General features: G+C 39.9%; 2 protein-coding genes across 9 annotated transcripts; both read right to left on the reverse strand.

Moving 5' to 3' along the window:
- Positions 1-5,885: 5,885 nt before the first annotated feature.
- Positions 5,886-432,030, reverse strand: B3GALT1 (beta-1,3-galactosyltransferase 1). Of its 8 annotated transcripts, XM_089523297.1 has the most exons (8): positions 398,429-398,462; positions 395,989-396,054; positions 373,992-374,100; positions 242,742-242,906; positions 172,707-172,800; positions 126,348-126,464; positions 31,537-31,671; positions 5,886-8,755 (listed from the first exon to the last, which is right to left on the reverse strand). In XM_089523297.1, exon 8 carries the CDS (start codon positions 8,529-8,531, stop codon positions 7,551-7,553), a length of 981 nt encoding a protein of 326 aa, XP_089379423.1. In that variant the 5' UTR covers positions 8,532-8,755; positions 31,537-31,671; positions 126,348-126,464; positions 172,707-172,800; positions 242,742-242,906; positions 373,992-374,100; positions 395,989-396,054; positions 398,429-398,462; the 3' UTR covers positions 5,886-7,550. The 8 variants fall into 8 exon arrangements, 6 of the variants coding, with proteins under 6 accessions (XP_089379423.1, XP_089379425.1, XP_089379424.1 ...); XM_089523299.1 differs by lacking the exon at positions 373,992-374,100; XM_089523298.1 differs by lacking the exons at positions 373,992-374,100; positions 395,989-396,054; positions 398,429-398,462 and adding an exon at positions 431,976-432,030.
- A 53,938-nt stretch (positions 432,031-485,968) lies between these two features.
- XIRP2 (xin actin binding repeat containing 2) lies at positions 485,969-545,009 on the reverse strand. The gene is made up of 8 exons (XM_089519817.1): positions 544,849-545,009; positions 529,255-529,380; positions 505,510-505,620; positions 502,900-502,972; positions 502,100-502,233; positions 491,385-500,847; positions 488,427-488,560; positions 485,969-486,057 (listed from the first exon to the last, which is right to left on the reverse strand). The coding sequence occupies exons 1-7, from the start codon at positions 544,903-544,905 to the stop codon at positions 488,466-488,468; spliced, it is 10,059 nt and encodes a 3,352-aa protein (XP_089375943.1). The 5' UTR covers positions 544,906-545,009; the 3' UTR covers positions 485,969-486,057; positions 488,427-488,465.
- Positions 545,010-576,716: the final 31,707 nt, after the last annotated feature.

Genomic DNA, 576,716 nt, shown 5'->3' on the forward strand with positions numbered 1-576,716 from the left:
TATATATAATATAATATATATGTATAAAAACTTGATTAGCAGCTTGGCTGGCACCCCCGTGACCCCAGATAATACTTTTCAATTAGAAGAAAGCACTTTTAGACAATTACGCTAGATAAAACAGTATATACAATTTTGACAAATAAATACATAAATACAGCCATTCGTAGATAATGTTACACCAAAACTTCAGATAATGTCAACAAGTTTTCTTAGGAAAGGACCTTTTTTTCCTTTGCAAATTGGCCTTTTCTACACGTTATCTATAAAGGTTTAATCCCAATAAAGGATCAAATTTGTCTGCTGACTCTTAATGACTTTGGGATCCTCAAAATTTGCCTACTAGGAATTGCTATGATGAAATAGTTCTTCAGAAGATCAGACTTCTGAGAGCTTCCTGGCAATATGTGCTTTGGCAGTTTATGTCTCAACGAAAAGCAAACATGATTTTTGTTCCGATAGTAGTTACAATGATCAGAAAGAGTGGTTCATTCAAATAATTTCCCCTGTTGTGATCAAACAAATGTCTCTTAAAAACAGAAGAACTTGTTTTCCTCTACACAGATTCAAAGCAAATACTATTAATTTTCTACCATCTTATTTTGACTGAACGCTTCCAAATAAAGGAACTTCTGCAGAAGTGTAATATCCATAGTAATGTCTAGTTTCCTTTGACAATTTTGTATTTCCCCCTGTTTGCTCAGAATAATTAAGTAATAATAATTTAAAAAGTATAAAAACCAGTTAAGCTGTGAAATGTCGTCTACATTCAAAAATCAGGGCACTCATCATGCTTAAGGCTCTTGAAACACTGACCAATAGAAAGTTTGCCGCAACTCCATGCACGACCGAATGTTACACTGCAAGCTGACTATGGATATATGCAGTGGGACAGAGAAGAAATTGACTTAAAATATATACAGAACATTACTTGCCAAGATGAATATTTACACATCTGTCAAAGAAAAAAGAATATGTGTGTGTGATAGAGAGAGAGAGAGAGCAAGAGCCAACATGTAGTGGTTTGAGCATTGGACTCCAACTCTGGAGACCATGGTCTGATTCCCTCCTTAGTCAGGAAAACTCACTGGGTAACCTTGGAGGAGTCACAGACTCTTAGTCCCTGAAAAATATGCGATAGGGTCACCTTAGGGGCATCATATGTTGGAAACAACTTGAAGGCACACAACGTGTGTGTGTGTGTGTGTGTGTGTGTGTGTGTGTGTGTGTGTATTAGACAGAGGGAAAGAGAGAGGAGAGAGGGAGAGAATGAGTATGAAAGAGAATGCCCAGTAATGCAATACTAGGAAAATGTTTTTTAACAAAGGCTGAGCCGAGGCAATGTTGTTTGTTTGGTGCTAAAAGTTCCCCCCATGGGGCTATGCATTGGTACCAATGTTAGATATTTATGACTCTACCATGTTTGCCATATGTTGAGAATTGCTTAGATTCTCTTGTGCTTCTCAACACTTGATGACATTATTCAGTGCGATCAGGTTCCCCCCTGAATCTATATCGTTTATCCAGATTCTAGACTTTCTTATCATAACTGAAAGGGAAATGTACACAGATCTGTTAGAAAACCAGCTAAGGATGTCATGTAAAAACAAAGGCTGCATCCACACTGTAGAAATAATCCAGTTTGACCCTGCTTTAACGGCCATGGCTTTATGCTCTGGAATTCTGCAAATGGTAGTTTTGTGAGACATTTAGCCTTCTGGTCCAAAACATACTGCAGGAATAATCCAGTTTGAGACTGCTTTAGCTACTCTAGCTTAGTGCTGGGGAATCCTGGGAATTATGTAGTTTGCTGTGGCACCAGAGCTCTCCTGGGGCTTTCCTGAGCATCTTGATACTTCTCTTCTGTATCTCAGTGAGCTTGGGCTGGGTTTAATCCAGATAAATCATACTATCTGAGTTAGGAAGTAGAGGGAGTGATGATCTGGTCAAAAATTGCTTCAGGGTGTTAGTGTACATATTACCATGGAGTGAATCCTAGTTCATTTTTGGAGGATGACATTGTGTCTGTACAGCACAGGATTAGAGAGTTGCCCTATCATCAAGGGCATCTAACATCTAGATTAACTTGGATTTGTAGTTTTATCAGGCACCAGCACTCTTTGGAAGAGAAGGACAACTGGATCAATCAGCCCAAAGAAATAAAACTCAATAATACAAATCCTAGGATTCCATAGGATGGAGTATTGCATTTAAAGTGGTGTCAAACTGCATTATTTCTAGTGTAGATGCACACTGTGCAACCAATGGATGGAGCAGGGGCATGACAGTGTTCCAAGCTAGGATTAGGGACATAACCTGTGAAGAAATGATTTATTGAGCTTTATTGCCTTGGGCTGATATTTGTTTCTTTCCTGAATCCTGAGGCATTCTTGGTTGTCAGTTCAGCCAGCCACTGCCTGTCCTTAGCTACTGCAGGTCTTGTTTTTTTTGCTGTATCATCCAACCAAACAGTGGTTTGATTCATTCCTTTACAAAATATAAAGCACACACCTTAGTTGTGATGGGCTATTTGAAACGTATATTAAAAGCATAATCTTATTTACATTTACTCAGAAATAAGCTGTGCTTAGTTCAATACAGTTTACTGTCAGTTAAAAAGATAATGAACTGTATAGCTTGTTCTGTATTTAAAACAGACTTTCTAAAATAAGTTAACTTTAAAATCAGGATGGTGGATTTTACAGTCTTTGTACTATCACCATGACAAAAATTAATAGAACATCTCTCTTTTGTCTTGGGAGGAGCTTTTGTCAGCTAATGCTGGCTAAGTGACAGATAATTTTGCTGACTTTGCTGTAAAGCTAACGCATATAGACATCCCTCAGTGTCTCAAGTGGTATAAAAACTCTCTGCATGATGCTTGACCTGTGATGGGACTCATTGAGGTCTCACAGGATATTGCACTATAATACTATAAAGGATATTCATGAGCTTACAACTTGATCCAGTTTCATTGCTTTGAACATGACTTGACTATAGCTGTCTTTTTCTATCAAACTGGAGATAGGTATCAGAAGAAGCCATTTGCATCGGTATGCTAAAGAACATCAACATATCCTTTTGCAGGCATTTTGCACTATGAGATCCTTCTTGAACAAGTAGCTTCCTTTTGAATAAACTGTGCCCAAAGAGCATAGGATAACACATTTAGCAATTCAGTTCTTACCAAGTTAATAGTGAAACTCTGATTTGAATAATGTGTGTTTCTACATAGACTGTAAGTGTTATTAGCTACCTAGTTTCCAAAAAAGTGACTGAAATTACTGCAAATTTCAGTAATGTGCTAAGATGATATAACTGTGAATGACAGACAGACAGATGAAAAGATAGATATGTTGAAATATATATTTATGTATGCCCTATTGCATGATATAAGTAAAAAAAACCATTAAAAGCAATAGGAGATGAATACTTTTGTATCTATTAAAAGCAGGACATATAAAGCATAGCATTCATAGATGCTCTGGAAGATGTATTGTCCATTTTCTGCCATATAACTGTAAACAGCAACTCTTTCTGAAGTAAATGGGAATTATTAAAACACAATGTCAGGTCAGATGGCTTGTTTTTATTCCCTGTTGGGTAGTTTGGAAATTCAGATTAATCCCCCAAATTATTTTGACTTTTAATATCATTTGTGTGTGACCAGAACTGGTAAAATATTTATTTTTTATTTTCATGGTGTGTCATTTTTTTTATTCTTGACTGGCATCTCAAGTGTTCTGTTTTCATGATACTTTTCACCAGCTTGAATTGGATGAAAAGGAAAGACATGTCTGTTTGGGCAGCAGGGATGGGAGGGCTTGTCAGTGCAATCTTGACAGAATTGCTGTTCTTGGTGGTATCAGACAAGCTACCCCTAGACCTTTGGGGAAAATAATGAAAAGAACGTCTCACCTCCAGGGATTGTTGTTTTCAAGGAACTCAGTTTTATTGCCCAACTGAACAGGTTTCATCAATTCTGACAGCAATAATCACCTCTCAGAACCTTTCACATTCCAGATGTTTTGGACGACAACAACACCCCCCCCCCCCCCCAGTCTTTTAGCAATGGCCTTGTTGGCTAAGACTAATGGCAGTGGAATAAAATAAAAAAATATTTTAAAAATTGGTGGGCCAAAGTTTATAAAATCTGCATTACCCAGCTGGGATAGAAAGAAATGCCTAGACTCCATAGAATCCAAAGGATAATTCATGATGTTCTGACACTTGCTTCCTTCTTCCCTGTAGTCAGGTGATTTGATGCTGTCTGATATCATATCAGCTTTTAGGGTGTGGCTGTGGCAGATGCAGTGTACCTTGATTTTAATAAGGCCTTTGACAAGGTCCTCCATGATATTGTAAACAGACTAGTAAAAGGTGGGCTGGACAATTCTACTTTGTAACTGGTTGACCAGCCAAATCCAAAGGATGCTCACCAAAGGCTCCCCTTCATTCTGGACAGAAGTAACTAATGGGGTTCCACAGGGTTCTGTCCTGGGCCCAGTGCTATTCAACATCTTTATCAATTACTTGTAGGAAGGAATAGAGGGTATGCTTATCAAATTTGCAGATGACACCACATTAGAAGGCGTAGCTAATACCACAGATGAGACGATCAAGATACAAAATGACTTTAACAGATTTGAGAGCTGGGTCTGGCTTAACAAAACTGCATGTGAAAGCATTCTAGGAGTCTTAGTAGCCCACAAGCTGAACACGAGCCAGCAGTGTGATGTGGCAGCTAAAAAAGCTAACGTGATTCTAGGCTGCATTAATAGGAGTAGAAGTGTAGAGTTTGAGGGAAGTACTAGTACAATTCTATTCTGCCTAGATTCTGCCTAGAATATTGTGTCCAGTTCTGGGCACCACAATTCAAGAGGGATATTGACAAGCCTGAGTGTTTCCCATGGAGGGTGATCAAAGTGGGGGGAAAAGCCTGGGAACCATGCCCTATGAGGAGTGGCTTAGGGAGCTGAGTATGTTTAGCCTGGGGAAGAGAAGATTAAGGGGTGACATGATAGCTATGCTTAAATATTTGAAAGGATGTCATTCTGAGGGTGGAGCAAGCTTGTTTTTTGCTGCTCCAGAGACTAAGGGTTAGATAATTGTCCCTTCCTCATCTCTTCTTATCAGTGGGATGGGTTAATTGGCACGTTTCATGTTTTGCAGTACAGTCCATTGTCAAAATCTTGGCAGGTTTTGCAACTGTCATGTTTTGCTTAGTTTTTAAAAAAATGTTGGCTATAGCCTAGGTTACTGACTTTATCAAAATCTGCATTACTTCATTCCAAAGTTGCCAGGGTGTCTCTCATACTGTGATGGACACTGGCTTCCAATGTTATTACAAATTAGTGCCATCAGGAATAGCAAACATGGAGCAGTAAACAGAAAAACGGGATTCTTTTCAACCCTCCCTTTTTTTCATTGGCACCCGATTTTGCTCATGGGCATTGTAATGGTCAAAGCCTAATTATGCTTATATCTACAAACTACAGTTCTGTAATTCCAGTGTGCAGCCTTTTCATAATTGAAATTTCCCTTGGGCTCTTTAAAGAACAAACTTAAAAATAATGAACTAAAGTGTATTTAACACTGTCTTAGTTGAAGTGTTGACTGTGGGCTTTCTTATCTTTTTACCCAGTTATTACCAATGTTGCTCAATTAGTCCATTGGTTTATATAATAACATTACATATTTCTTCTGAACCATGTGGAAATCCTCCTGACATTTTAATATTGTCTGTATAAATGTAATAAAATTGTACAGTTGGTTTTGATGAATAAATTGCTCATTAAAAACTGACATTTCATTTCAAAAAAAGGAAATTGATACCATTTATTATTTTTACAAATTTGAATACATGTGATTTTTTTTCTTTTTGTGATTCAGTGTGCTTTTCTGATACAAGCTTTCTGCTTTATCTTTTAACACTGAATTAATATATGGCCTTATTTTGAAGTCTTATTTTGAATCTGAAGCAAGGAAACAGGAAAAAGAAAAAAGAAAGAAAACAGTATGCATCACTACATTCAGGGGTTATAAGTTTTAATCTCTAACACTATATGTATCATCCTATACATATCTGTTCAGAATTAAGTCCAACTGTGTCCCAAATGACTTAATCCCAGGTATGTGGTCCTAGGATTACAGTCTACAACAAGATGTATGAGATGTAAGGCTAGAATCAAAAGCACAAGGATATTCTTGATTTTTTTTCTAGCAAGGACATTATATTATTTCAGAAGCTGCACAATAGAATACAGGGAGAGGAATGCCTGGAAGGGAAGCTGGGAGAGCTGGGTTGGGAGTGTGTGTTAGTGGAGGGAAATCTACAATGGGACTTTCTGGAATCCTGCCATGACATCTGAAGCAATTTCTTTCTATTTGGCTGAGAACTTGCATCGAGAGATATATGTGGACCATGTAGTAATGTCTCCATAACTATGTCTCCCAAAGTTAGCATTAGCAGGGAGGTCCAGGTTTAAAGACATCCTTGCAGCACATCCAGAGACAGGGAAATGGTAGGATGTGTCCCTCCTCATCCTATTTCACTCTGACATGGCAAAGGATTTGTAAGGGGAGGGTGGCACTGCTTAACAAGGGGAGATAGTTTTGGCTGTTGTGTGGTTGGATCAGAAGAGTGACCAAAAATATGAGTTGTGAAGGTGTAGGTCCTACTCAGGCTGTTGTAATTCACCAACAGGATGTCAGCCTGTACAGTGGGCCCTTGATATCTGCTGAAGTTTTGTTCCAGGACCCCCTGTGGATAACAATATCTGTGGATGCCCAAGTCCCGTTAAATGCAATGGCATAGTAAAATGGTGCCCCTTATATAAAATAGCAAAATCAAGGTTTGCTCTCTCTCTCTCTCTCTTTCTCTCTCTTGCAAAAAGCAAACCTTGATTTTGCTATTTTATGTAACATCCATGGCTTGAAACAGCCATAGCTTGGAAATATATATATTTCAAGCCACGGATGGTTGAATCCATGGAGAAAGAACCCATGGATCATGGATAAGGATATCAGCCTGTATTTTAAATGGGTCTTTGGTGATCACTGAGAAAACATCATCCTCTGTGGAAAAGAAGCACATAATAACATTCTTTAGCTTGGAACATTCAAATTCATTTCAGTTAGCATGAAGATTTTTTTTTAAAGTGAGGATTCTCATGATTTTAACAAGAACCTGAAAGACATGTGAAACAACCCCTAGGACCCTCAAATTACCCACCCAGGCTAAGAGGACAGTTCTTATTCCAGAGACATCATGGAAATGGATTGGTGACCCTCTGATAGTCATCTGCCTTCTTATGCATACTGTTGCAACACTGAACAAGACCGATGATATAGAGAAGACTATTATGAAGAGCCTGCAGTTTGTAAACCGAGGTTGAGGCTGCAAAGATCAACCAACCAAAACATATCAAAGATGTTCCCCTGCTGGAAGTTAATTTCCCATTGCTGAGTTATATCTGTTTACACTCTACTCAGATGAAAAACAAGAACAAATTTTCCACCAAAAGAAGTATTTACATCTGTAAAAAGTCCTAACATCTGAGATGCTTCTTACTTGACATGTCATTCCAAATCCTGTGCATCTCCTCAGGCGATATCTGATGCACTGTGATAACACGTCGATATCGACACAGGCTGTATGCCATCTTCCAGTGATTAAAGCCACTGTTTTGGAAAGGGTGGATGCCAAGCTTCCGTAGACAGAGTCCCACGTACACATCTTCAAGATGCAGAAGTCTAGTGTGGAGAGATGTTTTGTAAATCATCTCCGCTACATCAGCTGAAAAAATGTAGCCAGTGCCTGAGCAAAATGGTGGATAGTTGCTGTCAGGGTACAAGTCCCTAGGCATATACCATTTGCTACGGGCGTCCCTGATTGGGCCTCCGTTGATGACATAGCCAGTGAAGTACCGCCTTCTTGGCTTGGTGTTGGGTTTTAGCAATTTGTGAATAAGATTGTCCATATTTACAAAAATATCACTGTCTGTTTTCATGATATACTTGGCTTTTGAACAAAAGGTAGCCACCCACCGCATTCCCATTAATGTTTTCAGAGTCAGGTTATGATAGGAGTCAATGAAATCCTCCACGATAATGTCATGGAAAATTTGACTTTCCTGCTCTACCATCTGGTTTAACACGGGGTCCGTGTTTTTCCCCAAAAGAAAAAGAGTGGAGATCTTAATGCCTTTGAAGTTATTCTCGTCTCCCCATGTCTCTCGAATGGCTTGCCTGGCATCAAATTCTTTATGTGTTGTGCTGATAAGAATGACCAGAAAGGGGGCATTCTTCTCGCATTTCTCTGGCTCATTTATGAGGAAATCAAAGGAATGAGGGTTTATTGGTCGAGTCCTGATATTTCCAAAGGAGACATTTTTTCTAGCCATTGAGATGCTGTCGTATGTTTTGTGAACTGTGTAGGACGAAGTGGGACGTGTGATGCTTAAGTACCAAAGAGCACTTGCCCAGCACACGACTGTCAGGACATACAAACACGAGACCTTTGAAGGCATTGTTCTTGGTGCTCTTCTATTCAGCAGAATGAATGAATAACCTCCTTACCATTACCACCACTTCGCTCCACAGAGGCAGCATGTTATTTTTCAAACCTTAAAGTTCGAAACAGAAAAGCACCTTGGCACTTGTTCATGGAGGTCACTGAAAAGGTTTTAAGCCCAAATTGAGTTTCTTCACCTGTGTGGCATTGGGCTCCATTTCCTGGGGTGAGGTGTGATTTCTGAAAAACATCAATAGAAAAGGTTTGCTATGGATCATGTTGCATTATTTCTATATCACAATAGTCTAACGGCAAACCATATTTGAAATTATAACTGATTTCTATGGATAATGTTGCTTTATTTTGATATCAAGATAGTTTAATGGCAAACCACATTTGAAATGATAACTGGTAACAGTTTTGTGAACAGCAAGCTTATTACTGCAAGGCTTCAGGAATCTCAGACCAGGTATCTAGAAGCTTTACCCTTCTGTACTACCAAGCACTACAATAGCTTATATAAAGACCTATATTTTACTGCTACCTGCCATTCCCCAAAAGGGTAATCCAGCTCAGCTGGAACAGATACACGAACTAAGGTCTTGATGTTAGTTATGTTAAATGACATTTTAAAAAATCAGAACGGAAAATATCATTTCCCATAAAACAATTTAAGGGACCTTTTCTCAACAAACAATAAATGTGGTGGGGGACCCAATACTTTGGCTTACTACATTCTCTCCCCCTCCTTGCCACCTCTTCTGCTATAAATGAAGGATGAGGGATTCCCCTCCCCATTTTCTCTACCTTCCTTTGCATGTTTAGGCCATTTTAAACCTCACTTTTTTGAACATCATGGACAGCTATGTTTTGAACTCCATTTGTGGTCATAAACCTTCTTCTCTTTGTAATCATCACTACATTTCACTTTTACTGATGCTACTTGAGAATACTCTTGTTCATTTGGTCACATCATCATTATGTATATATATTAACCATACCATTTTGGGGCTCCACAAGTATTATATTAATTGATGGGAGTTGTAGGGGGCAGGATGCTGGTTGTTCCTCAAGTGTAATAGGAGTCTCTTTTGGGACTGTTTGGAACTTGGGATGAGATGTCTTTGTTTTGGGGTTTATAGCCACAGTTTGATGGCTGGAGAGCTTAGCTGCTCTTTTGCTCTTTCACTGCTATCATTGCAACACAATAAATTTTTGTTTCCTGAATATTTTCCATATGTATGTACTTTAAAAAAAATGTGTTAGTAGATTAGCGGGTGAGATAAAACTCTTTATTCCCTCCCAAGTCAAAAACAGGGATCTTGGTGTAGGGAAGGAGTAGAGATGTGAAGGCCCATGGAAAAATTAGTGAAAAAACATATTTGTCCATGTTTTCCCTGAATCTTGCTAAAAGAAAACATTGCATAATTGTTTTTTTCCTCCCCCCCCGATTCCCCCCCATTTTTCCCAGAAAAAAAAAACCCAAGAAAAAATTGAAAAAGGAGGAAAATCAATTATCGAATATTTTATTTGAGCATGATTCTGGAAAAACACCGACAAAAATGTTTTTTCCCTCTAATTTTTCTGCAGGTCTTCACATCTCTCGGAGGGAGTAAGCCAGGGATAGGATCTTTGACCTCCACTTCAACAAGGTTTTTAGAGTTGTTATACAACACAAATTTCAACAACAATGTAGGATTATGTATAATAGACATCACATTCCAATGTAAACCATAGTTAATATCATTTTTTTAAAAAAAGCTTTTTAATGTACCTGTAACATAGTAGCAATTTTCCACTAACCTTCCTATTTTTATGCATAGGAGTCACATATGAACTGGAGCAAGTAGAGGTCCTTCTGACCCAACAGCCCTTTTATTTTGTCTAAATTTGGCAAAGTGTTGATCTAGTTTGGATTTAATTGTGTCCTTTTCACTGTAAGCTGCTTTGGTGCTGTGGCAGAAGTGAGGAATATAAATACGTATTTTAAAAAATATTTGTAACAATATACATTTCACCCTTTGTAATCATTCATGGCTTGAAAATATTTTTTAAAAATCCAAAAAGCAAACCTTGATTTCCCATTTTACATAAAGGACACCATTTTGCTATGCCATTGTATATAATGGGACTTGAGCATTGATAGATTTTGGTATCCACGGGGGATCCTGGAACCAAGTCCCAGCAGATAACAAGGGCCCACTGTATTTGTATGTGCTTTGTTTAATTTTTAAAAAGGAAAGAAAATGACAAATATTCCTAGAACAAACTTTTGTGGCTGTTTTAGTCTCTGGACTCCCATTCTTAGATGTAACTAATGTTTAAAGTGAATCCTGACTTTAAAAACCCAGTCATACAGAATTTGCCACTTGATGAATTGCTGTTGCTATTTTTGTTTTTATAACTGAGTTGTAAATTTAGAATTTGGGCTTTGCTTTCATGCAGGCAAACTATGTAAGCGGGGCCATTAACATTGGTATGTGTAGTGTCTTTATATGCTGCAAAAAAGATGTCAACACTTTTTAAAATTATCACAATTATTATGATAAAAATGAGAGTTCTGTCTTGGAATGTTTAGAGACGAGGGAATTATTTTTGAGATACTGGGTTTTTTTTACAGAATGTTTTGAATTTCTCTTTCTAGTTAAATAAGAGTAACTGTTATAATGGGTGTATGAATGGGATGGACTTTTTAGCACAATTCATGCTAGAACTTAAGGCTCTTCTTTGTAGAAGAGGCGTCTATGTTTTAGCGCAAGGCACTTTGCTTTCAAGAGCTGTGGAGGCCTTCCAGGAAATCTTCAAACACCCTCTGAATATAAATAAATCTGCTTATATATGAAGTTTCAAATTCCCCTCTTGCATGGGTGGGAATTTTCATTTGCATGAAAATAGGGAGCCTTATTGTTAAAAATAAAGAGTGTGGAAATTGCTGAGCCTTGAGAAAACTTTAGAAAAGCCTGGTTGAAATAATGTTGTTGTCAGATCCAATTTTGCCTCCATATATATATATATATATATATATATATATATATATATATTCACATTAATAATTTTTTATTTTATTCTTTTAAAAAATGTATGTTGCCTCAGTCCAGCTAAATGACAAGTATAATATACTGAAACAGATTCACACATAGTTACTCTTTTATCCTTCATGAAAAAGGATGGGATAAACTAGTGCCCTGATGTGACCTTTGGTTGCAAAATCCACATAGAACTAGATCTACAATGTAGGCAGTTTGTGGCACTGGCCACAATCCTGCCTCAGCTTGGCAGAGCATAAAGGTCCACCAAACATACCTCCATCTCACCTTGATGCAGAAGACTGTCAGATGTCACAGTGTGCTTACATTGCCATTTAGTAGCTAGGATGTGTTTTTGACCAAGCAATGTCTGGCTGTGTTTCTGGTACCAAAAACACAAAGAAAATGTCACACTTTGGATCTCCTAGAGGATTACATCGCTGTGGATGCAGAAATGTAGTCAGATGCTGCCTGAGATATCTCCTGCCCTCTTTTAACAACTAAATGGCCATGGGAAGATATGTTCCATTAGCTAAGTAGGTAACTCCTCCCAAACAACCTTAAAGTGACATATTTACACCTCTTTTTTTTTGTCCCAATGTATTACATTGGCAGGAACAAAAAAGTAATCTGGTTTAGCATTCTTCTCTCAGGTCTTTTCGTATTTCACACTTACAGGATTTAGATAGCACTTTAATGGCTGTGGCTCCATCCTATGGAATCCTGGGATTTGTAAGATCCTTAGCATCTCTAACCAGATTGCAACTCCCAGGATTTCATAGGATGCAGCTATGGCAATTAAATTAGTAACAAAGGGCTGTAAGTGTGTAGTACAAAAGAGAGCTAAGTCTATAAGCTGAGTCCTCTGTTAGGCAAGGTGAGGGAGGTCACCTCTGGCAGCAAATGGTGAGGTTGGTGGCAATCCCTAGTCATTCCTTGCTGTTGCAAAATAGAGCTGTGAATCCCAGGATGCCTCTCCTGCATCCCCTGAGCTGACCTCAGGCATAAGGGTTGTTTCCATCACCAAGTGTTAATGTAAAACTCCATTCTGAATTTCATCAGCTTCTGTAAAGTGGAACTGTGGTGTGGGTGGGGCAAAGAGTGCATTGTGTAGTTTGCACACATTATCAGAAAGGAAGGCCTGAGCATTACCAGAAACTTTATCTAATGGATTTAATATACCTAGATACCAGAGCTGAATGCATTATGACCTTTACAGCTGGTTCTGACACATATTTATTTAGAAGCAAAGCCACAGAGTGCAAAGAAGCTTGCTCCTAAGTATGAGTAAGTGCATTAATAGAAGCATAGTTTCTAAGTTGCGGGAACTATATTCTGTGCTGGTCAGACCTCATCTGGAGTACTGCTTTCAGTTCTGGGCACTTCATTTTAGAAATGATAGATAAGCTGGAGCAGGTTCAGAGAAGGGCAGCAAGGATGATAACAGGTATGGAGAAGAAAAGTTGAAGGAGCTGCACATGTTCTAGTCCCTGGGGCGTAAGAAAATAGGCCTCTCCTCTTTGTGGCAATCCTAGAGGTATTTAGATTTTAGATGACATTAGAAGGAACCAATTGCCTAGATAAGTGGTGGGGTCTCCTTTTTTGAACTTCTTCAAAAAGAGAATGGACAGCTACCTTCTGGGGATGCTCTAGCTGGACTGCACTGAACTGAAAAGGGCTTGAACTTGCTGGCCCATGAAGCTCCTTCCATTGCAGACCCAGTCAGTTGCTATGCTCCCTCTGACTGGCATCCTCTTGCATAACATAGTCATTCTTGCTAGAACTATAGGAACTTTTTCATTCAGGATGCATTCAATACTGGACTCGTTGTGATTACCTTTTTTGTGTTGGGACATCCTCCCTTCTCCTTTCATATTTCTTTGTATTTTCTGGATGTGTTCAAATGTCATCTGATTCTTACTATTTCTTACTTTATTTCCATATCTATGAGTGCTGCCTTCCTCCCCCTTTCATTCTTTCTTCCACCCCCATTACATTTATATGTCAGTCTTCAGAATATCTGTCCCAGTTGTACATCATTATTTAGTCAACATAAAAGCTAAAAGTCCACCAAAATCCATTACACAAAACAAACACTAATGTAATCAGGAACAAGAAGTTTAACAAAGTATTTCCAAACATAGTTTTGTAATTCCAAGCCTTAATAGCATTGCCATCAGATTCAATTAGAGACATAGCCCTACCTATTATTAAAGCTACTTTAATGTGAACATGAAGGAGGAAAGGAAGATGTAACAAAAAAGCAATATAGGAATGCAGGTTGAGTTCCCTTTATCTAGAAATCCCAAATCCAAAATACTCTAAAAATCAGCACTATTTTCATGGGTGGCTGAGATAGTGACACCTTTGCTTTCTGGTGGTTCAGTGTATACAAATGTTGTTTCATGCACAAAATTATTTAAAATATTGTATAAATTTCCCTTCGGGCTATGTGTATAAAGCATATATAAGCATAAATGAATTTTGCTTTTACACATGGGCCCCATCCCCAAATAATATATGTTTATGCAAATACAGGTATTCCAAAATAAAATAAAAAATCTGAAATCCAAAATACCTCTGGTATGAAGCATTTTGGATAAGGAAGATCGAAAATAAAAAAAATCTGAAATTCAAAACACCTCTGCTCTGAAGCATTTTGGATGAGGGAGTTTGTACAGGAAGCTGCTTAATACTAGACCACTCCGTTGATCCATCAAGCTCTACACTGTTCACATGCAATTGCTGTGGCTCTCAAGGATTTCCTGAATAAGTCTTTTCTCAGCTATACCTCAAAATGTTTGTGGTTGAAACTGAGACTTTCCACATGCCAAGCAGTTACAGCTCTACTCTTAACATACTAGCTAGCGTTCTTACAGTGGAACATTCACACCTTTGCGCTGTTTCTCTCGCAGTGTCTTTCAAAACCATTTAAAAAACTTTCTCCAATTCCATGGTGTATAAATAGGTCATCCATGATTACATCAATCACATTCTGTTGGAGCAGTAACTTATAAAATTGTGTCCCAGTGGGTTTATAAATGGATGCAAATAACATGTTTCACCTTCAGTTACCATAGCCACTCTGATTAGTTTTCGGCATTCCTGTGCTACATTTGCCTGCATGCTCTCTCAGAAAGCTTCCTGTCCTCCATCATGTCTTGACTGATGGATTGAATTTATATCCTGCCCTTTCCCTGAGACGGGACTGAAGGCGACTTACAACAATTTGAAAAAAAATGAAGCTAAAACATTAAAAAACAAATTAAGCTAAAGTTGAATCAGTTGCAATGTTTCTCACCTAATGAAATGCAGCAACCTAGAGGGACCCTCTCTTTTTTAGTAATCAGCTCCTTCCATTTCAGACAAGAATGTCTTTCAATACCATTTAACAAACTCTCTATTACTGGCAACAATAGGAATGGTCTGGATCCTATAGGTGACAAATCCCAGCCTAAGTCTTACTTATATACACTGAGAAATATTGTGGAAGGAGGTCCATGTAGCTCCTCATGGAATGCCCCTTGCTCCATCTGCAAGGGTTTGCAGTGACATTGCCTGACCACTACATAGCTGCAGAGATGTACCCAGGAGTGTTTTGGCTGCCATGACACACCCAGGAAGGAAGGAGGAACAACTTTATGATGGGGTCTGAGGCTGATCCACTTTTCTTGAGTATGATTGTGATCAGAAAACCACCTCTTCAACTGCCTTTATTCATCCAGAGAGGAAGGGGAGATGGAGGAACAATCTGCCTCCCACCCCCACTCCCACCAACTTGCACTAAACCAGAATCCTTATTGGATCTGGGCCAATATTTTTCACTCTGTTGGTCAAATGATCTCATTATCATTCTCAGTTTTTCAGACAAGCTGTTTTCTCAGCCCCTCATCTTAATCTATATTGTATTCTTTGCTCTGAGAGTCATAAAAATGCTTGTGTGTGGCAGGCTTCAGTTGTGACTTTCTGAAAGGATGACAATGGCCTTGATGATACAGAAGTCTATCTTCACAGCAACATGGTTTTCAATTAATCTGTGTCAGGATGACAAGGGCTGATACTAATATGCAGACAAGAACACGTGAAATCATATTTAGACTGGCTGGGGTATTAACTCACTGAACTGGATAATGAACCAGCGTCCCATAAATCAGCAAGTTATCATGAGCAACAAACAATGTGAGCCTTTTGACACTCACTAGACAAAATTTCCGAGACATTTCCTAGACTAGGGGGTTTCAAGCTCATCCTTCAAAGTATCTTCATGCATCTTTTTGGTTTAGTGTCACTTCATTGCAAAATTTGGATCAATCTAAAGAGCAAAGACATACAACTGAGCACTAAAGTCAGAATCGTTCAGGCCATTGTATTCCCAATTACCATATAAGGATGTGAGAGCTGGATAGTGAAGGAAGCAGACAGAAATAAAATAAAGTCATATGAAATGTGGTGCTGGAGAAGAGTACTGAGAATACCATGGACAGCCAAGAAAACAAACAAATGGGTTCTTGAACAGATCAGACCAGGGCTCTCCTTGGAAGCAAAAAAGATCAAGTTGAGACTATCGTTTTTTAGCCACATAATGAGAAGGCATGGATCCTAGAAAAAACAATGATGTTAGGAAGGGTAGGAGAAAGAGAGGAAGACCACAAAGCAGATGGATAGACTCAGTAAGGAGCGTTGTGGGCAAGGACTTGCAGGATCTGGGCAAGGCAGTGGAGGATAAGGATTCTTGGAGATGTCTCATCCACAAGGTTGCCATGAGTTGGAACCGACTCAAGGGAATCTAACAACAAACAACAAATGATAGAGCTGTGGCTGTAACACAAAAAGGAGTGAAATCTACCACATAGACAAAGGTCTGTGCAAAAGTCTACATGGGGTGCTCCTATAATGGAGAGGATTTTTTTTTACACTACCTGAGGTTGGGGTCTAATCTGCATCGCAGAAATAATGCATTTTAACACCACTTTAACTGTCATCCTGTGGAATCATGGGATTTGTAGTTTGTTGTGGCACCAGAGCTTTCTCAGAGAAGGCAAAACATCTCACAAAACTACAAATCACAGAATTGAGCCATGGCAGTTAAAGCATTGTCAAACTGCATTAATTCTACAGTGCATATTAGACCTGGGATTCATGGGACTTTATTCTCTGACAGTTCATTGCTTTCAATCACTTGAAAGTAAAGTTGGTATCTGTTGGTTTCCTTTACCTGATCCAGCATTGAACTTTACCTTCTCCAGTGGCAACATAAAATTACCTAGTTACTGTCTACTCTCCAGAAACTAAGAAGCATGAGCTTTGAACTCAGTGGAGTTCTGAGTTTACATGAAGTCCTAATTCCTATTCCATAACTGTTAGTGAAATCATTCCTCCTAACTTCAATTCCTGGGGAAAACATGGATCTTCATAGGAACAGAAGATCCCTTTGACCAAATCCCTTTGAATTATTTACACTAACTGGATGTGTTTCTGTAGGATCCAGAAAGGGCTCTTGTCCCATCTGTACTTGGGATGCCACAAATTGAACATGGCTTCCAAGTGAGCCATGTACTTTAAAATGAATTCAGTGGTTGGCTCCCCTTGAGCATGATATGTCTGCTTTATGTTTTGGAGAGACAGCTGACATCATAGTTGGGACTGAATCATTTCAGGAAATATTAAATCGAGCCAGCATGGTGTAGTAGTCTGAATGATGGTCTGGACCAGAGTCAGGGTTCAATCCCCTGTTCATCCATGGAAACCCATGGGGTGATCCTGGGCAAGTCATACTCTCTCAGCCTCAGAGGAAAGCAATGGTAACCCTCCTCTGAGAAAGTCTGGCTAAGAAAACCTCATGTTAGTTCACAGAAATGACTTGAAGGCACAGAACAGCTGCAGTTGTATGAAGTGTTGCTGGGTGGTTGAGACAAAGATTCATTAAAAAAATTTTTTAAAAAGAAGAAGATGACACAATTTCCCCATTTGTAATACTAAGTGAATCCTTCAAGCTCTTACCATGCATAGCGGTTCAGCTCAACATATCTGAATCTAGCTTTCATATTACGTTCCTGGATTTAATGGTTACACTGACAGCAGTTGTAAATTCTGTTAATCAGCCAGCTGCGCATTTAAGTAGATGCATATTTTTGGCCTAGAGCATGTAATTTTTAATGAACATACTGTTATTTCTGGTACAGAGGCCTAGTAACCAACTTCTGTAATGAATGAGGAATTATAGTACAGTTAAAGCACACATATACATATTTTATTCTACATTGGTTTGCAGGACTTCTATATTTCACTGTGGAAACAGAGGAAGAATTGCTAGTGAAAATATGTGTGCAACGCTTTTTTCTGCCCATGTGGGTGGCTGTGGTTTACTTTACAGGGGACGGTTTCCTATTGACAGTCCTCAATTGCAAGGATCCTCTACCTCTGCTCCTCCAGATGTTCAAGACTTCATCTTCAAAAATTCCTGATCATCAGCCATATTGGCTGAGACTTCTGGAAACTGAAGGAGGAACACAATTTGAGAACCACTCCCTGGTTGGGAGGCACATTTTAAGTCCAAGTCCAGTTCAAAGACCAAGACCTGGGGCCTTGAAGTTTCTCATTTACAGTTTATATTTGAATGGCAGTCTAAATGGGCATACTGGTCACCTGGGAGCTGGTCATAGAGTTGACAGATTTCAGGGCCTGGCCCTGAGTCTCCTATTTCATGGGTCATCTCTAAGCAGAAGATGAGGGTGCAAATTCTCTAGTTTTGATGGGCTGAGCTCTGGGCAAGAGAAAAGGGCTGAGTTCAAATCTTTAGCTCAGCTAGTTGAGCACTAGCCTGCAACAATTTCCAAGGCTTAAATGTTTTTATTTGCTGCAACTTCTAAACACTCTCCAGAAGTATTTACATAGGGGCAAAACAGGTAGGCAGGAAAAAGTGGCTTTTCTGAAGCCACATTGAAACCCCACCAACTGCACCGCTGGTTCCCAAGGTAGCTGGAGTGCTCATGTCATGACCACATGATATGGCTTCCAGCCAGGAAGAAGCAGAAAAAAGCTGCTTCTTTTTGAGATGGCTTTTCTCTGCATAAGGTGCCTAGAGGGCACTTTCCTACTGGATTCAAGGCACATATCATCTAAACACCACACCTTCAAGTCAGTCTGAAAGCACCTCTTTTTGCCTGTCTGTTTAGCCCCTTAGTTAGCTTCCACCTTCCCTTCCAGTGATTGTGGTGCCAGGGCTTCCACTCTGCTCTGCATTCATTTTCTAGCTAGGAGCAAACTGGCTCCACTAAATGTTTCTCATCTTTTCTCCCCAAGTAAATGAGAAAGGACAATCCCCTCATTTCACCTTGATCTGAGAACAGCTCCTTTCATTAAGATTTCTGTCTTAATTTCCAAATAAGAAAAATAGGATCTATTTTTCATATGTCTCTGTGTTTGAATGACAAGCTCTGTGAAACTTGTATTTAATAACGTTAATGGCATCACCAAGACCATTCCCAGTTCTCAGGTTTTGGTCCAGAAACCTCATGGTTTGGGATGATCCTGACATGGCAACCCAACTTGATCAGTTTTTCTCACTCTGAGAATATATACAGTATTTGCATTTAGAATATTTCTAGATTTGTGCATATACGTAAATGAAACTGAGCATGGTTTAGTGATTTGAGCATTGAACTATAACTCTGTAGACCAGGGTTCAAATCCCTGCTCAGCTACAGAAACCCACATCACACTCTCAGTCTCAGAAAATCCCATGATGGATTCACCTTAGGGTTGACATAAGTCAGAAAGGAGTTGAAGACACACAACAACAACAACAAACGTATCAATTAGCATGTACACATTTTACGCAAAAGTCTCTTATTTTTTTTCTTTTTTGGGATGTGATGTTCTTCTTCATCTAGGACAGTGCCTAAGTGGACAGCTATGGTTCCATGCACTCTTTGCATTTTAGGTATGTGACCCAATCCATCAGGAGAAAACAGGCTTATCCATGCTGAACTATTCCAGGCTGAAATATTGTTCAGTCTGTGGGAAAATGGAGGGAAAGGGATAGGCTCCTTCTATCTTCCTCTTTCAAAAGGGGAATAGATTACATATACATGTCTTCCTATTGAGGTGGGTATACTGAAGCAGGTGACACAATGCCTCAAATTCAAATGGCAGAAGACTTCAGGTGAATTCAGGCAAACTCTACTTTAGGACAGTGATGCCAGAGAAGATACTATACTTGTCTAATACCATTTTACCCTCAGAATCCTGCCCAGCAGATCTTTTCTAGGTGGCACAAGGCCTGCTCAAGTATGAGCCAACCCTGGGAGGCATGCCGTGAGTTCTTTGTGAGTTTCTGCAAGAATACACTTGCTCGTATTTGTTTTGCTGTGAGTGCTGCCTGTTATGCAGGACAGTCTAATTCCTGCTTTCTGGGATGAGTTTCAGTGGTTTCATTTGGCAACAGAAGCTGACTTGGTTCCCATGTTATAGAATGCTTTCAATCAGCTTGGACTGATGTGCCAGCTGCAACCCCACCTGGACAGAAATAAGCTGGCCAGGCTTATCCATGCTGAACTATTCCAGGTTGAGATATTAAAGTATGGAGCTCCTTGTGAAGCTTGTTTTTTTGGCAACTGCAACTAATACAGCCAAAGAGTCTCATCCTGTCTGTGCTGAAAAGCCAGGTTCTCAAACTGTTCTACTTGATCTATCATAGAATCCTAGAATCAGAGTTAGAAGAGACCCCAAGGAACATCCAGTCCAACCCCATGCCATGTAAGAATACACAACTAAAGCATTTCTGAGAGATGCTCATTCAACCTATGTTTAAAGACCTCCAAGGTAGGAGAGTCCACCACATAAGAGTCCTCTAGGCAGCCCACTGCATTGTTGAACTTCTCTCACAGTAAATCCCTTTTCTAGGTATTTCTAGGCATACTGCATTTTAGCTGCAACAGGGAAATTCTAAAGGAAAGCGAGACAAAGGACTGGAACATAAGTCTTTGAGGTTTCTACCTCCAAAAAAGGCAAAACATTTTTATTGGGAGTGCATTTGATGAGTTTTACATAGGAGCTTATTGCATGCACAAATAAGCTGGCTAACCTCCTTTGGTTTCAAATCAGGATCCGGGATGCCCCTAGATGTTATCAGACCTAAACTGATCTAGCCACGATGCCGCGACCCAGATACACTCTGGGTTGAAACCTTGCCCAGCCAGCACTTTTTTGAAGTCCGGCATCAAAAAATGGCTGGCTGAGCAAGGCTTTGGCTCGAGATTATCTGGGCAGTGGCATTGCGGCTAAATCAGTGGCAATTTAGTTCTGATAACATCTGGGGGCATCCTGGATCCTGTTTTGAAGCTGGAAGAGGTAAGCCGGCTTATTTGTGCATCCAATAAGCTTCTTATACAGCACCTAAAGTTTTTTTCTAGATGCAACAATACAGAGGCTTCTTGAGAAATTTAATGTTCGCTGCCTAAGAAACAGGGGAGGGGGTAGCCTCATCCAGGACAGAAACAGCCTGGGTCTCAATTGAAGTTTTTTTTCCCCTGTTGGTAATAGAGTTTAAATTTTATTGCTTGAATTTTATGACTCTTTGGCCCAAGACAGATGGGTGGGAAGCACTGTCCTTGGGCCAAAATTAGGATTCGGGAGCCCTCAGCAACCGCATGCTCCCAAACCCTAATACGGAACGGCGGCACCATCACGGTGGCCTCCAGTCTACATGGGGGCCATCATGATGACGCAAGCGTGGCGCCGTGTCCGTACATCGGGGCACTGTGCTTGCATCATTGCCGTGCCACACTGTGCTAATGGTGCATTGATGGTGGCGCCTGCATGCGCCAAAATAATTGGCTTTTAGTGGTTTCTTTTTAGTGCGGAGGAAGCCCACGCAGTTTGGTTGCTGCAGGCTCCCTCAGGAGCAAAAACGGGCGGCACCAGACTGTCCTTTTGGGGCAGTCTGTCGAGCCTTTTTGTCTCCTGGATCCCACATGGATGTAGTCAATGCATCCCTCCACTATGGCCATGAAAAGACTTATGCAGACTTAGTTTGGACTGATGTCAGCATATGCCACCACCAGGATACCAGTCAAATAGTCAGATATTTTATTTCACTGAAAAGGAGTTCAGTCGACTTTGCACATTGTTAGGACTGAAACTCTTTAATGGATTGTGACATGATTGATTAATCACAGATTTTAAAAAAGAAGAGAATGTAAAATTGAGTTTAATCAGAGCTGTCTTCTACAGAAAATGTTCAATGCTGATGACCTTTATTGTAAGCTATCCTGGTACAAATTTTTGCTTCAGAGAGAGTATGTTTAAGATGATGATATTCAAAGCATACATGATTTTTCTTTTGTCCTTCGGTCTAGAGAGCCAATTAACTTCATTAACTATCCTCCATAACCACCTGGATTGAGATGACATTATGATCAGTGAGGTCTATGATCAATTATTTTCAAAGTAGATGTTAATGGACCAAAATATTAAATTCTCTGACTTTTCAATTCATTGTTCTTGTTGCATTCATCATGCTGAATGCAGCCACAGTTCTTCTATTAATATAAATGTCTATAATAATTTCCTGATAATTATTCCTTTGTATTTGGTAGTTTTCACTGTCTATCGGTTTATTCAGGGATTGTTTTTCATGGGGGTTTTGGGGCTTCAGAGAAGATTTCTCTGAAGATGCTAGCCACAGCTGCTGGTGAAAAGTCAGGAATAAACTCTTCTAGAAAATGGCCTCACAACCCACAAAAAACTATGGATGCGGGCTGTGAAAGCCTTCGACTTCATATTTAGGGATTATTCATAAAATTTCTCTGTGTCAGTCCTATTCAGATCTGAGAAAGTGAGGGCCCAAACAGACAGGTCAAAATAAAGCTGTTTCGGGTCACTTTGGAGGTATGCTGTATGCATTCTAAGAGGCTGGAAGCCACCCCAAAGCCATACACTAGTCCTAAGGACTGCAGTGCTGCTTTGGTGCAGCTTCTGATCTCTTAAGATGCATGTGTCATTTAAATAGCATACCTCCAAAGTGACCCAAAGCAGCTTTATTTTGACCTGTCTGTTTGGGCCCTGACTTTCCTCCCAGTAGATTGAAAACTAATATATTGCCATTACTCATCTTCTCCCTTTTTCAAAGTAACTTTCTACACTGCTTGTTACTTTTCATTATGGGGTAAATTTAGGATTGATAACAGAATGGCATAAAATGGGAAAATGTCCATCAAAATATCTCTAAAATGTCCTTTAAAATGAGCTTTTAAATGTGACCAGAAAATGTTATTACAGCAATAAAATGACTTTGTTTCCCCCATTACTTTACTTTGATAGGCAATGTTTTAGCCTCTGCTGTGTGGTTACCACATTTGTCACCCATTATATTCAAGTCTTTTCATCACTCAGGTCTTCTGAGAGCCATTTACTTCAACCAACCAGGACTAGACTGGCAACTGTCACCCAGAGGACCTTTTAGTCGAGTGATCCTGAACTGTGGAATGACCTGCTGGGAGAGATTCAACAACTAAACATGCTGTCTGAATTTCAAAGTGTATCAAAGACCTATCCCTTCTGGAAGGCTTACCCAGTTGACAATGTTGTACGTCACCTTGAGCCTTGGGGAAAAGCGGGTAAGAAATAAAAGTGATTATTATTATTATTATTAGTTCTGTCTAGGCATTATGTCTCAACAGGAAATCTCAATATATGTAGGGGATACAGAGCTGTGTACTGCAGTCCCATCCCAGTGTCCCCTTAAATGGTACTTCTTGTGCTCCTGACCTTTCTCACCTTCATCTGGAATATTTGAAGGGTGTGGAGTCTATAAATGTGTAGTTGAATATATATAGAATCTTCCATTTAATAAGGAATAAGCGAGATTCTAAACTGCATGGAGTCTTCAACTTACAGTCAAGGAAATACAATGTAGAAACTCCCTCATACCTTCCAGAGCAGTGATGGAAGTTCAGGGACAAGGGGGTTGTGGTCAGTACAAGGAGACTTCTCATATCTAACTGAGGGCTGGACATTGTTGTTTTCCCCCAGTTGTGAATCTACTGGAGGAGGGGGAATGAAGGATTTACCACCTCCATAAGAATTTCCCCCCGCCCAAGAAACTTTCCTTCAGTTCTCAAATTTAAAGCAATGCAGAGAACAAATCAACCAACACAAAGCTATTAACATCTAAAAATCTGATATTTCCTGTGTCCACATTCTCTTGGTCACACTGTCTGCTCCTTTTCTTTGGATGCCTAAACTGAATTTCTAAAAGCTCAACTTCAGTTTTAAATTACTGCAATGCTATAATTTTTTGAGACTGAAGGAATATTTTATGGGAGAAGGCAGAATTTTTATTTGAGGGCAAACCTATCATTTTGACCCTTCCCTATAGCTATGCCCCAGCTGGCTCCAAATGCAATCAGGCAATTCAGGATGGATGTGTGGCTACCGCTAGAGGAGAAAAATTGAACAGTTTTCAGAATTATTAAATAAGGTGGGTACAAAGTGAAGGAGGGCCTTGCTCTTGGAGGGGAGCATGGTCCTGCCGGTGTTTGTTACCCTCTCCAAAGGCAAAGGGATGCTTCCATACTGGGGGAGCACTTAGCATGCATTGCAATTAAAAATGTGAAACATTGACAAGATGGCTCATACTTGGGCATGTTATGAATCAAAATACGATGTACTGAGGAACAAGGGAATTGTGTTGTCTATCATTATTATTGTCATAGGCAATAACCAGTAGGATGCTTGTTTCCACAGGCACAAATTAACCTAGCAAACACAATAGGAACAAACATGCTATCTAGGAGAGAAATTATATATAATTTTCTCAGATATAAATGAGAAAACATATGATGTTTTACATTTGTGACACAACAAAACTATAAATTTGAGGGAGGATGCCACAGCTGCATAGATTTTCTTTTTATTACTATTATTCATTAGTTTCCATAATAACTTTCTTCAAATGGAACAAGTCATTTCATATGAGTCTGTGCAGATTCTCAATATGAACTTTCCTGCTCTTACCGTGACCACTACAAGCCATGATTCTGTGTGCCTAATAAGGTTACTAGTCTAAATATATTGTAAAAATACAAATATCCCATGTTCTTGCTCTATTTCTTATTTTATTGCCAGTATCATTATACATAACTTGTAGCACTTCTTTTTAAATGGAGACCCTAACATTTCTAAAGGGCAGTAACCTGTGGTCAAATGGACAGGCTCAGGTGTTTTATCTTTTCACATCTGCACCATTAGGTTTATTCTTCAGTGTCCAATCTTTCCTCCCATCCAACTGATTCCTGTGTGCTCTGCCTTTCCCTTCTGTGGTTTGTTTCATCTGCAAGGTAGAGTAGCGGGAGCTTTCCCCCACATTCTCATTAGATGGCTGTCACACTGAGCTTGTATTTCTTCTCCCAGCCCCATTAAGGGAGGAAGAGAGGCCTAGCCAGGGCAATTCCTGCCCCACAATTTAATTGGAGGCTGTAGAAAGTTCTACCTGTAATCTTTGGATCCCTAGGGGAATGACAGAGGTGCAACTGAGCATGCAAGTCTTCCTCCCACAAATCTCCCCAAACAAAGTGATGTAACCATGGATCAACAGAATTGCAAATGTCTACAGAAGAGGGGATAATATATATATATACTCCAATGTTTGCTTGTGCTGGCATACCAGGAAATTACACAGAACTTATATTTCTTACAGTAAGAGCTCCTTGTAATTGTAAATATTGCTTAGCTGGGTTATCAGGAAAAAACAGCATGCAACATAATCAGGTTTATGGATTTAGTGCTGCGCAGCATATGCCACATGTACAAGATTACAGCTCTGCATATTGTATTGGTTAATTAAAAATCAATAATAAAATATCACTAGCACATATTAAATCCACAACTTTATCTAAATCATGCATTTAAATTGTAGAAATAATCCATCACATGACAACTCCTAGCCCCCCCCCCCCCCCCAAGAAAGAATTTTTGAAGTGGTATTATGCCTGATTCATATATTATGCTGTATTGAAACCAAACACTCTAGTTACAGTCCACAAATTCTTGTACACAGTAATGTGCTGCTGTGCATAAAGATGTTGACAGAACTCTTCAGAGACATAAAAGGAGTAATAGCTTCCTATTGCACATCTACTATTTGGCACATCTTTGGAAGACCATAACAAAGATGCTATGCTGTTTCCTTGAATCAGATCCATGAAGTCAGACTCAGGACAAACCAGGAAAAATGATTTTTTTTTAACCAGCGTGAAATAAATTCTTCATTTAGTTTCTTGCTCATGCATATTTGAAGGCCTTCTATAACTAACATGTATCCACATCTCCTAACTAGATGGCCAATGGGAGTATGTACATGAAAACAGGAGGAGGAAATATGGATACAAAACTCAACTTCATTGTGTCCAAAAGATGGCCAATGTAGTCAATGCTGGATGTGCCAATTATATATTATTGAAGTATTTTTCAGCTGAAGAGTTGCTGGTACTTTTATACTACCTGATATAGACTTGCATCATATTGGTTGGTCTCAACTAATGTAGACCCACTGAATTCATTGGTAAATGGTGAGTCAACATGTACATAATAAATCCCATTGATTTAATGGGTCTACTCTAGTTGAGACTAAAACAAAGATTGAGGTCACAGAGTGATGAACCATTGGCTGACAAGATCTGTAATATATCTGATCCCACCCAGAACACAATAACTATCTCCATATACTGCCCTTCTCCGTATGTGAACCTGATCTGGGGGAGGGAAATGAATGAAATGGGATTCTTTGGATTGTTATTGAGACCTCTTAAGAAACTCCCGTTCTGTATTAGAGAAACACTGCCTCTCCTTTTGAGTCTGACCACATTGTGCCTGTCATTCTAACTACTCAGTTCTGTGATATCAGCAGCAGCAGAAGTGACATAAAATTCATCAGAGCAAATAGTAAGCCACCTGACATGGTAGGCCTACCATTAGGTGGAGTGATTATCAGTTGGTTAAGGGCGTGATAAGGCAGCTACACCACATGGCTCTATCAGTGGGAAGAGAGAAGTAGTCATCTTGGGCAGCTGACTTTAGGCACCATGAGCAGAGATGTGGTTTTTAGTTGCTTAGTTTATTGTTGCTGTTGCTATTATTATTATTATTATTATTATTATTATTATTATTATTATTATTCTCTCAAGGAGAAGTGGCTTATGGAATTTTCTGGTTTAGATGCAGTAGTGGCTAATAGCTCTGGGGCAGCTTCAGGCACTTGATGGGGTGCTGATAATTGTGGAACCTAGTGGCCATGTATCCTATTTACAGAGGCCAATTGTATTCGGTCAAAAGATCTATAGTAAGGTAGAAGGGCTTAGACATTCCCCATTTGTAGTTAGCACAAGGTTCATAACTATTAGTAATACTCTTTTAGTCCAATGCCAAAAAGCTTCAGGATGCAAAAGATCTTCATTAAGACAGAGAAGGTGGTGGTGGGGGGAATACTTGGCAGGGAAACTGCCAAAATGGACACTTCTGAGTTTTGCCCACTGGATAAAGAAAGGAGAGGGATGGCTTAGTGAGGTTTTGAGCATCAAGAAACAAGAAGATATACAGTATTTGGGATTTTTAGGCAAATAGTTGTACTAGGACTCCAGGAAACCAGGGTTCAAATCAGTCATGGAAATCCTCTGCACAGCCTTGGGGAAACTACACTTTCTCAAACTCCAAAGAAAGCAATGGCATATCTCTTCTGAACAAATCTCACCCAGAAAACCCTGCAATAGGTTTGTGTTACTGTCACAATAAGTTAGGAATGATTTCAAGGCAGACAACAACAACAACCTTATTCTCATGGCATGTTTGCACTTTCCTTTTGATGTTGAACAGCCATGATCTTGAAAAAGCAGCCATAAAATAGGGAATATACAACATATATTATTTAGTGCAATTATTCCTTCTGATAGCCATGTAGGCTATAACAGGATACAATTGTCTCAAAATTATATCATATTGGGTGCAGGTGGGGGTTGCAGGACTAGGTTAGTTCAGTCAGTCAGAATGCAGTGCCAACCATGTCAAACAGTGGCATCTGGAGAAGGAGTTTATATCTTAGTGGGGTGTTGAATCTGCTCTCAACTTTCAAGGTGCCATGCAATGAGGCATGAGGGACAGGACTCAGCACCCTTTCAATTTCAGACTAAACCCCAGAGCAGATTCACCACCCACTGACAATGTTGCTGATGCAGAGGTTGCAGAATCACTCTCTAAAGAGGCCCACAGACAGGAAAACAACTTATGGGACATTGAAGAAGAAAAAACATTCAATAAAGGAAGTCAAAACAGCCAAGGATCTTGGCATTTTTGTTCCACATGAGGTCTGAAAAACCATTTGACTAGAAGCATGGATGCCCTGAATGACTGGGAGCTTCTGTCATCAGCTGAAAGCTTTGGATGAAGGACAGTTTTTAAAAAATCTTTTAACAGCAACAACAACTACTGGCCAAGACGTAGCCTAGCAACAGTTGTTGAGGAGTTGCAAACCATTTAAACTCGTCCAAGATGTTCTATGTGGATCTACCTTTGAAAATGGTAAAGAAATATCAACCAGCTCCGAAGAGGGCAATTAAGATCCACTGGTGGGTCTGATCATGATTCATGTGGGAATCATGGGGGTCTCCAGATATTGTTGGGCTGCAATTTTTAGAAACACTAGATGGCACAGACAATGGTGAGGGATGTTGGCAGCTGCAGTCCAACAACACTTGGAGGACCACCCTTTGCCCATTCCTATTTAAAGCCAGCATATAATGTGAGTTGGAATGGACTTCATGGGCCATGGAGTCCAACCCCCTGCTCAATGCAGGATTTCCAGCTACAGCATCCCCAGAAGGTAGCTGTCCAACCTATTTCTGAAAGAGACCCTATCATCAGTCTAGGTAATTGGCTCCATTGCCAAACATTTCTTACCTCCAGGATGCCCCTTCTATCTAAATGCCTGAACAGACAGGCCAAAATAAAGCTGCTTTGGGTCACTTTGGAGGTATGCTGTTTAAATGACACACACATCTTAAGAGGCCAGAAGCTGCGCCAAAGCAGCGCTCCAGTCCTTAGGACTGGAGCGTGGCTTTGGCGTGGCTTCCAGCCTCTTAGGACACATGCAGCATTTAAACAGCATATCTCCAAAGTGAACCGAAGCAGCTTTATTTTGGCATGTCTGTTTGGGCCTTGAGATACCTCTTCAGATACAGCCACCAAATAAGGTGGATCTCATCACTGCTTATTTTAAAGGAGAAGTCCCACTTTCAAAGAAAAAATGTCACATTTTTTTGCTGCATTGCCAGCAAATTCATTAGCAGCACTGGCCCCTCATCTCCCAGATGTTGCTGTATATTTGATGCCATTTTATCACATTTGATGGGTTTTGTGTTGGCTTTATTATGTGTTGCCACTATGGTTTTATCTTGCTTTATTATCTGATTTGTTCTATGCTAATTTTTGTGACCTTGAATTTTACATTTTTAATTTGTATGCCACCCATAGAATGTTGGTTACTGAGCAGTTTTAAAATGCAGCAATTAATTAATTAATTCTCCTTGGTTTGGAACTGTAGCATATTGATTTAACTGGAAGCCTATTATTCTGCTAAAAATACAGAAATATCTATCCTAGAAAAAACATGTAAAGGTTTACAAGGTCAGGAAATGCAGATCCTTACATTCCTGTCTGTGCAATCCTGCTGGCACCGAAAAACACCTGACATCTCAGACAGTAATGGCAATATTATCTAAAACTTGAAGCCCACTTCAAGATCACTGTTAGGACATGCCATGGCATTGTAGGCTAGGAAGAGAATATGAATTGTAGGCAGATTGATTTTACTTTGTATATACATCAACTACTGAGGCATATACAGTATGCCTCTTCAGATCAAGGCATGGGGGTGTTTTTATATTTGCGGTAGAGCAAGTACAGTGCGCCTGCGCCATACGCGGGCGCGCCATACGCAGCCTTGAGCATATGCGCTCAAGCCGCAGGGCGCACGCAGGGCGGAAGGGGCGGTGCGTCCCATTCAATTGAATGGGTGCGCGCGCCCGTTGCGCCCCGCGCACGCCTGTGCCGCCGCACCGCGGCGCAAGAGCCCCATTGTTTCCAATGGGGCTCGAGCATAGGCGGAATTCGCCTTACGCAGAGGGATCCGGAACGGATCCCCCGCGTAAGGCAAGGATGGACTGTACTACAATTCTACTTGTTTCTGCACTTGTTCATTCTTAACATTGGGTGCATCTACAATGTAGAAATAATGCAGTTTGACACTACTTCAATTGCCAAGGTTCCATCCTACAGAATCCTGGGATTTGCCGTTTTGTGAGGCATCAGCACTCTTTGGTAGAAGGCTGAAGACCTTGTAAAATTACAAATCCCAGGATTCCAGAGGATGGAGCTAAAACACTTAAAGTGGTATCAAGCTGCATTACATCTACAGTACAGCTGCATCCACACCTACTATTCCTGCTACTACTATACAAAAACTACTATTGGCTAAAGCTGGTACTGTAATTTATTTTCTCTGTGCTGTTGAAACACCACTTCCAGCTTTCTGTATCTTTGTTGTAAACAAACCTATTTTCTCATTTCTGAGTTCAGTGCATATGTACTTTGTAAGACTGCTATCATCTGCTGCTTTGTTTAATGTCTAGGGAGGGAAAGGGAGAACAAGACAGAGGGGGGTTAGGGCAAAGTAAGAAAAGCAAAGGAGTTAATTTTTTGCTTTCCATGATGAACAGTGGAAGAAATTCCATAGCCACTTAAGAAGAGTCATGCACATGCCATGTGCAATCTTCTTATATAAGGTACTAATTTAGCCCTTTCGAAACAGGTGCACATATTGGAATTAGCTTCTAAGGCATCTGCAACTTTACTTCAGCCCACTCAGACAACAATGTTGCTTTCAAAATACAGAGAAGGGGAGGAGGAGAAGGACAATGATGAAGGCAATAACAACAACTATTACTAATTCTAGTACTACTAGTCATATAAAAGCTAAATTCTTCCTGGATTGCCTTCTGCTGCCTACATAATGATTCTTAACCCTCCATAAAACATAAAAGAGGGAAAGTATCTGATTCTCATAAAAACATCACCTATCTTGTCTAGCATTCTGTTCTCCAAGCAGATGTCCACGAAAAGCTAAGCAACAAGATGTAAGGACAACTGCTATTTCTGCTCCCTAACACAGTAAATTTTCTCCTAAAAGAGTTGTGCCAATCCTTTCTTCTGTTTGGTGGCCCTTTTTCTTCTGCATTGCAGGACAAGGCTATAGCAAGAGGTGGATTATGGGATCAGACTGGGATGTGACACAAATCCATAGACACAGAAGAGGGGAATAGCTCTATTTGTGCATCAAAAATGGCATCTTAGTATAAAGTTACTACCATATAAGCTACTGTACGTGCTTCATGTAGGATGCCTCTTATGTTTTGAAGTTGTCTGTCCTGTCTCTGTTATTGAAAGCACAGACATTTTTACTAGTGGTAACCTGCAGGCCACTAGTAATCTTTCAAATCCTAGAATCAGACTGTTACAATCCTGGCAAAGATATACAGCTAGCAGAATCTTTTGAATAGACATGCAAGCACATATACCCCAACATAGCCATTTATTAAAGAAAATGGATAGGACACTGGTAAGCCATATTCAGCAGTCCTGCTGTGCTGCATTTTTCAGGGATTTGGTAGCTTCTACTAAAGGCTCTGTTGTTCAGAGAGCCTGGGAGACAATATATTTTGAGATGTTATTAATACTCATCCAAAGAACTACCCAGCAAGGCTGAGTTATTTAGTGGTTTTTCTCCTGAGACACCATGCTGTTAATCAAATATAATATGAGAAGCTAAGCCATATTGGCAAGACAACTATTGTCTGGAGATCCAAATGCATATTTTTTTTTTTTTTTTTTTTGTAGGAGAGAAGGAAAAGCTGAGGAGAGGGAGGAGTGCAGAAAGGTAATACTCACAGAGCAGGAAAAAAAGAAAAGTCTGTGATTGAGTATATGGTCTGGTCGACAGATCCTCAGGTGTGACGGTGAGAAACTTGTTTGAAGTTTTATCTGAGTAGCCTGGGGCCAAGTGGTTGTTTCTGCTTCATTTGTCTGCAAAAAGGAAACAGTGACTTACTCTGAAAGATTGTTGTGAGCAAACAGTGCAGCTACAAGTACAGAGAAATAAATCTCATTGAAAACAATACACATGAGATGGCACAGACTAGACTTTTCCTCTGGGGGAGGCTTCCAATCACCACGAAGCAAAGTCAGCAAACTGTGGAGAATAGCTATCTGGGAAGCATTACCACATTACTTTTTTTTAAATCCTCCTCCTTAACACCCGAAAAATGAAAAGTGTTTGAAATATGTTCACTGAAAAATCAAGTAAAGGAAATGGCATAGCCTTGGTATTAAAAAAAGAAGATGACAACTCTGGTTGCATTTATACCCTTTATAGTGTGGAAGATGCTTTGAGCTTTGTGACAAAACAGCAGGCACCTTAACAAATCAAATCAATTATGCCCGTTGTCTCCATTGATGGATGGTTCATTGGTTTCAAAAAAGGTGCCTTCGGAAAGCATGTTGTGTATTATAATGCCTAATAATACAATGGTTTTCCCCCAAAGGTCTGTGGTAGATTCTCTCCCTCTCTTTCTCTCTGCATCCTAGCAATCAAGAATCATTGCCTGAATTGTTATCCCTGACAGATGGAATAAATTTGGGGCTTCCTCATATGAAGGCCAAAGCAAAGAAGAATTTGGTATAATTATTTACTGCCAAACAGATAAATCTAGGGATAATCTTCAGCTGCAACTCCTTTCTCAATTTGCTCCAAGATCTGCCCACTTTGTCCAAGAATTGTCTCTAAACTCCCCTCCCCATTCTCCTTTAAGGAAGCGTCTCTATATTTCAACAACCACTACATTTGAGTATGGGTTCATTTGCATCAGCTAGGCCAGAAAATTACATTTTAAATAAAAACTATAAACACCTTACAGGACTACCTGAGCACAGAATGTCCCAGGCTTTCTCCTTGACCTAATAATGCCTTAAACTGTTTCCTGAAAGATGGTATACAAATCTAATCCCAACCAAGTCTATAACAGAAAAATTCTATACAGTATCTGTCAAACTGCTGGCAGTTACTCACTGGATTTTAATTCCTACCAGTATGCCATTTCTCACCCTTTCTACTTCAAAATCATCACAGACCATTCTCATACCAACCTCTTCCACACTGCCAAGTCTTATATCCATCAATAAAACCTTTTCTCACTACAAGCCACAGAAGCTAATGTCTTCCACCCAATATTTGATTTTAATGGGAGAAAGCAATTCCTTCTCCATCCAGCTTTAACACAGAGCCCAGACTAGATTTCTGTAGATGTTTTTCTCTCACTCCTCCCAGCTCTGGCAGTTTCCCCCACAGATCGACTCTAAATTCCCCTGCTGATATTCCCTGTAAGGAAGTGCCTCTAATTTAATAACAGTCACTGATCTCCTACATTGCCTACTTAATTTCAACTGTGTAACTAAAGAACATCTCCTGGCCTGACCTCCCAAACCTACCTTAACAACTAGCAACAACACCAGGCTATGGAAGTCTGTTTGGCTGGTGATGTTTCCATTGCCTTCTCGCCAGCAAATAGTATGTGACAAGGAATTGTGACATGAGTCTTGCTCCTGATTGTCATAACCTCGTTCAATGTGGGATTGGCCTGAAAATGTCATCTTCCTGCACCCAGTTGCCAACTGAACAGACTTCCACCACTTGATGTGGCTGCTGTTAAGGTAGATTGGAGGGGGGCATTTACAATTATGGCAATAGTTCCACAATTGTGTATAGTCTTACTCAATACAGAGCAGTTATAGATTCATAACTCAAGGTTATGAATTCATAACTGCAATACAGAGGGCCAGCCAGCAAGTACAGTAGGTATGAAGGAAAAAAGACTGGAGAATTTGAGCATTAAAATGTATTTTCTGTGTGACTCCATCCACCATTCACAAGCAAGCAGCTTACCACACAGGATGGAGCACAGGTAATTCCCTGAAGTAGCAGGATGTATGTATTCAGCACTCAGAGTGGCACATGTAGTTCCTCACACTGAACTTAGGAACTGTGTGCCTACGCTAATAAGACTGGCAGTGCCATCTTCTTTAACAGTGATCATCACCTACATGAGCCAACACATAGTTAGACACACAATGGTAACATTGCAAAGGACAATCATTCCTCCTTGCCTTTATCTCTGAATTGTATTTAGAGTTCCCATGGCAATGACTAAGTCTAGTTGTATAATTTCATTTAGGATGAACAATTTTGTGGTTTTTCAAATGTTGCTGGATGATAGTTCTCGCCAGGGTTTATCATAGGCTTTCCTGGTTATACTGGCTGAAGAGAACTGGGATCCAACAACACCTGGAGGTCCCCAAGTTGTTTACCCTGGCTGAGTTCATGAAGGAAAGGAACAAACAGCAGTTTTTACGGGCTCCTCAAAAGCAAATACAGTTGGCCCCCCACATTTGTGGCATTGATTTTTGCAGATTTGATTATTCACAGATTTGATTAATATGATCTCTCTAAGAATCTCTAGGTCCTCCATTGCAACTCTGCCAGAAGGTGACCATACAGTCACACTGGAGCGCTTAAAGATGTCTAGAGAAAACACTTCTCTAGGCATCTGTAGGTCCTCCAGTGCAATTCTATGGTCAACTTCTGCTGGATGTTGGCCATAGAGTTGCATTGGAGGACCTAGAGAATCCTAGAAAGGTGTTCTCTGAGATTTTTCTAAATATTGTTTATATTATTTGGTTCCCCCCCTCATTTTATCAGAGGACCTGCTCCCCTATCCCCAGTGAATGGGGAGGGCCCAGTGTATATTAAAGGGAGACTTGGACCATTTGTCAGGCACTTTAAGAACAAATAAACAGATTCTCATCCGAAGTGTCACTGGCATGCCTCAGTGAAAACAAGAAAAAAAAACACCATATTCTAATCAGAAGCAACTGCATTCTCTTTAAAAGGCACAAGTCAATATGTGGCATGTGTACAGTGGAAAAATAATTGCACAAATTAAATGGTACTCAAGGAGGAAAAAAATCAAACAAAATAAGCCCCCAAACCATCCAGGCCTGAAGCCCACATCTGTAATGAAGGGAAGCAGAAGGGTAGCACTAGATATGCAAAATGTAATGCATCAATTTAATATTAGTTATGGGTTTGAATCCAGAGCAGCTGAGCCTTCACAAAACAAGACAAAATAAAAATAGAGGAAGGCAAAATTGATGAATACAGTTAACTCTTGATTAACCTCTCTGCAAAACAATGCTTCTAAAACCACTTGCATCTGAATGTGTCTGTGTGCTGCTGTTGCTGTTGTTGTGTGCCTTTGAGTAATTTCCAACTTATGAGGACCCTAAGGTAACCCTGTCACTGGATATTCTTGGCAAGATTTGCTGGGGGGGGGTTTGCCTTTGATTTCCTCTTAGACTGAGAGAGCATGACTTGCCCAAGGTCACCCAGCCGGTTTCGATGGAGTAGGGATTTGAGCCCTTGTCTCCAGAGTCATAGTCCAACACTCACACCACTACACCATGCTGGCTCTAAGCCTACAGCAAACAATATTCCTAGGCAGTCACCCAACCAAGCACCAATCAGGCGTGACCTTGCTTAGCATCCTAGATCCGACAAGAGCAGGAGCATTCAGGTTGGTATGGACCTAGATGTGTGTGTGTATGCTTAGTGAATGTCTCTATATCTGGCGGTTGTCTGCAACTTTTCACAGACAAAATGAGAAAACTCTAGTGAATGGTGAGTGGGTGAGATAAGGGACAGAGACAGGTAGGGGTGTAAAGAATGCTTGCATACTCAGACACCCCATTCAAAAAATGGTCAACCACAGTGATATTTTTCACATTTTCCTATTTTTTTGGTGAAAAAATGGTTTATGGAAAAAAACATGCTGAATTTTTGTGCAAAGCACAACACTTTTGTGCAGACAACACAAATAAAATACATTTTTCTGTACAAAACATTTTTTGTACAAATAAATCCAGAAAAGCAAGAAAAAAATCACTGAAAAAGACACATGAAATTTCATAAACTCACCTCATAGGAAGAACACATTTAAAATTCTTTATTCTTGTGAATGAGAATGAAAAAAGCAAATATCTCTATCCCTAGAATTTGGCAACCTTCTGGTGCGGCTAATGCCATTTGAAATGTCCCGTCAGCACAAAACAAGAACCAAGTGTTCATGCTGGCAGATTGCTTTAGATGACAAAAGCAGTGAGGCAAGAAATAAACTGTAAAATGCTTAGACATATACATGTGCTATATTTATATTTAGAGCCCTTAGGTCACATTTTACAGATGGTGAACCTGTGGTACAGCAAGAAGTTCTTCTTTCAAGATCAAGCAATAAATCCATGGCAGAGAAACCCTAAGCAGAAATTGCAACAGAGTAATAATACTGTGCACCTGATCATAAGGAGAGTGCTTTCCCCCATGTTACAACTGCAGCTTTCCCCTTACAGTGTATTTGACATTGAGGTAACAGGCTGCATCTCAGCAAATGAAAAACCCTAAGCAGAAATTACTATTATATAGTAATCATACACGTCAACTGTCTCAATTTGGCAGGGAGAGCCCTGATTAATCCTCAGTAGTCCCACCTGTTCAGCTGCTTTTAAAATGTCCCAATTTCTCTCTCCTCCTCCCAGTCTCCACCTTTCTCCCCAGCCCTACAACACAGAGCACATGCATGCTGCCATGTTCAAACACCATTCCGGTCTTACTTTTCTCATCTTCCTTCTACAAGTTTTTCCAAATTGGATCCTTTCCCCAACTCCCCTTTCTTGTCAAAGACAACTGATTCTTCACCTTCTTCCACCACCAGTATAGGTTGTGCTAAACTTTCCCTAGATTCTGGGTATTTGAACTGTAAGGTTGTGTCTTTGGATATTTGGATTAAGTACCTCTGGGCACATGCAGGATATCCGTCCGATTCCTGAATATCTGGAACTCTCCTTCCTTCCTTCCTTCCTTCCTTCCTTCCTTCCTTCCTTCTCAGAATCCAGGAACATACTCCCTCCAGATTTTAAGTATAAAAGCTGAGCCTTCCACAAGGTATCTGGTTCTTTCCCACCACAAAACAACAAACAAAAGCACTATTCCTCTTTCAGCAGCTCTGTTAACCAAATCTAGCAACTTACCATCACAGTGGAAGAAGGCACATTTTTCTTTAAATGTGGTCATGTGGCAAGAAATATTGGAAATCAGTACATCAACAGATAGAGACTATTCTCAACACAAAAACAGAGATGGAAACCCAATTTTTACTTATTAAGATTAACTGATGATGAGCTGGATAAAAATATGAAAGAATTTTATTTTATATTACAGCTGCAGCCCAAATTTTATATCCTCAGTATGGGAAAAACCTCTCTCCTGACCCTGGATAATTGGTTATTGAGTTTTTATGAAAAGGCAGAGATTGATAAACTGACTTGCCTTCTGAAAGGAGGTAAATTGGGAAATTTTAAAAACTAATGGGATATTGCAATGAGACGTATAAGTGATCTATGGGGAGATTTGGCGATAGTAGGGTTTATGGATTGAAGATATAGTTTATTGGAATCTGTAATACAGTATGTAGATATCTGCATCACATTTATGTTAGAATTTATGTTTAAATGTAACAGAAGAGATATGACACTTAAATCATGCAGAATAGCAAGAGTTGTTAGGGAAGAAGTTTAACAATTGGGTCAGAATGATTCAAATTATGATGTGTAATTCATGAGGATGATTGTTGACTTTTTGTTTCAAATGACATTGTAAAGTTAATAAAAATTACATTTAAAAAAGTCAGGCAGATGCATTTTATCAATACATTTAAATGCTGTGAAAGTCTGAACCTAATACATATCCCTCACCCGACTCATCTCCCACTCATGTAAAACCTTTTTCTTTTTTAAAATAGCTCAAGCTAGCTTTCCCTTAACCTCAGTGCCTAGGAAGAATCAGAGCAAATGAGGCAAGGGTAAAAGATCAAATCAGATTTTAGCACTGGGGCTTTGAAAAGGAAAATTCAGATGTTTGGGAGTAAGGTGTACATAGTGCGCAAAAATGCAATTCATTTTAAACATGCCACCAATTGGTTTAAAACAATATGTTGAATGTTACTTTCGTGACTTGATCTATAAATGTCTACCTATGTCATCAAGAATTACACCCCCCGCCTATTTTTTGGCTTCACTATAAATAAAGGAAAAGTAAGAATAAAAAACATTGAGGTTTTGATTTAATTCCAGCAGCTTTTTTTCCTGTGCTGCCTGCTCCCAGAGAACAGTGATATGAAAATAGAAAGCAAGAAAAAACAGCTATTTTAAATACCATTGAAACCAGGAGAGGGCTCTGAAAATTATGTGTGCTCCAACAGAAATGGGATAGTTGGAAGGTATGAGACCTGTTATTTTAATAAGATGCTGTGATGTGATTACTAAATGTTTCTTCCATAGCTGAATAGTATCTTATTTATACCTGACATCAGCTTTATATAAAAGTCTCCAGAAAAACAAAACCAAAAAAACACTTCCTGAAAGCTGTTCATAGGCTTGTCCTTAATCGATGATGGACTGCCAGTTCCAGTTTCTCCTATTTATGTCCAGAAGGAAACGGCTCTGGTTACACTATTTAGAATCGCCAGGAAGGGTAATGCTCTTTAACAGATGCAATGTCCTGCGGCAATGTTCTTTACATGCTGGATTTTGATAACCTTCATCTTAGATGGTGCACTTTGTGCAGATGGAGACAAAATGTCAGATAATCCAAACTTTAACAAAAGCAGTTCTGTGAAACCAATGGGACATGATACTTCTTTATATTTCCTCCCCCCAGCATCTTTTTTATCCTCCCCTCCGCCAGCATCAAAGATTACCAGCATCTTTTTCTTTATTTTTGGGGTGGCTTTCTAGGCATGGTTAGATTGCAACTCTCAACAGTCCTGGCCAGCAAAGCCAATGATAGGGAATGCTGGAAGCTGCAGTCCAACAACATCTGGAGGGCTGCAAATCCCCCATTGCCTCATCATATGAACAATCCTTATGACAATGCTATAAAGTAGACATATGGATTAGGATTACCTCCATATCACAGGTTCAGACTCTGGCTAACAAAAGGTGACTTGACTAAGGACACATAGGCCTGTTACAGACTGCCAAAATAAAGCTGCTTCGGGTCTCTTTGGAGGTATGCTATTTAAATGATGCATGGGTCCTAAGAGTCCGGAGGTCGCGCCAAAGCCACACTCCATTCCTAAGCACTGGAGTGCAGCTTTGGTGCAGCTTCCGGATTCTTAGGATGCATGCATCATTTAAACAGCACACCTCCAAAGAGACCTGAAGCAGCTTTATTTTGGCAGTCTGTAACAGGCCATAGTAAGTTCCTAGTGATGGTTTAAGTTGAACTTCTTGACTCACAAACCAGTCTCTAACCTTCAACTGCATGCCTGTTTATCTGAGAATAAACACCATTAAAGAAAACTGTACTTCTGAATAAGCATGTGTAGGATTTCTGCTAAACTAATCTAATTTGCTGAGAGGCAGCGTGGTGTAGTGGTTTGAGTGTTGGACTATGATTGTGGTGAACAGGGTTCAAATTTCTACTCAGCCATGGAAACCTGCTGGGTGACTTTGGTCAAGTCACACTCTCTCAGCCTTAGATGAAGGTAAGGGAACCCCTATCTGAAGAAAATCCCATGAGAGAGGTTTCACTTTAGGATTGCCATAAACTGGACACAACTTGAAGACCCACAGTAAAATCTTATTTGTTGTGTTTTTATTCTACACCTTGTTAGACTAGTTCAAGACAGTCTCTGTGGCTAACACCTTTCATCACCTCATAACAACCCTGTGAGGTAGGTTAGGCTAACAGGGAAGGACTGGCCCTAAACCATCCAGTCAGCTTTATATGTCTGAATGGGCATTTGAACCCAGGCCTCTCCAACTCAAATCTTTCAGACACTAGATTAGGGATTGATGGGCATTATGAATTATGTTTGAGTTAATTTAGAATAAGAATTTGATTTTCCCCCATAAATGGAATAGACAGCACTTTAGATTAAAAAATAAATAAATACAACCAAACGTGGGACAAACCACAACTGATAGAACCATCCATAAAGCCTTTGGAGAACTTCACTCTTAAAAGTCTGGTTTGAAACACTATGTATTCAACCATGTTAGTGCTGAGTCTGCCTCTTTTTTCTGACAGGCTCCTCTTTAAAAGTGATATGACAGCCAAATGGAATGCGCTTCTTTCTGTCCTAGAAACCATGGGGAATAAATGAAACTGTTGGATTGGCTGGTGAAAATAGGGGTGAATTTCATTACAGTTCATTCCTGATTAATTTACTAAAATTCACCAATGCCCTTATACTTAAGGTTTAAAATTTAAATGCAGGTCAAAAGGCAATGTATATACTCAACTATAAGTTAACTTCATGTATGAGTCAAGGACAGATTGTGGGGCCAAAATTATGGATTTTGAAATGACCCAAGTTGTCAGTAAAACTTAGGGGCATGCAACAAAGGATGTAAAGGATGCAGCAAAGGAAAACAATGGCAAAGAACTTACAAAATTCTGGAAGGCATAACTGTTTAAGCCCACACTAAAGGCTGGCATGGATGAAGAGGGAAGTACTACTGCTATGTTCCCTCCAAGGCATTCAAAAAGGCAAGAAGTGGCATCACAGTGGAGAGAGTAGAGAGGGGCAGTGCTTCTTTTAGGTTCTCCTGGGATGAACCTAGCTCTTGCCTTTTGTCACTCAACTTAGAGAAGGGGATGGTCCCCTCCCTTTTTTTATATGAGTTAAAAGTACAGTATTTGAATTGACCCATAGATAAGTCAACCCAAGTTTTTTCAGGTCAGTTTTTGGTCTAAAATTTCTAGACTTATACATGAGTATATACAGTCACTGATTTTCTTATCCCAGTGCCATGCCACATTAGCTGTATGGATTTTGGTCTAATAGAAATATGTGACACCAGTAAACACTTCATCTAGAATTGCAAACTAGTCTTCAACACAATATGGATTATAGAGAAGATATTTAATAGTCATGGAACACTGGTTTCGACGTTAAATATAGCAGGCAGAGTTGTTACATTTCTATTTGCTCTTTTATTTCCCTGTCATACCTTCTACTACCTGCCTCTGATTTCCGAGGCAATAGTTTTAAAAAAACATCTTCCTCCTTGTTTTTCTTGCAAAAAAGGTGATTTCACAGCCTAGTGATTTCACAAGCAACAGTTTTTAATCTCCCAGCCTCCATCTTCCCTAAGCAAGGTTTAATATATATAGCAAGGAGTATAAAAAAGAGAGTAGGAAGTTGTGTCTCGATTAGTAAAGGAAAGAAGACATTGGCTAGACCTTGAATTGTACGTGGAGAAAGCTTAATCTTCTCTCATTGACAGGATTCCAAACCTCTTTCTTTCTAGTTTCTCCTGCAGTCTCTTGATTCTTCTTTATTCCATTCAGTTATGGCCTCATAATTTCTAACTAGTATAAAAATCGTACACTGAGGGCCTTGTTCAATGAACTTAAAGTGTGCAACATAAACCAGAAAGTAATTTTTATGTGTGAATGGATGTTGAATTGTAATAGAACTAGTATAAACTCACAAAGAAGAAAGAAATACAAGCTTAGTAAGCAAGTAGGAATAAAAAGGAAGAAAGAAAACAGAAATGCAGGGACTATTCACCCTACACAATTACAGGTTGAGTATCCCTTATCTGGAATACTGAAATACTCCAAAATCCAAAAGTGATAGTTTACTTTAAAGATTGAGATCACAGGTAGTGTGATTGACTTCTGTCAGGAATTCCCAGAAGCCTCCATTGCTATTAGATAACACTGAGCTAGTGGAATTATATAGCATTATAGTATAGGATGAGTCTCCCTTATCTGGAATTCCAAAATAAAAAATACTCCCAAATCCAAAATTGTCCACATGGGTGGCTGAGGCAGTGACACCTTTGCATTCTGATGGTTCAATACAGACAAACTTTACTTCATGCACAAAATTATTGAAAACATTGGTCCACTATACCCATGGATTCTTTATCCATAGATTCAAGCATCCATGTCTTATATATATATTTCAAAAAGGAAACTGTGATTTTTCTATTTTATATAAGGCACATCATTTTACTATGCCATTGTATTTAATGGGACTTGAGCATCCATGGCTTTTGGTATCCTGGGGGATCCTGGAACCAAAACCCAGAGGATACAAAGGGACCACTGTATAATATTATCTTCAAGCTTATGTTTATATGGTGTGTGCAAAATGAATTTCATGTGTAGACTTGGATCCCATCCCCAAGATCTCTCATTAGGTATATGCAAATATTCCAAAATACAGTCATCATCATCATCATCATCCAAATTTCAAAGGAGACTACCTGTATAGTGCTATGATTCCACTTTAATTGTCATGGTTGTACCCAATGGATTCTTGGGGTTTGTAGTTTGGTACCAGAGAAACTCTCTAGTTGAAAATTATAAATGCCCTCCCCTGAAGTGCCAATAATAGGATTCTCCAGGATGCTGCCACAGCAGTTAAAAGTGGAATCATAGTACTATAACTGTTTAGTGTAAAAGGGACCCTGGAAAAGTAGGTGTGTGTGTGTGTGTGTGTGCGCGCATGCACAGCATGGACAGAAGCTAGACAGAACTGAATTCCCTTTCATTCCCTGAAAGGATTTGAAAGTAGGTGTGTGTGTGTGTGTGTGTGTGTGTGTGTGTGTGTGTGTGTGTGTCAGTATAATAAATCTGTTCTTAGTCAACTCTGGGAAATGAAGTGGTCTTAATCTTGTCTGTACATAGTCTTTAAGGCTTGGTATCAGCTTCGGCTGATACGCCAATTGTGCCCCTGTCTGGACCGAAAGGACCTTGAACTGTTGTACACGCATTGGTAACCTCTCATTTAGATTTCTGTAATGCGCTCTACATGGGGCTACCTTTGTACCAGGTTTGGAAGCTTCAGTTAGTTCAAAATGCTGCAGCCAGATTGATCATGGGGACACCTAGATCGGACCATATTACACTGGTCTTAAAATCTTTACGCTGGCTGCCAATTAGCTTCCGAGCCCAATACAAAGTGTTGGTTATGACCTTTAAAGCCCTAAATGGCTTGGGCCCAAGTTACTTGAAGGAACGCCTCTCTCTACACAATCCGCCCCGCACTCTCAGAACAACTGGGAAGCTCCTACTTGAACATCCCAAAATGAGATTAATAACCACTCACCAAAGAGCATTTACAGCTACAGCCCCAACGCTCTGGAACAATCTCCCAGAAGAGATTTGACTTATCTCCACTCTAGATGCCTTTAAAAAGGCACTGAAAACTCATCTGTTCCAGAAAGCATACCCCCCTGACCCTCTATAAGGGAAATCACCCCAAATATATATCTATCTCAGGACGTTTTTTAAATTATATGTTTTTTAAGGTATGTGTTACTTTATGAGTTGATTTTAAATGATTGTAATTGTGATGTATCTTTGTCTTGATACTGGCTGTAATCCCGCCTCCATCCGTAGGGAGAGGCGGGAAAATATGAATAAAATTTTTATTTATTATTATTTATTTATTTAAAAAACCATGAACCAAGGTTGCCTCTGCACTGCAAAAATAATCAAGTTTGACACCACTTTAACTGCCATGCCTCAATGCCATGGAATTCTGGTAACTGTAGTTTTGTGAGACATTTAGCCTTCTCTGTCAGAGAGTGCTGGTGCCACAACAAATTACAAATCCCAGGATTCCATAGCATTGACTCATGACAGTTAAAGTGGTGTCAACCTGGATTATTTTTGCAGTGCAGATGCAGCTCTAGAAGAAGCTGCCTGATAGAACGCTTTAACAAGTGGAAGTCAGTGTTAACAATTATGCTTGCAGCACCTCCAACTACTAGAGCGTGGTACACTTATACTTAGTTCTGAGAGGTTTTTGTTTTTTTGCTGCTGCTGTTTTTGTCCAGATCAGGATGACTTCTCAAATATATGTGGGTTTTATTACCTACAGCAATTTAATACAGCTCCCTCTCAACAGCATTCCAGAATGATAAATGCAAAGGTTGGTAGCTGTAGGTAAAAGGATCAGGCAGTGGGGGGAAAACTGTTGTTTTCATAGTCTAGACTCAGGGAGATCTCCAGCAGTGGCACAGAAGCATCAACAAACAAGAAAGAAAGGAAAAGATGCCCCCTGTGCGATGCTTAGTTTCTAAATTGAAGGTTCAAGAGCTCAAGCAACAGTTGTGAGATTAGCTTTATTATTACTTCCCATGTTATCAGATTGTAAAGTATAGAATTCCATCCTCACATGAACTCTGCATTTTTGAAATGTTTAAATTCTGCTGAAAGCATGTGTCTGACAATGTGTTCCCTGAACATTAACAGCCGCATCCTAACAAAATACTTCATTTTCAGCAGATGTTAATTTCTCAGTAAGATCTCCCCCCCCCCACTCTCTTTGCAAAAACTGATTCTGCTTCTTCTTCTTCTTTTTAGCCAGTTTCAGGGTACAAAATACATGGGACCACCAACGTTCCAATTTTGAGAGAAAAGGCCAGTGGGTGGGTTTGTGAAATCTAGAAGCCCTGACTCCAATTCCCCCATGATAACCCCATGGTCTTCCAAGTACCAGTAGCTGAATATGTGGTGATAGCAGATAAGGGTAAGGGGGAATAATTCAAGCACATGGTCTGAAGCACCCCTTGTGTGACGTTGTGTGTCTCAGACAAGAAAAGGCTGAAGTAGCAGCCCTGCAACAATTTTACATCAAATTTTATCTGGTGTAAACTGTTCTGCTCTACCCCTCCTTCTGTCCCTTCAGCTCCTGAATGCTCTCATTCTTTCCTTCTCTTTCATAACATCCATTTTAAAGCCTGCAATGTACGTAAGGCACCTAATCTGCATGATGTTTGAACTTTTGTCCCTTTCCCCATCCATGTGAAATTAATAGCCAGGTAGATTGAGTGTGTGTGAAAATATATGAATGAATCAGTATAATAAACCTGTTCTTAGTCAACTCAGGGAAATGAAGTGGTCTTAATCTTGTCTGTACATGGTCTTTAAATTAGAGTTCTAATGGGAATTAATACCTCATTAATTCCTTACAAGGATGAGCCCTGGCACCAAAAATAGATTCTAGTCCTGGTGAGTCCTGGCACAAATTAAGTTTTGGAGGCTGGCAAGGAAAGGAAAAAATTCTAATTAATTAAGGCAGGCTTCTTAGGATGGAAAAGAGGGAAAAGAACAGGAAAGGAGAACCTTCTAAGGAGAATTTAAAACAGGGTAAAATGTGGCTTGAGTAGACAGAGGTAGTCTACAAAATGCACATAAAAATAAGTATATATATGAAAAGGGGAGGACCATAAAATAAAGGCTATGCCACCTTGCTTCTTTTACAAAAAACGCTGCAGATGGACAGGGAGAGCTGGAGAATGTTTTTGTGATCCATTCGTTCTGAAAGGAAAACACAGTGATAGGATCTCAAACTTTTTTACACCTTGAAAAAATTTCCAGCAGGAGTATTCAAGAATGCCATTCCCTCTGCAACTTTTAAGTGAACTGTCCTTATCTACACTTCCTGGATGAACGCACGGGGTGGAACACAATTATCATTCAGACAGCATGGGTCTCCAGATTCTGTGATATGGTTCTTTACTGGTTTCTTTACCTTGTGAGGAAATGCACACAAAAATCCAGGTGCTGTGGGTAAAATGCATATAGAGATGCATATTACTCCCCATCACCATGTACAGATGCAAGAGCTGGGCAATGAAGAATGTGGATAGGAAAAAAATCAACTAATCTGAGATGTGGTGCTGGAGAAGAGTGCTGAAGACACTGTGGACAGCCAAAAAGACAAGCAGTTGGGTCCTTGAACTGATCAAACCTGAAATCTCCTTGGAAGCCAAGATGATCAAATTGAGGCCACATCATGAGAAGTCAGGATTCATTAGAAAAGATAGTAATGCTTGGAACAGTAGAGGGTAGTAGAAAGAGAGGAAGGCCACATGCCAGATGGATAGACTCAACCAGAGAGGCCATGGGACTGAACTTGCAGGACTTAAGCAGAGCTGTAGAGCACAGAGAGTGTTTCAGAGAAGTCTCACCCACAGCATCGCCACAAGTCGAGGAAGACTCGAGGGCAGGTACCAACAAATTATAGGGGAAATGTGGTCCTGCATCATGAGATAAACGTCTGGCACACAGCTCCATCTCTGTAGCTATGTCATCTGGTGCTACCCTCCCCATGGGGATCCTCATGAGGTCCCTGAAGATGATGTCCTTAGAGCATGTTCAGCTACAGGAAAATAGCTGAATGTGTCTCCACTGATTCCTCTGCTCTCTAGAAACACAGAAATGGCCATGTTCGGTCCCTCTGTACGTTGGTGCATTTTGACTGGCATAATTGAATGGTAAGCAAAGAATTCATTAAATGTTAAGCAAAGAATTCTGATTTCTGCAGTGGGTTACGAATGTGTACACAAATGCCAACCATGGTTTAAGAAGAAATTGATATGGAATAGAGAAGACTTATTACTGCACACTTATGAAACTGATATTGATAGAAAACAGACTGATTTGTGGATCCCAACTGACCTGATGGTTCTTTACGCAGGTGTTACAGCTCATGACCTCTTGGACTGTTATGTCCCCTACTTTAAACTAGTCTGACTTTCTTTGCAAAATAAGTAACTTCACTCCAATTAGGGATGGGCAAGAATTTTATCTAGTTCATTTTATACAAGAGCCCCACAATACTTTGAAAATCAGGCAGAAAGATTGTAAAAAATATTGCAAATGTGGGAGAAAATGGGCAAATTGCCCCATCTCTAAACTATAGGGCTGAGTCATGTCAAAGTATCATTCAGTTAGAAGCATTTTTCAAGATGAGAGGCACATTGAATGAGTCAACAGGTCCGACAACCATAAATTGCAAAGGGAGGGGGACAGGGATCTCTGGGAAGCTACTCTACATAGCACAGCAAGGGTAAGTAACTGCCATGGGCTGGGGAGGGCACACTGCCCTCAAGGCATCTTGGAGGGCCAACCTCAGCACTGGATTTTATCACATTTTTCCTGTTTTTCTGGGATGTGAGTGGTGTGCTGGGGAGCCCTGAAGGACTCAAATATGCCAGAGGGCCTCATGTGACTCAAGGGGCATACCCTCCCCATCCCTGTAATATCACAAAGATAAGCCAGCCACAAAATGGCACTGTCTGGAACTGTGAAGGGCACAGCAGTATTGAACATGTATTGATGCTCTCCCCTTGTGGTCCCTTTTACACCACAACAGGTTTAATGCTGCAGCACAAAACAAGTCATGACAGGTTGCCATCTGGAAAAATCCCTGAAAGGAGCAGATGAAATAAACCTGTCAGCATCTTTATTGGAGTGCAGCTTATGAGTGTAACTTTTGATCACACCAGTGTGTGATAGTCGGTGTTCTTTTTCCTTTTTAAAAGTCCTTTCTTCGATGGAATTACTAACCTGACTCTTTACAAAGAGAGGTTTCCAATGACAACTCCTGCCACACATACCCCCTGTCCAAGATCCAAGAATGTACTTGAAAAGAAAGCCCCAAACTTCCGCTGATGAAAGTCGGCTTCCAGCCCATCACAGAACCTTTGGAGTGCTTGGCACAGTCATCACAGTCACCAGCTGAAAAGGCTGCTTGTCTTGCATGCCCCAGCCTGGTAACTGCAGCCTTGTGCTTTCTGTGCCATATGTGTTTAATTACTTGCAGTGCATTCCATATTGGAATAACTCAAAGCTGATCCAATGCCTGCAGTTAGTGCAGATGGTAACAGTACAGGCATCTGTTATTAGGGGTCAACTCAGGAGAGACTTCAGTGTCGGCTGTTCCTGCTTTGGGAGCTGGCCCACAAGTCACAACAGTTTTATATTACAGTTTTGACATTTCGGTCTGTAAATGCTTCCGATCTCCCTCAAATCTTCCTGGATGTTATACAGTTATCTTGGTGTTCTGTGATAGATGGATTGAAGCTTCTGATCGCAATGGCTTACAAGGAAAAAAAATAGCAATTGAGAACATTTTAGCCTCTAGAAGACTGGCGACTAGAAAAGCGTTTCTTCTGGATGTGGATGGAGAAAATCCTACTGAATCCAGAGGGACTTGCTTTGGAGTACATATGCATAAGAAAAAAAAGTTCCCATTGAACTAAGTCAAGACTTTAGTTTTCATCTTCATCATTTATAAAAGTGATATCTGTGGGTGTGAGAGTTAGCATCCCACACATTAAACAAAATATTTTGGAAAATTTGACTTTTATCAAGTTTTTTTTAATGAGGATTTCATTTTAAATTAAAAAAATATATATTCCTAAGTCCATTTAAGTGTGTTGTTTTATTATAGTTATAAAATATTTGAGGAAACACACACACAACTGAGAGCCAGCATGGCATAGTGGTTTGAGTGTTGGACTATCACTCTGGAAATCAGAGTTGGATTTCCAGCTCAGCCATGAAACTGGGTGACCATGGGAAAGTCATAGGCTCTTAGTATCAGGGGAAAGCAAGGGCAAATCTCCTCTGAACAAATCTTGCCAATAAAACCCCACGATATGGCCTTAGGGTTGCCATAAATCGGAAATGACTTGAAGGCACACAACAACAGCAACATATACAATGAACAGTGTATATATGCATAATAAGACCTGGAGTGGTGTAGTGGTTTGAGCACGGGACTACAACTCTGGAGATCAGGCTTTAATTTCCCTTTTGGCCATAGAAACCAAGGGTGATCTTGGACGAATCACATACTCTCAGCCCCAGATAGGTTTGCCTTAGAGCCACCGTAACTCGCAGGCACACAACAATGAATATGTATAATATATCTATCCACCTCTGTCTATATATCTATAAACAGATCAGGCCATTAAGCATATAGATGTATTGTAAATTGCCTTATGTAAAGAGTATTCCTAACAGGTAGATTATAAATCCATCGTTTAAATAATAAAATAAATGTATAGAGCAAAGTGACAAATCACTCATAGAAGAAATATGACCCTTTTCTCCCATATGCATTTATGTCATATTAATGAGTGGTAAATCAAGTATTTAACACCACCAAGATAATATAAAGAAAAGCTAACCTCAGGGACACTAAAAGGAAGCTGGGGATGTAAAAATAGCATATGAATGTTTAAAGACTACTGTTATCTTTGAAGGAGATCCCAGAAGATCATCCTGCAACATACCTGGTGCTATAGCCTACGAAGCTGTGCTTTTGCAAATCAAGTGTCCTGGGCTGGATCAGCACAGCAGAAATAGTCTAGTTTGACACCACTTGAACTTCCATGGCTCAGTGCTATGGCATTCAGGGAATTGTAGTTTGTTGGGCACCAGAGCTCTCTGATAGCGAAAGCTAAACATCTCACAAAACTATAATTCCCAGAATTCCATAGCATTGAGCCATGGCTGTTAATGTTGTGTCAAACTGGATTATTTGTGCAGAGCAGATGCAGCTCCATAGTTCCTTATCATTGTTCACATTGGGTGGGATTAATGTGAATTGTACAGTAAAAACATTTGAAAACCAAATGCTTCCCTTTCTTGCTATATAGCTGTATTCTGAAATATGCTTCTCTGTGTTCTTACTCACAGGTAAGTGAAATGTGCCCCAGAAATGCATTTTACATTTCTTTTTTCTCTTGTTTCCTCACCTTCCCTGGCTGACACAGCCTGGGATACTATTTTCTGTGTTTCTTCTCCTTTTATAACCTGACCCTAGTGGTGTTAACAGAACACCATTTCGTTGTCATATTGCATGCTTCTCCCAGGTAATTTGCTTCAAAAGAGTTCCATTTTGCATGAAATGGTGAGCTAGCATGGATCCAACACAGTAAGGAAAAATGGAGTAGAATGTCCTGTCAAAAGTTTCCAGTTAAAACAACAAGAGAGTATTCACACTAATGGGAATGAATGCAGCCCCCTAGATATAGATAAAGGCAAGTAGCCCTAGTCATCACAAGCAAGGATGAGAGATGCTGTGGCTTTCAGTCCAACATCATCTGATGGGCCACATGATTCCTATCTCTGGTCTATATATTGGCTTGGCATCTCCTGAAAACATACATACCCAACCTTATTCTGTTCCCAATCTAATATGTTGCTTCTAATCTACTCTAACCAGTTGTTGTTCAATTAATCAGTTGAAACTGTTGTTCTGTACAGGAATTTGGGACAGGACTAGTGTAAACACAAGTGCAAAGGGAACATACTAGCCCTGCATCCTTTTCATGGAGGGAGCAACATGCTGTGCAATGTGGAATCCTGAAATTCATGGTTTCCACTTATGTGAGGGGGGCTGTCCTCTTCCAGGCAATTGCTGTCCATCTGAAGAGAGTGAAAAAGGGGTAGATGGGTGGGGGAAGGAATAGCATGTTCCCTCTCCTCACATTTGGATGTTTGACTAGTATTGTACACAGTGATGAGATGTGGATGGCAGTGTGGATGTAAGTGTGGTTTTACATATATATATTTAAGCAATCACAACTTGTTTAATAAGGATCAAGGGTAGTAATAGTGCCACTCTAGTCTGCTTGGGTCAGGCATCACCTGGAATACTGTGTCCAGAAACCATGCCCTATGAGGAGAGACTTAGGGAGCTAGGTATGTTCAGCCTGGAGAAAAGACAGTTAAGAGGTCAGATGATAGCCCTGTTTAAATATTTGGAGGGGTGTCATATTGAGGATGGAGCAAGCTTGTTTTTTGCAGCTCTAAAGATCAGGACCCAAAACAATCGATTTAAACTACATTTAACATTAGGAAGAACATGGTCAGTAAGAGCTATTCAATAGTGGAACACTCTCCCTTGGAGAATGGTGGAGTCTCCTTCTTTGGAAGTCTTTAAACAGAGGCTGGAGGGTCATCTTTTGGGGGAGCTTTGATACTGTGTTCCTGCATGGCAGAAGGGGGGTTGGATTGGATGACCCTCAAGTTCTTTCCAACTTTATGATTCTAAGAGAAGTGTGTCCTGTGTGTCTCCAAATTGCCATTCCAAGACCACCTCATCATCTCTGTCTTTGTTACCAGAGGCTATAACTACCACAGAATTCTTGAATTATGGAGATTACAGCTCTCAGATATGAGTGGCATTACAATTTTAATTCTGACAGAAAGCTGTAGAAATTTGGCTCCAGACATTTGGCTGCCTGGAGTGGAGAAGCAAATGGAACCCTTCCTGGGGCAGCTGTGGTTTCCACGTCTGTGGCACAGTGAATCCCTTCTGAGTTATTAGTCTAAATGTTAAAGTGCTGAACCCTGTTCCCCAAATAGGTCAAGCACCTTGGGCAGCACCTTTAAACGTCAAGTTAAATCCTGCACAGGATTCACTGACCTGCAGGACTACAGACATTTTGCCTTCAGAGATGAAGAGGCAAATGGCACTGCACACAAACTGGTTGGGAGAAGGACCACTGGTTGTGCTCCCTCCCATCTTTTTCCACACGTATTTCTGAACAGGGTCTTGGTTGCTTGTGGGAAAGCTGATATGCTTACTAGAAAATAAAGCCCCCCCACTTTCCATGATCCTTTGCTCTTTCTTGGGGAACAAAGCAAAACATACTCATAATTCTTCCCATATATAGTTTGAATCACAGAAAATGCAATCCTTAGAAACTTTCAGGATAGTCTCATAAACTTTCCTGACTGATGCTGCAGACCAAGGAGATCAAGGTATTTATTCAGCTCCTAGACCTCTGGGTAATTGATTTTTGCCTGCAAGTTAATGTGTCAAGCTTTCCCCCCTCTCCGACCCCAAACACACAAGCTGTATCAGCAATGCATTACTATTCTGTTGGGGTAGTGGTGGTGGGAGAGGGAGGTTTAGAAAAACATTCCAACATAAAAAGTGCTCACAGAGCTGCTTCTTCATAGTTAAAGTTACACTTTAAAAACCTTCATATCATTTTAAATATAATACAAAGAAGTCATTTAACTAGACAATAGGAAGAGAAGACATGTTGACTTAGCTCTTTTAACTGTTCTCGTTTCTTGTTATTGTTGTGGCCCTTCAAGTCATTTCCAACTCATGGCGACCCTAAGGCAAATCTATCATGGGGTTTTCTGAGGCTGAGAGTTTGTACCTAAGGTCATTTAGTAGGTTTTGATGGCCAAATGGGGATTTGAGCCCTGGCCTCCAGAGTCATAGTCCAATGCTCCAATCACTACGCCACTCTGGCTGTCTTACTTACTTTCTATTTTTTTGGTCTTACGTGCTTTCACAGTATTTCCAACTTAGGCTACCCTAAGGCAAAGCTATCATGAAGTTTTCTAAGTAAGTTATTTAGAGGATGTTTGCCATTTTCTTTCTCTGAGGCAGTGGGAGTGTGACTTGGCCAAGGCCAACCAATATACCATTGCCATGGAAGGGGGGGGGGGGGGGGCGCGTTGCCATAAGTATCACAACACACAACAATTGGAAGAAAAAAGCCACAACTTTGTTAATAACAGCTGTGAAGTAGGATCAGTCTACCAAAGCATGAGTTCTGGATCTGTCATCAATCAATCCCAGATGGATCGATAAACTTATTTGCTTGGTCATGGCCAAGCTTTGGGATGACAAAGGGGTGACCGGTTAATTGCCCATGCACATCTTTGGTAACCAGTTGATCGCTTATTCGCATCACCACTCCCTGTCACTGGGGGGCACTGACTCGGTGCTGCCCCCACAATGGCAACTCCGTGACATTCTCAGCATCCCTGGCTCCCTGCTGGACTCACGATTCAGTGCTATACAGCCCTGGAAACCATGGCCAACAGATCCAAGACCTATGCTACCGCTCTGTAAAGTTGTAACAGCATCACCCCACCTTTACCACATGGTGAAGGGTGAGTGGGAAGAGCCAAAAGATAATGGTGCCAGCCTCCCGGCCATGTAGCCTTAAATAGACCAGTCTGTCAATCAGAGGCCAGGAGGGATGGAAGCACCGCCCCTCCCAACCTCTTGTTCAATCACAGGCACCACCTGCCTTGTGATGCCTTCCAATAGGGAGGCATTTCTGGGCCCAACATCATCTGGGACTTGTAGTCCCAGTGCCAGGGGGAGGAAGTGCCACCTTCTTTCCACCCGCTGACCAATCTGTGCCCGGCTGGCCTGGTGCACAACCTCCCAGGCCTCTCCGGGCTGCACCCCCTCACCGCTCATTGCTCCCTGCCTGCCTGGTAATAAAGCCGGCCCAGTAAGTCAGGCGGCCCTCTATATACTTTTCATTAGCACAATGTGTATTAATATATTTTCAAGTAGGAATGGGGAACAAGTGGCTCTCCAGATGTTCTTGGTCTGCAGCTCCCATTAGCTGAAACAGCATAGCCAGAAGCAAAGAATGAGGGAAATGCAGTCCAACAACATCTGGATAGCCAGATGTTCCTTTCTTTTCTCTGAAAGCTCCTTCTTACAATCTACTGAGGTGAGAGTGATGTGATAAATTTGCTGCCATGGAGAAGATTGCAACAACACACCAAGACAATAGGAACACAAGATAGGCTGATGTAGCTCTTTCAGTTGATCTCTTGGGTGCAGAACTGCTATTTTCACCGGGAAGGGCAGCAAAATAATTTTTTTCTCCTCAAATTTCATTAAAAAAAATTAAAACCAGACAACACCTACAGACTGGAATACAACAAAAAGAATGAGGGGAGCAAATTTGCCCTGGAAAGCTGTACAAGTGTACCTAGTGTCAGTGGTGGCTTCAAAATGGGGCACCGACAGCAAGGAGAGACACAGCATTAGAACCCCTAAGGAAGGGGCACATGAACTGTGCTGGACCAAAACACTAAAACAATACAACCATGCAAGGGCTTTTGGTTGTGTTTTAGGAATGATGACAATGAACCTTTGGTTACATATGGTTGCCAAAGGACAGTGTTAGCACATAGACCAGTAGTTGCCAGCCTTTAGTTCTCCAGATGTGTTGGACTTCAGCTCCCATAATTTCTGAGTGTTGTTTGGGACTTCTGAGATCTGAAGTCCAAACTAAACGGAGGACCAATGGTTGGGAACCACTGACATAGACCAATGATGTCCTATACACAAGATTCAGTTTCAAAGTACAATGGAAAGAAATACTTAATTCTGGTTCAGAGGATCCAGTTCTCTACCCAGTTTCTATATGAAGCTAGTCAAGATGGATAGGAGGGCCACTGGCACACATGAGTGAATTGGTCTGTTGTCTTTGCTGCTGAACAAAATAAAATAAAAACAGAACTTGAAAGAAGCTTGTGGGATGCTATTAACTGAGCCGTGGAAAACTGCAATTGGATATATGGTGTGATTTGAGCCAGGTTTTTCATTCTCTGCTCACTGTGCACAGCACAAAATACTAGAGGCCTGTTAGCTCTCCCCTTCCCTCTTGTACTTTGTCTTCCTGTCTTATAAAATGAATTATCTAGTTTGCCTCCTTTACTCTGAATAATGTCATTGCTACTGAGAGAAAGAGGGAAAATAGACAGCAGCTGCAAATCTGAGCTAATGTATGTTTATTCTTTGGGAGATTTTTTTCCCCTCTGAAACTCTGGAAAACACTTCTCCATGAACCTGAAATGTGGTTCATGATCTACTGGCTATGAGTACTTTTAATCAGACTAGATCTATTATTTTTTGTTCTTTCTCTACACTAGACTGCAATGAATTTTATCACTGCTAGATGCATTTTCTCTTTCTGCAATGTATATGTAAAATAAAATCCCACCTTAACTCTCAATATACCATCCCTACACAGAATCAACAGGGAGAGGCAGGTAAGAAAGAACAATAATCCACCAATACTATACAATTATTAGGATTGCTCTTTGATTTCACCCCATTTCGTTCTTGGCCAGACTATACCATGCTACACTTCCATTTTTCTTGGTGCTACTGACCGATAATGGTTATGAGCAAATATACTGATGTATATACATTACATTAGAACCTTCCGCCCAAGAAGTGAATCATCATAATAATCATCATCAATCATCTCTATGGACCAAGGTGGGGAACAAGATTAAGATGCAACAACATTCCCATCCATCCTGTAAAGGAAGCACATAGCCTTGGCTTTATTTTTGATTCCTCATTGTTTATTCCACAGATCCAAGCTACAGCCAAGTCTTGTTGATTCTTCTTGCATAACATAGCCAAAATAATACCTTTTCTTTCCGTCTCTACTGCTAAGGTTTTGGTTCATGTCCTGGTTATTGACTACTGCAACCTACTGATAGGGCTTCCTTTGTCTCACTTTGATCCTTTGGTTTCTATTCAGCACTCTGCTGCTAGGATTATCTTTTTGGCTCACCATTTTTACCATGTAACCCCTCTCTTGACTTCTCTTTACTAGCTCCCTGCACCTTTTAGGATTCGGTAGAAGCTTCTTCTTGTAACCTTCAAAGCCCAGCACGGTTTCCTCCCCACCCCCCAATTTGTCAGCCTTTATATCCTCCTACCATTCTGTTTGAGCTCTGCAATCCAGGGGCTCAGGGCTTCTGACCCAGCCAAGAATTTATTCTTCCTTGGTTCAGATCCACCCTTTCTCCCTTGCCACTCCTCATTCCTGGAACCGTCTCCCCAAATACTTGCAGATCATTACTTCCTTGGTGAATTTGAAGTTCAAATTAAAGACTTGATTTTTGATTCCTTGTTGTTGTTTATTCTATGGCTGGAATCCTGCTGGGGAATTACAACTGTGTGGTATTCATGATCTCTATGAGCCTCTAGAAAACACATAGCAACCATGAAAGTACTCCAGTCTCCACTTATTAGGAAGCAGTCACCGTGCTTTTCCCCAGTCTCTCATGAGGCATCTGACTGACAGTCCCACCAAACTTGCCCACCCTTGTACAAGTAATCTCTGGTGTGAGAAGGCCCTGCTTCTGCTTGTTGTAATGAAGAGTGCTCATGAGAGGTGGAGAAAATATTAGTCAGCTGCTTCCTGAGTGACAGGGGAATGAACTCCCAATGATCACAGTGGCTGCTTCCCAATAAATGGGGATTGGAAAGGTCAGGCTGGCAGTCACTGCATAGCTCTGTAACTATGAAGGTGGCACATTTGTTACAACTGCCCAATAGGATTTTGGCCTGTATCACCAATAGTTATATACTAGTAAAAGAACCACCTTCTCCTAGGTGAACACAACTGAGATAATCTTTGGAGACCTTTATCAGGCTGCAATGGCTTTCTGAGTTTAGGTCACTGACAATTGGATGGAAAGCTTTTCAGGTGTTATATGGAAGATTTCCTTCTGGGTGTCTGTCACATGTTTGGTTTCAGATAGTTTTACAGGCCTTTAAAAATACCCCTTTGTATTTGCTGGTTTTGTTGTTTTTACTGTTTTATCATTATCTGTGTGCCACCCCTGTAGATACTCAAAGAGAAGCTCAGTTAAACAAGATTTCAAACAGAGTTGGGAAGCAGCTGAAAACTATGATCAAATTCCCCCAAGTTCAGTGAGGTTTTTTATAGCATGTGGTTGACATGATGAAATTAACTACTATGTAAGGCTGTTCCCATGGAGAATAATAAGTAATGATTTTCAGTGAGATCACAATCATTTGTTAAACTACATATATTGGAAACAATTAATTTCTGAAAGTTTTATTCCTCTATAATATAATTCATTGCTTTGTTCTGCTTAATTGTAATGACGAATGATTTTAAATCAATGCATACTGCCCAGAGGTTTTTGAGTGAAAATCCTAGCCAGAATACTCTCCCATCACATTTATTAATTCACCTCCTCTGTTCAGGATACTGGAAATCTTAAAAACACTTAGGAGTTACATTTCTAAGTAAAGGTCAAGGTGATCATCTTACTTCTGGCTACTAATCGGATGAGCATACGGAAGCAAGGGAATAGTTATCTGGTGTTAATTTCCAAGTCTCATATGCCCTTTTGGTATGCGTTCCAAAATTTGGCTTCCCTTACTGCCAGTCATCATTTGCATCCCAAGGCAGTTAAAATAAATGTATTTTGAAATGCCTGTGATACTTCTTAAAATAAAATTTTTAAAAAACCCACTACATGCCTCAGTGAAATGTTAAAGAGGCCACATCTATGTCTGCAGTAGAGCATAACCGAGGAGTCAAGCGCTTTAGAAACTAGGCCATTGTAATAAGGAGAAATTGCGCTTCTCAAAGCAAAATATCCATTGGCCATGGCGGACTTGCATGCAAATTGTTCTTTTTATAATCGGATGGATTTACAAAGTGCTATGGGAAACTTTGTGCCAGTCTAGAGAACACTTCTTAGGGAAATGATCAGCATTAAGGACAGCGGGGCAAATATATGTTATATATAGTCATATACATGTTTACTTTGAAGTACCACTGCATTCAAGTGGATTGGATTCACGAAGTCTGTGCAAAGCATTTTACTATATCACATTTTAGTCTTGAAGCAACATTGCCTTCTATTATATAAAATACCGGCAGGAATAAAATAAAACTATACTGAATCACAAACATGAGTAGAAGTCACTTCCATTTGCAAGAGGGGACTCTCCAATTTTTGGCAATACCCTTACTTCCTACTATTGCCCAAAGCCACCCACTTGCACCCTCCATTTTTTTTAAATGTCCTGCATTTTGGTCTAAATTTTGTCTTACATTTTGTCCCAGTTTGTGGAAGAGAATTATGGCAACCCTAATCCCACACCATTCTAGAAAATTCTTCAATTTGTAGCGCCAGCTTCTAGAATGATGAAGCAGGAAGGGTGAGAGAAAGAGGTCAATTCTATTCTGAGAGCAGAATTCTGGTAAGGGAAGTCAGGATCCAAGCTATTGTCTTGTTTATCCATCAGTGTGTATGTGTATCTATATATGTCCAGACCTCTTTTGGTAATTGGACAGTTACAAAAATGGTGAAACTTTTTATTGGCTTGTTGAAGGAGGTTTCTCAGCCTTGTTTATGTAAGAGTTTCACCAGCTCTGCCTGCACACTCCCAGTCAGGACATCCAGTTCTACCACAGTTTTGTAGAGCGATGCCAGTTTAGCATTATGCCACACCAGTGATGAGCTACTGTGAAATGGACAGGGCCACTTTCCTTCACCATTCCCACAAACTACACCAGTGTTTCCAAAATTACTGTCACTTCTGGTTTTGTTTTCAGCTGATTTTGCCTTGGGTGAGATGTTGAAGGATTCTGGGAAGAAGACCGTCAGGTTTTGCAGTAATTTTGAGTTGTTTTTAGCCATTTAAGGACAGAAAATCACCATCCATCCATATGTATGTGTACTGTATATGTACAGTATATGTTATTTATATTTGTATTTGATTTAGTATGGGGGCTCTGGAGATCTCTCTATTTGGAGATCTCCCATTTTGTTTCAGGCACAAATGGGCCTCTCAGGACTGAATGCAGTTTACAGGTTTCTGTTCCCCTTTTCCTCTTGTACACCAATTCTCAACAAGATTTCAACCACTATAAGGACATGTCCCCCCAATAGCTCTTCAACAGCCCCATTCTCTGTTATATGGTTAGGATTATCCCTACCTCACTCTCTCTCTCTCAGTCTGTGTGCACTTGCCACATATGCATGCTCACACAGAAGTACACATTCCTGATCAGGAAAAGTACTAACAAATAAGAGGGAATGAACCTTTTGTGGTGTGTGTGTGTGATGAACACTCCTACTTTAGTTATTGGTCATGGTCAGGTGTACTCACAAACTGATTACTGAAATGTGGTCATTTCATGAGGTTGGTGCAAGAGTTACAGATAACACAGAACATGAGAGATCAGATGTTAATCTGATTGACTATCCACATATTATAACCATGTTGACAGAGCCCTGGCTACCTGTTTGCTACTGAGAAATCTTCAACATCCTGTTAAGATAAAGCCATAGGAGAAGTTCACCTGACTTAGGACAAAATCATCGGAAATATTGAGCCCCTACATTAGATGACTGTTATCATCATGAGAGATGGAATATATTTCTCTATGGTGGTGACCTGTTAAATGGAACCTTTTGTGTGATAACTCCTGTTGTCTGGAAGAAGACTTTCCTTCACACACACACACACACACACACACACACACACAGACAGAGTTCTCTGTGATGTATTTTTCTTGTCTTTTGAAGACATCTTTTTTGCCCAGTTGTAGTATAATATCTACAGGAATCACAGACAACTAACAAGGAGAACAAACACTAAAACCATTTTCTTGAAGGAGAGGCAATGAGACAAAACATTTCTGGGGGTCATTGATTTCCTACATTCCTTGGAATATGGCTAAACTCAGTTTATTTAAAGGTATAAAACTACAACATTAGGAGAGATTGTGGTATTCTTACATCAGGATTTCTAGGGAAAACATATAAAATGAATCTATTCTCATACGAATGCAACTGATGGGTGATTTGGATCCCTCAGGCAGCTCATATGGAGTATCATAAAAGGGTAGCAAATTAACAGTCCATTTTAATACTAGTTATTTAATTCCCCCAAACCATTTGAATGCAAGATTCAGACTATGTGTCATTAATATCATCGCTACTCCCTACTTTCCAGCTGCATGGTTTTTTAAACCCTCTACTTGATGATGAAGCACATGTTTCAAATAGCTGCACCCAGAGATTTTTGTGCCTTTTTTCGTTGGTTTAACAAAGATGTTACCACAATATGGACTTTGGAAATGAATTTAGTATGTTTCTGCTGCAAGGGGGAAGATATATTTGTGGCATTTTATGGTTCCAGTTCCAGAACACCTAAAGCCAGTCAGACTGTGTTTGACTTGGAGTAGGATGTCAGTTGGGTGCCATTTGTTGCTCTGCCTCACTCAGAAAATGTCTTGCAGCTGTCTTCAGGAGGGGAATGACTTCTGAGCTAACTTCCTTGTATGATTAAGGTTGTCAGCTTCTCAGTGGGTGTGCATGTGTTCATTCTTTGTGAACCTGAGAACTAGCAGGTTTCTGGCCTCAGGTAGCATCTACCTACCTTATCTGCTCCCTAGCTTACTTTTTGGGTTCCCTGTTGCCAAAAATGTAGGTGATAAATGATTGGGCAATGACCATTCTTTTGCTTTATATTACTCTTTAAAGCAGTGTGTGCACATAGTGGCCATGAAGAGACATGCCAAGCCAGCAGATGTAGATTGAACATAAGGGGATAGACTGAGATTCACTTACACCTGCCAGAACTTTATGTTTTGTTTCCCCCACATAGAGATTCTAATTCATAAAATGCCATGTATTATTCAATGACAATGTTGTGCAACACAAGTCAATCACGTAGTTCTACTGATTGCCAACATTGCTACTTTGCATGTGGGTTGCATAGTGCTAATATGGTGTATTTCTGCATGTGAAGGGGTGTTGGACTGCAGCCATATAGTAACTTCACCACAATACACAATGTTCAAACCCAATGTGCAATGCACAACATTGTATGCATCTCTGCTACCTCTGTTGTCAGCAGAATACATCTGTTGAGTAATAGTGAAAAATTCACCTCATGTTTGTAACACAACTTACACATGCATATGTTACTAATAGGATGCCAGCCGATATATGGCTATTTGAAGGGTAAGCAGCTTGTTACCCTGTGCCCTTTTGAAGTACAACTCCCATAGTAAACTAATAAAGCCAGTTATCAGATATGATGGAAAATGCAACCCAAAACATCTGAAAGCACCGGGTTGCTCATTCCTGTATTGTGGTACAAATTAATATGACTATACAGTCTTTCACACAATAAAAGGTATCTCTCTCATGCAAGCTAAAGGGAAAGGATTTCACTTTTTCTGTGAATTCAATGTTTCATGCTAGAATAGTAGTCAATAGCCTAGCTAGTTTAAAAACATAACAGGCTCCTAAAGAATAATGTCTGTGAGCCAAAGTGGCTAGATTGCATGTAGAGTCAGACCTTCATATCCATGGGGGATCCATTATGGACCTCCCAGTAGATATGAAAAAACATGGGAGCTAATGGTCCCTAATGGCACCACTGAGGACAACAGGGTTTGCTGTCCGTAGATGCTTACACAGATGGCAAGCCTGCAGATTGTAAGGCCCCAATGTAATTCTTCACAGGATTTTACTGTCTCTTAAACTACTGTATGCTAAACTGAGGAACGTAGACTACTGCATTCCAAAGTGGACTATATTTAGGTACACTTCCTGTGTAGGATTCAGTACACTTGCATTATCAGAAATAAGATACTAGGACAGGAAGACCATTGATACATTAACACATAAAATGAATCTATCCTAGTTACACTTAACTGGGAAAAATGGGATTAGTGAGTAAACATGATGTTCAAATGCTCTGGCTCTAGGCCATGGTTGGAACTTATTTGATGCAGCAAACTGAGCCCTTTCATACAACACAATGATGATATTGTAATTCCACTAACTGCCATGGTACCATTCTATGGAATCCTGGGGTTTGCTGTTCTTGGAGGGGCCCTTAGACTCCTCAGCCAAGAAACTCCTCTGGTGCCTCTGACCAAACTACAAACCCCAGGATTCCAAGGGAGGTAGTGAGGGTAGTTAAAGTGGAATCTTAGCACCATAACTGAATACTATGAAAGCACCTCAGTGAAGTTCATCAGGTCTTGTTCTGGTGAATGCTCCAATCAGTGCAGTCTGCCTAGGAAGCCCCTGTTTACTGCCTTGAGTTCCATGGTGGGACAAAAGAAGAATCTAAATGCAATGAGTACTTCAGATAGACAGATTATTAGATTGATTGATTCAAGGAGGTAGGGCTTACATTATCTTGAAATAAATTCCTATTTATATTCAATTTCAACCACAAGGGAAGCAGATGCTAATTAATGTTAATTGCAATGGTACACCATTTCTGTTTTGCAAGATTCTACAAAGCAATCTACCCAAGTTAAGGAACCCCAGTGACTTTTACCAGTGCATTCTGAATCTTCTGGCATCTCTAAAAAACAAAAAACAAAAAACTGCTCTGGAGGGTTGTGGGATCCTCTGAAACAATGTCAGAGGGATGCAAGAGCAGAGGGAGTCAGCACAAATAGAGCCCTTTCTGGCAGCAGCATCCTTCACTGGATCAAATGCCTGCTATTTGCAGGATGCTAAATTAGGATCCAATTGTGTGCCTACTGTGCACAAATGTCCCAATTTACTTGGTCATCTCAATTTTTCATTACACCAGGAGTTTTGCTATGGGCTTGTAAATCACTGCACAAGTTGGCTACCTAAGGTGTGAGATTTCCGAGTACACTGAAAACAGACACAGAGTGGCATAGACTATTTTAGCCAGTGAAAAGGAAAGGTTCTGTAACGGAACAGAGGAAAATGCTTGAGCAAGAAATGGAGCTGTACGTATAGCAGGGCTGCGTGGCCTTCCAAAGTCCTCTGGGGCGGGGCATTGAACACTTCCACTCCCCAAAAATTGCTCAGCTGTGCTTTAGAAAGAGAATCTTCCAAGAGAAACTGTACTAGTGCCATTCTGTTTAACACTGTGAATACAGCAGTGGAAGTATGTGCCAGAATCCTATATCAGTTTATACTTAACAATGGCGGGTTATAAACCGCCGCTTTGCGGTGATCTGCCGCCGCCGCTGTTTGCTCCGTAAGGGAGCCACTGCAGCCAAACCGCGCGGCTCCGTTACGGAGCAAAAAAGAAGCTCCAAAATGGAGCTTCTTTAAGCGGTGCCTCTATGACGTCGTGAGGCGCCAGGGGCGGACTCGCGACGTCATAGACGCCGCGACACGTGCGGACGCACAGCGTTCGATACGTAAATATGGCGGTGGCCGTGTGGAACAGCCGCCACCATATTGTACGTACAGAATACGTACTAGGGTTAGGGGGTGCGGAAGCACCGCCCCTTCCTAACCCTAGTACGTATTCATTACGTACTAAATGGCGGTCTGTAACCCGCCTAAGTACTTAAGTATTAAGTATGGGCTTATATTTAATTAAGTGCTTAGTTAAACATAAGCTGATACAGGATATTGGCCATAATGTTCTTTTTAGGAGAATCTTGGGAAGCCTATTTCTCATCTGAAATATAGCAGTTGTTGGTAGCACAGAGAGTTTTTTGTAACGGATCACCTGCTCCCCCTGAACTATTATGCCAAGGGTTCTTTGAGAAGAGAAAATCACTGCCATATAAAAGTGTGATTATTTCCAGATACCTGAGCTCCTCACCCTGGTAAATAAAAGTCACAGTTCAACTCTCTCGTCTTTTTATTCCTTAACAAGTTTTCTGCAGTAAGGAAAAGATGGAAGAACTAGTGCTAAAACAAGAGAGGGTTATTAAAAAGAGGGCCATAGCAGCTGAAGCCTTTGTACACTTTAGAAACAATTGATTTCCATTTGGGATTGCTCTGAGGCTACAATCCTAAATCCACAGATTGGCTGGCCTCCTTTTAGCAACACATGCAGGTGTAAGGTGCGCTATGGATGCAGTGAATTTTTGGGCAAAGTACAACAATCATATCTGGAATGATGTTTGCGTGAGCAGAGTTGTTCATGTAGAACCGTTGCACATGTGATTGTGCATTAAAATGCATACAGTAGTCCACGAATGTGCATTGACTCTCTGTAATGCCTTTGTGCATTGCATACTGCAGTTGTACAATGAAGTGTCAGTCATGTGCACTGATCTTGACCCACTCATATTGCACTAAGTTGTTCTTATTATTGGTCCGAATTCACTTGGTGACTGACATTTTCACAAGTGGCATTAGTCTGCTGGAAACCTTATGTTCAGCCCCAGTTCACATCCTGGTGTATGACACTATGAAGTATGGAGGTGACAGACATGTCTGTAAACTTGCAACATATTGCAACCCTCAAACAATGTCCCCATCATGTGTCAAAGAACTTATCCTATGTGCACTCACTACAACAACAACAAAAAACTTGCTCTGGAAAGTGTGACTTTGTTCAGATCACATTACTCTTTTCATCACACTTTTCATTCGGAGCCCTGGTGGCACAGTGGTTAAATGCCTGTACTGCAGCCACTTACTCTCAGACCATAAGGCTGCGAGTTCAATACCAGCAAAAGGACTTAAGCTCGACTCTGGCTTGCATCCTTCCAAGGTCACTAAAAAATGAGTACCCAGATTGTTGGGGGCAATTAGCTTACACTTTGTAAACCGTTTAGGGAGTGCTTAAGTGCACTGATAAGTGGTATAGAAATGTACTTGCTATTGCTATCACTGTTATAATGCTGGAATTACACGGGAGGATTCATCAAGCTGTCACAACAACCTGTTACCTATCTGAAGGTGGGGAGTGGAAATTTAATAATCTCACTACACCTGCAAGGATCACAAGAATTGTGTCCCGCTCTGCTTTCAAAGCTTATTTAGATTCATTCTCTTCTCTTTCAGAAGTAGCAGGACAAGCACTCTTGTAAAAACTCTGTCAAAATCTTCTTCATTTTCTGTTCTCAGCAGCTGGAAAAGGTTTTGAAATAAATGGAATTACCATTAACTGTATTCTACTGTTCTGCTACATCCAAGATCCAGGAAGCAAATTTCACATTTGGTACTACATTTCACATATCGAGTGTTAGAATAACACTCCAGCATAGGCAACACTTGAAATAGTTACTTTTTTTGGAATGACAACTCATAGAATCCTCTTGGCTTGGGGAGGGTAAATGGGGTGCTATTACAGCCTCCTCCCCATAGGATTTCCAGGCTCTGATCATATGTTTCTAAAATCATTTTGTAGTCTTGCCAAGTATTTTGGATAGATCCTCATGTCAGCAGATAAAATAACTGCAAAATAATAACTCAGACCATACAAAAGTCACACATGCACATGTACTGTTGAACAGTACTTAGGGGCTGAAGCTCAACTGTTCAAGCACTTATTGTGCTTGAACAATAATGTTATGCAAAGTACTAGAAAGAAATGCACAGCTAAAGCCTATTTCTCATCTGAAATATAGCAGTTAGCTGCTGGAAGAACGTTTCTTTTTCTTTTTGCCTTTGTGTAACAAAATAAGGATGTTCAGCATGTGCATTATAAATATTCTAAATAAAGCTGTTCTTAAAATGTTACGTTAAATTGGATTTGTTTGAATAGAGTGTGAATTCATTAAGTTCACTGCAAGACATCAGTTTACTTTGTGGTAATAAAGCTGAGAAATAATTGAACTAGGCTGGTATTAAAAGCAAGAGAACTAAAACCATGTTTCAAGATTAAGTCTGAGATTTAAAATAACACACAAAACAAATGAAAGTCGATGGTGGGGGAAAGTGGGAAGGGGGCTTCAGGTTGCCACTGCACAAAGCCTCTAGCATGTTTTTTAAAAAATAGTCTGCATTTTGCAGGTATCACTTCCAATCCACTGCACAAACAGTTAGGGCTGTTCAAAGACATTTTGCTGTCTGAGGCAAAAGAGAAAGGGACACTATTTCCCCCATACCTGAACACCGGCAGTGGAGCATCATCATCAACTGCCCCTGAGGTTAGCAGTCTAGCTTACAGAGTGCAGAATAAGTGGTATGGGACTTCCATCTGGGGGGAATGGTCAAAAGCAAGGACTGCCATTGCTGTCTTCCAACATGTCACCATGTCAGATGATGATGATGACGATGATGACAATGATGATGATGATATTTACATTTGGCCTTTCTCCCAATATAGAGACATAAGGCAGACAACAAATTTAAAACAGTACAAATTAAAAACAATACAAAAACATTAAAATGCAGACAAAAAACAATTAAACAATTAAAAAGGGCAAAAACACTGCACATTAAAAATATTAAAATGCATTAAAACTGTTTACAAAACTGGACAGCATAGAATTTAAAAGTCCAACCCTCATCAGTTTATAGAAGCCTAATAGCACAATAATGTGTCTACCTGCCACCAAGAGGAGAGCACGGATGGGCCATCCTGGCGTCTCTAAGGAGGGAGTTCCAGAGCACAGAAGCAGCCACCAAGAAGGCCCTCTCCTTGTTCCTACCAAACAGACCTGAGAGTATGATGAGACAGAGAAAATGGCCTCTCCAGATGACCTGAAGATCACATATTACTATTAATGTGTTACAATGCATTTTTGGATTAAAATAATAGTCATTTAAGCCACACACTATAAGAATAATTGTTTAAGCCACTAAGGAAACTTAGGGACTGTACAGACAACTGCACGCTGCAGCTCTGATCTGGCAATCTGCTGCCCCAGAAAGGGCCAGCAAAATGCCACTGCTTTTTATAACAGCAAAAAGGTGCCCTTGCTGCGGCAGCGGTGGCTTTTCAGGTATTCTTTGGCACAGGGCATCTAAATGCTGCACCAAAGAAATGGCATGATGGTGCCTGCCATCTCATCAAGCAGGCAGTGTGATGCTGGCATTGGAACAGAGTTGGGGCTAAGCACAGAGCTCCACTATGTATTCTGAATGTGATCTCTTCCATGGAAGAGGGCAGAGGTATCACATAAAGTGCCTGTTTTGAAAAGAACACAAGAATCCTGTCCATTCAGACCAGATGGTTAACTAATTCATCATGCTGTTTCCCACAAAGGTCACCCAGATGCCAAAGGAAGGCCAAAAGCAGGTCAGAAAGTACAACACTTTTTTAGCCATGCTGCATCTGATCTGGATCTGAAGGTAGCCTATAGCCATCATGATTAGCTGCCACTGATAGCCTTATTGGCCATTGATTTGTCTAATCCCTCTTTAAGCCATCTACATGGCTTGTCATCACTTCATCTTGCAGTAATAAATACCCGAGTTTAACTGTGTGAGGGAATATTTTCCCAATTCTTTCCCATAACATTCATCTTCAGTGGATAGCCTTGGGCAATAGTGCTATGAGAGAAGGAAAAAAAAATTCTCTCTGTTTGTTTTCTCTACACCATGCACAATTATATGCCCTTCTCTCATCTACCTACTCACTTGCCTTTCCCCCCTTAAACTAAAGAGCTTTGGAATTTGTAACTTTCCCTAGCAGGGGGAGAATTACCTTGAATACCTTCACACTGTCCCTTTCTGCACCTCTTCCAGTTCTGCAGCATATGACTTTACTGAGATGTGGTGACCAGAACAGTATGCAGTCTCCCCAGGGTGGTCACACCACAACATTTTATAATAATATTATGTCAGTGGTACTTTTAATTTTAAATTCCTTTCTTACTGAGCTATAGCACATCATTGGTCTTTGTCACAGCTGCAGCACACTGGGCCAACACACACACACATATTTAAGCCAAAACTAAGTGTGATGTTAATTGCATCTTAATAATGAATGTGCCTGCTTTTTAAAATGGCTGGCATTCTATACTGCAGCTACACATCTACAACCTAAAGTCCAGGATCCATAACTGCTCCACATTCAGTAAGACTATATAGTCACGATCAGGGTACTGTTGCCATAATTGTAAATGCCCACTACAGCCCATGTTAAGAGCTAGCAGCTGCATGGAGTGAAGCAGATCAATTCAGCTGCAGATCAGGGCACAAAATGTTGACATTTCCATACCCCTCCCACAAGTAAATGAACCTGTGATGAGGAATTGCAAAAGGGGTCTTACTTCTGATTGTCAGAGCACCACTTGCTGGTAGGATGGGGGAATCATCCTCCTTCATCTTGATTTGCAGCTGAAGAGATATCCTTTGTTCTGTGCAACTGCTGGCTTTTAAAGTGGACTTGAGGAGGAGCTGTTATTAGCATTCATAACTAAGTAGCTAATGTAGAGTATCAGTGTGTGTAACTAGCCACTGCATGAAGGGATATGAGCAGGAATGAGACCACTGCATGTAGTAAGAGGATGGGCCATTTCCTTATTCACTATCATCTTGATCAAAACTAAACACATGCCTCTACTTTTTGCCATTTGTACTAATGGGATCTCTTTTCCTCCTTGATTTTGAGTGTATGTGTACATGGGTGTGCATTCAGAACCATAATGGGGATCACAGGGGTGGTGGCCCAAAGAAAAGGGTTAAATCTCCTCCAAATGCACCATGGTTTGGATTTTTTTTGCTGCCCTGTGGCAACTATTAACGTTATAAAAGTACATATTAATTGTTTGCACAGTCATGTAATGTGTAGTCTCACCTCCAAATGCTTGTCACCTGCCAGCACCAAAAATCAAACTGGTGATGCAACAAGTAGCACAATGGATTCATTCAACCTCTTTGCTGAATTTCCATAAATTTGAAAAAATGATCTATTTGGATGCTTTGTCCACCGGAGATGTAATAAAAATTTACAGTAATATGTCAGTAGTGACTCAACTGCTCCACAACATGCCAATATATCTGGGCAGGGAAAAGGTTACCAACTGCACATGCTGTGAAGAATTCATGTGTGTCTGATTGTGTTTTGATCTGAAAATGAGAAGCCAGTACATGAGAGAGAAGTGGATCTGTATTGTCCTCTTGGCTACACACTTGCAGTTGGTCACACTGGAACTAACAGGAAAATATTGATACAGCAGTGAACTAGCAAATCTACATGCTGCTATTTTAAAAGATCTGTGGTGTAAATCATACCGGTCGCCAAATGGAACACAAGCCCATTAAGTCACGAGACATTTGCATCTGCATGTTGAATTTTATTCCATCGTTTGCATAAGTTATGAAATAAGATGAAGCAGGTTTGCATTATTTATGAAATACCTTTGATTGCTCATACAGAAAGTTGTAGCATATTCAGCCTGATTAGTGTTCCTGCTGTACCACACAATGTAACATTTCCAACTTGTTCCATTTCCATTTTTCTTTGTAGCTCAGTTCAAACTTGGCTTACTTTTTTTTTTTTTTGGTACTGTCAAATGGAAGTGTTGGGAGCCAAGTCTCACCCTGTCTCCTTTTTGAGCAAGCCAGATTCTTGAGCATCCAAGAGGAGCAGATGTGGTGATGGCAAGCTGCTGGAGGGTCTGATGCCAGTAAGGCTGTAAATCCCCACTGGGTTTCAGTCCTAACATTAAAGGAACTATTCGAAGTGTAGAACCTATTTTGGGAGCAAGCATCAGCACTGTGGACAGCTCCTTTGGTATCTGGACTAAACCTCAGGGCAGATACATCACCCCACTAAATGCAGAGCCAAGAGATGCCATTAAGATATAGTATTTCTAAGCATTGACTCAATTTAGCAGGGGGGAACTTGCCTCCTTCCAGACGTTGTCAGCTCCAGCCATCATGGTCAATGATTAGAGATTATGGGAGCTGTAGACCAAAAACATTCAGAGGGACAGTTTCCTTACCCCTGAGCAATAGGAATACTTTAATAGTCCAATTTATCAGTAAAATAAGAAGAGCAGTTAGAACAAAGATTGAATTCTAGATCCAGCTGATGTATCTGCTGCATTTTGTAAAGTGGCCAAAAAAGTAAAAGTAATGCATTTGCCTTCAAGTTGCCAGTTGACTTATGGCAGCCTTGTGAATTTCATAGGGTTTCCTTAGGTAATGAATACTCAGAGGTGGTTTACCGTGGCCCTCTACAGCATTCTATTTTCCCTGGTGGTCTCCCTTTTAAGTACTAACCATACCTGACACAGCTTGGCATCTGAGATCATACGGGATTTGGTTTCTTGAGAGTATTTAGGCATAAAGCAGCCAATACATCATGTCAAAAATGGGAAACCTTTGAAAAGAAAATGTCACAACTATGCATTCTTTTGGTCTCTCTTCAAAGCATCTTGTTTTAATGTTATCTGTAGGGAGATGGCCTCTCTACTATTCCACCTGGACTCTCTTGCTATTTCTCTCTTCTCTAGTAAACAGTTAGCTATGTCACAGAACCTGTCCTGAGGCCCTAAACCAGCTTGATGTCTCTAATGTGGTGAAGGACAACATCCCATCGTCAATGTGGAAGGATGATTCAACAGCCAGCCCAGAGAGCTTCTGTACATGGAACAATGGGAGTGCCACCTTGTCCTCTGCCTTAGGCAGCAAAACATGTTTGTCTGGTCCTGACATGGTACATAACAAACTTCATGAGTTTCACAGGGTTTTCTTCTATGTTCCGCAAGCAGGGCAGGATCCTACACTGCATGGATGGAGCATAGCACTTCCTATGTATAGTTCCATATCTTCTTTTGGAAAACAGTTTTCAAGTTCAGGAACAAGTTGCCGTAGCCATTTACATACTCAGGGAGGGTGGGAGGTGCTCAGGTAACATCTGGCAGCAACTCTGCTACTGAGACCTGATGCTGGTCTCTCCAGTGACTATCTGAAGATTTGGGAGGGCAACCTCAGCACCCTTGTCCCTGCTTCTGTATTGCAGATGGATACTGCCCAGTATCCTGTTTATGACACTTGCTTGTGTTGGCATTAGTTTGTTTGTATTTTGATGTTTCAGAAGGAAGCATTCAATACTTTCATGTGAAATGTCCCTTCCCCTTGAAAGTCGCTTGTCAAGGATTTCAATTACACTGCCACAGCAATTTACTGGTAGTGCAGGCTCAAGTGCAACATTCTGCTGCTTTTTTTGGTCCTGAAAAATGCCGGATCGGGGCTGCAGTGTGTGGTTGCCATGACCCTGATCCGGCAATTGGCCCAAAGAAAACATTTAAAATAAAAATAGCAAAATGTATTAAAGAACTCTGCACATTTCTATAACCAATAAAATGGGGAGGGGGGGGGGCACTAGCACCAGAATTACATGGACCTGATCCTGACAGTCTAGTTATGCCAGGCTTCTCATGGGGAATACAGGTTTCTTACTGGGGCATTGCAAGGAGGCTCTTCACCATCCTTAGGATATTTCCTGCCATTTTCTCATCTGCCAACCAAGGTATTCTGAATGTTTGTTTTTCTTGCAGGCCCTTATGATATAATGATAAGTTTGGTATGGAAGCATCCTGCGCTCAAATGGTAAGAGGAATGGTTCAGATGGTGAGTCAAGAGAGGAATATCAAGGATTCCATTTGGTCCATATTTTGAAAGGACTGAACTGATTAGGACAATCCAGACTAACATACTGAGTGGAATACAGTTATCCTTTGGTTTCTGTGCTATTTTGAATTTTGCAACAGAGTTCTCAGCACAAAGTATGTATGAACTATGTATTGTAGGTTAAAATGCATAGAAAAATGTTCTTTTAAAGGTTAAAATGCATAAAAATGTATATTGTAGGAAATAATGTGAATTTTCTTGCATTTAAAAAAAGAAATTTGCAGATTCATATGGAAACGAGACTGAATTAACTTATGAAGGAACATGTGTAAAAATCACATGGACCGGAAAGAGATTGATCCAGCCATTCCTAATTCTGAATATCCTTAAAGCTACTGGAGTGATCTAATTTCATACTAGTTAAATTAAAAGCCATACTGCAGCCATAAAAGCCATGCAGCTTCTAATCTTCTCTTTCCTTTCTCTGAAAGTGACTTATACTATAGCCTTCCACTGTAAATACAACTCTTTGCCTATGTCTTCATTCTCCAGTTGCTTTAATCAATTTATACGAGGCAATTAAAATGACTATTCAAGACCCGAAAGTGAACTACCTCTTCTGTGTTCCCAAAGCCGTGCTTATCCAGTTCATGGCTTTTATTGACCATTGTAAACCAGAGTGACTGACATTCAGGGACAGTCACACCAAGCACTAATCTTAGAAATGGTGAGATAGCTTAAGGTGTATGCAAACAACCACAGTGGAGTTTTAACTGTTCTTTTCTTGTTTCCCGTTCTTAGATAACAATGCCTCCTTTGTTTGTCTTTGCCAAATGCTTAGTTCATTAATGGTGGGTAACTGCACCTGTAATACATTATACAAGGCATGAATAGTCCCAATGTGAGAAATGACTACATAAATAATTTAAATTGACATTCTTATAATGCGCCAAAAAGCCGCTAAATCAGGACTTCATCAACGTATATCATACTAATAATGCCTAGAGTGAAGGAAATAATTCACAATGAATAATTTATTTGATGAATTTACCCTCTCTGTTTCTCTGCTGCTGTAATACTAGTAATTAGGTTGTGATTTCCCAACATCATTCAAATTTATTTGACTTTTGTGTTATGGATTGATGGCAGTTAGTGAAAAACAGAACCCACAAAGCTTGGCTCACACTCATTTCACTTAATTACAAAGTCACTGTATCAGTTTCCTGACCAAAGAGATCAATGTGGGTGTCTGCCTATGTATGCTCAGGATGAATCTGCTCTTCATCTTTCTTTTAAAAATAGGAAACATGAAGTTTTTGCCCATTTGTGGACTGCATTCTGAAAGAGGGGTGGATAGGCAATGATGGCTAAGGTGGGGTTGAATTGAGAGGGAAAAGGGCTCTGTCTCAATTGTATTAAAACACTGTTGAGTCTAGACTTATACAGGTTGAATATCCCTTATCCAAAATCCATGTTGAAGTGTTTTGGGATTTTTTGGATTTTGGAATATTTGCATATACACAATGAGATATTTTGATGATGAGCCCCAAATCTAAACATGAAATTCATTTGTGTTTTGTATACATTTTATACATAGCCTGAAGGTAATTTTATAGACAATATTTTTAATAATTGTGTGCATGAAACAAAGTGTGTACACTGAACCATCGGGATGCAACGGTGTCACTATCTCCACCACCCATGTGGACATTTTTTTTCCATTTTGAAGTGTTTTGGATTTCAGCATTTTGGGCACTAGAGACTCAGCCCAGAATCATCTAAAAGTAGTGGAGGCATCTCAGAGTCCCTAACAGAAGTCAGTCTGATTACCTGTGATCTGAATCTTTAAAATGAATGATCAAGTTCTGAACATGGACATCCTATGCCCTATCACTGAGCTACAGCCTCTCCTATCTACATGAAAAGAAGAGGAAGTTATCCTATGCCGTCACACCACTAGTTCATTGAAGTTAGGACTCTTTACAATTATCTGCAACTCTTCTGGCTCTCAGACAAGAGTCCCAGATTTGCCAGGTATTACATGGTTAATGACTGAACCTTGGTCATTCTGAATGCAATGCATGTGTTCCTGAGCTTTAGCTCTTTCCCCCAAAGGTGGAAAACTGTGGTGCATTCTTCTCACTCTCCAGAGTGAAACTGAATTCACATCTTCTATTTCACAACCTATGCCCTGTATTAGGAGTTTCACAGGCTTTACTACTGAACTGTGGGCCCCAGGTGATGGCAAAGGAGACAAATGTTTGATTTCTAAATGACATGTAGGATATAACTAAGCAGCCTGCCTTAACTATATGACTAGAACCCACATCAGGAGGATAGATCAGTTTAGGATTAACCACAGAGGCGGAAACAACTGGTGCAGTGGTTTGAGTGTTGGACTAGGACTCTGGAAACCAGAGTTTGAATCCCAGCTTGGCTATGGAAACCTACTGGGTGACCTTGGGTAAGTCACATTCTCTTGGCTTCAGAGGAAGGCAAGAACAAACCACCTCTGAACAAATTCTGCTAAGAAATCCTAGTGATAGATTTGCCTTGGGGTTGCTATAAATCGGAAACAACTTGTAGGCACACAACAGCAACAATAGGCAACAATGTAGGTAAACTGGTTCTAATTTCTAGGTGAAGACGGGGACATAGCAGACAAATTATCAACAAGAATTGATTGTGATGTTACTGGTAATGTAGAGGAAATGGTTAGAACTGGGGTGTCAGCTTTGACCAGCAAGGCTACAACTCTTACTACCCCACAGCTTTATACGACTTTACATAAATGTTGATGCAGCAAGCTCCTATTGATTTGATGGATCTACTCCAGTTGGGACTATTAATTGGAATTTAGCCATAAACTATACCATGGTAGCAGAAGATGCAACTCAAAATATTAATACACCTTAAACCCAAATGCAAACGCTAACAGTTGAAATCAACTGGCATTGATTAAAGAACATTTAAGAATACTTAAACTATTTAGGCAGAATCCTGTGTGAACATTATGTACTATATAGCACAGTAGACTTCCCTCAGACCTACCTACCAGTAAACAGACACTGGACTTGACACAGGTCCATTACCCTCTTGATAGAGAAGTGGCTGTCTGATGTTTCTATCCCCTCTCATGAAAAATCTCTGGTGCAACAGGCATTAAAACCCCCCGACCCTTGTCTCAAATCCCCAGCACACAAGAGACTGTTTACTTGAGGGGGGTGGGAACATCAGGCAGTCCCTTCTCAGTCAACAAAGGAGCGGAGCCCCATTGATCCCAGCAGCTTCTTACTGGTAGGTGGGGTTTGGGGGATTTTCATGGTTTTTATGTAGCACCTAAACTAGAGGTTATGTTGGTATCATGAATACATAGCAGTTACAAATGTGTAGTTCTAGTTATGCATTCAATAACTGTCCAACAGAATATTTTTTCAAGTGAAAACATTTTTTGCAGACTTTTAATCTCAAATTTTACAATTCTTTAGTCTTTTTTTGGATGGGTAGAGAGAAAGACTAGGTATAAGATTTGCAGTACAGTTTTTTTCTTCTTTTTAAAATGTAAGCCTGCAAGATGCCACCCACATTGATGGGTGGCAAAAGCAATCCTGATCAGTGTGACATCCTGTAGAATATGCCTTTATTCCATCCTGCTATAAGCAATAGAGAATATAATGGCTTTGCAAACTAACAGTGTGTTCTGCAGCCAACATGGCAGCTGCTAGGTATATACTATTGGTATCCATTTAGAATTCTGTTTGCATGCAAACAGACACACATCATCTTGCAAGTTTTTACTGAAACATTTTCCCCAGGTGCTGGGATTCAGGATTCACAAAATACTGAAAGAATTCCTTTGGGTATAGTCAGAAGGGAGTATGTATGAGTACTGTTAAAGGAAAATATTTCTGAAATGAGAAAGCTGGGAATTCTTGCATTATTAACAGAAATTTATTGTGCAAAATTGGAAACAATGTTCAACACATGTGAACTTTAGAAACTCTAGCCTGTACAGATGCCATAAGAGAGGATTTGATGATGGTCTATAAAGCTGCTAACAGTCATAGAACGTATACAGAATAAAATGGAGGGAGAAAAAAAAATCTTAGGCAATGTGCATGTGAATGCTTTTGCAAGGAGTCAACAACTGGTGTTATATCTCAACTGAATGTGAATATGAATATCTAGGCTTCAGGTCAGTGATTGTACACCATGGGCAGGTTTACTCATATCTATTTTATTGTTTGTATGTACAGCGCTGTGCAAATCTACAGTGCTATATAAATAAAGCATAACAACAACAACAACAACAACAACAGAAGACTTGTTCTGGCTGCTGAATTTTCCAAGTTGAATCGCTGTATTAGAGGAAGGAACTGGCAAAACAATCTCTGAGTATTCTTTGCCTAAGAAAACTCTATGAAATTCATGAGATCACTGTAAATTGACAGGTGACTTGAAGGCACATATATACACAAAGTGAAGAAGGATCTCAGCCATTAGGATTAAACTCTTTTGGAATGTAACTTCTGAACAGATCTGCTTTGGCCAATGGTGAAATTGTACTGTGTAGGTCTTGCATTGATAAGAATAAGATCATAGCTTTGGAAAGGAAAGATTCCTTAGGAATGCTTATGTTCAGCCCCAGCTCATATTGCATTGCAACCACAACTGTTGTGTTTGTAAACAGGTGTCTGACACTATCAAACATGAAAGTGACAGATATATCTGTAAACATGCAGCACACTGCAACCCCCAGTGGGTGTCCCCATCGTGTGCCATAGAACTTACCCTACATGCACTGACTACAACAAAACACTCTGCTGTTTAAAGTGTGAATTGACATCCCTCCCCCCCCCCCCCGTTCATATCACATTACTCTTTCACACTTATCATAATGCTGGAACAACATGGGAAGATTAGAAAACCCCATTAAATTCATGGGGTTACCATAAATCAACAAACAACGTGAAGGCACACACACAGAGGCAGTGGTTCATTATTCTGTCCGTTTTAGCATTAGCACCAGTGTTGCTATGACAGCAGTGCTCTCTAGTAGTGGCAGTGGCAAAGCTCCTCATAGCAGCCATCAGTTTCCCCCAGAATGCCCTGGAACAAGATCACATCTGGGCCTTTGCGGAGAATGATGACTATGAGAAGTTAGTCCCCTGGCAGCAGCAGTAACTTATAAATTATTACTACAAATAAGAGAAAGCTCCCTCTGAACATTTGGGGGAGAAATTCACACACATACACATAAACCAAGGTTGTTTTTATTTTTCAGGGTAGGTTTGCCTTTCCAAATTGAGCTGAAAGACCTCCTTGGAGTCTGGTTCCACTCTTTCTGACTTGCTATGAGGCAACTTTATTATTTTCAGAGTGAGATGTAAGACATCAATTCCACCCAGACAGCAACCCAGTGACATAGTCAGAGTAGAGGCTGTGAGGATTTGCCAGAGAGTCAAGATAAAAGGCATGGGAATCATGTGGCTCCTCAGAATGTGTGGGGTTGCTGTCCCCATGAGTCCTAACCAACTTGGCAAACTGGGTATTGAAGTCCAATAACATCTGGAAGCCCATATATTTTCTATCCCTACCATAAAGGGTAAGTTGGAGTGTTTGCTCTGCCATACCACCACCTCCTTCAAGTGAATTTCTAGCATAAATGGCTGATGAGCAGCAACTAAGGGTATATTTCCATCTGGGAACACAACCTGGCTCTATCCAGCTCTCTTCAAAGGTTTGCATGGCTTGCAGATCATATTTCTGCTCCATCAGGACTAGCCTGGAAGAAGGAAGAGCCCTCCCTCCAATCCATCTGCCTTGGTCCAGGCCTCAGAGGGAGAGAAAAACCACTGGACCTCATCCCCTTTCCCTCCACCATTCCCTTCTCCTTTTGTTTCGTGTCTTTTAGATTGTAAGCCTGAGGGCAGGGAACTATCTGATTAAAAATAATATTGTAAGCTGCCCTGAGAGCCATTAGGGCTGAAGGGCGGGATATAAATACTTAAATAAATAAAAATAAATAAAATAAATTATTTCTCCTCTGTAATATCTAGCATACAGAGTTGATATCAGCAGCTTAAATAGCAGAAAAAAAAATACAACGTTTCTCTACGCACATGAATTGGATTGGTTTTACTGGGAGGAGAGCAGTGCATGCACAGGAATGTGTACATAGCTCTGTTCCTTCCTTACTGCTGTCATTGTTTCCTTATAGTGAGATGTTCAAACGGACTAATTTCCTGGCACTGTAAAATTAGTTACATTTGTGTGGCCTTCCTCCAAGGAGTTTAAGTTAAACCTAAACATCAGTCCTGTCCCCCCCCCCCCCATGTCACATAAAAACTAAGTGACATGAGGCTGAGGCATAAAGAATCAAACAGTGTAGTTTCAGGCAAGGATAGGCAAACTGGTTTCCTCCATACAACTCCCATAATCCTCTATCATTCTCCTTGCTGGTTGGGTCTTCTAGATGTTTAAACATTACGAGAGTCACGTTGCACCAGACTACAAGTCTACTTAGTCTTGCATTCTTGCACTAAGGGCAACCAGAGATCTATGAGAAGTGCATAAGCATGTCTCTCTTGTGCTTCCCAGAAACAGAAACAGAAGACAAAATGTACATGTTCAGGAACCCATGATAATTGCATCTTCCAGGACACTGCAGTCTGAAACATCTGGTGGACATGAGGATGTCTACCCAATGTCAGGCAAAAACTGCTTACAGATGCATAACAGGACACTAGTGTTCCAGTTAGAGTGGTTTGGGGTGAAAAATTAGGTGCTCAGAGGCAGCCTTCTATGACTGTCACTCCTGTTTGCGCTGGTTGCTTTGATTGACTTCTGTATCTCTTTGAATACACAGGGATATTAGAAAGAAAACAAATGTTGCTGTTTGCTGCTCAATGAAGCCTAACATTAAAGGCTGGTGTCCATGGTGTGTGAATCCAATTAGTAATTTGATCTATGTTGGTAGTATAAAGCTACCACTGTTATATTACAGAGATGGCACAGCATGACCCTAATTCATAAAAGCCCATCTTTAATATAGCAGAGTCCATCATGATGCAGATGGGTGCAATGTTGCAAATGTTGTCATTACTCACAATGTTAAAATGGCCGACACGGCTGAAGCTAGACAATCCCTCTCTATTCATGTTGCTTATTTATTCATTATTACTAGGAAGAAGGTTTTGCATCACATTTGCCATTGGTAGCAGATTCAAGCTTTTGTAATAGGATGTGATGACCAGAAAAACCTTCATCTGAAGCTAGAAATGGGCCTACCAACATCTTTTGGTTGGCTGATTAGCACAATCAGTTGTTATACATGGATGTCCAATTGCTGGTATGCTGCTTTTGAAGTAAAGAGGTAATAGAGGATGCTATGTTGTAGGAACATAGCTAAATGCTTTTTTGTCATGCTCTCACTCTCTAGCAGACTAGACAATAGCAATAGCAACAGTATTTACATTTCTATACCGGTTCATAGTGAACTAAGCACTCTCTAAGTGGTTTACAATCTGTAACCCAATTGCCCCCAACAAGCTGGGTACTTATGCTACTATCCTACAAAAGGATGGAAGGCTGAGTCAACCTGGAGCCCTGTGGGATCGAACTCACAACATTGTGGCTGCAGTACCGGCATTTAATCATTGTGCTTCCAGGCCTTTTAAATGATTGTGCTGCCCAGTGTGTGTGTGTGTTGCAGCAAGTAAAATGTGGGTTTGGGGAGGTGAGGGATGAGATGTGCTGTACATTCTACCAGATGGAACACCATCTCCTGACTTCCATTTATCTTTCTCTAGCAGCACAACATATACCACCACAAAACAACAGCACAGGGGTTCAGATACCAGGAGAAGGGAACAGGGATGAAGAGAAGATGAAAGAGATGGAACATTATTTAGGTTGCAGCAATTGGATTACCATCATGTTGTGGTGCATATCCCATGTGGACATATACTTGCAAGCACAAGTCCACAATGACCACATATGTGCTGAGTTGGGGTGAACAGGCTATAAAGAGAACAGGCAACTCCATGTTATTCACAGCACATTAATTTAGAGTAGCAGAAGTTTTCAGAAAGACTTTGCTGGAAAAGCCAGGCTTGGATTGAAAACTACAAAGGCTCAGGAGACTTTGGAGGGAAGGGCTTTGGCATTGTCTAATGATTTAGGCAGAGCTTTATTTCACACTTCATTTAGTTAGATGATTGGGACTGGAAATGAAGACTAAGGGGAATGAGCCAATCTCTTCTAAATGATTTCTTGTGCATGGTTTTATTGTCATCTTCACTTCTGGGGCTCAGTGCAAGTTTCTAGTAATCTCCGGATATTTTGCCAAAGCACAACCATACTCCATTATGGTTAGTTGTTTGTTTGGGGAGGGGTAATTTTCCAGGTTTTTTTTCATCACAGGACAACAGTTCGATATGCTTTTCTTGATTTTTTTTAAAGTGGATTTTCTTACATTTATTTATTTATTTTATTCATTTCGATCCTGCCTTTCTCCTGATAATGAGATCCAAGATGGTTAACACCATATTTAAATGAATGCAAATTAAAGGAACCCACAAAAGAAAGCATCTCTGTGATTGCAGCCCCATGGAAAACTTTGAATGAGCCATTCATTCCAATGGAAGCTGTAGGCAAGCTGAGTCCCTGAGCCCAGTTCATCTGTCCTAAGTGCCCCTTGGCCTGAGGAACATAAATCCTTATGAGACTACTAGATAAGAGCTTGCACAGGGAGGGCAGGATCGCATCTGGAAGCCAGCCAGAAAGACCAATCACGCCCCCTCCTCCTCTTCCTGTTTGGAAGCATCTCCTGTCAGAGTATTAAACTGAATTTTTATATTGTTGCTGTGTGCCTTCAAGTCATTTCAGACTTATGCCAGACCCTATCATGGGGTTTCCTGGGCAAGAGTTCTTCAGGGGGGTTGCCTTTACTTTCCCTCTCTTTGATCTGTTCTCTGAAACAGCTGCTTTGCTCTTGGCAGCGAGGGAGTACAGGAAAGAAAATTGCAACAACAAAGGATTGTGGGAATTGTAGTCTGTTTCTAACGGGGGGAATCCCATGGCCGAACAAGAGTTGCATTTCATACTAATGAAAATACGAATTGATTTTGAATTGGCTGTGGAACAGGATTTATAAATTTGATGTTTTTCCGAATTTATCTATTCCTGGGATGACTCGTGATTGTGTTTGGATTGCCTTCTGATTACATTCGGCGTCGTTTGATAGTAATGAAATACCATGGATGACTCCGGATTAACTGTGGCTTAACCTTCCAATTTTCCCAGCGTGAAAAAGTCCTTAATAATAATAATAATTTGTTTTATTTATATACCGCTATTCCAAAGATCATAGCGGTGAACAGCAAGTAAGCTAATTAGCAAGTAAGCTAATTTGCCCCCAACAGTCTGGGTACTCATTTTAGCTCCCTCCTCGGAAGGATGCAAGCCTGAGTCGAGCTTGGGCCCTTTTGCTGGTCTTGAACTCGCAACCTTGTGGTTTTGAGTGAATGGCTGCAGTACAGGCATTTAACCACTGCGCCACCAGGGCTCCATTTAGTCAAATTTGTAAAGACATCCATGCAGGTCCTAGCTCTTCTGCAGCTTTCTCATCACTAGCTAGTTCAGTGTCAAGAACTAGCTCCGGCTCTCTAGAAAACCACCCCAAATCTCTCAGTCACATCCGCCTCTGACTCTGAGCCTTAAAACTGAGGTCAAACAGCAGCTAAGTGAACCTTGCAGAGAAGAAACATATGTCTTCTGAAAACCTTTCTTATCTGAAAAATTCACTTAGCTACTGTTATGGCTTCAGTATCTGGTTGTATTCTTACAGCTGTATAAGAAGTACAACAAAAAAGATGAAGATACCTTGCATGTTCCCCACAAAGGATGGAAAGAAAAGGGTACAGATATACATTGTAAAGAAGTATGCTCGATAAAGATCTAGTTTGAAAATTTCAGGATACCATCTAGAAAATATTAAGTGTAACTGAGTCATGTTGCACTCCTTCTAAAATTGAGAACATTTCAATTCAGATTTTTTTAGACATGTTACCTCCTTCATGTGATGGCCACAACCTCAAGTGGTCATGATTAGAACTCTTCAATAGATATGACCTTGTTGAAAGAAATGTGATTATCTCTTCATATCATCTCAAGTGTAAAGTTTTACAGTGCATCACTCAGCTACCATTAATCAAGGCTGAATAGTCACAGGGTGAGAAATCAAGGGATATATATGATGCACACCTGGGTTTTCTTAGAGAAGAAAGACTCACAATCTGTGAGTCTTCTTTCCTTAAGAAAACCCTACAAAATTAATGGGTTTGCCATAAGTGAACAGGCGACTTGAAGGCACATACACCCATCCAAAGAAGAACAAACATCCCATCCAATATAAGACAGCTCAGGGACAAAAGCAGATTGTTGTTTGAGGGCTCTACTGCTACTGAACTGAATGTTTCTCTGCATCACAGAGTATGTTCCCTGACATGTAGCCCCCTGCTGTATTTTACCCTCATGTACTACAGATGATCTCTTCCAGGCTTCATCCAGAAGCTGTTATTTTAGTGGAGGTCAAGGGTGTGTGTGTGTGTGTGGCGGCAGCGAGGGAAATTGGTTGTTTTCTGTAATCATACTAGGACAATCATGAGCAAGAGTTCAAAATTACACACTCCATGAGTCCTGCTTGTTTAAACAGCAGGTTTTGCGGTTCACAATAAAGATCAGTACAGTGGTGCATGTAGCTTCCTTACTGCTACAGAAGTCAGGCAGAGGACAATGCTGGGAAAAGGCAGGTCTGTGATGGCAATGTTGAATCAACAATAATGTATGCAGGTTAGTAGCAAGGATCAGAAATACATCTCTTCTCCCACTTTGTCCTCCTCCACTTAACAGATGACATTTGAAGAATGACAAGGCTATGAACTAAGGACTAAGAATTATAATAATGAGGAGCAGTTTTATGATCGGAAACTCTGGAAACTGGTCATATTTTTCAGCAAAAGAAGCATTTGGTTCAGAAGATATTAACGGGCTTGACTGACTTGAAGCATTTGAATCTATCCAGAAGAAGGTGACCAAGAGGGTAAAAGGTCTGAAAACCAAGGTCAGTGAGGAACAATATAGGGAGCTAGGTATATTTAGCTTTGAGAAGAGAGGACTGAGAGGTGACATATTTTGGTTTCGGAAGAGATATCCTGTAGAAGGTGGCCAAAGAATCATAGAATTGTAGAGTTGGAAGAGACCACAAGGGCCATCCAGTCCAACCCCCTGCCGTGCAAGAACTCTCAATAAAAGCATCCTCAACAGATGGCCACCCAGCCTCTGTTTAACAGCCTCCAAGGAAGGAGACTCCACCACATGAATCAATGGAATCAAATTTCAAGGAAAGCCATTCCACCAGAACATTGGGAAGAACGTTCTGATGGGAAGAACTTTTAGACAGTTGAATGGGCTGCCTTGGAGAGTAACAGATTCTCTTTCTTTGGAGGTCTTTAAACAGAGATTGGATAGCCATCTCCCAAGAGTGCTTTTGCTGTGCATTCCTGCATGGCAGGTGGTTGGACTGGATGATCCTTGGGAGCCCATACCAAATCTATGAATCTCCTAAAAATCTACAGAGCTAAAATCTTGCCCATTCTATCATATGGTGCAGAATTATGGGGATATTTGGAAGATCTCTCTTTGGAGCAGGCACAAAACTGCTTCCTAAGGAGGATACTTGGAACTATAGTTTTTTCGTGGGTTTTTCGGGCTATTTGGCCATGTTCTAGAAGAGTTTCTTCCTGACGTTTTGCCAGCATCTGTGGCTGGCATCTTCAGCTCTGAAGATGCTGGTGAAACCTCAGGAAGAAACTCTTCTAGAACATGGCCATAGCCTGAAAAACCCACAAAAACTATGGATGCCGGCCATGAAAGCCTTCGACTTCACATTCTTGGAACTGATAAGAACATCCCAGCTTAAGCAGTCAGAGCAGAACTTGGAATCAATTCTATTCAAGTTATGATAAAAACTTTCAACTACTGGTCAAAGATCTCTAAAATGGATTCTGGAAGACTCCCCAACTTTGCTTAGAAGAACAGGTAGTCACTGGGCATCCAAATTTCTGGGTATGTCAACTATCCCTTCTATTTGAAAAATATCTTAGGTCACAACTAATACAGAGCCAGAGAACAGCATTCACTAGAACCAGATTTGAACAACTGAACTCCATGGTAAGAACAGGGCGATTCCAAAAAATACCTTACCATGAAAGAATATGTATTTGTGGTGCTTCAACTGTAGAGGACATTACACATATCCTGTTTGATTGTTATCTATATGATAAGGAGAGATCCCATTACTTACAACCACTTTTGGTCAACATGACCAACGGGGAGCCCACCATCAAATAGTCCCATCTCCTTTTTGAAGAGAATTTACACCTAGTGCGATGTACTGCAAAATTTATTGTAAAAGCTGCTTATTTAAGAGATCAATTTATCATACAAAACAGGGTCTCGTGCCATGGAGATGAGTTTATTTAATACCCTTATTTATTTCCTTTACTCTGTTTTAGGTGGTTTGTCTTATTTTAGTCTAATATATTTTGCACCCTATTTTATTATATTTGCTTTTATTTAGCTAGCAGTGGTTTTAACTCTTAACTCTTGTCATAATTTTATATGAACTTTTAGATGTGACCAAGTTGTATTTTTGTATGTATTTTGACACTCAGATTTTCTATTTTGTATTTTGCAATTTGTATTGTGCTTTTCTCAATATGGTCAGCTGACCAATCAATAAACTTGTATGAATCTACAGTTCTGTAATTTGCAGTAAGATGGGAAGACAGAGAAAGGATTGCTAATATTAGAATAGTAGCTCCTCTTCCACAGAAAATTAAAAGTTCACAAGACCCAGCAGTTCCTGAGTCGAGCAGTTAGAAAAGACAACAAGAGTGAACTTCTGCAGCTCCTGACTGATGGAGTCAAAGGTAACTGTAGAGCAACTAGGCTACCCTTATTCTCCATGCATCCAGCAAATAAGCAAACAAACTTTCTAGGCACTTGTTTCTCACTTCTTCCTTCCAGACTCTGCATCTCAAGCTGATCTGACTTTGTATGTCACACTGGAGATTCAGAAGTAAGCAGAATCTGTTTCCTTGACTGCCACAGGAAACTCTCTCTAATTACCTCCAGTGGAGAACATGTCACAAGGTAGCTTAGCAACCAGACAAATTTCACCCTCCATGCTTGGCAATATGGCCATGCAAGCTGTGACTAAAAGACAGTGCTCTACTGGATACAGAAGACATTTGTCACGGGTACTGGTTTTCGCAATGCTGCCTCACAGTTTTGTAAGATACAGATGAAGTCTGCATTTGGAATCTGCCGTAATGTAAACTTTGGGTGCATATTCAGAAGTGAAATTCGGTGCATCTTCATGGAAATCAAACAACTGCATTCATGGAACTTTGGGAATTCAAATCTCTTTCATGCTGCCACCCTCCATATGTGGACTAAAGCCAATTGCTAGTTCAAACTAGGGATGTGACGGTCATTTGTTGCAGTTTGGTAAACATGTGCATTTTTGTTTTTTCACCTCCTTTAAATTTCTATTTACGAGTCAAGAAGTTTGCCACCTTCTCAGGCCAGGTGTGAGAATCTTTAGATGATTCATAATTTTTGTGGGTTTTTCAGGTTATGTAGCTGTGTTCTGGAAGAATTTATTTCTAATGTTTTGCCTGCATCTATGGCTGGCGTCTTCAGAAGTTGGTGGCATGGAAGAGAGCGGGCTATATATACTGTGTGACCCTTGTTTGGGAGGAGGTGATTTACATGTTAATCTCTGTGTTGGTCTGTTGTTGAATGGCAAGGCCTCAGGGTGGGAGGATATGTGACAGGATATGTGTGTCTATTTAATTAGCAATCAGTTGTCTGCAGGGAAGCCCCCTGACCCTGGGTGATGTTCATTTGCATGTACGGAGTCTTGATTTTGATGTTTTTTAGGACTCTGTTTACTTTCAAGGTTTTTTCTTTCCTATTGAAGTTGTCCAGGTGTTTGTGGATTTCAATGGCCTCCCTGTGCATTCTGACCTGACAGTTGTTGGCATGGTCCAGAATTTCAGTGTTTTCAAATAGTATTTTATGCCCAGGTTGGTTTATAACATGTTGTGCTACTGCTGATTTTTTTGGCTGGCCTAGTCTGCAGTATCTCTTGTATTCCTTGATTCATGTTTGAACACTGCGTTGGTCGTTGGTGGTCCCTATGTATAGTTGTCCACAGCTGTAAGTTATGCAGTAAACTCCTGCTGCTCTGAGAGGGCCAATGTGTCCTGGACAACTTCATTAGGAAAGAAGAAACTTTGATGGAAAAGACAGACTCAATTGCACTTCTTGCTGTTTAACTGCTTAACTTACTTTTGGAGCAATAAAACCATAAACTCATCCAGAACATTGAATTTCAAATAGAAATTCACATCCCCAATTGGAATGGGCGACCTCCACTCCATGTAAAAGATTAAATATTTTAATTTTCTCACACTTCACATGTGGGGTGAACAGCAAGTATATTCCCTGCCTTTCTTCGGGCTGGAAATAATTTTGACAGAAATTTTCATCCCTAGTCCCAATTAGAGTAAACCATTGAATCAATAAGGATTTGATAAATCAATACTTTCTTCATTGATTTAACAGCCGTGTTCTAGTTGCAGCAAACAATTGAATTTAAGAAAAAAAATCTATATTTAAAATCATGTTGCTAGTTTTTTTTTAAAAATCCTTTCCAGTATAATCTGTCACAAACCATTCCCATTCTATCCCTATCTCTCTTGACTCTGGGGTCAAACAGACTGGCAGCTTGGAGTGGCCTCTGGTTTCTTCAGCCCCGATTGAGCAGATGGGAATGGAATGGACAGTCAGCAAGGAAAGTATTTTCCTGCTCCTTTTGTGGTCAGGCTTGTGAGGCCTTAGGTGGCCCCAGCACAGCTTCTGTTGATCCAGGGGGTTGTGCCATCTGTACCCTATGCCCCTGGATTGGTCTGAAGACGGTAATTTTTGCCCATGTGTTTTGGGCCTCTGTCATTGTTATCTGGGCAGAGTTTTGAGGTTCAACTCAGATTGTTTCCCTCAGAAATGATGACACTCATAGACTCACCAGGAAATAGTCACGTGAGAGGAAAAGTGTGTGCATGTGCCCTCAGGTCATCTGTTGACTTATGGTGACCTCATGAATTTCATACTTTTTTTTTAGGTAAGGAATACTCAGAGGTGGTTTTGCCATCTAAAATATATCCTTCTGACAGTTTATCGTGGGTATTTTAAATCCCAGCTAAATAATCACTTCCTGACTGACTCAAATATTAAGTGGCATTCATCCTATCCTGCTTACTCCTTTAAAAAATATCTATTAAAATTGTAAATTTAAGAAGACATAAAGTTCCCTACCTAGCAGGCACTGGGTTTCTGGTAACAAGGCTACCTATACACAATATAAGATATTGGAAGTGATTCCCATTACTTCAAGAATTGCAAAAAGTGAAGTAGGAACTCTCACCACATGTGAACATCCTTAAACCAAAATGAACAGATTTATCACCAGAGCTTTGACTACTACTTTCATAATCTCCTAACCAGTATGACTGCTAACTATGCTGGTTGAGGGATTCTGGAAATGGTAGTTCCCAAAAATAACACTTTCAACTCTGCCAGTGGTCATCCCTATACAGCGCATGTACACTCTGAAGTCAACAGCAGAGTGTGAATGGAAGGAAAATGACAGTCCTTGTACAGCATTTCAAAGGGTACGTAAGAAATAAAAAAGCAGGTGAGAGGAGAACAGTATAAAAAGCATAAAAGAGCCTCTTAATTTAATCTATTTTAATCTCATTTGCACCACTGCTTGCACTCTGTGTTTCAGGGTGGGGCTGCCCCACCCTTGGTTTTGTAATGTAGCTATCAGCATCTGCACTGTAGTGAAGGCACACCATGAGACTCAAAGGCTGGCGGGTCTTAAGAAGGAGAGTTCCCCCTCTGATCCATCCCTAGAACCAGTGATGCTCCCTATGCTTCAATACTTCAGGATGCTACAGACTGCATTGGCTGCCAGATCATGGGGCAGAGAAGGAGCTTAGCATTAAGAAGGCAAGATGCAGCAAGAATGTTGCTTTCCTCACATTATTCACAGTTGGTGAATGATGATTAAGTTTTTCTTTAGCTCTATCCCAACCCTGGAGTCAAGTGCTGGAGCATCAGGCTGGATTCCTTTTGGAGGTGGTTCCTATACGGCAGGGATGGACAAAGAGTCACTGTGGGTCACATATGGCTCCCAAAGCCATTTAAGCACCTTGGGTCATCTAGATCTTCTTGATGTTTCTGCATCTCATTTAGTCATCTTTTAAGTGCTTGATACAATTTTATATGCATAGGCAATTTCATTAAGTAAATGTGTCTGTAGAATTCACAAGCCTGTTAATGAGAAAAGTTGAGGGAATGAAAAAGTGAAATGAAATTACATGATTATGTTTGAAGTTTTTGAAAGCTTGGTTTTGTTAAAGTTAAATACAGGATTTTTGTTCTTTTTAAAATTAAAGGTCTCCCCCCCCCCCAAAAAAAAAAGAGCTAAATAATTAATTTAAAACATATAAGTCATGGATTTTAAAAGAGTTGGTTGCTATAGTAATGATATATAAATTCTAGATGCATAATCCATAGGACTGGAGTTTCAGATTTTATGAATTAATCTGAATAATGTAGTTTATTTTTATATTTACAACAATGAACCACCTACTAGAGCATATTTTAAATATGCTAACTGTGAATCTTTCTGAAACAGTCTGTCAAAACAATGCATAAAAAGTTTGTGTTCAGATTCATGCCCATAGCTATACATAATGCAGAAAAGAAAAGAAAAAGGAACAGTAATGAGGAATTGGATGAAGATTAAGCAAAAAGCACTGTTGAATGGTAGTTCGTAACTCCGTAAAATCTTAGGCTGCACATGGAATTTCAATACTTCCATGATACAGAGAAGGACAGTGGGTATTCTATGAAGGGATAAGACATTGTGTACATCATGACTCTCTACAACTGCCTTAGAGAGTATCTGATGTGGAAACCCAGTGTGATGTGAAAACAAAATAGGCAGCAGGAGGGTATGGATCCTCCTCTGAGGAAGGGTGGGATACAAATACAGTAAATTAATAAATCTATTAGCCTCCCTTCATATTTACTTGTAGATGATTGTTGTAACATGCTGTTGTGCTATAGCTTTTACTTTTGGCAGGTTCCCATAGTGCTGAGAGCACATTCTAGATTAATGCACACTTTCTGCTAATTAGCCTATTCCTAGATCTATACTTTTTTTTCTCTATATATCTTGGGAACCATAGTATCTACCTCTGACACTGTCAGCATTCAATTTTTACAGAGTGTGTTAAATGGAGGTTGCAGAAAGAAGGGAATAAGTGCACCAGTTCTCAAATGGTTGGGCTTTATAGCATCCCTAAGGCAGGGCTGTGTATTAGTTTCTCTAGCTCTCACATGCCTTCTGACATGGATCAGGCACTGTAATGATTAGTTCTTTGAATAAAAATATGTTTTTCAACAGATGGATAGAGGTCTAGCTTCCAGTGAATTGACTGTGTGTGCATTTGGCTTCAAGTTATGTGTCAACTTACAGCAACCTCAAGAATTTCATAGGGTTTTCTTAGGCAAAGAATGCTCAGGGATGGTTTTACCAGTTCCTTCCTCTGAAATATATCCTGCAGCACATGGTATTCCTTGATGGTCTCCCAACTACCAACCAGGGCTTAACTTGTTTAGCTTCCAAGATCAGCGAGGATCTGGTGCCTTTATAGAGTATTTAAGCCCTCAGTGGTTTGTCTATCTCCAGATAAATAATAACAGCTACAGACTTGAGTGACAGCACTCCTATATATGTGGATGATGTCTGGATAAAATATGAACTTTTAAAACTTCCGACTTTAAAAAGATACCAAGTGAGCATGGTTTCATTTCAGATGCTTAAGATGCTCTATTTCTTAGGCTCACTGCTAAAACACCCAGTGACTCTCGGTACAGACAGACACAATGTGCCGATTTCCTGGTGGTGTGGCATGCAGACGACGCATGCCCTGATGCCATCCTGAGGCTGGCATCATGCCACCCTGCTGTCCACATGGGGGTAGCTTTTTGGCACTCTGGTGGTATGGTGTTTAGATGCAGCACGCTGGAAAAGCACTGAAAAGCTGCAGTGGTGGTGGAAAGGGTGGCTTTTTTTCTGATGCAAAAAGGAGTGGCATTTCTCATTTGTTTTTGGGCCAGAAAAATGCCAGATCGGGGCAGTATCATATGGTTGCCATGGCCCGGATGCGTTGATCAAACGAGTTGTTTCAAGCCTTATTCCCAGTTAAGTGTTTACAGATTACACTGTTGATCAATAGCCTGAACAACAGCTATATATATATATTAACTGAGTGGCATACATGACTGCACTCAAATACCTTAAAATTTCCTGGCTCCATCCATCCATCCATTGTCGATCAACAGTTATATGTCCACGTTTTTCTTTAAACAACAGCCACTCTGATAGCCTTTAGGGCTGAAGGACGGGGTATAAATACCATAAATAAACAATAAAATAAAAATAAATATTAAAGATTCTAAAATTTTAGATGCTGCAAGACTCTGCCATTTTTTTCCCTGCAACAGACCCACATGGCACACTCTCAGAGATATTTTTTAGGGTGTGTGCACACAACTGATGATCTGGATTGGATGAACATACAATGTTAGTAGTGTCATGTTGTTCCATTTGGAAAAAAAACCCCTCCATCTATGGGAACGGGAACTTCAGAACTGTTCTGCCTATACGGTAGCCACCATTTTGTGTCTCCATAATGCTTAGCTGTAACATTATTCTGGTGTGTGTGTGTGGGGGGGGGGATGCTGGCTACTGTGTGTAAACAAATGTTCATCTTCATGACAGCAAATTGATTGAAAATGCCAGTGTTCCATAAAACAGTTGCCTAATAATTGTTTTACCAAAAAACAAACAAACCTTATTTCTAAAGACCTAGGTGAAATTATTGCCTGACAACTGGCAGAGCTAGCAAGGGAAGTCTGTTCCTATCATGAGTAGAGCAAAATCTAGTGGCTCCGGTCCTCAAGAGACCTGCCAGAAAGAGTAGATTTGAGAATAATTTCTGAGCTGCTTTGAGAGCATTAGGCCTCTAGAGGTACTAAAAAGACACCAAAGTCCTGTTGGTGTCTTATTCTGGCATAATCCCAATTTACACCATTGTAAACACTTTTTAAAAGGTATTGTGCTGGTAGGTATCTAGTATTTCACCCAGGTACCCCTATGCACTCCCATAATCAATAAACAGCCAGAGGATTTACACTTCACTGGTGGACTAGCATAATTTTGGCTATAAAGTTCACTATAAGAACATAGAAGATTCTGGAAGAAAGGATTTCCATTTTGATGACCATCCAAATCCCGTGAATTCAAGAAAATAAGATGCTTATTCCATGCCCTGTGTGAACCCACGAGTCATATTCTCTGTCATTCTTATTATGGTCTCTTGAAATTTAATTCAGTTGGTGAAATAGCTTCTGAAGCCAGTGGCAAAGACATCATCACTTTTAATGGATTTGAACTATATTCACTGGATTAACTCATCTACATTAATTCATCCCTGAGCTAGCCCTACCTGAAGGCTCCCTTGTCTGGTGTGGTGACATATTACCTTCATAAATATGAAACAAGATGGCAATGGCGTGGCAGCTGATCATTGTCTGTCACCATTATTTCCACAAGAATTAAATCCAGGAACCTATAATTCTAAACTCATGCAGAATTACACTTCATATCATTAAACTGGCTTAGGCACAAGACCGTCAAATGTGCCATCCCTTATTCTTAATTATTAATAATATTATTAACATTTGGTAAGCGTTTAATATATTCAAGGTATAATTCTCATCATTAACAAAAGGTGTGGTACAAGTTGGTGACTAGCTGAATTGATGATTTCAAGACTGCAGCATGTAATCTTTTTCTTGTTCTATAGACATACCCATAAGCAATTTTATACAGTAACTGTAGCAAGGTGGTGATGTTATGTCCCAGTAGAAAACATCCACATGAAGTAATTGTGTGAGCCATTGTGCAAGTGTTTAACTTGAACTAATCTGATTTTCAGCAGAATTTCTTGCTTATCTTGAACATCCTGTAACCTTTTCAGATACAGTCAAATTGGACAGTTCTGCTGAGTCGTAGAGATGCTTAAAAATTCAGTATCTATCAATGTCAGAGCAGATATTTATTTAAACAACAGAAGGTGTTGAAACTTGACTTAACATTATTCTTCCTGATGTAAGATGCCAAGAAGAGTATGAAATGAATGAGAAAACAGGGCATTACAGAATTTGTCCTTTTCTGTTCAGAGAGAATTTAAGCCACTTTAAATACTGAACTTGTTCAGAGGGATAAAATACAATGCTGCCTCTCCTTCAGAAATGGAGAAATTTAGAAAATAGAGATTGAGATATATAAAAGCTGTTTTCTGTCTTACCACAAATATATTATATCCCTAATAGTAAAGAGCAGGGTTTATAATGACAGCATAATTACAACATTAAAGAGCTGAGCGTTTGAGAATGGCATCATAAAGAGAGTTTAAGTGACTACATTACCCATTGTGAGCAGGGCTTTAATTAAGAAATAGAAACCAAGATTGGAACAATAAAGAAAAACAACTGGATCTCCTCCACCTCCATTCTATATATTGCTTAAAGTAATACTTCTTTCCATGAGGGGAAGGATGACTGACTCCACTTAAGCCCACCTCAGTTCACTAGAGACAACTGTAGTCCAACAACATCTGGACAAACAAGGCACATTAAACTGTACTGCCACCACCCATTTATATTTGCTTCCCATGCCATCCTAGAAATCATATAATAGAGAGGCCACAAAGAAAGTAACACATATGACTAGAAGTGTATCTAGACTAAATTATTATAGAACTTTGATATTCTGTGAGATAGCTTTAGTGCTGTGGTTCAAGGTAATGCAACATAACTCTCCGGCTAGGAATTCTAAGTACCTCACCAAACTACAGTTCCCGATTCCACAGGATAGAGCCATGGCACTTAAAGTGGAAAACAGTGTTCTGCAGATACACTTATGGTTACTTTCCATGTGTAATACTTTCCATTATACTAAGTAACTAGCACTGCAACCAGACAGGATCTATCTTCAGTTCAATGTCAGATTCTTATATATTCAAGTCATAAATCTGTTCTGTTCATTTCTATAATAGTCTACAAAGTTTATTTTAAAGCATTTTTTAAAACAATAATCCAGAGACAAATGTAAAGCAAAATAATTGTGTCCCAAACTAAACGAAACTAATTTAAGTTGGTTTACTAAAAAAAATAGACCAAATTAAATAGTCCGTCATCTCTACACTCCAGTATGATAATACACTCCTATACATTTATACCCAGAATGTAAGTTTCTACTTAATTCAATGGGATTTACCTCCAGGTAAGGCTTGGGAGAGTTTCACCTGGTTCATATTTTGATAAGAACTCTTCCCTAACTACAAATTCTTAGAGAATATGTCAAAGGGCTAGTTGTATTATGAGAATTGCTGTGGAGTTTTGCACATTCAGATCGGCAGATAGTTGTCTTCACTCTTGTGTGCAAAGTTGCATTTATTAACATTTATTCACCCTCCCTCAGCCAAAAATGAGCAGCCACCTGAATTGCAGGAGTCTGGGCTTTTTGTACATGTGGCACATGTGCAAAGCAGATTGATGGCTTTGGGTACTCCCTGGGTACGCCAGTAAAAATTGAAAACCCCTTGTGAACTGTATGTGGCCAGATCACAAAAGAAGAGTATTTTAATCATGTAGACAAGCCCCAAAAATCATATGTGAGGGGTCGCAAAACTGATATATCTGCCTGTCCAGAAAGAGCTGTCTGTGTCATAGACTCTTCAGAGTTTGATAATAAGCCTCTGTGCATTCAAATGCACAATCTTTTCTGTACTGAACATATGTATTTGGCCTGTGCAGATGGTTGAGAATTTTGTTTGGTTCATTTTTGGTGACAAAATACTAAAACGTGCAAATTGTCTTAACAAATGGAAGAGAAAGAAATTGAGATTTATAACATTTAACATGAGAGAAAATGAAAACAATAGATTTGTCCAGTTTCTATACTGGACAAATGGCCATAGGTTTTGCAGCTTCAGAAAATAGAATCAGACTGGGGTCATATAGCCAAAGGGCCACCTTGGGTCCCTCCTGGGAGGAAGGCGACATACAAACGAAATAAATAAAATAAAGGACCAAAAAGTGTGGAATTTATTTCCAGTTAATGGGATTAAAAGAACTAGAGATTGTGTTTAGCTCCTACCTATTAGTGTTTCTGAGTGTGCTGTTTAATTTTTCTAAGCTAAAACTGATAAGTTGCCATTTGCATCTCTGGGGAAAAGTAAGGTGTTGTTTTGGTATGGGCAAAACCTGCCCTCCCCTTGTTGGGAATCATGCAGCCTTTCAGATGTTGTTCATTTGCAGCTCCCATCAGCCCTTACCAAGCATAACCAATGGTGCTGAATGTTGGGAGTTACTGATCAACAAATTACAAGAAAAGAGATTCCATCTAAACATTAGAAAGAACTTTCTGATAGTAAGGGCTGTTTGACAGTTGAACATGCTGCTTCGAAGTGTGGTGGAGTTTTCTTCTTTGGAATTTTTAAGCACAGGCTGGATGGCCATCTGTCACAGGGAGTGTTTTGATGGAGCATATCTGCATGGCAGGGGGTTGGATTGGATGGCTCTTGTGGTCTCTTCCAGTTCTAGGATTCTAACAACTTCTGCATGGCCACATGATTGTCACACCAGTATTATAAAGTTGGACATTTTTTAAGGATTTCTTTTTTTAATATGTCTCCTCTACCCAATAAACAGGTTCCACACACAAAAACTTTCTCCCACTTCCCAAGACAATATGCATGTTAAAGGAGGGTTGCAATATGTGTATTGATGCAGAATCTTTTACCATATCTATACTGCAGACCAGAAGCCACAAGGAGGAATGGCTGAAAGTGTAAAAGCAAATACACTGTTATGGCTATTTTGCATATCTTTGGGCCATCAAAAGAGAAAGAGAGAGAAAGAATGATAGAGAAAGGGGGGCAGGGAGGGATCAGCAGTGAGAGAGGAGGTTATGGATGGAAGTTTTTCATACTGTGCTCACTGGTGTTCTGTTCAAGTCCACTGTCCTTCATCAAACCACCAGATATCAAGACTGGTGAAGCTCAGATGTTATTGACCTGTGTATGTCCTTTCATCACAAAATATATTCATGGAGCAACCAAAAGTTATATAGTATATTAAATCACACTGACTAACTGGTGGACACATGCATTTAATTGGTTAACAAAAAGATCTATTCCTTAAATTTATATAATCGTATTTCCTCCTTCTCAATTTTACTTTTTCTTCCTCAGAATCTAATTTGGTTCCTCCTCCCCCTCTCTATTCATTCACCTCTATATCAACCAGCACTGTTAGTCCTCAAACCATGATTTAACACCTATTTATAGTCACTCAATCATTCTACATCATCTTACACATAAGGGCTAGCAGTCTGGGGCACGCATCACGAGGTACTTGCCAAGGAACATACACCAGCCAGGAGCCCTACAGCCAACTCCAAGAGTTCCCTGCATTTGTGCCATGCCTTCCTTGCTGTTCTCCTCTTGTAAAAATTACTCTCTTGAACTACAAATGCCTGAATTTTATATGGTTTAATTCTAGAGATTAATTGCTTTTAAAAACAACTACTGATGCTTTTGTATGTTTTAAACCTGTCCCAGTTTTAATACTCTGTAGGCCACCATGAGTCCCCCGTACTGGGGAAAAGGTGGAATAAAAATATATAAAATAACAGTAGCAATATCGGTAGGTATTATTATTTGAAAAACCGCAGCCAAACAATGGCCTCAATGGACTTGTAACTACTAAAACATGCAAAATGTTTGCTACTCCTGCAGACAACCCATGATCCAAAACAAAGAAACACACCCAAACCCCCAAATAAAGAAACAAAAACCACTGAATGGATTAATCTTCTATATTGTACTTTATACTGATACTGTACTATACTTTAAATTATTTATCCTTATTTTTGTTATGCTATACAAATCCACTTGCCTGACTGCAGAGTAACCTGTAACCAAAACAAATAAGGATTTGGAGCTGATCTATTAACTACTTTGGATACCTTTTGAAGAAACATTTCAAGTGTCTCTGTGTGTGTATGTGTGTACAGAATGAAAAAAAAAAAAGCAATTTTGACCGAACTTGGTATTTAGACTTAGCTTGGTATTCTGAATGAATTTATTATGGCATACAGCCTGCATAAAATAATAAAATGCTTACAAAAATTACCTTACATCCAGTTAGAAACCTTTATATTCTAGCGTTATCATATAAACAGGTATTCTGAACATTTCCATCCATGCCTTCCAACTGTCCTGATTTGGCAGGGGCAGTCTAGATTAATCCTCTGCCATTCCACTTTTTCAGCTGCTTTTAAAATCTCTTCCTTTCTTCTTTCTCTCTTTATCCTCAGCTTACTTCAATTGCTGGAAAATGAGTTCAAGGTGCATAAGCATTTGTACTCAAGGTGGAGGTGGTATCTTGCCGTTCCCAACAGACTCAGGCAAAAACAAACGGCTTGCAGCCTCTCCTAGCCTGTGTGTTGAGTAATTTTCTGTTAAAAAGTATGTCACATTGCCCCCCTCTTTTTTTTTTTTTTTCTTTTTAGGCCACTGAGCTGCACAATTAACATTTATATTTGCTTTTTAAAAACATTGTGTTGATCCTAAATATCATGCTAGTCCTAAATATTATTGTCATCCATACGGGCTTCAGTGGAGGTCAGGTGTTCATGTACTTTCAGAGTCACTCCACTTATTTCAGTTGAAGAGACCCCTTCTAGATAGTGAGTCATATATTTTGCTCAACAAACTGATGAATAATATTTTAAAGAGCTATTAAGGCTGCAATCCTATAAGAATAAGTCCTATTTAGTAGGCCTTATTTTTGAATAGGCATGCACAAAATTGCAGTTAGTTTTTGGGTCAATCCCACCCCCCCAAGGAGGAGGCCTACAAAATGTATTAATGTTTCTAAGGAACTTTGTTTTGAAATGACCAATTTATTTTGATATTTTATCTTCCAAGTATTTAATGTAAGAAGCTGTCTATGTAACAAAAATGTGTATGTACATCATTAATTTTAAAAGGTCTATTAAATCTACAGCATTGAAATAAAGCATAGCAAATGACTATGTAATAGAACTTTCTGTGGCTTCAGCCTGCTAATCATGCCCTCACAGAATTCAAATATAGGGGAGGATCCAGACAAAGATATGTATTTATATAATACGAAAACCTGGGATGATCCAGTGAAGCCAAACACTGAGAGGTACAGAACAGATATACAGAACAATTTACTCTCCCAAGATGTAGTGATAGCTGTGAAGCTGGATGCCTTTAAAATGGGTTAGATAAATTCATGGAGAATAAGACTACAAATCACTACTAGTGTTGATCACTATATTTTGCCTCTGGTGTTGGAAGTCATATGTCTCGCAGTACTAGATACTCAAGAATTTGTGCCAGGATCCAATGGTCTATGAGTGCTAGATCCTACAACTTCAGCCAGAAGTGGCAGTCCTCCTCCCTCTTGAATCCCCACAGACTTCTTTCTCAATTTAGAACTTGCAGATTTGGAGCACAGGGAAGCCTACTGGTGCATGTTCTGGGCATTCTAGACTCTAAGAAGAGGAGGAGGGGTAGAAAATCTCAATCTCACTGCACTGGATACAGATGTAGGCTCCTGAACCCTGGCCACTGGCGGGAGGATGCTACTGCATTCCTGTCCTGGTTGTGGGCTTGCTGCAGTTAACTTGTTGGCCTGGGTGGGAATAGAATGCAGGAACAGTGGTCCCACCCAACTGTATTTTTTAAGAGGACAGAATTTAAGACTGAAGCCTATTTAGAGGAGTCCTAGTGGTGCAGTAGTTAAATGCTCGTACTGCAGCCACAACATTGTGAGTTTGATCCCACAGGGCTCCAGGTTGACACAGCTTTCCATCCTTTTGTAGATCGGTAAAATGAGTCCCCAGCTTGTTGGGGGCAATTGACTGACAGACTGTAAACCACTTAGAGAATGTTGAGTTCACTATGAAGCAGTATAGAAATGTAAATGCTATTGCTATTCTGGAGATGAATGAGAAGTTCTTGAGGATGAAATTGATCTTCCCAGACATCAACTTCCCGTCTCATACTTTAGGGTGTTCACTCCTGGGGGGAAAGACTCCTCTTACCACCAGTGTTAACATCCAACCAGTGGTGTGTTTCAGAGGATATTATGTAAAAGAAATACAAGACAGACACAAACATAAGAATTCATTACTGATAAGACAATAATAATTAAACAACCCCACCAGAAGGCCAAAATTCATTTGGGCAGTTACAAATGCATAACCTAGACCTATGCATTCATGACTGTTTCATATTCACAGCCTCTATGTTTCCCTAGTTTTGGGGATCCACAGGGGCTGTGATAGTCTTCCAGTCCCCTATTCCAGCCTACTTATGATGGTAGGTAGAAAATGAACACTCTCAAGAACTTGTGGACTTGCTTTGCTGGTCTTCCATAATAGAATAATTTTTAATATTCAGCATATCATGTTCCAGTGATGCATAAGATCATCACATAGTCTGAGGTTATTTAATCTGGTTTAGGTTGTTTAATTAATTATTATGGTTTTATTTGGTATGAGAGCCTAGTGAGTGTCCTGAAATGCTATCCAAATGACAGAATGTAGGGTTGGGAGGGCTATGTGATAAGAAACACTAATAATACAGAGAACAGCATAGACATGTTAATGCATAATGCATACAGAGGCTAAAGACTTGCCAGTTGTTTTGTCTTTCCCTGCTGTGCCTCAACATGGCAAATAGCAAGGAAATTATTTCCCAGCATATATTTTTTTGTCCATCTTGTATAGTGGCTTGTTATAATACTTCTCAGTGTTATTGCCTTTCACTTTGACATAGATCTGAATATGTTTCTTCTTGCTCATTGAGACTGAATTGCCATTTTTCATGCATATTGCCCATCCTGACATTCAAAGAACGATCTTTGCTATTTCTGGTGGAAGTGTTCAGATCCTTAACTATATTCTGATATCTAGTGGTACAGCAGAAATATTAGCCTGTGATTTAGGGGAGTGAAATGTACCCAAGACCAAGTTAAAATGAATATTTTGCAAAAGTTTATGGTGGAAGCAACTGTTATCAGTTTGTCATTCCATCTTTTAAAATGAACAACTCCTGTTGTTTGGGTGGGATGACACATGAGCTACTCACACAATAAATTAAAAATATATCCCAGAGCCCCTTTAATGCTGAAGTACAAATGGGATCTAGAGATGTATCCTTCATATGCTTCCAGCGGGTTTTAAGGGCTTCTCCATCCCACCTCCATAGCTCACCCCATTCAGCAGCTTCTTCAAGCTTCTGGATAGCATTTTCAGGGGTTGGTGGGGCACTGTAAGTTGCTGGTGAAATTCCCTCTTCCCAGCCCAGTCATATATTCTGTACCTAAATGGCCACCATTCAGCCCCATGGATCTCTAGTCCTAGGATGCATCTGCATTGTTGAAATAATGCAGTTTGGCACCACTTTAACTGCCATGGCTCCATCGTACAGAATCCTGGGATTTGTAGTTTGGTAAGGCACCAGCACTCTTTGGTACAGAAGGCTAAATACTTCGTAAAACTACATATTCCAGGATTCCATTGGACGGAACTACAGCACTTAAAGTGGTGCCAAACTGTATTATTTCTGCAATGCACCTCCTAAAGTCAACTGCAGTTAAAGATGAACTTCACAATGATTTAAACTGCTCTGAACATCTGGAATGTCAGTGACTGAGTTCAGTATTGTTTGAGGAACAGTTGAAGCATAATCCTTGTTTGCTTCTTGAATGACATGATCTTATGTCAGGGATGGACAAGGGCCAGTTCATTGGCTCAATGTGGCTACAAGATTATTTCTGTCTCTTCGTGTATAAGAAAAAGTTCCATCTGTGTCTAAAACGATGAATCCCCTCGGTATGATGAGTCCCTCTTATGCAAGATTTGGAGGGCATTTTTTTCAGGTTTGCAATTTTGAAGAAAGAGGAAGCATGGGAGAGGGATGCTGGTGCCTCCCTCGGCTTTACATTGTGTATGTGTGATATATCTAATTTCTCTGTGCATTGCTTCAAGAACTCACGTTCTGTTTTCTCACATCTCATTTAAGCCTCAAGGATGGGACTAGTCCCTCTCAGATTCAATGGAAAAGCAAATGGAATCCTTGTAAAATAATTGTGCCACTATTGAAGGTCATCCAGAGAAATAAAAATGATTGTTGTGATGGCAGTTTCTTCAAGATATGGTTGAACTCTTTTTTTTTTTTTTTTATTAAATTCACCTTACAATAATATATAAAAAAACTTTTACATTATTTTCCCCATACATATAATGTATACCTTTATATTCCATTCTTTACTACTTTATCTAACTTTAATTCATATTTCTTTTCATCATATATTTTTCATAATTCCCCCCTTCCCCCAAGTGCTCCCCATCACCCGAGCCTATCTTCTTATTACTCTATCTCCAGAATTGTAACTCTTCCTCTGGTGGTAAAACACCTCCTTCTTTTCCTAAAACTTTTTGTACAAATGTTTTCCATATTGCTTCGAAATCATTTCTCTTGATTATTCCTCTTCTAAACTTAATTTCACTAGTTAACTTATCATTAATTGCTATTTGCCATATCTCTCTCTACCCTGGTTGAACTCTTCTAAATGAGAGAGAGAGAATAGGGCGGGGAGAAACCAACTAGAACTGGGGTGCAAGTGGGATGCTGAAAGGCAGGGGAAGCACAGACAGGACCCCAATGTGCCACAATGAGAGTAGAAACTCCGGAGAAGTTGATGCTGCATATTAATACAGCCAAATCCCTCAAATAGGTAGACAAACATTTATATCATTCATAGCTGAGGTGGGCAAAATGTGACTGGAAGTTGGCATGTGGTGCCCAGGGCTATTATTAAGGTTTTATGATTCTTATGCCTACAGAGAGCCCTTTGCAAAATTTTAAGCAATATTTTTCTGCTCCTGAAGACTTCCAGGAGTTCACGTTTTGTTTAAAACTGGTTGTTCCCATGGCCCACCTGCCAAAATAACAACAAAATAAAAAAATCAGTTCTGGTTTTGATTCCTCCCTTCCCCAATTTTTCAACTTTGCTGCCTCTTCCAGGCCTGGTGCCACACTACTGGTTGCTGGGGCAAAACTTTGGCCCCCAGGCCCACCAAAGTTGAACTATTCTGATTTAGAGGTTTTGAGCCCATTTTGCAGTTGAGGAACACTGAGCAACAGTGGAAACAAGAACAACTGTGTGAAATGTTATCTGCAGTTGGCAAATCACAGATAGACTAACAATTATAGTACTTGAACTGTCTTAGTGTGTATCTGCACTGCAGAATTAAAGCAGTTTGACAGCATTTTAACTGCCTTGACTCTATCCTACAGAATCCTGGGATTTGTAGTTGGGTGAGGCACCAGAGCTCTCTGGCACAGTAGGCTGAACTACAAATCCCATGATTCTGTAGGATAGAGTCATGGCAATTAAAGTGGTGTCAAACTACTTTAATTCTGCAGTGGGGATACATCTATAGTTCAATTCTATGGAATGCTGGCGTTAGTAATTTGGTCAGAGGCACCAGAGTAACTGCTTGTCTGAGGAGTCTAAAGTCCTCTCCTTAAACTGTAAATCCCAGGATTCCAGAGGACAAAATCATGGAATTATAGTGCTATAATTGTGTAGTGTTCAAGGATACTTTATCTCAGTGGTTGAACACCTGTTTTATATGCATAATATCCCAGAAATTTCCATGTAACATATTCTGTCTGGCAACTGACTATGTGGAATATCTCTCTTTGAAACCCTGAAAAACAGTAGCAAAGCTTGGAAAAGTTATCTTTTTTGGGAGGGGACAACACCCAGAAGGGAAACTCTCTGAAGAAGATTAACAGAGCCAGGTAAAGTTTCTTTTCTGGATTCCAACTTGCAAAATCCATCAGTCAACATGACCACTGACCATATTAGCTGGAGGATTTTGGAGTTGCAATACAAAACAGTAACTTTCTCATCTCTGACCAGTAGTGCATGGATTACAGTCCAGTTTCTGAGTTTATCCCTGCTTTCAGCACTGAGGTGTACCGATGCTGTGAATCAATGCACATTACATGGTATTCTTCAAAGGAATCTTGAGGCATGCTAGTAAGTTGGGAATGCTTTCAAGTTGGTTCCCTAATGCTTTGTATATCCTCTGTGGATAAATACCTTTCTATTGCAAAAATTTCAGCACCTTATTAGACCACTGACATTGCTAATATTTTCAAATTCCAGTGGAAAACAGACAGACTACTCCAGGAGAGGAAAATATTTCTGGAGAAATGCTGATGTGGAGATTCTGGAGAAATGCTGACCTTTCCCTGGCAGTATATTAGTATGCGGTGTGCATGCTTTTGCTTCATGACACCTTGACAAGAGATAGAAAGATGCTCCCCCCACCTCTTCAAAATAATAACATAAATGAAAAATGAGCAAAGTTGGCAGGACATGAACAATTGCATATTTCTACAGCAGTTGATTAAATCAACCCTGGAATTACTGTCTTCTTAGATGTCTCTAGATGTATCAATCTTAGGAAAGACATATGATGCCTAGTGAATATGTTTAAAAATGAGGAATAAACCATGTTATCTTTGATTAGCATTTCTGAGCATTTCTGAAACTTTGCTATAAATGCCAAGCTTTTCAAAAATCTGCATACACATGCCCTGTTATTTATGTATAAGGTTAATACAGTGTGCCCTCTACATTTGCTGGAGTTAGGGGCACAAGACCCCTGTGAAAATGAAAAAAACTCAAATAAAAAAATCACATTTTTTAACCTGACAGATCACCTCTCTAGCAACCTCTAGGTACTCCAGTGCAACTCTAGGGCTAACATCTGGCAGATGTTGAACATAGAATTGCATTGGAGGATGTACAAATGCTTAGAGAAGTGTTTTCTCTAGGAAGCTCTAGGTCCTCCAGTGTAACTCTATGGCCAACCTTTGGCAGAGTTGTGATGGATGACATTGGCCTGTTACAGACTGCCAAAATAAAGCTGCTTTGGGTCTCTTTGGAGGTATGCTATTTAAATGATGCATGGGTCCTAAGAGTCCGGAGGTCGCGCCAAAGCCACACTCCATTCCTAAGCACTGGAGTGCAGCTTTGGTGCAGCTTCCGGATTCTTAGGATGCATGCATCATTTAAACAGCATACCTCCAAAGAGACTCGAAGCAGCTTTATTTTGGCAGTCTGTAACAGGCCTTAGAGATTCCTAGAGAGAACATATTAATAAAATCCATGAATAATCAAATTTTCAAAAGTCAAAGCCGCAAACGTGGAGGGCCAACTGTATATCTCCTTGTTACTCCTTGTGTATGTGCCTATAAACAATGTCACCATCTCACTATCATGTGCAGAGGGATGACTCAAGTTAATTTCCTGCATGAGCCAAAGGACAAATATGGCATCTCCCTGCTGAAACTATACACAACAACAACAACAACAACAACAACAACATGGATGGCTCTATTATACTTCAAACACTAGTGATGAGACACTGTCTTCCACTGCTCCTGAAGGCAGCAGGTCATTGTAGGCAGTGAGGACAAGTCATATGGCAACACATGTGGTAATGTTCTCAACAGAGGACAATTGTCAGATGACACAGGTAGAACAGTTGCGGGTCTGTTCTAGTGTTTCCTCAGAACCTGCTGCCTTAGGCAGTTGTCTTATTTAAACTAAATCCATGTAAATTTCACTCTTGTAAGCAAAAACTTGTGAGAAAACTGCAGTTTTTGAGACTATTTGTAGTTTGTAGTTTGGGACTTATTCTGGGCAAAAAATTGTATGTTTCTGAGTCAGAAACTACATTTTCTGCACAAAAAGAACATTTCTGCACAGAATGCAAGTTTCCTGTGTATGGAAAAGTATTATTGTGCCCACTCATTTGCCCCACACATTTAACTTTGCCATAACAGATGCATCCAAGTCTTCCTCTCCTCCTGTGTAAAATATGTGTCTGCTGAACTGCAAAGCAAGGATCAAGCAGGTCACTGAATGTTGCAAGATAAGGTTACGTGGGAATCCTTAGTTTTTAATGTGTAGAAACAGTGTACACTGGGGACCCATGAGAACGCCCCCCCCCCCCACACTATCCTCTATACTTGGAGCAGAGGAAGAGTTGGTTGGAATCAAAGAGGTATAATGCTTGTAAAGTGGTTAGTGAGAAAGGGGACGCTAAACTCTTTTGTTTCACCCTTCTGTTTCTTTCTTTGACCTACATACTCAAGCTTTTTTTTGCTTTCATCCAGCTTGCAGAGGTCACTTCACCCTTCTTCCAAAAAGTTAGTTCTTTGTCGGGGAAGGGAGCATCCATAAATCTCCAGCCTCATAATGAATGCTAGCTAACATCCACAAATGAGAGCCAGCTGTTAGGGGCTCTTCTAAGAAAGTTTAGGTCAGCTTATTTTGCCTATCTCCCTTCCTATCCCATGATGGATTTCCTAAAAGAATAAATGTAAGTCTTCTTTTTCTTTTTACTTTACAAGAGCATCCTGAGTACTTTCTCTTATTTCTACCACAAGCTCATGTAGCACTAGCTCCATTGCACTCTGTTTGATATAGAAACAGGTTATGGGCCCAGATATTTTGCTAGTGCATTTTTTCCTGAGCATTTAAAAAGAGGAGATTTTAAGTGAGCAGAGTTGGCTCAAGCCAGCACAAATGGGCTTACTTTAATTACCAAACTGCAACCAGACAACTTCCATACAAGGCTCTACAGAACTGAAATTCAGATGAAAGAGGAAAGAATTTTGAATGCCTTGAAAACTGAAAGGCCAGCCCAGTATGAAACAGACATCTCAAGATGGCATGATGGAAATCGTAATGCAAAAGGGATTATAATTCAGTGTGTGTGGGATGCTCAGGTTATACAAATGAAAAATGAAGCATTTGCTAAGAATATTGTTCAATCCTTAAAAGTTCTATATGAACAGATAGATATCCGAGATAAAATTGAGCTGCTTAGGGAATTATTTGGTCTCCAATTTGTTGATGGTGATGATCCAGTAAAACATCTGGAAAATAATTCCCTGATTACAAGATAAATTATCTACAGCAGGAGAGAAACTAGATAATCAGGAAAAGGTTTTGCTGGGATCTTTACCAAAGGAATTCACTCCCCTTCTCTCTGAGTTTAATATAATGAAACAATACCTATTTAAATATGTAATGGCCAGATTTAAAAAGGAGACAAAAGAGTTGCTGTTACATGAGAAAAGAGCATTTGTTTTTCAGAGTACTGCCTCACATACTGGTTCAAATTACACTGCCAAAGGAGAACAAAGGAGTAAGAGATTCATATGTGAACAAAAAGGTTAATTGGTAAGTTGGAATGGACTTGAATGTTATAGTTGTGGTCAGACAAGACATCTTCAAAAAGACTGCTTAGCAGTAAGAGATCAGAAAAATCAGTAAACAGTAGCTCTCCCCGCTTTTTTTAATAAAGGGAATTTACAAGCGGCCCAAAAGAGGAATGGAAGAAAAATAATTCAGACTATTTCAAGTCAAAAGGCTGTAGAAATCATAAAAAGTTTATAGCAATCCAGAATAAGTCTAATACTGAGAGTTTCATTCTGCTTCAGGAACAATAAAACATAATTTTGAGGCCAGACTACTTCAATAATCTGTATTCATATAAAGCTGGAAATATACATGAGGCAAATGGGAACAGAATAGCTATGAAAGACCAAGGAGATGGTGTTTTACACTAATTCAGAGTATGGCAATAATCCAGTTAAAACAACAGATGTCTTATATGTTCCAGACTTAAATGGAAATGTGGTAAGTGTTTCTGTTTTAAAAGACAAGGGTCTGATGTGCATTTCAGTGGTAACTTGTGCACAGTAACCCAAGATCAAGAATTATATGCCAGAGCATATATAAAAGAGAGCAAGCAAATGCAAACTCATGTTTAATTATTTGATGGGATGCCATATTGAGGATGGAAAAAGCTTGTTTTCTGCTGCTCCAGAGACTAGGACATAGAATGGATTCAAGCTACAGGAAAAGGAATTCCACCTAAATATTAGGAAGAACTTCCTGACAGTAAGAGCTGTTCAACAGTGGTGAAGTCTCCTTCCTTGGAGGTTTTTAAACAGAGGCTGGATGGCTGTCGGGAATACATTGATTGTGTATTCCTCCATGACAGGGTGTTGGAGCCCTTGTGGTCTCTTCCAGCCCTAGGATTTTATGATTCTATGGCGCATTCCAGACGTGCAAAATGTACGTACTAGGTATGTACTAGGGTTAGGAAAGGGAGTCCTTTCCAGACGCCCTAACCCTAGTACTTACCTAGTATGTACAAAATGGCGGTGCCCTATACACATGGGTGCCACCATTTTGACGTGCCGGATGCTTAGCGTCTGCGCTTGCAACATCATGAGTGTGCCATTTGTGCACTCGTGAGTCACAACCGCAACGCAAAAAGAACCCGCTTTTTGCGGCTTCTTTTTCCGCCGCAGGGAAGCCTCCCTGTTTGGAGGCTGAGGCTTCCCGGCAGCGGAAACAGAGGAGGCGGCAGACTGCCCTTTTTGGGCGGTCTGTAAACCGCCTATGTTAGCTGGGCAAGCAAGAAACAAAATGCTGCAGAAATCTAATCTGCTGAAGTATAATATGCATCAGCTGTTGAAGCATGCAAGGAACCTATGTGGCTACATCAATTGCTAAAAGAACTTGGAATAGCTGACTGAAAGCCTATTGAGTTTTAGAAAAGCTGCATAAAGCTCCAATAGACTAGGAGGATAAATTCACACACGAATTACTGATGTGAAATATCACCTGTTGAGAGATCTGCAAGAAAAAATAAATTAATAAGATGAAGTATTGCCTATCAAAAGAGATGGTTGTAGACATTCTCGCCAAGCCATTTCCTAGTGACCACTTCCAGTTCCTGCGAGAGATTAATCTGGTGGATTTAAGTTTAGCTGAGAAGGGATGTTGAAGCAAAGGTGCATCAATACTTTTAAACTCCCTTCTCTCCTTTGTCTCCCTTTGTCTAGGAAAGGAGTGTCCATGGGATTCCAGCCTCATAATGGATGCTATATGAAAATCTGAGTTTTGGGGGCTATTCTAACATAGTTTACATCGATTTCTTTTGCCTATCCTCTTTCCTATCCCAAGATGGATGTCTTGAAACAATATAAGTAGGCTTTTTTGAAAAATCTTTTCAAGATCATCCTGAGTACTTTCTTCTGTCTCTACCACAAGCTTATATTACAGTGGCTGTGCTATACTTTGTTGATATAGATACCAAATATTCCCACAGGAAATATTTCCTCAAGAGAAATATAATACATTCACAGACTCTGGGAGAAATTACTATTTGGGGTTATATGTTAGCTGGAGGATTCAGGGAGTTATAGCCCAAAAGACAACTTTTCTGAGCTCAGCACTCATCCAAAATTCCAATCTATTTTGAAAGGTGATCTCCCACAAATGATCCCACAAAAATGGGGGGGGGGGGGTAATGAGACATATAAATCCAAGCCTTTTTAATATGCCATTAGCAGTGTTTTTTAGGATGTGCTCCACTGATACTGAGGTTTTTTTTGTATGAGTTGCTTTATGCCTTACATTTATTTATTTCCAGCCACCAACAGTTATTATCTATCTTGCAAATATTGCTACCCTTATTTTCAGTGTGGATGCCACAACTGAACTCTGGGGAAGTTGATGGTAGTCTGAAAAACCTTGTGCTTTAATACAGGCATTCATGTAGTTCAAGGGTACCACAAGAGTCCTGGTTTTTATGCTGCAATGGGCTGACTCAGCAGCATTGCTGTTTTGTGAAACTGCCTGGGATGAAAGTCAACAGACTGCCTCTTTCAGAAGTCTGCATGCATGCAGCCATCTTCTCTTTCTCAACTCTTCTTCTGACGGATCTCTTACCAAAAGACAACCTGTAAGGCTGTAAGGAAGGGGAACAAAGGCTGCATTATTTATATATATTTCTCTTCTCTGTTCCTATCTCCCCCTCCAACTATGCTGCCTGCCCCCTCCCACCCTTGTGCTGTTAAGTTGAGATTTCCTTATATCCCAGATACCTGTATTTGTTGTTCTTTGTCTGTGAACAGTGGAAAGCTGTATTTTAATTTATGTTTAAACCCAGGATTTCTTTTCAGAATGAAAACGCGGCATTATCCCCAGGAAAGGCTCATGACTGACTATCAGGCAAGAGTAGAGTGCACAGCAGATAAAGCTTCCAGCTTACATACCCTCTAGGAAGAAATTATAGAAACAGATTTAAAAATAAAAGTGCTTTTTTGTATCGTTAAGTAAGCTGGGTTTTTTTTATTAAGAAAAATATCAGTTTCTTCAGAAGAAAAGATTTATTGCCTCCAGGATCTTATCAGTACAGCCTTGGTTTAGCCAAATCCTTCCTTTTTCTAAACCCCTCATTCAAAAAGCCCAAATATTAGTAAGCTAAACAATAACAAGCCTTTCTTTCTTTCTTTCTTTCTTTCTTTCTAGAAGTTCTGGATTCTCTTTCTGGAAATAAACCTTCCTTGGAAGCAGGGTGACTAGATGTGTGCGTTGCAAAGCAGGACAAGGCACCGTAAAATGTAGGACATTCCAGAAAAATGTAGGCCAAACAACAGCTACAAACACTCATAGAAATAAAAATCCATGCTTCTTAGTCATGGTCAAAATGGGGGACATTTTTGAATTCCTCCTGGACAGATGGGTGAAATGTAGGGCATGTCTGGGAAAAGGAGGATGTCTGGTCACCCTGTCTGGAAGTAATGTTTTAATTTTGTAAAATACTTATGCTTTTTTTAAAAAAAGCCCCCTTTCTCATTAAAATTCCTTTCTTCAACTTCCTTCAATGCTTCCTTTTATATTTTCAATGTATTTATTACTTTGAGATTTCTTGCAGTTTATTGATTTTGGTTACAATTACTGTAGTGGCTCCTTGCCAGTTTCAGTTAAGGGCAGACTGGTGTGGTTTCCATTTGTCGTTGGCAGAATGTACACAGTAAATCCATAGCTGAGGCCTTACTTGAGTTTAGAGAGCAATCCTGTGCTCTCTGGGAAGATGCATGCAGAGTCACAGGATGGCAAGGCTACCATTTTCAGGGTTGCATCTGTTGCAGATGTCGAAAGGTTCACCACTGTCACATCCCTGCCTTCATTGCTCTGGCAGCAGCCTAACCAGGAATCACAGGGGCATAGGATCAGGTAAACATAGTGCTCACATTTTTACCTAAAAGTAAAGTTAATGTGAGAATGGATGGATGTGATTCTTTGTTTGACAGGTGAGAGGCCAAGAAGCTTTGACATGAACCAAGATGCAAGTTGGAAGTGTGAGCTGGGAAATATTCTGATTTATTTTCTTCATTTACCATATATACTCGACTATAAGTCAACCGCATATAAATTGAGGGCAGGTTTTGCGGCCAAAAAATATGATCTGTGGATAAATCGAGGATAAAATTTAGGGCCATTTAATGAAGGATGTAAAGGACAAAGCAAAGGAAAACAATGCCAAAGAATTTATAAAATTCAAGCAGGGATTTGTGCTTGTACTAAGGGCTGCAGGGATGAGAGAATAGAAGGGAGCCAGAGCTTCCAGGGCAGATTAAACTCTTGCCTTTCACTTTCACTGTGTGGTGTGTGTGTGTGTGTGTGTGTGTGTGTGAGAGAGAGAGAGAGAGAGAGAGAGAGAGATTTAAAGTATAGTACTTACATTGATCTGTGGATAAGTTGACTCAGGTTTTTGGGGTCAACTTTTAACCTAAATTTCTAGACTTATACATGAGTATATACTGTATACGCTGCCTTTCTCCCAAATTAGGACCTATGGCAACTTCCAAAAAGTGCAAACTGGAAAGGAAAAATATTTATGGTAAAAATTTAAAAACAATTAAAATTCCCCACTAAAAAGCATCTTAAAAGACACACAAAAGTTAAAAACAAACAAAACACACAGATAAATGAAAACTGTCCCTGCTTAACTATTAAAAGGCTGCTTAAACAAAAATGGCTTTGCTGGCCAGCAAAGGGAAAGCAAGGAGGAAGGTAGCCTAGCACTTAAAAAGAATAAACTGTAAAAACTAGCCTTTAAAACAGGACAAGGTTGGGATTACTTGTGACAGCGATTGTGTGAAAGCCTTTCATAACGTTATGCTGATCCTGTCATTATTTGAAGTGGAAGTGTATTAACGCGAATTTCCATTAATACAAAATTCCAGAACAATTCCACTTCAATGACGGGACAATCACAGGATCAGCATGACTTCATATGAAAGGATTTCCTGTGATTGCTGTCACTTGAGCTTCTTTTCTCATTCCCAGCACTTTCACAGGAGTGTTTGGTAGAGTTATGAGGCTGGACAGGACCTTCTCAGTGCCTACTCCTAAGCCTTTGGAAATCCCATCCTTGGGAAGCTAGAATGGCCTCATTCTTACAGTCCTTCTACTGACTGGCAAAGACTTCTTTAGTCTGACACCTCTTTGAGAATTGGAGGCTTTTAAATAAAAGGCTTTTAATACGATGCAATAATGCTTTTTTCTTTTAAAAAAAGGAAAATGCTGTACTGTTCTTCAACTGCTTTTAATTAAATTGTTATTATTTACTAAACTGCTGAGAGGAAGAGAAGCGATGGGCACAGCTCCATCGTGGCTAGGTCCAAGGGCTAGTGAGAGGCCCTCACTCCAGATTCCAGATACAGCTCAGAGGAGAAAAGAGCAGCCAGCCTCTATTGGACTTGGTCCCTTTCCTCATGGCCATCCATTTTCCTTCTGTGTGTTTTAAAGATGTAAGCCAAGTGCAGTGTGCGTATGTTGTGTGCCTTCAAGTCACTTCCAACTTATGGAGACTCTAAGGCAAATCTAGTGTGGGGTTTTCCTATCAAGAGTGGTTCAGAGGAGGCTGAGAGAATGTGTCTTGCCTACAATCACCCAGTAGGTTTGCTTGGCTGAGTTGGGATTCAGACCCTGGAGTCGTAGTTCAACACTCAATCCATTTCAACATGCCGGCTCGCAAATTAACAACTGTAAATTGCTCATGTAAAACACAATGTGCACTCAACAAATAACACTCTGAAGGTGGCTTATGACTTATTGAGCTCAGTGGGACTTACTGCTGAGTAAGCATGCTTAGAGTTGCACTATAGATACACCACTCTGCAAGATAATAAACTTCCATTTAAAGTAAGTTACATTTTTTTAAAAGACAGAAGCCAAATACAGCTGCTGAAGATGGGGTTTACCTGATTTATCACTGCCACGCTGTTCTTTTAAAATGGAGCTCATGCTATGGCTCAGGAAATTTCATGGCCCCTGTAACTGCCAGCAGCTGTAGCCAACACAACTAGTGATGAGGAACACTGGGAGTTGCATTGCAATAATATCTGGAGGGCCATACGATTGTCACCACAGGTACACTGGTGAAAACTGCAGGCTCTGATACATGTCCTTTTCTAATGAATGGATCTTACACCTATGTGAATTTGTATAGCATGTGTCCATAGCAAATGTGGATATTTATTTAGGGATTAAAAATATGTATGTGTGTTTATACATCATACATATACTTTAGGAATGATGTTATTTGACTATTTCATCTTTGCAAGTGATGACATTCAAGTTGCCTGTCGACTTATGGTGACCCCATGAATTTCATAGGGTTTTCTTAGACATGGAATACTCAGAGGTAGTTTTGCCATCTTTTCCCTCTGAAACATAGCCTACAGCACCCAATTTTCATTGATGGTCTCCCGTCCAAGTATTAAGCAGGATTGGCCTTGTTTAGCTTTCAAGATCACACAGGATCTGGTTCCTTTAGGCTATGCTATGGAAAAAAGAAACACACCTGGACTGTTATCATCTAGTATTCACACATTTTGAAGAGTTTGGGATTTCTTTTCTGCACAGAAATAATATGTATTTTTTCAGAGGAATAACTGAGGGATTTTGTGCAAAAAACTCTCTGTTTCTAGACAGTCACAGTTTGCATGCATGCATACATAAATAAAAGGATTTGTGTTGTGAGAGAAAAGTGACCAATTTGGAGTGATCACTTGAAAAGAAGGGTTAAATTCTTTTGAAGGGACTGGGGGAACATATTACGTAAGAGTATCTATTTGGGATGAATAGTCATGCATGTGCTTTCTTTGTTTCTTCTTCTACAGGGCCAGTCTTTAGCAACAACACTCCTGGAACTGTACTGAGTCAAGTCAAGTTTCTAGTTTGTTTCTAGTTGTGATATGGCCACTGTCTCTTATAGGTAACAGGCCAATAGCCTTGGGAGTGAAGCAAGATGCAAGCCAGCAGTGTGGCCAGGGAAAGATTCCTGAAGAAGAGAAAGGTCAACTTGACTATTGAAATGCTGGCTTTGCTGAATCTTTGCAAGATGTTTGGCAATGGGTGGGCTGCACGGGACAGTGGATCTTGTTACCAGAAGAAACTGACACATGCATGAAGCTAAGTCTTTGCCTGCTATGTAAGAGAAGGAAAAGAGTTTTAAATTCCTACAGTGTAGGTCCTACGCTAGAAATAACACAGTAGCTAAGCCACAGCAGCACTTGTACAACCTCAGAAATTCTCCCTTCTAAACAGGTCTGTTACTACTATGGCCAGTCAAAGTAAGCATGTTGCATACCCTCCAATGTTTCACAGATGGAAGCTGGGACTTGTGTGGTCATGCAACATTAGAGGAAGGTAAAGATGGCAAAAGTTATTATGAAAACACACAAACTAGGAGAGACAATTGGCTTTTGCCTGAGCTTATTGAGAAAGACAAGCTTCCTCCCCTCCCCTGCAAACTACTTTCCTCCCCTGCAAACTCCAGGAAACTATTAGTTAATTAAGTGCAAATTATTTTTGCACTTTGACCTAAGTTTTTAGCAACCGAAGTGACCTGAGGACAAAGGAGGACAGAGAAACTGAGATATTTTAAAAGCAGCAGGAAAACTGGACTAGCAGAGAATTAATTATAGATTACACCAAATCCAGAGGAGAGGATCAAAATTCAAAATGACCTTAATAGATTAGAAAGTTGAGCTCAAACTAACGAAATGAATTACAGCAGGGTGAAATGTAATGTACTGCACTTACTGTAGGCAGAAAAAAAAATGAAATGCATAGAGATAGGATGGGGACACCTGGCTTAACAAGACTGCATGTGAAAGGCATCTAGGAGTCCTAGTAGACCACAAGTTTAACATTAGTAAACAGCGTGATGCAGCAGCTAAAAAGGCCAAGGTAATTCTGGACTGCATCAATAGTAGTGTCTATAATATTGTGCCACTCTATTCTGCTTTGGTCAGGACTCACCTAGAATACTGGGTCCAGTTCTGGGCACCGCAGTTCAAAAAAGATGTTGAGAAACTGGAGTGTGTCCAAAGAATGGCAACCAAAATGGTGAAGGGTCTGGAAACCATGCCCTATGCGGAATGACTTAGGGAGCTGGGTATGTTTAGCCTGGAGAAGAGACGGTTAAGAGGTGATAGGATAGCCTTGTTTAAATATCTGAAGGGATGTCACATTGAGGGTGGAGCAAGCTTTTCTGCTGCTCCAGAGAATAGGACATAGAGCAATGGATTCAAGCTATGGGAAAAGGAATTCCACCTAAATATTAGGAAAACCTCCTGACAGTAAGAGCTGTTCTACAATGGAAGACACACCCTTGGAGAGTGGTGGAGTCTCCGTCTTTGGAGGTCTTTAAACAGAGGCTGGATGGCCATCTGGCGGGGATGCTTTGATCGTATGTTCCTGCACGGCAGAACGGGGTTGGGCTGGATGGCTCTTGTGGCCTCTTCCAACTCTATGATTCCATTATTCTAATTGGGATTGTCACTGCCAACCTGACACAGTTGCGACGAATGAACACATTTTGGGTAGCTTGTTTTCCAAACAGCCCATACTCATTCAGTGATTATTTTCTCGTACTTTAAGGGGAATACTATGCAAACCAAACAAGTGTTTCAATGGAGTTTATCACACGAGTGGAATTTCTCTTAATTTTGAATGAAAAGAAAGTGGGGCCAGAACGCATTCACATGAATTCACTAATTCAGTGAATTTACGCGAATTTGAATTGCATTTGAACTGACTTCCCATAGCCCGAAAATAGCTTGCCATTGCCCGAACTTGTGTGTGGTAGTCTATCACACAATAATGTGAAACCCCATGATTGCAGTCAGACTGATTTCCCATTGCCTGAAATTGCGTGTGGTAGTGTATCACACAATAACATTAAATTCCATAATTGCGTTCGGATTGCCATTGGATTATATTTCCAATTTCCCTTGTCTGATAATGTCCAATGTTTGAGGGAGAAAAAGCCCGATACATCATTGTCAGCACCTTTCTTTGGGTTCTCAAATTAATCAAGACTGCCCCTGCCCAGGACATTTGAAAGATATGATGCTGGTATGCTGGTAAACTATGGTATTTCTTTAGAACTCTTAATAAAACCATGTTAAAATGGATCAGAAAGGCCTAGGTATTGCTCCCGCTATTCCGGAGTTAGAAAATATTGTTAAAAATGGGTCTAAAATAAAAAGGATATCGAAATTCTATAATTTGATTTTGAAATTTGAATTGGAGGAAGAGGTTATTAAAGAATACATGATTAGCTGGGCAAAAGACCTGAATCGAAATATAACATTGGACCAGTGGGAAAAGACATGGAAAAGGCGGATCAAGTATACAAATAATGTAGAAATTAGGGAAAACTGCTATAAATCAATTTTTAGATGGTACTTACATAGGATTTCTAAAATGTATAAGGGTATGAAGGGCACATGTTGGAAATGCCAAAAGGAATTAGGCACGTATCTGCACAGTTGGTGGTCATGTGAAAAGGCAAAACAGTTTTGGAAACAGATTCATGGAGAAATGAAAAAAATATTTAAGTTTAATATACGTGCAGACCCGATGATATATCTACTAAATATAATAGAAGACCAAGCGATGGAAAGGGCAAATGGTAAATTGATTTTTTTTTTTGCAATAGCAGCGGCCAGTATTGCTCACTCTGCTTGCCACAAGTGACAGACAAAATACTGGAAGTCTGAGGAGTTACCATCTATAGATGAGTGGAAAATTAAATTATATGAAATGTATGAAATTGATCAACTATCATGTTTTATGAAAAATGACACACTATCTAATTTTTCAAAGGATTGGAGTCCATGGATCTCATATATACAACAAGATGGGAAGCCTAGTAGATGTATTGTAATGTTAGACTAAATTCCAAATTTAGCTATATAATGTGTTAAGGGGTGTGCGCTTAGGATAAATAAAGATGTAAAATGGACAGAATAAGGGGCAAGATCCTTAGATTACATAAATATAAAGCAGATATTGTAGATTTCTGCAAGACACTCTTAGATATGATACGAAAGAAGTATAGTGTCTATAGAGTTTTTTATTTATGAGTGTATCTATCACAGTAACCAGAATGGGGGTAACAGATAGGTACAGATGAAGTTTGGAGTAAGTTTCCTTGACTTCACAGTTAAAAGTTATTAAGAGTATGTTTTGACTATAAATGAATTACACTATGTAATAGATGCACAGTTGAGGAAGTCATGTATGTGTTAGGTTTTAGTATTGTTTGTGTTAGGAATTTTTTAATGTTTGTTGTGTATTTAAGTCTTTTATATTTTTTAAGCTAATAAAATTTATATAAAATAAAAAAATAAAAAAATAAAACCACATTAAAAACAAACCACCTGGAATCCTGCTTGCATAGGTCTCTTTGGATACAAACATTTGATCACCCCTCCTCTTGGTTTCCAATTAAGGTTACCATGTTTCCTCAGGACATCCACTCCAAAACAAGGGCCACTAGATATACCAAAGCTGGAGCTGGCATAATTAATCCCTATCTCCCATTTCAACGTGAGGAAATTTTTATAAAAAAAGATAGTGGCAATTCCTTTCCTACAGATTCTGGTGCTTCCCTTCAGGCAGTATTGCTCACTCTGCTTGCCACAAGTGACAGACAAGCTATTTCCCTGTAGTTTCTTTCTATAAACACATGGTAATGGAAGAATATGGAAAGCATGTGTGCTGTGCCAGCTGTGCCACCTGATTGTTCCAAGGCATGAGCTTTGGTACGATGGAGAGTCTGTCTCTAAATATAACTGCTCCACTGATTAAACTAGGTTTGACAGATTTTTCTGATTTTTAGAGCTAGTCCAATTCTGCAAGTGACATGATTTTACTGCACACAATCCTCCCTTCTACTACTTAGCTCATAGAAAAAAATAGTAAAGCTAGGATAAACCAAGATGTTTAAATAACCCTTAATGCTTACCTTCCCACCACCCCAAATATTGGGTTTTTATGAGTCAAGACTTATCCTGGCAGGGGAAGGTGAATATAACCACTCTACAGTATCATATTCTGCTTGAATCCTGAATTGGGTATGATGGTGGCGGCTGTCAGGGTGTTTCAGAGGAGACCCTGATGTAAAGTAGGGAATTCAGGATGTAATTCTTCACTAATTTCTTCTTGTTACTGAGTTTCTTTCTGCTGAGAAAAAGGCATAGAAAACTGCAGTGTTGGAAGACTATTTGTAGTTTGGGACATACTCTGTGTAATACTTACATATCAGGGTGTGTGTGTAGAAAACAGAAATGCTGTTCCTCCACAAAAAAAGTTATGGTTTGGAACTTCTCTGAGCATATATGTTCATATGTTTTTTTCCACAGAGAAATGCTGTTTTCTGTACAACACCTCAAACAATGTACAAAGTTTGCACTGAATAAGTTAGGAGCCACTGGGTTTCTCCTCATCAGGGTATTCTTATACCCGAAAAACACATTTTTAAACCATCTCCTAAATATTTGTTAATATTGTTTTCATCCCTACACAGCACCTTGTAATTTTGTTAATTTTTAAAATTATTTCTTTATTTACTTCTTCAGTCTTTTTTGGGGGGGGGGGGATTATAAATATATATATGTACCTCCTTTTATCACCCATAAAGAAGAGGATACAAATATTCCTCAACCAAATGCGTTAAGCTATTTGTTGGAATAAAACACAGAATTGTAGATTATCAGATGGAGGAAAATTGGGGAAGACAAAAGCATACTTCCAAGATAATTGTGCGATCACACTGAAGATTTTCAGATGACATCACACTTATCCAGGACGTATCCCAGGAAGAACTAGAAATGCTCCAGCAACAAACCATTTCCAGGACTTCCCTGTGAATAGTTTGTTGCTGGAGCATTCCTGGATCTTCATAGGAGAAGTCCTGGATAAGCGTGATGTGTCTGAAATTCTTCAGCAGAATCGTGAGACTTTGCTGGGAGTATACCTTTTACTTCCGGCCTTTTCCCCCAGTTCTCAAAATCTCCATAGAGCTGGAAGGGCTGTCACATGCAAACATATATTCAAAGCACCCTTGACAGATGGCCACCCAGCCGCCAAAGAAGGAGACTCCATCACAGTTCAAGGCAGCATGTTTCACTGTTGAACAGATCTTACTGTCAGGAGGTTCCTCCCAATATTTAGATGTAATCCCTTTTCCTGTAGCTTCCATCCATTGTTCTGGGTCCTATTTTCTGGAGCAGCAGAAAACAAGTTTGCTCCATCTTCAATACAACACCCCTTCACATATTTAAACAGGGCTATCATATCACCTCTTAACCTTCTCTTCTCCAGACTAAACATACCCAGCTCTCTAAGTCTCTCCTCATAGGGCATGGTTTCCAGACCCTTCACCATTTTGGTCACCCTTCTCTGGACACGCTCCAGCTTGTATATATATTTTCTCTCTCTCAAATGCACAGACGCTACCTGAGACTCCATAACTCCTTTACAGCAGTTTTGTTTTTGTTTAAAGGGGAAGCCAGACCAAAATGGATGTTTAACAGAAGAATAGTGTTATTGCAAAGAACAATCTTGAACACCAGCATAGCGAACTACCCCTGTTTCGACACAGTGCTACCCATAGTTGGAAACAGCACCCTAACTCCCCATCATAGTGGGTGTGATGTTTTAGTTTTAGTTTAAATCCAGTTGGGACTTTTAAATTATTTCACAGACCTTGTCCCCCCGCCCCCATGGTGAAACTAGAAGGTCAACTGTCTGGTTGTCTGTGCCACTAAACCTGAATAAATGCCTTAAATTCTCAAATGCATGGTTGTGCTAGATCCAGCCTCAAGCAAATATCCTCCACATGAGAACCAACACTCAAAAACTGACTCCAAGGTTGAGACATTGTGAATGATAGCCTAAGCTTTGTTCCATTTGTATAGTACAGAAATCCAATGAAGGAATGGTGTGAGGAGCAGGAGTCCTCAATGGAAAGTCTGATTCACATTTTGAGGGACATTTGCATCTGCAGTGGAATGCTGTAGTTTTGTGAGTCACCTATGCTAGAGAGCTCTGGTGTCACAACAAACTACAAATCAAACTGGATTATTTCTGCAGTGTGGATGCAGCCTTGGACTACTTCCTCAGATGAATGGAAATAGATCAAGTCTGCGAAAGCTTATCCTATAATTTCTTTCACTCAGTCTCAAAGGTGCTACAAGATCCCTTTGCATAAAATTATTCAGTGAATTGACTGGATGCAAACTGTGATATAATGTATGCAGCTTCATTGGATGCCACCAGTTGCCCTCAGCTAGATCTGATTAGGGCTGAGTGATCTCCTATTAAGATAAATGAAATAATATATGAAGTGTTGATTTCAGCATTTGTGCCAACTAAATGATGCATGTAAACATCTATAAGTAAACTATAAGTAAACATTTATGACAGCATTATTTGATTTCCTACCCAATATAACTGCATTTTCCAAGATACTTCTCACTATGGAATTTTCAATTACAGCCCTTATTTAAATCCGTACAAAGGTTAACAAAGATGATTCTAAGAAAATCAAGGCTAAAGCATTTTACATTGCTTTCTATTTTTATTCTAACAATTCTGAATGCAGTAAACAAACCTCCCTTAAAGGTTGTTAATAAACTAGGCCAGACCATTAATGCAATTCCTGAGTATGTGCTTATCATGAAGAATGATTTAAAGTACTCATCCCATTGGCTAAAGATCCATTCAGTAAAGAAAAGCAGTCATGGAAAAAACCCAGTTTTTATATGTTAGTATAACTACTTGCCTGGTCCTCCTAAATTTCTATACTATACAAATAGAATCTGAAATTTGCAGTTCAGGGGCATTCAGAACTCATAGCCAGATTGAGTATCTAGTGTTTCACTCAACTACTAATCCCAGGATTCTGTAGGATGTTACTATGGTAGTTAAAGTGGCATCGAACTGCTACAACTGTGTAGTGTGAAGAGGCCATGGAATAAGAATTGTATCAGCAGTTACAAAAATATGTAAATAAAACCTGGTTCCTACAAACTGCCATATGAAACAAAAGATTCCAATCAGGGGAAATGTGCAGAAATAAGATTAAAGATTTTCATCATAGCACAACTGCAACATATATTTGCCTGCCATGATTCTTGATTTATTTTTAAACTAGGACTTTATTCAATTCTAAATTTGCTAGATTGTTAAGCCATCAACTTGATATTTGTTTTGCTTGTCTGCACTAGTGCATCTCAAAGAAGGCTTCTGATTTTGCATGAAAGTAAAAATTCAAAGCAAACTGATTGCAAAGACAACATGAGGATAAATTCCCTCAGCAGGCTCAGATCAGAACGAATGAATATACTAAGCTTTCTGAAGGGAATCAAAGCACAAAATAAAGAAGTGTCCCAGTATATCTCCTGAGAGAACCACATCAGGAAAGAACAAGTTTCTTTTTGTGAAAGAGTTTGTGGGCTACCTTTGCACCCAGCGGGTATCCATCAGTTCTCTGCAAGTCTCTTGAGTCACCCATGCAGTGCTTTCAGTAGATTTGTATCCATGTACTTTTAGCATTCTGTTCCAACTCTTCACTTATTTTTCTTCAGCTGTGTGTTTTATCATATATTTCATGATTTCCCCTCTCCAAACTGTCTTCTCTGACCTCAAACATGCTGTTGTTCCCCATCTCTTTTATTTTCCTTTCCAGAATCTTCCCCCTCCTTGATATTTTGAGGTGCATTTCCTGATTTGCCAGCATTACTTTTGTGGTTTCTGTTCATCATGCGCTCAGCAGAAACAACCCAGCAAAGTAACAGCATAGTCAGGGGAGTAACTGTATGTTGTTTCTGGAGGATGCTCACACCACAGCTGTGGCAAAAAAGGGTAGGAAGCACAGGTATTTCTGTTAGCAGCCCTGTGTTTACTCATCTCATGTACAGAATACCTGACAAGGTGGAAAATAATAATAATAATAATAATTCAAATGAAAACCCCAAGACACATGAAGGATCCCAGCTCACTTTTTTCCTGGAAGTTTTACTGATATATGTACTGGTATAAATCCAGCTTCATATATCTGAGGATCACCAAGGCCTGATTATTAGAGGTTGAGAATCCTTTATCCTTGGATCTGTAAGGAGGACGATGTGCCCTCTCGATCCTTGCCCATCTTGGCTGACCATCCAGGGAGGTGATGCAATAAAAACATCACTTCACTTGATAATAAATGCATACTTCCGGGAGGGTAGATTTCCATCTTCACTAAAATTAGCTATAGTGAAACCTTTCTTAAAGAAACCCTCCCTGGATCCCCTGTTGAGGAACAACTATAGACCAGTCTCTTTATTACCATTCTTGGGCAAGGTGATCGCGAGAGCAGTCACCTTCCAACTCCAAGCCGTCTTGGATGAAGCTGATTATCTAGACCCATTTCAAACTGGCTTTAGAGCGGGATACAGAGTTGAGATGGCCATGGTCGCCTTGGTAGATGATCTCCGTCTGGGTATCGACAGGGGAAGTGTAACCCTGCTGGTGCTCTTGGACATCTCAGCGGCCTTCGATACCATCGACCATGGTATCCTTCTGGAGCGCCTGAGGGAGTTAGGCATTGGAGGCACTGCGCTCCAGTGGTTCCGCTCCTACCTCTCGGGCAGACTTCAGATGGTGAGGCTGGGGGACAGTTACTCTTGCAAAAGAGAGCTGACATCTGGCATTCCTCAGGGTGCCATTCTGTCCCCCATGCTATTTAACATTTACATGAAGCCACAGGGAGAGATCATCCGAAGACATGGAGCACAGTGTTATCAATATGCTGATGACACTCAGATCTACCTCTCCATGTCTCCGACTGGTACAATAACTGAGGACGGCATCTCTCCTCTGGATGCCTGCTTAGGGTCAGTAATGGGCTGGATGAGGAAAAACAAACTCAAGCTGAATCCAGAAAAAATGGAAATACTTGTGATAGGTTCTCCTGGTCCAGGGACAGAGATTTGCCATCCTGTCCTGGACAGGGTCACACTTCCCCTAAAGGACAAAGTCCACAGTCTGGGAGTACTCCTGGACTCATCGCTACAGTTGTCATCTCAAGTAGATGTGATGGCCAGGAGTGCTTGGTACCAGCTTCGGCTGATATGCCAACTGTGTCCTTACCTGGACAGGAAGGACCTTGAAACAGTGGTACACGCATTGGTAATCTCCCATTTAGATTTCTGTAATACACTCTACATGGGGCTACCTTTGTGCCAAGTTCGGAAGCTTCAACTAATTCAAAAAGTAGCAGCCAGATTGGTCACTGGAACCTCCAGATTAGACCATATAACACCTGCTCCAAAATCTTTACACTGGCTGCCAATTAGCTTCTGGGCGCAATACAAAGTGTTGTTCATTACCTTTAAAGACCTACATGGCTTGGGCCTGAGTTACTTGAGGGAACGCCTCTCCCTACACAATCTGCCCCGCACTGTCAGAACAACTGGTAAGAATTTACTTAACTATCCCAAGGTGAGATTAACAACCACGCACCACAGAGCATATACCGCTGCTGCCCCCATGCTTTGGAACAACCTTCCGGTAGAGATCCATTTCATATCTACCTTAGATGCCTTTAAGAAGGCATTAAAGATGGAGCTCTTCTGGCAAGCCTACCCCCCAGATCTTTTATAAAGAAGAACGGTTTACCCCCAGGTCAAAGGCCAGTTATTGATTTTATTGCTGTAGTTTTAGAGATTGTATTTTAGACATGTATTTTAGACACTGTATTACTGTATTTCTTGTTGCAATTCTGCTTTGATCCCTCGTGAGAAGCAGGAAATATAAATAATTATTATTATTATTATTATTATTATTATTATTATTATTACCCAAAAATCTGAAATGTTCCAAAGTCCAATCATTTTTGAGCACCAACATGATGTTTGGAGGCTTCAATTTTGGAATATTTTGGATTTGGATTTTGGAATACAAGTAGTGTAGCACTTATTGTATTTGCAGCGAGACATGGCTGGAGAAAGAGATGGAAAGATCTGTGAAATGGTGATAGGTGGGGATTCATGCCAAACACTACGCTTGGATTCTTGCCATTTCAGAGATCCTTGCATCTCCCTCCAACCATGTATCTCTCTTTCTTTCTCATACAGTATGTATTATGCTACTTGTATTTCAACCCCCCTTCCCCACAAAAAAATCCCAATTTCTGGTCCCAAGCATTTTGGATAAGCAATAGTGAATCTCCATTTATATGTTATTTATTCTCTCTTTTCTTTTTCTCTGAGTCCATGAAGCAGCTCACAAGGATAACATGACAATATGATTGGAATGAAGTAAAATTTACTTCATTCCAATCATATTGCAATAAAATATTGAAATGTGAGCCAGGCAGGTTCCACACAATTCATTAAAATCAGCATAAGAAACACAAGAGATGAACATTTGAAGACCTGCACCTCAAAATGGAGTGTTTTTGCTTAAGTACTAAATGATCACTTTTACCGTGTTCCATCCTGCAGGGTGGGTATTTTGACTGAATGCCAATTTGATTGTATGGAAGGAGCTAGTATTTATGACACTGAGGTTTTTTTTTTTTTTTTTTTGTCTTTTCAGTTGTTCCACCAAGCTACTAAGGCTAGGCTGAAATTCCTATTGTTATGTGCCTTCAAGTTTTTTTCAACCTATGGCAACACTAAGGTGAAGTCATCACAGGATTTTCTTGGCAAGTTTTGCTCTGACAGGGTTTACCTTTGCCTTTCTCTGAGGTTGAGAGAGTATGACTTGACCAAGATGACCCAATGAGTTTTCATGGTTGAGTGGGGATTCCAACCTTGGTCACCAGAATCAATGCTCAAACCACTACACCACACGTGCTCTCCACTTGAGAGAGATCAGTAGATAATTGGCTTCTGAAATTCCTACCCAAAAGCAAATTTCCTACTGATCTCTTGGAAATGGAGAAACGTTACTGAAATATAACAGGTGAGTGGATTATTGTTTACTTTACATAAGCATACAGGGATTCCCAAACTTTGATCTTCTGGATGTTGTGGACTTCATTTCCCAGAATTCCTGACTGTTGGCCAAGCTGGCTAGGGCTTCTGGAGCTGAAGTCCAAAACACTAAAAGGACCAAAGTTTGGGAACCACTGGAAGGTGTTAAGAGAGCTTTCCATTTTCCCACTTGTTTCAAATACTTTTTAAAAATTCCCCATCTCCACTGAAACACAAGGCTCTCTCTGCTGTATTTTCCTGAGATCCCTTGGGAGTGACATGATGTATTACAATGTCCAAGGCATTCCAGGAAGTAGTGCCTGTAGCAAGCTGGGGGTAAAGCTCATGCTGCCTCTCCAAATGCCCTGGAAGCAACATGATGTGGCATTTTTCATACTAGGGCATTTCAGGAAATGCAGCTTGTGGAAGCTGTGGAGAAGACTTTGTACCATGATGAGTAGAACAACACTTTTAAAAAAAGAAGAAGGCACAAACAAACTGAAAGCTCTCATTCACCTCATTAAATTAAGCAAAGGTAAGCGGCTACCAACTCCTAGCATCTTGAAATATCAGAGAAATGTATTTCTGCGCTCAGCGTCCGTCAGCCAAGAGATGCTCTAAATTTTTTAGCATAGCCTTGGATTTGAAATATCAAATTTTCATAATGGGAACAAAATATTTGCAACTTGAAACTCAACATACCACAAGCTGAACCAACTTTGTCAGTCCTGTGGGGCAATTAATTGGTTTAAATGCATTTGCCACATTGCAAAACTCTTTGTGTTTTTCATGTCAAGGAGAGGCCTTCTTTTCAGAAATCTGCCTTGGTGTGGTAAATACCAGAGTTCAACACATGAGGGCACATTCACACAAAGTATTCCCCCACTTGAAACTGATATGGTAACATCACTTTGTAGTAAATTGATCACATCAGTATAAGGTCTCATTGGAATTATTGCTTCAGTCTTGGCAGATGCTCTGTTCAGAATATGTTGCTGAACAAGTGTCTGCCAATGATACTGAAGGCTGAAGTTGCCAAGTCTGAGTGCCCTGGCTGAAGTCTCAGGGTCTTGCTGAGCTTCTCTAGGAAATGAGGAAAAAAAAACACCTCCAGGTGAGCAATACTCATGGAGGAGAAGATTCAGTTTTTGGATGAGAAGTGGTTTTAAAGTCTAGATACTGTATCATCTCCATCTATTCTCAGCTGGCACCAAGGCTCTCTGGCACAGCCAGCATTTGAACTGAGCTTGTGCAGTGTGTGTGTACCAAAATGCCAGGACTGAAGGGAAGGGAGAGACATCATGGGCTCATGCACTTGTCTTGAGCCCATCATGCCACATGAAGCAAACATGGTGAGTGAAACGTCTTGTTCTCCAAACTCCAGCAATAGGTCCACATGGCTTAGGGAAGACTCCCCCAAGACTTGGCAGTGAGCTTTCCACAAACATCTGCAGCAGTAGAAGGCCTGGAACAATTTCCCATGTATAAAGCCATGCTAAGGATACAGTGGACAGCCAAAAAGACAAACAAATGGGTCCTTGAACAGATCAAGCCTTCTAGGAAGAAGCCAGAATGATAAAATTGAGGCGGTCATACTTTGGCCACATCATGAAAAGGCATAACTCATTAGAAAAAACAATAATACTGGGAAGAAGGTAGTAGAAAGAGATGAAGAATGCACACCAAATGAATAGATTCAATCAAAGAGGTCACAAGTATGAATTTACAGGACCTAAGCAGAGAGGTGGAGGTTAGGGGATCTTAGAAATGTCTCATCCACAGGATGTAGCTAGGATTTTGGGAAGGGGGGGTCCAGACTAAGTGCCACCATTATAATGGAGCTTGAGTGCGGCAGCGCAGCAGCACACACCATTCATTTTTCTAATGGAAGGGGGGGGGGTCCGGACCCCAAGAACCCCCCCCTTGGCTACATCCCTGGTCCCCATGAGTCAGGTCAACTTGGGGGTAGTTAACAGTAACAGTGTCTACTGTTGGTTAGCCACATGGGATGTGAGCCTCAGCAAAACTGGAAGCAATGTTTTGCTGCTACTGGGTGAATTTTGCCATCTGCCTGGCCATCAGAAAATTGTTTATTAATTTGTTCATTCATTTGTTTGTTTATTTTTATTTAATACTTAAATGCTGCCTTTCTTCTAAGTTGGACCCAATGCAACTTATAAAAGATACTTTTCTCCCTTGGCTCTGGGCTACCATATTACATGGTTAGCAGAGTTTTACCAGAATTATTCCATTGTCCTATCTGCTGACCCACTAGTAGTTCCGGCCTGCCTTCCAATTCTTGCTTGCTGCACCACTGTGACATTATAAAAGACCCACCTTCACAACTGCCCCTCTCTAATGGATCCAGCCCTTGCTTTCAGATTCTGACCCTGAAATCCTAAGGAACGAGAAGCTGATAATATGACAACTTCAGGGTCAATTTCTATCACACACACTATTTTATTTTCCATGCCACCATGGATACTTTTTAGATATCCTAAAAGAAAAGTTTGCTTATGCGTCCAGCAGCAGAACTTTCCAATTTCCCCTGGGAGCTGTATGCCTGGCCTCCCATCCCCCAGAGCAAAAGATTCAAGATAATAACACCATTCACCTCACTCAGAAATCAATATTGAAAACTCCCATTGGCTTCAATTGAACTAAATTATCATGTTACATTTCAGGATGGGAAAGTATGATTAATACAGTCTATTCAACATTTTATTTTCATTTTAAGTACTTTGGGCTTTTGTTATAAAATGGATAAATGGCTTATTCATAAAGAAATGTACACATAAAGATTTTTGAAATTACTATCTTTACCTTTTAAAAATAGTTTACATCCCTCTCATTGATTTCCTGATGGAACTTTTACTACATTTAATGCTATTACTGTGTGGTATTTTTTTTTTTTTTGGTTCCTATTTTCATCTTAGGAAAGTGCTTTGATTTCCAAGTTAAATCTATATTGTATATTTGTAACTCCTCTTACAGCATAAAAGCTTCTCCATGTATCAAAAAAATAAGTGGGGGGAGGGAGGTTCATTACTTTCAATTGCCAAGCATCACAGCAGAGAATGCATTACTAAAGTGCTTGATTTTGTATCTAATTTTCTGTGGCAGAAATAACCATTTGAAAAGTGGATGTCTATGAAGATAACACCAGCTGTGTGCTAAATTAATTAATGCCATTGCGTTCCAAAGAATACCTTACTAATAATAATGAATAATTTAAAATATGGTCTTGTTTGCTCTAGTGTGCGGTAAAACATCTAATGGTAGACAGGAATCATAATTGCATCCTTGTGGTGGGAACATGGGGACCTTAAGCTCAAGAAACATAAGAGAGAAGTTGAGTCACTGTGACTTAAAGGAGACAAACATCCAATTTCAAGGATATTCTAAATGAAACTTTCATTTTAAAAGAATTAGCATACACTTTAAATAACTGTGGAAATGAAATGCCACACTCACGGATTTCACTGATTTAATTAGGTTTCTTAATTAATAAGAGACCTTCAGATGGAGACTATGGTAGATATTAAGAATTGACACATTTTAATTAAAAGCCATCACATTTACATTACAAAAATATACAACACTAGAAATATCCAAACAGATAATAATTAACCACTATGATCAAGCCAACATTAAGTGTTTTAAGTCCTATAGATTTTACAAGAAAATTAAGCAAGTGCTTTAATCTCTCCTTGTAAAAGCTCTCAAATGACTTGAAAGAGCTCCACTTTGGCTGGATCATGCCCAATGAGTCATTGTGTTGGCTTCTCAGTTTTTACATGTTGCTTCCCCTTCCCTCTAACCTTTACACATCTATTAAGATAAAACCAAGTAGAGAGAGTCAGGCATTATTTTTTGTGAGCCACATGTAGCTACACTATACCTGTAAATAATATGTTCCCAAAGATCACAACAGTAACCTAATATTTGTAAAAAGACAGAATTATAAATAATTGTAAAACAGAAAAAAATATCAGGCATAATCCAATATACAAATAAATTGTTTCCAACAGCGTTAAAAGAGAACCTGCTCTGAAATGCATCCACACAAGTGGTTGACAGTAATCCTATGCACACCTACTCAAAAGTAAATCCCTCTGAGTTAACTGGGGAACAGGTAAGCATGCACACTACGTTAGCCTTACAGTACAATCCTATGCCTGTTGCTTGGAAGTGTATTTCATTGAGTTCAAAGGGACTTACGCTCAGATAACTATGGACAAGACTCCAGCATCAGCAAGAATTTAAGACATTCCTCATGGATTATATATATATATATATGACAATTATGCAGTACTGACCAAATATCAGCATTGAGCAGAGTCTGTTCAAAGAACCCCAATCAGCAGCAGATCAAAAAGATAACCTTGACAGTGCTTCTTCTCCCTCCACCTTTCTTTTTTTCAGAAGTGTATCATCTGAAATTACATATTATTTGTTATTAAGAAAACCTGGTTTGCCCTAATTGTTTGAAAAGGATTCTATGACATGCCTGCAACACAATCAAGCCTGACCAACAGCCCCAGAAAGTTGGAGCAGTGTTTATTCCCATGCAGGTGGGTGACTTCCATTAGGAGTTTAGATTCCATTTCATGAAGCAAGATACCAGCAGACTGCGTTCAAGAAACAGATGGACAGATGGGGCAAAAGGGGAGGGGGAGAAAAAGAAAGAAAAGGTCTGAGACTGCAAAGGTAATGTTTTCATTACCTGGATTTTGCAGTTATGAAGCATCCAGCATTCAGTTTATTGGAATTGATGAAAAATCAGAATTACAAAATACTGATGGATAGGATATTCCATTGCAAGATGCATTTATTGTCAATGCAATGTACATGTAGAAAGCTTAGGTGTTATAGGTGACACAGAAAACAACATGGAAAAACAAAGAAACAGATTTTAGGGCCTGATTATGTTACTGTGTGTATTGCACAATACAGTATGGCCTTCGTATCCATGGGGATACATTCCTGGGTATACCATGGAAACGCAAAACCATGGATAATAATGACCCCTATTGAAATGTACAACTTCCAGTAGAAGCATATGAGAGAATCATGATGAAAAACCTAGAAAATACACAGAGCACACATTTTTTTCAGACACAGGTAAGTGAAACCACGGGTACAGGTCCTGCAGATACAAGGGTTGTACTGTACTTAGCTTCATATGGATAGGTGATATGTGTAATGCGTATCTTTTAAATACTGGAGATCCATACCATCCAAGATTATACAGATGAAAACCAGGACATGAGTGGCCAATCAAGATCAGAGTGGGGTTAAGATGGCAAAAGTTATCAATGTGGAAGAACACATTAAGCTATGAGAGGCTGCAACTGTTTACCTTTGCCTGAATTTAGTGAGAAGTGTAAGATACCTCCTCCTCTCCATCCTTTCCCCCCAAGTTAGCTGAGTGCATACTACTTTTGCACTTTGAACTCAATTTGCAACAATTGAAGTAAGCTGAAAATGAAAGGGGAAAGTGGGAAGATGATAGAGAAAAAGACATTTTAAAAACACTGAAAAGTGTGAGACAGAGGGATTGAGCAGGACTAACCTCACCAAACTGAGACAGTCAGAGGGCATAAGGGTGTTTTCTGTTTGACCAGTATTTGACACTGGATGTACATATGCAACAAAGTGAGGAAGTGGAAAGTTGGGAGTAATAGAATGGAATTAGGAAGGTGAATGGACTGAATCAGTTCAGGTGGAGAATGCGGCCTTGTGAAAAAAACAAAATGCAAAAGCAAAATTAGCCACCAAAGAATAAGAAAATAAAAAGTGCAAGCAGAAGGTTGGGCTTAAACTTCTGTCCTGATCTGCTAATTTTCTGCCTGTAGAGGAACTTCCAATAAGATGAAACATCATAGTAGGAATGGCCTACTTGCAGTCTAAAGTGGTTTACCCCATTCAGTCAACTTACAGTCTGAGAACTTTATTGCACACCTTTTTTCCCCATTATGGGAACTGGAAGGGGACTCTCAGGACCTTGTGTGACCTGCAAAAAACGGATTTTATCACACAGTGAATCATCCTCAAAAGGGCCCTGTTCCATCCCCCGGCGCCAAGCTGTCTTTGTTCAGCGCTGAGGGGTGTTAAAATGTTCTGGTCGGAAGTCTTCTGACCGAAGAAAATGGCGCCCCTCAGCACTGAATGGGGACGGCTTGGCGCTGGGGGACAGAACGGGGTCCTTTTGAGGATGATTCGCTGTGCGATAAAATCCGTTTTTTGCAGGTCACGTGTGGCCCTGAGAGTCCCCTTCCAGTTCCCATAACGGGGAAAAAAAAGATGTGCGATAAAGTTTTGAGTCTTACCCTGTATCTTCCTAATTTCAGTTCCTGGGAGGAAGTACTGTACATTGCTATATGCAAGCCAGGTTTCCACTGATTCGCCTTATGTAGTAGGATAACATTCAGCAGCAAGACACCTCATGTGCCATTGCAGATGACTTTTCTTTTCCTTCACCTCATTTCACTACTCAAGGCAATGGTGTCTGAAATGGCAGCTAAATCTTACTTCAACATGGTCAGTATTTTGTACAGCAACTGAGGGAAGCAAGTAGGCTATGCAGTGCAGAGTAGACTGCACTGCAGTCTGTGCCACAATATCTTGCCATTGCTCTGTATACTTCTCCACATAGGCCAACTTAGGGTGCATCTACAATGATAGGAAAATCCAGTTTATCCCAATCTGCAGTGGCCACATGCTTGTCTACATGATTGCCATACACACTGAAGCAAATTTGGGAGAATTGTCCACACAGTTCTCCCTTTCAAACTCACCCCAGTTCAATAAAGTGGACCATGATTATTCTGGTTTCCTCCTCCCCCCTTGCACGCAAATGTATTTATTTCTGCATCACTGCAAGCCACCCATTGCCTCCCTCATCCAACCCAACTCCAGGAAGCCTCCTCCCAAACTCTACCACCTGCCCACCCACTAGAACTCCTTCTCCCAACTCCATACCAGTGTCACTATGGTGCACAGTCCCTCCCCCCCAGGAATATCCAGATTTTCAGCTCAAATCTGGAATAAATCCCAACTCTTTTTGGTCCAGATTAAAACCCTGAGGTCCTGAAAAGACTTGGATTCTACCCAAATCATCCTGCACATCATCTAAACAATTCCTGTGAAGATGAAGTGAGATAGCTTTATTGCACCCATGTAGACATGCCCATAGAGGACCTCTTCACTCTGCCTAATGATAGGGCTGGGTCTACATCTCATCCTAACGTTACTTTACACTATATTGCTCATTTGGGAGTAGCATGCCCTCTGGAGAATCTTGATTAAACATCTGTCATTCCACTTTTGCAGTTGCTTTTAAAATGTCACAGATTCTCTCTCTTCCTCCCCCCTCTTTGTCCTAAGGTTACTTCACCTGCTGTAAACTGAATTCAAAGTGCAAAGCAGTTTGCGTTCAATTAACACAATAGGCAGGAGGAGCCAGAATCTTGCATTTCCCTGCAGACGTGGGCAAAAGCAAACTGATGCAGCATCTTTTAGCCTGTGCGATCTCCCTCATTCATAACTTTTGCCATCAAGACCACATTCTGATGTTGCTTGGCTACTTGTGCCCCAGTTTTCACCTGTGAAATGTTGGAAGGTATGGTGTAGCCACCCACTGCCAGGCTCTGCTTACATGTTTAGACTGATTTTCTTGAAGGCAGGGAATCAAGGCAGGTAGTGGTCCTGGCCTCCATTTCCAGTTCAGTGACAAGCGATAATACAGAAGCACCTTCTTTTCTAGGCCATTCATTTTGCCCTTTGGCTCTATTAAGTAAAGTTCTCCTACAGAGAATTGGAAGGCAATCATGTATAGCATTTCCCATGAAATAGGAGGCACTTGACATGTCTGGATATCATGAGGTCATATATTAGAATATTTCTGAAAGTAAATTTAAAGTTGGGGTGGGGGAAGCAGGAGGCACTGATGGGAGCAATGGATTAAATTAAATGATCCTGATGAATGATTTACAATGAATGCATTTTGCGCTGCTTCAGGAGTATGACGGAGAGGGTGTGAATTGATCTGTGTCTGACTGATTTCAAATTTTTAAAAAATAAACTTTGTTGCACTGGTGAAGACAGATTGACCCTATTAGTACATAATAAACAAAATAAACAAAAATTTTTTTAGGGCGACTAAAATGGTGAAAGGTCTGGAAACCATGCCCTATGAGGAACGACTTAGGGAGCTGGGGATGTTTAGCCTGGAGAAGAGAAGGTTAAGAGGTGATATGATAGCCCTATTTAAACATTTGAAGGGATGTCATGTTGAGGAGGGAGCAAGCTTGTTTTCTGCTGCTCCAGAGACTAGAACACGGAACAATGGATGCAAGCTCTAGGAAAAGGGATTCCACCTCAACATTAGGAGGAACTCCCTGACAGTAAGGGCTGTTCGACAGTGGAACAAATTTCCTCGGAGTGTAGTGGAGTCTCCTTCCTTAGAAGTCTTCAAACAGAGGCTGGATGGCCATCTGTCAGGGATGCTTTGATTTTGATTTCCTGCATGGCAGGGGGTTGGACTGGATGGCCCTTGTGGTCTCTTCCAACTCTACAATTCTACGCTTCTATAAACATGCAAGGTCCCTGAACTAGAAGTTATCAGAAAGTCAACCAGTGCACACATGGGCTTTTCTTGCTTTTTTAAAAAAGAAATATCCCTGAAGTGCACTAAATGACTCATGACAGAAAAATGTGGATTATTAGCCAGGTGGGCAACAGGGCTAGAGGACTCTGATGTCAAGTCCAGCAGATGTTCATTTCTGCTGACCCACAACCCTGGCTCTGTTTTCTACACTTTGCCTTACAAATGTTTCACTGAATGAGCTTACCCTGCTTTCACAGTAGCTGACTACAATCAACATTGCATTGGGCAGAAACCAGAATCCTTATTTCTCATTTAATGGGTTCTTTTATATTTATGTTGCCTTTTCTATAAAAAGCTGCAGAGGAACTGGTGTAAATCTCTAGATGAGACAGCCAGATGCTTATAGGATAATCTAGACACTTCCATGTCCCCTTAAGGGCCTGGAATCCTGAATGTTTCATGTTTCATGGTAACATAACAAAGATGTTTATCACACTATGCTCTTAAAGAGGTACTATTCCAGTGTGACTCCTCTAGCTGCCTTCTGTTGCATGCTGGGATTGGCAGTTTTAAGGAGGGGTATTTAGAATTCTCAGGCAGAGAAGTTCAGCTCCTTAAAACTGCCAATCCCAGCATGCAACAGGAGGCTGCTAGAGGAGTCACACTGGAATAGTAGCTCTTTAAGAGCATAGTGTGATAAACATCATAGTCGAAGGCTTTCATGGCCGGCATTCTCTGAAGATGCCAGCCACAGATGCTGGCGAAACATCAGGAATAAACTCTTCTAGAACATGACCACATAGCCCAAAAAAACCCACAAAAAATAGACACTTGTCTTGGAGGCTTGAGGAGCTGGTACTGTATATTTCAGCTTTTCTGTTTCTTCTGCTCTTCATTCTGCATTTTCTTTCTCTACCTATCCTATGGATTTTACATGAGCTGGTTTCTTCCCTGTTGCTAACATTCTCAAATTGTTAATTTACTTGAATTCTATATCTATAAATTTCTATTAATCCCATTCATTAGCATTGCTTTATCCTTAAAACTCTTTTAAAATCCACTTAGCCATTTAATGTTTGAGAGAAGTATCTTAGCACCCACTTGATTGATAGGTGATTTGCTTCTCTTATGGGAATACTTTGAACATTACACTGGAAGTTTTTTTGCAGGGTAACTCTTGATTTTTACCGATCTGAAATAATTAACTTTTCCCCTTGCAGAGGGTATTTTTGGTGATTTGGAGAAGGAGCAGGAAAAAATAGACAAATGTTTAGGGCAGGAATTTATTAGAAAAAAGTGGAAACAATAGCTCTGTTCCCTTTAAACATAGTAGTCCAGAAAAGCAATGTTGCAATTGGCATTGCGAGTGCAATTGCACTCACTGAAATTACTATATGGTACTTCAAAAGGAATGACCTGAGGCAGTTCTGAAAAAAAGATAGCAGCTTCTGCTACACTGGTGGTAGGTGAGAATGCCCTATGTTGTTGTGTTTTCTTAGCAATATCTCTGTTAAAAAAACAACTATATTCTGTTGGATGTATGTCCTCCAACATTTCATGAATGAAAATGGGGACAAATATAGCCAAGTAATATCAGAGTGTGGTCAAGATGGCAAAAGCTGTTAATGAAAAAGAGCACACAAGCTAGGAAAGGCTGCAACAGTTTGCTTTCATCTGAGCCTACTGGGAAGCCTTCCATACCACCAAAATCAGCCAGAGTGCACTTGGGGGATAGGTGATCGTCGGGTGGCAGCAATTTACTGTGTGATAATACCCGTTTTTCCCCAGTCTGCCCTGATCCTGTCCTGTGCACGGCCAGGGCAAAAATGGCCATGCAATAATCTCCGGAGAAGAAAACTGGAACAATTTAAAAGCTACTGAAAAGGTGGGATGTCACAGGATTAAGCAAGACTGTCACTGCCAAACTGAGTTAGTTGGTGGGTATGATGTTGCTCTGAAGGAAGCACTGTGGAGTAATGTGACGCCCATAAGGCCTCTTTATTGCAGCTTTACTACACCTTGAAGAAAAAAAAGGCCAGGAACGAGTTAATTCAATTTTTGTACCCTGTAGTCTCCTGTCCTTGAAAATTCCTCACTTTCCTCTTCCCCTTTGCCTATGCCAAAACTATACAATTTTTGCCAGGAAAGTCACTAGATTTTTCTCAGCTGTTAGGCCATGCTTCTAAATGTAACATCTCTGTGGGATTCTTGCAAGTTGGTAGCTGCTTCACATCCTACTCATACAAATTCACACATAGAGGCAGTGCTAACTTTATGTCGCAGATATTCTCAAAGTACACTACAGTAGTTCATAATGATCTAGTTATGGACACCAGGGGACATGAAAACCTTCAATTGATACATGTGAATTTACAGAGGTCCTTTAGGATCTTTTGTTTTCATGTTCCTGGTGCACTCCCCTCCTGCAGAGACAGAATGTGTAGGCTGAAAACTACCATCACTCTTTGGTCCTCTATCTCTGCAAAGCAATTTTGCAAATTGTTTCTGCTAGTATTCTGCTACTTTTAAGGAGTTATTTGCACTATAATCAGTCTTGGTTGCTCATTTTTGTTGGCTTTGTTGTTGTTGTGTGCCATCAAGCCACTTTTTAGACAGCCCTACTGTGAACTTGGCACAGGGTGTTCTTGGCAAGATTTGTTCAGCAGGAGTTTGCTATTGCCTTCCTCTGCACCTGAGAGAGTGTGACTTGGCTCAGGTCACCCAGTGAGTTTGTGGCTTAGTGGGGATTCAGATCATGGTCTCCAAGTGTCCTAGTAGCACACTGAAACTACTACAACACACTGGCTCTCCTTTATTGACTTTATTTGATATTTATTATGTTTTGTTAGTAGCTGTTATGTTAAAACCAGATACCAGAGAGAGCCAGTGGTGTAGTGGTTTGGGTGTTGGACTAAGACCTTGAAGCTTATCTTGTGGCAGCAATGGGAGCAAAAAAGCCTTCCTTCTCTATCAGTGTTGAATCCCTGCCCAATGTTGGCCAGGAGAACTTTTTCAAGTCACGAGGGGCCTAATCCATACAAGACTCTAGGACACATAGTGGAATCCCCCAAGGCCTACTGTGAGCAATTTGCATTAGATTCTGCAGGTAAATTGCTTCCATCTGAACCACTTTTAATGTCATGTCTCCCCTTAGCTTTCCCCCCTGAATTATACATCATGAACAAATACAATGTTTCTTCAGAGGGGAATTTACTCCTATATGGAGAACGTTGCTTCAATTGACTATATTTGTTACATCAAGACTAGACAACTAGTGTGGGGCTGCCCAGAAAGATGATTTGGAAACTTCCACTGCTAGAGAGTGTAGCCACACAGATGCTGATTTGGGTTGGGAATGTGGGAAATACTCTGTTGGGAATATGGAATATATACCAGTTGCATTGGCTACCTGTCAAGTTTCAGCTTGGAGCCAGGTTATATGAAGCATTGTTTGTACTCATACCAAGCTTTCTGGGCCTTACGATCGGCCTGTAAAGCCATGGTTGATACCTGCCATCAAGTTCTATAAATGTGTGAGTGTTAAATATAGTGAATGTTTTTGTGTCAGTTCCATATTTGTTGAACCTCATCCCATGAGATATGCATCTGGCTACATATCTTATAGCACTGAAATGGGTCTTTAAAAACCTTTCTTTCAATGAGTTTTTAATTAAAGATCTAAGCTGGGTATTTAATCGTTTAAACTATTGCTGTTTTTTGGTTTGTTTTTATCTCTTCTGGATTGTACAATATTTGTAGACTGCTGTTTTATAGTTTTCCAATTGTAATTAATTGCTTTTAGTTGTATTTTATGTCTTTAATAGTTTAAGTGAGTCACCTTGGGGGGACTTTGCTCTGAAGGCAGCATATAAAAATTGGAAATAGATAAAACACACCAGTAAAGCTTGCTTCCCTTTCTTTCACAGGTTCTTCCCAATCAGGTTTCATATTTCCCCAAATATCAATAGGCTCACATCAATACCCTCGGCAGAATATCCCATTTTACAGGTCTCTCACTGCACAATATTTGTGGCTGAACTTTCATGCTGTGGCCTGTAGAGGAGGGACACAGATGTAGACTTTGTTTTTAAAAATTATTAAAAAGAAGCAGAGTACAGTATATAGCCTTTAAGGGCTACATTAAATAGTAAAATAAATACACTCGTCTCTCCCAATTCATGGGGGTTCCATTCTGGAGCCCCCTGTGAATCAGAAATATTGCAGATATTCAGGCCCCATTGGTTATAGTGGGGGTGCTCTCCTGCACATGCTAGCACATGTGTACCCCGGGCAAGTGCCCCATTTTGTTCTTCCCCACTTGCTGTCTGTGAAGGACCAAAACTGCAGATCCCAAGTCCACGAACAGGGAGGAATAAGTGTATTTTGATATGTTTCATGGAAGAGCAAGCTACTACTGCTGGATAATGAAACAGGTGCAGGGAAGGAAGTACTGTCATGTAACGTAAAGACATGATCCACTTGGTGGCCTAACTCACCCACCCACCAAGCTAGCTCAGTGTGACCAAGGTCGGGGAGAGCTGACCATTGCAAAGGGTGGGGGGAATTGCTTTTCCTTGGCGGTAAGACACCATAGTTCAAATGGTGGTAAAACCTTTTCCTGCAAGCAGTGAGCCCCCAGAAAAGGCTTTTTGGATCATTTGCAACCAACTGTACAGTCCGTCCTGCCCATACCCGCCCATACCCGGGGGATCTGTTTTTGACACACACACCCTGCATATGAGGAAAAGAACGTATGTTCAAGCCCCATAGAAAATAATGGGGCATGTGCTTGCGGCAGTGTGGCTTACATGCCTCATTACTTATGCCAGGGCTTGCCATGGAAGGCAAGCCCGCCTATGGGGAGGACTGACTGTACACTGAATGATAAAGTTAAACATGTTAAGGAAAATGCAACATGGGATATACAGTAGTAGAAATAAAACATGTATGTGAAAGTCACAGTGACTAAGCAAGAGCAATTAAGAAGCCACACAGGTGTAAAAGCTAATGTAATTTAGAAGTCTTGAATGTCAAGGACAGATTTATAGAATGTACAATTGGAAACACCTGAGATTCATTAAGTGTACAAGGTGAAATGATGAAATTCTTAAGTATGGGTTGAACTATGTGAACCAATCAAAATGAATGTACACGCCCACTGGGTGGAAACTGACTAGTGGGTGGTGATTAACAATGGCTATAATCATTGCTATGTTTGCCAATGTATTTTGTGGGTAGTTGAGTAGTTTGGAGATATTGGAGATTGTAGAGATTGTGATTTGTAGGGCATATAGTTATTGTATATAGTAGAATAAAGTAGATCTTTTATATAAGACTACTGAGTTGTCTGGTGTCTTGGGTGAAGATACAAGTGTCAGCAGAATCCTGGAGAAGTTTGGAGACATCTGAGGAAGAAGAGTGAGAAGGCTTGGAGAGTTTGTCAGGGTCTTCAGCCTATTCTCTGAAACTCTGCTGCTTGGAAGAAAAGCATTAACCACTGATCAAAGCTGATCAGCTCTGCTGCATAACAAGGTGGTGAGTTAGAGCCAGAGGTGAAGAGCTACAACTGCCATCATCCCTGACAAAACAACCATCATAGAAGGTTCCAAGAGCTGAACTATGCTGCTGAATGACTATATTGCTCCCCAACCTCTTCACTTGCCCTTACAGCAACATGCTTTATGTTCCCTGAAACCTTTCATGGAGCTCAGAGAAGTTACCTTGAGATTGCAGCTGGGAATTGTGGTAGATGTAGCTCAAAAGGCAATATCTGAAAGCTCTACACCATCTATACATGGCAAATTTCCTGTGCACTCAGTACTTCTTTTCTCTCTTGATTTGTGGAAACACATGGGAAACTCCATGCTCCCTCACCCCGACATGTATGCATACTGTAAATGAGAGCATGCTGCCCATCTCTAATCAAAAGGTAGATGCAGTTTTCTGTACAGTCCTGATATTTTTACAGGAAATGCCTTTTGTGCCAGAAGTGACATCTCAACTTTCTACATCAGCTAGTTTAGTTCAGAAGCTAAATAGACTATACCTGCAGCAAAACTTCACTACAACCTGTTGGACACAGTGTCTCCCTAAAAAAGGGAAGAAAAGGGGAAACACAACACTATAGATAAATGGGTTGGATATGGAGTTTCTGTTCCACCAGAGGAAATGTCCCTGAGCAGTATTCTGCTCAGAACACTCTTGCTTCAGAAAAGGAGAGATGATTTTTCGCTGCTCCAACCCTCCCTCTGCAACATCCACATGTTTCCATGTTGGTCCACCTACTTTACTATTCTGGAGAGTCTTCCAACCTGCTGGAATAGGCCTTCAGGGGAGACATGGGTGATGCAGAAATGTAGGTGAAGGAAAAATGCATAAAAATGGCCATCTCCCATGTTCAGCCAGCAGAAAAGATCCACTGGATGAAAAGCTCCTGACTGGCAGAAGCAAAGCTTCTCTGAATCTTATCCTGAATATACTGAATGTTTGTGTCAGATAGGTGTTTTCATACTAGATTGCTCCTTAATGTACTCTCCCTGTCTCTCTCTCTCTGATTTTCTGCATGGGGAAACACTGAACATCTTGGTAAATCTGAGGCTGCATCTACACTGTAGAAACAATCCAGTTTGACACCATTCTAACTTCCGTGGCTCAATGCTATGGAATTCTGGGAACTGTAATTTGTTGTGGCACCAGAGTTCTCTGACAGAGATGGCTGAATGTTTCACAGAACTACAGTTCCCAGAATTCCAAAGCAATAACAATAGCAAGTACATTTCTATACCGCTTATCAGTGCACTTAAGCACTCCCTAAGCGGTTTACAAAGTGTAAGCTAATTGCTCCCAACAATCTGGGTACTCATTTGAGGGACCTCGGAAGGATGCAAGCCTGAGTCAAGCTTGATCCCCTGGGCTGGTATTGAACTCGCAACCTTATGGTTTGTGAGTGACTGCAGTATAGGCATTTAACCACTGCGCCACCAGGGCTCATACCACTGAAACATGGCATTTAAAGTGGTGTCAAACTGGATTATTTTTGCAGTGTGGATACATCCTGAAATGGGGCAGCTCAGGAACAGAAGGCACAACAATCTTAATTGTTAATTTTAGGGGGGAGGGAGGGGCTACTTGAAGAGCCATATTCACTGATTTCACCCAAATTTGGAAGGCCTTTTTGGTAGGGACACAGTGAATTCCTTCTTCTGGGTTTTGGAGCTCCTTCCTAAACTCAGTTGACATCTTACTTGTTCAGCAGCAAAGACCATTTTCTTCAGCAATGCCTTTGTCAATAAAACTAGGCTACAGTGGAAAGGACTTTTATCTGCATGGCTCCTTTCTTTGGTCTGATCCCACTTCCTAAATGTCCTCATACAGGTTAAATTTCCCTTGTTTGAAATTCAAAAATCCAAAATATTCCAAAAAACAAAATGTTTTCATGGCTGGCTGCAATAGTGTGACACCTTTGCTTTCTGACAGATCAATGTATACACATTTTGTTTCATGCACCAAATTATTAAAAATATTGTATAAAATTACCTCAGTCTATGGATATAAGGTATATATGAAACATAAATGAATGTTGTGTTTAGACTTGGGTTTCCATCCCCAAGATATCTCATTATGGACTCATATGCAAATACAGGTATTCCAAAATCAAAAACACTTCTGGTCCCCAAAATTTCAGATAATGGAGATTCAACCTGTATGTGTATCAAACATGTCTTGCCATTGGAAAGAAAAATCTTGACAACAAAAATATTGGAGAGAGAAAAAAAAACCAATTTTCTTCATGTTTAGAACTACACTGGAAGACCTCTGTCCTGTGTGCCATGGTAGGGAGAAAATGTCCTTTGATGATTTGTCTTCAGGAGCGTATGGCTGAGCCAGGTATAGAAAGGTGGGCTGGGGTCGTGGAGCACATAGGAAAGTGAACAGTCATTTATTGAGTCATTTGGGCTGTAGATTCAACAGTTTCCCAGTTATAACAATGGCTAATCTCTTCAACTAGGGATTTCCACAGAATGCTTTATCTTTTCAAAACTCTTCTGAAAAGCCCCCACCTCCAGGTGCAGCCTTTTATGTTTCTGCACCTAGAGTGGGAAAGATATGAAATAGTACATATATCTAATATGAGAACAAAAGGGACTCTCACTGCAGAGAAAGCTTCTTTCTTTCTGAATCCCCCCCCCCTTTTTTTTCAGCCCAGTGTATTTTGGAAACCTTAACCCAATGAGTTCTTTTCAAACACTGATGAAGTCTTTCCAGTTATTTGTAACTCAGTGATAGAATGGATTACTCTTGCAATTCCATTATTTTTCAAAGAGAAATCCCCACTGATTCCAAGTAAACCTTGAATTTCCGTCAGAGGTGATGACCTGTAATAAGATTGCTTCAGAGGATAAACCTGACAGTATCTGGCTGCTTTTTCTGTGCCAAAGCAAAAATGTCTTTCCTAAATAGTAGCAGTAATTCTGGGTGTGATGAGATCCTGATATATCTATTGTGTAGCAGCACTTTGCCCTGAAATCAGATTTGCATGTAAGAACAGCTTTGATTAACTTAACAAACCCGAATCAGAAGAAACATTATTATAATGACTGAGAAATGATGATCTACTGTACTAGAACCAATCAGGTTTTCTCCATGAATGAAAAAGGAAGAATAACGTGGCATCTAAGTCTAACACATATAAAATGAGACATACATTTTTTGAGGCCAGAAACCACTTAGGTAGACGTAATTAGGTAGGTGGTTAAGGCCTAAATACTCTAAAGGCACCAGATCTCATTTGTTGTTGAAAGCTAAGCAGGGTCAGTCCTGGTTACTACTTGGATGAGAGACTGCCAATGAATGCCAACTGCTGTAGGCTGTATTTTAGAGGAAGGAACTAGCCAAACCACCTCTGAGGATTCCTTGCCTAAGAAAACCCTATGAAATTTATAGGATCACAACAAGTCAACAAGTGACTTGAAGTCACCAACACACACACTCACACACTCGCATGTATGTATGTAAATACGTATGTGGGTGGGGCTTTCACTAAAAGCTGAGAAAACTAAGCTGTCTGTCATACTTTGGACACAGCATGAGACAATGTGAACACTGGAAAATATGACAGTGCTCAACAAAGAGATGGCAGTAGGAAAAGAGGAAAGCCATATCACTGGTGGGTTGATTCAGTCAAGGAAGTTACAGCTCTACATTTTTGAGACCTAAGCAAGGCAGTTAATGACTGGGACTCTTTGAAGTCTCTCATGCATGAGGTTGCCATAAGTCAATGTAAACTTGATGACAAATATCAATAACAAAGTGAGGCATGATGTGCAGTATAAATAAATGTATATAGAGGGGCAAGCACTTTAAGTTTGCTGACAAAGTTCGACTGAGTGGTTTAACACTGGAATCTCCTTCTGTAACCTGTAATATCGTCAAGTACACAGACTACAGTCTGGGATGGAGGTTAGACTGAGTAGAACAATAACATGAGATTTATGGAAGTGAGGTATAGTCTCAGTCAGATATAACCCCACCCCCCAAATTGTCAATCAAAAGACTGAGTCAAACACAATTTTAGCCCTACTTAGATTAGGCTCACTGAAATGAACAGAACTAGTTTGTGAAAACTAATTTAAACTCCACTGGTTTTACCTCTACGTAAAACTAGCATTAGCTTTAACTCAATGTGACAGTTCAATGCATCAAATATTAAACTAACTATTCAAAAAGTGACATACATTTTAATGGGACTGTGTTATGTTCTTTCAGGGGTGTGTCATGTTGTGTGCGTGATGAAAATAATAAAAATGGGAACCCTTGCTCTTAACTTACAAATTCCCTATTTCCGAGTTAGACTCACAAACCCTGAAATTTCCATTATTTGGAAGCGGGAGTCATGTAGACCATTGGTGACCCTTTACTCTTCACACCCATGTCTCTGTCCTGTGTTTAACATTTAGATAAGAAAGGAAACTTCCTCCTTGCTTTACAAGTATTAATCAAGATTACTTGCTTAAGTGCCAAACTCCAAATATCCAAATGTGTAAACATCCAAAGCTCCTGTTAATGGAATTTGATATACAGTCCGCCCTCTCCTTACGCGGGGATCCATTCCAGACCCCTCCGCGTAAGGCAAATTCCGCCTATGCTCAAGCCCCATTGGAAACAATTGAATGGGACGCGCCACCCCTTCTGCGCCCCCACGTATGATGCAGGTGCGCTGTATTATTTGCTTTGATTAACAGATTAGAGCAAACATAGCCATTTCTGGACAGCCCAAAGATTTTGACGAATGGTAGAGAGAGAGGATGCACTTTTGAACTAAGATGATAATGTTTCCAAGATGTAAAAGGGTATGAAAGGTGGACTCTGAGAACCATTCAGCTGTCTCACTTTGGACCTTTCAATATCTTGCTTCTGCTAATTTGGACTCTCTGCTGGGCAATGGATCTCACTCTTGTGACAAATGACAACATCCAGTTTCTACACAAAGGGCTCTTGTAACATATTTGAAGCTAACTGAGAGAAAGAAGTTTGTAGCACAAGCTTCTGTAGCCTCTGTCTACTTCATCCAATTCCTATGCAGTACCTCTGAACTGAGCTAAAGTTAAATTGGTTCATCCACTTCCCATCTGTACTATCTTTGCTTGACTGGTTCAAGTAATCATGCTGAGTTTTCCGATAGACGGGGGCAGGATTGATTTTGCTGTTTCGTGTATAGTGTTGAAACAGTGAGCCAGGAACATAATTCCCTATGTAGAGTCAAATTTAGAGATCAAATTAAAAATATCTAGAAGAAATACGGGGATGGACTCAGACTCACAGAGCACACCTACACACCTGATGTGCGGGGAGAGAGACCTAGGGAACCACCACTGCACTGTCAGCTCATAATGATCAGGATGAACTGAAAAATGGCAGAGCTGCCTTGATTCCCCCCCTTTCTTTCTGGCATTTCTTGAATCAAGTGGGACAGAAATTACCTCTTGCAAAGAGTTTGCTCTTAGGGATTGTCTAGGGTGCTTAGGAAGCTTTAGATTCAATTTATACAAGGCTGCCCTGACGTTTTTCAATATGCCAAAAGAACCTTCCATTTGGGACCTTTCACTAGTAGGTCTCCTAAGCTTTGGATGGAATTTCTGTAAGAAACTTGGGGCATATTTGGTAGAGGTGCCACTCCACTGGCTGAAGGGTATTTACATCTTATCCCAATCTTCCTCAGTCTCCTGGAGGGGTGTAGAGATTGGGGTGTTTTCCCACCTCTTTTGCTAGATATAGGACCTTTGGAATTTGTAAGACAAATCAGTCATGACTGAAAGTTCTGTTTAGTTCAGTGGAAACTGAAGGCTCAGTCTCAAGAAGTATTAAGAGTTTTCAGTTCTTTTTGTTCTATTTTGCATGCATATTTCCAAGTTAACATTCAAACTCTTTTTAAAAATTTCTTGGCTTTCCCTCCCTCTCTTGTGTTTTTTCCCCTCCCACTGATCATGTATCATATCTAGACACTTCAGAAACTGATTTTCACCCTTTTCCACTGAGCCTTCTCTATTACTATTCAGAGTTATAGTCAAAGTGCTAAAGTGCCTTAGCAATATTACACTAGTCAAACATTACAATCATTTTCTTTTGGTGCATACAGTCCTCTTTATCTCTGTTGAATTTATGTCCTGGAAACAATAGCTATGTTTACTAACGATGGCTATCTTAGTTAGTTCTGGAATAATATGAACAGCCAAGTAGAGAGAGATTTTATTTTGGTAAATACTAGGTTAATTTAAACAGACCTGGGAAGCAAGAATGAAAAGTCCTTGGTAATGCCAAGTGTTCCCAGGATATACTTCAGGATGAAGAAAACATCATGTGGCTCTCCAAAATAAAATCAGTTTGTACTTTTCAGAGACTTTTTTCTCATCTGTAGGGGATCTATGTTTTAATTCTGTATTTAAACCAGAAATGTAACTACTTCCGGCCCAAATTCCTTGAGCAATAAAATAACAACTTCAACTATATTCTAATACTGAATATTAAAAAAAATATTAGTGGACATCACTGCTTGCTCCTAGAGTATTCTTATATGAGACACTCTTGGAAAAGCAAACTTTCATCATAGCTCATGATGACTCACGTGAAACTGGATCAAAGATTCAAATTCTAATTACCAGACTGGAGCATTTTTTCTTTCTCCTCCGTTCTTACTCACTCTCACCTAATTATATATTGACCAATTAACTTTAAATCAACCAATCTATAAGAAACTGAGTTATCTCCACAGTTTTGTTTCCCAATACAACCTATATTTACAATCAGACCCTTCAGAGCATTCCCAATTGCCAAAATTGACATTTCTTTTTCCCTCAGCAACTTTCACAAGGCACATAGCCTTTAAAAATAAAGTTCTTAATTGTTAAGGGACATGAAGTAAATGACAAGGAGAAACAAAAAGAATGGCAGGTGTGAGGATAGAGGACTGGCCTTTAAATAATGAATGCTGTTGCCACCATCTATTCTGTTAGTGACATTTCAGAGTCAAAGAAATGGACTAGAAATACTGTGATGGGATTCGGACTAGAAAACGAGGGGAGAATATATGGCCCATGGGCCACTTATGGCCCCAGCTGCTTTCCTGCGGTCCCCAAGTCTTTTGTGAGCATGTCTAGTCACAGGACAGAAGGGATACATCTTTTCCTACCTCTAAATGTTCACCTATATCAATTTTCTTAGCATAATTCCAAATAAAAACTTGGTGGTACTTACTTGTAAGTGGAGGTGTGGTTTTTGTTTTTACAATTAACTATACAGTTAATCTAAGAAAGAAATACAAATACCTGACAGTGCCTGCATGCTGTCTCTCTGTTCAGGGAGAATGTTACAGGATCTAATATTATCATCTACATCAGAGGGTTATTCACTTCTTAATTTTATAATGTGATATTTGCTATTTTCTGTGCAGTCTGCATAGGTCAAAAAAGGCCAATTGCTATGCAAAAGAATAAATAAATGTCACATATCTGATATCGCAAAACTGCAATGCTGAGGGAAAATCCCAGGGGAGCTGCTGGAGATAGATATGCTTACAGTATTTTACTACTGGATGATGGGACATGTTGTACTGTATTAGTGGTGATATTTGCAACCCACATTCTTTGGCAATGTGCTCCTGTCACTTTTGCCTGTCTGAAAATCTCTATGGCCATGATAGATAGCATCTGGAATGTGCCTTTCTCTTTTCCTACTGCCCTTCACTTTGCCAAGCATTATAATCTTTTCTAGTGAGTCCTTACTTATTGTGATATGGCCAAAATATAACTTGTCAAACCTAACAATACAGTCTTTAAAACAATTGCAATAATTTCATTTAAATACTATAAAGAAAATATAAAAGTTAAAAGCATAAATACAGCACACATCCCAATAAGAAACCTCCTTGAGATTGATTATATATTAAAAGCCTCCTGGAATAAAAGTGTTTTTGTCTGTCAGGGAAAGGAAACCAGGGAGGGGGCCAGCCTAGCCCTCTGTGGAAGGCTACTGTAGAGGGTGGGAGAAGCCCCCAAGAAGGTTCTCTCTTGTGTCTTCAACAAGCAAGACTGTGATGGTGGTAAGACCAAGAGAAAGTCTTCCCCTGAAGATTTTAGAATCCTGGCAGGTTCGTATGGGAAGATCAGAGAAAGATTATGAAGACTGATGAGAAAAATGATGAGGCAAGAAAAAACCCACACCAACTCTTCACTATCTCAAGCATTAGAACTGAGTGAGGACAGAGAAGTGGAAGGACCGACAAACAACGATGTAATGGATGGTGGGGACACAAGAGTTTAAGGAAAGGGTCCAAAAGCCAAAATTAATTTAAACATTGATGTATGCAAAAGAAGGAGAGAATAGCACAATTGAGAAGTAAGGCATAGGTGAAGAGTGCAAGCTCATATATGCCCAGAGGAGTGTATAGGTTTCTAGGTGTATAGATTTACTGCCTAAATCCTGCAAGAAACAGGGGAAAAAATCAGCCGATGAAAAAGGCCAAAGTGAAAAGGGTGGGAGAAAAAGAGAATTGGATTTTTCAGAGCCATTTTTCTTCTGTGAACAAGCCTTTTTCTTTGTTGTATGTGTAATAAACAATGTACGTATCTTTCCCATGGAAGGGTGGCAGGCTTTTAGAGATAAGCATTAATTTCATCTCACATAGGGCATGTCAAAAGGCTGCAGGCAAAAAAATGTGACAGATCCTTTCATGGTCAATAATTTGGAAAATAAATTATTTAGCCATACTGAATTAACTTACACACGCAGACACACGAACATATATCAAATGCAAATGATGTTCATTTATTGTACTGCATATGTTTGGAATGAACATGTATTCTTTAACTGTTATCAAGTGAGTTCTATATAACTGAAGACACCAAGCTAAGGTTAGTATTAATGAATTAAATAACTACAATATTTATACCCTGTCCTGTATCAAAGATCTCAGGGCAGCTTACAAAAAGCATTAAAAGGAGTCACACATCTTAAAACAATAACCATGTTCCCAATGCAAATATATTGTTATGGTTACCAGCATAAGCTTCTTTCCCCCTACATATATATTTTAAACAACTTATTGGGGGATAGGTTGGTCGATGGGTATTGACTATAAAAATTAAAACTAAAACCTCCACATAAAGTTGCCTACTTTGTCAAAAAAAAGAAAGTGATTAACACAAAGAGATGTTTTTTAAAAAGATGTGGAGCTGCATAAAATCAGCATAATTTTATTAATATGTATTAACAGAAATTCAGAAACAACTACTGCAATTTAGATGGAAATACAGGACTTCTCACTGCCCTGGGGAATGCTGTGGCCAGGAGAGCTGAATGTTTGTTGTCTGGTTACTAAGTGATGATGGCAACATCGAGGATTCCTATTCTCCCTTCTTACAGTTCCTTGCTTTAACTGTTAATTTGACTAGACAACCCATCTGCCCAAAGAAAGGGGATGGGGCCCCCGAACAGACAGGCCAAAATAAAGCTGCTTTGGGTCACTTTGGAGGTATGCTGTTTAAATGACGCACACATCAGAGGCCAGAAGCTGTGCCAAAGCTACGCTGCAGTCCTTAGGACTTCTGGCCTCTTAGGATACATGCAGCATTTAAACAGCATACCCCCAAAGTGACCCAAAGCAGCTTTATTTTGGCCTGACTGTTCAGGCCCTGACTTCTCTAAAATAGGGAACATGGCCCTCTGGAGTGAGGGAGCACTAGCTTCAGTGGGCAGAATGAATAGACTACTACTATGAGATAAGGGGTAATGCTAGCCCGTCTCTGGAGCTTTTACAAATTACTTTTTGGGATTGCAAGCCCCTGAATCCCTAAGCCAGTCTGATCTATCATGCTTCTGCTTGATTCCTGCTACATGAGGATTTCTTGCTCAGACTCATGGTTAAAATTTCTACTGCTTTTTCAATTATGTTTGGGGCAGGACCCCAAACAGAACATGTTGAAAGAGAACTTTGCAACTCCCAGAATGCCCCAGTAATGGCAGATAAAGTGGTGTCAAACTGCATTATTTCTGCAGTGCAGGCAAGGCCAAAGTCCTTTCTAACTAGTTAAACCTTGACAATACCCTTGAAGCTCTTCTCCCCATTTTGTTTCACGGTCACTCAGCCTAAGGTCATCCCTACACTAAATGCAGAAATGCCACATCTTTAGCACAAGTGATTACATTATCATTAGATTTTTACTGAATATGTTTCCTTTCTCTGGAAGCGCTGGTAATTGTTGTCAAAGCTTTATCATGGCAATATTATCCCTGTCTGCTTTCTAATTATGCTCTTCTTTGTCTCTGAAACTTTTAATCTCTTTTACTACTCCCGTGTCCAGTACTGAGTGTTTTAAACGAGAGCTTATTGTAATATTTTACAGCCTCATTAAAACTTTCTTAAATGTCTAGCCTGCAGTTTCATCTCTTTTTAATGTATTCCCATTCTCAAGATATTGGCTGCCCAGTCTGAATTTAGAGGCAAAACCATCTCATAAAAGGCTCGGATGAGCTTCTGTTCAGGCATTTTGTATTTCTTGTACCATTTGTACACATGCTGTATATATAGTCCATGTGCCATTTTGTGTTACAGCTCACTTTGACATCCAGCTAAATGTACTTTGCAGCCATGGCACACTTCAGGCTAAGGATTAAACAAAAGATTGTTAGAAATAACTCTGTGACCCTTAAGTAGCTTCTTTTGTTTCTCAGCCATTACAGAAAAATAGTTCTTAACCAGAAGCTTTCTCAGCTGGCCATTTCTTACCAATACTTATTTCCCTCACAGGTCCAAGTCCAAGAGCCATTTTGCTGTGATCTGATATGGCACCAAGGGCTCTTTGGAAGTCCAAACTAATTTACTGATACAATAACAACACTTAGCTTGATATTGAGTTTTTAATTAATAAATCATTATAATTCTGGAGTTGCTGCGAATGAGAACAAATGGCAGTGTATGATGAAAAAGAAAGTACTTAAATCTTCATTAAAGGAAATCCAGAGACCTAATTAAAAAGCATTTGGGGATTTTTCCTGGAGTCAGAGTTCACTGGTTATTCAATATATCTCACAAATTTGAGAAGGAAACTCAGCAGCATACCAAAGGAATAAAGTGAAATCACTGATGCTTTTCATCCATAAATATGTGGCTATATATGTATTTTACCGTTGCAATCCAGGAGTTGTTTACACAGTTGACACTTCCTAGTGCATTGAGAAGGAGGGGATGCACATTTTTTTTCTGTAATGAACTGAGAAGGTTCATTAACTTCAAAGTATTGCTACAGTGTGTTATATGCACTGCAAATGAAATTCATATTTACAGTACAATACATTTATCCTTTACCCTATTTGAAACCATGCATTCATTGTTAAAGAAAACCAAAGTAAACAAGTAATGGAGCTACAATTATCTTTACAGAAGACTAATTAGGTTGATGCCATTACAATATCTTCACCGAACATATTTCCTTCCTACAAAAGACGTTTGTATACAGCAGTTGAACAAAAGAGAAGGGCAATTTCTAGTTACAAAAGGTAATTACAGTTAAAATAATACATGGTGCTGCCTTTGTAGTTAGCCAGATGGTAAGAACTGAATCCACTTAGTTGTGAGTAACTTCACAGGTCACAGCACTGCCGCTGAACAGCCAATTCACATGCTACTGGTGGTGATATGAAGGTCTCGTTCTTCTCAGTGTATCTTCAACACGCATCACTCCAATAATGTTGGGGTTTATGAGTGGGAGCAGTGTTATCCATCATCAGTCTGCCTGCCAGAAAAATGGCCAAGCCAAGTTACAGCCCTCTTACAAAAAGAGCTATTTGATGAAAGCAATTTTTCTATGGCTTGAAACAGATTCTGCCAGATGCTGCAACTAATTACCAGAAATAATGGGACGCTGTCTAGGATACCAGAATGGCCCCAAGGTCAGCATTACAAAAGGGAGCCAAGTTCTACAAATTGAAAATGTAGATCAAAATGTAAAATGCAGATGAAGCCTTTCTTTTGAAAAATATGATTGGCCAATTGCCATTGTTTAGGGAAGGCATTCCAAAAGCTCAGAAGGGCAAAGATCCTCCTCATGTAATGTAACTATCACAGACATCAGGTCAGAGGAATTGTGTTTTCATGCAATGTTATCATCGTAAGTAGAGAATACATCAGGGTCAAAAAAAAAAAAAAAACATCTCTTTCACTTGGCAAACAAGGAATTTCTGGAAGACTCACCTGCAGAGCTTGGAGCATTCCTTTTAAAAAGTAATTTATCATGTTATTCATTTTCAAAGTCTCTCCCTCCCCCACCCCGCTATCAGTAATTGCTTGCTGTTTCATTTTTAAAGGAACTTATTTCATTTCTTGTTTCTCTGTGAGGACAGGGGTCAGCTTGTAAACATTTTCCCTCCGTCCCTTTCAAAAAATAGATTAAATAAATCTATTTTAATCCATAAGAGAAGGACAACAGATTAACAGCATGCTCAGAGTCAGACTCTCTCTCTTCACATCTTACACCAGCTGCCTGCAACCAAACCTGAGCAAATACCAAGGGACCGCTGTAAATCTCTATTTTATCCCTAAATAAAACTGCATAATTAAGAAAGCAGAAGCTGACTAGCCCTGTCCATATTTTACTCATGTATAAGGTACTCACATACCAAAGCATTAATGCGACCATGATTCTGTGACCCTGCCCCCACTTCCATCATATTCAGGTCTAGCTCCATCACAAATATTTTCACATGCCTAAGAAAGGGCAACTTATCATAATGAGGGGCTTCTGCAAAGAGATGTCCTGCGCATGTGCTACGTGCATCAGTACATGTTAGGAATGGCTGGGAGTTGCCCATGGACAAGACATTGGGGTGAGGTGGCTCTGCAGGCAAATTCCTGCAACTCAGGAATTCCAGGCAGAGGAGAAATGTGTGAAGAGGTGGATTTTGATTGAGCCCTGTAAAATGAACTGGGCAAAGGGACTGGTTTTACCCCTAGTCACTGGTTTTCTTTTTAAATTCTATTAACATAAATATTAACAGAAACTTGACATTTTAAATAAAGACGAAAACAACTGAGAGCCATGTAACATTAATAATAATAATAATAATAATAATAATAAAGAAATAAAAAATAACTAGAATTCTTATTTTTTCCTAATTGTTCTTAGTTATTTGTAATTTCTTAGTCCATCGTGTTGTATGGAACCAAATAGTGTGTCGGTGCCTGTACCAACAGGTGTTGGTCATACTGCTAGCCTTACTTTGAGAGTTCTTAATGAGGAAGAACACACAAGCTAGCAGAGGCTGCAGTGGTTTGCTTTGCCTGAGCCTACTGGGAAGAGGGAGATGCTGTCCTCTCCCTGCACTGAATTAATTGATTGCAAACTGCTTCTGTTCTTTGAACTCAGCTTGCATCAACTGAAGGGAGCCAAGGACAATGACAGAAAGTGGCAGAAGAGAAACTAGGACACTTACTGGGTATTGAACTCAGTATGAAATTTCGTGTAGTCTCCTCACTATCCTGCAGCAAACTTAACAAATGCACAATCCTGAGTACTCCAGTGGTCTGACATACTTTGTGTAATGTGATTCTTGGCGGAACGCCTTCCCTAGTGAGCTACATGAGTGACACATTTGGGTTAGGATCTCAGGAGAGGCCTTGCAACAACTAAGAATGGGAAGCAAAGAAAGGTAGAATACAGAGACAGAACAAGGTAGATCATTGGTTACTGGAGAAAATAAGTATGTGAGGCTAAAAGAAAAAAAAAAACAAATTGGCTCATTATTTTGTTGATTAAATAGCAAAATTTAGATGTACAGTGAAAACAGAATATACAAGCTCACTTACTGTGGAGAAGTGGCTTTGAAATAACTGGAAGCACAGTAGTTAAAATGGTGTGAGGACAAGTGTATTGATCACTGCTATTGAATAAACCTATCTTTGGCCACTATCCAGCACAAAGTTAAGCAAGTGTAAAGTTATTTTAAGTGGCCATAAGCACACACTAATGCCTTGTTGGACTGCAGCCTATATAGTGGCAGTACAAATACATGAAAGCTAATATTACAATCCAACCCAGTTTAAGTGCTTTCACGTCTCATAGATTTCAAGGGAGAAATTTAAAAACATGCTTAAATCAATGGAAGGCTAAAATGCTTCACTGGATCACACTCTAAATAAACAAAGTAAAACAAAGGGACAAAGTCTAATAAAAGGGCTGTGTAAATTTAGCTGATCCAAATGGGAGAGATTTAAGTAGGGGCTTAACTTTGACTGTATTGTGCTAAGGGTACAGCAATAAACAAAATGAAAAATAAAAATGAAAATGGCATACTATAAAGTTGGAAACAGTAACAAAAGAGGTCACAATAGTACTACTGCTATAGCTTTTCCTTAGATCTGAGCACTACTAAATATTTTACAGTAATCAGTTTGATTTTTCTTTGGTTATTTTATGTGTGGTGTATTTTAACCTGTCCCATGCCAGAAGGTCAAATAATCAAATAAACAACAACACTGAACAGTGAAGCTTATAGAACAATTTGTTTCTCTTCTAACTCATTGCAAACCTTCAGGCTTCAGCTATTGCTGGGCTCACTGCTTAGAAACATCAAGAAAATGTCTTAGCCCTTTCACTGGCCACGTAGCTTTATGGGCCATATGAGTTTCAAACCCATGATGCAATGAAGCTTTCAAAGAGATGTAATTGAACTGTACTGCTCATTGGCTTTCTGACTGCAAAAGAACAAACTAGCCAATGAACACCTAAATTAAAACACAATTTCGGGATCAGCAGACCTGAAGAGAAAAACTACTGTAAGTAAAGAGCAGCCCAGCCTTACCTTCTGTTCTGTTTAACTCTAATGAACACAAATGTCATCCCATCTGCTGTGGACATTTCAGGCAGGGCAAATAAACGGTGTCTACTTATTAATTTTATTGCATTTTCCTTAAGTGCTCTAAGGGCTTCATATTAATTAAGTCAATCCTTCTTAAGACATCACTGTGAAATAAGCCACTATTATTGTTCCTGGATTTGGGTGTCTATCCCACTGGGGTGTAGCAACTCAGCAACAATGCTTTGCCCAAGGCTGCCCAGTGAGTTAATGGCTGAGCTCAAAATAATCAGGTCACAGGTTATCATCTTAACAGTTACACCAGACAGGGAAATTTTATGTCTTTACATATGTGAATATGAGTACAGATTTGATATACACAACCTAATTACAAAGGGGTAGCTCTGTTTGTCCACCACAAGAGCCTTGTGGCACCATAAATTCTAGCAAAATTATTCTAGCAAGTACAATCCACAATAGCTCATGGCCTATTAAATGTGCTAGATTTTGAGATGTGAGTAAATTCTTTATTGTTGTAGCCAGACCACTGTGCAACCTGGTGCCCTCTAGATGTGTTCAACTACAACTCCCATTATCCCCCCTCCAACATAGCCACTGGAAAGACTGAGAGTCGCAGTCCAATGTATCTCGAGGACATAGAATAGGGGAAGACAGTAGCTGATGTAGCCGATGTAGGGCATATTGTTGGCTATGATGAGAACTATTCCTCATCTCCATTATCCTCTTGGGCTTTAAAAGAATCTCGCTAACCAGAACTCACATGTGTTGCAATGTATTCTGGGATAAGGACCATTCTCAATTAGCATAGTAATCTGTAACTGGGATTTGATTATATACTGCAAGGGTAAGGTATATACTATATGTACTGTATTATTATATTACTATACTGTGTTGATTATATACTGTAAGAGTATGGTTAGGTAAGGTAAAGGATAGCGATGGGTAAAGTATCTTTCAATTTGTCTATCAGTATTGATATTCTCTCTAAAAACAGAGAGACACTTATTTGGCTGTTCCAGCCTGATCACTTATGTTATGCTTCCTGTGTCATTACTCATTTTCTTTAGAACAATTCTACATGAGAAACAGAGAGGCAGCTAAGACATCACAAGCTATTTTGGAATAAAGTTTGAAAATTAGTGTGTTGAAGGCCAGTTATTTGTATGGCATATAACAAACATATGCCAGACAAAGCAAATGAAACACAAAGCTAGTAGAGCCCAAGAGAAGGGCTTTCCCATTGTCCATTGTAGAAAGAAATTGCTGTCACCACAATAAATGAATAAGTAATGGCCTCCATTGGCAACCACTCTTTTCTTGTGGCATCCATTATTCTACACACTTAATTGTACCAAAATAATATCTGGGCGCAAATTTGGGGGATGGGATCAAAATGGTGGCTAACACTTGCTGAACATCGAGATGATCTCTACTATCACTATGCCTGTCTGTTCTCTGGGGCTGGCCCTGAATTTCCAGCCTTCATGAGTTATCTCCAGATGGGAGACAAGGGTATAAATTCGTCAGTTTTGTAGGACTCAGATCCAAGGGAAAGGAAGGTGCTCTGTCCAGATGTCCAACTCTATTTCCAAGCCTTAATTGATTTGTTGCTGCAATTTGCAGGCTCTTCAGGCACTCTATGTATTTATTTGACTTCTGTCTTCCATCCCAGTTGTTGCAGTTCCAGGGTTCACCCTCCATAGAGCTCTGCATCCACTTTCTTGCTTGTAAGAAGTAGGCTAGATGAAATGTCTTGTTTCCCAAGTAAGTGAGAAGGAATAATCCCTTCATTTCACCTTGAACTGGGGTCAGCCCTTTAGGTGAGACTTTTGTCCTAATTTCTGAATGGTAAAATATGGGGAGAATGATGGTTGTGTATGTATCTGTTTCAATTACTATCTTGAGGAACAGTGGCTGGAACTTAGTACACAGTGCTTAAAGACATCACTAGGGGTTGTCTTTAGGTCTCAGGTTTTGGCACAGAAATCTCAGGGCCTGTGATGATCCTGGGCTGGCACCCCTACCTACCACTGTCTTCAAGAATGGAACTAAAAACATTTTAAGGAAAAGAAAAAAGAAAAAAAAAGGGCAGCCATCAACACGTGGGGGGGGGGGGTTAAGCTTCTGCCCTCCATGACCCTTCTGAGACAGGGGGTGGGGGGAGAGAGAGAGAGAGAGAGAGAGAGAGAGAGAGAGAGAGATCCACTTGAAATATAGCCAAAAGAGTGCTCTTTTCCTACCTGTACATAAAGTATCAAATTGTGGGAGGGGGCATTTTTGCTCAGCACAGAGGTTCTGGACTTCTGACTTGGGGTGAAACTCTGTACATCAGTATCACTGATGGACCATCCACCCTGAAGAAGTGTTTGTGTGCTTTACATAATATAATTCGCATTCTTTGGAGATAAACAAGTAGTCTCACTGTATAAAGTCAACATGTTATGATGTAATTTAAAAATAAGGCAACTAACAAGACACTTATCCTTAGGGCACTGATCTAATGTAATGTAAAATATTGGCACTATAATTTTATTCTTCCTATAAATATTTAAGAGGTGAGGGGATTTATGAATGTGTAAATTGTTATTGGTTAAAGAGAATTTCATTCCAGTAGTTAAAAGTACAAATATGGGTTTTCTTAAAATAATATATATATATATATTTTAAAAAATCTGGATAGTGCTTGTGTGATTATAATTCACACATCAGACCTGTGAATCAGGATTTAAACAATAGTTTTCATAAACAAGAATAATACCAGGGGGTGGCATATACCTTAACCATGATGAGAATGTCTAATGCCCTGCAGATAAATCTCTCACAAGTCTGATTAAAACACATTTTTTCAAAAGAATAACAAGTGAAAGAAATTCAAAAAATGATTGATTTTGCTTGCAGGTGACTCTAGAGAATGTCAAATTGATTTGGCTGTTCCAGTCTGTTCACTTATGGCATGCCTCTTGTGTCATTACTCATTTGCTTTAAAACTATTCTACATAACCAGAGTGATCTGAGCCTCATTTGAATAGCAACCTAGGGATCAAGCCAGGGGTCCAGCTAGTCTGATCCAGTGGTTCCTCCAGATGCCAGCTGGTTGCTCCCAACAGACCCTTATGGGCTTGTCCTAAGGCAGAGTGAAAATGCCATTGACATGGCAGGTGGCAGGGTGTGGTGTGTAGCAGATATTCTCAGGGACAGAGCTGCGTGGGACAATGGGCCGTTGCCAGTGTCAACAAAGTAAGTTTCCAGAGAAATAATGGGTGGATTGTTGCCTTATATTTCACTCCACTGCATGGAGAGCTTCCACAAGCCTCTCTTCACTTCAGAAAGTCAACCTCTAAAAATGACATAATGACAAAAGTGACATAAACAGGTGAGAAAGTGTACTTTCTAGCAAATTCCTCCTCTTCCTTGCACATGTACCCCACCTAGTTTCTAGTTTCAGAGTATCTGAAGTGGGATCAAATATGTGCAATCTGTATGTTTGTGGGCTGTGTTCAAAAAGATAATCAACACCTGAGGGTTAAGGGCAATGGAGATTGGGGGTTTCCATGTCAATGAATACACTCCTGGTTTTATTCTGAAGAAATTTCAAGGAGCAATACAAGATACTGGACTTCTTTCAAGGATAGAGCTTGCCATCTTGTATGGTTCCTTTTACATTTGGACTAAAACCTAGAGTGGATTCATATGCCACTGACATGGCAGCCTCCATCTGCCTCTGGTTAAGGGTAGATTGTTTCTTTGCTCCTTTCCACATTGTTCCCATACAACTCAACTCAGCTCAGGTCTATTCTGCACCAGCTAAAAAAGCTTTTCCATGTATTCCCATACAACTGCAATAATTCCAACCTCCTCAGTATTGCAGAGGTCATATCAACACACCTCAGGCTAACCCATTACATCTCCCCCCCCCCCCCCTTAAAGGCTTACTGCAAGAACTGCAGGAAGTCACCAAGGCCTGGGCTTCCATTGTTACTTTGAACTTTCCAGTCTGGAGGTTCTCTATAGTACCACCTTTGCCTGTGAAAGAAATGTCCTTTTTCATTGCATGACTTAGCAAAGAAACAGGAATAGGCTAATTATCTCAGATGTAGGACTCATCCTTCACACCATCTAGAAATGTTTTTTGGGGTTTGTTTTGTATTTTCTTTTGGAGGGGAGAAGGAATTGCTAGTGATGAATGTTTACATTCATGGTCTTTTAAAGCAACTATTTCTCAGATCTTCTCTGCTCATTGCTTTCAACCTGGAAATAGGAGCTGCTTTAATACTTTATGCCTAACCTGGAAGTTGGCCTTATCCCTCCACTTGATTTCTCAAAGAGGCCCTAGCCTTTCCCCTAAAGTATTTAAAAATGAGCCAATGTGGTGTAGTGTTTGGGCACTGGGCTACAACTCTGGAGGCCAGGGCTCGAATCTCTGCTCAGCCATGGACACCCACTGGGGACCATGGACAAGTCACATGCTCTCAGCCTCAGAGAAGGCAAAGACAAATCCCCTCGGAGTAAATTTTGCCAGGAAAAGCCAGTGATAGGTTTGTCTTTGGGTCACCAGAAATCAGAAACGACTTGAAGGCACACAACAAAAATTGAAAGGAAACTCTAAGAATGACTCTATGTTCCTCCATGAACATTGTTTTAGAAAGTATATGGCAGTATCTTTGAAGAAGACAGACAAGCGATGTCTTGTAACTTAGTCTGCCTTGTAAAGTTGGAAGTCTGAACACAGTGGCTTGTTGCAATCATTTTCAAGTATCTGAGTCGCAATAAAACTGAAAAAGAACATTTATATTTTTCAAGAAGGTACAGAATGAAGCTAGAGAAAGTGTGTACATTTCTCTCATCTTCACTAAATGCTGCTTCTCTATTCTCAATGTTGTTTATACTGCCTAGAATGGGGCAGGCTGCAGGCAGTGTGGCAAACGTGTATTTCTGGCAGGTGATTTGTATCTTTGGAATCCCTCCTTTGGGGCTAATGAAGCATCTCACCAGTTCAACTGGCCCTGCTCCCTCTTCAGCTGATCAACTGCCACAGGTAAAAACTGTGTGTTGCACTTTAGGAATTATGTTTGGGGCAGGAAATCAAAAGTGCATGTCAATCATAATTCAGCCACCCCTTCTCTCCATCTAATGAATGCTTGAGTCAGCCCTGAGGCAAGGACATTTGAGAACAGCAACTAGGCTTTCAGGTTGAGATCTCAAGAGGACTTCTATGCCTTTAAGGTGGCAGTCCTTAAAAACACATTTGTCTGAACTCACACAGAAGCAAATATATTTGAATATTGCACTGTACGGGAAGCTGAAAAGGGAATATTCTGCTGGATAGGGCTATTGCTTTCATAGCTCTGTCTAGTTAGGAAAAGCTACATCTGATGAAATTGTCACTTTGATGCTGCTCCGACTTCATGCATTCATGCCCTGACTTTCAATAGGTTCCAATGGAGAGCTTACAAAATTAAATAAAATAATAAAAATCATGATAAAACAAACTAAGATGAGGAGGGAGTTTTTGCAAAATGGTATGAGCTGTAGCTCTGTGTTGGATAACCGCACCCTGGCATCTCCATTTAAAAGTAGGAAAGCTTTCTGCCTAAAAACTAGAGAGCTGCTGCTAGGCTGTATAGGCAATTACTGAGCTAGATCTACTAATGGTCTGACTTCATATAAGAGAGCAAAGGGGTGCGGGCATTCTAACTTCTCTAGACTCCTTGTCCAGAGAAGTTAGACTGGCACCCTCCTTATTATTATTTTGCACTCAAGTGAGGACTTTTTTCTTCCAGCAGACCTTTGAGAATTGAATTTTTGGGGGCCATGGGCTAGGTTTTAATTTTAAGTTTTTTAATTGTTAATTTTTAAAAATACTTTTGTGTGTTGGGAAATTTTAACTATCTGTTTACTTATGTTTGGAAGTTGCCTTGAGTCACGAACTAGGGAAAGGTGGGATAACAACAATAAAACAAAATATTAGGACAGAGGTTTTTTTTTAAATTAAGTAATGTATTATTCATTATTTTAAAAGAGTAACCCACTGGCATTAGAAACATGCTACTAACAAGCTGCCTTTTCAGTTCTAATTTTAAAAAAATACACCTTAAAAACTCTTCCCCAGTGACCTTTTATAAACAACACACACACACGTGTGTGTGATGGTGAAACATCACCCACCCAACTACTTTTCTTGGATGGCAGCCCATGGGTCTTTTTGATCCCACCTCTGCCATCAATATGTCATGGAATGGCCACCTAATTTGTGACACACTCGAACCTCTAGTGTCTCCCGCACTTTAACTCTCTTCAGATGCCAGCCCTCTGGATTATCAAAATCCCAACAGCTTGACATCGATTGTTAATTGATAACTACACACCCGCTCTCTGATGTGTCCCAAACCTAAAAGACTTTTCTCTCTACTGGTAGCATTTTGAATATGTTTCTTTAATCACTTCAGACAACTGCTTGTTGAAGAAAGGACTTTATTTACAACTCAGATTGAATACAGTATCTTTCTCAATGAATGGCATTCAAGATGATATGATGTATAAATACTTTAGTAGTTACACGGTTTAACAGTTTCTTTTGCTTATCTTTGTAATTGTTTCTTTATTGTCTTATAAATGTTCCTTTATTATCTAAGTTCTTACAGAACCTTTATATGTCTTCTTTATCTTTTAACCCTTCTGGTTATCTGCGACACCACTAGTCACCAAGCACTATATCTCCCGCAGGATATTACAACAACACTTTAATTAAGAACTTTCCTCATCCCTATTTTGGGTACCTAAAAACCCTCTCCAATTTCCCCTCCTCAAACACCTATCCTAGCCTGTGTGGTTCTACAATCAACATCTCTCCCTATCTTGGGTACATAGATTTGCACTTCATAGCAGTTTCCCTTGCACCTCATAGCAGTTTCCTTCAGCGTCCTTGGCCGCTAAACCACCCAGGATAAAATAAAATGCTCTTAACTAACTCCAAAGGCAGCTCTGTCCCACCATTTATGCTCATTCCTGGGAGCAGCCCTCACCTTTGCCAGTTTTAGCTCCCATTGGCTGTTGGCAGTGTTTTAATCTGCCTGTATTCTCTCTACAATGTACTTCAAGTTTTTATTTATTTGGAGGTGGGAGAGGGCTAAGATCCTGGACTGGGAGACAGACTATACAGTTCTGCCTAGGTGGAACTATGCCTTTGTCTTCTCTTTCTCCTCCCTTAAAACCCACCTGTGTTCGGTTAATGTGGTCATTTAGTGGCTCGGTGGAGGAGCATCCAGCTATGACCCTGTAGTCGGATGTATGGGATCTCTGGAGACTCCAGTCAAGTCCACTGTAGTCATGTCTGGCTATACTATAAACACTACAGAATGATGGAATAATAGAATTATGGAGTTGGAAGGGTTCCTATGGGTCATCAGGTCCAACCCCCTGCTCAGTGGAGGATTTCCAGCAGGTCCAACCTCTTTTTGAGATATCCAGAAAAAGAGACCTCACCACCTCTCTAGACAATTGATTCCATTGCTGAACAATTCTTATTGTTTTCAAATCACTTATACATCCATCTGATGTTGTTTCTGTCTTTTCTCCATTTAATCAGTTTTCTTTTTGTTGAAATCCAGATACATAGCATCAACAGAATTCCCACCAGCTACTAAACTACTGACCTGCTCAAAAATGATATAAGATTAGTTTGGCAAAATTTCCTATTGACCAACCCATGCTGGCTCTTACTGTTCAACTGCATTTTAATCAAGATACCTGCAGACAGACTCATGTATTATCTGTTCTAATATTTTTCATGGTCTTCAGGTCATATAGACATCCACCCCATAACTGTCCAAACAATCCCCAATCCCCATGAGTATGCCCCAGGGAAGGCAAAATCAATCAATAAATGACACAATGCAATGGAAAAAAGATATTTCTTGGCAAATGAAGGGGACTAGCAAATGCCTGTTGTTGTTGTTGTTGTGTGCCTTCAAACTGTTTCTGACTTATGGCGATCCTAAGGCAAATCTACCATGGGTTTTCTTGGCACATTTCTTCAGAAGGGGGTTGCCATTGCCATCCTCTAAGGCTGAGAGAGTGTGTCTTGCCCAAAGTCACCCAGTGGGTATGCATGGCTGAGCCAGGATTCCAACCCTGATCTCCCAGTGCCCTAGTCCAACACTCAAACCACTACACCATGTTGGCTCTGGGATATCCAAATGGGATCTGTGGGTGGGTGCATGAATTCCAGCAGAAAATGAAGCTGGGCAGAACTGCATAGGCCAATTTATGGCTTCTGGAGGTCTCACAAGATGTGAGCCTCTTATGAAAGCTCAACATCTTCGGAAACAAATACATCTCATGAGGCCATCCCAACCCTGAGAACTTGTGATGGCAGCAAATTGTGACCATCCTGAGAACAACCATCTAGGAAGGACTATATGCAGGTAAGCACACAACCCATACAGAACGTTGGTGAGGTCACAATGCCCCCCTCATCCAAGGTACATTTGGGGGACATTTTCTCCTACCCTTGATGCCAGGGAAGGAAAAGTTTGGGAATACTGTTCAGCAATACTGGTGTGAGCTAGCTCAACTTTGGATGCTTTGTGCTATTATTAGCTCTCGCCAACTGGCTAGCTGGTGTGGCTGTGTATTTTTTGGGGGGGAGAAGAGGGTTGCTGGCTATTAACTCTGAAGCACTGATAGTTCCCAGAAGCTGATTAGTGCTATCTGTGTTACTGAATTCTTTATAATGTTGTCAGTGCTAATTGGCTCATTAGCACCAACAGCACGCTAACTACCTCTTTTATCTAAACTTCAGATATACAGTGAGTGGTAGAGTCCTTAGACATGCATGACACTTAGAAGTTACAGTCACTAGGATAGCATTTTTTCATTTTTAAAAAACTGGTCTGTATACTATTATGAAGAAAAATATGCAGTTCATGTCTGAAGGCATATTTTGATGTTAAAAAATTGTGCCGCTTTCCTGTGTAAACATATTACCAGTTCCCCTGAAGCAGTTTGCTATTTTCTTGTTATTGTTTGCATTAATCATAATTTCTATACATAATTCAATTGTGCCTTATTTGTATAATATCTGTGACTTAACTGCTGAATGACCTCAACTAGGGGAAGAGCCAGTATGGTGCAGTGGTTTTAGTGTCAGCATAGGACTCTAGTATACCAGGATTTGAATCCCTACTTGGCCACGGAAACCCATTGGGTGATCTTGGTTGAGTCACACTCTTTCAGTGTAAATAGGCAGCAGTGGTCAACTTCCTCTGAATGAATGTTATGGAGAAAAACTCTATGCTAGGGCTGCCATAAGTTAAAATCAGCCTGAAGTCATGTAACAAGGAAATGCTCTGCAATTGATTGATCTCATCACAGAATCACAGAGGTGGAAGAGACCACAAGGTAATCCAGTCTAACTCCCTGCCATGCAGGAACACAGAATCAAAGCATCTCTGACAGATGACCATCCAGTCTCTGTTTAAAAACCTCCAAAGAAGGAGACTCCACCAAACTCTGAGGCAATGTATTCTGCTGTTGAACAGATTTGAAGGAAGAATGTATGAGTTAAGGAGAAATAATCCCCTCTGCTGTGGTTTGTTCTACTTTTGATTTTAGTCTTTCTGCCCTTGATCTTTAGATCCCCTTTTGTGAATAGATGTGTTCCTTCTGTTTCCAGCAGGGATGGAGATCCAGCAGAGGAGGCTCTACTTTAGCAGATACTACCACAGTCATGTGTGCCTACCTACAATAGGCAAAGTAAACAGCAGCTCATTCCAGAATCCTTTACTGAGCATGTATGGGCTGCAAAAAAGAGAAAATGGGAGAGCAGATAAGCTTGCTTCATCAGCTACTTCCCAACAAGTTTTTTTTAAAAGAAAGCACAGATCTATAAAGTTGGTCACCAAAACAGAAATAATAAGGAAAGGGGAAGTTGGGGGGGGGGGGGGAAGAAAAATCATCCTTGAAGGCATGTCAGAAGAAGTTTTCAAATGATACCTAGAAGGTTCAACATGTTTTTGTGGTATAGGAACCCATCCCTATTTTTTCCATGTTATTTCTGCCTCCATTATCAACTTTCTTAACTGGGGTATACCTGTAGAGAACATGAGCAGTACACCATAAATTTGGTTTCTTCAGTTGATGTACATCTTTCCCCTCACAATGTTATCAATGCACATGTGTTTTTCAATAAAACTCTAGAACTTAAGTTACCTTGATGTTGTATATGATTGCACTGATTCTTTTCCTGTAAGGTTTTACTGACAACACCCCTTTGCATGGAGAAAGCATTACACACACACACACACACACACACACACACACACACACACACACAGAGTTTACAATCTGTACAGTTACTATATGCATTTTTGTCAGTGAAAATGCATATTAGTAAAACATTATGAAAAGAAAGACACTTGATACCATCAAGAGTACGACACATTAATATGACCTTTTCACATGCTTTACCATTGCACATCGGTAATATGGGAAAGGACCTACGATGCATGGCAAACTGTGAAATGAGTACTGTGTTCTCTTCAGAATGTGGAAATGTAAAATGAAAGAAGAGGAATTTCTGAAAGCATCAGTTCCACTCCAAAAACAAGAGGTAGTAGTTTGGAGCTCCAAATTTGAAGCTAATTCAGAGGATGGTAATTTTGAAAACTAGTGTGAAATCCTTCAGTAAAGCTTTATTTATCTTAAAAAAACTCATTAGAAATTCCTCAAATTTGCTCAATTGATTTGCTTCAAAATTTGCTTCAGTTTTTGATTGGAGTAGGAACTATTGGCAACTTTTGTAAACTTCTCTTTGTAAAACTTCTGAACCCACTTCAAAATGCTGCTATACATGAAATTCAGTGAGAGCTTTGCACAGGAATAGAGCTCCTGGCCTTTGGACCCTGTCTGAAGTCTCCAGCTTTGAAGACCCATCTGTGGCCTTCCAGCCAAGTGGCTCAAAGTATAGGTGGTGGGCCAAGCTTCAATGGTGGTGCCATGGCAGCAAGTGTAAAGAGGTGGCAACCACAGCAAGAGGAATTTCTAGTGAACTTCTCTGGTATCATCTGCTTTGCCTCTGGCTCAGGGTGGGAAAGAACGAAAGGAAGGAGAGGAGAGGTTGGGGGCAGAAAAGATGAGAAGTGAATGAGCACAGCCCAGGTATCCTGCTGGCATCATCATATGGGAGGAAAAGGGAATGGGAAGAGCCAGAGGGTCTCTGGCACCCACCCACCAGCTTTACAGAACTCTGGCTGGTGGCTGCAGCTCATACAAATTAAGGGGATATAATTTTTTAAAAAACCTTTCAATTGCCTGTGCGTCAGCCTGCAATCCCAGTTTTCTGCAAAGCCTGATTGGTGGGTGGTCGCTGGAGACTGTCTGGGTTCTCTGGGTTCCTCCCCACCTCTCCTTTGATGCCAGTGGCACACAGAGCTCAGCAAGAGGCCTGGGCTGCACTTGCTCCCTTCCCTTCATCTCTGCCTCCCCTTGCATCTTCTCCATTTTGAAGCCTGTGAGCAGGATGGTGAACTTAGACATGGAATTTTACAACAGCATAGTACTGCAAACCATGTGTTGGTCTTTAAAAGGAAAAGAAACATATAGAGCTAAATTTCCATTCCCTCCCCATGAGCCTGCCTACCTTTTTCAAGACCACCGTCTGCGTCTTCACAATTATTTACCGCTGGAAATAGTGAATTTTCCTTGCGTACACATATTGACTTCTGGATTTTCCTTCTCTTGAGGAAACAAGCAATTTTTGCCGTGGCACCATCACTACTCCCTTAGAAGAATACCCTTTCCCCTCCATTGTGGTATCTGTACAGCTATCCAGGTATAGAAAGAGGATCATCTCTAGATGCATCCAGACAGGAAGGGACAATTCAGCCTCAAAACTGTTCTCTCAGTCACCACCACTAATGATGGAGGATCATAGCACCACAGCCCCAGATATCACAGATGAAGAGCTAGTTCAATGGGAGACTCAAGTCTAATCCCTCACATTTCCAGGGAAACCAGGGTATGGAAAAGCCGCCTCCAGTAAGTGTGTGCAGGCCTGAAACAGATGGACCCATGGGCACAAAAAGCATTTGACAACTTCCTCCACGTATTTGCCCATAAGGTACAGCATGAAAGCCCAGCACAAAAATGAATTCTAGGACCACAAAGATACCGGCTGTGAAGCGACAGTCACTTAGCAACCATAAAAATCAGGCGCTCATTGCTTCCAGAATGGGAGCTGAGATTTAAAATAGCTGCACATCTTCTAATGGATTTTGAAAATCAGATGTGAATTTCCATTCTGATGAACAGGTGCCAACAAGAAGTTTGTCAATTAACACACTACGTTTGTGGAAAAAGCAATATCTTATTTTAAGATTTGGTTTTCTTATACCTCCATCTCAACCCCAGTTATTCTGCACTTGATATGTTTTATGGCTTTTTTTTACTATATTGAAAGAAAAATTAGCATTTAAATAGCATCATGTCATACATCACATCAATGTAAGCTGGTTAGCCCTTGTTAAAGTGCATTACAGAACTGAAACACAATGATTTTAGGAGATAAAACATGGAACTGGGGTTTCTAGTTCCCAGCTGTCTTTGTAACTAGAGGAAAGCTGACCTGCTTCAATTGTGAAAGGAGCACAAATACTCCTTGAGATCAGAAAATAAATAAAAGGCAGGCTATTCAAATGCAGTAAGATGAGGAGTGGGGGAGCTCAATGGTGGCTGGGAAGGACTGTAGCACCTGGTACAGATATCTAAAAATTGCAATGTCTAGTTCTGGCCGCCCATAGCAAGAATTGGTGTGAAGGCCCATAATAAGGCCACTTCCAAATACGCCCAGATTTGCCTTTTGCATGGGCACCACAAATGCACTGGATCTTCTAGAGGAAGCTGTTGTGAGGCTTTATTCAGCTGGTGATGCTTCTCCTCAGGGAACCTTAGCCTACTTGCCACCTCCCTCAGTCTCTGAGATTGCAGAAAGAGTAGTGCTACAGGTAGTCTTCCTTATCAAAAATGCAATAACAAAAGAATCCAAAGGAAAAGGGAGAAAAAGAAATTAGGAGACTGAATGGATAGAGAAAATAAATGTAGACAAGGAAGTCTGGAGTTAAAGTACTGACTTGAAATAACCAGGGATTTTATTGTTTTTAATGGTAATTATGAGGCAGTTTGGACATATTTTATTGGGAAAAGCCAAATAATAATATTTTAAATATATGAAATAAATAATAAAAAAGATAACTAGATAAATCTTTGGCTGCAAGTCTCCAAGACCAGTATCCTTGTCCTTAGAAGGTCCCTTCGTTTTTAAAATTAGTTTACAGTGAGCCCTCAGAATCTGCTTGCATTTGGTTACTGGACCACCCTGTCAGTACCAAAATTTGTGGATGCTGAAGCCCCATTATATACATTCGATTAGTGAAATGGCACTTATATATAATTACAAAATCTTATATATAATTACAAAATCAAGGTGGTTTTTTTTTTTTTGGAGGGGGGAGTGGTGAATAGTTTTGAACCATGCTTCATTGAAACCATGGATGTGAAGGGCTGACTTTATAGTAATTGCTAGAGGCCATTCACTGTAATTCTCTGCCATTTTTTGTAATTCACCTCATACTCATATTTCTGCACCATATTGACTCCATATTTTGTTTAGACAAAATGTAAAGACTAGACCTTAGGAAAGTCACTTTTTAAGGATCACAATTCTCAGAGTTCTCCAGACAGCATGACCATTGGCCACATTAGTGAATCTACAGAATCATTCTTGCATTACTGTTCTTAGCTAGTGATATTATTATTTGTTAACTCTTATGCAGAAGAACATTATTGAAGGGCTCTCACAACACAGTCCTCTGAATGATTATTAGAAATGAGCCCTACTGAGGTCAATGAGACCTGAGCTCTAGGTAAATGTGTTGGTGGCTGCAGCCTGAACAGATGTTTTCTTGACATACATAGTGTGCTAACTGCATGTTGAAATTTGTCCAAAGTGCTCCTGCCTAGCCACATAGTGAGCTCAATTGCAAGCCAACTTGTAAACACACACAGGCCCTGTACAGACAGGCCAAAATAAAGCTAAGTCCTAAGGACTGGAGCATGGTTTTAGCACGGCTGCCAGGCTCTTAGGACACATGCATAATTTAAACAGCATACCTCCAAAGTGACCCGAAGCAGCTTTATTTTGGCCTGTCTGTACGGGCCCATACACACACATACTGCCTAGTCACTCACTTGCTGTAATACTAGAAATGTCATAAAGGAAATTCTTTGGTAGCTCCAAGTTAGATTCATTGTGGTCTATTTTTATTTCTATAAAATTTGAGTTTGCTCAACTTGTTATCTGACAGACTGAATACAGCACACTGATCGGAAGATGGCTCAATGCTATGGAATTCTGGGATTTGTAGTCTGTTGTGGCACCAGAGCTAAAAATCTCACAAAACTACAGTTCTCAGAATTCCATACCATTGAACCATGGCAGTTAAAGTGCTGTCAAACTGGATTATTTCTGCAGTATGGATGCAGCCTTTTACTAGCAGAGAGTTTTTCACATTCACATCTCCAACTAGTGCTAAAATAACATCTTCCGCCTCTACATTTCCACCAGCCAGTACAAATGCACTCATCATAGAATTCATTAAGGGCAACTTGTGGGAACGTTTGCAGATGGAGAAGAAGTGGCAGGTGTGAGGGCAGCTAGGCAGCTGTGGAGCTGTGGGAAGAACAGCAACAATAGAAGAATAAATGCTTAATGCCTCAGGGTAAGAAGCATGGGACATGGAGACAGGTAATACCAGGAGAAAAACACTTAAAAAGCTATTTGTTTGTAAACAGCTTGCAAGATTTAATTTGGTACGATTTCAACAACTAAGCCTTCTCCCAAATGGCTCCTTGTCAAAAATGGAAAAGTCTTGGTTCCTCCACCCTCCCTTTTTATTGAACCACTTGTATTTAAACCCAGAACTCTGAATCCAGAGCAGTGGAAGAATGAGTTTTGACAGAAATAGCAAAATGTGAAACACACTGTTTTCATCCAAACATACACACAGGCTTATAACACCTTTCAAACAGAGAAGGTATGTGCTTTTATTTTATTTTTCTTTCCTGCTCTGTTGTGCTCTGGTTCCAATTTTGTTGTATAGACTGTTGACCATTTCCAAATTGTAGTGTAAAGAAAACAATAAACAGCATGGGAAGAAGATATAACCACTGGAATTTTTAAATGCAATTTCTTTTCATAAAAGTCATACCCTTCAAAGGAAGAAAAATTGTTCCAGAACTTCAACTAAAGGCTGAAATGAAAAAGTACTTTGAGATTTATTTATCTATACATATTATTTCTGTGCTCCATCTAACATGGTTAAGACACAGGATATTGTTACACAGAGCCATGGTTCTCAATCATTGATTCTCCAACACTGTAGACTTCATTTTCCACAAAGGGTCACCACTGGCACTTTGAAGTACTGTCTAGTACTTCTGGGAGTCAAAGTCCAAAACACTTGGAGAACCACTGATGTACAGGAAGTGGCAGGGCTATGAAAATAGATATGGTACTGTTCTCAATAGGGTCTCCTCAGTTCCAGTGAAAAATATGAAATTATTGACTGATTTGAGGAAGGTCAAGCCATGAATCTTCCACACCTGCTGGATTTACTAATGATAGGGGCATATTTTAAACATCTCCAAATGTGTCTCTGAATTTATTCCCTTTATTTTCTTCCATGTAAAGAAGTGTCTGCATTTGTACCTGTAACACTTTCCATTATATTAAATGGAGAATGATTATTGAAGCATACAGGTGAAAAGTGAGGGTGTGTGGCCTGTCCTCATTATGGAAGAGCCTCTTTAACCCTCTCCAGGGAATGGTTTACATTTCATTGGATAAAACTGGAAATAACGAGATAGTGCAGGAAAACTACATTTGGGGAAGGGAAATATATTCCATGGTTCCTCTGAAGAATGGCCTATCAGCCATCCATGGTTTTGCTTCTGAAGTTATCACTCATAACAGATTAATGTGGCTCTGTTACATTCAACAAGCAGAAACTGAGCCATCAGCTTTTCTCCTGCTCAGATTTTAATGCAAGGGAGACAAAATTTCTGGAGTTTTATAACTCTTCTGTCTTTTTGAAGTGGGGGTGGAGAGCCCTCCCCCGGTATTTTTCTATAGCTGACACAGGAACATTTGTAGTAACTCAAAATGAGATATCTTTTCTGATATGTGTTTATAGGATCGCTGCCAGGATCTATCTATCTATCATCGATTGATTGATTGATTGCCACATTAGATCTGTGTCCATTCCGGCTGATAAAAGTTGCCAGAGGAGAGCTAGCCAGATATGTGATGGAGACTGTGAATACTTCCTTGAAGGTAGGTTGTGTTCCAGTCCTCTTAAAGGAAGCTTGGGTGTATATTTTTTCATTGAAGAAATTTCACAGGATCCTACTCGTCTAGCAGATTATCAACCAGCATCCAAATTGCTTTTTTAAAATAAGGCCTTAGAGCAAGTTGATGTAGGCGGGTTACAGACTGCCATTAAAGTACGGAGTCAGTCCATACTAGGGTTAGGAAGGTGCGGTGCTTCCGCACCCCCCTAACCCTAGTACGGACTGAGTCCGTACAAAATGGTGGCTCCCCTTCCACATGGGGGCTGCCATGACGACGTCACGACCACGCCGCCTCTATACGGGGCAGCGCGGACATGACGTCATTGGTCCGCGCCAGGGCGCTTAGTGCGCCCTTTGCGCGGACCAGGAAGGAGCTCCGTTTCGGAGCTCCTTCCTGGTTTGCGGCGCCGCTTTGCGTCACTGGGTGCAGCCTTCAGACAGCTGCACCCAGTGAAGCAAGGGAGAAAGGGGCCAAGCGGCCCCTTTCTTCTCCTCCCCGCCGCTGCGGGGTGTCCTTGGGGCTTGAAGCCCCAAGGACACCCCTTTCCAGGCTGCAGGGAAGGGGCCTTTTGCCACTTCCCCGCAGCCTGAAAAGTGGCGGATTGGGGCCTCAGCGGCTGCTGTTCTGGCAGCTGAGGCCCCGATACACCAGGGAAAGGGGCGGGTACAGCCCGCCCCAAATGGGCGGTCTGTAACCCGCCGTTGTACGCATCCAAGCATTCTTGGATGAAGCTGATTGGTTGGGTCTATTACAATCTAGGTTCAGGCCTAGTTGGAGTAGAAAAACCTTTGGTCATCCTTGTGCATGACATTCCAGAGGATAAATCCCTTGTTGATTCTGCTGGAATTATGAGCAGCATATCCAGTATCTTTCTGGACTGTATGTCTGATGTAGTAACACCACTTAGTGGCACCATTTTTGATGTGGCTTTGCCGATGATACCCAGCTCTTTCTCTCTTTCTCAGTTTATATCAAGGAGGTGGTGTGAGTCCAGGTCATTTTCTGGATACTAGATGTAAATGAGAAAATCTAAGTTTAGTCCAGACAAGACAGAAGTTATGTGGGTCAGCAGAAAAACCAGCATAGGATGGAGATTACAATCTGTTATGCTATATCTCGATCACAGGCTGGTCTTTCTGCTGACCCACAGACTTCTGCCTTGTCTGGACTCAGCCTAGATTTTTTCTGAAGGAGCAAGTCTTGGACCAATCTGCCAGAAGGCAATGTACCTGATGCAGTTCAGAGTGCCTTAATCAGCTCTGGATAGTGCAGTAGTTGTGTTTCTTCTTAGAGAAGGTAGATTTAGTCACAGTGCAACCTGTCTTCATCATATATTTCCTGATTAGACTACTGTAATGTGCTACAGACCACAAACTCTGAGCTCAAATACAGTGATAATTTTGACCTACAAAGTCCTGAATGGCTTGGTGCCATCTTTTTCTATAGGCATCTGATCAGAATTTGAGATCATCAAGGGAGTACTGTGTGTCTCGCCACCCCAGGAAGAGAGGTTTGTGAGTACCAGAAACAGAGCTCTTTCTCTCTAGCAGTAGTTCTGTTGCTGAATTCCCTTCCAAGGCTGGCTCAATCATTATGGGATCATCCCTGCTGAACCTCCAACAAGCATCCAAAACTATATTATTCTGAAGGTGGTTTCATCTTAAAAACTTATTTTAATATTGATTTATAATTTTTTAAAGAAATGTTTTGTCTATTTTGTGTACACAATTTTGGAAATCCAGTGAGCAGAAAAATAATACATGCTTTAATTAATCATAATTAATTAAATAATGTGTTTAGGTTTAACTTTATATCCAGCTGTTGTTGTTATGTGTGTTTGTTTATTTTTAAAAATTGTGTTGGCCTAATATGCCTCAATAATCCCCACCTTATACCATATAAGCCTACCTGATTCATGTTGTTGTTGCGTGGTGATCCTAAGGCAAACCTATCATGGGGTTTTCTTGGCAAGATTTGTTCAGAGGAGGTTTGCCATTGCCTTACCTGAGGCTGAGAGAGAGTGATTTGCCCAAGATCACCCAATGGGTGTCACAGCTGAGCGGGGAATTATTAGTGGGGTGAAATAAGTGCTGTTTCTTAAATAGCAGCCCCAAAGTTTTCATTTACTATTGTTTTAATAATATGATTTGGATATATTTGGATTATATAAAAGGAGGATTCAAATGGAAAGAATAATGAAATTTATTCAAGATATGTATTTAAACTGTCTTTTTAACAGCTAGGTGCTACTAATAACAGGCATTAGTGCCACTAATGCTGGCAAATGCATAAAAGGATATATGGCAAATGTTTGCTGATATTTTCCATGATTGATAGCACATTTCATATTTCATTTTCTAAACATGCCAGAAACATGAGGTAAACATGCCATTTCTCTAATAGCTAGTGGAAAACAGATGGACATCATCTCTTTTTAAAATCATAGTGAATGGCTTAGTGAGGTTGGAGCCAAATTGATTTGCCAGTTAAACAATAAATACAGAGAAATTATTGTTTGTTTGGGCATAGCTCATTAAAATATAAGGAGGGGAAATTTGGAGAATAGATTGTTTAGAAAGTTAATCATCAGTAAAGTTCACTGTAGAGTATGTTTACTATGACTGAAATGTCTATACATTTCTCCCTCCGTTCTCACGGTCTTCAGGCTCACATCCCTCACTTATGAGTGAGGGATGAACAGATGGAGAATGAATGGGGCCGCGTGTCCACAGTGTGTGCCCCAGTGCCTATATCCAAGCCGCTGGGGCTTGAATAAAAGTGAAACTCTGTTTTCACAAAGGGGTCCAGAACAGATCCCCCGAGAAAAAGGAAGAGTGACTGTATAATTTTTTTTTTAAAAAAACTCTTTTCAAAGCAAAGAGTTCATTTTGTTTTTGATTTACACAAATACTGTCTGCTTTCCACTCTATAAATTGTAATTATCCTGTGACTGAGCCATGCAGAACCTAAACACTGTGCATTCAAACATTCTGGAACTTTAACCATCTTGTGGATATGAGTGCCAAACTGCCATTCATATAATGGCTGAGGGTATAAATGGAGATGGAATTCAATTAACAAACAACCATTTGGTTTGACCCACTAGTTAAGACTTTCCATGTCCTCCTGTGCTTCAACATACTGCAAATGTGATGCAAGAAGGCTCATACACTTAACAAATGTGTTAGTTACACAATGTAAAGATAGCATGGTATCTTATGCTGTGGATGGTTCCACCTTCCTGCACTTCCTTGGAGCTGGATGGCTGTCAATGGCAGAGTGGTACACTCAAGTCCCAGCTTCGTCTATTTGGGGTGTGTGTGTGTGTGTGTCTATGTCAGTATGCCCTGGTGGCTCAGTGGTTAAATGCCTGTACTGCAGCCATTCACTCAAAACCACAAGGTTGCGAGTTCAAGACCAGCAAAAGGGCCCAAGCTTGACTCAGGCTTGCATCCTTCTGAGGTCACTAAAATGAGTACCCAGACTGTTGGGGGCAAATTAGCTTACTTGCTAATTAGCTTACTTAGTTCTGTTCACCACTATGATCTTTGGAATAGCGGTATATAAATAAAAAAAACAATTACATGTATGCATGTGCATACACAGCTCTTGAGCAATCAATGTAGCTCTCAAACATGTTTACATAAAGCCCTTATGTGGAAAAAGGGTCTCCCACCCAGAAGTATAGCAACAGCAGCATGAAAAAATGTTTACATTAATGCAGAATTGAAGGTGAGGATCCTGTCCATCCTCTCAGCTTTTCCCCCAAGTTCCCACTTTAAATGGCACACAGTTAATTCATCTTCTGAATTCTCTTCTGTCTCCCTGGCAACAAGTTACACTTTTTCACACTCTCTTAGCCACAACCACATAAAAATCCTGAGACAGTCGAAATAAATTCTCATCAAATATACTTGGGGAAAGTCCTTGTGAGCATGATAGCCTGATATGAGCCAATGCAGTGCATTCTTTATGAAAGCCACAATGAAATTACATTACTACTAGGGAAAAGTATGTGCCAGACAATGCCCTCAACACAAAAAGGTTGTTCCTGAAAGATGATGAACTATAAGGGAGTGAGGGTGGGGGCAGTGGCTTAAAACTGCTGGAAATAGATAGGAATGGAAAGAATAGCCACAGTGTTTCTCACATTCTATGAGAAGAATGTTTCAACACTTTGAGCCACCTTTTTGAGAAAATGGTCAACCAAAGCAAGGTTTTTCAAACTGGGGGACTTTATGGGGAAAATGTGCAAAAACTGTTGGCTTGAATCCCATTAGTGACAGAAGCACATTTTGAGTGGTATTTCCTGTTTAGAACAGGGAACCACAGGCTATTCTCTAACATCTTATATGCCATCCTGTCAGTCCCCATGGGGTACCTGCTATAATGGTGATCAAGAGACAATAAGGCAGTGGAGACTGCCTTTCATTACCATTTTGCACTTTCCTAGACAATCTTCTACCATAAACTACAATAGGCATGACTCAACTATAATCGACATGCGGCTTGGCAGCTGCAAGGGACAGGTAAGCCATAGTGTTACATGTGCAGAGCAGTTATATTGTATGTGCACCAATAGGATCTCAGTCTTACCCAAAAACTAAGCAATACCCCCACACACACACACCATAAAACAAACTTTTTGCACATTTTACATAAAAACAATGTTTTTTGTAAACAAAACAAAACCTAAAGCCAATTTTTGAATGTATATTTTTGAAAAAGATCCAAAGTGCAAAATATCAAAACAAAATGTACAAAAGCGCTATAAATCTTACGCAGGAAGAAGAAAAGTTTTTATACTGTTCATTCTTACATTCAGGAATGGAATAAACAGACTTAGCAGAGGTCTCTTATCAAAATTAAAACTTTGGTAAAACAAGCTATTTTTTAAAATCTTTCTATCTCAAAATCGGTAGGGATCACACTTGTACCTCTTCTACACTGCCTTATTTTAGATGTTGATCTATTTTCTAAATTGTCATCATTTCTGATTAGAATGGTTGGATATATTTTACCCAACAGCTTTCACATGAAACTTGTAAAGGTTTTAATAGTTGGATATGTTTCATCCAACCATTTTTACAAAGTTTGGAGAACACAGGAGCTGTGGGTTGGGGTGAGGGAGATCAAATTACAGATAAATCACTTCCCAGAACAGTGGGACATTAACTGGAGGGCATATCATGAAACTTGCTGTCCCCAAAAGGTTGCGCAATTACTGTAGTAAGAAATGAAAAGAACAGATTAATTTCCATTACTTTTGGTGCAAAGAAAGCAATAATTCTTCCTTACTTGATTTGTTTTCTCATTAAATTCTCCATGACATAGGTGCCACCATCTTGAAAGCTGGACTGAGTCTACTTGATGATCTTGCTCAAGATTTGACCTAGAAGAACAGGAATCCTTGGTCATCACATGAACAGAATTTCAAACCTACAATATGTTATTTGAATAATTACATTTATATTATTTTATTGTACAATGTATTGAGTCCCATTTGTCGGACAAAGACACAGTATAAATCAAATGGAAAAAAAAGAATGAATATTGCCTGTTCCTCTTTCTGTACTGGTGCACTAAAGCAGCGTAGGAAACATAGGGAGGATTCAAATTTCTTTAGCATTTATTTCTAAGGCAGCAAGTTCCCTGCTATGAAGTTTCCAACTGCTACTATAATCTAGCATGTAGGAGATTAGTTATATATTTTCATAAGTCAGTATCTTATCATTTCATAAGGGAAATTATGTGGTCAAATAAGCAAACATATGCTGTAGCTTCAACAGACTACTTACCATATATACTGAACTATAAGTCAACCTCATGTATAAGTTGAGGCAAGATTTTGGGGCCAAAATGATGGATTTTGATATAACCCATAGATATGTCAAGGGTAAAACTTAGGATCATGTAACAAAGGATGTCAAAAATGAAGCAAAGGAAAACAATGCAAAGAACAAAATTCCAGCAGGCATTACTGCTTGTGTTCATACTAAAGGCTGGATGGATGAGACAGTAGAGCAGGGTCAGTGCTTCCAATACAGATTACACTCTTGCCTTTCACCAGTGGATGGTTCCTTTTTTTTAAAAAAAAGAGTTAAAGTACAGTATTTTCTTTTTTTTTTTTTTTTTTTTTTTAAATTTTTAATTTTTATTATAGCAATAAACAATACAATACATATACACATACACACAAATAGAACACCAAACATACCCATTCCCACCCCCTATACATATATTCACTCTCTCCATATATTAACATCCCACCCCCCTTACCCACAAACTTACTTCTTACCTACACTCATTCCTTTGACTTCCTTCCTCCTTAAATAATCTTGTTTCTCTGTGAATCTCTTATTCTGTTACTTAACTATCAATACTATACCTTATTTGTTGTACTTATGTCAATTCCTCCATCACGAATACTATGCTTTATTCAGCATACATACAATCACATTTGTCTTTATAACACAAATCAGCCCGACATTGTTTCTCATATTCTATTAACTCACTTAGTATCTGCAAACATTTCACCATATTGCTTCCTCATATACTCAAAGACCAGTGTCCATTCATTATTAACTCTTTTTGTTATATTCCCCATTTTTTCGTCTCTTATTGTTTGTGTCATTTTATCCAATACTATTATTTCCATAAGCTTTGAAATCCATTGATCTATCTCTGGAATAGTTTTTGTTTTCCAATTTTGTGCAATTAAAGTTCTCGCTATTGTTGTCATATAAAATAATTGTTTCCCATATTTCCTTTCATTTTTAATGTCAAATATTCCTAATAGGAAGCTTTCAGGTTTTAAATCTAACTTTGTTTGTAATATATCTTCCATTAAGTCTCTGATTTGCTTCCAATATTTTTTTATAGCTTTGCAATTCCACCAGCAGTGTATAAATGTACCTTCTGTTTCGCCACATTTCCAACATTTGTTACTTCTATTTTTATAGATTTTGGCTAGTCTTTCTGGAGTTAAATACCATCGGTAGAACATTTTATACCAATTTTCTTTAATGTTTTGTGCTGCACTATACTTCAAACTTTTTGTCCACACATGCTCCCATTGTTCTAGTTGTATGTTGTGTCCAATAAAGTTAGCCCATTTGATCATAGTATCCTTTACCACTTCACCTTCCATTTCCCACTCTAACAACTTTTTGTATAATTTTCCAATTAGTTTGTCTTGGTCCTTGGTTAATAATCTCTCTAATTCTGTTTTTTCCTCTACCTCTCCGTACACCTTTAGATCTTTTAAGGTCCTCTCGTAAATTCTTCTATAAGCATACCATCCCAAATCGAAGCCTATTTGTTCTAATTCTTCCTGTGATTTTATTATTAACTTACCTTTATCTTTCTTTAGCAATTCATCATATTTAAACCACTTTTCCATCGAATCATTTCTTTTCTATAAATAGCCTCATGTGGTGAGAGCCACATAGGAATTTTATGAATAATTCTATTCTTATATTTATTCCACACCCTCAATAAATTTTTCCTAATACAATGGTTATTTATTATTTGGTTAACTTTTTCCTTATCATATGCCAAGTATGCGTGAAATCCGTAACTTAGACCCTCACCCTCCAATTCTAACATTCTTCTATCTTCCAAGTTTATCCATTCTTTTAACCATACTAAACTACATGCCTCTGCATATAGTTGTAAGTTTGGAACAGCCAGTCCCCCTCTTTCCTGGGCGTCCTGTAACAATTTTAACTTTATCCTTGGTCTCTTCCCTTGCCAAATAAATTTCACAATATCCTTATCCCAATTTTTGAACGGTTTCTTTGATTGTATGATAGGAATCATTTGGAATAAAAAGAGTATCTTTGGTAATACGCTCATTTTTATTGCTGCTATCCTTCCTAGTAAGGATAATTGTAATTTCCCCCATTTCATTAAATCTTTTTTTATTTCTGTCCATAATTTTACATAATTATTTTCAAATAGTTCATTTGTTTTCTTTGATATCCAGATTCCCAAATATTTTACTTTTTTATTTATCTTGATCTTTGCCTTTTCTTGTAATCTTATTTCTTCTTCCAACTTCAAATTCTTTGTTACAATTGCCGATTTATGCTTATTAATTTTACATCCCGTAAATTCTCCAAATTCTTCAATTGTTTCCATTAGTTCTTCTATATTATTTAGTGGATCTTCCAAATTTATCACAATGTCATCAGCAAATGCACGAATTTTATAATGAAATTGTTTTATTTTCACACCCTGAATCTCTTTTGAATTCTTAATTCTAATTATTAAAGTCTCCATTATTAATAAGAAAAGAAGGGGAGACAAAGGACACCCTTGTCTTGTACCTCTTTCAATAGTAACTGGTTCTGATAGATCCCCATTCATCCTAATTTTTGCTTTTTGACTTGTATATATTTTTGAAATCCAATTCTTATAATTTGGTCCCACATTAATATTATCTATAATTTCTATCAGGGCTGCCCAATCCACCGAATCAAACGCCTTTTCCATGTCCACAAATACCAGTCCTAATTTTTTATCACAATGTTTTTCGTAATACTCTAATAAGTTCAGTATATACCTTATGTTATTTTTCATGTATCTTTTTGGTAAGAATCCACACTGATCTTCGTCTATTAAATTTTTTAAACAATTTCTAAGTCTTTGTGCCATAATTGTAGCAAATATTTTATAATCCAGATTTAATAACGAAATCGGTCTATAATTTGCCGCTTCTAGTACATCCTTTCCTTCTTTCGGTAGTAATATTATTTCTGACTCCCTCCACGTTTCTGGTAATTTCCCTGTTAAGACCTCATTCATCACTAAACTCATAGGTTTTTTCAATTCATCTTTAAATATTTTATAAAATTCTATCGGGAACCCATCGGGGCCTGGTGCCTTGCCATTCTTATTTGTTTCAATTGCTTTTTCCACCTCTTCTTGTGATATTTCTGCTTCCAAGCTTACTTTTTGTATTTCATTCAATTTAAAAATATCTTTTCCCTTCAAAAAGTCTTTCAAATTAAGTTTGTGGATTTGTTTTTTCCCATAAAGGTTTCCATAAAATTCTCTGAAATGTTCCATTATTTCTTCTTGTTTGATTAGCAAATCCTTGTTCTTCCTAATTTTTGTTATTACTTTCTCATGTCTCCTTTTCTTCAATCTTATCGCTAACCATTTCCCTGGTTTATTTGCATTTTCAAAGTGGTATTGATTAGCCTTTTTCAACTCATATCCTGTCTCATCTGTTGTTTCCATCAACATTTGATTTTTCAAAATTTTGTACTCATTTAGAACTTTTTGATCCTTAGGATTCCTATTCAATAATAATTCTTTCTCCTTAAGATTTCTATTTAAATGCTCCATTCTCTTTTTTCTTTCTTTCTTTAAAATTGTATTCTGTTGAATCAGACTTCCCCTAATTACAGCTTTTGCCGCATCCCATACTATATCCAAATTTGTACCTTTATCTAAATTTTCCTTAAAGTAGTTTACTATCGTTTCCTTTATCACCTTTCTTATTTGCTCATTTCTCAGTGTGTTTATATTTAATCTCCAGTTATATCCTACCTTCCTCTTTGTTATACCTTTCAATATCAATATTTGGGGGTTATGATCAGATATCATTCTCGGCATAATTTCCATTTCTTTTACAAACTTTGCCAGTGTCTTGGTAATTAAAATTAAATCAATTCTTGCTAAAGAATTATGTCTGGCTGAAAAGTGGGTATATTCCCTTGCGTTGTTGTACAGATGTCTCCACGCATCTACCAAACCTAAGTTTCCCACCAAATTAAAAAATGATTTTGGTAATTTCCCCTGTTTATCTTTCAAAATCTTATTAGATTTCCTATCCCGTTCCGGGTCAATTACTCCATTATAGTCACCTAAAACTATTACATCATCATATTTATTTTCCAATAAAACGTCTTGTATATCCTCAAAAAACTTTGCTTTTTTCTCTTGTGGTGTATAAATACCCAGTAGTAAGATTTTATTTCCCTGTAAAATCACCTCCACCCCCAAAATGTATCCTTTGTTGTCATTATATATTTCCTTAGCCTCCAAATTCCCATTTACATAAATTACTACTCCCTTTTTCCTTTTCTTATTTGATGAACAGAATTTGTTACCTAATTTCTTGTTCTCAATATATTTTTCTTCACCTTGTTTGATATGTGTTTCTTGTAAACATACTATTTCACATTTCTGTTTTCCTAAAAAATGATACACAGCCCTTCTCTTATGGGGTGAGTTCAACCCGTTCACATTCCAACTTATTATCTTCATACTAACTATTTTGTATATCAATCTTTATTTATTAAGTACTTGATTATATAAGGAAGCAAATCCAAGGATTTTAACTAAAACTAATACCCTCAATACAGAACATATAGACTATCACCACAAAAAATAAAGTTAGACCACTTTATCCTCTCTTCTTATTCTCCATCTATATTGTCTCTGGTCCCAGATCTTATCTCCTCCTCCTTTTTCTTTGATTCTCTTTCTTGGTCTTTTGCATTCATTCCTCTTGTTCTCACCCCAAACCGTTCTCCTGCTTGTCCTTGATCTCTTATTTTCTCAATCTCCTTTCTGTTTCTTTTCCAAAAATCGGCTGCTTTCTCCACCGAATCAATTCTAAATCTTTTTTGTTTCCATGTTAATGTCAGTCCTTCTGCCTCATCCCACCTGAACGGAATTCCATAAATTTTCAATTGGTCTGACAAAAAATTGTACTCCTTTCTCGATTTTAACACAGCCGTAGGGATGTCTTTAAATATTTGTACAGTTCGTCCTTCCACAATTAATTCCTTTTTGAAGCTTTGTTGTATAATAAGATCTTTAGTTTGTTTCCGGACACAGTAAATCACAATATCCCTTGGCAAGCTCCTTTGTTTTGCTATTTTTGAATTAATTCGATATAAAGTATCGATTTCCCATGGAAATTGTTCTGGTGGTTCCTCCACAAAGTCCGCTAAAATTGGAATCAGGAATTTATATAAATTTTCGTTCTCCTGTTCAGGCACACCCCTCAATTTAATACAATTCTGTCTTAATTTGGTCTCCAGTCTTATTATTGTTTGTTTATCTGTCTTTCTGTCTTCTTCTAATTTAGTAATTCTTGTTTCTGATTGGATAACATTATTTTCCAATAAGTTCACATTACTTTCCAAATCTTGAACTTTTTTATTAATCTTTTCCAAATCTTTGTCTATTTTCTCCAATGAACCTTTTATTTCTCCCATTTCTTTCTGGATCTCAGTCCTTATTTCCAATTTTAATTCCTGTCTCAATTTTGCATTGTCCTCTTTTAATTCCTCTTTCATTTTCCTTATCTCATCCAGCATCATCAATTCGCTGTGTTCGTTGGGTTTGATAATTGTATCAGCCGATGTCTTTCTCTGAGGTTGCAACATGGGGCAGGATGTCATTTTCTTGCTTGCTGACATATTTACCACAGGATCTGACCAAGCTAGTAAAATTTCCAAGGGCAAACACTCAAACATGCAATAAAAACCCTTCCAACTATACTTCTCTAAATATAATTGGATCAGTCAATTTTGTATCCCCTTTTTTTTTTTTTATTCTTATTTTATTCTATTTATTCTATTTGCTCAGAACCCCAATTAACTATCTAGCTTCAATATTTCCAATAGATCCTTCCTTCCAGTAATTATTTCAAACCTCTGTATACTTTCACAACTTTAGACTCTATAAAGGTTACACTCCTTTTCTCTCTTTCCAGCAGATGGCTCTGATTCCCTTCTTTTCCCCCTTTTTTCTTCAATGCAGTTCAATATAGTTTATTTTAACTATCTAGCCTTTCCCCTTATTAAATAAGCCCTTCTCAAACACAACCAGCTGTTCCCAATAATAGATAACCTCAAGGACAAGAGCCACTCAGTCTAATCTTGGCACTGATCCAGAATTTACACAAGTCTAAGTGTCTTCTAACCAAAGAATAGTCAGGAGAAAAGAAATAAAATCACTTAATCAGTTCCCCACATTTTCTTACACTCCTCACAGCCTGTCTGAATTTATACAATCAAAAACAATTTCCATTGCCTAGGTTGCAAATCTTACAGCTCTTGTCAGGTCCCAATACACAAATAGTTACAATTAACTTAAATAATTATATAGTCCCAATACGAATTGTAAGTTGTTACAGTCACAGGATGTTACAATTGTTGTCAGTTGTCTTAAAAGAAAGCAGTAATACTTGTCTTCAGATATTATGTATCAGAGCACTGTGTCTTCTCTTTATTTTTTAATTCCTTCTTTGGGGTTCTTGTTAACTTTAAGTTTCCAGCAACACACAAATAAAAAGTATAAAGGTGGGAGAGGAAACAGCTAATTTCCAATAGGAACCGGGTGGATCTGATATCAAATTTTAAAAATTAAGAGTCAGTCCTTCATTTTCCCCTTGTGTCTTCAATAATTTGCCATTATACTGGTGCCTTTAAATTGACTCTCTTTCACCTTTATAATTAAGTCCAGCATTCAGAGTTAAAGAAAAAAGAAAAAATGAGGAGGGGAAAAGAAAAAAAAAAAACAAGAAAAAAGAAAAAAAAAAAACAAAACACCACTCGATGCTCCTTTCCAAGCCCCTTCCTGAAGATTTGCAGCTATTCTTCTTTCACCCAAGCATCAGGAACTAGGGCTTTCTTGTTATACATGCACACACACTGAGGGAATGCAAATTTTCAAGCCGCAATGGGGTGTAAAGTAGAGATCTCCCTCTCAGAGGATTGCGTTTTCCCTTAGTCCTCTCTATTCGCAGCTTGAAATTGAAGTGGTAGCTTCGCTCCTACCGCAAGGGCTACCGCCGGCTTCAAGCACACCCGCGCTTCTCCAAGCCTCCCTGCTCCGCTCCGCTTCACACCAGCTCGTTCCGTTTTCCTCTTCTTCCAATATTGCCTTGAAGCGGGCTCTTGGGGGTCCTTGGAGGATGCTATGTGGGGGCCTCTGAATCCCCTTATCAAGAGGGATATTTCTGCTCCGTTTGCTCTTACTTACGGAGCCTGGTCACCGGCGGCTGTTGCCTCAAGAGAGAGCCTCCCTTACAGGCGACCAACGCGATCGGCCATACCACCGGAAGCAAAGTACAGTATTTTCATTATCCCATGGATAAGTCAGCTCAGGGGTTTTTGGGTCAATTTTTTCAACTAAGGCCCAGTACAGACCAGTGCTTTGTGCCAGCCTGGGGGTGAAAGTCACCCTTAGTCTAATAACCAAGCAACACATTTTTCAAATTTTCATACAAATGATGAGTGTGTACATGCATGTGCATGCACAGATGCATGCACATTTGTTTTTTTATTTATTTATATACCGCTATTCCAAAGATCATAGCGGTGAACAGCAAGTAAGCTAATTTGCCCCCAACAGTCTGGGTACTCATTTTAGCTACCTCGGAAGGATGCAAGCCTGAGTCGAGACATTGAGACTGAAAAGGAACACAACACCATTGCAGAGATTAGATATTCCACAAACATCACAGAGCTCTTTTGAAAGGCATTTATCAAAGAACAGACCAATCTATATTTATCAAAAATGATATAGGAGTACTTTTTAGGGGTGTTGCAATAGAATATTTTTCAACTGTATGCAGAAAAAGAGGAGGCACTGCAGTGGGAAGAGGTAATCTGTTTTGTTCTCAGATGAACTATTCTCAAAACAGCTGGGTTTAATTAGTTCCCTAAACTTCTCAGAAGATATGTAGACTACAGTTGCATTATGCTATAATTTCTACATATCTGTACATGGATAGAATTATTTCCAAAACAACATGCTATTACGTATGCATTTCTCTGCTCTGATAGTTGTATATCCATGAAAATGAAAGGGTTTCATAATATGCTGAACAAGATGTCAGACACTCTCTATTCTATTACCGCTATTGACCTTGAGGCAAATAGTGTATATATCATGATAGAAAACTGCCCTGGCATATCTTGGCTCATTTGGGTGAAAGTGTGTGTATCTCTATGCAAATTCCAACATTGAATTCACACCCGTGGCACATTCTTTCTTTAATCAAATAGGTTTTCATGACAGCCAGATCAGCAAACAGCCTGGAAGCTAGGTTGGGTTATTATGAAAAGATTTGCATTTCAACAGTTGCCCTTTCCTGACTTCCAGTAAGCCCAAATTGCCTAGCCCCTTCACAACTCCAGTTCTGCATATTATTTAGAATGCTTTGTGGGGAGACAAATCAGACAGGCTGGAAACAATATCAGTGGGGGCAATGAATGTCTTAATCAGTCCTAGGAAACCAATGGGATTGGCAGAAAGGCAGACAATGAGGACACACAGAATCAGGGGACTGGGAAAATGAAGTGTAGCCTAGAATAGACCATTTCAGGTTTGAAGCCACCATTAGGCAAAGTAAGCAGCCTCATGCTACTGGTTTTGGATGTTGTGGAACAGAAGCTAATTCTGTAGTTACTTCCACTGAAAAAAAATTAGACAGCTCATAAGAACAAACATAAGAAGGATTCTGATGTGTTAGACTAAAAACCTATCCTGTCTAGCCTCCTTTTCACCACATGGCCAATGAGATACCTCTGGGAGGTTTTAGCTGTGTGGACAGCTGGATTTGGCCTGATTTTGCCAATCCAGTTGTCCACATGCCAAGAACTGTGGCAAAACTCACCTTGCACTAAAAAGCACAAGAAAGGGATTGATCCTTTCAGAGCTGCTTCCACCACTTTGTCACCAGCCGAGCAATTCTCTGTGACTGTCTGTCCAGTGTGCCAACACTTCTGACATCAGAATGGGGCACCTGTGCAATCCATAAGAAAGGAGTAGAGTGACTGGCCATAGATCACATGGTGGGACATCCTGTTCTGACCTCAGCAGAAGCAGTGGTGCACCAGGCAGGATCTTGCAGGGAGCTTCTGCATATGAGGAAACTGTGACAGTGGTGGCGGCACTGAGAGCGATAGGCTAGTGGGCTGTGATGTCAGGCCACATGGCCTGTTTGCCAATGGCACAGCATCAAACTGGAATCAGCCTGGTTCATGTGGTCAGGCCAGAGCATGATTAAGCCCCAAGTGCAGACTCTGAGACAATTTACTTCTTCGTGTGCTTGTATAGATGCCCAAGTATCAGTAAGTCTCTGTCCCATAAATTTGATAACATAAGGCTCATACAGTTCATTGCTATGCAGATGTAGACTTTATTGTGAGCTCCTTGGAGTATAGGCCTAGACATGTCACTAGCTTCATAATTCTTTGACTTTGAACTTGGTAATTCTTAGCACTTGCCTCAAATATGGAACAAACAATACGAAAACACTCTCCTTCAACCTGAGTTTCAATCTGAGCTAAGTAAGATCTCAGATCTTCCAGTAACTAATTTTCCACCCTGGGGACCTGTTGAGGGATGCACTACCTCACCTCCTGAAATTAGAAGGTCTCTTACAGTTTCAAATCCTAAGTTTTCATTCGAACAAGTTAGCCAAGGCTCTCGCACCTTGTTTTGATATTAAGATGCACTTTCTGGAGACTTTAGGAACCTGAATCATCTCTCTCTCTCTCTCTCTCTCTCTCTTTCTCTCTCTCTCTCTGTGTGTGTGTGTGTGTGGTGGAAGTCGGCTCCTGGTGTGTGAAAATAATCAGGGAAGCACATGGGGACTGCAGAATGCCCACCATTGGCATATAGTTGGAATCTCAAGAGTAGGTGAGAATGAAGTGCAGGAGGCTCGAGAGTGGGAGCATAAAGGAAAGAAGTTCATGGGTAATTGATGTGGGGGAGGGAGAAACTTGGCAGTTTATGTGAGGCTGGTAAAGTGAGGTCTCATTTAACACAAATTCAGCTAAGAAGACCAATGCTGGATTAGCCCAAAAGCCCATATAACTGAGCATCATGTTCACAAAGTGTGGCCAAGCAGATGCCTATGGGAAGCTAACCAGCAAGACCTAAGTGCAAGTATACCTTCCCTCTTATATCTCCCAAAGCAATGGACATACAGAGGCACACATTGTCTCGGATATTGGAGGAGATATATAGCCATCCCAAACAGTAGCCACTGATGATTCCATCTGGCATGAATTTATCTAGTCCCCTTTAAAGCTAGCCAAGTTGGCAGCCATCACTAAATCCCATGGAGTGGACTATTGTTATACACTGGGGTTTGGTTCCAAGATCCCCCATGGATAACAAAATCCATGGATGCTCAAGTCCCATTAAATATAATGACATACCAAAATGGTATCCCTTATAAAAAATGGAAAATCAAGGTTTGATATTTGAAATGTATACTTTTTTTTAACATTTTCAAACCATGGATGCTTGAATCCATATAAAAAAATCCATGTATAAGAAGGGCCGACTGTATTACTGCCAGCTGGAAGCCATAATCTCTATTCATTTTTAGGTGGGTGGATATACTGTAGCTCCAGTCTACTCATTTTGAGCCAATGATTTGGGGCAGGAGAAGACCAGATATTTGCCCACCTCCAGTTACAGCATGGACAGTAATTCAACCTGCCTCTGTGGAGCAGAACACAGGAGGAAAATACTGTAGCTTCTAGACAAGTGCTTCTACCAGTGCAATTAAGGACTAATAATCAAGCTGTGTGGAATGTATTAGCTTCAGTGACCATACATGAAAGAAAAGGAAAGAAAATGCAATGGAAAGGGAGGGGGAGAAATCCTTTATAGATTTCTGTCCCCTGCTATTTCAGATAATTTAAATCAAGTCAAAGCAAAACCCTACAGAACCATTAAGATCTTAAACTCCAGTTTCTGCCAAAGCACTTCTTCTGTGGATTCCAATTTTGTCGGCACAATATGGCATTTGCTGGATGGGCTTTTGAAGTCACTGTGCCTTGGACTACAAATCCACAGAGGAAATGGCAGCAGCAGTAGCTGCTGCTGCTGCTCCTTCTTTTTGTGGGGAAGGGATTTGTTACTTTTTCAAATGGCAGGATACAGCCATTAAAAAGTCAACAGAATAAAATGAAAACAACTCCACATTTGAAATGGCTGAAACCAATGAAGATTTAGTAGTTGTACTCAGGAAGTGATGGTACCAGCAGGCACAAAAATGTGTGTGTGTGTGTGTGTGTGTGTATTAAAATCACCTCTTTCTTGAGTTCTTATCTTGGACTACTCTCCTTTATTGAGACAGAAGTGTCCTGCCTTTTCCCACTTTTAAGTTACAAGGCAAAGTTTATTCTTTTTGAAAGTGAATTACTGTGCAATATCCAACATGTTGAATGCTGCTGTTGTTCTGGTTTTGGACGTCGTCGTCATCATCATCATCATCATCATCATCATCATCGCTATCACTGGCAGTATGTCTTGTCAAATTCTCAAGAATAAACTTTTAGAAACCATTCTTGAGAATAGTCAGAAATTTTTTTTAAAAAAGGATTTTCCCTCTCACATTTGTTTAATATATTTAAAAACAATTTTGTCCTGTTATTAATGTGTTTCTTGAATACAGATGTTAAAAACTGTGAAAGTTACCAGTTGTTAAAATGAAGAGAGCCAAGTTGTCCCCCCCCCCACCAGAACATTTCATTGTATTTTGCTTTTCTGGTTTGGTACATGGGCTTTTGGGAAAAGCCTCTTGTCATGCGGGGGGGGGGGGGAAGAGAAGGCTTACATCTATCACAAAATACTAAGAGTCTAGGGGAAAAAACAGAAAAGGAAAGGGACATGAATAATATTGTTTTTATATCAGGACACTTTTCAAGAATGTCTATTGCTCTGTGAAGGAAATATTCTAGTCCCATCGGCATGCAACTTACTCCTATGAAACAAATTCCTGTTTTGCCCAATTATGTGCAATTCATATACTTCCTGCAACAAGATTAAAGTATTCCAACGTAGAATGCTGAGTGGATTCTCTTTCCTGGTGTGATGCAAAAACTATTAAAGCGGTGGTAGGCAAAGTGGAGTTCTTGGACCACACGCACTCCTTGAGCCCCACTTTTGTAAGCCCTGATGCCCCCAACTTCCTAATTGCATTGGTTTTCAGGAATTCCCTCTCTTAGAATCACACAGAAACTCTCTCAAACACATGAAAACTTGCAAAAAAAATTGTTCACCACCACCCCACAAGCACCCCAGAACCCTGTACCACCTCAAATATCTCTTTTAACTTCTGGAGCCAGTTGTGACAGGAAGAAATATGTCTTCGCTTCTTGTCCGTTTCCGAGCACAATTCAAAGTGCTGGTTATGACCTATAAAGCCCTACACAGCTTAGGTCCAGACTATTTGAAAGACCGCATCTCTTCCATATGAACCACCTAGAGCCCTAAGATCTTCAGGAGAAGGCTTTCTCTCGGTCCCACCACCATCCCAGGCTCGCTTGGTGAGGACCCAAGAGAGAGCCTTCTCAGTGGCTGCTCCTTCCCTGTGGAACTCCCTTCCACGGGAGACTAGGCTGGCCCCCTCACTGCTGGCCTTTCATAGGCAGGCAAAGACATTTTTGTTTAAACAGGCCTTTTGAGATCTGGCAGGCTTGGTTTAATTGGGAAATGAGAGGGTTGGACTTGGACTTTTTAATTTTAACTCTGTATGTTTTAAAATATATATATATTTGTAATTTTTATATTTTTATGATTTTAATTGTACAATTTTAACTTGTGTTTATATATGTTCGCCGCCTTGGGTCCCATTTTGGGAGAAAGGCGGGATAAAAATAAAATAAAATAAATAAATAAATTGTCATCATTTTGAGAAGATCTGCAGAGGAAGTTTTTCTCCAGCGTACCTCTCAAAATGACAACAGCAAGCATCTCCTCCTGTCACTATTGTGAGAGTAACTGTGGAAGAAAATGGAGGTACTTGAGTCTGGTGTGTGTGTGTGTGTGTGTGTGTGTGTGTCATAGCCTTTGTAGGGGTCCAGGGAAAAATTGGCCCCTGGGTCCCATGCAGTTGCCCACCCATGTCCAAGTGAACCAACAACCACTGCTTCTGTCTTGAGGGACCACTGCTCAAGAGGTTTGCAAAACTCAGTAAATGAATGGATAAACAAATAAGTACTTTGATAGGAAAGAAAAGCTACTGCTTCAATAAGCATTGTCAAACTCTTTATAAATTAGTTTATAAATTAATTAATCAATCAAAATTAATAAACAATGTAAAGGTTTTATTTATTTATTTATGGGATTTATATCTCGCCTTTCTCCCAATATGGGATTCAAAGTGGCTTACAGAGGTGGCTCTCCCAGGCTGCCTTTCTCTTCTCAGGAGGACCAGTAATGGCTGGTACTCTTAACCATTACCAAGTTTCCCCTAGGAAGCGCAACCCATTGAGGATACAATTAGTGATTCTTTCACATTTTTTCTTCTCTTTTGGCATGGCAAATGGGTTAAATGGCCCCATGCAAACAAGTTTTCTGAGGACAACTAATTGTTTTAATTGTTTTATTGTAATATGTTTGTTAGAATTTTTATTTCTGGGCCGCCTTGGGTCCCTTTCTGGGAGAAAGGTGGCATAGAAATCAAATAAATCAAAAGAATAAACTACTGTTTTTACATATTGAGAAATTGGCACAAGGTAAGTGTTTGTCCCAGTTCAAATAATAATTCAAATGACAACAACAACAACAATATAGTAGAAGTGCTGCTGAGTGAACAACTGGAACCACTCAAGGAATGTTCAGGTTAGAATCGTGGCAGTACTGTTAAAGCAGCTTGAAGGGTTAATTGATCTATTCTCTTTATGTCAGTGGTATTCTGTGGCCTTTCAGAGGCAATGATGGGATTTTCTGTTGCAGCAGGGGGAAAGAAAACAAAAGCTAAGAAGTGGGACTTGAACTTTGAAATAAAAGAAACCCTAAACCCTTTATGTGTGTTGATGATTTCTTAACTGACTAAAAACCATCAGAAATTAAGAAAAGGTTTCTTTACAGGAAGAAGGGGAAACCACCTTTCATGATTCATAGTTGGGATTTGCTCTCTGTATGGTCTCATATCTTTACAGAAAACAATTTGGCTCCGGGGGACAGTAAATAACTTTGATGTGAGAGGAAATCACTACCTGGTCAACTGGGCTTGTCCAGTCCTTAGGAAAATGATGCAGGCAGGCTTAGTACAATTACCAGCCATTTTGAGTAATATTCCTGTATGCCATAAATGTTTGTTGTTTACCTTTTTATATTGACTATCAATATTGTTGTAAGGAAATGGCAGACACTGGAGCAAAAAAAAAAGAAAAAGAAAAAAAGGAGAGTATGCTTAAATTGTGCAGCTGTGGAAATGATGGAAAAGATCAAGGAGAAGTTGTTTTATAGCTCTTGCAATCCATGTTTGAATCACAGAAAAAATAATGCATTGTATCACTGTTCAAGAGGTTTGTCACTGCAGTAGTGCTGCCAGATATTGATCTGGATAAAAATATCATGAAGGTGCTTCTATTCATGCAAGGCAGTGGTGGTGGTGGGGTTTCAGAAAACACATTGGGCAACAGCCCTCCAACTCCTTTGAAAGAGTTAGATTGAGGGTGCCTCAAACCCAGATTTTGGGTAATCATAAAAGAGTGTTCAGTTTTAGTCTCCTTTACCTGGAATCCTGAAATAATCCAAAACCCAAAACTTTTTTTCCTGGGTGACTGAAATAGTGACATTTTTGTTTTCTGGGGCTTCAGTGTACACAAACTTTGTTTCATGTACAAAAATATTTAATATTTAAAATATTATGTATATAAAATTACTTTCAGGCTACTTGTATAAGGTGTATATGAAACATATTTAATTTTGTGCATAGACTTGGGTCCCATCTCCAAGATATCTCATCATGTACATATATGTAAATCCAGCATAATCCAAAATCCACTTCATGTTACAAGCATTTTGGATAAGGGAGACTCAACCTATGCCATTGGTGGCAAGAGCAGAGGGCATTATAGGCAATTTACAAATGCAAATACTGAAATGATTTGTGCTCACATAAAGCAGACACAACTGGTGGCTCCATTACTCCAGGACAGTACATCCACACTGAGTAATGAATCCATTACTTTTAGATAGTAAATCCATACTGAGTTGAGACAGTGTATCCAAACTCAGCCAGTGAATCTTGGCTTTATGGGAGCTATACATAAATAGGTTCATCACTATGGATAGCTACTATAAAGCCAGAAGTAGCTCCTATAAAATTCAGTGCAGATTCACAGCCAGCTCTGGCATACAAGATATGGCTTGTATACAAGCCATTTTGTTCTCCAATATAAGGCATGAGAGGAAATAATTGCCAAGGTTAGACAATGGAAGGAGAGGAAAGGAAGACACAAGTTCTACATATTTGATATCAACAGGTTTCTGAAACTATGTTCCAAGGATAGAAGAAAGACATCAGTCCATCATCATTAAATTCTTTCTCCAACTGTGTTACTGTTTTAACAATAGGCGTTTTACCTACACATTTCAGATAATTGCCATCTATGACCCTGCTTATGCTTGACTAGTATGGAACCCTTGAGAATGGATTAACATGATATTTCATTTGACTATAATGCTAGAAGTATCTACTCAGAAATATACTTCTTGAGTTCAATGGGACTAAAGCCCATATAGCATCTATAGGACTGCAAACCCGATTTAGGATTCAAGCTGCAGAGCCAGACCAAGTCAATTTAGTCAATGTGAATTTTTAAAATTAAAATATGCAATGCAATTAAAACCAGTCCCTTTCTGATGCTTACAGATTACTTATAATGAGAAACTGAGCTCTTCTGATTGGTGTCTTCAAATGTATTTTTAATAAGGGAAGAACAGTTTCCTTTGTGGTATATTTTTCATTGGATGAACCCAACAAACAGAAAAGGATGAAATCACACAAAAATATCTGTATTACCCAAAGGTATACTGTCTATGGTTTGTTTTAGACTAGGGATGGAAAATATATTAGAAAATATTTTTAAATGGTCAAAAATATGCTTTTCAAGTGGTGGGAAGCCCTCTTGAGAAGAATTCTGTACAGATAAGAATTTTTGTAGTTCGGGACTTATTCTGCACAAAATTTACACATAGTTGTCATGAAAACAGCATTTCCCTCATGGAAAATAATATTCAATGCAAATTATTAATTCATGTGCAGAAAATGCTCTTTTTTCTCTGCAGAAAATGCTGCAATTGTGGATTTATTTTACATAAAAATTGCACATGGATGATTTGCATGCAGAAAATCATGCAGAAAATGTTGTTTCAAACACAGGAAATGCTGTTTTTTATGAAGACCAAGTTCTGAACTCCAAATACCTCAAAACCTGTAAACTATGTGGTTTCTGCAAACAGTGGGAAGAAAACTACTAAAATTACTCATTGCTACCTTCAAGAAGAAAATTAGTGAATGGTTACATCTGTAGTTTAGACAGTAGCACACATAAAACTGCCTAATACTAGTCAGATCATTGGTACATCTAACCCCAAATGGTTAGCTCTAACTGGCAATTGCTCTCCAGGGTTTTAGGCAGAATTTTTGCCAGCTTTACATGATTCCTTTTTCTTTGGATTTTGAGGACTTTTTCATTCCTCCCTCCAAAAAATAGGATGAATACATTTGCATCACATATGGCTAGATCACATTCTACTCACATTCTAACAGGATAATTTTGTCATGTAGACTGGCTGAAGGTCTAACCTGCTTAACAGCTTCTAAAATATAAGATTTATAAGATATATAAAAATATTTATAAAAAATATAAATATTTCTATTTATAAATATATATATATCCTGAAATAAAAGATTTGGTAACAGGGTAGTATAAACAATCTCTGGATGTAGGGATGGAAAACAAATTATGTTAGGACTTCATTTCTTAACTGAAATATCAATTTTGCCCCTTACAACCTAGAAATTTAGAATAGGGCAGAGTCCATCTTGCTTTGTAAGCCTATATATTTAGAAATGTGCAATGGGGTGTGCGTGGAGGGGAATGGCCCTGACTAAAATCTTACATTTCAGAAAGAATCACAAACATGGGGAAAATGATTAAAAGACTTGAATCTTTTGGGGGGAAATCGGCAGAATAAATAAAAATTCCTGTGTCTTTTTTTTAAAAAAGAACTTTACAAATAGAGGTGGGACAAGAATGCCAGATGAAACTGGGAGATGGAGCAAAAATGAGGTTGCCATATTTTCGCATTCCTGCCAGGACTAAATACATGTTAGTGTGATCCAGCTAGAGAGCTGGACTTGGACCAGGTATCATATCCCAGAATCCCTGGCATGGACTCATTGTGTAGCACCGGGATCTTTCATTTAGTTCTTTCTTTGAAAAACAGGAGTAACAGTGGCTCCAACATGCAGACAAATGCAATCAAGATGGTCTTGTCAAATGAACACAGTTTAATGATGTGGAGCACCCCCCAGTTTAGATCAGATTAAATGAGAAATGTGAAGCCAATACAACAACCATTTCTTTGACAAGGGAACCTCTGAGGATTGATGTGAGTGCCTGATCTTTGTTTTTGGTCTCATTGTTACTTTTAGAAGGGGGGAGAATGCCAAGCTGGATTAAAATCTGTAAAACCTATGCCAAGGCAAAAGTTTTATGAGTCTGGCGATCACGCAGCAGTGGCTAGTGAAGCAGATCATGAGATAATAATGTGCATGATAATCAAAGGGGAAGGAGGATACCATTCATATTTGTAAGCACTGAGAGGTTGTTGCAGAAGTGGAAGGTGACTCTTTGCTTCCAGTCTGTAAATGTGTGCTTTCACAGGGTCAACTGATTCACCTCCTGTCTTAATGCCACCTCTGGGTGCTTAGGTACGGGCAGGAATTCCAAAACTTACCTGTCATTGCCACTGGCAATCACTGGCACTATTAGCAGCCATTTGTCTTTCTTTTATACCACCTCTGATTCTCTGAGGAGGAAAAACCTGCTATGTGTCCTCAACACCAGAAGGCATTTGGTAAGATCTTTGGCTGCTGCTTATATCAATTCCTCTTGTGTCTTTCTGATGTATTCTTAATTCATTTTATGTTACATTATAATCAAGCTCTAATTTTTTAGAGGGACATGATTATTGTGCCTTGAGCAGCTTTTTGGTGGAAAAACAGGATGGTTATCGTAAATTGTAGATAGTTGGTTAGGGCACATAATGTCCTCAGCTTCTGTAATGTTCACTTTGTCCTTCATGAGGGCTTTAAATAAACCAATATGTTATTTTCGTTATCTCCCTCTTGCTGAATGTCATATCATCAATATTCCAATGTGTTTTTTTCAGTTCCAATGTACTTGTCTGACGGAAAGATCCTTTAAGGAATAATTTTGCCAGGAAAAGGAGTGCATGATCTAATAGTCTATTTACCTCTCTTCATGTCTGAGCAGTAAGGCTGTATATCATGCAGTCGTCTAAGACTCATTGGATTAAGATATATATTAGCAGAGCATGAGACTTACTAAAGCTATTCATTATGTTTTGCCTTTAGAATTTCTAAGTACATTTTTCTTTTGCACGTTGTATATTTAATGGCTGCAGGGGGAAAAAAACCTGTTCATCTCAGAGATAGGGCATACGTGAAAAGTGTTATTTTATAAAAAGGATTTCAGCAGAAAAATGCACACATGTACTGTAGCTGTTCCACATATGTGTGGCTGGGAGATTAACACTCCATTGCCTCTGTTTTACATAAAATATTTGTCTATCAACGGTGGGTTACAGACCGCCGAAAAGTGACAGTCAGCTGCTGCCGCCGGTTGCAGCATCTGGGAACCACAGCAGCCAAACAGTGCGGTTCCTGGACGGTGCAAAGAAGGAGCATGAAAATCGCGCTCCTTCCTGGGCCCCGGATGTGACGCCACGAGGCGCTAGTTGCGCACTCACTATACAATGAATATGGAGTCTATTGAGAGGTCTTTATGGATACAATGAAGCATATGAGCTGGGTACCAATTACTATATCACTGTTATTCAGTTCAGGGCTTGAAAAATTACTTTTGTGCATTACAACTCCTGGAATCCAAAGCTGAGGGATTCTGAGGGCTTGAGTCCAAAAGTAACTTTTCAAAGTTGAAGGCTTTCTCCCAGTACAGACTCTTTCTCTTATCTTCAGTCCAGTTAATGTAGCCATAACTAATTTCATCATTTAAGAAACAGATGAATTGACCAAGGAATGGGGGCGGGGGGCGGGAATGACTTACTTTTACTGTCAAATGTAAGCATGAACAGTACATAGATCTTTTTTTTCATAAAAGAAGCAGAGTGGAAGTACTAGAATACAATATGCAGTATTATCATGCAATATTAAACATTATAGAGCTGTGGCCAAGTGTAGCATTTTTATGGGCACGTGCATATCCATAATTCAGTTTTCTTGGCATTTCTTAATCCCAGATTCTCATTCCCCATCTCATATATATATATATATATATATATATATATATATATATATGTTATCAAAATATTAATAGCCCATTCCTTCTAAGAAAACCACTACATTCTACCTTAGAACTGAGAGGGTTTCTCTCTTGTTGAGCATATTGTAGTTTACAACTGTTTTAGCAGTCCACATGTAAATCAAGCTTTTGAAAAACAGCTTCATAAAGTCCCTTAAAAAATTCAATAGAAAGCTGTAGTAGGGCAGGAATCCCCCCTTCTATTTTTGTTAACCCAGAATCTTGTGACAGTGCTTGATATACTGAGCATACAGCCTAATCTACATGCTGTTTGAGCAGCGTTACCCTATGACTTCATTTGATACCACTCTCTTCTTCTACAAAATTTAATCCTAAATCAGAGATTAGGATAGGGAGGAGGAACTCATCCAATGGCACACAGTCCATATGCATTAGCCCTGGAGGCTTCTGTTACTTTCACAGAAAGCTCAATAGTGTATCTGCTGGAGTAGACCCCAAACCAGGATACTGAGGCTGGAGTGAGGATTGCTTTGGATACCAAGTTCCTCTACTGCAGGGTCAGGAAACCAAGTCCAGTAAGTACCTGTTTAGGAAGTTGGGTAGATTTAGTTTAGGGAAGACTGAGAGATGATATGATAAGCATATTTAAATATCTGAAGAAGATGAAACACATTTTTCCTGCTGTTCAGAAAGTAGGACATGAGCTATTGGGTTCAAATCACCAGAAAAGAGATTCCACATAAAAATTAAGAAGAACTTGATGGATTTTTAACCAAGACTGGATGCCCAGTTCTCAGTGATAGTTTACCATAGGATTCCTGAATGGCAAAGGATTGGCCAAGATGGCCGTTGGGATTTATTGAAATGCTCTGTGATTCTATATTCCCTTGGATCAGGTTTCTCAGTTGGAATTGGCACAATTACCTTACTTTGGTTCCAGTGATAAATCTTGACAAATACAGAACTGCTGTGGTTTTTTTAAAGCCTCATAAAGCTATCTATGACTGTTATACAGTGTGCCCGCATTATACAGGGAGTGTGCAGGGTGCAAGGGGTGGCGCGTCACATTCAAATGAATGGGGTGCATGCTGTGGCGCCCCACACGCTCCTGCGCCACAGCGCACGAGCCCCATTCAAATGAATGGGGCTTGAGCATAGGCGGAATTCACCTTACGCGGTGTGTGTGTGTGTGTGTCCGGAACGGATCCCCCGTGTAAGGGAAGGGCCCACTGTATTTTGGTTTTGGAAATGTGTGTGTGATCTGCTACTTTACTTTACCCCAACCTTCTCAGCATTGCTCTGCTTTACAGTAAACTCACATGGGAGGTATGAACCACAGGAAGGGAAGTTTCTCAGTAGCATATCTTTGTGTGGGCTTCTGGCCCTCACATGGGAACATTCTACTTTGTCCAGTAACACATGATTTCAATAGTATTGACATTGTCACAAGTGTAATGGAATGCAGGCAGCCCTTCGACACAAAAAATACAAATGGAAGCTCTCATTCTAGAAGTAAAAATAAAACTAAAGAATTGACAATTTGCAGTCCTTTCAAGATACTCTGAAAAATCTGCCACTCAAGACAACCTTCCTCTTTCTGAATAATGAGGGTCAAACTATGTTAAGATGAGGAAGGAGCAATTTTTGCCAGTTGGCTGATGTATAATTCATTGCCTATATTATTTTAGGTTATTTTTAACATATTATTTTGGCATGCTGCTGACATTCATCTGGCTTCATGAAAAACTCCAAGGAGTTTTGGGGCAGGGGGCTGATTTGGAGTGGGGATACAGTATGAAACCCATGTATCTGCTCCAAACTAGATGTTTTTGCATTAGGAAACAATGTTTGTGTGTGTGTGTTTCATTTTGTGGTGCCCATTCACACTGCATAATTATATTGATATGCTCCCACTTTAACAACAATGGTTCAGTCCTATGGAATCCTGGGAAGAGTCTTTAGAATCCTTAGCCAGAGGGCACCTTTGGTGCCTCTGACCAAACTTCACATCTCAGGTTTTCAGAGAGTGTTATCATGGCAGATAAAGTGGAATATAGCACTATAACTGTGTAGCCTGAATGGGCCCATGGTGGATAGCTGTAGACTAGAGGTAACAGTAAACAAATTATTGCATGATCCTAAGCATACTTACTCTATACAAATGCAGTTATTTTCTGGTAATCGTGCTTAAGATTGTAAGGGTATTTGTTCTCTCTTCTCTTGCCAAATAATTTTCTCTTTCTCTCTCCCTTCCCAAGAATCATTGTTGAAATTACATTTCTTGCAGTTCAAGTTGCTTCACTTTTCTATTTTTATGCTGATGCATTTTTATGCTTACCACCAGAGTAAGGGATATTATGCTACAAGAGGTCAGAGAGCAAAACTATCTCACTGTCTCATTTTGTTTACTCTGCGGCTACAGCAGCTACTCAGCTCTGATCCCACAGTGTTATTGAGCTGTATTTTTTGCATGCAGGTATTCACATAGTGATGTGAAAGAGGAAGCTTTGTAATTATAACACCACAACAAAAACTGGCAGGAGACTCAGGTGTGTATTGTAGTTGAAATGACTTCTTAAGAATCTGCTGTAGAAGCTACCCTGGTGCATCTAAGCATGTGAGACAGGAGAATGCTACACACACACACACACACACACACACACACACACACACACAGGCTGTTTGAGGTTGAATCATGAGCTGAAAGGCAGAGAGCGTCTAACCATCATGTCACTGATAGTTCAAGGCTTCTTTCTGATAAGAGGTAATCCCAGCTTATATAAAACGGAGCAGTGCTGTGATTCAATGAACAACTGTTGTACTTCATGCTATTACAGGAATAATAATAGGCCTTCTTCTAAAGACTGGGCACGTTGGCAGCAGGAGAAACCTACTTTCCTGTAAGCAAAGTATTTGTCAATATGCCACCAGGTGATCTGGACAATGTGAATGATTTCCAGTGAACGGGATCATTTCAGAAGCCGTGTTAGGTGCCACAATAACTCTTGATAATAGTGTGTGCTCTGTGACAGCTCTTTTATAAAGGCAAGTCAACACATGATGTTGCTGGTATTGAGAGATGTGGACATGCATGTGTGAACCCACACTGAGCCTACAGTGTCTGAAAGTCAGTACAGTGGTACCCATGGGAACAGACATGAGCAGGGCAATCCTTATCATTAGACAGAATGAAGCATCTGCCTCAAGCAGTGGATATTGTATGCCATTGAAAGGTCAGTGAATTATTATCTATGAAATAACAATGCCAAGGATGGGGAGAAGTGTTTGTAGGATTTGGGCACTATGAACCTTGATCCGAGTGGGTAAATGGAGGCACCAATTTCTACATAGCCTCAGAAAGTCAAATATCTTGGGGCTTACTCTATTCATAAAAATGAAATTGAGAATGAAGCCCATAGTGCTTCAGATTTCTATCAAAAATAATCTCCAGAGGCACTCCAATAAACCCTCTCTTGCAGTTCCATCTTCCTTTCAGTCTGCTTGGTTTATCCTAGGCAACACTTCCTCAAACTGGAGACAACACCGGTAACATGATACTCCTTCTTCCAAAAAATGCAGTAGCATCTCAGGCAGAATGGTTTCTATCAAAGAGGAAAAAGTAGCCCTTAGTTACTGCAGATGATTATGATGATTTTTTTTTGTTGCCACAGAAGAACACAGTGTCCATTTCCTCCTCCAAGATCCTCCTGTTGTGTGACAGGAATAGGTATGCTCTATTCTTCTCACGATAAGCAAGGGGAATCAGATAAAAAACACAACACCAACATGGACGTCAACATAACCATGGGATTTTACATTAATAAAGATGACTGTAAGCAAACTGCAACACACCCCAGTGGGCTCATTTCCTATCCAGAGAGAGGTCATTTTCTGCAGCTTCTATCTGTCTGCAGAAAGAACATTGCCTTACATTTGCCCTACAGGTGTAAGAATATTCATTTCCTTCACCATGGGGCTGGAGGGCTAGCAATAAGAAACTGCTCTGCAGTGGCTCTATTCCTATGGTAGTTGAATTAGTGCATTGACCTAGCTAAGGACAGGTGGTTTCATATACACCTGATGTTGCTGTGACACTGAAATTCCATCCCTGTATAGCAACATGAAGAATGTCAAAAGCAGGGACAGCCCTGATATTAGGTACAAAGAGGTGCTTGCCTCAGGCAACAGATGCTATTAAAGAGAGAGCAACAACAAGGTGTCAAGAGGACAGAGTTGTATGTGCCATGTGGCTTGTTCTATTTCTCTCCCCAAAACTAACCTATTGCTCTTCGGGTGAATTAAGATTCAACCACTGGGGTTCATGGAAGGGTTAGAGATGCCATCTTGTTCTTTGCTATAAACAGCAAAAATACCTAGGCCAGTTCTCTCTGCAACATTAACCAGAACTGGTGTGTGGGGTTTCAGTGTCTGTTCACAGAACAGCCATTTGAACTGTAGCCATTTAATCAAAGCAATTTGTACACAAACATTCTCTCATTTCTGTTCTTTATCATCAATTGTCCTTTTTTGCCATAGAAAAGGTGAATACTCTGGATGGCCTTAGCACTGATATTCTTCTATTAGAACACAGGTAGGGAATCTCTGGCCATGGAGAAAAATCTGGCCCTTCTTGAAGTTTAAATTCTTTCCTCTTGAGTTAGAATCATAGATTCATAAAATCATAGAGTTAGAAGAGACCATAAGGTCCATCCAGTCCAACCCCCCTGCCATGCAGGAACTCTCAATCAAAGTATACCTGCCAGAAGGCCATCCAGCTTCTGTTTAAAGACCTCCAAGGAAGGAGACTCCACTACTCTCTGGTTAGGTAGTTCCTCCTTATGTTGAGGTGGAATCTCTTTTCCTGTAGCTTGCATCCATTCTTCCAGGTCCTGTTCTCTGGAGCAGCAGAAAACAAAATTGCTCCCTCCTCAGTATGACATCCCTTCAAATATTTAAACAGGGCTATCATATCACCTCTTAACCTTCTCTACTTCAGGCTAAATATCCCCAGCTCTCTAAGTCATTCCTCATAGAGCATAGTTTCAAGACCCTTCACCATTTTAGTTGCCCTCCTTTGGACACACTCCCGTTTCTCAATGTCCTTTTTGAATTGTGGTGCCCAGAACTGGACCCAGTATTCCAGATGGGGGCTGACCAAAACAGAATACTGAATACAATCCCCAGAATCTATTACTTCCCTTGATCTAGATGCTATACATCTATTGATGCAGCCTAAAATTGCATAGGGCTTTTTAGCTGCCGCATTGCACTGTTGACTCATGTTCAACTCGTGGTCTACTTGGACTTCTAGATCCCTTTCACACGTAGTCTCATTCAGCCAGTTGTCCCCCATCCTATATCTGTGCATTTCATTTTCTGCCCTAAGTGCAGTGCCTTACTTTTCTCCACCATTTTGTCTTTGGCCCTTCCCACCCATGGAATCCAGACCAAACCTCCACATTGGTTGTTAGGTATCTCCAAAAGTGAAAAAGAAAAAGAACACTTCAATGCATAAAATGTGTGTTGATCGGGAAATCCATACATATGCACATAAATTTTTCCCACTCATCTATCAGTGTCCTCTGTAAAAATAGGAAGTTAAGCAACCATTATTCAGAAACAAAATATACCACAAGCTGATTTGAATAGTAAGTGAATTCTGGACCTGTAAAATTTGTATGGCATGTACTTTTACTCAGTAATGAAACATAAATATGCAAAGTTATCTGGAGCATGCTAACTCAGAAATGTTTACTGGGCCTTACTCTCCAGTAAAAGAGTCTGGGATTTCAGTATTCAAGACGTAGTGCTATAGCGCCATGCAATCACAGCACAAGGCAGAACTGTGCAGCCCATTAGATGTGCCTGAACTGCTCCTTACAGTATTCTCACTATATATTATGCTGCTCAGGTTCTGCTGAGAGTTGTAGTGCAACAGCAACTGATGACACATAATTCCCATCCCTGGGATGTAGCACAGCTTGTTATGACCATCATAAGGGTTGGGGTCACAGTTGTAGAGCAGAACCAGGCAAAGTTACTTTGGGGGCTACAATCCCTAAAATTTATTAGCCCATGCTGACTGGGGGATTCTAGGAGCTGTAGTGAAATCAAATTGCTAGTCCCAACTACAGTTGTAACAGCAACATATCCCTAAGTGTTGACTTAACAAATCCTGTTCTCTAGATGAGATTAATGAGTACTCAAAACAAATGTTTCCAGACTCTACTTTAAGACAGTAAAAAGACTGCTCTCCATTCTCCCTCACCCATGAAAAACTCAGTTTGAGCTGGGGCTGCTAGTCCCAACTGACTGTGTAGTGGGGAGCTTATATTGAATATCTGCTATTTCACAACATTCCTTTTCAAAGAAACAAGCCTCCTCTTTAGTTTGTAATCTGGGCACCCATTCTTGTCAGCTAAATAAAAGAACACAAACAGCGTCTGTGCATATTGAGGTATGATAATGTTTTCATTTTCTCCTCTTTTCCCAGACTAGACCCTAAAGCTCTTTGGAAGGTTCTACTGTTAATGATTATATATGAAGACATTTTTATCAGCTGTCTTCAAGTAACGTTGCGAGGCAAGGCAATCCATCAGCACTCCACTTGTGCTTTCTTTCGCATTAAGCAATCTGTTAAGCAGTCATTTCCATGCAGAGTAGTATGAATTTTATTATTTCTGAGAACTGCAAATGACTTCAGAGTCTCCTGATATGGAATGTTCATGATAGCAGATGCAGCAATAACTGGGAAAGGCAAGGCAAATATTTTAATAATGTAAATTCCATAGTTTCAGCACTATGCGATCACCACTCAGCCTTACATTTTCATCTTCTACCAAGAGGGTAATTTAAATTTTTCATCATTCAGAAAGAAAACATAATAAACAAACACTGTTTCCCCTACCTTCAGATATACTAAAACTTAGTCTAGATGTGATAGAGTCTGCCTACAGGTAAGCAAGCCAGGAAGATGAGGGGTCTAGAAGGCAAACTAAGTCCCCTGTGGGAACTGTTAAAGGAGGTTGCATCTGTGCTGCAGAATTCATGCATTTTTGCACCGCTTTAATTACTATGGCTCAATGCCATGGAATTCTGGGATTTGTAATTTTGTGAGATATTTAGCCTTCTTTATCAGAGAACTCTGGTGCCACTACAAATCCCAGAAATCCATAGGATAGAGCCAAGATAGTTAAAGCAGTGTCAAAATTCTGAAGTGTGGCAGCCATCAGAGCTGAATATGGCTATCCAATTTCATTTTGCTCTGCTCTTTATTAGGCCACATTTGGAGTTGAGTAGCCAGATCTGGGGCCTGGGAATCAAGTCCCATGAGAAATGTTTGAAACATTGGGTAAGAAAAGCAAGACAAATCAGATAAGATGAAGGAGAGACATGACAATAATGACTTTCAAATCTTTGAAGAACTGGTATGTGTAATATGCTTCAACCCTTTTCTCTAATACCTAAGATAGCAAGAGTAGAATCAATAGGTAGAAATTCTGAGGAATTCTGTCTAAACATTGAGAATAGAAAGAATATTCAAAAATGTTTGAGAAAAGGTCTATTTTCCCCCTTGACTGCCAAGAAACTGTCATGAAAAGTATCCAGGATTGATAAGCATCTTCGCAGTTTAATATTTATTCTATGCCAAATTCCCATGTGGTTGATTTGTGCAGGAAGCAGCATACTTCACACATAATATGTACAAATTTCTCCATGGTATAAACTATTCAGCATTGCAACAAGGAAACGGTGGTGAGGTTTCTCACAGAGAACAGAGACTGGACAGCCATCTGTCAGGAATGCTAGAGTTGCACTTTGCGTTACAGATCCTACACAGAGCAGGTGGTTGGAATAGATTATGTCCAACATCTCTTCCAACTCTATGAATCTAGGTCTGGCAGATGCCAACAAAAGCAGGTTTGCTTTTCATCCCCCTCTACTGCAAAATTCCACCATTCCTCCAGAATGCATACAATACAATAGGTGTGATGTGATATTACTGTGCTTTGAGTTTCTCCATGTTCACAGGTACCATTAGTGTAGAAGATGGCAGTGCCCTGTGGAGAGGTAGTACATTCAGGAGGATTTTGGAGCAAGTCTCCACCTGGCAGAAAGAACTTGGTTGGTTGGGGCATGGCTTGCCATATTTTGATGAAGGTGGGATCACACTGCTATCTAAAGATCCCTTCCCATAAGACCATTATTTACACAGTCTGAAATTACCTAAGTGAGTCACCAGAAGCTGGCAAAATTATTTATTTATTTTTTTGTCTTTTACTTGAAATCACAGGAGAAAAGGAAGGGGAAAACAATATAGGAGGTTTTTTTCCCCCTCCAGCAGCTGCATGACTTAACTACTCTTTTCATTCTTCATAATTCATAGGTTTTATAATCCTAGATGTTAGATGAAAGCATTTAGATCCCTTCAAGCACATCTATCAGGGTGTGTGAAGTGCTGTCAGTGGGGCTCATGATCCATAGTACTGCCCTCTGCAGAATGTTGCAACCTCTTCTTACCTTATTCACAAGACTTCCAAAGTGACACATTCCAAAGCAATTTTGGGGAAACTTTCAAAATAAAGATTTCTCTGTTTCACTGTGAAACCTCTCAGACAAGTGGAGAAGCTCACCTACTGCACATTATAATGACAGTGAAAGATTTCAGTACTTTGTATTGCATGATATGCTAAATTGGATGGGCAAATATATATTTCTCAAGGAAAATTCATCTGCAGGAATCTCAGAGGGCAAATTCTATAAGCAAAGGCAGGGGAAAACAGAAAAGAGATACAGACTGGAAACATCAGAATCTATTCAAACTTAATATAAACTTTGCTGTTTTCAGGCAGGATCTTTATCTTCTCAATCACATAATTTACCCCTAAGATTCCGGTTCACTTCTCCCACCCAAAGTAATATGAGCGTGTGTGTGTGTGTGTGTGTGTGTGTGTGTGTACTTTCATGCAAAGAAAACAAAAGCTGACATGATTGGATAGGACAAGAAGTGAAGCCACGACAACTGCTTCAGCCAATTTCAAATATATGCCTTGGATGCTAATTCTCTCCTTTCCCTCTTTGTCTTTCAGCTTACATATGGGATGGATGGATAGCCAGGTAGACAGACAGGGTACACACATGCAGAAGAGATAGGAAAGGCAGAGGAGATGAAGAATAAGCAGAGTACAACAAAGAAAGAAAACGAGAAGGGCATAGTAAACAAAGGAGCTTGTATCTTAGATTACGCATTTTGCAACTAACAGAACCCCACCAAACCAGAAAGGTTGTGACATGAGGAATGACTCAGAATACATTTCAATGAATGGCTGACTTCAAAGCCTACAAACTGTATGATGAATCTTTAAATATTTCATAATTGGGCTGGACCAAAACCTGGATCTACCCCGAGATGGGGAGACATAAGTAGCACTGAACAAAAAGTGTGAATGTGGGGAGGAGTTAATTAACATTTTCAGTGGAATTTCAGTGGCATTGTTTTTACCTCCTCAAGAAAGAGGGGATAAATTTGCCCACTTGTCTTTAGTGTCTAAGTGTGTCCACTCTGACATATATCAGACAGCCCAATCAGCCATTCCAGACATTGCCTTACTTACTATGTGACTAAGAAATGAGAAGGCAGGGGAATGGTGTTGAAGCAGAAGCAAGGAGGGGAAATAATGGCCATGAAGTAGCAAACAGGCTCTGTAACTGGCTCTGGTCCCATGCTGATTAGAATGCTCTTTCCCCCTTTTCACTGAAGAAGATACTGTAATAAAAAGCAGCATGTTTAAGTGATAAGGAAACACTTATTTTCTCTCATGTATTCCCAGTCATGGGAATAATACCTCAGTTATATGGCAGGTGAGACCATGCAATGAATTATGACACACTTGAATTGCATGGACAGTATATATTTAGTTAACATGCAACTTAACAATTTCTTGAACATGCAACTTAACAAAGGATGTAAATGTGCTTTCAAATGTAAATAGCCATAAATAATGGTTCATTTAGTGACTTCATTTTCCTCAAGAACTGGTTGGTTAATTTTTTGGGGGAAGAATTATATCTCTAATTGATTGTTGCTATTTCTTTTCATTTTGAATGCTAAACATACTCCTTAGATTTTAATAATACAGTAATAATAATAACATTTATTTATATCCCTTCCCTCTACAAAACGCAATTGGGGCGGCTTACAACTTTAAAATATACATTCCCAAACCATCATTCCCACCCCATTTGTTTCTTGCAGTGGCATACACAGCATATATGTTTGGTTTTCCAACTAGAAAAAAACAACATTTCAGTGCATACTCAGTTGTTTAGCTGTTCTATTCTCATTTTTTTGTTAACAGGACAAAATTTGCACATATGCATGTGGAGAACAAGGAAAGCTGCCCTTTAATATCACATGTCAATTCTGTGATCAGCTGAGACTCCACAGTTGCTGAATCTTGGAAATGTGTAACATGGCCAAAAGTGTGCTTCAAGAGAGATGGGTACTCTAGTATTAGCATTAGTACCAAGATATGGTTGAGACATCAGTTAGCTGTTTCAGGAAATGACCTATTCTGCTTAGACTAATTTGAAAGCAGTATTCTTTGATTCGGCTCCCAAATCAGGCTTGTGTCTTCCATCTATTCTCATTGGAAATCTGAAACAGCCACCATTTTTTTCCTTTTTTGTTAGAACTGGATGAGATTTGCAGGCATAGTAGCCTGTCAAGAGAAGATTATACCTATCTACCAAATTATATACCCATAAGTGCAGCAGATTTTGTATTGTACAAAATTTTTGAACATTGTAAGTTTTGCATTTTATGTATTTTATTTTATTTTCAATGGAAGGACAATTTGTATGAAAATTGCTCATATCACATCATAGAGGTATGTCCACAAAAGAAAGCTGCTAAGTTTCAGAAGGATACATACAGTGCTAGACAGCTACTGTGTTTGAAAACCAATGTGTTGCTTTTAAAACAGTAAAATCAGGTGACAGTGGATGTTCCTAATGTTTCCATCCTTGTCCTCACAACACAGTAATTCAAGAGTCTCTTATAAAACATACTCTGTGATTAGAATGTAGACCTGGCTGCTCATTCTACTCCACTCCACTCCCTCCCCCATCTCTCTTTCCCTCTTCCTTTCTGAAAGTCTAAAGTCTAAAAGCACTTGTTTTGCCCCTACTCCCCAAAACCAATGGTCACATGAAATTATGGCAGGGTTCCAGCTTCAATTTGTGCATCTATTTCTTTGGCTTTTATCACATAGAAGAAAGGGCCCAATTCTCATGGATAAATGGGTGTTAAATCCGGGAATATCCTGCAAAAGCAAGATTGGTTTCAGACTATGTCCCCTGACATCGCCATTATCCCGGACTTAACCCGTGAATTAAAGTGCATATTTTGTCCATTTTTGGCCACTTTTTACTTTTGGGAAAATCCCAAAAGTAAAAAGAGGCACATTTTGGCCACTTTAATCACAAGTTATGTCCAGGATAATGGCAATGCTGGGGGACATAGTCTGAAAACAAGTATTATTAATGGGATTTGGGTGCCCCCCTCCCCCCGGTGTGATAAACTCCTTTGTTTATAGCATTTACACTCTTTAGCCAAAAAGTCTATCAGAGTGGCTTATAAACAGTTGAATTTAACAGCCCTGCTCTAATCATGTACAAATGCAAGAGCTGGGTAGTGAAGGAAGGAGACAGAAAGAAAATCAACTCATTTGAAATGTGGGACTGGAGAAGAGTACCATGGACAGCCAAGAAGACAAACAAATGGGTTCTTGAACAGGTCAGACCAGGGCTCTCCTTGGAAGCAAAGGTGATCAAGTTGAGATTATTTTACTTTGGCCACATAATGAGAAGGCACAGATCACTAGAAAAAACAATAATGATAGGAAAGGTAGAAGGTAGAAGAAAGAGAGGAGGACACAAACCAGATGGATAGACTCAATAAGGGGGGGTTGTGGGCAAGGGCTTGCAGGATCTGGGCAAGGCAGTGCAGGATAGGGATTCTTGGAGATGTCTCACCCACAGGGTCAACATGAGCCGGAACTGACTTGAGGGCAGCTAACAATAACAACAACAATGCTAGCTTCAAATAGAAGCCTCCTTCTACTTGGGAAGCTGCTAAGCTGAACAAAAGGTGCACAAATTGGCATGGTCTTTGAACTTCATCTGAATCTGACACACATCCCTAAGAGCTTCTCATGTTAAGCTTCAAGAGTTGGCTTTATGCATGCTCTACATGTAATATCCCTATTCTGAGATATTTGGTTGGTTTCATCATCCTAGTTCAATGACTAGGAACACTCAGCTTCCCCAAGAATATTATTTCTTTTGCTTTCTATATCACCCTTGAATCTGCTAATGCTCCCAAGGTAATGCATAACAAATGAAGACATTTTTTATTGAAAACATTTAGAAAATAACAACAAACATAACTAAAACAGAATCAAAGGTCAGCCCTGGTTTTAAGATTCAGAAGCCATACAAAACAGTGGTCTTAGTCAGAAATTCACAAGGAAAGGAGCCAGAGTGATGTCTCCTGAAGGAAATTCCACATCTCAGGTGTTACTTCAGAAAAAGCTTTATCCCCTGTACTCACCTTATCTAGGCTCCCAGGGTAGTGGTATATGCAACAGGTTCACATATGAGATTCTCTGATTCCCAGAAAAAGCATAAATACTAATATGTATTTATCATTCAGTTTACAGCAGACTGTAACCAAACTTGAGAATTGTCAAAAATCTCAGTACTGTTGATCATCTAACCCACAGCGGAAATGGACATGTGTCATATATCATGCTTGATGAGTCATTTACATGAGTTATTTGAAGAGATAGATATTCCAGGAGGGCTGATAAATATTCTGAAATGCATTTCCATTTCTTTGGCTTCCCTGCCTAAAACTACATGTCCTTTATGAAAGAATTTGGAACAGTAATCACTCACTGGACAGGAATGCAAATCTGACTTTGTTAGAAGTAAATATCACTGAAACCAATAGCAGCTGCTCCCAAGAAGGAAATGTAATTTAGCCTGTAAGTCTGTTTTAGACTTTGCAAACAAAGCTTAAAAAGCAGGATCTTTTGTAAACTCTTTAGTTAAACCACAAAGATTTTTTTCTGGCTATCATTTGACACCAAGGATGCAATATTGTAGGAAAGATCAAGAGAACATTTTTGTCCATATATCATGACAAATCATATCAAAAAAGTAACAATTGGCAGAGGTTGGGAATGAACAAAATTAGCCCAAAATTAGCTACAGATTTCAACCAAGCTGGGCACTGATTTATCTATTGTGTTATAAACATTGATTCCATCACATCACATCCCTTGAAAAGTGGTGGTGTCTCCTTCTTTGGAGGTTTTTCAACAGAGACTGGATGGCCATATGTCAAGAGTGTGTTGATTGTGTATTCCTGCATGCCAGGGGGTTGGATTGGGTGGCCCTTGAGGTATCTCTTCATCAAACTCTATGATTCTATGAGTCCATGATATTTTAATCCATATGAGTCTGGATGATACCTTGATTCCTCTCCACCACACCAAGAAAAATGAGAATGCTGCTATGAAGGTTTGGCAGAGCTGAATATATATTGTATATCCCTAGCCTGTGCTTATGTAATCAAACAGGCATTTGAAGTAACTTGTTCAAGTAACTTGTTATTTAGAATTAATTCCTTTTCTTGGTAACTCAGTCAAGGATGGGAAAAGTAACTCCACCATCTCCCACCATAAGGATGTGTAGACAAATAGGTAAGATTAGAAGATCTGAGAAGTACCTCAGGTGAGGCATCAAACCAAGGTGGGTATGTAATCCAGCATTCTGTTTTCTTCCCAATGATGCCCCACCCAGACTATCTGAAAAAATGTTATCTCCCCATATGAACCTGCCTGAGTTCTAAGAGAAGGCTTTCTCTTGGTCCCAACACCATCACAGCCTTGCTTGGTGAGGATATGATATGAGAGAGCACCTTCTCATTGGCTGCTCCCACTCTTTGGATCTACTTTCCACGAGAGCCTAGGCAAAAGGTCCTTTTGTTGGTAGGCAAAGACCTTTTTGTTTAAGCAGGCTTTTACTATATAAGCAGGGGAGATATTTTTATTGGGCTGTTTTATCTTTCTTTTTAAGCATGGTGCATCTTTTAAAGAGAGCCAGAGTGGTGTAGTGGTTTGAGCATTTGTCTATGATTCTGGAGATCAGTTTTTGATTCCTTGCTCAGTCATGGAAACCTGCTAGGGATCTTGAGCAAGTCACATGTTCTCAGTCCCAGAAAGCTCTGTGATAGGTTTGTTTTATGATTGTTATAATTCAGAAATGACCTGAAGACACAACAACAACAAACAAATGTCTTTAAAATAATTTTATACTGTACTTTTATGTGATGATTGGAATTTGTTTTTAAAAAGTTTAATTGTTCCATTTTTTTTAGTGAGTCTTTCTGGGAGCTGCCTTGGATCCTGCTTTGAGAGAAAGGCAGCATACAAATGAATCACTCAAACAAACAAATCCAGATTAATGAACAAATAATGATCTAGATATTGGCAGCTGTCACCACTACAATCTTAAACTAATGTATACCATGCTCAGACAGTTCAATAAGGGATACCTTGTCTTTACATTTTCCTAACTTCAATTTCTGTTTTTGTCTATTAGGACCACACTAGAGGACGTGCTGAAATTTGAGTTGGAAAGTACCCAAAATACTGAGGACAACTATAGTGATGGTTCTCCAGTAAGAAGACAGCTACCAGAGACAAAATTATGTGGGAGTCTTAGAGGGAAAAGGACTCTGTTGAGGAAAATAATTTCAGCTATCTGAACATATATATGGCTTATAAATCATATTTATAGATAAACATTTTATTTCCTGCATCCTTCCTCCAAAGAGATTTTTTAAAACCTTAATCATTCCCTTTGAGAGGATGAGAAATGTTTTTTCCCCAAAATCAATTCATTCATTTCCTTCTCTCCCAAGCACAAAACAGGGGTGATATTTGGGGGGGGGGGGGGGGAGATAAAATCCTTCATGGGAATTTTCATCTTTAGATTTTCTGGTTTGTGGCATAATTATGTATGCAAGTTTAAACACCAACTTAGAATAAACATTTCATTTTCAGTGTAAATATATCTAACACAAGTATTTTAAAACACCTTTTTAAGTGTAAATTTAACACAGCGATCCTTAAAAAAACTCTCTTGATCCTGATTTACTAACTTTGGGCCTGAACAGACAGGCTAAAATAAAGCTGCTTCGGGTCACTTTGGAGGTATGCTGTTTAAATGCTGCATGCATCCTAAGGGTCCGGAAGCCACGCCAAAGCAACGCTCCAGTTTTTTTTAAATTAAAATTTATTATTACATTCTAAAACAAAACATGATAACAAACATTACACCTAAACAACGATAAATACAGGCAATAACCCACATAAGGTCCTGAAAATTATAGATAAAAGGTGTATTCAGGGATCCTGAAAGACATCTTTCCATAAAAATTTAGCTAAAATTGGGGGATGTCTAGAGACTAAATCTTGCTGGATGTATTCAATAAATGGGTACCAAATCTTACGAAAGGTCAATCCAGAGTGTAAGCCTCTCGCTCTGTTGTTATTTGCCATTTTCTCCATTAACCACTAGTCCCAGAGTCTAGTCCACCATCCTGCAATATTCAACTTTCCAGTTTTCCAGTTCTTGGCTATCTCAATCTTGGCAACAGCCAGAAGCAAACTAATAAGTTCTTCATGCTGCAGGGCTTTATTTTCAGTCATAAAAATGGAGAACAGGAGCGGGAGTGGTGATAATTGTATTCTTTGTTTAGTGATCTTGGAGATCAGTTGTAAAATTTCTGTCCAAAACTCATGCACTAAGGGACAATCCAGCCACATATGTAGAAAGGTTCCCCCTCCAGCATTTGGATTAGCATTGGTAGACATACGAGCCAGTTTGACTGGGGTGGCGTACCATTGATGGACCAACTTGATAGTATTCTCTTTAATGGCAATGGACCTAGTTTTAAATGATAAATGAGTCCATATATTTTCCCAGGTCTTACTATCAATTGAAAGGGAAAGTTCTGCTTCCCATCCTGCCTTATGAAGCATTAAGTTCCCAAATGTTTCTTCTAGCAGACGATTATATATCCATGCTATTTAGCCTTTAGAATATATAGCCAGAGAGATGTACATGTTTTCAAAAAAAAAGTAAGTGGGCAAGGATATTTCTGTATCTGAAGCAGTTTCTTTAAGAATAAGTGTATCTGTGTTATTTGATACCAGTTCTGATGACTAGGGCCCAGACCACAGATTAGTTGCTCCATTGTGATAGTCGTCCCATTGTGGAACAGGTCCCTAACTGTATACAGGCCAAGGACTGGAGTGTGGCTTTGGTGCAGCTTCTGGCCCCTTAAGATGCGTGTGTCATTTAAATAGCATATCTCCAAAGTGATCCAAAGCACCTTTATTTTGGTCTGTCTGTTCAGGCCCTTAGTTACCTTTTCCTACTGAGATATTGTAAGTTATAATGCTGTTCTAATGAGTCTCCTATTTGCATCAATGGCTTATCTCCCCCTCCACACTGTCTTTTATGCATTTGACCATCCCTGTATGGACATTCCACCCTGTCCCTTCTTTTTCTAAGGGACCAAGCTATTGCAAATATTATCAGCTTCTTTCTACCTTTTTTACATGGAGTGGTAGACACAGCAGCATGTCAGAATATCTTTTTTTAAAAAAACTTTTAAAAGAAAAATTCCTTGGAGGGACAATGTTGCATAAATTGTCAGCTCTCAAGGTAGCCATGGGTGAAATGCCCTTTCTTATTAAATGTCACAAGATTTAATGTCATAGTATAATTGGGATGGAAGGATAATTGAACTCAACTCAACATGCCTTTTTCCCCACTACCACATTATTTAACAGCAGGAGAATTGAAATATGTTAGAAAAAGACCCAGTTCTTGAAGAAATGGTTGGCATTGCAAGGGGAGGGGGGAAATTAAAGCATTTCACTCTTGAGCACAGACATGAAGAATCTGCAGAGAAATTTGATTTGCAAGTAGAGCGTCAAAACAGGAGGGGGCCTGCAACAGAATTAGGCATTTATTCATCAAGCATATGATTTTCAGAATATAAAATGCCCATATGTCTGATCTATAATATCATAGTGTCAAGACAGTCACTGAAGAATAACTGTGAGAAAAAGTTTCAACACAAAGCTTCTTTCTTATTTTTAAAGAAGTTTTTCTTTGTATACCTACTTTCATGTTTAAAAACATGAGACTGAAGAGGCACAGAATCGCACTCTGAACTGTTGCAAACCAAATGGCATAATGTATTACTCCCAGTACTGTTTGCAATTAAATGCACCCATTCATCTTTCTCTCAGGGTTCTTCTTGCCAGACCTCACCAAAGAAGTTGAGTGCTCTCCATGAAAAATTCATTAGGTAAGATCTGAGAATTTTTCACAGAGCTTCTTCTGGAATTTGGAAAGGGGAGAAGAAGGGCTTGATAACCATTTTGCTTGAGCTAGGATTTTGTTGTGGCTTCACTGATCGATTAATTCCACTCCGTCTTTCATTCTTATTGCTTTACACAACTGTGCTTTCCCCATGCTTTCACAAGATAGCTTTGATGCATGATGCGCCTTGTGGCAAACATCATTCACTCTTAACCTCACAGGGCCAAGTCACACATACATTTTCACTCCTTTACTCCCCTGGATTTTAAAAAAGAAAAATTCATAGAAGAGCAGAGCCCTTTAGATATCAAATCCTGGTAGATCATTGTTTCTGTCTCATTTCTGCCTTTTGGGTTAAGCAGAGCTACAAGTTCTCAAAAGACACCCCCTGACTGTGATTGCTTTTTGTTAAGGGAGATTTAGGCTCTAGTAAACTGACTGGTGGCTTTGGTATAACAGCCTAAAATCAAGGGACTTGGTATAACACACCAAAATTTCAAGGGACTTACTACAGCTGGTATGGTGTCACTTTTCTGTATATTGATTATATATCACCTAGATCTTAGCATAGACATATCTATATAGATTTCTTGGCACAACCCTAATATCCCAACTGTTTCATTCGTTGTAAGAAATACTATGTATGTGTAGTGTAGACAGAGATTTTAGGCCAATAATAATAATAATAATAATAATAATAATAATAATAATATTTTAAAAATGTGATTTTTGATAGGTAATAGGTAATCATTACCTAATGATAGGTAATAGAACTTTAATAGAAATGTCCCTGTGCCTAACATCTTTATTTAGTTCTGGGGGAAAAAAACTTCCTTTAAGTCAAAACAGACTAGTATCATTAAGATTTGATTTCAGACAGAATTTTTCCCTCAGGTCAAAACTTGCCAGTGCCCCTATGGATTATTTTTCATGGTAAATGGCAGGGATTATTTGCTAGAGCCATCTGGTCTTGTATAACTAGATATATTCATTTTCCTACAGGCAGTTTTGGCATGCTATATTTTGGCCAGTCACTGATCCTTTCCCTCTAGCTCAGATCATCCAGTGATCACAGGCTATCATGTTTAATTATCAGGAATAAATTCTTAGGAATGTTTTGGTCATGGAGACAAATATGTTAAGTGTACAGAAGCAAATGCACTATAATCTTACTTGTGGTAAACAGGAAAAAAGAATCACACAAATTCACTTTATTTAACTTGTAATGAATCAGGAAAATTCATACTTGTAAAACTGATTCTTGTTTTCATATTCTAAGAAATAAATAGTGTGTATGTGGGGGAATAGAGGAAGGTCTGTATTATATATTAAATCATATCTATATTGTATTATACATGCTAAAACAATAGTTTCTCAGATTAAGGACCCAACTTTAATGGGTGGAGATAACTAAGGGTTGTCCTAAATCCAAGCTCCTCTCATCCTAGAGGGGAAAGGCCAACCATTGCCCTTGGCCTAACCTTCAGCAAGAACTGAAGCAGTTTTGCTGGGCTTGAGGGGATTTGAATATAGCATAATAAGATGCTTTTCTGAACACAATCCTTCTCTGTCCCCTTTTTGACCTAACCCACATTGCCATACTCTATGAATTTGATCCTACTTCAGTGGCTTCTCTTGAAAGGTTAAAAAATGTCTGAAGTGGATTATAATTATAATTATAAGCAAAGAGATTTCACCTAAACATTAGAGAGCTTTTTTTTTTTTTAACTGTAAGAGCTGTTTGACAGTGGAAGAGATTGCACGGAGCATGATAGATTCTCCTTAGGAGGTCTTTAAACAGAGGTTGGATGGGCATCTTTCAGAACTGCTTTAGTTGCATGTTCTTGCATGGCAGAAGGTTGGATTAAATGGTCCTTGAGTTCCCTTGGAGCTCTATGACGATATGATTCCTCATTCTCCCCACTTCAAGTCTCATGAAGCCCAAACTCTCAGGATTGTTTTTTTTGGGGGGGAGGGGGATGTGCAATGGTGCACACAAGGTCAAAAGAAGTTGAAACTATTCACCTTTCAGTTCTCTGGACCACCATTCATGGTGCTCTAGCACCCAATCAGTGGCCCAGTGAGGAAACTCTTCTTGTGATTTCTATCTCCGGCTTGTCAGCAGTAGATGTCTGAGTGGGGTATGAGTAAATAAAATATTTTTGGAAAGGCAGGGGTAGAGAGATACATTCTGACTCAATCTATTGTTGTAGAATTAGAATGAAACCTGTCAATACAACTCCCATCACACATTTATGACAATTCTGTGAAATATCAGCAACATGTATTTGTTATCTTGGATGCTGGAGTGTATTCAGGCAAAATAAGAAAAGTGCATAGACCAGTGATGGCGAACTTTTTAGAGACCGAGTGTCCAAACTCAGTGGCACTCCTGCACCAGGGGTCAGGGGCAGGACTTCTGGGGAGTGGGACTTTTAGGGGTGGGATCTCTAGGGGCACTTCTGGGGGTGGGACTTCTGCCTTCCAGGGGGCAGGACTTCTGGGGAGGGGGAGAAATCCAAGGCACACTCCCTCAGCCTCAGAGGGTAGCAATGGAAATCCCACTCTGACGAAGCTTGACCATGATAGTTTCACCTTAGGCTGCCAGGAACTGGTGCTTGGAAAGGAGAGAGGGCGCTCTGGGCCCATAAGTTGGAAACAACCTGTAGGCACACAACAACAACAACAACAAACATACTAAAGCACAGAAGGCACAGCACAAGAACAAGAACACAGGGCCTGTATAGACAGGCTAAAATAAAGCTAGTTCGGGTCACTTTGGAGGTATGCTGCTTAAATAATACACACATTTTAAGAGGCCAGAAGCTGCGCAAAAGCTGCACTCCAGTCCTTAGGATTGGAGCATGGCTTTGGCACAGCTTCTGGCCACTTAGGATGCATACATCATTTAAACAGGATACCTCCAAAGTGACCTGAAGCAGCTTTATTTTGGCCTGTCTGTATGGGCTCATAGAGAGCCAGCAGTTTGAGTATGCGACTCTGAAGACCAGGGTTCAAATGCCAGCTTGGCCATGAAACCTACTGGGAGACCTTGGGCAAGTTACACTTTCTCAGCCTCAGAGGAAGGCAATTGCAAACCTCCTCTGAAGATACTGTGATAGGCTTGTCAGAAATGACTTGAAGGCACATAACACTCACACCCACACCCAAGTCACACTCTCTCAGCCTCAGAGGACAGAAATGGCAAATCCCCTCTGACAAAACTTGCCAAGAAAACCCCATGATAGGGTCGCCAGAAATGACTTGAAGGCACACAACACAACATTCAAATCTGGGAGGAGGAGGAAGAGAAGATGCTGGAAGGGGTGGGACTTCTGCCCAGAAGGGCTGTGCACTGCCCCTCCTTTTTGCAACCTGGTTTTCTGCGGGAAAACCATGCCAACACAAATAGGTACCAGGCTAGCCACGTGCCCCTGCCCGCCCCTCCTTGCTGTGGCCACTGTGTGCCCTCAATGATAGCTTTGCATGCCAGAGAGGGCACACGTGCTACTGGTTCACCAACACGGGCATAGACAATGCAAGGACATTGTGACATTCCAAAGAACAGGAAATGAGGCAAATTAAAGTGTTTAGCATGGCTGGAAAATTAAGTCATAATATCTGAAGCCTAGCTCAGCTATGCAAATCCACTGGGTGACTTTTGGGCAAGTCACATTCTTTCAGCCTCAGAGGATGGCAATGGCAAGCCTCCTCTGATTTTACTAAACAAAAGGTACCTGTAACAATGGAGGACTTAACTAAATGTGGCCATCATCAGCTGGTTTGAGGCTGGGATTTCCCCCTCTGTTCCAAGGGGAGGGGGATTGTGTCAGGTTATGATCATGGCAAGCAAATGAGGTCTTTGCCTCAGCTGTAGTCTGGTTCTGGCATTAGAGCCTCAATAACAACTACTACTATTAAGCTTTCTAGCCTGCCTTTTTTCCAGATCAGGATTTAAAGCAGCATACAATTATTTTTTTTAAAAAAGTTAAAAAACCACAAGATACAAAGTTAAAACAAGATTAAACAATCAAAAACCAGATTAAAACACACATAATTAAAAATACACACACGCACACAGCACGAAAAGCAGCAGTAGCTGGATGGAAGGGTGCTTGCCTTTTGTTGACTTTCCTGAGTAGGTCTTCCTGGGGCTTCTTCACCTGACAAAAAATTATAGAGTCCCCCAGTTTGCTATTTGCAAAAGGAAGAAGGAATGGATCTCACCAGGGAGGGAACTTTCCCTCCCAACAAAAAGAGTGAACATACAGGGAATAGTGCCCAGTTTGAACTGCGATGACTACTATGAAACTATTTTGTTTCCTTTAACTTGAGTGCCTGTCCAAACCATGTGACTGTCATTTTGTGTGGCTTAGCTCAAAATATAGCTGCGTGGAATGTGAGTATTGAATGCTCCAGTAAGTCACAACTCTTTCCAGTACACTCAATTCCATGTGTCTTCCCACCCAGTTTTCTGTTCCTTCCCATGACTTTCAGTCAGCATTCTGCTGCTATGAGGCATGTTTAGCTCTCATTGTACTGTTTCCCTATTCCCCCAACTCAGCATTTGTTGTATCTCTAAGAAACTTCAGGATTTATCTCAGCACATTCTTATACCTCTCTTGGGCATACATGTTGTTGTTTTGGCGACATGATGACAAGCACTCAGATAATTTCCTACAGGTAGGATATATTGGTATAGTGATATATCGATAGAATTCTGAATTGTAGAAATACAGACAGTGGAGTAGGAGAGGGGATCAGTGTTTAAATGTTTCACTATGTTAAAATTTGCCTGGTTGCTGTAAACTATTACATCAGAAAGTGGATTATGTTGAAACTTTTCTGGTGTGCTTATTTTTTATATGCAAAGAGATTTTATGAACGGAGGAACATTTAGAAAAATGTAATTTCCCACATATAGATGGTGCTGCAGTTGATAAGCTCAGCTGTTTTTGTCACAGAGTATGGAATATTTACCTTTTGGAACTACATCTTCTGGAAGCCCTCAGTATACCCACCATTGTTGTTGTCATGTGCCTTTAAATTATTCCCAATTTAAAGCTACTCTAGGTTGAGGTTATAACAGGGTGCTCTTGCCAAGACTTGTTGGGGGGGGGGGGTGTTGCTAATGCCTTTCCCTGGGGCTGAGAAAGTGTGACTTGCCCAGTGGGTTTCTATGGATATACCCTAGTTAAACACTCAAACCATGATGCATCTCAATTCTAAATTCTGAGATATGTATTCCCATGTAAGTCTGCATAACTATGTCCTGCATTCAGTCTGTGTAACTTGTAAAGTGTCTTCACTTGGCAGAACAACTCAAGTATAATTATTAGCACAGTGTGATGTTTGTGTTTGCCCGACAGCACAACTTGGTTAAGATTTCAAAAGACAAAGTTCCATTCCCGCAAGAGCCATTCCTCTTTTACATTTGTTTTTGTTTGTTTTCTAAACCCAAGCATCTAGATTTCTGCAGTACAACTATTCACTCTTAGCCTACCCATAATTACCAGCTACCCATTAGAAATGTTTTCACGGTTATCATGTGAAGAAAGGACACAGTGGAACCTGCAAGTGGCTTTTACAGCTTTGTGAAATTGTAGGAAAATAGAACTGGACATAAATTGCTTGGTCAAATAGACACCGATATATAATGGAACTATAAAAGAGAGCATGTTCCATTTGGAACCCAGGTCAATGGCTTGAAGCCTCTTGTTATAAAACACAACTACTGCTGGCATTCTGTATGTTCCAAAAATTGCCTAGAATCTCCCAGGATAAAAGGAGAGAATTCAATTTTACTCCCCAAGAGAATGAATTACTATTGCCCCAAATAATTAACCATTACCAGCATATGTATGCTGTAAGAGCAAAGAGGGCACTGCAAAGAGTGTGAGATTATTATCTCCTATTTACAAAGCTTCTGGGTGCCATCCTGTGCCTTTAAAGAAAAAAAGTAAGTAAGGAAGGAAGATATCTGAAATTTCAGGAAGCAGTTACACATAAATATCAGCAAAGCACCTGTTTCATATGTACACACAAACACACACACTCACACTCTATGGCTTAGTCCAATATTGCACTAATGCAGGGACTTCACTTTCCCCTATCCTGTACTTGCAGTTCTCCCTGGAGTTTATCACACTGGGGCTAATTTCGGCATTAAAGGGAGATTAAAGCACATTTAAAGAATCCTGCAAATAATGTGGAAATGGCAAGTAATTGAGTGAATTATTATCACATGCAATTGCACAGGTAAAGTGATATCAAAAATGCATTGTTGCAGAAATCCTGAAAGTAAAAAGATGTACCATATACACTCGTGTACAAGTCGACCTCATGTATAAGTTGAGGGAAGATTTTAGGATCAAAATCCTGGATTTTGATATGACCAGAGGATAAGTAGAGGGTAAAATTTAGAGGACTATAAGGAAGGATATAAAGGGGGAAATATCACTTCTGTCCCTCCTTCTCCTTCTCTGGACCTCTTCCAAATGATTCCCAGGTGCTGGAGGAGAGGTTTTAACATCAGATTGAGAAAGGAAGCAAGTGGATTTAAATGGAGAGTTGTTTCCATAGGAAGCAAGGTCTTGCAAAAGGGACCAGAGAGAGAATCAAGTGGATTTAAATGGGGAGATTTTTCCATGGGAAGACAGGTCTTGAAAAGGGAGCAGAAAGAGAAGCAAGTGGACATCAGTGGAGCACACCAGTTGTGTCCTAGTCTATGCATGATAGTAGGGATCCATGAGGAGAGGTGGGTAAGAAATAATAATAACAACAATAATAATAATGATAATAAGGGATACAGTGGTCACATGGAGCACAACAGAAGTTAAATAGCAAAATCAAGACACTTGAAAGACATCAGTACTAAGGCAGTACACCTTGGTATTATTTTTTTTTTAAAAAAGAAGATTTAAATGCAGTTTGTTAAAATCTATACCTAAATACCCTGAAGGTACCAGATCCTGTTTGATCATGAAAGCTAAGCATAGTCAGCCCTCGTTAGTACTTGAATGGGAGACAATACCCAGTGCTGTTGGCTATATTTCAGAGGGAAAGAACTGGTAAAACCACCAGTATCTCTTGGCTTGAAAAATCCTATGAAATTCATGGGGTCACTGTAAGTCAACAAGCAATTTGAAGGCACATACACAGTTAAAATCTGTCTGTAACCTGTAGTTTACTACCTTCAGCCACTAGGTGGTTGACTTTCTCTAGAGCTGACCCTGCAGTTGTTTTTAACCTCCTTCAAGTTGACTTTGACTTTTGGAGGCTTCATCAATGAGAGACCTCCAAATCAATATCAACAGTCCTGCACAAGTCGTGCAGGTTCAGGGTCATGGCTTCCTTGATTTCATCCATTTATTGGTAATGAAGTCTTCTTCTTTTCCTATTGTCTTTCTATACACAGCCTGCTATCTCCACTTCTCCAAAGGGCCTTTAGCCAGATCCATGTTCTCCTTCTCTGTGCATGGCCCCTGAACATATAAACATTGAGCAGGGGAAGGACATGTTGCTTTTTAAGGGGAGAAGAAAGAAAGGAAACAGAGCAGGCACTAGAATGGAAGAGAGGAGAAACTAGAAAGGGGACAAGAAAAGAAGGAGATGGGACCAAGGGGTTAGTTTTTAACAACCCAAACACTGAGTAATTCTGTTAGTACTTGATACATAAAGTTGCTTTTAATTATTTTTGACAGCAATATGTTGGCTTAAATTTAGTACATGGAGGTACATGTTTATCCTCTTTCCACAGTGCTCTGTGTCCTCTGTGGCCTTTTAGCTACACTGTCTATTATTTACTTGAGATGAAAGAAAGTGAAACAGCATAGCTGGAACAGGGATGATTGGGCAAGACATGTGAACCGTGTTTGGTTGACCGCATTGTATTGGACTCTGTACTTTTCTACCTGAATAAAAAACTCCCATCATGTTGTTACTTGAAGAACACACAAGCAAAATTCAACCCATCTTCTAAATATCGGGAAAGGTTGTAAAAGGAAAAATAATGTGTTTACTAGTCCCCCCCTCCCACCAACCTGCTTTTAGGTTAGCAGTAATATACAGCATAGTACTGTTGTTTTCTGAAAACAATTTTTCTTATTATTTTACCTGAATTTTCCTGTTTCTCTTGACTGCCACAGATGACTTTGACAGCAATTACTACTCCACAAGAGCAGATATTCATTGGTGAGCTATTAGCCCGTTCCAACAGTGCAGTAATTATTTTTCTTCGGAAGGATAATAACCCAGTATATTCATTGTCAGCCTGTCTGTTATTGTAGACTAGTTAGAAAAATACCCTATGCTTGGATCACGTAGAATGAAAGCTGTCATGGGAAAAGGAGGAGGTAGGTGGAGAAGCCATTTTTGTCAGGAAGAATCAAAGAAAGTTCTTTTAAAAAATGGTCTTCTTCCCTAGAAGACAAAGAAATTTTGATGCTCTTGGCAAGAAACTACCAGGGAGCTGGCAGAAACCCACAAGGAGGCTCTGCTGCATTATTTTAAAACATTCTGAAAATTCTGAACAGTCTTGGATAGATGTAACCTAGAGGAAAACCCACATTTTGTATCTTGAAACCTACTTAGCAATAAATAAGCTCAATTGTGGCTGTTGGTGGGATGCCACAGGGTCTATGTCCAGATGGTTAACCTACTGCTTAATTGGCACAATGACGAACTACCTAAAGTTAGGGGACCTCCCATAAGGTGCTGCCGAAGTAAACCTGTTTATATTTTCACAGTACTTGAATGCTGAACTCCAGATGTCAAATAGGTGGAGGGAAAAAAGAAGACAGCCAAATGCAATTACAACAACATGCGAAACCACTGCAGCTACATCAGGAAACAAGGCAAGTTAAGGACCTTTGGCTTCTTTGAAGCCTTAATTACAGCTTGGTGTGGAATACTAATACTCAGCTAGAAAATCTGATGCATTATTTTTCCTATCTCAACTTTGGGAAACCTATCAGGGCTTCTGGATGCAGATGTTTACAATATATTTTGCTGTGCCCAAAGAGGTTCTTTTCTTTAAAAAAGTGATCTACACACACACACACACCCACACACCCTTACAATATGGCTATAGAGAATACTTTAAAATGTTCTTGTCCTTAAGGAGAAGGAATGACACAACACATCAAGACATCCAGTCTAAAAAATGTGAAGTGCCGTAATTTCTTCCTTCCTTCCTTCCTTCCTTTTGGGATTATTTATTTTACATTTATGACTATGGCTGCATCTGTACTACAGAAATAATCCAGTTTGACACTACTTTAATTGCTTTAGCTCAGTGCTATGGAATTTTGGGAACTGTAGTTTGTTGTGGCACCTGAATCCTCTGACAGAGAAGGCTAAATGTTTCACAAAACTACAATTTCCAGAATTCCATAGCATTGAGACATGGCAATTAAACAAGTGTCAAACTGAATTGTTTCTGAAGTGCAGATGCAGCCTATATTATATAAAAATCTTCCAGATTGTCCTAGTAATTTTGTCAGGCCTACTTGGGATGTTGAAACTAAAATCATATCATCTGCAGAAAGTATTACATTTATAAATCTGTCCTGATCCCTAAGACAACAGCATTTATTTAAAAATTTGAAAAGGGAGATCTAAAATACTATCTTGCCACACTTCTTTATATACAGGAATCTAATTTTAAAAAGCAATTTGAATCTACTCAGATCTTCCAAGTTGTTTTGGGTACAAAATGCCTCTCAAGTTAATCTTCATTTTTGACAGTTCCCACCCATACTGTGATAATACTTTTATTAGATCAAGCAAAAAGGCATGAAAATATGTATGTGCAAAGGTGACCCTTGCTTTTTGACAATTCGTCCCAAAGACAACTACTATTTATAGAAGCAAAAGCTGCACTTAGATCAATGAATAACATAAAATAAAGAACTGCCACAATGAAAAATGCATATGGAAATAGATGTCATAGTGTGAAACCTACCAGTTTCTTTCCTGAAACCTTTCTGCTCTTCTGAAAATTAATATTATTCACAACTATAGCAGGACTGGCTACAGTAGTATCCTATTTCCCTCCAGATTTTACTGCTTGGCTTACTACAGATACACTCCTGTAACATAATACTGAAAGTCTTGTGTTACTCCAGTCCTCCTTCATTGTTGCTCCAGTGCTGATACAGCTAAAATTTTTTTCCAGCTAAACAAAGATAAGGAGGAAAAAGTGGGAGCTGAGTAGAGGTAAAAAAGGCTTTGTAAAAAGGATCTTCTTTGTTAAAGGCTGTGAACAAAAACCTGAGTTCATGAACTTTGGAGCACATCAAACAATAAATACATAGGAAAACTATGTATTTAATATTTTACTTTTCTGATTTTCACCTTTTCTTCCCCCATTCCCGCTTTCCTCTGTTTAAAACTCTTTGTACATCCACACTCTCTTTTTTTAGACCTTCACCTTTTCTTTCACTCTGCTCTCCTCTTCACCGACACAATTGTGATGGGGAGGCATTATAGCAGCAGAATGATTAAACAAGCAGAACCAGGTAGAACTGAAACATTCATAGAATTTTAAGAGTTGGAAAGGGCCAGAAGGGTCACCTTGTCCAACCTTCTGCCATGCAGGAACACACAACTAAAGCACTTCTGAAAGATGCCCATCCAACCTCTGCTTAAACACCCTCTTAGAAGGAGAGTCCACCACCCCTGATGCAGTCCATTCCACTGTCAAACAACTCTTACAACAGTTCTTCTGATGCACGGTGGGATACAAAAATCAAAAAGAAGGGATGATGTATTGATGAGGAAATGTGTGGCAGTCTGATTCCCATTTCTGCAGCCTTCTTGGCCTGTGAGTGAAGTGGAGTGGTCAGAAACAATCACTTTGACCTCTCATCTTGAGAAACAAATTCTAATGATACAGTCCTCTCCATCACTTTTTAAGCTCTCAGGATGCACTGCCTCTACTTTTTCTCCCCTTCTTACTATGCTCTTTCTCACCATTATGACATTATGTGGTACAGAGAATTCCCAGTGATATGCTGTATAGGTGATGAATATCTACTTCGTTAATCTTAGCAGAGCCCCTCTTTCCTCCAAAGCATTAGCAGGAGATGACAGAAAAGAAGTAGAGACAGCTGTTTCCTTCCCTCAAGAGAAAAGCACTGAAGTCCCTAAGGATACAAAAAATTACCTTTTCTTAACACTCAGGAAGCAGCTGTCACATTTCGTAGGACAGGAGTTTCAAGGGAACCAGTTTTAAACACTAAGGATATACCTGGTGGAAATATACAGACAACTACCAGATATAGTTGAACATAGACATGAATTACTCTGTCTCCTCCCCTAGCAAATATATTGTCATTTCCATTCATTAGCAAAGCAAACAAATGCCACTCTTCACACACTTCTGGCCACTTGCCTATATGATACATTAGGGAATTGAATCTGTTCAAAATCAGCAGATCTACATCAAGATAGATTTCCCTTTGAAATGTTTTTGCAGCAAATCCCCCAACTCGGCATGGGATGTACGTGGGGGTGAAAATATGGTTTGTAGGCTCTAAAGGGGCAGCTTTACAACAGGAAACTGGGAGGAAAACATTTATCTTTTAAAGTAGATTTCCTTGTGAGAAGACAAGGGAAGTCCCATGTCCAAGCTGAAATCTCTTGTTGTTATAGTGCTATGTCTTCAAGTAGTTTCCAACTCATGACAATCCCAAGGAAAACTTATCAGAGGGTTTTCTTGGCAAGATTTATTCAGAGAGGCTTTGCCTTTGCCTTCCTCTAAGGCTGAGACTGTACCTTGCCCAAGGTGACACAGTGGGATTCAGTGGCAGAGTGAGGATTCAAACCCTGATCTCTACAGTCATAGTCTGATGCTCAAACTACTATAGTGCATTGGCTCTTTTAAGTTAAAGTTTGTTCATATGTTATTGGGTAGAACTTTGGGGGGAATACAGATGGGCAGCTCCGTGCTTTACCTCTCGTTGATGCCACGCCAACCGCATGGCATGGCACTGATGTGCTCCCTAAAAAGAAGTCACCTAAAGTGGCTTCTTTTTAGGAGTGCCATAATGGTGCTCATGCTCCTTGACACTGCCATTTGGGCACGTGGATGCCTGCGTCTCATTGTTGTGCACCCCATGTGAGTGGGGCCACTGCAAGATGGCACATGGGTGCCACTAGTAAGGCTGGGTGCATATGGATGCCCAGCCCTACTGAGCCCTAAAATCGGCCCCAGCACAGCGCTTTGCACCAGTCTGTATCAGTCTGCACCTAGTGCTTTGCACCTAGTCTGTTTAAGCTCCCTGAATAACCAGAACTCATATTAAACTTGCAGAATTACAAAAGACCACCTCAGAGTGCATTTGAAAAGCTGCCTGGTAAGAAGAAAAATAATTAAATTGATACAGACTTTTTAAAAAAATGCTCTGCAACATCTTAACAAACAACTGTCACTCAAAGATGCACTGAAGCATTCTTTTCTCTACATCATTTAGCATAAAAATATTGCTGACTCTTTGACTCCCCTTAAATTGTATTTTCCCCTAAGGAGTTCCTGACAGAACTGTGACAAGAAACAGTGCATACAGGTAACTTTTGAATATCTATAATAATGGTAGAAGGTATTTTAAAATGTTACTTCAGCAGCTACAGTACATGTTTACTCAGTGCTAAAGTGAGTTATCACCTATTTAAAGATATTTAATTACTTATATGAGTACAATCAATTGGTCATATTGGCTAATCAAATTATTCTCTTTGCATAACCATGTGTACAAGAAATTGGTTTTTTTAAGAACAAAAAGAATTCCTTATTTTTTGAAATACGCATGCACAGCAGGCTTCGCCTTAGTAAAAGCACTTCCTTCTGTGGGACAGAGAAGTAGGAAGAGTGCTCCCCATCTGCAAGATATATAAGCATTTCTATGCAATATTTTTTTAAAAATTTAAAAACTTTTTTGTATTTCACACCCAGACATGTTAGGTTCTGCCAGCAAATTTCCTTTCTGCTTGCAAAACCTTCTTCTCGTGTGTGTGTGTGGGGTTTTTTTGGTGTGGGGTTTTCGGGCTACATGGCCATGTTCTAGAAGTGTTTCTTCCTGACGTTTTGCCAGCATCTGTGGCTGGCATCTTCAGAGAATGCTTGCCTGGAAAAAGTTGTGTGTGTGTGTGTGTGTGTGTGTGTGTATACACACACACACACACTGTGTGAGCCTAGGAATACAGGAGTGATTTGCATGTGTATTGTTCTGTGCTGATGGCAGTCCTCAAGCAGGGAGGCTAATGCAAAAGAGGATTAGTGTCTGCTAATTGGTGATCATTATCTGCTGGGAAAGCCCCTGACTCTGAGTGGTTTCCTATTTGCATTTGCTGAGTCTTCTTCTTGTGATTTTAGAGCCCACTGAACAGAAGTCTTTACCCAGAGAAATGTTTTGTGGGTGCTGCTGGATGAAGAGCGAAGGAGTGGAAAAGAGGCAGGAGGAGAGAAAAGCAAGTTATGGTAGATACTTCCTCCAATTCAGGAACACAGCCACATGCTAGCACAAAGTTACACCAGGGTAAGTCTTCTCCTAATTTCCAACATCCCTGGGAGGAATGGGAAGGATTCAAAATTGATTCAGCGGGCCTTGGGTGGATTGTGCTCTTTTTGGCCAGAGAACTATGTTCTAGAAAAGTCTTTGGATTTGATTAAAAAAGGTATTTCTTTTTTTAAAAAATGTATTAACACCAGGGGGTACCTGCATCTGGATATCTGTTCAAGGCAGGGAGAAAATGGCTTCTCTTCCTACCCACCCAGCATGAAAATGCAGGTGGTTGATGCAAGATAATTAGTATGTCCTCATTCCAGTGATGTCATTTGGGGTGCGTCATGGGTGGACCACACTGGGTGATACCCCCAGAGAGTGGGTGTCACCCAGTGGGTGGTACACTTGGAGAGACTGACAAGGCTGCTGGACAAGTGAGAAAAGGTGCTTTCTATCTTGCACGGCAGCTGCACTGGAACCTAAATGGGCCTTCTGGAAGCCACAGTGCTACGCCACTCAATAGCAGTGGCTTCTGGAGTAGCAGCTGTCTTCAGGGTATGGCACAGCAGCAGTCCCACCAGCCACTGAAGATTAGGGGGTGGCTGCCTTCAGAGTCCAGCATGGTTCCAGCCACATCAGGCCATGAACACTTGGGGAGGGGGAAGGGCACAGCTGCTTTATGTATGTGTATATAAATACAGGTATTCCAAGATCTGAAAAAAGTCCAAAATCCCAAACCCTTCTGGTTCCAAGCATTTCAGATAAGGGAGACTCAACTTGGATTTCTTTCTGCCCAAGTGGCATGTAAGAATAATGAGCTGCCAGAGCAGAGAGAGAATTACACCCCCCTCCCCAATGCACATACACACATTCGGCAGGCTGCTGCTACATGTTTGGGTTGTGTCCTGGGTGCAGTGAAAGATATTTCTCTTCTCCATGACCAGCATGGAGATACCAGGGGCAGGGGGACCAGATATCCTCCTTTTCCAAGACCTGTTCTACCTTGCATCCAGGAGGAATTTTGAAACGTCCTCCATTTTGAGAATGACTAAGAAGCATGGATTTATATTTATATGAATGTTCGTGGGTTTCTTGAATGTCCTACATTTTGCAGTACCTTGCCCTCCCTGGTGGTGAGGACCTCTGGACACCCAGAGCATTGGTTGGAGGCTTACACTGGCATAGAGAGTTGGCATGGGGTGGGCACAGAGGAGAGGCTGGTGACTGGATACAAATGTACAGCAGGCTGGATCCAATTAAGCAATTAATTACTGAGATTGTTTCATCATAACTACACCTTTGATTATTAGTGGAAAACAAGGGCACAAAATTGATGCTCCTTCAGATGGTTACATATGTTAAGTTTTCTTTAAAAAAAGAAGCAGATAATTTCAAGGGATCAAATGCAACATTCTGCTTAGGTAACATGTAGTGTAAATCTGGAGGATCTGAAAGTATTTATCCCAAAATTATAATATCAGTTTTTTGGGTAGCCCTTCTGAATTTCCACACTTAAATATGGTGTTCTCAAAATAAACTTCCACTGACAATAGCTATAGTGTATTATTCTGCTGACCATTTATGTCCTAGAAAGGTACCTTCTCTCACTGAGGTACATAAAAATACAGAAATTGAACTTTATTTCATTAACTTTGCAGGCTCTCTACAGTTCCATTGACAGTGTTAAAAGGTTCCATTTGAAAACACCACTGTATTGTTTTCTAAGCTTTAGATGCACCTCCATTGAGTGCTCCAAGTGTGTGCGTGTGTGTACATATTTCTACCAATATTACTGAGGACTGTTTACCAATTTATACTGCTCTGTCCAAGACTACCAGTTAAGAGGAATCCCAGTAGAGTAGTGTTCAGAGAAACTCTAGCAGTTCTTTGTTTCCTCCTAAAGTGCATATGATTAGTGCTAAAGGAGAAGGACAAAGAAAAGGAAAAGCTGAATTGAAAAGGTACTGTGCAGCTGAGGTTGTGCAATTGTAGTTGTGCCACATGGGAGAGGTCTCCTGCCACTCCAGACCATGGTGACTGTATGACCCTCTTCCAAAGCTGGCTGCCATCAGCACTCAGATTATTTGGGCTCCTTTTTGGTCCAAAGGACTAGATTGCAGCACCAGGGTGGCTTCCGGCTACTTTGTGGGCATGCATTGATTGAATGCCACTCCCCCACTGCAGCCTCAAGCCACTTTATTTGGCCTATGCATTTTGGGCCTTGGAGATCTTTGGAGCAGAGACAAACCACAGAGGGAACCAATGCTCCTGAGTGCAAACCTCCCCTTTCAGTCTGTCTTGCTTTCCAGAATTTAATCTTTGATAATTTTGCTATGAAATCACCTGATCCACACACCAGACAGATTAATGTATGAAAGCCTGTATTTCCCTATATGAATCTGTTGGTGTCCAAAGATCTGGTAGTGGTGGCGGACCTCCCTGTCTCCCCACCCTCCCAGGCTCTTCTATTGAGGACATAGGAGAGGCCCTCTTGGTGGCTGCTCCTAGGCTATGGAATTCCCTTCTGAGGGAAACTCAATTGGCTTCTTATCTTTTCAACAGCAGGCAAATGCCTTCATATTTAAACAAGTCTTTAGTTTTAACTTGGGTAATAGAGGAATACTCAATAATGTGCTGTTCTTAATCTAATGTTTGTTTTATGTTTATGCAATATTTTTAAAAAAACAATGTCTTAAAAGTTGTGTTTTGGAATTGCTTAATTTTTAAAAAGTTTTGTATTACAGACTTTTTTTGGCTATTTTGTTTTAAGCAATACTGTAAGCTGCTTTGATCCCTGTTTGAAGAAAAGTGGGATATAACTGAAATAAGTGAGTACAGTCAGCCCTCAGTATCTGTGGGGAATCCATTCTGGATTCTACCAAGGGTACCAAAATCCACAGATGCTCAAGTCCCATTGTCGTCAATGGTGGCATTGCCACATGGCGATGCCACCATTAGGGACAATGGGACTTTGCCACCCTGGCATGCTGAAGCCATCTCTTCTTCCTCCTCTGCCTTGTCCTCCTCTGCTGCACCCCCATGGGCTTGCCGTCTGCAGATACTGGAATCTGCTTATGGCAAATCTGAGGATATGGAGGGCCTAATGTTCTTTGCATATTCAAAATTTATTATTCACAGATATAGCACTTATGAGCCCACTAGAGCACTGAGATCATCAGGAGAGGCCCTCCTCTCTGTTCCACCATCCTCTTAGGCTCTTTTGGTGAGAACAAAGAGAGAGCGTTCTCGGTGGCTGCTCCCAACTCTGGAATGCCCTATCTAGAAAGGCCAGGTCGGCCCCATCCCTGCTCTCCTTTTTGACGTCAAATAAAAACTTTCTTATGGTGCCAGGCTTTCTCAAACCGACAAAAGCCAGACTTTAAATGCTGTGCCAGGTTTGTATTGAATTTTGTCTAGAATTTTTAATATATTTTAAATTTTAATGTGTCATGTTTTTTAACTTTTTAAAATTGTTCAATTGTTCTTTTAAACGTTGTATCTACATTTTATTGCTTTGTATTGTGTTTAACTTGTACTGTTTTAGATTTTGTTAGCTGTCCTGAGTCCCTGTACTGGGAGAAAAGCAGGATATAAATAAATAAAATAAATAATAATAATAATAGCACTTTCTTCAACATCGTGAAATTGCAGTTCTTTGGAACTGAAATGTACAAAAAGTATGGATTTAAATACACATTCTGATTGGTTGTGGTGGGGAACCATGTGTCTTCTTTTAAAAAGGACCATCTATACTAGTTTAAAGATCATGAATCATGAAAACAAAGGAGAGGTAAAGTCTTAAAATTGCCCACTGACAATCAGCACACAGATAGCAGACTGAGGAGAGACACAATCACTTGGCTATTCTCTTCCTCACTATGGTGGGATATATTATATTGCTATTACATTATTTATATTCCACATTAGTCTGAACTGGTATGCAAAGGGATCTTGTAGTATCTTTGAGACTAACTGAGAAAAAGATGTTATAGCATAAGCTTTTGTAGACTTGGGTGGCATCCAACACTGCAGTAATAATCCAGTTTGACACTGCTTTAACTGCCATAGCTCAATGGTGTGGATTTCTGGGAACTGTGGTTTTGTGAGCCTTTCAGCCTCCTTTGTCAGAGAGGTCTGGTGCCATAACAAACTACAAATCAAACTGTTGAATGGGATTATTTCTGCAGTGTGGATTACTTCCTCAGATGAAAGGAAGTAGATCAAGTCAATGAAAACTTATGCTACAACTACTTTTGCTCAATTAGTCTCAAAGGTGCTACAAGATTCCTTTGCGTAAAATTATTTATATTAAATAATTTTGTAACCATTTGTAACTTTGCATATATAATTCATGCATACAAATAAAGTAAATGCAAAGGTTATGCCAATCTGTACCATCTCCTTCTGAGAAGACTGAGGTATAAGATATGAACCTCATTCTGAATAAAAATATACTCTTGTTTACTGGGTTTGAGGCGAGAAGAATAAAATTACAAAACAAACATATATGAATTTTGCTGCATTTTGAAAAAATGAATTGACAAGAAACAGTTACCTGAGACATTGCAACAAGGGTGGAATGGAGTTTGTTGCTGTGTGGCTTCAAATCATTTCTGACTTATAGTGACCCTAAGGCAACTTTATCATGGGTTTTCTTGGCAAGATTTGTTCAGTGAGTCTGTCACTGCCTTCCTCTGAAGCCAAGACAGTGATTTGCCTAAGGTTACATTTCAAAAATAAATGGAAATGTTTAGGAATTAATGAGAATGGAGTAGCAATGAAATTATTTCACTGGCACTGCAAGTAACATTTTCTTCTTACTTTTAAAAGGTTCTTCAAGGGCTTTCAAAGAAACATTTTAAGCAGAATTTCTCAAAACAAAGTAACAAAAACTAATGAAAAAGCAAAGAGCAATGCACAGAATAATTGACTGTGTTGGTTTTTAAAAAAGAAAAGCAAACAATGAGGTTTTTAAAAAAATATGATAATGGGGAATTAGAATGAATCTCGTTTAAAGAATAACATGCCAAGATTTAGAATTTCAGTAACAATAATTAAGCAACAAGGACAAGCAATAGCTGAGAAACACATGTCAGGGGAATTGTTTGGCACACAATGATATGGCAAGGAGCAACAGAAGAGGAAATGAATACCTAACTGACAGAGACATAATCAGAAAACAGCTTACTTACTATCCATTAAAAGAATCTTATGTGAATTGAACTATCGACCTCAAACCACAATTTAATGCCAAGTAACAGCAGTGAAGGCAATGGGATTATACCAGTATCATTCTGGGAAGAAGAGAGTTGTGGTTATACATTTTGAAAAGTTAAAAGATTGCATCTGAAAGCCCTAAAAGATGCTGAAGATAACATTTCTCACTGTACTTTTAGACAACTTTAGACAAGTTCTGTCTCATTACTTCACAATGCTGCTCATTTTCTAATTAACAAAACAAGGTAATATAACTGAGGCAGTCAAATTTGTTCTTTTAGGTACCCAGAAGATTTACTTTGAAAGCCATAATTATATACAATCTTAAAAACGGGATGCCTATAATGATATCTTTTCTGGAGAGAAACTTATATATGCGATTAGTGTGATTACAATACAACAATAACCGATCACTACCAACTATTATAAAATCGTAAACTATTATTCAGTGCACTATAAAATTTAAAACCTAATTGAAAATGCTATTTTAGTATAATTCCCACAAGCCATCATTCTTTAATATTGTGAAATGAATGAGGTTTTCGTGGAGCTATTAATTGATACTGACAAGCAATAACCACTGGAATGGAACTCCAATTATGAGCCGCAATTAATCACTTTTACTGTCATCTGTGGTGTCAAACAAAATTCAATAAAGTTCTAAACACTAAAAGAGAAATTTTTTACTTCTTGTGGTTGGATACAATCCATGCAAATCAGAAGGCCTTTTATTGGGAGAATTGTGTCAGTTATTTTTGCACTAACAACAGGACATTTGGTGGATTTTCAAAAATTACATAAGATTAAATTTTGACTTGATTTAGACTTTCTCTAATAATGGTTTGTTCTGAAGCAGCTGTTATCAGCATGGGACAATTAACAACAGGCATAGTTTTATGGCAGACAAATCATTAAAAAAATTAATCTATATCACCTGCCTAAATTATTTCTCTGTATTAAAATTGTAATGGCAACTCTAAGATTCTTATGATGTCCAAAACTTCCTTTCAGGCCCCAAACAGATGCAAGTTCCATTAAATATGGATGACAGGAGCTGCTGGGGATTGAATTGGCAACTCTTGGTTCTCTTGGATCTGCCCCTTGTGTTGAAATATCAGTATGTTAGCTTTAAACATATTTTAGGGTAGGTCTAGCCAGCCCCACTCTTTACTGGCTATTCTGGATGGGAAGGGCGATAAAAGGTTTCCTGACTGGGTGAAGAATTTATTTGAGCAACAGTGACATTCCTGGCTGGTTTCCTAACCCTGTCCCCTGTCCTAGGTGGGTTTCCTTTGGTTATGTCTGCTTGGTCATTTAGTTCTCTCTGCTTTAGATCCAGTGCAAGAACAACTTCTCGTGACACTTCTAAAGGTACACTGCCTTCTTTCAGGAGACTGTTTTAGCCAGATGGCATGGAAAAGTACCTATAGTAGCCAAGGGGGATGATGGAAGATGACAAGTTAAGAAAGGAAATGCTCTGTATGTTGCAAGCAAGGGCACTTTGCAGTAAGTCACAGAAGACTATTGTGGAGTGCAACATGGCATCATGGGACCATCAGCTGCTGACTTTTCCTTTGCTGTGCCCTACCTATCTTCATTTTTGGAACTCTTTTGAGCAAAGGTGACTCGCTCATACACCATCAATCACTACACATACTGATGCAGTCATTAAGCTTGGAGTCACCTCTTTGAACCTAGTCTGGTCCATTTTACAGGGGAAAGGTAGAATGCAAATGTAGTTAGTATGGGCTTATAATAAGGTTTCTTTTCATCTCCTTTTTTTTAAAAAAAGACCAAATACTTTCTGCATGTTGTTTCTTTCCACCAGCAACTGCTAAGTCAAAATGTATGAAAATATTCATAACGTGGTACTTCAGCTTTCCAATGAGAAAATGCATCAAACAGACTACAAAACAATCTGAGAGACAATTTGCGCTGTGTAGAAATCCCACTAAGGGCTGATATGCCTGTCAGTATACACAGATGGAAGGCAGGAGGGAAGATTTGACTGTGAAAATTGTTCAGAAGGGGAAGGGATGCATTTAAATTGACTTTCTCCTACAAAGTGCCCCTGACAACTGTTTTTGGCAGCTACTCCCAGAGCCCAGCTTGGGAAGAGGAAGGAGGGGGTCTCAAATGTATTAAGGGTGTCTTCTCATACTTTCCTCTTTTGCCTCCCTTCTCTTCCTCCTTCATTTCCTCCAAATTTCTGCTTCTGCTATCTATTTAGCAAAGGGACCTTAGGAGCATGTTGTAGTTGTAGGATGGCTGCAGACTGATCACTTTATGAACACTGGGGAAAGGAAGATGAGTATTTTGTTTTCAGAAGTGCAGGGTGAATGGCAGCTTCCATGGTGAATCTGATTTGGGTTTCAGTATTAATTTTAGAGGTACTGAACCTGTTTTGGCAACAGAATGGGTACCTTAGATCGTTCCTATGGATTTTTGTTTGAATTTTAGAGGTGCTGAACCTGTTTTGGGGACAGGGTGGGTACCTTGGATAGCTCCTGGACTAAACCTTGGAGAAGATTCATTGCACCATTGACATGGAATCCACCAGGCACCCCGGGAAGTTTTTTTTTTCTCTTTTAATTTCTTTAAATGAATACACAAATGTTGGGTTCTGAGGTTTTTATTTTCAAGAAATAAATCCACCCACATTCAGAATGTATGTCCAGTAGGGATAACCAAAGATACTTCTGCTGCCTGAGGAAAAGACAATATGTTACCCCCTCAGCCATTCTGTGTATAGAGACCACCTTGACTGGCAGATAACTCTTTATCACAGGTGACTCCATCTCTCCTGAGAACAACACTTGGTGCAGTTCTGTCTCCTACTTTGTGACTGTTCCTTGTCTCTGAAGTGATCTAGGCAAGTGGATGGGACTCTGAGGCATTTTCTCACATCATGTACTGTACATTTTCCTCTTCACTGACTCTGTCTCCTGTTCCACCCATCCCAACCGGTAAAGGGCTCTCCTAGTTCCCCCCCCCCCTTCCTTAAGCTACACCTAGCCTTATTTTATTATTTCTCAAAATTGGGGAAAATTAATTCAGCTTAAAAGAACAGCAACACAGGTGCATAAAATTATTAAGCAAGAATACTCCATGATACATCATGTGAATTTCTTTTATAGGGGAGATTCTAACATCTAAAACAAAACAAACCACTTTTACCTGTTAATTTCAGTAGTCAATATCCTTCATTTAAACTCAGTGTGTGTGTGTGTGTGTTTAAAAAAACAAAACAAATTCTTCTGTTTCATTATTATCTAGGAGGCATATTAGCAAATCAGAGATACATGGAGTGCTTTATCCCCTCTGGTATCTGGTCAACACAATTTCTGCAGCATTAACCAAACCATTTCTGTTAAGAATCATTCAGAACATTTAACAACACTATCAGTGAATCCAACATTATTTCAGGGCTCTGAATGTAGTTGATTATTTTTGAGATTTTTTCCAGAACTTGCTTATCTGACAAACCTTCCAGAGATGTGAAAAGCTGTAGATGCAGACAAGTTTTTGCTTAGTTTCAAGAACAATTTATAGATATATGCCAATTCATAAATATCACTAAGCCAGCTTCAGTCTCTTGTCAAGTCACCAGGTTCCTCTCTTGTAATACAATATTCCATTTGACTGCCAGATTACTTGTTCTAAGTTCCTGCACCCCCCCCCCCCTCAGCTCCCATTAAGACCAGGGGGCTGTCTACACTATTTGAAAAACCCTAACTCAGTTTGAATTGACCACATGATGTCCTGATTAATTTTCAGTGAGTGCAGGGCTTTTTTCTCTGGAATTTCCTTAAAAAATTGGATGTTCAGATGTATGACCAGCAGAACTTGTGGTGGAATGGCAGTCACATGATCATTCCCACCAGGAAGCCACCATTCTCAAGTTACTATGGGAATTTTGAGCATCTCATTCCCAATTTTTTAAAAGGGTGCTGCATTTGCTGTGCACAACCAGGTATCAGTATATCCACTTTGTAGATCCCCCCCCCCCCGCCCCACATCTTCAATTAACTGCTTGCCAGTGATGAACAAAGGGCAGTCCTCCCATAGGGAAAAAAAGGAGGCAAAGGACCAGGACAGAAATGCATTTGTTTACTACAAAGTGATCTCGGGATGGGGAGATGTATGGCTGCTTATGTCAAATTTGCTGTGAATTGCCTCAAATGTCTACAGTAATAGTATAGACAAGGCCAGGGTCACTGTAAATTTGGAAAATCCAAAGCCCACTCAGATTTTGTGATAAGAATAGACCTGCCCTGAATCCTTGGCAAAGAAGAAGCCTAATTCTGTCAGCTACTTCCTGTTCTTCCTCCTAAGACTGTTTCCCTGAAAATAAGACATACCCATAAAATAAGCTGTAGCAGGATTTCTAAGCATTTGTGCAATATAAGCCATACCCCGAAAATAAGACATAGTGATAGACCCAGCACAGAACGGAAGGGAGCAGGAAGGGAGCGAAAAGATTGGGGCCAATGGTTCCAAAGTAAATGGAGCCGCAAGAAATTCAAGATGGAATTCCAGGTTTGGAAAGTTATGACCATGTTCCAGAAGAAGATGACTTAACTATATTTGACTAAATGTAGATTGTTGTACCATACGTAATAAAAAAGAAGACATCCCCTGAAAATAAGTCATAGTATGTCTTCTTGAGGAAAAATAAATATAAGACAGTGTCTTATTTTCGGGGAAACATGGTACTAGCCGAGTATAAAGGAATCCTTTAATAGCTAACAGGATATATAAATAGGTCAGACTTTTGGATCCCACACTGTTTAAAATTCCATTATAAAGACGTCATAATTGTCCATAGAGCTCTTGGTTATTTAAGTGCTTTCAATATTAGATAAATAATACAGTATTGTGATTTTCTTCCCAACCCCCAGCTACATGTGCTTGAACTTTTGGCTTTAGTTCAAACCGTTACAGTGGCCTCTTACAGTAATTTCAGACTTAATGAAAGACCTTTAAGGGGAAAAAATATTACACAAATAATATGTAGTCAGTAATGGCTATGATTTTGCCAGTAATTAAATTAACCAGACTTCCAAAGTGTCTTCAGCTACATTAAAGAAATTTCTCTCTCTATGTGTGTGTATGTGTTTTTGTCTTGGTGGGGAGGGAGGAAAGATACAGAGTGGTCTTTTGGCTGGCAGTTAAAGGTTCTTGTGGTTATTTCCCATTGAAATGTCAATATAATTGGGCTTGTTAAATGTAAATTGATCAACTAAGCCAATTATAAGAGACAGAAAAGAGAATAAGCAGAGGTGTGGGATTTTTCCCCAGCTTATTTCAAACAAAAGTTGATATTTTCAGCAACTTTAACATAGGCTTAGTTTCTTTCCTGGTACATAGAAACAAATTATTTTTTAAAAAATGAGTTTTCATTGTTCCAACAGCAACTTAACACCCACACTGAAAAACCTCCAGTATTTCATCATCCTATCCTTTAACAAGACATTTTTGCTTTTTTGCAAATGCCTTAACATTGAAAAAACTCCAAAACAATGAAATGTAAAAATCTGAAGGCTTCATAGAAAATGTCTGATCTGTCAAACACAATTTTTCTCACATTTGTTTAAATATAGTGGGGAATTAAATACAGGTATACCAAATGAATTGAATTTCCAAAAGAACAAGACTTCTATTGCATTCCTTTATCAACTGGCAGGCAAATTAATTTTAGTGTGAAGATTTATATAGTGTTAGTTCCTGATATGGCTTCTTACAGGGAGTGAATTGTTCCTTTCCTAGATATTATTAATGTAATAATAGCAAACAGGATGGGGATGCATTTTTAAAATAGCAAAGTACAACAGGTTAAATCTCAGAGTCATTTTATTCTACAATATACAGAGAAGCTTTCTCTAACCTGAGTTCATCCAGGTACATCAGATGACAACTATCATTGTCAAAACTATGTAGGGGGAGGATGATGGTAGATATAAGACAAAACATTTGTAAATCTAAGGACACTGGTGACCTGTGGCATGGATTACTTATACTCACTGTCCAGCGTACAGGCAAGCAGTACCCAGTACCCATTTGGGACAATGCAACAAAATGGCAGAGGATATATATGGAGTATTCATGCCTGTACAATCTTGGTTTGTATCTTGGTTTGTCCTTCTAGCCCTTGAGATGTTGTTGAACTTGTAACTCCAAGTACAGTCTGCCCTCCCCATATGCGAGGGATCCGTTCTGGACACACACACCCTCATATGGGGAAAATAGTGTATGCTGAAGCTCCATAGAAAATATTGGGGCACGTGCTCGCAGCTGTGCGTACTCGTGATGGTGCAGGTACGCAGCCTATTACTTTTGCTGAGGCTTGCCTTCCGCGTAAGCTCAAAGCCGTGGAAGGCAAGCTCGCCTATGGGGAAAGCTGATTGTCTTACTCACCACCTCAGCTATGCTGGCTAAGACTGCTGGGAAATGAATTCCAACAACCTCCGAAGGATTGCTTGATTCATACCCATTCTAGCCTAATGCAAATTTCCTGCTTGTACATTTCTGCTGTGGCTGATCTTGCTGCTCTCTGTTACTCCATTTTATGTTGGAACTGCATTTTTGTATCTTAACCTTTCAATTCTACTCCTCAGAGATGTGTAGAACTCCTTCATGACTGCTTTGTCTCTTCACCTTGTGGTTTCTGGAAGACCTTCCTCTTCAAAGTTGTCTGGAACTGTGGAAACAATTACCTCTGTTTCTAAAGAGCTGGTTTTGCTTGTAAATAGCCCTGAAAACAATTCACATTTTATGAATAAGCAAACATCCCCTGTTTTTTTTTCCTGAAGTATGTTTTGAAATTCCAGCACCAAATGGGCAGGGAAAAGGATACAGATGCTAAATGATCAGTAGTGTCCAATGCAGATTACTGTTACTAAGGTCCACGCCTACTGGGTGAAAGTAGCCATTTAGCAGCCATGCATATTTCACTACTGGTCACTGATAGCTTCTAATAAATTACCACACAAGCTGAAGTTGAATAAGCTTCATTTGCATTGCGCTCCTATGTTTCAAATTCCAAAGTTTTCAACAGGAGAGTTCTACATGTGCTTAGTATCTCCCACTGGAATCAGTGGGACTTTCAAGTGCTAACTTTGGTTGCATCATACTCTGCCTCTGCACATTTTTCTGAATCTCATTCAAATGCAAATATCTGACACAAAATATTTTATTAATAACTATCAATATTAACTGCTTGTTTAGAGCTAAGGCCTACATATATCATTCCATGTGAATACTTTTAAATGCCAATAATGGGAGAGATCTCAATCACAAAGAAGTGATCTGTTTGACATTCAATGCCTGCTGGATGGAACAGCATTCCAATGCAGTGGTACAGCATAAGAGAGAGAACCAACCTATGACATTGTTCTGGTAGGACATAATGCATCACTATTATTGCTCCAGCCATAAGGAAACATAGTCAGGTTTTGCACACCCTCAGCACAGCTTCTGGCCACTCTGGGGGTGTGCGTCGCCTGCATGCCCCACTCCCAAACCACCTTTCTTGCCCGTTTGCTTTGAGCCTCAGATTCATAAGCTGTTGAAAGATATTTTGAAAATCAACATTCAAATGAAACCTGATTTTTCATCTTATTGGGTAAGATAGAAAAGCATCCAGAAAAAAAGCATGGATTTTTAAAATTATTATTATATATGGTGACTGCTGCCAAACTTATATATGCATAGAGCTAGAAAGAAACTCCAACTCCAACACAAGAGGAATAGCTGATGAAGCTATAACTTGGCACAGATGAATAGGTTGATCAAATTGATTAAAGTGATACCAGTAGTGAACTTCAAAAATGGTTGGAACGTACTGATAATGTACCTGAGACAAATGTGAGGGAATCTCTCAGTTTTGGATTTTGACTAGTATAGTAGAATGTAACAGACCAGTATAGTAAAAGTGTAGTGGTGTGAACAATGGACTATGACTCTGTAGACCAGCTCGGCCATGTAAACCCACTGGGTGACCTTGTGCAAGTCAGTCTCTCAGCCTCAGAGAATGGCAATGGCAAACCCTCTCTGAAGAAATTTGCAAATAAAACCCTGTGACAGATTCTCCTTAGGGTCACCATAAGACAGAAATTATTTGAAGGCACACAACAACAAAAACAATAGGAGAATTTCACTTACTATAAAAAAACAGAGATAATATCATAAACAAGAAAGATAGATGGATACTATAGCAACTACAGTCAGTTAGTGGGAGATAGGAAGTCATTGTCATATTTTGTTTAATTTGTATTGTTTCTATCAAGTTTAGTTTGGATTGTATTGTTTGTATTGTTTTGGTTTGTCTGGATGTAATTGCTAATATGGTATTTTTAACTGAATAAAAAGAAGTTAAATATTGGCAATAAAAATGTCTCACTGCAGGATGTGGACAAAGCATCAAAACTGAAACACATACACATTAGAACAGTGGTTCCCACACTTTTTCAGGCCACCACCCCCTTTTATCTCGGGCGACAACCTTAGCACCCCCAATGGCAATTTGTTGATATTAGGTCTACTGTTCTACTGCACATTCAAAACAACCAATCTTGGTCACTGCTCCTTTTGCACCCAGTCACCTTGGGAGCAGCAACCAAGCAGTTGCTGAGCAGCAAACAAGATGCCTCTCACTTGTGCCAGCATTGTGGTAAAGGTTTGCGTGGGCAAGAGGCTTCTCACTCACTGCTTGACTGGCTGCTTGGTCACTTCTTCATTTAACCCAGTCTTCCTCAGACCACCAACCGAGCAGCTGGCTGAGCAGTGAACAATAAGCTTCTCACCCATTCTGGCCTTGTAGCAAAGGCCAGTGCAGGCAAAAAGCTTCTAGGTGGAGAGGGGCTCAGCCAATGTGTGTATAGTGGGTTTACAGAGGTCACATCCTTTGGACTGGAAACTGCCACGGAAATTGAGATATTTTAACTGCAGGAGCTGCTCCTAAGCAAAGGACTCTTTCCAATAAATAACCTGGGATATTCCTACCCCCATTCCCCAAAGACATGTCTTCCCCACACAGCTTCAAGTGTTCACTCACCCCACCCAACCATAAACATTGCTTCTTCTTCTACCTTTTCTCTCAGCCTATCCAATGAAAGAAAGCAGAAGCAAGCTTAAGTGCGCAAACCTTAAGTAGGGACTCAAACTTTAAAGCTCTTTTTTGCTGCTTCTTTTTACCCACTACCACATGCTCTAACTCCTTGCTTCAGTCAGTCAGTCTGTCCCAAAATAGAGTCATTCTAAGACACAGAAATGATACACTGTGCCCAAGCCTTGCAAGATTTTCCTGCCACAACCAGTGAAAGATGTGCCTAAGAGAGTGAGCTTGTGTGGGTAGGTGAAAAGTGGGAGAGACTCTCACTTTGTGGTGATTTTATGGGACCCTGAACAAGAGCCCTTCATCCCCACTATGGCCCTAAAGGTTATTGGTTCCCCTTGTCTTTCTTGGACACCAGTACATTAATTGAAGGCTCTCCCCACCCCCTTTCCCTTTCACCAGCCCCATGCTGCCCCCTTCCCCTTCCCTGCCCCACTGGAGCGTTCCACTGCCACTAGGGGGGGCATACTGACCACTTTGGGAATCACTGCATTAGAATCTTTCACTGAACACTATTGTTCATGCAATGGTTTCATTTAAAGGGTACATATACAATTTAATTAGATTTCCATTTTTTCCACAGTAGATTAACCTGACACATTGCTAACCAGGAAGGAAAGAAGAAAAAAGGAAGAAAAAAGATGGATTGGGAAAGAAAAGAAAAGAAATGGGTTTTCTTCTTCTTAGTTAAATCCTTCTCACTTGTCCCAATTTCAAAATAATGTAAGAATGTTTCTCTTTAATCCCTTTCAGTAAATGAATTTTTGCTAATGTTAATTCCAACCCGTTCTGTATATGTATTTGCCACAGTTATGCATATGGAGAATCTGTTTGGGAGATTATTGGATTACCATTTTTTGGAGATTACCCTAGAAAAATCTGATGCACAGTTGTGCTGCAATTGTCAAAAAGCTTGGGATTTTGCAGCTTTGATTACTTTTGATTTGTCTGAGGAGCTTTTAAATAAAATAGTTGGGAGATTTCTTCCTGTTCAGATGTTTCTAATAGGATTACATTGTCTGTTCAGCACTCTGTCTTGAAAGTAGTACACCAAGCACTCTGCCATATTTAGCTCCATCCGCATCCCTGTATCGCAGTTACCCATCTCATTAGTAGTATCAAAGACTATGCAAACTTTTGATTATCATTATACTCACCTTGAAATGTTCACTTCTCTTTTCATCTTCAGTGCATTCCCAGAGGAAATAATAAATAATACCACACCATATGGCAAATGGGATCAGCTGTAACTCCACATGGTTTGTGGAATACAGTCTCTTTTAACATGGCTGTGCCTGGTCTTTTTTATACTCTACAACACGCATGCTTGCAGGTGCCTGTTTCTGAATTCTGAGCATCCTCTCTGACACCAATAGAACACAGGGGAAAGGCTGGCTTTTCCCTGCCTCTCTTCCCATGCTCCTTCAGCTGTACAATCTCAGCCCAGAGTTAAGGAATGTTACTTTTTTAGACAGCAACATCCAGAATCCCTCACATGGTACATGTAGTCTCCATGCTGTCTAGGGCAGTGGATCCCAACCTTTCTAATGCCGCAACCCTTTAATACAGTTTCTCCTGTTGTGGTGACCCCCACCATAAAATTATTTTCATTCCTACTTCATAACTTTAATTTTGCTACTGTTATGAATCGTATTTTCATTCAACATAAGTAAAGCATAGTGATTAATCATAAAAAAAAGCTTCAGAGGATGGCAAAGGCAAAGCTCCTCTGAAGAAACCTGTCCCGAAAGCCCCAGGATGGGTATGCCTTGAGCCTTGGGCATGAAGCCACACTCTCTCAGCCTCAGAGGATGGCAATGGCCAGCCTCCTCTGACCAGAAAGCCCCAGGATAGGTTTGCCTTGAGCCTTGGGCAAGGAGCTACTCTTAGCCTCAGAGGATGGTAATGGCCAGCCACCTTTGAAGAAACCTGTCCAGAAAGCACCAGGATAGGTACGCCTTGAGCCTTGGACAAGGAGCCACACTCTCTCAGCCTCAGAGGATGGCAATGGCCAGCTCCTTTGAAGAAACCTGACCAGAAAGCCCCATCATAGAAGGGCAGAGGGATAGTGGTTCAAAGTGAAACTGAAACTCTTTGGCTGTGCTGTCTCTCTTCCTTTTTGCAGAGCTCTATGTTCCTGAGAGAGGCAGGAAAGGGACTCTGTGGGCAGTTGCTAAGCAACTGAGGAGGGGCCTGTAGCTGGCTGCTGCTCTAATGGGCCTAGCTTGGGGGCCCTTTGTTTGTGAAGTGGTGCTCTGAGGGGGGTCCCTGGCGAGCCCTGGGAAATTGTAATTCAACCCCCAAAGGGGTCCAGACCCCCAGGTTGGGAACCACTGGTCTAGGGATTCTGGAAGTTGTTGTCCAAAATGCAACTATTCATGTCTTTGTCGGACACAGCCAAATCCTCTCTCCAAAGAAGGAATTTTATGGATGTATGCAATTAAATCTGTTCCATTTAAACTGGGGATTTACCTATGCTTAGGATCATACTATATAGCAATTTTGCTCATTCATACCTCTGATTGTTCATAACAGCACTATGAATGCTCCCATATCAGAAAAATGCTATCGGACTAAGGAGATTACTACATGTTGCTTTTAAATTACAATAATACTTGGAAAAGTGGCTTTGGTGATACTCATCATACCACAGTGTCTCTGGCCTGTATTTCCCCAAGTGAGGGAATCCCTTTTCAGTGATGGTAGAAACCCATCAATGAACTCACAATCACATGAGTCCCCAAGTGCAAAACATCGCTGCCAATGAAGTTCTGTAATCATGTGGTATCTTCTCTCACCCTGTCCCTCCTCCTCCTCCTCCTCCTCCTCCTCCTCCTCCTCCTCCTCCTCCTCCTCACTATTCCCATGCAGCCTGATTACCTTTACTTCTTTTCTATTTCTTTTCTTTTTTGTAAACAAAACCCTTAAATAACAGTAGCAGAGCTCTGGAATTGCACAAAAAGTGAAAATAAAATAAAATAAAAATTAAATTATAAAACCAGAAGTCATGCTGGGTAAGGCATAGGGCTGGGAGGCAGGGTTAAGGAGGGCAGTGAGCAAGATAGTGGCAGTAACATGACTGCAAAGACATGTGGTAACAGCTATTACTCAAACAGGTACAATTTCATTTTCACTGACATGCCCGACTGCAGAGAGAACAGGGCTCATGTAGTAAACCCCCAAGTGCCAGTGTTGTCTAGTATTTAAGATGTTGATGCAGGACCTATGAGAGTCAAGTGTCCACTGAGCTATGAAAACACACTGAGCAACCTTGTCTCAGTTATGCTCACACACTCAGTCCGATTTAGCTCTGAGATTTGTTTTAAGAATCAAGCCTTGAACACATTGGGAGAAAGAACGGTGGAACACAAAAATAAATGTAAATGTAACAAAGACTAAGCTTTTTCTATTTTCCTTCAATTCAGCCCCAACTAAGTCTACATACATTTAACAGATCAGTACTTCCTCAGCACACATCATTGCTAAGCACAGCTTTCAAAGCCTTAGAGTTCAACTGAAGGGACAACAGGAAATACATTCTTAATACGTTAAGGGATGTGAGAACAGGGAAGAAGTCAAACTGTGACACCTTCTACGAAACAGCTACTGTCAGTAACTGGAGATTTTTTGGGGTACAGTAATGAAAGAGGAGACTTGAGGGCACGCATGCACACACACATAAACCAGGAAAGAGCAGGTGCTTTCACTACAGTACACTGGCTTTTTACACTACAGCCAGGGGATCTAATTTCAGAAGACTTTTTGCTTTCTCTTTTAAAAGCTCATAGCCCACATGGGGAGGATGTGGTTGATGGAAACCAAATAATGACAGGCATGAAAGGCTCCCCCTTTTTTTTCTTCCTTGACACATATAGAGTGACGAAAGTACTAACGACAGAAGCAGACCCTCTGAGACCCCTGAATTGTGATTGTGGCTAACTGTTGGGGCTGCTTCATCCTTATCTGTTGCAACCTGGAAGCCACTCTAGGAACATGTGTGTAAACTGTGTCCTCTCCACCCGTTTTGTCCTCTTTCTTTTTGGATGATGTAGTTCCTTCTATATATGTGTATATCATGAAAGCCCATCCTCTGCTTTTCTGAAGAATTGAACTAAATTACAATACTAGTTGCCTTGCTGCATGGATTTTTAGGATGGGTTATGACTTTTTGATCTGTCAGCCCTTCTGAGCTTCAGTGTGTATGCCCATTGCTTTACAACGGGGAAGGACTCTATTTTTCTGTAGACATTTGTCAACACAAACTGCAGAAACCCTGAAACGCTGCTACCCAATGTAAGCATTCCACTCATGCTAGAGGCAAACAAACAAACAAACAAAATTTCATAGGAATTAATGAACTCCCAAAAGGCTTTCTGGACATGTTGAGAGAGTTTCTTCGTAATTCAGCAATATGTCTCCACAACTCTACATGTAAATCTGTAAAAGGAAGCCTCCTTTATGTGTGTAAACTCTCCAAACAATAGGGCACCTTGCACAGACCAATCACAGGGAATGCCTATAGGTATATAACAGATTCATCCTTGCAGAAATTTTCCCATAATGCAAAGGAGAAAACCTCACAGGACATGGCAGAAAGATGCATGGAGGGGAACATCTCACATGATATATTCATCTTATGAGGAGTTTTGTGTGTGTGGCAAAGTATGAGGAAATTCAGATTTTCAAAAGAATTTCATGGATCACTTACCCAACATTTCAAGATGTTCCACTTTTCCTGTTTCTATTAAAAAATCAGATATTTTGACATGGCTTCACGTCATCCATATTGTAGAAGTTCTTCATTCTCTGCTGTACTTAACTGTGTATGGCTCACTCAGTACCAAAGCGCTGACTGGGCTGCATGTTGTTGAACCTGTGTGTTTTAGAGAGAGAGAGAGATTTACATTTTATACTGGAAAAGCTCCTAATGCCCTATTTTTAGATATATACATGAAGAGAAGCTTGACAAGAATGATGAAGGAAATAAAATGAGGCCAGTCAATGGAAGCAATTTGAAAGACTATTATGGGGTGGTTCCCTGGAATGGAGAGGGGAAAATTCATTCTAATTTACTGACAGTCTGGCTGTTCAGGACTGTGGCCACTTGTGCTTTGTTGTTGTTGTTGTTGCTATTAAGATTTATTAATAAAGCACTGTAATTTGCACAGTACTGTACATAGTAAACGGTAGTTAAAAATAGATAAAATAAAATAAAGACCTGCCGGAGGTGTACTTTCTAAAAGAACAATTAGAGGTTGATACATATATTAAAATTTGAAGGAGTACAATATAACAATACAAGTTAACATAACCTAACAATCAAGTAGCATCTGGGAACACTTCCCTAAACAGAGTTGTCTTCAACTCAGCTTTGAAGCTGGTTAAAGAAGAGATAGACCATACTTGTGCGGGAAGGAGGTTCCACGAATAGGGTATGTGTCATGAGGATGCTGAAGGTTTTTGTTCAGCCCACATTTCAAGACAAGTAGATGTGATCTGACCTTCCTGTCAGGATCTGAGCCCCTCACACATCCTGCCATGTTTGTTAGTCATTTATGTTGTGCCTGCTTTGCATTGATGGATGATGGGATCAGTCATACCTCCAGTGCTGCTGGGTGGAAGGGATGTTTATCTTCCTTGGAGCTGGGTAAATGAACAGATGTGAAAGGGAGGATACTTGTTAGGAGCTGTCAAGGTCAGTTCAGTGGGAACACGTGGTACTGAGAAAGACAATGGAGCAGTCCTGGGAAGAGGGATGATTTGGTTTAGAAATGAATGTGGTGTAGAAATGAATAGGGTGTTTTTAATGTACTGCGTAACTGAAGTTGCGGTGGTCTTAACAATATCACCATACTGTGAACAACTTTAGTTTTCTGAATAAAGCTTTCTGTTTTCCCACTGAGGCTTGGATTTCTGAACTAAGGGTAGTGGAACAGAATAGTGAAGACATCCAATGAGAATAGTGGACATATCTAATTTATGGGTGGGTTTCATTTTCCAAGACTCCTTCAGCCTGACTTGTGACACACTGGTCTGTTCCTTTGGCACCCAGTTTGGCAAGCACTACTTGAGCCTATTGAGCCAAATACAGTTGAAAGTGAGCCATGTTGCAGACTAGATCAGATTCATATGCCACATGACTGGATTCCTTCCACTTTTTCCTGGTATTTGTGCCTCGGAAAGAAAGATCTCCACTGTTTCACTGTAGAGCTTCATGAAGCACAAAAACACACAAATTCAGATTTGCAAAGTATCATGCTGTTGTTCTCTTTGACATTACATCTTGCAGAGCACAGTAATTAATCACATCTTAATATAATTTGGAGAGGGGGTGTCTCCGATGTATTTCCTTTGAGCATGCCACATTCCATTAAAAGTATCCAGCTTTCCACAGCAAGAATATTAAATGAAAGCAGCTCATAATTTTGCCTAGAAAGGCATGTACTACACCAAAAAGGAAAGAGTTATTTTGATTAGTTTACAGAAGCCATCTGTCATCTCCACACTCTCAGCAAACTAAGGACAGCAGAGGAACTGGAGAAAAAAAGGATATTTATTTTTGACAATGGAACATGCTTACTTACTCCCTATTTCAGTTAGCTTGAAGGAACAAATGTGCCACATGACTGGAAAAGACAAAGATTCAAATGGAGATTCTAATTTACAAGAAGAGAAGCATGCCTGCAGCTGACCAGCAGGCTTTTAGCAATTCACAAGAATTGTGTATGTGGTTGAAGCCAGGCAGGTGTGCATTGCAGTCATTTACAGCTGGAAGTTGCCAAAACAGAAGGGAAAGTGCCTTTATGGTATCTTTATCGGAAAGATCAAATAATTTTGCTCTAATGACAATACTTATTTTGAAATTAAACACAGCGGGTGGAAAGATCTTGGACAGCTGTTACATATTCATGCCCTGAAATATGCAGGTTTGGGTTGTTTTTTAATTTGCTTTTTTAAAGGGAAAAGATCAAAGTTATTCTTCAGAGCTGAAAAAAGAGGCAAATGGGAAATGCAGTGTTCCTTGCCTGCAATGAGACATCACAAACAGGCCAAAGATGAATGAAACAATGTGGGTGTGACAGCAATTAAGGAATGCATGAAAGAAGCATAATGCACTGATACCAGTGAAATGAGCAGGACTCAGTTTAGTCAAGTCTCACCAATTTTTAATGCATCTGCTCCAAGTTTTATCTATTGTGTAATGCCCTGAGGCCCCCAGTTGGTTGAGAGCCAACAAGGACATGCCTTAAATAAATAAATAAGTATGGTCAAATTTGGATTGTTTGAACACTTTTGGGCTGAAGGTTTTTTTTTTTGTTACATAAATATAGTTGATTATTATTATTATTAAGTTAGAGCATTGCCAGTGTGTGCTTCTTTCTAGAAGGCACACATTAAGCACACTACCACTTGTTCACTGTTGCTTTCTAATGCAGTACTCTGACACCATCGTCCTTTGCCACCAGAAAGCATGGACTGTTGAACAGAAAAAGCATATTCTCTTTGAATGGGGTTCCTAATAAAGTGATGACAGCAGCAGGTTGATTATCAGCAACAAAAGATCTAAGATGAGAAAATGTAGCTACCCAAGTTTAAATCTCTGAGATTGGAAATTTCAATAAAATACCATGAAATACCATGAACCATCAAAGGTCATATACCAGATATAAAATTCAGAATAAATTCAGACATCTAGAAATAAGGGGCCTTTTCAGGGTGGGTAGGAAGGGATATTCAACACTGCATGAGCAAAATAGTTTTGTTTGTGAACAGGGCCTAAGACATTTTCCTACCTGGAGTGGAGAACATGATGTCTCTCCCACTCCATTCCACAGAGAGAAACTGGTTGCAATAAATGGCAGAATCTCACCTCTGCACTGGCAGTGAATCAGTATTTTCCATCAGACTATAGGGAAAGTCATGAGGCATACTTACATCAAGAAATACAAATTGATATTTTGCTTCCTGTTGAAAAGGGCAGATTGCGATTCAGAAATCTATGGTTTTCCTATCTGTCTTGCTCAATTCAGAATGCCTGTGGACTCTGTCTACCCCTACTCTTGGCATGGGAAATGGCACAGGCCAAGGACTCATTTTCAGCTCATTATCCCTCAGCAGGGGGCAATGCCAAATCTGCAGTGACATAGAAAAAGTTTTGGGGACCACAGGTGATGTGACAACACTTCTGAATTGATACTATGCTAAGCTCCATTAGGAAGGAGGAGTTGGGGGTGACTGGGGATAAAATAAATAAAGCAAACCACCATATTCTCAGACAGGCTGCGTTGCACCTCCTTGTAATAAGAATAAGTGTGGTAATGCCCCCCTCCCCGATAAAAAATATTCCTTGAAGTAGAAAGCTGTAGAAATCATGTCAGTGAGAGGTTATGTGATATTCCTGTTCCCTGACATCTTGTGCTCTATACGTTGGGAATTAATTGGTCCCACTGTGGAAATCTCCTCCAGTACAGACCACATGATCTGCTCTTTGTGTGTATTGTGACATGAAGTGATGCTTGATCTGAAATGGTTCATTCAGACAGAGTGAGACAGGAGGCAAGCGCTTTAAGAAGAGCAGTGAGTTATGAGAGGAGAGGTTTCTAAATATTCTGCAACCCCAAGCTACCTTGCTATATACAGGTATGGTGGTGGATGATATCCAGTCACCAGTAATAAAGTGGCGATGCAATTATCATACTAGTTGACTTCTATGGCCTGAATTTATCCACTGTATCATAAATGAAAACCAGGACACATGTGGCTAGGCAAGATGACAAAAGTTATTAAGGAAGGAGAATACACAAGCTAGGAGAGGCTGCAGCATTTTGCTTTTGCATGAACCTACTGGGAGTTGTGATATTCTGTCCCTCTTTTCCTTTTCCCTTGAGTTAAATAAATGCAAACTACATTTGTCTTTTGAACTTTGCCACTGAAGTGAGCTGACAACCAAGGTGAAAAGTGAGTAGGAGAGAGAGAGAGAATGGGACATTTTAAAAGCAGTAGATTAATATGCTGGGATGGCAGCATATTAATCAGGATTCTCCCTACTCAACTGGGACAGTTGGAGAGCATGGAAGCCTATTGGTAATCCCAACTAGAGCAGATCAATTGAATTTTCTTAGTTGCTCATATGAAAGATGATCCATTGGATCTTATTGGTTGCTTCAACTCTAGAAGATCCAATGAATCAATAGGATTTCAGTTACTCACTAGTGAACATTTGATTGAATGAATTTTTTTTTCTAGTTGAGATGAGAGATTCAGGCCTGTCTGAGGAATCATAGAATCAAAGAGTTAAAAGAGGCCACAAGGGCCATCCAGTCCAACCCTCTGCCATGCAGGAAATCTAAATCAAAGCATCAAGACAGTTGGCCATCCAGCCTCTGTTTAAGGACCTCCAAGGAGGGAGACTCCACAACACTCTGAGGGAGTGTGTTCCACTGTCAAACAGCCCTTACTGTCAGGAAGTTCTTCCTAATGTTGAGGTAGAATCTCTTTTCCTTCAGCTTGCATCCATTGTTCCGGGTCCTGTTCTCTGGAGCAGCAGAAAACAAGCTTGCTCCCTCCTCAATGTGACATCCCTTCAAATATTAAAACATGGCTATCATATCACCTCTTAACCTTCTCTTCTCCAGGCTAAACATCCCCAGCTCCCTAAGGTGTTCCTCATAGGGCACAGTTTCCAAACCCTTTAGTTGCCCTCCTTTTGACATGATCCAGTTTCTCCACATCCTTTTCGAATTGTGGTGCCCAGAACTGGACACAGTATTCCAGGTGAGGCCTGACTAAAGCAGAATAGAGTGGCACTATTATTTCCCTTGATCTAGACACTATACTTCTGTTGATGCAGCCTAAAATTGCATTGGCCTTTTTAGCTGCCGCATCACACTGTTGACTCATGTTCAACTTATGGTCTACTTGGACTCCTAGATCGCTTTCACATATAGTCTTGTTCAGCCAGGTGTCCCCCATCCTATATCTGTACATTTCATTTTTCTGCCCTAAGTGCATTACCTTACATTTCTCCGAAGGGTGCGTTTACATCTGCACACGTATGTGGTTTTTATCCTTTACCACAGGTAGCAAAATATCTTAGGGTGTGTCCCTTTGTGTGAACAAGCTCATACAACTTCAGATGTAGTCCTGTTTTTTGGAATTCAAAAGAAGGAGCCACTGAGGGAAAATAACTGCAGAAGGTGACAGATAAAATTTGCTAGCAGGAGAGGCACGTAAGGCTGGGAGAGGCTTGCAATGGGGTAGTTCTGATTCATATAATTTTTAATTTGCATTTCAAATCCAACTGCAAAACTTCCCCTTGATACTAAATAATTATAAAAATAATAAATTCAATTCATTCCCTATCGTGAACTGGGAACCTTGGTGTGTTTCATTCAGAGCCTGAAAAACTTAACTTTTGGCCAACACATCCATATGGTTTAGGCAGATAGGGCAATATCCACCTTATTCCCCTACCCCCCAACATTTCACAAAGGAAAACTGGACCCATGTGGCCATCAAGTGTGATCAAGATGGCAAAAATTATTAATGAGGGAAAACAGACAAACTAGGAGAAACTGTAGCTGCTTTTGCTACAGTCTACAAGAAGGGCAAGACTCTGTCCCTTCCTTTCCTCTTTCTCCTGTTGAGTTAATTAAGTGCAAACTGTTTTTGCACTTTGAACTCAGTTTCCAGCAATGGAAGTAAGCTGAGGACAAAGACGCAAAGTAGAGGAGAACTGGGACATTTTAAAAGCAACTGAAAAAGTGGAAGGACAAAGGGACTGTCCATGCCGATTTGGGACCATTGGAAGGCATGCTCCCCTCCTAAACAAAAGTGGAGATACAAGCTATTCTTATATCTTGCAAGAGACAGCGTTGGGGAACTAACAGGACGTAATCAGTTCCATGTCTGATAACCTTGCCCTCTGTCCCAACAGCGCTTTCAGGCTACAGTTACCAGAATTCTCCAGCCAACATGATCAGTGGCCATGCTGTCTGTGGCACGCTGGAAGCAGTAAAATAAAAAGGATAGTAACATTCCCAAACTCTGGTCTCATTCAATGATACTCTAACTGGCATCTTTATTTACATGCTGCCCCTTGCTTTCTTGCTTTAGTCATTATTTTTAAAGGGCGGGAGGTTGTCAAATTAAGCTATACTAAATCTATGGGCTTCATGCTATCTAACATGGCAGTAATATCTTCAAATGACTCCTGAGTGTTAGTACAGCACGACCTTCTCTGCCTGAATCTATACTAGCAACTCTTAATCACACTCTTCATTCCCAGGTGTTCACCAGTCAGTTCTCCTTTATCGCCTCCCCTAACTTTTTCTTTGCAATTGCTGTGGGATTACTAGTCTTGGTTAGTTTAATGATTTTCTAACAAAGCCAATCCTACAATTTGGTTTGATCTTTGAAATGTGCCTGTACAGCACATTTGTTAAAAAAAAACAACGTTTGGCCTATTTTGTTTCCTATTTCAATAAACATGGTAGGGAAAGGTCAGTGCACCACAGAGAGGAGACATGACCACTGCAGAGAAAAGAAATCTATAGCTACTCTTAACTACCAGCTTGCTGTAGCCTCTCTTCTTTGGAAAGTGCTACTTGCCTGATAAAGGCCATCTGCTGGCCCCAGGTATCCAGGTACTGGGCCTTCACTTGCTCCCTGCCTGAATGGAGATATAAGGGGATGCCTGGGTGACTGGCCCACCATTGCTAGGGCAACACCAAAGGGCTTTCTTTGGTCCTTTGGGGGAAGCTGTTCCAAGGTGAAAATTAGTTATCCAGTTTGGGAGAGGCGGGTTTCCCTTTCTTTTAACTGTTTTTCCCTTTAAACGGCTCTGCTGGCAACAAAAAAGCAAAAATTGAGTATTCAGAGAATATGGGAGGGGAAGCAGCTACTGCAACATGAATAGGTAGAGGAAGATAGAGACTGGTGAGACAGCTAACCACATGGGGGAAAGGAGAGCCACAGAGTGTTGGTTGCTCCTAATCTGTCCTGCACCACAAAGCCACACCAGACTCTGAATGGAAGGCACCGTCTCCCCAGCAACTGCTTCAGCTGATGGGGGTGGTGCTGCAGTCTCCAGAGGGATTGTTCAAGTTCTGGCATGAATAGTGAGTGAGAAAGAAAGGGAGGTGACCTACCAGGTGTACAGCTTTTTATAAGAGATGCCCCTCTGGGGTGTCATCCAGTGTGGCCCTCGCCCCCTGTGCCCCCCCCCCAGTGATGCCTCTCAAGGGAGGGATTAAGATGGTCCATCCCAAGAGGTGTGTGGATCTAACTTGATTCCTGATGGTTCTTGGGGAGGTTCTTGTTGCTTCAGCAGTTGATCCTGTTGAAGCCCTGGCTGATCTCTGGAACAAGGAAATAGCCAGGTCAGTGGACACAATTACTCCTAGGTATCCTGTTCCACATATCAGAGCCCTGGCTCACTAGGGAACTGGCCATGATGAAGTGAGCAGGACAGAGACAGGCGCGAGAATAGGGAAGACTTGGAGTGATTTTGACTAAACATGTGGTAGAGCTCACAGGAAAGCCTATACTGTGGCAGTAAAGAAATCTATCTTCATTGCCACCACTGCATCTGCACAGCATCATCTATGGACCTGTCTTGGAGACCTTTTACATTTTGTTGCACAAGAACAGTATGCCAACCATTCAGTAGCCCACCAGGAAGGATTTGCACAACACTTTGCAGATAAAATAGCTCAGATCCGCTCTGATGCAGGTGCTATAGTTGATTGCAGTCTAGAGCATTTAATCTTGGCCCTTACTTTCTTGTGTTATTGGATACATTTAAACTCAGGATGTGGACAGGACTCTTGGAGAGAAAGGAGCTACCATGTGCATACTGGACCCAGCCCAAGGGGGACTGGCGGATTGGGTAAGGGAAGTAGTGAATGCTTCAGTACTTCAAGGCAGGTTCAGTCTTGCCTAAAAGAGGCTGTGGTGAGGTCATTATTTTAAAAAATCTCCCTGGACCCCACCATACTGGAAAACTACAGACAAACCTCCAATATCACTTTTTGAAACATTTAGTGAGAGAAAGGCAGGATATAAATCTTTGAAATAAATAAATAAATAAATAAATTTTTAAGCCAAGTTTCTAGAGCATGTGGGTGCTTCCCAGCTACAGGGATTCCTGGATGAAATGTATTTAGATCCATTTCAATCTGGCTTCAAGCTTGGATATGGAAAAGGGACAGCTTTGGTCATCTTGGTAGATAACCTACTCCAGGAACTAGACAAGAGTGTGTTCTTGTGGGTTCTTCTGGACCTCTCCATGTATTTCAAAACAATTGGCCATACCATATGCTGATGGCATTCAACTCTATCTCACCTTTCCATCTGATTCAAAGGAAGCTACTTCAGTACCAAACCAGTGTCTGCTGTCAGTAATGGATTGAATGAGGGTGAACAACTTTAAACTTAACCAGACAAGACACAGGTGCTCCCAGAAAGTCATAAAGCAGATCAGGGAATATTGACTCCGCCTGTGCTGGATGGGGTTACATTCTCCCTAGAATCTCATGCTCGCAATTTGGGCATATTCCAGGACTCCACTCTGATCCTGGGTGCCCAGGGTTCAGCAGTCACAAGTGTGTTTACACAGCTAAAACTAGTATGTTAGCAACACCTGTTCCTTAAGATGTCAGATGTGGCTATGGTGACTTGTGCCTTGATTGTTTCCTGTTTGGACTACTGTAATACACTCTATCTGGGGTTGCTTTTTGGAACAGTTTGGAATCTTCAGCAGGTATAAAATGCTGTCGCCAGGCTCTTGATCTGGGCTGGTTAAAGGGAGCATGTACCAATCCATTTCCAGGCAGAACTCAAAATGCTATTTTTTGACCATTAAAGCCCTACATGGCTTGGGTCGTTTTATCTCCTTATCCAACCCAGTTCGAGTTTTAAGATCTGCAGGGGACAGCTTTTTCTTTTTCCAACCACCTTTGCCAGCAAGTTTGATAAGGATTTAGGGTAGAGCCTTCACAGCAGCTGCTCCCAGGCCATAGACCCTCCTTCTATGGGAGGTGTGGTTGGCTCCCTCCCTTCTCTCTTTCAGCTAAAGGCGAAGAGGTTTTTTTTATTCAATCAGGCCTCTGAAGTTTAATTATAGAGGAGCAGTGTGTGAGTCAAGTGGTGTGCTGTATTTTTATTTTTATTATGTTTTAATTGTTTTAAATGGTTTAAAAATAATATCGAGATTTAATTCTTCTTCAACTTTTGTAAATTCAGGTTTGAGCTTAATTTTTAAAATTTTTTTTTGTAAGCTGCCTTGAATCCCATCTTGGGAGGAAAATGGGGTATAAATTCAATAAATAAATACAAATCAAATATGTTATTTCTTTGCTAATTTGTTTTTCAACTGATGCATACATTTTGGCTCTTTGAATTCAGACAGTACAGCTAAGATTGGACTCATAGCTCTCCTGGTTCTCCCCCCAAGGTACATGAGGATGAGGGGTGGAGTCCACCATGCTCCTGTATTACATGAATACCAGACCAAACACACAGGTAATACAGATAGTATGGGCCACATTTATCCCATTTTGCTATGTGGTCAGTTCTGAAGCAAAATTTCAGAGGGGAAAAATGGGTTCCATCTGCAATTACATGCACCTAATTAGATTCTCCTGGGCCAACTGTGAATCCCAACACACCTGCATGCTGACCTTTCCTGTGATGCAGTTCTCCAGTTAAAGAATGCATAAAATAATGAACATGAGAGAAAAGTGTGCCGTGGAATACACATGACAGGAAATAATACACAAAGCCACATTTTCTAAGAGAAGATTATTTGTATTCATTAGGAAAAAATATGCAGCTTAGAAAAGGTACAAGAAAATGGATGCAAATTTTCACATGGACTTTAAAAAATGGTAAGGAATCATCTGAAAATGAATTTAGCATGAGAAAAAAAGGGGGAAACAGAATAGAACTGAAACTAAGAGATTGAGCCATCCCTGCACAGACATCTTTCCTTCTCCTATCTGAAATCTAATGAATTTGAGGAGTGAGAGAGCACTTGCTAATGTGAAAGAATGAGACTCTGAGTATGGGCATGCATTAGTGCCTCTATACCTGTGATGGCACTCGGCCTTTAAAAGGTTCACTAACAATGTTTTCAAATAAAAGCATTTATATACTGTATTAAGAAATTAAAGCAATAATAGTATAAAAACATGTGGTGACATGCTAGATTGCAAACAATAAAAATCATAGTCTTAAAGTTGATCTTATTTGTCTCTGTTGTGCATATTTCCGGTTATTCTATTTAAATTATGTCTTCTTTGTCTTTCTATACTCCTTCCCCTCCTCTTTTGTCTCATTTTCATTTCCTTTGCCTTTTCTACAATGTCAGCTTATTTCTTGTTCTCTGTCCTTTGAAGTAGTATTTATCATCATTTTCAAGTGGAGGATGTTGTGGGTGTAGAACAAACAAGTTTACATAAACCAGTAAATGGATCAGATAGACTCTTTGTTTTTTACATTACATAGTTCAGTAGCCACTGCTGCTGGTTCAACTTCTAAACAAATATGTGTGTTTTTAAAAAATCCATAAGGCTTTGGTAAACTTGAGTTAATGCTCAAGTACAGCAGTTTGCTGTGGTACATTTCTGCATAATTAGAGTAATATGATTTCATGCATTCTGCTGAGACCAGAGCCCTGTGCAGATCTTCTTAAAGTGTGGACAATAAATGCATGGGGAGGGGACACACAGGGGATATTGGAATTGTATGACCAACACTTCTTCAGTCTCCTTGCAATGACTGGCCCTTATGCATGGCACCTCAGTATACTCGTCCCTCCACATTTGTGGCTGTGACTTTTGCGGATTTGATTATTCATGGATTTGATTAATATGTTCTCTCTAGTCTAGAAATATCTAGGTTCTCCAGTGCAACTCTATGGCCAACTTTAAGTCACATTGAAGGATCTAGATTCCTAGAAAGAACGAACTACTAGGCATTTGTAGCTCATCCAGCACAATTCTATGGTCAATGTCTGGCAGAGGTTTACCACAGAGTTGCACTGGAGGACCTAGAGATTCCTAGAGAGGTGTTATTTCATTTAAAAATATAGTGTTTTCATTATTTGCAGTTTTTCCACATTCATGGGGGTCCTGCGCCCCTAACTGCAGAAAATAGTGTACATATAAACTGCACTCTGAATTTATGCAGGGCTTATGCCCTATAAAAAGTGCCTCCACAGAAACAGGACCTCCATGAGGAGGCAGTGTCAACTCTAGCCAGTGATGCATTCAAATCATTTGCTCCAAGTCTCAAGTCAAGTCTCAAGTCTGTACCTTCAACTCTCAAGTCTTATGGGTCTGAACAGACAGGCCAAAATAAAAGCTGCTTCGGGTCACATTGGAGGTATGCTGTTTAAATAACACATTCGTCTTAAGAGGCCAGAAGCTGCACCACAGCTTCTGGCCTCTTAGCACGCATACAACATTTAAACAGCATGCCTCCAAAGTGACCTGAAACAGCTTTATTTTGGCCTGTCTGTTCAAGTCCTTATGTTCTTGCAAGGTACTTTCAAGTCAAGTCTCAATTCTGGGACCCATCTTTAACAGAAAAAAGAAGATAGTTATAGTGGTTGAGGGGTGGATTTCAATGACTAGAAAATCAAGAAGACTTCCACAAAGTTAGGGGATAAATTCTCAGAGGAGAACAAAAAAATGTGTTAGGCAATGGGCTTAAGGTGGAAGGATCCTTCTAAATCTTTTGAAAAGTTTTAGAAAGATCTTCCAATGTACAGGGGGACAGGCTGCTGAATACATCTCAACCTTTGCCTTAAGCCCATTGCCTTATGTGCTTGCTGTTTTTGGATGAAGTTGGAAAAGCAAGTCAGTTGCTAAAAATATACACAATTCAAGTTGGGTCAGTGCATCATTTATTGCCAATTTGAGTCACTGAAGCAACTTTAGTGCAAGTCAATTGACACAAGTCTACATCACTGATTCCAGGACTTTTAGGGGTGGGGGGGGGCTCATGATGATAATCTCATCATCAACGGAAGCAAATCATTAGTTATTAAAATAACTTTAGTTTTCTATTATTATTATTATTATTATTATTATTATTATTATTACTTTTTTACTGTCAGGTAAAGGAACTTGTGAGATTTTCTATACCAAGTGCCAACCTAACTTGGCTAATCCTGGGAGCTATGCGTCTTCACTTAGGGAATGGGGCACCATTAGTGGCTCAGCCTCAGGAAGCAAATATCCTGAGCTAGCCCTGATAGGCCCCCATTTCTCTGGATAGTCTTGCTACATAGTCTTTTGAAAGCCACAGGTATCATATCTGAACCAAAGAGTACAGTACTAATCAAATCTAGATAGTGTATTCATAGAATTCTAAGCAGTTCTCTCTTACTTAAAATGTATTTTTATAGTCAACTTTTTAAGTGTTGAATTTTGCCATCTCAGAATTAATTCACTTCCATATCACAAACATGGGCTGGAATCCTAGTGGTTAGTCCTGATTACAGTTGATCTGATTCAACAGGTCAACTGTAGTCGGGACCAGGGACGTAGCCAAGGGGGGGGGGTCTTGTGGTCCGGACCCCCCCTTCCATTAGAAAAATGAATGATGTGTGCTGCTGCGCCGCTGCACCCAAGCCCCATTATAATAGTGGCACTTAGTCTGGACCTCCCCCTTCCTAAAATCCTAGCTACGTCCCTGTCATGACTAACCAATAGGATTCCTGTTGAACCAATTGTAGAATAATGATACTACATGTAGGTAAATGTCATTATTTTAATGGATTTAGGGACGTGGTGATTCAGCGGTTAAGATGCTGACTCTGATGATTGCAAGGTTGCTAGATCAGCAGTTCGAGACTCAAGTGCCATGTGATGGAGTGAGTGCCCATCATTACCCAGCTTCTGCCAACCTAGCAATTCGAAAGCATGCAAAAGTGCAAGTCGATAAGTCAGTAACACTTTAGTGAGAAGGTAACAGCATTCTGTTCAGTCACACTGGCCACATGACCACAGGAGACACCTTCAGACAACACTGGTTCTTCCGCTTAGTAATGGAGATGAGCTCCATCCCCTACAGTTGGACACAACTTGACTACCTTGTCAAAAGGAAAATCTTTACCTTTAGTTGTGTCTAACAATACAATTTAGACCATAGAATAAGGGGTCCAAAACAGAATCCTAAACAAATAAATAAGTGGCAGAGGAATAATGTTCCCCTCCAGCTTTCAGGACAAAGCAAAAATGAAGAATGGAGAAAATTTAACCAGTTCATCAGCGTCTGTGGGGATATAAGTATGGCTCTGCAAAGCATCATATAGAAAACAACAAGCAAGTGGGAAGAGCCACTATTTTGCTACATTTAATGTTTTATAAGTCAAACCCAGAAATTTAGATTGACCTCTGGAACAAGCGGAAAGGCACTGGTTCATGAGAAGCATTTCTAAACTGCATGCCAGTCCAGTCTTGGCACTGAATGATTATGTACCAGCTTTAGCTTCCAAACACTTTCAAGGACTATATAGCATAGTCTAATCAACTGCATATGAAGGCATAATGAAAAATTATTTCATTCTCAACCAAATGTTTACAAATATTTTGCCCGAGAGGGTATCTCCAAATTTCCCTTAGATTTAATTTTAAATAACATTTTATAGATGCAGAGAACACCCTGAAACATTTTACAAAGATGATCCAAAATTATTCTATCCTATAGGAATTCCTTACTCTCCAATAACTCATTTCAGAACTCTGTACATTTGATAATAATAATTACAACTGTAATTACAGTGTACCCTTGCCTTACTGGGGGATCCATTCTAGACCCCTCCCCCCCCCCCCGGTTTAATGCAAATTCCACATATACTCAAGCACCAGTCAAAATAATGGGGCTTGTGAGTGTGGCGGCATGTAGTGTGCACCATGGGCGCGCGCACCATTTCCTGGTTGTCACGCAACTTTCAAGCATCAGCTCAAAGCCGCATATAGTGCATTCGTGTATGACGCAGGCACACTGTATGTCTCATTTGGGACTTTCTCTGTGTATGTGTGTTTGTGTGATTTCAAGCTCTTGAATATGGGTGGTGGAAAGTGGGAACCTGAAATATTTTGAACATTTTCCATGGTGATGGCAGTTAAGATGGTGTTGTCTCTGTGTTTATATCATTGATCAGTTGCTTCCCACTTTTTCCAATTGTTAACATTTTTGAAATTTGGTGGCAGTGGTTGCACTGACATTGGACCTTTTCTGAGGAGCCCTGTTTTGGGGCCAGCCTTTTCTTCTCAGTGGGTGGGCGGGGAGAGTATTTAGTTTGGACTGGTCCCGAGCAAATGAAATAGTATGTCCATACATTTCTTTTTTTACACTTCAGACCAATATAGAGCCTGTGGTAATACGACACAAACAGTTAACTGTCAAAAATGATATGCATGCACTTAAAAATGCAGTTCTTTGCATTTTATTATTCATAAATCCCTAAGCCCACCTTGTTCAGTTTTACCTCCCTCAGAGAAATTTTTTGGAAAAGCAAAAAAAGCTGTGAAAAGGACAGACTCAGCCAAAGGGAAGTCAGTGTTGGCTCTAGAGAATATTTGACATTCACATCTTTTCCTTTCACAAAGAGGTGGAAAAGTATTAACATTTTCCAAATTACAGGTATGAAAATTAAGTTAGCTGCAGGCATGTGTCTAAAATACGCATTATATGTTTGAAAACCATTGGAACGTTAGCAATCGACCTAGGGAATGCACAACAACACCACAGAATAATGAGGTAATTAATGAACCAGAAAATCACCGGTAGTGGGCTCATAGTGCAGGGTGCCCCGAATATAAAGTGATGGCAGTACTTAAGCTGCTGTTAACTGTGGCCAGGTAGGAGTCACCCAATGACAAGCTTTCAACCCAGCCATTGCATTTTCAGTAAAAAAGCACCTACATGTTTTATGCCCTAATCATAAAATAAGAAAATGCATTCTAAACCAGAATATTAAAGTTCTGCAATGAAAATCACTCAAATACTTAGGAAACAACACAGCTGGACAACATTTTTTTAAAAAAGAAAAAAACCTCAGTAATTACAATTTTAAAGAAAATCCCAGTATTAAAAACTTTTATACAAAAAACAGCAACTCAAAAAAATATGTGCACAAACAGGTTTACATTTAGAAAAATGACTCTGAAGAAAGCAAACCCTAACTTGACATGTGGCTTTATGTAAAGTCCAGTGAACTCAAATGGATAGATTGGAGTCTTTGTTCCTGTTGTTCTAAGAGCCTTTTGACTGGTTTGCACCTCAAGGCAGCTTACAAAAGTTAAAACAAATACAGCTAAAAAATCACATTATGCAAAAGTTACACGTGTAATTAAACTATCAATAAAATTAAAGTCAGTTGAAAACATAACCATTTAAAAAAGAAAACAACAAATAAATAAATAGTGCAGCACAGTCTGAATGGCCCTTTCTCTCTGAGTGAGACGTTCTCAGAAGACTGCTTAAAAAAAACACAGAAAAAAGTCTTCACTTGACTAGAAAAGGATAGCAAGGGCTGCTAAAACAAAACAAAAAGTCTTTTCTTGAGTAGAAAAGGGTCAAAGCTCTCTGGGAAGGGAGTTCCAGAGCCTGGGGGCAGCCACTGAGAAGGCCCTCTCCTGTATTCCCATCAGATGTACTTCTGTGGGTTGTGAGATAGACACCCAAAAGATCTCAAAACAGGGGGAGGCTCATATGGGAGTATTTTCTCCTTCAAATTACCCAGGCCTGAACAAAAATTACATAAACTACAGTTGGCTCTCAACATTTATAGTTTTTTCGTTACATATTTGGTTACTGATGAGTTTGTAGAAGCCTCTGCCACCCGCTGCCTCCTAGGACAATGACACCGTTGTAAAAATGGCAGGGACAGTCCTGAGTAATCCCCTCTCATCCTGTTTCCTGGGGTTAGTGGCAAAACAGACCAGCAAAGCTGAACTTGGGCAGATGCAGGTCTCCTGGTCTTTCCAGGTAAAGCCAAGTGTGGCTCCCACAAGCTGAACACCAAGAGCAGCATTTTTCCAGTGGTCCCAGGCTACAAAAGGGGATGCTGGTGAAGACAGGTGTGACCAGCTTACAGTGGAAGGACTGGGAGATCTGTGCCCACCTGAGTTTGGCCAGGGAAGAGGCAGGGGCATCTTGCGTCTTCAAAAGAAATCCCAGGAGGTGGCTTCTCTCCACATTCTGTCTTGCACATGCTTCCTTCTGTGCCCCTGGTCTGGCCAGCGAGCAAGCCATGCTACCCACTGGAATGCTGCTATGACATGAGACCTCTGCACCCAGCTCCAAATCAGGGAGGAGGAGGAGGCTGGCTGAGAAGTGGAAGTGGCAGCGTAGTGGGAAGGTGGGGGAGGATGATAGGAGGCAATGGAGGTGGCTTGGGAGCGAGGCGGAGGTGTCATAGTGCCAAGGCAGAAGAGGGGGGTATAAGCTGGAAAAGAGTTGGAGAGGAGGAAGAAGAGGGCGAGAAGCAAAATGATGACATTGCAGGAGATTTTTGTATCAGTGTCATCAATTTAGGAGGTGGAGGCAACTTGGAGCAAAGCAGATATTTTTGCTGTAGCAGAGTCCGTAGAATGCATGTTTGGGGGGCTTAAAGCATTCATGGTTTTTCCCCTTTCATGAAGAGCCTGCACCTCTAACCCCTAAAAAAAGTTGAGGTATTTCTAACAAAGACTTGAATAGGCTGAATTTCTAGATTTCTCAGGGTTGATTCTAAGCTTCCGCCTCACCCACTGAACAAGAAGAAAGAAGAACAGTATCAAAGAGATGCTTCTCCCTGCTGTTCCTGGCATCAAAGGTTAATTTGCACTACCAGTGTGGTGTGGCAATGGTGCAACCCTGACCCCTCAGAGTGGAGGAAAGTGAAGCTTTCCTGATCATAGTGTGTATAAGGGTTTTAATGAAATTACTAGTGTCAGCAGCAAGAGTTGAAAGGTGATTTAGACTGCAATCACACTTCAGATTTAATGCAGTGCTTTAACCATGGCTCAATGCTATGGGATCCTGGGATCTCTAGTTTGTTGGAGCAGCAGAGCTCTCTGACAGAGAAGGCTAAATATCTCACATAACTACAAATCCCGGAATTTTATAATATTGAGCCATGGCAGTTAAAGCAGATGGAGCCTGAATGAATCTTTAACCCATGTAGCTGACACTAGTAATTCCAGTGAACCCCTTATACACACTACAGTCAGCCCCAGCTGATTACCTTGCACAGCAACAGTCAGAAACACAAGATTTCCACTGATTTGCTGTATATGGAGGATGATTATACTCAGATCAGGCACTAATGCTAGCACAACAGTCTTGTGAATGTTTCCAAACTATTTTTTTTCCTGTCTACAAAAAGCTGGGCTAAAATGGAGATGTGTGAAAGACAAAAAAATAATAAAATCAACAAAATAAAATCATGAGACTGACAGAAAGGAAAGAAGGACAAAAAGCAGGAATAGTAAATGTTTAGGATAAGTGAAGACACACTCTTTGTATGACTAAGGAGTTGAGCAACTGCATCCTGATTATAACTGTGAGTTGTACATTCTACAGTTATACAACAATAATAATGCTATAATAATGGGAGACTGCCTTGTGAAGACATTGACTGAGCATACACTGGCAGAGTCCCTGAGATGTGGATCAAATCAGTGCAAAATGCAGGACTTTCTAGGTGCCAGTGAACCCCATGAGCAAAAGAAATGCTGCATGCAGTTGACAATGTCTTTAACAACACAGCTGGATCCAACAAAGTTACACATATCTTCATTACAGATGGAGTATTAGAGAGTTTCTCCTAATGCTACAGTACTAAGATAAGACTGAAATGTATGAAGACTTAAAGGTAACAGTACTCATTTGCAGTTTCTTCATCTCTTTCCAATTGATTTGTTTTAAGAAATAACCATGTCCCTGATCAATGCCCATATTTCTAACTTCACAAATTTTTTTCCAGTGCACATTTCTGAGATGGCTGCCCCATGTTGCTTACTGAGGTAAGAACGCAGTATTCAGTGGTATTTAATAGTAGAGTACTATTCAGAAAAGGATATTCGAAGAATAACTTACTTTTCTCATTCACCAGTTTACTGGCATCTTCATCACAGGAAGATGCCTGATTCATCACATTATGCAATATATTGAAATGAACTGCAGACTATTGTGCCATAAATGTCATGGAATTTGACACCCAGACACTTCTCTCGTCTCTCTCTCCTCTTCCAGGAGCAAAGCAATATGGAGGGGACAGCTGGTAAGTGGAACATTCCATAATATCAAGGATACTTGACATGACATTAGTAATTACTTTGTACTCATTGGAAATTTTCAGTAGGGAGGAGGAAGAAGGATTATTAAGAAAGTAATACGTAAATATGAAGAAATCAGCTTTGAAGATACAAGTTTGGCAGAAGCACATGTGAAATGTGTAAACAATGAAATGAAATAATGAAATAAATAAATAATATGCAACCATGTTTTTAAACCACATTTCTTAATTAATCCCAGCTAAAATGATCCCTTTTCTCTTGATAAATCTCCTTTCCTTATGATGTGGAGCAACACAAAGAGTCAGTAGTGTGTGTAAGTAATTAGATTTTTTCAAAGTAGAAATATGTATAGAAGTAAAGTGAGTGGAATATTAAACCCTCATCTTCCTTTTGAGTAGAGAGCTAAAACTTGGTCTTCTGAGGTCACCTCGAAAATAGTCTATTCTTCCCGCTGGCATCAATTTCCTAGATCAATTAAATTTAATATAGGTCATTATTCCCTGAAAAACTCTTTGCTCCTTCTCCCAAGCTCCTTGCAAAGAATCATTAAAATAAGGTTTTTGCCTTCCTCAGATCACCAAGGAGATGAGCAATGGAGAAAAAAGAGAAAAACTAAACAAAAGCAGTCATTAACTCGTATTCATAGTGCTGCTTTCCTTCCTATTAACACTATTTTATAGAGGTGGTTGGCAAGGGGGGGAGGGGGATCTACACATTTCTACTGAATCCTAAGGACTGGATGGAGCACAGCTTTGGCGCAGCTTCTTGCATCTTAAGATGTGTGTGTCATTTAAACAGCATACCTCTAAAGTGACCCGAAGCAGCTTTATTTCGGCCTGTCTGTATGGGCCCATAGAAACCTGAGTTCCAAATAAAGAATTGTAGATAGACATAAGGAAGAATTACCAAGCCTTCCTAAATGCCCAAAACACACATGCTTGAAATTGTTGGACCTATGATAGCTGGATAATGAAACAGAGAGAAACAAACTCTTAGTCATGTATCAGTGCAGATTTTATACATGACAGCTTGGTGCATCCTTTCCTATTGGAATAAAGTCTGTCTGGGCAGCAAAAGACAGAAGGGTTGCTGATGAGGTTAGATAATAAGTAGGGGATCTTATGATTAAAGAAATCTGAGCATATTAACCAGACAAGTTTTAGTCTATATATTAATCAATTAAACCTATATTAATCTGGCTATCAATACAAAGGCAAACTTAACATACCTGGAGATGATGCCGGCAGATATCTCAGCAAGCACCCTTTTAGAAGGGATATATCTATCAAGGGAAAGGTCAAAAAAGAGGAACACATGGTCCTTCATTGTATTGTTCTAATCCATCACAGCAGATGGATGATTAAGAACATCCTGAGTAGTTACAAATACAAAGCTAGGGTCACAGTATAATACCAGTAGCAGTATCACACATTACACCCAGTTTTATATTTGAAAGTGTTGGGTTTTTTTTAATGATTGATCACTTTGAATTTTTGATAAAAAGAAGCCTATACTATTCTAAGCTGATGATGGCAAAGTCCCAGCAGTCTGTTTTTGACAATAGAAGCCCTGGTGGAGCAGTGGTTAAATGCCAGTACTGCAGCCACAAGGTTGTGAGTTCGATCCCAGGGGCTCCAAGTCTGACTCAGCCTTCTATCCTTTCATAGGCTAGTAAAATGAATACCTAGCTTGTTGGGGGCAATTGGTTTACACATTGTAAACCACTTAGGGAGTGCTAATTCACTGATAAGCAGTACAGAAATGTACTTGCTATTGCTACTGCTATTGCTATAGGAGGTCAACAGCAATCAGCTGAGTGAGAGCTCAGGAGAACACCTCCTGGTTTATTCCTCGTTGCCAATCAGAGGCCACTGGGCTCAAACAGATAAGCTACACCAGGGCTCTTTTCATCTGGCACCAAGTTGGCACCAGAGCACCTTTCAATTTTTCTTCCACCCAGGAAAAAGCATCACTATGAAAAGGTAGCAATAGCAATAGCAATAAAAGCTTCATATATATCACTTCATACCGCCTAAGCAGTCTCTAAGCAGTTTACAACTGTAAGCTAATTGCCCGCAACAAGCTGGGTACTCATTTTAGCAACCTTGAAAGGATGCAAGCCTAAGTCAAGTTTGAGCCCTGGCTAGTACTGAACTTGCAACCTTATGGTTTGTGAATGAGTGGCTGCAGTACAGGCAACCACTGCATCACCAGGGCTCCTGGTACTGGGAACATGCTGGTGCAATGTCTGAAAAAAAATACTTATGCTGATATAATTTCTCTTTAGGATAGTGTATGTTCCCAAGAGTATTCCATCAAATATCTCAAATATGTGTGTGATACTTTCCAACTGTCCTTGTTTGGCAGAGAAGTCCCAATCTGTCACTTCACTTTTTCAGTTGCTTTTAAAATGTTCCCCCTTCCTCCTTTCTTCTCAGCAAACTTCAGTGGTTGCAAAGTGCAAATGTAGTTTATACTTAAATAATTTGGCAGGAGAGGAAAGGAGAGAAGGGTAGTGAATCTTGTCCTTCCCAGGAGGCTCAGGCAAAAGCAAATGCTGCAGCCTCTCCCAGTTTGTCTATTCTTCTACATTTAATACTTTTGGCTATTTGAGCACACACTGAAGTTGCTTGGCCTCCTGTGTTCAGGTCTTCATCTGTGAAATGTTGGAGAGTATAACATGCGTTTGTGTGTTTCTCTGTGTCAGTCCCCTCTAGTAACTTTGTAAGTGCAGGACTGCAATTACAAGGGAAATTCAGGAAAAGTTCTAAAGTTGGCTTCCTTCAAGCCCAAATCCTGATTAAACGGAAGAGGGAAAATTATGTTCCCTTAATCTCTTTTGTGAAATTCAAATCATGTTTATACCTAAGGGAAAAGACCAGAGGCTAACATAGCATGCATGAGCTTGCAGACGATTAACCTACTTTACGCTGTTCCTGCTGCATTGCATTCTGTAAATCATTATTCTTGGAGGGTTTTTTAACCACCAATTCTTTAACAATTAGGAAAAAACAGTATTTATCTGTTGCTATATTCAGAATAAATAATACAAACTGAGAGTTAGATCTATTCACATTCTTCACAATATCTCATATATCAAATACTTAAACTTTAGTTAGAAGAACAACGAAATCTGGTCTTGACAACTTTGACTGATGGATTACATCTTCATTGTCATGAAATAATCTATTAATACATATGTTTATGGAGAAGGCATAGATATGAGCATCAAGTGGTCTTTTTTCCTATACAGACTTATAGCCAGATTTTCCTGCCCCACTTGTTCCAAATCTGGCTCAGTATTTTTTCTTCCTAGGGCAAAGAACATAATAGCACTCATCTTCAAAAGTTGACTTAACTGAGGCTAAAGAAAGGGGGATTCAAAGAAGAATGAAAACACAAACGAGGAGACTTGGGAAAGCCGAAACCTGGAGGCCAAGTAAAGTGAAGGACCCTTGAGAGAATGCACAAGTACATTTTCAGTAGGGATAAGGACATAGAAAGGAGCCCTGGTGGAGCAGTGGTTTGATTTTACTGTCTCCCCTGCTACACTTTCTCTGAGTTGTACCAGAGCTCTGCTAGTAATGAAGGATAACAGAGTCGAATACTTGAGAACCCCACTGCCAACCCCTGCTTTGGAAGCATTCAGTGATTAGGATTGATGCTGGAAAAGGGCCTTCTGTACCTGAGATTAAATCTGGATCTGGATCCATTATATGTAGCTTCATTGTTTGGGGCAAAATGGTGTCAAGGGCTGCCACTGCACTGTAGAAATAAAGCAGTTTGACACCACTTTAACTGCCATGACTCAATGCTATGAAATTGTGGGATTTTGTAGTTTTGTGAGATATTCAGCCTTCTTTGTCAAAGGACTCCTAGTTCCTAATTAACTAGGGGTGGAGATACTCTAATAGAGTGTCATGCTACTTGTTACTTATTGTATCCACACAAAACTGAAGGAGCGGGGAAGATTACAGTGAATCCTCCCCTCCCCTAATGCTGTAATTCTCTTCATATTTAGATTTCTTCCACAGCAATAGAAATCATAGATCCATTAAGGAACGGAAGATGGGAAGGGAGTGTCTTTTTAAAAAAATGTACTAGAATTCAATTTGAATTATAGCAACAAACAAGAAGTTCACAAAAGTTTGTGGTACGGCTTTTAACAGACTGTAAAATGGCTGCAGTCTGTTCCCTGTGCAGCCAAGCTTTAAATGAATAATTGACAAAAAAAGGCAAAAGCTATTAAAGAAACTAAAGGGCCATAAATTCTTTGTTGGAAGACTATGGATTGCTTAATATGGTACATGATCAGTTTGGAAACAAGCCACATTTCTCTCATAACTGAAATCAACGTACATAATCGCCTCCTTGTTACTAAATGATGCCCTATAAAGCTTAGAGGCTAAGGCATCTCTTAGAAGGAAAGCCTTATAGTCTTTACAACTGCTGTGAAGAGGAATACATTGTGCAAGACATATTTTTTACAGGTATGGGTTATATTTCCATACTGATAATGGACTATTTCCTTCAACATGATAAAAATATGGCAGAGGAAGGGAACAGTACTTTCTTTAAAATGCATTTTTCTAGCAGTCAGTACGCAAGCAGGTTCTACATTTTTACATGTCTACAACTTTCCTGGCATAACACAAATGATCTCCTTCTACAGCCCATTACAAGGTGCTGTTCAGCTGAAGCTGAATATGTATGATTTATTTACTTCTTATTTCTATCCTGCCTTACCACTAAAGAGGTGTTCAAGGCAGGTAAATATAATTAAAAACACACAGATGTAATGTATGCATTATAACATATACATTAAAACATATCAGATAAAAGATTACATTAAACATGCATTAATTAAAAAAACAGTCTTCACCAATTAAATAACCATCTTATAAACAGCACCTAGCACTGAAATCAAGTTCAGCAACAAAAGAGCTTAAGAGCAAATACAGCTTAAGGTGTCAATACAGATATTGTTTTCTGTTGGCAGGAGGACTAAAGAGACTGAACTAGCCTCATCTACTTTGACAGATAGTTCAACAGTGAAGAAGGCAATCTCCCATATTATTATGAAACATACTTCTAAAGGTAGGAGGAGAGTGGGAAAGTTCTTGTTTTAACCCCTCCTTTATTATCTGAACAGTAAGCAGATGTGTTTGGTTGTTGCAGAGCATTGAAAGTATGGACTGCATGCATATATGTGTGTATTTTGCTTATATTATGCTTCTGTTTGGAATAACCAATATATCTCTGGTTATTAATTTAATCAAGACAGTGAGACTCTTGTGCATATATAGATCAAAAAAATGAAACTACAAACAAAACTTGTAGAGGCCTATCTCAATGTCCTTTAGATAAAATGTCATGTGCATTCATGCATAACAGTAGAAGGGATGAGATCCTTTTTGCAAATTGATCACACCCCCCAATCACACTGATATTGTCCAAGCAGCTGGGCATCTCTTCAATATTCTTACCACTTCAACAGTGGCAACAACAATGGCAACAACAGAAGCCCAAATATAATTTGTACAGCCCGCTTGGTAACTTGTGCTGACCTAAATGTTAGAATTCAGAGACATGGCCATATTAGTCTGGAAAATTGGTACACGAAGGGATCTTGTAGCACCTCTGAAAGAAAGAAGCCAGCAGCATGAGCTTTTCTAGACTGGAGTCTACTTCTGAGGAAATATCTGAGGAAATAGACTCAAGCGTACAGAAGCTCATGCTACCAGCTTTTCTTTCTTTCTTTCTTTCTTAGTCTCACAGGTGCTACAAGATGTCTTTCCATAATGACCTAAGTGTGTATGACTGCATCAGTGTGTGCCATTCAAAACATCAGAGAACTCCCAGTTTACACGGTCTGTCTCTTCTAGCTTCCAGTGAGGGTACTTTTTTCGGCCCCTTCCCAAATCTTCACTTGAATTCCAAATGGCTCCACTTTTCTGCACTGTGAGAACTGTTCCTATTTCTCCATCAGCATTTGCAGATGCTCACTTGCACCTTGTGTGATGATGAAAACCTTCCCCCCCCCCTTCAGCTACATAACAATGCAGACTTTTTTGGGGGGTGAGGAGGGAGGTGATACTCTGGGATTTAAAAATATAAGCCACAGGAAAAGATTTCTTTGCATAAAAGGCCTGACACAATGCTTCCCTTCTGCTTTTTTCTGCCACTCTGTTTTATACAACTCCTGGGGAGAAAAAACCTTGAGCATGCAGATCACCCATCCATTGCGATTTGAATAGATTTTAAAGCCTGTGGGCCTACTCAAATATAATACTGTATTCCTATTGTGAATTACTCTTTACTTCTCTGCAGCAAGGAAGAATTACATATGATACATAATGCATCAAACTGGCCTCACATGGAATTTTGTTGGTAACAAAGGAGCTGTACAGTATTCATGAAAAATGCTAGAGTGTTCCAGTTCAGAAAGCTTCTGCATATTGGCCCCAAAGAAAGACAGATGGAAATAGATATGGTAGTAACCCTTTCCACATATTGATTGAAAATAATTGAATTTCTCATCTACTTATTCCAGGCATTTACCCTCTCCAGAGAATTTACTGGTGATGTTTTGACTATCCCCATATATGCCAGCTAGCTACTAACCAACAGTATTTGCTGTGTTGTCTGAAAAGTGACATGAACAAAATTTCAAATACTTTGACAGCACTGGACAACTGTGGCTATGTGATAATGTCATTCATACATTATCCAGTGGCTATGAACTGAGCTACATTCCGTTAAGAAGGTGTTAATTTACCATTTACAATGACAGAGGGGTTACATAATATCCAGGAGATACCCTTTGCTAATGAAGCTTCATGCGGACTACAGAGATGCTAAAACAACTGGAATCTTCAAGGATCCAGGGTATAAAAGTTTTATTGCCTTTGTCCTCAGGTTCTCCAATTTTTTAGGGAGCTTGTAATTTGCAGAAGTACAGAGAGGTTCTGAAAGGATCAGACTTCCCAAACCATGAAAAAAATGTAAAAACAGAAGGTCTACTTCTCTGTAAGTGAGTACAAAGGGATATAAAGAGGGGAGACATATGGGATGGCATGTGTTGAATAGATTTAGGCTAGCCCAACTTTTATTTTTAAAGAAAGTCATACAAAATGTTCACACTCACCCATTTTATATATATATATATATATATATATATATATATATATGGGATGATTATGGGCTGTTAGAGGCAACTGTTGACAGGGGTATTACTCAGCCAGAGTGGTCTACCAGTTTGGCAATCTGACCCAAATAGCTATCTGTCAAAAGGAAAGGCTCTCCTCCATGACAGAATGAGAGAAAGAGAGAGAATATGTGTGTGTATGAGAAAGAGAGAGAGAGCACACTTAGACTCATAGTCTGTTGGAAGTCATGAGACCAGTGATGTCCAAACTCTGGCCCTCCAGGTGTTTTGGACTTCAGCTCCCAGAAGCCTCAGCCATCTTGGCTAATGGTCTGAGAATCTGGGAGCTGAAGTCCAAAACACCTGGAGGGCCAGAGTTTGGACATCACTGTTATAAGACAAATAAGCTAATACAAATCAGTCTAAACCTACCGTTACACACATATCTGAGTATGCTTAGAATCTGTCAAATCTGTACTCATGGATTTCTTTCACTGTCAACCTCTGGTATCTGTGCTCTGTTTGCTGTGTGGAACTTCTTCTTCTTCTTCTTCTTCTTCTTCTTCTTCTTCTTCTTCTTCTTCTAGTAGAAATTCTTACATATTTTTACATATTTTATGTGCATTTTCTAAATAGACACATGCCCCATGAACTAAAGCATGTTTGTGTGCAGGTTAGAAATGTAAACAATGTATTGCACACAGTATGGTTTGAATGTGTTTTAAATTACTGTAACATGTTGCTTAGATTACTTGTTTAGTCTTTTTAAAACTTTTATCCTATATATTGTTTTGTCTATTTTGTTTTAACTTGCATTGTAAGCCGCTTTAGGCCCCATATGGTGAGAAAGGAGGGATAGAAATGAATTAAATAGATTGCAGGCTTGAAAACTCCTGGAGAGGGAAGCAACCACCCCAACAGCCCTGAAACTGACAGTTTCAGCATCAGTGTGGAATTTCTGAGCACATTGCATGAGTCAAACAGTGTCAGTCTTGGCTCATGAAGTGTGCCCAGGTGCCAGAATAGTACAGAAGCTAGGCTGTTGCACTTTAAGCCTCTTGTGACAAACATATTGAGCTTTATTTAGGGATGGACAAATCTGTCAAGTCTGTACACATACATTTTCTCCATTGTCAACCTCTGGAGTCTGTGCCCTGTTGGCTCTATGTGGATTTTCTGCTTTTTCTACTTTTTGAACAGAAAGAAATCCTTACATATGCTTGCGTGCATTTTTAAATGCACAGAGAGTGAATGGCAGGAACTGTTTGCATAAGAAGGTATTGGGTGCCTCTTCCAGAATGTCTGAAAAAGGTCCAGCTGCTTGTGTTACTATAAGTTTTGCAAGAGTAATACCCCAACTGGCCTTGTCATTCAGGATGCAACAGGATCATCTCCAATGGGCTAGAGACTGTGGACACCCATTAGAAATTAATCAATGTAAAAAGTCATGGAATATTAGGTTAAGATACTCTGTTAGCCAAGACATTAAGGAAAATTTCTATAAAATTCTATACAGATGGCATCTTTCACCTGATAAAATAAGTAAAATAAATGGTACTGGATAAAACATCTGTTGGAAATGTGTGAGAGAGAAAGGGACCATTTTTCACATGTGGTGGTCATGCACAGAGGCAAATATTGGGAAAAAATACTTGGAAGTATAGAGAAAATATTAGATATAAAGTTAGAGTTCAAACCAGAAATATTGCTTCTTAACATGTTAGAAGAAAAAAATGAGAAAATATATGGTAATGTTATCTTCTATATGCTAACTGCAGCCAGACTGGTATATGCGAGATATTGGAAAATTAAAAAAGAAATACAAATTGACGAATGGATTACCAAATTGTTGGATTGAAATAGACATACTATCAAACAGGTTGAAAGGAGATTTAAACAAAACTAAAATGAATGAATGGGAAAAATATTTGTATATTTAAAGAAAAAATGGGGAAAGGACATGTTGATAGATATGTAGGATTAAGTTGGAAAATGTAACTGAGAATTAGAAGTAATAGTTCTATGAATTTATGATATGTCTTAAAGTTGTGTTGAAGAATTTGTAATATGATTTAAGTTGTATTATAAATTGAAACAGGAATGGTAAATGTTTTGTTGAATCCAACATTAAAAAAAGGATATACAGTAATGAAGATCTTTTCCTTATGAATTGGTGTAGAGTAAGTCTATGAAGTCTTTTAGATGTTTTTGTTTTTATGTTTTTTATGATTTGTACATATGTTTATTAGTAATTTTAGACTATATGTTTGTCATGTTTGTCATATTTTGAATTTTTTTTAAAAAAGGATGCAATGGGATCATGAAGGTTCCTATAGTGATTTGAAATAACAGGCTAAACTTTGAGCTATAAGTATCGAGTACATTTTTATTCTAAAGCACATCTTTGTACAGGTGCTACACAATATCCCTTTTTAGCATAAGACTGGGGGATCAGAGAGGAAGCAATCATGTTGACAGGAAGACTCAGCCACAGGTGAGAAAAGATCAAAATAACCTCCTTAACTGATGTTGCCGGTGTACAGCTTACTTCAATTAAATTTGCATTCTATTGCCTTTAATAGCTATCCAATAACAAATTATCTTCTAGAAACAACAGTAATAATTTTTTTTTGGGGGGGGGGGAAGCATATCGGAAACAAAGACCTGCCCAATAATTACGTTCAAAGAAAACCAAACTTCCCATAGGCATAAAGCCTTTCAAAGAATTACTAGGAAAGTAGAAAAATAAAGAAAAAGGGGAGAAGAAATAAAAGGTGATAGAGGGTACAAGATCAGGAGAAGAGATACATTTCCTGGCACTTTTAAAGCTCCTGTAAGAGAGGAGAGGTGTGAATGTTAGAGAAAATGAACAAAGAAATGAGAGAGGACAGAGGCATGGGAGACCTGACATGGAGGAATGAATTGCTAGCAGAGGTCAGAGGATGATGAGAGGACAAATAAAGAGAAAGAACAGAGATAGGTAAGAAAGAGCCCAAAAGTGAAGAACTAAAAAAACAAAACTCAGTTTTTTGTAGGCTGTCTCAGTTACTCCTCATTCTAGACTAGAACTGGGGGAGCAGGTACCAATATCTTTTCTTCACAAGGACTCAGCAAACTCTCAAATTTCAGCATAACATTGATGGGGAGAACTTAAGATCTAAAAATACTGAATGTAGGAGAAAGTGAAACTGACAGATTGGTCCACCCAGGCATAGCGTTTTGAGTGTCTGTCTCTCAAAAGTCAGGCTTTGGATCCCTGGGTATGCAATCATTTTGTGGTGATGAATTAAGATTGACACTTATTTTTTGAGGTAGGCTCTTCATTTTTAACTGCCATACTGCACACTCTATGACATGTTCTATACTTGGAATAGTTATATCTGTTGATTTCAGCCAGCACAGATCATGAGTATTAAAACTCCTCCAAATTCACAAAGTTTTTCATTAATTTAGTGATTTTAATGAAAATAATATTTTAAAAAAATCAAATTTGGGATAAAGTGAAATTGATACAGTCCTTAGAATTAACCAACAGAGGACTCTAAGTAGTAGAGAGATCTTGTAGCACCTTTGAGACTACCTAAAAGAAAGAAGTTGGCAGCATGAGCTTTCGTAGACTTCAGTTTACTTCCTCAGGTGCTTTGTAAAAAGGATCTGAGGAAGTAGACTGAAGTCTATGAAAGCTCATGCTGTCAACTTCTTTCTTTCAGGTAGTCTCAAAGGTGCTACAAGATCTCTACATACTGATTTGACAGACTAACACGGCTATATCTTTGAATTCTAGAGGACTCCAAAGTTCTGTAGGTAGGGGAAAAACCTGACGTTTCACTCACCATGAAAGAATAGAAGCGAGGACATATCAAAAGCTTAATTTCAGGTAGTGTAAGGTTAAGATAATGTGAAACAGAAGCAAGAGAAAAAGAGATATTAAAAGGAACAGATAGTGATTGAGCAGAAGAAAAAGATCAACAGAGTTGCAGTTCTTCAGCACAGACATAATAATGAATGTTAGAAGAACAAATAACGACCAAGAGAAAGCAGAGGAAGGGGGAATGAGCAAAGACCAAAAAAAAAGCTCAAGACTGATCCCTGGGGAGCCCTAGCTGAAATAGGGAAAGCAAATGAAATTGGATAAAAACAATGCTGCACACATCAAAATCCAAACAGCAAAACATAGAATGATCTATAGTGTGTGTGTGTGTGTATATATATATGCATCCATATACATACACAGAAAGAGAGAGATGCATGTACTAAAATGGTTAATGTGTCAACAACAGTTTTCTTCTTTTGTCAAATTTACCAATGTTTCTATCAAATGCCACTCCTTCTTTCATCAAAATGACTGGCCCCTCTGGCTCTTTTGCCATAGGCCACACCACAAAATATCACTGACAAGAAGAGGCTACTTGAAACTGGACTGATGCTGTGAGAAATATGTAAACATGTTTTGTTGTGCCTCAGTTTTCTTAATTAATGGCCATGAGTCTGTGTGGAGAATCCCTGAAACTGTTGCTGTCTGGAACAAATACCCTGAGGTTCCTCTGTCTAGTGACCTCTGTGTAGTCATCACGTTGTGTACAACAGCCCTAAGAGTCTTGATTTTTAAAGGATATGGTACAAAGATGCTTTATTCCATGAAAAAAGAGGCTTTCAACTCATCTTTATAATGAGGTTTATCACACTATACTCTTAACGAGCCATGATTCCAGTGTGACTCCTCTAGCTGCCTCCTGCTGCATTCTGGGATTGGCAGTTTTAAGGAGGGGTATTTAGAATTCTCAGGCAGAGAACTCTGCCTGAGAATTCTAAATACCCCTCCTTAAAACTGCCAATCCCACAATGCAACAGGAGGCAGCTAGAGGAGTCAAACTGGAATTGTGGCACTTTAAGAGTATAGTGTGATAAACATCAATGTTTCATTTCCTGTAGTTCTGCAGTAATATGAGGGGCAAATGGCTCTCTATTTGTCAGTATGCTTTACAGTGTTACCTGAAATTGCAAAATAAATCCAGAAAGTAATCAGCGCAGAGAATGCTTCTCAACTCACAGTCTGGTAACTTTTTATTAACACTTTCCTTAGTTACTTCCAATGATTTATGTGAATTTGGCTAGTGCTTAGAACAGTACACACACACAGTCTTTATCCCACAAACTGAATGGCACACTTAAGTTCAACCAAGAAAAAGTCAGATGGTGCCTTAAAGACCAAGAACTCTTATTATAATAGAAGCTTTTGCAGACTACTGCCTATTTCATCAGATGCATAAAGAGCTACCCAGAATTTTAGGTATACATACAACATTTGGGATTGTGGAAGATAATTCTTGAGGGCAAGGTGAGATGGAACTTAAATCCAGAAAGAACTGACAATAACAAGTACATCATGGACAGTGGCCATTCACAAAATACAACTGCTAATAACAAAAGCATCTCACTTCTAGGTAAGCCAATAACTATATGTAGTCTGATAAGACATTGTTACTCTGGTTCAAGGCTCTAAGCCATTGCTGCAGGGGAGCCCCATATGTAACGCAGTACAGTAATCCCGCTAATACATTCCTAAAGCATGGATTCACCAGGAGAGGCTGGGGTACTTAATATTAATCATCTGGGATAGTTCTGTTCAGAAATGGATACACCTGGCAAATAAGCCAAAGCTAGTAAAAAGTACACCAAGCCATTTAAGGCTATCTCAGGCCCTAATGCCAAATATAAATCTAGGAATATCACCAAGCTGTGAACCTGTTCTTTCAGAGGAAGTAAAACACCACCCCAAACAGGATGAGCTCCATGTTCCTAAACCCAAAAACCATTTACACACAGCATCTTAGTCTGTTAGGGTAGAGTTTTAGTGTATGGATTGTCATCAAGTGCTTTAATGAAAGCCAGGCACCAGTTCATCATAATTGCACCTGACTCCAACGGAAACAATACCAGAAAATAAAACTAGGAGTTGAAACAACTCTATCATGATGTCCTTTATATCTGATGCCTAGTACTTATCTACCATGTTTCTTATATTCAATTCAATTGTTAGCCCCAGCTAACACATACTATATGAATTAACAGAACTTTCAGAAGGGCTGACTTCTTATGTTTCCATGGGTTTAATAAATATATTGTAATTGGAACTAACAGCTCGGTTTAAGCCCAAAATTTAACTTTGCTGAGGTTCAAGCCCAGATTTCAAAATGCACCTCAGTATACCTAGAATCTACTACACACTGAGTCTCCTTTATCTAGAATTCTAAAATTCAAAATATTCCAAAAAATTGACACTTTTTTCATGGGGGGCTGAGATAGTGACACCTTGTTTTCTGATGGTTCAATGTACAAAAAAATTGTTTCATACACAAAATTTTTAAAATATTGTATAAAATTACTTAGAGACTATGTCTATAAGGGGTGCGTGTGTGTGTTGTTTAGACTTGAGTCCCATTTCCAAGATATCTCATTATGTATATATACACAAATACAGGTATTCCAAAATCTAAAAAAACTCCTAAATCCCAAACACTTCTGGTCCCAAGTATCTCCAATGAGGGAGACTCAACCTGTACCGGGGGGGGTGGGGGTGGGGGGGTGGGTGGGTTGTTGGCCAAAATAATCATACCTCCTCCACCAAATTCTACACCTTCCTTTACATTTTCCCTCAACTTTCTTTTTTTGTGTGTGTGCCTTTTCTTCTCTCTGCCATGGGCTCATTTCTGTAGAACACCCTGCTCCAGGATTTGTGCACAACTCTCTTCTTATTCTTAAACAAACCTGGCTGCTTCAAGGTCTTTGTTAACAACTTTCATATCATCATAACCACCACCATTATCAATTATCTTTTTCTACTGTTATACTGTAGTGCTTATATTAACAGTGCTTTAATTAATTGTCCTGTATCTCCCCCCCCCCCCTGCATTTGTTCTCAATTTTCAGTCCATGAACTACCGTGAAGGGAGTTTGCTTGGACAGAGAAAAAAAAATACTTTCAATTAAAGTTAAGTTAAATCCAGTATGATGTACCAAGAACCATACACGGTGGCCTTCCGGTAAGCTTCTGCATCAGCTTCTCTGGTCCAAAACACAGTAATAATCCAGTTTCTGACCATGTTAACTGTCCTGGCTCAGTGCTAGGGAATCCTGGGAACTATAGTTTATTGTGGCACCCAAGCTCTCTGATAGAGAAAGTTAAATGCCTCACAAAACTACAATTCCCAGAATATCCTAGCATTGAGCAAAGGCAGTTAAAGCAGTCTCAAACTGGATTATTTCTGCAGTGTGTTTTGGATCTCTGTTTACATAAATCAGATATCTCACTGCCTGCAGCCCTTTTCTTCATTCTGCTTCCTGGTGCTTTGATGGTGGTCAGTGGCAGCTGGTGGTTCTAGTTCAGTGGGGAAGAAAATCCACTCTGGATATTAGACTGAATCTTAAGAGACCTATCCAAGGTCCTGCTAATAAGGCTCAGTACATCGAACAGCTTATTTAAAGCTGCCTAAAACCCAACACAGATTCCATGTTTCATTGACATGGAAGCTACCTGCTGCCCCTGTTGGCAGTTTGAAAAGTTAAGGCTTGGGGGAGGAACAGAAAAAATTCAGACACCCCCCCCCCCCTTTATTTCTATCAAAATCTGTTTTTTCTCTGCACAATTTCATGTTGGGAGGAAGGATTGTGCAGTATTTTCATATATAAGTAAAAATAGATTATGGAATATTTTCTTTTAGAATGATTAATAAAATAATTAAGGCAAGCTGTTCATATATTTACTTCTCCCTTATTATTTCTAAAAATTATGTAGCAGGTAGACATTTATGTACAGTACAGTATTTCACATTCCTGATCTTGGCTTCTGTTTCTCACTTCTTTTTAGGGGAAGTAGTGCCTTTCTCCGCTTAATATTATGGAGGATGAGAAGAGACAAAATAATTTCTTTGTTTTACTAATATTGATGGTTTCTTCTGTTTTTAATGCTCCTCATGAACTGGCAAAAGCAAAGCAGTTCAGGTGTTCTTTGCAGATCAGCACCTTGTAGATACCTTTATAATAATAATATTTTAATAAGGTTAAATTCAGTTTGTCATTATTTCATGAAGAAAGTTTCTAAAAGGTAAAACAGAAATGATATTTTGATGCTAAACTAAGTTATAGATAGTGCACTTTATATTCCTAAAACAACAAAGTGACTTCCTATGTGGAAAGAGTACTAAGATTGTATTGAATTTTTTTAAAAAAGAAAATCTGAAGATTTCCATTTTTTATAAACCATGGATTAAAATTGAGTTTTCTTCCCTCCACGTCTTCAGCATTTCTGGAAATTTTCCATCTCTAGTGGTAGTGGTGGTGTTAGGAAAAGAGGGGGTCCATGCTGTAGGTGGGTTGATTCAGTCAAGGAAGCCACAGCCCTGAGTTTGCCAGACCTGAACAGGGCAGTTGATAAGCAGGGCTCTTGGACATATTTCATTCATACGGTTGCCAAAAGTCAAAATTATGGCAGATAACTACAACAACAAACTGGTGGTGTGGGGAGAGAAAGAAAAAGGCAAAGGGATTGTCTTTGATATCTTGTTCCATTGGTGTAAATGGCCTTACTGTATAAGAGGAAGGGGGAAAGCCATTCTACTATGTGCCTAGATGCATTGTGCCAAGGAAAGAGTTTTTCTGGGCAAGGTAATGCACACTACCTTGTCCACAATATCTGGATTGGCTTGAGACTTTCACTGACATCAGCTGCTGCCCCACTGCATAATGACGTTTGACAATGCTTTGACAGTCATGGCTTCATCCTATGGGATCCTATGATTTATAGTTTGTTGTGGCATCAGAGCTCCCCACAAAACTACAAATCCCAAAATTCCATAGCATTGAGCCCTGCTAGTTAAAGCAGTGTCAAATTGCATTAATTCTGCTACATAGATGCAGCAATTAATGGAAGAACTGTTAGCTTAGAACCCAAGATAGTCTTTTGGTTTCATGGCTGAGTGGACATTTACTCTGGTTCTGTCCCTTTGATTACAAAGACAATAGAGTGATTGGAATGTTTTCCCCTTGTTTCCCAATGCACTGGAATCATAAAAAATAAAGTCTGAAGATTTCCTTTACACAGATCATTTAAAGTGCAACTACACAATTAGCATGAACTTAATCTGCACCCTAAAATCCAATTTTATACTTCAATACATCCTTCCTTAAAAGCATCTGAATCCTTCCAGTCTTAACTGCAGCATATTACTCGTTTTTATTTCCCTGCTTTTAATCTTCTCCTCTGTTATTGCCACTAGTTTTTTTTAAAATCTTTTTTTGAAACACCCCCCCCCCACACACACACACACACACTTTTTCAGATTTCTTCCTTCACCGGATCTTAGTCTTTCTATCACATGGCAGCCTCAACACCCTGCTGTCTGCTTCTTCTCCTTGGGGAGGATGAAAGGAAAGCACTTAGGTCAGGTTCAAAGTAATATCTTGTCATATCACACTGTAGCGTTACAAATGTACTGCTTTGTGGAAGTCATTTCCCGCCTCTTACCAAGCTACCCTATGCTTTTAGAACAGTGACCATGTATTTAAAAAGTAAACATAACTTCAATGGCAATACAAAGGCTTGTCTATCCAACTGTAGATGTCTCCCTGGACAATGTTTCATATGCTCTTCTTTACTCCCTCCACCCCACTGAGTGCCTTTTTCTTTTCCTTGTCATTGAAATGAAATTTTATTTCCACAGATCAGCACAGCAGTTGATCTGTTTCTTTTAGAGTTAATCATTTAAGACCGATCAAAAATAATTGGTACGTGATGGCCAGTGTTCTTTGAGATGCTTCCAAAATAGAAAGTTGTAGCTGCACTTGCAGATAGTTACAATGAATGAACTATCCCCTAATTCAATTAAAATCCTGACAGTGGTTTTAAAGTTTGTTACTTTAATCATCAGATACCCACAATATTATGCTCTGAGTAATAAAGTACTCATAAATAAAGGATAATAATAATAATAATAATAATAATAATAATAACTATAATTCATTAAAATTCATTCTAGTAATTGTAAATCATATTTTAAATTTTAAAATAAAATATTTAACTAATTAAACAGAATAGCAAATTTCTATCTTTATATGTGTTTCAACATTACCAGGTTAACAATTTGATATGGATATCTTAGTGCTAACACTAATGCTTCCAAGCTCTAATCTCTCATTCTCAGAAAACATAATTTGCATGATGACAACCTTAGTTCCTCTTTGGCCTCTGTAATGAGAACAAAAAGCAGGTTCAAGTCATTTCTGACTAATGCACCCCTAATGTAAACCTGAGCCAGTGTGGTATAGTGGCTTGAGTGTTGAATTACAACTCTGAAGATCAGAATTTGATTCCTTGCTCAGTCATGGAAACCTACTGGGTGACCTTGGGCAAGTCACAATCTCTCAGCCTCAGGAGAAGGCAATGGCAGACCTCCTCTGAACAAATCTTGCCAAGAATACCTCATAATAGGTTCGCCTTAGTGTCACCATAAACCAGAAACAATTTGAAGACATATAATAACAACAATAAGGCAAACCTATCATAGGTTTTTCTTAGCAAGATTTATTCAGAGGAGGTTTGCCTTACCTTCCTCTGAGGCTAAGAGAGTGTAACTTGCCCAAGGTCACCCAGTGGGTTTCCATTGCTGAGCAGAGATTCAAAACCCTGGTTTCCACAGTCATAGTCCAACACTTAAACCACTACACTCCCCCCTCCCGGTTCTCAAGAATGTGTTTAGTGTATGCATAAAGAGGGTACAGTGGGGTGCAGTACTGCCAGCTGGCTTCATCTCCAATATTTAGTGCCTTCTCAGCAATTCCATTCCCAATATCTGCACATTAGACAAAGCAATTAAAATAGAAAACCCAGAGACTTCCAACGTAATGAAGCCGGGCTCCACTTTTCAAATAGTTGGCAGATGAGAACCCATTTGGAATGGGGCCAGGGGGAATGGCCTTCTTTTCTAATTTAGCAGCAGATGCTAGCTCCCACGTCACTAGGCCAATGAATCCCCTCTGTGTTCCAGTCTAAACTCTAAAGAAGATACCCAGGGTGCAGACCCTATTTGGGGGATCAGATTCAGCACTTTGGATAACTTCTTGAAAGTAAAGATTAATATTCCAAGAGGAGTCACTGTTCCACTGACATGGAAATCACAAACTACCACTGTCCCCCATCCACATACTGGTGAAATGCTTGGAGGGGATGGTATAAATAGGGTTGTAGGTGTGAACAATCTCCCTTTCCCTTCTTTCATAGCCAAATCACAAAGACAGAAATTGTTTGCACTGAATCCTTGCTTGAGTGTGCATTTTCCTTCTCAAACTGGGCCATGTTCACAAACAGACTGCCACTTGTATTGCTGTTTCTCCCTGCTTAGTTATTCCATATTTATGAAATGTTAATTATAATTAACCTTAGCCATGTGAAGTCATAAACAGAGCCAGACCAAATCATTTCATCACCTGAGGCAGATTCCTACTGCATTTTATATGCATCGATCATCATCAGCTGGGTAAAGATGCACTGGCTGCATATATGCATAGGATTAGATACCTGGAAAAATGCACAGGATTAGATACCTACCTCTTCAAAAATCCATGAACTGTTGCTTTTCCCCAGCTGCTAGTCATGTCTCTACTTTTTAAAGGGATACATGCCTAATGTGCATCAGTCCATCCTTCACAACTGGCAGGGCAGCTCTATGGAGAGGGAGTGCGGCTCAGTGGTAGAGTACAATCTTTGCAGGTAGTAAATCCTAAAATGAATCCACAGAATCTATCTTGAAAAAGTTCAGAAAATGTGTTGCTGGAGAAAACCTTGGTGTGAGACTATGGAGAGCTACATCCAGTTAGCACAGACTGTGTTGGGCTAGCTGACTCAGATTTTGAAGAAGTTACCTTTTTGGACAATAAATCTGACAACCTCTAAACCAACATGGCTAGTGGGCCTTTTTATAAGCAAGGGGAAGGGGAAGCTTTGCTGTTGTTTCAAAATGGCAACTCATCTGCCTAACAATATTATTTTCGAAATGTGGGGCAGAATATTCCATGCAATCATGCCTCATGACTTCCATGTGTTTTTTTGTTTTTTTTTTGGGGGGGGGGATTGGCCAATTTTCCTTGTCCTCATGATCCTTGGAACAGTGCTATAGTACCAAGTGACATTCTGTCTCCAGTTTCAAAGAGAACATTACTGTGCTCTTAAAGGCAGCCAAGATACATTCAAGGTACTGCCAAAGACTTTTTAACTTAAGGCAGGGAGGAACCAGAAGAAAAAAAGAGGAAAAGGCAGGTCATCCTGCCTTTGAAGATAGGTCCACCTTTATCTAAGCTCTTTCATTTCATCCCTGCAAAATTAATTCAGTCTTTAGGGGCTTCTCTCCCCTTTGGAAGTACTGAAAAACATTGGTCCGGCACCAGCTGGAGTACAAATAGTATGCTGGACCCAGAATATCGTGCTTGCTGTCTTATTAATAATTCTGTAGTTTAAAAATACTTAATGCATTGTTTTTTAGTATTTGTGCATGTGTACAGTTTTATTTTCTCTAACTATTGCTGAGGAATGTTTAAATATGGCAGCATCATACTGCTGATTCAAAGTCATCTTAAGCCCTCCTGCCATTTTCCAAACAGGAATGGCTGCAGCAGTCAACAAAACTGATGATTGACTACTGGTTCTGGACTGCATGACCTGCCTTTTTGTACTCCTACATTTCATCTCTTACTCCAGAGCATCAATCTATCCTCTCACTGAGGATTAGTTTCTGATGAGAAACAGAAAGGTAGAGTAGGAGAAAATGAATGACTTCCATCATCAGATCTGATCAACACAGGGCAAACAGCAGTCACTACCTCATTAATAAAAATACTGAAGAAAATGGCATGCGAGACCAAATGGGGTGCTTCCTCCTCCTATTACAAGATTGCCTGAGATGCTCTGTCTGGCTCTTCCTAATGCAGGACACAAAAGGGAGTGGAAGTTGTCTAAACAGAGTTGATATGTGCCATAATTGGCACTGGCATTAATGTCAGTCCACTGCCAACCTGATATAAAGTTGCATCGAAGGCTGAATGCTGACTATTCAGTCTGGGGAGAAATTTTCTGTTCACTCTAATTAAACTGGATAATGCAATTCATGAGCTGTTTCTGGATCATTGCTTTTCTTACTTTAATGGAAATCAATGAAAAAAAAAGAAGCAGACTTTTTGAAGAGGAAGCGAAAGTGCATTCTCATCCACAGAAAAACAAAGCATGGACATTGTTCAGCTGGACTGGAATCTTTCCTCTTGATAACCCATTGTGACACAAGGAGCCATTAATACAACCAAATACTATACAATGGCATCTGAGTGGCAGCTCCACTGGGGAATAGCAGGCCTTTTCTCAGCAGTCTATCACTAGACTGTTACATATCTCCAGTGCAGTGACATGGCATTGGGAACACACTGTGCTTGCCTTCATTTTCACTGAGTACTCTCAAGGAGCGTATTATCATGAAATATACCTCACGCAGTTAAAGGGATGAAAAAGTGTCATTTGGTGATACAGTGTCCTAATACATCTGACAAGCAGTCCATACTACTGGTGGTAAAGTTATCATCTGGTAATTCTAGACTAAGGCTGGAATTTTATGTCCAGGCAATTGATAGTAAGTCCTGTTTAATACAGCAGAATTTATTTCCAAATTCCTAGGACTGTACTGTAAAGCCATGCCACTGCCTGCATGAATTTGTATGGAAGGTGAGAACAAGTTTCCCCTTAAGTTGGGGTTCTATGTCTTATACAGCAGAAATTGCTCTTTCAGGTGTATTGGTAACCACAGTATCTATTTCAGAAAGGGCTTTCTAAATCAGCAAATTGTTGGAGATGTAATACTGTTAATGCTTCCTTAATGCATATGTTTTGGAGTTGTCCCACAGTAATTACATTTTGAGAGAAAGCAATTACATGAGCAAATTTAGTACTGAGAAGTCCCTTGATATTCAGAACTATTTTTCTGTTTCCTGGAAATTAACAAAAGACCAAAGGATGAGGATTTTTCATGCCCATTTGACTGCTAAAAGACTGATATATCATTATTGGAAAGATAATGTTCCTTCATCTATGATCTACGTGACAGAAGATCTAGCAAAGCTTGCAACAATTTCAAAGAATGAAGTATCGATGATATTTACAAATGGACTTATATTTGGACATTTGGTTAGCCTCTATAGAAATGTACAACTAATGTGGTTATTTTTTCCTCTTTTTGTGTTTTTATTTTCCTGTTTTTGTTAACTATTACAGCACCAGTTTACATAGTTACATAGTTCTGGTATGTAGCGGAGAACCCTTCTGAATGTAAATAAAAAATATTTTTAAAATGTTGGAGGGGGGGCACAAAGTGTGACCCTTCAGGTGTTGTGGGACTGTAACTCTCATCATTCTTCCCTATTGACTATACAGGCAAAGGCTGATGGGGATTCAACATCATATGGGACCCTACCTTTAATTGTAACACAAAGAGGTAGAAAATGTCTATCCTATCTCAGCCCTTCCCAAACTGATGCTGGTCAGATGTGTGGTACTACATCCCATCATCTCTCACCACTATGGCCAATAGTTATCCTGTTTCAAGCAGCTGCAATAAAAAAGCAAACAAAACACCCTCTTCCATGGAAGGAGCAAAACAACGAAGAGGACATTAGAGAATAAAGGAAGTTAAGGAAAAAGTTGAATCAGTAACTGATTTTTAAAAATGTGAATATAATCTACATATAGTTGTTCATATTAAAAGTTATTTCTCTTTTATTTTTTATTTCTCTTTTCTGCCCATCAGTTTTGTCTCTTTTCTGCCCACCAAGACTCTTGCAGCAACAAAAACAACAACACACCATTTTTCATAGTCAGGTTAAGACCACTATTAAATGCCAACCTTATTTCAAAAACCAGTTTTGGAAACTAGATTTAGAGACAAGTGGTAATATGGAATAATACAGTTTAGCTGATCTATTGTAAGTTCAAAAAGGGATGAAGCCAGCCTGACTGTCCTTGTGGGTGGGGAATTCCACAACTGAGGTGCTGCTACAGAGAAAACCCTGCTTCATGCCTCCTGGGCTAGTGGGACATGCAACAGGGCCTCTGCTTCTATTGGTGCGATACTAAAATGTGGTTCTCAGGCTTTCATATTGCCTCCACAAACCAAGAAATGGAGTGGGGAGAGTTAAGAAAAAATTGAATTATTATTCCTGTGATCTGCATTTTAAAAAAGGTCACAGACCTTACCTGCATTATTTAATTTTTTCTTTAAAGCCCAGGGGCCCACCCTATTTGCCCATCCCTGCTCTAGCATATATAGTGGCAGTTTTCTTCCCTGTGTTCCCATGCCTGTATTTGTTGGTTAATGTGAAACCTGACAATTTCTTTTTGCTTTGTTTTTTTTTTTTTACAAAAAAAAAAGAGAGAAAAGATTAGACAGGTTCATAGAGGACATATCTCACAATGGCTGTTAGTCATAATGGCTACAGCTACACAGAATCTCCACATTCAGAAGCAGCATGCTACAGAATGCCATTTACCTGGAAGTAACAACTGTGAAGAGAGCTATTGACTTCATGCTTTGCTTATATATTTTCCAGAAGCACTAGGTTGGGTGCTGTTATTAATAAGATGCTAGATTAGATGTACTCTTGATTTGACATAGCAGGGTTCTTCTCATGCTCTTACTGTATATACTCATGTGTAAGTCTAGAAATTTTAGTTTAAAAACTGACCCAAAAAACCTGGATCGACTTATCACGGGTCACAAAGATTATCACATGATGTCCCAAAATGTCACACTCATCCCTTCTTCTCCCATCAATGAAATGAAATGGTCCTTTTCATTGATGGGAAACTACCATTAATGAATGTGACAGGGCCATTTCATTTCATTGATGGGAGAAAGCGTGATGAGCGCTATGTCGTGGAATGTTGTGTGATTTACGCAATCTCATGATAAGGAGGGGAGCATCCCGTTTCTCCCCCATCCTTTTTCTCCACATGATAATCTCCATTGTCTCTGAATTTGACAGCACACCTGCTCCTTCCTCCTCCTCCTCCTCCTCTTCATCAGCATCATCACTATCTTTTTTTTTAACTTGCTACATACTGGAGATTTCTTCAGCAATCAGACTGTCACATGAGGCAAGCCTTATCCATTAAAGCAGGAAACTATTACTATTAATTTCAATGGGATGTGGACTGACAAATTGGTGAGAAAACTGACACAGAATGTATTTACTGACCACCACTGTCCCTTGGAAAAATTGAACGTTGGACATTAATATGCTCATCTGTTGTGCTACATGCATTCATTCTCCTTAATGACTAGATGTCACTTCACATGTAAGAGTATAGTGTGATAAACATCTAGGAGAAGCATCATGCCCAGACTCTCCTTCACTGGCTATGCTCCAGCTTATAAAATGCTATAAAAGGATATGGTTGAATTTAAGGATGCCACTGTCTTACCCTTCCCCCACCTTCACCAACCAAGCCAGTGTAATTTACATAATATGCAAATTAAAAGTGCTAATTACACAATTTGGGTGTGCTAAATTAGCATGCCTAATCTGCATAATTCCCAACCAGCTTTATCCCTGTTTTTACCACATGCTGAACACAGCAGGGAAGGGAGTAATAGGAGGCCTTAACTATTTCTTCCAGCTGTTTGGGGAATGAGGGGTTACTCACACCAGGTTCTCTCTAAGGCTATGGTAGTGTTTCCTGAAGACAAGTCTAAATTCTTCCCCTCCTACATATTTCTGTCTTTTTCCTCACCTTGGCCTCAAGGCAGCAAGAGTGATGTTCCAGAACTTTCACTTCTATGGACCAGGATTGATATCTCAACCTAATTTCAAAATGATTTCCACAATAAACTTTTCTTCACAGCTAATGTTTGCTCTGAAGAGGTCCCTTAGATTCTAAAATGAGATGTCATTTAGGTAACTGGGATGTGATCAGGTCAATACAGAGGTAACTAAGGTCCAAAACAGATTACCCTAAAGGGGCAGCATGCCACCCCTTTGAATGCCAGATTGGGGCCGCAGCAACCTCATGCTGCAGCCCCAATCCAGCTATTTGCTGGCTCAAAAAAGACACAGCAAAATGCTGCTCCTTTTTGAGCTGATAAAAGGGACCCCTTTCAGCTGCTACCACTGCACCTTTCCAGTGCTCCTGTGGTGTGTGGCGTATAAATGCTGTGCTACCGAAGCATCGCAACATTGCCTGCCATCTGGTTGGGTGGGTGGCATGATGCTGTCATCTCAATGCCATGCCCCTATGCTGGCCCCAAGCTAGCACTTATGGCTGGGTGTTTGGGACCTAAGATTCTGGCCAAACACAGAATGATCACTGTGCTGCCCCTAGTTCTCTCACAAATGGTAGATAAAGTAAATGCATATTTAATAGTGTACCTATTAAAATATTAAGTAGGGGTTACTCATATGGTCCACTGCTTCTCTATACAAATCAATTCCCTGCCTATAAAAAAGGAACATTTAGAGTAGATAGTAGGACGACAAGTTCTAGTCTCACCTTCTTCCTGAACAGACGTTGGAAATGTTCCTTTTTTCTTTTGGGATTACTACTCCCAGTAACTCTTCCAAGTTATGTCCCTGATGGAGGAGTTTGCATGTGTGCATACAGAAAAAGAAGAACCCTCCCTCCGTACCTACTGTCATCATCAGACCTGAGAGGGAGTGAAAAAGACAGGCCCAGTTCCATCAGATCTGTGAATTCTGTAACTCACTCTTTTATTTTTTGTATTTTATTTTATTATATTCTCTGTATTTTTATTGCTGTAACCCGCCCGGATTCCTTGTGATTGGGCAGGCTATAAATAAATCATTATTATTATTACAGAGCAGCAGAGGACTGCAGTCTATAGTGACTCAGGGTTCATCTACACTGCAAAAATTATGCAGTTTGGCATTACTTTAAGTGCTGTAGCTTCATTCTATAGAATCCTGAGAGCTGTAGTTTTATAAGATCTTTAACCTTCTTTGCCAAAAAGTCCTGGTGCCAAACTACAGATTCCAGGATTCTGTGGTATGGAGCCACGGCAGTTAAAGTGGTGCCAAACGGCATTATTTCCACAGTGTAGATGCACCCTCAGTCAAGACTCATAGAGTGAGACTATCATGTTTTGACTCTAACCAAGCACTAACCAGCTATCGGCATTGTCTTCCTTAGGCAAAGAGAAAATTTATTTCTGCTTTCAACTTCTTAAGGAAATCAGTACTGCCTTGCTTGCTCACAGCTATCAACCAGTGCTTCTGGAGAAAATTCAGAAAACAGATTTTTAGATATACCCATTTCCAAAGATTGATCAAGATCTAGTGGGCAAAGCCCTGCTGCCTTTTAGCTGTGCTATTATGGGCAACTGCCATTGATACTCTACCATCCATTGCCACTGATCTGTACACACCTCTTCACATTTCCAGACATGCCTTGGAATCACATGAGCATGTGTCAGATTTAGGTACCACTTTCCCATGACCAGCCTCAGAAAGCATCCTAAGAGGATATTTGGTGCACCAGCTTACTCTTTCACATATTAAGTAGTCTGCTGAAAAAGTTTTGCAAAATCCTACTGAATTCAACCTGTACAGCAGGGGTAGGCAATCTTTTTGAGCCGGGGGCTGGGTTGCTGTCCCTCAGACAACTGGGGGGCCGAAGCCAAAAAATAAATAATTAAATAATTTTAAAAAAAAATTAAATATATAAATAAACCAGGACAAATGTAGGACAAAATTTTCAAATGGAAGACACTGTTTTTTAAAAAAATGGAGGACACGTGAAAAAAAATGCTGATTTTTTAAAAAATGTTAATATAAATGCATGTTTCTGAGGCTTCTATAGACAATTGGCCCCCAAAGGCCCCGGCGGCAATCGGTGACAGGACCAGGCTGGGGCCGGTCCCAAGGCCTTGCCGGGCCGCATCCGGCCTGTGGGCCACAGGTTGCCTACCCCTGCTGTACAGTAAAGCTCAGATCAACTGCTAATCCCAACTACTGTAATACAATTTAATCAAATGCTAAAAAGTAAGTCAACACTTACGTAATTCACATTGATTCAATGAGCCACAGCTAACTGGGGTCCAAAACATACTGCAGAAATAATGCAGTTTGAGACCACTTTAACTGCCCTGGCCCAATGCTCGGGAATCCTGAGAATTGTAGTTTATACAATCCAGTTTGAGATTGCTTTAACTGCCTTAGCTAAGTGCTAGGGAATCCTGGGAGCTGTAGTTTATTGTGGCACCAGAGCTCTCTGACAGAGGCTGCTAAATGGTTCATAAAACTACAGTTCCCAGAATTCCCTAGCATTGAGTCAGGGCAGTTAAAGCAGTCTCAAACTGGATTATTTTTGCAGTGTGTTTTGAACCTGGGTTAGCAATAGGATTTATTTATTTAGGCATAAGTTTTTGTCCCAACTTGAGTAGGTCAACTAAATCAACGAGAACTTGGATAAGTCAGTTCTTACATACCTCCTATTGATTCAGTTGAGGCTAACAACTGGGTTTGGGTCTTATTTTTTAGGTAATGGCTGCTGCCACACTTCAGATATAAAACAGTTTGACACCACCTTAACTTCCATGGTGCAAAGCTAGGGAATTCTAGGATTTGTAGTTTTGTGAGATATGTAGCCAACGTATCTCACAAAACTACAAATCCCAGAATTCCATAGCATTGAGCCATAGCAGTTACAGTAGTTTCAAGTTGCTTTGTTTTCACATTGTCGCAGCAGTCTATATATTCTGTCTTTGCTCCAATGTACATGATTCTCCTTCACCCTGATTTTGTCTTCACAAAAACCCTATGAGGTAGGTCAGGCTGAGAGAGTGACAGATCCAAGGAAACTCACTGAATTCCATTGCTCAGTTTGAAGCAAAAAGCAAAAGAAATTCGATTATCCAGTAGAACCTAATGAAAAAAAAAATACTTTGAAACAGGCTTTATTCTTTTAAAAGGAACCCCCCCCCCCCTATTTTTGCATTGGGTTCAGTGAAGACTAGAAGCTGGATCTCCTGATCTATCAATGTCACATATGGGTAGGGTGGCCATATGTCCTATTTTACAATCCTGTTTGTGAAGGCATCCTTTATTTGCAAGGGATGTCCATCCCAAGTCCAGTTTAAAGGCAACTGTGTGTCTGCTGGGCAGACTTGGCTTGGATAAGAGGTAAAGGTTATTTCAATCTTAGGCTTGAAAGAAAGGCCTGTCACAACAACCATAACAAAGGAGAGCAAGACCCTTGAAAATGACCATCAGCCCTTAGCAACTGGACAGGAGAAACTGAGTGGGCACTTGTATGTTTAAGTTACAACAAATTATAGCAATGACTCCTAATTTTGCATCATTCCATTTAAATTAACATATGTAGGTTCCATGCAAACATGCACTATCTTTTTTGTTTTGTTAACTCTTTTCTCCTCTTTCTCAATGGCCATTGTAAGCCTGCTACCAATTCACAGCACAGCACAGAAGCTGAGCTGTTTTGCAATTCCCAATACAGAGCAAGAGAGTTTGGCTTCTAACTGGTCTGGTTAGAAACCACAGATGGTCAGACAGGCACCATGGTCTATTGGCAACTGGTAGCTTTTGTGTTTTAGTCTTGAGTTTTAGTCCTAACTTTAAAGCAGCTATCAAGGGGTACTGTGCCTTCTTCTCTGAATTGGCTCAGCACCTTGGACAGCTCTTTTAAGTTTCATAGGAAAGCTTGAGAGGATTCACTGTCACCCTGGCATTTCAACTACTGGCTCAGTAGAGCTTCCTTGCAAGCATCAGCTCAAGCGGGGTGCTGCGGTGCTTGAATTTGAATTTACTCAATATAGGATTTACCAGCTTTCCACTTAGTTGAATGAGAAGCTCTTATTTAATTCAATAGACACGGTGTTCTGGCTGTTTATGCCGGTAAGCTGAATATGATGCTGCAGAATACAACTAATTCCCGGATCTTGGTCATTATGGTCAATACTAATAAATTATATGCTCCAAGGGGCCCTCTCCACATTTTCCAGCACAGACTGTGAAGTACTATTTTACAGGAAGGTTTAATGGGTTGTGCCACCTGACATTTTATGTTGTCAATCATTGCACCTTGTTACTTTTATAAAGCAGCTTTCAGCTTGACGGATTTCAAAGTGCTCTGTAAATTAAAGCGGAGAGACCAAGTGGTCAGGGACACTAGTCATGCCATCTGCACATCTTTCATAAGAGCCAGCCATGCTCACCTCAGTGTCTAAGCAAGAGGAAGCTGATAGAAATGCTGCCGGCCTCCCTTGGACAGCGCTGGCTCCAGTCTTTCACCCCCTTCCTCCCCCTCCCCACTGTCAACACTCTATCCATTTCAGCCATATGGCTCAAAGTCATCTACCATCCTCCTATCAGACCCATTTCACACTTTGCTGCACCCAGTATATTTGCTGCACTCACAGCATTACTTCCTGGGGGGAAATATGTGCAGTGAGGAAGGTGGATGTGTCCATAGGCCACACACATTTTAACGTCACCATACATGCTTTTCATACAGAACATCCCCTATTCAATTCCTGACACCCTTTCCTTAAGAGAAGCTAAGGCAGCAGGCCTGGATAAAGTCCAGAAGCTGATGCTGGTTAGAGCAAGCAGTACACACATGATCTACTTCATGCTCAGAAGACCAGTGTAGTATAGTGGTTAGAGTACTAGACTAAAGGTTGGAAGCTTCACATTCAAGAAAAGTCCTGACCCACTGGGTGACCTTGGGCCAGTCTCTCTATTTCACTCCCTTCCTCCTCACAAATTGTTGTGAGGATAAAGTACACCTTGAAGGAAAAGCAAGATATAAAGCTGGGTAATGAATAAAATAAAGTAATTGGGTATGCTAGATTACTCATTCCTCATCTTGAGTCCCCAAATGTAAATCCCAGAAATTCAGAGTTATAAGGTTCAAGTTCCTGGTTATGGTACAGCAGGGGTAGGCAACCTTTTTGAGCTGGGGGCCAGGTTGCTGTCCCTCAGACAACTGGGGGTCCGAAGCCAAAAAATAAATAATTAAATATTTTTAAAACCAGGACAAATGTAGGACAAAATTTTCAAATGGAAGACACTTTTTTAAAAAAAATGGAGGACACACGAAAAAATTTGCTGATTTTTAAAAATTTTTAAAATATAAATGTATGTTTCTGAGGCTTCTATAGACAATTGCCCCCCAAAGGCCCCGGTGGCAATCGGCGGCAGGACCAGGCTGGGGCCGGTCCCAAGGCCTTGCCGGGCCGCATCCGGCCCACAGGCCGCAGATTGCCTACCCCTGTGGTACAGTATCTTTCTTGAAATGTGTAAATCTTCCTATACAAGCATGTCAAATGTTGATATTTTTGGGAGAAGGTTTTGTCTCAGAATTCTGAAAACTTGAATTTGAAAAATTCCTGTCAGAATGCCTTGTATAATACTTAAAATATTACGTAAAATATTTTAAAAGCAATATTTGAAAGTAACTAGAAACTGTTACTGATTACACCAATAAACTAATGTTGCTCTAACTCTTTATGTTAATCTTGAAATGCAGCTTCATTACATCATCATTACCCTCCGCTCCCCTTCCCCAGTAAGGGGGAATTGATATCTGAAAATCTGTCCTTAAGCTTTAGTCCCCATACCATATAGCTCCACCTTTAGAGTAATGATGCAAAAGGCCAGACTTACTGGACTTCTCATTTCCCAATCAGACTAGAACAAGTTACTTTCACTTTATATTGGCATTCATTCCTGCCTCTTTTCTGAAGACTCTCCAGTTTCATGTTTCCTTTTCCCTTCTGCAGTACTGCTACGATTTTGACCCATGGTGGCTAAGTTCTCAACTCTCTTTCACTCCTATTTTTCCAGAACAAACAGACAATAAAACACTGGCAATTTGCACCCCAAAGCGGTGTGCATCCTGTTACTTCTGCAAAGTAAATGACCATTTCCATGTTTGTTACATCTGAACAATTCTATACATTAACACATCCTTCTTTCCGAGAAGCAGACTCCTTCTTACTTCCAGGTCAACTTGCTGAGTCCATTAGTCCCAACGGGGCATTCCAGTCTCATACCTCTACTCAAGTTCCTTAGGCTATAATTTAGGCAGGATTTGCAAAAAGGGGGGGGTGGGCTCAAAGGCTTTGGAACATGGCTGGTGAAGCTGCAGTCCTCAAGACATTGTTGAACTCTAACTCCCATTTGCCTGACCACAAGCCATGCTTTTGGTGGGTGATGAGAGTTAGACTCAATCAACTTTTGAAGGGACAGAGGCCTCCAAGCTTTGCTTTAAAGATTCCAAGAGCAGATTATGGGGAGCCATTGGAACATATAGACTCCCTCCTTCCCCCATAGCCCCTAACCATGTGTGGTTAGGGAGAGAGTGCCTTCTCCAGCGAGTGGCCCAAAAAGAGTGACAGGAACCATTACATTTCAGCAGTCAGGAACTAGAGCACATACCTTGTTTGACCTATTAGTGTTTACAGGAGCTGCCATCTGCAAAATGAGAAACACTCTTTTCTGCTTGTTTTGATTTATTCATGCCCATAAAACCTGACTGCATTATGGTGACAATGTATAGGTAAACAATAAAAAAGGTCTCTCTAATGATGATGACAAAAATTGTCTGGCAGAGAGAATTATACTGAGTGGGGAAATTCCAAGAATAGATGTTCCTTCTGATGATCGCCTTTGCCTGCCTAATGCTATTTCCTGTAGTTTATATGAAATGGGAAAACACCCTTCTTGCCTCCTCTAGAACAACAAGTACAACAAAACCTCTCAGTTGAGTCAAGATTATTTTCAGAGGGAACTTCTTTCCTCATATCAATTCCAAACTCTCTATCTCTCTCTCTCTCTCTCTCTCTCACACACACACACACACACATACACACGCACACAGAGCTGGTTTAACTCAAAAATTTCCGACAAGAAATTTTAACAATCATGGTGTGGCTTTGTGTTTTTATTGTGTCTGAGGCCTTGGTATGAAGAAATATGTCAGATAGCCACTGCAAAAGAGTTAACAGTTATATAACACAAATTAATTTAAAATAATTATAAATTTTACAACTTAAATGGATTCTGACAATCCAAGGTTGGCAGGTCAAGACGCAAGCGCTGCAGGACTGAGTGAGCTCCCGTCACATCACTAGTCCCAACTTCTGCCACCCTAGCAGTTTGAAAGCATGTAAAAGTCCAAGTAGATAAATACGTACCACTTTGGTGGGAAGGTAACAGCGTTCTGTGCAGTCATGCTGGCCACATGAATCATCTTTGACAATGCTGGCTCCCTCAGTTTAGTAACAGAGTTGAGCACCACCCCTACAATTGGTTACAATTTGACAAACCTTTCAAAGAAAAACCTTTACCTTTTTAGGCAAAAAACCAAAACAAAATATTGTAAAGTGAGCCTGGGAATCTAAATGTTAGGTGGAGCTACAGCATTTAAAAGTGGTGTTGAACTGCATTATTTCTACAGTATAGATGCACCCAAAGATAGCCTTGTAAAATAAGTGGCGTTATTAGCAGCTTTTGGAGTAATGTTTTGGCATACTTTCTAAGACATTCCAACACAGTCCTGAGGGAAGTCACCAACCCCTGATATGCATGTGTAAGGTCCTTTGCTTCAGTCTCTCATGTGTCCAGTTAAATTAAACAACAAGAAAAGCTCTAGTAATATAACGGCAGAAGACCATCTGCTTGAAAACTGCTTTCAGAAGGGAAAATACCAGGGGAGATGAATTCAAATGTCTGGCTCAATATAAGATGAGTTCTAAGAATATAACATCTGACTAGGAATAAGTGGTATTTTTTCTGTAGTTCATCTTTGATAAGTATTTTTCAAGGTGTTTAAACTTCTTTGTAGTCAGGAGGGGGGAAACTGAAATTTAACATCATCTAGTACGGGGAAATCTGAAAAGGAGAACTTCCTCTATGACAATCTTGGTATTTTGAATGGTTAGCTGTTTAAAATGTGTTTTCAAAACTGTGTAGTCAACCATGTTGGTGCTGAATTAGGGTTTTCACACACACACCTGAGCCCTTTAAAACAGGCTTCTCATGTATAACAGCTATATGGCAAGCGTGTGCAACATGATCCTCTCCCTTAGGCTTATAATTTATCTCATCCCATCTATAAGAATGAACAATTTTAACCTTATTCTCTCTGCTGACCCCTTGCTAACAAGTCCTGTGTATTTCCCACAGTATATAAGACTGTGTCAGTTTTGTGCAACACAATACACTATTGTTTGGGGAACCCTCTTACTGCTGCCTCCTTGTTGAATGGATTTTTTTAATGGGTTGTTTGAATCACTTTGCTAATAATTTTGCCTTCTGTGTTTGCTGTGCATGTGCTTTGCTTAACAAATGTAGAAAAAGACTAGATTTTTTCCCCCAGTTTTCTAGCACAGATTATAAAGGATGTGAAAAAGTGTTCACCTTTTCTCTCTGATACTAGGACTAATAATAAAAACAATAACAAAAACCTCACAGCAGTTGCCAGTTTTTTTTATAGTGCCTCTCAACATGTCAAAATAATCTTTGTCATCAAGGACAAGAAAACTGATTAACATTTTTACATCCCTACCTTGCATGCTATTACATTTCGTTAGTGCAAATGTAAGAGAATTTTGTTTCATAGTTTTTTGTTGGTTTTTCAGGCTATGTGGCCATGTTCTAGCAGAGTTTCTTCCTGACATTTCACCAGCATCTGTGGCTGGCATCTTCAGAGAATGCTTTGCCTGGAAAAATTTGGTGTATATATACTGTGTGAGCCTGGGAATGCAGATGCTGGCAAAACGTCAGAAAGAAACTCTGCTAGAACATGACTACATAGCCTGAAAAACCCACAAAAAACTATGGATGCCGGCCATGAAAGCCTTTGACTTTACAATTTTGTTTCAGTTCATTTTAGAATTTACCAAACTTCAGACATTGCATATTTCAAATGGACAGAAAATGATTTTTTTTAAAAAAATTAACATCTAGGGAATGTGAAACCAACATGTTTTCCCACCCCTACCATATTGTATTTATATATTTACAAAATATGTTAACCATTTATTCCTGAAGTATCATGGCACTGAAAAGTAAGAAAATAAGACACAAAACAATTGTTCAACTTTGTATTAGTGCCCCTTCCTCTGTTCTTACCCATCTTAAAATGATTACTCATTAAAATTATTCCTGCTATCTTAATGTATCTGCACTAATTGTTATAGTCTTCTTTGCAAGTCACATTTTTACACAAAATTACATTGAATTATATTTTAATTTTCTATTATTTTAATCAGCTTTTAAATGTTTTGCATTTTGCTGACAGACTATGTAGATAATACAATTTTTTTAAAAAAAATCAAGTACAGCTGTTTAGTAGTAATCTAAATTTTATCCATCTTCTTTAAAAGAATTAGAGATTAATGGTCCTGATTCAAAACACCATGAGCAGAAATAGTGTTACTATCCCTACTGTATTTATCACTTGGTCTAATAGTGCATCAAACTGGGAGAGTGAAGACAAGATTGTAGTGAAAATAGGTCTAGTGAGAAATAAAATGAAAACTGCAGTATACACAAAGGAAGCCTAATGCTTTCATAAGTACAAATAATAATAAAAAAGAAAACCAGAGTGTGAAAAAAATATTTTGGGGCTACCACTTCAATGCTGGCTGGGGATTCTGAAAATTATAACCAGAAAGCATAAAACATCCAAGATCTGGGGAAAACAACCTAAGGGCACCCTATCCAGGGAGGGTCAGCAAGAATAGTGTGTGTGTAGTAATTGTTTCTGGGCTGGGGGGAGCTGTGACAGAAGAAAGAAGCCTAGAAAAGGGCTTGGCTGGCTGATTTAATGAACAAAAGCATTTTGTTGCATATCCTACTTTGTGGTCTCATGGGGTCTTTTCACAGTAAACAGTTATAACACTAGAATTCTAGTTTAACTGTCGTGGCTGAATCCTATGGAATTCTGCGGTTTGTAGTTTAGTGCAAAGAGTAGTGGTCTCCAGGTGAAAATTCTAAATACCTCTCCCTAAACTATAAATCCCAGGATTCCATAGGATGGCACAGTGGCAGTTAAAGTGGAATTATATAATTCTGATTATATGATCACTATGATTGTGTAGTGTGAATGAGTCCAACGTGCTGAGTAAGACTGGACTTTGGAAATCTCTCATATCTTTGGTCAGCTCTCAGGTAGGGAACATGAAATGGGGAAGCAGATACTTGTGTCAAGGGGAGGATTTCATCCTGCTCATCCGCAAATGAAGAGAGACTCCCAAGGACAGACCTATGCGTGATAAGACAACAGAGATAGTGTCAAGGCAGGGCTGATGGAGACTCAGAATTCTTAAGACTTCTCCCTGGAAATGACTCCTGACTGTGTCCAGTTGTTTCCCATGATCTGAGCTCAGAAAGAAATCATTAACCTGGTTTGGAAGGGTGGGGCACCAGATTGGAGAATGCTTGCATGGAAGAAGCACTTTCTGATCCTTGCTGGCATGTATTGCCTTCCCTCCTGTTCCTGTATTATCACAGTGAAAGCTGGTTTGGCAAGATAAATATTCAGGTGTGTCCATAGTGGAGCTACTGACAGCTCTGATTATCTGTTAGATGAAGAGAGATCCTGGATGGACAAACCTGTCCCTTTTCTTCACCTCAGCATTTAGGTCTACATGCAAAAGATGTAAAATGTCCCACCAACATGCTTACATTTGATTTCAAGGGTAGAAGGGGTAGACGGAGGGGGTAGAAGGATGAAGCTGTTTCAGAGATGGCTGGGAGCTTCCAAACTCCCCTTCTGGGGTATTTAATGGCTTTTTTGGCTTTTTTAAGGAGCAAAGCTGTGCCCAACTGGGAAAACCAGTCATAGATGGAAGGATCAGCTTAACAGCTTTTTTTTTTTTTAAAGATAACAGCTTAAAAAAATAAGCACACTGTTTTGTTACTATTTGATCCTGTGGGTTTTGTTTTTTTAAAAATCTCCAATTCTTTACATTTTGTTTATCAAGATTTTTGTGAGTATTGGTAAGCTGTTATTTTTTTTTAAAGAAAATTGAATAAAATCCTCACTCTCATTACTGATCAGTATTAATAAATATAATTGTTCTGAGGATGGAGAAAAACATGTTGCTCCTGCACGCTATGTAGTTGCTAATGGGTGAATTGGTCAATGTTCTTTTTGTTTTCGCCCTAAGCATGTTCCAACAGAATATGATAAAAATGATTGAACACACCAAGCACATAAATCTGTTTGTGCACCCACACATCTATATAGTTATCATGTTCATTTACTAAAGACCAATGCAAATTCCCTAAAAGTCTCGTATCATATTAATACATTCAAATCCTCAGCCATTTTCAGTTTTTTAAAATCCCAAATTATTTGCATACCATGGACAAACTGGAATTCTCACTCACTCATAACCTGAACTAAGGACTGATTGACTGACACACACAGTGAAAATTACATGAGCCCTCCATTACTTCAGAGTGCTCCACAAGACCATCTGCCTTGCTTTCTTCATATTCTTTTCCTGAAGTCAATTTTTTTCCAAGACGCTTTCAGAATAACCTTCTAATCCTCACACTCTACAGTAATGTATCTGTCTGTCTTTCTCTCTGTCTCATAACCTCCAACATTTCACAGAGGAAAACTGGGAGTCATGTGGCCAAGCAACATCAGAGTGCTGTCAAGATGGTTATTAATAAGGAAGAACATGCAAGCCAGAAGAGGCTGCCGCAGTTTGATTTCATTCTTGCCTACTTTTCTGAAGTAAAATGCTTTGTTTTCCTATGGAATTCATAAACTTCCTACTTTAAAAGATAATAAGGAGAGTGACAATGATAAATATACAATAAAAACAATGTATCATAGCTCACTATCCTTCTTCATACTAAAAGGTAAGGAGACTATAATACTGCAAGCAGAGGCAACAAAAAATAAAATAAAACAACTGAGCAAACAAAAATGCACTGACTGGGTCCATCTCATTCCCTTTGTTGCCCTCCCATTTGTATTTGTAGACTGCAAGGATTTGAGGCAGAGACCAGATGAACCTCTGCCTTTCAGATACAGACACAGAAAAACACACCTGTAGCAAAATATCATATATCTAGAAAACTAGCAGATAAGAGCTCAAATGCTATGCTGGAATCCAATTCTCTGATGCACTAACCCTCTACATGCAGGCAATTCACTATGCAGGAAAACATTAAAACTGTGACTCTATCTCACAAAAATATTTAAAATTTGGCACGGTTAGGGCCTAAGGAAGAGATGAGGTTTTGATTTTAATAAACATATAAAGTCAAATGCACAGAATCACAGAATTACAGAGTTGGAAGGTGCCCCATAAATAATTGACTCTAAAGCCTTTCCTTTGCTAAATGCAGGAATGTATCTAGAGAATCCCCAGTAGATAGCTGTCCAGCCTCTTTTGGAAGCTCTTCAGAGAAAGAGACCCCACCATAGCTTTTGGTAACTGGTTCCCTTACTTTACTGCTCTTACATCAAGCAGTTCCTTCTAATGTTCATAGCAATTTTGGTGTGAGATTGGGAGGAGGAGTTTAGAAATAAGTATATTCTCATGCATAGTCCTGGAGAAAAAAATTGGAGCAGCCATGGCCATCTGGCTGTGCATACTGTGATTTATCAGACCAGGATGAGTTTGAAAGAGAGAACTATGTGTGGACAGTTCTCCTGAACTTGCCTTGGTGTTTGCATATAAGCCCATGGTTGCTGTGGATTTTGGTTAACCTGAAGGTAAGCTGGATTTTCCAACAAGTGAAGGCATGTCTCATGGTTCTCTTACCAATTACTGAGCCCTCTGACAATGTTTCCATATATTTCACATTTAATTACTTTGCTAATCAAAATATCATGGGGAACTTTATAACTATTTTGCTGAAAATCAGATAAACAACCTTTATAGAATTCTCTCCACCTACTAAATTAGTAGATAAAAAAGGATATAAGATTAGTTTGACAGGATTTGTTCTTGACAAACTCATGTTGGCTCCTAATAATCACCGCATTTTCCTTTGTTATCCCTTAGGTCAGGCTGACTGGCTTGTAGTTCCCTGGATGTTCTTTTTTGCCCTTTTTGAACAGAGGGACAATGTTTGCTCTTTTTCAGTCCTCTGGCACCTCATCTGTTCTTCAAGATTTCTCAAAAATGATGGCAAATGGTATTGATTCTGCTCCCACCCTAAGAGATTGTCAGAAGGTTCTTATGCCTCCAATATGAAATTAAAAGCTCCTTCCATCTTTCCAAAAGTTCAGATGGCTGCAATATGTCGTCCCCCCCCCCGGCCCGGCCAGGCTGAACGGGTATTCAACATCATCCTATCAAAAGATTTACTTGGAGCAATCTCTCTCTAGATACAAAACTATGTTACTGTCATGCTTCTTTCCAACTTCATGTATTACCGTGATCCTGAAACAATTCTGTCATTGTCTTGACTGCCTGCTGTCCTGCCACATTCACCCCTATTAAAATAAGTGCCAAAATTTGCATTAATCAACCCTGAGCACATCTAGGGACAGAATATAATTTTGAGGAAGCCAGTGATGGTTGTGACTTCTAAGAGGCAGAGAGCTTTGTACAAATCTTGCTCAAGAGGAAGGCATACTGTATAGTCTCTATGCTAACTTCCAGCATTATTGCTTCACAAAAGTCACACAGGAATCCCAGATTGTGGCTGGGTCAGTAAAAAGATACATTCAGAAACAACTGTCAAGCGACATCTCTAGTTTGTCTTTTCCCCTAGATTCTTCTTTTCTGCTATACACAAGGTGGCTTTCTTTTTTTAAAAAAAAAATCACTGTTTTTAATTTCCCAACTTTTTGTTTTTTGTCCTAATAAAGTAAAATAAGATTTTAATGAACCCAACCTTCACAAGTGACTCTGGCTGAGAAAAGCTCAGTAAAATTTTGTAGGAACTGTGTCAACATGTTGAACACCAAGTACTGCACAGCACTGTGAATATAGAGAGAGCCAACATTTATGCTAACTTCTCCACTCTGGGACCTTCCAGATGGATTTCACTAGAAGTCTATAAATAAATATATTTTCAAAATTGTTCAACTGAAAATATAATTCAAGAGGAGGGGAAGGAGTAATAAAGCAATGAAATGGAGATTTTGATAAGGTCAAGGTAATATATGTGCTGTAACCATGTCTTTGTATTTTTTTTTACCTACTATTGTTTCTGCAGTTGCTGTACATATTCCCAAAGTTTTATCTTATTACTTTGAGTTAAAACATTAAACTTAATTACCTAAATACTTGGTTACAAAGCATTTTGATTACTGTAATGTGCTCTTATGAAGGGCTACCTTTCAGAAGTGATCAGAAACTTCCATTGGTCCAAAGAGATTGTTAACTGGGGAAATAAATATATAACTGCCTTATTGCAACAGATCTGCCAGCTGCTTGTCTGTTTCTATGCACACTTCAAAGTGCTGGTGGTAATCAATAAAGCCCTATGATTCAGGTTCAAGGTATGTGAAGGACCATATTTCCTGATATGAGCCTATTAGCAATTAGATATTCAGGACATGCCTTCTTTCTGTCCCATGATCTTCTCAGGCTTATCTGGTGGGAACAAGGAAGGGGGACATCTTAGTGGCTGCTCTCACTAATAAGGCTAGGATGGCCCCCTCCTTGTTCTCCTTCCACTAGCAATTCATAATATTCCTTTTCCATCAGACGTTTTTGTTTTTATTATATATGTTATTGGCCTTTTTTGTTTTTATTATATATGTTGTTATTTATTTAATTTTAAATGGTCTTAATTCTACATATATATTTTTAATTGCGTATACGTTTAGTTTTTTTACTGATGTTGTTGCATACATTTTCATCTTTACTGCTTTTAATCAGTGGGAAGTTGCCTTGAGTCCCATTACTGGGGAAAAGGTGGAATACAAATGAATTAAAATCACCACCACCATCACCACCATCAGCTCTTTACTCCCTGCAGGTTTCTTGTAAGGCTAGCAATGTAATCCTAGTTATGTTGAATCACAAGTAAGCTGACTTCTAGGTAAATGAGCACAGGATTGAGGGCTACTGGACTGCAACTCTCAGCATAAAGACAGGATGCAAATCTACCTCCTCCTCAACTCAATTTAAAAGTACTCCCCAAATCCCAGCTCGGCCATGTAAACCCACTGGGTGAATCCTGGGCAAACCACACTCTCTCAGCCTCAGATGGTGGCAATGGGAATTGCCCTCTGAAGAAACCTGCTAAGAAAACCCCATAATAGGTTCGCCTTAAGGTCGCTGTAATTCAGAAAGGACTTGAAGGCACAACATGTAAATTATTACAGTGTGCGGGTATATATGTGTCACTGATGTACAAAGGGAACTATCTCTTCAATCATTAACATTAATTTGCACAGCAGTTTTGATAAAGGCAGGAAGGAAGTGGGTAGATTTCTATCCTATATGATAAGAGAAATCTTTGGCTGCAACCCTATGCTTGCCTCTAGATCTTAGGACTTCTTGTTCTTGTCAGTGTGTATAAATTCATTTTTAAAGCCATCCTTTTGAGAAGATAAGAACTATAACATTCTGAATTACCCACCAGCCTAACACTACAGCTAACAATAAAACATTTCAAACTTCCAAGTGTTCAGACCCCTTGCCTGTGAACTGAAATCAGGAGGAACCTGGGGCTCTTTACCACTCTCTGCAACCTTCCAGCCTTCAGACATAAATAACCATCCCTGCATGCTTTCCAAAGCTACCCCTGTGCCCTGTTACAGAGAAGGTGTGTTACAAGACTGATCCCCCTTCAGGTCAATCTGACTAAAGGTGGACATGCTGTACTATTAGTTTAGGTAGCAGAGGGGAGCAAACCTGCATGCTAACTCCCCCAAGCTTAGCAGTTTGCTTTGTACTGACGTTACAATATAACGCAAAATCCCTTTGTTTGTGTCTTTTAAAAGTAAGGCTTTAATTTGTGTGTCAAAAGTATCCATTTGCACACACCACTCCCAGTGCTTTCAGACCTGCAGGCAGGTGTATCAATTTAAACTCTCTCCCGCGTTGTCAAATGTGCCAATTATACCAACAGAGAGAAGTGACTGTACTACTCTGGTCTTTTAAGCCTGTTATTACAAAGTCACTTTCAGTGTACTAGGATAGGTCCAGCCTGCTACTTTATTCTTAATAACAAATTAAAGGCAACAGGCTTTCTTTGATAACCCGCAACCCACCGTCTTCTTCCAAAGAAACCAATTGCTTTTTCATATATATATATATATATATATATATATATATTGTTTTTTTTAAAAGTCTTACAGATCAAAATGACTGAAAATGGGTTTGTCTGAATCACCCTTCACAGCCCTACCTTGCAAATATATATATATATTTTAAAAAATCAGGCCTAGAAAGCATGCACTGAATGAAACAGGACAGGAGAAGCAATAATGAGAACAAAAGGGGTGGCTATTAAGGATGGAGAGATGTGGTGAATTGTGGTTTATAGTGTGTTGTTGCTGTGTGCCTTTAAGTCATTTTTGATTTATTGCAATCCTAAGGCAAACATTTCATGGGGTTTTCTTGGCAAGATTTGTTCAGAGGAGGTTTGTCATTGCTTTCCCTTGAGGCTGAGAGCATATAACTTGTCCAGGGTCACCAAGTGGGTTTCATGACCAAGCTGGGAATCGAACCCTGATTGCCAGAATCATAGTCCAGCACTCAAATCACTACACCACACTGTCACTAATGCCAGCTAATTAGTGGCATTGCTGTTGTGTGCCTTCAAGTTATTTCCAACATATGACGATCCTAAGGTCAATCTACTAGAGGGTTTTTGGGGCAAGATTTGTTCAGAGAAGATTTGCCATTGCCTTCGCCTGTTAGAGAAAGTGAAATCCATACACACAAAACCAACACACACACACTTGGAGGCAGAAACACTGAATCAACTATTAGAAATGCCCATTTTTACTTAATGCAAAGGTAAATTGCACCAATAAACACAGACATATCACACCAAATGATATGTAGTTGCACACATGTCCCAGTTAGTGGGCTTTCCATAAACAAGCTGTTGGCCCCCATAGAAATATAATTCTTTTTTTTTTTTTTTTATTTTTATAGTTTTTATTAATTAAAAACAGTACAAACGAGGAGGCACAATATACAATATTACGAACTATAACATACACCCATACAACATATAAAACCATCCAAGCCCCTACACCCACCACCACCCCTTAAACTACACGAACATAAACATACAGACGCACATACAAAACACAACTTCCTTAGCTGAACCCTTGTTGCTTGATATGAATGATCTATATTCAAAACATACTCTTAATAATCGTTAAGTATCCAATCTAGAAAACTTATTTCACATTCATTAAATCCCAACTGTGTATCCAAACTGATCTCTGCGTTAAATACGATCATATTATAAAGAGCGTTGCCCTCCACACTCTCTATTTTTATTGCCCATGGATCCAGTTCCTTAATCCTCCCGCTAATGCTCTACTAACCACCCTCTATAATCCGACGTGAGGCCACCATATCACATAGCATAAATAAATAATACACTCGTATCTTTGTATCAATAAATCTGGCACCCTCATAAATATTTAGCTTTAATCTACAATAGCTATATATCTAGTAGGACTCTCTTCTTGATATAAATAGGAAATCCATGGTTCCCAATCCTTAAAGAACTCTGTCATTGAGTCTGTTTTCATCAGGCATACTAGTTTGTCCGTTTCATACATTTCATATAATTTGATTTTCCATTCATCTATTGATGGAACCTCCTTAGACTTCCAATACTTTGCGTAAATCATTCTAGCCGCGACTATGAACAGAAAAATCAATTTGCCATTTGTCCTTTCCAGTTCCTGGTCTTCTATCATATTTAACAAATACACCATCGGGTCGGGAGACATGGTAAATTTAAATATCTTTTTCATTTCTCCGTGAATCCTCTTCCAATATTGTTTAGCCTTATCACATAACCACCAGTTATGCAAATAAGTCCCTAGTTCCTTTTGGCATTTCCAGCATAAACCCTCCGTGCCCTTGTACATTTTAGATATCCTGTGTGGGGTTAAATACCACCTGAAGATCGATTTATAACAGTTCTCTTTAAGTTCTACATTGTTTGTAAATTTAATTCTTTTTTCCATGTTCTTTCCCACTGCTCTAGCCTTATACTTCGGTTCAAGTCTCTTGCCCACGCAATCATATATTCTTTGACAACCTCCTCTTCCATTTCCATTCCCAAGATCATATTATAAAAATTGGATATTACTTTTATTTTAGAGCCACCTGTGATCATTTTTTCTAGCTCTGGGATAGCAGATGTAAAACCTATTCCAGTCTGGTCATTTTTAAATCTCTCATACAACTGTCTGTAGGAAAACCAGTTGATGGCAAAACCCTCACTACTAATCTCTTCCTGCGTTTTAATTTTCTCTTTACCTTGATCCATTCTGATGATGTCCTTATACGTAATCCATCTATCCTCACTATACACTTCCCTCTTCAAAAAGGCCTCACCCGGAGATGCCCATAAGGGTATCTTTGGGCACCATCTTCTTCTATATTTTGCCCATACCCGCAATAGTGTTTTACGGACGTAATGGCAATTAAATTCTCTGTCTACTTTAACTTTTTCGTAAAATAAGTAAGCATGAAGACCGAATTTTAGCCCAAAGCTTTCCAACGACAGCATTCTATCCTTCTCCAATTTGAACCAGTCAAGTAACCAATCGAATACACAAGCATAAAAATACCATTTAAAATTAGGGAGACCAAGACCGCCTTTTTCCGTCTTATCCTGCATAATCTTCATTTTAATTCTAGGTTTTTTATTTTGCCAAACAAATTTTGAAATATCTTTTTGCCAATCTTTAAATACCGAATCCTTCGTAATAATAGGAATGTTTTGGAATAGAAACATCAATTTAGGGAGTATTGCCATCTTTACTACTGCTATCCTACCAAGCCAGGAAATTTGTAGATGCTGCCACCTTTCCAGGTCCCTTTTAATTTCTTTCCATACCATTATATAGTTATTTTGATATAATTCTGTGTTCTTCGTCGACAGAGTGATCCCTAAGTATTTTACTTGCTTTTTCCTTTGGAAGGCTGTTATCTTCACGATTTTTTCTATGTCTTTGTCTGGGATATTCATAGTCAACATCATTGTTTTTTTCTGATTAATCCTATACCCTGATACTTTACCATATTCCTTAAGAATCTTCATGAGGTGGTCTGCACATTCCAAAATATTAGATATGGTAAGGACCACATCATCAGCGTATGCTCGAAGTTTGTAATTATAATTTTTGATCCTTGTTCCACCAATTACAGTATCATTTCTAATCTTATTCAATAGTTGGTATGATAGCAGATAAGCCTTTGGTCTGATCCAAGAGGACTCTCCTTAGGTTGTTGATTACAGATTTTGGTTATGTACATTTCAACAGATTAATGGAATGCTTTATCAATTGTCAACTTATTCCTAACAATGAATTCAAATTTAAGTTGAGACTTTATTTATTTATTATTAAATTTGAATCTCGATTAAAATAAAATGGTTTAAAACTATAATGGATGTGTGGATTGTGAAATTCATGTACACTTTTCTCAATGCTGGTCAGCCAGGATTAACATGGTAGATGGCATTTGTCTCTTAAAGAGAGAGAGGTTTGTCGTGTCCCTGGCTTTATCACTCTAGCAAAAGTGAAGGGGAAAGACAATGGCTATATGCATTTCTCTCCTCCCTTACTCATTTCAGTGTCCTTCCTGGGCTTGCCAGGACCAATTTTATGTCACTTCAGCTCATCAACAGCTCATCAGGTTGGAAGCAACCTTACAAAGGAACCAGATAATGAATTGGGCTACCCATATAATTAGGAAGGCAGAGATCAGAAGTGAATTCTTAGTGCAAGGATCTCTATGAAGCTAAGGGACATAGTTTTATAATGGTTTCCAAGCTCACTGATTCCGCTATCTTGTATTCTTTCCTGCAGCTCCTATTCTTTCTTAACTTGCTGGATAGGAGAGCAATCAGTGCCCTTTTGTTCACTACTTATTTTTAACTACAAAATACAGCTCACTCACTCTCTCCATTATCCTCTCTCTTTACAATCTGGAGAGGCAAATACTTTTCCCATTTGACATTCATATTAATTCAGCTCTGCCTAAAGAATAAATTACATCTATCAACAATTACTCGCTCACCTTCCCCTAGACTGCATTTTACACTTCAGCCTCATTAGCAAGCAAGCATGATTAAGTGTCTGTATGTGTGTGTATGTGTACACACACGGGTATGTAGAAAGTCATTCATCCTCTTTTCCAGCTTGCTTTATAACTATTTCACTGTATTATGAAAGGCAACAGAGTAGGTCAGGGTGTTTAATTGCCTCTTGCCAACAATTCAGTTTCACAGGCTAAAGTGCTTACTGCCACTCCAGCTATATGTGTTGCAGTGCAATGCTAAGCCAACACGGTCACAAAAACACCCACTGCTACAAGGGTCCAAACCTAATATCCTTACCCAAAGCTTATAAATTACTCTTTGGACAACCCCATCCCATCCCATGATTGGTACGTTGGTCCAAAAGGGTAGTATTTCCAAATTCTGTCCCCACTCCACCCTAAGCAGAGGAAACCAAAGCCGTTTCCCTCTTCAATCAAGGATGGAAAATTAAGACTTCCTAGCAGCAGATCACAGGATGCTGTAATATAATGAAGCCATTGATACAGGGCCTTAGCAAAGTTGATCTTTCCACTAAAGATCCCCTGCATCTAAACTTTCCTCATTAAAAGGGGGGAAGTTATTAAAAGGAGCTAAGTTCTGAAGGGCAACCTTGCCGCTTTTTCCAACCAGATTGTGTTCTAACGTTAGAAAAGGAATGGGGAATGTGTGTGTGTGTTGTCATGCTTCAATGAGACAGTAATTGTTTTTCTCCCCCCTCCCTTTTTTTTTGGTTGGCTTATATTGACCCACTGAGTCCAATTCTGTAGTTGATCACGTTAATGGGAACGTTGCTATTGCAATATATTAGATGTGGTCTGTACTCAGACACAGTGTCACTTGGAATTAAATGAGTGACTAACAGGTGAGGTAATCAAATTCTTTCAACTTGTTTAGTGCAAGTGAAGGATGGAAAAGAAAGAGACACCTATGGTAAACCACCCAGGGAAAAATCAGGAATCTACAACAGTTGTAAGAAGATGATAGTGAGTTGCAAGCAGATGATGTTTTATTCTAGCTTTTGTGTCATTATATACCTGGAAAAGTCTTTGTGTAGATCCAGTGTCTGCCTCTATAGACACAGTGCTGTCAGTTCAACATGGTTTTAATTGGAAATCCCTCCCACCTTTTAATTTCAAGTTCTTCCTGTATATATGATAACACAGCTACTAACAGAATACCAAATCCACTAGCATCAGTTCTCTTTGTTGTAGGTGATGCCTAAGGATGCAAACAAATTTGGAGTGGGTGGACCCTGTGTTGAAATGGCATTCCCAGTATGAGGCAATCCAAAACCAAAATTCCATTATTAGATTAAATTAGGTGGCTTGCCCTACTATTCCATTCTCCTTTCTAAACACCCAGGTCAGAAAGAGGACAGATGATGGTGAGGGGTCTAGGTTGCCAAATAAATAAATAAATAAATAAATAAATAAATATTAAAAAAAATCTTTACTGGCCTCATCCTTCATGATGAGTACCAATTTGGAACATTAAAGGGGCCATCTTTCCATCCATCCATCCATCCATCCATCCATCCATCCATCCATCCATCCATCCATCTATAGCATTTCTGTATTGCTTCCCAGCCCACAAGAGATCCCTAGAACAAATAAAAACCAATTAAAATAATATAAATATTTTTAAAAGGTAAAAAACATTAAAATACTCATTAAAAACTCCTAAAAACATTCTAAAAACAATCATAGAATCCAGTTTTGAAACAGCAATTTCAATAATTAAATACCATGTCAAACAGCACTGTTTTGGCAGCCCACTGAAAGCTTAAAACTGGTGGAGCCAGCCTAACTTTCTTGGGTAGGGAGTTCCACAGTCAAGACACTGCTACAGAGAAAGCCCTGTTAAATGTACCCAGCTGTTACATCCACTTTCATGAGATGTTGGGCATGCAACAGAGCCTCCTCTAAAGAAGAAGAAACTCTTCTAGAACATGGCCACCTAGCTTGAAAAACCCACAAAAAATTATGGATGCCAGCCATGAAAGCCTTCGACTTCACAGACACATTTTTGTTGGTTTTTTGCATGTCTATAGCACCTGATAAACAAAATTGTCCAGGCAGTTCACAAAAAACAAACAAACATGTAATGTAAAAGCATAGTAAAATATTAAAAAATCACAGTAAATTTAATGTTCTCATCCTGTTGAACCTAAAATTATTGCCAATACCTGCTAAAAGGTTTTTTTAAAAAAAGATTGCCTGAATGGATGAGGGTAGTTAGCAGGGATTTCTCCACTTGGAAGAGACTGTAACACCTTTTTTAATTAGCGATAAGGCTTTTTAATTAATTAGTGATTCCTCTCAACTCCATTAAGTTTGGGTGCAGTATTGACAGTCTTGTGTGAGGTCTCATAACTCCCAGAAATATAGTTCTATACCATTCAAAAATCAGAAACTAGAGAAAATGAAATCAAGCTCAGATATAAACTGTAATAAAGTTTAATTATATTAATACTCTCTTATTGGTCAGAATGCCAATGCTGTTCAAGAGGAAGAGACTGAGACTGTGAAAGTAACAGTTTTAATTGCTCTGCATTCCCCATAGAATTAGCTTCTTACCGTCTTAATTCACATAATTTTGACTATACTGCAGAGAATCGTTCCATTTCATATACAATAATCTGTTTCCACATGGCTCTCATTTTGGCCTACATATACTAAGTACTGCTTTTTGCTAGAGCAAACCTACCAGCATGGTGTTAAAGAAATCTTACTCAAAATGGGCTGCAGGTGATGCAAAAACAGCAAGCAATATCTCAAAAACCTGGGTGCTTGAAAAGAGGAGTAAACTATTACTTAAAAAGGTACATTGACAAATGGTTCTAATAACTTATTGCAGTCACCACTGCAGTCGAATTTGTAATGAACTCAATTAGATTTTGTTAGACATGCTCTTCTGTTGGCATCATTTTCCATAACACGGTCTAGTAATTTATAATAGAGATTAAATGATGGCAATCAATTATGGAATTGCTCTTGCATGTTTCCCTGGACACTACTTTTTTCTGCTATTATTCTAACCCTACTTATATTGTCTCCCTATTTCTTCTGACCATCCACAGCTTGGCTGTATTGTCGAGGATTCCATTCCACACATACACACACTGGTTCACTATGCAGCATGGTTCTGGGGGAATCATATTGCACAACAGACATGAGCTTGTGCCTCTTGCTGACATTTTATTTAATGAAATCAAATCCTGCAGTTCTTATTCTGCTTCTTTGCAGAGGCTGATGGGAGCATGCTGTCTCTTTTAACTGTATTGTTAAGTGTCACATTAGGTTTTGTTTCTCCTGGGTAAATACTTCACTATACCATCTTTGCTGATAGGTAGCTTCTAGCTCTGTTACAGTTTATTATGTACAGTATTTACTCATTCTGTTTCTCTCTTTTTCTTTAAGTATTTTTGTTGTTGTGTGCTTTGACATTGTTGTTGACTTATGAAAATCAAGGTGAACCTATCATGGAGTTTTCTTGGCAAGTTTCTTTGGGGGAGGGGGAGGTGCCATTGCCATCCTCTGAGGCTAAAAAACTGTGACTCACCCAAGGTCACCTAGTGGGTTTACATGGCAGAGCCGCAATTCGAACCCTGGTCTCCCAGTGTCCTAGTCCAACACTCAAAAGTACAATACCATGCTGGCTCTCTTAAGTAATTTTTATCCAGCCTTATTCTACACTAAAGCATATTCGGGATGGCTAATGAAAGAACTACAATATATAGAATGCAAGCTCATAGATGCTCCCATATTGGAAGAAAAATGGGATATAAATCAAATAAATAAATAACCCAACGTTTATACAGTAAAAGCAGCAGCAGCACAAACTAGGATAAAGCTGCCTTCACTGTAATCCAGAATGAAAACAGTGAAGGAGTGAAGCATATATTTCTTACCATATCAATTTGTTAGCATTATATTGACCAAACTGAGGCTATTGTGCTTTGGCAATACCATGAGACAATGGGACTAATTAGAAAAGACAATAATGCCTGGTAAATTGGGAGGCAATAGGAAAAGAAGGAGAGCATGCTACAGGCAGATAGATGAAATCAAGGAAGCCATGCATAACACCTTAGCAGGGCTGTAAGTAACAGGATGTCTTGGAGGGTTTTCATTCAGAGTTGCCATCCCTTGAAGCTAACTTGACAGCAATTAGCAACAACAAATTATTTTAATGCATTACTTGTATAATTGTATTCTCCCAATGCTTCTCTCTGCCAGAAATCATGTTTTCATATTCCCATATTAGCAAATTCTGGCACTGAATAACTGTATATGTGGGTAATAAGTGTGTATATGTGTAGCAATTATGTAATGGCCCTGTGGAGGTGCTATGTCTTACCACCCACTTTTTGAGTTCTGGAAGGGAGAGTTCAGACACCCACTCTCAGTCATGCAATATTAACGTAGCCCTCATCACAACAGTGGCTTTCTATGTACTCCACGTTTCTCTATAGATGTGAAAGTTGACAGTTTCTCTTCACTGCATTTCACAGAGTCCCACCAGCCGTCTGTTACAGGACAAACATTTTTGTTGCCCAGTCAGCTCAAGACTGGCTGGTATGCATGAGAGAGGCCTTTATAAAGCCCATTTCAAATATGTGAGAAGAGGACCTCTCATGATAACCCCAGGCTCCTGTGAGATCTGATGTGGGCCTTACACAGGCTTGTCTCACATGCCTGGTAAATTGGTTTCCTGTAAGGAAGAGTAGAGAGCAGGAAGCATCTACCACAATCATAACAGGAGCCCTATCATTTCACTGTTTACAATGTTCTGGGGTCAGTCTGTTGTGATTGCAGTTGGGTCCAATTTTAGGGGGGCAGACACCAGCTGTGCTCACAAAAACATACTCAAGAGCAGCAAAATGCCAACAGAAAGGGTTCCAGCTGAGCCTGACTGTGGCCCATCTTTCCTGATGTCACTTCTAAGGTAACAGAGGCTGCTGCCACACTACAGAATTAATGCAGTTTAACACTGCTTTAATTGTCATAGCTCCATCCTATGGATTCCTTGGATATGTAGTTTATTGTGGTACCAGAGTTCTCCAAAAGAGAAGGCAAAGTATCTCACGAAACTACAAATCCCAGAATTCCACAGCATTGAGCCATGGCAAATTGCATTACATCTGCAGTGTAAATGCAGCCAGAAAGAATAGCATGTGAGGGACAATTTGGGGCTGCTCTGGCTCACCAATCAAAGAGGAGGGAAAAGAGCAATGCAAGTTGGCTGTGATCCTAATAGGTAGACCCCCAGAGTTTGGTGTATAAGGTCATTGTGCTGTGTACCAAATGCTCATGGCTGACACCTGCTCCCAAAATGGGAAAATCAAGGTTTGCTTTTGGGATTTTTAAAAAACATATACTGTATTTTCTGGCGTATAAGACTACTTTTTTAACCCAGGAAAATCTTCTCAAAAGTCGGGAGTCGTCTTATAGGGCAGGTGCAGAAACATCTGAGCCAGACTGGAGAATCTGCAGTCACCGCATATGTAACTGAAGGGCGGAGCAAGCTGCAGGTGTCTGGGAAGCCCGGTGTATGGAAAAAAGAGTCATGTTTGCAATACCGCTCTGATAGTCTTGGAGACAGGGAGGGCTGGGCAGGCAGGGAGAGCTGACCAATCCAAGCAGGCTTTGTATACAATAAGTTTTCCTGCTAAATATCTGCATGTCATAAACCTTTGAATTAAAATTGCCATATTGAAATCAAATCTGATGTTTTTAAAATTTTTATTTGGGGTGCGTTGGAAGAGGGGTAGTCTTATACGGTGAGTATATCCCAAACTCTATATTTTAACTGGAAAATTTGGGGGTCGTCTTATATGCCGGAAAATACGGTATTTCCAAACTGTGGATGGCTGAATCCATGGATATGGAGAGCCAATTGTAGCCCCCTTTCAGATAGTGGACAGAATTTGCAGACATTAAGGAGTTCAATTCTGCTGTCCACTGCACATGTTAGGCGTCTATTCAGAAAGAATCTATTTCTCCATTTGAATATTCCTCCAGCATCACAGGAAGTAAAGATTCTTCCACACAACCCAAGCAACAAAACAACCAAATGTTAGATGAAACCATTTTTGTTGATGTTGCTATTCTCTGTGTTGCACAGTTTTGAAGTGACCACAACAGTTTTGGAGAGACAGCTGCACTGAGAACCAGTGTGATGTAGTGGTTTGAGCACTGGACTACAGTTCTAGAGACTAGGGTTAAAATCCACACCCAGCCATGGAAACTCACTAGGTGACCTTGGGCAAGTTACACTCTTTGCTTTCCTCTGACATTTAGAGTGTGTGACTTGCCCAAGGTCACCTAGTGGGTTTCCATGGCTGAGTGTGGATTTTAACCCTAGTGTCTATAGTCCAATGCAAAGGGAAAAGGAAACCTCATCTGAACAAATATTGCCAATAAAACCCATTGGGGTTGCTTTAAGTCACAAACTATGTGAAGGTATACAATCCATATAGCAGGTACATTGTTATTAAAATTAAATAAATGAAGACATCTATAGTTTTTTGTGGGTTTTTTGGGCAAGATGCCAGCCACAGATGCTGGCCAAACGTCAGGAAGAAAATCTTCTAGAACATGGCCACATAGCCCGAAGAAACCACAAAAAACTATGAATGCTGGCCATGAAAGCCTTCAACTTCACAGAAAACATCTATGTTTGCGTAAGCAATAAAAGTACTAGGTTTGTGGAAATAAAAGGAGTAGTGTGCTAGGAAATGCCAGGAACAGATCAAAAACCTGTCTGGGGAATCATGTAGAACTTCACCAGGTGACACCCTAGAACAGAGGTGACACCCAGTCAGCCCACCGCCACCCCATACCATCCATGTGTTGACTCATCCATGCATCCGCATGCTGCTCTGGTCTGAGCATGCACATGCTGCTCCACACACCCCAAGCACAATTCTCTGGTCCACATGCATGGGGAGCTCTGGTCTGCTTGTGTGCCCTGCTCCACACCCCTCACATGCTGCTCTGGCCTCCATATGTGTGCTGCTTTGCCATGCACACGCTCTGTCCCATGCATCCTCCACCTCTGGAAATCCCACCAGACAACCCACCACGGACATCCTGTCCCCCTGCACCAGGTGACACCCGGTGCAGGAACACCACTGCTATGTACCCTTCCAAAATTCATCATTCTCTGCATCACTGTTTTTTTTTCTCCCCACCCTCCTGCATACATTCAGTCCTTCATAGGCTGTGTTTAAAAGTTTTTCCAGCTTAGTCTCCCATTTGTCCCCAAAAGTAGTTCTGCTTCTGCAAACCATTTATACACCTCCTTCTATATGTTGGTATTGCCATTTCAGCAATATAAGGATGCAAACCTGGAGACTTAGGGGCTGTACATACAGTCCTGAAGGGGTGGCATGCAGCCGCCCCTTCTTTAGCTGGATTGCGACCGCTGCAACCTCACACTGCAGCCCCTATCCAGCCTCTGGAGGATGCAAAAGGGAGCCACAAAAAGCAACTCCTTTTAGTACCTTCCAAAGGGCACCATATCCACAGCAGTACAACTGTATGGCACCCCTTTGGCGCAGCATCATTTGGGCACAGTGCTGGAGGTGTGTCATGATGCTGTGTGTCATCTGGAGTGGCGCGTGGCATCAGGGTGCCCTAGGAGACAGATTTGGGTGTGCGTCATCAAGATGCTGCCCCCAGGCTGGCCTTTTAGGCCAGTCTGGATAGCCCCTAAGTTGTGCTGTAGTATGCTGTAATATGATGTGATTCATTCAGAAAATCAATCATGAGGAACAGCAATAATGTAAAATCTGAAGATTTTTACAATTCTAGGTTTTTGCTTTGGATTATACAGTGAACCCTTGGTATCTGCTGGGTTTTGGTTCCAGGACCATCTGCAGATATCAAAATCCATGGATGCTCAAGTCCCATTAAATACAATGGAAGAGTAGAATGGTGCCCCTTATATAAAATAGCAAATTCAAAGTTTGTTTTTTGGAATGTATATCTTTTTTGAATATTTTCAAACCATGGATGGTTCAATGGGGGCATAAAAAATCTGTGGATATGGAGGGCAGACTGTAAATCTCCACAGTAATTTAACCAAACTACATTCTCTCTGAGGACATATTTTTAAAAATCTTTGGTATCTTAAACAATACACAGAAGGAGAAATGTTAACCACTCTAGCTTACCACAGAGCAGAACCTGATTAAAAGTCCGATTTCCACAGAACCATTAAAAAGCACAGCAGTCTTATTCTTTGTTGCTTCTGTTCATCCTGGTAGCAAACTATAAGAGTTTGAGTTTTCTCCCTGGCAAAGAAACAGAATGGATTTGTCTGAATGCAGGACTTCTTCTTTGTTGTGGTTGAAAATTATATTTAAGAAAGCCCTATTTAAAAACTTGTCCTTTTTATGTTAAAAATTTTGAATGCTACACTAGCACACTCTAGCTCAGAGACACCTATTACAAATGCTCAAAACTGCATAATTCCTCTCAAGGGGAAACTTAAATAAAAAAATCCTTTCCAAAGATGACTTTTTGGTCACATTTCTTACATTATTCATCAGTAACAAACCACAGTCAGAACTTCTTCTTTTTTCCCCTTTAATCAAAGCAAATTCTGGACGAGTCAAAATGAATTTTGAAATTAATTAGAAAATCCACCCTCTTTATCACCTTCTGTCAGAACTATTTGCAGAAATAAGGTAATAACCATGGTTATCTTTTTAGGAAAATCCGTAAGCGTGACATAAGGATTCCATTTGTATAATTAACACCTTGAAATAAAAAAAAGATATTTGCACTTGATTTATAGGGGAGGAAAAGTCCAAATTGTTTCTGATTCATTATTGGCACACAGACAGCTGGTTCTAATTAAGGAGCCTGAGTTCAGGAAGAAATGCCTTCAAGCTTTCAAGGTACGAAATATCCTTGAGAATGTCTCATGCCTGGGAGGTATCTGGGGTTTTCTTTGTTCCTTGTGAGAAAAGATTAGGAAGTCTCTTCTTCATTTCATCCATGCAAAAGTCACCTTCTGAGTATTGTTAGCTCTTTGTTGGGGGATGAGTGGGGCCATGCATGAGTATTAGCTTTCCTTCTGAACAGCTGTGTGTGTGAAGTAGGGCTGTGTGGAATAGTCAAGCCTTCTCCTCCTCCATGTAGAAAGGTGCCTTGGCATGTCTCAAAACATTACAAGATACTTTGTGCACTTTGGAATACTTTTTCACATTTCAGAACTTTTTTTCTTGAAAAGTTTGGTTGCACAAAAAATGCAAAACATTTTGCACAAAACACAAATTTTATGCAAAAATAGTTACATCTGCAGGGAACAAAAGTTGTGTTTTTCTTTACATAAATCATTACATTTTGCATGAACTACAATGTGCTTTTTGCACAAATTATAATTTTGTCAAAAAAAGAAAGAAACTGAAAACATGTGCACAAACATTTGTAATTTTACTCAACAGGAAGAACATTTTTTAAAATGTTCCGATTTTCTAATGGTGGCGGCGGCGGAGGGGGTCATGTCCATGTTATAAATGTCAGTACTGATTTTATGCACAGCAAAAGATCACAGCTAAAAGCACTGAAGAATGGCACTTACATCTTTACAGAATATCAGCTTTCATGCTTTCATAGGATAACTGATTTTGTAATATATACTGAAAGCTGACGTTTCTGTAAACTGTAACTTTTAGAGTCCAAATATGAGTACCAACAATTTGAAATGAAATGAGAAAAACAGTGTGGTGTAGTGGTTTGAGTGACCCTAAACTCTGGAGACTAGGGTTTCAAATCCACTCCACCATGGAAACTCACTGGGTGACCTTGGGCAAGTCTACTGTCTCAGAGGAAGGCAAAGGCAAAAATCCCTCTCAAAAAATCTTGCTAAGAAAACCCTATAGCAAAGCCACATTAGGGTCGCCATACATCAGAAACTACTTGAAGGCACAGGAGGAGGAGGAGGAGAGGAAGGAGGAATGAAAAATAAAGAAAAAAGACATAAAACCCAATTACCTTTCAAAGTGGAAGCTTCTGTGTAATCTGCAAGCCTTCTATACAAACAAATGTTGTGGAATGGGACTTATTGCTCTGCACAACATCATGTTGGGACCAATCAATTTAACACAGTCCCACTCCTTCCTTGCATGAATTAAACTTCTGAATATGACTAAGGGGTGAATCAGACCGTCATAAAAAGCCAGCTTCCAGTCAGCTTGGCATGGTGTACAGACAACACCCCCATCCCCAGACGTCCGGAAGCCGGCTTCAAGTCACCCAGCTGCACAGATATGAGCTGGCTTCCAGGCACTCCTGCAGTGCAGCGTTTATATGCCACATGCTGCCAGAGCACCTTAAAGTTGGTTTCGGGCTACAGCAGGGTGGAAAGGATACCTTTTTGACAGCCCCAAAAGGAGAAGCTGTTTGCCACTCCTTTTTCAGCCAGTGTTGCCAACAAACCTCAAAGATATTCCCTAGAATGTTTTACCAAAATCCCAAATCCCCAGAATTCCCCAATATTTACCAGAATATTCAGTCCAAATCCCCAGAGAGAAATTGATTATAATTCCCCGGATTCCGGGGAATTCACCAGAAATTGGAAACACTGTTTTCAGCTGGCCAGGCAGATTGGGGCCACAACATGCGGTTGCCATGGCCCCAATCTAGTTTCAGAAGGGGCAGCTTGAAGCCGCCCTTTCAAGGCAGACTATTTTGCCCCTACCTTGGCTTCTTAGCCCAGGCAGCATAAATTTATTTATTTTATTTTATCTGCTCTTTCAAAGAGAATGGAAGGGGCAGGAAGAACAGCTTTATGGTGTGCTGCGTTGTCATGAGGGGGCTACACCACAAAATATCAGGAGTTACTTTTCCACAGATTTCTTGCTTTGGTAGCAGAACTGATTTTGTAATGCACATTGAATGCTGAGTTCTCTGGGAACTGTAGCATTCTGGGTCTGAACATGTATGACAATTTGAAACGAAATGGCCTTGTTAGTACTTAGAAAAAAACTCAAAGTCCTTTAGGATTTAAATTTTCTGTTGTAACTAAATGTTTAAAAAGGATCTTCTATGATATATGTGTGTGTGTGTGTGTGTGTGTGTGTGTATGTTTTATGTTTTTTAAAAAACATTAGTGAAGCATTTTAGGTTTCTTCAGAATGTGTACACAAAATTTCAAGATTTCAGGCAATCAATCTATTTCATTCCCCCCTCCCCCCAAGTTTATATGTCATTATGGCAAATCTGTTTATTTGAACCTGAACCTATTTGTGCATAAACTGGATGTCACAAGACAACGTCAGAAATCACTGTTGTGTCCATATTAAGGGAGTGACAATCCCAGTTTCTCCCCCCCTACAGTTTACTACCTGTTATATCTGCAATGCTGATGTCAGAGTTCACTGGGAAGGTGGAGATTTTTGGGCAACAGATTACAGTTGTCCTTTTATAGATAATTGTGAAAATACATAATTCTGGTTTGTTAAATATGACAAGAATAAATAGCCCCAGTCCAGGGTGAGCATGTGGCAGATTCAACGAAAGCATGCAGATTTCCGGCATCTCCACCACCCTGCCTCCACCACCAGAAAGTTTGGAAACAGGAGACAGATATCCTGGAAGAGTAATAATAAACGTTGATTTCTTCTGGCACTAATTTTATCAGTTCATACTTGTCTTACTTACTGCATATTTACTAAAGCTGGTTTTTTAAAAGGATTATTTAATAAGCATCTAAATGTCCAGATAAGGTAAATTTGGCAGAAAGAAAAAGAAAGGGAAAAAATATTGTCAGAGAAATTTAATATCCTACAAAATCTCTAATCAGCTTCTGCTGCCGTCTAATTCTGATACTTTTGTAATAGTTTTAAAATATCTGCTCCAACATGATATCCAGCAATAATCCATAAAGACTGCAATGCAAGGGGCTTAACTATTATACTACTAGAAGAAGATCATCCCCCTCCTTTCAATAATCCAGCAATGAGTTCAAGTGCACTTTCCCAACCTTGCTTCACTCTATTTGTTTCTTTTTCAGTCTCATGATTCATCCTATATCACACTGAGTATCTCATTTCACTCAGGGTCAAACTTGACTTACCTTGTAAGATAAAAAGATTTCCCATTTTAGCTAGCAAAATATTGCTTTTGGGGTATATTAAATCTCCACACAATACAACTTCTCCCCCAAATCATTTATACCTGAGTAACTCAATGCAAGATGTGGCCCATTAATCTATGCAAGCTGATACGATGTATGTAAAATACCCAGACTGTGACATATTAAAGTTGCAGCAACTCAAAATGTGATGGGGAATATATTGAATGAGAGGAGATATGATGAGAAAAATCATAAATGTGGTCCTTTTTTGTTATTATGAAATGATGATGATGATGATGATGATGACGACGATGACAACAACAATGAAACAGTTAAAAAACTGACTATTAATTGATTATATCAACACTAGCACACCTTTTCGGAAAAAATATCCTATGTCAGCCCCCAGGATTCTACTGCAGAACATTAACTGGCTAAAACAGATTGAAAACATAACAGAAGTAGGAGAAAGTATCATAGCTTTAAAAATCAAAATTCCTGTGATAATAAATGTTCTTTGTCTGTCAACAATCAAATAACAAAATAGGCTTCAGGTGAGCATCCCTAGTGAAAGAAATCCATATTTGAAGCACCTTGACCAATAAGACCTCATTCGTTGCTTATCCATACCACCTTAGAAAATGAACTCCAGTGATAATGTTAGTAACTGATAATCTTACATCTATTCAACAATATTGGTTTGGAAATGGTCCCCAAATGTGCTTCCAAGGTAACCATAAAATTTGATCTTATTACACTGAGCCCTTGGTATCCACTGGGGTTTGGTTCCAGGACCCTCCTTGGATACCAAAATCAATTTGCACAATGTTGTCCTTTATATAAAATGGTAAAATCCATGCTTGCTTTTTAAATATCTGTATCTAGATCTATCTACCCATCTATGAGTGTTTTGGGGCTATGGATGGTTGAATTCATGGATAAAGATTCCATGGATAAGAAGGGATACTGTACAATAACAACTGGGAGCAATATGCTTCTAAAAGCAATTACTTAAAAGGAAGCAGCAGTAAAAGAGGCGAAAAGACATTTAAAACACACACACACACTTGCCTACTAAACAAAGTTAAAGATTAATCCAAACAAACATCCTGTGGACAGAGCGTATGAGAAACAGCAATACAGAAATGTATCTTCAACAGTTATTTATGAAAATATCCCAAAACAGAGAGCAGCATCTAAGAAACATAACAACTTATCCAAACAGGTTTCCTGAGTACAGGCAGGTGGACACAAGTGTCTTAACCACTGAGGAGGTAACATATATCCCATCTGCTCTCTTAAGTTTCTGCCCCAAACTAAAAGTATTCCCTTCAAGGCAACAGAGAGCATCCTGCCAAAAATGCCCTGAGTCTTTCTCATGCCAAGCTGCTTAAATACCCTGAAGGCCCCAGATCCTATCTGATCTTGGAAGATAAGGAGCATCGGCCTTGGTTAGTACTTGGACGGGAGACAGCCAGTGAATACTACTGTAGGTGCTGTAGGCTATATTTCAGAAGCACTGGTAAAACCACCTGTGAATATTCCTTGCCTAAGAAAACCTTATGAGATTTATGGGGTTGCCATAAATTGACAGGCAACATGGAGGCACACTCACACACTTTCTCATGTCACCACCAAGTGTGTCTCCCTTGGCAGTAGAACATAGACCAGGGCTTCGGATAGCAATTCTTAAATCATATGAATGGGAGGAAGCAATCCTTCATGTATCCTAGTGCCTGCTGTACTGTGTTTTTTTCCAGAGGTCAGACAGGCTTAGCCTCAGTAAACAACAATATGGAAATAACTTCTCCTTCTTGCCTGGGAATTCCTATTTCTTTCTTCTTTTAACCTGAGACTCTTGCCTATTCATGGTACAAGTCTCTGAAAATCTCTCATATATGTCACTATGTCCCCCCCCCCCCAAGAAGTTCAGATTACAGGGTGTCTGCTATTCTGTTATTAAACTGAATGAAACACAGAAAAAAATACAATATGTTCACAGCCTTTTTAGTACATACTGGATCAAACATAACAAAAAGGGTTTCCTCTCTCTTGTTTTTAAAGAGGAGTGTTTTGTTGACTTCCCTAAAACTTGCTTTCACGACCATATTCACATGGCAGGTTTTCAATAACATTCAGTACAAGTGGTTAGAAAAGGTATCTGCATTGTTAGCAACAGAAATTACTCAAGTTAGTTAATTAGTTGCAAGAGATATACGCTCTTGTGTCTGCTGAGATTTCAAACAGAATATCAATAGAAAACACAGCAACATCTTTTAATTCCCGTAAAGACAAGTTCCCAATTTAGTCAGCACAGACACAGCTTCCTAACCTACTTAAGCAAACATAGGGGTAGCCATGTTGGCCATATAGCAAAGTACAATAACATTCAAAATCCACAAGACAGTGATATTGGCCAATCAAAATGTACAAAATACATCTTGCAAGCTTTTAAAGCTCCATTAGCTTCTTTATGATGAGGAAAGCCAGTTTGCAACATGTATTGTTTTGTGCATTTTGGATGTTATTGTATTTTGCTAGTTAAGTATGTTGTTGTTCCTAAAAAGCAGCTATGGGCTGAATCAAACCCACAAGCAGCCACACCCCGATTTGATGGATAAAGTTACCAGTTCAGGACTGTCCCAGGCCCTGAAGTTTCCAGGTCAAAATTTGAGGCCTGGGGATGGCCTCTGGTGAAATCATAGGGAGTTTATTACACAGGGCTTTAATCCCGCTCTAGAGACGGATACTATCACACAGCTCCATCCCCGGGTAGCATTCATCCCATACATGACCCAGACTTATCTCAGACCTTTTAAAGAATGGGATTAGCCATTAAGTACCAAGCACAATCAGTCATAGTTTGTCATTCAAACATACATGTCCATATTTTTCTGTTTGAAAATTAAAAAATAAATCTCAGCTATGGTGTTGTCCTAGGTCAAGGTAAAATAATCATATTATTCTTTCCCATTTATGAAGGTAGAATAAGAAATAACTTTTTAGCAAGAAGATGGATGCTGAGCAGGGTGATGGGTAAGGCCTGGTGTAACAAAAGTAAAAGAAGGAGAAAGCTAACTATGGGGCTAAACAGACTGGCACTAAATTCCGGCATCAGGCTGGAGTGGGGACATGGCGACCATGCGCCAGCCGCTCCAACTTCTCCCTGATGCCAGCGTCATGCCACATGCCCAACCACATGCCAGGTGACATCACACCATTTCTTTGGAGCACCGTTTAGACATGCTGTGCCAAAAAAAATTGGCGAAAAGCCATCGCTATGGCGGCTTTTTGTCGGTTTAAAAAGGAGCAGCATTTTGCCAGTTCTTTCTAAAGTGGCATACTGCCAGATTGGTGCTGTGGTGTGTGATTGCTGCGGCCCCAATCTGGCCCTGAAAGGGCAGTCTGTAGAGCCCCTGTAGCCCCGCTGGAGAGTCTTTACAGGTTACAGCAATAGATAATTAAAGCTCTGAAAATTGTAAAAATCTGGTGCTCACCTAGTTGAGCTGTAGATTTTCACACAACACTTTCCTCTTATCCAGAGCTGAGACCACCATAACCAGAGAATTTGGACCCTCATCTTCTCCCAGGAAATGTCATTCAAACATACATGTGCACACACAGAACATATTTTTCTGTTTCCGTGAAAACTGGAGATGCAGGGCCAGCTTTTATTACTGGGTAGAGCAAAAAAAGCATGTTCAAGTGCTCAAGCGAGACAGTATTCATAAACTGAAAGGGAGATCCACTTGGCTGTTTTATTATTTCAGGTCTTCCAAGAGGTTGACTATCAGTTCCACCTATGTCTACTCAAAAGCACACCCCCCTGAGTTCAATGGGATTTACCTACAGGACTGCAGCTGAAATCTCTTTGTTTTGATGACTCAAAGAAAATTTGCCCTCTTAATGAGTTTGTGGCTTTATTTGCAATAAGTCCTCTTGAATATTAGCCTTTCATAGACCTCATGTGTATATACAGTTATATGTAAAGCGTGCATGCAGAGGGAAATCACAGCTCTTTGTTTATATGCCGGAAGGTCACAAATTTAATCTCTGAAATCTCCAGTTTAAAAGCTTACATGGCAGGGGATGTCAAAGACTGGCTTCAGGCCCTGGGGAGACACTGCCAATACCAGACTAGGTGGATGGATAGACAGAAGGCCTCTTCTTATGCTTCTCTAATCCATGGTTATTCTCACAGTGGTGGATTGTACAGCAGCTCTAAGCAAAAGGATTCTCCCTCTTGGTTTGACCAATGATTAGGCCACCTTTTCAGCTCTGCCATTACTGACCACTGTATGAATGCCCTAAAACTGACAAAACTGACATTTTACTGTTCCACAGAGGGGCTAAGCTATCAGCCTCCATTTTGTGCAGTGTGCTATTTATGCTTCAGCACTACCTATGAAATGTGTAATTTTTTTCAATCAAATGAAGGACTGCATCAATTGGGCAGCTGTGAAAGCTCTCCCGTGTGTATTATGGCAGTGGAAGTCCAGCAATTGCTCAGTTTTTGTTCAGATTCTTTCTCTTTTTACTGCCACTGGGCCTTTTACTGATATCGAGTTAAATTAAAAGGTTCAGAAAGATTAATTTCTCTCTTGCTGGAGTCCATAATGAATTTCACATCCGAGTTAGTACAATTTATAAACATCAAAGAAAGGTCAAAGCCCACAAGTTTTCATAATGGTACTAAAACCCTCATCTATGCAGTGAGATTCCTTCATTTTACGACCTTGTATTTATTATGCTGCTATTATGTATAACATATTCATCTTCCACATTCCTCCCATCAATACATTTTTAGAACTATGAACAATTGTCAAGAAAGAAATACACACACACAATTTATTTCTCTAAAGTTTGCAATATATTATTTATCATGATAAAATTATTTTATTTAATACTTTTAAAAATACATTGTTACTAAGGTATACCTGATTTTTGTTATTGCTGATACAACAAATCAGCAAGGATAGAATCTAATGCAGACTCACTTTGGAATAAATCCCCTTGAATTCAATGTGATTTACAAGTAAGCATCTAGAGAGGTTAGATAGGTTGCCCTCCTTTCTGTCTTATAGGCAGGTGAAGACTTTTTTTTTTAATTTCAGCTGTCCTTTAAGGGATGATTACTCAAAGTGAGGGGAAACCCTTTAGAATGTGCTGCATCATTCATATGTGTTGTTTTCCTTTTTAACGTACATGTTTTCCTCTGCTTTTAATGCTATTATTACAGGCCAGAATGAATTTTAGTTGGCAACTGCTCAGCTTGTGCATATATCATTACAAGGTTATATATCAGTAAATAAAAATATATAACCTGGTAAAATATATACATTATAGAATATAGAGCCTAAGATTCATGACAGTACCTGCCCATTTTCTGTCTTGATAGAAAATAAAGGGAAAAGCTTGTTAAACTTTCCAGTCTGGAAAGAATGCCAGATGTTCATTAAATAATGTAAACAAAAACTGCAAAGAATAACTTCTGATCACCCTGCAGGTTAGTATACTAGAGACACCTGAGATGTCCACTAGGTTCAAGTGTACTGAACAAAAAGACCAAAGCTAAATCTCTAATTGGATAAGTGACCCACAGAGTGGGCATCAGAAGGGAATACAGTTGGCTCTCTGTATCCAGAGATTTCTTTAGCCATAGATTCAACTATCCACAGCTTGAAAATATCCTAAAAATACATAAACTCCCAAAGGAACCCTTGATTTTGCAATTTGATATAAGGGACACTATTTTACTATGCCACTGCATTTAATGGGACATGAACATCCAAGAAATTTGTTTTCCCTGGCAGATGCCCAATGTAAAAGAGCTGAGAGAGCCACATTTTGAGACTACTGGTCAGCATGCCTCCACCACGGGAAGAGAAGGAAATGATGTAGCCTTCCTGAGAAAAGTTTCTGATATGTTCTGACATGTCCCCCTAAATTCTGCTAAAGCTAGGAGATATGTGCTTACATGTAAATAACACAGGTAAGACTTGGTTAAGGAGATTAACCCTTCCTCTAACAGATGAGATTGCATTCTGTCATGGATAATTGTTTGACTATTAAGTTGAAAGTCCAGATGAACATGACTTAATATAAGATGTCTTATATCGACTATAGTGGAATAATCATGCCTTACTTAATGAAACTGAAGTACCGAGGCAATGCTGTGTCTGTGGTCAAAGGGAATGTGTGTGTGTAATCCATGAATACTTTTAATAAACACCCTGAAATAGTACCAAAAGAATCTGTTCCTCCCCATAAAAAATGCCATGGAACTGCAAGACTTGAAGATGTTTAAAGTGTTGATATTAACCTGGCACATTTGGTTTAACCATGACTATCATAAATTGGGAACCTTGGTGAAGTTAATAAAGGTGAGACAGGGTGCATCTACACTGCAAAATTAATTCAGTTTGACATCACATTAACTGCCATGGCTCAATGTTATGGAATTGTGGGATTTTTAGTTCTGTGAGGTATTTAGTCTTCTCTCTCAGAGAGCTCTGGTGCCACAAACAACTACAAATCCCAGGATTCTATAGGAAAGGACCATGACAGTTAAAGTGGTATCAAAACTGCATTAATTCTGCAGTGTGGCAGCAGCCCCAGACAAAACCCAGAATTAGCTGGTAAGTGGCAAGAATACTTAATCCCTCATGCTAAAAGATAGGGGTGAAGAACCATGCCTGTTTCACCACTGACCATTTAATTATATTTTAACTGTTGCATGCTATGAATTTTAAAATACTCATGTTTTATGTTTGGTTTTATAAACAATGTTTTTCCAATATAAATATAAGACGTATTCCTTGACATCAAAGTCTCAGTATAGTATTTGACTGGCTATTCAATATTTTCTGACAAATTTTTGGAGGCTGTTAGTAGTAATATTGTTTTTAAAGCCAGAAAGAAAACTGTGTATCTGCAGTGCTCTTTTTTCTGAAAATGTTACCTGCTGAAGAGGCAAGCATGCTAAACTTAAAATAGTTTTAAGGCTAGGCTAGTCTCTTTGGCGCTGAAACTCCTGAAATGACACAGAGTACTCTTCGTGCTCTGATGTCCATTCATTGGCATCCTTACAATCTGAGCAGATTCTTACTGGCATAGCTTCACTACTTTCTAAATGCTTAGAAAAGGATCTAGCTTAAGTTGAGAAAGGAAGTAAGTATTTGTGGGTGCGTTTTGATCATCTCGCAGCACTGAAGCCACCAGTATAAGTGTTTTTGCTATTCCCTATTAACTGCTAAATGATTTCAATGAATAACAAATAAATTGGGACAATTATAAGTTATTCATAGATTAACTGCAAGCAAAGTGATTAGAGGTGCCAAATTATTCACTGCAAATTACTTGCCCAGCTCTTGTTAATTATCTGCAAGTAGCAATTCCAGCTTTGCCATTTGCAGTCTCCTATAAGAGAAATTAAAGAGTCCAGTGAACAGGCAAAAGGGAATCCAGCAACGTTAAATAACCTCTCAAGAAAATTAGGATATTATAAAATATATAACAGTACAATATATTTAATTGCTATGCCAAAGGCTCCATTTTGAAGGTGTAATGTTCCTTGCAATGTTGCTTAATAATTAGTTAGAGATATTATTTGGCTCTTGGTTGTCATCACAAACCTCATATAATGATCCCCTTCGGTGTTGAAAAGCATGGACATACTTTTGGTCATACTGGTACAGTGGGCACTGATATTCTGTTTACTGCCTTTTCCTTCAGGTTATGATATGAATTGCTCTATTAGAAGCCTGGAAAAGGAATGCCTTGTATATCCACAGTTTAATAGCTGTAGATCAAAAAAAGAAACTTAGCATCCAAAGAATCCAAAATATAGATACCAAAGGATAAGACTTTTATGGATATTTTCATGAGGTCTTTTTGTTTGCTTGACACGTTTTTCTAATTTATCTTTTTAATCGTTCCCTCAGGTAGCATTCAGGTTTTTTCTATATAGGCTTTTAAATCATGGTATTAAGATGTTTGTTGTATTTGCATTGACCTGATTTCATAAAATTAAATTACTATACATGATTATATTGGGATAAACATTTCTTCATACATTTTGTTCCCCAGTTCTTTATGGCAATTGATGAGAGTGCGGAAAAAGTCTATGAAAAAGTGTAAATGCTGTACACGGCAATCTTTGTACCATTAACTGCATTAAAAGCCTTGCATACACACACTTTTGAGCAGGGACTACAGCTCACTTTGAAACTAGTGGTAGATAAAAATATAACAATATTCAGCAGCTAAATGAATCTGTACATCTTTAAGTGCATCTACACTATAGGAATAATGCACTTTGAAACCAATTTAACTACCTTGGCTCCATCCAAGAGAATCCTGGGATTTGCACTTTTGTAAGGCACCAGCAGCCATTGACAGAGAAGGCTAAAGGCCTTGTAAAACTAAAAATCCATGGATTAAATAGAATGGAGCTGCAGCACTTAACATAATGTCAAATTACTATATTTCTACAATGTAGATGCACTTTTGACCTCTAAAGAGCAAAACAACATTTCTAAAACACAAGCTCAGAGGATTCATATCTTACTGCAACTTGCTGTGAGTTGAAGCTGACTTCAGAAAATCTTCCTCATTGAAAAACAACAAAACTTTCCATATATAAATCTAGCCACTAGAGAGGATGCTGGTCTAGAACGCTTTATCCTGGACAACTTTGTCAAGAAACACTTAAAAAAAAGAAATAAAATATTTCAATTTGCAGTCTCCCATCTGATGTATAACATAACTGACGGAAGAGTTTTTGTATCTACACCCCCATGCAATGTTGTACACCAGGGGTAGGCAACCTTTTTGAGCCGGGGGCCGGGTTGGTGTCCCTCAGGCGACTGGGGGGCCGAAGCTGGGGGTGGAGCTTCAACCCTCCGGGGCGGGGCCACATGCGGGGGGTGGAGCTTCCACCCTCCGGGGCGGGGCTGCGTGCCGGGGGCGGAGCTTCCACCCTCCGGGGGCCAGGCCTCCCCACCTTTGCTGGCCCCTGATGGGGCCCCAGGCCCCGTCAGAGACCGGCAAAAAAGCTGGTGGGGGCCACCAGCGCTGGAGGGCCCCCTGGAGGGCCCCAGCGACAGCACCGGGCCTCCCAGAGGCCCCCTGCCGTCCCTCGGAGCCCTCCTGGAGGGTCCCAGGGATGGCAAAGGGCCCCCCAGAGGCCCCCTGCCGCCCTCGGAGCCCTCCTGGAGGGCCCCAGGGACGGCAGCGGGCCCCCCAGAGGCCCCTTGCCACCCTCGGAGCCCTCCTGGAGGGCCCCAGGGACGGCAGCGGGCCCCCCAGAGGCCCCCTGCCGCCCTCGGAGCCCTGCTGGAGGGCCCCAGGGACGGCAGTGGGCCCCCCAGAGGCCCCCTGCCGCCCTCGGAGCCCTCCTGGAGGGCCCCAAGCACGGCAGCCGGCCTCCCAGAGGCCCACTGCCGCCTTCGGAGCCCTGCTGGAGGGCCCCAGAGATGGTAGCGGGCCTCTCAAAGGCCTGCCGCCGCTGCCGCCGCCGCTGCCCATCGCGGCTTTTCGCCGCTCTGGGCGCCGCCATTTTGGGTGAAAAAATGGCGGCGCCCATAGCCCCAGAGGCTGCTCTGGGCGCTGCCATTTTTTCACCTAAAATGGCCGCGCGACCTCAAGGGAGGTCGCGCGAGACTTCGCCGCCATTTTGCCGCCCAAAATGGCGGCGCCCAGAGCAGCGACACGCCGCGACGGGTGGCCACCGTGGTGGCGGCGGCGGCGGCAATGGGAGGCAGGGGCCGGCCGCCAGGCCTCCGCGGGCCGCATCCGGCCCGCGGGCCGGAGGTTGCCGACCCCTGTTGTACACCCTACTAAAATGCAAAACAAAAACAAGCAGCTACAAAAGGCTTTGTCTGTTCATTATCTCCAGCTTGGACTTACACATTATTTTAAGTGTAGCATGCTTGAAGGAGGCATACCACAGGAGGAAAACAACAAAGCCACTCTTAATAACCACAGATTACCTGGTCAAGCAAAAACTGATTTGCATACAAGAGGAGTAGAGAAAGTGAAAGATTAAGAAAGTGAAGAACTGAGAATGTGATGGATAAAAGTGAAAGAGAAGAGTCAGATGGCTGATGGTGGGACAGAAATGAGAAAGTGGACAAGAGAAATAAGAAATGGGGGAGCCTGGATGTTCTAGATATGAAAAGCCAGCACTTCTTAGCAAAAATCATAGAGTTGGAAGAGACTGCAAGGGCCATCCAGTCCAACCCCCTGCCATGCAGGAAATCTAAATCAAAGCATCCCTGACAGATGGCCACCCAGCCTCTGTTTAAAGACCTCCAAGGAGGGAGAGTCCACTACAGTCTGAGGGAGTTTGTTCCACTGTCAAACAGCTCTTACTGTCAGGAAGTTCCTCCTAATGTTGAGGTGGAATCTCTTTTCCTGTAGCTTGCATCCATTGCTCCAGGCTCAAGTCTCTGGAGCAGCAGAAAATAAGCTAGCTCCCCCACTCAATATGACATCCCTTCAAGTATTTAAATAGGGCTATCATATCACCTCTTAACCTTCTCTTCTCCAGGCTAAACATTCCCAGCTCCCTAAGGCGTTCCTCATAGGGCATGGTTTCCAGACCCTTCACCATTTTTGTCGCCCTCCTTCGTACAGGTTCCAGTTTCTCAACATCCTTTTTAAATTGTGGTGCCCAGAACTGGACACAATATTCCAGTGGGGCCTGACCAGAGCAGAATAGAGTGGCGCTAATACTTTCCTTGATGTAGACACTATACTTCTATTGATGCAGCCTAAAATTGCATTGGCCTTGTTAGCTGCTGCATCGCACTGTAGACTCATGTTCAATTTGTGGTCTACTTGGACTCCTAGATTCCTTTCACATGTAGTCTCGTTCAGCCAGGTGTCACCCATCCTATATCTGTTCATTTCATTTTTCCACCCTAAGTGCAGTACCTTACATTTCTCCATGTTGAAATTCATTTTGTTAGTTTTGGCCCAGCTTTCTAATCTATTTACGTCATTTTGAATTTGGATCCTGTCCTCTGGGGTATTAGCTACTCCTCCTAATTTGATGTCACCTGCAGATTTGATTAGTATACCCCCAATTCTGTCATCCAAGTCACTGATAAAGATGTTGAATAGCACTGGGCCCAGGACAGAACCCTGTGGGACCTACTGACCACACACACCCATCCCACTGCAGATATAAGGTAGTAAGTCCAAGAAATCCTGCTTCCCTCACCACACAAAGGAAAAACTAATAGGCAAGTGTAAACAAAAGTGTAAACAAAACGAAAATTTGTTTGATCAGATCAGTTTTTTGCTATTATGTTTCCTCTGTCTGGAGAACTGACCAATTCCATAGAAAGAGCCAACAAGAGTGCCTCAAGTATGACGTGATAAGTTTTTTTTATGTTCAGTCTTCCTCTGTGGTATTTACCATTACCTTCTAAAGTTATACTATGTCTTCTGAAAATGCTTATACCTCCAAATAGTAATGGAACAAATCCCAGCATTACCAAATACTGTAGTTCCTACACTTTATTCTTGTTAGGGAAGAGGACGACACATTTGAGTGGCATCTGGATTGCCTTGACAACAGGGTACAACTGAGCTGGTGACAAAGTGAACATCTCTAGCTGAACCCTTTACTAACGTTCTCAATTTTTTTTTGGGGGGGGGGGGACTGTATTTTTAAAATGTTTATTGACCCCAAGTCATTCTAGCTCCTTCCTCTCCACTACTATTAGTGTTTTGATTTTCTAATTTACTTTTCATTTGTCGCTTAGTATTGAACTGAACTGTCTGAGAGGGATGATGATCTAAAACGAAGAATCAGCTATCCAGATCTTCTTCAGGGAGATCCGTCTCTTCATGGAATTATGTAGTCCAGCTGAGAAGTACAGGATTGTAGTGTGGAAAGGATGAGGGCAGGGGATAGATTTAAATATTAAAAAATAATTAAGAATTTGTTTTAGTTCTAGTTACTAGTGGCCTTTCACAATTATTCCTGCTCTGAAAATTTAATTTCCTTCTCTTAGCCAGTGCAGGTCAGTAAAAAGGATGATGGAGGAATGATTAATGTAATTTAAAGAGCATTTCAACCTTTGAAAGAGCTCTAATGTGAGAACTGCTTTTATCAGCTCAAAGATGTAATTGGTTACATTGTAAAAGCAATGATACAGAGTGATAGGACAGCATCAAATTCAACCCATTAGTAGTAACTGAAGATAATGTGTAGACTTGAGGGGGGGATCCTATGAGTAATACTTTAACTTGGGACCTTCTAAATCTTTGAGTGTACTGTTATTGAGCTTCTTTCATACCAAAAACAGCCTCTTCAGTCTTGTTGTTTAGTCTTGTTGTAAATCAGTGATTCCCAAACTCTGACCTCCCAGCAGCCTCAGCCATTTTGGCCAGTGGTCTGGGATTCTGGGACCTGAAGTCCAAAAACACCTGGAAGGTGAGCATTTGGGCATCGCTGTTGTAAATCATTCTGCTGTTATGCTAAATTCTCCTTCCAATTTAGCCTTTGATTCAAATGGTTTGACTCTCAATGGACCCTCATCCATAGCCTCAACACTATCTCACATGAAAGAAGGGTCACTTGAAAAATTTTCACATGTTTCTTTTGATCAATTACTCCCCCATTATCTGTTTCATATTGTTAGAGGCCATCCCACACCTTTTAGGTCCTCTGATTCTGAACATTACATATATTTTCAAAGAGGTAACTGTGTGCTGCTGTCCAAAAAAGGAAAGGGGGAAGGGAGAGGGGAAAAAAAGAAATCTAGCAGCATCTGATTTTTATTTTAGGATGAGCTTTCATGGGTATCCGTCCAATTCTTCAGATGCAGCATAGAGTAATATTAATGCTTCAGGTTAATACACCTGTGGAAGCGTATACAGTTGTGGAAGTGGAAAGAAAGATGTGAGTCATGACCCATACTCTAATTCTTCAAAGGGCTGTGAGAAATGATACAGGTCTTTCAGATCTTCACAATGTTTAGTTAGTACTGATGTGTGAAAGCAATATATCTCCCTACCAAGGGATCAATATGCTGACCATATATATAGCCACATTTGATGAGCTCCAAACTCAACCATGGTTTGTCAGTAAATCTTAATACTCACACCCATGTAGGTGGTCTCTGAAAAAACAATGATGCAACTAACAAAGAGGAAATCCTTATTTTTCAGAATCCATCTACATGGGTGTGAATCTTGACAAACCAGGAGACTGGATGTTGTCATTCCAATGTAATTATTCCAGAGCAGACACTATTGTCACTAAATTCTTGGTGGTTAAGTTTCAACACTTTTTTAGGAATTACCTTCTATTTCAGCAGATTTAACTACATGGAGTGCTGCCAGCAAGCTCATTCATAGAGTGCTTAGACTGCCAGGTTGCACTGGAAGTACATTTCCAGGAGCTCCCTTTGACAACAAAAAATGTGCACACTTATCACTGGTGGGGAGCATATAGCATACATCTTCCCCTCCCTCTTACCCTTGTTTGCAAGGTGTTCACATTCCAAGCTTTTATAATCATGACTATGGGCAATGGCAGATGCCCAAGGTTTGTGGCAGTCTATTCCTGAAGGAGCACATTAACACCAAAACCATATACACCAGTCAATTCAGATTCACTTCTATTGTAAAATTCAAAGGTATAATAGCAATGCTGGGGGTGAGAATTCACCACATGTAAAACTCTATTCAGGAAAAAACTGGCATTCATCAAATAAGAGTGGCCTTGTTCTTCATCACATAATATATACTATATGCCTTTAGTTCTTTCTTTTCTCTCCCCCTTCCATGGTATCTCACCTTCCTTTCTTCCAACTGTGTGTTCATCTGCTTTTCACTAAATGCCTTATGTGTTTCTAAATGGTACTGATAGTACAGATACAGTTGATTCAAAATGCTCGTGTCAGTTTATCTCTACTAATTTTTATTTCCAGAAGTAATTTGTTAGCTTACTTTGCTTAAGTTGCTCAGCTTATCTGATCTGATTTAATTAGTTTGTAGAAACACTTGTTCTTTCTTTCTCAATGGGAAGCATACAGTTGCAGTGTGCTACTATGATTACTCAGGGCCAAACTCCACATTACATTAATTATGTAGTGAATAGCTTTATTTATCTATGGCGGGGTATAGACTGCCCAAAAAGCGCGGTCTGCCGGCGCCTTGTTTTGCTGCGTGAGGGAGCCGCAGTGGACAAACCGTGCAGCTCCCTCACACAGCAAAAAGAACCCACAAAAAGCGATTATGACACTGCAGTGCACCAATGGCGCAGTCACGACGTCACAATGGTGTCGTGACGTGCAGACATAAGCGTCCGTTGTGTCAAAATGGTGGTGCCCATCTGTAAAGGGCACCGCCATTTTGATGCCCTCGTTACGTGCGAGGGGTGAGGGGCGTCTGGAAGCACCTCCCCTCGCACATAAAGACGGCACCCCATGGTGCTCATCTGTAGAGTGCCTATTTTACTTTAAGTAACTGCAAGTATAAGGTGAGGGAGAGAATTCTTATCAGGAATACAGAGTACAGTGGGGACAGACTTACCCCCTTTTGTAGTGCAATTGGAAGGTTCCTCCCCCAAGTATTTTAGCTGTTGAATATAATTCTGATTGTGTATTCTGAGAAAGGAAGAGGTAAGCTTCTCCTCTTCATGTCCTGCATTCTCAGAAAGTACTGTCACTCTGAACCTGTAATAGCTTAAAAGTAAAAGGTGAGATGCAGCTTCACATTTCATATTTCACAAATTGTATAGTCTGGCCCTGAGATCCTCTGGAGAAGCCCTTCTGTCCGTCCCAACACCACCACAAACACAGTTGGTGGGGACATGAGGGAAGGCCTTCTTGGTGGCTGCCCTAGACTCTGGAACTCCCTTGCCCAGGGAGATCAGAATGGCTCCCTCCTTGATGGCCTTCTGCAGGCAGGTGAAGACCAACCTGTTCACACAGGCGTTTAAGGAATTGCTATAAGGACAGGCTGGGATATTGGACCATTTTAAAAATTTGATAGTTTTTCCCCTCTATATATAGTTTTAGCTTTTTAAAATACGTTTTATTCTTTTAATACCTATCTGTTTTAATACTGTAATAATTTAATTCCTTTTTTTTAAAAAAATGTTTTTAATTGTACTGTTTTCAATGCTGTGAAGCTGCTACTGAGTCCCAGTCCCGGGAAAAGAACGGGATACAAATAAGTATAATAAATAAATAACCACCCAGAAAACATCACAGTCCCGTTCAAAATTTGCTTCACCACTAGTTACTTCCAACGAATTCTATGAACAGAGAGATGGGGTACCCATGGGAAGCCCTCTGATCCCTGGGATAGCTAACTTTTACATGGAACACTTTGAAAAGCAAGCCCTGGAAACAGCTCCCAAATGCCCACAAAATGGTTCCAATATGTGGATGACACTTTCAGCATTTGGAGTCACAGTGAAGAAGATCTGACTGTGTTTCTGAACCATCTGAATAACATCCATCTGAACATCCAATTCACAATGGAAAAAGAAAAGGAACACTGCCATTCCTGGTCATCCACAAATCAAACCAATGTTTGGGCCACACTATACACAGAAAACCTAGACATACGGACAGATACCTACACAGGAACTCCAACCATCACCCAGGACAAAAAAGAAGCAGAATAAAAATATTGGTAGACCAGGCAAAAAGGATCTGTGAACCCCAGGTCCTGGAACATGAACTGCAGCACCTGGACCGGGCTCTACAAGCTAATAGTTACTCCAGCTGAGACATCAGAAGGGCTGCCAGACTCAGAAAAAAACAGAGGAGTGAAGACAAACAAGGGAAGGTATTTTTACCATACATCAAAGGAGCCACAGACAGAATAGGGAAACTGGTGAGGAAACATTACCTCCAAATGATCTATAAACTGACCAAGAAAATCCAGAAAATGCTTCACTCAGCAGACAGGAGGAATCCTTTGCAGTTGCAGGAGTTTACCGCATACCTTTCAGCTGCAGACAAGTCTACATAGGGACCACCAAATGCAGTGTAAATCACAAATCAAGGAACATGAGAGACACTACAAGCTGAGTCAGCCAGAAAAATCAGCAGTAGCAGAACATGTTATAAACAATCCTGGCACAAAATGCTGTTTGAAAACATTGAAATTCTGAACTATGCCATAAACTATCAGGTCAGAATGCACAGGGAAGCCATTGAAATCTACAAACACCTGGACAACTTCAACAGGAAAGAAGAAATCCTTAAAGTAAACCAAGCTTGGCTACCAGTCCTGAAAAACACCAAAATTAAGATCCAGCAACTGTAAATGAAAACCACCCAGGATCAGGTTTTTCTCCAGCAAACAATGGACCACTAATTAAGCAGACACAAATCCTTCTTGCATATCCTCCCACCCTGAGGCCTTGCCATTCAACAACAGAACCACACAGATCAACATGTAAATCACTCTTCCCAACTAGAGTCACACAGTATAAATATACCCCACTCACTTCCATGCCATCATTCTCTGAAGATGCCAGCCATAGATACCAACAAAACATCAGGAATAATCTCTTCTAGAACATGGCCACATAGCCCGAAAACCCCACAAAAAACTATAGTAAAAGAATTCTCATACCTGGAATCAAACATTGATCAGAATGGGGACTGCAATCAAGAAATCAAAAGAATATGGAGGGCAGCTATGAAAGAATTAGAGAAGATCCTAAAGAGCAATGATAAGTGAGCATGAAAGTTAGAATCATACAAGCCATTATATTCCCTATTACCATGTATGGATGTGAGAACTGGACAGTTAAGAAAGCAGATAGGAAGAAAATTCATTTGAGTTGTGTTGCTGGAGAAGAGTGCTAAGGATTCCATGGACGGCCCCAAAAATAAACAAATGGGTCCTTGAACAGATCAAGCCTGAAATCTCTCTGGAAGTCAAGATGACTAAATTGAGGCTGTTGTGCATCATGAGAAGGAATGACTCACTGGGAAAAAACAATAATCCTAGGAGAGGTGGAGAGAAATAGAAAGAGAGGAGGGCTGCATGCTGGATAAATGGACTCTATTAAGTAAGTCACAAAGATGAATTTGCAGAAACTAAGCACAATAGTGGCTGATAGGTGAGTCTTGGAGATGCCTCATCCACAGGGTTGCCGTGAATCGAGAGCAGCTCAAGGGCACTTAACAACAACAATAAAAGCAAATTAATCCTGAACGCTTCCTAGAAGGCAAGATAACCAAACTGAGATTTTGGACACATCATGAGAAAACAGAACACATCAGAAAGAATTATAATGATAATGCTTCGTAAGGTGGAAGGCAGTAGGAAGGGAGGAAGACTGCACTCTATAGATGGATAGACTCAAGCAAAGAAGACATGAGCATGAATCTGTAGGATGTGAGCAGGGCTGCTGAAGATAGGGTAACTTGAGAGGTCTCACATTTATGAACAAATCAAGCCTGAAAATTGCTATGGAACAAAGCTGACCCAAAGGCAGAAAACAACAACTTTTAGCATCTCAGCTCTAGAGCCATTTCCAATTACTCCCTATGGAGCCTATAAAGCATAATAACAAATTTTAGCAGTTACACAGTTCTTTGATGAATGTCTAATGCAAAATAAATTGTAAAGCATTTTATATTCATTATCTAAACACAAGGTGGTTGTTGTTGTGTGCCTTCAAGTCATTTCTAACTTATGGTTCTCCTAAGACAAACCTATTACAGAGTTTTTCTTCAAAAGATTTGTTCAGAAGAGGTTTGCTTTTATCTTCCACTGAGGCTGAGAGGGTGTGATTTGCTCAAGGTCACTCAGTGAGTTTCATGGCTGAGCAGGGATTTGAATCTGGTCTCCAGAATTACAATCCAACATGCAAACCACTACACCATGCTGGCTCTCTACAACCCTAACATTATTGTAGTTATTGTAACAGGAGCTGTGACTGAGAGAAAGCTTCTTTGTCTAAGCAAATATCTCAATCTAACACGGGAGGGGAGATCTGAACTTCATACCTTTCAGACTGTCCAAAAGTTGTTGATCTCCAATTCTTATCACTCCAAGCCATACTGGCCAGTGGTGATGGAATTAGTGCCTCAACAACATCTGAAATGCATAATGTCTCCCATCTCTCATCAAGTACACAACTGTCCTCTTACCTTTCAGAAACAAGACAAGTAATAACCATGAATACCATTCAAGGTCAAGGGAGATCACAGATGTGTTGAAGCTGATTGTGGGCAAAGGCCTTATGTGGTTAATAGCCATTGTTGATTCTAGAGTCTTTTTAAAAAACTGTAACTATTGCAAATCACTTGGATGACTAGTGCAAGAAAACATAGCCTGCTGACCAAATCTTCATGTGTTATAATTCCAGCGAGACAGGGAGGATCTTGGAGAGAATATTGTAGAAGAGAAGATGGCAAGTTGGCCATATCTGAAGACAAATGTCTTTAAATATTTGAAGGACTGACACATGGCAGACGGAGAGAGGTTTTCTGCTGCCCCAGAAGATAGGACCTGAACTAGTGGATTTAAATTACAAGACAGAAGATTCTACCTAAATATTAGGAATAACTTCCTAACAGCAAGACGTGTTCAACAGTGAAATAGACTCCTTCAGAAGTTAGGTTTTTAAGTGGATATTTGATGACTGCCTCTCACGAATGCTCTAGCTGTGTATTCTTGCACTGACAGATAGTTGGAATAGATGGCTCTTGCAGTCCTTTCCAACATTTTGATCCTATTCTATAATTCCAAAGCTATTTTAACTTGTCAAATTGTTTGATATGTTTAAATTATTTTGATTATTTTGTTTTAAGATGCTGAACTTTTTCTAACTTATCTACTGTCCTGAGAGCCAATGATATAGGATGGAATATAAATATTTTAAAAGCTGCAACAACAACAAATATAAGGCATCAACAATCTGGAAATGCTCATGAATTTGGATCTCCTAGCCTAGGATTTCTCCTTCTGTGGGGTATAAGTCATTATGTAAATCTATTTATGCATGTTTGTACAGTACTCTCTCCCCACATAATATTATTCATAAATTCCTTCTTAACCAGTAGATATAAGAATATATTTATTTATTTTCTTCCACAGATGCAAATGGTTCCCAACAGTGTTTGCTTAGGTAAGAGTAAAAGTTGCCTTCTACTTCTCCAGGACTGGGGTGACGCCTTATTGTAGTTTTGCCCGATTGGTCTCTTTCACACTACAAAATTTCTGCTCTGTCCTATGGAATCCTGGGATTTATTGTTCTGTAAGTGATTTAGAATTCTCAGCTACAGATCTGAAGTACTTCCCCAATCTACAAATCCCAGCATTCTATAAGATGTAGCTATGGTTGTTAAAATGGGATGAAAATGCTGTAACTGTTTAGTGTTGAAGAGACCTAATAGTTGTCAAAAATAGCAGCTGATTGGTGAGAGTAGAAGAGAACTGTGAGGGGTCTGTGGGAAAGTTATTTTGCTGATGGTTATCAGAGATTGTGTCAGTGCAGTCCCTAGCGCTGACAGTTCTCCCACAACCACACACACACAGCCTTCGCTCTCAAGCTTTGTCTTGGTTTGTGTGTGTGGAGCTAATGAGCCACTGCACAACAACACAGCTGAAGGCCATGGTATTGGTTGCACAATTGCAGGTTCTAAAATTACTACATGGACATATATTGTATAAGGTCAAGGCTTAGTCTTCTGCATGCCTCCTACATGGATTACAGCTTCTTGTCTTTTCTTACACATACAAACATTATATTGATTTTATACTTCTACTTATGGGAGGGGTCACTGAGTAGAGGCATAGCACAGCAAGATAGTGTGTACATACAATGACCTGCTTACTACTGTTGTTTTTAAAATCATAAATATCTCCCCACCCCATCCCACTGCACTCCATGGACTCTCTTTCTTTCCAGTGTACTTTCTGGGACAGCCAGTGCTAACACTTTACCTTGTTGAGCCATCTCTTCAGAATGAGTTTTACACCTGGGTGCTCATAAATCACACAGAGAACCTATTCTGTACCAGACACATTATAAGGAAAATTACCTTTGCAGTGATAGAGGAGAAGTGAAAATCTTGTAGGCTGCAAAGAAAATGCCAGACAGCCAGCTAGTCACTGAAGGCCATTAAATCAGATTTTAAGTATTGTCCCACCAGGGAAAAATCAATCTGGGCCAAGTCCCTAACGTTATGACATAAAGGCTATCTAAATTATCAGCAAGCAACTTGCATAAATTGTAAGCAATGCCATATAATATACAGAGAGCAACACTAAATACCTCAGCTTCATTTTTTCCCTAATCATCTGCATAATATACACATTTTAACTCACACTCAGGAAAGAATGATTGGATACACTCTCTTTAACCACAAATGCTAGCAAGGATTCAGTGGTAAGCAATGGTGAATAGCCCACTTCAAGAATGATTGTGGTGTGACCTATAAGTACACCAGCAGAATCTAGACTGGCTACACTGGCTATATAAGATGCCACAGCCAATTTGCAAGTCTATATATACTTCCTTCATGTTTCTCATGAATACAGTTGGGAGCTTAGAGACTTACAATATGATGGCTGGCAAAAAAAACCCAAACAAACCTACATTCTATTGGAACTGGGATTTTAGCATATCTTTTCCAAAGAACTGGTCTTTTTTTCCACCTGCAAATGGGAACTTGCTGTCAATTCAATTCAGAGCATAGGAAGGAAGGGGTTTGTGGTTCCAGTAGATAGTATCTTTAAATACTGGCATCATCAGTATGACAAAGGTGCACATGATTTGATTGATATGTTTTAAAAAACCTATCAACAGACTCCACTCACAAGATGGTACAAACAAAGCTCTCATTCTCTCAGCTTCAGAGGATGAGGGCAAGCTCCTCAGAACAACTTGGCAAGGGTTGTTCCGAGGCTGACAGGAGGGGGGATTACCCCCAACAGTAATGTGGATGCACTTTATTTGATTGGCAGTTTTTTAAAAAACACACAAGAATGATCGAAATGCTGGCTCCATTTTAAATCGATTCAAATGGTAATGTGAATGTCAACAGGGTTAAATTGCTTCAGAGAGATTTGATGGGGTAAATGTAGTGGGAACTTTGATTCGGTATTGCATCATTGAATCTCCCAGGATCTACTCGGTACAAAAATGCTAGTGTGAGTGCGGCCTAAAAAACACACCAATTGTTCAGAACAAAGATAAAAGTGCACCTTAATATGTAAATTTATTCTATTGATGTGACATTTAAAAATTTTAATGTTTTTAGCCAGTAAATTGGCAACATCTCCCCCACATACTTATGAATAGGAAAACTTTCCCCAGCACATACTTTTCAAAAAATGTCCTGAAGAAGTTTGTCCCCAACAACTAAAACATGCATTGTTATTTCATTTTATTATGTGTTTTTGCTGTCAACTCTAAAGTAAATGAGGACAACAAACGAATACCTTTCTTCCAAAAGCTCTAAATCACAATGGACAAGTTAAGTCATTATTTAAAAATGGATTAAATGATTGTTTTGTACCACACTTGTTTTAAGGCAAGGTGAACTGATGGCACTTTAATGATTTTAGCTGCTTGCTATAACAAAAATATATATCATTAAATGAGAACAATTATGTCTATGGCTAAAGTATGAGCTAATACTTCCACAGTTGTGACCTAATTAAATGGTACTTCATGGCAAGAGTCCTGAAAAAGAAATTATTTGTACATTCACAATCCATGTTAGAAATCTCAGGAGTTCTCATTAACAGAAAATTACAGTAGCACAATCATCAGCGCCTTTGTCATTTGCAGCTAAAATAGTCTCTGGGAAGATGTGATCCCTATTTCTATCTGAGTCAGACTAGCACACTGGCTGAGTGCTTATTCACTGGAGAATATGGGCTGTCTGATCTTATGTATATTCTGACCAAAGAAAAGTATAACTGTGTTCAGTTCCTCCCTCCTCCATGTCTGCAGAATAGCCACATTTAAGGAAAACCTACAGATTGCAGTTGGGCTGCTTACCACAGTATTTTGGAAGACACCAGTACACACTGTGGGACATAAGGAGGTAAGGCAGGGGCAGGCAGTTGGTGTACTCAGATGTTTTGGATTAGAAGGCTGGTTGGAGCTGATGAGAAGTGTAGTCCAAAACTTCTGGAGTGAGGGTCTCAAATCATGGACTCTGGAAGGACTCTGGAAGGACTTTGGAGTCTTATTTTGTTTACCTTTTCTTTCCCCCTAACTTGCCAGATGGAAGGTGCTACTGGTGTGCCTTCTATGTCAACACCATCACCAAGACACATTTTACACAACACAATTATAGAACTGTGATTCCACTTCATCTGCCATGATTCCATTTTAAGGAAACTTGGGATATGGGGTTTGAGGAGGGACATTTACAATTCTCAGCCAGAGAGCTTCTCTGGTGACTCTGACCAAAACTACAGTGCAGCCGCACCACACACGGGCGCACTATACGTGGCTTCAAGCTTACACTGAAGTCACCCATCAATAAAACATACAGCGTGTGCACCGCGCAACACCGTAAACACACCCACCCACTGTTTTTAATGGGGTGCAGGCATACACGGAATTCCCTTTACGCGGGGGATTTGTATTGGGCAACAAGCTATGACTATGCAGCATCCACTTCTGTGATTTTTTTTTTCATAAGAGGAAATAAGAGCTATTTTTGAAATAAATGTGGACAAAATGGTGACTTGCTACTTTTCTGGAAAAATAACAGTAACATGTTATTTTTAAAAGGTTAATTTTTTAAAAAAAGGCCAGCATGGTGTAGTGATTTGAGTGTTGGACTATGACTCTGGAAAACAGGGTATGAATCCTGGCTCAGCCATTTAAACCCACTGGGTGACCTTGGGTAAGTCACACAGTCTCAGCCTCAGAGGATGGCAATGCCAAACCTCCTCTGAAGAAACCTTCCAAGAAACCCCCATGATGATAGGTTCACCTTAGAGTAACCATAAGTCAGAAATGACTTGAAAGCACATAACAATAACAACAACAACAACTTTCCCCAATATTGATCATACTAAAATGATCTTTAAAAATCATGAGACCACATTTCCTCTCTGTCAAAGGTAATCAGCCTCTGAGTGGGGCACAGAAAGGCAAGACAGGAAGCCCAGCTTCGACTCAGAGCTGATTAACCTTATGCAGAGATGGTACCAACCAGCTAAAATAAGCCAGAGCCTGGAAATACTAGAATTGTGGAGGCAAAATTCTAGCTCAAATGGAAGCTCCCCAAATTCCACTGAGGGCAGCCAACAGTCCCCCTGGGTAAGCAGAATAATTTCAATATTTGAGAATCTTTCCTGGTTCCCTGCTACCTGAGGCAGCCCTGTCCAGAACAGTGGGCAGAGGCCTTTAAAATGGCACCTTCAGAATTCATCTCTAGAAACGCATTTAGGAGGAAAGAAATGGAACAAGTAACACCATTTTGATATTTTGGCAAGATAAAAGGGCACTCGAAATTTGGAAGAATGGCTGTGTGGAACAATTTCTCCATTTCCCACAACAAATTTGAACTGCAGTGTAGTCACAGAGTTCTGATTTCAAGTCCCAGTTAAGCCAGTCATACATTTAATTTTATAATCAGGCAGAGAGCATTTTGGACAACCTGTTCCATGTATTTCTGTTTCATGCCCTGAAAGCTAAATGCAACTGAAAGAGGAAAGATTTCTATAACTGGTTTATTCATATAAATGTGTGAGTGCACATTTTTAAAGGAAAATATGAATCACTGGAGAGTGTTTAGGAAAAGTTCCAGCATTTTAGAATGGCCTTGCTGCCATCTGGTACCTGTACCCACAAAGGTATTCAACTCCTGCCCAAAGAAGCAGCACTTTCATTAATTATTGCTTTTCTTTGCTATGGCACTGGTGCATTTGGAACCAAGAACACCATTGATAGTAGCTCCCAGAGATTAATGATGCAATTTCATGTTCTTTCAGTAGGCATTGGCCTTCACTTCCAATTCCACCCCACTAATGGTGGCATCTAGTGTAGCAGTGGGAGAGTATAAGAAAGAAGAAACTTGGGTGCAGAAGCCTGAAGCGTTGATTCAATCATGGAAAACCTAAAACTGCCTGCTATAGAGTTGGTTCACTGAAATGTCTAGTCCAGTGTGGTTTATTCTGACTCTATTCTCTAGACTCTGAGGAAGACATCTTTTGCAGCCTTACAGTTTATGTCCCTTTAAATGAAGATAGCAGGAAGTAAACTTCAGACCTTTTGCATGCATGGCATGTGCTCCATTACTGAAACATAGCTCCTCAAAAGGTGGCTAACTATATTTCACCCTGTAAAGAAGATTTTATTGATTTATATCCTGCCTTTCTCCCAGTACTGCTGTTCAAGACAGTTCACAAATTTTTTAGCGCAGATTAAAAACACACAAATTGAGTAAAATATAAATGTCATTTTTAAAATGTTAAATAAACTCTAGAATTAAAATGATTCAGACTTCAATAGAAGGGGAAAATCAACTGAACAGCATACTGTTAAGACTTCACTGAAGTGTGTGTATGTGTGTCTGTCTGGCTAACTAGATAGCTCACATCTGCCAAGCTGACCCATGAGTAAAAAATCCCAAAAGCTGCAGTTCAGGAATACTTTTGTAGCATTTTCATTGATCCTAATAAAGATACTGCTCAACTGTGAAGTCTACACTACTGATGACAATTTGTGTGTGTGTGTAAGAGAGAGAGAGAGAGAGATTGAGATTTCACCTTTTAAGCACACACACACAGAGGGAATGAGAGACAAGGGGAGAGAGCGAGAGAGAAAGATGTTTTTCATCTTACTGTAAACGCTATTTATTTCCCCAGAGTACATACACACACACACACATTTCTCTCATGTTTAGAGCAGCTGCCAGAAACAGTTTCTATTTCTCCAGTGCCACGCTCCATGTGGATCAATTCAAAATTTGTTTTATTTATTCAAGTTTTGCTCTTTTGAAAATGTCACCAGTGGTGCATCAGGTAAACCTATTTGAAATTCATCCCCTTAATGTTACCCATTACAATTGAATAGCTAGAGGTCTTGTAAATATCACCAAGTCCTGCTTTGCCAGCCCAACTCCCCACTCCCAAAATCTGGAGCAAGTTATATTCTCTGTTGAGTGGGGGAGGATACTGTATATACTGTACTCAACTATAAGCCGACCTCATGTATAAGTCAAGGACAAATTTTGGGGCCAAAATTATGGATTTTGCTATGACCCATGGATAGGTCGAGGGTAAAACTTAAGGGCATATAGCAAAGGATTTGAGGAATGAAGCAAAGCAAAACAATGTCAAAGAACTTACAAAATTCTAGCAGACATAATTCTTTGTGCTACTCTTAAAGCTAGAAGGATGAGAGAGTAAAGGGAGTCAGTACTTCCAGGACAGATTATACTCTTGCTTTTCACCAGGGGATGGTTCCTTCTTTCAAATAAGAGTTAAAATACACTATGTACATTGACCCGTGGATAAATCAACTCAAGTTTTTTGGGTCAATTTTTTGACCCAAATTTCTAGACATATACATGAGTATATACAGTATATCTTGTTAGAGAAAAAAATCTGTTATGGAATGAAGTAGACTCTGCTGTTAACTTTTTTTTCTTAAGAAGTGAAAATGATGCTTTAGATCATTTTAAAATAAAAGATCCTGTTAAAGTGCTATAATTGTGATATCCAATGAGTAGTGTTAGAAAGCCAAAATAATTTGACAAAGAATTTAAAAATTGTTCTCAAGAGCTCTTTCACAAGGAGGTAAATATCTGCTAACCCATTTTCTTATTCCTAAAAATCTCTGGCACTATAAATTATAAGCAAGCACCAACTAGAAACCAATAAAAAATAAGATATTATTCTCACATAACCATTCAGCAAGAATTACTGAAACAGCAGTACATTTCCAGGAGTATTTGTCTACTACAGCTTTATATCACAGCTTTAATTCAATCTTTCATTAGTCTGCACAGTTTTAGATTACTTTTTGCCAATGACACACAATTTGAAAACTGTGTATGGTTGGCCCTTCTACAAGGAGAAAAGGACTATAATGTGTCTACTGACTTCTATGTCTATTATGGACTACCACATTGCAATTTAAACCACTGTTGATTATTTAGCTGACCTTGTTGTATGTATGTATTATTATTATTATTATTATTATTATTATTATTATTATTATTATTATTATTATGTTTATATCCCACCTTCCTCCCAGTACAGGGAGTCAAGGTGGCTTGCAAATCTATTATTAAGTCATTATGCAGCTGCTTTGTTATATTGGTGTGTTACAGAGCGCCGCTTTGCGGTGGTCTGCCGGCGCTGCTGTTTGCTCCACGAGAGAGCTGCAGCAGCCAAACCGCGCGACTCCCGCGTGGAGCAAAATAGAAGCTCCAAAATGGAGCTTCTTCCTGCGGCGCAGTTATGATGCCGCGAAGCACCAATGGCAAACTCGCGATGTCATAAGCACTGCGCGACGTGCGGACACACAGCATCCGCTATGTCAATATGGCGGCAGCCGTGTGGAACGGCCGCCGCCGTATTGTACGTATTCACTACGTACTAGCGTTAGGGGGGTGCGGAAGCACTGCCCCTTCCTAACCCTAATATGTAGTGAATACGTACAAAATGGCAGTTTGTAACCCGCCATTGTTCATGAGTTAAATTCTGTATTTTGAATTTGAATATAATTTTATTGTACTATTCAGTATTACATTTATTTTTGTTTGATCATTAATTTTTTTCTTACTTTGGTGCTTCTTTGTTTTGAGACGCTCGTATGTCCTTGTGTTACAGCTGTAAATTATAACTCATGATCTTACCAAATGTCCTCAGAATATCACATTTCTCTAGTTTAAACCATTAAAAAATGTAAAATCTCCCTCTTACTAGTCGAGAGAAGCTTGCTATAAGGACAAGCTTTTCTAGGTGAGATGTGTGTAATTTTAAAAGCACTAAACTGAAATAGTAAATGTTAAATGGTTGTTGGCAGGCAGTCCAACTTTCCAATTCAAACCTGTTACCCTATCTCCTTTTTATTACAAACTCAAAAAGACCTTTCCATCCAGAAAAATCTCACAGGGCTAAATATAAAGAGCAATCAGAGAAAATCAATATAATTTAACACATTTACAGATGCTATTTGAATACCCTGCCTACTAGCTACTCAGTTTAAAAATGTATCTTTGCGTATTTGGACAAATTCAAATCTGTTAAAATGTGCTCCACAATTTCAAATGTAGGCCACCTGTAAATATTTATTACTGTCACTTCTGCAAAACAGATTTTAAAAGCACTCCCCACTTTCTTCAAACAACAACAAAAAAGTCCCTCAAATACACACTTGGATCAGCAAAACTGGTGCCATTTTTAAAATACACTACTCCAATGGCAAGATGTTTTCACAAATATTTTCACCTTTGAGATGGGATTATTTTAAAGTCAATTGCCTTCACAAAACTTTATTTCCAGATTATAATACTTCCCATCTCAGTTTGGCTTTAGTCATATTCACAAAATTCCATAACTGAATAATGCTTTTCTTTCTTCCTTCAGTGTTTGTTGGAGATGCTGCACCATCATAGAAAGCAAGGTAGTACTGGGTCAACAAAATAAATTTATTTCTGCTAATATTATATGGATATAGAAAAGAAGGAGAAAGAGAAGAAGAATGCACAAGCATGGGTGTGTGTGTGTGCAAAGCTCATTCCCTTTACAATAAATCATGGTTTATCATGGCTAGGGACATAAATCTTCATAAATTCCATTATCACAGCCAAGAATCAATAATTTTATCATTTCTTATCCTTGCTACAAGAAAGTCATAAAAACTAAATAGTTTTCAAAGACTATTTGCAATTCAGGAATGCTTTCTGGTTTGTGGTTGTTTAACTGCCATCCCATCGACTTCAGCTTATAGTGACGCTACGAATGAGAGACTTCCAAGTTACCCTATCATCAACAGCCCTGCTCAGATCTTGCAGAACCAGGGGTGGAGCTTCCTTGATTGTAATGCAGCCTTCTTCTTTTCCCACCACCTTCTATTGGGTTGTCCACATAGGCCAAAAGGCCTGGATTCCCCCCAGCCTCGCATCATCCTGTTTAGGCTTGGTTTGCTCTAGGGCCCATTTATTTTAAATTATTTTATCTTGGCTTACTGCAGAATATTAGAAAGATGCAGTTTTATAACAATAAGCAGAATAACCAAACTAATCTGGCAACTATAGCCAAGAATATCTGGTGACTCAGCAAACTGGCAACTTGATCTCATAGAGGTGCACATGGCTACAGGCTTATCCATGAATACTTATGGGGGCAGGTTTTGATGTTCAAGGGCAGAGCAGATGAGGCCAGAAAAGGGAATTTTAAAAGATTAAGTTAATCCTCAATAATATTTGCAGTTTGAGAGATGTATCTAGTGGATACACTGAAGTCATATAACAAAAAAGTAAGTGTGGAACTAACTGGGCTCTTGTTCTGAAGCCCTTTATAAGTATAGCTGCCAAGTAAAGAAGTAAGCCTTTAAGCAAGGAGATCCCCAGTGCCTGAAGAAGTTACTATTTTTTATTATACCTCCCAAAACACCCCTGCCAGGGAGTATGGGATTTGCAATTCATAAAAGTAACTTTCCCAGGCTCTGGAAGTCTACTTGCATCATAACAACATGCCTAAAGTTGATAAGGTGCCTGAAGTCTCTTCGGAAATAAAATTTTGCACATTTTTATAAAACTTAGGTGCGTTACAGACTGCCCAAAGGGGCAGCCTGTATCCAGCCCTTTCCCCGCCGGATTGAGGCCTCAGCTGCCTCTGTAGATAAGTTGGTTATGCGTCTTCAAGTTGTTTCTGATTTATGGTAACCCTATGGCAAACCTATCACAGCTTTCTTGGCAAGATCTGTTCAGAGGGAGTTTGCCTTTACCCTCCCCCTGAGAGAGTGAGACTTAGCCAAGGCCACCTAGTGGGTTTCCATACCTAAGTGGGGTTTCAAACCCTGATAAATAAGCCTGGTAAATTGTCCCACAAAAGTTACTGGTCTGCAGTTTTGCCTCCAGCTGGGAGACAGAAGAAGAGGGAACAAGAGTTTCAAGTCTCCTGAAGTTACTTACTGCATCTCTATTCTAGGCATAGAGGAGGAAAAAAGCACTCCATTCATTTTCAATCAGCCCACTTGCTCACCTGCATGCAAGTCCTTTTCACTTATAGTTAACCACAGCAGCCTGGAATGTTACTCTATCAAACCAATTAATCCTTGTTACTCATTAAGAATAATTACAAGCAAAGGAGGATAATTTGTTCCATTGTTCATTATTTTTGGCTCACAAGTAACTTTTTACATAGTTTGTTGGTAACATGTTATCACTTCAGACCCACAAACAGTTCAGAGACAAAAACCTGAATATGTGTGTGGTCAAGATGGCAAAGGTTATTAATGAGGAAGACCAGATAAGAAGGAGGGGCTGCAGCAGTTTGCTTTTGCCTGGGTCTAGCGAGAGGGGAATGATTCCAAGCTCTCCTATCTTTTCCTTCATGCTGAGTTGAGTACAAACTATCTTTTATAAAATGAATAAATAAAATAATGATAAGAAATGCAACAGTTGTAAATTCACTGGTTAAAAAAAGTTCATTATAATGCAGCAAACACATTTACTGAAGTAAGCCGAGGATAAAGGGGGAAAGTGGGAGGAGGAGAGAGAAACCAAGACATTATAAATAAAGCTGAAAAGGTGGGAGGACAGAGGATTGATAGGATTGTTCCTACCAAATTAGGGTAGTTGGAGGGTATGCAGTGCATTAATTTTGAGTTGTTGGGTTTGTTTTTTTAAAGGGACTTAAAATACAAAAATGGTCCACAGACAGTTCCTCTCAACCATTTATGTTACACCAGTTGTTAAATTAATTCAATAGTGATGGCATTGTTATTTGGTGTGTCCTTCAAGTAACTCATTACAGCCAGTGCTGTCATTTTCTTATTTTGAAGCTTTGTGCCTAGTACATTCATGCTTAAACCACAACTTGTACCAAATATACACACACACAAAACACAACAGAAGGCCAGGCCTTAGCTAGAACACCCCCCCCCCCCCCAAATCAACTGCTTTGGTGCTTTGATTGTTGCTCCCTGATGCTACCTTAAAACATAGATTGGAGTAGGCAAGTATGGAATACTAGGGGGCAGAATTAGCCTTCCAAGAGGTCTTGGAAGGCCACATCTGCTCCTGCAAAAAAGAAAAAGAAAGAAAAGAAAGAAAAGAAAACTTTCCCCCAGATGTCTTCTAGAGACATTGGGGCATGTTTTGGATCTACTTAGGCCCCAGAGGGCATTCTGGGACATTTTGAGACAAATTTCTTTTTTGAAAAATTTCACAAAATTTTGTTTTGACTCCTGGAGGGGTCATCTGTGGCCCACTGTACTTTGCCCTCTCAGGTATGGATATAAACAAGGCTTGCCTTGACTACTTTTTCTGACTGAGGTTGGCTCTACCATTGGCAAAGTGAATCAATTTCCTTATGATGTTCATTTGGGATGCTGAGAAAGGGAAGCAAATCATTACTTATTGTGATTATATTTTCATTTTGAGGCAGTTGTGAGATGTTTCTTGCCTGGTGCCGAAATAACTTGGCCAGGCTTAGGTACTATGCATCTTGACATGGTGGAAGGGGGTGCTATTTATTGCTTTGCCTCAGGCAGGCAGATGTTTGAGGCCAGTACTCTCTCTCATGCCAGAACAGAGTTCATGGGAGCATGTAGGAGCCCTGTGCTCTCCTGCATCTTCAACCTACATCCATATTGGTTCAGAAAAAGCATATGGGCAAAAAACAAATGTCCAGAAATCAGCTTTGGGCTGACTCTTTTCATAAATCAAGACCCAAAATATTGCACCAGTCAAATGTCAGAAATGAATAGTGAACCTGCCAGCAAAGATGTTTTCCATTTCTTAACCACCATCCTTGGTTCATGACAGAACTGATTGGCTTTTTGACACACTCTTCTGCTGGCAGAGATAAAAAACGATCCTTCCTCAAATGATTATCTTTACGCCAAATTTGTTCAGGTCAGATGTGTTCAAAATTGTAAATGTTTTGTGTTTTGGAAAGAGAGGAGTGCATTAATCCAAATCCACAGGGCTGTGGCATTTATCTTTGGGGAAATGTATTTTTCATTGAACAGAATTTGGGGAGAAGGAGGTGGAAAAGCAGGAAAACAAGCTCTTTCATTTGTCACAATGCAAGCATGACACAAGGGATTTGTTCTTCTCTCACAGTGTTAGCAGAAAACCTCAAAAGTTTTAAGAGTAACAATGACCTGACATTCACTGAATCTAGTCCTCAACAATATAAATGTCCAACTCTGATCTACAGTCCAGTTCCAGTTAATAACATACATTGTATTGAGACTGAAGTGAAGGGAAGATTAAGGTAATTTTTAGTTATTACAAGGAAAGAAACCAACACAGAGGCGGGATACATACCGCCATATAGTACGTATAGGATACGTACTAGGGTTAGGAAGGGGCGGTGCTTCCGCACCCCCCTAACCCTAGTACGTATCCTATACGTACAAGATGGCGGCGCCCCTTCCACATGGGCGCCACCATCTTTACGTATCGGACGCTGAGCGTCCGTACGTGTCGCAGCCTTTATGACATAGCGAGTGCGCCCCTGGCGCCTCGCTACGTCACAAACGCGACTGAAAAAGAAGCTCCATTTTGGAGCTTCTTTTTCGGTCCGCGCGGGAGCCGCGCCGTCTGAAGGCTCCGGCTCCCCCACGGACCTACCGGCGGCGGCGGTTTGTACCCCGCCTCTGAAACAGAAAAAGTTCAGAGTGAGACATCTTACTGTTTGCAAAGAGTATTTTAAGATTTACATAGGAAGCAATTTTAAGTATCTCCTCTGACAGAAGCCGAGAACTGCTCATAGACCTCTAGCAAGACTGGCACACTAAAATAAGAGGATCCTCAATGAGAAGTCCTCCCTCCCATGGGATCTGGATAGATTGAAGGTCTCAGCAAGGAAAGCCAGATATGTGCTGCCTCAGGGACTGTTGGGGTGTCACAATGGGGGTACCAAACAAAATTACACATTTATAATTTAATTGGTCTAAAATTGCACACAGCTTTACTTGTAACAGTTGTACTGACACTGCTTGGGATTCCTCGTGTATAAAGCCGTCCTGTTCCTTTGACCCTTCTCCGCCCTGCAAATCTAATTGACACAGACCCACTGGCCCTCATTCAGCACCTCCAAATTTATTTCATTTTAAATTATTTTATAACTTATCTTTCTCACAGTGTGGGACTCAAAGCAACTTACAGCAAATATTAAAATTTTAGCAATGAAATAAATATAAAAGAGACAAGGTAGAGGAGCTCCTTTGAATATTCTATCTTAAAACATTTTCTGATCACTGTCTGATAGTGCTTGCAGGATTCTATTCAGTCAATGGAACAGCTGAGTTGAAACACAGTTTTAAAATAGAAACAGATTCCAAGATCTACAGAAATAAATGCAGAACTCAGTGTGTACATCCCAACACTGGGACAAAGGACTCCATTGTCACTAAATCCAGCCCTACCATTAGACAGAATAAGATGGTTGCCTCAAACGGCTGATTATGAAGGCCTTAAAGTGGTTCCAAAGGATTAATTACTTAATTTATTACTGTTCTATTTTATTTGTATTTTATTTATAGTAAGGAAGAAGAAAAGTGCAACAGGGAAGGAAAGAAGTGTTTATGGGATTCATCATCATCATAATCAGTCTGTGAAAGTGACATGTCTGGCTTTGGCTCCATATACCTTGATACAAGTATATGTTTGGACATGTGTGCCTATATGCCATTTGTCCCTGTGCCTCAGGCAGCAAAGTAGCTTGTCACTCTACTCGCCTGTTAGGATTTGTTCTTGCTCTTTGACCAAGCAGAGTAGCAATCACTGTCCTTTTTTTTTTTTCAGAAGAAGAGTTTGGTTTTCTACAGGGAAGATGAAGATGAAACAGTAAGTGAAACAGACTTGGCTCCTTTTCACACCACACAATTACAGCACTATGATTCCACTTTAATTGTCATGGCTACATGCTATGGAATGCTGGGATTTGTAGTTTCGTCAGTGGTGCCAGAGGGATCCTCTGGATGAGGATTCTAAATACTCCTCCCTAAATTATAAATTCCTGGATTCCACAGGATGTTGTGATGACAATTCAAGATATAATTCTGCCCCACTTGCCTCACCTAAAAATACATTTGCTGTTAAAATGAATGCTACAGAGTAAATAAGCACTATTTTGTCTGGAGTTTAGCACTACCATAGAGGATGATGAGGATATTATAGATAATGAGGTTCTCATTAGTAAATAACACTAATAATAAAAAAGTTATGCTGTGACAAAAAAATGTGTCAAGCAAAAGAAACCCAAGGACTGTTTATTACATTCATTAATTCCAGGAAAAGGCATGTGTGTTTTTTGATGGCTTGACAGCAGACCTAGGAGAGGCATGCGCAAATATAATGACCCTGTCAAGAGCAAACCAGCCACCTAGTCATTTGTTATGGCTTGCCAGCTGCTCAAGAAAAGGTGCTCCAGATTTTGTGCTTCTAATTCCTATCAACTCCACCCAGCATCACCAGGGATCAGCAGCTGTGGAAATTGGAAAACAACATTCCTAGAATCACAGGAATTGAACTGCAAGGAATAGCTATGATCCTCTAGTCTAAGCTCTCTGCCAGTGGAGGAATCCATACCTTATAACCTTTGGTCCTGATCCAGAGGGCCAAAAGTTTCTCAAGCCTTACAAATACACTTGGGAAACAAAATCAAGTGATTTGTCAAGCTCCAATAGGTGTGGAAAGAATATTTGAAAGTACTTGAAAAATTACTGGAAAATGTGTTTATCAGCTGCATTTTCTACAAAGAAATCAGACATCTGTGCAGAAAATGCTGTCGTTTGGAATGTATTTTTCGTGCGGAGGGATTGCTCAGAAATCATTTTCTACACAAAAAATAATATTTCTACAACTTACTTTCTGTACAGGAAATGTCATTTTCTGTGAAAAAATATGAATTTTGTACAGAATACATCCTAAACTGTAAACAGTATTTGAAAACTGCACTGTTTTCAAATATTTTCTAAAAAACATTTTATTGTTTACAAAAGGTAAAACACAATTACATCACCATTCTACTTTAAAAACATGAGCTAAAATACAGATTTACAGAACTGAGGTCTCATTCAAAATTCCAAACCAAAATCTCCTGTGGTGCTGTGGTGGAACATGAGCATAAGAATTGGAGTTTATAAGAGGTACCACTTTTCCTTGAACTGGTTGCAATTCCTTGCCTCAGAGGTTCTCCTGGCATCGTCTGCAAGCTTCTCCAATAACCATCCTTCCCAGAACTTCGTCCACCATTGATCCATGGACAGATGACCTGTTTTCCAGTTTCTGGCAATGATTAATCTAGCAACTGAAAAGGATATAATTTCTTTATGATGGAGAAATTTATTGTCAATTTGAAATATTGACAAGAGAAGCAATTCCGCAGTGGGTTGAACCTTTTGCTTAGTGATGTCTGACATCAACTGAACAATCTGTGTCCAGAATTGTTGGGCAATTGGGCACTCCAACCACATGCGTAGGTATGTACCTCTTGCCCCACAACCCCCCCAGCACAAAGAAGATGTCTTCCTTGTCAGTCATGCTAGGGGTCAGGTACCATCTGTATACCACTTTCATTGTGTTTTCCCGTAGGGCAGATGACTTAGACATAAGGAGGACATGACTATATATATGACAAAACCCCTACTATGCAGGAAAACAGAATTAAAGCACTTCAGTGGCCATCCAGGCTTTGTTTAAAAACTTCCAAAGAAGATTGATTCCATCACTTTTCTAAGGGAGTTTGTTCCACTGTTGATTCAATCTTTCAGTTCTTAGCAACATTTACATAGAATTTCTTTCTTTATACTGTAATTTGAATCCAATTGTTCACATTCTATTCTCTGGAGCAAACTGAAACAATTTTGCTCCATCTTCTATATGACATCCCTTCAGACATTTAAAGATGGTTATCTCACCTTTTGGTTATTATTTCTCCCAAGTCACCCCTCACATGGTATGGTTTTTAAAACCTTTTATCTTGGTTATTCTCCCCTGGACATGTTTCAGTTTGTCAATATCCTTCTTGAACTGTGGTGCTCAGAACTGGGCACAGTATTCCAGATGAACTCTGAGCAAAGGAGAACAGAGTGGCACTACAGCTTCCCTTGATCTGGACATTACATTTCTGTTAATGTGGCCTAGAATTACATTGGGAGTTTTGGGGAACCACATTGCACACATCATGTTTAACTTGTGGTCTACTAAGACTCCTTCTGCATGTACTGCTTTCAAGTCAGGTGTCATTCATCCTATACTTATATATTTCATTTTTCTTGTCTATGGGGCTCTACGGACTGCCCAGAATGCCCTCTAGGGGTCTAAGTAGATCCAAAACATGCCCCAATGTCTCTAGAAGATATCTGGGGGAAAGTTTTCTTTTCTTTCTTTTTTTGCAGGAGCAGGTGTGGCCCTCCAAGGCCTCCTGGAAGGCTAATTCTGCCCCCTAGTATTCCATGGTTGCCTACTCCAATCTATGTTTTAAGGTAGCATCAGGCAGCAACAATCAAAGCACCAAAGCTGTTGATTTAGTGGGTTCTAGTTAAGACCTGGCCTTCTGTTGTGTGTTTTCAGCCTTTCAGAGCCAGATCAGGGCTGCGCCAACTGCACACCACTGCCCTGATCCAGCACTTCACCAGCTTTGAAATTAACAGCAATGTGCCGCTCCTTTTAGAGCTGGCAAAAAGTTTCCCTTGTGGTCGCAGCGGCAGTTTTCAGTGTGCGGCATATAAACACCGTGCCAAAAGAGTGTTGTGATGCCACCCACCATGCAAGCATGCAAGCGGCATGACATTGGTGTGAGGGCATTGTCATGTGAACGCCACACCCCCATGCTGCCCCCACACTGGTGCTTCAAACCAGTCTGCACAGTCCCTATGTTTATGATCTTACCATTATCCTTCTTAAAATCAATTTTGTTAGTTCTAGTAGAACTAGTAGTTCTAAAATCTAGTAGTTCTAAAATCTGCCAAGGTCATTTTGAATCATGATCCTGTTCTCTGGGATTTTCACTATCCATTTGTCACTTCTCACCAGGATGAAGAGGAACCATTGGTGAACACTCTCTGTATTCAGTTGTATTCAGTTCAAGCAATTACAAATCTGCCTAATGGTAGCATTCTCTAGTCCACAGCTCACTAGCTTATCTGCAATAATATCAAGGCGGGACACTGTCAAAAGCATTACTGAAATCAAGATATACTACATCCATAGCATTCTGCTGATCTATCAAGCTAGTAACTGTAAAAAAAAAAGATGCAAGGTTAGTTTGGAATGGCTTTAAAAAAAAAGAAAAGAAACCAATGCTGGCTTTAAGTAATCATAGCAGTGTTTATAAGCATGCAGAGACTGGCTGTTTAATTATCTGTTCTAGAACATTCCTGGCATTTACAGTTCAGAGTAGACTACACAAACAATGAGACCCACACGCAGATCAGGAAAATCACAACCACCTTGCTCACAAGGAGGACATCTGTAAGTCATTCACAATTTTCCCAAAGCCTTTAGCAGGGATACTCATTCCTATGCAGAGCAGGCTAAATTTTCAATTCCAGAGTATATGAGCATCATCAATGGAACAGTCTTCCTCCATAGATTTTAGACTCTTTCTTAGAGCTATTCAAAACAAAACAAAACAAAACAAAACAATGGTGCAGAGCAGGCGGCCGGGAAGGAGCAGCGATCACGCTGGGAACGTAGTGGTCGCACAGCCTGCTCCCAAAGTGGGCCTCCACCTGCCATCCCAAGCCAGCACCACCAGGAATGGACTCTTTTGATCCAGTCCTTTGGACTGGATGGCATAACTGGAGTGGTTTCAGGTCGTTTTGGGGGCATATGTCATTTAAACACCATGCCCCCAAAGCAGCCGGAAGCCCGTGTGTTCTGGGCCAATAACAGCAAAAAACTATAGATGTATCCATCACTAGCTTTAACTGGCCTACTTTATATCTTACCCAGTCTTGGAACTACTGTTTAGACTACCTGAATTACCAAATGACCAATCTTTTCAACTCCATAATCTAACCTTTCAACACATGAATATCACCCAGCTCTCCACACTTCTAACCATGGGTAGGCAACTTTTACCCTCTAGTATGTTCATGAAAATATTATTATTTTAGCTTCCATAATAAGTCACATCAGTCTCAGCCAGTGTAGCCAATGGCCAGGGATTTGGAGAAGCTCAAAACATCTGCTTTCAGCAAAAGCTGTGGTGTTGCTAACATTATGGGCTACAATCCACAGGACTATTAAAAAGTTTATACAGAAACCATACAGATATCCAGAACCATACTGGACAACCAATGGCAATGGAGCTCCATAGAGGTGATGAAAGAAACCAATGTTTTATATGTGAAATTGTCTCATCTATTGGAAGCCCAAACTATGAAGGAAGCTCACTTTCTTCATACATGCTCCTCTTATCCTTGTATAAAAAGCTACTTATACTTATATGTCTTGAGAGGGTTTTATCTTTAAAGATAGACTTAAAATAGTTTTTGTGGGTTTTTCAGGCTATGTGGCCATGTTCTGAAAGAGTTTATTCCTGATGTTTCACCAGCATCTGTTGCTGGCATCTTTCAGCCTTAAAACAATTCATAAATAAATAAATAAACTTAAATTATTCAGGGACTTACTTCCTCACTTTGCATTTGCTCCAGCTTCAGATCACTTTTCAGTGAATTTAAAGAAGCATTTAATTTTGAAACTAGCTGAGGGGCTTTATGTGACAGCATCCAGTACAATCATACATTAAGAACTAATATAGGACTTCCAAACACCCAAGATTTCTCCAGTCATGCAGATGCTCCAATGGCTTGTGCAAATCCTTATTCCAGCTCAAAGTTCTTTTTTATGTTTTTATGCAGCAATGCTGTCCTGGAGGTAATGTAAGTTATACTAGGAATATTTTCCTGGATATTTTGAAATACACATATACCATATATTTAAAATAGCAGGAGCTTGGTAAATTAGGTGTCAGCCACATAAACACATTGGGGGGAAAAACCTTTTTCAACCGTTTTTCTTTCACAATCCCACCCCCATGACAACTCTTTCATAGGACAAAGGGCATATCTAATTATGCAAACATGAAGCAAATACATGGCTCCCTCTTTAAAAACACTGCAGCACCATCATGGCTATGAAGATTCAAATTGTCATTCAGTGAAGGAGAACCAAGTCCTTTCATAATGGCTTTGTTTCATAGCTGTTCAGCACATTAAAATATCTGCATTTAGCGACTACCTATGAAATACCATCTGGAAATCCAGAAATGTTGCAGATACTCAAATTAGAAATTTATAAACCTACAGATGCCGTGTACCCAATAAAGCAGGCCAGAACTGTATGTTTTTGAAACGTGAATAGGAACCACAGCCCTGTTTGAATAGCTCTGAGTGTTTCTCTTGGCAAATGTTTACATGCACAGCTAAGAATGCAGTCTGATGCACACAGACAAAGAAGTCCCATGAAACACAGTAGAAATTAATTTTTAATCAGATATGATTAGGTTGTAACTAGTCTACATGACAAATGGAGCTTACGGCCTATATTCAATAGGTAGTTCTAACTAGAGGACCCACTGAATCAACTGCAGAATCCCATCATTCTGGAGGGGAGAGACCATAGCAGAGGGGGTAGGCAGAGGGGTGTTTACCATCCCTCCTCAGTTTTTGGGAAATCAGCTACACACACCCCTCAGCACTGCCTTTGTGCTTGTGGTGTGACCTATGGGTGCATGATCATATATTTTCTTTTTATAAAAAAAATAACAGAATATATGATCATTGTATTTGCAGCTACTTGCAATTACTTGGGTGGCGCGCCAGGCAAATGGGCTGATTGCAGCTCAGCAAGGCAAGTAGCTGCAAAACCAATTGATCACATATTCTGCCATTTTAAAAAAAATTTAAGTACAGTGGGCCCTGGTTATCTGCTGGAGTTTGGTTCTAAGACCCCCTGTGGATAACAAAATCCATGGATGCTTAAGCCCCATTAAATACAATGGCATAGCAAAATGGTGTCCCTTATATAAAATGGAAAATCAAAGTTTGCTATTTAGAGTTTATACTTTTTGGAATATTTTCAAGACGTGGATGCTTGAAACCGTGGATACAAAATCCATGGAGAAGGAGGGCCGACTGTATATAGTTTCCAAGTTGGGCTGCTCAAAGGAGAAATGGTGTGGTTGACTCACTCAGGGCTGCTGTGGGACTGCTGGAGTGGGGGGAGAGAGGGAGCAATTCTTCCCCATCTTCCTCTCCTCCTCGGCTTCCAAGCCTTTACTTTCAAGTAGAGCCTGGGCTGCTGGGTTGAGAAAGAGGGAGTGATCCTTCCAAGGCAGTGTAGTGTAGCGGTTTGAATGCTGGACTGGAACTCTGGAGACTAGTGTTTGAATCCTAGATCAGCTATATAAACTTGTGGGTGACCTTGGGCTAGTCACACTCTCTCAGCCTCAGAGGATGGCAATGGGAGAGTCCTCCATGACACTCCTGGATCCATGCATCCCATGGGAGAGTCTTCTATGGGGCACCACCTCCGAGTCCTTCAAGGCTGAGAGGGCATCACCTCAAACCCTCATGCCCTCCAAGTTTTGTGGGGTTGGGAGGGCACCACCTACCCCCCCCCCCCCATGTGTTAAGTCCTCCCCTGAATATTCTCCATTCCAAGCATCACTTAGAAAAGCTCTCCATCAACATTCTTAGGGGTGATTTTGGGTTTTTAGATTTGGAGATGTCCCTTCATGTTCAGCATGACCAATAGGAATGCATTGACATTCCTGACAGTGCTTTGGGCTTTGATTTGGGAACATCCCTCTGGAAGGTCCTCCATTCTGAGCATGACCAAGAGGCATGCATTGACATTCCTGGCAGTGTTTTGGGCTTTGATTTGGAGACGTCCTCCATATATATATATATATATATATATACACACACACATATTCCTCTGGAAGGTCCTCCATTTTGAGCGTTCCTGGCAGTCTTTTGGACTTTGATTTGGGGATGTCCTCTCTCTCTCTCTCTCTCTCTCTGTGTGTGTGTGTGTGTGTGTATATATCCCTCTGGAAGGTCTTTCATTTTGAGCATGGCCAACAGGGGTGCACTGACATTCCTAGCAGTGCTTTGGGCTTTGATTTGGGGACATCCTCCATAAAAAAAAAATTCCATTTTGGGGGGTGCCTGGTTCTCCGAGCCTTCCTTTCCCCCTTCTCCCTCCTTCCTTGCATCATTGATGACACATAGATGATTGACATACATTTTGAATTGGCACAAATTAGTGGGAATGACAGTCATGTGGAAAAAAAGTGATTACAAGGGAGTAATGAAAAGATCCGCTTTCACAGTGGGAACTATGGACCTTTTGGAACTGATTCAATGACACGGAGTGAAGGCGAATCACAAATTGGTTTAAATGTAAGTGGGAATGAGCCTTTAGTCAGCACTTAGAGAAATCACATTGATTCAAAGGGTCTGCTGTCACTAAAACTAGATTCAGGCTTTTGACTTACTGTTTTTTTGACTCACATCTTTAAAAGAAGCAAACAAAATGTCACAAAGTAGGTGAGCTTTTGAGTTCTCTGGAATGCTTCATCAAGTTAGCCATTACAAAAATTAGGGGGTGGACAAAAAAACCCAAGCAGTCCAAAAATGGCCAGGCGCAACCTTTGTGCAGTTAAACCAGTTCTCAGGATGGAGTTTGTAGAAGTAGTGTGGAAGAGAAAAATAAGGGCATCAGTTTACATCTACCCTTGTTTGCTAGGCTGCATAGTTAATGGATGCTCTCTGCTCTGGAGACAAAACAGCTGACTGGCACTAAGAGATTTGCACATAGCCTTGGTGAAAACACATGGCCTCCTGAGTCAGCTTACAGCTGCAAAAGAACATGGCTGCTCTTTTATCAGCAAAACTGGAGATCAAATTTAGGTGGTGCATTAAGTTTTTAAAAAGCAGTTGGAGCCAAATTGTGAATATTACTTAGTAGTTGGAAATGCAACACAACCTTTCCCAATGCAATGCAGTCTCTCCTGAATGGTGGGAAAACATCTTCCTTGATTTTCCATAGCTTTCCATAGCTCTTTTTTATTTTTAGTTCAATCAAGCTTTCTTTTTAACTGAAATTCACCAGTCTTTTTAAAGCAAGTTTTAATCTGGCACAGAAGAAGAGATATCCTTCCAGAGGACAAACCTCCCACTAGGCATTACTTAAAGGAACCCTCTAAATTGTATCAAATTATACATTTATGCTGGATACCACAGAATCAATTCTAAAAAATGTTGCAAGAAAAGGGAGTTAAATTATGTTATTATTGAAAGCTCTTGGGGAATTACCATACCTAAAAAGGACTGAGAGATAAAAATGAATGATACTGTAGTACTAGTTTCAATCTTGTTTGAAAAAATGCCAAGGTAATGCTTCCAGAGAGATTAATTGGTCAGGCTAGTAAATTTTAAAAGAAATACAGTGGAATTGCTCCCCCGCCGCCGCCCCCCCCCCCCCCGGCTGCCACCTGCCTGAGTATAGTTACAGGAAATCAGATTTAATCCAGAATACTTCTATGCATAAGGAGGACTATAACATACTGTGTAGTTCAAAGGTGAGGGAAGAGAGAGACTGTAAATCTATTTACTATTCTCCCTAAGATAACTTTGTAACTAGAAAAATAAAGCGGGAGAAATGGAAACCAAAGTGAACCCTACAGAAAAGAAGCCTCTAATTTATTTCTTTGATAGACATTTTATATCAATAAACCTTCCAATCCTCTGTGCAATTATTGTTGTCAAGCTGGGACTTTAGGTACATTCATTCATAACTGATGGTCAGCTATGTCGACTCCAACCCCCAGATGGTTGAACAGAAATTGGACCATCCACTTTGCACCAACAGGCACCATGTGTTTTGTAACTGCACAGAAGCATCCGTTAAGTGAATCCAAATATATACATATAAAGTCTGCAGTAGCCTTCCCAGTGCCCTCCAGATGTGCTGGACTTCAAATCCTATCACCGATATATAGCAAACCATGCTGTTCTGATTACTGGAATTGTAGTCCAACATATCTAGAGAGTCTAGGCTGTGGCAGCTAGTGGCTGCAGTATCAGTCACATGATAAACCCACTTTGAGCTTTAGTCTGAAATTTTAATGGGTATCCAAAATTTTGTTGTTGTGTACCTTCAAATAATTACAAAATTATGGCAATCCCAAGGTGAACCTATCATAGGGTTTTCATGGCAAGATTTATTCAGAAGAGCTGTGCCATTTCCTTTCTCTGAGAGTGAAGGACTGGGACTAGCCCAAGGCTTCCATACCTGAGCAGGGATTTGAACCCTTACCCCCAGAGTGTTAGTCTAACACTCAAACCACTACCTTAACCCCAAAAGTTTCAGCACCATGTACAACTCCTTTAAAGATCAGATTGTAACCTAGAATAGTTTCACCACCACAATAACATCACAGGCATCAGTGCCAGTGGTCCTGTATGAAAGGCTGGTTCACATATGGAAGTTTAACAGGTTTTTTTAAGGGGGTAGGAGGGAAGTGGATGAAAGCAAATCAAAACCTGATAAAGGTTGATCACAACAAGAAACTGCATGAGTGGATAGGTCTTTGCAAGGTGGACAGAGAAAGAAAACCCTGCAAAGCTGTGAGCTGCAGTTGTGTGGTTGTGAAAGACTATGGCAAAGAATATCAGCACAACTAAATACACAACTACATTCCAAAACACACTGCAGAAATAATCTGGTCAGAGCTCTGGTGCCTCGAAAAACTACAATTCTCAGAATTCGCTAGCACTAAGCCAAGGCAGTTAAAGTGGTCTCAAACAGGATTATTTCTGCAGTGTGTTTTGGATCTAAATTCAAAGGCATATTAACACTTGAAGATACTCAGTTCCAAAAGGCAAGTCCCCTAAACTCTAGAAGGACTCAGCTAAGGTTTTGTTTTCTCATCCACACATTGTTCCATCAGCACATGCTCCATTCTCTTCAGTAGTTCCTTTTTATGAAGCCTTTCCAGGACTGAACTGTTAGTAAATGGGTTTCCCTAAAATGTCGGGAAAGCACTTGCCCATAAAAAGCCATTGTCATCACTTATTTTACAAGAAGACAACACATAGAGATGATTGTAGATTGTATTGTTTGGAACTGCAGTTCAATCAGGGACACTACCAGAGAAATCAGCTTTTTAATTAAAAAGAAAAAAAATTGAGAAAGGAAACTTCACCAGAAAGCAGCCTTGAGGAAACATGGCAAACTCATTCTTACTGCCACTTCACCAGTGAACAGAGTGACAATGTGAAACATACCCAGCAGGGCATTCAGTACAGAAATTTCCAAGTTAAACAAACAATAACATGCTGGTTGGACATCTTAGAGTCTGCCCAAAACTCAGGCTACATAAATGGTGGGTTTGTCTCTTTCTTTTTTTTTTTAAGCTGTGCTCCCTCTGAACTTAATTAGGCTTCTGAGAAAATTACAGCAATTGATCACTCTGCAATTCTGCGAGCACAGAATGCCAAATCTCAGAGTTTTCTTGCGATAACATAGTTGGGCACACACCAACTAATGTGTCAGTGCTATAAACAGCTTTGAAATAAATGGTTACAAACAACTATTTGAATTAATTTCTTACAGATGGAAACAATTTACTGCATATACTCGACTAAAAGTTGATCCCATGTATAAATCGAGGACAAGTTTTGGGGGCAAAGTTATGGATTTTGGTATGACCTGTGGATAAGTCAAAGGTAAAACTTTAAGGCTCCTCGGGTCCAGGGTGGCTCTTTAGCATTTTCCCAGCAGTGGACAGAGGCTGTTTCTCTGCTGCAGCGAGGCAGCACCAAAGAGCCCCAGTTGCAACCATTTTTTCCTTGGAGTGGAGTTATTCACAGGCGCCCTCTCCCCCTTCAATTCCACCAAGAAACCTACTTTTACAATAGACTCTCCCTGGAATGAAAGCTCTTTACTGCTAGCCCATCCACAGTTGTCTGCTGTGGCCAGCTTGTCTTCTCACAGCAGGTGAGGAGGAGTGGGGGTGAAGAGTCAATTGAGGGAGAGGCTAACATAAAAGGAGCTAAGGCAGGGAGGGAAGGAGGGGGAGAAAGTGTGCGTGTGCATGCTGGGCTAGGGTAAGTGGGGAGGAAGGTGTATGTGTATATTTGTGACTGAGTCAGCTGTTGCTCCCATACAAATAAAAATCACCCCACACTCTTTCTGCTTCCAGCAGCCCATTCCCAGACAGGGAGAGAAAGTGGGGAGGAAGGTGTATGTATGTGTGTGTTTGTCACTGAATGAGCTGCCATCATCAGCATTACCATATTGACCTGAGGATTTTGGGGTCACCTTTTGGGCATAAATTTCTCAAATTCTAGAGGAGTACATATGGTATGTTTGAAAAAACATAGAAACATAGTTTATAAAAGTGAAAATCAGTGTTATTTGTCCAAGCACTCTCTCCTTCCATCTGTTATATAACTACATGCAACAGTTCCAGGGTTTGTTAAACTACTGTTTCTAATTTCCTTCAAACCAGGAAACTGCAGATTAAAAAATTACCCATCCCTGGATTCCAAAGCACTGAGCCATGGCAGTTAAAGCAGTATCAAACTGCATTATTTCTGCAGTGCAGATCTAGCTTTGGGGCTGAGCAGACAGGCCATGATATCATGGGCCAAGTCTATGCTATCCTGACCTGGGCTGGTCCCTGGTCAGCACAGGGATATGTGGGTGTTTACATGGCCACCTGCCACTGTACCATGGACCCACTATTGGCATGTGCCCCTTACCCTTCCCTCCACTGTCGCCACCATTGGAAGACTTCTGTCGCTGTGTCTGCTGTGGAAACAGGTGCCTTGTTGCACCCATGTAGCCGGGTGCCCCCTTTCCATGTCAGACATGGTGATGGGGGTCTTAGTAGTAGGAACAGTGGAGGAAGATAAGTGTAGGGCTGCCATAATTGTCCACTTTTACCAGGGACAAAATGTAGGACAAATTCAAGACCAAACTGTAGGGCAACTGCAGGACAAAACTCAGCTCAAAATGTAGGACATTTAAGGTCCACCATTTTTCTTCAATGTCCTACATTTTGGGCTGAGTTTTGTCCTGCAGTTGTCCTACAGTTTGGTCTTGAATTTGTTCCACATTTTGTCCCTGGTAAAAGTGGACAATTATGGCAACCCTAGATAAGTGGCATGCAGGGCTATCTGGTCTGCCAGGGTTTGCTGTACAGTTTCAAGTTTCATTTACCATTCAGTAGCAAATAGCAGGTCAATTTGCACCAGGATCAGACCGGGAGCTCCAGATCAGCATCCAGTCTGCCTGATCTCAGCCTGGGGTATTGGCCAGAGTTGTCCTGAATGGCAAATACACTATGCAGACAGCTCCTGGGTCTCCTAACAATGTTTATTTGTAGCAGATTGTAAACTAGTTTTCCACTTTGGAAAAAACAGTAAACTCAAACTGTGTTGAGATATGTGAGGAAAAGATAGAGGAAAAAGGAGCGAAGAGGAGGAAGGTGCAGAGAGGCAAAATATAGCCACCAGTTCATTGGATTGTGATTGTTAATGTCTGAAACCAAGCAAAATCTTAAATGTAATCCCCAGCTATGTTTTTGGTATGAAGAAGCTAATTTGAATGCTCTAAGGTTTTCTTCAGTTTTTATATCTAGTTTCTGAGGCACGGAGAAAGAGGAGCAGCCTTCAAAAGTGATGTAAAAGCTCCAAAGATTAACTCCCATTTTAGACATGCCTCAAAAGAGCAAACACATTCACCTGTGTTGCCTTAAAGATGAACTTAGCAGTAACAGGAACAGCTTTTGCATGCAGGAACCTGTTTCATCTAATGCACTGATTGTTTTGGCTTATAGTCTCCATCACTGTTGCTTATTCTGGAACCTGAATTATCACAGGAGTTTTATGTTTAATTTTGCTTGATTTTCTGTTTACTAAATGATATGTAAATTAAACAAAATTCTATCAAAGAGAGACAGCTGCCATGGTGTAACTTGTTATCAGAAGGAGCGCAATTAAGAGAGTTATAGAATGTAAGCTATGATTTACTGAGCTGTAGTTTAATCAAGTTTCACCCACATAACAACTCTTCAAAGAAATCTTTGTGTAAGTTAAGTTGGAATGCAAACAGCAAAAAGGGTCTTGGTAGACTAACAACCAGATCAAACAAATTAATTGAGACACAGTACTGGCTTGAATGGAAATTGTGTTGTTGAAAGTCTGCCAAGAAGAGTCCACACATCAATGTTTTTGTACAGTACTTTGACATTTCATATTGTTCATCCTGTACCTACATGGTGGTGATAAACCCACTATGTGGTCACTGTTCTGAGAAGTCACAAAATTCACCACCTAGAAGTGAATGACTGGGAGGGGATAACTCCCAGAATTCTCTGGCTGGAGATATTCTGGGATCTGTCATCCAAAAGGTCCCTTCCCCATGCTGTGATCTGAAGCCTTGACTCTGCTAGAATTCAGTGTCTACAACAGGTCAGGATAAAAGCAGGAGACAAAAAGGCTGGATTCAGATTGGAAGGGACCCTGACCAATGTGACTTCTGGTGTGTGCCTTCTACAATTCTGGGCCCTGCTGGCTCACCTGGTGATGGTGGGGATCAGGTTCTTCGAAAAGGTATCTGCACTCATATGAACTTACCTGAGTATGGGTCCAAGTTTATATTATTGTTCTTGTGTACCCCCAAGTTGTTTCCAATTAATAGTGACTCTAGTGAAGCTCTCTTATGGGGTTCCCTTGGCAAGTTTCTTTAGAGAGGCTTTGCCATTGCCATCTTCTGAGGCTGAGAGCATGTGACTTGTCCAGGGGATTTTTACATGGCTGAGTTGGGATTAGAATCTTAGTCCAACATTCAAACCACTATGCCATGCTGGCTCTCCCAGCTCATATGCCAGCATCTAAATTCCACTTGGTGGATGGGGATGAGGAAGAGGGCCTTTTTAAAGGTGGACTCAAGAGCAAATGGCTTCAGACTGCCAGCTATTTAAATCAATTTTTTAAAACCCAATTTATTACAAGACATTTTCTCTTGAATGAGGGATTTTCATCTCTGCAGAGCTAGCACAGCGTATTGGTTTGAACCTTGGACTGTGATTCTGGAGAACAGGGTTTGAATGCCTGCTTGCCCATGAGACCCACTGGCTGCCATGGGGCAAGTCAAACTCTCTCAGCCTCAGAGCAACTCCCCTCTGAAGAAACTTGCCAAGAAAACCATGTGATAGGTTTGCCGTAGGGTTGCCATAATTCAGAAATGATTTAGGGTCACCATAATTCAGAAACAACAAACAATAAAATTTTAATTGTTTAAGCCTTAAATCCATTACTGGCCCCTACTACAGCTGACTCAATAAATCACTGGGACATACCACTCAATCTATTTTATTTCTGGATATGATTCAATCTATTTTAGTTGAGTACTTGCATCCATGTCTAAAAGTTTGCCATTTTTGCTTTAGGTGTGCTATTTTTATTTATCCTTTTTAAAACTGTCCTTCCATGCTGTTCCTTCTTGTTTTCTATTTTTTTATTTCTATTTTTATCTTTGGTGAGCTGCCCTTTCAAAGATGGCATCCTAAAAGATGGCCTATAAATAACTGTATAAATAAATTCCATCAATCAGTAAAGTAGAACAAAGCAACTGAGTCTGACTGGCTGCCATTTTAATTTTCTACAGTTCTTCTCATACATGTGTGTGTGTATTAAACAGTCCATATAAAACCATTTAAATTTCATGGACAAGTCACATTAAAAAATCAGCAAAACAGCATTCCATAAACGCCCATCATAGTCAGTCAATAAACGCCCGAGGGAATTCCAGGTAGCTACTTTTCGGACAGCTGCCCAAAGATGCTAGTACTGATGTCCTGTGTATGTATGCCAGAAGTGGGGGAGGCACAATTACTTTTTTAATAACTGCAAGTCCCAGAATTCCATTATCATCATGACCAATGGCTATGTATCTGGGGTATTCTGGGAACTGCTTTTTTGTTTTGTCTTGTTTTTTGTTTTTTAAAAAAGGAATTTTGCCAAGCTCTGGTGTGTATGCAGGAGATACCAGCATGATGAAGGAATTTTGTAATACAGGCTGCAACTGTAAAATTATCCACGACAAACAAAGGATACAAATGCATGGATTTTGCACAGACGATGTACTGTATTTAAATTTCATCTTCCCACTTACAGAACAGTTATTTGGGAGAGAATTTCAGAAATAACACCATGTCGAAATGCAACATAAATATGATGCACATATTTATTAAATTAAACATGCATCTCCAAAAGGCCAATTCATCTGCTTTTCTATTAGTCAGATGCTGCAAACTCGGCATTTTTGTTTCAATTTATGAAGCAGCAAGAAATGAGCCCATTTCATCCAGGAGAGTTGAAAAAAAACTCATTTTCTCTTTGTATTATTTTCCTCGTAGGGAGACATTTTGGCTCAACTTCAGAACCTGACATATTTTGATACCTCCTTCATAACACTGACACTATCTCTTTCTGCTCAATCTGCTTCTCATTCAGTTCTGTCTTGTACAAAAATATGAATTTTGTTTAATAGGATCACCAAATTTAAACAATTCAAACACACTCAAACGTGGTGTTTTCCTCTGAATAATTGGAGGAAATGTTCATCCGCCCTCCTCCTCTGAATCTAATTTTCACAAGAAACATGTTTGCGCAGATGGCTTCTGCATTACCAGTGTGCTAGAACTGCATTATGATAGCAGATTTGTTGGGGTGTGTGTTTTTTTTTTTAAAAAAAATCTTGGTCATCTATGGTTAGGGAATATTTCCCTTGGGCAATTAGCCAGGGAAAGCCTCATACAGTGGAAAAGAACTTATTTGTCTTGTACATGTGAATATGCAGACTTCTTTAAAAAAACATGGTGGAATTGCAGGGTGGATGAAACAAGATAAGGACATCTTGGCAACCTAAGATGAAGCAAGGACTAATGTGTTTTATTTGGTATCATCTTTCACAGACTGCAACTCACTTTAACAGATGCATGGAGTGTTGCCTCAAATGGCAGATCTTTATACCGGAAATTACACGGAAGACTGTAATGAGAGGGATGAGAAGGAATGGAAATATTAAGAAGTACAAACATGCATCATTTCTTTAACTATGGTCATTAACAAAAACAGCTGGCGATTGATGGCATAAACATCCTAGCTTAAAAGAGTTTATCATATGTATTGTGATGAAAACTAGAACAGGATTAAAGTTAAACTAGGCTATTTTCTAGTTATAAGATGTTGTATCGCTGAAGAAAATCACACCTTGTTTATTTCATACATATGTTCATTTCATAGGTTTGTTTGCCCTTAATCCTCTCAGTATTTTTCCTATCAGATGTCAACAAAAAAGTGCAACAAATTAATGCACCTTGCTGGCATAACAAGTATGGTATTAGTAATAACAGGCAAATTAGATGCCCAGTTTTGAATAACTGCATTATGGCTACTCCATTCATAATGCATCTTATATTTACTGTTATATGTTTAAAACTGTTAAGAAGACTAAGAAAAGCAGATTTTCATTTATCTCCAACACAAAACAAGTGAGAAAAGTGCCTCAACTGCTTCAAATTTTCTGGAACCTGCAGAGGTTCCAAACAGAGATGAACACTCTTCTCTGGAGAGAGAAATGAGACTCAGAAGTAGGGTTGCCATAATTCTGGACCTCCAAACTGGGAAAAATGTAGGACAAAAGTAGGACAACATTTTCAAATGTAGGACACATTTTTTAAAAAATGGAGGACACACAAAAATGATGATTTTTTTAAAAATGTTAACATAAATGCATGTTTCTTAGGCATGATCAAAATGGAGGACATTTTGGCATTGTTCCTAGTCAGATGGCAGAAATGTACTTCCCTTTCTGGCTAACCTCCCCCCCCCCCCATTCCAAACAGCATATTTGGGCATGGAAGAGGAGGAAGAGTGGAAAAGGCAGAGGAGGAGGAAGAGGAGAAGAAGAAGAGGAGGAGGAAGAAGGGGAGGAAGAGGAGGAGAAGAAGAGATGGAGAAGAAGAGGAGGAGAAAGAAGATGAAGAAGAGGAGGAAAAGGAGGAAGAAGGAAGAGGAAGAAGGGGAGGAAGAAGGGGAGGAAGAGGAGGAGGAGAAGAAGAGATGGAGAAGAAGAGGAGGAGGAAGAAGATGAAGAAGAGGAGGAAAAGGAGGAAGAAGGAAGAGGAAGAAGGGGAGGAGGAGGAGGAGGAGAGGAGGAAGAAGAGGAGGAAAAAGATGAAGGGGAGGAAGAGGAGGAGGAAGAAGATGAAGAAGAGGAGGAAAAGGAGGAAGAAGGAAGAGGAAGAAGGGGAGGAAGAGGAGGAGGAGGAGAGGAGGAAGAAGAAGAGGAGGAAAAAAGATGAAGAAGAAGGGGAGGAAGAGGAGAAGGAAGAAGATGAAGAAGAGGAGGAAAAGGAGGAAGAAGGAAGAGGAAGAAGGGGAGGAAGAGGAGGAGGAGGAGGAGGAGGAGGAGAGGAGGAAGAAGAAGAGGAGGAAAAAGATGAAGAAGAAGGGGAGGAAGAGGAGGAGAAAGAAGAAGAAGAGGAGGAGGAAGAAGGGGAGGAAGAAAAGGAGGCAGAAGAAGAGGAGGAGGAGAAAGAGGAAAGGCTCTTTCCCCTGCCTGGCTGCCTCCATCGCCAACGGAGGAAGCCAGGCAAGGGAATGGGGCCTCGCTGAAGCCAAGCCCCAAACCCCTGCCTGGCTGCCTCCGTTGCCATTTTGCCCCCACCCCCGGGATTCCCCCCCCCCCCCCAGAGACGGAGGCAGCCAGGCAGAGGTTTGGGGCTTGTCTTCAGCCGTCCTCCAAGCCCCAGCCAAGCCTGGAGGACTCCGCGATCGCGGAGGAGCCCCCAGGATATGGCTGGGGCTTGGAAGACAGCCGTCCTCCAAGCCCCAGCCAAGCCTGTAGGACTCCGCGATCGCGGAGGAGCCCCCTGGGCATGGCTGGGTCTTGGAAGACAGCCGTCCTCCAAGCCCCAGCCAAGCCTGCAGGACTCGCTGGGGGGGGGGGGAGTCCCGGGGGCAGGGCCAAACCGGGGCGGGACCATGCGGACCCGCCCCAAATCGGGGAAAGTCCCGCCCCAAGGCAGGATATGGGAAGCCTACTCAGAAGTAATATTCCCATGGTTGTTGTTAACTGCCATTAAGTCAACTTTCGCCTATGGCATGCCATGAATGGGAGACCTTCAAGTCACCTTATAGGTCAATGAGGCTTATTAGTGCAAATCTATTTTTTACATTAAATTCTACAGAGATGTTATTCAGGTTGCATTTCAGCATGATGGTTGGATTAATGTTCTTCTTTAGCTTTATTCTTATTATTGACATTAGTAGTTCATGGTTTGTTCCAGAATTTGCTGCTGGTTTTGTTTTTGCAGAAAGATTGGAGTTTTCTTCATTTTCTGCTTCCAATTATATAGTTTATTTGATTTTTATATTGGTCATCAAGTGATGCCCATGAATACAGTCACTTCTTGTTTGCAATCAAGTAACTGTTGACCTCAGAAAATTCAGTCAGTTTCTTCATTCTTTTCTTGGTCCTAGGCCAAATTTTCTTACAATCTTTGATTTGGCTCTGTTTCCTATTTTTGTATTCCAATAAACTATTATTAATCAGCAAGATCTGTTTGGGTGTGTGATCAAATTTCTCCAGGACTCCTGCATAGAATCTTTTCATTTCTTCTTCTTCTGCCTCTGTAATTGGAGCATAAACCTGGAGTACAGTTATAATGAAGGGTTTCCCCTGAAGTGTTATTGATTTGATTCTGTCACACTTTGCATTATATCCTTTACTGCTTTTATACATCTCTCCTCACTATTAACACCACCCCAGTTCCTCTTAGATTTTCATTTCCCGATTAAAACAATGTGTAATTACCTGACTCAAAATGTCCCATTCCTGTATATTCACACAGTTCACATTAAATGGCCAATTAGTAGAACTAAAATAGGATGTTGTTTATGGGTTAAAATCTAATTACCTTGACTGCTGCGGAGCTCAGCACTTCACTGGCACCATGATGTATGAAAGTCTCTTTGAGGGTGAAAGTTTCATAGAATCTCATTGATAAACATTAGAAGGAGGAAAAAATATGTCAAGTGATTAAATATCCTTGAGAATCATAGTAGTCTTGCTGCTTCAAAACATCAGAACTAACGCCAAACAGAATGAAGGATACCATGCTAAAAATGACTGAGAAAATCTGGACACAAGCCATGTAATCATGCAATATGCTAAACCATCATCTTTTGAACTGAGTGAAAATAACTGGTTTGGCCATTCTCATCTGATCTCTGCACAGGACTAGGACTGGGTCAGAATGGCCATGTTTGCAGCTCTTTCTTGACTACTAGAGAAAATGCTGGAAAATGCTATCCCTCCCTCCTTCCCTCTGAGTATTCCTACTGGCATATTGGCCACTGTAAAAGCAGCATGCCGGGGGCTAGATTCATGTAAACATGAACACAATACTCTCTTAAAATCATGTATTAAAAATTGCACCTGTCAAGACAAGTTCACAAAATCTGTAGTTCAAAAGTAGTTTCTTTCTAAAAGAATCTCTTCCCCTAGGTTCAATCCCTGTTGTCTTTGGATGATAAACAACAACAACAACTTGCACCCCAACTTTCCCAAATTTCAGACTCAATAACCTAAAGGAGCATCAGAAGAACCAAACAAAAACACTGAGGGCATAATCATTGCATGTGCTGATTCATGTGCACAAATGCAAAATTAGAAACTAAGCAGTGTGGCTGAAATTGAAATAGAATATATTTTACTTGAGAAAACTGTGATGAGGTGTTTGCTTGCTGTTCAGGTGCTAAATTATGTCCAGACTTTATAGGGCTCTTTGACTAGGACTGTGCTGCCCTTCAAATAGAGGACATCTTCAGTCAGAGGACTGTTTTTGTAAAGTAGGATTCTTGATCATCCAAGGTTACATCTATCTGCTTAAATAGAAGAATGATCTGATATAGCTAAATTCTAGACATAGGACAGGAGTAATTTAGGTCCAAATCACACTGCAGACATAATTCAGTTTGAGACCACTTTAACTGCCTTGGTTCAATGCTAGAGAATCCTGGGAATTATAGTTTTGTGAGACATTTAGCCTTCTTTGTCAGAGAGCTCTGATGACACAATAAACTACAATTCCCAGGATTCCCTAGCATTGAGCCAGGGCAGTTAAAGTGGTCTCAAACTGGATTATTTTCTGCAGTGTATTTTGGACCATGGTCATCCTAAGTAGTCTTCAATAAGCTTTAAACAAATTTAATTCAACTGTGTTTACATTAAATAGAGGGTAAATTATGTTGAACTGCCACTTAAATTTAACTTAAATGCCTTCACTAAACATCTTACTTGAATTAAGAAGAAAATGTCCTTGTTTAAAGCTTGGAAGAAAAGGATACACACACATGAACTTCTGAAAACTCAATTTCTTGCTCATTTCTCAATGACCCCACCAAAACTCTTTTCTTGTTTTCCTTCTCTCTCTCCTAATCTCATATATTTATCCTGCCCTCTCTTTAGTTGACTAGTTTCCACATGGATGCCCAGAACTCTGAAGACTGAGGGCTTCAAAACCTCATTTTCTAGGATACATGAGGAATCTCTATAGTATCCCAAGGCAGAACACAGGAGGATCATCTGAAAAATTTTTTAGGTCTTGTGATCTAAACCTGTAATTCCCCAACTCAGAGGGACTAATAAAAAAGCAGGATGTAAATTTCTAAAAACTGAACAGCATTAGAGTTCTATAAAGAACCTGCAAGAAAATGTAAAATTGGTTGATTCTTCAGCACTCTCTGTGATTTAATTAATTAATAACATAAATTAATGCTGAAATTTAAGTATCCCTTTTACATAAGAAAATTTCCAACTTAATTGATAAATTAATTAATAAGTATTTTCATAAATTGACAATTTCCAACTTAATTGATAATCTAGTTGATTTCAACTAGTTAGTTGCTACATCTGCTAAATCCACAGCCCTGAATACTGTCGGCCCTTCTTATACACTGATTTTTTTATACACGGATTCAAGCATACACGGTTTGAAAATGTTCAAAAAAAGTATATATCAAACCTTGATTTTCCATTTTTATAAGGGACACCATTTTGCTATGTCATTATATTTAATGGGACTTGAGCATACACAGATTTTGTTATACACGGTGGATCTTGGAACCAAACCCCAGCGTATAACAAGGGCCCACTGTATTAGCAATCCTGCCATTAGCCTGTGGTTGTTGTTGTTGTTGTGTTGTTAATGCAGGAAACTGAAGAAAACAACATCCGTTGTGCCATGTTAGTGCTGAGATCCATTAAATTTTTCCAGACTATGCAATTACAAGGCTTCATAGCTCTTTTCTGTTTTGCAATCAAGCCAATAAATGGAGCTGTTTCTCTCCCTGCTCTTAGGAGTAAAATGTTTTCTAAGGACAGAAACACATGGCAGCATTCCAAATTATTTACAAGAAAGAGGAAAAGAGAAGAAAGAAACAAAGGAAGCCAGCCAGACATTACTGGGTCAACATGAGCTAATATATTATTTGAACGGGTATTGATTTTTATGCTGGGGTAGGGGTGGGGGTGGAGGGCGGGAAAGAAATGTGATCAAGCTTCAAATAGTCTATGGCATTATACAAACATTTTACAGCTGCACAAGGAGCACATGTTAGGAAGAAAACTGAAAGACTTTCTAGTTTATAGAGAAGCTGTAAACCTCGAGTGCTGCCCAGCTGAATGGAAAAAAGATGGCTCAAACTATTTTCTGATCTGTCTTGAAGTATACATGATAAATAGCTCCAGATTAAGCAGTAAACTAATAACATTGCACTCCAGGGTCCAACTCATTGCTACCTGGAATTATCAGGAGTTGCATATGCTCTTGTCCTTTTATAATGTAGCAATGGGATATGAACTATTGATAGTATGTTTTAAGGATGTTTTAGAACTAACTGTGCTTTAGAACTAGGAACTCCGCCCAGGTGCTGAGATAAGCCATACCCAAGGTCATTTGAAGGAGAGCATCTGGCTGTAACAAAAACGAAAAGAGGTGGTGTGGAAAACAGCAGAAGAAATATATTTAATAACTTTGACAAATAAGATTCAAGCCTACCTAATATTTGAATTGAGTGCAGTTTAATTATGTGATTGTAACATTTGCTGGTCAGTTCTGACAATAAAAGTCACCAGACTGGACCTGTAGTTTCTTAATAAAAGCTTATCATTTTCTACTACCGAATCTGAATTTTTGAACTTGGAAATCCTGCTAGACTTGACAGGATTACACCCATACTGTGGATGCACACAGAGGCTCACTCAACCAAATGCACTTTCTCTCCCTCAGAATTACCACTTATGCAGTTTGCCTTAGAGTTGCCATAAGTCAGTAATGACCTTAAGGTACACCATAACAACAGTATCCCATTTACAGCAGAGTGCAGAGCATTATAGCACAGGGACAGGCTCCATGGCTCTGTAGTAGTAATGAAATGAAAGTACTTTTAAAGAAACACATATTTTTCTATTGTTCTGTTGTAGTAAGCAACAATAATAGCAAATAAAGGGGGGAACAAGTACAATTTAATGACATAGATTCCTGGGCTTTACATCTTTAACGAAAACATTGGTATCAGAGGTAGAAATAACATCGAAAGAACAGGGATAGGTTGTTCCATCACATCACACCTTAAAAATGAGCAGTTCCATGTTTTTCAGTAAACTTATTATTCAAAACTAATGTTATACACATGTGAAATGGAACAACCAGGTCAGATAAGCCTTGCATAAATAAAAGAAAACACTTTGAATCTTCTAGAGACTACTTGAAAGCTTCTTCCAAAATTCATCCTGGGATTTTCCCTCCAACATCCCCCAACAGCCGCCATTGTTCTTATGATTTCTATTTTGGTGGCAAAATTTACAGATTTGTGCTTTTTTGATGTGGCAGGCTGATCTGATTTCCCCTTTTCTTTCTCTTTTATTCTTCACACATGCTTAGCAGGTGATTGTGGAAGCAGCGGTTCATCTCGCCTGTAGTATATAAGCACACACAGCTACAGTAGGATCACATAGAGTAGAATCTCATTCTTTCCTAGATAAAGTTTTATTGCATTTCTTTACTTGCAGACATGCTGTAGTAACCCAGCACTGGCTTTTCCAGCCCTCCTTTACCATTCTCTCAATGCCAATGCTGCAAAAAGCTTCAAGCTAGACAGAAGACAAGAAGAGAGGGACAGGAAAACCATGGGCTGGGCTCCCATAAAGATAATTTGTAAGCAGGAGTTTCTTTGTTTCAGAGGCTTTGTTAACTGAGGAATGCCTGTATGAAGGCAGCAATTTATCTCTCATGTACACCAAGGAGTTAATGAGAAATGTAAACCCCTATTTAGCACTTATTCCTAGCTCCACTTCCTTTCTGTCACATTTTACACTGTGAACTTCTTGGGGCAGGGACCTGTGCTCTTCTAAAGCATCATCACAGTGAGGGCACTACATAGTATTAAATGAGATCACTGTTCCAGCTCCAACCCAGTAAAGTCATACTGACTGGCAGTAGATCTTCAAAGTTTCAGGAGGAATTCTTTCCTAGCCCTACCTGAAGATGCCAAGGGATGGATTTGGGGCCTTCTCCATAGAAAGCATTAATTTGACCATTGAGCTTTGGCTTGTCTCTAAAAGCAATTGTTTTGGGGCACAGTTCACTTAGAAACACAGGATTCTGCCTTACACTAAGTTGGAAGATTGGCCCATTTAGTCAAGTATTTTTGACAGAGATTGATCACAGCCCTCCAGAATTCTCTAGGGTGTCAGGGAGGATATTTTCCAGCCATGCCTGGAGACACAAGGATTGAATCTGACACGTTCTGTATGCAAGGCATGTCAACCACTGAGCTAAACAAGTCCTTCCCAAGCTAGAAGTGTGAGTTATCATGGACTTCAAGTAGCCAGTCATCTGTATCATTCTGCCCAGTGTTCTTTGAAACAAGTATCTATTGTACCAAAAAGAAAAAAGACTTGTAAAAGCAAATTCCACCCTACTTACTGCAATACTGAACAATGCTGATTTCAGTAAGAAATAAAACATGTCATTTTGTCAGTGACGTTCATTGTCTGATGAGTTCCAGTATTCCACGAATATTATCTGTCAAATTTGTCCAGTTCTGCTAAACCAAGACTTTTTTTCCTTAAAAATTGTTGTTCCAATTTTACAGCTAGGTAAGAAAATTTCCAGTAGTGTGTCAAAGCACTTTTAACAGATGCTAAAAAATCTTAAAACAAATTATTGGGTACAAATTCCTCTGTAACAGGGGTGTACAACCTCTTCTTCCCTCAACATCTATTGCAACTGAATTCATGGAGATGCATTGCAAAATTATACTTTCTGAAATCATTCCTATAACCTGTCTCCAATACTTGTAGGCACCCTGATATACCTATCACAAATGAGCAAGATCTGTAACCTTGTCTAAGTAAAGGTGAATTTCAGCACTTCCCTGCTTCCTTAAAATCAACATGATTTGACAGAATGACACCACTAACAGGTTTATACATGCAAAGTAGTGACTTTCCATTTTCTAAATTTATATATAGAAAATGGAAAATTTGCTCCTCCATAAAGCTGATGTAAATACCTTTCCTCTTTCCTATTTTATCATTATTTGTCTAGTGAAACATGGAATCATAAGATCGTTTGCTACATATTAGAGTCATTATCATGAAAGATGAATATTCACAGGCAAATTAAAGAGCTGTGATCTGCTTTGAAGTTATGATAGCATGGTGGGAAACTGTCCTGCCAAGTGCGAGTTCAAGCCTTAAAATATCCAGGTCTTTACCAAGACCTCCTTAAAGGTGGCTGTTTTCACAGCGTAAGATCACTTTTTTCCCCAACATGAAAATCAAATTCCCTATTAACAATGTTTAGTGTCGTGCATATAACAGAATCAGCCAGCAGTGGATAGGGTTAAATTGTTACAATGATTGATTCTCTTTATTCTATTTGTCCAAGTTCTGTAGTCAGTAAGTTTAATAATTATAACTCTTGTCAGTTATTGCTTAGATTTATTTTAGGCTAAAGACTGATAATTTAGAGAATCAGAGAAGGAGGCATGGAGAAAAAAAACAGGTTGGGAGAAAATGGTGTGCATTTTCATAACAGGAAAACCCAAGTACAGCAATGTAAGACCATTGTTCTAACTTTCTCTCTGTTTTAGCATCTGGCATTCAGCTGAATCTAAAGAAACTGCAAAATTCTTATCGACAAGCAGATTAATAGCTATTATTATCACTGTTAATATTACATGGCCTTTGATATGTTATTTGCCAAGTAAATGTGGTGTAGTGGTTTCAGTGTTGGATTATGAACCTTGGGACCCCGCTGAGCCCTGAACCCATGGAGTGACCTTGGGAAGTCACACTCTCTCAGCCTCAGAGAAAGGCAATGGCAAACATCCTCTGAACAAATCTTGCCAGTAGAATCATGAGATAGGTTCGCATTAGAGTTACAGTAAGTCAGAAATGACATGAAGGCACACAACAACAAACTAACTTCAGTCATATTGACAGTCCTATTGGGATTTGCTGTCACCAGTATGTAGATGAAACCCAATCTTCCCATTTAATTCCAAGTAAGTTGTTTCCATGCTAAACTATTATCTCCTGTCAGTTATGGACAGGATGATGGTGAAAAAAAAAGAAGTTCGGTACACATAAGACTAAGGTGAACCTGGTCAACTGAATGGGAGACCAAAAATAAGAAGTCACCCTGTCCTAAGGTTGTTACATTCTCCCTGACATCTCAGATTCACAGCTTACTGTCCTCCTGGACTCAGCCCTGAGTCTAGATGGCCAGGTTTCAGCAGTAACTTAGAGTGCATTTGCACAATTAAAAGTAATGTGCCAACTCTGCCCATTTCCTGGAGATGTCTGCTACAGCGAGCCACACCTTGATTACATCCCATTTGGATTATTGTAACATACTCTACATGAGGCTGTATTTGGGTGTAAAACTTTATGGCCAAACTGCCAGTCAGTTGTTGTTGTTGTCATGCAGGAGTGAAAACACTTCCAGAAGTAGACAGTTTTTCCTTGATGGTAACATGGAGCATGTACCTCCTTTGCTGCAACAGCTTCATAGTCTATCATTTTGTTTCAGTGCACAATTCAAAGTAGTGGGTTGGGTCCAGACTAGAGATGCAGATCTTTGCAAATGTCATTCTTATTAGCAAGAATAAAAGCATTTCATCAGTTTTCTTCCAGTTCAAAGGAAGTCCTTGTGGACTATTTGCAGTTTAGGACTTACTCTGTTTTTTAAATGCACTTGAGGTTTGGGCCAACAATTTAGAATTTTCTGATTTTCTGAACCAAAATTATTTTCCTGTGCAGAAATTTTATTTTCTGTGTAGAAAAAACATGTTTTCTGCAAAGAAAGCTACTTTCTGTGCAGAAAATACCTTTTTCCATGGAGGAAGAGGTGGTGGTGATGGTTTCACACAGAATTAAGTTCCAAACTTTGAAGATTCTGTCCAGGATTCTCTTTTTCATGGATTTCTGATCTTCAGGAAATCAATTTTTGTCCTCTGTCCAAATATTTTTGAATATTCTTCCTATTCCTAGTCCACACTTCTTTTTAAAACAATTCACCTATATATTGATACCTATATGAGCCTTCATGAGTTCTGTGATCTAATGGGGGGAGGGTCTCTTGTCTCCAATGTTGTCATAGGCTCATCTGATGAGGACATGAAAGGCCTCCCCAGTGTATGCTCCTAGCGTAAGGGACTGCCTTCCACTGAAGGCTGCACTGGCTCTTTCTTTGCTCTCTTTCCTCTAGCAAGAGGGAGCAGCAGTAAGATCTGTGCATTTAAACAGTTCTTTAGTGATTAAATGCTTGTGAAGTTAATCTTTTAATGGTCTCGGTGCATATACTGTGCTTTTATTCTCACTGTTGGGGTTTTAAGTGTTTTTATACTGTTTTGAAATCATGTTGTTTTAATAGTTATTATTTTATTATGAATGTGCATTTTTAAAACTCTTATTTTTTTATCTAAAGTGTAAGCCATTTTGTGTCTTATATTCAGAGGAAGGCTTTAAATACATTAGTAGTAGTCCCAACTACTTGTGGGTACTTAGCTATAGCAGAACTATGCTAACTACATGTTGTCTGATACCCAGATGCTGACTCACAATTCAATAACAGATTTTACTGTAGTTGAAATCAAACAACTATATGAATAAGACTGGCATGATGGTTACTGAAAATATTACCAAACAGACAGGGCAAAATAAAGCTGCTTCGGATCACATTGGAGGTATGCTGTTTAAAAACATGCTCCAGTCCTAAGCACCAGAGCGCAGCTTTGGCGCAACTTCTGCCCTCTTAAGGTGCCTGTGTCATTTAAACAGCATACCTCCAAAGTGACCCAAAGCAGCTTTATTTTGGCTTATCTGTCCGGGCCCTAACTTTCACTGAACAGGTACCTCCTGCAAAAGCATTTATCTTGAAAACAACCCTTTATTAAACCCTTTATATTTCAGGGTTTCGTCACAGGAATTATTTTAATCTGGTGCCATTTTGCTTTTGTGTTGTTAACTGCCCTCAAGTTGACCTCGACTCACGGTGACCCTGTGGATGAGACATCTCCAAGATCCCCTGTCCTCAACTGCTTTGCTCAGGTCCTGCAGGCTCAGGAACATGTCCTCCCTGAATTAGTAACCATCTCGGATTTAGGCTTCCTCTCTTTCTACTGCCCTATACCTTTCCCAGCATTATTGTATTTGATAATGAATCATGCCTTCTCATGATGTGGCCAAAGTATGACAGTTTCAGTTTAGATATTCTGGATTCCAGGGAGAGTTCAGGCTTGATCTGTTCTAGAACTCATTTGTTTGTTTCATGGATATCCATGGTATCCTCAGCAATCTTCTCTAGCACATCTCAAATGAGTTGATTTTCTCTCTATCAGCTGTCTTTTCTGTCCAGTTCTCACATCCATGCATGGTGATAGGGAATAAAATGTCTCATACTATCCTCACTTCAGTGTTCAGGGTTATGTCTTCACATTTTACAATTTTGTCCAGTTCTTTCATAGCTGCCCTACCCAGTCCTAGTTTTCTTCTGATTTCTTGACTCCAGTCTCTGTTTTGGTCAGTATTTGATCCAAAGTATAGGAACTTTTTGACTATTTCAGTTTTCTCATTGTCTAGAATGAATTATTGTAGATCTTCCCATTAGGATAGATATTGGGATAAGTTTCAAGGCAGAACAAAAACAGGTCACAGATTACAGAGTGATCACCAAAACCTGTAGCCCCCTTTACAGCTCCCTGTCCCAGTAATGTTCTGGTTCAGGGAATGCTCCATGCCATTTTTCATCAGCAACCTATAGTGGGGGGCAAAACACACACAATATGGTGCTATCTCATCAGATGTTTCCCTTACATGTAGTAGATTGTCTGTCTGTCTGTCTGTCTGTCTATCCATCCATCCATCCATGCACCCCCCCCCCCCCACACACACACTTAGAAATAGGCCCCAATGAGTTCAATGGGACTTACATTTAGAGAGTAAAGCAATCTTATCCTTGGGAGAGAAAGAGAGATTCAGCAATGGAGCCACATCAGTCACCCTGGCAGCTCACAGTCACCAAGGCAGGATCTAAGGGTCACATAAATTTTAATTTTCTGTCTCTCCAGTGTCAATGGGAAGGAAATAAATAGGCTAGCCCCAGGCCTAGAGTAGTTTCAGGCCAATTATGTGGATTTATTAAACAAATTAGGGGCTTTGGATCCTGTGGGTTCATGCCTGTTCTTGACACACTGCCTGAACACTCCCCCTCCCACTTTTGCTACCTAGACATTTATGCAGTGGAGCTTTTTGCAGGATGGGGTGATGTGGAGCTTCCTGGCAGTGGAGCAACACTTACCTAGCTTCCTATGGCCCCTCAGCCAATAACTTAGGACTGCAACCGCAAGGTTAAGAGAGAAATAAAGGGTGAATGAGCAGCTGGATCCATGTTTCTATTTCCTCCATAACCCAAGAGTCACCTTCATGTTTTGTTTCACTTTGAGTTGTACAATCTCAGCTTAACCCTTTCCCCCAAACACAAGGTGCAAGAATTAAAAAAAAATCAATTGCAACAAACAGAAATTAAAGCTGCCTACATGAAAGTTTAGATAACAGCTTTTGAGAACTGAATCTGAGATAGTCCAAAAAATACCCCCCCCCCCCCCGAAGATGCCATTTTAGTAATGGGCAAGTTCTTTGCTGAGGTGAGGGAACACATTTACATGGGAGGCCATGCTTAATTTTAAAGGCATTCTGTTCCAACCAGTTTAGATGTCTCCCAGCAGCTAATTAGTGGAATGGTGATTCATAGCAAAGCACACAGATGTCTACAGCAGGCCCTCTTTGATCAATTTCTGGAAGCTTTTATCCCATAGTAGGTCAAGAAGTTTGCCGCAGCCTATGTTTTTCACACTCTTGACAGTATTGCCCTGCACAAAGAAATGTAATGATGTTTACTTCAACATATGTATTGCTTGAGGATTGCTGCTACCAGTTCAGTTTGCGTATCGGACAAAACTTGCCCATTTTTATTTCCTGGGGCAAGTGATTGTTTATTTTTAGATGCTCTTTTTTATTCATTCATTTTTATATTTTCTATTTAATATTTTTTTGATGGATGATGCTCTCGTTATACCCAGAAAAACCACTACCACCTGATAAACATGCTCTATTTTTATTCTCATTTACTATCTCTTCAGAATGCAAGAAAACAGTGAGCAGTTAGCTATCTAATTTTGATTTTTTAAAAATCTTGATATATTTTTTTAAAAAGAGCAACTAAATATGGGAAAACATTAAAGTCAAATGATGTGGAACTATGTAACCTGCCACAATTTTAAAACAGAACCTATTGTTAGATGTATCAAATTTTCATGATATGAGTGGGCTAAGAGCAAAGTTAGAATGATGTATCTGTGAGATATGTATTTTTCTTTTGTACAAGCAAATACATTTTCTGCATCGTGGGAGCAAGTGGGGCTTCTCTTACATCAAGATTGTTCATACAATAACAAATCACATAATTAAATCGCATAATCCCAATGTTACCTTGTTGTTTCATGCCTTCAGGTCATTTCCAAATTATCATTATCAATTATCACCCTAAGGCGAGTCCAGCATGTGGTTTTATTGGCAAGGTTTGTTCAGAGGGGGGTTTCCTTTTCCTTCCTCTAAGTCTGAGAGAGTGTAACTGGTTCAAGTTCACCCAGTGGGTTTCCATGGTCTATATGAAATTCGAACCCTAGTCTCCAGAGCTGTAATCCAACACTCTGACCACTACACTACGTTGGTTCTCTGTGTTACCCTTCTACATCAGAAAATCCATTCTCTTAGAATGCCTTCCTTAGAATGCCTAGGAAACACGGATCTGAGCTTTTGCTTCTGCTTTGTTCAGAACTGATAAACAAAAATCTAACAAAGAAAGCAGGTGCTGCATCCCAATCTTTGGAATAAAAAGTTCTCTCTGCAGGGGGAACAATTGATTTATATGTCCTGACCTTGTTCAGATGTCAAACTGAGAGCACACAAGATATTCTATCAGCTTCCAGTGGTGGATTAACACCCACTATGAACCACCTTATTTTTTTCACTTCCAGAAAAGGTTCTTGTCACTGAATTTACCAAAGAGTCTTGCTGGCACAAGTCCTTCAACTCAGTGTCACCTAAATTTGATGTGAGCAAACATTTTAACCACTCCAGCTAACATGGCATCAACTGCATGGTTTTATAGGAGCACAGTAATCTGTTTGTTATGGTCAGCTGGGAAACAAAACAGTCTTCTATGACATGCCTCAAAGTTTTAATGTTTGTAAAAATGAGACTTGTTCACCTAATCACCTGAAATGTGGCATCCATGATCTATTCTACACAGTAAGGTTTACATATCTGCCCTATTTAAAAAAACAAATCTGACAAACACCACCAGAGCTACAGGAAGATGGTAGAATTTAGAGATACAGGTTGCTGCCACATTACAGACTTGATGCAGTTTGACACTGCTTTAACTGTCATGGCTCCATCATATGGAATCCTGGGGTTGCAGTTTGTTGTGGCAACAAACCTCTCTGACAAAGGTTAAATATCTCACAAAACTAATCCAAACATTATCATTTTGGTACAAAAACATGGTGACACTGAGAAGTTATTTGCAGACACAGAGCTGACACAGTACTTTGCCTTTAGTTTAAATTAAATAAGGATAAAATTGATATATGTTTAGGGCTGTTAATGATCAGGAAATTTTTGACACGGCTCCATTGATGCAGCACTTGTAGCAAACTGGCCATTAAGGTCATTGAGATATTGCGAAGGGGAAGGAAAACATAACATTTTGAAGCAATAATGAGATGTGCTTTTCTGGCTTTTATCTCTCTAGTGCTCCATAATTCCATTTCTCACAATAATTCAGGAAGCATTGCTTGAGTTTATCAAAAGCCGCCAGAACTCCAGGACCGTGTCTACCAGACAACTAGATCAAAGAGTGCTTTCCAAAACAGCCAGGAAACATTTGGTATTTGTCCAAGCTAGACATGCATTTTGACAACCTGCAGCAGAATATAAGCACACTACACCCCTTTCATTTTAGCTAGGGTTATAGCTGAGGATGTGATTATAGGGACCTACAGGGGTGTCAAGGTTAAACAGAAATAGCTTTAATTGTACTTTTTTGAACTATAGCTAGTCCAGTTGGCTAAATACAACAAGAACAAACAACACAACTCATCACTTTGTTTGCCTCAGCGATTTCCTCAATGCAGTGTCCAGGTAGTCATTTACCATACAATCCAGAAGAGAAAATGGCTTCCTATTCCGGTTGGAAAAAAGAAGGGGCATTTAAGAGAGACAGTCAGATCATGTGGAGACTTGTTTTACATGCCATTTTGTTCCTTTATACTGGATACATTTGAGCAAACTATTTTTTCCTTCCTTCCAAGGTATATTTTGATAAAGTACCAAGGTTACATCTAGGTAGTGTTACTACATTGTCTCCCCCTCCCCCACCAAACTCTCCAACTTTACATTTTTGCCCTTCTTATCCTCAGTGTCTTGGTCTAGAAACCTTGTATTGTAGTTAGTAGAACATTATTGTTATTTAGTGATAACATGGATGGTTTACTTTTAGAGGATGTTGTAGACACACATATGGACTAGCAATGAAGGCATTGTCCTTTTGGAAGTGAGAAGCAGAAGAGCATACTACAGACATCTTGAGTAGCAACAGCAGCTGCCTCTACAATCCCTTACTGAGCATGTGTGAACAGCAAAACAGAGGAAGGGGTTGCGATAGCATGTTTAAAAAAAAAGCATAGAACAATGAAAGTTTGGCCACCAAATTGGAAATAACAAAAGCAGAAGCTGGTGAAAGAAGAAGAAGAATGGAGATTACCACCTGAAACTTCCCTCCCGATGCTGTTGCAGCTTTTTAAACACCCCAAACAGCAATGATTCTTTTCACATTAACACACAATTGTGAATTAATGACAGGTTGGGAATGCATCTTATCATATTATTGTTCTGTTTACTGGTCAGCTAGCCAAGATTAAGTCTGTAAGTAAGAAGTCTTGCCTTCATTGGGAATGGGGTCTGTGCAGTGAAACCAGTTTCAATCCCCTTTCTCCTGGCTCCTCATGAGTAAGAAGTCTTGCCTTCATTGGGAATTGGGGGGAGGGGGAATGAAGTGAAACCTGTTTAAATACTCTTCTCTGAATTCCTCTGGAACGACCTATCCCACATACTTCAGTAATGGGTTAATTGCGGGACTGACAGCTATTCACAGGATTTTCCCATTCACTGAAAGCTGCAGCAGAAGCACAGATTGACTACAGGATAGCTATTGCCTAGCCATGATGTGGTGCAATAAGATCTGTCTATTACAGTTTCAATCCTGCTTCTATCCTATTTTTTAAGAGCAGTGCAATCATCTCCAGTATCTTGATGCATTTTGGAAGAAGCTTTCAAGGGATCTGTAGAAGGTTTTAAATGTTTTTTGTCTGTTTACGAAGGTTTTACATGACCTATTACTGTACCTTTTCCTTGTGAATATATTGAACTATCTTTCATGGTATAGGATCCTATCCCTACGTTATCCATGTTATTTCTGCCACATGAACCAAATTTTAAAGAAGTAATATCTAGGAAAACATCTACTTCATTTAACTGAGGTATATCTGTATATTCCTTCAAATAAGATGGTGAATTGTGAGGTAAGATTTATACCGACTTGATGGACTAAACCCAAAGAGTGTTCAGCTATGACTCATTGTCATCCTGAAAAGAAAAGAAAAATGATATACCATAGAGTTCTGGGCCTTGTGTTTTTAAACTTATGAATTACTTTCATGAAAGAAAAGAAGATATGCGCTCTACATGGGGCTACCCTTGTATCAAGTTCGGAAGCTTCAAAGTAGTGCAAAATGCGGCAGCCAGGTTGGTCACTTACTCTTCGAAATTTGACCATATAACACCTATTTTAAAAGAGCTACACTGGCTCCCAATTAGCTTCCAGGCACAGTACAAGGTGTTGGTTATAACCTTTAAAGCCCTACATGGCTTGGGCCCGGGTTACCTATGGGAATGCATCTCCCCATACAATCCGCCCCGCACTTTTAGAACAAGTGGGAAGAACCTGTTGGAGGTGCCATCATCCAAACATGTTTCCACTTCCCAAAAAGCTTTCAGCATAGCTGCTCCTAGGGAACAGAATCCCAGAGGAGACTCGCCTTGTTACATCCTTGGAGATTTTCAAGAAGGCAGTAAAGACAGAGCTCTTCTGCCGTGCATATCCTCCTAACCTTTTATGAAGGCCATTGGTACGGACCGAGATCACCTAACCCCGTAATTGACCTCGTGATTGATTGATGATTGATGTTTTATGTTTTTAGCTGTGGTTTTAACTGTAATTAATGTTGTAATATTACAAGTGTTTTTAACTCTGTTGTGATCTCGCCTCGATCCATTGGGAGAGGTGGGAAGATACAAATAAAAACTATTATTATTATTATTATTATTATTATATTATATCAAACTCCAGTTGAAACCTAATTGGAAAGGGAAACTTAAGAAGCAGAGCGCCCCCCCCCTCCAGCCTTGGAGGGTGGGTCCAGGCCTCAGAGGGAGAAAAGAACTGTTGGACCTGATCCCCTTCCCCACCACCATTCCCTTTTCCTTTTGTGTCATGTCTTTTTAGATTGTAAGCCTGAGGGCAGGGAACCGTATCATTAAAAATAATAATTGTAAGCCGCTCTGATAGTCTTTAGGGTTGAAGGGCGGGGTATAAATACCATAATAATAATTAAAAACACCTAATACTTCAAAAACAAGAGTCAGGATTCAAGACAACTTCAAAAGATTGGAAAACCTGGACAAAACAGACAATATGAATTTCAGCAGAGATGAATATAAAGTTCTGACTTTAGGCAGAAAAAAATGGGTGCACAAATATGGAATGGGTGATATCTGGTTTGGAAATAGACATGGAAAATACCACCTACAATGCCTGCATTTACTTCAAGGCAACAAATGTGTTCATCAAAAATAAGTAAACTTTCTTCAGGTAAATGAAACACAGACCACTTACCATCTGTGCTATTTTATATTATTAATTTATCATAGTTTATCTGAACCATCATACAAGGAAGAAATAACTCTAGAATAATACCAAGTATTTTGCTCCAGTAGTCTAGACTTTATTTGTAGCTTCTACTTCTAGTGATATTTTGAATTCCCTACTGACATCAGAAACATATTAAGGGAGAGAGAAAAAGGCAGTGGTTTGTCAACAGACTAATTTCATGTGAAATGTGAAAGGAATTTTGGCAGATTACAAAATATTTTTCTTCACTGAATATCTGACAGAGTTATTCACTTCTGGCTTCAAATTAAAAACTATGATTCAAAGGGCCTTTCTGCAGAGCTAACGTGCAAGTTATTAACATTGTACTGAAACTACACAGCAAAATACCCTGTTTTGTAAACTATATATTGCAGTTGTATGGAACATATGTCCCTCCAGCTGTTGGTGGACTGCAACCTCCATGATCTCATAATTATTCTGAGTGGGGCTGATGGGAACTGTAGTCCAATAGGTCTAGAGGGATACATGTTCCTTACCTTGAAGCTACTGAGCTTATCCAAAACTATAATTTAAAACACTCTTCAAGACATAAAAAAATGAAGTTGTTTCTCAGCCTTCTTTCAGTTTGATTATATATTTAAAAATGTGTCAGTCTTACTAGTGGTGTCAATGTTTTCACAGGATTTTCAATGCCAGTCAACAACAGAATAATGTAAATACATAATATGCATATCCTCCAACACTGCATAGATGAAAACTGAGATCCATGTGGCCAAGCACCATCACAGTGTGGTCAAGATAGCAATCACATTTAATGGGGAACAACACACAAGCTAGAAGCTGTAGGAGCTTGATTTTGCCTGAGTCTACTGGAAAGGGGGAGAGCCTGCTCCCTCCTTTTGTCTCCTCCTGCTGAGTTAACTGAGTGCAAACCAGTTTGGCGCTTTGAACTCACTTTGCAGTAACTAAAGTAAAATGGGGACAAAAGGGGAAAACAGGAGGAAGAGACAGAAACCAGAACATTTTAAAAGCATGTGAAAAGGTGAAATTGCAGAGGATTAGTTGGGTCTGTCCTTGTCAAATCAGGATGGTTGGAGAGTATTGTGAAGGTGATAATGTGGCACTGTCAAAATCTCTTAAAACCTTTTCTCTTTTCCTCTGTGTACCATCGCTGCCAACCATTTGTCACATTGAGACTCACCCACCCAACTACATTTTTCAGATGGCATCCCAATGGGTCTTTTTATCCCACCGTTGCCACCAATATGTGACAGAGACACTCAAACTTGGGATTCTGTTGTCTGTCTCCTACACTCTTGATACCCGATCTCAGCATTACATATTTTCCCCCAGCTTGGCACCAACTATCTAGTGTGTCCCAAACCTACAAGATTTTTCTCAATGTTGGTAGTGTTTTTATTTTTGAAATCACTCCGGACAGTGGCTTGTTGAAACAAAGTATTAGATTTATTTACAAGTCAGGCTGAATACAGTATCTCTTTAGTGGACAGTGTTCACATTGGATACGGTGTTTAAATATTTTATTTGTTACACAGTTTGACAGTTCCTTTAGCTTGTCTTTGTAATTAGTTCTTTATACAGTGGGCCTTCTGTATCTGCAGACGTCATCTGCAGATTTAAGCATGAGACAGAGGAGGAAGAGGAAGGAAAAACAGCTGTGGTGGCAACTGGGGGGAAAGAGGAGGAGGAGGAGGAAGGAAGGAAGGAAGGAAGGAAGGAAGGAAGGAAGGAAGAATGGCTGCAGCAGCAGCCAGTGGGGGAAAGAGGAGAAGGGGGGGGGGGGGGGAGAAAGGTAGCTGCAATTGCATGGTGGCCACAGTTGTGAGAACAGGAGGAAGAGGCGGAGGAGGTGGCAGCCCCTTGCCATGGTGAGGGGCTTTGGGCAGCCGGGAGGGGGCAAAGTCCTATTGTCCCCAATGGTGGCACGACTGCATGGCCAAACCACCGTTGAGTACTATGGGACTTGAGCATCCGTGGATTTTGGTTTCCGCAGGGGGATCCAGAATAGATCCCCTGTGGATATTGAGGGCCCACTGTAACTGTAATTGAGGTCCCAATGGTGTGGTATTTACATGTGCTGTGCTGCTGAAAAGCCACCGCCACTGTGGCAAGGGCGGCCTTTTTCTGCCCCCAAAAGGAGTGGCATTTTGCCATTCCTTTTTGGGCTGGAAAAATGGCAGATCAGGGCCACAGCATGCAGTTGCTGCTGCTGCCCCAATCTGGAGCTGAAAGGGGTGGCATGATGCAGCCCCTTTAGGGTCACCTATTTCAGTCCTGATACACTAGTTGATTGGGTGACTGCCACAATATTCTGAGGATTTGGGCACTTTTATGTATGTGCAATTCATTTGGGAAAAAACCACCTCATTTTTGCAGAATGTTTTCACACAGACTTTGCACAAGACAAACGTTTTGATGCAGAAATGTTTTCTGTGCAAACACCAAGATTTTCAATGCAAACAATTATTTTGTTAAAAAAGTCCTCAAATGTGAAAAATAATTAAAAATGCACAAAAATTCTTGCAATTCCAATCAGCTGGGAGAAAGTTTTTGAAATTACTTAGTTTGTGAGAGAACAAAATAAGCAAAGATTTATACCCTTGGCCCCCAACTAGAGTAAAACAATGGGATATATACATGGGTTGATGTATCATTCAACAACTGATTCAGTGGATCTGCTCTAACTAGGACTGGCAGTTTGATTTAGGATATGATGTAAACCTCTGTTTCATACCCTTCAGCATTTCACAAATGAAAACTGGGACATATGAGATCAAATAAACTCAGAGTGTGGCCAAGATGGCAAAACTTATTAATCAGGGAGAACAGGCATGCCTGATGAGGTTGCCGCAGTTCACTTTTGCTTGAGCCTTCAGGGAAGGGGACATTCCACCCTCTTCTTTCCACTCCCCCTTGCTGATTTAATTGACTTTAAACTTAGTTTAATAATAATAATAATAATAATAATAATAATAATAAATTTTATTTATATCCCGCCCCTTTGAGGTCAATCGGGGCAGCTAACAACAATAAAATACAATACATTGTACATCAAAATTCCCTCCCACCCTTAAAAAATTATTAAATCAATTATAATTAAAACCAACAAATTAAACAACATTAACACATACACATTACTACAAGACAAAAACAAAACAGAACAAAACAAAACAAAACAAATAAAACAGTAAACTATGGTGGCATTTCCAGGGAGGACCTTGGGGACTCTCATGAGAAGAGGATTCCTGAGGCCGGGGTTATCTATCCAGGAAAGGCCTGCTGGAAGAGATCTGTCTTGACAGCCTTTTTAAAGCTGTCTAAAGATGTCAATTGACAGACCTCATCTGGCAGGTCATTCCATAATCTGGGGGCGACAACAGAAAAAGCCCTCTGGGAGGTAGCCGAAAGCCTAGATCTTTGAGGCTGTAGCAAATTCCTCCCAGAGGACCGGAGTGTGTGGGGAGGATTATATGGGAGGAGGCAGTCCCTGAGATAGTTTGGACCCAAACCATTTAGGGCTTTAAAGGTGATAACCAACACCTTGTACTGGGCCTGGAAACTAATAGGCAGCCAGTGGAGGGACTTTAATACTGGAGAAACAAAAGTAAGCTGAGGACAAAGAGGGAAAGAAGAAAGAGAAACTGGGGCATTTTTAAAGCAACTGAAAAAAGTGGATGATAAAGGATTAATCAGGACTGTCTCTGGCAAACTGGGTCATTTGGAAGCTCTGCTGTTCTGTGAGGCTAAATTGGCCCCTTTCTTATAATGTTTCAGCATATAGCAAAAACATTTCCATTTGGGCAAATCTCTGTTTTACTGCACAGATTCCTTTTATCAAAAACCTCTGTTATATCAACTACACCTCTCTCTCTTTTAACATGTTACACTTTTGGAATCTTTTATACCCTTCTCATAAGCACTAGAAAGAAATGAAAAAGAAGTAATTTAACAGTGAATTTACTATAGCCTTTATTACTGGGACTGGTTTTATTAAACTCTATATAATAGTCTTGGAATAACTTTCAAACTTCAAAATTGTCTGCTTTCTACTCAAGAACTACTGGACTCTGGAAACAGATTGCCAACACACACACACTCTGCTACTGTCACAAACTAGAAATGATGAGGCAGAAAGAAAGACGTTTTATGCAAGGCTCACAAATCCTTGACGTTTTCTCCTTTTATTCAAGTGTTCATATAACTAATAAATTCATTTCAAGAATATTAAATATGGTTTCTTATTCTTTTTTGTCTCCTAAAACATCCAGTGTAAGAGTGCATCTGAACAATAGACAATGTTCCTTACCTAGAGTGGAATCATTCAGGCTAGTTCCTGGTCTCAACAAACAAACAAACAGCTTCATTTATATACTGCTTCATACAGTGTCTAAGCGGTTTACAACTGTAAGCAATAGGCCAAAGCCTGAGGACAAAGGACAGCCCTGGTGATGTCATTAACCATTATGTATTAATTTACCAGCCACAGTTACTAACAGCTTGTAAATCAAACACAAACTTAGATGGGAAAAGGAACATTTAATCTAGCCTACTTGCTTTTAGCCAGAAGCTGGATGCAAAGCAGAGCAGAGGATGAACTCTGGCACCACAACAATGAAGAGAGGAGGAGGAACCTAGTTAAGGAAATATATATATTCCCAGGGAGTCTTTTTGAAGTTGCAGCACTGATCAGTTAAGCCTTGCAAACTGTATAAAGCTGCTGGAGCGAGAGATTTGCGCACAACAGTTTCCACTTGCCCAGAGCTGAGCCTTTCAAAACTGGTTAATTTTCATCCTTGTCTCCTAACTAGAGGTGATCCACAAAAGCTGGATACTCAGGACAAGTCCCTAAGATGTGGCACCCCTTTTCATCTCCTAACCATCTTGCCTCCCCACAGGGATGTAACCAGGATTTTAGGAAGGGGGGGCCAGACTAAGTGCCACCATTATAATGGGGCTTGGGTGCGGCAGCGCAGCAGCACGCCCCATTCATTTTTCTAACGGAAGGCGGGGGGTCTGGACCCCAAGAAACCCCCCGCTTGGCTACATCCCTGCTCCCCAGTAGGCTCATGTCTTAAGTACAGGCAGAGGTGAAAATGTCAGGGTTTTTGTCTTCTTTTGTTTGCACTAGCTCTGAGGAGCTATTGGGACACATTACATTGTACTGTACCAAGTATTAGGAGGGGAAATACAACAGACAATGAATGGTTCTGTCTTATCAGTGTTATCTTCACCTCATGCAAATAATGGGCAGCAATATTTATTTCTTTGTCTGTCTGTTTATTTATTTTTATACTCACATGGGCCCAATATAAATAAATTGCTTTGTTATTGCTCATGACAGAACTTTCTTCTTTCACATTGAGCTGCTTTGGCACTTCAGAAAGAATACACAATTAATTTTTTAACAGTTTCATTTCAAGCTGCACCCCAAGCTAGCGTTCGAAAGTTATTTTTTTAAAGTGCCAAGGCCACCACTGTGGGACCACACTCATTAGCAGCTCCATGTTCCAGCTCATAATTCCTCCCCATAGATACCAAGAAACAGAGTACCTCAAAGGGCAATACGAATTCTCTGACAAAATGTGAAGAGCTAACAGCATTAAAAGAATGAATAAGGTCAGAGTGAGGGAGAAGGGGAGGGAAGCTGCAGCAACACAGAGAAAGCCAACATACAAGTGATGTGGAGTCTGTTCCATGCGGAGCAATTTAGAAAGCCCTCAGGTGCATGCAAGTTATCACTATCTCCATATCTTGGTGGCTGGTTTTTGTTTTGGTTTTTTGCTCCCTTTTATATAAAGTGTTCAAAAAGAATACTTTCCCAGCAACTCACCAACTGAGTTGTCTATTGTACACTGCTGCAGATGTGTTGTCTAACTATTCTATCTTGACCCATATTATCTGCTTATTTTAAGTAGCATGAGGAGGCCTTTGAAGGTAATACCCAGCGTTGACCTGTATCAAAGAAATTATTAGCATAGTCTTTTCTATTAAAAGACAGCACAGAGTTTATAGCTCCCTGGCAACTTATTATTTTCAGAAGGAAACAACTTTTTCCTCCTGCAAGTAGACGTACAGTGTTACCATGGCCCCATTATTCTGATTCACTAAACATCACTTAAGGTGGGAAATGTGTAGGTTTTTAAAATATCTAATAGGCTTTGACTTGCTCTCTCACACTGGAAAAGGCCACTAGTAAGATGGATCCATAAAATAAATCAGCACTCCCTTACAACAACAAGGATTCAACCTGGTTGGATTTAGAAGTGGTCCAAAAAGCAGCAACCACAAAAGTATGCCTTAAAGCATTCCCCCTGGCAACTGAATCCAAGTGATAAGCCACCTGTGTCAGCAGCCCATTCATGTTTTCCAAGCCACTATCATTTTCTTCCAAGATCTTCAGTACAGGAATAATAAATCTTCATACCCCACCACAGCATAATGATAGTAATCTAATAGGGAAAAGGATGAATTTTACAAGCAACTAATCTCCCTCCTTCATTACAGGTTCATACTTATTCAGATAAACTTACACTGATGTCAACTCAAAGCTGAGCATCAGTGATTCTTGTTTAAAACACTTCTCTTCAGTGAACCAAACTGGTGTATGTTAAGTGCAGAATCACTGAACAGGGAAATTCAATTTGTGGGAGTGCTCTGAGCATTGCTCCTAATGTGGAAAATATTCTTAATTACAGCCAAACAGTGAGATAGTTCATATTTAATATCTTACACAACAGCAACAGAATTAGGCAAATGGGGAGGGAGGAGAGAAAGTAGTTCTCACATCTCTTTCAGATCTTTGTGCTTCAGAAAAAAACAAGCTCTAACTTACATGTAGGCTGTTTCCTTTTACCACATTAGAGCTATTCAGAAAAGCTTCCTTCAAACATATGTGGCTTGTGGATGTCTGAAAGATGACCTCTTTTCTTATATGAACCTGGCTGGAAACTGAAATACTCAGCTGTGCCCTTATTGTATGTCCCATCACCTTGAGAGGTCAACCACACAACAGGGCTTTTCTGATAGTAGCAGTACAGTTATGGAACTGTTGGTTCCTTCCTTTATGGGCTTCTGATAGATGGTTAAAACAATGCTGTTGTGTCCTGCTTTTGGCTTTAAAACTGGTTTTAGTTTGTTTTACCATAATATTTTATTTCAGTTCTGTTTTTATATTGTAATTTCACAACATATTGCTTTGAAGGTGCAGATGAGCAGAAAAGCAATCTATAAATACCCTAAAGGCACCAGAGCCTATCTCTTTTCAAATGCTAAGCAAGGTAAACCCTGGTTTGGAGACTACCAACTAACATCAGATGCTGCGTAGGCTATATTTCAGAGGGAGAATATGAAGCAATTTTCCCTCTGAAAACATGCCTTGTATCACTTGCCTAAGAGAACCCTATGAAATTAATGGGGTTTCCATGAGTCCACTGGTGGCTTGAAGGCACATACACAGACAAATATTTTGGGGGATAAAGAAGTGGGATTGTAACATTTGCTTCATATTCTCCCTCTGCCCCCTCAGTCAGCCACTGAAAGAAATGTCAGTGGAAGGCTCCACTTTGCTCTACAAGCAGATTTCTGGAGTGTGGCCAGACGTGTGGCTAAAAGGTAGAGTATTATTTCTCCTCCATTCTTCAGCACATGAAATAATCTACCATTACTAGTTGGTGCTGCAAATAATAATGCATCTGTTCTGTTGTCAAAGTTGAAGCAAGAGCAGAAGAGAGCAAAACTGGAAAAATGACATTTCTACCTTGCACAACACTAATGCAAGTTTCTTTAGATAATGTTCACACACAAACACCAAAAGCAAAATAATGCAAACGTAGAAAGACAATATTTTTCTTCGCATGCATTCAACTGCTGTAATGAACCAGAAACAGCAATAGCAGCTTTATTTATATACCGCTTCATACCATACTAAGCAGTCTCTAAGTGGTTTACAACTCTAACCTAATTGCCTCCAACAAGCTGGGTACTCATTTTATCGACCTTGAAAGGATGCAAGGCTGAGTTGACCCTGAGCCCCTGGCTGGGACTGAACACATAACCTTGAGGTTTGTGAGTGAGTGGTTGCAATACCAGCATTTAACTACTGCACCACCAGGGCACAAAAAAGATGTGTGGTATATATTCCATTATACTTTTTGACTGAAATTGGACAATTTGACCATATATTAATAGCAAAAGTGAAATACCTTTTTGCCACTCGCAAGTTGTTAAAGTGTGCGCTGAATATATGAATATATGCTTAAGATGAATACCTACAAATTACTTCATGAATTAATGTTGGGGCAGTTTCTGACATTACATGGTATGACCTGACCTGCTAACTGCATCAGCAAGTTCATTGTGAACAACTACACCAAAGGTGTGAATCACGCAACCTTCAGTCCTGGTCAGTAGAAGCAATGGTGAGGATGGCTTGCAGTTACATTTTCGCAGTAACTTTGGAAAGCTGCACAATTTCCACCCCTGATCTACAAGGCAGCAGGGACGTAGCCAAGGGGGGGGGGTTCTTGGGGTCCGGACCCCCCTTCCATTAGAAAAATGAATGGTACGTGCTGCTGCGCCACCGCACCCAAGCCCCATTATAATGGTGGCACTTAGTCTGGACCCCCCCTTCCTAAAATCCTGGCTACGTCCCTAAAGGCAGGAGCTTTAATGCATACAGGCATTTAGCGATGTACCTGCTCTAAAGATCATTATGGGATATGTGTCATAGTGTGCAGTGCCAGGGTGTGGCCAGCTACTGAGACCTCTTTTTGTAGGTGGATGTGTGACTTTGTAGGTAATTTTCCTGGAGAAGGCTTTAATATTACAGTCATACAACCAGTCCTGTATACATAAAGATACATGTATATCCAATATCCACCAAAGGAAGGGGGGCGGGTTGGGAGAAGGATATGTACGGAAAAAGAGATTAAGAATACTTTTTATGATCCCTTCATTCAAACTTTCTATAAAAATATATTTAAATGATTAGGATCCCTTGAGCAACTGAAACAACTGCTCCTAAGCATCCTTTCCCAATAAGAACAATGCACTTGGCCCTATTTTTCCTTAGCTAATGATGTTTGGCACTATTTTCCCTTATCATATTCAAGATGCCCTGTGAAACCATTAAGTAAGTCTGGTGAGCCCTTGGAATTTGCTGGGGTTTGGTTCCAGGAAATTCTGCCCCATGTATACCCAAATCCATGGATACTCAAGTCCCATTATATACAGTGGGTAGTAAAATGATGTCTTTTATATAAAATGGCCAAATCAAGGTTGGCTTTCTTTAGAGAAAAAAGTAACATTTTCAAACTGGATGGTTGAATCTGTGGAATTAGAGGACCAACTGCATGTTCAATCAACAGACAAAAATGGAGTGACTTAGCCCTGTCTCCTTAACCCCCAATTCCATCACTTTCCTCATGTGGAAATTGACAAATCTGAATAGGAACAAATGGGGTCACAACTAATCCAAAGGGCAAATTCTTTAACTTGGGGGAGCTCTCATATCCAATTCTACCCCTTTAGGCAACACCTGTGTCCTAACAGGTTTTTTTTATCAACAAAGAACACTCAATCAACTATGGCCCATCCTGGATAGAGAAAGCCTGTTTGCTCCTATTCATGTCTTGAGCCCAACATACTGCTGTGAGGCAAGTGACTGGGATTGACCATATAGAATGTATCTCAGCAGCGCTTAACATCTTTTAAAAGATACAACAGTAAGTTAAACTACCAATTATTTCATTTTAGGCTGTATGCCAAGCAAATAGATTACAAAGTCAACTGAAAAAAAAAGGAAAAGCTAATTGAATATTGATCTTACAAAGCTGGAATTGTATTCATGAACACTGGAACATTTTTAGATTACAGTGAAGTGTAGTTAGTTAAAAGTAACAGTTATTTTCTTTTCATTGCTACTTGATATAGTAAAGAACATTCTTCGTGGGCTGACAGAAATGAACACTGACAGAATTTCTGCATAAAGAATCTCTACCTGATCAACTCTGCCATCACTGGTTTAAATTCTATTGTTGGTGCTAACTAGACAAGATCCATTACATCATTTATCAATGATTTATCAATGGGCATTTATCAATGAGTTGGCTCAATAAGTCTGCTTATAAGATCCAAGCCAATGTCAGATCACAAAAAGTTTAGAATGATGTTAAATACCGCATTCTTTTAAATAAAGTTTTTAGTGTAAGGAAAAGTATCTTCCGTTCATCCACGGAAGGGGCTAATTTCAACTGACTCACCCTTGATTTTCAATCCCTTGTGCCGTGTTCCACAACATTCAGATAACTGGCTTTGGAAAGGAAGATCTGCATGAATGAAGGGCCAGGAACAGTTAATTTCCAGGAATGACAGAGTTATAGCTTGTTAAAACAAAGTCAAATTATTATGTAGAGAGACACAAAAGGCACCTTCTGTCCAGAGCTGATCTATATTAGTTAAAAGTGACTGTCATCTCTTTGTTACTCACTCACATATGCCACCTCTAGCCACTGCCTAACCTGCTGGATGCCTCAGGCCATATTCCAAATGCTGAGGATGTTTAGTATTCAACTAGAAGGGAAAGTCAGAATAGACAATGCAGAAATTGGAGCCAGATTTAGCTCTGAATGAGACCTCAAGAATTCACTATCAGGTGGGCCTTCAAATACAGAATCAATAAGCAGCATTTTAGTTTCCTAGTGATGTTTGCCATTGTAGGAAAATAAAATGGTTGCTTGTGCTGCAACTGCCATGATCAGGAGCCCAGGATAGGTGGAGGGAAGAGATTTTTTCAGGGGTAATGCCCCAAAGGTTGCATTACTTTGAAAAGGGAACAGCCTGTTGCACTTCTTGGGGGAAATGGAAGACGTTTATGTAAAGAGTGTCGGCTAGTCTCCCTTATCTGGAATTCCGAAATCCAAAATATTCCAAAAACCCAAACATTTGTCATGGGTGGCAGAAATAATGACACTTTTGCTTTCTGATATCTCTCTATGTGAACAAACTTTATTCGTGCACAAAGTTATATTGTATAAAATTACCTTCAGGTTATGTGTATAAGGTGTACATGAAACATAAATGAATTGCACATTTATACTTCAGTCCCACCTCCAAGATATCTCATTATGTACATATGTGCCAATACAGGTATTCCCACATCCAAAAAAAATTTGAATTCCAAAACAGTCTTGGTCCCAAGCATTTCAGATAAGGGAGGCTCAACAAGTAATCCAGATGAAGCTAATCTTCCCTGAAAGCATTTACACATTGCATTGCTTTACAGCCATAGTTCCATAGTCTTCCGAGGCGAAAAAAATGGGGCAGTTTCCTTCTTCTCCTGATTCCTATCTTTCTTACTTTTATGCAAATTTTGCCCGTTCAAAAGATAAAAGGAGAGATGAAAGTCTTTCATCAAAAGGAAGGAAGCTATGTAGTAATCAAAAGTAAACTGTGCTAAAGTGCTGTTGACAAGCAAAATTCTTCTTTAAGACAATAGCTTGCTTTCCAGTTACTATGAAAACATGATGCCAAAAAAACAAACTATTTTTTTATTTTACAGAGTCACTAATTAATAGCATTCCTCCTTCATTTGTCTGCTGTGCTATAGACAAGTCTGCCATATGTAGGAATACCCAGTCCCATTTGCCTTAACACTAATGAGAACAGAACAGAAAGGGGGGGGGGGGGGGCTAAAGAAAGCCTTAAAATTATTTTTTAGGAAAAAATGTTTAATCATACTTTAATCATACAGTGCCCTCCTTCCTTTGAAAAGCATTCATTTACTGAAGAGCTATGCCTGAACAGTAGAGCTAAATCATAAAGGGCTAAGACCTTCCATAGAGACCTGACAAATCTCACCTTAAAAATATGTCTAGTTGTTAACATTAAGTAGATTTCAAATTTATACTTCTAACTCAAATTATACAACAGTCACTTCACCCACACAACCATATAGTATATTTAATTCTTGTTAAATATTTTGGTACCTGTCTAATCAAGACCATGACATTCTTTGCATTACGTCCTACATGCCAACAAGTAAACTACTTGTTTGACTGGTCACTGGTACATTCAAAAGTATAGGTGATGATGATAAAAAGCAGGAAGCTTTCTAAGTTAAGCATTTTGGTGGAAGCTCCAGCCTTTTACTCATGCCCTAGGGCTTCATGGCAATTCACTCCATCATTTAGACACAAGTCAAGATTTATGAGCCAACATAGTATAGTGGTTTGAGTACTGGACTAGGCCTCCAGGAGACTAGGGTTCAAATCTCCACTCAGTCATGGAAACCCGCTGGATGACCTTGTGCAAGTCACACTTTCTCAACCTCAGAGAAAGGCAAATGCAAACTCTCTTTGGAGAAATCTTGGTAAGAAAGGCCTGTGACAGGTTTGCCTTAGAGTCACTATAAATCGGAGATTACCTGAAGACACACAACAACAATAATAACAAAAAACTCATGAGCTTTTTCAGACCCAAACTACTTTCAGACTTTAATGTGATGGAAAATTAATGAATATGAAACATGGAAGAAGATGTTTTGTGACATGAAGCTCATCACCCATCCCAGTCTATGAGCATTCATTAGAACATATTTGAAGGGCTGCCTGAACCTATATGGATCTGACTGATCCAAACAGTTCAACTTGTAGGCTGTATGATGGAATAAAATAGTAACATTAAAACGTGCCACAAAATTACCTTTTCTTTTAACATGGAAAAAGGCTAACATGGCTGACTCTTTGAAAACTGCTCACAGGAATTACATTATCCCAAAGCATCATCTGCATGAAAAGAAAAAAAAGGGTAACTAAGATATCAACAACAACTTCTACAAAGTGGAAGCAAGGGTGCTCCTCCAGCTTTTGAGATCAGAGGCACCCATTTCTTCTACAAGTGGGCACTTGCAGACAGCTGGAAAAACTTGTGCTATTCAGCGTAGGCTGAACTGATTTTCTTTGCATTTCTGTTAGGTCTTACAGGACTCAAAGAAATTTCCTTAGGCTTACTGAAATGATTTTAGCATCCTTTAAAATTCTTTAGATGTTTCACCTGATGTGAAGTTCTCCGCCTACCAGTTCACTTGAATATCACTTGAGGTTAAGCTTCAGCAGGGAAGCCTAGTTATTTGTGTCCTGTAGGGTTTTCACCTGACTGTGTTTGAAGTGTGGGATTGTGTATGCATGCACACGCAACCCAACTAGCCATGCTTTCTCTTTCAACATTTGTTCATTTCCTAGACTGCTTCTTAGTGAGCTCAAAACTAGATCTACTTCCAATAAATAAAAATGCAATAAAAACATAATCCAAAATATCAGTAAAACCACCACTATAGTCCAAACTGAGAAACAAGACGAGTGTGAAATACCATCCCACAGATTCAGAATCTAATTAAGGCCCGTTACAGACCGCCCAAAAGGGGCGGTCTTGGGCCGCTGCCAGTTGCAGCGCGGAGGAGTCCCTTCAGAACGCACTTCAGTGCACCCGACCAAATAGAAAAGGTTTCAAATCCATGTGGACAAATGATTATAGGTTTTCAAAGCATGTCCTACTGGACATAGTGGAGTCATGTGACCCCTCTAGGAACAAGCCCCATCAATAGGAACCAGTTTTGGACCCCTCAGAATCACATGGCCTTATTGTGGTTGATTTCAAATGGACACTCCAACTGGACCCAGTAGGGTCATGTGACTCCTCTAGGAACACACCTCACCACCCTGACCAATATCAACCCATTTCAGACCCCTCAGAATCATAGGGTCTGAACCAGATGACCAATAAGAAACCTAAATTGGAATTGCCATATATCCTTGAATGTAATGGCAATAGTTGCGATATAAACAACTACCAAAATTAAAATTACACCTTTAAATTACAGTGTCATATGCACAGCCTAAATATATTTACATAAACATAGTTTCATGATGTTAAAGTGAAAATTTTGTAAAATGTGAAGTTTTCCCAAAAATCTTAAAAGAATATTTTTTTTAATTCAAAAATTTTGAAATTTTAAATTTAATTAAAAAACAAACCTGGACCTTTCCTTTCTCCTCCTACTGAGCCTCACCCCACTCACACTCTCTCTTCAGCATTTTAATGGGACACAGGCGAACAGCCCATTTCTGCAAAAACACATATGTTTGAGGTATAGTGATATAATGCCCCCTTAAGGTGTCAACTAGTGCAGCTCGCACATCCTAGTGATGCCAGTGATAGTGTTTACAAATTAATATATTGCTGTTACTTGTTCCTGTGTTAAAACAGGAACCCACTGCCTCACTCTTAATTTTAGTTAGTTTGATTAGTTATTTTTTGTGGGTGGGAACAGGACTGACATGAGAATAGCATAAAATCTGAAAAAATCTTATCAATGTATGTCTAAAATGTTTAAAAACTGCCTTTAAACTAACTCTTAGAAATCTCACAATGAAACTTCTGCCTTCAAAGCTCTCTGTGTTTGTAGTTTTGTTTTGTTTTTTGTGGGCTTTTCAGGCTATATGGCCATGTTCTAGAAGAGTTTATTTCTGACATTTTGGCAGCATCTGTGACTGGCATCTTCAGATACTGGCAAAGTAACCTTGCCAACATAAAAAAGTATCCTTGCCAAGGATCACTGGGACAATTCATACTCTAACACTGTTCTGAATTTGATCTTAATTAAACAGGGAAAGAACAGGAACACATTTATTCTCCTTGAATACTGAAAATCAGGTATTCTATAAGAAAAGGAAGGAAACAATCCTCCTCTGACACAAGGAATAGAGCCCAAAGATAGCAACAGCACAAATTTAGATTGAATAACAGCAGTGAGGAAATTGAACATGTTGCCCAAGAAAGCTATAGAATCTCTTATCACTAGAGGTTTTAAAGAAGCTAGATAGAAATCTCTGTGGGATACTTCTTGGTTTAGAATTTCCTGCTCTGAGCTTGGGTTGGATTATGCCTGCCAATGTCTTTATGTTTTTTTGTGATTCTACCTGGTACTAGTTTGCAATTCTGTTAGCAAAGGCAGTCAGCAGAAATTTCAATCAGATTTAGATGAAATACTGTGAAATGGTGCTGAGAACTTGTGGATCCAGGAGCCTGAGAAGTCACATGAATAAATATATTGAAGAACTAGGGACCAGGAATTTTAACACTAACATTTTGCTATTTGTTCAGGGGGTTAAGAGACAAAAAGGAAGATATCCAATAAAATTCCCTTCATCAATAACATGGGCAGAACATTATTTCTTGTTATGTCAGTACATACTCAGCACCCATTGTTGAGAACAGCCTATTGTGTAGCACTGTTTTCTTTTCTATCACCGCCTCTTCATTGTGTTGTACTGCACTAGATGTAGAGTTTATTTTCTATCATTTCTATCATTTGCAGCTAACAGGTTTTTTGGAAGTGGGGGAATGTAATTTTATTTGTTCCAAATTTGCATTATGTAAAGATTACTTCATGTAGGAAAATAAGGCATGATCAAAAAGCCCATTTCAGAAATGTATTGCTGTGCTATGATATTCTTTTTTCTCTGAAATGTGTCAAATTCTCTATATTAAGTCATTATTCTAGAAAATAGTTGGATCTATCTTCCTGCACAAGCCTTCTGCCAAGAGAAGGGTTCTACATACCAACAGAAAGTACAGTTGGCCTTCGCTATCCCCGAGGATTGCAGAAATAATCTAGTTTGGCATCACTGTAACCTGAATGGCTCAATGCCATGGAATTTTGTAATTTGTAATTTTGTGAGATATTTAGCCCTCTCTGTTAGAGAATTTGGATACCACAACAACCTACAATTCCCAGAATTCCATAGTATTGAGCCATGGCAGTTAAAATGGTGTCAAATTGGATTATTTCTGTAGTACGGATGCGGTTCAGGTCTTCATGCAATAAAGATTTGTTAGACTCTGTAAACATGGGCAAAAGACCATAAAGCAGGTGACAATTATATAAATATGAAACATCTGTTCACCATCTGTCTATTGAAGGGCATATAGAATGACATCCTAATACCAGTATCCTGGAATAGATCTCTATTGGTTTAAACAGAACTTATTGCAAGTTAGTAGACTTTCTGGTTAAGACCAGGACTGGGGAGTAGTGGTGATTTTGAGGTTACTCCTTGCCCTACTCCAAAGTAAGATATTTTTTCTTAATGTTATTTCTACTCCTACTCCTGTAAATACCTCATACTCCTTTACTCCTTACTCCTACTCCCCAACCCTGGGGAAAAGCCTTGGTTGCTTTGCAAGGCTTGTGTGTATGTGTGTGTGTGTAAGTTTGCTTTTTGCCTCCCAGTCCCTTTTCCTGTGCAATATACTAAAAATAGTGTTTGCATGTACAGTACAATATAATAACAGGAATAAGGAGTAACAAATATATTGTGTGACTCCTTATTCCTACTCCCACTCCTGTAAAAAACCTCTTACTCCTTTACTCCTACTTCTACTCCTCAACCCTGGTTAAGACCATACTGTCAAGAGAGTACTATCAAAATGCTAAAGGATGTTTTCTGGGCACATCTTTTAAGATGAATTTCATACATACATACATACATACATACACTTACTACTATATTCTTCAACTAAAAAAGGTTTACAGAAAGGTTTATACAACCTGCCCTCAGGCCTACAGTCAAAATTACATGAGACACAAGGGACATAGGTAGGCAAGAGAGAGGAGGAAAATCCTGATATGATGGTTCCTCGGTAGCCCTTCTGGTAGCAGAATAACACTTCAACGCAGTGAAATTATTCATTGCTCTTTCCTCCTCCAATACACCTATGGTGGTGCATTTCATTACATATGTGTGCTTGTGAGCAAATAAAGAGCTAAAAGTGTGAGGCATGGAAAACAAGAGTACACCTACAGCACATTCACTGGGCAGCAACATCAATCTATTTTGTGTGGCTTATTGCTAACTAGGGGCCTGAGCAAATGGGCAGGATACCAGACCCTGGGCCAGCACTTGCCATGCCATGGGCCTGCTGCCACTGTTGCATCTATTTTAAAGGCCCCTGCCTCAGCGTACAAAGGTGCAAAAGCGGCACCTGGCTACACCCGTGTGGGCAGGCATCTTTTTGCTGTCAGAAGGCCTTTGGCATGATGTGACAGTACAACAGGTACAGGGCACATGGGGTCATTTGTTTTGTTGGCTGTCAACAAAATTCCAAGGCAAACAGCCCATCTTTTTGGACCAGAGTAAGGCTGTTTTGGGCAGGGATCAATCTGGGACTGCTGTATTGGGTCCAGACAGGATGACATTAGGTGAAGGGAGGTAGTAGCTGTGCAATACACCTCCCACTTGTCACTCTGTTATTATGAATCTGATCTAATGTATGCTGGGGATATTCTAGCAGGAAACAGAGTCAAAAAAGGAGGAATTCATCTTCTTGCAAAAGGTGACACAGCCCCCTCCCCCAATAAAATCATATGACTTGAAGAGTAGAAAATATGGACAGTTAACCACAGTGAACATGGACTCAAATGGATCAGAGGACAGCCCTTCTCAGAGAGACAAGTAAGTAGATTTTGCTATACACTTTCTTTGCTGTTGTTATAAGAAGAACTGCAGCCAATACTTCTACCATTTCAAATGTGGTTCTCTTTGTCCAGCACTTTTTCTTCTTCACCATGTAGTCTAATCCAAGTCAAAACAAAGAACAAGCAAAAATCAAAAGCTCTCAAGCTGAGCAGTTTACTTTCTGATGGCCCCGGGGTGGACTATTTGTTTATTTGTTTGATAAAAAGAAGCTTCTAACAATCAGAAACCTGTAGCTATTAAAAGGCTTTCTTGGCATTTGAGTACCTCCTCTCTGTGAATTCCCTGGCTTAGAGGTTGCAAGTCTTAATAGCTTCAGAAAGCCTGAAATTAAAGGACTGCCCTCAAAAGTGAGGGCAATGCATTGCCTGTTATTAATCTAGCCCTGGGTATGTTTAAGGTTGGGAGTTCTATTCAGAACCCTTCAGACAAGACTGATGCTGGTGTGCTGGCTGACAGAATTACAGGGCTGTCAAATGCTGCTCTAACCTGCTTGCTGATATCACAGTCACAGCCATGGGGCTTCTTTAGGTTCAAAGAAAAAGCTGATTCTCTCGCAAAGGAAAAATCAGGCAGTAGAAGATTGTTTCTGAAATGCTACTGAAGCTTTTTCAAAACAGTACAGCAGAGGAGACTACATAAATGAGACCTACATTTTCAAAGGCACAGGACTGGTTCATGTCTGCATGCTCATCACTTGAAGATTAAGATCAAAGAATAATGGTCAAGTATGAGCAACCACCACAGATCAGACCCCGACTCCTCTTGGTAGCTTACGGCAACATAACCAGGGATTATGCAAGTGTTTTTGTGAGCATTGTCTATAGGGGTACACATTTCCTTCTTGCACAACACCTTTTCTTCAGCTCTACAACTGCAGTCGGATAGTGCTGGGACAGAACAGTCTCCTGGCACCATTCAGTTACTGTTGCACAAGGGAAGTTGCAGTAGCCATCATCATTTAGACCTCCAGTGTAACTTTGTTGTTTACTGCCCTCAAATCAACCCCAACGCATGGTGACCCTGTGGAAGAGACCTCTCCAAGCTCCCCTATCCTCCACTGCTCTGCTTAGATCCTGCAAATCCATTCATGTGGCCTCTCTAATTGAATCCATTCATCTGGCATATCGTCTTCCTCTCTTTCTACTACCCTCTACCTTTCCTAGCATTATTATCTTTTGTAAAGTCTTGAAAAGTCATCTTGGCTTCCAGGGAGTGATCATCCTTAATTTGTTCATGGTATCCTCAGCACTTTTCTCCAGTACGACATCTCAAATGAATTGATTTTCTTTCTGTCCGCTTTCTTCACTGTCCAGCTCATGGAAATTTATGTTCTGGCAGCATTGAACAGGACCTTCATCACAGTAGTTCCACCACCTTACATATCACCATCATCATCTGTGTAGTTATTTCACACATTCAGCAGCTTCTTATATATGGGTATGTGTGTGGATTCTGTGCATTTCCAGTGCATGTTTTTATTCCATAGCTATTTCTATGATATGTGTTGTGACTTTTGGAGAAGGAACACAAATACTGCCAAATGTATACAATACACATCCATACAGAATAATTTTTCTTGCGAATAGGATTATATAGACAGCAACACTACTTTTTTCAATTCTGCTGTTTGGCTTTCAATCAAATCAGGCCAACAAACCTTGACCCAGAGGCACTGAAAGATTCTACAATATCCTAAAACTAGTACCGTAATATTAAGAAGGCATAATGGGTGGTTCAGTCAGCTCTGACAAAGCAGGGATTTAAACACAATGTTCCTCATATAAATTCAATTATCAGCCAATATCTGCCTTCAGGCCAGTAATCAAAGAGAGAGAGTCTTCTACCCTACAAATAAACTCCCCACGTGAATGATTAAATTATCCCGAGCAAGCCATTTCATGCAAAAATCATGGGGAAGCTCAACTTTGAAAGGACAATCAAGTTTCTAAAATTACTTCTTTGGTTTGAAACATCTCCATCTGGGCTGCAATAATCCCCCAGCTAACATTTTAAAGGTAATCTTATGACAGGAGGGCACATAATGCAGGATTGAAATGAGACAGTAACTTCCAACCTGCAGGAACAAATATCTAATCAGAATTAATGTCAGTATTACAGGCGTACAGCTTCCCAAAGCCAGCAGCAGCATTCAGCACAACGGGGGTTTTGGTACTGTTTTAAATGTGTGCGTTTTTAAACCATGTCATTTTTGTTTTAAACTTTAATAATATTTTAACTGTTGTACAATACCTTTGGAACCTCCATGACTTTATAGACTAGGGTTCAGATCCCTGCTCTGCAATGGAAACCCAGTGGGTGACCTTGTGCAAGTCACACTCTATCAGCCTCACATGAAGGTAAAAGCAAAAACCCCTCTGAACAAATCTTGTCAAGAAAACCCTGATGGGTTTGCCTTAGGGTTGCCATAAAATCACAAATGGCTTGAAGACACACAGCAACAGCAGCAGCAACAACAACAACTTCTTTACCTGGGCATCAGAGCAGGCTGAGAGGCAATAAACAAATGTTTTAATAAAATAAAATACAAGTAAAGTGGGCCCTCAGTATCTGCAGATTCAATAGCCACGGATTTGAGCAACTGCGGATTGAATGTACATGTGAAAGGGATCTAGGAGTTCTAGTAGACAACAAGATGAACATGAGTCAAGTGTGATGTGGCAGCTAAAAAGACCTGCATCAACGGAAGTATAATGTGTAGGAAAGTAATAGTGTCACCCTATTCTGCTTTGGTCAGGATTCACCTGGAATATTGTGTCCAGTTTTAGGTGCCACGGTTCAAAAGGGATGGTGAGAAGCTGAACCGTATCCAGAGGAGGGCCACCGAAATGGTGATGGGTCTTGAAACATGCCCTATGATGAGAGACTCAGGGAGCTGGGTGTGTTTAGCTTGGAAAAGAGAAAGTTAGGAGGTGATTTTTTGAGGTTTTTAAACAGAGACTGGGTGGCATCTATTGGGAGTGCCTTGACTGTGTTTTCCTGCTTAACGTGGGGTTGGACTTGATGGCCCTTGTGGTCTCTTCCAACTCTATGATGCCATGAAATGAAGAAACATTTAATTTTTTAAACTTGCAATGACAGGCTGAGAAGCGTTCTCAGGGCAATAGTGAGAGCTGCAGCAGCAACACCCGGGCAAACCAATGCCTCCCTCCCCCATGGAAGTCAATCCCACCACAAATCCACAGTCAGAACTCAGATCTCTTCCTCACTCTTTCCCACCTCCTGATTACAAAGCCACTGCCAAAGTTTAATCACCCTGCTTCATTCTGTTTCCCACCCTCTCACAATTAATCCTCTCCCAGAACTGAAACTGCCTCACTCCATTTCCCACTTTCTAACAAGGAAGCCTCTGCTAGAATTTAAACTCCTGTCTCATGCTGTTTCCCACTTTCTCACTTTCCTTTCATGATGGGAAGGTGGGGAAGAATGGAGGAAGAATCCCTTCCCTATGTCTGGACTGTGCCACCTAGGTATTTTTACAAGTTAAAATACATAGTGACTTCAACATCCATGTTTTTTGGTATCCACAGGGGGTACTGGAATCAAACCCACATGGATACAGAGGGTCCACTGCAAATTATCGCAACAACTGCAGAGACACCACTGGGCAGAAGCCAGTGCATCCATACTATTTTTATTTATTTATTTATGGTATTTATATCCCGCCCTTCAGCCCTAAAGGCTCTCAGAGCAGCTTACAATTATTATTTTTAATAAGATGGTTCCCTGCCCCCAGGCTTGCAATCTAAAATACACAACACAAAAGGAAAAGGGAATGGTGGTGGGAAAGGGGATGAGGTCCAGTGGTTATTCTCTCCCTCTGAGGCCTGGACCAAAGCAGATGGACTGGAGGGAGGGCTCTTCTTCTTCAGGCATTTTTAACCTTGTTTAACTTTGTTTCCATACATCTATTTTTGGCATAAGCTTACCTCTAACAGAATGTGACTAATTGTGTCAAGTGATAAGCAGTCAATTAAAAATATATAATGTAGAGAGCAAACTCCTGGGAGAGTCAGAAATTGCCGACACCATGTTATATGGACTACATAACTCCCCAAGTTCAAAATGCACTCCCAAACTTCTGTATTTCCTAATAGTTGGTATGCTTCCATGGTAAGAATGTTCATCATTCACTTCAATAAAGTTTCTATGGCAACAAACCCATTAGGAGGTGGAAGAGCAAATGTCAGATTTTAGTATAGTGTTTTCTAATTCTCTCCTACCCTGGATAAAACTGGAGACAGAAAGTGTCCCCATCCAGGAGGAGCACAGCAGTAGTTTGGTGGGACACTGAACGAAGGCAGGCATTTTTCTCTCCTTACTCCTTCAAAATGTGTAGTGAGAAAGCTAGATCATAAGCTGCAACAAAGGAAAGCAACTATCAGGGCAAATAGGCTAAAAAGAGATAATACAGTAGTAACTGTCAGTCAACATTTGTTGTCACTGGTCATCAATTTCCCCTCCCCTTTTGGTGTTACTAATAATGACATCACTCTGAAAAGGAGGTTGAACTACTGGTGAGATATACAGTGGGCCCTTGGTATCTGCTGGGGTTTGGTTCCAAAACTTGCCATGGATACCAAAATCCATGGGTGCTCAAGTCTCATTAAATGCAATGGCATAGTAAAATGGTGTCTCTTTCCTTTTGGGAATTTATATATTTTTTGAATATTTTCAAATTGTGGATGGTTGAATCCATGGATAAAGAATCTGTGGATACGAAGGGCCGACTGTATCTGAAGAGAGTGTTCACTGTAGAGATAAAGGAATCCTATTTTCTATAAATGAAGTGCTTTGTGTTACCTCTCTGTTCAGTCTACATTGACATGTCAGATTTTTTTGACAACACTGTTTTTCACACTCCCTTCTTGCTTTTTTACCCATCTATACCACACATGAGGGCGGGGGGGGGGCATAATACATATATTTGGACTGGTAACAGCTGGGTTCAAACTAATTACAAACTATGATTCTCACAACATGGCTTTGAGCCATCCATGGTCTCTAATCTTAACACTCTCAGGTTGTAGTCAGGAGAGGATAGGATCACCTTCTTGTCTCCTGTCCGGAGTGGTTCAGTGAAAGGGTGAGATAAAAGTGACATTAGCAATAATGAATAAAAAAAATTCAGCAGTCCATGCTGCCCTGCAGACTACTTCTGCTGAATCTGTTATGTACAAAGCAGGTCCTGGAAATGACTTTCCATGCCAAGTAGAGAAATTTTGTACCCTGGCTACAGAGACATACACTGCTGGAGGATGCCAATACTTAATATGAAAAACTGGCAAAGATCTATGCAGGGTAATCCTAGAGAGTTAGAGCAGTCTGAACTGCCAGACCCCTTGAGGCCTGAAGAAAATGTCACTAGCAGAGAATTCCGGCAATAAAGGAAGATAAAAACAATGTCATTCTTGTGAATGGGATGATGCCTATAACATTGTAGGCAGCTGGCAAACCTGATCTGGAATCCCAGGTAGAGGAGGGGGGGGGGGGTGCTATGAAAAGCCAAAATCTTTCATTCTTGTTGAAAGGTGAAGGGCATGTCTAGAAAGGGTAGAGAGATTAAGGTAGAGCTTGAAAACTTTTTTAAAATTAACTCCCAGAATCTTAGAACTTTATCACACCACGTTCTCCAGGTATGGATGAGAATGGAACAGAAGGGGCCAGGAACGAGTGGGGGACACATTTTACTGCACACTGAAGTCCCTCACTCGTTCCATTCCATTCCCCACCCATTCCCCATCTGTTCCAGACAGGGCAATTTCTGGGAAGTGTTCAGAACACTTCTCAAAAATTGCCCCCTCTGGGGATGGATTGGGAGCGGAAGAGAGGGGAACGGAACGAGTGAGGGACTTCCTTGTGTGTGGTAAAATGCATCCCCCACTCGTTCCATTCCCTGCCAAGCTCCTTTTGTCCTATTCTCATCCCTGCCTGGAGCCCTGTGCAATAAAGTTCTTAGAGTTGGTGGAATTTGTAACCAAAGAAGCAAATTTTCCATCCCTGTCCCAGTCTAAATAGAAAATACTGGGCTTCCTGTAAAAATGTCACATTAGCCCAAAATACACCCTAATAACTCTCCAGGATAAGGAGGTTAGCTCTCCATCTATAACAGGCCAGCTACCATCTTCTTTAAGCAACCAATAGCATGCATCTTCTTGTGGTTGCAGGAATTCCACCAACACTGTGGGGAGTATTGAGGAAAATGAGTGGAAATGTAGAGCAGGGTTTGGCAACTGAGAGCAACAGTGCCAACAAAATAGTCTTCCTTGCTTGCTAAGTTAGAATCCTTACCAATAGTAACCCAGTAGTAATGTATAGTATACAGGGATGAGAAACATATGCCTTTCCAAATGTTGTTGGACTACAGCTCCCAACACCATTCCTCAGTAGCTATGCTGGCTAAGGGTTTGGGAACTATGGTCCAACAACTTCTTGAGCTCCATACATTCACAGATATTTGTCATGCTGGTGTACTTCTCATAGATAGGAGACAAAATGACAGGGGACCTGGACATATAATGTCTTTGTATGGCAAGAATAGCTCATCATGCAAACCACCTGTTCCACAGTTATTGAGGATGCAGAAATCTAACACCCACACAGTTATTTGGGATGCGGGGTCTACACCTCTTTTTTATTTGGCTTCACAGAATTCTGTAGTTCATGGAGTCCAGACCCTGAGTCACCACTTTCTTTCTTCATTGGCCCACCACATTTTCAGCTTTGACTTTTGTGGATTTCCTTAATATGTTCTCTCTAGGAATTTCTAGTCTTCCAACTGAACTCTGGGGCCAACATCTGGCAGAGGTTGACCACAGAGTCACACAAGAGGATCTAGAGATTCACTTTTCACTTTCATGGTCGCCCTGCACCCCTAATCTCATTAAATATGCAGAGCTCACTGTAGTTCCTACATTTGCCCCGGCTATGATTGGTGATCCCAGGATTCTAGCAAAAACAACATTAAGTACTGCAAGCCCACACATACCTGAGGCAAGATCATTTTATTTTTCAGCCAGAGCTAAACTAGGTAGGATGGTGAATGTGTAATTTCCTTTAATACAAAAAAACAAAACAAAAACAAAATCACTTTCTAACTTTAGGGACATAATAGCATAGGTTGGTTGCTCAGATAATTATCAGGCATGCAGGAGAACAAGGAAAGAAAGTTAATCCTTTCCCTTCCTTGTGGTCCAGGAAAGTCCCTACTCTGAAGATGCTATCTATTTTGGAAGGAAACCCTTAGTTGGAGTCAATGAGGATTTTCATTGAAACCACAGCAAATAAGATTTATTCATTAGATGCCTTGTAAAACTGTCCACTGGGCACTGTACAACAGTTAAGGATATAGCAATAAAACAGCAGAGATCACAGTATATCACTGAAAGCTAGCACAGAATAAAACCCTAGTAAAATAAATAAAAACCCAATAAGCACATTCCAAAGAAGCACAATAAAATACAAAGCTAAAAGAAACCACCAGAAGTCAAAACTTTAAAGAATAAAGCTAAAATATTTCAAATCTTTGAGTGCCTTGGAGAACAAAACAAAAGGTTTATTCTGGTGCTGAACAGACAATAATGTGGGGGCCACAAATGAGAGCTTTCCTAGGGAATGAGTTCCAAAGCCAGGAGGCCACCACTTTGTCTTTCATTGAAACCTACAAAAACCTTAGTGCAGTTCTGATAGTTTGTTGTTGTTGTTGTTGTTGTTTTGTCTAACTTATTCCCACAGAAATGATATCATTTGCATTTTTAAAAAAGAAATTCTGCACATTAAATGCCAGGAGGAATTTAAGTTTGCATTGCCTCATTCATATGATGTCTCTGTAACAAGGGCAATGGCCATTTTCAGTCTTCTTACCCTTGCTACTGGCTTCAGGATCACATGACTGTCTACCCCAGCTATATCAAGTCTCACTGAGTCTACTTACCTACATCTAAAATATGATTGTAAAGAATATCCACAAATTTTCCTCTTCTCAAAAATAGGGATGCCATAACCCGGCGGCCCCTGTGACAAACCCGCTTTTGGGGGCCCCCTCCCGGTCCCGGTCCGGTTTGGCCCCTAGCCCCTGGTTCGGCCTTCCCCTGCCTCCTCCCCGCTGTCCTGCGTGGCTGTGCGCCACTCTCCCCACCTGGCGCACTGGCGTAGCCTAGAGAGCAGGTCTTCAGGACATCTGCCACTCAGAGCTTTTGCCCGCCCACGTTGGTATATATGCCTTGCAAAAGGCCTTACTTTCCAGGTTACAGTGAGAAAAGAAAAAAAAGGCCATAAATCGTTCATGTTTCACTGGGAGTCTAAATGCCTCATCTTTTAAATGTCTACCACTCAGTATTGTTGTAATTCTTTATCACAGGATCGTTTTTGAGGCCCTAAACACCTTTACTTGTAATATGCAAATTTCTCCCGAAGCTGACCAATGGGAAACAAGCAATCAGCCCTCCACTTGGGTTGGTTTTCAATGGCTTGGTGAAGGAAGAGATTTTGCTTTGGGGTTTGGGGTAGCAAAAGGCTGCAGAAATAGTTTGACCCTCCCTTAAACATCCATGGCTTAGTGCTATGGGATTCTGGGAATTGTAGTTTCTTGTGGCACCAGAGCTCTTTTGACAAAAGGAGGCTGAATGGTCCACAGAGGAGGCGTTGCCTGGGGGCAGAGCCAATTGCCAGCAGTGAGGAGGCTGCGATGATGAGGAAAAGCAGGGGCTCCTCCTCCGGATGGTCCTGGCCACTTCCCTTGGCTCTCTCCCTCCTCCTCCTTCTCTCAGAGCTCATTCACACTCCTTGGCTTTTCTCTCCCCCCCCCCCCCTTCTGCACTTTGAGACCCCTTTAACTGCCAAAGCTCAATGCTCTGGAATTCTGGTGTCTGTGAGGCATTTGGCCTTCTCTGTCAGAGAGCTCTGGTGCCACAATAAACTACAATTCCCAGGATTTCATAGCACTGAGCCCTGGCAGTCCAAGCAGTGTGTTTTGGACACAGAGATCCTCCAAATGAATCCAGTCTCTAGCTTTTATATCTCTCTCACACACTGCAGGAATAATAATCCTGGGAATGCTAGTGTTTGGGAGACATTGAGACTTCTCTGTCAGTGATGGCTCTGAGGCCACAATAGACTACAATTCCCAGGATTCCCCAGCACTGAGCAGTCTCAAACTGGACCATTTCCTCAGTGTGGATGCACCTGGGGAGAAATTCTGGGCACTGCAGTTCAACTACGTTTGGAGGGTTATGGGACTCCCTGTCAGAGATAGCTCTGGGGCCACAGTGTACTACAATTCCCAGCATTCCCCAGCACTAACCCAGGACAGTTAAGTCACTCTCGAACTGGATTATTTCCTCAGTGTGGATGCAGCTTTGGTGAGGAACTCTGGGCATTTCAGTCCAGCATTGTTTTATTTCTGCAGTGTATTTTGGACCAGAGTCAAGGTGACCAGGCATCCTCCTCCTTTTCCAGGACATGTCCTCTTCAGTCAAATTTCAAAATGTCCTCCATTTGGATCATGGCTAAGAAGCATGGATTTATAATTACATGGGTGTTTTTAGCTTTTATTTTTGGCCATGTCCTACATTTATTTGCTTGGGTGCCCTACATTTTGGGGTGAGGGCATTGGTCACCTTGGTCAGAGAGCTTTCCAGGGGTTAACTGCCATTCTGCTGTGGTGCTGGAACAAACCACCATTCCCAGAATTCCATAGCATTCAGCCGAGGCAGTTGAAGTGATCTCAAACCAGATTATTTCTCCAGTGTAGATGCAGCCCAAGCCCTTTGCCTCTCTTATGCCTGAGATTTCAAAGCCCAGCCCTGGCACCACAACAAACTACAAATCCCAGGATTCCATAGGATGGAGTGATGAGAGTGAAAGCAGTGTGGCAGCAGCCTAAGTGTGCTTAATGCAGTTCTTAACATGGTGCACCTCTTGCCTACAGAGTCTCACAAGCCTTTTTTGTTTAACAACTTGTACCCATTAACTCCATTTCATGTCTTCTTTATTTAGTGGGGAGGAATACAGACAAAACAAGTCAAAATGAAGAAAAACCAAAGTCCCTTGAGCATGTTCTATATGCATAGCCATGTTAACCCATGTTCAGTGTTAAACCCAAAGGGTTTGGTTGTAGAATAAGCCTCTGAAATATGCAAGAGGCAATGTTAAAATAAAGCCATGTTCAATGCCCAAATGTGCTGTTTGGAATGGGGAGAGGGGGTTGGCCAGAAAGGGAAGTATATTTCTGCGATCTGTCTAGGAATAATGTCAAAATGTGCTCCATTTTGATCATGCCTAAGAAACATGCATTTATATGAACATTTCTTTAAAAAGCCTTATTTTTTTCATGTGTCCTCCATTTTTAAAAAACGTGTCCTACATTTGAAAATGTTGTCCTGCATTTGTCCTACATTTGTCCTGGTTTGGAGGTCCTGACTTATGGCAACCCTACTCAAAAAGAAAGTGTCAACACATTAAGACAACTTACTGAAGCAATACCTAGCCACTACAAGATTTTTTTTGCACTTTGAGGCTTTTTTCATGCAAAAAGTTCTATTGGGGGGGGGGGGTTAGTGGGGAAAAACTGGGTTTGGCAAAAACCTTACATTTTTGTGTAGCAAATAATGTCTTCTGTGAAAACATCCACCTTGAATCTCATTGTGGAAGAAAGGTGGTATATAAATCCTTGAAATAATAATAATAATAATAATAAGTAAAATAAAATCTACATTTTGCACAAAAAAAGTTCCAAAATGTGGAAATCATTTAAAATGTGCAAAATTCTCATAGTTACACCCAGCAATACATATCTACAATTTCCAGATATTCTGAGCCCATGGAGTGGAGGGAGAATAGGGTTTTAAAAATTGGGGGTGAAAATTGAACTTTTTGGGTTTTTTTAAAAAAAAACCAGTGTGATACTAGCATCTTTATAGACTGAAAGTAAGTTTCTTACTTTAGAAACCTAAAATGCATTTTATTCCTAATATGATGTAATTTTGTTTGGCATACATTATTTTGTATATTAAAAGTACAGATCAGTCAGACAACACTTACAAGCTGAATTCCCTTTTAAATTTTAATTTTGGTGATGGTGGTGTTGCAAATGGAGCTACAGGTCCTGAACCAAAAGTCTTTGGTTTTGTTACTTTATTTGTAGCAGGCAAAGAACAATAAAAATAGAAGAAATAATAAATATAAGAAAACTGTGAAAATCATTTTGTCTTCTATGATCTTCATTACTGTCAAGCATATACCACTCATTCCAAAAAGAAGTGAGAAAAGATTACAAACATCAGGAACTGCAATGATCAAATGTGGTACATTGTCTCTTATAAAAGCCTTCCTATTACATAGTTTTGGGGAGGGGAACTGGGTTAATAAATATATGAACACCTTGTCTTAAACATTTGATTAATCATTATAAAAGAAAATATTCCAAAATCCATATTTTAATTTTAATACATCAGTTTTTTCAGGGGAAAAATATTCTGGGGAAAAATGTCTGGTTGTTTTCTTCCCATTCCCCCCCCCCCACACACACACACACACATCCTTTTGCATCTCTACTCAGTGGGAGAAACTGTTTGCAATAATTCATGAAAAGATTTACATCTCTAATTTAAAGAGCATTCAAATTAGACAACTATTGACAAAATACACTGCATCACATTTGGGAGAAAGTATCTTCATATTATGTATTTAAAACCATTCCCAGCTGAGGTGCTCTTCTATACTATCCGATCAAACTCTCTAAGCACAGATTTCATTATAAACACACCTGATCTCCTGTGAATAAATAAAACTAGCACTTTGCGAACTGAAAAAGTATCTCTTTAATGCCTTTCAAGGACATAGGCATTCATTATATTCTAGGTGACAGTAACTTAAATGAGAAATAAGTACTGTGAAAGTAATCAGTATGATACAGTTTGTGGATTGGCTTCAAGAATCCATTGCTGTCTTTCTGAAGACTGGATATTGTTCCTCCAAAAGAAGAAATTTACAGATTATACGCCAAAATAAATACAGTTCAGGTTTAATCTCCTTTATCCAGAATTCCAAAATCTGAAATACTCCAAGATCAAAAATTATCCACATGATGGCTGAGATAGAGAAACCTTTGTTTTCTAATGATTCAATCTACATACATTTTGTTTCATGTATAAAATTATTAAAAAATATTGTGTATAAGATTACCTTTAGGTTATGTATATAAGATGTGTACCAAACATAAATGAATTTCATGTTTAGATTTGGGTCTTATCTTCAAGATATTTCATTATCTATATGCAGACATTACAAAATATTAAAAAACCTGAAATCCTAACCACCTCTGGTCCCAAGCATTTCAAATAAGGGATACTCAGCCTGTACTTTAAATATGATGAGATTGCATATATCTCAACATAAATGGGCCCTGATTATTCCTTGTAATTACTACAGCAAATATTTCATCAATTGATTAGTTAGCATTAGCCTTCCCCAAATGTGGCCCTTCCAGATATGCTAGATTACAGTTTTCTCACCCATCTGCCAGTGCCACTCTGGTTAGAGGGATATACATTTTGCTTTTACAGACAAGTAAAGACTTTTATGTTTCAGCAGGCATTTGATGAGTGCCTATATAGGGCCCAACTCACCTAAACAATGCACTGGATCCTACAAATTGTTGAACTGGTGTCTGTCTGTCTGTCTCATGATATATGTTTTAAACTGGTTTTACATTTTTTTAATTGCTTGATCTTGTTTTAAATTGTATCCTGTGAATTTTTAACATTATTTTTAACTTGTAAGCTGCTTTGAGCCCCAAACTGGAGAAAAGATGGGCTAGAAATAGATATAATAGCAATAAGGATAATGGCAGCTATAAAACATGTCTGGAGGGTGCTGGTTTGGGGGAAACTAAATTAGATTATCTTTAAAAATGTTAACAGTACAATCATTGGCAGTCTACTAAGTGATCACCAATTATTTCAGTAGGACTTACTTCCATTGAATACCACTGTAGATACGTGTACTCTGTTACCTTTTGGATGGTACTGTATTAGCTACAAGGATAAAGTAACAAGGTATGTTTTAAGTATCTAAAGAAAGAAAAAGGAGACATAATGGTTCCCTAACAGAAAAATGTTAAAAACTCAAGAATAACCACATGGAGAATATGAAATATTGGTTTCCCATAGGGCGGTATACAAATAAATATTATTATTATTATTATTATTATTATTATTATTATTATTATTATTATCTACCTTCACAAATTCACATCTCACATGTTCACATATTTTAATGAATATGTAAATCCAAGTTTATTTGGATTGTAATCAAACAAAAATAGCTTATGACTGAGCATGACTTGTGGACCAATATACATTTTGGTTTGATATATTTAAAATAGTTCTGTTAAATTAATCTCGCAATCGCAAAAATAACTATACTTTAACAGTGCACAACAAGTGTACTTACTTGGTGGTATACACTGAAAAAGTGTGAAGTGCTTTGCTTATTTCAGAGATCATTATAATAATTATTGACTCAAGTGATGACAAAATAACTAGGCAATCAACCTTATTATTCATCCCTTTCTGGCTTAGTAATTTTTACTGGTGTTCTGTACATGAGACCCAGAATATTACATCTCTAAATGTATGGCCAAAATTAAATCACACATACATTTTAAATCACATTAATCATCACTTCATTCAATGTGCATCACTACCACTTTATCCAGACTAAATATCATTTAAATATCTCTTCAGCTGATACAAAAGAAGGCACTAATGCCACCCCATTTGCCTGCTCCAGAAGCTAGAAACAAGAAAACAGCTGCTTTATACCAAGACAGACGTTCGGATCAGATTTTTCTCCTCTTACTGCCAACAACTCTGAGTTTGACAAATTTTTCCCAGTCTCACCTAAGATACTTTCATGTGCAAAAAAATGTACTCTGCCACTGAGCCATGGTGTTTTGTATTTATTGAAATGTTTATATCCCATCCTTTATATGAGAATCTCAATAAAATCAGTATCTGTCAGATTGCCCTCAGATACCCTGCCACTAGATTCAGATACAATTTCTTCCTGTTTTCAGACAAGCAAGCATTCTTGATAATTTTACACTTCCAAGACCATTTTAGTGCCTTAAAAAAACAAAAAAACAAACTCACATTGCAAATATTACTCTAAATTTCTGGCTCTGGTTCAAATCCCTTAAATAAAAAAACACCAATTATGTATCTAGAGACATGGGGCACATCTACACTGGCCACTTAATCTGGGACCAGTCTGAAGCATTATACCCCAGGCTTTCTCCAGACTGTCCACAATGGAGACTACATGCACTGGGCCAAATCCAGTGCAATGCCAAATTCTTGAGCACATAATACCACATCAGCCCTGCTAGCTGTGTCCCGCCTCACTGGCCAGAGCTGTGCCCCATTTTGACCAGGCAGGCTCTCACTCTTGCCTCTGAGGGAACAGTGGTGGCAGCTCTGAAAACAGCCGGGAAGGGGAATGGCACATCACTTGGTGTGTGGACAACAAATGGGGCTGAATTAGATCCAATCCACATGTCAACACACCAAAAGAACCTGAGGTCACTCAAGGGTTTCTGGGCAACACTGGGATTTTCTCCAACTTTGCTTAGTTCAGAGTAAAGTCAGGTTAAGGACCAGAACCTGTGGTATCTTCCCAGAAGTACACTGTGAGGTCTGCCAGCACTGGCTTCAGGGTGAGACTGGCATTTTTCCCTGGTGTAGACAAGCCCATGGTGAGGGATAAGGGCAATAAAACAAGAAAGCAGAGCTAAACATTTTTAAGGGAAGTATGCTCAAAAAAGACCATGCTAGTAGCACAACATGGTCTGCTCTTTCATCCTTATTGCAAAGTGTATATACCTACCCATTCTTCTGTTTCTTTCCCCCAGTTTACAGGCACAGAATTACACTGTATGTGGACTGAAGAATAGCTCTCTGCATGTTCCAAAATATGATCTCAAGGAATGATACCCACTTAACTGGAAATAAGTCTCATTGAATTCAATAGGCCTGACTTTTGAGTAGACAGAGGACTGTATTGCCAATTTAATTTATGGAGGAACTAAAACCACTGAGACAAATTAAGCATGAACAGGTTCCAGTTTTTCTGAGGGATGCAATTCAATTGCCTACTAATCACTTACAAACCTCTGCATGATTACAAACTTCCATTGTATTCAGTTATTAAGGCTGACTTCCAGGTATATGTATCTAAGGTTGTAGCCTTAATCTGGATCTAACGTGCATTTTAAACTTTTACATATAAAAGTCCATATACAAACAACAATAAACACAAGTTAAAACCCCAATGTAAAGCCCAGAGAAAATGTGCATAAATGCCCAGCAATTTTACCATTCCTTGTGGGAATCTGACAAAGAGCAAGCCAGGAAGACAACCTCAAATAATCTGTTATGAAGATAAGTTTGAAATTTAGGAGACTATTTCACTGCCTTTCCTCCCAGCTTTGGTGTGGGCTGAAACTTTTTTAAAAAAATTAATACAGGTGTTATCGCACTCCTCTGTGCCCAGTCCAGAGGCATCCTGTACCAATCTTGGCATCCCATTGCTGGTCCATACTTCTCTGGCACTTTTTGAAAGAACTGAATTTTCCCGTTCTTTCAAAAAGTGCTGGAGAAATACAGATCACGCACAGGATGCCAAGATTGTTATGGGATGCCTCAGGACAGGGTATGGTTTTAAAGTTTCAGCCTGTGCCGTGGCTGGGAGGAAAGACAGTGCAATAATCACCTGAATTTCCACTACCTCAAATTCAAAGTGTCAAGGTAAAATCTGCAAATCTATTATTTTGCCAATAATACATTACACAGCTGTGCTATGACAGTAAAATGAAAATGGGAGGACAAAGTCAAAAGACTTGGATTCAAACAGGATATAAGCTGCCAAGTATGCCTCCACAATACTGAAGCTTTGAAATACACATGACCTTGTTCTTCTCACCTCCTCTCACATAAGACCTTTGGCATAAATCCAAGCATCCATTAAGAAGGCCATCTTCTAATCAAACAAATCAACTGCTAATATTTTGATTTAGCTAACCTACAATGTATACCCTCTTATGTGACAGGATACCCCAAAAAAGTCAATGTGACTTGATTCTAAGGAGATTATTAAGTCAAAAAGAATTTCTATGTAAGAATGAGCCAACTGTATTGTTTTGACATCACTATACAAATTTCTGTGTGCACAGATCGAGTCTCTTATACTTCAATGTCCTCAAGCATTCATAGGAACATGTTGCCACACTCTCCCACCACAATTAAAACCTGAATATGTCAGCTACAATCTTTCCTAAGAAGGTCTTGTCAGATAACAATTATCCATACCTTAATAATATTACTGCTAGTGTAACACAAGGTTACTCTTTTAAAAGCCTGCAGAAGTTTCCAAATGCAACTGCAATACTGCTGACCTGTGTGCAGAATTAAGATTACATTCAGTGGTGACTAGCAGCTTCCACCCCAATCATTCAAACCGTGTGGTGATCCCATGTATTTTCTTCCTCTTACCACCCCATCATCATTTGCTTGCTCACTCATGCAGAGATCTGCAATGTATGTATGGGAGGGGGGATGAAGTGTGTGAGATCTCCCATGAGTGAGAAAGTAAATGATTGGGGAGAGAGGGAATGTATACGCTCCATTCACTGAAATAAAAACAAGGGCACAATGCTGATCAGGGAAGGAGGATGGTGGGAGGAAGAGTACAGAGAATAAAAACAAATGTGACATTTAGGCAGGGGAGAGGAAGATGGAGGGGGAAGCTCTATCTAACCTCTCACCGCTAATTTCTTGGCTGGACATTTCCATAAATAGATAAAATACATAAAATAAAATTAGATAGATAGATAGATAGATAGATAGATAGATAGATAGATAGATAGAATACTGTTATTTTTTATTTCTCCATTGTGTGTGTGTATACATTTCAAATTTTCTCACTCACTCACTGGGGTGGTAAACAGAGAAAGAGGATTGGGTGGGGAAGCATCCAAACAGAATGCAAGGTGGTCTATTGACAAGCAAACAATCAGTTAGGCTAACTACCACCTCACTATGTTTGTGACTGTGTGGTCATTGCAGGCCAGGGAAATGCAAGTTGATGCTGATTACTTTTTTTTGTCACTGTAGATAATTTCTAAGATTAAAATCCAGAATGGATTCACAAATTGACTGATATCAGAGACAGTTACTACCACCTGAATGATCTGCACTACTTGCCAACTCCCCTCACCCAGGCTCAGTTCAAGGCACTAATTCCAGATTTTAAATTTTTCAATGATTGTAGGTTTTGAGTATCTCAGCAGATGTTTGTCTCATTAGAAATAGGGACACCCCCACCCTAGATTTAGTAACAAACAGGAACCTGCCTAGCCATTATGATCTGCAAGAGAAACTTTCTTCACAATTACAACTACTGAGAGAAACTTTACTGATGTGGATGTGAGATAATGCTTCCTTGTCCTGTGTTGTTCTCAGATTCCATTAGGAATTAGATTCCTTTCTCTTGCTTGTTTTAGAAAAGATGCTAAAATTCATCTTTTTATTTTGGTATTTCTGGTCCTTTTAGTAGTTTTAATATTTTTAGAGCAATAACATCCAAAATCGACAAAACAGAGATATCTTTATTGGGCCAACCCAAATGCACAAAATACACGTTGCAAGTTTTCAAAGCTCTACTGACTTCTTCTTCAGTCAAAGGGGTTAAAATCATACAGGAGAAAAAAAATATGACAATGTTAGTCGTATGCCTGCATTTTGTTAAGATGTTGTGGTGGTTGTTCTCAGTTGTTATGGAGGGATATTCATGTAGACAGGGAGGCCCTTCCTCCTTCTGGTCAAGTCTTGATAATGGGATTTAAATGTTATTTTCTGGACTTTTAAGAATCTCCCAGTACCCATACACTACCACATCAATGGTAGCATACTGCTGTGAGCATTAAATATTTCCCACAAGCAACACAGAATAACTTCCCCAGTACAATTCTAGAAATGCAACAAGATGGAAGTAATTTTCACCTAGTCTATCACATTGCTCAATTATTGTGTCTTCAGTTAAAGCAGGTATTTCATTCAATGCTAAAGGGAGGTGCAGTCAGTACCTTAGCAAGAGTTACTCTAGCTAAGAATAATAAATAGTTCATTCTAATTTTTTTTAAGTGAGAAGGAACAGAATAGTAAGTAGGCCAGTGGGAACCTCTGTGCTCTAACAGACAGTGCACAAAATTTGAAATAGGGAGACCCAATTCACTCTAAATCTCATTAAATCTCTCCCCCCCCCCCCCCATGAAGAACAGGTCAAATGGTGCGTTGTACAAAAAGGATTTGTAACACATGCATTTCTCCCCCCCCCCCCCCCAAAAAAAAAAATCTGTCCAGGATTGCAATTTAGAGGGATGGAAATCAACTTTTGTCCTTTGTTTTTGTCCAATGTCCAAAGACTCACTCACAAAGCTACTATTTACTCAGCAGAAAGACAGCATAACTGGGGTAGAGAAATGGTACAGGGAACAAAGGGTAACATCCCCTTCCCTGCCATTAGTACTCACAGGAAACTCGCAGCCACTTTTTGTACAAAAAGGTATGGTCAGTTCTTAGTATATAAAACACTAGTAATGCAACATTTAGTTGGTTCGTAAGACCACAGAGTTGTGGGATACAGTAGATAATATTATAATATTCAGTTTAGCAATTCAAAATATAGTTTTAGACATCATAAGAGGTAGGTGCATTGAATATTCAAATAAATAAAAATAATATCCAAATAAATTAATATTCTTAGGCTACAAACAAAAGCACACTTACTATTGAGTATGTTCTATGTAACATACTGAGACCTGTTTCCTGATCATTGAAGAAAGGATGGCCTAGATACTGAAACAGTATTAGCAGGCAGTACACCATAGGCTGAATCCAGACTTAGGGACACTCAGTTGATGTGTATGTGAGTTAAATTTTATGAACTTATTTATTAAAACTTTTTATTTCCCACCTTCTAGCTAAAGACCTCAGGGCAACATACAATAAAAGCAATATGACTAATTTAAAAATGTAAAAATAACAATATTTTAAAGGCTATAAAATATTTTTAAATTTTTAACAAAAAGACAGATCAAAATGGTTTAAATAGTTTAAAATGATTTTAAATCATGTACATGTGAGGGTATGTGAAAAACCAATTCAGACCCCAAAGGATTAATGGTGCCAATCTGGAGCCAGAATGACGGCAATTTTGATATCAATCAATGGTATTCTATAAGTGGGGTGGCACAACAGAGAAGGCCAGGTCCTGTGTCCTCCCACAGTGTATTGTTTCGATTGATGAGACGCAAAGCCAGACCCTTCCAGCAGGTCTCAGTTGTTGGGACTGTTGTGTGTATATATAGATTATTCCTAATTACTTCAGTGTATTTATTCAAAGTATGATTAAACTTGATCTAATGCCATTAGTTTTACTGAAAGACTACCAAACTGCTGAGGACACAAATACAGTTCTAACCACAGTTGCCACAAAATCTGGAATTGTCAGAAGAAAGAAGTCAAAGCCATATGACAGAGATGGGAGTCATGTGGCCCTCCAGGTGTTTTTATAGTGAAAGCTCCAGTATTCCTCCCAAACACTGTGGAAAGAGCCTTAACTATGGCACCCTTGCTTCATATTGTGAAGTATATATGAATATACAGACATCACATGCATATTTCTGGTGAATCTATCAATTAGAGATCTTTCTTCTTCCTGATTGCTTTGTAACCTATTAATCAATAAAACAAAAACAATGCATTTAAGATATGGAACTGTGAGACAACTTACAATTCAGTAAAGAAAAGCTGCCACTGTTGATCACAAAAACAAAACTCGCTTTAGCATTTTCTTTTATAAATCTCATCACACAAACCAAAACGGCCACAACAAGTAAACAAATGCGTCCTTAGTTTTCAGCCTTGCTGATTAAAATGTGTCCCTTTGATTAACCAACTAGATCTTTTTAATTGGTCTCCCAACTATGCTGTTAAAGATTGCAGCTTGAATTGCTGGGCATGCACTGAATAGTCAATGTCCTTCGCTACAATTCCTAAGCCTACAGTCCTAAAACACATTAGTAGGATGTGAACTGCATTCAAGGCAGTGGGGCTGATTTCTGAATGAGCATGAATAGGATTGTACTATATATCTGCTGCCTAATAATATTCTATATGCATGCTCTTAGAAACAGAATTCTTTTAGTCCATCTCCTTAGCTCAGCCTAAAAGCACTGGAGTTAGTCAAACACAATCTATTTACAGTGTCTTCCTGATTGAATGCCTCTGCTTTCTTCTGTCATACCAAACTAATTGGTTTCTTAGAAAATGAATTTGTGAATTTATTTCCTCTGCTTGCAAAGAAATCTGTAAGGAAATGGTCATGGGAGAGAAATGGAATTCCAACAGAAGTCTGAGAATGCTTTGCAATCTTTTACAATGGAAACTAGACAAGATGCTTAACAGATTGTGAGGAACAAGAAAGCTGTCCAGCCTCCTCAAATGTATCAGTTATTCCACCTTTAACATTTTATCTTCTATTCTAGAGTTACAAGTGTCAAATCTGCAACCAAAGAAGTGGAGCTTGGGAAAGGTTGTTTTTGGACTATAGCTCTCAGAACTAGCCATACTAGCTGGGAGATTCTGGGAGATGTAGTCTGAACAGTAACTTTTTCAAAATCTGCAAGAAATCATCAGCATCTACTCCATCTGTCAAAAGGTCCTTCTACAATGCCTACAAATTTCATAACACATACTAAAAAGTGTTCGGCAACACTCAGCCTCTGATCTCTACAAGAAAAAATAACATCACCAGCCATGCTACATTTGGGCAGCTTCTCCACCATTCAGAATTCTCTTATCAAGAAACACAAGCTGAGATGCTCTCCAAGAAACTCTAGGATCCCTAGCAATACAGTCACTTACATTCATACAATTTGTCAGCCATTTTCTTACACAAAGTAGAATGCCTCAGTTAGTGCACATTTTATAACCTCTTATCCCCCAAAAGGTTATGTCATTCAATTCAACAGTAGGAATGACTGCTTGACAAATATCTTCCTAACAAAATCATATGCAAACCTTTGGGATCCAAACATTTTGTTGTTACGGTAGAATGGTCTGGTTGCTTTCAGCCAAGTTTCTAGAACAGGCTATGAATTTGGGGGAGTTGAACTTGTTTGGAACATTGGCTAAGGTGGCTAAAGGTGGTAAGAGTTGAAGACAAAAAACATCTAGAAGCCCACAGTTCTCCATGGCTTGCTACTAGAAACTCTTCAATCCACTTCCATGATTGTTAACTCCACAGGATCACTTTGTGGAACTTTTCTCATTTATAGCTGTTGCAAAAGACTCGGGCAAATTAAAACAGTATGCTAAAATAACAAAACTGCAATTTTAACTCTTAAACCATGTCCCTTTTTCCTGTCTACCTCTGGCCACCCAAACACTGAAGGTTGGTGGCTCCCATGTTGTCAGCAATGTAAATCCAAGTTTGAGCTTTAATTTCAAGTGGTGCTGAATCCTATCCTCAAAAAAGGTGCTGCACCTTGGATAGCTCCTTTATGCTCACAGTAATACCCCAAATGAATTCACTGCCCCAACTGACTAAAGCGGAATACAGACCGCCCAAAAAAGGTGGTCTCCCGCCACCCTGGTTTCCTCCGTGGGGAAGCTGCAGCCTCCAGACTGCAGGGCTTCCCCGCGGAGCAAAAAGAACCCTTAAAAAGCGGGTTCTTAATGTGGCATCACAAATGCATCATGACGTGCAAACACTAAGCGTCCGTCACATCAAAATGGCAGTGCCCATGTGTACAGGGCACCGCCATTTTGACACCCCTGTCACGTGCTAGGGGTGAGGCCAATATGGACGGTGCGTCCTCAGCCAACCCCTAGCATGTGACGGGGCCGCTGCAAAAGCCCGTAAAATCAGGCCTAAGAAGCCCTGGTGGCGCAGTGGTTAAATGCCTGTACTGCAGCTACTCATTCACAAGCCATGAGTTTGTGAGTTCAATACCAGCAAGGGGTTTCAGGTCGGCTCAGCCTGGGATCCTTCCATTGGTCGCTAAAATGAGTGCCCAACTTGTTGGGAGCAATTAGCTTACACTTTGTAAACTGCTTAGTACATCAGTAAGCAGTATAGAAATCTATTTGCTATTGCTGTTAACACCGAACACACCAGCTCCCACTACACCCAAAGATTTCACCACTGCCAGAAGGGAATCAGACTTGGACTTGAACATCAAGGTGATCCCAAAGGTGGGGAGCCATCACCATTATTTCCTTTCAGTAACTTGGTGTATAGTAAAAAATATCCAGGGATAGCCATGTTGGCCATATAGCATAATACAATAACATCCGAAGTCCAATTTTGTGGATTTGGGATGTTACTGTATTTTGGTGTGTAGTAACTGAAGGTAGTTAATTCGTATAGAGTCAGCCCTTCTTATACACGGATTTCTTATACATGGATTCAAGCATCCACGGTTTGAAAAGGTTCAAAGAAAGTATAAATTTCAAATATCAAACCTTGATTTTCCATTTTTATCAGGGATGCCATTTTGCTATGTCATTATATTTAATGGGATTTGAACATCCACAGATTTTGTTATCCACAGAGGAGCTTGGAACCAAACGCCAGCATACAACAATGGTCCACTGTAGTTTCAATTAGCAGAAAGAGGAAGAACATTCTCCCCAACATAGCATCTGTGCACTCTCAAACTCTGGTTCAGGGTGTTGCTGTATTAATATTGTATGTCTTCAAATTGTTTCCAACGTATGGCAGTCCCAAGGCAAACCTACCATAGGGTTTTCTTGGCAAGATTAGGTTAGATGGGGGCTGCCTTGTCTTCCTCTGAGGTTGAGAGACTACAACTTGCCCAAAGTCAACAAGTGGGTTTCCATGGGTAAACAGGGATTCTAACCCTGGTCTCTAGAGTCATAGTCCAACATTCTAATCACTATGCCATGCTGGCTCTCTGGTTCTGGGAAACCCTCACACAACACTGGTCTCTACCCTCTGGTATTGTAACCCCAGGTAATTCAGAAATTCATAGATTGCTACCAACATTTCCAGCTGAATCAAGAAAGCAAGATTGTTGTACCAAGAGAAAAATAACAACAAATTTTGTCAAAACAAGGTAAAGAGAATGTACAAGAAACTGATATCAGCTCTACCATGACATCAGCCTCCTGAATCTTGGTCTGCTCTTGTCTTTAAACAGTTAATAAAAATGGAAGCCATTACTGGATTAATAGAATATTCTACTCACTTCATAGGAACCAAATTAATAGTTCAACTTGTTGAACACAACATTGTAGGCTTTGTTTTTTAGAGCTCCACCCGTGTAAGTGACTTTACCGCTGCAGATTTCACCACTGATATTTTAGTACTGTGATATAATCTTTATTTGGGCAATTAAACCAGGCAGCAGGTTGGCGTGTGCTAAAATGACAGTCTGTTTCATTCCAGAATTCTTCAGGCTTTTTTTTTTTAAAAAAAAAAGCTGTAATTGTTTAGAAGCTATTTCCCATAAGAATCAAAGCACATGACCCAGAAATGCTAAAGGGTTTTTTCCTTTTAAAAAAGAAATAAAGGTTCTTGCTAATTATTCAGTCAATTACTTTACATATATTTTGGAAAGACTTTCCCCCTTCTTCTGCAGTTTGAGTAGATATAATCTGAATGTGTTTTTTAAACTGTATATTTTAATCTAAAGGTAAAGTAATACATGTTACACATAGCAGAAAAAGCAATTTAAAAATCATATTGCAAGCTACTCATGTTTAATTGAGGTCTTTTTATTTAAAAAATGTCATTTTCTGATTTTTCTTTGGTTGCTGTATCTGAAGTTTTATTATAGCTACGTTTGGCAATTTTAAAGAGAAAAGATGCTCATCATAAAGTCATAAAATAGTTTTGATTTTTGTAAAAGAAAACAACTACTATGATCTCATATTCACTTATTTGGGAGACTATATGAGTAGAGAAAAATATACTGGGCATCAGAAAGAACAAAACCTTAACAGTGTTGATTCCTTGTCTCTTTAATTTCTTTCCAGAAGAAACCTTCCAGGTTCATTTTACTGGCTATTTTCAGGGGCAGTAAATAAAAAAGGCCTTTTAAGTGAAAGCTTTTGAGTAACTACTTTTAAGTTACTAAATGTTAGGATTACATGACGTTTCAGCCTAATTTGTATTATACTGGTTTTAAATCCTTTAGCTGCTTCAGGCTTCCACTGCCAAACATTTATGAAATAAATAAATAAATGAAAATAAATATGAAAATAAATATTCCTCACATTTCTACTCAGATGAATAATAGTGCTGAAATAAATAGGTTTTCTCATGTGAATAAGCAGTAATCAAATGAACAATAATTTAAATCCTAATGTACAATGCAAGGCACAAGGAAAATCAGTTTGGTGCTTTCAGCCCAGGTTTTTAGGGAGGGCTAGGAAAAAATAACATTTGTCTATGTCACTAACGCACCAGAAAATTTAACACTGACTGTTTCCAGTGGAGCAGGTTAGGAAAAGAAGTAGTACAAAGGAAGAAAACAAACCACATAGTACATAGCTACTGAATGAAAAAAAAAAAAAAAACCCTGAAATTGATTTTATTAACTGGATATCAATTTACTAGTTTTCTAGAACAATGCAATAAAAACTTAGAAATCTAGATGGTAAAGTACCATCTCCTACAAACATTTTTCCTCTAGATATATATACAGTATAGCAAAAGAATTATGTTACCTTTGCAGAAATAAAAAATATGAGATCTAAAACCTACTCTTAATATTTGCAATCCAGCTTTTATAGCATCATTAGGGCAAAGTATAGAGATGTAGCTTTAACAAGAGTCCAATTCAGTATCACTGCCTGTTCTGCCTTCTTTCAAGAGACTAAGAAACATACAAAATCAGCAGTATCAGTAAGAAACTGTCAATGACTAAAAGTGCAATCCTGAACTTCAGAGCTCCTCAGAGTGGTGATCCCTGGACCACTGTTGGTCCTTGAGCCATCGGGTTCCAGGGCAGGTCTCCAGGAAAGAAGGAAACAGTTGTGTCCAATGAACAAATACAGTGCCAGTCCCTGGCATACTGAAAAAACTTCCATCCTTCCAGATCAAGTAGCCTGAGAAGCATTGACGAGAGTAAATTCAACCAAACTCAGTGAGGATTGTGTCTGAAAAGACCTGCTCTACAAATCAGTTTTTCAAGACATGGAACATCTAGTTCACACACCTGGAGTGAGTAACTTATAGCCTTTGGACTACAACTACCACAGTCCCTCACCACTGAAAATGCAAATAGGAGTTGCAGGCGAAAACATCTGGAGGGGGCAAATGTCTCCCATCCCTACCAAACACAGTGGCTTAGTTGGCATCATGCTTTGAAGAACTGTGTTTGAGTTGTGAATTCATGCCCTCCTTCCTTTGCTCTCATGCATCAATGAGCAACCAGTTTTGCAACCAGTTTTCCACTGTGACATCTGCCTCTGACTCAGAAACGCTAACATTGGAACAGTGATTTGAAACTATGGTTCGAAGGCAGTTTGCAAACCATGATTTGGAGCAGCCTTCTCCAACACGGAACCTTCTGGATATGTTGGACTACAAGTCTTGCCACTCCCAGCAGCCTGCCTAGTGGCCAACAAATGCAAAACACCCAATTACAGCTACCTAGAAACCATGTAGAAGGTGGAATGAGAGTGCATAAGCCCAAGACACATTCCTAGTCCTTCCAGTAATTGAAGGTTTTTCAGAGTCAGGAACATCAGTGTGGAGCAAAGTTATCTTGAAGTGTCATACAGACTTTATCAAGGAACAAAATGTGATTTGAAAGGCTTCGACAGCCTTCATACCATCACTATCCAGGGCTTTTACTTCCATAAGGCTAAGGCATCTGCATACTGTAACTCATCATTTAATAAATCATTCTAATAGTATGTAGATTAGACTTCACATCAGATGAAAAGATGAAAGATACATTCATTTCCCTCCCTGCCCCCCAGTGTGTTGGTATTTGGCTCAGTCCTGCTGATACATCAACAGCAAAATGATCCAGCAAATATAGAAGCATTAAGCTCCATCCTATCATTAGGAGGCTCAGCTAGTGCTTTATCAGAGAGTTAATGTTTTAAATCATGAAGTTATTCATGTTTACAGAGCTATGAAAAAAACCAAAAGATGTCGCAGTAACTAAAAGTAAAACAAAACCCTTATGAAATCTAGAATCTAGTGTTCAAAACGATTCAGTACTCCAGTTCATCCCAAAACTATCTGCCCCGAATTAAGTTCCTACTCCGCTCAATGGAGCTTTCTCCCTGGATTACAGCCAACAGAATAACATGGGTCCAAAACAGAAACAATCCAGTCTGAGACCACTTGAAGTGCCCTGGCTCAGTGCTAGGGAATCCTCTGGGAACTGTAGTTTACTGTGGCACCAGACGGAGGTGGTTAAGTATCTCACAAAACTACAGTTCCCAGAATTTGCTAGCATTGAGCCAGGGTAGGTAAAGCGGTCTCAAACCAGTGTGTTTCTGCAGTGTGTTTTGGCCCATAGTCTGGTACTTGGCTACCCAGATGTTGCTTGCTTCTTTTTTCCATGTCTTCTCCCTCCCACCTTTCTTCCTTACGATGGAGGTCGGAAAGACACTCCAGGTTGCAAACCTAAGCCCACTTATTGAGCAGTGAATCTCATTGGATCCTTCCGAGTAAACCTGCTTAAAGTGAGAGCACAACTCTCTGGGGAGATGAAACCACAAGAGTTTTAAAGCACTTCCAATGGTACCCTGAGCTTCCTTTCATGGCCTGGAGCCAGCTCCTAAGCGTCAACAGCATGAAGCCAAGCCCACTGAGCCAAGGAGGGCACCTGCACTGACATCCTTCGGAGGGTGTTTTTTAATCTCTGGGGTTTCTTCTCATGCATGCTTCCCCTCCTATCACAGCAGCTCTGTTCATCTGGAGAATGCCACGAGATCCTGATGACCTTTTCGTCCCTCTGGGATCAATCTCTGGTGCTCACAGGTGCCTTCATAAAGAGCCCCCAAGGAGGCACCTTTCCCACCGAGACCAGTCATTCCCTCCGGGGAAGGTTGAGAAGGAGAAAGGAGTTTCACTGAGTGGGACAAGGGAAGAGGAGAAGGGATGATCCCACCTCCTTGGAGAGATGGTTACCAGAGGGTTGGGATGATTTCCTGGGGGGGGGGGGTCCCTTGCCTCTTCTTTGGAAAGCCAAGGGGAGCTGCTCTGCCCCCGCCCAACCCTTCGCAAGTCCAGCCGGGGAAACAGCTGGAAAGCCCCGGGAGCCCTCAGCCCCTCCGGCCGCTCGCTCTCTCGGGGCCCCTGGAAACTCCAGGAAACTCCGGCCTCCCCATCCCCAGAACTCCTCCCGAGGGACGCAAAGGGGAGCCAAGGAGGCCTCCGCCCCGCGCCCTCTTCGTCTGGCTCCCAGGCGCCCCAGAGACCCTGGCCGCGCCTCAGCCGGGCAGCAAGGCCCCCAGCGCCCTCCGGCAGGAGGCAAGAGGCAGCCCCTTTGGGAAAGAAAGGAGGCCAAGAAAGTTCCACCTGCAGGGAGCACTTCAAGCACTTCCCCTCCTCCTCCTCTTCTTCCTCCTGCCCCGCTCCTCTTCCTCTCCCTCCCCTTTTCTCCCCTTCTTCCTTCTCTTTCCTTTCTCTTCCTCCTCCTCCTCCTTTTTCTCCTTTCCCCCTCCTTCTTCCTCCTCCTCCTTCCCGCCGACCAGCCTCGCTCGCTCCCTGGGACGAGGCTTCCCTGAAGGGCATCCGAGAGCGAAGGGAAGGGGCAGCCGGAGGAGGCAGCTGGGCCGCCCAAAGGGCAGAGGGGGAAGGAGAAGAAGAAGAAGCCCTCCTCCTCCTCCTCCTCCAGGCGCCCCAGCCTCCCTTCCCTTCCTCCTCGCCCCCCAAAGTGAGGAAAGAGCCCTTCAGGTGCGCCTCCCTCCCTCCCTTCCTTCCTTTCTGGGGCAAGCGGCCGCCAGAGTCCCAGCCATCCGGCCCTGGCTGCCCACCGCCTTCCCGGGGCGACCCCAGGGGTGGTCCTCCTTTTCCAGGGCACGTCCTCCACTTCCACCTTCGGCCCAGGAGGACTTCCCAAAAGAGGCCCTCCTCCTCCTCCATTTGGGGCAGGGGCTTCAGACGAGGCATTTCCACGCCGAGTGTCTTGAGCTCCTTTGGGGGCTCTCTCTCTGGAGGGTCCTCCTCCATTTGGGGCAGGAGCAAGAAGCATGCCCTGGAGGAGCTCCGAATTCCTGGGCTCCCGTCCTCCCTGGTTTGGGGAAGGTCCTCCATTTGGGGCAGGGGTTCAAGGCTCAGGCATTTACACTCGAGGCTCTGGAGCCCCTCGAGTGGGTCCCGTCCTCCCTTCCCTCTGGAAGCTCCTCCTTCATCTGAGGCAGGAGCCAGAAGCGTGCCGGGTTAGCAGCCCATCCCCGGGCTCTGTGGAGGCTCCTCCATCGGGGTCCTCCTCGGGGGCCTCTGCGCCTGCAGCCCCTCCTGGCCCCGCAGGGTCACGCCAGCCAGGAAGCCTCCCCCCACACACCATCCCCACACACACCGCCCCAGCAGAGCAGAGCAGGAGAGAGGCGGGCTAAGGCGCATGGAGCTCTCCAGCTTACCGGTGGGGGAGTTGCCTGCAAGGAGGAAGAAGACGCTCCTCCTGCTGCTGCTGCTTGGTTCTTCTTCAGCGGAGCTGCTCCAGGGCACAGCCCTGCCTTTGCTGCTGCTGCTGCTGCCTCTGCCGCTGATGCCCGGGTCCCCATTGAGGAGGAAGCAGCAGCAGCAGCAGCCCCCTCCCTGCTCCTCCTCCTCCTCCTCCGCCTCCATCCATCCTCAGCGCAGCTGCACCACCAGCAGCATCAGCTGCACTCCGCTCGCCGCGCGCCCAGCCAGCGAGGGAGCCCGGTCCTCGCGCGACTGACAAGGCGCAGCAGCCAATCAGAGCCTCCCCTGACTCCCAGGGAGAGGAGCGGCGGACCAATCAGGGGAGGGAAGGAGACCCCCGCCTCCTCCTCCTCCTCCTCCTCCCTCCTCAGCAGCAGCATCAGCTGGGTTTCTGGGAAGATAGTGGGGAGGTACCTACTAGAGAAAGGCGGGCACTAGGGCACGTCCTGCTTTTGGGGGACTCTGCCAGCCCAGGCGGTCCTCACTGCAAAGGAGGACCGGCCACTGCAAGATGGAGGACCTTCCAGGGCAAAAGGAAGGAGAAAAGAAGGAAGGACGTGACCACCTAAAAAGCTCAAAACACTCCTGTAGGAATAGAAATGCATGCTTCTGAGTCATGGTCAAAAGGGAAGACCCTTTGGGGAATCTTTCCTGGAGAGAAGGTTGGGATGTAGGACGTGTCCTGGAAAAGGAGGACGCCTAACCTCAAAGGAGGACAAGGCACTGCAAAATGGAGGACCAAAAAGGGGGGGAGGACAGGACCAAAGAAAAACTCTCATAGGAATAGAAATGCATGCAACAGCAATAGCAAGAATATTTTTATTCTACTTATCAGTGTACTTAAGCATGCCCTAAGCAAGTGGTTCTCAACCGGTGGGTCGTGACCCCTTTCACAGGGGTCACCTAAGGCCATCAGAAAACACATATTTCCAATGGTCTTAGGAACCAAGACACATGGTTGGGGATCACCACAACATGAGGAACTGTATTAAAAGTTTGCAGCATTAGACAAGTTGAGAACCACTGCCCTAAGTGGTTGTGTAAGCTAATTGCCCCCAACAAACTGGGTACTTGTTTTAGTGACATCGGAAGGATGCCAGGCTGAGTGGACCCTGAGCCCCTGGCTGGGATCGAACTCACAACCGTGTTGTGAGTGAGTGGCTGCAGTACCGGCATTTGACCACTGCACCACCAAGGCTCCTCCATGTTTCTGAGTCATGTTCAAAAGGGCAGACCCCTTGAGGAGCCTTCCTGGAGAGAATGTTGGGCTGTAGGATGTGTCCTGGAAAAGGAGGATGTCTGGGCACCCCAAAGGAAGACAAGGTGCCACAAAATGGAGGACCTTCCAGGGAAAAAAAGGGAGGATAGGACCAAAGAAAAGATAAAAAGCACTCATAGGAATGTAACTCCATCCTCCTTAGTCCTGCTCAAAGTGGAGGACATTTGGGGATTCTTCCTAGGGAGAAGGTGGAAATTTAGGACATATTCTAGAAAAGGAGGATGTCTGGTTGCCCCGTCCTAACCACAAAGGAGGACAAGTCGCCGCAAAATGGAGGATGTTTCAGGAAAAAAGGAGGACATGGCCAAAGAAAAGAGAAAAACACTCATAGAAATAGAAATTCGTGCTGCTTCGTCAAGCTCAGGATGGAGACCTTTTGGAATACCTCCTGGACAGATTGGAAGATGTGTCCTGGAAAAAGAGGACATCTGGGCACCCTGTCCTAACTGCAAAGGAGGACAAGTCACTGAAAAATGAAGGGCATTCAAGAAAAAAGGAGGACAGGACCAAAGAAAAGCTCAAAACACAAGTATAAATGTAAATTCTTGCTTCTTATTTGTGCTCAAAATAGCACGACAAAATAGGCTACATTGTGAACTTCCTCCTATACAGAAGGCTGAAATGTAGGACAGGTCCTGGAAAATGAGGACCTCTGGTCACCCTGGACTAGTGGAATAGTACATGATATATAATAGAGAATATTATATAATATTAGGAGATTGTGATGATAGACTGTTTATATGCGTAAACCTTATAATGTTTGCATTATTATGTCTTGAAAATGAATTCTATATATATGTGTGTGTGTGTGTGTGTGTGTCACTCCTCCTAGACATGTTCTTTTTCTTTCCTTCATGCCCAAGGCAGGACTGAAAAGGCAGAAGGAAACATGAGGGAGGGAGTGACTGAATGGGGAAAGCAAGAAATAAATGGGTGGGGGACCCTGGGAAGTTGGAAGCAGGCGTTGGTTTCACATAGTATGTTTTTAACTGCTTTTTTATTTGCTTTGTGTTCCAGTTTTGGGGGGAAAGATGATGATGATGATGATTATTATTATTATTATTATTATTCAGCAATATGGAGAACAAAACATAGGGAAGCTTGAGGGAGCTGGGCAAGTTCAGCCTGGTGAAGAGAAGTCTGAGGGGTGAAAGGATTGCCCTCTTTAAATACCTCAAGGGCTGGCCCAAAGGGTAGGACCAGGTCTATTGGTTTCAAGTTACAAAAGGCTAGATTCAAAGTACACTTTATACTTTTCCCAGAAATTAACTGACAGCCAGTGGAATGATTTTAAGATGAGTGTAATGTGATCACTCCTGGCTGTACCTGCAATCAATTGGCTGCCATATTGAACTAGTTTGAGTTTCCAGACTTGGTACAAAAGTAGCCCAATGTAGAGCTCATTGCATAAGTCCAGCCTTGAGGTTACCAACATGTGCTCTACCATTTTTAGGTTATCCAGTTCTAGGAAGGGGCACAGTTGGCTTATTAGCTGATGCTGATAGCAGGCACTTCTGACTGTCGCATCTGTCTGAGCTGCCATTTGGAAGGACGGATCCAGGAGTACCCTCCCCCCAAACTGCAAACACAGTCTTTCAGGGGGAATGTGTGCCCATGCAGAACTCCAAGATATGGGCCGGTTACAGACCGGCACTTTAGTGCGTGACGAGCACGCATTAGGGTTACAAAAGGGCGGTGCTTCCGCACCGCCCTAACCCTAGTGCATGCTCGTCACGCACTAAACGGCGGCGGCCCTTCCATACGGCCGCCGCCGTGAGGACGTCACGGCCGCGCCGCCTGTAGACAGGATGGCGCGGACGTGACGTCCTTGCTCCGCGCCAGGGCGCTTAGGGCGCCCTGAACACGGAGCAGGAAGGAGCTCCGTTTCGGAGCTCCTTCCTGGTTTAGTCCGCTGGGCGCAGCCTTCAGACGGCTGTGCCCAGCGGACTAAAAGATAAGGGGCCAAGCGGCCCCTTTCTCCTTCTCCCCGCCACCGCGGGGTGTCCTTGGGGCTTGAAGCCCCAGGGACACCCCTTTTCAGGCTGCGGGGAAGCGGCGTTTTGCTGCTTCCCCGCAGCCTGAAAAGTGGTGGATCGGGGCCTCAGCGGCTGCCGCTCTGCACACTGAGGCCCCGATACACCGAGAAAAGTTGCGGGTACGGACTGCCCCAAATGGGCGGTCTATAACCCGCCATAGTCATATTAGTCTGTAGAATCAGTATGTAGAGTGATCTTGTAGCACCTTTGAGAGTAAATGAAAGAAAAAATTGGCAGCATGAGCTTTCGTAGATTTCAGTCTACTTCCAAATACATCTGAGGAAGGAGACTGAAGTCTATGAAAGCTCATGCTGCCAATTTCTTTCTTTCAGTTTGGAGTTTATCACATGAAGGAGATTGGGATTTATCCCATGAATATCCTTGAAAAATTACGTAATTATGCATAAAAATTTCACACGACGTTGCACAAAACCCACCATCAAAGTGGTCACAAAGAAGTATTAATGCACATCTTTTTACATTCGGGATTTCAGCGACAATGCATTTCTGATATCACGTTATTTGTGCAATTGCATGTGATAATCATTCACACAATCATTCGCCATTTCTGCTTTATTTGAAGGATGCTTTAAATGTACTTTAATTTCTCTTTAATGTCAAAATCAGCCCTAGTGTGATAAACGTTTTAGTCTCATACGTGCTACAGGATCTCTCTATGTACTCATCCAGAACTGTTTGACACACCTCAAAACCCAGGTTAGGATCCTTGATAGTAAGCACCTCTGTCTTATCTGGATTCAGTTTCAGTTTGTTTTTCTTCATCCCACCTATGAACTCTTCCAAACATACATTCAGAGGAGACACTATCCTTAGGTGAGGCTGTTTCTGAAGGCATGGAGAAGCATAAGGAAAGAAAATAGCTGTGTGTTAACACACACAATGCAAAATCCATATTAATTTAATGTTGTTATGAGATCAAGCAAAACCACATTAAAATGTATGCAAGAAATCAGACCAAGTTGAAGAAGGCAGGTTGGGATGGGGGCAGTGGGGAAGCCTGGTTTGATGTTCAAGTCCTTGCTCTGGCATGGCTTCATACTGTACTTGAAATGGAGAGGAAAGGCATGCAAGTGTGGTTGAAACAGGTGATCCAATGGTTATAGGTTTCTCTCAGGGTAACCCCCAGGAGTGCTGGAAACAAAGAAGACCAAACCGTTTGGTCCTCCATTTTTGAAAATATAAAAAGGAAAAACAAGCTTACAGTTGCCTTCAGACTGAATGCTCCTAAAACTATTAGTTGAAAGTCATCATTGTGCATCTTTTTATCAATATTTTTTTAAAACAAAAAGTTGAAATAAGCAGTAGGAAAACATGATAGGTATACATATGAAAGAGAACATTGTCTGGAAGCTCACACAATGCCCTCTGCAGCAGTAAAATCATTGTATGTCAGCATCCTGGATTTTCATTGCCCTTTGAGGAGGGAGAATGTGTGCAAGTAGTCCATACTGTGTGGTTTAAATATGTGCTACATGAAGTGGACCAGTGCTAATCCACAAGCGATTAATTGTCATTCCATGGAGAGTTTTCAGAAAAGAAAGACACAATTGTAGCCAATGGGCTTAAAAAGATACTGGTCCATGGTACTTTCTGGGGCATGTTTGGGAAATGCCAGTCTCCTATATCAGATAGCTCTGTAACCACTGCTGTAGATGTCAGAAAAATCAGTCTCCTGCAAAAGTCAATGTCCCACAAACTCCATATAGACTTTACTCCTTTATGTGTGGTTGTTGGGCTAAATTGGGGTGGGAATCATGTGTCCCTCCAATGGGTTGAATTGTAACTTCCAATAATCTTCATTAGCTGAGCTAGCCAGGGCTACTGACAGGTACAGTCCAACTGTTTTTGAAGGGACACATGATTCCCAATCCTGGTCTAAAGCCATTGTTACTCCTGATAATAGTAGAGACACTGAAATAAACAAGTCCCATTTGCTTAAATGGTTTTATTCTAGCTGGAATTGACATTAGATTTAGCCCTATAAATGCATGCACCTCATTTCAAGATTAGTCCTGTGTACAAGAGAATCATCACACTGTTTGCTGTGATAATCTTGATGGTGCTTATCTTTATATACACGTTTGTCTATCTTACCATCCCCAGAGAAACATCAAGGATCCCCCACCACCACCATGCTGGGTGTACCTCTTACATATGTGTCATACTCTTTCTGTGAGTATTTCAGTCTTACAACAACTCTGTGAGGTGAGTTACACAGAGAGACTGTGGCTTGAGTAAAGCCATCCTAGATGAGCAAGTAAATGAATGCAGCTTTCAAGCATTCATACCCCATAGTCTTAACCATTATATCCTACTGTGTAGTTTCTGATAACATTTATAGTTCAGTCTCTTAAAAGCCTTGCAGCATTTGCAGTGCCCAAAGGGACCTTGGATGTCCATGTACTTGGCAAGTCAATATGAAATCTCTAAACACCCAAACGAACAACAGGGTAAGAACAGTAAATAAGTGAGTTAAAGCAGTATATGCTACCAACTGTGTTTAATTCAGAATTACCTGTGAAAGCATACAAATGCCATCAATACCAACAGTCACTTTTAAATGTTTTGTCCATTTATAGAGGTCTGCAAGAACCATACAGAAATCTAATGTGCCATAGAAAACAGACCCAGAGACACTTTTCTTCTAGGTATTGGCCCAGCTTGTGAAAAAAGAACCTTCAGACTCACATTCTGTCAACTGCAAAGCACTTAAAGAGCAAAGTATTGATCCAAGTGCTAATAAAATCCATTCCTGTACATCAACACTGCTTGGGCTAGTTACTCTAGGGTATTGGAGGACTTTTTCTTTTCCTTTTTTTTGTTAAAAAATATTTAAAAGGAACCACCTACTTCAAAAAAAAACAGCAACATACATTTCACAAAGATCTGCATTAGTGTGAAACAGATCTGTATTAGCATGAAGTTAGGACTGCCACTTTCTTACTAGGCAAGTCCTAAATATGCAAAATCAAGGCAGACTTCCCTTATATGAACAAACATTGGGACTGAAAAAAATGGAAATTTAATTTGGGGGATGGAGAAAAGCCTACCAACAAACCTAGGAAATGGGAGATGTGATGGGAACATGATGCTGAACAAGGAAGAAAAAGAGGGAAATTCAAATGTAGTGGCACTTGCCACAATGATCCACTACAACATGTCTTAAATCCAAAAAATTTAAACACTTAAGATAAAGAACTAGGGTTAAAATGAAATATTATAGGGAAATGCATGTTCCCTTAAATTAGCACGCTATCATTGTGACAATAGTCTTTCATTGGAAATGTGGTCCTCTGCAAAGAGTTGCAAATTAAATTCTTGTTTAACTTCTAAAGATTGACAGAAATCAAAACTGAACTACTTAGAGATATATGGAAGTGGAAAATCTGTGCTAGAACAAACAGACATCATTCACCACCTGAGGGAGTGCTACTTCTAAATATGTGCTGAGTGTGTTGATTAAACAACCTTCTTTAGTATATGTGCTGTCAAAGCGAGCACAAAACAACCTTCACTTTAAAATGACACTGACCTTAGAAGAGGATAGAAAACAGCATCTTACATATTCAGAGATTTTAAAAGTTACTTTTTGGACTACAACATAAAAAATTCCCACCAGCAGAGCCAGTGTCCACTGTTGCCTACAGGCAACATGTGTCCAGAGAAGCAGATTAACATAGAGGAAGCAGCTACAGGTAAGTCAGTCCAGTCCAGACCATGCACACCTAGTTCAAGAAGTTCATGGAAGATGAATGCAGGCCCAGGCGCAAGGTTTCAGGTGTCCAGACACCACATGAAGCCAGTAATCCAGATAACCAATGCCAAAAAAGCCAGCCCAGAGGTCAAGAATAAAAAAAACCCACACAAGAAGGAAGAACATGTCCAATTAATGAGACTGAGTGGCTGTGACCAACAAGAACTTCCATCATCTGCTATGAGATTTGTAGGTGGCTGCCTCTGGATGCCAGGTACTTGATTAGTCAGCATTTCCTATTTAACAGATGTTGACTCATATGAAGCTGCTTTTTCTCCCTTTGCCACACTTTAGAGTAGTGGTTCCTGAACTTTGGTGCTCCAGATATTTTGGACTCCAGCTCCCAGAATTCTTCACTGCTGGCCAACCTAGCTAGGAATTCTGGGAACTGAAGTCCCAAACATCTGGAAAACCAAAGTTTGGAAATCACTGCTTTAGAGGATGGGTGATCCCCTGAATCTGAGAAGCTTGTGGTCAAAGTATCTATAAAGTCCTACTGAGGAGAGAGTCCCTCAGCTGCTTTGACCATAAGCTTCTCATATTCAGTCTGGGAACCATCTTCTGACAGAAGACAGAAACTTCTCACAATTCAACTTCTTGGTGTGAGATTCCTCAAATTCAGGCGGTTGAGTTATGACAGCCACACTGGTTACAGAATTGTAGTCCAATTAGTAACTTTTCAAACTCTATGTATACTGCTTTATTATTATTAACCTTTATTTATGAAGCGCTGTAAATTTACACAGCGCTGTACATGCAGTCTTTTTAGTTAGACGGTTCCCTGCCCTCGGGCTTACAATCTAAAAAGACATGACACAGAAGGAGAAGGGAGTGGTGGAGGGAAAGGGTAAGAGGTCCAGCAGTTCCTCTCTACCTCCGAGGCCTGGACCAAGGTAGATGGACTGGAGGGAGGGCTTGGCTTCATAAAGGAAAATTAATCTTCATCCAGGGAAAATACATACTCTCAAGTAGGATAATAAATATATAGTACATAGCAATACAGGAAATGGTTCGATAAACAACCATTTATTTATGGAGGGGGAATGCTGTCGGAAGTAATTTCCAAACTGTTAGGGATTTGTTTTTAGGAAGAAGCTTCAAAACATGAACAAACATTTAAAGGCATAGTAACCAACAAGCAAATAAAAGCTATAGACATGTTGTATTTTCCAAGCACATTATTCCAAATCCAATCTTTCAGTGTACCCACTTATCTGGGAGTGAACTCCAGTGAACTCGGTGAGACCAAGTTCTGAGTAAACATGTATAGGATTGAGCTTTTAGATTAAAGTCTGAAACCCTCTTACCAGAAAATGTGTTTTGCTGGAGATAGCTGGTTTTAGTTCTGAGTATATATAGAGAGTTTTCAGTGTTAGGACACATGTTTTCCACACAAAAGATCATGAGTTCAATATTTGGTATCTCCAAGTAGGTCTGAAAAAATGAATGCCTGAAATGATAGCCACACTGTCATGTGTCAGTTGGTCTTGACAACACTAGGCAAAATTAACCAATGGGGTGACTCAATATTTTATACTGGTATGTTCCTTCCTATAGATGCTTATCCCTGTGATTTAAACAATTATTTGTATATTTAGAGGAACCTCAGGGCTTCTGGATCTCCTTCTTCAAATACCTCAGATTTACCAGGCCCATAACCACAAAACACACTGGGATTTGTAGTTTTCCAGCAGTAGCCACAGGCACACTTATTTCTTCTGTTTCCTCCAGAATGACAGGATTGTCACCTCAAGTAAAGGTTGGTAGATGCTTCAAGATGCTAGCTCAGTAGTAGAAAGAAGCTAATAATTGTTGATTAGTACTTTACCTTTGTTGACTGCAGTCTGTAGCCACTACTGTTGTTGGGACCTATGTAAAGTAAATTTAGCTTGGAAGAAGGAGAGATGCTGACTGTAATCCTGCCTCAGGAGATGTATTAGCAAATTCTGTTCAGGCAGAATTCCAGTGTGATTCCCTCATCAATTCCTGCAAGACTAACCTTCCTCTTGTGGGAGCCCATCTCCATGACCATTTAGTGGCTGGTAGGAAGGAAGGGTCTGGCAATGTGCATATACTGTAATCAGATTCACAATGACCAAAGTATACCTCAGGACCTGAAGGCATCTAGGATGCCTATCTCATTTTTCATATGGCTTTGTGGAAGAACTCCCCACTCTCCTCCGGCCTCTAAATTGCCATGGGGATTCCTGTGTAGGTATTTGTTGTTCCATGAAGGAAGTGGTGAAATTCTACCTCTACAAAGACCAAAAAAGTTCAATATGCAGGTGTAATTTGTCATTAACAGGATGTCAATATCAGTGTGTGTTTGTACATGCTCATTACAGCTCTCATTCTCTCTCTCTCTCTCTCCCTCCCTCCCTCCCTCCCTCCCTCCCTCTCTCTCACACACACACACACTTGTTCTTTGGTTGCAAATTTTTTAAAAAGGAAATAAGGTATAGGCGATGATCAGCAATGTTTGTTTCTTCTCCACAAAATAATAGCAAAGAGTTGTGTCATCTGTATGTTAGGCAACCTCAAGGTATTTCCCTAATGTAATACAGTTGGCCCTCCTTATCCATGGATTTTTATAAATTTAAAAATTCCAAATAGCTAACCTTGATTTTGCCATTTTATATAAGGGACATCATTTTGCTCTGCCATTGTATTTAATGGAAATTCATGGATTTTGTTATCCACAGGGAGTCCTAGAATGAAACTCCAGTGGATAAGAGCCCACTATATACTGGCACATGCATGGTAAGCCTATTTTCCACCTTGTTTAGTGACTGTAAAGAGTACGTTATTGAGTCATTAGAAGAAATATTAATTGCTTTGAAATCTTTGATCATTCCACTCTGGCCCTAGGTAACTCAACATGAAGTTAAGATTTTGACAATGAGATCTGGCAAAGCCCCGGGGCCAGATTTAATCATCCCCGAACTTTTAAATGCAAACATTACATAGTGGACACCTTAATTGGGCATCTCTTTTTACCCATTTCAACTGAACAGTCTAATGACTTGATAGCTGGTCTCAAGCCATTATAATTCCTTTATAAAAAATCCTACTAATTATTAGCTCATAAGTTTATTATCAGTAATAACTATAGCAATAGCAAGTACATTTCCATACCACTATACAGTCATTACATTAACAGTCAACTTATAGAATGGATTGAAACAAAAATAATTTTCAGGGATGAACAAGCAGGCTTTAGGAAGGCCAAGTCAATTATGAACAAGTGTGTAGTCCTAAACCATCTGGCAGAAAAATAGTCAAGGGCACATAGTAACAGTCTAGATGTCACCTTTATAGATTTGAAATCAGCATTTGCTTCAATTATCTTAGAGCCAAACGTTGGGCCAAGCTCCTTGCTTCCTTTACTGATAAAAGCTTACTTAGGTTAATCATGAAGGTATATAATAATACCGCAATACAGGTGAGGTGTGGGTTATAGGCTAACCTTATTAAAACCATCCTAGTTAAATGCAAACACTACATAGTGGACACCTTAATTGGTATGTATGTCAAGGATGTATTCCTGTGCCCACATTATTTAATTTATATCTTAATTATCTTGCTACATTTATTTCTTTCACCCTCCCAAACTGGCCTCGGTTAGTATCCCTTTACTTTTATACCCAGACAATGCTGCTCTCCTTTTCTTCACTAAAGTTGGTCTGAAATGAGTATCAGGAGCTTTTATGGAGTATTGTGAAAATAAACAATCAGTTATAACAAATCTAAAATCTAAAATACTCAGTGCTCAATTGGGTCATAGCCTGCCATAAAATAGAGCAAGTCAGGCATTTTAAATACTTACAGGTGACCTTCCATGCACCTGGTGCATCTCACCAGGCAACTGCCATTCAGAGTGCAACCAACAATGGCAAAACAATTGCCCACTCCTTTTATACAACAGGTGGGCAATTTATACCAGGCACACTTACACTATCCCAGGCCAAGGTCCTCCCAAAAGTAGAGTTTGGTATTCCAGTGTGGATTTTGGTTTTCTTGATAGTGGAATGAGTTCATTCAACATTCCTGAGAAAACTGTTTGGTGTCAAACTGTATCCCATCAGGTGGGATGTCCATCAGTCAAATGCACTGCATGGAAATGGGCCCTAGCGTATTAGCTGAGACTTATTATTGCAAGGTCAGAGGCTGGAGATGTTTGTTTGATGCAAAGAGATGCATATATTACTCACCTATTTAAAGCCATGAAAGAAAAAGTGCAGCAATTAGGCCTCACAGATGAATTTCTCCTCACACTTGACTGGCCCAGGACAAAGCTGATCCTTGCTGAACAGAATAAAGATATTGACACCCAACAGTCTATTTCTGCTGCATGCACTAGTTGCTGCCCCATTAGTTTTGGCTTGGGTTTTAACTCAAATGGGCACAAATTACCTAGAAACTCTACTAGTTTCTAGATACTGGATGGCATTCATCAAAGCTAGATTCAATATTATTCCATCTGCTGTATTGGAGGGATTTATCCAATGGACTGAGTATAAGGGTTGCTTATGCCCTTGAGGGGAGGGATTAATAGAATCTTTCTCTCATGTACTCTTCTACTGTACATGATATAAGAATGATAGACTAAGACTAGCTACACATCTCTCAAGTAAGTTCCCAGGTAGAGCTTTGGAATGGCATCCAAAATATTTGCTAGAGGATACTGAAAAAGGGTAACAGAGGAAATTGCAAAGTTTTATTTTCTCTCCTCCCCCCCCGCCGCCACTCGAAGAACCATGTTCAACAAATATTAATAATTGAAGGATGTCCTTTGTGGTTTAAACATTCAAGGTGCTAAATGGGTTTCCAGAAGTAGGAGGGATATCAAAGGCTTTGTTGCTCTTATGTGCCTTCAAGTCCTTTCTGACTTAAGGTGACCGTAAGGTGAACCTGTGTTAGATTTTCTTGGTAAGTTTCTTCAGAAGCTGTTCGCTTTTGCCATCCTCTGAGGCTGAGAGAGTGTGATTTGCCCAAGGTCACCCAGTCAGTTTACATGGCAAAGCCAGGATTCAAATCCTGGTCTACAGAGTCATAGTCCTACATTCAAACTGGTTTGCCTACCACTAATATGGCTGCATGGTTTTCATATATATTTAGGTCAAATATTTTAATTGTTTTACTTGTATTTGTATTGAATTTCAAACACATTTTACTAAGCTGTTTTAAAAATGTATTTATTTGTACTTAATTATATCCCTCTGTTGTATTTTAATATGGTCTGTTCTTACTTCCCAATGTGGAATGCTCACATTTTTGTTTACAGATGTCTAAAATGTATATAACTGCTGGGGTGTTGTTGGTTATTGCTGTTGTTGTTTTCCTTATGATTTGTTGACTGTAATAAAGGCTTGATTGACTGATATATGTTTGTTGTTGTTGTGTGCCTCCAAATGATTTCCAACTTATGGCAATCCTATCATGGGCTTTTCTGAGGCTGAGAGTGTCTGACTTGCCCAAGGTCACCCTGTGGGTTCCATGGCTAAGTTGGGAATCAACCCCTGATCATTACAGTCACAGTTCAATACTCAAACTGCTACACTTCACTGGCTTTCAAGATACACACATGCGCACACGTGCGTGCGCACACACACACACACACACAGTCTAAATCTATAAAGCCAGCCATCTAGGATGCCCTATTGACTCAGGTATTGACTCTATATTGACTTAAATTTACAGAACTTGGTAGAGACCCTCCTATCATGTATCAAAGACACTAGTGATGCCTTACTCATAATTGACTCTTTAAATCAACAGTATCAATTTGGTAAAGATACCACTTTGGTAAAACTGGATTTTATATCTTTTTACAGTATACCAACATATGACATATGGAAGAAATTCAATCTTTACACAAAATCCTTGGTACTAGGAGTCTAGTGATCCTCCAGTGGAAGGACTAGCAAAGTTGGTCCTTACTTGCAATAATTTCACATATCAGCTTGTGAGTCTCCTTCTAATACCAATCTGCTCAAGGCCAAACTAGAAAGTAACATTCTTAATTTGGCAAATGAAAAGCCTTTTATATGGTGGCAATATATTGATTGTACCTTTACAGTACAGTATTGTACCTCTAGTACCTGGACTAAAGGAAAAGAATGCTTGGAAAAGTTTCCATTATACACCAACCCTGTCCATCCAACAATCGAGTTTGCAACTTGCAACACAACTGAATATCCACATTGATGTTCTCTTCACACTGAAAATCACAAAATCATAACAGATCTCCACAGTAAACACACTGATGTTCATACTTCTTTGGATTGGAGATCTTGCTCTCCCAAGCATGTTAAAAGAAATATTATTTATACCTTGGCTTGGAATCAGATGCATCTGTAACACTGAAGAAGACTACTGTAAAAACAAACTGAGGCCCATATTCTCCAAGGGGAATATCCTCCGTATATAGTTGATTAAAATATCAGGAAAGCAACCATCAGTTTGAGGGGGGAAATGTTCTCTACAAAAGACATGAGTCAAGTAACAGTCAACATAGCATATAATTTGTGGTAGATTTTCATTCAGCATCTCCTAACAATCAAATGGAAATTAGAGAAGGAATAGTAGGATTGGGAAAGGCAGCTATGAAAGAGCTAGACAAGATCCTAAAGTAGAAAGACACAAAACTGAATACTAAAGTTAGGATAGTCCAAGCAATCACATTTCCTGTCACCTCTGATGTGAGAGCTGGACAGTGGAGAAGACTAACAGAAAGAGAATCAACTTATTTGAAAAGTAGTACTGGAGAAGAGTGCTGAGGATGTCATGGATGGCTGAAAATACAAATAACTGGTCCTACAACAGATCAATCTTGAACTCACCAGAAGATGACTAAATTGAAACTGTCATACTTTGGACACATCACGAGAAGACAAGATTCACTGGAAAAGACAATAATGCTATTGAAGTTGCAGGCTAGCAGGATGAAATATCACAAACTAGATGGATAGATTCAATCAAGGAAGCCACAACCCTGAGCTTGCGGGACCTGAGCAGAGGAGTTATGGACAGGGCTCTTGGAGATGTCTCTTTCACAGAGTCATCTTGAATCAATGTCAACTCAAGGGCAGTTAACAACAACAACATCATCAACAACAATAATAACAATCAAATTATGAACATTTTGCTAGGGCCATCAGCAAACCAGGATCACACTCTTGTGATTCAAAGTGTTGCATTACGTGTAAGTACCTTAATAAAACTGTCAGTATTAGGAGCACTGTGACTTGCAGGACCTACAATATTAAACAACACATTATTTGCTGGTCCTACAAATCTTATTCATGTGATCAGATGCATAAAACATACAGAATATAATCTGCAGTACGTGCTTCAGGAACCCCAAGTCTGCAATCTTTATTAGGAAACTGGTGCATCCCATGAACATCCTCTTATAATAAGTTTATGACAGATGCCAGTAAATTACGAAGATAATTAGGGGAATTAACCAAATCCCAACAGGTGGATAGGAACAAAATATTCCCTCTTAAATCTTCACAAACACAGAATTGTTTAAATTGGACTATTGCATTCAGTTTTGCAGCTTACAGAATTAAGAACATTATCCAAAAACATTGGCATATACTTCCTAGAATTGAAGGCTGAAAAATTCTTCTAAAATAAGTTTTCAGAGAAATTCAAATCTCACTGATAAACTGATACACACGATACAGTCAGACATTACAATCAAGATCAATTTTATCTGGACACTACAAATAGAGTGACTTTTTCTTTGCACTGACTGTGAAATATAATAACTGTATATGGTTGTTGGTTGTAGCTATCTATGGCTGGTAAAGGATTTTGACAATTAAGAACAGATTTTCATTCTATCATTCAAATAAATTGTTGTATCTGATACTTAATCAGACATTGGCTGAGAAGCATTATTATTTGTGAGGAGTGCTAAACATGTAAGTAGCCCATTATTTAGCTTATAACACATGCCCACTATATGATTTATGTTTATTGACACAGGGGTAGATTTAGTGCCTATGGCTGATAAAGAGAACTAATACAATATATGGATAAGGACTGACTAAAGACCAATTGGGTTGAAACGTCTTGCTTAAAATCCTGGGAACAAACATCTCCTCATTCCATCTGAGTTTTATATCATCCTTGTTTATTTTGTCCACCTGAACCTGGTGGTCCATATGCAAGATTAAATGTGTGATAACTGGCAATATTGTGGCATTATTGATCATATGCATGAAATTACATAATCACATCATGAATTGTATGCCCCTTTTCATGATACCATCACCTGGTCAATTTATAGTGTTCTAAAATTTGCCTTATATTTATGTATTTAAATGTTTATGACTTACTCTATAAATACTGGAGAGATCTTGTAGCACCTTTGAGACCAAATGAAAGAAAGAAATTGACAGCATGAGCTTTTGTAGACTTCAGTTTACATCCTCAGATGCATTTGAGGAAGTAGAATGAAGTCTACGAAAACTCATGCTGCCAATTTCTTTCAGTTAGTCTCAAAGGTGCTTCAAGATATCTCCACGTACTGATTCTACAGACTAAGATGGCAATATCTTTTAATTCTACCTCTGTAAATACTATTATACACCTTCTAGTGTTATTATGCTTAACGTAGAGGGTAATATCATTACTGAGTGTTAAAGAAAGCTGGAAACAGATTGTTCTAAGCACACCCACACACTCTCTCTCTAACCATTTTTAGAGAGAGAATCCTCATATGAGCATGGTAAATTTTAGATGATTTCATCAGCCAAGATTTACATATAACTTTTTTTTAGATACATCAAATAAAATTATTCTCTAGTTCTGCTAATATACACATTACTATATGTCTCTTCCAATATCTCTCACTCCATGGGATCTATGTGTTCTCTTTAGTACAAAAAACAGAAACAAAAACAACAATTTCTTAGCTGCCTCTCCCCAAGTACAACATAGATTAAAACACATAAAACCATTTAAGCATTTTACATTAAAACACCTAAATATAGGACACATTAAACTCATCCAATGTAGACCTGCTGGAATAGACAGGTCTTTAATACTATTTTAAATTCAGACAAGCATGCTTACCTGTCAAATCTTCCCCGGTAGATCATTCCACCGTCTAGGAGTGGCTGATAAAAATGTCCTCTGGGTGACAGTTGCCAGTTGAAGTAAATATTCCCCAGAGGACCTGAGTGTATGGGATAGATTATATGGGAGGAGGTGATTCTATAGGTAACCAAGACCCAAACCATGTAGGGCTTTAAAGGTAATAACCAAACTCTGTACTTTGGGTTGATTTTATATTTTCAACAGAGCTATTAGTGTGCTTTGTCTCTGTAGAAACCTGAACTCTAGCACTTTGCCATAGCTTAAGTTCAGTCTGCTAAAACACGAAAATTTAGGCTTCATGATATTGTTGGCCTGCAGCTCATGATCCCCCAGCATTGGCTATGCTGACTAGAGATAATCCAAACAGCAGTCCAACAAATACCTGCAGGACTGCACCTTCTCCATCTAATGCTTCTTCCACTACATTTTAAACTGCTTCAGCCTAATGCCCAAGTTCCTCCACTCGAGTTTTGTGGTCTGGACTATCAACCAAACTGAAGAGTTCAATAGGACTGGAAAGTTTGCTTATAATTTTGTGCTATTTTCCTAGTAAAGGTATTGCAATTTCCCAGCTTTTCCTTTTGTTTTTTCCCCCCTAATGGACCAACACAACTCTTTCTGATTATTATTATTATTATTTAATGACAAGGATAATTTGTTGGTAATAAGTTTGCTAAGTGCTTTGTTCCATCATTGTCATTTAAGAGTCATTCTCCTGGGTTAAGAGATGTTCCAGGGAATAAGTGTGAAGCATGCCTCTTTCTTAAACCTCAGAGAGTGCCGAGGATTCTTCCAAAATGACCGCTTCTGGCATCACCAGTCAAAAGGCACTGTGTAGCTACTTCTGTCTTTCTCTCCTTAACATATCATTTTGTGAGGGAAGAAAGGAAAGAAAGGATGAGAAAACAATGGGATAGCTTCAAATAAAAGAAAACAATAATTTGGGCCCTGGGCAAAATTCAGTGAACAGGACAAAATAAAAGCATTGAGCTCTCTCTGGAACTTCATAAAAGCAATTACGTATCTCTGTGGGTGACACCCAGTTGTGGCTGATAGCTTCCAGGTCCGTGGGAAACTGAATCTTCACTGAAGCTTAAAGGAGCTATCCAGGGTGCTGATCCCTACTCCACAAGTAGTTTCAGAACTTTAGATGACTGAATTTGCACTAAACCTAGGGCTGGTCCATGCTGGCCAGAATACTCCAGGCTACTCCCGGAGTATTCTGTTGCCAAAACTGCCCAAATTTCCCCCATTACCTGTGCACTTTGCAATGTTGCTGGCCAGCTCATGATGTCCCAATCTCTGGCATGAGTCATTCCTTCTGAAGTTGAAACTGAGATGTCCAGCATCAAATATATGTCTGGGTGCCTTGTTGCAACCTCAGAGGGAGTGACCCATGATAGTGGTGAGAGTGGCAGGTGGGACAGCGGGACGTGTGTGTAAACAGACACCTGGCATAGGTAAGTTATTTTAAACCAGTTTAAGGGAAGATTGGCCCAGATTCAGTACAGAACTAGCTTTTTCTCATGAAGAGAGTCTGCAGTGGCCCTGCATAGTAAAGACAGGTCAATGTTATGGCAGGGGAAAATCAGTTTAAATGGCCTGTGTAGACATGCCCTTAGTGCAGATTCACTATCTCTGTGTATTGGAGACATTGGATCATTGCTGACATCACCCATGTCTTACTGGTGACACCACCCATCCAATTAGAGGCAAAAAACAATGGGAATGTATAAATTTTCTTTTGCATTGTCAACAGGACAGAAGGAATTTGTCAAGGAAATGGTCTTAATCTTGCTGGCATCTTACATGTGCAAAGATTCCTCTACAGAAGGCAGTTGGACATTTTGCCTCATGTTGCATGGCTGCAGTCAATTCAAGGTTGTGAAAGTGGAGTTGCCCACACAGTGCCATTCCACAGGCATGCACATTGTGAACAGGCGTGCATGTGCATGATGCATGAGTGCTCATGGCACTGGATTCAACTTCACTTGCACTTTAGGTCTCTTGGTTCAGTTCACAAGGTTGCAATTCAACACAAGGGTTGCACAACCCAATTAATGTGTAACTGTATATGTGGAGATTTGTACTACCCAGAACCAATGTAGGCACTTGGATGAGGAATGCTCATTCTCCACTATTGTAAAAAGCCTACAGCTGGGAATTCCTTAGCTATATCTACATGATAGCTAATTCACTATTCCTGTTCCTATAGCCTGGTGTATGTGTGTGCACATTTTTAATGCCCCATTTGGCTGATTTGACCACACTTTGGGAAATGTGCCTAGCAGTGTGCTATGGGAAAGTAAGTACCCATACATATCTGAGAAATCTGAAATGACATTGCTGGAAACAGATATCTGTTTGGGTGGTATTTAATTCACTTTGTTCATTTGAGAGTCAAAATGGAATATGATTTGGTATGATTTGTAAGGAATTAATATAGGTACTTGAATGGTTTAAGCTTACAGAAATTGAGGTTATCTAAGCCAATTAATTAAACTGAATTCTTCACTGGATTTTAGACTTTGAACACCAACATATTTTTACTCCAAAGTTTATTAATAGTTTTCCAATGCTGTTAGTACCTTGTTTATAGCCATAAAGCTTCTCAATAATTTCTTATGCAAAGATCTGCTCCAAAACTGCATGGATGACATATGGTGCAGAATTAATGCAGTTTCACATCACTTTACCTGCCATGGCTCCGTCCTACAGGATCCTGGGCTTTGTAGTTCTGGGAGACACCAGCACTCTTTGGCAGAGCAGGCTAAAGACCTTGTGAAACTACAGATTCCAGGATCCCATTGGATGGAGCTACAGTACTTAAAGTGGTGCCAAAGTGCATTATTTCCACAATGTAGATTCACCCACAAACTAGAGAATTACATAAGCATCATTTTACAAGGCAGCTGTGGAATCACTCTACCAGTTGACAACATTCTTAGTCACACAATTCTGTGTAATTTTGAATATCAGCAGTAAGTACAGGGTAACAAGTAGTCATTATCATTTATCAATAAAGTAATTTTAATTGGAAAGATGAGGGGATCCATTCTGGGTAGAATGAGAAAGGGGTACCTGGTGTTCTCATTGGTCAAACAGACAAATAAAGAGGGCCACAGCCATATTCTGAATAGTGTGCACAGAAGATACATGGACATCCACATGCCAGATGAGGGCTGTTGCCTTCATCCATAGCCTCTTTCATCCATAGCACTCCTTAACATGGGGTGCTGGGACATCAGTCAGAAGAATATCCACATGTTTGACTTTGCTGGTTTGGAATAAGACAGAATGTACTTACCTTTATACAGCAGAGGCAGCTGGACTGCAACTTCCAGCAGCCCTAGTCAATAGAGCCAGGGCTAACTGCAGTTCAAAAACATCTGTAGGACCATACAGTTTCCATGCTGGATACACAGGATTGTATATGTAGTAGAAGGAAATATGTAGTTTCCTTCTGGTCACAAGGACTGACATGGATATGCATAAGTTTTCTTCAAACACAATTTTTAAAATTAACTTTAATGGGCCATATATATATATATATATATATATATATATATACACATACACACACACACACACACACACACACACATATATATATATATATATATATATATATATATAAGTTTCACAAACAACGTTAAACTGCCACCACCACCAAAAATGTTCAAATAAGCTTAGGGTGCAAGTTAACAGAAAAGCACATATGAAGGGACACTAAGCAAGCACTTCCATAGTTATCCATATGCCATGGTGTGTTTCTTATTAGGATAAACACAATAGTTCACTGAGGAGATCTTTCACCATGTGGCAGGGGTCAAGAAGATAGTGTCTCTCCATAAGTCAGCAGATCCTCATAGTGATTTGGGCAAATGTGAGGTAGTGGAAACATAGTCAAGAAGAGTTGATCAATCATCATAAAAGGAGTGTGATTGCTTTTGTCCATTACGATAGTTGATGGTGTAGGAAAGTTTTTCAAGTAACCATGTTTTCCAGACTCTAGTCCACAATTTTCCAAGAGTTGTATCTCCCGTCTTCAAGTGGGCAGCTGTTTCAATTCTTGCACATGCCAGAAGGAACGTGATAAGATTTCTATGCTTTGGTGCACTATTTTCTTTGGTACACAAGCGGAGTAACAACATTTTGGGACAAAAATGGATGGTTTGTTTGGTGATAAGTGAGATCTGGTTTATGACCACTATCCATTTTTTTAAAACTTTTGGACATTCTATCCACATATGGTGCTAGGAGCTACTCTATTTGCAACCCCTACAGCATAATGGTGGAGCATTGTTAGCAATTTCTGATAAATGGATGGGAGTGAGGTACCACCTATGAACTGTTTTAAGTGTTCCTTTTCTAGACAAAGGCACATAAAGTTATCATTTTCACTGAAATGAACCCTAAATCCCAAATAAACAAATGTCATGTCCATAATGATAGACTAAGAAAGCTTTGGGCATGAAATTTCATAATGTTGACAGGTCAGTTCAAAACTAATTTTCAATATCTGGCGGTCTAGATGAAGTGATGCTGACAACCATTAATACCTGTAATGAACTTTAAATTAGTTATCCCTTCAATTAATATTATAACCCTAGCATAAGATACCAATGTGGTGTAGTGGTTTGAACATTGGGCAATGGCTCTGGAGGCCAAGGTTAGAATCTGTGCTCAGCCATGGAACTATACTGGGTGACCTTGTGCATGTCACACTCTCTCAGCCTCAGAAGTTGGCAATGGCAAGCTCCCTCTGAAGAAACTTGGCAGGAAAATCCCATGATAGATACACCTTAGCATTGCCATAAGTTAGAAACTATTTGAAAGCACAACAACAACAACAACAACAAAGCATATGATACAATGTTGGTAGGTAGCAAATCTTTAGCTGTAATTGTCTTTAGAATATAAATATTTAAAGTTTAGAGTGTACATTTTGTTGTTTGGGTTTTACAAATCTTTCAAGCTAGGGAAAATAGGAAAAATAATTGCTTTTGTGTTCAGTTGTTTTTGAATACCTAAGAAATAGATATCATCATCATCATCATCATCATCTGAACATCTAAACAGGCCTTCAGCTTTTGCTCTTGGAAAGTATAGTTGATTTCTTAAAAACAGCCTTGAGGATTCAACATTATGGTAAAGTTTCTTCTCATTACATAATAGCTGTAGTGCACATAGTAGCTATTTTCTTGTCCAGAAAAGCTTCCCTCAGCCTATTCAAAACCAGTAATCTGTCTAACCCAATTCATCAAAAGTGTCAAAGATAACTAAACAGCACTTGGTTAGAATACAAAAAACATCTATCACATCTTCACAGCTATATTGCTTCAGATTGTCTCCAAAGCACCCCTTGAGATAAAGGAAGCAATTAAAATCCACATGGAAGAGGGATGGAATCACATTGATGTTCTGCCTATAATTTAGTTTTGCACATTCTCTATCAGTGGAGACACAGGATGAAAAAAAGTCAGGAAAAATGCAGGTTAAGTTCAGCCCTGCATCACATCATTTTGGTGTCTTCTTTGTATGGTCTTGGTGGAGACGCCATGTCCAGGTTTTCCCACTTATTGCTTATGTGAATCTTTCTTTAGATGTGTCCATTTTCCTCTGGAAATGAGTAGAACCATTTTGTTCCAATCTGCAGATTGTACAAATCAGTCTCAATCAGCCCAATTCACATCTTGACTCAGAATTCAGAAAAATTACTTGTACTGCCATATTGCCAGGTGTCTGTGCATATTTCTTAGATGAAGTTAAACATTACACGCAAATCTTTTCATTAAAAACTCCCACCAATTACCAAGGTGAAAAACTGCTTTGGTAGGAGGACAGTTTTCAGCAAAGAAATAATACAGGAGACTGCTTAACCCTTTCTGAGTTTGCTATGTTTTCTTTTCAGCTTCCATCTCCAAGTTACTTTTATCCCAAAGGAGACTGGAACCCCATGGGGGCAATACGTTTGAAAATGACAATGTTACCTAGAGATGATGAGATGCTTAATGAATTAGGTAGGTAAGTAATTAAATGAATGAATGCATAAAGAGTTAATACTGCGTTTCTCTTGTCACTTCTGCTTTTGGATTTTAGAAGGATCTGCCAAGGTTTAAATGTATGGCTTCATCTACAATGCAGAATGAATGCAGTTTGACATCACTTTAACTGCCATGGCTCAGTGCTATGGAATTCTAAGGTTTGTAGCTTTATGAGATATTTAGCATTCTCTCTGAGAGATCTCTGGTACCAGCCCAAAACAATGGTCATGCGTGCCATGAAAAATATCCCAACAAATTCTCATCTCCTGTTAAAGAAATATGGCCTTTATATGGGAGCCTGGATGTGCTATTAACTGCTATGTGATTTCCACAGTTCCTATGCTAGTAGGGTTTCTTCAGTCTGCACTGTTGAGTTTACCCATGAAGTTTATAGAGATGGTTATGATAGCACTGAGGGCTCTGCAAACAGTAAGGCTGTTTTTCTTGTTCTCTTTAGTACAATCTTTGTCTTGGGGAAAAATTATCTTGCTTTTTCTAAGATACATCCTGTACTTCATACGCTGCAGACTCAGACCAGGCATGTAAGGACAGACAAATCTGTCTATTTCTGGCCATTGGCACCTTTGCAGGCACATCCATAATTCTGTCCCATTTCCACATTAAGCTGCTTTAAAAATATCATCCCCAAATGTTGATTTGAATAGCTATTTAAATGTGTACTATCTTTCAAAAATACATGTGGGGGATGCATATTTTATCGCAAAATGCACATTCAATTGTGTGTATACATTCAAAGTATGTATTTTAAAGGTATAGTTTGAGGCACCTAAACTGCTAAGAATTAAATTGCAACATGTTTAGGTGGCCATTGGAAGGGTGCCCTGGTGGTCCTGGCATTGAAGGAAATGGGAGGGAGGGAGGAAAACTTCCATTCTGTAGTGTGAGTGGGTGAAAGTAAGCTAGGACCAATCAGAGATGCCTCCCAAGGATAGGCTTCCTGGGTTGGATCTGGGAGGAGATGTCTCCTCTCTGCTCTGCTCTTCAAGCTACTATTGCAGCTACAACTAGTATTATTATTACTTCTGTTAATACTGTTGTTGTTGTTGTTGTTGTTGTTGTTGTTGTTAAATGTATTTATTCATTTTATTTATAATCTGCCTCTCCTCTTCAAGAACAAAAGCAGCTTACAAACTAAAACAAAGGGTCCATCTGAATAACCTTCCTCATAGCAGAATGCTGTTGTGCCACACATCATGTTAGTGGATTGCATTCCTCTCCAAATTACACAGTTATTACAACCTTTGAGGGTGGACACTTGAGGAACTAGGCCAGATCTCTTGATTTCAGTTGAGGCTTCTGTATCCTACACCTATGAGTCCTAGACTACCCCCTTTTGCAATCAATAAGTATTCCTTCCAGTGCAAGAGGCAGCATGCCTTTGATATACCTGTTGACTCGGAGCCCACATTACCTCCTTAATGCATGGGGATAGGCATATGCATGTGCATGCATGCTGTTGCACTCTTTATTCTGCATACGGCCTTCCTGTAGGCAAGTGGTTAGCATTTAGCATTAGCATTTACATTTCTATACCACTTATCAGTGAACTAAGCACTCTCTAAGTAGTTTACAATCTGTAAGCCAATTGCCCACAACAAAATGGGTACTCATTTTACCAACCTACAAATGGATGGAAAACTGAGTCAACCTTGGAGCCGTGGGATCAAACTCACAACCTTGAGGCTGCAGTGCATTTAACCACTGCACCACTAGGGTTCCTCTGGTTAATCACTGTGTGAACAGAATGTTGGCCTGTAGTGGTTGGTGGCTCTCATGTTGGGATGTGTGAGAATGTGCTCCAGGTTTCAGTCTGAATATTAAAGCACCAAAATCTGTTAGAGTTCAGCACCATGGATACTTGCCTTAATGTTTAGACTGAAACCCATAATGAATTCACCATCCCACTGACGTGGACATCATCAGCTAAGTTCAGCTTTCCCACAGCACAGTGTAATGATCTGCATGAAGACTTTATGCTACACTGACCCATATATCTTCCAGACCTACTTTAAAGCTTTGAAGCCATCTCACATGGGCATTCCATGTGGTGTAGTGATGGCACAGTGGGATTACACCTTCAGTTAAATTATATAATTTCTAATTCAGGCCATTTCAATTGTCTACAGAACAAATGTTTGTTTATTTTGTTCAACAGTCCTCTGAATCAGTGGGTAGCTAAAATATTGTACTTTTCTTCCCCTTAGAATCTTTCACCTCTAATACCACTCCCACCCTTGAAATAAAATGCCATCCCTTTCATGGAATATTTATGCTATTGGAAGAGAACATTAGTTTTTATTTAAAAAAAGAATTATCCAGTTCTGAACTGGATTAACCAAGGGAAAGAACAGCCAGCTCTCAGCTTGCATAAAGCTGTGATTTCCCTTAATCATGATTAGTATTTTCATTTTATTTATAATTTTACATGTAATTTCTTTTTACAGGCTTTCCCTGGATAATCTGACAATTGCTGTTAATAATAATGCTGAGAAGATAACCCCGTTCCCTTTCCCACAGCAGTGGTGCTGTCACACAGCTTTTCAGGAAAAAGCCAGACATTGGCACTGATTATGGCCATGTTCTTTTGGAAGTGGGATTATTCTGTAAAAGGTGACAATTACAGTGCAGGGAGTGAATATACCAGCCTTCACTGAATATATCAGTAAAGGCTGTGTACAACTAGAAAGTGCTCACCAGGAAAAACAAGGTACAGATTTTCATCTGTACACATGTCCATCTATAGACCATTGTATCATTTTGGGGGCTACAATTGAAAACAGCTTATAACTGTTTCTTCTTTTTCCATGAATGCTGTTCTGTATAGCAGGAGTTCCAGTTTCAGGTTCCAGAATTTTCAAAAATGCTCCAATAACAGAGTATAAATAGCAAAATCTATTATTATTATTATTCTCAGACTCTGTTCTCGACTGGTTTAGATCTTATTTGTCTAGCAGTTCTTTTGCAGTGGTTGCAGGCAATCAGACTTCATCTCCTGTTCCCTTATCTGTTGGAGTTCCCCAGGGCTCTGTTCTGGGTCCCCTTCTGTTTTCTCTCTACACACTGTCCTTAGGTAAACTCATTAGCTCTTTTGGTTTTTCCTACCATCTGTATGCCGATGATACAGATTGTATCTTTCCACCCCTGACCTTTCTCCAAGGCTTGAACAGCAAGTTTTGTCTTGTCTCACAGCTGTCTCGCAGTGGATGCGCCATCGGCGTTTGAAGCTCAACATGTCCAAGACGGAGCTTCTTGTCTTTCCTTCAACACTCCTTTTCTGTCTCTGTGGGCAACATTTCTATTTTACCAGTCCAGCAAGCCCGCAGTCTTGGTTTTATCTTTGATTCTTCTTTGTCGTGTATCCCTCAGATCCAGACCACAGCCAAGGCTTGTAGATTCTTTTTATACAATATTGCCAAAATCTGACCATATCTCTCCACCTCTACTGCCAAGATCCTGGTCCATGCCCTAGTGATCTCACGACTTGATTACTGTAACCTCCTCCTGGCTGGGCTTCCTCTTTCTCACCTCTGTCCTTTAATTTCTGTCCAGCATTCAGCTGCACGCATTATCACATCCGCCCACCGCTCTGACCATATCTCTCCTGTGTTGGCATCCCTTCACTGGCTCCTCCTCCCTTTCCACATTCAGTATAAGCTCCTGCTGTCGACGTTTAAAGCCCTCCATGGGCTGGCCCCTCCTTACTTATCAGACCTTATTTCTCCTCACCTTCCCACTAGGGCCCTCCGTTCTGGTAGTCAAGGTCTGCTGTCCCAGCCCAGGATTTCCTCTGCCCCATCTCAGATTTGCCCCTTTTCACTCGCTGCCCCTCACTCCTGGAACCTTCTTCCTCCGCGAGCAAGAGCCATCACTTCTTTAACCAGCTTCAAAACAGAGTTGAAGACCATCCTGTTCAGAGAAGCGTTCCCAGGCATTGCATAATTGTCACTTGCTATTTGATGTTCTTTTGTTGCCTGTTTTATTGAATCATTTCCTGTATTGCTATGTATTTTATATGTATTATCCTACTAGAGAGGCAGGCTAACTCCAACAGGCCTCCCTGGAAGAAAATTAACCATCCATTAAGAAGCCAAACCCTCCCTCCAGTCCATCTCCCCTGATTCAGGCCTCGGAGGTAGAGAAGAACTGCTGGCCCTCATCCCCTTCCCCACCACCACTCCCTTCTCCTTTTGTGTCCTGTCTTTTTAGATTGTAAGCCTGAGGGCAGGGAACTGTCCAATTAAAAAGATTGTACATACAGCGCTGTGTAAATTTACAGCGCTTTATAAATAAAAGTTAATAATAATAATAATAATAATAATAATAAGCTTTATTTATATAGTGCTGTAAATGTACACAGTGCTGTACATAGAATCAATTAAAACAGATAAAATAAACCTGCCTATGGTGTACATTCTACAAAAATAATTAAATACATATATACATATTAGTACATGTTAACATTCAATAAAAGGAGGCAGACAACAAATTAAAATAACATTAGATAACATAATAATTCCTTTTTAAGAACCAAAAGTGTACTTTCCACTAGTAACTAAAGAACTTGTCTTGGGATCAAATTATTCCTATAGAGCAAGGAAAATAGCATAGGTATCCTGTCTTGGAGCCCAGTCTGGGGCAAGGTACCAAACAAACTCTGCCAGAGATGAGACAGTAGCAGCTCCGGTCGTGTACAGAAGCTCATCAGCCAGTTACAATTCTCAGCATCCAGTCAGTCCAGTCAGTAGAGTAAAGCAAGAAAGCCAAGGCATCAGTCCAAGGGAGTGTCCAGTAGCATGATCAATTCACGATGCAGGAGCCAAGGTCCTTCAGAAAGAGGCAATTAGACGGGCCAAGAGTGGTACAACACCGGGGCCAGATGGCCTACCAGGAATTTTTTATAAAAAATTTGAGGAAGAGTTAACACCATGTTTACTGGAAGTAGTTAATAATATTGGAAAGGAGGGTCAACCGGAATCGTGGAGAGGAGCGAATATTGCTGTGTTACTGAAAGAAGGCAAGGAGGATTTTGATCCAAAGAACTATAGACCAATCTCTCTGATAAACAATGACTATAAGCTGTTAACATCTATTTTAGCTAAGAGACTGACGGAAATATTGAAGAACAGGATTCATATGGACCAGAGTGGGTTTCTGCCAGAGAGACAAATAAGAGAGAACTTCAGAACTGTTATTGATGTAATAGAGTATTATAATGTTCATATAGGCGGGATACATACCGCCATTTAGTACGTATAGAATACGTACTAGGGTTAGGAAGGGGCGGTGCTTCCGCACCCCCCTAACCCTAGTACGTATTCTATACGTACAAGATGGCGGTGCCCCTTCCACATGGGCGCCGCCATCTTTGTGTATCGGACGCTGAGCGTCCGTACGCGTCGCGCCGCTTGTGACGTAGCGAGCGCGCCCCTGGCGCCTCGCTACGTCGCAAACGCGACGGTAAAAGAAGCTCCATTTTGGAGCTTCTTTTTCGGTCCGCGCGGGAGTCGGGCCGTCTGAAGGCTCCGGCTCCCCCGCGGACCTACTGGCAGCGGCAGCAGACCGCCGCAAAGCGGCGGTATGTACCCCGCCATAGAAAAGAAGGTGGTACTTGTGTTCATAGATGCTGAGAAGGCATATGACAATGTAAACTGGCAATTCATGTTTGAACTGTTGAAAAAAATTGAAGTGGGAGAAACCTTTTTGAGTTGGATAATAGAGCTATATAAAGATCAAAGAGCACGTGTAATAGTAAATGGGGAAAAATCACAAGAATTTGAGGTTCAGAAAGGGACAAGACAGGGGTGTCCAATGTCGCCACTGTTGTTTATTTTGATTATTGATGTTTTGCTGCAGAATATAAGACGAAATGAAAAGATAAGAGGTGTCAAAGTGAAAGACCAAATTTATAAGGTTAAAGCGTATGCAGACAACGTGGTGGTTTTTATGGAAGACCCTGTAAATAGTATTGTTGAGCTGAAAAAAGTGCTACAAGAATTTGGAGTAGCAGCAGGCCTTAAGATCAATGTGAACAAGACAGCTATGATTACGAAAAATCTGACAAAAGAAGAAGAAGAAAAATTGGAAGAGTTATCTGGATTTAAAGTTCAAAACAAAGTAAATTACTTGGGAATTTGGATAACAAAGAGAGTAGGGAATTTGTTTGCTGATAATTATAAGAAAAAGTGGAAGGAAATTAAGGAAGATCTGAGCAGATGGTCTAAATTACACTTGTCACTTTTCGGTAGAATAGCTGCCATAAAAGCAAACGTACTTCCCAAATTTTTGTTTATATTCCAGAATTTGCCTATTATTGACAATGATAAATGTTTTCGAGAATGGAAAAAGGAACTGGCAAAATTTATTTGGGCTGGCAGGAAAGCACGAATAAAATGGAATAATATGATAGATGTAAAAAATAGAGGAGGCTTGGGTGCACCAGATTTACAAAAATATTATTATGCTTGTGGAATGTTGTGGCTGGAAGACTGGATTAACCTAAGGAATGAAAGGGTGCTAAGATTAGAGGGTCATAACAATAAAACAGGATGGCATGGATATTTAGTGTATAAAAAATGGAAAGAAAATAAGGAATTTAAAAATCATGTGATTAGAAAAGGACTATTAAAAATTTGGGAATATTATAGTAAAAGATTTTACAATAAGATTCCACGGTGGACATCACCACAAGAAGCTCATTTTGGAAAATTTAGAAAAGTACAAGAAAAATGGATAACATATGAGCATATTGTGGAAGAAGGGGAAAAAGCGGTATTAAAACTTAAATCTAGAGAAAAATTAGAACAAGAGAATATAGAAATAGAATGGTTTGCATATAAACAATTAGAAGAAAGATTTAAGAAAGACATGAAGCAAGAAGGAATAGAGAAAAAAACAATGAATTGGACATAATAATATTAGAAAAACAGAAAAAGAAAAAGATAACAAAATATTATAGGGAACTACTAAAAAGAGATTTGGAACAGGAAGTGGTTAAAGAAAACATGACAAAGTGGAGTCAAATAATACAACAAAATATATTCTTAGAAAACTGGGAATTGTCATGGAGGAAAACCTGTAAGTTCACCATGGCACAGAACCTGAAAGAAAATTATTTTAAAATGTTTTATTTTTGGTATTTGACACCGGTTAAGCTATCCAAAATGTACAAAAAGGTAAACAAAATGTGTTGGAAGTGTGGGAAAACAGAAGGAACGTTTTACCACATGTGGTGGGTCTGTAGCAAAGCAAAGCAGTTTTGGGGGGAAATATATGAAGCAATGAAAGAAATGTTGGAAAGGAATTTCCCGAAAAACCCGGAGTTATTTTTGTTAAATATGACAGGCGTGATAGGAAGAGAGACTGAAAGAACATATTGGAAAATTGTGTTATACATGGTGACAGCAGCAAGGTTGTTATACGCTCAAAAATGGAGATCTACACAGACCCCTACATTAAAAGAATGGACGAATAAATTGTTAGATATGAGAGATTCAGACAGATTGTCTAAAAGGTTAAAAGGAGAGAAAGAGGAAGAGGATAAGGATAAAGATGAATGGAACATAGTAATACGGTATGTGGAAAGAAGAAAAGAAAGTTAGTAAAAGGAAAATAAAGGAGAGAAATAAGAAAAGAAAAGGAAGATTAGGAATGTAAAGAGGTAAAGAGCGAAAGAAATGACTTGTATATAGATATATGTAAAGGAAGAATGATGATTGTAAAGGAAAATTGAAAGAGTAATATGTAATCTATAAAGGACTATATAGGTTGGAAGTACTAGGATGTGTACAGGGGGAAGGGGAGGGGAAGGGTAAGAGGGTGGGGGGTTTAAGGAGGGAAAGGGAGGGAAGGGAAAGGGATAAGGGAAGGTATAGACGATATGTATGATCTTTTATTGATGATTACTGAAAATAAGGATGTAAAGAAAAGAAAAACCAAATAAAAATAAAATTTAAAAAAAGAAAAAAAAGAAAAGAAACACAAGCCAGGAAACAAGAGTCAAGAGTGCTGCTTCTTCCCAAATGGTTGCTTGTCAGTAACAATCTCCTCAGGGAGGGAGTTGTTGGATTATTTGTGACCTGCCAAACTCTCACAACTGTTGGTTGATACAAGGACGTAGCCAAGGGGGGGGGGGTTCTTGGGGTCTGGACCCCCCCCCCCTTCCATTAGAAAAATGAATGGTGTGTGCTGCTACGCCGCCACACCCAAGCCTCATTATAATGGTGGCACTTAGTCTGGAACCCCCCCCCCTTTTTCTAAAATCCTAGCTATGTCCCTGGTTGATTGATGAGGATTTCCTATGTAAATGCTCTGAGCATCTCAAATTTTCCATCTCTTGTCTACGTTCAGTATTAGATATTATCAAGTCCATGTCTCTGTGTTATGGTTGCTGGGCAATGTCACTGCCTGTCTCAAGCATTGGTATGTCCTCCTCTCCTTCTGTTTCCCTGTCTGTATCATAGTATAAGGGGATTATCACACCAGGGCCAATTCAGCAATAATCACACTAGTGAAAAAAAGGAACAATCACACTTTAGTGCCCAGCCTTTTCAGGGAGTTGAGCTCTCACCCGAAAACATAATGCAAAAGCCATAGAATTGTGTGATAGATTTCCATATATATCAGGGAATGATTAGTTATTACATTGGAAATGTCCGATGTGTTCATCAGGCTGCTTGCTACAGCCCTTTAAACTTTAAATATGGGTGCCCACAGCTGCTGTAAAAAGTTAGGATCGCCGGCAGGAGCCATTTAAACTTTAAATACCCACAGCCACTATAAGAAAGCAGGTTTGCTGACCGGTTCCCTTCAAATTTTAAATAATCATGGTTGCTCCCTGCAGCTGCTTCAACATTAAGAGATCCCCAGCTGGTACTGCCCTTTCAAAAATGCCTGGATTGCTTCCTCAAATACTGTGATTGAAGTGCAATTGCCTTTCACACCCTGGCAATCACGGTATTGAGAAGGCTATCCTTTGTTCCCTTTTAATTCCTTGCTCTTCCTGGGATAATGCCAGATTGAGTGCGACATCATCTGAAAATCTTACACCCGATTGGACAATTATTCCAGAAGTTTGTCCTTTTCTTTCCCTTTGCCCCCTTGTGTGATAATTTCCTAAACCAGGTATGTCTCTGTGTCCTTCTGCTTCACTGTCTGAGTCAGAGTCTGACCCTTGGTCCTGGGAAAAAGGCATGGCACCAGGTGTGTTGGAAGCTTTTCTCTTGACACAAAATGAAACACACCAAGAAAGGACTGAAACTAGCTGATAGCTTCTACGCCAGTGGGGAATAGTGAATAGTGATTCCCTTCTGATACCAGAACTATCCAAGACAGAAAAATGTTGAATCCTACAGAAAACATTAGGGAAGATGATAGGTTACAGTCCCTGTTGTGAAGGAAAATAGCATCCATGCTCAGGCCAGATGTCAAGTATGATCACAAGCATAAGTTAGTACTCTCATGGTATTCTCTGTATATTAACAGGATCTTAACCAAGCTAATTAATTCTAGGTAGTAGTTTAAGTCAACCTTGGTAATGGCTACAATAAGCAGAACTCATTCTTAAATTTATGAACATCATCTTAGTACAGAGGAATATCATTTGCCACGGCTACAGGTATTTCTGAAGCACATGTATCTCTTACATTTATTTTGCCAAGGAGAACAAAGACAGTACACGTTAATCCTTCTCTCTCATTTTTTTTTCTGCATGACTATCATGTGAACTAGATTAGGCTAAAAGAAACTGCCCTATTCAACGTGACTAACAAAGAATTTGATCCTGGGTCTCCCTTGTCCTAATTAGATACTCTAACCTCTACACTGTACAAATTCTTGAATCTCATCCCCTTTCCTCAAGGTTTCTGTTTATTGGAATTAGGAAGGTAATTAGGAAATAGAGAGGTAATTTTAGCTATTTTCTTGGCACAGCACAAAAGTCTTCAAAAACTGCAGTCTTCAAAGACTATTCACAGTTCAGAACTTATTCTTTTTTTTATTCTTTTTTAAAATTTTCAACACATATGGCTAAAATGACATAAATTTGACATTTACATCAACAAACAAGCAACAAACACAACCAAGACTAACAATACACATACTAATTTACATAAAAATAAATATAACTTCCTGATTGCTTCCATAAGAGGATGGATCCATATTTTTTCCTGTATATATTTTTTTGACCATCTGTTTTTTTCTTTCTCTTCTCTCCTTTATTAGGTGTATTTTGTCAGAAATCATACTAAATTGTAGGTGTTTACCATCCTTTGTCTATTTTATTTAAATGTTAATCATTTAAATTTAAGATGAACTTCTTAGTCAAATTTCACTCTGTATCATTAATTATAACAGCCAGTTTTTCACAATTGATAAATAAATGATCTAAAACAACTTGCCAGTCTTCTAGATAATGATGTGAGCTTTATTCTGCATTCTTCTTATAATTTGGTCCATTTCTATTACATCTAACAATTTTAATAACCAATCTTCTACTGTTTCCAACATTTTGCGTAGACCATTCTCTCAGCCGATAGCATATAGAATATTACCCTTCCATGTTTTTTCCCAATTGGTTGTCAATTATATTCAATAACATTATTTCGGGCTTAAAAGATATGTTTATCTGCAAAATTTTGTTATCGTCTGATGGATGTAGACCCAAATCTTTTTAGCTTTTTCACATGTCCACCATAGGCATATTGTTTCATTTTCTTTTAAACATTTCTATCATTTGTCACATGAATTTGCATAAATTTTGGATATCTTTTCATGAATTAAATACCAATGGAAATATATATTATACTAATTTTCTTTGATGTCTTGACAAAGTGTATATTTTAGTCTTTTTTCCATGTTTGTTCCCATTGGTCTAGTTCTATTGGATATTCAAAATTTTGTACCCATTTGAGCATGTTTTCTTTAATCACTTCTTCCTCCATATTTATTTTTTACAGTGCTTTGTACATTTTTGACAACATAGCTTTTTTAAAGAATAGTCTATATTCAATTGTCCATATTGAAACCAAGAACAGTTTATCCCTTCTTGGTTTAATACTTATATAGTTTTCATTCTAGATTCATTTTTTGAAAAGCAGATCAAATTTTTATATGTTGTCCAGTTCTTATTTAGATTTACATCTGTCCTAAATGAGGTGAGGTCCATAATGACAACCGTGGTGGATATTCTATTGTATTTTTTTTCCAATTTTTCATCAAGTCCTAGTCTCTGGAGCAGCAGAAAACAAGCTTGTTCCCTCCTCAACATGACATCTCTTCAAATATTTAAACAGGGCTATCATATCACCTCTTAACCTTCTCTTCTCCAGGCTAAACATCCCCAGCTCCCTAAGTCCTTCCTCATAGGGCATGGTTTCCAGACCCTTCACCATTTTAGTCGCTCTCCTTTGGACATGCTCCAGTTTCTCAACATCCTGTTTGAATTGTGGTGCCCAGAACTGGACACAATATTCTAGGTGGGGCCTGAACAAAACAGAATATAGTGGCACTATTACTTCTCTTGATCTAGACACTATACTTTTATTGATGCAGCCTAAAATTGCATTGGCCTTTTTAGCTGCCACATCACACTGTGGACTCATGTTCAACTTGTGGTCCACTTGGATTCCAAGATCCCTTTCACATGTAATCTCTTTCAGCCAGGTGTCCCCCATCCTATATCTGTGCATTTCATTTTTCTGCCCTAAGTGCAATACCTTACATTTCTCCGTGTTGAATTTCATTTTGTTAGCTTTGGCCCAGCTTTCTAGTCTATTCAGGTTGTTTTGAATTTTGATCCTGTCCTCTGGAGTATTAGCTATTCCTCCTAATTTGGTGTCACCTGCAAATTTGATAAGTATGCTCCCAATTCTGTCATCCAGGTCATTGATAAAGATGTTGAATAGCACTGGGCCCAGGACAGAGCCCTGTGGGACCCCACTGGTCACTTCTCTCCAGGATGAAAAGGAGCCATTGTTGAGCACCCTTTGGGTTCGGCCGGTCAACCAGTTACAAATCCATGTAACAGTTACCTTGTCTAGTCCACATTTTACAAGCTTGTTTGCAAGAATGTCATGGGAAACCTTGTCAAAGGCCTTACTGAAATCGAGATATACTACATCCACAGCATTCCCTTCATCTACCAAGCAAGCAATTTTATCAAAGAAAGAGATTAGATTTGTCTGGCATGACTTGTTTCTCTGAAACCCATGTTGACTTTTTGTGATTATGGAATTGCCTTCTAAATGGTCACAGACTCTCTGTTTAATGATCTGCTCTAGAATCTTTCCTGGTATAGATGTCAGACAAATTGGACGATAATTGTTGGGAACCTCTTCTTTTCCCTTTTTGAAGATGGGGACAACATTTGCCCTCCTCCAGTCTACTGGGATTTCTCCTGTTCTCCAGGAGTTTTCAAAGATTATTGCCAATGGCTCCGATATTACATTTGCCAGTTCTTTTAATACTCTTGGATATAGTTCATCTAGTCCTGGAGACTTATATTCGTTTAGATTAACAAGGTATTCCTGTACTATCTCCTTACTTATTCTGTACTGAAATTCCCCTATTCTGTCCTCTGCTCCATTATCCTTAGGTTGAGCACCCTTTTCCATTTCTGAGAAGACTGAGGCAAAGAAGGTGTAGAGTAATTCTGCCTTTTCTCTGTCCTCTGTTAGCATTTTGCCATCTTCTCCACGTAGTGGCCCTACTATTTCCATTTTCTTCCTTTTGCTGTGGACATATAAAAAAAACCCCTTTTTATTGTTCTCAGTCTTCATTGAGAAGAGATGTTAAAACTCTTCAGTCTTTCTGCAAGAACAAATGTGAATAATTTATAATCTGTGTTGAACAGGGAGATTGGTCTGTAGCTCTTTGTTTCCGGTGGATCTCAGTCTTCCTTCAATATTAATATTATGTTTGCCTTTTGCCATGTCGCTGGAACTTTCCCTTATTTTATCTGATTCATTGTTGCTGTTAATGGTTCCATTAATGCCTCTTGCAGAATTTTGTAGTACAATGAAGTGAAGCCATCAGGCCTGGGGGATTTTCCATTCCTTGGCTTTCTTGATTGCTTCTACAATCTCTGCCATAGATATTGGTTGATTAAGCATTTGTCTCTGTTCCTCAGATATTTGTGGAAGATCTCTTTTTTCTAAATAGAATTTAAGTTCCAGATAGTTCCAGGTTTTTTTTTTTAAATCACAAAAGAACTTATTAAAATAATTTCAATTTTTTTTTTATTTTCTCTTGGTCAGAATATGTTGTATTATCGTTCTTGATTTTTGTTATCATTTCCATTTCCATTTTTTTTTAAACTTTGGATGAGCCATTTTCCAGGTTTATTTCCATCTTGGAAATGTTTTTTCTCTTTAATATTTGATTTCCTTTTCTATTTCTGTGATATTTCATTTGATAAGTATTATCTTAGTATTTTTATTTCTTTGTTCATCTTCTCATTTTGGGAATTTTCTTTTTGGGATTTAGTTCTGCTTCTTTCTTGTTGATTTCTTCTGTGATATTTTTGCATTTTTCCCTTCTGTTTTATGCAGTTGAATATTCTGTTGTATAAAGAAACCCCTCATCACCACTTTGCTGGTTTCCCATACCATTGCAATTTACGTGTCTTTGTTTAAGTTTTCTTTGAAAAAACATTTCAGAATCTGTTTTGCTTTTGTTATCACAATTTGATTTTGTAGTAAAAAAAATCTTTCAATATCCAATTCAGTTTCATCTTTGAGTGTTTAGTTGTGGTCTGAGAGATTTGGTTAGTATGTCAATTTTGATCACCTTATGGCATATTGATTTCAAAACTAAAAAAAATCTACTCTTGAAAAGGATTTGTGCCTTTTTGAAAAGAAGGTGAATTCTTTAGCATTTCCATGTTTGTGTCTCCAGATGTCTATTAGAGTTTCGTTTTTGAGCAATCTGAAAAAGGATCCTGGAAGTTTCCCTTGTGATCTTTTAGATTTGCTTTCTGAAAGTTTGTCTATGCTTAGATCCATCATGCAGTTCCAATCTCCCAACATGATTATGTTGCTTTAATTAAATTCCTAAAGCAAATTCTGTACTTTTTTTTTTTGATAGAATTCATCTTTCTTTCTTTCTTTCTTTGCGGTGCATATATGCTAAAAATTAATCTGCTTGTAAAAGTGTTTAGGGGTTGGTTTCCCCCCCCCAGTAAATGCCTAGTTACTTCCTGGGCTAAGAAGCTAAACATACATCAATAAAAAGCTTTAAATGACAATAGGTGTTTAAGATAAAGTGTATTTCACTAGAAGGGAGTTCTGAGTTCTCCTGCAATCACCTTCTTCTTGCATTAGAATAATATATCTGAAAAAACACACATTTTTCTTTATAATTTTTCCTCAAAACAAAATAAATTATACCTTTATCCACCTTTCCTGGGCAAACCCAATGGGTACGGCTTTTCCCAACATAGGATGGATGTGGGACACTTGCCCCTGACAGCTTCATGGATATTCAATATTTGGAGCCTCTCTGAGAAAAAATGGCAACCCTAATTCAGTAGCACAAACATAGCTGAATAGGTAGGAACTCAAAGCCAGACCTATGAGACTCAATCCTTTGTCCATATGGGTAAATCTATTAGTTCTGTTTTTCCCCATGTTCAGATTTGTTCTGAATATGATGTAAGTAAGTTTGAGGAGATAGGGAGTGGGCATACTGAGAAAATTGACAATAAGCTTGTATTTTGCTCAAATTATGCAACTGCTTAGGACATTGATGTTGGTAGTCATGGGAAAGTATAAAAGAGAAAGCTCTCAAGGGGGAGAGAGAGGAGCTTGGGTAGCACTAATAATAAATGGCAGCCAAGGCATGAAGCAAGGGGCCACAGCCAAGGAATACAGAGAAACACAGAGAAAACCATGGTTACTTGGGCAAAATCTCAGCCCAAAGGAGAATGTCATTGTACGTTTCCTGTCCAGAGGGGCCAGCCTGGGTGGGTAGTCCTGCTCCTGAATCTGAGAATAATTGATTTCCCCAGCAGATGTCCCAAACCCATAGATGTGGGAGGTCACCAAGCAGTACAGATATGGAGCCAGGAGCCACTGTGTCCAGTTCTGTGCAAGGAGGGTGTTGACCAGCTGAAATGCCTCCAGGAGAGGGTGACCAAAATGGTGAAGAGTCTGGAAACCATGCCCTATGAGAAGTGGCTTAGGAAACTGAGGCCCATTACATACGGGCACTTTAGTACGCGCGGAGCGCGTACTAGGGTTAGAAAGGGGCAGTGCTTCCGCACCCCCCTAACCCTAGTGCGCGCTCTGCGCGCACAAAATTGCGGCGGCTGTTCCACACGGCCGCCGCCATGAGGACATCACGGCTACGCTGCCTCTTTACAGGGCAGTGCAGACGTGACGTCCTCACTCTGCGCCAGGGCGCATGGTGCACCCTTAGCGCAGAGCAGGAAGGAGCTCCGTTTCGGAGCTCCTTCCTGGTTTGGTCCGCTGGGCACAGCCTTCACACAGCTGCACCCAGCAGACCAAAGGAGAAAGGGGCCAAGCGGCCCCTTTCTCCTCCCCCCCACCGCCGCAGGGTGTCCTTGGGGCTTGAAGCCCCAGGGACACCCCTTTTCAGGCTGCGGGGAAGCGGCGTTTTGCCGCTTCCCCGCAGCCTGAAAAGCAGCGGATCGGGGCCTCAGCGGCTGCCGTTCTGGCCACTGAGGCCCTGATACACCGGGGAAAGGGGCGGGTACAGCCCGCCCGAGTATGTTTTGCCTAGGGACAAGAAGGTTAAGGAGTGGCACGATACACATGTTTAAATATTTGAAGGGATGTCATGTTGAGGATGGAGGAAAGCTTGTTTTTGTTGCTCTAAAGACTAAGATGGCAATGGATTCAAACAACAGGGAAAAGGATTCCACCTAAACATTAGGGAGAACATCCTGAGAGTAAGAGCCATTTGACAGTGGACACTGCCTCAGAGTGTGGTGGAGTTTCCTCCTTTGGTTTTTTTAAAAAACAGACTCTGGATGGCAATCTGTTGGGAGTGCTTTGTTTGTGTATTCCTGCATGGCAGGGGATTGGACTGGATGACTCTTGTGGCCTCTTCCAGCACTATGATATTAGGTGTCTACCACTGAAGGTGTTCAGTTTGGTGGCTCTTGACAAGAGCTGAACCAGGTAGTTCACTGTGTTTCTAGGAGGTAAATGAACTGCACAGGACAAGGTTAGGTTATTTTAGACCCTCCAGATGTTTTGAACTACAGCTCTCACAGTGACTTACTAGATTGATTGGATTTGTAGGCATCTGGATGGATGTTTAAAGTTTCCCCATAGGGGCAGGAAGAAATACTGCCAAAGAACTGCCAGAACAAGAACAACCAGTTGGTCTTGTTCAAGCATTTCACCTTGGGTATTTATGATAAATCCTGAAGTCTTGATCCTATCCTACATCATGCACAAATTACAGAAAATCAGTTTTAGCAATTGCTCTTGCTGGTTTTAGGAAATGCTCTTGGGGTTCATTATTTGATACTGTCAGAACTCGGCTTGTAAAATCAGACCATACTCCAGCTGTGTAGACCTAAAAGGGATGAAGTTTTAAAAAATGAGTATTCATCAGTAGCGGTTTGATACCTAAATATCCCACTTCTTTGAACAGCTTGGGATCCTCTGGGGCTGGTACAACATAATGAGCATATTGGAAGGTTAAATGCCTTCATTTCGAACGATAGCAGGCAATTCTGTATAGCATTCCCCCAGATTCCCAATGGCCCTAACATTTTGCATGTCAGATTCTGGACTTTTCATGGGAGATTGTTTTTTAAAAAATTCTGATGTGGGTTGTAATCCAGGTAAGAATCATTTCCTCACCTAGACATTGATTTTCCTAATGGTTTTCCTGCCCAGAGCCCTTGTGTGCTCATTATGTCAGAGCACCAATGAGCAAAACAGTGGATCATTCATTGTAACATTTATTTATTTATATATTGGTGTTCCCTTTTCCTGGCCTAGCTATATGTTGCCTTAAAAAACACTTCTGAGGGTAGCCATGCACAGTTTGCAAGGCTACTTGCTTCTGAAGAGAGGAAAATATGCCCAAGGGCTCCAGCCTTGTTTCTTCAGCCACTAACATGGTTCATGTGGCTTCTGTTTTATGTCTACTGACAGCAGATAACTATCAGGAGTCTTCCAAATTGCTCTTCATTTCCTGTTCTCTGAGTACCTAAATGCCCTTGCCCAGTGGAGATGGAAATATTTTTCCACTCACAAACTGTACTCAGAAAAAGGTGCAATTTGGATCTTTTATGAAAAATGAGCACCGTACTGACAAATGACAGCAACACAAAGCAAGGAAAAAAAGACATTGTGATGGAGGGAGGGGGAGTGGATTCAAAGTACACAACCTTTAAGAGCACACATAGGCAATAGACTTCTGAACTTTATTGTATTGTTTCATTCTAGGTTGCATGCAGCTCACAAACCAGGAAGGGAACAGAATAACCCAAATCCAGTTCTTAGTCTCAATAATAGACAAAATGAATCAAGTGCACATAAGTGTTGACTTATCAAATGCCCACTGATTCAATGGATGTGCTTTAGGGTTGCCAAAGTGAAAACTGGAGAGGGCTCCTGTACCTTTAATGGTTGTGTAGAAAAAAGAATTTCAGCAGGTGTTGCTTGTTACCTGGTTGGGTGACAAGCAACACCTGCTTAAATTCCCTCTTTATACAATCATTAAAAGTACAGAAAACCCTTCTAGTTGAGTTTATGCTTTCTGTAGTGTGTAAAGTGAGCATGTAATCACCCTTGCTTCTTTAATATGTGGTAATGCTTTGCAGCATGCCTTCCTGAAAGGTGGTCTTTGTAAAAGATTTTTACTACAATGTCCAGAACTCCATAGGATTCAAAGACTTGTAGCTCACTTTTTTTCTTTCCAAATTCTACTGAAAGAACATCACACCATCTCTGCTCCAGTGTAGGCACAAGGGACCCCTAACTGGCACAGGTATCACCAGAGCTGGATTTGTATACAGTGGACCCTTGGTATCTGTTGGAGTTTGGTTCTAAAACCCCTCGTGTATACCAAAATCTGTAGATGCTCAAGTCCCATTAAATTCAATGGCATAGTGAAATAGTGGCCTTATAGTAAATGGCAAAATCAAGATTTGCTGATTGTAATTTATTTATTGTTTTATTTTTTTTAAAGCTGTGGATGCTTGAATCTATGGATAAAAAAAAATGTGTGGATGTGAAGGGCCAACTGTACAAAGAAAGTAAGCTATAATTTGGGGCCCCAGATTATAAATAAGGGCTTCTAAAAGTATCCACAAAGCCTCATAAAAAATCTGTTAGAACAGTGAACATGTTTGGTGATGCCATAAAACCAGAAATTGGAAAAAAAAATGGCCTTAGTATGTTTTGATCTGGGTGTTACATATAGAATCTATACTGGATCTATACAATGGGAGCTGGCCAGTTTCAAGCTGTGTACACAGCACCAAACCATCAATTTCTGAGATTCTCTCTTGCATTTGCATGTGATAGCATTCCTGGGGGGTGGGTGGTATTAATAATTAGGCCTCATGCTTTCTTTCTTCCTATTAAGTTCTTACAATATGTCCAGTGTCTCAAGAACTTTCCCCTCCTCCTCCTCCTCTTCCTCCTCTCTTCTCCTCCTCCTCCAGAAAACAATACTTTGCAGCCTAATCATTGTAGGTTTGATTTTCAATTACAAGTTCCGCTTGTAACAACAAGGCATTTGCGAGCACAAAATGTTTGGTTTAGATTCCTATAATTACACTTTTTCTTTTTTGGCCTGTCTTACGCTCTGCATTTGTTTGTTGTGTGTTGTTCACTGAGGTAATTTAATATGCTTGTGACTGCATTTACCAGTTGGAAGTGAACTCCTGTGACCCAAATCTTACATAAGTAATTCTGGTAATTATCCTCCATGTTGGAATGGAAGCCTTGATTATAAATATTTATAGCAGGGATCTTGCAGGAAGCGCTTTGTGTGTGGCTAGATAACATTGGCCTCTCCAATATGATAGGAAGGGAGGGGGGCTGTTTGGCTAAATATCTCTGGTGAGACAGCACAGAACTTACTGCCTTACTTAAGACAACAGCAAGACCATCCCCAGGAGGGAAAGGAATGCTTCGCCTGGCAACCTCCAACCTCCAGCTTCATTTAATCAAGGATACATCTGTCAGTTCTGCTTTCTCCCACATTCAGATTTGTTAAACTGGATATTCTTTCTGTCCTAAATCTGAAGACGTCTATTTATTTATTTATGAAAACATTTACAAGCATACCTCAGTTAAAGCCTCTGACAAAGAAGCTTCTTTTTACAATGTCTTTTTATGCCTGCCCAGCCTTTTCTACCTGGTCATCTTTTTTAAAGCAATTTTGGCATTGGGATGATGGTGAAGGAGGACTGGAGAAATGGAGACTTCCAATGCTGGGTTACAGCAGCAAGTCTGCAGTAAGTAATGTAATAAAATTTCAGCTGGGACAGAATGTCATTCTGCTTTCGCCACTCCTACTGTACTATAGCAATAGCAAATACATCTCTGTACTGCTTATCAGTGCACTTAAGCACTCCCTAATCGATTTACAGTGTGTAAGCTAATTGCCCCCAATAATCTGGGTACTCATTTTAGCAACCTCAGGGGGATGCCAGACTGAGTAAAACCAGAGCCTCTGGTTGGGATTGAACTCACAACCTTATGGTTTGTGAGGGAGGTAGTCCAGACATTTAACCACTGCGCCACCAGGGCCCCTTTACTATGCATGCTTTCATTAAAAAAAATAAGATAAATGGTCATTGCATCCAGATGCCCTTTCTGAATATATGTGATTGGCAAAGCAGACCAAAGAGAAAAACAAATTACCAGTTGCCTCCAGCATGTTAAAATCTTAGCTTTATAGGCCTGGTCCTGGAAACAACCCCAGTGTATACCAAGGGTCCAGTGTACTTCAATTTCTCACTCATTTCTATGATTTATGGGAACTGGGCCGCAGCATGGCCCAGCCCAACTCCACTCCCACAGATGAAGATGGAGCATCCATCTTGCCCAGACCTGAGGTTTCTTTAGGTTCTTCTATCTCTTAGATTATTACTGGAGACAGTCCCTCATACATTGCTAGAAAGGAGGCTAGAGTATGGTTTTGGCACTACATGAAAGAAGAAGCAGAGGTCAATTCTATTTCTTAGAGGTCATGGATACATTTCTGCAGCTTACCTTCCAGACCTACGAAAAGTTATTTTGTTGTAATACAGACAACATAATTCCACATCTAGCATAACGGCCATTGGCCATACTGGCTGAGGAAATTCTGGAAGTCGTAGTAAACTCTACTGTTTTCATTTTGGGATTCTGCTGCTGGCTAAAACTCTGTTTCCCACTGAGACCTTTTATGACACACACACACACACACACACACCCCAATTACTTAGCTTCTTGGTCAATTTCCATGAACATTATCCAGCAAACCATATAGCTTTATTTTTTTTTTCTTGGAAAATTTTGCAGTTACTACTAAAACATTGCTCAGGCATTTTATGATGGTAATATAAGTATGTGTGCAGGTTATGTCACTGTATGTATATAAAGCTGGTAAATGGTTCACAGAAAACTCAAATGCTAATAGAGCTCTGCAATTCTGACATGCTGCCTTTAGTGGTCCTTTGTCCTAAGAAAAATAAGGTCACCTCACCAGGACATTTACAGTTGTTATCTGTGTTTTTTATGGTTGTCAGGGGACACTTAGTTGAACTGGCAAACAGCACCAAAAGCAATTCAAGTTGTTCCAAGCTGAACTGGGTGCCAACTATGTTAATGAGGCTGCAAAAGACCTTTACATGTGAAAATCCTATCAAGTCTGTTGCTAGAAATGGAACAGTCTCTAGGGGACATACACATTCCTTTTTTTTTTTTTCAGTGCACAAGAATAAAAATCCATTCTCTGGGTCCTGTGGTGCAGAAGTGGATGATCAACTACTTTCTCTACTGTTCTTTCAGTTGCCATTTGTAAATTCAGCCTGATATTATTCCTTTCCTGTCATTCTTCTGGGGTGAAGCTTTTTTGTGGAAATATCTCCATCTGGTTCTATGGTCCTTTTTGTGCTCACCTTCTGTGACAAATAGACGCAGGGCTAGGAAATCTTTGGTTCTCCATATATTTTGGATGACAACTCTCATAGTCTTACCATTGGCATACCTTCACAAATGAAAATGAAGACAAGTGTGGCCAAACAAGATCAAGATGGGGAAACTTATTGATGAGAAGAAACAGACAAACTAGGAGAGACTTCAGTAGTTTTCTTTTGTCTGAGCAGGATTATGGCCTCTCACATCCACTCCCCCTGCTAAATTGAGGGCAAACAACTTTGGCACTTTGAACTCAGTTTGCATCAATTGAAGTAAGCTGAAGACAAAGGGTGAAAGAAACTGAGACATTCTAAAAGCATCTTAAAAAGTGAGACAACAGAGGATTAATGGTGACTGTCCCCACCAAAACAAGAAAGTTGGAGCATATGCATTGGCCATGTTGGCTTGGGTTTCTCGAAATTGGTCCAGATTTTCTTTGGCTGCCATATGCTGACATTTAGAAGAATTTGTGTGAAACTTCGAAGAAGCCCTCAAACCAGCTTGAGTATGGGGGTTATAGGAAGGGCCTAGTATATTCTTGTGTGGATGTCCTTTCCCAACCTCCAGAAAGCCAGATGCACAATAATGGACTCTCCATTTTCCCAGATCACAATGACAGGGTGATACCTGAGGCAAACTTCTAATACTGCCTTTTATGTAAATTGATGTGCCAATTGGTCTCACTCAGTTTGATGAGTTTCCCACAAATAATATTGGAATCTCTAGGAAAGGCACTGCAATGATTTACCCTTGAAATGACCACTAGTAAAAATTGACTGTTCGGATATTGTAGCTATTTTGTTTCTTTATTGCAGGCTATGTCTTCTGCAGTAGAGATGCATTCTGAGTTAAATATGAGCCTGACAAAGCCCAAAATGAAACTGTCCCAGGATGATATTTTTACAAAAGAGTTTTAGATTTTATCTCCCTTCCACCAGATTGACTTTTCCACTTAAGAGAGGCACTGTCTTATGAGTCAGAGCAAATGTTGAAAGGTTTAATGTAGCTTTTAGTCACAGTTCTGTAGCAAGGGCACAAAGCGGCACTTTCCCTCCTACTTTGTCTCAGCAGAGTTTTTGAGCTCAAAAATCAGCTCTGAAAACTTTCACTGTAGCCTTCAAAGACCAGGATTTGCAAGAGGAGTGGACATATATTGTGCAATGGTTGCCGCTGATATTTTGCTTAAGGCAAAATTCAGAGTGAATTTTGTGGCTGGGATGGTCTCTCATGGGGAGTTTCAAAGGGAGCATTTTCATTGAAACTTGTGAAATTTCCCAGTTCACCTCTCACATGTTCTTAAGCGGACACAGCAATACTATTTGAAAGAAACATTAAAAACAGAACAGAACATTAGCAGAGCTCTGTTGTATCAAACCCAGGTTTTGTTTGGTCCACCATCCTTGTTTTTAATAGTCACCAGGCAGATGCTTCTGGATTAGCTCACAAATACAATATACTAAAACAGGATGTGGAGACAGCAGTTCTGCCTTCCAAGCTTACCTCCCTCCTTAGCACATAGTATTCAATGGCTCCTCATTTCAGAATAGGCAGTTGAAATGTGTAGTCCAAACAAGTCATACTGTATTTCAAAGCTCCATGACTCACAATCATTGCTGGGCCTCCTCCATGGTCAGAATCCTGTTGGTGTCTTATGCATGGTATGATGGAAATGAAATTTATTATGCAGCAGCCAACCAAGCTCTTGCTTACATGACAAAAAGGACAACATCAAATGGAAGTGGTTGGACATTTTGTCCAATGTAGAACATCTCCATTCAGTCCAAGTCTGTGGAAGCACTGAGCATGCAGCTGTTCATTTGCAAGCAATGTGCATGCTCATTCTACTGAACAATCAGTTGCACATTTTGTTGTGCACTCCTTGTGTACGAGCTTGGGCCATGAATTTGCAACAGATAGGTCTCCCTTTCCCTTAATGCTTCCTAAGCTAACTAATCATAACCACATCTTAATTATACATAATGAAAATAAATATTTTCTTGTATAGATTTATTAGTGTTTCATCACCCAGGTCAGATGCCTGCTTTGTCAAGCAAGTCATTCTGAACTTTATGGGGAGAAAGGTGGGAAGCTGAACTGGGGATGACATTTTTCACAATGGCCCATTCAGAGTAAAAACTCTATCTTTTCCCTAACCTGCAGTGCAAACTATACCCCACAGATTGTCAAAGATTTTTCCCCTTTTATAATTTGCTGGTTCCATCTGACTGCTTCAGCACTAACATTATTTCACAGCTCCTTAAACTTCATTTTAGCACCTTCTTGATATTTTAGAAAACACAATCATGTCTTCTTCCCCCACCATCCCTGACAGAAACACTCCCCTCACCAAAAGCTTTGCAAGGGAAGGTTGCTATAGTCTTTTTCTATTAGTCAGAGACTGCATATACTTTCAAGGTCGTCACAATATGAATGGCTCTTCTCTCTTTCTGACTTCAGCTTTTAATGCTAACACCTAACATTGCACTTGCTGGTTTAGCTTTACTTTAGCATTCTATTTCTTTCAGTCTGCCTTCTTCGCCGAAATTGATGGGGATTTAGGCAAGTGATCCATGTGTCTCATTTCTGGTATGGATGAGCTGTTTCATTTTTTATCTCCTTCAAGGAAGATTTAGAGTATTGCTTAAAGTTTTAGACTATTGTGCAATGAAAAGAAAATATGGAAAAGCTTTTCAGTGAGCACTTTGGGTTTGTAATCATGTATGCAATAGAGTTTTTGCTTGCAAAGCTACACTTCTTGCCAATCACTTAGATGCAGGTCATAATAATGCAGCATTCATTTTGTTTGAGGCAAGGAGGTAAAGAGTACCACCTCTCCCACAAAACACATAAAAATGAGTGGCATCCAAAAGGCCATTCAAGGTAGTATGGCTGACAAGGGTATGGGAAAACTTGCAGTGATGTGCATATTGGAAACAGTTCAAAGTTGAATCCTGTCAGGTGAGAGCAATGTGCATCTTTTAAATTGCAGGTTTGTCATGCAGTACATCAAGGGGGAAAATCCACACATTCCCCTATCCTTAGGCACATTATCATTATTGGAATTCACATTTACAATAATTGTATCATTGCAATGATTTAAAATTTCCCAGAAAACTTATCTTTTAAGACTGAAGAGTTTGCAGAGAAAGGACTGGATGCATTATTGCTCAGCACCCTATTTTCAAGCACAAATCCTTCTGTTGTGTGTGTGGGGCTGACTGGCATCAAATTAGTTTTTCTGGAGTAGGAAAAATGTACTTATTATGTACTTATGACGAGAGAGAGCCATCATTGTTCCTATGTCCTGATGCAGGATCTTGGCCACAGTGTTCATGCTTATTACATTGCAAATATTTGTGATAGCACTTGGTCCCTTGCCTATGGCATGCGAAGTGTCTGCTCAAGTCAGAGGGCCATACATAATTCTCTCCCTATGCCTGCAGAATTATTTTTTAAAAGAAAGAAATATCACACATGTGAAAATATGGGGGTCGCCACATTTAGTCCTTGTGCTGTTAATTTACACATATCACTATCACACTACTGTTTGTACTACAAGCTAATCTGAAAACCTTTTTCAGTGCACCATTGCCTCATAGGAACCTGGTGGAAGAACGGCAAGAGGCTTTATATGGCTCCTTTTTGCATCCAAGGCAATCAGGTTTAAACTGCTCCAATGAAGGTGCAGACAAGCCATTTCACTACCTCTTTAGCTCTATTTAGGTGTTTAAAAACTGAATAAAATAAATGTTTGTCAGAGAAAGCATGGGGCAGTCTCTGAGGCAGAAAATTGGCCCCTGGACCTAAAGCAGCACCTAACCCATAACTTAGGGTAACCTATCTTCCATTGCCTTCCTCACTTGGAAGCTGATTATCTGAAAAAATAGCAACCCCCCCCCCCCCCGAGATTCTCCACTTTTTAGGGCCCAAGAAAAACCAGCTCATAGTGAGAGCTAAACTGAACCTGCATGAGATGCCAGTTAAGCCAGAACTCCAGCCTAAAAATGATGTGTGTTGGTGGAACCATGGAGGAAGAGACGAAGGCAAGAACTGATGTCTGTATGGTAGCATGGCAATTCAACCTGACATAATACTTTTTAAAGTGCTGAGGAGGCAACTAGGTTCTGCTTCAAGCAACAAAATACCTTGGGATGAAGCCATCTCCTCCCTTCTAACACTCAAATACTATAAGTTATGGGTTAGGTGCTGCTTTAGGTCCAGGGGCCAATTTTCTGCCTCAGAGACTTTTCACATGAACTATGAAAAATGCCCTCCAAAACTGGAAAAAAAATCAGAAATGTCCAGCAGTCTAATTTTACTTTTGAGATATGAGGCTGGTGTTGAAATCTGTTTAAAAGGTGAATCACCATTCCTGGAAGATTTCAAAAGCAAGTCATCTCTCTTCCTTTTTTGGCCAGAAAAGTGTCATCTAGGGAAATTGGAAGGTCAAGAACCACCAACAGTCCCAGCACCATACTTTGCCCACTCCTGGTATATGTATTTACCTGGAAGCCAGCCTCATTGAACTCAGTAAGAACAGTTTTTAAGGAGACTTGTATGGGATTGTCCTAAAGACAGACAAACTAGCCACAGATTAGTCCCCATTGCCCTACACATGCAGAGAAAATGCATGTGGCAATGTCATAAGACTTCTGTAGGATATTTAACCTGTCTGCTCTGACTTCAGTGTAACTATTTTGATGTGGAAAATGATTGTCACCACCCAGACATGTTTCTGTCTAGCTGGGGTTTTCACAGCCTTGTTTCATTTTCTGTTTAGAAGTGGTTCCAGTTCCCACATGTTCAGAGGATCATTTCTCTGACTCCCTTTTAACAGACAGCTCATTGAGTTTACAACCTTATTTTGCCTCTAATTATTTACAGTTCAAGCTGTTGGGCAAAAGCTCAAGTTCCAGTTTATTTTTCTCATATCATGCGCAAACAGCCCTTTGCAACTAGGATATTCACAAGCTATGCCTGTTAGCTTCCTGAGTCCTCCTCTGAACTGAAGCAGAGTTGTTGGGTCAGATCAAACCAAAGCTCATTAGACAGAAAATATGGGATACAGTCAACTGTTCATTTCCCAGTCTGTATGGGATAAAGAAAGAAGAATAAGCATAGACCTATATATTTCAGAATATCTAAAGATCGATACAGAGTGGAGTGTAGTAGGATGGGATAAGGAATGCAGTATTTGATTATCCATAGTAGAACAATACTTGCTAAAAGGAATCAGTGTAGCAGTGGCATCCCTTTGCCTGGTGTCACCTGGTATGAAGGGGGTGCTGTTGAGGGCTGCCAGGTGGGGTGCAGTGGGCCAAAAAGGGCATGCTCACCCCTTTCCTTTGCTTGTTGCTGTGGCCTCCTCCTGAGCAGGAAGCCACCGCCATGGCAAAGCCAAGAGGCGTGCACTCACCCCATAGTGGTAGGAGGGCCCAACCAGGTGTCAACCCCCTTTTGAGGTGTCACTTGGTGTGGCCCACAGCCCCTGCACCTCTGCAGTGATGCCACTGCAGTATAGCATTCTTTTTTTTTTTAAATGAATGTAACAAACAAGGAAGAATGTTAGGATTACCTACAACGGTCAGTTTTAACAGGAACAATTTTGGTCCTTCTGTATTCCATTCCCACCTGCTCTCCTTGTCTTCAAGCATGGTAGTAACTTACTGCCTTGATTTCTTTTACTCTTATTTCCCAAGTAACCACTGCAGGAAGCTTAGAGATCAACACCTATAGCTTATGTGACAGATTGGAAATGATTGTTCAAATGCGGTATCAAACTCCCATGTCTTGTTTAATGTTTTGTTCCATCTAAATTTTTGTCCTGATCCTGGGAGAGCACATGTCTCTGTATGGTTCCTCTAAGTGCACAACTCTAGAAAGATAAGGAAGCATGTTTCTGAATGAAGATTTTACATATTCCACCCAGCACGTGTTGATGTACGTGTTTAGCCCCTGACAGAAAGCTAATACCCCCAATTCACAGTGCTGAGAAAGAGGGGACACAGAATAAATCCAGCCTACTCTTCAGCTTTCCAAATGACTGGTCAATAGCACCTCTGTTTGTGTGTGTTTTGGGGCGTAGATGTACCATACATGCATCTATGTATCTAGACCGTAGTAATTAAATTACTGAATACATTCTATTCAGGGTGTACATTTCTCCTCATTATATATGACACAGAGAATGTGGATGTCCTTTTAATCTGTGTGTGTTGTGCGCCTTCAAGTCATTTGTGACTTATGGTAATCCTAAGAAGAACCTGTCATGGGTTTTCTTGGCAAGATTTATTCAGAGGGGGTTTGCCATTATCTTCCCTTGAGGCTGAGAGCATGTGACTTGCCCAAGATCACCCCGTGGGATTTTACATGGCCAAGCTGGGAATTGGACCCTGGTCTCCATAGTCCAACACTCAAACCACTATACCACACTGGATTGTACCTATGCGCTATTTTGTTATCTCACACAATATTAGACGTCAAGGTCATCTTACAGGACTCATTTGCACAGCAGTTAGTCTATGGCAGATACAAGACAGTACATCCAAAAAATGCTAACATATATAGTTGATGTATGAAATTCACTCTCACAGTAGTCAATGTTGTTGTCTTCCATGGCTTGAAAACAAGACTAGAGAATTTCTGCTAGCTGCTGCTAACTTGAGAACTGAATGCAATCTCCTTGTTCAGGCAATATGCCACCAAATAAAAATCAGTTTTGGTAGAATGTTGATCCTGTTGCTAGATCAATCTTTAGGTGGGATGATCTCTTGTGCACCAGACCTCTTTATGGGCTCCTCTGAGGCCTCTGCTTGACCACAGTGGGAAGCAAAATATTGTGCTAGACAGGCCTTTCATATGAACCAGAAAGCTCTTTCTTATGTTCTCCCCTCCCCATGTGTGTCTGTCTGTGAGTGTATATAACTTCAGTTAAGGACCAGTGTTTCAAGAAAATAATGAGTTTGAATATTAGGCTACAGTATGCTTTCAGTCTCTGATGATTATTTTTTATATTTGCTGTGCAGTAAACCTACTAGGCTGAAACTGTTAGAATAATTTGCTTTTGACAACCTTTTAAAAAAGAACATCAAACTTTAAAAAAACTGCAAAAAAACCCCACGGAAACTGCATTTTGTAAAGTGCTTTTTTATTAGGCATTGTCAGCTGCCCAGTAAAGTACTTTCATGCAAGTTCAACTAACATTAACCTAGGAAACCACTGCTATTCAGTACATAAAAGGTAACTAATTATGTCCAGATTCTAAAACTGGACCAGAGCATGGATGGAATATTTTGGTACATTAACATTAGCTCCCCGCAGCTTACCACTTCTGTGGATCTATTTTAACTGCATTATCTCTTCAGACTTTCTCCTTTAAAACATTACATACCTTGAAAACACTCCTCCCACACTTAGGCAAGTTTATTTCCCACTGATTTCAGCTGGAGAAATGCAGCTTTGTTATCCCACATTGAATGGTATTCTCATGTTGTAGTCTTGTAGCAGCTTAACTAAGAGTAAGCCCCACACCACACAGTGGGTCTTAACCTCTGAGATGGCATGTGTAGGATTCAGTCTGAGCCTGCAATCCCATGTGAACTTATTTCAAAGTATGCATCACTGAACTCTTTAACATTTATGAGGGAACAAGAAGGCATTCAGAGTATCTCAATGCAGAATGCTTAACTTTGGGTGGATCATGTTCTTTATATCTGGCTTTCAAATAAAACTGTGATGGGCATCCTGTTGGAGAATTATAATGGCATAAATTGAACTTACGCCATCACAACTCACTTTTTTGGTTGTTGTGAATGTTGGAATTCTGATCTGACTATGCAATGACCAAAATCCCTCCCAAACCCATCTTATAAGCAGTACAGCTTCTCCAGGACATCCATTTCTATGTTGCTGGACAGTGTGAAGTGGGAGGGGGGAATAAACAGGAATGTGTCCAGCTATTTACATATCCCTGAATATGCAGGGATCTTCTGAGGATTCTCGGAGAACCCTCCAGGTGCTTGTCACAGTACAGCTACATGAAAATAGCTGGACATACCCCTGTTGATCTCTTGTACTCCAAAAATATGAAGGGTGAATGAAGAGGGATGCTTACAAGGCAGGTTTTGGGGAAGAGACAGCTACAGAAATGCAGCCATGTGACACATGTAGGTCTTCCATTGCATTTTGTATATACCCTTTGTGTATACCAGAATTCCTTTTAAACTAAGGTGCATCATGCTTCCGAAAGACCAAAAATTAGGAGGATAATACACAAATGCTGGGGCAACTGCTCATGCATTGTGATCATTTATTTCAGCCAAGTACTACTTTTCAAATATTTCATTAGAAAAACACAAGAAGGAAAGAATGCTATTTCTATAAGCTCAAAAACCTTGCACATGTACTATCTCATGGAAAAACAGCTCATTTACAGTAAAACAGTTGGTGAAAAAATAACTTTAGAAATATTTGTCTTCCTCTTAGAGCACACCAGGTGCATAATCCTTAAGTTCATTACAACAGAAAAAAGAACATCACTGAAACAGTGCACTGTAGCCAGTTTTCAAGAGGTGGATTCACTCATACACATTCATCACTTCATTGCAATACTTAGTGATGACTTAAATGTGTGAATGGACCCATCACAGATCTAAAACCAAAGACAGAGCTTCCAGAGACACTCAGTATTACTTCACACAAATAACTTTTCAGTTCATACCTTTAGTGGTGAGTTAAGTATTGAGTAAACAGGAGATCTACATGCATGTTTGAAATAGCCCTTGATAAATATAATGACAAGTAAAGGTACAGGTTATGTTCTTAATCAATGAAGCCATCCTCAGTTCCTAGATATATATGGATTCCAGTATACTTTGAACAAACTGCAGTTGAATAATTGATCGTTCCTAGCTGAAATAAAGGTTTCTGGTGCAAACACAGGGTTCTTACAAAAAATAAAATAAAATAAAATCATCAGATAAGTAATTGAATTAAAAGATCAATTCCACAAATTATAGATTTATAAACTTTTAACCACATTGCTCCAAGTAAATTAGAAAGCTAGATTGGTCATTTATTATTTTCATCATAATGTCTGTTACTTTTACTTTGCTCTTCTACAGTTGGCTGCTCCATCTTGACTTGAACTTCTTCAGATGATAGAATGGCTCTATAGTTTAAGATGAATAAACCTAAGCTTGCATATATATCCTCATGAAATGTTTCCATTATTTCATCTTCTTGACAGATATTAGTATATTAATACAGTCTTTTTACTATGGACTGTAAACATTTTTTTTGCTTTGCTTATAGAGCCAAATAGAGCAACACCATCATTTCTAGGTAAAACAAGCTTTCAGATTATTGGAGGAAATAATATTTAACTTTTTGACTTGCTTAGTTGCTTCCTGATTGCCTAGTAATTCACTGTCAAAAGGAAATGTGGTATTAGCAATTTCCTTTAAAATGACAATATTGGTAGTCCATAGTTTTTGACAGCTGTCATCCTTATTGTTATATCCAGTAAAATTATCTGAGTTAATGATGCCAATTTCTTTTAATATTTTTTTGTAAACACCAACAAGATTTAAAATCTCTTTAGGACAGCCCAGTTCAGATTCAGTTATACTGAACAATTCTGAACTGATGTGTAGCCCTTTCAAATGCATGTTTACAGACAGTGATTTTTGCATGGTTCAACTCTGGTAATGGATAGCGCATGTCATCAATAGCTGCTTCTTGTCCAGAAGTGGTCTGATGTGAAAAAGCAGCAGTTATATAATAATTGTTACTGTTGTTATTGTTGTTGTTGCTGTTATTGTTGTTCAAAGTGGTGTCTTTATTGTTCTCCAGTATAGTTTCATCATCAGTGTTGGTAACAGGTATAACTTCTGTGACATCATCCTTACTCATTTTTCTACCTTTTTCTTTCTCTGCACCCTGCTCAGCCTCGCTATCACATTCTTTCCCATTCTTTCCATTTTGTTTGTCCTTTGCTGAATTTTCCGCTTCATTCATTTTCCCTTGCACCATTTTGTTTTCCTCTTTTTTACCTGCATCAGATGTCTTTGTGGTGCTGATATTTGTAGGTTCCTTTCCTTTAGATGCAGGAGTGATAGAGGAGAGGTCACTTGGTTGTGACTCAATCCTTGCATCTTTCTTCCTGTCTTCAGTGTCCCAAAGGCTGTCACCATTTGTTAACTGATGCTGGTTTCTCTCACCCATGGATGGATTTGTACAAGTCCTGGTAATGGCTTCTTTTTCAGAACAGTCTGGGGGCCACTTTGGTTTATTCACTTTAACCTCTTCCTCTATAGAAAATGTTCTTTTGGGTGTTTCCATAGAAGGAGGCCATGTAATGTTTAATTTGCCCTTCTCTGTGATCTGTTTTAAACTATCACCTGGAGTTTCACAAGCAACTTGCTGACTGGCAGACAGCAAAATCTGATCACTTGCTTTATCCATCTTTGGTAGGGGTGGACTGACTTGTTTAGCACGAACAGAACCAATGTGGCCTTTTTGATCTTTGGAAATCCATAATTCTTTATGTTGCTTGTGTCCAAAGCCTTCATCATAATTTCCTTTGGATTTGAAAAGTTGCTTAAAGTGGGGTTTACAGTATATTTTACCATGGAGAGAAGCATAATTTCCCAAGCTGTCAAATCAAAGAGAAAATATTTTACGGCATGCATCAATCACAAATACTTCAGGAATATCCAATTTTAGTTGACATTTTAAGTACCTATAAATAACAGTGTCTGTAAATACAGCTTTGACTTCTGTCACTTTAGAAAATAAATAAATAAATATTTTCCATTTAATGTATAATGCCAAGTAGATTAAATAATATTGGGCTGGCTCCAGATTTAGAATAAGCTCACTGAAGAAAGAAGAGAGACCTGAGGTGGCTTTACATTAGATGTTTAAGCCAGACATTTTCACATGCTAGTTCTGACTTCCTTTCTTCATCACTACTTTGCCATGTTTTTAAGGAGGCTTGGCTTTGACATTTACAATGAACACTGAGCAGATGAACCTATAGGCTTCACATCTACAGTGTAGTCTCACTCCCATCTTCCTCACTGGTGCAGTTTTATTAGCATGCATGACCTCTTCAGTTTCCACTATAATTCTTCATTTGCCTATGTAAACATTCATTTGCACAGTCACACTTAATATTAATCACAAATAAAGCCATTTTAAAAATATCCTCCCTTTCCATTTTGAGTACCTATAATTAACAGTAACTGTAAATACTACTACTGTACCTGAACTCCTATCACTTTAGAAAAGAATTAATAAATATGCTTTATTTAATGTATACTGACAAGCAGATGCTATAATATTGGCTTGGATCCAGATTTAAATAGATTCACTGAAGGAAGAAGTGGGACCTGAGGGGGCTTTACAAGAAGTTTTTTTTTAAAGCCAAACATTATGTGGTGGCCGTGTTAGTGATGGTGGCGGTGATAGTGATGATAGCTGATATTTTAATTAGTGCTAAAACACTACATTTTACAAATTATTAAAGCAACCATGCAGGAGACACTAAATTAAAATGAGCTTTAGTGCAAGCTAAAAAGTTTATTTTGTTTATTGATTTATGTAGTCAGGATTGTCCCTTTCCCTAACCACAAAGTTTGCTACACTAATTGATGTGGACATAGCATAGTGAAACACCTAAGTGAAGCAAAGTAAAAGAAACAGACAAAAACATAATAGTGTATCCCCTTGATGTGTGGAAAGTATGCCACTGTATGTAGCTTATAGCAGAAGATAATAGATTGGACAGGAATAAGAGTCAGGGTGGAAATACAAGTTGAGTATCCCGTATCCAAAATGTTTGGGATCAGAAGTGTTTTTTCGCTCTACAAATTTTGGTATATTTGCAGATATAATGAGATATCTTGGAGATGGGACCAACATCTAAACACAAAATTCATTTATGTTTCATATGCACCTTGGACATGTGGCCTGAAGGTAATTTTATACAATGTGAAGTCAAAGGCTTTCACGGCCAGTGTCCATAGTTTTCTGCGGGTTTTCCAGGCTATATGGCCACATTCTGGAAGATTTATTCCTGACGTTTCACCTGCATCTGTGGCTGGCATCTTTATTCAGAGGGCGGTGGCATGGAAGTGTGTGTGTGTATGTGTGCGCGGCAAGCATGCGCCTTGGTTAGGAGGAAATGATTTACATGTTAATCTGTGTGTTGGTCTGTTGTTGAATGACAAGGCCTCATAGGTGGGAGGATATGTGGGAGGATATGTGTGTCTATTTAATTAGCAATCCACTGACTGCAGGGATTTTTATACAATATTTTTAATAAGTTTGTGCTACATTGAAACATCAGAAAGCAAAAGTGTAACTAGCTCAGCCACTCATGAAAAAAGTGTTGAACTTTCGAGCACTTCAGATTTTGGATTTTTGGATAAGAGATGCCCAACATATATAACTGAAGTTTCTCTCCCTTCTTTCTTCCCCCAGTCAAGATAGTATCTCTCTCCCTCAATTCTTCCCTTCTTTAATATGTATTGCATATATGAAATTTCTTTCACTGTTCAACTATAAGGATTCCTGTTACTTGACTGAAAATAAAGGGCACATTTAGCTGTGTTCTTATCATTTTGCAAACCAAATAATGGCAAATAACTTTCAAGGGATAGATGAACTCAATACTTTTTGCCATTTTGATTCTAGATAGAAGATTAATATCATTGTTTTCATCTAAGGAATGACAAAAATGTAAAATATGGAGAATCAATGTCTTTCTCTTCAAGATGGAGATATTTAGAGACAAAGTGTTTCCAGCTGCAGTTTAATACACATTTCCTTGGGAATGTGAACTGTATCCAATGAGACTTATTTCACAGTGAAAGGCATCTGCCAAGTGATCATTTCTTTGACAGGAAAATCAGATCTTCTGCTTTTTTGATCCAGTATCTTGGGTATCACCCATATGAAAATAGATGCTGGCTATGACAGTATTTGCATGTCAAGTTTTAATTGTTCACTTCATCTTACCTTAATTTACTGCCACAGTGGTGACATCGGAAACATGATTTATGAAAAGTCTGCTTGTCGGCAAGCAGGCACTCCATTGGATAAACCCTCTTTTGACAAAGTAGGCATGTTTCCTTTCCCTGAAGTTGCAGTTTCTAGAAATAAATGAGACAGAGTGTCAGTGCTATGTGTTGTTATTCATTCCCCTATTTTAAACTATGTGCATCACCACTAGAAAAGCTAAAAGTGTTGGCTCACAAATAATTAATGCCTAAGCCTCCCATTTAAATGGCCAAATCAAAGTCAGGTTATATTGAAAACTGTGCTTTCATTTGGGGAGAATAGCCCTTTATATATTCCTTGAAGACACAGACTCTGCTTTATATTCACACTTTATATTTTGTATAAATATATTATATTTAGTATCTTTGAATTTAGATTATTCATAATATTTTATGTTGTAGCTATTATGGCCTGAATCCAGTTGTACTATTGCAAGGCCCATTGCACTAGAGTACATGTGTTTCTAGAATTAAGGCAATGGAGGGATCCAGCATAGATTTCTGTTGTATCCTGTCTCTTGCACTACTTGCTTGCACAATTGTTAAATCCAGCAAAGCTATGGGTGTGGAGTTTTTCACTCCCCTGGTGTCTCATTGGATCTAGGCCATAGTTCTGATGGTTATTACATTAGCAAAGTCTAGGACTAAAATCCTGTTTGCTTGTTTTTTCGATTTGTTTTGTTTTACTTTTGATAAATTACTTTTGAATTATTGCTATTATTATATTCATTTATATGTGTGCATTATTTATATGGTGTATTTTTGAGGCTGATATTTTGTTTGAATGCTATACATATATTTTTGATGCTTGGTTTTTGCTTGTGAGCCACTTTGAGCACACCCATGTGGCATACAGACATTAAATCATGTCAGATCATGCAGGTTCGTATTAGGGACACCATTATTCTAACTAGAGTAAGTTACTGTTTATTAATATTTGTTAATATTTAGTAAATTTAATATTTATTGAATATCAAATATATTAGCTGAATCCTCTTGGTGCATTATGCCAGCATAACAGTCTGTTATTCTATCATAGTGCTCTTTTTGAAGGGTTGTCCAGGAAAAACAGGGAAAGTGCAACTGCTGCAGCCTCTTCTAGCTTGTCTGTCTTTCTTCATTAATACCTTTTGCCATCTTGACCACACACTGATATTGCTTGGCCACATATGTCCCTGTTTTCATCTGTGAAAGGCTGGAGGGTAAGTTTCCATAGCCCTTTTCTTCCTGCCATTGCACCACCACCACTGCCACTTGTGCCATGTAGTTGTGTTGGTGAAGTGCAGCAACAAGATCAAGGCCACTGTAGGTCCATTTGGAAAATGGTGGTCAGAACTGTAAACATCTGAAAGGCAGCTAAGAAACATATATCAGATCTTCCTCTCAATAATAATAGGTTTACATGACCTAGAGCCTTATCACATTACAAAACAAACCTGACAAGCAGTGGCAGAGAAGCATTTTTGGGTTTGCTTCTCTGCATAACATCCACCCTCTTCAGATTGTAAAAGCATGAAAGAGGATAGGAAAAGCATCCCTCTTGTCATGCTGGAAAAATCCATTTGGCAAAAGAGATGCTTTTACAACCCTCTCCTGTGCTTTTATGCAGGCCCGTAGCTAGGTTTTTATGGGCCCTGGGGCAGAAAGTAGGGCTTGGTAGGGTGGAGCGTTCACACACTTCCTACTGTGTACTGTGGGCACCATCTTAGCACACTGCTGTTTGGGGCCCCCTTTGGCTGGGTGCCCCAGGGTGGTGTCTCAGTTGCCCCAGCCTAGCTATGGACCAAAAGTGAAAATAATTGCTTCCACATCATTCAGAGAAGCAGTCTGAAAGACGCTTCTCTGGTGCTGCTTGTTGGGTTTGTTTTGTAATGTGATAAGGCTGTATGTATCAGAAGAGATCAAAGAGAGGTATATAGTTTTAGCCACCATTTCTTCTTTCTGCTTAAGCATTTCTTCCATCACAACCCCAGAATCTCAATTTGCTGCTACTTTTCTATATCACTCCAGGCTTCCAGAGCCTCAACATACTGCCTTGCTGTGGGATTCCTCCTATGTTCCTATAGGTCCTTAGTCTAATCCAGCATGACTCCTCCTATGCTCTTAAATATTTCTGTATATTCAATAACACTGTTTTCATCAGTTCTTGGAACAAATATCATTGAGCATGCTTTGTTTTGGAAAAATAATATTTGCATAAATATATTTATTTAGTAGAATGACAAATTCATGTAAAGCTTTATATTGTTGTCTTTCTTTGTCACTTGTTTTCTGAGTCCCACTATACATAGTGAAATTTTCCTATCACATGTTGAAGAGTGGAACTATACATCTCCTTTGAAAGCTATTGATCTCCACCCTCATGAACAAAACAGAATGAAGTCACACTAAGGTATCTGCTATAGACATACTTTGCTAAGAAGGAAACTTACACTATTCTCTTTAAAATGAAAGGGAGAAATACAAGATCCCACTGTATTTGCCATGCAAAGCCAAAGAACTTCATTCAATTCCATTCCTCAAACGCAGAATCTGTTACATGTTTTTAAACTGAAGAAAAGAACCATAAAATGCATTTTGTAAGGGGTGTGTGTGTGTGTATGTGTGTTTGTGTATAGTGCTTAGGAAAATATTTTCACTATCAGCATTCAAAGAGCATACTAAGTAAACCTAAAACTGTCAGTATTGGTTAGTCACAATCAGCACAATCAGCAAAGGTACATGCTTTTGGAGTGAGACAAAAGGTTCTTGACAGTGAGAAAGAAAGGAAAGAGAAGAAAATACAAGTGGAAAAATGTTAGCTGGAGTTATGTTCACCCTTCTAGTTACATATTAGTTGTGCCAAAAAAAATGTCGCCATGGTTCCATTCCTTTAATGCTGTTAAAAACTTCCTTCACATCTTGCATGCTTATTTACCACTAATAAACTCTGCTTCCTCATGGAAGCTGCTTCTCACTTCTGCTTCAGCGGCTTCTGACATGGTGTAGCCAAGGCTTTTAAATACTCGCTCGCTCTCTTGCCAAGTCTTCTGAAAATTCCTTAGCAGCTCATCTGGTGAATCACCAGCAGAAATATCCAAGATGTGCCCTGAGATTACATCTTCATATGTTGGAGGCGCACGCTTGAAGCCAAAGCTGCCTGACTGCATCCCATCTGTGCCTCGTGAAGTGGAAGTGGAGGTTCTTGATTCAACTATCATGTTCTCAAATGAGTCCATGCTGGAAGAACATTCATTGCATGACTTTGTGTCAAAACACACTGTGGGTTCAAATGAATGCTCTTTAACAACACATTGCTTTTGCTTGTAGGTTTTATTTTCCTTGGGTTCTCTTTGTCGCTTGCTTGGAGACTTCTGGAAATGTTCTTTTTGCTTTTCAGGCTCCTGAGAAGTGTGGCCAAATCCACTCTTGCTAAACCTATGCCTTTCTTCCTTAATTTGGCCACTGATTATACCATTTTCTACATACCTATTCTGGGATTGCACCTCCGTTTTTGGCTTATCATTAAACATTTTTTCGAGTATATCTTTTTTATCCTCACTTTCATTTACCAGTTTTTCAGGTACCTCTGGTTCCTTTCTTATGTGAATCATCTGTTCAGATGCTTCATACCTATGCACCAGCCCTTTGGGATCAGACTTGGGAATCTCAAACTTTTGAGTAAAACAAACAGAGCCTACATTTTGTCCTTGTGGCCCTGAGCCTTCTGGAATGTTCCCTCTCTTTTGGGAGATGTGCATTTTGTTTGTTTCAGATTCTTCGTGGGTTTCTTTAGTTTTCTTCACTGTGCCAGCAGTTACATGTGATTCATTTACAGGGGTCATTTTTGAAGACAAAACATCAGGTTGACGTGTGTCAATCTTGATTTGCCGACGGAGTGTTGCAGGAGATTTAACAATCTCTGATCTTTTCTCTATGATAGGAATTGGGGTTACTGATCTAGTTTGTGTTGCCCCTTGAGACAATTTCACTGTTGTGTCTTTCAGCTTGGCAAGCTGCTCTGAACGGCTTCTTGGAGGAGAGGGAGAGGGGCAAGTGGCTGACTGTTGATGTATCTTGGATGTTGGTGTAGCACTTCTGGGGGGAGGTGATGGTGGAACTGGAGTGTTTTCCCTTTGGACTGGAGACAAGACCTCCCTGAGAGGGGATTCAATACGCCTGGATTCAATTGTGATGTATGTCGGTGAGGGTGCTCGTGTCCGTAGGGATGGTGAAGCTGTTCTGATTTCTGAAAATCTCTGTGCACTGACTATCTGATTTATTTCTTGATGGGCCATTGTGTCTCCAATTGTCTCTTTAGTCTTCTGTGAGCCTTTCATGGTAAAGCCTATGCTGTCTTTAGCTAGTTTCTGTGATGGTCCACCAATGTGAAGAGAGTCCTTTCTAGATTTCAGAGGTTTCATGGAAATCATGGCTGTCTGGATGGCATCTTCACATGATTCAAGCATTTTGGCAGCTTGCTCCTTAACAATCAATAATTCTTCTTTCATCTTTTCTACATTATTCTGTTGTGCAATGTAGGTTAAGCTTTCTTTCTTTTCTTGTTCTATCAGCCAGTCTGGTATAACATTTATGAATGCCTGAAATATTTTGATCCCATTTTTATTTGGCTCTGTTTCAAACTCTTTCACTCTAGATAACACCTGCTGTACCTCCTCACGTTTCCTCAAAAACTCTAATATATCTACTGGGCTCTTCTCATTGCTATGTGGCAATCCTCTTGGTAAACTGGTTGATAATGGTTTTTTTGGTGTAAACTCTTGTATTGGCTCTGTTGTTTTCAGAAGGCCTTTTTTCTGATGGGTTGTTGTTTCCCTAGCACGTTCCTTTTGGTTTAGACTACAGCTTTCCTGGGACAGTTTATTTTGCTTGTTTTTCTCCCAAACAAGAGTTTTCCCTTGTTCAGACATCTGTGCATCTTGGTGTATATCAATTATCTTCTGCTTGACCATTTTTTCTGATTTATTGCTAACCTCTTCTTGATTTCGTTGAACTGTTACTTTTTCTTCTTTAGGGAAAACAATTACTCGACTCTGCTTTCCTTCCATAACTGAAGAGAGTTTTTCTTGTTTAATTTTACCTTTCTCATTTTCCTGCCTTTGAACTAACCTCTGTTTCACTTCACTGGATTCTTTGTCCTTTACTTCTTTCTTTCTTTCTGTGTACTTTAAAAGTGGCTTTTCCAGGCACATCTCATCAACATTCACAAGACTATTCGGTTTTGCAGTCTTCTGCTTTTTGACTGTAGAACTGCTTATGTTTTCTTTCTGTTTTTCATGAATTTGTTGTTTATGAATACTAGCTCCCTCTTGGTTTTTGAGCACCACAGACTCCTTGTGGATTTCATGTAAGCTTTGATCTAAAGGTGGAAGCTTGATGGTTTTGACTTTGAAAGTAGGGGACACTGTTTTAGCTTTTGACATATGCAATTGCTCCTCATTTTGGTATTGCTCTCTCTTGTGGATAGTATGTTCTCTCTGGGCCTCTACCTTCTGGGAAGATTTACTCTGTTTAGTAAGGTTTTGTAAATCATGCACTGTTGTTTTTTTACTGTGCTCTTCTGCTGAAATTTTTAAAATGTCTTGAGACTGATCAGCTGCTGCTACTTTTGGCATAGGCTGTGGTTCATCAGCTTGGGACCTTCCCACTTGGGCCTTGCTGTGACATTCAGGCTCAGTGGGCATCTCTGATGTGGCAGAGAACAATATCCCTTGCAGAGGGGTTTGATGCAGTTCTTCTAGATTTAGGACTGGATTACATGTTTCTGACTCTTTCTGAACAGAACTTCCCCAGGTTTCACTGTTTCTTCTCATAACTGTCAGAGAAACATCTTTGGCTTGGTTTTGCTCTATCTCTTCCCGTTGCTGTCTGTATCGTTCTTCTGCAATCATTAAAGGAGTTTTAAATTTTCGTACGTAAGGCTTAGGTTTTGTTTGTGTTGTCTCTAATGGAAGAGAAGGAGACCTAACCAATGGAAATGCAACTGTTCTTTTCATTGGCAATGTCTTCAGCTTGATTGCTTCTGTAACTGACGAAGGCCTTATAACCTCTTCAACTTTTGCGCAGACTTCCTCTTTCTTTTCATGGCTAACAGTCTTCATCATCATTGTGCTTTCTGTCTTTTCTTCCACCATTTTCATAGTATCATTTTGTGTGTTTATCTGAACAACATTTGGCTGTATTTTTCTAGGTGTTCTAGGCTGGCTTGTTTCTAAATCTTTCTGCGGTTTCATCTGTTGGCGTTGCCTGATGTATGGGCCTCTGCTCCCTTTAAGACTGTCATGATGTTGAATTGATGCTTGTAATGTTTTGTCAAGATGTTTGAGGAAATTATCTTTCTTTTCTTTGGGATGGGGAACAGTTGAGGGTTGAGGAAGAGGTGAGGGAGATGGAACACAAGCCAGTTCACTTTTATCTTTGTCTTCTACTGGGGGCGGTGGAGGAGGAAAATGCTCACCCTCCATTTTGCCCTGCCCTATGGGTGGTGGAGGTGAAGGAAAACTTTGCCTGTCAGAAGCCATCATGAAATGAGTTAGAGGAGGAGGTGGTGGTGGCAGAGGTAATTCAGCATCGGAGGAAGTGACTGAAACCGGAGGTGAAGGAGGAGGTGGCGGCGGGGGTGGAGAATCAATGTCTGACCTATCCAGGCCCTTAGGATTCTTAATCAGATTTACTGGATTTCCCCCCATAACCTTGAACTCTGACTGTGCAGCTTCTACTTTAGCCTTTCCCCTGAACCTCAGCATGGATTTCTCCTTTTGCTGGATAACATTACACTTTTGTTTCCTTTCAGCTTCTTTAAATTGGCTGTGCATTTCCTGTGTGGCTCTGACTTTTTGATCAGATTTTATATTTTGTTCTGATGCCATGGAAACCTCAGCTTGGATTGCCTTAACATTATTTTTCTTCTCTTTCCAAACCTCCTTTGAATGCTGAGATTGTTTTTTATCATGTTGCATCTCTTGTGTCTGAAAATGGCCAGCTGCTTTGGAACTCATGCAGGTTGACATGTTGACCAGTTCCTCTGCTTCTCTGTGACTGGAGCTATGATCACATGTTGACAGTGTTGATTTTTCTTTTGTTTCCTCTTGATGGTTTGTGTCAAAACATTTCTCATCTTTACTTTCATGAAATATATTATGTTTCTTTCCAGTCATTTGTTTTGCGGACTGTACAAAACTGGATGAAGTGTCTTTCCTCATCATTCTGCTCGCCTCTGATTTTTCCATTCTTTCCTTCTTTTGAACATTGCTATAAAAAGCAGATTGATCAATCATATATTGATCTGTATGACACTTTGCTTCTCCTTTGCCAATGTTATGTTCTGTGACGTTACCTATAGACTTATCTCCTTTTTCCATGACTTTGTATTGGGAACTAGATAAGCCCTTCACATTTTTCTTATCTGCTGGATGTGCCTTGGTGCTCTCTTTCTGATCCAGATGGATTGCTCTCGTACCTTCAGAGAGGATGCTCTCTTGTTCAAACTTCATCCCTGCATGATGTTTCTTATGAGAGTTTATATTATTTTGTAAACTGTCATTTATACTAATTTCATGTTTGACTAACTGTTGAGATGGCATAAACAGACTCTTGTTGGTCTGTTTCAAATTTCTATGGGTGGCTGCTTGGTGCTGTAGTGTTTTTCTTTCTGCTGAACCTTCCAGAAAGCTCCCTTCCATTGTCTGATTCTCTCTGCTGTCTATTTCCTCTCTAGCTACTTCCTTGAAAGACTGCTGAGCTGCTTTTAAAGACCTCAATGTGGACTCAAGGTCACCTTGAACAACCTCTTCTCTCAAGATTTCATTTTTTGTGTGTCTTGCTCTCTCCAGAGATTCAATAGCCTGCTTAATATCACCTGGAATGACATCAGGTTTTTCTGTTTCTTTCAGCTGATGAGCTGATTCTTTAAGAGACTTCAGAGTTGCAAGGATGTCAGCTTTTATAATTTCTTCCTTCTCTGTAACAGTTGTTTGATTTATGGCCTGGCTGAGGGAATTTAAAGCTGCCTTCAAATCGCCTTTTATAATTTCTTCTTTGCATACATGACAAGATGTAGTCTGTGGTTCAGTCATAAAGATTTTAACTGCATTACATACATCTCCAGGGATGATATCAGCTTCATTAACTGTCCGTTGAATATTGGACTTCTTTTTCTTAAGTAACAGCTTTGTCCCTTCAACATCACCACCAATTATTTCTTCCTCCTCATCTTCTTGATTCCTTCTTGAAAATGTTTCATTTGTCCCTGTCAGGAGGTGTTTCAGATAATCCAGAGCTCCAGCCTCTATGCATGTTGTAAAAAACTGAACATTGCCCCTTTCAGAGTCATCTATTTTAGGTCTTTCTAATATTTCATTATTCATGGCAGAAGAGAGAAGGCTGTGAATTGTACGTTTTACATCACCACCAATAATTTCATCTTGCTTAATGTTATTATCATCCTTTTTGTGAAAAAGAGAATAGACTGTCATGTTAATGTCACCCCTCTCATTTTCCTGAATTAAAATTCCATGTTTTACAGAGCTATCCTTACTAAACAGGTTTTTAATGGCTTGCTGTATATCACCTCTCACCACCTCTTCCTTTTCAATATGAACATCTGTTGATCTATTCAGCAACTGCTGTTTGGTCAAATTCACATTGCCCTTTTCATCTTCATTTACTTTACTTTCCCTTTCAACAGTGCTGGGTTTGGACAGCAAGTTCAACATGATGTTGGCTAAGTCTCCTTTAATAACCTCTTCTTTTTGTATTTCAGGAGCCTCCTGGTTCATCAGTTTATATTTTGCCATTCTGACATCTCCAATTTCATCTGACTCCAAGATAATTCCATGTGTTTCTACGACCTTGTGAGAATAAAGTTCCTTTAAAGTTTCCTTCACACTTTTCCCAATGATTTCTTCCTTTTCAACTTTACTTTCATTGAATTCATGGAAAGGAGTTGTTTCAAAGAGCCATGTTGTGGTTTTAACGTCTGCCTGTGGAATTTCCTCTTTATCTATTTTTGTATCGCTTTCATCAGTTTCCTTAATGGAGTCTAGCGGCTGGTTTTCAAAAAGCCACACTGCATGCTGAACATCACCTTCTTGCACCTCCTCCTTTGTTACTGTCTTGACATCTTTATACTCTGATTCTTCTCCTCTGATCTCATCTATGGTATGGGTTTCAAACAGCCAAGTTGATGTCTTAACATTGCCATGCTGTATTTCACTGACACTCACTGTCCTTACATATATGCTTTCTTGGGCTTCTTCAGACTCAAATAATTTCTTGCTTGCTTTCACATCACCACCCTGAACACTGTCAACTGTGGGAACAATTGTTTTTTCCTCATCAGAAATGGTGTCTAATGGCTGTGTTTCAAATCTGTATCTGACTGAACTAACATCTCCTTTCTGAATATCTTCTTGGGTGACTGATTTTATAACATATACATTGTCTGTTTTGTTTATTGATTCTAGAGGCTTTGTTTCAAACAGCCAGCGAGTCCCACGTACATCTCCATGAATGACTTCTTCCTTTTTAACAGTAGTCACCTCATGATAATACCCTTCTCTGTCCTGAATTGCATAAAGTGGTTGGGTCTCAAAGAGCATTCTGTAGCTTTTCACATCTCCTTTTGTTATTTCATCTTCACTAACAGTTTTATTGGTGTTTATATCTCCAGAAGAGTCATCTTTAATCTGATCCAGAGAAAAAGTCTCAAAGATAAAGCATCCTTTTCTCACATTTCCACCCTGTATGTCTGTCACAGTTTTTACTGAGGTTCTGTCTTCTTCATACTCTGTTATTTCATCCAGAGACTGGTTTTCAAAAAGCCAACAACAACGCAAAACATCCCCTTTCTGTATGTCTTCATGCTGTAAGGTTTTAATTTTCTTCAAAACCTCTTCTGAACTGGAATTTATGGAGTCTAATGACTGGTTCTCAAATTTATACCTCATGGTAGAAACATCTCCAGGCTGGATATCAATTTCTACAACCCGCTTGATTTCTTTGCCTTCTTCTCCTTGTATGTTTTCTAGCTTCTCTGTTTCAAAAACGAAGCATGCTGTGCGGACATCACTGCCCTGAATGTTCTCCTGCTCCACTGTGTGCAGTTTTATGTCTGTTTCTGAGTCTTCCCCTATTGCATCGAGTGGCTGGGTTTCAAAAAGCCATGTGCAAGTTTTGACATCCCCTTTCTGGATCTCTTCACTATCAGACACTACTGTTTCTTTGTCATACAGAGTTTCCATTGGTTGTGTTTCAAATAGCCACTTGCATGTTTTCACATCCCCCTTGACAACTTCTGTTGTCTTGGACTCTGTTTCACTTTCTTCATCTTCGACATGAGTAAAATGTTTGATGGAGTCAAGAGGCTGAGTTTCAAACAGCCACTTTGCTGTTTTGACATCACCTGACTGTACTTCTTGTGAAGATATCCCTTTGATAATCTCAATTTTTTCAATACTCTCATCAAACTGATCAATGGGCCTGGTTTCAAATAGCCACCTGCAGTTTCTGACATCCCCCCTAATTATCTCCTCTTGTCGAATTGTTTTAACTTTGTGATATTTCCCAAGTCTATCCTGAATTGCATACAATGGAGTTGTTTCAAAAACAGCTTTATTTAATTTGACTGCACCTTGCATTACACCTTCAACTTGAATTTTATACAAGTCATCCTGTTTCCTTAAATGGCATGTTTCAAATACATGTCTACAGCTGCTTACATCTCCCTTGTCAATTTCCTCCAGTTGCACAGTTCTTACAAATTCTTTTCTTTCCTCTCCAATCTGTTCAAGAGGCTTAGTCTCAAAAATCCATTTTTGATGCCTCACATCCCCTTTCTCTTCCTCAGTGGCCTCCATTTTTGGAAGCTTTCCAACATCTGGGCTGTCTTTTAGCATATCCATTGGCAATGTTTCAAATAGGTGTTTAGTGGTATTTACATCCCCTCCTATTATTTCTTCTGATTGCAAAGGATTGGTATCTTCATTTTCTTTCAGGGTATCAAGAGGCTGAGTTTCAAAAAGCCAACATTTTCTGCAGACATCTGTGCCTAGAATGGCTTCTTTTTCCACAATCGTTTCTTCAGATTCCTCTTTAATAGTATCCAAAGGCTGGGTTTCAAATAACCATTTTGCCCTGCCCACTTCACCTTTGATGCTTTCCTCCATGGAGATTCCACGGACAACTTTGATTTCCGTGGACTCTTTGTTGATCATGTCTAGAGGCTGTGTTTCAAACATCCAGCGTACAGTTCTGACATCTCCTCTCTCCAGATCTTCCCTATGGACAGTTTTAATCTCTAGCATTTGGCCTAAATTGTTTCTAATAACATACATTGGTAGGGTTTCAAAATGTCTTATACTTCTCTTCACATCCCCTTTAATCTCCTTTAGTTCTGATCTAAGCTGCAGCAACTTAGTTTCATCCACCGAGTAAAGCTGCCCCAGGCTATCCAGATGCTGCATTTCAAACATGTACTTCACTGTTTTGACATCTCCACCAGTGATCTCCTTGATACAGGTTTCATCAGATTCTTGTTCTTTTTCATGGTGAATTTTATTCATTGAGTCTAATGCCTGAGTTTCAAACATCCAAGTGGCCGTGCGGACATCTCCACAAGCTAGTTCAGGAACTCTGTCAGCACTTTCTGGGTCCTCTGAAGGATGTGCACCCAATGCATCTATGGGCTGTGTTTCAAACATCCAAGTAGTATACTTAACGTCTCCACCTGCAATTATTTCTTGATCTGCGATGCTTTTAACATCATTTGGATCAGGAGATTCATCTCTGATTGAATCCAGGGGCTGATTCTCAAAGATCCACCTCATAGACTGGACCTCCCCTTTTAGAATTTCATCCCATTCCAAATACTCCCTTTCTGGGCTCATGCACTTTTGAGGGCTGCTTTCTGAATTTTCAAAGATGGACCGAGCCTGACGTACATCTCCTGCTAGCGAGCTTTCTGTTTCAGTAGTGCTACTCGACACTATCTCAGAAATGTCATTGAAGTAATCTTTTTCCAGATTCTTTCTCAATTCTGGATGAATATGCTTGTATAAACGTTTCAATTCATAAAGGTTTCTTTGCTTAGAATACAAATCTTTGGGGAGGGGTTGCTTTGATGGAGAGGGAGAGGGTTCAGGGGACTGGGAAAACTCTGTCATTTCAGATGGCGCCTGTAGTAAGTCTGGAGATGGTGGAGGAGGAAATTCCTCTGTACTTCCATACTTAGGAGAGGTGTAGCAGGCTGCTGCTGAGGCAGCAGATCTGTACTCGGTTTTCCTCACCATGTACGCTTCCTGGTGTCTGCTTGTAGAAACAGCTTCAGCAGAAGAGGAAACGGCTGAAGAAGGCCAGACCATTTCTTGACACTCCTTTTCAATCTTTAGGAGACAAAATTGGTTTTATTTTATTTTATTTTATTTTAAAAAATAGGGTCATAATGTTGTATCCATTCTATGTGTGCAATTCAACCCTTCACACTACTAAACAGTTGGAGTTTAAGGGAAATCAGATCCTCTTTTATCTATCCCAAAATAATGCTAGGGCGCAACAGGGTGATTCAACACAGTCTCTGAATGATAACTGAGGTAATTCATTTATAGTTTTCGCTTTGGCAATTAGCTAATTTATATTTATAATATTTAATTTATCTGCCTGACAGTGGACCTACATTGCATTCCAAGACCGTCTGGATATTGCCTGTATTTCATATTAACAGGTGTTGCAGTCATAGCTTTACACTCACTATAAGAGCTAAAATGTACAGAAGAAAGAGCGTACACCCAGGGAAAAAGAATTGAACAAGTACAAAAAAGCAAGGATGCTTTAAAGAAAAGTGCAGTACTTTAGGTGGATGTTCATTAAAGAATGTGTTTAGGGGTGTTATAATATCCCAGATTATTTCTGTTATATGCAGTTTAACATATAGTCTAACCAGTTGCTTACTGGACAACAGTTCAATGCTATGAATCAGTATGCTGGTGCATTGGTTCATGAGGCCACATTTAAATGATCTAAATTTTAGCATGATGCTCAAATAGGTATACTGGAAGACAGAAATACAGGAACATAATCCTGGCCCTGTCATGAGATATCCTGCCTCCAAGCAATGTCTGCAGTCAAAGAAAAAGTCTCTCTCCAGCCTTATTATGTCTTTGCAGCAGAGGCTTGGCCGGAAGAACAACTGGGTCCTCAAGAGATCAGAAGATGCTTTAAAGCAGTGGTTCCCAAACTTTGGTCCTCTGTGTGTTTTGGACTTCAGCTCCCAGATGCTCCAGCCAGCTTGGCCAACCTTCAGAAATTATGGGAGATGAAATCCAAAACATCTGGAATACCAGAGTTTGGGAACCACTGCTTTAAAAGATTTCTTGGTAGCAACCATAGTACTAGACTGACCTGCTACCACTAAAATGGCTCCAAAGGACTGGGGGATAAATCAGCCCTTTGCCAAAGACATCAGTTGTTTACTAAAAATCAAGTTGTAGGCATCATCTAAAACAATGAATGGATAAGATATACTTAATCTGGATCTACAGCAACTGCAGCTTATAAAGGAATTTTAGCTGTACAATAAAAATGATAGCAATTCAGTATTGCTTAGAGACAGAGGGTTCTCTTTTCCAAATCACTGACCTTGATCTGCTTTGCAGGCGTTCCACTCTCTCGGCCAGAAAGAAATGTCTTTCCTTGGGCTGTTTTTTCAAAGTGCTGTTTTAAGGATTGTGCAGAAATCTTTGGAATCTCCTCATTCATGGCAGCATTGACCTCTGTAACATGAAAAGAAAGCTGAAATGGTTATTTCAGGATGGTACTTTTATTTAATTTTTTTTAAAAAATTGTTAGTCACTGTTGATGGATTTCCTGGAGGCACTTTGCTTCATCTGTGGCAGATGGCTAGACTTCCTTCCTTCCTTGAGTCATGTGGAGCTATCTGTTCTTAGAGACAACTTGGTGGGGCTCACCTTCCTTGCTTGAGGCTCCATATAGGCTAGGATCCAAAGAACTACCAACACCACCAAGCAATGCAATTCAGGCTGCCTCTGCACTGCAGCAATAATGTAGTTTGACAGTGCTTTAGCTGCTATGGCTCAATGCTATGCAATTCTGGGAAGTGTAGTTTTGTGAGATGTTTAACCTTCTCTGTCAGAGAGCTCTGGTGCCCCCACAAACTACCAATCCCAAATTGCACAGGATGGAGCCATGGCAATTAAAGCAGTATCAAACTGGATTATTTCTGCAGTGTGGATGCAGCCTTTGTTGAACTATAGCATGGCCACTGGTCAAATTATTACATGCTTAGCTCTCCATTTGAAAGCAGTAGAACCTCTGTGCTGAATATTGGGTGGATGCTACCTTTTGTGTACACATATACAACAGAATTTTCTCTATGAACCGCTGTTATCTTTTCCCTTTGTCTTCCAGTAGATTCTTACCTGGTTTATCAGTACTCTGAGTAACATTAGAAGTCTTCTTAATCTCAGTGGATTCTTGCTCTTGATGAGAAACCTGGATAAATATACATATATATATATATTTCAGCACAAATTCAACCAGTTCACCAGGAATCTGTCTATCTGCACTATCTGTCCTGTGTTTTCTGAGATCCTGGGGTGCAAAGAAACAAACTTTATGAAGGGAACAGTTTGATTCTATCTGATTATTTGCTGAAGCTGGCTACCAGGTGGGGAGATTGTGTGGCCTTCCAGAAGTTTGTCGGACTGCAAATTACAGAATCTATGGCCATTGAGGAGGAGAAGGAGAAGGAGGAATAATAGTAGTAGTAGTAATAATAATAATAATAATAATAATAATAGGTGCAGTCCAAAACATCAAGGGGGTTACTTGATTATCACTGAAGTGCTACATTACAGAGTCTATTGTTATCAGTGAACGAGGAGATCTGCAGCTGAAATGTACCACTGCCAAAAACTCACAAATAGACCCAGTCAAGACTGAATTAAATGATAAAAACACACACACTTACCTAGAGTAAGCAGAAATTGGAAAAGTAGGTTCCACTGAAAAAGTTAGTAGTCAGAAGTAAGTCCCACTGTTTTCCATGTGAACTGACATTCTAGCAAGTGTGTTTAGGATTTAGAACACCAGCAGCTGAATATGGGATAGTTTGCATAAATCCCGCACTAAAAATTTAGCAGTACAACTTTCTTTTCTTGTGTACACTTTGGTTTATGATGTAGACCAGAGAAATATTTCAGCAGTTGTTTGTATGGGCATGGATGGGCAAAGTGTAACTCTAGGGCCACATGTGTATGCCCCCATATGTTTGTTTTTGTTTTTGTTTTTGTTTTGTTTTTTGCCATCTGGCAGGTCCTCCAGACCCCCCCTAGATGACCTTCTCTCCCACCAAATAAAGAGGATGAACTCCTGAAACTTTCCAGGTGCCCTTTCATACTACACAATGACAGTGATTTCCCTTTAACTACCATGGTTGCATCCTGTGAAATCATGGGGTCTGCAGCTTAGAGAGGGGCATTTAAAATTCATAGCCAGAGACCTCCTCTATTGCCTCTGACCAAACTACAAACTACAGGGTTCCTTCCATGAGATGCAGCCATGGCAACTAAAATGGAATCATAGTGCTAAAATTGTGTACTGTGAATGGGCCCCCGGAGTTGGAGTTACCCAACTGGGGACAGTTACTCTACTTTTAATGCTTGTGCAGAAGAGAGCATTTCAGCAGGTGTTGCTTGTCATGCAACCTGGAAACAAACAAAACCTGCTAAAATTCCCATTTATGCACATCCATTAAAGGTTCAAGAGAGGGCTCTTGTACCTTTAATGGATGTGCCTAAAAGGGAATTTCAGTCTCCCACTGGTCTCAGTTTTCAACATGGCAACCTTACCTAGAGCGGTAGTTCAGATTTTAAATAAGTTATTTGAAAAATGCCAGTTTTTCAAAACAAGAAACTTCTGATCACTCCTGGCCTTCATTTTTGGGGTGTTTTGACTGTCTGTATAGCCCTTAGAGCATCCCAGGCAGAAAATTGGCCCCCAGGCCTGGTGCAATGTCCCACTTTGAGATAGCAGTAGTACTACAATTCCCACTACCCACTGATATACCTAGGCTGAACCAAAGGTGGAACAATAGAGTTAGAAGAGGAAAAGATGGTTCTAATAGAAAGGAATAAAAAAGGAAGGACTTGGTTAGTGGGAGTCAAGGACAGTGCCAAAGAAGCAATGACAAAGCGGATGGCAGAGCTGAATGGGGCTCACTGATAGTCTGTTGCCCAAGAGCCCACTAAATCCTGAAGTGCTGTGAAGTGATGTGTGTGTGTGTGTGTGTGTGTGTGTGTGTATATATATATATGTAGAGTCTGAGATACACAATCAGTTGCAGTTCAGTGCTGTCTGAGGCTGGATGTACAATTCAGAATTAATGCAGTTTGACACCGCTTTAATTGTCATGACTTCAATGCTATGGAATTCTGGGATTCGAAGTTTTGTAATATGTTTAGCCTCCTCTGTCAAAGAGCTCTGGTGCCACAACAAACTGCAAATCCCAGGATTCCAAACCATTGAGCCATGGCAGTTAAAGTGATATCTCAAGAGGTGTTTTAATCTCTTATGGGAATTATCCTGCATAGAAACATGGTTCTTTTTGTTTTGTTTTTAACAGAGAAATACACTTTATTTTATTATTTATTTATTTATTTATTTGCACAGAAGACATGTTCCCTGTGCAGGAATTTTCTAGACAAAACACACGGTTTCCTGCCCAAGGAAAAGAATACCTTGTGTAAAAAATCCATTCTTTTCTTCATAGGAAAAAATCCCACATATATAATTCCCTAGATGACTTTGCAAAGTACATAGAATGTTGCTGCCACTCTGAGCACTGGGGAACCCATTATTCTTCCAAGAAGCAAATCAAAATGAATATTCTTTCCATCCCTGTTAGCTTCTGAGCCAGATTGGCTCCCATATGCACCACAAGGTAAGAACACAACAAAAAGGGAGCTTGCAAAATCTGCATTGTTGGGCTGTTGCTTGGTGACACAATAATTATTAAATAATACTAGTACCGTTTCCGATTGAAAGGCCTCCAGCTGTGTTGCTCCTGAGGTCAACTCATTTACTTGGGTTTCTGTGCTGCTGCTGCTTGACATCTTGGCTTGACTTCGGCTCGTCACCTTCTAAGAAGGAATAAAAATAATGCACATGTGTACCGTGGTGGTAAATGTAAAAACAAAGAGACAAAAGCACAATTATATTGCATTTTTCTTGTAAATGATTTTTCAGAATGCACAATCAAACTGACTGGTATGTACGAGAAGATTATATGTAATAACCTAATTGGCAAGGAGGCAATAAAACCTGAGGGAGGCTTTGCTGTACTGTTGTAGTTTCATTACTATGTGTCTGCAGAAGATTTCCTTTGGTAGTCTCTGTAGTGTAAGATACATATCAAAAGAGGCTGCACACAGTGACCTGGGTTTTAATACAAGCTTTATTGATTTAATCACCAAACCCCTATCTGTTGCTAACTGTGTGACCAGAATTTTTAAGAGAAACTTCCTAAACTTTGGGATGATGAAGAGGCCTCTCATACACATGCTGCTCACATCTTTAATGTGTGGACCTGTAGCTTAGACATCCTAGCAGCTGGACTTCTGGAAGGGTTACTTTAAGACCCTTTTCTAGGGATGTCACTGAAATATGTGATTAATTTATTCAAGGATGCAAACCAAAGCAACTCACAAACTGACTTCTGCATAGAGCAAGTAGTTGAGTTCTTCTGAAACCAAGCTGGGCAAGAACTCCTCCCTCCCATCTGGTGTCTACTTGGCTGCTGTGTTTAGGTGGCTGTGACAAGAAGCGCTCTCTCTCTCTCTCTCTCTCTCTCTCTCTCACACACACACACACACACTTCTCTCCTGCTCTTTCTTCTTATCAGCAGCAAGAGGCAAGGAGGGAGAGAACCATCTCCTTTTCTTCTTTCCCCTTTTGCAGCATGTTCACAGTAGCATTCTAGGCTGCTGTCATACTGCATAATTAATGCATTTTGACACTGCTTTAACTGTTATGGCTCCATCCCGTGGAGTCCTGGGGATTGTAATTTGTTGTGGCACCAGAGCATTCTAAGAGAGAAAGCTAAATACCTCCCTAAACTACAGATCTCAAAATTCCATAGCACCGAGCCATGTAGTTAAAACGGTGTCAAATGCATTAATTCCACAGTGTAGATGCAGCCCAAGATACTGAGGATGAAGAGTAGGGAGAGAGAAATTTCCATCCTTGCTATGACCACTGAAAAGAAGTAGGAGAGGAAGGAGAAAGGAGTAGTAGTTCTACTACTGGAGAATTAGCAGTTAGTACTTAAGCAGCAAGTCCCACATAAGAAGACTCTCTGGGAGCTGCCTAATCCATGAAGCACTTTTCAAAAACAATGTCAAGTGTTGCTTGAGATTTTATGTTTCCCATCAGAACCAAGCTTTTTTGCAGAAAACACTGGTTTCTACAAATATTTCCTATGCAAAAATAACAACCTAAATCCTACCATAGGCCCTTCTAGAGTAGGCCCATTGAACCAATGGGGTTCACTAAAGTGTTAGGTGGATCTGCTCTACTTGAGATTAGAAAATATGGTTGCAGCTGATATTTTTATGCAAACCAAACTTTTTTTATAAAACCCAAAATATGATATATAATGTTGTGAAAACTTTATAATCTATGTACAAATATAGCAGTTTGATTTCTTGTTACGTGTCTATTGAGAGGAGGTTTGCTATTATCTTCCTCTGAAGCTGAGAATGTGACTTCCTCATGGTCACCCAGTGGGTTTCTGTGGCCAAGCAGAGAACTGATCCCTGGTGTTCCAGTCCATCATCCAAACCACTGTACCACATTGGGTGTAGCAGTTTAAATTACTTAAATTGCCATGGTTCCATGCTATGCAATCCTGGGATTTATAGTATAGTTGAATAGCAGAATTCTTTGCTGGAGCACTCTACTGCACTCCTCTTGAATTACACTGGAGCTTTATGGTAGAGAAATCCAAGTATCTCAGCAAACTACAAATTCCATAATTCTGTAGGATAAACCCAAGGCAGTTAAAATGACATTGAAATGCTATAATGGTATAGTGTAGAATGTAGATAAATTTTTTATCCCTGGGTATAGAACTAAGAACCTGGAGACTGGGGTTCAGTTTCCTGCACAGCTATGGAAACTCACTGGGCAACCTTGGGTGCACATAGAAACATTCAGAGATGTGGATTGTGCAACTCATATTCTGAAAACTCTGAGTAGAGACAACAAGGTGCAAATTTTGAGAAAGAATAGATTCCTTGGTTCAGTATCCCACACGTTTACAAATATTTTCATAACAAAAGAGCAAGTGTAAATAGTAAAAAGTAAGGATTCTAATTCTGCCATTATGGCTTGCATTGGTAATAATATAAGTTGAGGCAGACAGAAAGTATCCAGTTCAAACTAGCTGGGTAGCAGCAGGACGAAGAATAGGAAAAATGACTTAGACAGGCCTTTTTTCATAAAGGTAATTGTGCAAATGCTGTTGTAAAGTGATTTTCACATAAAAATAGTGTGCGGCAGAAAGCAAATGCAGAAAAATCAATGCATGTCCCACAGGTAGGAATGGATGTTAAGAAGTGTTCAAGATCAATTTTTTTTTTAAAACATTCAGGATTCTCTGGAGCAGATCTAAGTTGAAAAGAAATGGAAGTTGAGGAGCCTGAGACAGTGCTTCCAATTGTCATCCCTTGTATGTTATGAGAGAAGCCTTAAATTGCATCAAACTATGTACTTTTCTTATTATGGCTCCATTATGTATGCAAGTTACTGTAAAATGACCACTAACAATGTTTAGTAAACATACTGGAATCTTCACTGTGGGATACATGGGACTGTTGTGCTGTAAATGATTTGAGTGGTGAGAAACATTCCTTTTTGAAATATGCTTCTTTCTCAATGATAGCAATAGCAATAGCAAGTAAATTTCTATACCACTTATCAGTGAACTAGTACTCCCTAAGTGGTTTGCAATATGTAAGCCAATTGCCCCCAACAAGCTGGGTACTCATTTTACCGACCTACGAAAGGATGGAAGACTGAGTGGACTTTGGAGCCCTGCCTGGGATTGAACTCACAACCCTGTGACTGAAGTACTTGCATTTAACTACTGTGCCACCAGGGCACCTTAAGGCCCCAACATACAAACTGTGGAACTTGCAACAGGTACTGCTTCCATACGTTTCACCTACAGTTGTTGTTAGTATAGGCTATGTGCTTTATTGGGTGAGACCTGCCAATTTGGGATAATTTAGAAAAAATATATTCCCTGCTCCTTGACCTTTGCTCCACAAAACAACCTAAGGAAAAACAAAATATTTTTTTTAAATGGTGGCGAATTATTGTAAACTTAAATCCATACAGCAGAAAAAGAGTATATCTCTGGGAAGAAACTCCTGTGAGGTCTCAGCAGATGATGTCCTTGCTGCTCCTCCAGCTGCAAGAAAATTGCTGGATGCATCCATGGCCACATACACCCCTGCTATATGGAAGTGGTCGTGTTGAGGCAGTACTGTCTGGCTCACGTGGTGAGTTTGGGGTGGTGTTTTGGTCACTGAATGGTTAGAACAAATTCTGACCCAAACAACAACCGTAAAAGTGACTTGCAAAGTGGTCTGACGTACACTATTGTAATTCACTAATGGTATGCCAGCTGTGATTTTTGTGTAGAAAATGTGACTAGTGGTCAAAAATGTGCAGAAGCCCTTGTATTCTTGTCCCAAAGGGAAGAAAGATCTGAAATTACTCATTCTGGCATGCAATAAGGAAAGAAGCAATAATCCTCCCAAATATTGGTGTCACATTTCTTTTTGAACAAAAATTGCCAATAAACCCCTCAGTGTATGGGAGGTGTTACCATTTCACTGCATTTTGGATTATTTGTGGGATTTTTGTTAGGCTCGTGGAGACCTGAAAAGGGCGAGTCCACACTGTTAAGACACCCCCAATTCTGTGTAATAGCTGACAGCATCCCTTCAGAAGCTATGGGTGCTATTGACCATTTTGGAGCTAAAAATGGACCCTAAGGTGTTTTTTTGGGGAGGGGGATTACGGGGTTGCAGGGGATAAAAATGTAGTATATCCCATCAAGCTTATGTTTCTCCTGACCATGAGCTGTTGCCCACCCTGATTTAGGCCAATACCCCACTCCTATACTTAGTCATACATACAACAGTGGATCTTACTCCCCAGTAAGCAGGTGCTGAATTGTAGCTTTAGCTATTACACAAACTAATTCTATGTAAAAGATATTAGATTCACAGGCTTCAGGCTTAAAGGAACCATTTCTGTCACTTGATATGCTACCCCAGTCTTCCACAATTTTGCATCCTCCAAATGTGCTACAGCTCAACACAATCTTCCCCACCTATTGGCTATGCTTGCTTGGGATGATGGACTTTATGATCCACCACATTAGAAGGCACCACATTGCGGAGCAATGTGATGCCTAGGTATTTCTCATGAAGAAGCAGTGGACAAGTAAACATTGCCTTAATGATATGAAATTTGTTTAGAATAGCAAGAATGAGGAGATATTGAACCAAATAACATAGCAAGGGAAGTTTTTAGCAGATTAGCAAGTGGAGATTTTCACTCACTCATTCATGAGCCATATTAACCAAGAGTGTTGTTTCGTTTGCTCATAGTATCCATCACTCCATCCATCTTATTTTCCTTTATACACCCCTGGTAACAACAAGCTGTCAGTTCTCTGAAGCAAGCCCCCAAGCAGAATGGATGAGCCCTACATTAGTGGCCAATGTTGTAATCACATCCCTCAAAGAGATGTGCAGCTAGAGATCTTTGAAGAGAATAATGATCATATTTCTCAGCAGTGACCCAGGTGTACTTCCCTGCTTTTAGTAGCAGTAATCCATTTTCCTGAGCATTCTGTGCTTTTTATGATGAGGCAAATGTCATATCAGTTGATGCTTTTTATTATGGTTTGGTGTCCTCCAGTCCATAAGAATTCTACTTTATCCCCTTCCATGAAGATGTCTGGGTGCTCTTTGAGAGCATTTGTATAAGTGGCAGGTTTTTACAGTATTGGCTGATTGGCTTCCTTGTCCTTCTAAATTAATGTAATGCTTGCACCCAAGATGATTTCCCAGCCAACCCACAATTAGAAGAGGTTCTTTCCCATTTCAAACAAGGCAACAGCATAATCCAATAGCTACAGTGCATTCTTTGGGGGTATATGTAAAAAGAAAATCAGGATCCTTGTGAGTAATGTCTTGTACTCCTAGACAAGCACACTGTCTCCTCTTGTGCGCTCCCCTGGATTCAGTCCCCAATCTTCTTTGAGTATATGATCCACAGTTCTGTCCACATAGACAGCCACAACTGCTATGTGTCTCAATTTGTAAAGATGGATCTAATCTTGCAAGAGAAGTCTTGTATCAATATGTGGCACTGAAAGGCTCTGGCAATGCATCACACACCTGGGCACATCCACATCCTCCAAGTGTCCCAATTTGGAAGGGACAGTCCCAGTTAATCCTCTGCCATCCCACATTTTGAGCTGCTTTTAAAATGTCCTAGTTTCTATCTCCTACTCCCACCTTTCCCCTTAGTTGATTTTAGTTGCTGCAAACTGAGTTCAATGTCCAAAGGTAGAGCAGGATCTTGTCCCAGTTAGTAGGCTCAAAGCAAACTTTTGCAGCCTATCCTAGATTGTGTATTTAATACTTTTTGTCATCTTGACCACATTCTGATTTTGGCTGATCACACGTGTCCTGGTTTTCATCTCTGAAATGCTGGAGGATATGCACAATATAGTTCTGTGTTCTTCCTTCCCCAGTGGCTATTATACCTTTCACTTCAGGATCAGCTACTGGGTGATGTTTACTTCTGCACACACATGAGCAGGATTGAGCTGCTTTCTTGTATCCTCTTTGTTTTGGTTGAGGTCTGGACCTTACAATCTAATTCAGTTGTGTGAGCACTTCTTGACTACTGTCTATCTTTTCCTCATTCACCTTGTTTCTTGGATCCATCTGGGAATATAGGTTTTTCTGACTGATCTTCCCTTTGCTACCTTCCGATACTGTGTTGTTCTCTACATTTTGTTCTATCTTTCTAATGCATCCCTCACTATAATTTGCTTCTTTACCCTAATCCGAACTTTAGATTTCTTTCTTGTTGCAATTTACTTCTGCTCATATTCAAGTGCTAGTCAGCTATGCTGCCTTTCCCACCTCAGCAGATTTTTTTGGGGGGGGGCGGGGGTTGAGCTAAGAAAAAGACATAAAACTTGTGGGAAAACTTGGGAGCATTCTAAATAGAAGATAATTGGTGGTTCATAGACTAAGTGCAAGGGGGACCCATGTGCAACAAAGCATCAGTGGTGTGTGCTTTCTTTTAACTTTTTGTTCTTTTTAATGCTTTTACCTTATACATAATGCATCATTTCAATGTGATTTTAATTGCATTTAAAATTTTGTTGTTCTGGTTTTGGCTGATTCGTTTTGTGAGCCGTCTTGGGTCCCACTCCCAAGACAGGACCCATGAAATGAAATAAATAAAACATCCACTGGAAACACTGTAGTATCCTCATTGATATATCTGATGACTCAGTTTCTCTCTCACACACCTTTTGATTCGTTTCTGGTTTTCTCAGGTCCTTTGTTTGCCTCTAGTTTTCTGCATCTTCTTCGAGGGAATATTTCAATACAAAACCTGCTCTTTCTACTACAGTTATTGCGCTGTCTTAGCATCCCTCCAAATAGCTGCTTGCAGATGTGTTGGATTACAAGTCCCATCATCACCACAGGTCCACCCAGCTGGGTATGGTGGGAATTGTAGAAATGAAATGCACGAGACAGGGAAGGCTGCTGATTGTCCCCCGCCATCGTTACCCTTTTCAGTTTTTAATTTGTGGTGGTAATGATGCAGCTCTCTGAATTTTGTTGGACTGTAACTCCTAGCATTCTTCACCAATGCCTCTGTTGCCCAGGGCTGCTTGGAGGCCTTCCCAGAAAATCTGGAAGGCTTCACTTTTCCCATTCCTGTTTTAATTTTTCTCCATAGTGATTTAAGCCATGACTTGTTTTTTTTTATTTATGAGGCAAATCTGAAACAAAGCTACAGATTACAACTAGTCAGCCCTTCATATCCACCAATTCTGCATCAAAGGTTTCAATAATCTACAGCTTGAAAATATTTTTTTAAAAAAAAATCCAGAAAGAAAACCTGGATTTTGCCATTGTATATAAGAGACACCATTTTACTACACTTTTACTACCACAGGTAGGAAAGACCCCAGCCTGAAATCCTAGGGAACAACAGCCAGTTACCTTTGACAGTGCTAAGCCAGATGGACCAAAGATCAACCCCCCTCAAAGTAGCAGAATTAAAACAAGTGCAACATTTTAGTGGTATTCTTCCCTGTTTTTGTCTTCCTGTTTTCATTCTTTAGAGATGGACACCTGCAGAAGGGGAAGACGGAAGAGGCTGCATCCACATGTTTTGATGTCCCTAAATAATGTAATATTTCATTTTCCATTCTGGCTGAATAATAATAATAATAATAATAATAATAATAATAATAATAATAAATACTTATTTATATCCCGCCTCTTCCGCTTTGAGGATCGAGGCGGGTAACAGCAGCGTTAATACAGTATACAACAATAAAAACAACATTTGGGCTTTTATTGATTGATTGAGGTTGCATTTGTTTTCAGAACTATCAGCCAGTTTGGGGCAAAACCACCCTTAAATCTACCTAAAATATGGCGGGTTTTGAGGAGGCATCAGAGATTGTTCTTAGGGTTCCCAGGAGCTGCATAACACCCATAGGAAGCGATTTGCTGATTTCTGCTTTAGAGGACTGTTCTGATCTTTTGTCCTCAGCAAAAAGTACTATTACTGCTATTGCTCCTCTTTTTTTAAATAGCTTGTCCCAGCTCACTTAACTTTGCTTCTTCAATTTTTTTTTAATCTCTCATTGGTTTCTAATGGCTTTTCGTCTCAACTTCAAATCTAATTTCTCATTTGAAAAGCAAAAGCAAACTGAACTATACTTGATTCCTCTTCATTGTTTTTTTGGTTCTTAATTACTTGAACAATTTGTTTTCTCACAGCATTTGGATGTTCTTTAATGTAATGCTCTTTTTGATTTCCATGCTTACCACCAAACCAATGAACTTTTCTTCCTTGACTAATTTATCTGAGCATCAGTGTTCTCTTAATCTCTTTTTGAACTGTCCTAGCTTGTTAATCATTCTCTTTTTCTGTTTTCTTTGGATGTTCCCTAGTTGTTTTTGCCACGGTGGTGATGGTTCCTTTTGCATCTGGTTTTCCTTGGATCTTTGTAACTGCAAATTGTGTTTCTGTAAATCAGGATTTCTAAAGATTCTCTTTCAAATTCGTGGCTTCTTTTCTTTTCTTTTTTAATCTTCGTGCTTTAGGTCCTCTCATTCAGACTTCTTCTGTTAACAATAATTTCTGATGATGATACTCTTTTCCTTTACTATAGCTGATCTAGCCTTCTTTTGTTGCTCTGTCCTTTTTTCCTTTTTGCCACTTCCTCATGGCTGTATACTCACCCTTTGAATTTAAATCTTCAAATAGAAAACAGTATCTTATTTGTCTGCTGTGTCTTCTCTTTCTGTTTTTTCCCTGTTTCTTTGATTATTTTTTCTCCTCTTCAAATTAGGGATCTCGGGGCTACATTTTTGTTCTCTCTTTTCTTCACAGATTTCACCATCAGCTAGCTCTTGTCATTTTCAGTGGCCAGTTAGTTGACTCCAATGCACTCCTAGCTGGTTTTTCCATAAAGCCTTTGTTTCTCTATTGCATTCCATCACCTGCTTTATTTTCCCTATAGAAATATGATAATTCTCTGTCTTTGATTTCTCTTTAATGCTTACCTTTTCTCTTTCACATTCAATTCAAGATTCTGTTTCTAACCATCAAATGTATTCATTCCCAGCGTATATCCATCTCTGATTTTTCTACAGTCTCAGTTTCATTACTGTGTTTCCTCCTTTTTCTCCACACCTCTATTCCCTTTTCTTTTCCACTTCTTAACTAGGGAACTGTTTATTAAATGCTATTTAATTGCTTCTCACTTCTTTATTTTTAAAATGCTGCAATTCTGTACTCTCTTTACCTAGGAGTACAGTGAACCTAGTAGGTCTTAGTTTTGTGAAGACATATATAGGATTGCACTGCAATTCTTGTTTATTTCAGCTAGATTATCTTTTTAGTAACTGCTTTTAACGATTTTTCTATATAGCCTGGATATGACTTTTTATGGAGAGTGAGACCACTGGGCAAGACTTATATTTTTTATCATTTTTATAGAGAATTTGTAGAAAAACTGCTCTTCTGAACTAACAGCTCCCAGAATGTCACAGGCAACATGGCCACTGGCTATGCTATCTAGGGTATGTGTTTGAGAGTTGAACTCCAAAAAGTAACATTACTTTCATATACATTTCTTTGAGGTATAGTATGAGATTCTAATATGAAGCTCAAATTTCACATACAGTAGGCCCCCCATATACACAGATTTTTTATCCACAGATTCAATCATCCATGGACTGAAAATATTTCAAAAAATATAATTCCACCAAGCAAGCCTTGACTTTGCCATTTTATATAAGGGACACCATTTTACTATGCCATTGTATTTAATGGACTTGAGCATCCATGGATTTTGGCAAACTCCAGCGGCTATCAAGGGCTCACTGTACTAGCTAACTGTAAAATATACTGCTTTACAAACAATAAATGTAGGCTAACATGTCAGTAATTATTTTAGTTTGCATAGCCAAACACATAATACAAAGGGATGACTTTTGTGTGAATATCTGATTTTTACTGTCATGTCAACATCATCACACTATGGTTTAAACTGACAGATGCTGACTTGCTCAAACCAAGTAAATTGTCTACTTGCTACTAAGGATGCAATTCTTTGCTAATTTTCGTCTAGAATAGAGCAATGAATAATCTGCTAAATTTTCTTCCTGCTGAATATTTTTTGAGAACTATTCACAATTTGGACTCATTGTGCACAGAATTCACATTTGTCTTGTTCAGAAATAATGTTTATCAAAGGAAACAGCATCTTTTGCACAGAAGATAATGTTTATTTATAGAAAACACTTTTTCTTCTGCAGATAATTTTTTTCTGTGTAAAACAACTACAGGCAAACTTTGTATAGAATATGTTCCCAACTACAGTATTTTCTCTGCAGAAAATAATATTTCTGTTTGAAATATTATTTTCTGCAGAGAAGATGCTGTTTCTACTGCAGAAGATGCTGTTTTCTGCACAGAATAGCCATGTGCAAAGCTCCCAAACTGTGATGATTCTCATCAGGCCAGGTTTCTTCTCAACAGGGTTTCTTGACAACTGAGAAGCATATTTTTCAATTAATTTATGAATATTTTTTAATATTCTTTCCACCCTTACTTGATCCATGAAGATTTCATTTTAACTGGCCATATAAAGCAAACTTGCCCTATATATTTGGTGTCCATTTGGTTTAATGCCTGTTGACACTCATACTTGCAATTCTAGTTCAGCACGAACTTGAAACAGCAGAATACTCTGCTGCATGTACAGACTATCTCAAAGAATGTATCTCCCAACACAAGGACTGCAAGGGTCCTAGGATATAAAGGGGAATGCAATGACAAGAGTCAGCATCACAGACTCACTGGTGAGGACATGAGAGAGAGTCATAGAGCGATGCCAGGCTGGACCTCACCCTGCCAGCAGGCAAAGGTGTTTTTATCTAAGCTGGCTTTTTATATATTATCAAGTCAGAGTGGCTTATATACAGAGTGTGTGTTCTAGTTATGTTTTTTAAACTTTTGTATGTTTTATGTAATTGTATACTGTTTTTAGCTAAATGATTTTAATTGTTTGTAAAAAAATTGTAATTTTTTTCAAAAATGATTTTGTCTGTGAGATTGCTTTGGGCTCCTTTTGGGAGAAAGGTGGCACTGTAATGAAATAAATGAACAAATGAATAAATAAACAAATTTCAACACAGGTGGTGCCTTCTACAAGTTCAATGTTTAAAAGGCATCTAGCTCAAGTGTCTATTTAAAAAAACCTATGCATACTGTATTGAATATTGACTCTAGATTTGAAGGCCAAACTAAGTTTCCACAGTCAAATTATGGATGAGCATCCTTATTACTATTAAATCTCCAAGTCTAGTTTGAGATTGGGCAAGTGATAGACCTTATGTTTAAATTTTCTTGAGTGGCTTAAACAGCTGAGAGGGGAGGGGGAAGCATCACATTGATTAAAAGAAACTGAATTATTTCTTGTGGCAGCATGGCAGGATACAGATTCCCGTAAAAGCTGTTAGAACCCTGTGGACACAAATCCTTAACTCATGCATTTTCAGAAAGGGAAATAGCATCACACGATTCAGTGAGACTTTGCTGGAGGCTAATTTCTTTGCATGTGTCATAGGTACCTCAAGGGATATGGCCAGCACATGTATTTCAAATCTACACTTATTTTTAGCCTTGGGTCTATTCCAAATGAATCAAATGCACAAGGGATAAGTACCCGTTGAGACTGCACCTAGGAAAAGTGTGGGACATTACTGCTAAATAATGTTAAATCACACAGTGGGCACTTATTTTTCACGATGAGTGTGTATTATTTATGATTTTGTACCAAACCACAGAGAAAGCTCCTTCAGATATATAAAAAGAGCACCGGTAAAAATGGAAAAGAAGAAATGACATCTACAAGAGTTATCAGCCCTCGATAAAATATGCATTTTGATGGTGTAAAGGAGCAGTTGCTGAAGAGTGCCCTCTCACCTTTGTAGCCCTATCCATATTCTTTGATTAATTTCTTGGAATTATTGTCTTCTCCTATCATACAAGCCACTGTACTCCTTATCACCATGTATGGATATGAGAACTGGACAGTTAAGAAAGCAAATAAGAAGAAAATCAATTTGTTTGAGAAATGATACTGGTGAAGAGTGCTGAGGATACTGTGGACAGCCCAAAAGACAAACAAATGGATCCCAGAACAGATCAAGCTGGAAATCTCCATAGAAGCCAAGGTGATTAAGTTGAGGGTGTTATAATTTGGCCAAATCACAAGAAGGCATGACTCACTGGAAAATTCAATAATGCTAGGAAAGGTGGAGGACGTAGAAAGAGAGGAAGACTGCATGTTAGATAAATGGACTCTATTCAGGTGGTCATGGGTATGAATTTACAGGACCTAAGCAGAGCTGTGGAGGACAGGGAATCTTGAAGATGTCTCATCCACAGGGTTGCCATGAGTTGGGATCAACTTGAAGGCAACAACATAGGTGATACAGGACTGCAACTCCCAGCATCCCTAGCCATTGGGGAGGGAAATAGATACAGTCCAACACCTGAAGTGTAAATATATCCCACCCCTGTTTTTCTGCATGGGATGTGAGAGCTGCCCAATACAATATAGTACAAACCCTAACTTTCTTCTTCTTCAGACCAAAAAGAGGCTTTTGTCCAATTAATAATTTAACCCAGGCATTATGCCATTCTTAATTGGATTTTCAAATACATCATGAAGCAGAAATCAGCTTACCTACAACAGGTTTTTAAAAAGCCAGAGCAAACAGACCTTTAGGCATCTGGTCTCTCATCTCCGTGTGCTGGCTTTATATGAATAAATCCTATTAACAGTAATGTGTGCTACAGGGCGAAAAACCACACCACTATCATAGTCTTTTGGGATAAAAAGGGATTCCAAACATGGGAGTCACTCACAGAGAAAATGGAGATGATCTGTTCAGGATTAATAGAATAAAGCAGAGCACAAAGACACAAAAGGCCTAGATTGAACTATGCAGTGTGGTTCTGGTGTATATGGACAAAACACACACATAGTTGAAAGGGACTTCCTTCCAGGGAGGTGTGCCTAAGATTGCATTTTAAACAGAGTTTGGAAGCATCTAAGCAGAAATAACTTGGGACACTATTCTACATAAGATACTGAGTTAAGTATGTTTAAGTAACTTGTCTTGGCTTGAGCCCCTCATACCTAATGGAAATGTCGTTCCCCATGCTTCATTGTTTCCTTTGTGTCTAGGGGTGGGCGGGTCAGGAGAGGTTACTTAGTTAAATATGTTGTTGTGTGCCTTCAAGTCATTTAGAGACCCTATCACAGACTTTTCTGGGGCTGAGAGAGTGTGACTTGCCCAAGGTCACCCAGTGGTCTTCCATGGCTGAGCGGGAAATTGAAATAATAATAAAAAAAAAACCAACAACTCTGGTCTCTAGAGTCCTAGTCCTATGCTCAAACCACTACACCAAGCTGGCTCTAGTTAGATATACTTAGCTAGTATACTTCATTAAGTATGCTGTAGAATATTTTTCTTGTTACTTACAATTAATTTCCCTGGGAAAGTAACATTATCATTGTAACTTAAGAAGTGGGTAAACATCACTTTTTCGTGTTGTAAGTGTAACTTTTGGTTATTTGCATAATCTGTAACTGTGCAAGTAACTCACTAATTAACTCACTATTCAGGCTCACTAAACGATGGAGGAAGAAGGTTGTAGGCTTCAAGTGCCGCCTTCTGCTGTACCTCATGCTTCTACCTTGTGCTCTGTTGTGGGTGTTCAGGCAAGAACAAGGCAGAGGGAGAGGAGAGTGTGCTTTGTGTCACACACCAACCATTTGAAGGATTTCATTTTTTAAAAAAGAATGAAGTAAAATGTAAACATTTTGGTTTCTTTTGAGAAATGGGAATGCTAAGAGCTACTTTTGCAAATGACAATGGTAACGACCTCCTTTTGGAGCCTTGGGACAATAACTAACTGCTTTTAAAAAGTAACATTCCTAAAATCTGATTTCAACACTTCTTTATATACAATTGCAGAGAACTAGACTGAGCGATATTTTACTCAGCTGTTGCCTCTTATCATTTACTGAGACTGTGTCGGGCCCTTCATTAGCCCTTAGCCAGCCAACTCCCTCTTGAAAAGTTTTGCTGCCACCACTCAAGACTTCCTTTTAAATGTCTCTCTGATTATGCCATCTCAGATCCATATCACCTAGTAAAGTTCTTTGTTTAAGGGCATCTCTCTTTCTGTCACCTCTTTGGTGAGTGGTTCCTAGATGTGAGATCCTATCAGAACAATCAACCCAGCTTTCTTTCAGACACATACACATGCACAATGTAGTCCTAAAATAAAAATACAAAACATTTGAAAGGAAAATCCCTTCAATAGCTATCTTATTCACTAATACGTTGTACCCCACCTCAAGCCTTGAGGAGAGGCAGGAAAGAAATAAAATGTATTATTATTATTATTATTATTATTATTATTTAACTTTGGGATTAAAGTAGCTAGTGAAACACAATTGTCCCTCTGTCCCAAAGTATTCATCAGTCTCAACTGTTAACAGGCTTTGTTAGCAATGGCAAGTACATTTCTGTACAGTTATCAGTGCACTTAAGTAATTCCTAAGCAATTTACAATGTGTAAGCTTAATGTACTAGGCTTAATGATTTAACCAATGATGTCCATCCACTACCAGAAAAGACACTGATGAGGGAAGGCAACCCTTCTTCTGACACAGCCTCCTGTGTACCTTAACTTAATTCTATAGGACTGGGGAACTGGAGCATATCTGAAATAATACAAAAGGCTGCAGGGGGAAGGAATGAGGGAAGACCCAGTTGCATGGCACTGGATGAATGAAGTTGTGTTAGTAGGACTGATGCCACTCGGTGCAGTAAGTCATGGTGTCGCCCTCTCCTATTGACCTCTTCCTCTACCACACCATACAGAATCCTTAATAATTGTTTTGTACTAATGTTACTCATAAATCATAATTCCTGTATATCACTGAATGTAATGGTAACAGTTCTGACCTAACAACCAACAAAATTAAAAATACAACATCATACCTTTAAATTACAATATCATACGCACAGCCTATATGTATTTACATATATTGAGGGGTGTATCACACAGGCCCCTGGAATGGGCCTGTTGCATTACAAAAGGGGGCGTGATGGGAACAGGAGGCGGTATAGAACACCGCCGGAAGTTCCCATCGTGTTCCGGATGCATCCCAGAGGGGGCAATTTTCAGGAACGCTTCTAAACTGTTCCTGAAAATCGCCTCCTGGGGAATGCACCCAGAACACAATGGAAACTTCCGAGTTGTTGTCGTTGTTCTGTGCAGTAAACAGCATTTTATGCCGCCTCCTGTTCCCTTTTGTAATGCAACATTCCCGTTCCAGGGCCTGTGCGATAAACTCCATAGTTTCATGTGGATAAAGAGAAAATTTGGTAAAATGTGACATTTTTAAAGAAAATGTTAAAATAATTTTAAAAATTTAAAATTTCAGACACCTTTAGGCTGTCACCTGGCATGACCCACACACCCTGCACCTCCATAGTGACACCACTGGATGGATGTCATGCAACTGTCACATCCTGGCCATTGTTCTAATCATGTCTGCTCAAATGTAAGTATAGTTGAATTTGTGGGACTTATTTCTATAAGATCATGCAGAATTGCAGCATATGTATTTCTATAATTTTCAACTGTAACCATTTCAGTTACTGTCCATGTCAATAAACTGCTGAGCCCAATAACTATTGGCAGAAAAACTGCTGGGTTTATAAACCAATTCTAGAATATAGCAGAATAGTTGACAAATTTGCAGAAATGTGGTTCACAGTCCTCGGTGAAGATGACAGGCACTGGATGTCTTCCAGAAGTGAAGGAATTGCAGGAATCTCGGGAACTCTCCAGCAATCGCTGCTGCTCCGGCTCCAGCTGAATAAACGACCAGAGAAGCCAGGCTCCCGAAAGTGCTATCTTTAGATCAAACGAATACCAACTCCTACTCAAACCCATAAGCAATTACTGGAAGCCCCTGAGTTTATATACACTCCAGACCATGCGGTTTCCCAAACTCAGTTACTTCCTGTCCCACACTGTAAAGTGTCCTCCTGTCCATGCAGACACATCATCATCCAGGCTTTGCTGCACGTAGTCAAGCAGAGTGACCTTGTGCCTATGAGCTTCAGCTGTGGCTAATTAGCCTTGTCCTTCTGGTGCTGGATGCTCATGGTCACACACATTTCTCAGTTTGCTGGCTTTAACCCTTAACAGTCCTGACCCAAAAGGTTGGATCCAAACTTAGCCATACATATAGTAATTTCCCCAGCTACTGCTTTTGTCCACCTTTACACAGCCTGCCACCTAGGATTTAAAAGGGTTTTTTCTTCTGCCACAATAAAGGGTAACTCTACAAAGCTCTTTCAAGAAGCAACATCTGCTGTACTTCCTCTGTCTTTTTTCCACCCTTAAAATTATTTTAAGAAACACAAATTTTAGGATTGCAGTATAATAGTTAATAAATCTCATTTTGAATCAGGGAAATGTTTCAACTTGGGTGGATCAAAATCAAGCCTCATTATGTATACAGGAATTATGAGAAGTCTCAATTCAAAGTAAAGGCTGATAAATTACAAATTTCATCAGGAGAAACTAGTTCAAACTGGCTTCTCATGGTGCAGTTGTTGATGCTTTGATTCTTGGCATAGGGGAGGAGAACTAGGTTTAAACTGGTATTTCAGTGGAAAAGGGGGGGAGTAGCATTTGAAATGAGACTGGAAGTTGGAGCATTTTACTGTCTGCACCACTGTGAAAATAACCTTATTTTGTTGATTCTAGCTTACCAATGAAAGAGGAACGTTTTTAATGTGTGCATTATGAAACGCAAAGTAAGGAAATAGCCATTCCACATTACATCCTCGCCACACTTGTTAACGGAGAAGTTATTTTTTGGGACTACAACTCTCATGCAGCTCTCATTCTGGGAGCTAGAGACTGAAAATGTAATTTTTCCTGCTTGTGCTTTAGGTATTCTTATCAGCTCTAAGCCTGTGTTTAGGATCACATTAATGTAAGGTTTAATTTTCCCATTGGTAAAAGTATACGTATAAAAAGAAACAGAACAAGGGTGTAAGTGTGGCATGGGTAACATGCCATTTATATTGCTTTTGCAAACTAAATATGTAAATGGCCGGAGGGACCAAAACACCACCATCACTACCAAAGGATGTCCATAGTAGGCCAAACAATTTGCTTTAGGTCCTGAAAAGTAAAGACTTCCTGAACTCTTCTGCAAGCCTCAGTCCCTGAAGTAATGCTGCCCCATTGCTCACGATACCCCCACATGTGCATGGGTTTATGTAAGGAACATCCAAGCAGGGCTGCCTTAAGCATTCATCTCGTCAGTTTTAAGAATGCTTAATTACATGGAAAGTAATTGCTCCTGAGCAGTCAGAAAATAGCCAGCATGCCACAAAGTACCTTAAGATAAAGCCCAGTATCAATTTAAAAAAAAGTGTACTTGCCAGGAAAATAACATTAAAAATTTCTGCCTGTCAAAATCTCCACGAAAATTTCAAGAAAATGGAATTTCGATGGCATTTAATACCAGCAACAATTGCAAAAATTCATAAAGATCAGAGCAATCAATGCTGGAAATGTGCAAAAGCCAAAGGAACTTGGTTCCATGTATGGTGGGAATGCCCAAAGATAAGGAAATACTGGCAGCAAATTCATTTGGCGATAACTAAAATTCTTGGCACAAATTTTGAACAAATCCCTGAAATATATCTTTTAAACATGATGAATAAGATTCCAAGGAAAATTGAAGTTATCCATTGGCGGAAAATTCTTTATATGGTAATGGCTGGAAGATTACTTTTGGCACAACATTGGAAATCGGCTGAGGTACCTGCAATTGATGAATGGCTACTGAAACTACATGACATGATGGAAATGGACCGACTGACAAGAATTATTCATGGGAAAGATGAGAGAAATATTGAAAAAGAATGGCAGACCGTAAAAAATATTTGTGATAAACATTGGAAAGAGACTGGAAATAGTAAGGATGTAAACTCAGAAGTATAAAATCTATTTAACAATGATAAGGATAGGGAGAAGTAAATTATTAACGAGCAATGAATACTGAAGTTATCGAAAAAACACTGATAATATAAGGTGACAATTACAGTGCAGTAATAACCACACAAGATGAGTGTTATACTATGGAAGTATTGATATAATTTGTGTGTGTGTGTGTGTGTGTGTGTTTGTTTGTAATTATGATAGAGGAAATAACTGTATGCTGACAATTATGGAAAGATTGTGAGTTGTGTGTATCTGTATGTTAATATACAATAAAGTTTATATATATGTGTGTGTGTGTGTGTGTGTGTGTGTGTGTGTACTACAAGAACAATTTAAAAGTACTATTGACAGTTATTTCAGATCACTTTAGAACTTAGAATTCCGTTTTTTTCTTTTTGCTAAACCATGTTAAATTACACATCAGTGAAATGTTGTATCATGTCATAAAATGGTATCAGAATGGCCTGCTGCATCATTCATACTCTTAATAGGCTTCAAACATCACCTCTTTCTGTCTTCATGTTTTCCCTACATTTCTCTTACTATAGTTTATAACAGTATGTTTTTTAGCTAAGGGGTTGCCTCCACTCTAGCCTGGAAAAGGCCTCTTCAGCCACAGATGACAACAATGACCTGCTGTCATATCCGACTGCCAATGTCTGCCATGCACTGTTTTAAAAATAAAGTCACTGTGGTTCTGATCTAAAAGTTTTTAGATCTGAGGATAGTCCATACTAAATGAAGTGATGCATGTGGCTACCAGACAGGATCTTTTTAGTGGAAATGCCTGGTTATGGGATGCCCCATTTTCCAGACAATCTTGCCTAATATCCACCTTGCTGTCTTTTCAGTGGTCATACTGATTTGAGTATACTTGGAATTGTAATCCAAAAAGTAAGTATTTTACTGAGGCCCAGCACTGTCAGATATAGCTACAATGATGGAGCTCTATTGTTCTAGATTGTCTGACCATGACACCCCTCAATATCCTTTCAGCCAGCCAGTGTCCCAACCAATTTTTCCAAATCCCTCCTTCAATTGTTTTCTTTTAACCCACTCTCTCCGAGGTCAGAAACAAGGCTCCCAGTGTCTGGCTGAGCACTTCATTGTGACCTCAAAGGGAGAGACTCGCACCAGCAGTAGTGGTGTTAGGTAACTCAACAGGAATGCTATGGAGTGCTCTGGGTTTCTTTGCAAAATCCAGAGCCAAAGGTAAGTTTTTATAAAATAGTTTAAGGGAGGGAAAAGGTGTGTTCAGTGTGAAACTGACCTTACATCATGAAGTCTGCAATGGTATGAGGGATTTGGCCCTGCATCGTGAAGACAGGTCTCTGTAAGGATGGGGAGGGGGGAGACTTCATTCAGCCCATGTAGACATGCCCTTGGTTATTTTAGACTATGGCCACATTCCTACATTGCAAGATGTACTTGGTTCACAGAGCTTTGTCTCTGTAGCTATGTCTCCCAATGTTACCTCTCAAACCAATCCTACAAGCAATTCAAGTCTTCCAGCATATCCATTTCCCTGTTGTCACAGAGTGTGAGGATCAGCAGGGATGTGTGCAACTATTCTCCAGCAGTTAGACCTACTGCAACATGCATCCACGGGGACCTTCTGGGGTTACTGAAATGACCCTGCAGAAGACCTAATTCCGATGCATCCAGCTACAGTAAAATAGTTGGATACGTCTCTGCTTTCCCTTCTGTTCTTAGACAACACCAGATTGGCTATGGTGGGGGTGGGATGCACTGTTTACATGTTGAGTTTTGCATTTTGTTTTGGTCATAGCACAGTCAGAACAGAAGTCCAACCTCCACAACCTCCCAAAAAGTGAATTGTGATGACATATGTCCAATCTATGCCATCATAATTTACCAACAGGGTTCCATCCCATATTTTATATATCCTTTTCCTTTTAATATATTTAAGCACAGATCTTAACATGGAACTTGCTTTTTCTTACTCATGTATGCCAGGAAACATCCGTCTCTATAAGGGTAAACTATTTCCCACTAGACCATGTATGAAAGGATCTAAATCACAATTCCCAATATGAAAACCCACGATTTCATCAACATGTACCTCCAGCATTATTATTATTATTATTAACCTTTATTTATGAAGCGCTGTAAATTTACACAGCGCTGTACATACAATCTTTTAGTTAGACGATTCCCTGCCCTCGGGCTTACAATCTAAAAAGACATGATACAGAAGGAGGAGGGAGTGGTGGAGGGAAAGGGTAAGAGGTCCAGCAGTTCCTCTTTACCTCCAAGGCCTGGACCAAGGCAGATGGACTGGAGGGAGGGGGAGGCTTCATAATGGATGGTTAATCATTTTCCAGGGAAAATACATACTCACAAGTAGGATAATACATATACAGTACATAGCAATACAGGAAAGGGTTCAATAAACAGGCACCACAAGAACATCAAATAGTGAGCGACAATTATGCAATGCCTGGGAACGCTTCTCTGAACAGGATGGTTTTCAACTCCGTTTTGAAGCTGGTTAAAGAAGTGATGGCTCTTGCTTGTGGGGGAAGAAGGTTCCAGGAGTGAGGGGCAGCAAGTGAAAAGGGGCGAATCCGGGATGGGGCAGAGGAAATCCTGGGCTGAGACAGCAGACCTTGACTACTAGAACGGAGGGCCCTAGTGGAAAGGTGAGGAGAAAGAAGGTCTGATAAGTAGGGAGGGGCCAGTCCATGGAGGGCTTTAAACGTGGACAGCAGGAGCTTATACTGAATGCGGAAAGGGAGGGGGAGCCAGTGAAGGGATGCCAACACAGGAGAGACGTGGTCAGAGCGGTGGGTGGAAGTGATAATGCGTGCAGCTGAATGCTGAACAGAGATTAAAGGACGGAGGTGAGAAAGAGGAAGCCCAGCCAGGAGGACATTACAGTAATCAAGTCGTGAGACCACTAGGGCATGGACCAGGATCTTGGCAGTAGAGGCGGAGAGATATGGTCGGATTTTGGCAATATTGTATAAAAAGAATCTACAAGCCTTGGCTGTGGTCTGGATCTGAGGGATACACGACAGAGAAGAGTCAAAGATAAAACCAAGACTGCGGGCTTGCTGGACTGGTTGAATAGAAATGTTGTCCACAGAGACAGAAAAGGAGTGTTGAAGGATGGGCTTAGGAGGAAAGACAAGAAGCTCCATCTTGGACATGTTGAGCTTCAAACGCCGATGGCGCATCCACTGCGAGACAGCTGTGAGGCAAGACGAAACTTGCTGTTCAAGCCTTGGAGAAAGGTCAGGGGCGGAAAGATACAGCTGGGTGTCATCGGCATACAGATGGTAGGAAAAGCCAAGAGAGCTGATGAGTTTTCCTAAGGACAGTGTGTAGAGAGAAAACAGAAGGGGACCCAGAACAGAGCCCTGGGGAACTCCAACAGATAAGGGAACAGGAGAAGAAGTCTGGCCCCCTGCAACTACTGCAAAAGATCTGCCAGACAAGTAAGATCTAAACCAGTCGAGAACAGAGTCTGAGAACCCAAGATCAGAGAGGATATCAACTAGAAGACAGTGATCAACGGTGTCAAAGGCTGCAGACAGATCAAGAAGGATGAGAACAGAGTAAAGGCCATTAGCCTTGGCCTGTAAAAGGTCATTCGAGATCTTGGTGAGAGCTGTCTCTGTAGAATGCCTTGGGCGGAAGCCAGACTGAAAGGGATCGAGGATGGAATTGGCTTCAAGAAACTCAAGACAGCGCGAATAGACAACCCGTTCCAAAACCTTAGAAAGAAAGGGAAGAAGAGAAATCGGATGATAGCTAGACAAGGAGGAGGGGTCAAGAGAAGGTTTTTTCAGAATTGGGGAAATGAGAGCATGTTTGAAGTCCAAAGGGAAGGAGCCTGTAGAGAGAGAGAGATTGAAGATATGGAGAAGCGAGGGCAGAAAGGAGGGAGCTATAGAGATTAGAAGACGAGTAGGAATTGGATCAAGAGAACAGGTTGCAGGTTTGGCAGAGTTCAGAAGTTAGACTCAAAACAATTTCTGGTTATGCTTTTAATTATTTATAGCTTCCTCTTCACTACCAGAGAAAAATTCTGCCTTTGGATATAGTATTCTCTATTTATGTAAATAAAACCTGCTCACGTTGACACCCAAAGGTAACTTACTGTTTTACTGTGGACTTAATAGCTGAATGCCATAATTGACAGTGACCTTGTCAATGGGTGACCTTGATTAAATACACTGAGATCATAGAAGTCTATTTATTGGTGCTCAGGGGTTGCACAGACTAACATCACATTTGCTTGTTTCACAGATGAGCACGGAATGTTAGAGTAAATGGGATTGTTTATCAAATCATTGCTTTTTCTTTTTAAAGAATGAACGGCAGAACATAGACAGTGCAGTGAGTTTCATTATATCATCCCTTCCATATTCCAAAAATCATTAACTTGGCTGCAAAAGTATTTTTTATGATATATGATAATGAAGTAATAAAATCCATAAACCTCTTATCTAAACCAACATTTGGAGGCTGCCTTCATACAGCTTTGTTTAGCATCTGGGTTCTTCTGTGCCATTTTTGATCTGTTTAGAGAAGCTGATTAAATTTGAACACAAAGAAAACAGGAAACTCTTTCCCAATGAGAACAGCTTAGCATAGCTTGAAGAAAAATATATGCAAAATACTTGCAGATAGTTTACAATGAATTATCATCCCAAAGATATTGCTTAGGTTTCCGTATATTTTAGCTATAGATCAGATATAAGTTTGCATCACTCTTCTCCAATGAGAGTTTTGATTGATGTTTGGGTTGCTGCTGCTGTTTATCTTGGGACAACACTAGGCCTATAGATTGGAACATTTCTACCATCCCTGCACATCTAGGAAAACACTCTATCAGAAAAGATTCAAAGAAAAGGGAGACACTCTCATAGTAACTCCATTCACATCCTCTGTCAGAGATAAATGCAGGGAATGAAGTTCTAAAATTATGCTTGTGTCTAATAACGCAGGAGTGACTCACAGAAGGGCTTCCAGATTAGTAGAAAGCATGATCATAGAACCATAGAATCATAGAACCATAGAGTTGGAAGAGACCACAAGGGCCATCCAGTCCAATCTAGAAAGCAATGAGAGAAATCAACTGTTCAGCCAAACCAAGAGTACTACTCTATATGAGAACTACTCAGAAGTTCACTGCAGGTTGAGTCTCCTTTATCTAAAATGCTTGGCACCAGAATTGTTTTAGATTTGTTTAGTTTTTTTGTTTTTAGAGTTTGAAATATTTGCACATAAATAATGAGATCTCTTGGAGATGGGACCCAAACCTAAACAGGAAATTCATGTTTTACAGTCAGCCCTCCATAATCCATGGATTTTTTTTATCCTCGGATTCAAGCATCCACGGCTTGAAAATATTCTCCTAAAATATAAATTCCAAATAGCAAACCTTGATTTTGCAATTTTATACAAGGGACAGCATTTTCCTAACCATAATATTTAATGGGACTTCAGCATCCATGGATTTTAGTATCCACGGTGGGTCCTGGAACCAAACCCAAGCGGTTAATAAGGGCCAACTGTATACACCTTCTACACATAGTCTGCGGGTAATTCTATACATTATATTTTTATTAATTTTGTGCACAAAACAAAGTTTGTGTACACTCGACCATCAGAAAGCAAAGATGTCACTATCTCTGCCAGCCATGCAGATAATTTATGATTTTGGAATATTTTAGATTCTGGAATTTCGGATAGGGGAGACTCAACCTGTGTTATGCTTCCTACTAATCCTTACTGATGATGCCAATTATTATTCTATGGCTTCTTAAAATTACCTGTACAGACTTGTGCTGATATTGGTACTGAGCACTCTGAGTTGAGCTTGCTTCTCCCTTCTCAAATTGGTTCTTCACACTTGCTAAGCCTCCTGGTATCCTGTAAGCCTCTGCCTCCTCAACAGCCTGGATGGAAAAACAAAGCAAACACTTCTTTTCAATGTAGTAATTAATATATTTTTTGGGGGAAATCAAACAGCTTTGGGTGTTTGTATATGAAATAATCTTTAATTACAACATTTTTATGGGATTCAAACACTTTGGAAAGGACTTGTCTGCCAAGATATCCTATATACGTCTACTGAAAATGAGGATATAAATAAAATAGATTGGATAGAAAAACTTATGAGTTTGGCCACAATAGACAAGTTAACAAACTTACTAAAAGAGAACTCTATAGATATTTATGTGAAAAAACTGGCACTGCTTTATAGACTATGTAGGGAAGGAAAAAGGGGACATTGTAAATACAGTTTGATATATAGAAAAGAAACCTTTTTGGTATTAAATACTGTCATATAAGGAAATAATTTGACTATAGGGAAAGATAGTTATTATGACAGAAATAATGTAGAGAGGAGAAACGATAAATATTAATTAATTTACCACAGTCAGCGAAAAGCATAAGGTCATATTAAATGAGTAATGGGGTAAGGATTGTGTAATTGTGTAATTGTTGTGTGCATGTTTCTGTTTTGTTTATTGTATATTGTTATTTATTTTGTTTATGTGTATATTATTTGTTTTACTGTTTGGTTTTGGTCTGAAATTGGATTTTGTTTGTTTGAAAAAAATGTTCATTGGATCTTATTTCAGTGGGTTAGTGGATATACAGTTGCAACCTTACACAACTATGTATTCATTTTCTACAAATCACTACAAATTCTGCTACTTCATTCTCTAAGGTTTGGTTTTTAATTTTACAGAAGACAGCAAAAACATTTTAAATATTAAAATTGCTTGGAAGAAAAGATGCAAAACAGTCAATATGTAATGCTCAAAAGTTTTGGTTTTTAGGTGGGAAAACATGTCTTGGTTCATACGCAAAAAACATTTTGGTACCTCATGGGTCAATATTGTTTATTAAATTCAAGCACCAGTTCATTCAAATATATTCCTTAATAAGTCATGCCAAAGTTATAGAGCAAACCCATTATGAGACTGTCAGCAAAATGCTTAAAATAGGAATAGGCAATACATTATCAAGATTCATACACAGAAGCCCACTGTGGTATTATTACCTCATTGATTTAAAAGATTAAAGGCATAGTCACAATATACAGCCTTTAAGAATCTCCTAATCCAACTCTTCTTCAGCACCATTAGCTACTTTATACCATCAGGTGTTTTGCTCTAATACAGCTATGAATTAATCTTCCCCCTCTCTCTTTCAGAACCATCATGGAAACTCTCAGAGGCCTCCTCCATAATGCTAAGGATTAGCAGAAGCAGAGAGACTGCATTTTGTGCTTGGGAAGAAGTATATTCAGATACTAACACAGGGATCCATAAAGTGGGTTAAAAGCCAAGGCTCAGTGACAAATTGGGATTGTGGCATGACTATAAAAGCCTCACTTTGGCTCTTAGCTATCCACAGTGCATTTGGAAGCTACTTACCCCTGACAAACACAATAATGACTATTCATCACTACTTACGTTTCCCCCATTACCTATTAATCTTATTCCGCTTCCCTCAACTGGTATGGGATGCTGTTGCTTCTAACACCATATAAATCTAAGGTGGGCAAATCTGCAGCTGTCCTGTTAGACTATAACTCGTGTTATCCTTCAACAGTGGCCATATAACTATGGATGATGGGTGCTGCAGTTAAATAGCGTCTGATAGTTGCCCCCTGTTGCTCTAAGAGGAACAGGGAGGATAGGAGGTGGCTAGTGGTTCTCAATTCTGTCCCTTGAGTGTTAGTCCTCCTCTGACTACACCAAAAACTTGTATTTTCTTGCCTGCTGCCATTTGCCCTTCATTGTTTCATCTCTTGGACTGTTGCTGTCTAGTTGTGGAAGACTCAGCCACTACTAAATAGTACAAGGAGAAGGAGAGGTGCAACATGAATAAAAAGAGGGGGCCATGCAGCCTAGGAAATGCATTCTGTCCCTTCTTTAGCAGCAAGTTTTGAGTTCCTATTACAGCAGGACAAAATAATCAAAAATATATTTTTTAAAAAATTGTTTAAAAATTGAAAACCTTTGAGAAGGAGAATCCTGGAGCGATGAGAGTAATTGTGCTTTGGAGCTTACTCTGTGCGCATGAGACAGAATTTTCTGTGCAAAAAATAATATTTCTGCAAAGAAAATGCTGGCTTCTGCACACACGCACATGCACACAAAACCCACAGTACAAAAATTGCATCAAATAAGTCCTGAACTGCAAATGACCTTTGAAAACTATGCAGCAGGAAAAACTTGTGGCAGAATGAACATTGCTAAAATTATTATTATTTGTTGTTAATTGCCCCCAAGTCAACTCCAGTTCCTGTGAACTCTGTGCATGAGATATCTGTCCTCCCTTGTTCTGTTTGGGTCCTGCAAATTCATATGCATGACCTCCCTGATTGAGTCCATCCATGTAGCATGTGGCCTTCCTCTCTTTTTTTTTTGCCCTTCACCTTTCCTAGCATTATTTTCTTTTCTAATGAGCCATGCTTTCTTATCAGAAACAAAATGATTAGCAAATCACGGCACTCTTAGTCCCCAAATCATGGTTTCTTTCTACATCAAAATCTATGGTAACTCTACTGTAGGATGGGAATATGTACTGTTGTCTTGTAGTATTTAAGCCACTAGCATGATAAATAGAGGATAGATACAGCCTTAACACTCATAACACTACTGATACTTGAAGAGGCCTGAAGGAAAACAGGTGAGGAGGTGGAACCATTAGGTAGTAGCTATGTTATAAATGTTCTGGCTGGGCCTTGCCAAAGTGCACATTTCCCACAATGGTAAAACCAGAAAGTGCTTACTATGAAGCTGCTAGTTAAAAACACCCACTGCAAAGTGAACCTTGTAAGAGACACACTCCCAGCACACCACCAGCTCAGGAAAGGGTTGGATGTGTGGCCACAACCCATAGATTACTGTCTCCCTTATCCAGTATCCACAAACAGGCAATTAAATGTAAACATTATAGCTGTCATCCTGTTCAGTATTTATGTGTGTGTTGTTGTGTCCCTTCAAGTCATTTCTGATTTATGGAGAACCTATTGCAGGCCTTTCATGGCAGGTTTCTTCAGAGGGGATTTGCCATTGCCATCCTCTGAGGCTGAGAGAATGTGACCTGGCCAAGGTCACCCAGTGGGTTTTCATGGCTGAACCGGGATTTGAACCCTGGTCTCCTAGTCCAATGCTCAAAACCCTATGCCATGCTGGCTGGCTGTACCTGTATTTACAACGTGTTCAGTATTTACTGTGTCATAAACATAAATTTTGCCATTCATATATATGATATTCATATATATGATCATGGCACCATTGACATGGTCGTAAATGTTGCCTCAGACCCAACTTAAAAGCCAGGTTGCTTCACCAACTGAAGGAGTTGTGTGGTGCTGGTAATTTGGAATCTGAAGAATGATGCATCCAACTCTGTTCTCCCAGCATCCCACAATGTGACAGGCAGTTGCAAGAGGACCCTGAGGAGCAAGAAGGGACTGGATGTGCCATCCTTCAGTGCCTTGCTCTCCAACATCTCAGAACACCTTCAGCTGGTGTGGATGCCTGCCTTTTAAGGTAGATTTTAGGAAGTTGAATTGCAAGATGGATTGTAGCTATATTGCCATAGTTACATCTCCCATGGAGATCTGAGCCTATGTGTTTGGTAGCAAACTGTTCTCAGTCCAAAATTTTGTTTGGATGAGCAGATAGCTGCTACATAAACATCTGGAAGCGATAAAGCATTTATATGAATGATGGCGACTGTGTTCGTTTCCCTACCTCATCTCTGGAAGCAAGTGGAAAAGTGGATGCTGCATCTAGTGATCCATTATTGTGCAGCCATTCGGATTCGCTCTTTGGGGGATTCCCATCTGCTCTTTTTCAGACAGAAAATATCAAAGAAGTGTTTTGCTGTTTTGTTTTCAAAGAAAAGAAGGTGACAGGAATGTGCATCTGCCCTGCCTCTGCCTCATTTAATGATGTTTGTAATTTGCAATAAAGTATCCATCCATAATCATTACGATCCAAAGCTCCTCCCCCCGCCTCTGAATTTGAGTTGTGTGTAAAAGACACAGCCTGGGGCAAACTATGCATTACACACAAAGGCATGTAATGCAGTCCCAACAGGTTGTATTTCTTTACAAAGGAGGCTTTAGCTGGGGTCCACTTGCTTGGAGGGGAAGTCATCACAACTCTTTCCCTGCTATCCATTTTTCTTTTCTAAACTCTTCCCAAACTATTTCCTTATCCATGAAGTTCCAAAGCCAGGAGAACATATATTTTACCATTTGGGTGTATGAGTGGGAACGAGAGTAGAAAAAAGCCTTATGGGAACTCTCTCCATTCATTGCTCCTCTGATCAAAATAACCTCCTACGGAAACTGTTTTTCTTCAGGGGGAAAAAAATCTTTTGCATGTACAGTAACTTGTTTCTGTTATATACTTGTTTCCATTTATTTCTTATATATGCATTACTGTGTTGTTTAATAATATCAAAGTGTGGGTGGGCAAAGCCTATATTTTGTTCTTCTACTGCCAGCTTGATCAATCTGTACATTTGCATCGAGCATTCGTGTATATTAAAGCTGTGAAAAATTGATGAATACATACACACTGCAAATCTCCATTGTGCATTTTATTCTCCAGAAATGCCAGGAAATATATTTGCAGAGTGCGTAGTGGGATTTTGTGGGATAAAAACATGTTTTGAACAGGTATGAATTTACTTAAAAGATTTTGCAGCTCCAAGCCTAGGTAATTGCCTCACAAAACAGCCTCAAAAACATATTGATTTTATGATGAAACATGCTATTTCCTCCAAAAAGAGGGGCAACAGGGTCATTTTTTGGTATGGTGTATTTGTACATGGGCATGCATATTTAACAGCTGTATGAGCAGTATGACATACAAGGAGGGTGCCTGTGCCATGCTGCACAGTGATGCCTTTTTTCATGCACCCTCTTCTGTAATCTCTCACATTTCATAAGATATCTCCTCACTGCTCAACAGTGGAGTGCATCTTATGCATGCAGAAGGACTTAGGTTCAGTTTCAGAAACAATGGGGTGGTCAATTTGTGTTGGATTTTACTGTGTATTTTAAAGAATCTATCCAAACTGTGAGAACCAGCCTGATGAAGTGATGTGAACTTTGGACTATGACTCTGGAGGCCAAGGTTCAAATCCCTGCTCAGCTATGGAAACCCACTTGGGCAAATTACTCTTTCTCAGTCTCAGAGGGAGGCATAGGCAAACCTGTTCTGAACAAATTGTGCCAAAAAGAAAGAAAGAAAGAAAGAAAGAAAGAAAGAAAATCCTGTGATAGGTTTGCCTTGGGGTCATCATAAGTCAGAAACAACTTGAAGGCACACAACAACAGAAATCAAAAATGCTGAGCCCTATCCCCTTCCAAAGAACTTTCAGCACCTTGGGGACCAAATGTAAAGTTCAGACAAAACCCAGAGCAGTGTTATCATGGTATACCCTGTCCCTAATCCCAGGGAGCTCCAGTCAGAGTAGTCACTACTGAGCTAGATGGACCAATGATCAGACTGGATGTAAGGCAACTTCTTATGTTTCATATGTGACATTGTCCACACACTGGATCATAACAGCCACCCTATCAGCAACCAAATATAACACAGAACAGAAAGCAAATCTAGTTCCTAATGCTTTACATATTGCAAGGAAATATCATTAGAGGAATACAACTGGACTGACTGCCCCAAAAACATGCAAATAAAAGATTTATGGAGTTCCCCTACTACAAGCAGTGGGAACTGCCATGTCCTATGGATTTAGATACTCTTGCATCCCTTTACTAGTTATGACTGACATGCATTATATAAAAACCCTTTCTGAATAAAGATATAGTAAACATTTCCTATTTGCTTGTAGAACCTTTCCACACAGATTCACTATTTTCTCAGTTCATTCTTTAAAGGGTGTTTAAAAAAAAAATATGGGCTGGAATTTAGTGTTGCAGTTAGAGATATGTAACCTTGAATTACAAATTTCTAATTGGATCTGTTTTCAGAAACATTACATACTCATGACTGGGGCACTATTGCCACAATTGTAAATACCTTGCCAGACCTACTTTACCAGGCAACCATCAGATTGGGGGAAGGAGCCCCATTCAATTGGTGAACCGAGGCTGTTTCAACCTCCCCTTCAGCCAGTGAGCAAGGCTGTAACAATCAGAAGCAGGAACCCTGACACAATGCCTTGTTACAGCCTTCCAGGCTGATGGGACATGGGGTGTAAACATCCTCTTCCTAGTGTCAGAATCACCAGCTAACAGACCTCCTTCATCTGGAGCTGCCTGAAGTAGGTTTAGGGGAGTTGGGCCAGGATGCTCTGCTTAGTTACCCATATGTAACTACCGTAATAAATTTATCAGACGTCATTTCCACCCTGATCTGGGGAATGGACTGGGATCGGAATAGAATGGAACAGGGGAGAATGGGTGTTATCACATGGATTTTGCCACCGATGCCACTAGGAGTCCCCAAGCCATTCCCCAGTTGTGCTGTGGCCAACAATTTTGAAGAATGGAAACTTTCCATTCTTCAAAATCAGCATCCCAAGCATGACTGGGGAATGGTTTGGGGACTCCTGGTGGCATTAGTGGCAAAATCCATGTGATAACACCCATTCCATCCCATTCCATTCTGATTGTGCCCAGATTGGGCTAGAAATGACATCAGATAAACGTATAAGCAGAATTCCAGCCATGTTTTATAGTCTATACTAATAGCTTTCATCCTGCACTGCTACCATGACTTGTTGAGGTGGCAGTTATGAAATTGTGTGTCAACCCCTGATACATTTCCCATTGGGTTGCAATATTTCTAACCTCCACACCATATTCATTTCACTCAATAGTCATTAGAACTCTTTCCCTGTTACTGAAACTAACTTTGGTTTCCTACTGATTTTAGCAAACTTGTAAGCAAATTTTTCATATAGTAGATTACCACACTACACTGTTACAGTGCTGCTATTCTGCTTTTACAGCTCTGGCTGCCTCCTATTGTATTCTTGGGTTTGTACTTCAGTGACTCCTAAGAGCTTTGAGAATTCTAAATGCTCCTTCATAAATTGCAATTCCAGAATGCAACAGGAGGCAGCCAGAACAGTTAAAGTGGAACAGCAGCACTGTAAGAGTGTAGTGCAGTAATCTCCATAGTCTCTGTAAAAGTATCTCTTATTTTCAGAACTATCAAGGGATGTCAATGTGCTGTGCCCTCTTACTAGACCAGGGGTGTTGCCTCTTTTACAATGGTGTTGTCAGTTTTCAACCCAGTGTGCAAAACTGTCAAATCTACCAGGATCTGACAGATTTCTAAAAACACTAAAGCAGCTATCAAGTCTGCAGAGAACATCATTTTCTTGCAATGCCCAAGTAATTTTTGATAGCAACTACATATATCTGAGGAGGATCAACTAGGCATGTCTTAACAAAACAGCCTTGGAGAAGACATGAAATCCTGTTTGAAGATCTATGTTTTTGCAGAACAAATGTGAATAGCCAGTTATATTACCAAGCGGCCGTTTCATGCATGCCTGGCACAAGCAATGAATTTTCAGTGATTTGTAGTGGGCAATTTTTGTTCAACACTCTTTAAGCTCTCCAATAAATGTTACTTATCTAACAGGCAACTACTACAAATATCCACTGTCCTTTCAAATATCCTGCTTGAGCAAAAGTAGAACTGATTTAAACATTAGGTGTGGTGAAGTTTAGAGTCCTTAAAGGGCACAGAACATTCACTATTCAGTTAATTTATAATGCACAAGTGATTAGAATTCTTGATATAGTTCATCCATTGAAGAGAGCTTGCAGGTTGCTACTATATTCTCTTACTGAAATCCTGGATCAAGAGACACAACATACATACATAACTATGATATGTCTCTTGTCCAACCATTTCCCAAACCCATCTTTTTTCTTCTGCATCCACTGCAACGTGCCCATTTTCTGGATAGTGGAGGGGTGAAGTGAGGCAGAAAAGCATCCAGCTATATTCCTTTAACTGAATGCACTAGAAAAAGCTGGGCTCTTCTCTGCCTCTCCTCTACTCTCTACTGACCAGGAAATGGTCAACCTGGGAAGGAGACTGCAGCAGAGAAAAGATGGGATTTGGAGGGATTTGTGTTGTTATGCAAGTGGCACTTCAACTTTCAGATGCAGTCATTCCTTCCCAATATGCCTCTTGGTGGAGAGTGCAATGTCTGGAGTAGCACTCAAGATTGTTTTTGTCTCTGGTGTCTCCTCATCCCACCCCTGCTCTCCAACTGACAGTCAATAGGAGGGGATGGCTGTAGCTGAATGTTTAACTCAGAGTAGGACCAAAACCATACTTGAGAAACCTGAAAATGAGAGAGTAACATTTCTTACTGAATTTTTATTCATTTTTTTAAAAAAATTGTAGACACAGGGACAAAAGAAATGTTTGCCCTTCAGGGTTTCGTAACTTTTGTTGTCAGCCATATAGATAGCTGCTCCTTAACTGTTCTGGAAGAGTTCAAGTACGCTGACATTTCTCACAGGGATGTAGTGAAAGATCGAGATGCACATCATTTATTTATTTTATAAATGCAGTGCAGAAAGCACTTTATATAGAGTCTGTTTTGGCATTAGTACATAATGGTACTCAACGGCAGCTTTCTTTTAAGAAAAAAAGTCCAAGATTCTAAGTCCTAAGTTGAAATATCTGAATATGTGTGTGCTAGGAAGCAAACAACTGGGGAGAGGAGATACTGTGAGAGAAAAATGGCACCAAGGAATTAAGGAACCCTCTCCTCACGACCCTCTCCTGTTCAAGTTTGCTTCATGTCTTAAACTAGGCAAAAACCAGTGACAGCAATTCATGGTTGCAGACATGCATAAAGTTAAGTTGCATAAACCCAGCTGAAGGTGACTTCTCATTTTCTATTCTTTACTTTTCATGTTAACTGTAGATGCTATAATCATTTAAAAAAACATTCATTTTTTAAAAAAAAACCCAAAGATTAACATGAAAAAAGTAGACTAACCAAAGAAACACATTGGCAATAATTATATAGGACATGGGTTATTTACTGCAGTCATGGAAGCTGGAGAGGGGGGGAAATGTCCTTGTCTTTACCACTCACTTCTTTTCCCCAATGCAAACTGATTTGTCCTAAGCAGCATTTTTTCCCATGGGGGAAACATATGTGGATGTACAGCTTCTGGGATAAAAAAACCCCTGGGATGTGGAACTTTCCATGGGGAAATGGCCGGGGGGGGGGGGGGAGATTAAGCAGTCTTTTTCTAGCTCTTCCTTCAAAGCTGCAGCCTCCAGAATCCCTTTTTCATTAGAAACAAAGGCGCTGTACATACTGGCAGATAGTGCGCCCGCGTCACATGCTAGGGGTTGGCTGAGGATGCAGTGTCCATACCGGCCTCACCTTTAGCGCATGACGGGGCATCAAAATGGCGGCACCCTGTACACACGGGTGCCACCATTTTGATGTACTGGCTGCATCACGTCCAAATGGCACAGTGTGGCGCAGCTGTTACGTCCTGGTGCTGCTGAAGAGTGCTTGTGGTGCCAGCGATACTGAAGAGAAAGGGGCTGAGCAGCCCCTTTCTCTGTCTCCCTGCCGCTGTCGGGGTGTCCTTGGGCATGAAGCCCCAAGGACACCCCTTTCCAGGCCACGGGGAAGTGGCGTTTTGCCGCTTCCCAGAGGCCTGGAAAAGCAACAAATTGGGGACTCTGGGGCTGCCACTGTGGCAGCTCAGGCCCTGATCCGTCGGGGAAAGGGGCGGGTGCAGGCCGCCCCAAAGGGGCGATCTGTATCCTGCCAAAAATACTCTTTTAGGCAAACTAGAGAGGACTCCATGTCATGTGGCCTAACTTTGAGCAGATTGCAGCATGTGTTTACACACAGATCAGCTAGGGTAGCTATGTAACATAGTGCTTTATGGTGACAACATAGGTAACACCAAACACTGTACAAATGTATCTGTACAAGAAACAAGAATATAAGAGGATACATTTTGAAGTAGACCTATTAAATAAAATGCTCCACTTCCTTGACTATGATTGCTATGCTGCTATGATCCTATGTAATTTGGTATTTTATTGATTGTATTTGTAATAGTATTGTATTTTTTATTGGATGTAATCCCACCTCGATCTGCAGGGAGAGGCGGGAAATATAAATAAACTTTTATTTATTTATTTATTTATTTATTTATTTATTTATTTATTATATAATCCTGCATTCTGTTTCCATAGTGTCCAACCACAGGAGTGCAACAACTGTCTCTCACTCATGCTCCCCAGCAACTGATATACACTGACACTAGTTGACAACTTGTTAGTAACATATTCAGACTTAGGTCCAATTTACACCTGCGTATGTCTCTTCTTCATCATGTTTGTTTTCATTATCTTGTTCTTTTGGGTAGTTGTGGTCAGAACTTCCTTGCTGCTTCATGCTATGACCAGAACTCCAGATCTTCTCACCTTCCTCCTGCGGCCACCTATTCCATGGTCATGTAGTGGCCAGTGGAGGTGGGGGCAGTTGACAATTGCATAGTTATTTTACTATAACCAGATGCCTAAGGACAAAGGAATCTTTCAGGACCTTCTGAGATCCTCTGGAATTTTAGGAAGATTGCGGACTTTATCACATGAGCTCTGTTCTCACTGTGATCATATTAATGAAAAGAAACATATACATACTGGTTTGGGAGCAGTCCTACTTATCGTACATTTATTCAGTTGTGGGACTGGGGCTGTTGCAGCCATGGATGGTCTCACACTCTCTTTCCAAGACTGCTCCTTAACCCCACTTTCCTGCCCTATTGCTGTACTCAGCATGTCTTTTGCGTTTTTGTTTCTCTTTTTAACACAAATTAGCAACTATGTCAATTTGATAGTTTTTGTGGGTTTTTTGGGCTATGTGGTCATGTTCTAGAAGAGTTTATTCCTGATGTTTTGTCTGCATCTGTGCATGGATGCCAGGTGAAACATCAGAAACAAACTCTTTTAGAACATGACCACACAGCTCAAAAAACCCACAAAAAAACTATGGATTCTGGCCATGAAAGCCCTTAACTATATCAATTTGATTTAGTGGGAAGGGAAAGAAAAAATAATTAAGTATGAAAAGCAGAAAACCAGCTTGCTTAGGACTAGCAAAGGGGAGGGGGAGAGGAAGAGAGGGTGAGACTGAGACCAGATGACTGTCCAATCCCAGAATTGCAGCTGGGATCTTATCGAATGGGAGGGCTAATGCTACAGCAGCATGATTGGTAGCTATTGATGGGCTTTGCTCAACAATGAAAAGGTGTGTCCTAGCCACAGGTGGACTACAGGTCAGTAATGATGTTGTCTGATAAGGTTCAGCCACAGATGCTACTATCCTGTTTTAACTCCAGTTTTCTACCCTTATGTGATAATTTCTTATGCCATCATTTTGCATCTGGCTACATCACATAACTAGTCATTTCTCGGCTGCCCTCCACTGGCCAGTACATAGCCAGATAGCTAGGTGATTCTCAGATGTCAATTGCTCTTTTCCAGCCACTACATGGCTGTGGAGAGGGGCACTGAAGCAGAAAAGTGAGTTGTGTAGAAAGAGATGGGGAAGATGTTTCACAGGGGTTTATCACACACTTTCAGTTCCGCTATGTTCCCGTTGCCCCAACGTCACCAATCTGTGATGGGAGCCTCCTGGTGGTATTGTGCCTGTCACTATTAAAGTGGAACACTTCCATTTTTGTCATGGGAGCGTTCTCGTAATTGTTAGGAAAAGGGCCCTTTCTTTAATAACCAGGAGGCTCCTGTCGCAGATTGGTGATGTTGGGGCAATGGGGGCATAGCAGAACTGAAGGTGTGTGATAAACTCCATAGTTCTAACATAGAGGAAATTTATGTTATGTCTTTTAATGCAGAATCTCAGCATCATATCTTTCCCCTGCTTCTGGAGGGAGATTATATAGCCATCAGGGCTAGCAACTATTAAAAGTCCCATCTTCCATGAATCCATCCAGCTTCCTTTAAAGCTATATAAGTCATCGGCCATCAATAAATCTTTTAGTGAATTCCCATGTGCATCCCCATGAGGCAGTCAAGAGAACCACAAACCCAACAGCAGGCATCAAGTCTGCTGCTGCTTCTATCTTTTCCTGGACTCAAGCATCCATCTTCATTACAAATGACTAATTATTCTCATGATCGTGGAAAATTCCTGTTGTTTTTCTTATAGCCAAAGACAGCTGTAGCTGTATTGCAGTGATTTAAAATTCCTCAAATCAATTAAGTTGCAAAGAAACAAGTAAGCATATTATTAGTATTAGTAGTAGCAGTAGTATTACTAAAAATGTGCTGCAATACAGCTACAGAAGCCTGCAAGTTTCCTTATTACTTTAACTGGCTTATCAAGTGACAGCATTGTAAATAGACCTCATTTCTTTGTTGACTAAGCCAATTCTAACAGATTTTGTGCCTACAGCAGCAGGAAGAAAAGAAGCTGGCTACCATGGTACAAAAAACAAATCTTTCCAAAGACCAGCTGTAACATTATTATCACTTGTGCCCTCTATTTTTCAGATTCCTGCATAATTTTTAAAATGCTGACATATTATTTGGAACCATTAGTGCACTACTATTAACATTAGCTCTGTTTAGATTACGTTCTTTTTCTTCTTTATACTCAAAATTTCCTTTCTAAAAAACCCTATGAAAATCTTTGCCATTTTGACTGCCAAGTATCATCATGATACAGTTATATTTAGTTATGTTGTTATAGCCTTTGTGTTTATTTGTACTTAAATATATATTTTAAAAAAACCAATGAACTTCTTTGCAGAACAACTATTCTGACTGCCACATATCATCCATATATTATTTATATATGTTATTATAACTTTAGTGTTTGCTTGTACTCAAGTGGTGTTTTTGTTAAAGAAAAACCTTATGAACTTGCTTGCAAAATGCCTGTTATGACGGTCAAACATCATCTATGAATCTTAATCTTAATCCTAGTTGGTGTTAGTCTGCACTGGTCAGATTCAATAGATGAAGAAACCTTAACAAAGGTGAATTGAACTTTGAAAATGTATTTATGTGTTATATTCAGTTGTGGAATACATTATTTTATTCCATTTTTTTTTTTTTTTTTTTTTTTTTTTTTTTGCTGTCCTTGATTTAAACTGTTCTTGATTTAAACTGCAAAGCACTGTAATTGTTTGCAATATTCATGTTAATGCAGCGCACCCAACCCAGAAGAGTGGTACATTATAAATAGAGCAATAATAGCTGATGTTTGTGGGAAAAGTGGCTGCATAGCGCAAGATATCTTACAATGCGTCCCCACCGGATTGCCCCTGAGCCTTGGCCATTCAGGGTCAGGGTTCATTGCATGCTTTAATTTCATCACAGAAATGTCTGCAAGTCCCTCAATGGAGTGAATGGCAAGCATTCACTTACAAGGAGAAAATAAAGACTTAATGTTCATTTCAGCGTTCTGTATAAGGGTTGGTCTACTTTCCAATTGTATGGGTTTAATTTGTACACTAGGAATGGAAAGAATATTTCAAAATATGGATTTTTGGAAGCCCTGTTGGGAGGAATTCTGGACTGATGAGACCTTTGCAGTTTGGTACTTATTCTGCACAAAATTCTTTGCACAGGAAACACCATTTTTGGTGTGGAAAATAATGTTTCAACACAGAAATATTAATTCCTGCACAGAAATGGTTGTTTTATACACAGAAAAAAAAAACCGTGGTTGGGAATTTGTTACATGGTTTATTTGCACACAAAAACAGCATTTTCTGTGCAGGAATTAACATTTCTACATGAAAATATTTATTTCATGCAGAAAATGGGTAGAAACTTATTTTCTCCATAAAACAACCATGTGCACATTTTGTGCAGAATAAATACTGAATTGTGAATAGCCTTTGAAAACTGGGAGATTTTTGAAGACTTTCTCACAGAATGAAGGAAACTGTTGGAATTACTTATTGCTACCTTCAAGAAGAAACCTGGAAAAGAATTACATCCCTATTGCACATAGCCTTTGAAATGTCTCTAATTTGGATAATAATAATAATAATAATAATAATAATAATAATAATAGATTTATTTTTATCCCGCTTTTCTGCGATGATCATCGCTTTTCCACGATGATCAATGACTCCCATTGAATCATACCATCCATTGTTTTGATATTTTTGATGCCTGTCTGACATTTTTGTCTTTTAGCATTTGCCTAATATTTGATAGTGCAAAGGATGGCAAACGTGTTGTCGGTGTTTATGTTGGGCATGAATTCTCATGTGCAGCTAAATAAAGATTAATTTCAGAACAGAAGTTCCCATTGACAGAAAGGGAAGTCAGCAGTTCTGAGGAGAAAATAGGCACCCAAGTAGGTGCACAGCAGTGATCCTTGTGACCCACATTATTATCTTTGCAGAGAGCAATTTATTTTCCAGCACTCTCCAGGAATTAGTTACACCTTTAGAGCAAGTCTCAGGAGTTCAGCTCCTAATCACATTAGTTATCCCTTAGCAGGGCCTAACTTTCTTGTATTTCTAGCTACATCCAGTCTGTAGTTCCTTTCATGTATTCCTTTGGGTCCACTAAGTCTAACCAACAGATTCATCATAGCTTAGATTATCTGAGAGCTCTATCCTTCTTTTATTTTCTTTCATTTTTGATGGGTGAAAGGAACAGAACTCTGGAGGTAGGCTATGGCCATCTTGAAATCACTTTGTCCCAACAGAATCATTTTGGTAAGTCAAGCAAGCAGGTTATAACTGCTGGTGGACCTGTTCAGCATCTTTGTTGTGTGAAAGGTCTGCCTAGGACAAGTCATAGAGATGGTGCCTTCTTATCACAGGCCTCATAAATGAAAGGCACACTGGAAAATAATAAATGTATTGGTTGCTAACTATTTCTTCAAAAGCATATGCTATAACTGTCACAATTTGGCAGAGATCGTTGCCATCTATCCTCTCTCATCCCACTTTTTCATTGGCTTTTAAAATGTCCTAACTTGCTTTCCCCCTTTGTCCTCAGTTTATTTCAAACTGAGGTCAAAGTGCAAAAATAGTTTGCACTTGATAAGGCTTAGATAAAAGCAAATTGCTCCCAGCTTCTACATCCTACCTCATTAGTAACTTTTAACATCTTGACCACACTCTGATGTTGCTTGGCCATATGTGTCCCAGTGTTTCTCCCTGTAATGTTGGAGGATATAGAATAGATAGTAGAAATGGATAGGGCAGACTTTCTCAAGCTGGTGAACACCAGATATTTTGAACTACAACCTGCTCATAACCCTCATCTAGATTTGGATCTGGAGGGCTGGAGAAAGCTGCTCTAAGACAAAGAATGGTAACATACTGTAAGACTCTGAAAATGGCGATCTCTTACGTTAGTAGAGGAGTTGCTGATCTCTGCTTTGGATACAGCTGCCTGATACAAAGCCATCCTTTCCTTCAGTGACACAACCTCCTGGAACTCCAGTGGAAGCTTATCACTCTGTTTTGTCCCTACTGAAAGCCCACTTGCAGATTTTGGAGCACCAGCAGAAGCTGAAAAGAAGAACAAGATATAAACAAAGTTATTTCAACTACAAATAGCATTCTCCCCTCTTCTTTGTCCCACCATTACCCATGATTTTACGAAGTATGTTGCATACATTCAGTGTAATTCTGTTGTTCTGTGCCTTCAAGTCACTTCTGACATACAGTGACCCTAACGTAAGCCTATCATGGGGTTTTCTGGAGCGAAGTGTGTGATTTGCCCAAGGTCACCCACTGGGTTTCCATAGCTAAGTGGTGAATTGAACCCTGATCTCCAGGGTCATAGCCAATGCTCAAACCACTACACCATGCTGGCTCTTCAGTGTAATTACTATTAAGTATATAGGACTTACTGAAGGTAGCTGATTCCCTGTTTCTGGGGTACAGGGAAGGGAACTGGGTTGCTCTGCAGGTGTTGTTGAAATGCAGGTTCAGCAGCCCTAGCCAGCATAACCAATAGCGAGGAATGACGGGAATTGTAGTCCCTCCACAGGATTCCCATTCCTGTATTAGGTGCTCTAATGTGTCTTTACTTTTTGAATTCAAGCTATGGGAAAAGAGATTCCACAAAAACATTAGGAAGAACCTCTGACAGTATGAGCTGTTTGACAGTGGAACAGAGTGCAGTGGAGTCTCCTTCTTTGGAGGTTTTGAAACAGAGGCTGGATGGCCATCTGTTGGGGTTGCTTTGATTGTGAGTTCCTGCATGGCAAAGGGGTTGGATTGAATGACCCTTGTGGTCTCTTCCAACTCTAGGATTCTATGTCTGGTATCTCACTTCATTGGCATGATTTCTTGGGCAATTTAGCATGATATAATCTGTCACTGTTTTAAGATGGAAGAGTAGAGTTCCATTTTTATTTAACTAAAATTTGATTAATATGTAATTAAAAACCCTAAAGCATCAGATAATGTCTGATCTTGGAAGCTAAGCAAGATCAGTCCTGGTTAGCACTTGGATGGGAGACCACCAATGAATACCAGAGTGCTGTAGGCTATATTTCAGAGGAAGAGAGTGAATAAAACTATCTCTGGGTATTCCTTGCCATAGAAAACCCTATGGGGTTGCCGTAAGTTGATAGGCAACTTGAAGGCACATACACAGGCAGACATATTCAGTTTCCCTCTCTCTGAATGTGTGTGTGCGTGTGTGCGTGCGCGCGTGCATATGAGGTGGGGAGAGTAGCATGTCTTTCTGCTCAGAATCTCAAGGACCTTCACTAGAAGAAAATTCAGTTTCAGAATCTTTGAGTAGAAAAGTTATTATTTTAGACTTGGGGGATTCTGGAAGATGTCGTCTAAAAAACTGAAGCTCTGTTAATGGGAATTAGGGCCAATGTGAGAGTCTATAGGCAAGAGGGCAATTAGTATCCAGGACTTTTTTTAAATGTCTCTCTTCAATTCAGTGCAGTATCCAAAATTGTGTTTCACCAATTATACTGACCAACAAATACCTGACACACTGACAAGGCAAGTCATCTCAAAATGTTACTCTACAATAAATACAAATTAAGAAACAGTGGATGTCATGCTTCCATCTGACTTCCCATCCATCCATCACAGGCTGACTTGAAATATAAAACAGGTTGTCCTCCATACTTCACTCATTAAATGTTAATTATTTTGTCTGTACTTCTGTGATAAAACCTTCACAATAATTAATTCTTTTGACCTCTGTTAAAGTATTGCAAAATGAAGTCACTGCACAAGAGCTGAACACTCCAGAGTCCACTAGTTGTTACTTTTGCTCCATCAAACTGCTTGGGGAAATGCAAAACTTACATGATTTCCTCTATTAGCCTTATAACCAGGTCAGCATTTTTCTTTGCAGCCAGCAATTAATACAATTATTCCTGTCAAATATGTGCATTTTCCTGTCATAATTTGCTTTTTTATTTGTCATATAAAGAACCTTAAATGTTTCATTAAGCTCTTAGCTGGACGACAATGTAATCTTTTCAGCAGAGTAGAGAACAACCAGCACTGGTATATTTAACATATAAATATTCTTCTAATATACATATGCTCAGTAATGTGAGCTGAGCCATACACTCATGCTTTCCAAAATTATATAATTGACACAAGTGAGGCAGGAATCAAAACAGAATCAAATTCAGTTTAGAATTTCTACAAGGCTTGCTAATGAGAAGGTCATCATGATTTGTTCTCAATACAAATTTACTTTAAGTCAGTAGATTTTGATTGTCTCTTCCACTTTGATCACAATAGGGAGTGAGATGCTCAAAAATTGTGAGGTTTTCCTTCATGACATTCATGAGTTTGCTAGGAGCCTCATCGTAAGTTTCAACCTCACTTAACCCTGACTTTTTTTTAGAATTATGAATGGACTTGTTTCTGGAAACACTGTTTTGTAATCCTCACACAGCTAGAGATTGGAGACCAATATTTTAAAGTACTCACCATGTTACATACTGTGGCCTCTGAGTGTATGGTTCTGACTGTGGCAATCTGGCATGGCCAGTCTAACAGGTTCACATTGCAGTACAACTTTAAATCCATGAGCAAAGGGGGAGGATGTGGCCATACAGAGGGGCTAAAAAGTCCAGGAACCCACAAATAAATTTCATGCACAGGCGTGGACATTTTTCTAGCTAGAAAACTTGTCTTATTGCTTTTCTAGCTAGAAAACCTGTCTTATTGCTAGTTAGAGGTATGCAATGGTGTCCCTGCACCAGGTGTCACCCGGTATAGAGGGCAGGACTTGCAGGGGTGGTGCACGCTCCTTTCCTCCCTCCCTCCTGCCATCTCATGCTCCCCTGTGCATGCTTCCACTACTCCCATGCTTCCCTGCACACACTCCCACCTCTCCTGTGCTTCCCTGCACACGCTCCCACCCCCAACCCCTCATAGGGAAAAAGATGGGATGGGACATAGGGTGGCGAGAGCATGCGTGGGGGAGCACGGGGTGAGAACATGCACAGGGGAGATGGGAGCATGTACAGGGAAGTGTGGGATGGCAGGAGCATATGCAGGGTTGGTGTGGGAGGAGGGCCCAGCTGAGGAGTCATCCCCCTTCTGTGGTGTCACTCGGTGTGGGCTGCACCACCGCACCCCCCTAGTGATGCTTCTGGAGGTCTGCAAAGTGCAATACAGTGGACCCTTGTTATATGCTGGGGTTTGGTTCCAAGATCCCCCGTGTATAACAAAATCCGTGTATGCTCAAGTCCCATCACATATAATGACATAGCAAAATGGTGTCCCTTATAAAAAATGGAAAATCAAGGTAAATTTATACTTTTTTGGAACATTTTCAAATCGTGTATGCTTAAATCAGTATATAAAAAATCCGTGTATAAGAAGGGCCGACTGTATGTCCTTGTGTACATGCAATTTCTTACAGTTGGGATGCCATGAATTCCTCTACCACCTGCTTGCTCATGAGAAATGATGGGAAGTTTGGTATTAGTCTATCATATATTATTCCTGTAGGGTAGAAATAGGCCACACGTGACGCAGCCCACCTGGGGCATTTTTTTAAAGTCCCAAAATGTCTCTGAATGCCCTGTAGAGGACAAGAGATGAAATGTTAATATATCCCTCCCTGCCATTTTAGGTCCAAGAGAGGCCTTTCCCCTACAGTTACTGACATGGAAATTAACTTCTGGATCACTTTCTATTGGAAAAATGGCCTCTCTTGGCTCTAAAATGGTACAAATAGAGGCAAAGACCAAGGAACAATCTGGATATGGGGTGAGTGGGTGGGGGCTCTCAATTCTTTTTTTCCTTGAGAACTACCTAAGGTAGTTTCTATGAGGTGGCCATTTTACTTTAAGTTGTTTTACACCATGATAACCCCCCTCCCACAGTCCACATTTTTGTCTTCCTCATTAGTGAATATCACACAGAATGACATCAAAAACTGTTCAGAACAAGTGCCATTCAGAACAATTCTACGTGAGCTACTTAGGCCCAGAACACAGGCCAACTGCTTTCGGAACCTCCAGCCACTCTTTCCTGTCCATCTGCTCTACCCTACAGTTAAGCTACTTAGCTAACAAAGTTTTGCTGGACTGACCCTCCCCTTTTGGAGGAATTTGCCAGAAAAGTCATTCACCTGTTCTCTGATCACCAGCAAAATTGACCTCTTTCTCCACATGCAGCTGATGCCTCGTCGGGTGGGGGTGGGAGGTTTACAATCATGGAATAGTGTAAAAATTCTTGACTAAGTTGTACTGTTATCATGAATATGGAACTATAATTGAACTTGGAAGCTAAGCAGGATACCAGGTGCTGTAAGCTGCATTTCAGAGGAAGAAACTGGCAAAATCACCTCTGAGTATTCCATGCTTAAGAAAACCCCACGGAATTCACAAAGTCACCATAAGTCAACAGGTAACTTGAAGGGATGTGCGCACATGCGCACGCACACGCACACACACAAACACACAAAATTGTTTTGTATTCCTGATCACTGCTAAAATGAGTACCCAGCTTGTTAGGTGGCAATCAGCTTACAGTTGTAAACCGCTTAGAGACTGCTTAGTGCAGTATGAAGCAGTATATAAATGAATTTGCTATTTTACCCCATACGTTTTAGATAATAATTCATAGAGAACAGTCAGTTGAATTCTAAAGCACATGCTGCCATCGTTGATGATGCTTACTACTACTATTACTATTATTACTATTGTTACTATTATTACTACTACTCCTTTTAAATATTCAAATAGAATATGATTGTTGTTGGAAACAAACAACCATTTTTAAGGCAGCTCTCTCTCTCTCTCTCTCTCTCTCTCTCTCACACACACACACACACATTTGATTGCTGCTTTTCCACTGTCCCCTGTAATCAAACAAGTATTAATACACAATTTATCAGTGAATCTATTTGCTGAGGTGGAAATGGAACGAGTGTATGTACGAGCAATAGACTCTCTTTCCCTTTTAGAGAGAGAAATTTTGTCCACTCTGTGCTTGTGTGAATGTCAAAATAATCCTCATTTCTAATTTCTTGAGAAGTTATAACTGACATTTGTGCTCAATATGGTTTCCAGATTCTTAAGTTTGTTCTAATAAAAGGGAGCAAGCAGAGGGATCATACCAGACAATAGTTTTTAAGAGCTTTAAAGGGGATGTGATACTGGCATGCTTTCCTGTGGTTTACTATGTTCTCATTTCTTTTGTCTTACTGTCATCTAGACACATTGCCTAGATGACAGAAACTCTAGACAAACCTGTGAACAGTGATAAATGCATCTCAGTAGCTTTTTAAAACAACCTCCCTGAAACAGTGCCCTAAAGAGCAGTGGATTGGTGCTTGTTACGACTCACTTAATGGGAAAGTTGCATTAAGCTGTTAAAACAAAGTCTTGATTATACGTATTTGATATGGCTGATAACATAAGACAGAGATAATTACCATAGAGTCTGAATTTATATCCAGTGGGCTTTAAGTGCAATTAACTCTGCGCTGGTGCTAACATAACTGAACTAACTGAAGAGCCACCAAACAGAAAGCTTGAATCCACATTAAGAGTTTTAAAAGTGCATTTCACAAAACCACAAAGGAATGTAAACATGAAAGATATTTTTATTTCAATACTCTTTTTGGCCATTTGCATGTTAGGGAGGAGAATACAGATTGTTAAAATACAAAGTATAATCTTTGTCCCATCTTACCTCCTTGTTTTATGTTTAAAAAATATATGACATTTACTTCTTTACAAATGGCATCTATGGCCCGTTACACACGGGCAGTTTAGTGCGTGACGAGCGCGCACTAGGGTTACAAATGGGCGGTGCTTCCGCACCGCCCTAACCCTAGTGCGTGCTCGTCACGCACTAAATGGCGGCGGCCCTTTCACACGGCCGGCGCCGTGAGGACGTGACGACCGCGCCGCCTCTACACGGGGCGGCGTGGACGTGATGTCATGGCTCCGCGCCAGGGCGCATAGTGCGCCCTGAACACGGAGCAGGAAGGAGCTCCGTTTCGGAGCTCCTTCCTGGTTTAGTCCGCTGGGCGCAGTCTTCATACGGCTGCACCCAGCGGACTAAAGGAGAAAGGGGCCAAGCGGCCCCTTTCTCTTCTCCCCACCGCCGCGGGGTCTCCTTGGGGCTTGAAGCCCCAGGGACACCCCTTTTCAGGCTGCGGGGAAGCGGCCTTTTGCCGCTTCCCTGCAGCCCAAAAAGCGGCGGATCGGGGCCTCAGCGGCTGCCGTTCTGGCCACTGAGGCCCCGATCCAGCAGGGAAAGGGGCGGGTACAGGCCACCACTTTTCGGCGGTCTGTAACCCGCCTATATTGTTTTCATCGATGGGGGAGCTTGTTCCCCATTGATTCCTGTAGAGATTTTTGGAACTTTAATAGAATTGGTCATGAGGTAATGTGGGAGACATGATGGGATGACAATGGAGATGAAAATGATTTTCCATAACACTTCAAATCTGCCCTACATTCTTATGATTACCAGTACAGTGTCAAACCCTTATCTATCAAACTAGAAGGCAACTTGGTGAACTTTCTGCTTTCATAGCCTACTTGACTGTGTATTTGCAGGTCTCTGAGCAACAGGTTTGATACACCAGCTCAAAAAGTATCAAGCCTACTCAGCTGTTTAAATTTCTGTGCCACATCCAAAATCTTTTAAAATGGAACAGAATTCCAATCTACAGGATTTGCTATAGAAGTGCTTCTTGAAAATCTAAGGATGAAGCAAAACAAGGTATTAGATATCTAAGATATGATATCCTATTTTTAAAGCTTGTTTTAAAAGTAGCTTTATAAGTGTGTGTACATGTGAGTGTACAAAACTGATCAGGGCCATAGTGCTGAAGGAAATCAGCCACTGAACCAATTGTTGACTGGTGAGTCAACACATGAGCTTCATCTTCACTGCAAAAAATAATGCAGTTTAAGAACACTTTAACTACCATGGTTCAATGCTATGTAATCCTTGGATCTATAGTTTGTTGTGGTACCAGAGAAATATTTCAAAGACCTACAAATCCCAGAATTCCATAACATTGAGCCATGGCAGTTAAAGTCGCAGATACAGCCATGGATAAATCCTATTGACTCAACTAGTCTATTCTAGTTAAGATAAACAATTGGTTTCCATCTATCTGTTTTATCTGTTGTTTTTCCCTTAACATATACAACAGCAGTTTGGAACCTCAAGAAACTGTGTCTGCATAAAGTTCTAAAACAATAAAATAAAAATCCACAGTTTTTTTAAAAAAAATGTAAAGCAACAGGAGATCTAATTGTAGTGATGCTACACCTCATCTAGGTTAGCCAGAGACCAATTCCCTCAGCAAACTGAACTCTAGACTGGAGTATAGCCTCTGAATAAGTTTGATTCAGGGAAGCATAAAAGTATAGTTTGCTGCAGAAAAACCACACATGACAGTTCACTGATCTCCCTTATGTTGTTGTCAATATCATTTTTATTGTGGGTATCACTCGAACTACTAGAGAAACATGTTCACTAATTTCACCCCTAAAATAAGCAATTATTGGTATTTGGACAGTTTTGGAACCCCCAAAAGAAATAAGGTTTTCATGTGCAGTTGACTTAAAAAGCAGAGCAAACAAAATAGAGTCCCCCTTTCTTGAAAGCTGAGATTTTGTTCTGATTCTGAAGTCCTGCATTGTGGCACTCTTCACAGAGTGTCTGAGGTATGACAGGAAGCCTTTCTTGTGTGAAAGGGCTGTGTCAGATCCTTTTCAGAAGGACTGCAATGGCAGTAGCTTCTCTTAGCTGTTCTGAAGAGTACCACGTAAGCAAAGTGCCGCTGCATAATATGAAACCACTCTAAGAGTGCAGCAGTAGTCTGAAATACACCAGCAGATGGAGTCTTTCCTATAGTTATATGAGGAATAAGCCATGGCAATGGTACCAAAAACATTTCATGTACAGCAGCAATTTCCTTTTGGTAATACAATAATATTGATTACTAATAGACAGCAGTCTATCAGCATATGCTTTTGCAGGAGAGGAAACCACTGTATCATGTGTGTGATATGTATCTTCCTTGCTCCTGCCTTCCAGAAATATCCAAAACATGGTGTAAATTTTAGAGAGAGGCAAGGGGTATTCTCCTCTATTTTTGAGAAAGCTCTCTTAGCTTCTGTTTTCACAAGGCTAAAAGAAGAGAGTGTAGCTACCCTCCCTCTTCTGCCACAGCTCAAGTGATGAGCCACAACCTATTCTTGAAAATGCATGTTCACACCAAGTATCACTTGTGATGATATGCTTGGTTTTGTGTGTGTGTGTGTGTGTGTGCATGCTGACTTATGGCGACCCTAAGGCGAACCTGTCATGGGGTTTTCTGATTTGTTTGCCATTGCTGAGAGAATGTGACTTGCCCATGGTCTCCAGAGTCATAGACCAACATTCAAACCACTATGCCACATTGGCTCCCAGTGATATGCTGGCTGTGGCTTTAAAAAAAATGAGATACAGCTGTCTCCAAACTTCCTTCCTTTGAGATATTCTGCAAACTAACATATTCTCCTTGATCCAGCAGCACAGAGAATATGTGCATAGCCATCTCTAGCAAACTGGAAATAGTATTCACATGACACTTTCCCTAGTCCCCCTTTGAGCTAAAAGTACATATACAATTCAAGGATGCCTTGAAAACATAGTTATGAATATCCTCACTCTTAGCATAGATGGGGATTTTTAAAAACCTGTGAATATCCTCTAGGCTGTTAATAGTTTCATCAAATGTCTACCTCCCCCAGGATTATTGTCATAAAAATTATACCAGTCATGTTTGGGCTTGGAAACTTTACACAGCTTGGAAACTTTTATTCAGGGACACACAGTTCTTGTAAACAGGATGTTCCCCTTAGGAATGAAAAATATAGTCAGCTCTCCATATTAATGGATTCTGCATCCGTGGATTCAACCATCCACAGCTAGAAAATATTTCCCTTCAAATATTCCAAAAAGCAAACCTTGATTTTGCCATTTTATATAAGTGACACCTTTTTACTCCATTGTATTTAATGGGACATGAGCATCCACAGATTTGGGTGTCTACAGTGGGTCCTGGAACCAAAGTCTAGTAGATACCAGGGTCCCACTGTATTCTACCTGCAGTTCTATATTTATTGAATTATTCCATATCATTCAGCAGACCATTGCTATTAATTCCCCTGTGGATACACTATGCAAACATGTGACCATCCTCTTTGGGGTACAGGGAAGCGAAAGGGTTCACGATGAATACAACTGTCCCAAGAAAGAAATCCCTGGATACCATCTTGTGAATCTTGACTGCCATTGTTGCATAAAGAGAGGAATTTGTCAAATGAAATTCATCTGCACATGGAAAGCCTTTTGGTCCCATAGAGGGAGAGGGAGGGGATTTTTGGTAATAAATCCCATGCTACCTCCTTGCTATACAGCTTAGGTCCAGGTTATTTGATAGAACAATCTCCCCATAGGAGTCTGCCTGGACCTTAAGGCCCCATACAGACAGGCCAAAATAAAGCTGCTTCAGGTCACTTTGGAGGTATGCTGTTTAAATGATGCATGCGTCCTAAGAGGCCGGAAGCTGCACCAAAGTGGCGCTCCATTCCTTAGAACTGGATTGTGGCTTTGGCGCGACTTCTGGACTCTTTGGACGCAAGCATCATTTAAACAGCATACCTCCAAAGTGACCCGAAGCAGCTTTATTTTGGCCTGTCTGTATGGGGCCTAAGATTCATAGGAGAGGCCCTTCTCTCAGTTCCACAAACCTTATAGTTCTGGTTTGTCAGGGAAAAGAGAGGGCCTTCTCAATTACTAACCCTAAAGTTTGGAACCCCTCCCTAGAAAGGCTAGAATGGTCCCCTCCTTGCAGTCTTTCTGTCAGCAGGTGAAGACATCATCATCATCATCATCATCATCATCATCATTTAGACAGGCTTTTAGAATTTAGAAGGCTTTTCAGGAAAGGCCTGTAAGAACTTGTTTTAAGAAGTACTGTTTAACTTTTAAAATCTTTTAAAAGTGTTTGTTTTTAATATGATTAATAATATAATTTGGCTTTAATGTTGGTTTTTTTGGGGGTATGTTTTTATTGTAATCTTTTAAATGTATAAGACACCCTGAGACTCAGTCTTTGGGAGAAGGCTGGATATAATCATACTGACATGGCTGAGACAGACTGATCCATTCCTCAGTGAGGAGAAAGGCTCTCATAACAATATATCAGAAGACTAAGGCGGGATACAAACCGCCATATAGTACGTCTTCTATACGTACTAGGGTTAGGAAGGGGCGGTGCTTCCGCACCCCTCTAACCCTAGTACGTATAGAATACGTACAACATGGCGGTGCCCCTTCCACATGGGGGCCGCCATGTTTACGTACTGGATGCATAGCGTCCAGACGTGTCGTGGCGCCTATGATGTCGCGAATGCGCCAGTGGCTCCTCATGACATCATAAAGGCACCGCAAAAAGAAGCTCCGAAATGGAGCTTCTTTTTTGCTCCGCGCGGGAGCCGCGCGGTTTGGCTGCTGCTTCTCCCGCACGGAGCAAATGGCGCAAAGCGGCGGTCTATATCCCGCCTATGTACTTCTTTGTTGATGTCCACAATGAACTCTTGTTTTTACAAAACTGCAATTTATGTGATACATCTACATAATATATTTCAAGTTTTAATTGAGTTACCCTTAAAATATTTACCAGAATCGGGTCATTTCCCAAGCCACATTGGATTGCTTTAGCACACATGAAATCTACTTCCCCCTTCATCCATCAAGATGCAAGATATATCATCAGCCATCATTGTAATACGATCAGCCAAATCATTTTCACATGAAAGAATTGCACATGTCTGACAAGGAAAACAATGCAGATATTTTTTGGAAGGTACAATGCTTTCTCAAATGATAGTAATGCTTGATTCAATGGACCATTAGATTTTGAAAACACTTGGCTGTAAGTGTAGCATGGAGCTTGTACATTTATATATACATGCACTGTACATTGTAATTACCTAAAGATAAAAATCCTAGTCTCTTTTTATACATTCTTATAAACTGAATGCTCTACGAAATGTAAGCAAAATAATGGAAGAATCCCTTTGGAAAAATGTAAAGGTAACTAAAAACACAAAATCCAGCTAATAAAGGCATTTACAGAGTGCACTGACTAGACTTTAATATGTAATTTATGGCTATGTTTTAAGGCGTTTGATTTCTATGCCTCATAACCACAGACATATTAAATGTTACTGTACCATCCTCAACTTAATGAGGGGTATTTATTATTGTAAATGGAACCACTGCAAATCGGATATACTGAATATGAAGCAAAGCTTAGACTTGCTTTTCCCTCTCCCCATTCAGTTACTTATCCGTGTAACAGCCACATCTGAATTACTTAGCTATAACTTCAAAAAAGATGTGATGTCATAATCAATACACCCAAATCCATAAAAGGGCTCTGCCAGTGCAACAGAGGTACTTTCCTGTCTTAATAATTTCCTATTTTAAGTGCTGTCATAATATCTCTCTTTTCTTTTCGCCTTCATAAATTAAGCCTGGAGAAGTAACAGAATCTGACACAAGAACTACTGGGAAAGGGTTTATAGAGGTGGATGCACTCAAATTGCACATCAAGTAGGACATCCTGAAATATTCAGCCTCATGGGTAATTCATCCTATAAGGTATGTGAGCCTAGAAGTATACAGTTTAATACAGAGGGTGAGAGGAAAGGAGAAAGAGAGAAATCAGAAACCACGCATATTTTTCTTGCCATTCAAATGCTCTTTTCCTTCTTCTTTTTTTATAGACCTCCACTTCCCAACTACTTCTCTATGAAATCATTTCCCAGTGTTGCAACACTTTCTCTGTCTTGAAATCCCACTTCATGTGAATAGCTTGCAAGCCTGAAATTCTGTTCAAATGTTCTTACCAGGACACATGCTCACTATCAAGTTTATCAGTTAATAGCAAAGCATTAGGGGGAGGGGCACAAATCATGGTCTGTCGCCAACAAAGCCAATTCTTTATTTATGTTTAGGAAGCCCATTTTACCACAGGGGTAGAAGTAGGGAGGTTGTCCTATAAAATCTCCAAGAAAGACAAAAGAGTGAGAGGTGGTTTCTCCCACCAGAGTGCTTGCATAACAAGAGAAGCTGCATTTGCTCAGGGCTGATCTCTTTAAGTGTGAAGGTGGGTGAAACTCGGAAGTGTTGCTTTTTGAACTACAACTCCCTGAATTCCCATACCAAGGGGATCATTATGGAAGCTGTAGTACTCCATGTTTCCACAATCTGGCCTCATGGGATGTATGAAGTCCCTGGAGTAGGGATGGAAAGAACATTTGAAAATATTCCAAAAATGGTTGAAAAACACGTTTTTGGGGTGTTGAGAGACTAAGAATCTTCACTGTTTAGCACTTATTCTGTGAAAAAATAGCATGTGGTTATTTTGTTCAGAAATCACAATTTTCTGTTCAGGAAAGAGCCTTTTCTGCATGGAAAATAATATTTCCAAGCAGGTTTGTTAATTCCTGTGCAGAAAATGCTGTTCTCTGTACAAATCAACCATGTACAAAATTTAGGCAGAATAAATACCAAAATATAGCAATTTTTTTTGCACAGAAAGCAACATTTGTGTTCAGGAATTAATATTTCTGCATTGAAATATTATTTTCCACGCAGAAAAGGATGTTTCCCCACACTAAAAATGTTGATTTCTGCACTAAACAAGCATGTGGAATTTTTGCACTGAATAAGTCCCAAATTGTCAATAACTTTTGAAAACTGCATGGTTTTTGGAGAGTTTCTCACAGCAGGAAGAAAATTGCTGAAATTACTTATTGCTACCTATGAGAAGAAAATGTAAAATGTAAAGGTATTTCCCATTGAAGAGGTTGTTGTGTCTGACCATAGGAGGTGGTGCTCATCTCCATTACTAAGCCAAAGAGCTAGTGTTGTCGGAGACTATTCTGGAATTGTGTGGCCAGCATGACTGCACATCACACTGTTTGCCTTCCCACCAGAGTGGTAGCTATTCATCTACTTGCATTTGCATGCTTTTGAACTGCTAGGTTGGCAGAAGCTGGGACTAATGATGGGAGCTCACCTTATCATGTGACACCTGGGCTTCAAATTGCCAACCTGCCAATCTTGCAATCAACAGAGTCAGCATCTTAACCACTTGAGCCAACATAGTGAAAAATTACATCCCTACCCTGAAGGATGTAACTGGAGCTTGTTTTCTAGGATCCTGAATGCCCCTCCTGCCATCCCACCGCTCAGTTTTGGTGGACTAAAAGGAGCAGAGATTGTAGTCGAAAAGGGGTGTGCAAAAAAATCACTTTTCTCCCATACTGTCCTGCACCACTGAATCACACTTTCTTTAGCCAATCAAACAACAGTTTGGCAGGCTGCCCAGACTGCAAATGGGATGATATGATCAGTATGTACACAAAACCACCCCTGCAGCACCTGCTTTCACCAGCTAAACCATACTCCTCCCAGCCTTGCTGTTTGGGGACCTGAAGCAATGCAATTTAAGTGCTAGAAAGGATGCACAAAGAGAGAGTGATCTTGGTGTGACATCCTTCCTCTTGAAGGGAGTTTTGCATTTCCCCTCCTTGCCTAGTTGAAAAGTGCCAACCAGCTGGCCAGCAAAGAGGGAGAGGTACATGATGAGATGACTGAGGGTGGATGTTGCTTGTGGCTTTATGCTAGAGAAACAAGGAGTCAGTACTACCAAAAGTACTTTTTCCATTATTGCATGGGTTCTTGGGCACATCTTTACATAACAGTTTTCATTAGATGGCTACCAGATGGCAGAGCTCTGGGCTACTGATTGGCTATAAGGGTGCTCCCAAAAAGTTCCCTGGCATCACCACAACTACTATTGTCCTCTCTCTCCAGCACCCCAACCTTTTTGAAAGTGTGCTTTATGCTCTGTGATACTTTTATAGAATCTCAGCCACAATCACCACATCTTTGCATTCTGGTAGTTTGGGGGAGGCAGAGACAGGAAAAATGCTTTCTGTCTGCTTGTCAGCACATACGAGTGTAAAAAAGAATGAGGGGATAAATAAGCTTCTCTGTGTGGGTGTGTGCATGTGTGAGCCTTTGAATGTTAAGAGGAAGAGAAAAGCTTTGTGTGGGAAAAATGTGAGAAAGCTCCATGTTTATTTATATGTGAGAGGGATAAAGGTGATACTGGTCCTAGACATGTTCACAACTGCCATAGGCCATGCCCATTGAAGCTCAGAGGCCAAAAGGGTTACTCACCCTGATTCAGAAAGGGACCAAAACCAGGTTCATTTTGGAATATGGGCATCCTTCCAGTGTGGTGCAGAGGTTTGAGTGTTGGATTATGACTCTGGAAACCAGGGTCTGAATCCCCATTCAGCCATGGAAATCCAATGGATGACCACGGGGAAGTCACACTCTCTCAACCTCAGAAGAAGGCAAAAGTAAATCCCCTCTGAAGAAAACTTGGCAAGAAAATCCCATGACACTGACAGGTTCACTTTAAGGTCACCAAAAATTGGAAATGACTTGAAGGCATGCAGCAACAACAACAACCCCAAGATTTGGGAATGTGTAGCCCTCCAAACGTTGCTCCAGATGAGCCTCAATAAGCCTTATAAGGGGTCATGAGAGAGGCAGTCCAGGGACATCTTGGAGAGCCAGAGGTTCTTCATCATTGTTATACTCAAATTAACACGAGTTTCATCTCAGAAAAAGAGCTACATTGCCAGCATTCAGTCTGTGAAATTCATCTTTTGGTCTGTAGATGCATAGAAGAGTCCCTTGGCTACTTGTGACAGGCCTGGTATTTCCAGGACAATACCATACAGTTGTTTAGAAAGGCAAGGCTTTTGGGCTGTTTTTCCATTCTGAACTGGTTGTCCTTGACAAACATGTTAGTGGAAGATAAAGATTAAGAAGGAGTTGATTGGTTTTTGACCTCACAAATATTACCTTTCCTGAGTTCAGGGAAATCTATATTCTCTTTCTCATTGAGATGTTAGATAAACCCAAAGCAGCTGAAGGGGTGGAGGAGGAGTTCTAACTTGCCCTTGTCCTTCTTTATTAATCCAAGCCCATTTTCCTCCCCATTTAATTATAATCTCTGCTCCAGTCAGTCAATGAATTATTTTAAAATTTGCATTCATTCCAGTGAAAGGAATACACAAATGAGCAAATGTGAACAGGTTATCCTTTCTGGAAAAGCTAAATCTGACCTGTATTTAGAGTAAAACCAACCAAACAAACATCTTCAGGAATGAAGAGCTCATGCTTGGTGACAGTCTGCTGTAATTAAGTTCTCCATCTCCTCAGTTGTAAACAGGTTTTATTTAGAAATAAGCCCCATGGATCTCATTTCTCATGACAATGAACAGTGACTTAAAATAAGCTATTCAGAATATTCTTCTACATGTGTGTGTCTATATGGACACATTGCTCTGGTAGCAATTTGCATCATATGTAGTATATGTTTTGCTTCCCACCCCCCACCCCATTTAAAAGAAATGGGGGGACTACATGTGTCAAGAATAATGCTTAAGTAATTATCATTGTAGCACTTATAAGGCATGAAAGAAAGGGAATTAAACTCCCCTGGAAGCCTAAAAATAGAAGGCAGCTTTCAACCTGTGGACCTCCTTAATGTAATCAAGTTCAATGCCAAAAACACCCCTGAAAGACACCACATCAGCAAGTGAAAATTAAAATTACAAAACTGTTTGTGGGGAAACCAAAACAAGTGCCTTTGGGGCTTTCAACCAATCAATGGAAGTGCAGAGAATGGCAAAAAGTGTGTTAGAAAAGTACCCCCCCCCCCCAGCAAATACAAAGATCTTTCATTTCTGGTAGTGGTCAGTTGCAGCCAACACCTTAAATTTGCCAATGTGGCTGGGAGATTAAAAGACTCATCCTTGGGTACAATGGCAACAATTTTTCACCTGCTACAGAATCCTAGGAGAAAAAAAAAGTCTAGCAGCTGCACAGAGTATGAGTCAAATGATCATCTTTACTCCTGTAATTCAATTATGAATGTATAATACACATTGGCTGGCATTGTGCTCAGTATTTACAATGTTGTACGCTGGTCTTAAGACATGATGAATTGTGGAATACACATTTACAGTCATTGCACCATTACTGGCTTATTTATCCAAAGACTGCCACAAAACATATGCTGTGTGTGTCTGTGTGTGTGTGTGTGTGTGAGTGAGTGAGAGAGAGAGAGAGAGAGAGAGAGAGAGAGAGAGATCTGCTGTAAGGAGTCTGTAATGTGAATTTTGACATTGTGGGGAGAGGGCATCTCAAATAGGAAGGCAAGAGGTAAGTCACAAAGGGCATAACAACACCAATCCCAGTACTAATCACAGAAGGAAATGCATGCACTGAAAGGGGCAGAGTAAGTGTGTTTAGGCTTCTATTAAGCTGGAACCGTGTATATACAAAGTTGTGGCCCCCATGGAGATCTTTACATGTAAGTGCTACCTGATCCAGACATCCATGCTCAACATATGGAATGGATGTCAGAGCTGGGGAGCTGAATGATAGTGAGCTCATGGCCATTGTCATGGCTCTGCTGCCTTCCTCATATGATTAACACATGAAAGGGCTTAGAGAGAGAAGGGAAATTGAAGAAGCATAGGTAAGAAGGGATGGATACAAAGAAATGGAATTACATTTGTTGTTGTGTGCCTTCAAGTCATTTCCAATTTATGGCAACCGTAAGGTGACCCTATCATGGGGTTTTCTTGGCAAGATTTGTTCAGAGGAAGTCTACTATTGCCTTCCCCTGAGGCTGAGAGCATGGTACTTGCCCAAGGGTAGCAAGTGGGCTTCATGGCTTAGCGGGAAATCGAATCCTGGTCTCCAGAGTCAGGGTCCAATACTCAAATCACCACCAAGTAATACTTTAAGTGGGTAGACAAGTGGACAACTCACTTTAAAATGTTGGAAATGAGAACATTTGTTCCCATCAGTCCATTCAAGTGAAAAAGAACTACATGTACTTATGACACACATCCAAGATCTGGACTTAGTCCCAATGTGTTCTCTCTCTTTCTCTCTTTCTGATCTGTCTCTCTGTTTGTCTCTGTTTCTCACTCTCTGTCGCTGTCTTTCTTCCCCTGCTCCATCCATCCTGGTCTTCTAAAGAGTTTTGGACAATATCTTAGCAAGTTTAAATAAAAAAAGGGGGGAAAAGACATGAAACTGTCCAGTATTTGAGCTCAGATTCCTTCTGCATCAGGTAAGTCTCTAGTCAGTTACCATTCTCCTATTTAAAACTCAGGCTCCCATGAGGTTCTGCATATTTAAATATGTAACCAACAATTTTAGACAACTCACAGTCAGACAGGACACAAGGAAGTCTACCAGGATGGTGCCACTTGATCTATGACTAGCACAGCAATCTCCCAAAATAAATCATTTTCGAATTCATTTTATGAGAAGTCATAGGATCAACTTGAACGAAATGTTTGCCTTTTTTTTTTTAATTTAGGTAAATCAACACTGCTAAATTTTGGTCAGACAAGGCAGTCACAATATTTCTTGGAGATATCCAAGCTCTAGGGAAACTCTCTCCAAATATCCAGAAGATCTTTAATGAATAATGAGAAGCATCTAATGACAGGGCTCTGTGAGAGATGGGCTCATATGCAAGGATGATGAACAGACTATAGCAAATACTGTAGGTAAAAAATAAATCAGTTCTTTTATTTTCATCGTTCATTATACATAATATCGGATTACCTCCCCCTTCCCAGAATGTACCAATTTTTGAAGCATATTGAAAATAAAAAACAAATAATGTGGACAGTATTGTGCTATAGCTATATGGATGAATAAGAAACTGAAGATAATTCAGCCCTATGATAGCATCTGCTGCTTTTATCCCACATTTAACCTAGATGTTACCATTCTTGCCACTCCAGAACAGGGAAAAGTTACTTTTTTGGACTAAAATACCTAGATTTGCATAGCCAGCATGGGCAAAGATTATGTGTGTGTGTGGGGGGGGGGGGCAGGGTGTTGTGAGCAGTGGTCCAAAAAAGTAACTTTTCCCTGGCTATCTGATATATGTACCTAATAGATTTTCAGTTGTACCTAATAGACTTGTACCTAATAGATTTTCAGATGCCTAGCTGAAGATCCCAGTGCCTAGAATATTGTAGCGGTTCTAGCTCTTTGGACAGAGATAGCTTGGAGAATTTAGTCATGCTCTGGCAATGTTTAGGACTGGGACCAAGAGGTTAAACACTTGACTATTTGGGAACATAGGTGGTAGGTAGTATTTCAGGCCCCTGAGGAGAGGGACAATGTCAGGGGTAGGATCTGAAATTGTTTAAATGGTTTTCAGATGGCAAGGAGAGGGGGACTTCCTATGGCAGTGAACAGCATTGATTTTCTGTTATTCCTATATTCTGTTTAAGACACCAGCGGCAGTCATGGAGTGGAAATGGCCACCACCTGGAAACTGCCATACCTTCCCCCATGCAATGATATCACCAGAGGTGATATATAAGGTTGAATCAACCACAACAGCTAATTCTAGATTAATAGGATTTATAGTGTTCATTCAGTTGGTCTACTCCAGTTAGGACTAGCAACAGGATTTAGTTTACTTTTTTCAGAGTTAGAATCCCCTTCCCAAACCCTCCCTTAAAAATTCCTCAACAAACTATTAAAACTATTCTGTTCCCCCAATGATTATGGTAATGGCTCACTCCAATTCACCATCTGTGAACAGTGTCATAGTATTTTGTTGCTCTTCTAGACTAATATCCTGGTTCAATGACTGAAAACTGTTGTGTATGAGGCTGCTTTTGAAAGCTACGGTACTTGGAAATGTCACTTGATCCAAAATATACCTAGGATTTTTTTACCTGAACTGATTGAACAGAACACACCTTCCCAGTTTTATCATCAACTACTATATACTGGCTCCTGGTCCCCTTCCAAGGGTAGTCCAAACTGTGGGTCTTTGCCTTCAAAATTCTGCACACCTTGGATTCTGGGTAACTAAAGCATTGCTTACTTCCATTGCAACCTGCATGGTTGTTGAGGCTATCTGTGAAGGCCATGTTCCAGCTGTCCTGGCCATCTGAGGTTAGATGGATGACAACTAAGGAAAGAGCTTTCTTGTTTATGCTGCTCAGTCTTGGGAATGGAAGGCTTGCCTGGTGCTGTCATATCATGTAATGCTGTTGAAGAAAGACCTTAAAAATATTTTCATGCTTTTAATTCCTGGTTATGTTGTTGGTTCTGGAACATTTCATATTGTTCTAGTGAGTTTTTAAAAAATGCTGTGTTGTAGTTTTACAGCTGTTTTTTGTGGGTTATGGAAACTATAGTCCCACACATCTGGATAGGTTCCATGCTGGGAAAGGCTGCTGTAGCTAATGATACCAGATGCCACATATTTGGTATATCTGGAATCTGCTTTTTGGTACAGAACTTCTGACACACACATGAGTTCTCTTCTAGTGAAATGGCTTCCATATCAATTTCAGTGGAAGGAATCCATTTGTGGAGTTCTTGTGGTTGTGGATCAGTTCTAACATTAATCAAGACAAGGTCCGTCCGTCCGTCCGTCTTTGCATTCTCCTCTTTACTGTAGAAAAGCAACTCCAGTTTTACCAGCCTACAGTTTTCCCATTAAAGTGAATTTTGCTTGTGTAAAAACCTGCTTTTGTACTTTGATCTGTTCCTTGGATGTCTTCAAAATATTCATGAACTGTAATTTTCTAATTTTAGTATCATCTAAACATGATAGTAACAGTTGGGAAAGAGTTGTGGAGAATTACTTCAGTATATGCCCACGGGAGCAACATTGTTGTATACACAAAGATGGAGGAACCCAGCACTACTTGTTATGGAGGAGAAGTTATAGAAACTGGTAGATTTAGCATAAATTGACAAATTTTCTTGTTTGATTAGAGAAAGCTCATTAGCGACATTTCTAAAAAATTGGAAACCCCTTATAGAGTTTTTGTGGAGAAAAAATGACTTAGGAATTCTTGGTTTTGATGGATAGAAAGAACAGGTTATTGAAAGTAGAGAATATGTTCTAATTTTGTATTGGAAATCACTTTTTCCCCTTCCTTACTTTTTTCCTTCCTTCCTTCTTTCCTTTCTTCTCAATTCTTTTTGTTCCCTACTCTTAATTTTTTGTAATTCTTAATGTGTTTCAAATAAATTATTAATAAACATTATTAATGTGTTTCTCTCCCCCCCCCCTGTGTGTGCATGGCTGTGTATGTACCTTTTGATCCCTGGTTAATCTGACATTAAGTAGTGAAGTGGCCTCTGATAAGAGGGGAAGAAAACAGCATAACATCACATTCAATGTGAATGTCAGATGTCAAATAAAGTCAAGAATTACCTGATTAGAATGAAAGCTTTAGATAGACTCATGGCCCAAAATAATCTGCTTCCCAAAGAACTTAGAATTGAAACTGAATGCTGTTGTAACCATCCAGACAGCAACTTTGACACAGTTTATAGCTTCAGTGAGGTTTGTGTGTGTTTGCATGTGCCTTCAACTCACCTGTCAATTTATGGCAACCCCATGAATTTCATAGGATTTTCTTAGGCAAAGAGCACTCAGAGATGGCTTTGCTAGTTCCTTCCTCTGTCATGTCTGGAGGAGTGTGTCCAGAGGAGGACAACCAAAATGGTGACAGTTCTAGAAACCATGACCTATGAGGAGTGACGTGGGAGCTGTGTATGTTTACCCTGGAGAAGAGAAAGTTAAGAGATAATATGATACCCCTGTTTAAATATTTGAAAGGATGGCATACTGAAGACGGAGCATGTTTGTTTTCTGCAGCTCCAGAGAATAGGACTGAGAGCAACTGATTCAAACTCCAGGAAAAGAGATTCCACCTAAACATTAGGAGGAACTTCATGACAATAAAAGCTGTTCAATAGTGGAACACACTCCTTTGTAGAGAGGTGGACTCTCTTTGAAGGTTTTTAAACAGAGGCTAGATGGTCATCTGTTGGGGGGGGGGTGCTTTGACTGTGTATACTTGCATGGCAAAGGGCTTGAAAGGATGGTCCTTGAGGTCCATTCCAGCCCTGCGATTCTATGATTCTATAAAATATAGCCTACAATACCTGCTATTTCTTGGTGGTCTCCCATCCAAATAGTAAGCTTCCAAGATCAGATGGGATCTTTTGCCTTTAGGTTATTTTAGAAGGTCACAAATAAAAATGAACCTTTGAGATACAATATGGCTGATCAACAGTGCTCTCTGTGGACAGTGGAAGAGGTGGAGTTTGTGTTGATAGTGATAAAGCATAGGTTCCTGCTAGATGATGAGGATAAAAAAATAGGAAATGTATTTAGAGTGGGAGCCTGGGCACAAAATATAGGAAAGAACCTCTGAAAGATGCAATAGATTATCACCACTGTTTCAGTTTTTCTACACAGAGTGACATGCATACCCATACTGTTTATTTTAACTACCCTTACTTTGAGAAGCTTGGTCTCTTAGATGCAAAACACACTGCAGAAATAATCCAGTATGAGGCCGCTTTAACTGCACTGACTCAATGTTAGGGAATTCTGCGAACTGTAGTTTTGTGAGACATTTAGCCAGCTCTGGTGCCACAATAAACTACAGTTCTCAGGATTCCCTAGCACTGAGCCAGGACAGTTAAAGGAGTCTCAAAATGGACTATTTCTGCAGTATGTTTTGAACCCCAGTGCAGAAAATTAGTGCACAATATCAGTAAATGAAACACCTATTTAGATTAGCATCTTAAACTGCATTTGTAAGAGAAAGACAGAGTAAAGTCATCACATTCACACAACCATCTCACCCAGTAACAGCCAATGCCTGTGATCATCCCAAGCTGATTGTACAACTAAGGACTAAACATGTTGTCTACCTGCTAATACCACAAATTAAAGTCACCACAAATACCACTGGGAGTGGACAAAATGGATAATTTAATTGGTAAATTATGCAGAGTGCTGGATTCAACAAGAGATGCTTCAGATTTAATTAAACTAACTTCCTTTCTTAAAATATTTATATCTGTCTTTCACTACCACAATTCCAGGGTAATGAACAATTCTACAAAATTCAGTTAAAACAATACTTTAAATACGATACAAAAGTCCAAAATAAAACCAGAAAAAAGTCTCAGTATCCTATATATCAAAATCAGCAAATTGTTGACCAAATAAATAAACGTTTAAAAAGCACCAAAACTACCCTCACAACTGGTTCCTATCACACTGTAGTTTTAAGGTTCAAAATGAATGGTGTGTGTGTGTGTGTGTGTGTGAGAGAATTTAAGGCAAAAGCAACCCATCACCAATGAACATCACAAGCTTTTCAGTCAGAATCTCTAGAACTTTACAGCAATGCTAATTGTAAGACCCTAAACTGTTGGTTTATATTAGTGATCGCTGATCACACTTCTTTATTTTCAGCATGTCTATTTATACAAAGATTGCAACTTGGTAATGGTCTTTAAATACATGGTGCAGTCAAGGGGTAGGGTGTCTTGCATATGGCTTCTGATTATCTTGTGAACTAATGAGCCAAGATGGCACAATCGGGGCAGTGATCTCATTGAAGGAACAAGTAATGTGTAATGTAATAACATATGCGTGAAATCCCTAAGCAGGAGGTGAACAACACCTGACTAACAAGAGAGATCCTGAAGTACTATCCCTGGTCAATACTTTCCAAGATGAATCATAAAGAAAATATACAAATGTGCTGACTATTGCAGTGACAATCTAATGCTAAGCAGATAAACCATCTGAAAAATTACAACATTCAGATGCCCGATGAAATCCCTCTAAGTAAAACTTCCGCAAGTTTCAATATTGAGTTTTAAGAGCTGTTCAGCAAGTTTCTATGTTGTTTTAAGTCTGTTCGGAACTGTCTATGCTTCATGTAAACTATGGCCATGGCTGTGCAAAAGTGTAGACAGACAAAATATATACGTACATGCACACACACACACACACACACGTGCACATACAAAGGTGCATACACACAGTAATATGTACATGAAGGTAAAGATAAAGGTTTCCCTTTTGACATTATTGTCTAGTCACTATGGCCTGGGACAGACTGCCAGAAAAGGGCAGCCTGCTGGTGGCCTACTTTCCTCTGGAGGGAAGCTGCAGCCATCAAACTGTGCGGCTTCCCTCCAGAGGAAAAAGAACCCAGGAAAAGCAGGTTCTTTTTCTGCCGCAGGGCGAATGTAATGAGTGCACCAATGGCGTACTCGTTATGTAAGCAACGTGTGGATGCTGCACGTCACTTACATCACAGTGGTGGCACCTGTGTACATAGAGCACCGCCATTGTAATGCCGCCGTGGCATATTAGTCTTAGGGACCATGCAGTTTCTGCGCAGTCCCTAACCCTAAAATTGGTGCTGGTATGCCGCTTGTTGGTGGTATGTACCATGCCTATATAATTATACTGTTTTGCTACTGATTTAACTGCCACAATTACATCCTCTGGAATCCTGGGGTTTGCACGTTTGCTGCCCAATAGGAGTAGTGCCTTACCAAACTACAGATCCCAGGATTCTGTAGGAAGGAACCATAGCAATTCAAGCGGGATGAAACTTATATAACTGTGCAATGTGAACACACCTTTAGTTTAGTGTCAAGCCCTTATTCTGAGAAAATACCATTTGGTGCACTGGCCCTAAGGAACCCTCATCACAACAGTGTTTAAATTTTCACAGCTATTTTCAGTGCCCAGTCAAATCCTCAAAAGTTTTGGGTTAGAACTACTGTATATAGAATCATAAATGTTACCTTTCATTGATGCCAAACTTCTTTATGATAGAAGGCATTAAATATTAAGATATGCTGCCAGCTGAGCTTCCATGGGAATGAAAGCTGCTTTAAAAAAAGTTTAAAACCCAAGAATGTAAAATCCCTAGGGAGTATGTGTTTGTGCAATTTTTGATGATACACTGGTATTTGTTTCCATTGTGCTAGTTCTGTATGACATGGTAGTGCACATCTCAGGTTTACTTCTAACAAAAGCAGAGGATTGGGGCTGCTTTCTCAAATGCACTTGCCACATAAGCTAGGATGGCATGGCTTTTTGGACACCAAGTTGCACATGCTGAAGTGGGTACTGAAAGTCAGTCCTACCCAATTTACAACTAGACACCAAAATCCACCTGACTTGTGGGGTCAATTCTAAGTAAAATTCAAAGTTGCTCATGAAGTGATTTTTCAGCTGAATCATTTACACAAATGATGTGGGTTATCCCAGAGGCCATCAACCCCCTCCGCCCCCCCATACACCTCGGGCTGCATCCACACTGCAGAAATAATCCAGTTTGACACTGCTTTAGCTGCCATGGCTCAGTGCTTTGGAATTCTGGTAATGATAGTTTGTTGTGGCACCAGTGTGAACCATTCCCAGAATTTCATAGCACTGAGCCGTGGCAGTAAAAGCAGTGTTAAACCAGATTATTTCTGCAGTATGGATGGACAAGTCACACCCTGATAGAGGAACCCATTTTTTTCCACACAGGACTGGCTGGCCTCCCTCACTCAAATACACAGAATCCAACAAAACCCCACTTACTTTTTGGAGGGTTCAGATCTCAGTCCTCACAAGTTAGAGAGCTGCTGCCTCTCCAGGCAGGAAATGTTTTGATAGTCCTCTTTCCCCACTTTTTCCCCCTTGGTTTTCTTGTAAGACAAAGTTCCCAGTCCCCTGAATATGCAGTCTAGTGGAGACCAGCTCCACTGAAACACGCACCTCTCCCTTCTCTCAAGCAATTCGAGGGAGACAGCTGGTTTTATTTTAGCCCTGCTTGCACAACATGGACTTGCTTGGCACCTATTTTTAGGGACTGAGGCCTGCCGTGACAGTGCCTGAGTCAACTACTTGATCTAGAAGCCTCTTAGGAAAGGCCATCTTATAGTGTCCTTTTGTCATATCTCTATGTGTGGCATAACCACTTGTCCAGTCAATCAAACTTTCACTTACCTAAGCCTCTAGTCCTTTCTTCACTCTCATATATATATATATATATATATATATATATATATATATATATATAAAAATGAACCAGAAATCAAATCAATTTTACAATTCTTCCCTTAATAGTACACACAGGTTTATTTTGTGAGGCAAATGGAACCTTTTCAGACAAAAGTCCAAAGGAATTCAAATGTGGAAAAACAACAACAGGGACTGCTAAATCAAATTGGCCCCAAATTCGAGCCAAATCCCACATCCAGAAGTTGCTTTAAGTATCAGGTTCAGTGTTAGTGTCTATTGAGTATCCATTAGGGAAACAATACATCTAGAACAATTGCAGTGGTGGCATGTAGACCACAAAACAACATCTATAGTGCAGTGATACTTTTATTTGGCCATCCAAAGGGAACCAAATGCATCATGACAGTTTTCAAAACTCACAGGCTTCTGTCTCAAGAAAGATATTAAAAAAGCATGCAGGGGGAGGGGAGTGATGGTGTTGCAGTCACAGTGTCCACATTTAAGCACATTCATAGTGCTTTTTTGTCATAGCATTAGCAGATCAGAATTATCCTGGGCCCTGAGGTTTCAGGCCAAACTCTGAGGTGTAGGGGTGGCTTTTGGTGATATCTTTAAGATGCATGAAGCACCAACCACAGTTGCTCAAAGCACAACCACATGTGTATAAACTAACACAGAGAATACATTTTCCTGTTTAGAAATTAGAACAGAACTCTTAGCTAAAAAGACTCTTCCTAGATCAAGGTGAAATGGGTGGGACTATTCTTCCTCTTCTATTTAGGGAGAAGGAATAAAGGACATATAGGGGCTTGACAGACAGCCTCAAAAGGGCAGGCTGGAGCCATCTGTTTTGGCTCCTAAGGGAGCCTGCAGCAGCCAAACCATGCAGGCTCGCTCTGCACCAAAAAGAACCTGGAAAACCGGGTTCATTTTGGTGCACGCAGGTGCTGCCATCATTGCACCATTAGTGCACTGTGGCACATCAATGACACAAGTGTGGCGCCCTTGTATCATCATGGCGGCCCCTGTTTGGATGTGAATCTGTACGGACTAGGGTTTGGGAGCGTGTGGTTGATGTGCACTCCCAAACCTTAGAATTGGCGCCGCCACGCCACTTCCCACCCATCTGTCTCAGGCCTTAATCTAGTCTGCATACTTCTAGACAGAAAGTGGATGCAGAGCAGAGGGTGAGCTCTAACACCACAATGACTGGGAGGGAAGGAGAAAGCTAAGTTAATGCATAGACACCTGGGGAATCTTTGCTAGTTGTAGCATAGATCAATTAAACCTTGGAAATTGTAGCAAGTTTCTGCTCTACTAGGTGAGCTTAATCATAGCCCTTTTCTCTTCTTTAGACTTTAGATGAACAAAAGTGGAGAATTTGTTCCCATGACTCCCACCTGGACCTGATCCATGAGACACGGATACTCAAGACCAGGCCCTAAGATTGTGTGGGTCTATAAATTTGTCATAACTGTATCATGAAATACTTCTTTCAACAGAGAATTGCTGTTGAAATTCTCTCTAAAATGAAATGTGGAATGATGGGAAGGGCAGTCATCAGGGGTTGCATTTGAAAAATACAGAGGAAAGCCACTCTAGGGATTGAATGCTGAAAAAGACAAACTTTTGGTTAAATTCAGCACAGCTCATATTTTTCTCTTCTTAATCAGTTAATATAAGTTTTGCCATGTTGATACTTTAGCAACCTCTAACTTCTCTACCTCCTCTCTCTCTCTCTCTTGCAGAAAATTTACCAGAGCCTTCCTACTGGCTTGCTTTGTGTATTGATCACCTCTCAGGCCTCCAGGCCCCCTGAGGTGATATACAACAGATAAAGGCATTATTGAAAATACTGAGTATAAACAGATAACATTTTATTTAAAGGCAGATTAAATAAGGTTCTTAAAGAATAGTTTAAAAACTACACAGAGTGAAAACAGAAAAGCCGCCTCTGGTTTTAAGAACTGAAGGCCATCTGAAATATTACAACTGTAGCTGTTCACTGGAAGCTCAAAGAAGGTGCAGCTGGTCTGAATTTCCCTGCAAGGGAGATCCACACTTGGGGTGCCATTACAGAGAAAGCTCTATTAGGTGTACTCTGCAGCAACCCAGCCTCATTGAAAACCTCTGCTGTGGATGAGCATGAATTTAAACAGTATGGGCAGTAGCTAAGAGACAGTCAGGTAGCTGAGCACACATCTAGTTAGGCTCGTATCAAGCACTAGGGCCATATGGCTTCCAGGTTAGAGTGCAGTCAATCCTCTCCTGGCAAAAATTTAAAGGTGTTTGTTTAAAGGAGAAAGGTACTCCCCCCCCAAAAACAGATCCAGCGTGGCTTAGTGGTTTGAGTGTTGACCTAAGACTGGAGCTTGGGCAAGTCACATGCTCTCAGCCTCAGGGGAAGGCAACGGCAAACCTCCTCTGAACAAATATTGCCAAGAAAATCCCATGATAGGTTGGCCTTAGGGTTCCATAAATCAGAAATGACTTGAAGGCACATAACAACAACCACCTTTTTCACATGTGGTGGTCTTGTACAAAAGCATAAAAATTAAAATTAATGAAAATACTGTACACAAATACATAGGTTGATCAATCATAAAATTAGAGTACAAGTGAAACCTGAAATATGTTGAATATGAGAGGATGATATAGAAAAAAACATGGTAGAGTTTTGTTTTATAGATAACAGCTGCCAGAGTCCTATATGACCAGACATGGAAGGAAGGAAAGATACCTATGCAAGGATTGGTTACTAAAAAGATATGACAAGGCTGAAATTGATAAACTGGCGAGACTGATGAGAGATGGAGCCTTGAAGATCATCATGAAAGACTGGGACATTTTGATAAAATACTTGATCCAAAGATGGGGAAAGTTAGCAGCTGAGGTATTTCAAGATTAAACAAGTGTTTATTAAAACAAAGAGAGAGAGCAGATTGTGTAAAAAGAGTAAACAGTCAATGGCAAAAGAAAAATAAAATTCAATGAGAGTAGGAGATCATAGAATGGTTCATAGAATTCTTAGATAGGTGGATGATCTATGCCGGGAACTAGACAGGGGTAATGTGTCCCTGTTGGTTCCACTCAACCTCTCAGTGGCTTTCGATACCATTGACCGGCTCTCTGGAATGGGACCTGGAGGTACTGTTTTACAGTCGTTCTGTTCCTTCCTGGAGGGGTGAACCCAGAAGGTGGTGCTGGAGACTGCTGCTCAACACCCTGGCCGTTGGCCTGTGGAGTTCCTCAGGGTTCTGTGAGGTCCCCAATGTATATACATAAAACCACTTGGAGAGGTTGTCTGGAGTTTTGGAGTGAAGTTATCAATATGCCAATGACACTCAACTCTACTACTCCTTTTCACTTCATTCCAAGGAAGGTGTCCTGGTCCTAAACCAGTGTCTGTCTTCAGTAATGGACTAGATGAGGGCAAACAAAACTGAAACTTAATCCAGATGAGACATCTGGTATCTAGATGTATTATACTGTATATGCAGGATTTCTTTTCCCTCTCAAGTTTGCCTCTCCTAAAACGTACTTCAAGCAATTAAAGCAATTAAAGCCTGTAGCAATTAAGGGCAACGATCCACATTGATTGATTACATATTGCCTCATGGCAGCATTTTTGCACTTTTATGGAGGGAGAGCTGCTGTAATTGTTGTATGAACAACACTGATCCTGTGCTCTGAGTGAGAAGGGAAACAGCCTGTCTTATTTTTCCATCATTCTTTTACTGAAGGATTAGTAGTCGATAGCTGCACCCAGAGGGGGAAGAACAAAACCCAGAACCAGATTGTAAATGGATGAGAAATCTGTCAGTTGAAGATCTTAAACCCAGTCAGATAAAATAATCTGAAAAGAACACCTCTATCTCTTGTGCAAATAACATGTCAGGCAGAAGGGTTTCCAAAATATAAATAAATAAATAATAAAAAATCTAATCTTATTTACAAGGAGCAAGTATTGCACACTGACACCAGCTTTCTAAATGCTTGTCAAATTTAAAGAAATGCATGCGGTTGAATACTGCTGAAATTTATCCCCTGTATTTATTGTAGAGAACCTGAATCCTCTGGCACACACACAAAAGGGTATAAAATGAACAAAAGCCCTGAGGTGGCATTGTTATGAAACCAACGTAAGGGCAAGGTGAACTCCATCTTTGACTCTTCACATTTTTCAGATTATGCTAATTCAACTAGTCTGGGCTACTGCTGTTTATCATTTACAGTTTATACACTCTAAACAAGTTTAATTTCAAGGTTGATGGAAGTCATGCCCTTACATAAGTTAGGCTGATTTGTTCCATCCTGCTTTTTCAAATCCCAGCCTTCTCTTCCTCTCAAACAGCACAGCTAACAATATCCATCTCTTGTCTTTTACTAGATGAGAATGTTCTGCTTCTATTTTAGCTTCATTTCCCGTACTCATATGCATTATCTTCCTCAGCCAGGATTCCAGTTAACAGTGAACAAGATTAGCTTGGGAGTAATGGCTAATTAACAGTTGCTGACAGCATTTAAATTGTCTAAATTATGGGGTAGTCCTGGTATGCTGGGGAGTTGTGATGTTATTGCCCCTGCCAGCAAAATGGCATGAACCTAGAGGCTCCAAGAAGCAACAGGGCCAACAACACAATGCCAGCAGAGCTTTAAAAAAAAAGGACCGCTAAAAAGTGGCTCCTTTTTGTGCCGCCACAAATAGCTTGTGGCGGCGTGAGCACATCGCTGCTGCGTGATTCCATTTGGAAGATGCTCAGCAGTGACGTCATCGCTGCGCGCACTGTCTATTCTGCACCACACAGCGGGGAGCCCCTCGCATGTGATGAAGGCGTCGCTCAGGGCCGGTATGTACAGGGCCAAAATTTGTTCGACTTACATCCTGCCTTTGTTCCACCAAGGGACTCAAGGAGGCTTACAAAATTGAAAATGTACATTTCAAAGGGTTTTAAAAAAACAATAATGCTATTCAAAACATTTAAAGCCCTAAATGGCTTGGGTCCAAGCTATCTCAGAGACCGCCTCTTCCCATACAATCCTCCCCGCGCTCTCCGGTCCTCTGGGAGGAACTTGTTGCAGCCTCAAAAATCGAGGCTTGTGGCGACCTCCCGGAGGGCTTTTCTGCTGTTGCCCCCAGGCTCTGGAACGACCTGCCGGATGAGATCCGTCAATTAACATCTTTGGACAGCTTCAAAAATGCTGTCAAGACGGATCTCTTCAGGCAGGCCTTCCCAGACTAAAATATCCCGATCACAGGATCTCCCCCCTCCTCAGTAATGTCTCCAAAGCCCCCTTTTCTTTTCTTTAGAACTGAAGTTGCAGTAGTTTATCGGTTGGTATTATTTTGTTTAATTTATTTTTGTTTTAAATAGTTATTGTGGTTTTAATTTAGATATGCAGTTTAATAACTTTTTAAGGGGGGAGGGAAATATATTGTTTTTATGCTGTATGTTATTTTAATGTTGTAAACCGCCCGGATTGGTTCGCCACAGGGCGGTATATAAATAAAAATTTATTATTATTATTATTATTATTATTATTATAAAACATATAGTTAAAAACAGGTCAAAATACATTTAAAATGTAACTAAAAATTATCAGGATAAAACCACATCACACCACTATCAACAATATTCTGCCATATAATTAAAAAAAAAATCAAATATCTGCCTAAATAAGAAGGTCTTAACTTGATGGGAGAAAGAAAGCAGGGACAGGAGTAATCTGCTTTTTCATGGAAGTGATTCCAGAGGTTAGGAGTAGCCACTGAGACGACTCTCTCCCGTGTCTTCAGCAAATAAGCAGGCTTGGAGCATGCAGATGCTCAGCCCTCACCCTGCCCACAGGCTGGCACAAAGTGCCGGTCTGTATAGCCCCATAGTCTTTTGAATAATCTGGATCCCAACCAATGAAAAACTTTCAACACTTTTCTCCCATATGGATGAGAGTGTTTTAAAATATTTTCCAATTATTTTGCACATTTATGGCAGGTTTTTTTTTTTACAAAAATTGTTGACCATTTGGGATGATAATTGTTCAAGAGCCCTATTATAAAGAATTATCTTTCTCTCTGTAGTGAGTCCTTTCTCTGCTCTTGTTGCATTGTCCAGAAATTCCACCTGCAACATTAGGAAGAACTTCCTGACAATGGATACACTGCCTTGAAATGCAGTAGTTTTGAAGGTTTTTAAAAGAGGCAGGAAGTTGGACTGAATGCTGCTTGTAGTCTCTTCCAACTCTATGATTCTAGATTCTAAAAACAGTAAACAAAAGAGTAATTTTCCATACAAGCATTTGCAACCAAATTATCAAAAGCACCATAATTTATAGTTGGAAAGTACAACTCTATACTTTTTTTACATGATGAAAAATCAAAACTGAAAACTTAAATGAAGGTTCCTTTCATGAGTCAGGAGGAAAAAGCAGTACTTTCTTTTTATCACACTCCAACATGGGACATTAGCCTAGGGGACCAACATGGTGGCCTTTTCAGGGGAACACATCTAAATGCATCTGCATGCTTCATCCACAATTGTAATCCGATCACAAGCTTGGTTTAATTCCCTTGAGTGTATCTTACTGCCAACCAGGGACAGTTGGAAACATTTTGTTTCTTGAGGCAAAGGGTAAGACGACACCTTTCCCATTCCATGTACAAAATCAGACCAAATTGCACTCAAACCTTATTTCAACACTGATAACAAGGCTCAGTTTCCCACTAAGTTTGAGAGCAGCAGGGGGCTGAA

This window comes from Sceloporus occidentalis, unplaced genomic scaffold, assembly GCF_023333645.1.
Source record: "Sceloporus occidentalis isolate IW3139 unplaced genomic scaffold, rSceOcc1.0.p SCAF_4, whole genome shotgun sequence".
Taxonomy (NCBI): Eukaryota; Metazoa; Chordata; class Lepidosauria; order Squamata; family Phrynosomatidae; genus Sceloporus; species Sceloporus occidentalis.

Coding starts and splice junctions, on each gene's coding strand:
- XIRP2 (XM_089519817.1), bottom strand. CDS start 544,905: ATGGCTTTGTATCAGGCAGCTGTATCCAAAGCAGAGATCAGCAACTCC. Junction 502,973..505,509: donor AGGCCTTTCAATCGGAAACG/GTACTAGTATTA, acceptor ATATTTATCCAG/GTTTCTCATCAAGAGCAAGA. Junction 502,234..502,899: donor TCAGAGTACTGATAAACCAG/GTAAGAATCTAC, acceptor TTCATGTTACAG/AGGTCAATGCTGCCATGAAT.
- B3GALT1 (XM_089523298.1), bottom strand. CDS start 8,531: ATGCCTTCAAAGGTCTCGTGTTTGTATGTCCTGACAGTCGTGTGCTGG.